This window comes from Macaca fascicularis, chromosome 11, assembly GCF_037993035.2.
Source record: "Macaca fascicularis isolate 582-1 chromosome 11, T2T-MFA8v1.1".
Lineage (NCBI taxonomy): Eukaryota > Metazoa > Chordata > Mammalia > Primates > Cercopithecidae > Macaca > Macaca fascicularis.
Window position 1 is genome coordinate 32,190,629 of NC_088385.1, and position 576,716 is coordinate 32,767,344.

At 38.7% G+C, this 576,716-nt stretch overlaps 3 protein-coding genes and 1 long non-coding RNA gene across 13 annotated transcripts; 2 read left to right on the forward strand and 2 right to left on the reverse strand.

Annotated features, from left to right (window-relative positions):
• Positions 1-30,928: 30,928 nt before the first annotated feature.
• OVCH1 (ovochymase 1) lies at positions 30,929-85,784 on the reverse strand. Its single transcript, XM_045364933.3, has 25 exons — positions 85,721-85,784; positions 84,640-84,758; positions 84,266-84,363; positions 83,371-83,543; positions 79,137-79,232; positions 77,645-77,796; positions 75,687-75,876; positions 73,930-74,028; positions 72,755-72,842; positions 66,531-66,664; positions 65,031-65,168; positions 64,792-64,919; positions 63,895-63,988; positions 62,564-62,692; positions 60,404-60,478; positions 58,983-59,163; positions 52,863-52,935; positions 52,223-52,418; positions 49,569-49,723; positions 42,998-43,154; positions 42,594-42,686; positions 39,116-39,340; positions 33,141-33,266; positions 32,009-32,144; positions 30,929-31,356 (listed from the first exon to the last, which is right to left on the reverse strand). The coding sequence occupies exons 1-25, from the start codon at positions 85,782-85,784 to the stop codon at positions 31,170-31,172; spliced, it is 3,306 nt and encodes a 1,101-aa protein (XP_045220868.2). The 3' UTR covers positions 30,929-31,169.
• A 3,905-nt stretch (positions 85,785-89,689) lies between these two features.
• Positions 89,690-375,540, reverse strand: TMTC1 (transmembrane O-mannosyltransferase targeting cadherins 1). 10 transcript variants are annotated; one of them, XM_005570471.4, is made up of 20 exons: positions 374,562-375,024; positions 358,458-358,635; positions 348,175-348,248; positions 345,222-345,398; positions 341,195-341,401; positions 249,953-250,034; positions 249,033-249,136; positions 222,780-222,969; positions 194,105-194,226; positions 176,367-176,534; positions 165,047-165,160; positions 149,737-149,880; positions 125,660-125,768; positions 109,757-109,859; positions 107,624-107,759; positions 106,575-106,719; positions 105,488-105,625; positions 103,615-103,737; positions 101,149-101,226; positions 89,690-95,839 (listed from the first exon to the last, which is right to left on the reverse strand). In XM_005570471.4, exons 1-20 carry the CDS (start codon positions 374,861-374,863, stop codon positions 95,699-95,701), a joined length of 2,835 nt encoding a protein of 944 aa, XP_005570528.2. In that variant the 5' UTR covers positions 374,864-375,024; the 3' UTR covers positions 89,690-95,698. The 10 variants fall into 10 exon arrangements, 9 of the variants coding, with proteins under 9 accessions (XP_005570528.2, XP_065380022.1, XP_005570529.2 ...); XM_045364937.2 differs by lacking the exon at positions 374,562-375,024 and adding an exon at positions 375,417-375,540 and having other exon boundaries at positions 91,180-95,839; XM_065523949.2 differs by lacking the exon at positions 374,562-375,024 and adding an exon at positions 362,537-362,746 and having other exon boundaries at positions 91,180-95,839.
• On the forward strand, positions 159,131-179,707 carry LOC135966197 (uncharacterized). The gene is made up of 4 exons (XR_010579344.2): positions 159,131-159,369; positions 170,533-170,641; positions 177,042-177,151; positions 179,571-179,707. It is a non-coding gene; the product is annotated as an uncharacterized lncRNA (long non-coding RNA).
• Positions 374,969-376,312, forward strand: LOC107126618 (uncharacterized). The gene is made up of 4 exons (XM_074007689.1): positions 374,969-375,032; positions 375,169-375,275; positions 375,376-375,764; positions 376,150-376,312. The coding sequence occupies exons 1-4, from the start codon at positions 374,969-374,971 to the stop codon at positions 376,208-376,210; spliced, it is 621 nt and encodes a 206-aa protein (XP_073863790.1). The 3' UTR covers positions 376,211-376,312.
• Positions 376,313-576,716: the final 200,404 nt, after the last annotated feature.

Below are 576,716 nucleotides of genomic sequence, written 5' to 3' on the forward strand. Positions count from 1 at the left end.
GGAAGCATTTCTTTCATAGGTTTAAAACTAGGATTCTGATCAAGAGATGAGACTTATCTTTTCTTGCACTGCTTTTAAAATGAGAAGATCAATAAAGTTAACTAAAGTATTAATATTTGCGTCTTTAGAATACTCAAAGCATAAACTGATTTTTAAAATAAAAATATTGCATCTAATCATGAAATAATTGGTCATTGTTCCTTCTGTGGTATTTGTGTTATTCCAGTGTAACAGATATCTAGACTTATCAAAACACTTTACACATATTCAAAATACAACGTATGTATAGAGAAGACGCATAAGTAAAATTTCTAGCATTGTGTTTATTCCATTCTCAAATTTAAAAAGAAATTCTCCAGGAAATAATTTTAGTAACCGAAAACCAAGAGATGTTTTTGAGTGTGAATTTTCTTAAATATACACAAAAATTTGAGAATTAAGATATATCCTTATTTATATAATTCTTTACTGGAGATTTCTATTTCATACCGGATATGTATTTAAAACAATAAGTTTCTAGCACAGTGGATTTGTGTTGTTTATTCAATATTATGTTAAAACTCATTTCTGCTTCCTTTTCAGATATGTATAAAACATCAATTCTCTTTTCCTTTTAAATATATGTGCCAAAAATCATGCAAACTCCTCAAAAGACTATCCAAGATCTTAGGGAAAAAAGTTATTTACTCAAAACTGTTTTCACTGCATTAAGGTTTAAGGGTGGATTGTTAACCCACATTATATGCAGTTAGTCTTAGCCCTTTGGGCTGTTTGTACACATGTGTAACAGCAATATTTTATTAGTATCCAACCTGCAAAAAAGGAAGACTTAAACAAATGAGACAATATAAATATTTTTACTGTGAGAATGAAGGGTCAATTTAGAGATGAAATATGGAAGGATAAAAGCAATGGAGACAGAAAGGTCAATTACATGAGCATCCCTTAAACTATTCAAAGTCTCACCTACAGAATGATGAGGCTCAAATCAAGGACTAGTCTATGGCTCAAATCAAGGACTCTTCAAAGAGCCCATTCATTCCCCTGTCTTAAAAAAGACAAAATGATGTCAAGAAGGACATTTTACTGAAAGTTGGTCTTTAGAATTCCAACCAAATTACACTCTAATCAAGAGGACCTCATATTAACAAATTAATTAGGTTTTTAAATCTTAAGCACAACTGATGAAATTATGGCTTAAAAGTAGATTGGATATGTAGAACATCATTAAGCTTATTTCTATTTTATTCAGAGAAGTTAGTATATGTTCAGCTAATATATTCTTTTTTGGGAACTTTATGAGGTGAGGGGTAGCTACTTGGTAGAAGAGATATGGTAATAGAGACATGGAAATAAAATGAACTCTGTTTTGCCTTGAATGTTCCCACTGGATCATTTAAATAGCAACTGACTGACTTTTGTGTTTAACATTATTTCTTAAAAATAATAAATATACATACACAAATTAACTTTATTACCTCAGATGATTCATTTGGAACTACCAGTATTATGCCTTAAGGAATGGTTTGAAATGAAGATACCTTTTTTTTTCTTTCTTTTTTTTTTTTTCAGTAGGGAGACTACTAGTAACCATTAAGCCACAATGGACTCCCAGGTTCTACTTCAAAGCTTATGCAGTACCTGCTTTAATAAACATTTTAATGCAATTACTTACCACTGAGAGGATATTGGGTCTCAATGTTGCTCTTCTGTGATTGCTCCTGAATCATCTCTTCTAAAATAAGCTTAAAACCTCTGTCTCCCACAGACTCATCAGTCTTAAAATGCACAGTCAGGTAAGCAACACTGGATATCAAGATAAACTCTTTCTTGGCACCACATAAATGAGCTGCAATGAGAGACATATTCGATAATTAAAGTACTTTTTCTGTGCAATGACATAACTGAAAGAGAACAAAGAGGTAACATTAAATTCTAAACTGTTAATATTAACAAAAGAATGATTATCAGGAATACAAGATCAAGATTTGTAGGATGGAATTCATGATTTGAGTGCCATGATAGAAGAATATAGCTTTTAAAAGATCAAAGGGAAAGGCCTGACAGAAAAAGTGGTATACAGTTGTATGGCAATCTGTTATCCTAAGGATGGGAGAAAAAACGGGCATTTGCGTGAAGATAAATGGACAGAGACACAAAAGTAATGGGACAAGCTGCTCCAAAACACAATAATGATTCTTTTAAAATTCAGAAACACAGAAGTTGGCACAAAGGTGTTCCTGGTAGTAACAGGCCATTTGCTGTACATTTAAGTTCTGCTAAAATAAAACAATGAAACACTATTGATTTGTCTTCATGATAACAGTATCTCAGAAATCTGAAAAAGAAAGGAGGAGAGTAGCTTATCTCTACATCATTCTTATCCTCAAGCAGCTCAATCTGGTGGGATGGAAGTGATGGGGAACTTTGGAGATGCGCTCATGTCAAGTAAAGGGGTTCTGGAAGTTTTAAAATAATGGAAATGGGAAAATGTTACTCTGTTTTTCAGAAGGGATATTTGGGAGCATAAGGTGGTGGGTAGGAGACAGAGAAAACAGAGATGCATATGGGTTTCCAAAGTCCTGTCAGTGAAGGGACATAGCTTAGTGCTTACAGGCATGGATTCTAAAACCAAACTGCTGGTTTGAACCAGCTCTATCTCTTATTAACTATATGGCAAGCTACTCAACCTCTCTCTGTGCCTCGATAATCTCATCTGCAAAATAGAGATTAAAAACTCCATAATAACCTGGCATATTAACTATATGGCCAGTTATTCAATCTCTCTCTGTGCCTCAGTATTCTTATCTGCAAAATGTAGATAAAAACATTATTTGCATAGGATTAAATCAATTGTTATTTACAAAGTATTATATATATTTGTTAAACAAAAATAAACCTCAGCAAAAATTTTATAGCGAATTATTAGACAGATGGTTTTTGAACACTTGGAGGAGGAATCAGCGGTTATGAGAAGGCAACATGAGATCCTTAACACGCCACACTAAATTAACCTAATTTCATTTTTTAAAAGAGCTAATTAGATAGTGGCTAGGGGGAATGGGTTGAACTTAATGAATCTTGACTTCAGTGAAGCACTTAATAAAGTGTCTGTGATGTCCCTGTGAACAGATAGCAAATGGTATGTAGATAATTACATGGCTAGGAAGTTCCACAGGTGATTAAATAACCATACAAGAAATGTTAACCTGGAGGGAAGGTCTAAATGGTATGGAAATGATTCTATCTTTGGTTCCACTGAGTACGGTATTTTATTGATGACTTAGACAGAAATACAGAAAACACATTTATATAGCCTGTAGATTGAAGATACGTGGCTGGAAAAGGGGCTAGTTTAAATACGGACTCCTAGATTATTAAGTTGAACATTTCACCTAATACAGAGTTTCCTCTAAAATAATCCAAAACATATAATTATGTGTCTTGAAGATATGACCTGGAACTTATCAGCATTTTCTCCTTTCAAACTGATTAATTTCTAGACTGTTCTTCCTCTCCTCGTGTCAAAATGCATCAATGTGATGACTACCACATGGTTAGAATAGTGGCCAAGAACACAGACTGCTTCAGTTGAGTCCCACATTTTCTACATAGTAGCTATGTCACTAGAGGCAATTTATTTAATACTTTTGTGACTTGGTTGTCTCATATTTAAAATGAAGATAGTGTAACCAATCTACATAAGATTGTTAAAAGATTAAGAGTTTTCATCTTCATGAGATCGGGTCTTAGTTCTATGTTATTAGAACTATGCCTGGATAATGGTAAATATTTAATAAGGTATTAGATAATGTTAAGCAGAACAAGTTTTGTACACGATCTGAGAGGCTCTCCATGAGAATTCCATATATATTTAAAAAGAATAATTATGATCCTTCTGTCTTCTCTCTTCTCCAAGGTAAACATGCCCGGGATGTCCACACCCTTCTACATCCGGCTCATTATGCTCTTTGGATGCACCCCAGTTTGCCAGTGTTCCTTAAATTTGTTGTTTGACCAAGGGGGATATTCAAAGTATTTAATAACCAGATTGCACACCAGCTGTAAAGAACTTGTGAGACTCAGCTAGGACTATGGTACTGTGATTCCCTTTATCTTTTAATTCTTTACTATTGCTGCTCTGAATTTGTAATCATTTGACAACTCTGAAATTAGTTCAAACATCCCACTTTCTAAATCACCACCTCCTCTCTAAGTCTATTAATATTTCTTTGCTATAATTATTTGATCTCACCATGACCTTCTAAGCCATTGATCCCATAAACTTTCTAAATCCATCAACCCTTTAAAAAGTGAGAAATTTGGCTATAAAAGGAAGCAGAGAAATGGGATAATTGCTAACTTACATTAGTTTTAGTTTGTTTTAAATGATATATAATATTAGAACATGTTTCAAACTGATGAGAGTGATAGAGAAGATAGATGATGTAGGAGAAAGGGTGACCAAATTAGTGAGAAACTGAAAAGTCCCAAATTGATACCTATAACTCCAAATCCTCCCCTAGCTCAAGAGTTCTATCTCTAGCTACCTAGTGAGAACTCAATCTGGATATATCATAGCAATGTTTGTAGCATGGCCCAAACAGATATCTCTCTATAAATTTTTTTCTCCCTGTCATATTTTCCATCTCCATAAATGCTTCCTCCAACGTCTCACATCATAAACCTAAGAGTCATTCTTGATTTGCATATTCAATTCCTTATTTAATCGATCAGGAAATCCTCTCCGTTCTATCTCCAGATCTGTCTACTTCACTTGCGTTCCATTATTGTTATCCTCCTCTAAAGCAACATCACCTATTGTCTAAAACAGTACAACAGAACTTTCTGCAATGATGGAGCTTTCTATATCTTTGCTGTCCAATATGGAAGTCACTCACTGCATGTAGCTACTGAGCACCTGAAATGTTGGTATTGTCACATTTTACTTCATTTTAACTAATTTACATTTAAATAGCAACATGAATTGGACAGTGCAGGTGTAGAAAAGAGCCTCATAACTGTAGACACCATTCACTTTGTCACTCCAGATCAGCCTTCAAATTACTCCCCTGTCAAAACTTATGATGACCTCCTATTGAACTGGAATAAAATCCAAACTCACTATCATAGCCTGAGCTGCACAATTGGAGAAAGCCTCTCTGCTCCACCACCACCCCACTTTATTCTAGTCTGTCCTTGCTCAATCTCCAGTCACTATGACCTCTGACAGTTCCCTAAGTTACCAAGCTCTTCCCTCATTTGGGGCCATTTTTTCCACTTTTTCTTTCAAAAATCAAATATTTTCTGTCAAGCAGTGCTTTGGACATTGAGGATACAGCAAGAACAAAAGAGACAAAGTTCTGTTGCCGGGAAATTTTAATTCTGGTAGAAGAGAAATTATAAATGAGTGAAAGATAAACACCACCAGGCCATGATCAATCCCTAGAAGAAAAGGTTAAGGAAGGCTATTTAGATTGTATGATAGAGGAAGTCTCAGGTAAGGTAGCATTTGAATGATTGAGGAAGTGAAACTTGAGACAGAATGTGCTTGGTTAGAGGCCTCTTCCTCCATGTGAGGACCCCATGAGAATGGGCTGTGCCTAAGAACCAGAAAGTGAGTCCTCAGCAGGCACCAAATCTGCTGGCACCTGGATCCTGGAATTCCCAGCCTCCATACTGTGAAAAATAAATATCTGTTGTTTGGAAACCACTCAGTCTATGGTATTTGTTATAGCAGCTTAAATGGGGTAATAGCCTAGCTAACTGGGAAGCTGGGAGAGTAGCAACAGGGGTTTAAATTCATTAGGTCCAAAATCTTTACAGAAATTGCATGATTCATTGAAATAAAATTGTGTGAGCTCACAAACAAATGCAATTCCCTTCTCTGTTATATAGAATTACACAAGCTCATTACAGACATTCAAGTTGTCTCATTTGTAATCATTTGACACCTCTGAAATTTTGATTAATCTGAGCTTTTAAAGAGGAATGATGTCACCAGGTTGGAGAATATTGAAGAGTGAGAAAGAGAAAAGCAGTCCTTGACACTACACTCGGAGAACCTAGTCTGATACTCACAGCTGGACCATGTTATTTTCCTGTTGGACATACACCATCTCACAGAACATCAGCAGCAGACAGGCTAGTGCTAGTCTATGATAAGGTAAGACAAAAAATCGGCTGTGTTCAACCACCAAAATACCACACTCCTCCCTCTCTGGGCTAAAATGAGGAACCACTAACTGCTTTACCAGTTACAGTTTTATCCTTACTCTAGTCAGGCCTCCTTTTGACTGAGATAGTCATCATAAAATTGCTCTACTTCCTGACAGCAACCAATTCAGAACAAAGTCCATTTCCTTAGACCCTCTCCAAAATCACCCAAAGCTCTAACTCTATAGTAGGTTTTTCTAACACCTTATTACTGAGATACCCCATGGTTTTCCATGGTGTGTATTCTCTCTTTCTGCAATGAATGCTAAATGCAATTTGTTCAACTACAGGTACATTTCTAGGGTCTTTGGTGAAAGGGTATTGGCAGGAATTAGGGTGGAGGAGTATTGTGCTGTGGAAACCCATGTTAATCTTCAGGAAAACCAATAGCTTGAACTTACAAATCTTCCCCTCCTCCATACTCCAATTGCTTTAGAATCTAGTAAGAGCCATATTTACTGATAGAAAAGTAAGTTCCAAAGCAACTTTGGAACTTCAAAGCAAAATTCTGAACTTATTGGTGTTATAAATCTGGGAGTATCATAGGAGGGGTCAAGGTCCCTGGAAAAAGAAAGCATCAAAATTCTCCTCTTGACCTCTGCAACACATGGATTTTAATCGTGTCCTAAGTGGCAGAACTGAGAGGAAACTAGAGAAGTTGATGCAATATTGGATTACAAAATCTTTCAAAAAGTTTCCCCTATGAGTCAGTCTCATAATGGAATACTGCCAAATGCTCAAGCATGACAGACACCATGTGGCCAATATATTTCTAAAGATTATTCAAGCTTGGTAAGTGAGTGTAACTCAGTGGTAGACAGGTGCTTCCCATGTACAAGGCCCTGGGTTTGACTCCCAGCACCTCCAACCATTAATTTCTTAGTCCTCAGCACCACTCATCAGTAAAGGTTATTCTGGCTAATGGGCCTTTCCCCACTTTAATTTATCTGAGGTCTAAAAAGGGACACTTCTACTATGAGTATAAAACCTGATACTGGTAACATTGAGTAAATACATTTTCAAAAAAGTTACCATCTAAAAATGCCATTTAGGAAATAAAGCCCTTTAAAACATATGGCATCTGGAGAAAAACAAGAGTGCCAACTAATGGTTAAATGAGATAGGAATTTTTGGACTAAAAAGTCAAGACAAGCCAGGATTGGGAAGGAATCAAGATCCGGTGAGTGTGATCTCATGCTCATCCAACTGTGCTCAATAATGCACTGGGATTCTGATGAAGGATCTAATGAGAAATCACTGACAACAAATGCTATTGTTCCCAAGGCCAATGTAGGTCATGTTTTACATGTATATTCATTATATAAATACTTGGTGCCAGTTAGTTTAGGCCATTTAAGAAAGATCAATTTACAAAGTAATCTTGATTGCTGATATGGTCTATCATAAATATTATGTAATCCCAATCACAGTTCAAAGATTCTTCTGTTATAAAGTATTTAATCATGGCCTTCATTTTATTTACTGATGTGGAATAAAAAGTCCAAGTGTAATTCAGCATGTTGAGATAACTGTTAGGATAATTGAGAGATGCAATCTCAACAGAAGTCACCGGAATCAAATCCAATACTGGACATCTTTGAGGCAAAGAGAAAAAAAATACAATAATCAAGAAGAGAAGTTACTTGAATCTAATTGGAATGTCTACAAGTAGGTCATTAAAACCTAAACTGTAGTATACTTTATTAACTCCTATCATTGTTTCTTTGTATCCACAGATCCTTATGTATGTTTAAATGACTTCTGTTTGGAAAAACACTTCAAAAGCAAACAGACTGAATTCTTTGACCTTAAATCACAAACTGTAAACCCATTAAGTCACACCACATCTACATTTCAATTTATTTTTGTCACTCCTATTTCTTACATGATCTTATTTAGGCTTCACAATCATAAGATATAGGTATTATCATCTTCAGTCTAGAGATGCGTGAATTGACACTTGATATTCAAGAGATGTGACCTGAGACCTTTCGGACTTCTCTAAACTTGCAGATGCCACAATAATATTTCACTTCCCCCATAATTGCATAACATATAACTTCAATATCTTAAAATGTGAGTAGAAAACAAGGCAAGCAGGTTATATAGATCTGGGTGCTTGGTTAGACTAAATCCCTGGGTAGATCACAAGCTCCTAAAATTTGAACAGTACATACAGTTCAAATTTCTAACACTTACAAGTTAAGGAAATTTGGATCACCCACAGTAGTTAAAACAAGGATATTAAGGTTCACAGGGTCAAGAGGAAAGAAAAATGAGCAATTAAGTGACATTTTGGGCCTATTCCAAATGCTGTAGGTATTATCTAACCTAACATTGGGGCCACCTAAATACTGATTAACTTTATCTATAATCTTATCACCTTAATCACAATGCAATAATCCAGCAAAGAAAAAAAGACAAAATATCTACATTGTCTAAAAGGCATAAAATATATAGAAAGAATAACAATGAACAGACTTCAAATAGCTAGAAAGATTCTCATAAGCAAAGCAGGTGTCTTTTTTACCCATTCATCGAATAAAGAGCCACCTCCTTATTCACAACTGCCTAATCTTACTCTCCTGCTCCTGACATATGAGTCCATATATCAGTATAAAACAACTAGAATCAGACCATTAACATCTGTATGTTATGACAGAAGTTAGAGTATACTACTTACCAGACAATGTTTAGCAGCAAGGATATTCCTATGTGTTCATAATATCAGTTAACCAAAGCCAAGTCAAACCCTGTATCACAGATTCCTTACCTCCTTTATGATCTTACCTTCATCATTGTTTTTATTTTTTTATTTCAATAGGTTATTGGGGAACAGGTGGTGTTTAGTGGCATGAGTAAGTTCTTTAGTGGTGATTTGTCAGATTCTGGTGCACCCATAACCCAAGAAGTATACACTGTATCCTATTTGTAGTCCTTTATCCTTCGCCCACTACCCACCCTTTCCCCTTGAGTCCCCAAAATCCATTGTGTCATTCTTATGCCTTTGCATCCTCACAGCTTAGCTCCCACTTATGAGTGAGAACATACGATGTTTAGTTTTATATTCCAGAATTACTTCACTTAGAATAATAGTCTCCAGTCTCTTCCAGGTCATTGTGAATGCCATTAACTCATTCCTTTTTATGGCTGAGTAGTACTCCATCATATATATATACACACACACATATTATACATATACATATTATATATACATATATACATATTTTATATATATACATATTATATATAATATGTATATATATATATACAAAAAACAGATGGGCAATTTGGGTTGGTTCCACAATTTTGTAATTGTGAATTGTGCTGCTATAAACATCTGTGTGCAAGTATCTTTTTCGTATAATGACTTCTTTTCCTCTGGATAAATACCCAGTAGTGAGATTGCAGGGTCAAATGAGTTCTACTTTCTGGTTCTTTAAGGAATCTCCACAATGTTTTCCATAGAGTTTGTGCTAGTTTACATTCCCACCAACAGTGTACAAGTGTTCCCTGTTCAACATATCCACACCAATATCTACTATTTTTTGAATTTTTGCTTATGGCCATTCTTGTAGGAGTAAGGTGGTATCACACTGTAGTTTTGATTTGCATTTCCCTGATCATTAGTGATGTTGAGCAATTTTTCATATGTTTGTTGGTCATTTGTATATCTTTTGAGAATTGGCTATTCATGTTCTTAGCCCACTTTTTGATGGGATTGTTTGTTTTTTTCTTGCTGATTTGTTTGAGTTACTTGTAGATTCTGAGTATTAGTCCTTTGCCAGATGTATAGATTGTGAAGATTTTCTTCCATTCTGTGGGTTGTCTGTTTACTCTGCTGACTGTTCCTTTTGCCATGCAAAAGCTCTTTAGTTTAATTAGGTCCCTGCTATTTATCTTTGTTTATATTGCATTTGCTTTTGGGTTCTTGGTCAGGAAATCTTCGCCTAAGCCAATGTCTAGAAGGGTTTTTCCAATGTTATCTTCTAGAATTTTTGGAGCTTCAGGTTTAAGGTTTAAGTACTTAATCCATCTTGAGTTGTTTTTTGTATAAGGTGATAATCCAATTTCATTCTCCTACATGTGGCTAGTCAATTATTCCAGCATCATTTGTTTAAAAGGGTATCCTTTCCCCATTTTGTTTTTGTTTGCTTTGTTGAAGATCAGTTGGCTGTAAGTATTTGGCTTTATTTCTGGGTTCTCTATTCTGTTCCTTTCGTCTGTGTGTCTATTTTTATACCACTACCATGATGTTTTGGTGACTATGGCCTTATAGTGTAGTTTGAAATCAGGTAATGTGATGCCTCCAGATTTGTTCTTTTTGCTTAGCCTTGCTTTGGCTATGTTTACTCTTTTTTGGTTCAATCTGAATTTTAGAATTTTTTTTTCTAATTCTGTGAAGCATGATGGTGGTATTTTGATGGGGATTGCATTGAATTTGTAGATCACTTTTGGCAGTATGGTCATTTTCACAATATTGATTCTACTCATCCATGAGCATGGGATGTGTTTCCACTTGTTTGTGCTGTCTATGATTTCTCTCAGCAGCGTTTTCTGGTTTTATCTGTAGTGGTCTTTCACCTCCTTGGTTAGGTATATTCCTAAGTATTTTATTTTATTTTTTTTCAGTTATTGTAAAAGGGATTGAGTTCTTTATTTAATTCTCTGCTTGGTTGATGTTGGTGTACAGAAGAGCTACTGATTTCTGTACATTAATTTTGTGTCCAGAAACTTTGCTGAATTCTTTTATCAGTTCTAGGAGCTTTCTGGAGGAGTCCTTAGGGTTTTCTAGGTAAACGATCATATCATTAGCAAACAGCGACAGTTTGTCTTCCTCTTTATCCGTTTGGATGCCCTTTATTTCTTTCTCTTGTCTGATTGTTCTGGCTAGGACTTCCAGTACTATGTTGAAGAGGAGTGGTGGGAGTGGGCATCCTTGTCTTGTCCCAGTTATCAAAGGGAATGCTTTCAACTTTTCCCCATTCAGTATTATGTTAGCTGTCAGCTTGTCATAGACGGTTTTTATTACTTTGGGGTGTGTCCCTTGTATGCTGATTTTGCTGGGAGTTTTAATGATAAAGCGATGCTGGATTTTGTCAAATGCTTTTTCTGCATCTGTTGAGATGATCATGTGACTTTTGTTTTTAATTCTGTTTATGTGGTATATTACATTTATCAACTTGCATGTTAAACCATCCCTGCATCCCTGGTATGAAACCCACTTAATCATGGTGGATTATCATTTTGATATGTTGTTGGATTCGGTTAGTTAGTATTTTGTTAAGGATTTTAGCATTTATGTTCATCAGGGATATCAGTCTTTATTTATTTATTTATTTATTTATTTATTTTTTGCCTTTTCCTGGTTTTGGCATTAGGGTGACACTGGATTCATAGAATGATTTAGGGATGGTGCCCTCTTTCTCTCTCTGGTAGAATAATGTCAAAAGGATTGTTAACAATTCTTCTTTGAATGTCTGGTAGAATTCTGCTGTGAATTCATTTGGTCCTGGATTTTTTTGTTGTTGTTGGTAATTTTTAAATTATTTCAATCTCGCTGCCTGTTACTGGTCTGTTCAGGGTACCTAATTTTTTCTGATTTAAGCTAGTAGGGTTGTATCTTTCCAGGAATTTATCCATCTCTTCTAGGTTTTCTAGTTTATGTGCATAAAAGTGTTCATAGCAGCCTTGAATAATCTTTTGTATTCCTGTGGTAACAGTAGTAATATCTCCTGTTTCATTTCTAATTGAGCTTATTTTCTCTTTTCTTGGTTAATCTCACAAATGGTCTATCAATTTTATTTATCTTTTCAAAGAACCAGCCTTTGTTTATCTTTCATATTATGTGTTTGTTGGTTTGAATTTCGTTTAGTTCTGCTCTGGTCTTGGTTGTTTTCTTTCTTCTGCTGGGTTTGGGTTTGGTTTGCTTTTGTTTCTCTAGTTTTTTGAGGTGTGACCTTAAAGTGTCAGTTTGTGCTCTTTCAGACTTTTTGATGTAGGCATTTAGGACTATGAACTTTTCTCTTAGCACTACCTTTGCTGTGTCCCAGCGGTTTTGATAGGTTGTCACTATTGTCATTCAGTTAAAAGAATTTTTTAATTTCCATCTTGATTTCATTTTTGACTCAATGATAATTCAGGAGCAGGTTATTTAATTTCCATGTATTTGCGTGGTTTTGAAGTTTCCTTTTGGAGTTGATTTCCAGTTTTATTCCAATGTGGTCTGAGAGAGTGCTTGATACAATTTTGATTTTCTTAAATTTATTGAGGCTTGTTTTGTGGACTATCATATAGTCTCTTTTGGAGAAAGTTCCATACACTGTTGAATAAAATGTATATTCTGTGGTTGTTGGATGGAATTTTCTGTATATATCTGTTAAGTCCATTTGTTCCAAGGTACAGTTTAAATCCATTGTTTCGTTGTTGACTTTCTGTCTTGATGAACTGTCTAGTGCTGTCAGCATAGTATTAAAGTCCCCCACTATTACTGTATTGCTGTTTATCTCATTTGTTAGGTCTATTAGTAATTGTTTTATAAATTTGGGAGCTCCAGCGTTAGGTGCATATATGTTTAGGATATTTTCCTGTTGGACAGGCCTTTTATCATTATATAATGCCCCTCTTTGCCTTTTTAAACTGCTGTTGCTTTAAAATTTGCTTTGTCTGATATAAGAATAGCTACTTCTGCTTACTTTTGTTGTCAATTTGCAGGAAATGTCTTTTTTCACCCCTTTTCCTTAAGTTTGTGCAAATCCTTGTGCATTAGGTGAGTCTCTTGAAGGCAGCAGATGGTTGGTGAGTTCTCATATATTCTGTAATTCTGTATCTTTTAAGTGGAGCATTTAGGCCATTCACATTCAATATTAGTCTTGAGATATGAAGTACCATTCCATTTATCATGCTATTTGTTGCCCGTATACCTTGGTTTTTTGTTTTGTTTTGTTTTTTGTTTTTAAAATTGCATTTTTGTTTTATGGGTACTATGAGATTTACACTTTAACAAGGTTCTGTTTTGATGTGTTTCCAGGATTTGTTTCAAGATTTAGAGCTCCTTTTAGCAGTTCTTATAGTGGAGGCTTGACAATGGCAAATTCTCTCAGCATTTGTTTGTCTGAAAAAGAGTGTATTTTTTTTTCATATATGAGGCTTAGTTTTGCTGGATACTAAATTCTTGGCCGATAGTTTTGTTTGAGAAGGCCGAATATAGGGACCCAATCCCTACTAACTTGCAGGGTTTTTGTTGACAAATCTGTTGCTAATCTGATAGGTTTTCCTTTATAGTTTACCTGGTGCTTTTGTCTCACAACTCTTAAGATTCTTTCCTTCATCTTAGTTTTAGATAATCTGATGACAATGTGCCTATGAGATGATCTTTTGTGATGAATTTCCCAAGTGTTCTTTGTGCTTCTTGTATTTGGATATCTAGGTCTCTAGCAAGGTTCGGGAAGTTTTCCTCGATTATTCCCCCAAATATGTTTTCCAAACTTTTAGATTTCTCTTCCTCCTCAGGAACACAGATTATTCTTAGGTTTGGTTGTTTAACATAATCCCAGACATCTTGGAGGCTTTGTTCATATTTTCTTATTCTTGTTTCTTTGTCTTTGTTGGATTGGGTTAATTTGAAGTCCTTGTCTTCAAGCTCTGAAGACAGTTCTTCAATTGTCTTGTTCAATTCTATTGCTGAGACTTTCCAGAGCACTTTGCATTTCTATAAGTGTGTCCATTGTTTACTGAAGTTTTGATTGTTTTTTATTTATGTGATCTACTTCCTTGAATATTTCTCCCTTTACTTCTTGTATCATTTTTTGTTTTTCCTTATATTGGGCTTCACCTTTCTCTGGTGCCTGCCTAAGTAGCTTAATAACTAACCTCCTGAATTCTTTTTCAGGTAAATCAGGGATTTCTTCTTGTTTTGGGTCCATTGCTAGTGAGCTAGTGTGAGTTTGGGGGGTGTTAAATAACCTCGTTTTCTCATATTACCAGAGTTGGTTTTCTGGTTTCTTATTTGGGTAGGCTCTGTCAGAGGGAAGGTCTAGGGCTGAAGGCTGTTGTTCAGATTCTTTTGCCTCACAGAGTGTCCCCTTCATGTAGTATTCTCACCCTTTTCCTACGGATGTGGCTTCCTGAGAGCTGAGCTGAAGTGATTGTTGTCTCTTCGGGATCTAGCCACTCAGCAAGGCTACCAGGCTCCAGGCCAGTAGTGGGGGTTGTCTGCAAAGAGTCCTGTGATGTGAACCGTCTGTGGGTCTCTAAGTCATGCATCCCAGCACCTGTCCTGGTCGTGGTGACAGGGGAGTGAAATGGACTCTGTGAGGATTCTTAGCTTTGGTGGTTTAATGCACTATTTTTGTGTTGGTTGGCCTCCTGCCAGGAGGTGGCGCTTTCCAGAGAGCACCAGCTGTGGTCGAATGGGGAGGAACAGGTGGTAGGTGGGGCCCTGGAACTCCCAAGAGTGTATGCCCTCTGTCTGCAGTGACCAGGGTGGGTAGGAAAGGACCATTAGGTGGGGGCAGGGCTAAGTGTGTCTGAGCTCAGACTCTCCTTGGGCAGGTCTTGCTACAGCTGCTGTGGGAGATTGGGGTGAGGTTCCTAGGTCAATGGAGTTATGTTCCTTGGAGGATTATGACTGTCTCTGCTGTGTCAAGCAGGTTTTCAGGGAAAATGGGGGAGAGCCGACAGTCACAGGCCTCACCCAGCTCCTCACAATCCAAAGGGCTGGTCTCATTTCCACCATGCCCCCTCCAATGTCACTGAGTCTGTTTCCAGGCAGTGGATGAGCAGGGCTGAGAATTTGTCCCAGGCTACCCACCTCCCAGCTGTGAAATCAAGTATGGCTTTCCTTCTATTCCTGCCTGTGGAGTCTGCACACCAGATTCACACCCTCCCCTGAGTTCTGACCAGGAGGTTTCTCGATTAGTTCAAATTGTTACAAAGTTCAGTTGGAGATTTCCTTCTCCATGTGGCCTTTTCCCAGTACCTCTGGCTGCCCTCCCAGAGTACCACTGTGAGGACAGGCAGAAACTGTTTGCTAGGGGATCAAGCAATCTCCCAAGGCTATCATTGTCTTGAATTTTTCCTCTCATGGAATATAGAATAAGAACATTCAGGTTCAATACATTCAATTAAACGTTTATAACTTATTTATTTATTTTGATTATAAAAGCAATGCATATATGCTCATTGCAGAAAGTTTCAAAAAGCGTCCAAAGGAGGAGATAAAAAGTTTTGTTGGGTATGGTGGTTCACGCCTGTAATTCCAGCACTTTGGGAGTCCCTTGGCAGGAGGATTGCTTGAGCCCAGGAAGTCAAGACCAACCTGGGTAGCAGCAAGACCTCGTCTCTACCAAAAAATAAATAAATAAATAAAAAAGTGTTAGCCAGGTATGGTAGTGTGTGCCTGTGATCCCAGCTACTTGGGAGGCTGAGGTGGGAGGTTCATTTGAGCCTGGGAGGTTGAGGCTGTGGTGAACCATGATCACACCACTGCACTCCAGCCTGAACAGAGCGAGACCCTGTCTCAAAAACAAAAGCCTCCTATAGTCCCTCCTTTAAGCAACTAATATTCATGTTTTAATGTAAATCTTGCAGTCTTTCTATGCTGTATATGTTTAAAAAATTGCATTCCATTTTATACCATTATAACGTTTTCCCCGATCTAATTTATTGTGACAATATTTCCATGCTACTAACCACCTCATATAAATTATAATGGCTCTATATTTTTTATTCACATAGACATATCATAATTTCTCATAGCATGTTTTATCTGCAATCTTAAGAATACAAAATGAGTCAGATCGTTAATAAACCTCACACATGGAGTATATAAATCTATTATAATTCTTCTGTCATTAAAAACATGTCTACATTAAAGGTTTTCTATGTTTATCTGAAAAACAGAATGAATATATGTAATAAGAGTCTCTTACCTGAGTTAACCCCCACTCATATGTTAGCTCTCAGGCAGGGGGATTCTCCTAAGCAAAACAGACATATTTCTTAACCCATTCATCAGCTAAGGAGCTACCTCCTTATTTTCCACTCCTGCTCTGCCGTAGCTGAAATGTCATTACCTTTATTCAAATAAACAATTCTTGAGCACTGTTTACCACGTGTAGTTATAGGTTTCAGGGATATAGCAGAGGGCGTGCTTGCTGAGGAACAGCAGCAAGGTTGGCATGGCTGGGTATGAAGTGAGCACTGGGAAAAGTGGCAGGGGAAGACATCAAAGAGACAGTCAAGAGCCAGATCCTATAGCCTCTTGTAGGCACTAGAAGGACTTTTACTGTGAATGAGTTAGGAAAACATTGGATTATAAACATGATCTCAATTATTCATTTTAAAATGATCACTTTGTCTGTTAGACACAAAAGATTGGTGGAAGAAGAACTTGGAGGCAGAGGTAGGAAGTAAAGTGTTCAATTTTGGTCATGTTAAGTTTGAGATGCTTATTAGATAGCCAAATGGAAAGGGAGGCACTTGGATATACAGCGCTAGTGTTCAATAAGGAAGCTGGGACTGGAGATATAAATTTGGAAGTTATCACTGTATAGACGGTATTTAAAGCTGGAGAATGGGTGAGATCACTAAGGAAGGAGTATAGGTAAAGAAAGGAAGAGAGTCAAAGACGGTCCTGGGACACCTCAACTGACAGTGATACAGAAAATGAGGAAAAACCAGCCAGGACTCTGAAGGAGAGTAGTGAGCTCTCCTTTTTTGGAGACCAAAACAAGGGAGATTTGAGAAGGGAGAGCTCCTCTGTGTTGACTGAGAAGGGACTACTAAATCTGGACTTGTGGAAGATTGATAGCTTGAACAAGAACAGTGTCCATGAAATGGTAGGAAAAAATAAAGCCCTGTGACGATAGATTCAAGAAAAATGAGAGGGCAAAAGGGGAGACAGTGAGTAGAAATAACTTCCATGGAGTCTTGCTAAAAAAAAGAGAGAAATCCAAGTTTTCCTTGATTCCCTTCCCTGTCCTCCATCAAAGTAAACAAGCTTTCTCTGTTACATATTTTTGTTGCACACTGCATTTTTTTCTTTATAACTGATATGGTTTGACTGTGTCCACACCCAAATCTCACCTTGAATGATAGCTTCCATAATCCTCATGTGTCTTAGGAGGGACCCGGTAGGAGGTAATTGAATCATGGGAATGGGTTTTTCCCATGTTGTTCTCGTGATTATGAATAAGTCTCACAAGATCTGATGGTTTTATAAAAGGCAGTTCCCCAGCACAGTTCTCTTGCCTGCTGCCACATAAGACATGCCTTTACTCCTCTTTTACCTTCTGCCATGATTATGAGGCCTCACAAGCTGTGTGGAACTTTGAGTCCATTAACCCTCTTTTTCTTTATAAATTACCCAGTCTCGGGTATTTCTTCATAGCAGTATGAAAATGGACTAATACAGTAACTTAATAAACTATATATTTCTTATATGATTATTGACTATGTCCATTACTAGACTGTAAGTTCTACTATGGCAGGGACTGTCTTGTTCATTGCTCAATCTTCATTTCTTTGAACAGTGCCTGGCATATTTCTACAACAATTTGTTGGTGGTCTGAATAATTACAGGTTTAAATGTGAGATTTTTTTTCTATTTTATGTTAGTCCATTACGGTATGCTTTACTTATATAACTTAAATTCGATGCAAATTTCTTCTTAGTTTTCTTTTTCCAACACTTCTTACATTATCATACCAAAATTAAGTGAAATGTTTTTAATGGAAATGCTTCCCAAATTGTATTTCAATTAACATGTCAAAAAAAAAAAAAAAAAAAAAAAGAAACAAAAGGTAAAATGGGCAGGAAAGCAAAGCCTGCTGGCTGATTAAAAAAAAAAATCAGTGTGAATGGATTAATCTTAAGTACTGAGGGAATTCTAATAAACGTTCAGAATTAAATATAATGGCAAATGTTTCTCTATGATATCCAATTTCTATAATTTGCAATAGTTATCCATTTTCATAATGCTATTAGCGCCTTTGCTCAAACCACAGGATGATAGACAAAGCGTATCTTTCAATAATCTGGTTACAACTAACACATGTGAACTAATCAAACAAGTAAAGAAAAAAACGGACAAATTACTTTTGATATTAGTACATTCAGGAAGTGAATTCCAAAAGAGAAAAGCTACTTGAAACTTTTATGCTAGGGATAAAAATTTCTGACTATATTGTTGTAATATTCTAAGTATCCAGAAAAATTAAGAGTATGCTTAGGTGTTAAAAAAAAACCTGATCAATCTTATACTTCATACAGGTTTAGCATGAGGCCTCCACAGATTACAGAAGTCAGAATTTTAAATATTATATTTTTCTCCTTTCCTAAAGCTGACAAATTAAACAAAGAATTACAATCTATTAATTTACTTATTCAATAACAACATTTTCCCAATAAAGCACAAGAAATTGAACAAAAACATATATATTAAACAAAGAAGCACAAGAAATTGAACAAAAACCTAACAAATAGGGAAAAAATTGACTTGCCAGAAATATAAAAAAATATCTCAAAGAAAACTCATGGCCAAAATGACATTATATGTGAAAATCATCATAAGATATTTTAATAAAAGTGAATCTCCTTCACATAATTTTCCTTGTCCCCAACAAAAAAATCTTACTATTCATCAAGACAAAGATTATTGAGCAATGTGAAAGAAAAAAATTCTTATTTTTGAAATTATAAATTTCTGCCACATCAATATAAAAATGGGAAAAATAAGTGAATAAAAACCAATTAGAAGAGAGAGCTGGGTGTTCCCTATTGCTGAGTCTTAAGAAGTTTTAAGGCAGTAGTTCTAAATCAACTAGGACACAATGCCCAGTTCTTATGATGTCTGGAATAACTTAGGTACATCTTTTAAAAACTGTATGTTGTAAGAAAAGGTACATGGTCTAGGACTGGGTCCTCAAGGAATGAAAAAGTTATTGCTGTCACCAAACTGAAATATAATATTTTTAGCGAGTATATTTGAGCTTTAGCTACATATAACCTTCATTTATCCACAGTGGCCAAATTTATAATAGGCAAGTTGCAGTAATTGCCACGGAAATCAAACCCATTAGTTGGTCAAAATGAAACATTTTAGACAATATTTCTTAGAAGAGCAATACCCGTGGTGTGAGCCTGCAGTCCCAGCTACTGGGGAGGCTGAGGCACAGGATTGCTTGAGCCCAGGAGTTCAAGGTTGTAGTATACTATGATCATATTTATGAATAGTCACTACACTTGAGCCTAGACAACATAGCAAAAGCACTCTTTTTTTTTTTTTTTTTTTTTTTTTTGAGACGGAGTCTCGCTCTGTCGTTCAGGCTGGAGTGCAGTGGCCCGATCTCGGCTCACTGCAAGCTCCATCTCCCAGGTTTGCGCCATTCTCCTGCCTCAGCCTCCTGAGTAGCTGGGACTACAGGCGCCCGCCACCATGACTGACTAATTTTTTGTATTTTTAGTAGAGACAGGTTTTCACTGTCTTAGCCAGGATGGTCGCCATCTCCTGACCTCGTGATCTGCCCGCCTCCGCCTTCCAAAGTGCTGGGATTATAGGCGTGAGCCACTGCGCCCGGAGGTCTCCTGGAACTTAAAATTGACATTGGTAGTAGCGGTTTTGTTCAACCTCCCACTACCTTAAGATTTCTAAAGCACCCTTCAGAAGATGTAATCTCATCTGGTCCTTCTCTTGTGAGGCAGGCTGCTAAATGGTTTGAATACTGTCATGAAGCTCCCTGTTACTGCTCTGCTGTGAATCCATTTCAGCTTGTAGAACAAGACATATTTTTCCTCCTTCTTTTCCCTATTTATAACCTTAAAATTAGAAATGTTTATTTACTCACTGGGAAAAATTTAGAGAATTTCAAAAAAATTACTCATAATCTTATAATCAAGATGTCCAATTAAACATATTGCTCTTTTCTTTTAGACCTGTATTTCATTCACTTTTTATACAAATTTGAATTATATAGTTCGTCCTGATTTTCTCACTCAATATTACATGTAGGGTGTTTTATTTTAAAAATTATGTGACAACATTTTATTTAATGACTGCATAAATTTATAATAAATCCATAGGACAAAGTTTATCCTATGGATTTACTATAGTTTTCTTAATTATTTAGACTAAGATTTAGATTATTTTCCATTTTGGTCACTATAAAAATGCTGAGTGAATCTAGTGTGTTAACATCTCTGCACATATATAAAGCATATTTTAATAAGTATAGCTAAAAGTAGACACACCCAGTACTTTAGAACTTAGTTTTGAAAAATATTTCTCTAGAAAACATACTCCAAGTTATACTTCAATGAGAGAAAAATACATTATATAACATTTGACAAGTATAATCATTCTTCAAAATTGTTGTCAATTTACCAGTTAAATATTCTGATTTGTTTTAAAAAGGCCAAATATTATGTTTTTTATTTATGTATTTGTCTATAAATTTCTCACTCAGGTCATTTTGTGTTCAGAATTTATTCCTTTGGGTGGGTTCTTGGTCTCGCTGACTTCAAGAATGAAGTCGCGGACGTTCGCGGTTAGTGTTACAGCTCTTAAAGATGGTCCAGAGGAGATCTGGCCCTGTAAATAGGGATTTTACCATTTGATGAGTGTTTTCAATATCCATATGAGAAGTTTGGTGGAGAGTTTTAAGTATTTTCCACTGGCTGGCTTTGGATATAAGTACCTTTCCTTCTTCTGTCGTTAACCACCCCAAGGGGAGAAAACTATGCTCCTGTGAAAGTCCCCATTCTGTTTCAGTCGGGGAATACTGGGGCTTAATCTCTTGGAGGGAGTTGTTCCGTACCAAGGGTCCTTCCATAGGTATTTCTAACGGGAGGTTTCGCCTGGCAGCAATTTTGACCTCAGCATCTGCCCAACGGTTTCCTTCTGCCTTTTCTCCCTCACCTTTCTGATGGCTTTGGCAGTGTAAGACTGCCACCTCCTTGGGTTTCTGCACTGGGTGCAATAACTCCATAATTTCCTTGTGGTATTTAATGGGGGTTCCCCCAGGTGTTAGGAATTCCCTTTCTTTCCATTTTGCAGCATGAGCATGTAGGATTAGATAAGCATACTTGCTATCTGTATACACATTTATTCTTCTCCCCTTTCCCAGTTCTAAGGCTCGGGTAAGTGCCATTAGTTCTGCTAACTGGGCGTTGGTCCCTGGGGGAAGAGACTTACTTTAAAGTATGGCTACATCACTAACTATGGCATAACCTGCCCTTCATATCCCATTCTCCACAAATGAACTCCCATCGGTATATAGGTTAAGGTAGGATTAGCTAAGGGGACTTCTAAGAGATCATCTCGGGTGGCATAGATCTGGACTATAATTTGTTGGCAGTCATGCTTGATTGGTTCCCCATCCTCTGGGAGAAAAGTGGCAGGGTTGAGGGCCACACACATGTATTTGAAGCACCAGTCCCTGAAGGGTATTGCCTGATATCTAAGTAGGCAGTTGTCTGATAGCCATAAACTTCTTTTGGCACCTAGTATGCCATTTACATCATGAGTAGTCCAGACAGTGAGATCTTTCCTTGTGTTATTTTGATAGCCTCTGACACAAAGAAGGCTACCACTGCAACTACCCTTAAACAGTGAGGCCAGCCTTTTGATACTACATCAGTTTCCTTACTTAGGTATGCCACTGGTTGTGGGGTTGTTCCACCAGTCTGAGTAAGGACGCCAAGAGCTATTCCTGCTCTCTCTGTGACATATAAAGAGAAGTTTTGTCCTGTGGGAAGGCTTAAAGCTGGAGCTTGTACTAGGGCCTGCTTTAAGGTTTTGAAGGCTCTTTCTGCCTCTGGTTCTTATTCTACTAGATGGGTATTTGCCCTCTGGGTCTTCTTGATTAGAATATAGAGGGGCCCAGCTATCTCATTGTATCTGGGGATCCATAGTTGGCAAAAGTCAGTGATTCCAAGGAATCCCTGCAACTGTTTAAATGTCTTAGGGTGAGGATAAGCCAATATAGGCTGTATTCGTTCCTTGCTGAGGGCCCTGTTCCCTCTGGCTAACATTAGGCCTAGATATTTGACCTGCTATAGCAAAGCTGGACCTTTGAACTAGAAGCCCTGTACTCTTGATTAGCTAGAAAGTTCAAGAGATCTAGAGTAGCCTGCTGGCATGAGGCTTCCAAACTGGCAGCCAAAAGTAAATCATCCACACACTGAAGGACCAGAATGCCTGGACTTGAGAAGTGGCCTAGCTCTTGGGCCAGTGCCTGACCAAACAGGTGAGGGCTATCCCTAAACCCTTGGGGCAAGACCATCCTTGTAAGTTGGGACATGTGGTCAGTGGGATCCTCAAAGGCAAAGAGAAACTGGGAGTCACAGTTCAGGGGAATACAGAAGAAGGCATCCTTGAGGTCCAGAACAGTGAACCATTCTGCTTCCTCTGGTATTTGAGAGAGCAGGGCATAGGGGTTGGGTACAACTGGATATAGAGGAATTACTGTCTCATTGATGAGTCTAAGATCTTGCACTAGTTGCCATTGACCGTTTGGTTTTTGTATTCCTAGAATTGGGGTGTTACAGGGACTGCTGCATTTCCTTACTAAGCCTTGAGCTTTTAAATGTTTAACAATATCCTGTAATCCTTTGTGAGCTTCAGGCCTTAAGGGATATTGCCTTTGATAAGGAAAAGTGGTGGGACCTTTTAGCCTGATTTGGACTGGGTGGGCATTCTTTGACCTTCCAAATTGTCCTTCCAATGCCCAGACTTCAGGGTTGATTCCTTCCTCAAGTAGGGGATAACAAATGGGTAACTTGTTCCCCATATTCATGTAGATAATAGCTCCAGCTTTGGCTAATATATCCCTCCCTAATAAGGGTGTGAGACTTTCAGGCATAACAAGAAAGGCATGTGAAAAGAGCAAAGTCTCCCAAATACAACTGAGGAGGTGGGAGAAACACCTGGTTACAGGCTGTCCCAGGATTCCCCGGATGGTAATGGACCTTGAGGACAGTCGTCTGGGACAGAAGATTAACACTGAGAAGACTGCACCAGTGTCCAGGAGGAAGTCAATTTCCTGGCCCTCAATGGTTAAATGTACCCAGGGCTCAGTGAGGGTGATGACATGAGCTGGAGCTTGTCCCAGGCATCCTCAGTTCTGTTGTTGGATCATCTGGTTTGGGGCTTCTGGCCCAGAGAACCTTTGTCCTCTGGGGCAGTGCACCTTCCATTCATTGCCTCGGCATAGTGGACATGCGCGAGGGGGCAGCTTCTCATTGGACAATCTTTTGTAAGGCGTCCTTGTAAACCACACTGATAACAAGCCCTACTGGGCAATTGGCCTGCTCCATTTTCTGTCTTCATGGAACAACCAAGGTTTGTTTGTCTGAGGGCCATGACTAAGGCTGTGGCCTTTCTCTGACCTCACTTTCCCTTTTGGGCCTGTTCCTCTTGGTCCCTATTATAGAACACTGAGGTTTCCAGGTTTAATAATGCCTCCAGATTTTGTTCCTGACCCAGGGTTCACTTTTGGAGCTTTCTTCTGATATCTGTGGCTGATTGGGTAATAAACTTATCTTTTAGGATCAATTGACCCTCGAGTGAGTCAGGTGAAAGGGGAGTGTATTTTTTTAAGGCTTCCCATAGCTGCTCGAGGCAGGCAGAAGGATTTTCTTCCTTTTCCTGAGTTATGGTGGACATCATTGAATAATTCACGGACTTCTTCCTAATTCTCCTTAGTCCTTTTAGAACACAGGTCAACAGATGTTTATGACTCCAGTCCCCATGATCTAAGTCAAGGTCCCAGTGGGGATCCATACTGAGGATGTCTTGCTGACTGGTAGGGAATTTGTCCCTTTCTTCGGCTGTCATTCTATCATTTACTTGACTGAGATACCAAGTATCTCCAAACTCTCAGGCTGCAGTTAAAGCCACATTCTTTTCATTAAAGCCTAGGGTTTGATCTAACAATAGCATGACATCTCTCCAAGTGAGATCAAAGGTTTGCCCTAGACCCTGTAGGACATCTATATACCTACCAGGATCATCTGAAAGCTTCCCCGGGTCTGCCTTGATCTGCTTTAAATCAGAGAGGGAGAAGGAGACGTGTACCCAGGTTAGGCCAATTTCCCCTCCCCCTACAGCTTGAGGGGGACATAACTGATAGCCCAGGGGGTTTTGTGGTTCTTTTGGAGATTTCTTTGCTTGTTTCTTTCTGGGCAGGGGAGATTAGAGGCTTATCATTAATAGGAAGGGGAGCTATAGGGAGGCTAGGATATGGGGGTAAGCTGAGACGTCCGCCTGTGGGATGTAAATTGCAAGCTTTGCATAGTTGTGGATTCTCCTTCAGTGAAAAGAAAGCTTGGACATAAGGTATTTCACTCCATTTGCCTTCCCTCTTACAGAAAAGGTCAAGCTGCAGGATAGTATTGTAATTCATACTTCCCTCAGGTGGCCATTTTTCCCCATCAGAGAGAGAATATTGGGGCCAGGCCATAGTGCAGAAAAAAATGAGCTGCCTCTTTTTCAGGGTTTGTGGGTCAAATTGTTTCCAATGGCTTAGGATGCATTTCAAGGGTGAGCCTGTTGATGCCTGAGTGTTTCCCATCTGAAAGACAAAACCACCTGCAGTTTTGGTTTGTTTGTTTTTCCCCCTGCCCAAGAACCCACAACGGTCCCTGGACCCTGCTGATTGGAATAGTTGCGCTCACCGATGCTGCAGCAGAAACACCTCTTGCCCAAGAACCTGTAAAGATCCCTGGACCCTGCTGATGGGAAGAGTTGCACTCACCGACGCAGCAGCAGAAACACTAGTTTTCCTCCTAGACCACAAGGAGGACTGAGAAAGGTCGGATTTAGTGGCCCTTACTGACACATTCTTGAAAATATGTTACAGTCCTAAGGATTCTCCTGTTAGTATTGGGACTTAAAGATGTTATGCCCCAAAAATGAAGTAGAGAGCCATATCCTGATGGAGGTGAGGGATCTCCAGAGTTTGAAAAGTGATGCCTTTTGTCCTCACTTATATGAATAGGAAGGATACAATTTCTGAGGCTCCCCATATCCTAGCTTCAGGAATAGCTTTTTTTAGGCCTGCTTGTCTGAGGAGAGGTCCTAAAATTCCAGGTAGTACCCTCCCACCGACAGGGCTTTGGGCAAAAATTATGTCTTTCTGATTGGTGAGCCCAGGTGCCTCAAGAAGGTAACAGAGTACTGAAGTTTATACTAGAAATCATTCTTATAGGAGAAACTAGAAAAGCGCCAGAGACAGGGAGTGGTTTTTAGAAGTGGGACTAGCCTCGGAGAAGAGAGGTGAGAGGAAGTTTGTCTGACAGGCATTAGGACCCAGGAGGCAAGGGTCAGCATAGATAGGATAGATGGGCGAGTCTCACTTGGGCAACATGACTTTGAGAGTTCCACTCATGGCCACAGGGTCAACCAACTTGTCAGGACCCTGGAACTGAATGACTTTCCTCTCTGTTGACCCTCGGCTCAGCCCAGAAGTACAGGAAAAGCAGAAGCTGGTTCCAGGGAAACCAATGCTCCCAACTCTGAAGAGTCAGAGGTTGTTAGAGAGCCCTTTCCCAGAAAGCCTGACACCTGTGTCTTTAGTCCGGTGGTCACACTAGTCGCTTTTAACTGGCTGACAGGTGCCCAGTATTTAGCCCCTGAATTCTAAGGAAAAATAGGACAGAATAGCAAGTGAAAGGGGTCTGATGGTACTTACCACTTGGTGATAGTCCCATCTGGGTTGCCAAAATGTGTCCTGAATTTATTCCTTCCAGTGGGTTCTTGGTCTTGCTGACTTCAAGAATGAAGCCGCAGATGCTCACGATGAGTGTTACAGCTCTTAAAGATGGTGTGTCCGGAGTTTGTTCCTTCAGATGTTCAGATGTGTCCAGAGTTTCTTCCTTCTGGTGGGTTAGTGGTCTTGCTGACTTCAGGAGTGAAGCTGCAGACCTTCATAGTGAATGTCACAACTTTTAAAGATGGCACATCCAGAGTTGTTTTTTCCTCCAGGTGGGTTCGTGGTCTTGCTGACTTCAGGAGTGAAGCCACAGACCCTTGAGGTGAGTGTTACAGCTCATAAAGCTAGTGCAGACCCAAAGAGTGAGCAGCAGCAAGATTTATTGTGAAGAGCAAAAGAACAAAGCTTCCAGTGTGGAAGGGGACTCCAATGGGTTGCCGCTGCTGGCTTGGGTGGCCAGCTTTTATTCCCTTATTTGGCCCTGCCCATGTCCTACTGATTGGTCCATTTTATAGAGTGCTGATTGGTGCGTTTACAAACCTTTATGTAGACACAGAGCACTGATTGGTTCGTTTTTACAGAGTACTGATTGGTGCACTTACAAATCTTTAGCTAGACACAGAGTGCTGATTGGCATGTTTACAATCCATTAGCTAGACAAAAAAAGTTCTCCAAGTCCCCACCCGATCCAGAAGCCCAGCTGGCTTCACCTTTTAATTTGTCATTTTTAAAATTAGGGTATATCATGGAAAACAGTGATTCTGAATTGTCATTTGAAATTGGTTAGACCCTTATTTATTGTACTTAATTTTTTTAATATTATGAATCCTCCAATTCTAAAGAAAATCCTTCAGTGTTTTATACTTAACTAGAGGTAGATCAAGATGGTCATAGTCATGGGTTAATTATCATAAGAGTGATAATTCACTTCAAAACCATCTCTAAGTTTAACTGATCATACACAATATTTTCTGAAACAAACAGTCTAGTAAATGCAATTTGCTATAACACTCATAGTTTTCAAGGTTTCAAATCAAGGATCCTAAGAACTAGTAGGCTTTCCATGATTACAGGAAAACTCTGCCCTCTTTAGTAAAGAGATGGCCAGAGGACCAATTTCACTGTGACAAAAACCAAGAGATTTAATTTAGATTGTGTAGTAACTGGTATGTAAATATCAGTAACCTTTCTTATCTATCAGAAGAGGCTAATGGTTAATCCTATGTTTTGTGTTCTCAAAAGCACTTGGGTCAACACTGTGTCATTCTTTCGAAAAGTAAGTGGAAAACAGAAGGCACAGGATCTGTGGTTTAACTTTAATCAAGACTAAGTCAAAGTTGTCTAGGTCCTATAAATTTATTTTACAGATCTTAGCTTTTCTATTATTGATCTGTAAACACTTCTTAAATCAATTACTTCAGACTTTTCTCAGCATAGTTGAAAATCCCATGTATTTGATTTTTAGTTTTGTTTCTGTGGATGCAGAAGAGTTTTTAATTACATAAGAACTTATTAATTTGTTTTATTTTACTACTTCTATATCTATATGAGAAAGTCCTTCTCCATATGGTTAACTACCAATATTTTCCAATTTTAATGCCTTATGAAAACTAACTCCTTTATCAGCTATTGTGTGATGTGAAGAATAATTTTATACATTTTCTGAGTGGTAACTCCAAATAAACCACATACGGCGGTCTTAAATTTTCTAGGGCCCCTTCTAGTCTATTTTCAATCACTTGTTTCTTCTGATAGTTTTAATTACCATTGTTTTAAAATATACTTTAAATATCTGATAGAGCAATTCTACCTTAAACATTTTGTCATTCTTTCCCCAAGATATTTTCAGCTAGTGCTATTTATTTTACAGGATAAATTTTGGAGTTGTTTAATTTCCTCTTCATCCCTCCAGAAAAAAAAATTCCATTGGATTTAGTTGGAAAATATATTTTTAAACTAATTTGTGTTGAGTTAATGAGTTATGTCTTTCAGTTTTGGAACATGGTACTTTTATCTATGCAAATGTTTGTGTGTTTGTATGTATTTGTGTGCCCACACATGCAACTTAATAAAGTTTCATAGTTTGAACAATAAATCTCAAATTTAGGGTTATTCCTAGTTATCACATGGCTTTTATTGCTAAATGTAATTCAAGTAATTTTCCCCTTATATCTTCTACATTTTACTGCTATGGTTTTAAGATGACAATTGCTATATAATTTGTATCTATTTTTTCTAATTTATAGTAGAAAATCTTAATATACAATACATTTTAGTATTCAATTTTCCTTGTGTTCTTGGGATAAATCCTATTTGGTTCTGTCAAATGTTCATCAAATAATCTGCTGAGGTCAAGCATTGACTTAACCCGGAGGTGGTTGAGAGTATACCACCCTGGCACAAGGATTATTTTCAGCAGAAAGCAATTGAAAAAACAGGTAGACAGAAGAAAAACTCTCTGCCCTCCCACTCTCTCCACTGGGAAAGGCAGAACGATTCTTAGAGACAAATCTAGACTCTTATCAGCCCAGAGACGACACCAGAAGAATCTACATAACAAATCTTTCTAAAGAAACTTTAGTTTTCTACAACTGTCCCCAACATATTCACTTTCCTACAATATGCCACCCCTAGAAGCTCAAGTTCTTTGCCTTTAGAAGCTCAAAGTCCTTTTCCTTTACTTTGTCACTTCTCTTATTTATTGTTCTTTTGTTAAAATGTTATATAAGCCCAAGTTCTAATCACCTCTTTGAGTTACTCACCACCGAATTTTCCCATATATGCATGATATATGTGTTAAGAAAATTCCGTTTTTCTCTTTTTAATTTGTCTTTTGTCAGTATCATTGCTAGAGTTCCAGCCAATGAAGCTAAGATAGTCTGAGAAACAAAACAAAAAACAAAAACAAAAAAAACACACTTCTCTACACCAACTAAAGGAAAAATCTCTATCTCTCCTACAACTACTGCTACTCTCGGTACTTCACTTCTCACACCAGATGTATGGGATTTTTCCCCCCACAACAACTGGGTATCTTACAATTCAATTCCATTCTTATCTACCTTAGGTTAGCATGGACTGCACAAGTTAAGAGCTCAGTTTCACAAGACTGTCCTCACTCCCCAGTTCAGATGCCAATTGCAAGTCCAGGTTGTCACATGTGCTACTGACTGCCCAGCAATAAATCAGAGGTTCCCACGATCCCCTCCTCAGGTTTGATAATTTACTAAAACAACTCCCAAAATTCAGGGAAACACTTTACTTGTGTTTACCTACTTACTACAAATGATATAGTTCAGGAACAGTTAAATGAAAGATGTATATGGCAAGATATGGAGTCTGGGCACAGAGCTTCACTGCCCTTTCTGGGTACACCATCCTCCCAGCACCCTCCGTGTGTTCACCAACTCAACTTTCTGACCTCTCCTTTTGGGGTTTTATGAGGGCTTCATTACATAGAAATGATCAATCACATCATTGACAATTGCTGATTAAGTCAATTTCCAGTCCCTCTCCCCTACCCAGAGGTTGGGCTATAAGTTCTAAACTTCCGATCACAGGATTTGTTCCTCTGGATAGATGGGTAGAAGATAAATACTTTTTTCCTTCCCTATACCACAGAGCTTGTAAACTCTATTTAGAGAAATTGAAAAAGAGTCATAAAACTTTTGGGGAGAAGGAAATAGAAAATAGTATGTTTTGTGAATTAGTTCTAAGTAAAGAACAGATATATAGTTGATTAACATTGCAAGTGATAACTGACATTGCTAATGTACTCTTCCTTCCCTGTCCCCTTCTTTATTTCTTTGTTTTTCCAATCTGTTTTTGCCCTGTCACCCATAGAAGAGGCAATAGGGAGACAATCTAAACTTTTCCTCCAAGCAGCACAATTTTAAGAACAGGAATCAGAATAAATATTTCTAATCTAAACAAAACACAAGTTTGGTTTCTTAGTATTGATTAACATGTCTTCTCTTATTTAATTCTCAAAACAACCCCATGAGGCAGTGAATGGTAACAGGTGTTCTGTAAGGCAAGAATGGTAGAAGCATACATCATTTTCATAGATACTACAGTCTCCCCACAAGAAGCTGTGGTCTTCTTGGTGCTGAATTGGCTTAGGAACCAAGAAAGCTTGGTGCTTATCAACATTCTCCTAAATAGAAACAGAAATATTCTTAGTGCACTTACTTCTAGGATAGTATTGTAAATCTGAAGAATAAAAAAGACAGTGGTTTAGCAATTGACTTTTTTATCCACTCTGAGAGGACCCTACCTGCATGGAGAGTGACACCTGTATCTGGGCCCTTCTTAGGAAGGCAAAAGCCAGCAAAAAGCCATACATCCTCTTTCGCTGGGCTTTTACTTCATTACACATTTATTTCTTGATTAAGTAAACTGGGAATTCATAGACCATAGTGTGCATGGTGGTGGGGTGTCTCCTCTCACAAATGAGGAAACTGAGTCTCAGAAAGATTTGAGATCATTCCCAAAGTCACTTAACTAGTATCTGGTAGAACAGAGATATGGACCCAGAACCATCAGATTTCAGAACTGTGGACTTCTATATCCCATGGTGTCCAGAAATCTTGGTTGACCACCCAAAATGCTTTTCCATTTCCCTTCTCTCTAGTCACCCTCTGGTCAGGCATGGCCATGTGACAATTCTGGCCACAGATTTAAGTCTGCTACAGGATTCTTGGAAACATGTTTGCTTTCCTGATAGGGATAATCCTCCCTGTCCCTTCTTTCATCAATGTAATGATGAGAACTGAAATAGCCATTATGCAACCATCAGGAAAAGCCAAAATAATTGAAGTACCTTTAGTGCTGGTGGAGTTCAACTGTTGAACTAGCAGTGCGCCTGCATTTCTCTTTGAAAATAATAAGTTTAAATCACAGTAACCAGGTTTCTAACTACTACCAATTGATAAACTCATGTAATGCCTTTTGCTGTGATTATTTTGCCTTATTAATTTTATAGTCTTAATTTTCTTGTGTTTTTGTCTAAAACTACTTCATTCATTCTTTACTTTTAGTATTTCTGAGCAAATTTAATCCAGGTGTGATCCATGTAAGAAACGTTGTTGGACTTTGTTTTTAACTAAACCTGAGATTTTATATCTTAATTTTAAATCTGACAAAAGTTTAACAGTAAGTCTATTTCAACATCCTATAAGAGGAGACTAGTGTATGTCACATGTAAGCCACATATTGAATATAAAACAATCTAAACATGTTTCATAAGAGAAAATCAGTAGCATAGTGATTCATGGGAAACCAGTTACCTATTAATTTTTTTCCTGGTCCAAATCCTTTGTAAACATGCAGATGACCATGACAGACCAAAGTTGTTGGCTTCATCGGGAAGTTGATAATATTAAGCTGAATTATGTGATTTAAAGGGGCTACTAACCTCCATTGGCAACTATGGCACAGATGAAACAAAGTCAGAAATTATTTCTAAACAGAATATATTGTTAGTTATTTTGCTCAGAAATTAATGCATCAATGTTATTGACCCCCAGCAAGCCTTAGTTATTGTGTCTGTTTCCTTATGGTTGTGAGAGAGAAAGATTTGTACTTTAAATTATATCAGATTTATTAACTAATACCTAATTTGCCAAAATTTGTAAAGTTCACACATTATGGTGAATGGTTGACCAATTGTGGATATTGTTTTAAATTCTGATTGAAAATTTACAAGATCTGAAGGACGTACATGTGCCAGAATTTGCCCCAAACTCCCATGCATCATTTGTTAAGTATCTACTATGTGCCCAAATAGTTTACATACATTATATCAGCCTCCAACATTCTTTGTAGAGATTTGACTTTTCACTTTGCTAATACATGGTCTATTTTGTTGAGAAAGTACAATTCATAAACAAGAACATTCTTACATTGTTTTGTTTTGTTTCCATATTAAAGGCCGTAGATTAGGGGTTACCTAAGAGTAACCCCTAATCTTTATGGAAAAGAGGTGAAGAATAATGTTTTAAGTAAATACCAAGTGTTGATGTCAGTCAAGCCATTTTTTCCACACACTTCTTCCATTATAATAATCATTCCTTTCTTACCTCATAGTAGTTCTGTGAGAATTTCTTGGGATCTGCATGATCTCTTCTGGCTTGGTCAGAAGAATATCCTCACAAGGGACCAAGTGCTCTGTGTTTGAACTTTGGGAAAGTCTGGTTATTTTACTGTCCTTTGGACCTAGAAGAATAGGAAGCAGAGAAAATGAGAATAAAACCAATGTTTAACAGGCTTCCTATATGCCTTTTCAGATCAAGGTAAACAGCTCTCTTCCCTAATTGTCCTGGGAAAACAAGTAATTATTAGGAGGTGGTTGGTTTCACTGAAAATTTTCTCCATCTTAAATATTCAAAAGGTACAGGAAACAAGCACATCTCTAAGAATGATCTCTGACATAGTCTAGGGTCTATGGAAGATCACAGGACACAGCTATGGATAATACCTGTTAACTGCCTAATTCCATCTGAAAGCAGTATTCTTAATATATTCTTCCAAGAGAAAACTTTCATATGATATAAATGCTTTATTACTCATTTAACTTTTTCCAAATATGCAGTATACACAGGTCTAGAAAAATATATTCTCAGCAATGCTTTTAGGTGCCAAGGGGGGAAGCTAGCTTTCAGTTGTCTATATCAAGAAGAAAAAAACCTCACTAATTACATGTTCTAAAGTTCAATCTGACAACTCTGAATTACATCGTTCACACTTACAATGCTAGAATATAATATTTGTGTAGTTTGTTTTCAAAACTTATTCTAATTTTTTATTATATCATTACAAAGAAAATTCTAATCAGAGATAATAAATTGTCCACAGCTAATCAACCAGCTAAGATTTAGAAACCAAATCTTCTGAGTCACAAGAATTACGGCTACAGAAACCATTCTTTGTGGTATAAAACTGCAGCCACAGACAAAAGTTATCTTGCAACCAACATATCTTAGCCATTTTCAGAAATCATATACAATTCAATCAAGTTCTCTATTGAGCAGTTTCCCTTTTGGACCTGATCAAATCTTAGGTGACTTAAGTAGATTTTCCTTTCAAACATATACTAATTTCCCCACAGAAACATAATTTCTTTCAAAATGCTGTGTAGGTTTTGAAATATTCCTAAATAGAGTAATATTGATTTTTTTAGCCTTTACAAGTTTATAAAATAACCAGACATACCTAGGACTTTCAAGACTATATAGCTTATGCCAAATGCACCTTGAACAAAGGACTGGAATGTCACCCTCACCAGTGGTCCAGGACTCATGAAAGTCATTGAGTAAAGTCTTCTCCCATGTAATCCACCTAGGTTAAAAAGTGAACTCTAGTAAAAAAATAAGAATGACAATTTTACAGCAGTTTCTATATTTTAGGCAGAGCAATTAATTTAACCCACGAGGTAGGAATTGATTCCATTTTGTAAAACGAGGAAACAGGATTCCAGAACACAAGTGACTCACTCAGCATCACAAACTAGTGGGGTAGGAAGTTAGGATCTTCAACTTGGGTCCATGTATTTAATATCCATCATTATGTACTTGTTGCAGTGCTTCCTGAAGGACAGTAGGTAGTAAATTATTTTATCTCTAAAATGACTGATATGACCTCTTTCTCCTAGAAAAGTAACCTACTTATTAAAAATACCTCACCATGAAGATCTATGATGGAAAACATTTTCTACTTGAAAATGTATTATTTCCCTATAGTCAGTCTTTTATTGATTGCTTTGAGAACCTAAGTCAAAGATAGAAGGGAAAATTATAATCATAATTCTGAAATGATTCAGAGGGCTGATTAAGCATGTGTGGAAAGAACCTGTGAATTTCTTAGGATCAAACTCTTCTACATTAAGAATAATTCAGTATCACTTTGTAACATTTATTTAAATTCACCTGCTCAGAAAGATATCTGCTGATTGTACTACATACAACTATGTGGCACCTACATCCCAGATACTTCTTTTCTCCTTTCCCACTTTATTTTTTCTTCCTTAGTTCTTCCATCTAAGATGCCTTATATTTTATCTTATTATGTGTTTTCTCCCTGCTAGAATATAAGCTTGATAGGGGCAGAAAATTTTATTTTTTTCACTACTGAATCCTCAGAACCAAGATGACTCAGTCCCTGGCTAATAGTAGGTGCTTCACAAATACTTGTAGGATGAAAGGAGGGAGGGGATAAGAGCCAAGAAAGAGAAAAGAACAAAAACATTCGTTGGCATTTTAAAGTATACAATGGTGAAATGCTATTTGAAGAATGACCTAATATTTCTTTGTAGCAAATAGAAGTGAATGTAACTTTTAAATGAATTGCTACCTTTAACAGGGAGAAACAGCATTTTACAGTAAAGAATGCTATATAATTTAAGTAAAGAATAATATTTCCATTACAGGCTTGCTATTCTCCTAGATGTAATCTGAAGGGACAGAACAATTCCACAAAGTTCAAGCTGACAATTTCAAAAATTAAAGAAATGCTAGGTTGGAAAATTATAGGGATTCCTCAGGTAATCTACAATGAAGTCAAGCATGGTTTTCAATAGGCAATAATGATAAAGGCAAGTTTCCCCAGAAAATGTGTCTCTCTGTATAAGAATATAGTATATTATAGAAATAGTGCTATCAATTCGGAAGAAAAAGACTTTTTAAAAAGAAAGCGGCTATAGAGTCACTTTACCATATGAGAAAATATATTTCAGCATGATTTTGAAAGTTTTTTTTTAAATTAAACATTCTGACCTCAGAATGGGGAATAAATTTTTAAGCATGAAAGTAATGAGATAAAAACCAAAGATCAAAGACATGTATGGATAAACAACTAAATTTTTAAAAATTTACATTAACATAATAAATAATACAAAAGCAAATGGCAATACTAAGAATAAGCATTAAGAATAAATTATGACAAAGGAAAGCATTAAGAATAAACTTATGACAACATTAAGAATAAGCATTAAGAATAGATATGACCAAGGAAAAATATCTTTTATATAAAGTTCATAAAGCAATAAAAAGAATAATACTGAAATTTTAAAAATGTACAAAAGACAATGGCAATTAATTTTTAAACAAACAAGCTGGGTCCAGTAGCACGTGCCAGGTATTTGGGAGGCTGAACTAGGAAGATCTTTTGAGCCCAGGAGTTCGAGGTCAGCCTGGGCAAAATAGGGAGACATAGTCTTAAAACAAAGAAAAATAAAAGCAAAAAAGAAATTATCTCCATTAATGATTATTTTTAAAGGACAATTGCCCATTAAATTGACATATTAGGTTCTGGGCATGGTGAAAGAAGATCCTAGGCACTGCTAATGACCGTGAAAATTAAGTTAGCCTTTCTGAAGAGTAATTTAACAAATCTTCATGAAAAAAACAAACTCAGCAAAAATTCATGAAAAAGAAAACGTTTCGAGCCGTAGGTGTTGACCTCATTGGAAGTATACAGAAGGGAACAGAGAGCAAGGTCTCTGCTCTCACGAAGCTTTCATTTTAGTCAGGTAAATGAAGATGGTTTCATAGAGAGATCAAAGATGAAATGAAAGCCAACGTAACAGACAATGGCTGTGGGAAGGAATGCATGATGCTACTTTAGACTGAGAGGCCTTCTTTGAGGAGGTGACTATTGTTCACTTATTTATGAGGTGTCTTCTACATATCAGGCACTGTTCTAGGCACTGAGGCTTCTTGATCCAAACAGGCAAAAATTCCAGCTCTCATGAAACTCATACTCAATCGGGAAGACACAGATAAGCCATAATCATGAAAAAAAATTATACTGTGTTAGATTTTAATCTTTTAACCCCGGACTTCAAACTTTTTGGCACCAGGGACCAGGTTCGTGGGAGACAATTTTTCCACGAACAGTGGGAGGGATGGTTTTGGGATGAAACTGTTCCATCTCAGATCATCGGGCATTAGATTCTCATAAGGAGCAGGCATCCTAGATCCTTTGCATGTGCAGTTCACATTCCTAGGAGAATCTAATGCTGCCACTGATCTAACAGGAGGCGGAGCTCAGGTGGTAATGCTTGCCCGTTGTTTACCTCCTGCTGTGTGGCCCAGTTCCTAACAGACCACGAGTTGGTACTGCTCTGCAGCCTGGGGGTTGGAGGGTTGGAGACCCTTGTGTCAGAAGATAATAAGTGCTCTAAGAAAAGGGAACTGAGAAGTCTGGAGGCAGGGGCGTGATGCAACTTACATCAGTCAAGGTTGGTCTCATTAAGAAGGTGACCTTCCATCAAGAATTGAAGGACATGAGGCACAAGGATGAGAAGGAGCTCTTTAAAGTGCTGGGAATAGACAGACAATGGTCCCAAGGTGAGAATGAGAGGTATTGGGAACCCATGAGCTGACGGAGAGGGAGTCTTCCAGGGAGTGTGAATTTTATTCTCGCTGCAAGAAGCCCTGGAACTGTTCTAATCAAGGGGGAGGGAGGAGGTGATCCGATTCTAAGGGGAAAACGTGCCAAGCAGATAGGCTAATTAATTGTGTCACTGTAGTCTAAATTAGACTGTACTTATAAAGAAAGATTCTTTAAGCAAACATTTTTGCTTTCTAACCCAGTGATTTAATCTCTCAGAGTTTGTCCTAAGAAAACAATCCCACACTCGCAGCAGTTTCCCCGGCCTCTACGCACTTTGGAATCAAGCACAAATACATGCCACACACATGGTCAATGACATACACAAATTTATTTTCTTTCCAGATTTCTCCATTAACCAAATTATTTCAATCACCTCTCACCTCCCTCCTTACTGCGAGCCAAAAAGCTTTCATTACACGTGTGCAAACAGGAGGAGGCAAGTTTGTTTCGTTGAACAAAAACAGGTTTCTCTGTGCATGAAATGAAAAATGAGTGCTGGCATGTTTTCAGCAGATCTTTTCAATCCTGTCACTTTAAAAGCCTTTAATGTATTTTTGCTTTATTTTTTCATTCACCTTCCTCTCCTGCTCTATTTTTAACCATCTTCTGACTTGCTCTTTTACAATATATATTCTTCCAGCATTCTGGCATGGTTCCACTATGTTTGAAGAAGTTGAGCCCTCTTGCCTTTTTTCCTCCTCCCTACACACACACACACACACACACACACACACACACACACACACAACCTTAAGCATATTTGCTATCTCAATTCAAAGTACTTGAAAATGTTAAGGGTTTTTTTTTTTTTTTTTTTTTTTTTTTCCTAATTCTGTGAAGAAAGCCAGTGGTAGCTTGATGGGGATGGCATTGAATCTACAAATTACTTTGGGCAGTATGGCCATTTTCATGATATTAATTCTTCCCATCCATGAGCATGGAAGTTTTTCCACTCATTTGTGTCCTCTCTTATTTCCTTGAGCAGTGGTTTGTAGTTCTTCTTGAAGAGGTCCTTCACATCCATTGTAAGTTGTATTCCTAGGTATTTTATTATCTTTATAGCAGTTGTGAATGAGAGTTCACTCATGATTTGGCTGTTTGTCTGTCATTGGTGTATAGAAATGCTTTTGAAAAATGAGCCTGTATAGCCAAGACAATCCTAAGCAAAAAGAACAAAGCTGGAGGCATCACACTACCTGATTTCAAACTGTACTGCAAGGCTACAGTAACCAAAACAGCATGGTACTGGTACCAAAACAGATACATAGATCAATGGACCAGAACAGAGGCCTCAGAAATAATGACACACATCTACAACCATCTGATCTTTGACAACTCTGACAAAAACAAGCAATGAGGAAAGGATTCCTTACAAAATAAATGGCTTTGGGAAAACTGGCTAGCCATATGCAGAAAACTGAAACTGAACCCCTTCCTTACGCCTTATACAAAAAATTAACTCAAGATGGATGAAAGACTTAAACATAAGACCTAAACCCACAAAAACCCTAGAAGAAAACCTAGGCAATACCATTCAGGACATAGGCATGGGCAAAGACTTAATGACTAAAACACCAAAAGCAATGGCAACAAAAGTCAAAATTGACAAATAGGATCTAATTAAACTAAAGAGCTTCTGCCCAGCAAAAGAAACTATCATCAGAGTGAACAGGCAACCTACAGAATGGGAGAAAATTTTTGCAATCTATCCATCTAACAAAGGGATAATATCCAGAATCTATAAGGACTTTAAACAAATTTACAAGAAAAAAACAAACAATCCCATCAAAAAGTGGGCAAAGGATATGAACAGATACTTCTCAAAAGAAGACATTTATGTGGCCAACAAATATATGAAAAAAAGCTCATCATCACTGGTCATTAGAGAAATGCAAATCAAAACCACAATGAGATACCATCTCATGCCAGATAGAATGGCGATTATTAAAAAATCAGGAAACAACAGATGCTAGAGAGGATGTGGAGATATAGAAATGCTTTTACACTGTTGGTAGGACTGTAAATTAGTTCAACCATTGTGAAAGACAGTGTGGTAATTCCTCAAGGATCTAGAACCAGAAATACCTTTTGACCCAGTGATCCTATTACTGGGTATATACCCAAAGGATTATAAATCATGCTACTATAAAGACACATGCACACGCATGTTTATTGCAGCACTGTTCACAATAGCAAAGACTTGGAACCAACCCAAATGCCCATCAATGATACACTGGATAAAGAAAATGTGGCACATATACACCATGTTATACTATACAGCCATAAACATGGATGAGTTTATGTTCTTTACAGAGACATGGATGAAGCTGGAAACTTTCATTCTTAGCAAACTAACACAAGAACAGAAAACCAAACACCGCATGTTCTCACTCATAAGTGGGAGTTGAACAATGAGAACACATGGACACAGGGAGGGGAACATCACACACCAGGGCCTGTCGGGGGGTTGGGGGGTAGGAGAGGAATAGCATTAGGAGAAATACCTAATGTAGATGACGGGTTTATGGGTGCAGCAAACCACCATGGCATGTGTACACCTTTGTAACAAACCTACATGTTCTGCACATGTCACCCAGAACTTAAAGTATAATAATAATAATAATAATAATGAAAATGTTAAGGGTGTTTGCAAGGGGAAAAGCATTCCTATTACATTCCTATTACATGGATCAACATTTTGGTAGCATTATTACCAGGTCAGACTCATTCCTGATAATAAGCTGCCTACATGGACAAGACTCCTAACACAAAGTTTATATGCCAGGAAGGATTACCTGCCATCTTCCTCTTACTGTGTCTTTCTTCATAAATAATTAGAACTGAGTCTTGACACACAGGAGACCCCAGGAGTGACAGATACTCAACAGTAAATTTTGCCATACTGCTTGGTGAAACTCTGAGCACCCAAGAACATTCCAGTCTTCCTCTATAATCCAGTGGATATCGTGGAGTGGGAAAAAAGCCTCTGGGCTTTTCTAGCTCTGCATCAGAGCAACAGCCTGCAATTCAGAACACACAGACACCAGGGACCAACATAAACAAAGCAAAGAAGAACCAGGTTCTATCACAAGACTGAAAAACCTCGGCTTGAAAGAAGAAAATTAAGACTTTGTTACTGTCAGTTACAAATTATTATGTTAAAAAACCACTCTATTTAATGTGTCTTATTTTCTTGAAATGATATTATACAGGTAGAATTTAGATCACAATTATTTTGAATCAATTTTAAATGCATTTTTAAAGTTTCTTAGAAAATAGACAGTAGGTTGCATTCTCTATTCCCAGCAGGATTTCATTTTTTTCCTTCTTTGAGATGCAGCTGAAGACCTGTTCCTAAAAACTTCACTAAATTAGCTGAATTTACTGGGACAAATGATTACATTCATTTGAGCTTGTGACTGAAGTCATGAAAAACATAATTTGCTGGATATACTGAGATGTCTCACTTCTTCAGCTTGCTAAGTCCAAGGGCACCCTTGGAACTTTGGGATACCTTCTGCAGTTTGGATGTCAGTTTTTCCCTGGCCCACTGACTTGGCAATCAGCTTCTCTTATGTCCTCATCAGGGCTTCGTCCTTAACTCTCTCTTCTTTGCTTATGTCTATTCCTTTGACAAAAACTTTCTGAGCAATTAAAAAATGAAATATTCTATGTTCATATTTGAATGTATGTGTTAGTGAATACACAATTATACATACTCTGCCCTAGAGAAATTAATACTGTTACTGAGGAGGAGGTATGTAAACATGCTTTTATTAACAGTAGAGGTAGGTGAAAAGTGGAATAAGGGAAATGAAGTGCTACAGAAATTTAGGATTCTACTCCATTGTTTGGTTCTCTGTCATTTCTTTGTTAGTCCTCTTTTTATCTGTATGGCTACAAGAATCTAATCAGATATTTACCATTTTGATTTAATAGTAAACTAAATGATCTTTCAGTCTATAATCTTTCCTCACTATGCTCTACCATCTGGGAATGGTGTATAAAATAAAAATAAATCAAATTGGTTTCCTGCTGAAAGCAACTAAAGTAGTTCAGCTTGCAAGATCTTTCAGTCTGGCCTCAACCTGTCTTTCTAATCTTTTTAGTTTTTCTCCCTCTCTATATGAATCCTCTGTGAAAAGTCTGGCCAGAAATCACATAGAGCCATGAATTATCAATCAGTCAAGACTTTATATAAATGGGAGTAACAACTGAAAGAAACTATTGTTAAGATTCATTAACTCCCTAGTGCAAAAAGTAAGTGGCAGGAGTGGGTGGGTGTTAAATATGGCATGGTCCTAACATTTTGTCTCTGAAAATAATCATAGAGTAAAACAAAGCAACACCTTTCTGTATGTAAAACTTTCAAAGTTCTTCAGCATGCATAACTGTTTCTGAACATATTTAAAAGAGAAACATTTTCTTTACATTTTAACAATGTTCATTTTCTAATGACCTGAATAAGGTCATTCAAAAAATACATTAGATGGCACTGTCACCACCATTTATGGACCCTTATCTCGGGTCAGGTCCTCCCTGTTTTAAGTGCCTTACATGGATTAACCTATTTAGGCACTCACTGAACTCATTCAACTCAGTCCATTGAAATCAATAGTTTATAGGATCTTGGACTCAAGTCTGCTCTCTGTCTCAATCCCAAGTTCAGATTTACTTTTAACCTAACTCTACCTATCCCCAGCTTTGACTCTTTGACTCATGTTGCCAGACAAATGGTCCTGGGTCCACTCCTCATTCCTGGAAGATTTTAGCAGTCATTTTCTCCAACACTTTTCCTGTCATAGTTCTGATTTCAATCACTATATACAATATGATTCCAGCACTGAAGTTTCCCAGCTCCTCAACTTTCCTGCAATGATCTTGTCTTCCACCTGACCTCAGCCACTTATCCTTACGGTCAGCCCCTAGACACTTGATCAATAGCAGTAACTCCAAGCCTTCTGTAATCTCAGTTTCAGGAACCATTTTCTCCAACCACGACCTTCCATCTTTTCAGTCTCCCTTAATACTCCTTCCACCTTTTGGGACTCATAATTTACGTGTCCTACCAGCTTATTTTTGTCCCAAACAAATCTCTCATCTGTATTTCACTCCTTATCCATCCTAAATTCCAATGATCCATCATTTTAACCACTTATTCACATACACTCTGAATTCCTTTATACCCTTCACATACTTGGGAACACTCCACTTTGATTAAATCTATAATCTATCTACTCTGCATCTACCTCAGTGTATCCAGAGGAAAACATACAACTAAGTAACTGGGGGCATTTTGCTCTCTCAAATTATGATCGTTCATCTCAGGGGGGCTTTATGCTACCCAGCAGTCCTACTATGTCTTTCTATTCACTATGCTATTTTCTAGAGAGATATTTCATCCTTTTTTCTCTTAAAAAATCAAACTTTCTTGAACAACCCCTTCTTTTTGTTTGCCTGCTAAGAAAAAGAAGCAATCAGAAGAGAAATACCGCAAGCTTCTATCTCCATCTATACCCATACACCTCATACCTGCACTGATGCCTCAAGATCCTGCCTTCCATCCATTAACTATAGATGATGTGTATTTTGCTCCTATCTAAGACCATCCCCTCCTTTTGGACACTAGATCTCATCTTCTTTCTTCTACTCAAAGTCTTCATTCTGGCAATTCTACCTTCTATATCTTACATTTTCTTTGAACTCTTCCTAGTTGTTTACCGGGGTTGAATGTATTGGGGAAGGGGAAGATGTGGGCAACAAAAGAAAGACTACCACTTGGAAACCAAGAGTGATATAAAATAAAATAGAACTTCTATCTTCCTACAAGTCTATTAGAGATTTCTAATCCTCCAGTTGCTGTTAGTTTTGACTAAAAATCAAAATCCTATTTTATCAAACAGACAGTGACAGCTGTGGAAGAATGAAGAGAAATACTAATGCTGATGCTGGTCTTGGTCGTCTCATACCCAGAGTCTTTACCTAGCAAGATACTTGCATATAGAAGGACTTTTGTTCAGATTCAGAGCTTAAAATAATTCTATGTAACTCTCCAATATTCAAGCACTTGTTCACAACCACAACATTTTTTAAAAAAATCTGCAACAGGTCTAGCTTTGGGGTAGAAATGATCTCCAGCAATCATAATAACAACTCTCCCCACTTTCAGCTAAAACTACCAACCAGAAGGAAAACACAGAGGTCACAGTGTTCCACAGAAAATTTAGCAAACCTAGACAGACAATGCAATGGGACAATGTGAACATTTATTACCTGTCCAAGATGCACTGCCTGGTGAAGGTGTGGGTGGTAGCAACTGTTGTTTTAAGGTTTTGCATGTATTATTTGTCTGAAGTGAAGCAGGACCTGTATTTGGGGAGAACATGTTAAAAATAAAGATGAAAGCCTGAGGACAAAATATTGTCGGCACCAAAGCAGCCACTATCAAAAAAGAAACAAATCCAGGATTAAAGCAGCCTCAGAAAAAGTTAGTTTTACTCTAACTCTACATATGGGAGAACTTATTTTGCAGAATCTTGCGTTTTAGTGTGTTTAGTAACTAAATGAAATTCTACTCTATGGTTTTCTCTTTCACGCTAATTTATACTACACTCACTGTTCCCAAACCCACTCTAAAGAAAGAGGTATTGTTTTAATAACATCTGAAAACAATTTACCATTGATTTTTGATTGGATCCAGTCCAAGAAGACCATCACTCTGGCAAATATACCCGGCTTCCATGGCTGGACACAGCCAGCTCCCCAGCTGACAATGCCATAGAGGACAAAGGGACCATTTTCATGTCTACATACTAGTGGCCCACCAGAGTCTCCCTGAAACACCAAGAAAACATGTTCTAGAAAACTGCTTTAATCTGAAGCTCCTGCTTTCAATTTTTAGAACAAGAATGGCCAATAATGTATTTGTAATGTGTTTAATAAGATTTGTTCTTTGTCAATTTCTATTTTTACATACTATATATTCACTGTTTTGCAAAAGGAAACAAAATTTATGAACAATCAGATGGTAATTTGATTCCAGGGTGAAGAGAAAGCTTAGTTCACATAATCAGAAAACAATTACTAAGTCTTCCCAGCTCCACTGGAGGGACATAGTCTTTAAATGATATCAATTAGTAAAACTGTAATATTTAAGATTTCAAGCATCCTTTAAAAATAAAAATTTATTTAGAAAACTGCAGAGTGGCTCAAATGGATCCATCATAAGAAATGCGCTGCCTGTTTTGTTTTCTTCTTCTTCTTTTTTTTTTTTTTTTAAGGAAATTGGGTTAGGGTCATTGGGTGGTTACCTCTACATGTAGTGTTTTCCCTATCACTGGTCACTCTTGACACAATCTATTCAGATCAAAGAGTAGAGTTACGACATACACAGAGAAACTACGGTGTTGGTGGTGAGGTGAAGAAAAGTGAAAGGCTGACTTAAATCTATTAAAATGTACTCATTCTAATTCTAGTATTCCAATTTTATTTTGGCTTACCTGCAGGTACCAAAATTACACAATTTCAAAGATTTAAAGGGTCAAACTAATTTAACTTTCTTAGATATTATATGTGAAAAGTTACAATTAGAGAAATAAGTGACCTGTCCCATTTCACACACATAGGTAGTAGCAGCAGTAAAATCTGAGCCCATGTCACCTGCCAAAGTTCCGTGCTCTTTCCCTTCCACCAAATTGATAAATATTCATTAATGGAAGTACCTTAAACTGCTCTGGTATTGGGCTTACAGAATTACTGAATTCAAGGAAAGACACATGGAAATTTAACTTATAGTTAATTTTGTTCACTCTCTTAGATATGGCTACTTAGATCATGATTAAACACATTTCAAAAGGCAAAAATACTACCCACAAGCACTAAGAAGCTCACGTAGATGGAAGTGTCTCTCTTTAATATTCCTCCCAATATTTGCATTGTTTAAATTGATAAATTATAAGCAGAAAGAGATTTTGAAGAAAATCAACAGTGGTACTGTTATCAAGGGAACCAAAATATGTACATCACACACATTTATCTATTAATTAGCACTATCTTCTTCTACATGTCTCTTGAGGTTCAATGTGAAAATCAATGGCAGTGCCCAATATATGTCCTTGTTTATGTCTCCTTCTATTTACAATGTGTGCCCCATTTGAGGGTAAGCACTGCATCTGATTCAACTTTGTATCCTAGGAAACCTACCACAATACTCAGCACATAATACATGCTAAATAAACGTTTGCTTAATTTACAGTGAAATTTTATAAAGTAGTTGTATCAAAGCAAGCCTTAATACATAGATTTTCATCTTTTTAGGGTATGCTTTCCAATTTTTAATCAAGTCTTTTGCAGGAAGTGGATGGACACAAATGTATTTAGGACCAAATTAAGTCATTTATTTGTCTTCTTGTTAGATAAATTGTGCACATATTTGATGGCACATAAATTGATGGTACATATTTGAAATATCTATTTTACATAAAGAATTTAACAGAAGAAACCTTAACTTGGGAAAAAAGAGATATAGTCACTAGTCTGTAATGTAGAGCAATTAACCTTTCCTCTGGGCCTAATTTTTTCACGTAACAGTTATACTTAAGACCCCTTTCCAGTTGGACAATGGTGTGATGTATCCACTCAAGTGTTTTATTTTAAATCATTGATTTTTTTTCAGTACCAATGCATAGCCAATACATAATTTTTCAGGCAATCACAAACATTCCACGATACAGGGAACCTGTCCAATTTATCTATTTTTGCCAGTGCCTATCATATGGTCTAGTCCATAGTAAATATTCAACAAACAAATGAATTTTTTTTTTTTTTTTTTTTTTTTTTTTGGTGAGATGGAGTCTTGCTCTGTTGCCCAGACTGGAGTGCAGTAGTGTGGTCTTGGCTCACTGCAAGCTCCGCCTCCTGGGTTCAAGCGATTTTCCTGACTCAACCTCCCGAGTAGCTGGGACTACAGGCACGTGCCCTCATGCCCAGCTAATTTTTTGTATTTTTAGTAGAGACAGGGTTTCACCATGTTGGCCAGGATGGTTTCAATCTCCTGACCTCGTGATCCACCTGCCTCGGCCTCCCAAAGTGCTGGGGTTACAGGCATGAGCCACCGTGCCTAGCCACAAATGAATCTTTTTTATTAAAAAATTATTCAATGCCTACTGTGAGCCAGACATACTGAGTAAAACAGAGTATAAACAAATAAGATGCTAATAGTAGCTACAAAAGAAATACTCAGAGTGAATGGTAGAGAATAAAGGTAGGTATATGTGTGCTTACATGTACATGTATGTGTATGCAGTTTCAATAACATTTGAGCTGATACATAAAGGATGAGAAGGAGCCAGCTTTCCAAAAACCTGGAGGAACAACATTTTATGCAAAAGACACATCTGGGCTAAGGCTTTAAGGCAAGACATGGCCAGTTGGAAGGTTAGAAGGCAATCAATGTGGCTGAGGACATACATTATTCTGTGAAGAGAGATCTGTGACTTTGTAGAGGAAAATAAGTTAGAAAAAATACCAATGACATTCTTCACAGAAATAGAAAAAATAATCATAAAATGTATGTGGAACCACAAAAGACTCAGAATAGCCAAGCCATCCTGAGCAAAAAGAACAGAATTGGAAAGATCACATTACCTGACTTCAAATTATACTACAAAGCTATAGTAACCAAAACAGCACAGTACTGTCATAAAAACAGACTCATAGAACAATGGAACAGAATAGAGAACCCAGAAAAAATCCATATATCTACATTGAAGTCATTTTTGACAAAGGTGCAAAAAAAAAAAAAATACATTGGGGAAAGGACAGTCGCTTTGATAAATTGTGCTGGGAAAATTGGATGTCCTTATACAGAAGAATGAAAGTAGATCCTTATTTCTCACCATTTGCAAAAGTCAAATCAAAATGGATTAAAGACTCAAATCTAAGACCTCAAACTATGAAATTAATTTAAAAAACACTGAGGAAACTTTCCAGGACACTGGACTGAACAAAGATTTCTTTAGTAATACCCCACAAGCACAGGTAACCAAAGCAAAAATGGACAAATAAGATCACATCATGTTAAAATCTTCTGCACTGCAAAGAAAACAAAGCCAAGACACAACTCACAGAATGGGAGAAAATTTCTGCGAAGTACCCATCTGACGAGAGATTAACAACCAGAATATTTAAGGAGCTCAAATAACTCTCTAGAAAAAATCTAATAATCTGATTTTAAAAATGGACAAAAGATCTGAATAGACATTTCTCAAAAGAAGACATACAAATGGCAAACAGGTATATGAAAAGGTGCTCAACATCACTGATCAGAGAAATGCAAATCAAAACTACGATGAGATATCATCTCACCCTAGTTAAAGTGGCTTTTATCCAAAAGACAGGCAATAACAAATACTTACAGGGATGTGGAGAAAAAGGGAACCCATGTACATTATTGATGAGAACGTCAATTAGTACAACCATTATACAGAATAGTATGGACATTCCTCAAAAAATATTAGAAATACCATTGATCTAGCAATCCCACTCCTAGGTATATACCCAAAAGAAAGGAAATCAAGATATTGAAAAGTTATCTGCACTCCCATGTCTACTGCAACACTATTCACAAGGGCCAAGATTTGGAAGCAGCCTAAGTGTCCATCAACAGATGAATGGATAAAGAAAATGTGGTGCATGTTCACAATGGAGTACTACTCAGCCATACAAAAGAATGAGATCCTACCATGCAACAACGTGAATGGAGCTGGAGGTCATTATGTGAAGTTAAATAAGCCAGGCACAGAAAGACAAACTTGGCCTGTTCTCATTTATTTGTAGGAGCTAAAAATCAAAACAATGTAACTCATGGGGATAGAGTATAGAAGGATGGTTACCAGAGGCTGGGAAGTGTAGTGACTGAGTCTAGGGGAAGTGGGAATAATTAATGGGTACAAATAGTATTTGATAGCACAACAGGGTAACTACAGTCAATAATAATTTAATTGTGCATTTAAAAATCACTAAAACAATGTGATTGGATTGTTTGTAACACAAATTATAAATGCTTGAAGTGATGGATACCCCATTTACCCTGATGTGATTATTCCTTGTATGCCTGTATCAAAATCTCATGTCCCCCATAAATACATACACCTACTATACAACCACAAAATTAAAAATTGAAAAAGAACTTAGAATAAAAAAATCTGAAATCCAGTTAGCAAAGAACAACAGGATACTACATTGCATACCTGAAAACCCCATGTCTCTGCATTCCAATATTGTTATTCCCACCTTCCTGGATGAGAAAGCACATTAGCAGGTCTATTACCTCTAAGTATACACATGAGAATAAAAATCAATTACCTGATAGAAGTATTAGAGACTATTTTGTCAAAGCAAGTTTCTAAAGTCACCCTTTTAGTAACTCAGTGTTCTTTGTAATAGAAAGCTAGTCATATATATTAGAACCTCAACTTCTAGTTTTCCTCCCATATATGGGCAGTACATTTGGTCATGCTGCAGCCAAAATGACAGTTGTATATAACTGAAAACATAAGTGCCAACTGAGATCATGATACTTAGGTCACCCGTGACATGGACCTTTCTAAGACCCTCTCTAGTTCTTTTCTTTCCACACAAAATAAGCTCACCCTGTGATGTTAGATGCTGTCAAATATGTAAAAGACAACATAATTACTTGTGATCTTCTTGTTGAAGAAAGAAAAGCCATCCCTGAAATCCTGCAATAGACTGAGGGGAAGAATGAACACACTAATTCAGAGTACTTTTGTGATTTTTATCAGATAACATTTATGTAGTCTAGCAGACAGCAGGAGTGCACTTTCCATCTTCCTCACATCTTCCAGCCCATGTCCTGGATCTGTGTCTGGGGTCCTCCCCACTCTCCACTCCACCCAGGAGGCAACCCTAAAGTATGGGAAGTGCTGAGAGATTAACAGCCCTTTCCCACAGCAGCACTCAAAGTGTGGCTCCAGGGAAGGTAGTACATAAATATCCCAGCTCCCTCGCCCCTCAGATGGATAAATCCATCACGTGTATTTAGCATCACTGCCCTGAGTTTCCTGCAGGATTAAGCTTTAGGCCCTCACTATGGCAGACAGCTTAATAATGCATCCTATATTGGCTGCCTTCTCTTCCCTGTACCATCACCTCCCTTTCCTACCGGTGATATCTATGATTCCTAAAACAGACCGTTGCACCTGAATTCTTATCTCAGGGTCTGCTTCTGGGAAATGCAAATAAATATATGCAAAATTAAAACAGAATTTAAGCACCACCGCTTGATGCTATAAAAGGAAGGGGTTAATGACAATAAATTTATATTCAGTGTTAAAGGGGACTTCATTCCCTCTCTCACATTTTTACACGGAAGGACGTCCACCTAGATTAATGCCCAGTTGTTTTTCCCTCATGGAGGTGAAATCTATTGCTGCATGTTTCTTCACTGAGTGCTGGGGAAAACTATCAAAGAGCTGCAGAAACAAGATTCATTCTTTCTTTCCTCTCTACGCCAGACCAGTAGGAGTGATAAGTCTGGAGAACTGGGGCTGCCCTATGGACCCAAACTTTCCCTTACGTGGGTAGCCTCAAATCCAAACCAGGGATTGGAGGTGGGCACATGGAGTGTTAGAAACTCTTCGGTTGTATGTATATCTAAAGCCACATTCTTCCATTGACTTTGTGAATGTTAAAGCTGGCATTCTACAATCTATTCATTCACATTCTGTCTTTTTCTTAGTTAATCATGAACTTGCCAATATCAAGCTTGTACAGTAGACATCTTTGTGATTGTTTTAATTTGTGGTGGAAAAATTAAGTGAGAGTACAGAGATTAATGATAATATAAACCAATGAAACTTTTAAGTCATATATAGGACACATAAGTTTAGAACCTTTGTTTTTCCTTTTCTGAAAGCTTTAAGTATACCTGAATACATCTTCCCTTGCTCAGGCCTGCTGAGAGGCTCTGCTATTTCCTACCTTCTCACCAGCTCCTCTATGAACCCACCGGCCTCTCTCGCTGTACAGCTGCTTCCAGTCACTCTCTGACATCTCAGCAAATTCGGATTAATTAACTTATTACTTCTGTTGCCCCACTGGTCTTCATGCAGGGATGTGTCACCACATGACAAGTTGGTGGCTTCAGCAGTGGTTTCTCCTGTCTATAGAAACTCTCCAGCAGATGGCAATTTTCCACCTTCCTGTATAAAACCAGAATCCTCTCACCTGACAGAAATCTTTCTCTCCAGATGCTGCAAAGCCAGCACAGATCATCTTCTCTGTGATCCCTCCTGGATGGGCCGAATAGTAAGTGTGTTCACAGACCTCTCTTTCTAACACATGCACTTGAATCTGCTGTAGGCGACTTGCTAAGCCACCATCTATTGAAGAAACATTCAGAGAGAGCTCGATGATGAAGTAAGAAGCAAGTGATATTAGAAATGTATTTAAGTTCAGACTTAGCTCTGTACCAACATAGCTGAAGTCATTCGGTTTGGCCTCAGCTGATGTAGAATACTGAAGTTAAAAAATACAAGTGTTTCATGTGACATGTCTTCATGTCCCAATTTGGCATTTTTGTAAAGAGAGGCCACTGGCAGGAGAATAAAACCAGAAACACTTTTTTCCTAGCTTATTTTCAATTTAAACATTAGTGTATCAAATATTTCTGCATAAGAATTCAGGAAGAAAAATTCAGCATGATATGAATTGGTGTCATATATGACTTATACAATTACAAATATATATGGTTATATATTTATATATATAAATATATAATTGCTTACAAATAATATGCTTATATGATTTCCAAATATAAACAAAAATCATAATCCTGTTTTTCATCTACTGTCATTGAAGCCTAATCGCACCTCCAATTAAAGAAAACACAAATAATTTATTTTCATATTTGATCCTTAGGCAGGCCTATGTTAACATGTATTTTGCATGACTCATCCTATCATTTTAGATTTATGACCAATTTTTTTAAGTTTAATATTTTATAGCCCTATACCTTTTGGGGCAATATTAATAGCATATACGTTACATTTATATAGTATCTTAATATTTATAAAGAGTTTTATTCCAACTTAATACAACAACATTTTTCATATGTGAGATCAGGTTAATCACACTGATCTCACATATGAAAAAGCCAGACCTCTGAAAATTTGATCTCACAGCTCTTATGGGACAGAACTAGAATCAAGCCTAAGTTCAACTCTGAATCTTGCATTCTTCTTAATATACTAAAACTCCTCTTCTTGGGGACCATCTCCCTTAGTGTTACTGACCATATCCCAGGAATCAAGATTTATTTCCTCTCCTAGCTGGAAAGAATGAATTCACCTTTTATAAAACTAACTACCTCTCAGTTGCCTGGTAGTCATGGAATTGGCAAAGGTCAAAGGTATTAGAGAGCAGGCACATTTATTCAAGGGCTTTGAAACTGGTAAGCCAAGAAATATTTACTGAATACCATGTAGGCTTCTAGCCTTGGGGAGAGAGTGCTCAATGACAGATCTGCCTCCAAGAGGTTCTCAGTCTAGTGGGTGAGATGTAGAAGATGACTGCATGAAATCATGCCAAATACATTAACGTGCAGTGAGAGGATAAAACCAGGTAGTGCGGAATGTGACCGGAAGCCTGTCCTGTGGCAGCTATGTGGGCCAAGAAAGGAAGTGATATTTTGGTTGAAAATGCAATAATGAGCAGGCAGATGTGACAAGATTGTAATAAGAGTGCTCCAAGTAGAAGGACACAAAATGAGGAACTTCAGAAAGCAGAGCAAGCTTGGTGTTTAAGCGAAAGGAGAAAGGCCATGGTATCTGAAGGTTAACCACAAGAAAAAAAGAGGGAAATTATGTGGAAGAGATAAGTGGAGAGGCCCAATCACACAAAGCTTTCCAAGCTAGGCTAAGGAGTTCAGATTTGATTGTATGTGTAATGAGAAGCCATTAAGGAATGATTATAAGCTGAGCCACACCGATCTTAAATCCTCACTTTGATATTTATTAGTTATGGGATCTTAGCAAGTTACTTAAATCTTCGGGTTGCAACCTCCTTATTTGTAAAATGGGGATGGTAAAAGCTCCTCATGTGTTGGGTGTGAAGGTTTTTATGAAAGTGCAATTTGGCTTCAGGTAGCACAGTAAGCAGTGAATATCAACACTGTAAGCAGTCAAATATAAATTCCCTTCTCTTTCAAGCTCACAGATTCCAAATAAATGACATACAGAAAGGAAATATACAAAGAAAATGATCTTATGGTATAAGAAGCACAAAACAAATATCAACCCATTCCAATCTTTCACTGTGTTACTAAGCCTTTAAGAGTTCTATACCGTAGCCAGGGGTGAGCACATGACAGCCAGTGGATGAATTCTGTGCCACCCCCAAACATGGGCACAATCCATGAGATAAGAATGGTTTGTACATTTTTAGGTGGTTAAAAAAATCCAAAGAACAGTATTTCATGACACATATACATTAAATGAAATATAAATTTTATAAATTAAGTTCTGTTGGAACCCATTCTGTTACATACTGCCAATGGCTGCTTTATGCTATAACGGTAGACTTGAATAGTTGTGATAGAGACCAGATGACCTGCAAAGCCTGAAAGGATTATTATCTGGCCCATTACAGTAAAGATTTGTTGACTGCTAATCTAGCCTATTTATAATCTAAGTTACCCTGAAGGAAAAGTTTTAAATAGCTAATTCTCTATTTACTTGCTGATCTATTACAGCTAAATAAAACATGGTGTCTATCTTTTAGAAAGAAGAGGGGCTGAAGCGGATGCTGCTTGATATCATTTACACGACCTATTTTCAAAAATAACAATTGGCATTAATGTTTAAGAAACAAAAAATGCTTACCTCCACTGATGCTTCCCCATCCGGTCACAGCACAGATCTCTGAGGAAAACGGAGGCTCTGTGCTGTGTGGGAGACATACCGGCCTCACTGCCGAGCTGTACTCCAGAGGAGAGCTTAGTTGTATTAGGGCAATGTCAGAGTCATAACTAAGTGTGTTAAAGTCTTCATGCGCCATTATGTGTTTGGCCCTTCTCACCTGTATCAGTGGCAAGTAAGCAAATTACAAGGTAAGAAAGTCAAAGAATCCAGCTACTTCCTTGTTGAAGGTCCAAAATAATCTTAAATCTCTGCACTTACATACCTAAGCAATGAAGAAGACTTTGTGTTAAATATAAAAGAGCAATCTTGGTTTATAATTTGCAGGAGGCTGTGAACCACCTTCTGGATAAAGGTGGTGCTGGAGAAACAAAGCTTTGAAAACCTGTGTCCTTGGGCCTAAATTTGCAATTCTGACCTACTTCGTGTAATTCTCAAGTGAAAATGTAATTTCAAATTACATTTTTAAATGTGGGTATAAATGATAAGTGTAAAAGGGCCCTAGGAGATTAATAACCAATTACATATTTTAGCTAAAGGTATTCCTTGGCATGTGACAACATTTACAGTACAGGCAGAATGACCTGTAAAAACATTTTTTCACCTGCTCTGTTGATTCCTTCAGGTTTCTGTCATGGTCCCCAGCAATAATGGTCCAGGAGAGTGGATTATTCTTCCTGGAGACAGAAGAACAGTGAAAGTTTGACATGAAAACACATTTGTAACAGTTCGTTCTCACACTGCTATAAAAGACTACCTGAGACTATAAAGTCTTTTGAAGACTTTCTGAAGAAAAGAGGTTTATGAAAGAAAAGAGGTTTAATTGACTTACAGTTCTGCATGGCTGGGGAGGCCTCAGGAAACTTAACAATCATGGCAGAAGGCAAAGGGGAGGCAAGCTCATCTTATCACGGCAAAGCAGGAGAGAGAGAGCAAAGGAAGCCACACACTTTTAAACCATCAGATCTTGTGAGAACTCACCATCAGGAGAACAGCATGAGGGAAACCGCCCTGCCATCATCTGGCCCTACTAACACGCACTGCTCAGTTCAGCGAGGCAACAGTCCCCTGTCCGATTGCCTCTGCGATCTCCCTCCCGGGGAAGCCATATCGTGCCTTCTGATCTATGTGAAGAGGAGCTCTTGATCATGTATCCTGCCCCTTTCTTTTGACCATAAAGTGTCATTGGAAACCTTGCCAAATATTACCAAAGCCTTTTTTAGGTCGAGGAGGAAAAATGAAAATAATTAAAGCTTTATTTCACAGTGATGTTAAGAATATGTTTAAAAAATTACACCTGTGACAAGGTAGCTTTTGGTCTATATTTTACTGTTCAATATTGCCAAATTATGATCTCACTGGATCGTATCTCAGATTTCCATATTCTGTTAAATCAGAGTTATGAAACTAAAGTTCAAAGGAATTTATCAGTTTGAGAATTGACAAAATTCAACTATTGCATTAGAAATCAGAATGCTGATTATTTTTAGGGGAATGATGACTGGAAGAGGCACAAGGGCGACTGCTGGGTACTAGTTAATGTAATATTTTGTTTCTCGATCTCGGTGTTGGTTATATGGGTGTTCATTGGGTGAAAAGTTCTGCATACTTCTGATATACCTCAAAATGATGTTAAGAAGTTTGAATCAATATCCATTAACTTACCATATCAAAATCTCCAGCTTAAAAAGTGTCTGAGGGAAGAGTCCCTCTACCGGAACCAATATACTGTCACTTCTACTTGGAGACTAATTCTTCCATTTTTTTTTTAAACACTGTTTCTTCAGGAAAAGTAAAGTTACTGAAATTATTTTCAATATACCTTATTCAAAGGTAGAGATTCTTAATGCATGTAAGCATCTTCTCCCCAGTCATAACCATGCTCATTTCAATTCCTTGCATAATGGGTTTGACTTGCTCATGTGTTTCAATATGCCTTTATTAAGGGAGCTAACTCAAGTGAAGTACTTGGCAAGTAGCTGGTAGATGGTAATGACTCCATAATGATAGCCATTATCATTCTTATTATCTGCCATGCATGCTAATGAAAGGATTAAACTTTTTCAAAGTCACCCTCTAAATAAGTACTTGGTAGTGATGAAACTTCTTAAATCTACTCCATATCTTTATATAGAATAGAGTGTATACAATACAATGAAGTAATAAAAATGATGGTAGAGTTGATAATGTAGAACACAGTTTCTTGTGATGTTTTGCATGTACAGGCATCAAATATCCTTCAGTTTAATGCAGAACACTGTAAAAAAAAACACGCCAAAGCCACATACACTTTGTGATACCACAAAGCTTGAGATTTTTCCAATAGTGGGAAAATAGCTGAAGGTATCAATTGATGGATTTCTTCACCTTTTCTTCCCCCATCTCCCATATAAAATTTCATTTCTTATAGTCTTAGGATCTTATCCCCAGCCCAACAATGGAGCATGTGTCACTTACTGCTATGGAAGAAGAGAGAGCCACCTGACTTGATCACAGAAAGTAAGTCACTGAAGTTTCAGTAGCTGATTTAAATTTTAGACAGAAGATTCACATATGTAGTTGCAAAGTAAGCTTGGTCTCCAAAAGTAAGTTAAAAGTCCCAGTGAGCACAAAATCCTATGTGGAATTAACAAGATGAGAACACCAAATTTTCCTAAGTGTGGAACACCACCATCAGGAAATGCTCGGGCCTCGCACCAGACTTAAAGAATCAGAAGCTCTCCAGGTGATTCTGGAGTATGTTGAAGTTTGAGAATTAATACTAGGGTCAACCAGTGCCAGGGAAGCTAAAAGGCAGGGCACGTGTAGGACATAGGGTTTTTGTTACACCAGCATTATTAGTACACTCCTGGTGTAAAGATCCACAGACTTCAAGGATTAGATTTAAAAAGACATTTCACTGGTCAAATAACTTAGGCAACTGTGAACTATTAAAAAATATGGCACATAGACATTTACCATACCACTATAAATGTAAGATATAATGTTATGTGCAAAAAAAGTGATATATACAAATACTATAAAATATATACATGTATCTTTAAATATTAGTAGAAAATCAGACAATTGAAACATTCTTAACATTGATGACATCTAGAGAAAAAGAGTATGTTAGATAAATGGAGAGGGTAGTTTAAGCTCTAACTTGATAATCTTCTTTAACTGCCTTTTTCCCCAAAAACATTACTATTATAATACATATTTTTAAAGAAACTAAGAAGTCACAAATGAAATTAAATACAAATTCTTTTTGTGGCTAACAAGTGGCTCACAAACATTTACAGCTGTTGATTAAGTTCAATTGATTCATCACATGGAATATCTATCTTGGGAAGAATAGGTTTGTTACATTCTCTATCTTGCTGCAAGGCAACATGGCTCATCATATAAATCTCAGAATAGACCATGTAATTTGAAAAGGGAATCTACCAAAACTTTTTCTGTGTCTCTGTACTCAATACTAATATTTTATTTTCTAATACATTAACAAATTAATCAGCTACTCTTGAAGCATCTTTTCCATGGTACATTCAATGCACATTGATAGAATTCTTAAAAAATAAATAGGTTTTTGTAAGGGAGAGAAGGCCTAGACAAAAGCAGGTGGTACTGAATTAGAGCTGAAAATATTGTATGAACCCATGTTTAGCTTGATAATAGATACAGATAGATATATTTATATACATGGGTTAGTATACATACCTGTATTTTCTAGCTCTGTCAGCTGAGAGGGCCTAGAACCAACAATGTGCAACTAGCAACTGGTATGCCCAGCATCAGATCATGATTTGTCATACCATTCTCCAATAAAATGAACCAGGGCCCCTTGGAGAAATGGCTGGTGCAGGAACTGAGAAGGAAATACACACGACAGACCTGAAGTATCTTGCAGTGTTACAAAATATGAGGGAGTATCAAAGAGACAGAAGCCAAAGGCTGGTCTCTACCTCTGAAAGAGCTCGCAATGGCCAAAGCTGGAATAATTTGAACGTGGGCTACCTTTACTGACTTGTTTCCCAAGAGTAAGTATGGAAAGGGGGACAAATGTAACTTTATGTTAGAGAAACCTGGTAAACACTACCTCAGCCAGATGGTCATGGTTAACATCAGTGATAAGTCATGTTGACTGTATGTACCCTTGATATATGATAAGAATAGTATGCTACTTCTGTGGTCTTCCTCCCCCAAATCTATAACCCTAGTAAAACCTTGACAAAAACGGGACGTTCTACAAAAATAACAGATGAGATCTCCTCAAAATGACCAAGGAAAGTCTTAGAAGTTTACAGCCAAGAACAGCCTGAGGAGACTTGACAACTAAACATAATGAGCTGTCCTGAAGCAGCAACTACAATGATCTTGAGACAGGAACAAGCTCAGCATATCTGAGCAACAGAAAAGCCCATGAGGCTGGCCTACTGGGAGCAAGCAGGGAACTGATCAAGAAGGGGTCAGGGAAGCGGGACATAGCGGGTAACGCCTGTAATCCCAGCACTTTGGGAGGCCAAGGTGGGAGGATTACTTGAGCCCGAGAGTTCAAGACCAGTCTGTACAACATAGCAAGACCCCGTGTCTACAAAGAAGCCCAAAACAACAACAGCAGCAACAAAAACAAACAAACAAACAAAAATCGGGCATGTTGGCATGTGTCTGTAGTCCCAGCTGCTCAGAAGGCTGAGGTGGGAGGATCCCTTGAACCCAAGAGGTAAGACTAGAGTGAGCTATGATCACGCTACTACACTCCAGTCTGTGTGAGAGAGAAACCTGTTCTCAAAAAAAGATAGGGTCTGGGAGGCAGGGAGTGGTTCTTGACCCTCTGCACATTAGAGTCATTTGGGAAACTTTTCAAAAATACCAATGCCCAGAACAAGGGATGGCTTTAACTAGTCTGGATCGAAAACAAAGTACAGTTACACACAGTCACATGGCTTAATCTATACAAGGTATTATGGAGATGAAGTAAGACACAAGAATATAAACAGCAGTTCTGTTACATAAAGATCAAAACCAAGAAAAACCAAATGACATACTGTTTTAGGGGTACATATATATTGAAATCCCCCAAAAGCAAAGCTATGAATACAGCATTTAAGAAATTTAGCATAGCATTTTTTTCTCTTTTGATTTTTTTTAAATTTTAAGTTCTGGGATATATGTGCAGAATCTGCAGGTTTGTTATATAGGTATACATGTGCCACGGTGGTTTGCTGCACTTATCAACCCATCATCTAGGTTTTAAGTCCCACATGCATTAGGTATTTGTCCTAATGCTCTCCTTCCCCTTGTCTCCCACCCCCTGTGTTTTTCCCCTCCCTGTGTCCATGTGTTCTCATTGTTCAACTCCCACTTATGAGTGAGAACAAGCGTTGCTTGGTTTTCTGTTCCTGCGTTAGTTTGCTAAGAATGATAGCTTCCAGCTTTATCCATGTCCCTGCAAAGGAGATGATCTATTCTTTTTCGTGGCTGAATAGTATTCCATGGTATGTGTGTGCCACATTTTATTTAACCATGCATCATTGATGGGAATTTGGGTTGGTTCCAAGTCTTTGCTATTGTGAATAGTGCTGCAATAAACATATGTGTGTATGTGTCTTTATAGTAGAATGATTTATAATCCTCTGTGTATATACCCAGTAATGGGATTGCTGGGTCAAATGGTATTTCTGGTTCTAGATCCTTGAGGAATCGCCACACTGTCTTCCACAATGGTTGAACTAATTTACACTCCCACCAACAGTGTAAAAGCATTCCTATTTCTCCACATCCTCACCAGCAGCTGTTGTTTCCTGACTTTTTAATAATTGTTATTCTGATGGGTGTGAGATGGTATCTCATTGTGATTTTGATTTGCATTTCTCTAATGACCCATGTTATTGAGCTTTTTCTCATATATTTGTTGGCCACATAAATGTCTTTTAAGAATTGTCTGTTCATACCCTTTGCCCACTTTTTGATAGGGTTGTTAGTTTTTTTCCTTGTAAATTTAGCATAGTATTTCTTGAGAGGGATTCTAAGGGGTCTTGAAAGGTAAGTATAAAGATTCTTCCTAAACTGGATGCTGGCAATACAAATGTTCATTTAACATTAATATGTATTCTTTAAACTACAAATATATTATGTATATTATTTCATACAATGGAAGATTTCACAATTTAAGAACATTTAAAAATTAACCAAAATTTTAGTTCCCCAATAGTGCAATAATCAAAGTGGTAGGTTATTCTATTGTGCTTTCCACTGACATGATCCATATTTGCAAAGGAACAATCCTAAACCAATCCAGTGGAAGGTGGCTTGTGTGGTAAGGCATCTGGAATTACTAACAACCAACAGTGGAACCATGAGCACTTAGCTTAAAGATTAAGCTAAATGGGAATGTGAGAGGAGTCTTCAAATATAGAAAGAACTATCACGTGAAAGGAGAACCCAACTTAGTTTTGGAACTACAGTACATTTAGACCAATGGATTTCTGCAATTGGGAAGGAGACTTCAACTCTACATAATAAGAGATCTCTTTAAATGGGATGAGCAGTCAAGATTTGATCAACTTTTCCTTCAATGACATTGTTTAAATATAAGCTAGATGGCTATGCAGAAGAAACACTAAAAGAAGATTTTCGTTTTAGAATTAGTTTGGATGATCTTAGTAGTCAGCCTTGTGTCCTAGGCATTACTTATAAATGCATGTGCTAAATACATTGGTAAAATACCAGTTTTACTCACGATTGCACACAGTGGGCTGCGGTCAGAATCCACATTGGGTTGATGATGGCACCTCCACATTGGTAATCGCCTAGAAACCTCAGACCCACCTGCCATGGCCAACAGTGGGGGCAGGCTTCTTCCCCTCCTGCGATTCTTCTGGAAAGCCACTGGGGACTAAATGGAGGGATGCCACAGACATCTACAGTAAAGAAGATGAAATCAGTGACCCATAAGGTTGCAGTAATTTAGAACACATTTCTCCAATAGCTTGCCATAGTTAACAGTAGTGAGTCTCAAACATCAGATAGGCTTAATAATAATATTGACTCCCGAAACTCACCTCTGAAAAATCTGAATTTTTTTTTTTTTTTTTTTTTGAGACGGAGTCTTGCTCTGTCGCCCAGGCTGGAGTACAGTGGCCAGATCTCAGCTCACTGCAAGCTCCGCCCCCCGGGTTTACACCATTCTCCTGCCTCAGCCTCCCGAGTAGCTGAGACTACAGGTGCCCGCCACCTCGTCCGGCTAGTTTTTTGTATGAAAAGTCTGATTTTAAGAAGCCTGCCCAGGTGACTATGCTAGGCAGCCAGAATTTTAGGGACTGGCCCCCAGAATTTTATTTATTCATTTAGCAAAATTTATTTAGTGCTTGCCGTTTGCTAGGCACTGTTCTAGACATTGGTGATATATTATTGGTGGAATAGAACAGATGATACAAATACTGGCCCTCATGGATCTTACATTCTAGTAGGAAAGTTTCAAGTTTGTTAGGAGAGTACATAAGGTTCTTCATTATATCTTCTTGTTTTAGCTCTCATTCTCACAGTATGAATCCATGTACTAATCGTCAAACATATCAAATTTGCTCAGGCATCTAAATGCTGTTCTCTTATCAGGAGTTGGTGAGACCCATAGCCCAAGTGCTAACCTCCAGGAAGCCTTCTCCAACCCTCCAGCAAGAGGCAGATATTTTCTTCTCTGATAGCTCCTTATGCAACTTTCTATTCCAGTCCGTCAACTTAAACATATTCAATACATGCGTGTGGAATAATGAAGGATCATAGTATTTACCCAGATGCCTTAGAGCATAAGAAAATTAAAAGATGCCAGTGTGAATTTAAAATAAAAAAACCTTTGTTTTCTCCCTTTGCCCCACACTGACTATAGAAGTCATTTTAGATATTAAGTTTGTAGAGGAATAGACGAGGACAAAACATTGCTTTATACCCTTTTCTTCCTAACCTAAAGCTTATTTGTTCTTCCCTCTACTTATAAGTCTAACTATAAATCCAAATAGGACTCTGGACGTTTTACGAACCTAAATACAAGACTCATTCTTCTTCACTGTGGAGTTATAGCAAATATAAGATAAGGACTTTCAAAAGAGACATCTAGTTAATGAAGAAAAAAGATTAAACAATAATAACGTGTCGTCAACTCACCATGCAGAATAGCTTTTATAGTAGATACAGGATTGTTTTGGGGAGGTAATGTTGGTTCAATTTTGTTTAAAGACTCTGTAGAAGAAAACAAAATTTTAATTGAAAGTAATTAGAGAAGTTGCACTAACTGACCCCACTTGCTTACCTTGGTAAATCATAAAACTACTCTACTGTAGATCTTACTAACACAACCATTCATACACTAGATGCCAGATCCCAGAAATGTGATTTCTTGTATATCTCTTAATATCCCTGTGGCATCTGGCTCTTTTAAGTACTTCTTCCTTCCTTGGTTTCTTGATGTTAATCTCAAGGTTTTCCTTATATATTGATGGCTGTCTGTTTCCAATATGTCTTTTTTTCAGGATCTCATTTTTTAGCCTGAAAATATATTGCCAAGGTAATTTTCATTACTCTGTTTTTATTCATCTACATGTAGATGACTTCCAAATTTCTCTCTTCAATCTAAATCTCTTTCCTGAATCCTAACCTAAGACTTTTAGATATCCCCACTTGGATTTCCCACAAGCTAATATCTACACGTCTTAAATTGAACCAAGTGATTTTAAGAGTCAATATAGTCTTGTTCTTACATTTCTCTATCATCTAGTGGCTTCTACCATTCACCTCACCATTCAAGCTAGGATCCTGAAAATCATATTTGTGACGGTTAATACTGAGTATCAACTTGATTGGATTGAGGGATACAACTTGATTGGACTGAGGGATACAAAGTATTAATCCTGGGTGTGTCTGTGTGGGTGTTGCCAAAAGAATTTAACATTTGAGTCAGTGGGCTAGGGAAGGCAGATCCACCTTTAATCTGGTGGGCACAATCTAATCAGCTTCCAGATAATATAAAGCAGGCAGAAAAACATGTAAAGAGAGATGGGCCTAGCCTCCCAGCCTACATCTTTCTTCCATGCTGGATGCTTCCAGCCCTAGAACATTGGACTACAAGTTCTTCAGTTTTGGGACTCGGACTGGCTCTCCTTACTCCTCAGCTTGCAGATAGCCTACTGTGGGACCTTGTGATCATGTAACTTAATACTTACACACACACACACACACACACACACACACACACACGATCATGTAACTTACATGTGATCATGTAAGTTAATATTTAATAAATACACACACACATATATTAAATATTTACTTACATGATGTAATATTTAATAAACACACACACACACACACATATATATATGTGTGTGTGTGTGTGTGTGTGTGTCTAAGAGAACGCTGACTAATACAATACTGGACTTGGCTTCCTTCATATATTCCATCCCTGCAAGGGTATATATAATAAAAAAATATAGAATACATTATTTACAATGATTTTCTTAGTATTTTTCTTGCATATAAGTTCATTCATAATCTTCCAGATTACTCTGGAGTCAGAGAGACCAAGTTCTGACTCCATTTCTTGCCAGCTGTGCATCTTTGGGAACGTTACTTAACTTCTCAAAGCCTCAGTTCCCTCACTGGTGAGAGGAGAGCAATGCACATAGCTCCTATGTATGTAAGGAGGAATAAATGAGGTAATGCATGTGAAATGCTCAGTGAATACCTGCTACAGAGCAAATAATCAAATGTTAGCTAGCTATCCTATCACTCTGGCACTTATAATTTAATGCCTCATGTTCAACATGATCTCACTCCTGCCTTTCCTAATGTTCTCTCCAAAACTCAAAACATGTTGAGTTATTTGTAGTTTTCTTATCCATTCTCTTTTGTTAGGGTTTTTGCATATGATATTCTTTTTGTCTGAGTAGCGTGTACTTTATCTTCCAGAATGCCAGGATACCTATTAATTCTTCAAAACCCCCTAACTTGGTAAAACAGAGCCAGTCAATCTCATTTCTGAATTACCTTCTTTAATCCTAATTATCTTCTTTCTGTGTGTGGCATGTGGAATCTTTATGTTCCAGTGGATGCCATTTCTTGAGCATTACCTGAGGTGCTTCCTAAAGCACAGATTCCTGGGCCCCATCCCAGATCTACAGAATCTAGGTCTCTGGGGGTGGATCCAGAAATCTGCATTTTTGTTATGCTTACTGAGGGGATTGCTATCCTACATTTAGGCAAACACAGCTAAATAATCTTCCCTGTAACCATTTTCATAAGCAAAAGTCCATAAGTGCTTATACTCACCTGAGGGCAAAACGGTAAATCTAGCCTTGAAGCCTTGCAAACGATTTTTACCATCACTTTTAAAGTAAATCACCATCATGTTACTAGCACTGAATATTGAAGTGATGGTCAACATTCCACAAAGTTTAGCTGAAAAATTTTGGGAAAGTTTGATTTACAGTTATAATTTGAAAAAAAATCAGATTACCGAGTAAAATAATCACCCGATTTTCTAATCAACCACTTTAGTTTTCTCCAGCTTTTTTTTTGCATTTGTATGCATACCCTTACATCTCATGTGAGAATTAAATGTTAGTTTCACAATAACAATGCACTGTAATTTCAATTACACAGAAAAAGCTCTAAAATAAGGACATTTGATTTCCAGTATGCACGGAAACTCAACTGGTTATTACTTTGTAGACAATAAGAAGAGGTGAGTTAAAAATAATAAGAAAAAAACCACCCAAGTTGGTATATTCCTTTTTCCAAACAGGACATAAGCATACTTTATAAGAGAGGTAACACTCGAAGTCACTTTCATGGAAACCTCACACTATACAAGCACTGTTCTGCAGAATCATGGCATTGTGCTCTCACTAACCTGCCCTTAATGTCTAAATAAATATTCCAAGCCAATCTATAATCCTGGCCTCTAACCCACACAAACATCTAGCTGAAGGACAGATACTAGCTCCTACAAAAGTGGTTAGGGGGCTGGACGTTAAATCTTCAAACTCAGTAAATTGTTAGGTCACAACTAAAAGTGTATTTAAAGTTTTAAAAGTCTTAAAATTAATTGTTATACCTACATAGAAATTATAGGTTGTGGTTACTTTTCTTGGACACAAATATCAAAATATTAGCAACAGAAGGAATACAGAAAAAAGGAAGCTTTAAAATTTACCTTAAATAACTGCCAAAAATGTACTCACTGTTACCATTTTATCCTTTCTCTGGGGACTGCCTTTTCACTTTACATATAGTCTGAAACAATCTTTACATTTTGCACATTTCCATTAAAATGGAATGCAAATTAGTTGCTGGCTCATAGTTTTTTTTTTTTTTTTTTTTTTTTTGAGACGGAGTCTTGCTCTGTAGCCCAGGCTGGAGTGCAGTGGCGCGATCTCGGCTCACTACAGGCTCCGCCTCCCGGGTTCACACCATTCTCCTGCCTCAGCCTCCCGAGTATGGCTCATAGGTTTTAAAGCTAAAGTTGTATGGCATTCTGAGTTTCCAGAGCAAGAAATTCATATTCCCACTCTACCTATGGTATCCAAGGAAGTCAGTCCATGTTACAACTACTCTGATTAGTCTAACACTTTCATATTTGAAGGGTGAAGGCTACCTACCGAACTTGCGCTTTTCTTCAGAATCACCATAAATCACAACAGCATCATAAATACAGTTTGGACTAAGTTTGACAGTAAAGTCCTCAAATGTCAACTGTACAAATGAAACATAACCAGGGAAATGGTCAGAGAAGAGAGAAGCTTAAAGGGTTTACCTCTGCGTATTTAAAGGCTCTTTGTTATATCCTCATATGCTCTCACATAGAAGTGTAAATAATTGCAGTCTCTTTGAAGGGCAATTTGGCAATGACTACCACGTTTAAATGTGCAAACCCTTTGACCTAGCAAGTCTACTTCTGGGAATCATACATATCCACATGTGTCCAAAGACACTGGCAGATATTCATGGCATCACGGCTGGTATGACCAAAGACTGGAAACTCAATAAACATCTGTTAATAGGGAACTGGTTTAATGTGTTCTGAAATATCATACAATATGCAGTTATTAAAAAGAGTTCTGTGGGCTCATCTGGAAAGATCTTTGAGATATTTTTCAGTGAACAAGGCATTGCCAAGTAGCATAAGTACACACACACACACACACACACACACAAGTAAATGCTCAAAATAGGATACACACACACGCACACACACACACACAAGTAAATGCTCAAGGACACTAGTAAGTTATCAGTGTTTGTCTCCAGGGGTAGAATGGGAATCTGATGAGGAGCCTTACTTTTCATTGTATATACTTTTAAACCACTGAACGTTTTCAAAACCACACACACAGATCTCTTTTCAGAGTTTAAAAAAAAAAAAAAAAAAAAAAAAAGCATATGGCTAAAAGAAGCTCCTAGTCATAATAGCAATTTAACAATCCAGATGAATTAAGTTCTGCCTAACTAAGGTAACTGTATCCTCTATGAGGTAGAGTGATTCCTCAGTTGCCTACCTTTATAATGTGTTTCTCTGGAGCACGAATGAACTGCTGACACCTTATGTTACTGGGATACAAATCAGGATACTTGGCAGAGTGATTTGTCCCTTCTACCAATATAGCCACATTTCCACAACCTGACCCTGTGGAAGCATTGGGGAAATTCAAAGTGAATGGCCAAAGGCATTTCCTCCTCCTCTTCCCCACCCACATCAAGGGAAAATGGCAGGGAATTAAATACCTGAAACACTCACCTGCGTCTGAGTTCTGTATGGCAGTAAAGGTAAGCTCAAGGCCACGGCCACTGTCTTCTGTATCAGAAACAAATGGAACCGTGGTCTCACTGGTCTCTGTCAGCAATGGTAAGGGCAATATATTTCCACAGATCTTACCTTAAAAGAAGTGAAGGAAAGTGAAATAACATGACTAAAGAGTGGTGGCAACGTATCCATGTTTGTTTTGTTTTCCATCATCTTCCATGAGATCTCTGGTCTAAACACACTAAACTATTTAATGGCCCTTTGATCATTCAACATTCCCTGCTTCAGTGACTTTGCTATTCCAGTTGCCTTCTCACCCCCCAGTCTGTCATGTTCAAATTCTACTCATTCTTCAGGGCCTAACTCAAAATTCAGCTTCCCGAAAAACTCTACCAGACAACCACTCGAAATAAGAGCTACCTTTTTTGAATCAGCACAGCACATTCCCTGTTCTAATGGTATTTCCAACTTTGTGTTACATGTTTGATTACCTCAAACTACAACTTATTTGGGCAGAGAGTGCTTTTTCTCGAAAAATGTCCAGTACCTGGTATGGTATCCCACATATAGTTAATTTTTAACAAATGATTGGTTGAAAGAATAATTACTGTGTAAATAGCAGGCCTGAGCATGAAATAATTTAGACAATAAATATTATAACCCCTAGTACAGTACTTTGTCTATAGCTTCCTGTCACATATGTGTGAAGAGACATTTGTCCTAACCATTGACCTTATAGAGATCTAGAGATCCAGGTCTATACCAGCTCTAGAGAGCTTCTATCATAGTTAACACAGAGTATTTCAACAAAGTTAGATATATTGCTTATGTTTATATAGCTTATAAGAGGTACTCAATAAAAGAAATTGAATGACATGAAATGATCATTTGTGTTATGAGAAGGAAATTATATCAAACAATGTGAAGTTCAAAGTGTATGTGTAAACAGATACACCTCTAAAAGCTAATAGAGATTATCTCTAGGTGACAGGGTTATGAATGGTTTATATTTTTTTCCTTTGGCTCATCTGTATTTATCAAATTTGGTAAACATGTACCCACTTTTGTGATAAAAATAATAAAAAAAATTGCCTCAAAAGGAAGTTTTCTGACAACTGTGACATCAATTGCATTCAACACTGTTATTGAACTTGAGAGAGAAATGTGGGATCTGGTTCCTAATTTAGAAAAACACTGAAGAGAATAGTCAGTGTGCTGACCACTGTCTCCACTCTTCCTATCCTCCCCTTAACCCTTCTAGAAGGGAACAGTGTGCAAGATGAGATCATTGCCCTTGGTACAATAAAAGAAATTTTATTTTTTATTTTTATTGTTTTAAGTAAAGTGAAAGAAAGTTTATTAGGAAAGTAAAGGATTAAATAATGGCTACTCCATAGGCAGAGCAGCCAGAAATTTTATTTTACATCCTTTAGTATCTCTTTGGTCTTTCAGATACTCTAAAATGATAAATAAAAACAAATGTAACATACTTACTAATAAGCACTCCATCGCTTGATTGTAAAGATACATAGTCATGATCACATCCAACTGGCTTTTCCATGTCTAAACTTGTAAATTTTATCAGGATTATTTTATCCTTTGGTACCATTATTTTCCAAACATATAAGCTGGGATAGGGGAAGGTGAAGAAAATATAACAAATGGCAGAATCAGATTTGATAAATAAAATCTAACACCCGTGCTTTGTCTCACAACTCAACAACAATACAATTTTATAGAATACTAGAAGATAAAAGGCAATGGAACATTGTGAGAAAAATTTGTGCTCAAATTGATAACATTTATCTGACAAATAGATGAGTATTAATTGGAGAATGACCAGAAAACACCCCTTAAATTTCATTTAGTTATGAAATGCTAGAATTTTGATCTATAAATTGAAGAAACCTAAGATTCATCTGAGTTATTCACCTAATTAAAATTCATACTATTCATCCAGAGGTTGAATTATGATTCTCATGAATTATGAATTGACCATGCAGTGTTTGCTAACCTTAAACAGCCACATATTCCGAAGTCATCCTAAGTCACAGTCCCTGAGTTAAAATGTCATCTCTCTAACTCCCAGTAAGGTCAGCTGTGACTTTTCACTAACATTTTTAAAAGCATATCTAAACTTGAGAGAGTACGAAAATAATCCCTTACCTTTATTTTCATACATAAATTTATTATTCAAGAAAATAAATCCTAGTGGGCCATAAATCCTAGCTTCTTCCATGTCTCACCTTCACCTGAATGCAAAGCAATCTTACCTAGAATCTAACATGTTCGAATTAACTCTTTCCAAAATTCAGCAGTCTTTACCTTAGACCTGTTAACAGCCTCACTGCCCTTTACTAATAAGGACTTTAGGAATTAGTCAAGTCTTTTATGCCCAGGTTCCAAAAAGCAAACACTAATAATTTTTTTTTCTTTTTCTTTTTTTTTTTTTTTTTTACCAGACATCTCCTTAACTGGAATCCCTCCCTCCCTCCCTCCCTCCCTCCCTCCCTCCCTCCCTCCCTCCCTCCCTCCCTCCCTTCCTTCCAGTCTCACTCTATTACTCAGGCTGGAATGCAGTGGTGCAATATCAGCTCACTGCAACCTACACCTCCCAGGTTCAAGCGATTCTTCTGCCTCAGCCTCCCAAGTAGCTGAGACTACAAGCATGCACCACCATGCCCAGCTAATTTATGTATTTTTAGTAGAGACACGGTTTCACCATATTGGCCAGGCTGGTCCTGATCTCATGATCTGCCCACCTCGGCTTCCCAAAGTGTTGGGATTACAGACCTGAGCCACCGTGCCCAGCCGGAAACTCTTTACTTTAGTGTTTTTCTATCCAAGTCCATCATCCTGAATATAGATGTAAAAATAAGCTGTCTAAAATATTATAAAGCTCACTTGCCAAGCACTTCAATGGAAAAAAGCACTCCAAATCCATCATCCTTTTTGAGATTCATTACATCTCTCTGAGGTAGGCAGGAGAGAAATTATCCCTCTGTTTCCAAATGGGAAACCTGGCATTGATAATAAAAGATTCATCACGTCTCTTGTATAAGTGGAACTGTTTAGGCTTTATGACTTCAAAGGCCGGTACTTTCTCAAATTGTTCCATCATCAAATTATTTTCGGCCTCAAAATCTCTAGCTCAAAGATGAAAAATAGGTTTCAAATCTATGCCAACTTTGATTTATTATTAGTGATTGCTGTTTTTTTTTTTTTTTTTTTGAGACGGAGTCTCGCTCTGTCGCCCAGGCTGGAGTGCAGTGGCGCGATCTCGGCTCACTGCAAGCTCCGCCTCCCGGGTTCACGCCATTCTCCTGCCTCAGCCTCCCGAGTAGCTGGGACTACAGGCGCCCACAAACGCGCCCGGCTAATTTTTTGTATTTTTAGTAGAGACGGGTTTTCACCGTGGTCTCGATCTCCTGACCTTGTGATCCGCCCGCCTCGGCCTCCCAAAGTGCTGGGATTACAGGCGTGAGCCACCGCGCCCGGCGTGATTGCTGTTTTAAAAGGATTTTGAGGTCTGGTCAAGTTAAGTGAGAGAGGGGTCCCCAAACAAACCATTGATTTATTAATTCAAATAATCTATAGAACATTAATTATGTGACAGGTACTGATCTAGGCTCTGAGAAATGCAATATCTCCCATGGGTATGAAAGGAAGGAGGGCAACCTGGATGGTATCTGTCATTTCTGAGAATCTAGCTACCACCTACCAGAATACAGAGAGGCTTGGAGGGACTGTGTAACTCTCTCCTTTATATTATCTCTGTCTGCCTTATGATTTCCTAGTTAGCTCCAGTTGGAATTTACAAAACCCTTTCAGTATCTAAGGCTACTCAGCATGCTGAAGAAGTCACTAACTGTGCAAATTGGCCCTATACCTCATTTCTAAAACACAATTTTCCCACATTTTCACATTCTAAAATTAGAATGCATCTTACAAAGGAGTCTTACGATTTCTGTAGACCTGAATTGAAAGAGTTCTTCCGGGCAGTATCTGTATACACTTCTGTCAGTCACATTGCACACTATCAACTTCACAGTGCCAAATTTTTCTGCTTGACGTGCTTTGGCCTATACTTGAGGTGTGAATTTAGATGATAGATCTGCACGAGTATTAACCTGTGGTTCAAATTCTTGAAGAATTTTTTACCTCTCCCTACAGCTAGTGCCAAGGTTGAGGCATGTAACTTTCCGTGTGGGTGGGTTTACACCTTGTTTAGCCTTACACTGAAGATAGTCTTTGGTGACTCAGCCTTATATGAACCTATCTTGGGAATTTTGTTTTCTCCTATTGAAGCTGTATTTTACAATGAATTTTTTGTCTTGATTTATTGAAATATAGTATAAATAGATGCTAAAACTAATTGGATTTTACTGCTATTGAAAGTCTTATTAATCTCTGGTTGACTCCTTACTTTAGTCCCTATAAACTATTTAATATCTTAGCTATTTTATCTCTACTTCATCTTCTAAAGTTGAAGCAATTAAAATCTCGTGTGATAACTAAGACATCCAGTGTAAATTCCTTCAACTTTCTTATAGATTACCTTCTTTGTTGCTTTCCCAGAAAAGGAATTATTCTGCCCTCTTCTCAATGCCAAACCTTCTTTATTTGTTGTGTTCTCTGAAAGCTTACTTCACATTTCTATGTGTTTCCTATGACTCTTAACTCTCACTCTCTGTCCGTAAGCACAGTTGAGTCTACTTTATCAAAACAAAAAAAAAATGCCTCTCTTGACTCTACTGTCTAAAAGCCACCGCCCCAACGTTTGCATCTCAGACAACAGTTCTATTCTTCCAATAGCTCAGGTTAAAAACCCTTAGTTTACTCATATGGGGATCTCATTCTCCCTCAAAACCCAAATTGTCAACTCATCAGCAAATCCTACAGCCCTACCACTCTTCACCACCTCTACAAATGTAGTCAAAGCTAGATTTTTACCTGGATGATTGCATCATCTTTTACCTGCACTATTGCAGTAGTTGGTCTCCCAGCTTGTGGTCTTGCCTGCCTACAGTCTATTTGCAACCCAGTAATAAAAGTGGTCTTTTTGAAATGTGTCAGATCATGATCTTCCTCTGTTCAAAATCCTCCAATGGCTCTCTATCTCCCTTACAGAAAAATTCAAAGTTCTCTTCATGCCCTGTAAGTCCGAAATAATTTGGCCACATTGCCCTTCTCCAGCCACTCAGCTCTGGTTCTCTGCTCTCTGTGCTGTTCCCCAAGTATATCAAATGTATTATTGTCTCACACCTACCATTCCTTCTGCCTGGAGTGTTCCTTTCCAAAATGATCATATAATTTCCGCCCTTGCTTTATCCAAGTCTTTTTTTCCAAGTGTCATCTTTATATTGTGGTCTTCTCTAACCACCCTCTCTGATATTGTATACTCTCATTCTCCACCTCCCTTTCTTGCCTTATTTTTTGGTATAGCATTTACTACCTTCTACTATTATATGTAACATTTAAAAATTATCCCATTTCCACCTTCTAACTTGCCCCACAAAGGCAAGCATTTTCGTGTGTTTCATTCACTGCTGTATCTCTAGCACCTAAGACGGTGTTTTACACATCCTAAGGGTTCAATAAAAATGTGTTGATTATTTGGGATACTAAATTTTCAACAGTCACTTAACCCATTATGAATATGACTTTTGATCCTACAGTTCTGCTCAGTTCAAGAAGTTTGAGTTTCCATATGCAATGGCATTTGATTTGATTTTTACTTCTACAATAACCCTCCTTTTCTTGAAACATTTTCTTGCAGAGATCTCTGAAATGCTTAATTGTCTAAGTTGAGTCTCTGTGTTTGAGGGTAAGTAGGCTGCCATCTGCATGTCTCTTACCCAATATACAAATACTTTGCTCAAATATCCACTTATCAAGTGCATTGATTACTTCCTGAAGCAGGCTAGTTAATTTCAGAAATGACTCAAACAAGAAATGACTTCATATTGAATTGAACTCTGCCTTCTAACTTCTACTCAGTAATCTTAGTTTTCAGCTCTGCAATCATTCAGAATAAGTCAAATTCTGCTTCTTTAGTAGCCTCAAAGACAAATCAAGACACTTCCTTCCTCCTCTTCAGTCTTCTCTGTATCAAAAAATATTATGGTTCCCACAACCATATCTCGCAAAACATTGTTCTAAATATTTTTCCCATCTTGGTCATTGTCCTTCAGACAAATTCTGGCTTATCAATCTCTCTGTCTAAAGATTGTACCCTAGAGGTCCCTTCCCTGAGACTCTAATAAAATAGTTTCTTAAACTCTTGTTCTAAATATTATTCCAATAGCTTAAGCAAAGGTGGCAAAAGCTTTATTGGCATTCTATCATCACAAGTTTGCCTGAGACAAAGTCAGTTTAGACCATTAAGCCTTTTAAATTATGAGCTGAAATTAAGCCACATCTTTTCTATCTGTACTTGAAATAAATATTTATATTCATTTTACATTAGTTCTGAAAGTTATAATCTTTCCATCATTTTAGTTTTAGCATACCCATTGACTGTAGCATACGGTCTAATCTCGCTGCATGGAACTTAAGGTCCTTTGCAATTAAGTCCCGATCATCCTTTCCATCCTCATCATCCACTGCTACCCCAGTTCCCATTCACATTGTTGTCCAGTCACAGTGGGATACTCAGAACCCAAACAACCCTAATCTTCCCCACCTCCTTGACATTGCTTATACCTAATTCCCTTGGCCTAGAATGACCTCTTTCCTGCTTCTCCATCTGTTGAAATCTTCAGTATTAGAACCACCAAAGACCTCATGAGCTATAAAATCATAACTATCCTTCAACGCCTCATTTCAATGCCATCTTTTCCATTATAACATTTATATCTCTCCCCACACTTCTAACCACTCTACATGCACCTTAAAAACCACACCAAAGACAATTAGTCTCTATTTTTTTGTAGTGTGCACATTCTTGGATGTGTGGATTATAAAGCTTATTTCCTCTTGTTTTGTAGTATAGTTATTTTTGTCTAGCTCTTTTTACCAGATTATAAACTTGTAGAACTGTTATCTTTGAAGTACACTATTCAATTCTCAGTACAATTTTAAGAACGAATTTAGATCACTTAAGAAAATGAGATACTTGCAGAACAATTTTCTAAAACTTAAAGATATTTTTAGCTATATTTAGATATATTTTAGAGGACAGGGTATGTAGAAAATTTGTAAAAAGATACTAAAGCTTATAGGACATGAACTATTTTCCATCTTCTAGGTGATGCTAAGCAAAATATTACCATGATTATAGAAATAAATGTGACAGAATTAATCACTAAATCCCATAGCAATGTCATTACCAGATGCTATCAGTATTACATATTTGAATACATCAATTCAAGCAAACTTTAGTTTAATAACTATTCAGGTTGATGATTTACATTAATGAGTAAATATTCACCAACCTAAAAATATCAGATGAAACATATACTTTTATATTAGAACTGGAAATACTAGATAAAATTGCCAAAATAAACCAGGTATGGTGGCATGTCCCTGTAATCCCTACTACTTAGTAGGCTGGGGTGGGACGATCCCTTGAGCCTAGGAGTTCAAGCCCAACCTGGGCAACATAGGGAGACCCTATCTAAAAAAAAAAAAAAAAATTTGCCAAAGTGGAGTCTTTTAAACTGTCCCATTTTGTGGGAGGAAACGCCCCAGGAATCACGCCTATGTGGGATACATACCAATTATGACAATAGTAATCTCCTTTGGAATGGGGGTAACGAATCTTCCCATTTTCTCCAAATAACACTGTCCCCTGAGGTTTACAATCTTCAAAAACACAGGAAAGAAGTCAATCATTTTCCTCACCCATAGATAACATTTCAAAATGATCCAGAGGCCAGCCTGAAGCTGTACAATTTATATTATTCATTTCATTGATATTTATGGGAATGCAAATATTTTTAGAGGCTATGATTTAGACGTTGTATTTGCAAACAGACTTTAAAAACATTTCTGAATTCACCATAATTTGAATCAAAATAGAAACTTTTTAAAACACTTCTTCAGATGTAATATTTATCCAACTTTCCCATCTCTTTCTAGGCTGTCTTGGGTAAGGTTAAACACCTTCCTCTAAAGATGCTAAAGTACAATTTGGGAAGCTGAGGCGGGTGCATCACTTGAGGTCAGGAGTTTGAGACTAAGCCTGGCCAACATTAGTCAGGTGTGGTGGTCCATGCCTGTAGTCCCAGCTACTCAGGAGACTGAGGCAGGAGAATTGCTTGAACCCAGGAGGCAGAGTGCATGCCACTGCACTCCAGCCTGGGTGGCAGAACAAGACTCAATCTTGAAAAAAAAAAAGAAGATCCTAAATAAGCTGGGTGCAGTGTTTCATGCCTGTAATCCCAGCACCAGCACTTTGGAAGGCCGAGGTGGGTGGATCATCTGAGGTCAGGAGTTCAAGACCAGCCTGGTCAACATGGTGAAATCCTGTCTCTACTAAAAATACAAAAATTAGCTGGGCGTGCTGGCAGGTGCCGGTAGTCCTGGCTACTTGGGAGGCTGAGGCAGGAGAATTGCTTGAACCCAGGAGGCGGAGGTTACAGTGAGCAGAGACTGCTTGCCACTGTACTTCAGCCTGGGTGACAGAGTGAGACTCCATCTCTAAATAAATAAATGGATAAAACTTTTAGTAATGGCATGGAAAGTCTCCCTCATTTACTCAAAAGCTTTAGATGCCAGGGTTAGGTTTTAAACGTTGGTGCCTACATATGAATATGGGAGGGGCGTTTAAAGTTTACATTCGAAAATTTAAATAAAACTCAGATTGTGAATATGGTACAACCCTTCTGTTTACTTTCCTCTGATGACTCTTTTCAAGTCAGCTTCCTTCTTTAATTAGAACCACACATACCCTCTCCTCTCTGGCTTCCGTTCACTTCTTGGACAGAACTCAGGGCCTTTGTTATATACCTCGGACCCACTTTTGAGATGGGTTGGCCCTGATCCAAACCTGTAGAAGGTATGAGGAGTTAGTGTCTTTTCCAATAATAATCACTTAAATAAAACATTTTTAACAAGGTGACGTTAAAGACTATTAAGAATTGTAACTTCTACTAAAATCAATGCAGAGGGAATCTTTTTCTCAGAGTGAGTGATCCACTATGTCTTTTAAAAAAGGTTAAAGGACTATGTGGAAGCAGAAAGTAATTTATTTGATTTGTTGGTTAGTGTGGTTTAAAAAATAAAATACGAAATATTCAATTCTCTGATTTTTAAGGTTAAGAAAACTGAATTTAACTCTATTTCCAAAGCATAGCCAGTTCTGGAAAGAGATAGGGAAGATGAACTGGAAAAAAAAAAAGGCAAACAGAGGATGAGAAGCTTAGAAGATTATCCTACGGAAGCATTATTTAAATAAATCACTTATCACATTCCGATGTTCATTTCACTGGGATTAACCATTAATGTCTGATTTCATTGCTCTTGTAAAATCTCATTGTTACCATTTACCTTTGTTCAGGGCTTTTAAATCTTATCAACTTTCCCTTCCAGGTGATCAAAATGGAATATAATTGCTACCAGAAGAGAATTGCTCCCCTGCAGTAGAGCAGTGAAGAGGACTTTTACATCTAAGACCAAAGAAGAGTCTGCGGCAGTTCGAGGAAGTGCTGGCCTGTGGTTGGATCCACAGCACCACTTCTAAAAGCCCTCAGTCAGGTGGCTGCCCTTGGACTGCCATGAGAAAGGGATGGAGGATGGAGAGAGCACTATGTTCTGGGGTTCTGGGTCTTGTCATTTTAAAAAATACTTGGTTCCTACATTGAACTGCTTGTTCCGGAAAGCTGTGTTCTCTCAGGCCCCTTTCATTCTGCAGAGGACAGGTTTGGTATCTCCAGGCCCACATTTTCCTAATTTAGATTTTAGTGTCCCAGAGCCAAATTAACTCTCCAAGGCCTCCCTCATCTTTTCACTGTTGCCAAGTAAGTTAACAAGGTTGAGCGGGCAAAGTGGGAGATGAGTGATTTATTTTTAGTATTCTTAAGTAGTACAGAGAAAAACTGTGCCAACTGAAAAAATGAAGAAAGACGCCGGGCGCGGTGGCTCAAGCCTGTAATCCCAGCACTTTGGGAGGCCGAGACGGGCGGATCACGAGGTCAGGAGATTGAGACCATCCTGGCTAACGCGGGGAAACCCCGTCTCTACTAAAAAATAGAAAAAACTAGCTGGGTGAGGGCGGGTGCCTGTAGTCCCAGCTACTCGGGAGGCTGAGGCAGGAGAATGGCGTGAACCCGGGAGGCGGAGCTTGCAGTGAGCTGAGATCCGGCCACTGCACTCCAGCCTGGGCGACAGAGCGAGACTCCGTCTCAAAAAAAAAAAAAGAAGAAGAAAGAATCCCCTAATGAGTCTATTCTCAAGGTCTGTTAATAAAATCTCATAAATGCAAAAACGCATTTCATGAAAATTTTATACAGGGATTTGGTTTGTTCAAGTTATATTGACAGATTTCTATACTCAGGGTTTCAGAGACACAAGTATCTACATTGGACTAAGAATTTAAAACCAGCCTTATTCTTGCTTTGTTCTAAAGCTTACTTCTGATAATATCGCAACATAGCAGAGTAACTACCCTTGAGTTAGGATGAGATGAGGAAGAAAGAATTCACCTACCTGTGAACAGGTTCTGAGTGATAAAATCCATCAACTCAGACACTTTGGAGAAAATGACAAGTGATGCCTTCATATGGTTATTTCTCAGAGGAGCTGAATCTCCAGCACAACCGACTACCCAGGAAGTTATCCCAGCAAGAATCCAGATTCCACCACCTCTTCTACAAACCAGTGGTCCTCCAGAGTCCCTCTTTCATGGTACAAAAAAAGAGAAAATTTGAAAATAGCCACAGTGTAAAATATTTAATCATTTCCGCAAACATCAGCACTCATCACAAAGTGAAAAAGAGGTAGAGGCAAAGAAGTCCACTAGTCATCGTCCATCAACTTTTTGTTTATCCATTTTCTTGTGTCCTTATCGTTAGTTTCAAGGCACAATCTTTTAATCAAGATAAAATCTCTTTATACCTATTGACTGCAATCTTGTCAGGTTAACACTTTTTCTTCCTCTTTTTTTTTTTTTCCACTACCATGTACATTCTAAAAATTGTTGGAAGGGAGGTAGTATAGATAGATGCTTCTACTATAGCTTGTCACCTGGAATTGCAGGAAAGCCTAGGTCATCTTCCAGTCCTATAGAGCATCAGTGAATAGATCCCCCAAGATAGATCAAGGCCTCAAGGCTTTACGAACAGAAAGCCTGGGCCAGGCGCATGGTTCACACCTGTAATCCCAGAACTTTGGGAGGCAGAGATGGTGTATCACCTGAGGTCACGAGTTCAAGACCAGCCTGACCAACATGGTGAAACCCTGTCTCTACTAAAAATACAAAAAGATTAGCTGGGCGTGGTGGCGGGTGCCTATAATCCCAACTACTCAGGAGGCTGAGGCAGGAGAATCGCTTGAACCTGGGAGGCAGAGGTCGCAGTGAGCCAAGATGGTGCCATTGCACTCCAGCAGCCTGGGCAAGAGAGTGAGATTCTGTCTCCAAAAAAAAAAAAAAAAAAAAGGAAAGCCTGGGAAACCTAATTTTATCCAGGGGATATATGTAAAGGACCACACTGGCTCTTATCCTACAGAATAAAGAACCCAAGGTTTTAGGATTGCATCTTCAATAACATTCTAGAATCTATACCACTTTAAGACTCTGTTTCAGACAACTTTTTGTCAGATTAAACTCTTCTCAAAAGGTGTAGAGGGTTTCATCCAAAAAAGGATTGCCTATAATGAATGCAGATAACAAAAAGCACCTTTAACCTATCTGTTTTCCAATTTAGAAAGTGGCATAAGTGTAAGTTTCAGTCTCCTCCCTCCCAAACTCCTGTCATTGCCTCTAAGAAAAACTCAAAAATCTTTCCAACAGATAATTTCAGACAGCTTCCCTCAACATTTTCAAGCTGCTTTTTGGCAAAGAATAATGACTCCTTAGTGCTCCACCTTAAAAGAGAAGATAATTTACTTGGAAGACCTATCTAAAACTTAAAACTCCTGTGTTTCAAAAATTGGTCTCCTTGTCCCCTCTAAATATCTTGTGAAGATTGGTATTCATTGTGAAGTTGTGTCAGTCTTGGGAGATTGTGGTCATTCCCAATATCTCTTACACAACTGTGACCAAAGCTATGTATCTTCGGTCAAATTTTATGCAAATATGTTCTGCACCAATGGAAAAACATTCCACAATGCTTAACAACATGTGAAATGAATTCATAGCTGGACCTAATAAGATTGTGAAAGTGGTCATCTTGCTTGATTCCATTAGGTTGGACACGTTCAAACTAATCCCTTTTCCCAACCCCCCAAAATAAAAGAAGTGTAGGAGTAGGAATGGATGTGGAGACAGGAAATAATTCTTTCTGCTTAGGTCAAGTACACTTTTTCAGTAGAAATCAGATGAAAAGATGAAGGGAAAAGGAATTTTGACACAGTAACAGAAGAAACAGGAGCTTCTTTTGCAGAAAGGCAGAATCTACTTTCACCCACATGTTGGTAAACAACTAGGCTGGTTTACACTTTTGTACCTGGCAGGCGTTCACTGCCCCATCAGGGAAGCCGGCACACAGCATGGTCCTTCCCAGGGGAGGGAGGTTCATGCTCTTGAGCACAATATTACATGCTCTGTCATCCATGATGGGAAGTTCCATTTCTTGTAGGACATTTGAATATTCTGATGCTGCAGAGAGAGGACAGATAAGTTAGTACACAATATCCTCATGGAAACAAATTAATGAGAAGTCTACAAGTTTAGAACTATTTCAAACAGATTTTTAACCACATGTAGAAGTAAAATTGTTTTTAGGTGTGAATCATATTCACTTCTAAACATCAGATACATGGCAGAGGACATTTTAAAAATATTCAGCAGATTTTTAAGGTAACATAGGCAATTGTACAATTGTGGCTTCTCTAAACAAATGCTTAAATGTTTCCCCAACAGAGGAAAACTTTGGTCAATACAGAAATGTTTTACAACAATCATTTTTTTTTTGAGACAAGGTGTCCCTCTGTCACTCAGGCTGGAGTGCAATGGTACAGTCAAGGCTCACTGTAGCCTCAACCTCCTGGGAGCAAGTGATTCTCTCACCTCAGTTTCCCAAGTAGCTGGGACTACAGGCATGCCACCATGGTTTGCTAATTTTTAATTTGTGTGTGTGTGTGTGTGTGTGTGTGTGTGTGTGTGCGTAGACAAGGTCTTCCTATGCTATCCAGGCTGGTCTTCAACTGCTGGGCTCCCATCCTCCTGCCTTGGCCTTCCAAAGTGCTAGAATTAGAGGCGTGAGTCACTGCACCCTGCCTAAAATTCCTTATAAAATAAAAAATCACAATGTATTTTTGTCAAGCTTTGAGGTTGACAAATAAAAATTGTATTTATTCAAGGAGTACAAAGTGATGTTTTAGTATATGTATACATTGTAAAATGATTACCACAATCATGCTGATTAACATTACATCACCTCACAGAGTTAACTTTTTTGTAGTGAGAATACTTAACATTTACCCTCTTAGCAAATTTCAAGTATTCAATATACTAACTATAGTTCCCATGCAGTATATTGGATTTCCAGGACTTACTTGTCATACAATTCCACATTTACACCCTTTGAACAACATCTTCCCTTTTCTTTCACTCTCAAATCCATGGTATTTACTCTTCTACTTTTTGTTTCTGAGTCTCACTTTTTTAAAAAGTCACAATATTAAAGACAAAGAAACTTAACTGTTATTACTATTTCCTGATCATCCTTTTGCCTTATACCTCCTCATCTATCACAGCTCTATCCAGCTTCCTTTATCTGCCATACCTAACCAAATTGGCAGCAGCAGGAGTGATATGAATAGCCTTTTAAGAAGTATAAGCCTTTTGATGCTGAGGATAACCAGAAATCCTCATTGTGTCAGAAATTAGGGATAAAAAATGATAAATGTACTACTCATGGTCAAGAAAATTATTTCTGCTTCCCCTGGACATACAGAGATCTGGAAGAAGTATTAAGTCGTTTTGATGTCCCTTACTCTTGGAAATCTTGCCCCATCCACTGGACAAGCAAATAATTCCTGGTTCAACTTTATCATCACTGTCAGGAAGACAGATTGGCTGAACAGCAGTTCCTGAGAAAGCAACAACAAAGGCATGAGGTTCATGGATAAATATGCCGTGTTGAATATATTTGGAAAAGTGAAATCTATTGATTTTATGGTTTCTACACTTTCTTCCTAAATGTAATGGTGACATATTTTAAGTTTTGCCCCCCCCATAAAAACTGTTTTGTATTTATAGAAATTTAGAGAAATGCATAAAAAGTAAAACAAGGAAAAACATAAGGCCAATTGTTCTGCACACCACCATGAGCCCCCCAATCTACTAACATTTTAGACTATGGCTTTGTTTTGAAAGGAGAGTTTTTCACTCGACAGCTGTTGAGCACAAATCCAGAGGAATTAGCCAGGCCTCTGCCTTTGAGAGATTGAATTGATCTTTAAGATCCTAGAAATTTACCTGGCCATGAGAGGAGCTGTAAAGAACCTGGGAAATTTAGAAAAAATATAGATAATTGTGGGGAGAAACCTGTAATTTAAGAGAAAGTGGCTGAGGATTGATCACAATTGATATCCAAATCTTTAGCAAAAAGCTCAGTAACTCCAACTATGATACAAAAAATAATTTTAGATCTAGACATGTGCTGAAAATGTAGCACACTAAAAACAAAGAATGGATCTCAAAAAAATCTAGAAGGAAAAAAACATATTACCAAAAAGGAATGTTATTGATTTCTCAACAGCAGTAAGTGAATGTTAGAAGATAGTAGAACAAGATGGTCAAATTATCATGTGGCAAGCACTCTTTTACATCTCAATGAATGAACAGAAAGAAAAATATTTCTGTCTTGGTAGAACCTACATGAGTGTGTATATTTGTGTTTGTGTGTTGGGTGAAGGGAGAAGAAACAAATAGCAAATATAATACATTGTTCAGTGGTAAATAAATGCTATGGAAAATAATAGGATAAAGGAGATTAGTCTGGAGATTAGGGAGAATGGCATGGAAGGAGTCATTTCAAATATGATGATCATGGAAAGTCTCATTGAGCAGGTGACATCTGAGTAAAGTCTTGAAGCTGAGGAAAGGAATCATGCAGTTATCTGGGTAGAAGTCATTTGATGAAGAAATACTCCTTGCTGCAGGATCATGCATACATGTTTAGCGGACAGTGGGAGGCCAGGATGACTGCAGCAGATTAAGTAAGTTTCATAAAAAAAATAAACAAATCAGAGGTTAGATGTAGGACTAGGAAAGAGGGTATGTCAGATAATAATGACATTGATTTTCATCTAAATGTAATAGAGAACCATTGAAGTTGTTTGAATGGGGTGATATAATCTGATTTACCTATTAAAAAGTATCATTCTGGCCACTGGGTTAATAACAAACATTAGGAAGACAGAAGCAGCAGCTTGAGTAAATTTCAGAGACCATTAAAATTAACCCAGGCAAGAAATGATGGTAGTATTGCCTGGAACAAGATAGCAAAAGCGTGAAGTGAGTGAGGAAGAAGCAACAGGATTTTCTGACTCATTGGATGTACAGTGTCAGAGAAGGAAGAATCAAGGATGAATCTAAAGTTTTTTGGATTTAGAAGTTTAAATTATTGATCCTGGATGAGATCACTAAGAGAATGAGCCCAACTAGAGAATAAGATGTCCAGGGTTGAGCCTGGGCATTCCAACAATATGAAGTCAAGGAAAAGAGGAAGAATCATCATAGAAGACTAAGAAAGGGTACAATAGGGTAGGAGAATAACTAATGAATTCCCAGAATTCAAGTGAAGAAAATATTTCCAAGAACATATGAGCAATTCTGCTAAAAACTCTCATCCAGAAATATGGGAATTGAGAAGTTACTTTGAATTTAGCAACATAGAGGTCATTAGTGACTGTGACAAGACCAAATTTATGGAACAGTGGAGTGAAAGTCTGATCCACTTAAATGTGGAACAGACATCTTAACCTAATACATCCAGCTATGAGAACTGAGGAAACGAAATTGACATAACAAGCATAGATGGCTCTTAGTAGAGATTTTCTATAAAGGAAAGAAAAGATGGGGCCATAGTTTCCTCTTATATACACTTACGGTTTGAGTTATTCTCAGTATTTTGATCATCTACTATCTCCTGACATTCACTTACTGCTGTTGAGAAATCAATAACATTCCATTTTTGGTAACGTGTCTTTTTCCTTCTAGATTCTTTTGGGGTCCTTTCCTTTAGTGTGCTACATTTTTGCACATGTCTAGATATATAATTATTTTTTGTATCATAGTTGGAGTTACTAAACTTTTTAAATCTAAAGATTTGGATATCAATTATGATCAATCCTCAGCCACTTTCTCTTAAATTACAGTCACTCTCCACCAATATCCATAGTCTTTCTAAACTTCAAATCGAATGTTTATTACACTCTATCTTCTCTGACTCTTATCCTCATTGTCTCCTCTGGGTAATTATTTCAGATTGTCTAGTTCCATACACCTAATCTAATCTGGTAGATAAGTATTCTGTTGAGTTTCTAATTCCAATTACATTTTTATATTTTCACATTTTACTGGCTTATTTTCAAATTTCCCTTTCATCTAACAGTTTCCTCTGGTTCAATCATTTTCAGTACACTTTCACTTCTTTAAACCTTAATATACTCATTTTCTATTCTCTATTTTGAAATTTGTAACCTTTGAAGGTCTGATTCTGATTGTTAATGCTTCAGACTCTATTTTCGATGGCAAATTTCTCTGCACGTTTCTGTGCTCAAATTCATTAAAGCTTTATGGGAATATATTAAAGCTGGGATTTAAATTTCATTCTCTCAGAGAGGATTTATTTTTGCTTCTGGCAGAGGCTGATTACTCACCTGGAACCACTTTAAAATTTTGCCTTGGAGTGTTTGTGCCACACAGGTGATGTCAATTCCACACAGGTGATGTCAATTGCAGCATCAAACCTGAGTGAGGCCTGGCTCATGATTACAGATACTTCTGAGAACCCTCTGTCCAGAGCCAAGGTTGAGACAAGTAAGTGCCCTTATTCCCTCACTTCATGTAGCATAACACGTACAACTCCCTCTCCCTATCTTTCAAAGCATCACCTTTCAGAAATTTCCAGGTTCTTTACAGTTCCTCTCACGGCCAGGTAAATCTCTAGGATCTTAAAGATCAATTTGATCTCTCAAGGGCAGTGGCCTGACTAACTACTCTGGATTTGTGCTTTGTTTTTGGCCATGTAACACTTCCTTTTCTTGCATTTAAAAAAAAAAAAAAAAAAAAAAAAAAGGAGGGGGTCTTTTAGTATTTTACCCAGAAAGTTTATATTACCTGTGTTGAGAGAGTGTTGTATATCTTGTTCATAGTAATGACAGAAAGAAGCCTCCGAAAACATTTTCAAATGTTCCAAGCTTTTTGGTTAGAGGTGAATATAGGTAGGTAGTTAGAATGGAGCCCAGCCAAGAAACAGGAGTCCTTAAAATACTAGTTGGCCAAAATATGGACTTAACCTAAGTTGTTCATCAATGGATGAACGAAAAAGAAAATGTAGTATATACACACAGTGGAATATTATTCAGCCATAAAAAGAATGAAATCTTGTCATTTGTAACAACACAGATGAAACTGAACATGGATATTAAGTGAAATAAGCCAAGTACAGAAAAACAAATATCACATATTCTCCCTCATGTGTGAGCTAAAATACTGAATCTCATGAAGATAAAGAGTAAACCTGTGGTTATGAGAGGCAGGGAAGGGTAGGGAGGAGGGGAGGATGAAGTGGGGTTGATTAATGGATACATATATACACCTGATGTTTGATAGATCAGAGAAGTAATTCCAGCGTTCCTAGCATATATAAAAAGATAAATATTTAAGGTCATAGATATCCTAATTACCCTGATTTGATTATATGAATGTATCACATTATCACATGTACCCTGAAAATATGTACTTGTAATATGTATCAATAAAAATAAATGAAAGGGAAAAAAATGTTGGTTGTTAGGTTAAGCATAAATAATTTGTGGCTGGGATATGTAGCTTATACAGTACTTTTTTTTAAAAAATAGGTTATAGACTGAACAAAATTATTTTAAAAAGAAACAAAGCTGAGCTATTCTATTACTAGACAGCCACACAGACATTAAAGTTAACTAATTAGCAGTTTTCCTCTATTGCATTTTTAATATTCTAACTCTCCATACTCACCAAACTTAACTTTGTGTTTTAGATACAGCAGTGCAATATCAGGACTCATATATTCATGGCTGTTGTATTCAGGATGGGTAATAATTTTTGAGACAGGAATATTCTGTTCTTGCTCATCCTGCTGAGAGAGGCTGTACTCCCCAGAAGTCACAATTATGTTCTTCAGTTGCTTCCTAAAACCAAAGATAAATGTTTCATAAATAGTTGTTCCCCCTACACAAGTCTTCTTGGTTTCATGTAATTAAATGAAGAGTGATTAATGTACCTTTAAGCATCCCTGAGTCTTTGAAGAAGGTTTTCTTTATTTATTGAGTGTTACCAATGGTCATATATTTTTAATCTAGAAAATGTCATGGTTTTCATCATGTTTCCATTTTTCTGAGTCAAGTAATTAAATATTGCCTCCTTTACTTCTTTGATATACAAACCTTAGTTCATACATGCTATGCCATTTGTAACAGGATATAAAAGTTGCTTTCTAGAACTGTTCCTTCTTTTCTCTTATTAGTACCCTCTATTAATCTGGTCAAATATATGTAATTTCTGCAGCTTTTTCCCGCCGAATGATTTAAACCCAGCTGATTAAAACTTTGGAGCATCCATCTAACATTTCTTGTTAATGCTTTATTATAATAAGTAACCACCACCTCTACCCAAGCACTAAATCCATAAATTATAGATGATGTCTAGGATTGTTTAATTCAGTAGAACAGGAAGCACTGGAAATCTTGGAACAGACCCACATTTCTGGGAATCAAGAAGATCAGTGGGTGGGTGCACTGGGAGGCAAAATTAAGCAAGGAACTGAGAATGAACCTGCTATTTAGAGCAACAAATCTCCCAGTCCCATAGCCAGGAATCAAGGCCTGACAAGTAATGGAAATCCACAACTTACTCACTGAGGCTGTCCAGGCAGTGTGCTGCTATAACAACACGATCTCCTTGAATCAAGCTTCCTCCGCAGAAGTGGTGCTCATGTGATTTTAGGGAGACCTGCCCGAGAAGAAAGTTACAAACGCAGCTAATATGCCTCCCCACAGATGTATCTCCATCGGAAACACTGAAGATCAACTTTTCTCATCTGACATCATATTCTTAAAATACTGACATAACTTGGATAGTAAGATAGTTCCTGTGAAGTAAACTTTTTGGTAGAGAGCTAGAGGGGGTCAGGAGAAAAACCACAAATCAACGTGAATTCTTGCTTTTGAAACAAAGGAAATATTTCACCGTTTTCTCATGAGAAATCAATGCCTTTGTTGTACTGACCTGCCACGGATGTCCAGCCACTGTTGAATTTCTCCAACTACTAATTCTAGAGAAGAATCTAGATCCCACGGCAGGTTCCTTACTTTTCATGTTGACCATGCGAATTCCACACTTCAGTCCTGTGTAGAAGAGCATGTGTGTGTGTGTGCACACACAGAGCCTTATTTAAGAGTCCACTTTACCAAGATTTCCCGTTTGGATTTTCCTGGCCTGGCACAGACATTCTGATAGCACTTAGCTGCAGACTATCACATTGTTCTCTCAATATTTTCTTCAGAATATCCCACAGTCACCTGGGTTGACCAGAATTTGCCTCCTGTCTGCTCCCTTTCAGCCTGTGTTACCACTGGGCAGGAAGGAGCCAGCGCTGCCTCTGGTAGGTGACTTGGTTCTTACTTTGGGAAGATGCAAATTTAGGTTGTGTTAAAGATACCAGGGGCCACGTGCAGTGGCTCATGCCTGTAATCCCAGCACTTTGGGAGGCCCAGGTGGGCTGATCACTTGAACCCAGGAGTTCAGGACCATGGGCAACATAAGACCCCATCTCTAAAAAAAAATGTAAAAATTAGCCAGGTGTGGTGACCCGTACCTGTGGTCCCAGCTACTTAAGAGGCAGAGGCAGGAGGATCACATGAGCCCTGGGGGTTGAGGGAGCCATGATCGCACCACTGCACTCCAGCCTGGGTGACAGAGCAAGACCCTGTCTCAAACAAACAAACAAACAAACAAAACAAAACAAAGATACTGGGGAATAACATATACTACTCTGGAAGGGAGATATTTGACTTTAAGTTACTTCTACTTGGTTAGGTTTCCTTGGAAGAGGCTCCTTAGTACACACATGATTATCAGGTGTGCCTACAAACTTGAACTCTAGAATCCAAAAAATTTCAAAAAGGAAATCTGGCCCAGGCCTTCCTTTCGGGACATCTGAGCATGCACCACCCCTCACCCTTTCTTCCCAAATGCCTCAGGTGTGGCGATACCACCCTGACTGCCTGAGGCAAGGAGTAATGAAATCTTCCCTCTCCAGCAGGCTCAGCCTCCTCCGCAGTCCTGGTGCCCAGGGCCCTGGGCTCACCTAGGCTTCTGGGGTGGCCGATGACCAGCAATAGCAACAAACCAACACTGGCCAGCACACCCATAGCCTCCATGCTTCGGCCTCGCACGTCCTCCCTCCCTGCAGGCTGCGAAAACTCTGGGGGGAAGGCGGGGCAGCGCTCTTTATTCCCTCCCGTGGCGCCTATGGGCAGCACCTGCCGTGGCGCCTGGGTTCACAGGTGTCCCTCTTCACGATTATTTGATCATTGTGAGCTGCCGCCACTCTCTGGTCGTCCCTGCTGTCACAGCGCCCCGCCACCCAGCCTTAGAGACTGGCGCGAGGTGGCCCAAGGGGCGGCAGGGGTGCTCACACGTGTGCAGAGGTTCCTGCCAGCAGATCCAGAGCAAGCCAATCAGTGGCCTGGAACGCTTAGCCCTGCGAATTCTGTCTCAGATTAGGGAATGCGGTTCAAGCTCAGGGGCAATGAAGCTGGTTCCCCACGCGAAACACAGGCAGGACTGCTGAAAGGCGGAGGCTCATGAAGCTTACTACAATACTGCCACTTCTAAGAAGCTTGTTGAAGCCCTTGAACCTCTAGAGTTTTCAAAGAGTGAATAGGAAAGATCAGGCTCGAGCTGACATCATTTTCTGGGTGGCAGTACTGTCCTCCATTTCAGCAGAATGGGCCAAAAGCTGTAGAATCCATCATTTAAGATGATTAAAATCAATCTATTGGTGAGATGTCACTGTTTTCCTTGAATATTATTTTGTAAGGCTGAATTTAGAAGGCAAATAAAGCCTGAATTTGTAATGGTCTTACATTTTGTCAGAAAATCAGGGCAACGCTAAGTGGACATTCTATATATATATCAAATAACGTGGCCACCAGTCCTCCAGTGCCAGTTGGAGGATTTTACTTTCAAGTGCTCTATTTTACTTTCATGTAAAATAGAAATAAAAGCTTCTTGAGGTAGGCGGGTACATAAACTAAGGGAGACAGGTGGGAGATGAACAGGTAGATGGGAAAACAGAAGGCAGTCAAGGTGGAGATAATGTAAGCACAGGTACAAGCAGGTGACAATCTACTGGGTACAATGACCTCTGTGACTACAGGAGAGAACAGAGGGTAAATGGACACCTTTTGATGAAAAGCCTTAAAAAAGTGAATGATGCCTGGCGTTGTGGCATGTGGCCTATAGTCCCAGCTATTGGGGAGGCTGAGGCAGGAGGATGGCTTGAGCCCAGTTCTGGGTTGAACGGCACTATGCCAATCTGGAGTCTGTTCACACTAAGTTCAGTATTAATATGGTGACCTTCCTGGAACAGGGCACCATCAGGTTGCCTAAGGAAAGGTGAACTAGTCCAGGTCGGAAACGGGGCAGGTCCAAACTCCTTGCAGTTCAGTAGCGGGATCTCACCCACGAAAAGCCACTGCGCTCCACCCTGGGCAACACAGCGAGACCTTGTCTCTGAAAAGAAAAAAAGAATTTTTTTTAAATGTGACTGGAACTCAAACTTGAAACATACATCTCAAACCTTCTTGTTTCATGAACCTGAAAGCGGTTTCTGTGATTTTTTTTGCTTTGGTTTTTTTAAAACAAGGTCTCACCCTATCACCCAGGCTGGAGTGCAGTAGTGCAATCTTGGTTCACTGCAGCCTCAACCTCCTGGGCTCAAGTGATCCTCCCATCTTTGCCTCTCAAGTAGCTGGGACTACAGGAGCACACCACCATGCCTGCTAATTTTTTGTATTTGAGGTGCAGTTCACCATGTTGTCAAGGCTAGTTTCTGTGATTCTTATGTCCCGAGTTCCACTACACGGAAAAGCTCTGGAGCTCCACTGACCAATGTGGCAGACATTAGCCATATGTGGCTATTTAAATTAAAATCAATTAACAGGAAATTAAGTTAAAAATTCAGTCCTTTAGTCACACTAGATACATTTCAAGTGCTCAGTAGCCACCTTACCTAGTGGCTACCATGTTGAACAGCACAAATATAGAACATTCCATCATCACCAATAGTTCTATGGGCCTGTGCTGTTCTTGAGAGTAGCACTATTTTCTTTTGAGTATTTATTTCAAGGAAAGACACCTCGGATGACAGTTTGAGTAGATGATTCGTTGGTTTCATGCGTGGGTGTCTAGGGGGTAAGGGGTATCCAGCATGCTCTTAAGGTAAGCAGCTCTTCTGTGAAAATAAAACATTGAACCTCCAGGCTTCAGTACTGTCCAGGGAATGTCCAGGTGTGGTGGCTGCCTGAACAGTGGCCTTCACTACTCCCCTCCCTATAGTCATCACATGCAGGGTGACCATTTGAACCACCGTGCCAGCTCCAGGGCCCCGTCATTCTCCAGTAAAAGCTCAGAGCCCCCACATGGACCCAAAGCCCTCTTTCTTTTTAGCAAGAGGTAAGATGAAACCCACCAAAAAGTGTTTCCTAAACAAAACGGAAAGAACTAGAAGGTGAACATGTGCTGTGCAAGAATGGTCAGGCCAGCAATATTCAAGTTGCTGGTCATACCATGGCCAGCCCTTGTGTGAGGCTCACAGGTGCTGTCCCCTTTCACTCTTCTGCCCATGGCACACAGCTTTGCAGCATATTCTGTGGTTTCTTTGTTTCAAACCTGGGAATCTCCATGCGGTGGGGCACTGTCTCATTTCCTGTTACAGGACAACTCCCTTTTTTTCCAGAGTTCAAAACCCACAGCTTCAACTGAGACCCTATTCTTATATACCAAGGTTTAGTCCCTTACAGGCCTCACAGAATAATGCCTTTCCATTAAGTGGAAAAAGAGCCATTCAATAAGAATTACACACCATTAGTAGCCAGGCCATAGGCCAGGTTCAGTAGCTCATGCCTGTAATCCCAGCACTTTGGGACGCTGAGGCAGGCAGATCACCTGAAGTCAAGAGTTCGAGACCAGTCTGGCCAACGTGGTGAAATTCCATCTCTACTAGAGATAAAAAAAAAAAAAAAATTAGCTGGGTGTGGTGGCACATGCCTGTAATCCCAGCTATGGGAAGCTGAGGTATGAGAATCTCTTGAACCTAGAAGGTGGAGATTGCAGTGAGCCAAGATTGTACCACTGCACTCCAGCCTGGGCAACAAGAGTGAGATTCCATCTCAAAAAAAAAAAAAAAAAGAAAAAAAAAAAAAGTCAGGCCATTAGTTTTAGACTCAAATGTTCTAATAAAGTAATGGTTTAAAAATAAATTGAGTTTGTAGTTATATTAAAACATCCAAATGGAAGAATCCTCTTTTTATGTTTAAAATAACTTCAGAAAAGGAAAGGATATCAAGGAGAGGAGTGGGCTGGACTACCCCCAGAAAGTGGTGACTTGTGATGTACAGCAAATCTGTCTTTAATTTGGACATCTTCACTAGCATTGGACAACTGTGATCTGCTATTCAAAAAGCTTGGCTGTGAAGGACAGACGGAGATGTGATAGCAGCTACAGATAATATGAAATAGAGGAGGATTTTTTTTTTCCAAATTGTTTTGGTGTTGATTACCTGTGTATGTGCTTTAAGATAGAGAAGAACTGACAATTTGACAAAAGTCAGCAAAAGAAAGAAGTTAAAAGATGAAGGAGAAGTTAAGGAATGGAATGAAGTTACATAAGAGGCAAAATTCAGAACCTAGGGTCCTCTTCTTCCATTATGATAACAGGAGAAAAGAAAGGATAGAATTAGGTGCAGGAAAATGTATAGATGAAGTGCAGGGCACTGGGGGATATCTGCTTTCTACCTTTTATTTACTCTGTGAAGAGAGAGGTGACAGCATCTAAGCATGATGGGGGAGTGGATCTGGAGTGGGCGAGTACTGAATTGGCACTGTGTGGAGGAAGGGGAAGAGAGCCGACAGGAAGCACGCAGAACAATGCAATGAAATGAGTAAATGAATGAAAGAAGGAAGGAAGATGGTCCTTTTAAAAAAATTGTTAAAACAGACACTCCTGGTGACACGGACATCAGTAGGTACTAACCATGAAGTACTTGAGAGATTGAAACCAGACATACTTATTTTAATCATATTTTATATAAAATAGACATTTACATAAATTTAATTTTGGAAAGACCTAGGCAAAGTATACATCATTAGACTCAATGGAAGAAATACTTTATGGAAGATAAATTCTAACGGGCACAGTCAAAGTAACAAAAATGTACATTTACATACAACTGATCAAAACAGGAAGTGTGAAAAAAGAACATGATGCAAATCATTTCCCCCTGACAAAAGGAGGGATCTGCGTGAATTACAGCAAATCAAATGATTTCCACATTGTAAAAGCGAGCCATGGCTTCTACAGATATTTTAATTCCTTGGGAGGAAGTTTCACCTCATCTTTTATCCCCAGTAAAGTAACAATCACTGTAGGAATTTTTAAGTGCACAGACTGTAAAATAAGAGTAACTACCTCTGCCATGTTCAAGCATTTGGGCAATTCAGTCACTTTTAGGGTTGTATCATTTAAAAAAGGGCAACAGTTATGAATTATCTCATCAGATGCATAGTGTTTTTCAATCCAGATTCAAGAGTAACCATTCGAGTTACTCATTGAGCTTAATGGAAACATCAAACCAACCAGTCCTTTCATGGGTGGTAAACATGACTGAGACACTGGCCAACTTGGCCCAGGTAAGGTGGCTCTTCAGTGGCAGAGCTAGAACTAGAACTCAGATGTCTTGATTCTTGGGCTAGTGTACCCCTTCTATGGACCAGCAAGACAAATAACCCCCAAAGGACATCACACATATTGAAAACTACCAAATTTGATACATATACATATACAATGTGTACTACTGAGAATGCGAAGAAACTACTGGATTTTTAGACATAGACTTGTCTTTCCAGGTGGGAGTCAATGGTGATCTATGCTTACAAACCAATAATGAGCATATATTGTGGTGGATGCTGATTTTATGAGTTACAGACCATAAAGACTTTAATTGAAAAGATCAATTAAAATCAATATTTTAATATCAGCCAATTGATTGTTATAAAGATCTTATCAATTCTGTTGTGCCACTTTGATTGATATTAAACCATGCTTTTGATTGCAGTTATTTTCTGTTCTCTTTAAGTTACATGGCTACAAATAAAATATTGAGGGAAATAATATTGGAAGAACTATTCAACATATTTTCCTTTTGTATCAAAGACTTCAAGAATAATTATAAAATGTTATAATATTTCTCTATCTTATTTTTGACACCCTAAGCTTTTATTTTATTCAACTGCAGCCTAAATGCAAGATTTGACAGGTATTTATTCTTTTCAAATGTCAAAAGATACCATCTAGATAGCTAAGTTAAGCTATATTTGGAAGATACCAACATATAATCAAATCAAAGTAAATGTAATTTGGAAACCAGGAACAAAAATTTTTTAAAAATCACCTCTAACTATATTTGTTGTGAATGTCGTTCCTAATATCCTCTAGATTTATTATTTTAAGAAGGTGAATCCACCACAAAGTCATAGCAAAAGTTTCTTTTTTTTTTTTTTTCAAAAACAGATTCTAATAAGTACGAGTAAGAAATAATTAACAAAAACTCATGTGTGCCCCAAATAAAGATAGAGATATAGGCATAAACTCTATACCATGGACACCTTCTATGAGTCACGAAAATATCAGTCATATATACTGGGCACTTAGTCTGGTACATGCAAATTTCAAGGCAATTCCTCTCCATCTGAGAACCAGGAATTCTGTAATTTTAAGGCCAAATTGTAGTCCAATTGCCACAAGTGCAAAACCACCCCACATAACCACCTATTTGTGAATCATGGAACGATAGCCTCAACCAACCAATTGTGCCATAAATCATTGTTAAGACTTCTTTGGCTCATTTTAGTACAGATTTAAAAGTAAAAATTGCAAAAGATTATAAACATCTATTATTTTGTAAAAGTTTCAAACTCCCATTACAGTTATCAGCCTTGTAGCGGTTCTCCAGCCTAGCTGCACATTGGAATCATGAACAGCCAGGATGATTCAACCAGAGATTCTGAAAGGTCCTCAGGTGATTCCAAAGTGCAGCCGTGTTGAGAGCCACTATGTGTGAGGGAACAGATGTCAACTATCAGCTGAATGTAGCTCTTCAATCTGAGAACCTGGAATGTCTTACAACGACAATAGGAAACCCACATTTGCCTTGTTTCTCCTCACATTACAGTTATTGCGGGCCAGTTTTGATAGGACAGTTTAGATTTTCTCATTTAGTCTGACTGAAAAACCGTTTCACGAGGCATTTGCACAACCACTGCAAAACACTGCATCAAACTAGGTACCACCTATTACAAATTTCAGATTCTTATGCTAAGGGTTGTGTGGTACTGTAGGAGGTTGGAATTAAAGTGCGACAATTCTCTTTGTTTTGTGATAGGCTTTAAATTAAACAACCCAAAAGGATATATCTCAGGATTCTCTATAATAAAACTTCTTTTCCTCCAAGGCATTTGCATCTTTGGTTTAGTTCACCTATGTTGTATCACTGAAACATGTTTTACAAATACTGTTAACAGATCGAAAGCATCTGAATCATTTAAAAAATCCTGAATGAATAATTCATAAGGTTAAAATAAGCTGCTAAAGCCATTCTTGTGGCTTCTATATCAAAGCATACATAAAGAAATGGACACTTGTCAGGGATTTTGAAGGCAAGGGGAACTGATTCTAGGTACCAAAAAAAGGAGAGGTTAGATGGACTGGAAAAAGAGGGGTGATATATACATGAGGAACTCTAAATGTAGCTGGAAAAAAATAACAAATCTGTTCAGAGTAACACAATCATAAAATGAAACTCTGATCATTGGTTCAAATGTTCAGCCAGGCCAAAGCAACTCCTGTTTTATCCTCAGCCACTTTCCTTCCTACCCAGAACCTGTTTAGGAACCCAGTGCAAAATGGAAGTGTGGACCTCTTGCTCAAAAATTATTAAGAATTATTAAAAATTTCAGCCAGACATGGTGGTTTATGCCTCTAACCCCAGCACTTTGGGAGGCCGAGGTGGGCAGATTGCTTGAGCCCGGGAGTTTGAGACCAGCCTGGGCAACATGGTGAAATCCTGTCTCTACAAAAAATACAAAACTTAGCTGGACATGCTGGCACATGCCTGCAGTATCAGCTACTTGGGAGGCTGAGTTGGGAGGATCCCTTCAGCCAGGAAGGTCAAGGCTATAGTGAGCCATGTTTTCGCCACTGCACTCCATCCTGGGTGACAAAGTGAGACAAAGTGGAACTGTGTCTCAAAAAAATAAGTAAAAATCAGACATTCAACTGAGCTCAGCGTGCTTCAGAGTGCAGGGCCCCGTGGGACTGCAAACATTGCACATCCATGAAGCCAGCTGTGCTCCTCCATTTCAAGAAGGTGCTATCAATCCACACAGCAAGTATACTTTCATTAAGGGCAAACTAGATGCACCTCTGTGATGAATGAGGGCACTCCGTTTTTATTATAAAGATAAGTTCCACGTATTATTTCGTGTTACAAGGACCAAATGAAAATAGTTACAAAATACATTTAATATCTTTGAAAAATAGTATGTGATTTATTTTCTTATATGCACTGTTTTAACTGTGAAACTATTGCATTGGCCAAATCTCAGTGAAGGTATTCACTTGGGATAAAAGTATCTGATCCAACAAATAATGACTTTTTTAAAAAACAGTGCTTACTTTTAGTGTTCAAAAGATGCCAGTGTGTGTGGACAGAGTGACAGTGAGAGAAAAAGAGAGGGAAGAAAAGGGAAAAGGGGTAGGGAAGGATGGGGGGAGATAGGAAAGCACCTACCAGGAGTCAGACAAAGTTTCCTGAAGGTCATGTGATCCTTTACCCTCAGGAACTTTTAGGCTGAAATCACCATTTCCATTATTCCAACAAATGTACTCTCCTATCTTTGTTAGCACTTCAAGTAAGGTGTAGTAACTGTTCACAATTTGGGGCTCAGTCTTTTCCATTACAGTTTTAAGCATCAGTTTTCATTACAGATTATTCTGAAAAGTTGTAATAAAGTCCTAGACATTAGGGCTTCATGTTTTTTCAATCTGAGGGTGGGGTTGTTATTTTACAATAAACACAGGAGTATGTTTCTTGACCCTAGGACTATGATTTTGGGAGGAAGAATATATCTTAATTAAGGTTGTGGATACATTTATGTTATATAACACGAAAAAACTACTAGAAACAAGCGATCGTAGTGGTAATATATACATTATTGGATTACTGATGCACACAAAGAGATGCGTGCTAATTCAAATTCTGTAATCATTTGCATTTAAAATACTCCCCTCGCCACGCCTTCTGCGGAAATTTTTCTTGTTTACTTAGACTTACCTTGACAAAACAAATAATAACACTGGGCTAGTGCTTCGTGATACTGGGTTGAAAGAAGCAGAAGGCTATTTTTACCCTGCCCTGGCCTGAGCATGTGACTTATGTGAGCCTTTAGGCTATTATGTCTGTGTGATACCTGGCTCACCACTACAAACAGTACTGCCTGGAGTGTTTTGGTTTTGTTTTTAATGATGAAGACCAAATTAGAATCAGGTGTTCCAACTTCTTCACTTCCAAAACATACTACTGCCAAAACACTGAAGGCTGATTCCTCACATCTCTTTAGCAAGTGAATAATCAACACAAATTTTGGAATGGACTGTTAAAACTTAACTATTTTACAATTTAGATTTACATTTTATAAGATCAGTTTTGAAAGCTGATATTAAAACCACTTTGTACAGAGAAAAAAGAAGTGTGTGTGTATATATATTAATTATTTTATAAGTTATGAAATAAATAACACTAAAAATAAATGTCAAATTGTGAGTTCAACTTTGCCTTCCCTATCTCTTAAATATAAATATATATTTAAAATTTGAATTTAGATCTTTACCCTAGATTTTTAGAGCATTCTCCATAATATTCTCAAAACAAAGAATTCTAGGTATTAATCATTGATGTTCTAAGCCCAGAATTCTCATTAAGCCTAGGAACACAAATAAATAGAGCTCTTTTTCCATCTAGTTAGAATCTATGAAGATTTCTGTGATACATCACAAAGGTTCCTCAATGGTTAAATATATTTTTCAAAAAATAATAAATCTCATGATGTCTGAACATTAAGATAATAAAGTAGGACATTTCTGTCAGTTAATATCTTTAATTTTTTATGTAGAATATACTATTTTTTCTCCACCAAAATAACAATATATTTGCAGGCGGGAACATGTATGATTTTAAATGCACTTTTGAAATCTTAGAGTAGAACCACTACTCTAGTAATACTTGTAATAAAATCAAAATAGTTTTAAACACTTCCATAAAGAATCAGGGGTGCCCGGCTCCTTGATGTCCCCCTAGGGATAAAGACATCCATATACAATTCCAGGAGCTTCCCTTTAATTCCTCAAAAAAGCACTAGGAATACTCTTAGGGGGATATTAGATAAAGCTCACTTAGCAATAGCCCTTTTTACCCACATATTCTGGAAGGTTCTACAAAAGCTATTAGATACTCATTTCTGGTTCTGGAGAATTAAATAAGCCAATTCTTGGTCGGATTTTCCAAATGGCTTACCACAGAGGATTTATCCTCTTTTGAAATATTTCATCCCATAAGGAATAGAAGCTCTGCCTTCACAGCATTTCAAGCTTCTGTATTTCTGGGACAAAAAAATGTCTAAACAGAATTAGATTTCCAGGTCTCAAAAGCACAGAGATCTATCAAGAGAAATCTGGAGTTAAACCAAACAAAAATCTGCAAAATGTGTAAATGTCGTTCTCCTTCCCTCTCAGACCTTCTTGCCCTCGTTTGCTGTTTTCGTCTTCCTTCGTGGAAAAGCAAGTCCTTCAGCACTGGGCTACCAGCAGATGCCCCAAAATGTGTCACCGTGAACTCGGAATGAGCGAAAATCTCATTAGTTGTGCCCCTGCTGATGTGAAAGCAAGGCTTCCATCACTCCCTTTTCAGAGGGACCACATTATCCTATGAGGTTGACTCAAACGGTGCTATGTTTGATCCTTTTCTCGAACTTCTTGTAATCGTTTTTCTAGGCGATCCAATTTGGCAAGATTTTCCTTCAGCAGTTTGCTGTCTGGAACCAACTGTAAGGCTCTCTCATAATAAGCTCTTGCAGACACATATTTTCCCTGGGGGTGAGAAAGAGAGAGCAATTACATTCTGATCCATCACAAAACTCTCTCAGAGAATGAAGAGATTAAGAAACTGACTCTCTGCCCAGTTTTGCATTAATGTTCTCGTATGGAAACTCTGTATGTATGTGTAATTTTATCCTTGTCTATTGGTGCTTTTGGATACTCTATTTGTTTTAAGCACTAGATCAGCTGGAGAATGTGAAAGAGGAGAGTTATACTGTAAGGATAAATGACAGAAAAACAGATTTTCAATTCTACTAATGCAGGGTGTGAGGTTATCGTTTCCTAGTGTCCTCAGGGAGCTAGTACTGTTCCTTTGTAATTAAATGGAACCATGGCACAAAATTCATATCAGGGGAGTGGGGTGGAGGGGGTGGGAGAATGAGAGATGAGAAAATGTTTTTAAAACTGCAAGAAGAATGATTAAATAGTTTGTGTATCCACTCTATCTGTTTAGTGATATAGCAGTTATTCTAATCTTCAGCTTAAAACTAAAAGTAACTTTCGCCTAATAAAGTTTTTATGCAATGAAAAGTGTTGATAAGAATGTGAAGTCAAATTTTCTACTACCGCGGGTTTGCAGCAGTATGCACCAGCTGTATACTTTTAGTGCAGTATAGTATATTACTCCTGACCTACTAAACACAACTGTCCCCACCTCTGTTGGCTTCCAACTGTTTTGTTTGACTCTTCAACTAGCAACCATGTGTGCCTGGTCCCAGAAGGGGTCCCTGGCAACTCGGTCATAGCTATTAGCTTTTTTCAGCACTTTTTCTGCTATTGGATGTATTACCTCCCTTATTCGTTCCACCCTCTTTTAGATCTGTATTCTGCAAAGTCTCAGAGCTAAGATTGTTGGAGTTCCCCCCATTACAAAAAGTATCAATTTGTTCCATCTATTTTTAGTTATAGGTCCCATGTGGATAAATACCCGTGACCCTCTACATTTCCATCACAATTAAAAATTATATCTCTTAGAGTGAAGACACATGTAGCAACAAGCAACTAATACTTATCGAATGCTTACCTATCTTCCAAATACCTGTCAAAAGCTTAGACACATAGTGAGCGCTCAATATGATACTATCATTACTGTTACTAGTGACTATCCAGGCTCTGTGTCAATAGTGTCTATTTCTTACTGTATTCCCTGGTCATATTGGTGAAAAGGAAAGTGGAAATGACAGAACAAGAAATTGCGCATTAGATATCCAGGCACTGGCATGTACAACAAAAGGAAGTATTAACAATGACTCTGATAAGAAGTTAAACAGATTGCTGAACAAGTGGGAACTTGCATTTGCTATATTCAATTATTATTGTTTTCAATTCGAGGATATGTCTTCCAAATGTCCTCTGATTTTTGTTAGCCTTAGCACTTACATGCAGACAGCTGTACACTTTTGGGTCTAAGAGTGCTCTTACAATCTGTTCTGCCTGCAGTTGATTTTGAAACAATTCTTCCAGGAGGCTCCTTGAACGTCAGCCCCAGTCAAGGGCCTTGGGTTCTTCTTCTCTGATCACGAGGCTTCTCTGTCCTTTCTCACAAAACCCAGTTCCTTTTCTCTTCCTCAAATTGCCCTTTTCTGAACTAAAGTAGAAGCTCTATTTTTTTTTTCCTCTGTAGCCCAGGCTGGAGTGCGGTGGTACAATGTTGGGGCCCTGTAGCCTCTGTCTCCCGGGTTCAAACAATTCTCATGCCTCAGCCGCCAGAGTAGCTGGGACTACAGGCGTGTGCCACCATGTCCGGCTAATTTTTGTATTTTGTTAGTAGAGAAAGGGTTTCACCATGTTGGCCAGGCTGGTCTCAAACCCCCAACCTCAGGTGACCTGCCAGCCTCAGCATCCCAAAGGGCTGTGATTACAGATATGAGCCACTGTGCCCAGCCTAGAGGCCCTATTTTAAAAAATAGTTATATCCCTTAAGTCAGTATCTCCAATTCCCTAGATGCTAGGTAAAATATCTGAATTATCCAATTTCCAGAACTGTGTTCACTTGGTGGCCACTAATCACAAGTGGCTTTTCCAATTTCAATTAGTTACAATTAATTAAAAATTCAGTTTCTCAGTTGCACCAGCCATATTTCAAGTGCTCAATAGCCACATGTAGCTAGTGGCTACTGCCTCGGACAAGGCAGATACTGAACATTTCCATTGTCACAAAAATTCTGCTGGACAGCATCATTCTAGAAAATGCATATTTACAAGGTCAGGAGATTGACACCATCCTGGCTAACACGGTGAAACCCCGTCTCTACTAAAAATATGAAAAAAAAAATTAGCCTGGTGTGGTGGCGGGCACCTGTAGTCCCAGCTACTCATGAGGTTGAGGCAGGAGAATGGTGTAAACCTGGGAGGCAGAGCTTGCCGTGAGCCAAAATTGCGCCACTGCACTCCAGCCTGGGCGACAGAGCGAGACTCTATCTCAAAAAAAAAAAAAAAAAAAAAAAAAAGAAAGAAAATGCATATTTACTGTCATGACGCAGTACTGAAAATCAGACTTTGTGCTATAGCCTGGTTGATGCAACTTTTTGATGATAAAAAATGTATTATAACTTCTTGGTCCACTCATTTCATCTTATATGTAAGACTTCGTAAGAAGCATCACTTTTTATAACCAAGTGTCATGAGCAAGAGACAACTACGACACTCGCTCATTTTTCCCCCATCTCTTTCTGCAACTTTCTTGCAAAGTACTATATTCCAACTCTCAACCTTGCTGGAGCTCTCAGGTCTGCCTACGCCTCCCCCAGTTCAGGGAAGGAGCGAGGCCTAGGAATGGGATAACAATGCCTGATGCACACATTACCTGGCAATGCAAAACACAGAAAGGTCATAATTATCTTTTAGGCTTCATAAAATGACAACCCTGCATTCTAATAGTGGCATCAAAATGATCACATCTGAGCCATGTGTCTGCTCTATATATTTACATTAGATTGCATCATATAAACTAACTGATATCAGACCACTTTAAAACTACAAAGGTGGCAATTTTGTATTGGTCAACCTAGTACATGATGGCCACAAAGACAAAAAACAGGATAAACTAATTTTTACTCAGCACTAATTATATTTTAAAATAATGTAGTAAATAGATCCTTCTTTAATCTCTAGACACTTTCCCAAGGGAAGTACTTCCTAATTTAAAGCAATGGGTTCACCTGTTAAAGAGTGCAGTAGACATACTATTTTCTCTGTTATTTCCAGACTTCTTGGGGACACTTTTGAGTGTATTTGTTGCACTTTTTCTAATTAACAATTAAACCCATTGTTTTAGCTGCAGACACACTCCATCTGAAAACGTATTGAGCACATTGCAGTCATTTATCACTTAATGACAAAGGTACCTTCTGAGAAAGGCGTCACTAGGTGACTTTCCTTTTGGCAAACATCATAGGGTATAGCCACATAAACCTAGATGAAATAGCCTACTACACACCTAGACTATATGATATAGTCTATGGATTCGAGACCACAAACCTGTACAGCATATTAGTGTAGTGAATACTGTAGGTAATGGTAACACAGTGGTATTTGTGTATCTAGACATATTGAAACACAAAAAAGATGTAGTAAAAACATGTTGTTATAATCTTATGAGACCATGAGACCATCATCATATATATGATCCGCCTTGAACCAAAATGATATCATGCAGAACATGACTGTATTTGAAAATGTAACTATTTAATATATGATTAAAAATATTTAAAATTATCATTTTACTCTTTTAAAGTAAGTTCATTCTATGTTTCCCAACTAGATATTACTGGATATCCTAGAATATCATTAAGATCAGAGCTTGGGCAATTTGGCTCTGATAAATATCGTGCTTGAATTCACCATCTATCAGATCAAAGCTGTCAGTTGCAGGGTAATTATCCCATTAACCCCTCCCATTTGTGTAATCATGGGTCCTCTTTTTTGTGTGTGTTTCCAAGAGTGATCAGTTTCCACTTAACAGTAAAATCCATTAGGACTTTGTTCAAATTCTAATCACTACACTGCTATTTTGTCAGTGCAGAGACTGAAAATCTGTTAGCTAAACAAGAGTGGTTCTTTAAAAACATGTTGGATCATGGCATTTCTCTGCTCAAAGTCCTCCAAAAACCCTGACTCATTTGGCATAAAAGCCCAAGTAACTACAAACTCCTTGAAGGCCTGCATGATCTGACCCTGCACCCTCTCTGACCCCAGCTTCTCCCATTTCCTTTCCTTTGCTCTCTCCCTGCCACGCTGCCTCCTCCCTACTCTTTAAACAACAGGCATGCTCAAACCTTAGGGCCTTTGCACGTGCTGGTGCTCTTTCCCTATTTCGCCACACGGCTTACTCCTTCAGGTCTCTGCTCAAATACTACTTTGTAACTGAGCCCTTTCCTAACCATCTGAATTTAAAATTTTAGCCCTTATTCCCTGGCATTCCAATCTTCTTTCTCTTTTTTCTCCTTAGCACTTATCACCATCTAATATATTTTATACATATACATATGCACATATGTATGCATTAAGCATTCATGTATGTACGTTTGTAGTAACATATCACCTCTTCCTCCTCCTCCTTATATTAATATATTTCCTCCTGCTAGCACCAGAAGAACAAGAATTTTTGTCTTCTTGGTTCATTACTGTATTCCCAGTGTCTGGAAGGGGATCTGGCACATAGGATGTTTGCCATAGATGCTTAGAAAATGAATGGATGGATGGATAAATGAATGATGGTGAATCGTTCATTGTATTAGTTACAGATTATAGTCCCCCAAAAGTCATTTTCAATCCTTGGGAAGACTCACCCAAAGGTAGTGCTTTTCCTTTGGAAAAACAAAACAACAAATAAGCTTGCTTTTTAGTAAAAAATTAGGGAGAAAAGGTATATTAGATATAAGAAATAGAAAGTAATATTCTAAGTAACACTTTAATCTTGACAGTGAGTGAAACTGGGAAGAAATTAAGCTATACTGAGCTACTGAGCTTGAACAAGGATTTAGTTCCCATAAACAGATTTTATCCGCTGTGTGATACTTCTGTTAGGTACATATGATTTTCTTCATGGTTAGAAAAATCATAAAATCTAATTTATATAGATTTATTTTTAAAATAGCTTCATGATATTCAATATTTAGACAATGCAAAGTGAACATAAACTGAGCTATTTCACTTTTAAACTCCCATGCTTTTGATATTCAAATGATTTCAAAAAGGAAATTAACAATAGTTCCTTGATCCCTTAAGAAAGAAGAAAGACAGAAAGAGAAAACACAAGGGGAAAGCCCAGTCCACATGGAAGTGAATTATTCTCCTACCTTGATGTGTTGGATGCCACCCATGTTCATCCAGGCCTGTGCTTGGTCTGGATTTAGTTGCACAGCCACTCTATAGCTCTAAATAAATAAGAAATAGCTTCAGGTTAGGAAACAAAGCCCCATCTTTAACGCTCCAGGATTGCCAAAACCACTTTCTTCACATGTGAAAATTTAAGGTATTAATACAATGAAACCAGCCGCTACTAGTTCACAGGACACCCTGTTTATTTCTATTATTTTTCAAAGTTGATGATTCTAAAGTGGAGGAAACTGAAATGTATAATTTCCCTGCAGAGCTAACCTTTGGACTTAGAGAGACTGAAGATGCCTGCAGGGAATTCTGGTGATTTCTATGATATCATATCATTTTCAACTGTCCTTGACCTGCAAGAAAATTATACTTTTTGGCCTTTTTTCACTGCAAATGGAATTGGTAAGAAAATTCTTTTTATAATGACAGAATTTTGGGGTAGTCCTCTAAGCAGTTTAACCCTAATGCAATATGCCCTTTTACAATATAACTGACCTAGTCATTCAGCCTATGCTCTAATTCTTAAAATGGATCACCGCCTCTTTAAGAACATCTACTTTACTAGGGGATAGTTTTATTCATTAGACAGTCTTTTTTCCCCTGCCATATAAAAAGTCTTCAAATGTTTAAAGAGAGTTACCTATCCCTCAAGCACTTTCTTAGGTCTGAATAACATGAATCCTATTAAATGTAGTATCAGTGATATGTGGTATATTTTTAACATTACGCATGTTTTGCATCAAGGGTATGCTCACCACTGAGTCTCAAGTGGTCACCTGAAATAAAGCCACAGGTTAAGGGCATTGCCTTTAAAAACAAAGCTACGTATTTGTGTATATATTTTAATGTTCCTTGCTATTTTCATTAGCAAGAATACGACCAAACAGATCCATCAAGTACAATCTGGTCCATTCTCCTCTACTTCAGTTTTAAGGGAAAGAAAGAAATGCTAAGAAACCATACTTTCAAAAAGCTGCTAAAATAAACCAAAAGCGTGTGTCTCTTGGATTAATTTATATTAGCAGAGATGGTAATGTAGTGTAGGAGAGCTGGATTCAAACCCTTATGCCATCTCTTACCCATTTCTGTGACCTTGAGCAAGATATGAACTTTAAGCCTGAGTTTACAAAACTATAAAATGATGATAATGACCATGCCTTTCTTGTAGGATTCCTGTGAAGATTAAGTTACATAATACATATGAATCATACATAAAGTGCTAATACATTTTAGCTGTTATTATGAATCAATGGCCATATATATACATATATATACACACACACACACATAAATATTCACAATTAAGTTATTAATAATGTTCACATTAGTTATAAATAAGAATGAAGATATTGAAAATGTTCAAAAGGCAGAGAAAACCCTACAAATTCTGAGAAAAATGCTTACAATTTTTCAGAATAAAATGCCACAATTTCCGTTTTTGTTTAAAGGGTTCACATTCAAATGAGCCTGCCCAAATATCTTCCCATGTGTTTTCCAATAATATTTTAAAAGTCACTCACTTGTTTATTTCCCAACACAATTGTATCATTTGAGATTTTACTTTTCCTATAATATATTTAGTATAATTTTATGACTTCATTAATTTGTGGCTTTACCAGATATAAGGAAAAAGCATTTAACATTGTCACAAATTTTTAAAGTATGCAACATTAACATTTCTATTTCTACTTATAAATGTCTTCTTGAGTTCAACCTGTGAATAAGTTTTATTCCAAAGCCGTAGATACTGAACACCTTATAAGATGCAAAACACTGTTTTAGAACAGAGAAGGATGCAGCCCCTTTCTACAAGGAAAGTCCAATCTAATTGGGGAGATAAACTATGCAAGGATTTGTACCTGCCTGTACACACAGAGACATACACACACATACGGGGGTTGGGGGACGGACCTAATAATACAATGTAATATGTGACACTTTCAAATGACTGGTACCTTCATGAGACAGTCCATGCTTTTTAAGAGTTCAGAAGAAGTAAGGTCACAGGGAATAAGGATGGTTAGGGAGGGCTTCCTAAGGCAGGAGGACAAAGACTGTGTCTTGGTGGATGAGTGGAAATCTCATCCTCCAAGTCAAGAGAGGGCGTTTCAAGGACATGTGGAAATGTCCAAGGCTTTTCAGGTACTAGTCCAGCTGGAATAGAAGGTTCTTGCAGTCAGAGAGACAGAGAGAAGCTAGTTTGAGACCAAAATGCGGAATGCTGTGAATGTCAAGTTAAAGATGATTATTCAGAAAAATAAATGTGTAATTCTGAATAGTCAAGGGCCAGATGCTCAATGATAAAAAAAATAAACAAAACTTTATGTCAATTAGTCAAAAAACTCACTCACTCCACAAACATGCCAGTGATAGATCTTACTGTACATATTTCCTTAAAGAGAGAAAGAGTATTAGTTTCAATGAAAAGTTTATACCTCAAAAGCTTTGTCAAGAAGGTTCTGCTCTCTTAGTTGGTTTCCTTTTGTGAAAAAAAGTTCAGAAATGACTTTTGGGTCCTTTGGTTTCAGCTGGAGAGCCTTCTCTATAACATCAAGTGCCTGCAGAAGTTGGAAAGTAAGACAGGATAAATGCTGATTAGGTAAAGAAAAACTTACTTAACTGATAAAATTTATATTTTTTGTTCCTGTGTGTCAGCGGGTGTGGTATGTGACAATCAAAATACAATTCTTCGTCAGGCGTGGTGGCTAATGGCTGTAATCCTAGCACTTCGGGAGGTTGAAGCGGGCAGATTGCTTGAGCCCAGTAGCTCAAGATCAGTCTGGGCAACATGGTGAAACCCTGTCTCTACAAAAAAACACAAAAATTAGCCAGGTGTAGTGGTGCGCACCTGTAATCCCAGCTACTGGGGAGACTGAGGTGGGAGGATCTCTTGAGCCCTGGGAGGTGGACCTTGTAGTGAGGTGAGATCATGCCACTGAACTCTAGCCTGGGAATCCGAGGAAGGCCTTGTCTCAAATATATATATATATTCTTCATTATCTTTGATTTTCTCACTGGGAATTAGTGGCCCTGACAAAATAACTTTTTTATACTCCAGTTTTCTCATGTATTGATGAGTGGCAATAAAATATCCTTGATTACTTTACAGGGAGGTGGTGTGATACAGTTGAAAGAAAATAAGATTTGGCATCAGACGTTTGCCCTGAACATGGGTCCATCGGGACCACCCCCCCAGTCCCTCTCAGGTCCTAGTGACCGTTCTGCCCCCAGCACCTACTGACCTCGCTGCAGCCAAAGATCCCCTCAAAGCAACTATCTATCATGTTGCTCCTCTCCACAGAAACCCAAAGCTTCTCCCAGGGTAAGGAACAAAACCCTTGGCCTGGCCCCAGGGAGTGTCCTCCCAGCAGCCTGTGCTTGCGTTCCTATGGTACTCCCGCTCCCTCATGCCCATTCCTCAGAGACGCCCCTTGCTGCTGCCACGGGCTTTTCATGTGTGTTTCCCGGACCAGAATCCTGCTTGCTTCTTCCTCTGCCTGGTAACTCTTATTCTTCATCCAGCCCTCACCTTCACATCACTTCACAGGGAAACCTGGCCTCCCAGAGTCATCGGGTCCCCTGATTAAATGCTCTTTGGGACAGGTAGCTCTTCATGATATCCCTGGGCACAGCTATCACTCTCCATTTGTTTTGTGAGTACTTGTTTAATCTCCTTCTCTATGGGTTAGCTCCACGAAGACAAGGGCAGTGACTTTTTGTTTTTTTAATATCACTTTATTTCTGATGCCTACTACAGTGGCCAGAACATAGCAGGCCTTCAACAATTCTTTTATTGAGTCAATTTATAAATGTACTGATTATGTGACTTTTAAAATGGAGATATACAATAACAGTTGTGACACCAGGTCACCCTGTGTTTCCTTCTTAGATACTGTTTCATGTAATCTTCTTATATATTCCTCTTCTATATTGTTTTATGTAATCCTCATAACAGCCCTGTAAAGCATGGTTGTTATGAGGATTACATAAAACAATATAGAAGAAGGAAAATGCAAAATAATAAAGCATATAAATGTTGGTCTTGATCTTTATAGACTTAGCTGAAAACAAACTGAGACAATACCACATAAAAGCTTTACACCAAGCATAAGCCCAGAAAATATTATTACAAGGGTACATCTTAGGTGTTAAGGGGATATCTGTGAAAAGTTTCCACAAGATAGGATATGCTGACTGATAAGATTTAAGATCTCCCAGGCTTATAAACATGCAAACTGGAGAATCACTTAGGTGCACCCCATGTTTAACCCATGAATCCAAAGAACTCGAAACAATGTCCTTCTTTACCTTGTCGTGGTTCTCCTGCTTGCTATAGATGGCTGACAAGAGGCGATAGCATTCAAGGCACCCGGTCTCCTCTGACACAATGTGATTGGTCATCTTTTCAGCTTCTTTTGTCTGACCCATCATGGCCAAAACCTGAGCCTACAAAACCATGTGGACTTTGGCTTAGCAGAGACTTCATTACCTTATCAAATAAAGCATCCCTGAATAGAAGCATTCAGAATGTATTCCTGACAAACACACTCAGCATCAATTTAGTGACTCATAGAGAAGGCTGAATCACCAGTTTTCAGGTTTTGACTTTTTGCTGTCTGTTTCTTTACTTAGTTTTGTGCATCCGTTTGTGAGTGAATGGCAGAAACACCAAAGATATCCAATGAAATGGCTTGTGGCTTTTAAAAAAGGTTGACTAAATATGTCAGAAGAGAAAGAATTTCCTCTGATTTCATCAGAACAGTGTGTTTATAGCAAGATAACAAATTTGATGTATTGCACATCTAAGGAGTGAAGTTCCAAACACTGAAATAAAAATTTTGTTGGTATGATGTTAATTTTCCTGAGTTTAATAAATATACTGTGGTTATGTTAGAGAATGTCCTTCTTAGAAACTATTTGCAAATGTATTTATAGATAAAGGGGAATGATATGTACATTTGATTTCCACATGGTTCAGGGAAAAAATAACACATACTAATAATAGGTATATACAAACATACATATCTAAATATGCACACATATATATGTATGTAGATACACATCTACATGCATCCACAAGGGAGTGATAAATGCATCCACAAGGGAGTGATAAATGCATCAAAATGTTACAAAGCATTGGATCTGGATGAAAGGGTATATGGTAATTTTTTACTATTATTGCAACATTTTCGTAAGTTTGAAGTTATTTCAAAACAAAAATGCAGTAATTTTGGTGTCCATGTCTCTAGAGAAGGGCTCTAATATTGGCTGTCTGAATATTCATACAGTGGATGTATTACAGCATTCCAGCTCCAGTTTTGAGGCGTGAGGACTACAGCTCTCTCTGGCTGGCTGTGCTTAGGTTGCCAACTTCATTTTCTTTCATCCTACTCACCAGTGCCAAGCGGAGCTCTCTTTGAGAAGGCTGAAGTGCCGCAGCTTCCTGGTAAATCTGCAAAGCCTCTTCGTATCGGCCAGTGTTGTAGTACAGTGCTCCCAAAGGTGACAATATCTCAGCTTTGTGTGCCACCTGCAGGGCGCTGAGTTTGGAGAAAATCTAATTGACATTTCTCTTCTAATAGGTACATTTTCAAATATCTAGGCTTAGATTTAGGGATGACTGTCCATGGTTTGAACCTCTGCTCCAATATGGTCTTTGTTTTTATATCAAGAACAAGGTTTTTTCTTTTTTTTTTTTTTGAGACAGAGTGTCACTCTATCAGCCAGGCTGGAGTGCAGTGGCACAATCTTGGCTCACTGCAACCTCTACCTCCCGGGTTCAAGCAATTCTCCTGCCTCAGCCTCCTAAGTATCAGGGATTACAGGTGCCTGCCATCACGCCCGGCTAATTTTTGTACTTTTAATAGAGACGAGGTTTCATCATGTTGGCCAAGTTGGTCTTGAACACCTGACCTCAGGTGATTCGACCTTCTTGGCCTCCCAAAGTGCTGGGATTACAGGCGTGAGCCACCACACCTGGCCAAGAACAAGGTTTTTACAAAATGATCATGACGCCATACTTGGAACGTAAGATTGTCTTATCGACCTATCAATAGGGAAACTGAGCCCCAGGGGTCTTTCCCATTAATTATATGATGAATTTGTTCTCATGTGTGCATAGTTTTTCATGTATTCTCATTTTTTAAATTGTTATTTATGATTGAGGTTGTAATCCATGGCTTCAGAAAACAACAAACTGACTAAAGTGGGAATTAAATTTCAACCTTGGATCAGCACTATAGTCTAATCAGCAAGCCAAAGTCATGAATTATGATCCCATTTATATTGTTGTGGTTGCTTCCTTTGGAGATAAGAATTTGTATCACCCGAATTGGCAAAATTTGCTAGTATTCTGACAGCACACTTATTCCCATTAACTAAGAAGCTGATGAGCGATTGCTGAGGTTCCTGGCCAACTTATAAAGCTAAGAAAGGGAACTTTACCGTTTGTACCATTCTTCAGCCATGCTGTTCTCTCCCAGTGACCTGTAGAGTCTTCCCAAGTTCACCATGGCCACGTGATGACTGGGGCTAAGTTTGATGGCCTGTTGGTAATGGGCCACCGCCTTTTCTGGCAAGCCTGTAACCAGTGATAGGTTGGTAAGAGCAGAACATATCTTTTTATAAAAGACACGAACTTTTCACTTTCTCTTCTGACTTACAATTCTTTCTCATTATTACAGAGTTATACCAAAATTATTCAATATGCAAATTAGCTTGCATTTTAGCTTCTCATCCTGGCCACTGCCTAACTTTGAACCATTTCACTGTTCATTCATACTTCCAAAAAAATTAACAAAAAAACAGTAAAAACTAAAACCTATTCTTTTAATTATATATATTATTTTAGTCGAAATTTTTCTGGTCATTGCTCTTGCTAATAGGATGTCTTCAGATTATTAATGATTGTTATTTATCCAAGATATAACTGGCCCTCATTATATAAAAAATAGAACAGGCTACCATAGAAATAAAACTGTCTAGAAGCAATTTCTAAGGGTCTGTGTCAATGAACTATACTGCAACATAGCAATTGAAGCATTGCTTTAAAAACACATATCAGCTCTACAGTGAAAATCTCTTTTAAAATCATGCACTTTCATTTGAATGGTACTTAATTAATAAGACTTCCAACATAAAAATGCCACCATGCACTTGTCCAATGCATTATATATTTTTAAATACTTTTGTTTGTATGGTTTTCGCAGGTAGTTTGCCTTTTGATACTGTTTAGCTGTTTATCAGGATTTAAGAGATATTTAAAAAACTACATACAAAAAATTTCCACTTTACAGATACAGACACTAAAGTGCAAAGATATTCACAGACTTGATAAAGATCCCAAGGCAAGTGACAGTAAGGCCAGAACCAGAATGAAGGCCCTCCAGTCTGATAGGTTTCTTCAAAGTAGCTTCCTGGTGAAACTATATTCAGTGACTAAACTTTAGAACACTGTGAAGTTCTAAATAGAATGGAATGTTTATTATCTACACAGAAATCTTTTCAAGTGTATCTGTTTGAATACAAGTTTGACTAGGAGGTCCCTAGGAGCCTCTGTCTCTGAAGGAAGAGGCTCACTATTATAGGGTGGTCAGAGTGTTATCATTTTTAGGGGTGTAGTGGGGTGGGACTGTTGTTGAAGTAAAAGGAGGAGGATTAGACCGGCCCAACTAGAGGTTTCTTCTGGTTTTTATATTTTTAAGACAATGTATTGTTATGTGGCCAATGAACCAGCAGGTGGCACTACACAACAATTTTACACATGCAAAAATAAGTTTCTTAGATGTATCAGAATGTAAATTGTATATTCTGTAAAACAAGAGAGCTCCAAATATCCTTGAAAATAAAACTCCTTTAAGCACTGCATATTGAAAAACTAATTAAACTAAATTTTACTGCAGGGCAGCTAGTCTAGTAATCAACAGGAACAAAGTGGTGCTTTGACCTTACGTTGAAATATAATTTCATTATTTATATGTACTTGTTGCATGCCAACAGCATAGAGGCACTACGTAAGTCATAAAGAAAAGAGATTTCATGCCCGGTAATGTTCTGCATTAAGTAAGATAAAGTAAGTGTATTTTACATAGCACCTGTCATATAAGAGCATCGTATCAATTTTAATAATGCAGTTTCTATAATGTAAATCAAGGAAGGAATGATGGAACAATTCTGGAGGCTTTTAAAAAATATGTTATAGAAAAGTATTTACCATCTGCCAGTAACTGATTTCAGAGGCAGGTTCTGCATCATTATAGAGAAACATTTCATCACCATGGATTTATAAATATACATAAATAATATTCAAAGAAGACTGGGACTCATTAAATCATAAGGCTACTTCCTGTTACCTGGGGAGTTTTCCGTCGAGAAATGAGTATAAGAATGGGCAGATTTTACTGAATCGAGCTTGAAGATTCAGAGAAATGACAGCCCCAAGGTACAATGACTGTCAGTAGTGTGAGCTTCCTGCCAAGCCCAGGGAATTTTACTTCTGAGGATTATTTGCCTTCCATTTTGCTGGATAAACAGTATTAGCTAATCTCAGCAGTACAGTTTCTCTTTAATTTTACTTACCAGTATCAACTAAGAAAACCCCATAGTTGTTGTGTAAATCTGAGCTGTCTGGACAGTTCTTTATTCCAGTCTGGTATATTTCTTCAGCTTCTTTAAACCTCTCCTTTCAAAGGAAACAAACAAACAAAATAAGTGAGAAAGCTTTTTAAAACCAGCAATAAACTGAATATTAGGAGCAGGAAAAGCAAAGAAAAAAAAATCTTACTAAGCACCTAACATACAACAGGCACTGAGATAAGGCACTATGAACTTTGTTTGAATTAAAGGCAATATTAACTGTGTACAAAATACCCACAATTCATATCTGTATTTAGTTCCCTTAGGGCAAAAAAGATGATGTTGTCTCAAATGGGACCTTTGGAAGGATATGGACCTGTACGACATGCATGCCTACTAGTGAAAAAGGCCTGAAAATAGTTGTTTGACTAGGATGCCCTTCACCCCGGTGACTCTCCATATGAAAACGGGGGATGCAAAAAGGGTGGAATGTTTTTCGAGGTGGCAATGTGGCTGGGAGGCAGGGCAGTCTGGGGAATTTGTTTTCTAGCTGCATTTGCATAGATGACACTCTTTTTATCTATAACCTACACTGTACCGCGTTGTTTGGGGAGGTTTTTGAGGCAAGTAGAGAGGGGAGGCTGATGCAGATGTTGCAGAGGGCTCTACTTGAAGTGTGTCTACAGCCCACCAGACTGGTGGCTACTTCCCATACTCATTCCATGCTTTCCACCTCTGAGCTGTTCCCTCCAACAGGATTATATGTCCCCTCAAGGGCGTACCTCCAAACTGTGTGGCAAGGTTCAGGTCGATCACCACATCTCTCATTCTAGGGCTCCAGTTCTAATTGCCCTTGTGTTCTATTTGTCTAAATATTCACTTTAGCAAACTTTGGTAATTCTGAGTTACTTTTTAGGTTCTTTTTCTTTCTTTCCTTCCTTCCTTCCCTCCCTCCCTCCCTCTCTTTCTCTCTTTCTTTCTTTCTTGTTTTTTGAGACAGAGTCTCACTCTGTCACCTTTGCTGGAGTGCAGTGGGGCGATCTCGGCTCACTGCAACTCCTGCCTCCTGGGCTCAGGTAATCCTCCCACCTCAGCTCCCTGAGTAGCTGAGATTACAGGGATGTGCCACCATGCCCAGCTAATTTTTGTATTTTTAGTAGAGATGGGGTTTCGTCATGTTGGCCAGGCTGGTCTCAAACTCCTGGCCTCAAGTGATCCGCCTGCCTTGGCATCCCAAAGTGTTGGGATTACAGATGTGAGCCACTGCACTTGGCATTTTCAGGTACATTTTTCACAACCATTAGAGACTGTTATGTGACACTTACTTTTACAATACAGAAGGTGAAATATAATTAATTAATCAAAGCTTCCCAGATACTAAGACTTATTTACCCACAAGTTAACAATGTCATCTTTTCCTAGTACTTCTGCGAAGGTCAGGTAAAATAAAATGATTTGGCACAAAGCACATGCCTGCTTTAAAATATATATATATATATATTTTATATATATATATTTTTTATATATATATATATTTTATATATATATATATATATCTCCCGAGTATGGACATTTTCCACAACCTTATCTTAAGTTACTCCTACTGAGCACTGAACCAGACATATGACAAACGAATGTAGAACAACAATTTCCTGAGACATGACATCTTAAGCTTGTGATTAAGTGTAAGATATTCACATTGAGGGCTGAACAATAAGCCAAGAAGCCCAAATCTGATCTGACCCAGAGAGGAACATATACTTTACACTCTGTAGAATGACCAGTGCCAGCTATTTGAGTTCCTACATTTAAGTAACATTAGAGAACAAGGTGTGGTTTGTCAAACTTCATCCCCACTCCAGCAAAAATAAGCATCGATGTCTCTAAAAGTGTGGTTTTTTAATTGCCAAACTCAACAAATTATCAAATTCAAAAAATTTAAAGATGAATTAAAGTCTCAAAATATTTCCTTTCAATCTATTGAAGAGAAGAAAAGCTTTCTGAAGTGCTCGTCCATTGAAGGACTGGCTCTGTGTGTGTGTGTGTGTGTGTATGTGTGTATGTATGTATGTAATGAAGACAAGCAGAACAGAAATTATATAACAACCTGAGAAAATTAACATCTAGAGAGTACCATAAGGTATATATTCATGTATCCATTCATTCTACATGCATTTACTGCAATGGCTATAGAAGTATGACACAGTGGTTAAGAACGAGGCTCCCAAGGTTTGACTGCACGGATTCAAATCCAAGCCCCACCATCTACTGTCTGTGTGACCTTTCTTACCGCCATGTGCCCCAACTGTAAATCAGGGATAACAATCGTACTTATGTTATAGGGTTGTTTTGAGGATTAAATCTATTAAAACATTTGAAACACTTAGAAAGAAACTTAGTACATGGTCAGCACTTTGGTTTATCATGCTGGTCTTTATCCTTACTTATCCATAGCTACATGGGGACAGAGAATAGAAGCTAGGTTTTCAGTGGGCCAATAGGGAATTGGGGAGCCCTGAATAAAAGCAGTATTTTTGGAAATAAACAAACATGGCTCTGGCATAAAAAAAAACAGTTATACTTTTGGGTATTCGTCCATCTGTTCAACCGTCCAACCCGTCCCTCCCTACCTTTCCTTGACAAATATTTCATGAACACCATTGTTAAAAGTAAAACTTTAGGCAAATTAAATGTAACGAAGTTTATTTGAGCAAGATAGTGTTCAGAGATTGGGCAATCCCCTGAACCAGAACAGGTCCAGAGAGACTCTGTCGCTGCCATGTGGTCAGGGAGGATTTATGGACAGATAAAGGAAAGCAACTTACAGAAAACGGAAGTGAGGTACAGAAATGGCTGACTTGGTAACAGCTCAGTGTTTGCCTTACTTGTACATAGTTTGAACAGCTGGCTGTCTCGATTGGCTGACTGGTAAGACAGTAATAGGTACAAGGTGGTCTGTTTATGCATCCAGTTAGGTTACGGTTTACTATGTACAGAGAAAATTTGAGGCCAAGCTTAAAATATGTAAGGAGGCAGTTTTAGGCTAAATTTAACAATGGTACCCTCCAAATTGAGAGGTGAATCAAAACTGTAGGCATTAATTTCATTCTACCACTATCGTAAAGGCACTTACTTGGTCTTAAGTCTTACTGGGAAATAGCAGAACAGTGAGCTTTGTAAGATGGGAAGTAGGCTTTTAGGTTATTTTTTTGAAAGAGAGTAGAGGGGACCTCTCTGTGTTGGAATCTCTTGTTTTTAGGAGAGGAGAAAGAAAACTTGGGCCTGTTTTAGGATTTTTTTTTTTTTTTTTTTTTTTTTTAAGTTTTAGTTTGATTATGTCACATTTAGCAGGAGTGACTCTATTTTGGTTTGGTCTGGTCTGCTGGGGCCTATGGTATGAACTCAGTCCAAAATAATGGCATCTCCTAATTTTGTTTAACAGTTTCTTCCTTTTGGTCATGATTTTACTTAGGTGAGTGCGACCATTAGGCTTTTAATGCCATTCTCAGTTACTATTATTTTAGGATTTTGGTCCTAGTACATTATTTATTGGTTATGATGTCTTTATAAGAACACCTTTTTTTGTTTTAGTTTTTGTCATCTCAATTAAAGAGAGATCATTTGACATTTTAAAAATGGCAGTATGTAACCATTTAAAACTTTTGAGAGAACATAGTGTGCCAGAGAGACAATTATAATGATCAACAGGATCATATCAAGAGTTTGGAGTATGCTCCTAAGTCAGCATCTCCATGAACCAACCCAACTAAAATGAAATAGATGAAAGAATGAGCCAGACAAAGAGTCTACTTGTTTTAACCAGTCTGTTTATTAATACCCTACAACCAAATCTCTGTAATATTCAATGTATTTATTTACATGTAACAAATAGTGTCAGTAACAGTACAGAGTTTTTACTGTTTATCCAGTAGGCAATCTAGAGTAATTTTATTATCCAGCACAACCTTAGCAAGAGAATTTAAAGATGTCTGTTGTGTAATCAGTCTTTGTAGTAGAATCTGTTATAGAGCCTATTATGAGGGACAAATTTTAATCATTGTCTCCTTTAAATTATGGGAAAAGGGGCCTAAGAATTATGTCTAGAAGAGTTTAAAGAAACTCCATGTTTAAGCTTCACTAGAAGAGTGAAGGCCCCCTGGCAATGTTGTTTTAAACCTATGATGTAGGTTAAAAGGAATGAACCAATGTTCTGGTTCTGATTGATTATAGAAGAACAAAGATGCCATTAAATTATTTTGCTCACATTGGTCCTTTTTCTTTTCTATCCAGGCATAAGACTGTCAATGTATAAGGCTGGCTGCAAAATGCTCTACAAATAAAGTTATACCTCATGATGTACGCAAATCTCCCTTTTTAGTTTTATTGTTTATAGAGGCATAAGCAAGGAAAAAATTAAGAGAGGTAAGAGTCTGATGATAGCATAGAAGTCTTGATCTGTGATCTTGGGAAAGCTATCCATGTCTAGGAGGCCATCTGTTTTGGGGAGAAACTTTCCTGGTTAGCTTTATCTTAAGGTTTCTAATGCGTGTATAGTTCAAAGAGTCTGGAGGGCCCTTTTGAGTTGTGAGATTATGAACCTAAGCTTTGAGTTCCCAAAGTTTTGCTGTAGTGTGGGTGGCAAGGGCAGTCTTTTTTTTTTTTTTTTTTTTTTTTTTGAGATGGAGTTTCGCTCTGTCACCCAGGCTGGAGTGCAGTGGCAGGATCTCAGTTCACTATAACCTCCGTCTCCTGGGTTCAAGTGATTCTCCTGTCTCATCCTCCCAATTAGCTGGGATTACAGGCACCCACCACCAAACCCAGTGGCTAATTTTTGTGTTTTTAGCAGAGACAGGGTTTCACCATGTTGGCCAGGCTGGTCTTGAACTCCTGACCTCAGGTGATCCACCCGCCTTGGCCTCCCCAAATACTGGGATTACAGGTATGAGCCACTGTGCCCAGCCAAGGGCAGTCTTTTTCTGATATCATTTTCAGAATATCCAATCTCTGGGTTTTAGACCATGAAAGGTTTGATTGTTCACAGTCACTGAACATGAAAAGCTTTTATTTATTTATTTATTTTTTTAATCTAGTGAAAGTATACTTTGGCATGATGTATTAAAGCCTTGTGGCATTTAGTCATATCAGAGTTTCAGAGCAGAAGGTAAATGAGGTTTTGTTATTAGGGGTATAGGGCTTCTAGTGACTATTTTAGAAGGGTCAACTTACATTTTCCCCCGGAAGTGGATCTGATTATCCACTGTATCCACTGTAATACTTTTGACTAAGGCAATCTAGGTGATTCAGTTACCTTAATGCTAGTGTATCTGAAATACCTTATTTAATTGTTTTACAACTTGTCCAGTGAAACAAGTGCCTTTATTGCTAGAGATTTTTCTAGGAATGTCCCATGAGGGAAACACACTTTCTTTTTTTTTTTTTTCCTGAGACAGAGTCTCGCTCTGTCGCCCAGCCTGGAGTGCAGGGGCCGGATCTCAGCTCACTGCAAGCTCCGCCTCCTGGGTTCATGCCATTCTCCTGCTTCAGCCTCCTGAGTAGCTGGGACTACAGGCGCCGCCACCTCGCCCGGCTAGTTTTTTGTATTTTTTAGTAGAGACGGGGTTTCACCACACTAGCCAGGTGTGTCTCGATCTAGCCAGATCAGTCTCGATCTCCTGACCCCATGATCCGCCCGTCTCGGCCTCCCAAAGTGCTGGGATTACAGGCTTGAGCCACCTCGCCCGGCCTGGAAACACATTTTCTAATAATGTTCTAGCTACTATTATAGCCATCAGATTTTTGTATGAGGAAGCTTTTATATAACCAGAAAATATGCATTAAAAATGACAGTTGAATGAAGTTTCTCTATAAATGTTTAAATGGCCCATTAGGTAGCAGAAATGTACCTGAAGTTTTGATCGTCTTCTCAGGATTATGAGTTTGACCAACCAAATATTAGTCAATCATTTTAGCGATTTAGAATAGTCACCACACCAATAAATACTTTAAAAATGTAACCTGGATCAGCTTATGCCTCCTATGATGAGTTATGGCATATAGAACTTTTAACAATGAAAGCTTGAAGGACTTAGCAAGGACCCAGGTGGTCATTTAGGCTTTTCATGAGTATATGCTTAGTGCTGAATTTATATCCTCTCAAATACCAATTTTGTTTTTCAATTCAGATGTATAGCACTGTTTATTAGGTGGGCCATCATAGGTAATTTGAATTGGACCATAGGAGTTTATTTAAATTGTATACTTAAAACATTTTAGTGCTGGCTGGCTGATTTAGCATGAAAATCTGGGAAAGTATTTTCTCGGTATTCAGTGAATTCTCGTGTTGCTTGGGTTAGAAGTGTTATAACCCAGTCAGTCTCTTCATTAGAGTTTTGGGAATTCTTAGTCCAAATAATGTGATCTTTAAGTTATCAGAAACCTGTATTCAAGAGTGCTTGTCACGGTTCTTTTCATCCTTTCTGTGAACCTCCTTGAAGACACGCCATTCTAGGATTTGACTTCTTTATCAAGAGCTTTTAGAACACAAGCAATTAACTATGGAAAAGTTCACTATGGTCATGGTTAAAGATGTAATTGACAAAAATTTTTTTTTCCTGTGGCCTATAATAATTTAATATAATAACCATAATTATGATGGATAACATACCAAGACATATCTGAATTTTAGCAATCTCTTATAATTTTGGAACATATATTAATAATGTATCCATAAAAATGTAACTCAAAGGCTAAACATTACTTATTTGACAATGCTTCTCATAGTTTAGCCTGTCAAATAAGTCCATACACTCTCTTTTGGATGCTGCAGAAGGTCTCTGCAGAATCCTAAGTTAGTTGAGGTCAAAAAGACTTCATCACCAACTTGAAATTTGATTTAAGGAAAGAAGCCTGCCAAATATGTCAAAGGTTTAAAACATTTAATTAAAATATGATCACAGGTCACTGTAGAACAATAGTAATTCATTTAGCCAAAATGGTAATTAAAAGGTTTTAAAGAGCATTTATTCCTTTAGGGAGAAGAGGCTCTGTTTTTCGATCAAAAGAGCTGAGAAAGACAACATCAACATGAGACAGAAGCCGTGTCAAGCTAAACTTAATTTAACACCATGCATGTGCCATGCGTGTATACAGTGAAACAGAACAGTGAGTGAGAGACACAATCCCTGCCTTCACCACTGAGTGGAATTCAGACAAGGAGGCGGCAATAATGTAGCTGTGGGAGGAGAAGCACAAGGTGTGCGGGAGGCACCCAAGAGTGGCAGCCACACCTGGGGTTAGATACTGTATGCCTGTCATGATCCAAATGCCCAAGGGCATTGGTCGCTATTAACTTCAGCAGCTGTGTAACACAGATGTGCTTGAAAACTATCTGTGGCTACGTGAGATCTGAAAAACATCTTTATAACCAAACTAGTTAAGTTAGAAGGTGTTTTTCCTGAAAGGAATACAACTGATGTCTTCACAGTCTCAGCTTCTGAGGTCAAATGCAACACTAAACAACAGTTTTTAAGTGCAATTACTGCTTTACTGGATCTAATATTACTTTTTTTCCCCACTTTCTTGCTCCTCCAAAGCAGGCAAAGAGATTATCTTTTTCATCTAAAACTTCTCTTTCATTTTTGCATCCATGAGCTGAGCTGATTTTCCACTAGAAATGATATTTTCAAAATCCAAAGAAATAGTGAGATTTAAAGACTGAGTGTGTCAAGTGCAATGAATCACAGCCCTATACCTTCAGTAACCCCAATGGCAGTTTCAAGGCTCTATGAAAATGTCTTTAAGATCTGTCTTTCTATTCATTTTACTCGACTATCGATTTCATGGAATGATCAACTCTACTCATAAAAACAAACAAACAAACAAACAAAAACACTTCTCCAGGGAGAAAATACTGTATAGGTGTTTAAAGTAAATTCCACCTTCTCTGGAAGGGTAATGCATTTATCTTAAATAGCATTATTATTTAATCACTGAAGCTCAATTTCAAGCACTCACTTTCATTTAATTCAACTGGCTACAAGTCCTGATCTAAGCCTGATCATTTCTAGTCTCTACTGACTTGTAAGTTCCAGAGGAAATGAATGTAAGGTATTTATAGGACAACTTTAATTAAAAATATTTGTGACCCAGGGAATGGTTGTGACATATTAATACCGTCTGCTGTACACCAGAGTCCCCAGCCATCGTGTGAAACTGGCCTTCGAGGGCAGCAGTTAAAAATGGGCAGCATGCAGCCATGGGCTCCTCTCCAAGACTTAAAGCATTTTCAGTGGGGTGGAAATAAAATGGGCCTTGGAAGAGAGATAAAACACAATCAACATCCCACTTTTTACATGCTATAATTACCCAATATAGTACACTTTTTACCTCAAGAAAGGAAAAGTGAAAAATAGATGTCCTGAAAAAGGACCTTTGACTATAATTTACTGTCTTGAGCCAAATAGTGTGTTTGGAAAACTTTATAATTCAGGTTCCAGTAACTCAAATGACAAATGGACATTGGCTTAATGCAGAAATTATCAACCTTCTTAATTTTAGAATGTCTTTGAACTCTAAAAGTTACCAAGAATTCCAAAGAACTTTCCATTTATGTGGACTACATATATCAATATTTCCTACATTGGAAAAGAAGCTGAAAAACTTTAAAAATATGTTTCTAATTAGTTTACTTAATCACAAACTTAAACATAAATAATATATTTATATAAAAATAATTATTTTCAAAGCAAAAAAAATAGCGAGAATAGTGTCATTAGTTTATATTTTTGTATATCTCTTTAATGTGTGACTTAAGACAGCTGGATTCTCATATGCTTCTGTGTTCAATCTGTTTTATGTACATATATTTGGTTGGAATATATAAAGAAAATCTGGCCTCACACACACATTTAGTTGACAAAGGAGAGAGTATTTTAATAGCATTTTCATAACTGTGGATATATCCTGTGGCTGCTAGAAAAGCTAGAAAACTACTGTATACTCATGAGAGAATGACAGGGAAAAGGCAAATTACTTCTTAGTACTATTAGGAAAAGCGCATAAACCTTCATGGACCCTGGGGGTCTCCAGTCAACACTTTGCAAACAGATTGACAGATGGCCTGTAACAATGTGTACTTACTGTATAGAGGTGTAGAGAGTGGTATTCCAAAGCAGTAAAGGGCCAATAGAAAAAAAAATGGTGCCAGTGCCCTGACATCGGGGTCACCATGTGTCTGCGCTGATTTTCTAGAAGTGCTTTCACTCTGATCAATAATTTAAAGCCACAGAGTCTTAAAGTATCTTCCTATTAGCCAAATGGCTTTATTAGTAAATAGTATTACATTGTAATGTTGTAATCATAATTACAAACGTAATATTGTAATAGTAATTACAAACCTGGGAAATTAAAGACTAACAGATCTTTAAACTCATGTCAATGACTTCTCCAAGAAACTATTCAAGACACAGCAGCCCAAAAGATAAAGAAACACCTGTTTTCTCACCTTCTTCTTTGCTTTCGTTTTCTTTACCACAGTTCCTCCACCCATATGTCATCAGTATGAACATTTATGAGAAACATGCTATCAATATTTGATGTCTAATTCCCTTTCCTATCCAACTAAAATGAATCAATTAATCTGGCATTCTTTGCCACCAAGGAAATACAAGGTGTTTTCTAATCTTAGATTTTCTCATCTCCCAGCAGAGTGTAATCAACACTACTCTGACAATTTACACAAATAAGAAGTGACCACTTTAAAGAAGGAACATCAAGAACAATACAATAAATGATAAAGAGAAAGAGTGACAAGAGTGAGCAACTACTCATAATGCAGTCATGGAACCAGAAAAAAAGGTGAAAACTGCATTTGCATATAACTGCAGCTTCCTGATACTTTAGACTTTTCTCATGCCATTTTGCCTTTATTCTCTATGCTTCCAGGTACATGACTTTCTTCCGACTTCAGAAATAGAAATAAAGTCCTAAGTCCCCCACCTGACTCAACAAACCTCCTCCTGGCCAAGGAGACCCCAGGGAAACCTTAAAAACTCAGTTCCCAGCCATGACCAGAGAGGTAAGATCACTCAAGCATTATACCCACTCCTTTGCTAACCACCATTACACTCTCTTTCCTAAGAGTTGAATAGAAACTAGCACTTTTGAAAGACTTGCTCCACTGCTAATTTCAACCAACCATCTCATTGTGCAGCAGGGCTCCCCTCCCTTTTTATGATCTCAGGGCAACTGACCAGCATTCCTTCCTGGAAAGAAACCACGGACTGTGGACGGCTTCTGGCTGGTCCATGGAAACGTGCATAGGATGCCTCTGCATTTAAATGTTGTGTGTCCACCTCAAAGTGCACATGGGATGTATGTAACATGCATGTTTGCTTACTACGCATGTGAAACCCCTTCATATATATTCACAGTTCCTCCTATAATCTGTTGAACATGTGTACTTAACCAATCCATTCAGCATAAATTCCTGTCTTGCCCTTCCCCCTTCAAAGCACCTGCTTTTGCTTTCTGCAGGAGGCTATGCTTTCCAGCCTAAAGGTGGCCAGCCTGCAGGCTACAATCCATTATAGGAAATAAAGCTCTCCTTTCCAAATTTACAGATCTCATGATTTTAAGTTCACATATTAGAAGTAAGCTCAATACTGTTCCTCACCTCAGAGCCCTTAGAGGGTCTACTCCTTCTGACAAGAAAGCTCTTCCTTTCATTTTCACCCAGTTTGTATCTATCAGTCCTTCAGATATCAGATTAAAGGTCACCCCTTTGGCAACCATCCCCACTCCCCATATATTCCCTTCCCACATCAGGTTATGTCCCCTTAACATGCTCGCTGGTGCTTTCCCTTTGCACATTTGTTACACTTGCATTAGACATTGGGGAGGGAGCTATAAATCTTTGCCTAGGGGTAGCCTTCCCTTCTATACAACACTCCATGAGGGTAACCACATACATAACTTGCTGCTTCAGCACTCTGGTGCTTGGTGGCATCTAGGTGCTCAATAAATATGTGCTCAATAATTAAATCAATAAATTCTTAAGTTAGGGTCTTCGTCCAAGTTGACTTAGCCCCACAGACAGTGTGGCTGAATGTACCCCAAGTATAGCATTTGTAGGAGAGAACCAGATCCAGGACTTTTTATTTGATCCAGAGTTCCAACTTATGTTTTATTGTTCCAATTTTCTCTTCACTCTCACATTGGGTAAAGTCATATTTCAAAATACATGAAGGAAAAATATTTTATTTTAAGTGTTATCATTGTAATTAATTGAGTTTTTCAATAGGCTATAAACGTGGGACCAGTAATAATTTACAGTGGCCAGAGTCATAAACAATGTTAATTTCATTTCCTTTACTGCTACTGTAATGCAAAGCTATATAATCCATGTAAGAGTAGGATGGTGAAAAATGATTGTGGGCTTATAAATGTTTACTATCCTATCTGTGAAGCTGGAGTCCAGCCAGTTCTGAATGCTAATGGAGAACAAAGAGTATAGCAAGTTAGAGACCACCCTGACTTCAAAGCTAAGAGTTTATCTTCTGTTCTCAGTTTTCTTGACTTCTTTGATGCAGTCAACACAAACTTTCCTCTGGATATTTTTATGTGCCTAGCTTCCATGACAACTCATCTTTCTGGGTTTGTTTTTATCACTTCTTCCTTTCCACTCCATTCCATGCCTAACCTCATTAACCCACGTGGCCCACGACCACAGCCTATTCATGGGGTCCCAGTGTCATCTAGAGCAAGAGTGGCAGGTGAGGAGCTTAGAGACCAGGTGTTACTCCAGGTCCTGCTGCAAGTTAGTGAATCACCATAAGCAGCCACTTAATTCTGTGTACCACATATTTTTATGTAAAATGAGAAGGTTAAAAACATTTTTCAGGGCTTTTTCCTACACTATTCTTCATTTTCTCCTCGAGGAAATTATCTGCTTACAATATGGTTCCATTTTTGTAAAGTTCTAGGTCTATTTTTCTAGCCCTGATCTCTTTCACTCTCATTGGTCCATATGCCATTTTCATTTAAATGTTCCACTAACATTCAAAACTTAAAGGTTGTACACTGCTGGTGGCAGAGTAAATTGGAACTGCCCTTTTGGAAAGCAATTTGGTAACATGTCTCAAGACTCATGAAATATATTCTTTGATAAGGAAATTCTTCTGGAATTTATCATTAGGAAATGATTTAAAACATTGTTTTAAAAAAGCCCTAAGAAAGAAAAAGTTCAATGTCACAAAAGAAAATAAAAAAGAATCCAAATATCCCAACATTTGAAATAAATATTTGCCGTATATTACAGTGAATCAGTTTGATAAATCAGTAAGCAGCCATTTAAGTGGGATTTATGAAGGTCATTCAGCACCATGAAAAAACATATAATAGTATGTACAATTTAATGGCAAATGAAAAGAACAGGATACAAACAGTGTATAAATATTAGTATGGAAACACATAAATATATTTAAAAGACATGCATAATATTAAAGAATGATAATATTTGTTGTCTCCAGGTATTATATTATGAATAAAGGATGTACGTCATTTTCTCTGAGTTTTCACACTTTCCTTTATATATTTATATTACTTGTTTAACTGGAAACAATGTTGATACTCATCTTATTTCTTTCTTAAAATCTTGCTTCTGTCTGGCTTATCTATGTCTATCAGTGGTCATAAATCTTCTCAGTTTCTTAGGTGTTCTGACCTGGAGTTCTTAAGTTTCTATTTTTCTTTTCCTTTCAACCTTTACGTGCTGACAGTCCCTAGGTACCATAAAAATCTTTTTCCATGATAGTCTATCCATTCCCTTACTTTCTTCTGCAAACAAGGCTCTCAACTACTCACACCAGAATGCATATAAAAGCCTCTTCGAAAATACACCATGTGTTTTCCACAAGATTTTCTTCCTCAGATGTTTTAGAACGCTCTCCTCTGATATTTACCTTTACTTCCTATTATCTATCCATTTAAAACTTGGGCTCCATTATGGCCTTAATATGTTCTACCATATAATGTCTTTTCAACTCATTAATCTATTTTTCAAATTCGTTAAATCCCCTACTTTGTGCAAACAGATTAAATTTCTCCCTTCAGGTTACAACAGAGTAAGGAACACAATATTAGTTGTCGACAAATCCTACATTCACGGTTTTATTGGCACTGAGGATGGGAAATGATGTTAACAGACAGCAGCATGCTTATAATAAAAGCAAGGCATACCAAATAAGCCTAGTTATCTTTTTTATTATAGATTCACAGCCTTACATCAGGGGAAGGATTTTGACAGGTGTCTGAAAATGCATCTCAAAACATCCCTGTAGACAGGACTGAGAGAGGTGAGCTAGATGATAATATAATTCAACAAATTAATGAATGCTTGAATAACTTTACCCAAAGAGTCTGGCATAAGATAAAGGTCAACCTGGAAAGAAGGTTCTGTAGATATGCCGCAGGGCTTCCTAACTGCTACCGATCTTCACAACATGTTTAAAATCAAAGACATAAACTAATTATTTCACTAAAACTGTTATCAAGTTTGCCAACTGAAAGAGCTGGAAATGGTAGTCAATACACTGTACCGCAGCAAGAAAACTAAAAAGTCCTAGAAAATCAGAAATGTCAGGCTGACATAAATACAGAAGGTCAGGCTGATGTAAATACAGAATGAATCCTTTCATCCAGCTTCTGAAAAACTGCAGCAAAATGGGTGATTTCAGCTGAGTGTAGGAAAGAGCTTTTTGGCATGAGACTGACCCACAGCCACAATCCACGTGGGCCGTGCATGGGGACAGATGGTGGCAATGAAGGACAGGTCGCTTGACTAAGGGGATGGCTTCACTGTATGTTACACATTGACCAAGGTTTGTCAATACTGATTTCATATACTCCGGGTGTTTGAAATGCCAGGATGCTGTTAAATAAAGTTGTGCAACCAAGAAACGAATTCGTTTGCTACTAAAAAAATGTTAAGCTAGGTGGGTTTTTCTCTAACAGTTTGTGCCTTTCTTGCACATCTGATGCACTCTTTTGTGACTAAATAGTTCAAAACTTGAAGATAGGATGTTGAAAGTCAGAGGGGAAGGCAGTCCTGAGTTATGCCCAACAGCTGCTTCATTGTGTTCATGCTCAAATCAATTGCCCAAAGGGGCAGAAGACAGAACTTTTCAATCTTTCAGTTACATTCTTAGATCTCACAGCATTTTACATTCCCATGTAGAACAGGAAAGTGCTACAAGATGGAACCTTTGTATGTAAGAAAAGATAATGATCCTAGTCATCATTTGTTTTTCTTAACAATTGTTCACAACTTCAACTATGCAAAATGCAATAACTTGATAGCAATTTGCCGTTGCAGTTCACAAAAGATTAAATTTATCAAGTAATCGATTTTAAATAAGTCATCTGACACTTCTTACACATAACTAAGGAAAAAGTATACATTAAACTTCCATCTGCTACAAAATTTGTTAATAGGCTGAATGCAAAGATACTACAGAAGGAACTAAAATAAAGTTCAACATCATTAAACATCTTGATCGTTTTAAAAATGAGCTTAGACGATTAAAACACATAGCCATTCTCATAGAGTCAAATATTCTAATGGTGGCAGAAAGCCCATACACAAATAAATGTGTTTTAGATGGTGATAAATACTATAGGGAAAGTAAGGCAGGACACGGTGGTGGAGAACATCATGGGCAGGGGAAGGTTGCTATTTACAAAGGGTCATCTCAGAAGACCTCTCTGATATAGTAACATTTGGTCAGAAACCAGCATGTTATACAAAACAAGCAGCCAGAGACAGGGGGAGGGGCTCATGAAAAGGAAGGGGCTGGGGTGAGGTGAGACAAAGCAACACTGATGCAGCCAGTCCCTGTGTCTGTTTCAACACAAGCCAAGGGCAGCTAAGGACTGCCAGTGTATAGCACAGACCACATCCATGACCATTTTAGCTCACACAATGTACTAAAGCATGCATTAAAATCATCCAACACAGACAGAGGTTTTTAATCTAAAGCCCACCTATCCTACAGGGGGAAAGACCAAAAAAACTAGGTTTATATTCTCTGTCACTTAAATATTCATAGACTGTCCTAATTTTGCTTCTTGCTGGAGACTCCAAAAATTTTTGATGCAAATTGCTCCCTACAAAACTGACATATAGTAGCAAATCACTTATTACCCTTAAGCCAATTGAATGCTGCTGGGCATGTTGCAGAGATGTTGAGTTTGAGTTTTAAAGATAATCTGGCAATTTTATGGTAGCAGAATCTACTGTCTATCAAGGGCACCCTGTGTGTCAACAAAACTGTATCATCTATTTAGAGAGAAGACAACTTATATCTGTTTCTCCATAGCAGGGGTCATGCATCTAAGACTCTGAAAACTGGTATCAAATCATTCAGACACGACTGAAAAGAAGGAGGGGATTAAAACACATCTGTTTTATACCATAAAAAGTGTTCTCTTAGGAGCCTGTCTCACGAGTCTCTATAATATTCTAACTGATGTTAAAACAGAATTTGTAGGATTATCAAATGGCTCCATACTGAGCTCAGAGATCTTAGAGCACTAGCAATTCCTCAGAAAAATATTACAAGTAAGTAGTAATAAAAACTGCAAATATCACGTATTTTTCTTGATAGATTCTGTACCAAAGTGATAGAGAATATATCAATGGCAAATAATGGACCATCTTTGTCTAAAGGCCACCTACACTACACAGAGAGAAGAAAATTAGGCTTGTAATTTCTGTCCAAAAGAAACTGACATATAGATTGGTTGTCCAATATGGGTTTACAAATTAAATCATTAGTGCAAAAATCTGTGTAACATTAATTTATACATGTAACAATAACATTGAAAAAAACTACTGTGTGAAACAATTACCTGCTCAGCCAATAACGAAGCTAAGCTTGAATATGCATCTGCAAACTCTGGACCATATTTAATGGAATCCTTCAGTAAGGTGATAGCTTCTTCCTTTTTCTCCTGGGACCTATAGAAAATAACGAAGGGGTGGGGGAGAACATCTTTTAATAACACTTTGTTTCAATCCTCTGATTAGACTCTAAAAATCTCATTTCTTTTAGCAAAGGTTAGCTGATTCACTCTGGATTTTATTGCAAATGAATTAAACTACATCATCTCAAGGTGTTAACAGTTTCTTTCTGTCTCTCTGAATTCTCCATGGAAAGAGATGCAAAGATGTAAATTACGCTTCAGGTTATCCACTTTTTTCTACCTTCTATTTCCTGCTGTGCACTCTTCCAGAGTTATAGTCAATATTTTGCAGGGTTGTTAATGAGAAACTTTGATCTTCAGAGGAACAATTTGGGGCACATTGTCTGGGTGGCATGAGAGCCAATTTACAATGATGTGAAGATATGTGGGTCCCTGTAGTACTGGTCACACCACTGCAGGCTGAGCTCCTAAGGGTGGCTGTACCTTCCAGGAACAAACCAGGCCAAACTGCCAACGTTAAACTTTGGTTTTATATCTAAGAGAGAAAAGATTCCATAAATAATTTATGAAATTAGAGACAACTGTGACCACCGCTGGTAAAGAATAATGAGACATTTCATCATCATATTTTTACTGAAAATTGAGGCTAATTCTGACTTCTTCATTTGGTTCTTCTCCCAGTGATGACACTTCCTTTTAAAGAGGATTCAAGGCCCAAAAGTCATTACCATTTTCTTGGGTAAAAGTTCTCTTTCCTGTTAAATCCAATGAGGAGACATTGGGTCATTATGCTGATATCAACGTCTTTGGGGCCAAAAATGTACAGTATTCGAAGTGACCAGTTTGCTATTAATACATTTCCACAGACACTGGTCTCTCGTTAAGTGCTAGACATTGTGATTGTGCAATGAAGAAGAGAATCCTTTGCACTATAGCAAGGACACAGCCTAAAGGTCCTCTCCTCTTTAACAGTTACCAATATAGAGTTGTGTGCTTATGTTTTTACTGCGCATTGATTTAGCAATGACTATGTGCCATATACCCTCATATCTTTTCACATAACATTATTAATGTATTTCTCACAACAATCACATATGGTAGGTATTATCGTTCTATTATTATACTCATTTTTCTAATGAGAAATTTTCAACTCAGGGAAGTCAAGTGACTCATCTATGTTTATATAATCAGTCTGCTGAGTGCTCTTCCATCATACCATATCTGCTGATTCTAACTTCTTAGAAATCCACCCCTAATGACCTTTCTGCTCAAAGTACGATTCATAGACCAGTTTCAACAACATCACCTGGGAGCCTGTGAGAAATGCAGAATATCTCAGGCCCCATTCAGACCTACTGAACCTGATCCTACAGTTGCAAAAGATTCCCAGGTGATCTGTATGCACACTGCGATTTCAGCAGAACTGTCCCATGAGGTATCAAAGGCAGCTGACAGTAGCTCCTGATACAATCTCCTCCATCCCCTATGCCCCACCCCTACAGCTCCAGTTTCTGAGGATGAAGTTACATAGAGGGAAAACTAATATTCACTCCATAAGTTTGAGTTCTTAAGTGTTAGAAGCAGCTTGTTACATAAGGCAATTTCAACTAGCAGGGAGTTTCCTACCAGATCTTGGGGGAAAAAACCGCCATGCTTCCAACACAGACCTTGGATTTAACAATTCAATGAAGCAAATATTTATCATTATTGATTATATGTCAAGCACCTAGCTGTTTCTCAGGAGTGGTGGTGGTCCATACTATCCTCTCCTTATTAGGGTCTATCTAACTCCTAATGGACTCTTGTTCTGCAAAGTCCCCTCCTTGAGAACAGGTATAACACCCGTGTCCTTAAGTGGACTGTCCTTGGGATGGCTTTCAAGTTGCATGGTTATAATTAATTTGTATTACAGCTCTCTTAGTGCTTTAATATTGATCCACTCATTTCAAGGACAAACATTTAAAGAGTACCCATAAGACTCCATGGAAGTCCACTACATACACTCAAGTTTCTATTCTAAATATACCTTCATGTAATTCTTCCATTGGCACATGTTTTTTAAATGAAGTGTATTTTTGTATCACACTAATTTGTCTATTATTTTATGGTTAGCAAAGCTCTTCCTCTAAAAATGCATGAATCTTTAATAACATTAATTTGGAAATCCTCTCAAAGTCCAAAGGAAGATACGGACTTTGAAAACTAAGGCTGAAAATTAAGTCCCTTGGGACATAATTTAGCTTAGATATTCTTCAAATCAGCAGAGAAAAAAAAAACCTCACAATATCGTCATAGCAATGATTTAAGGGTTTTCATTTGTCATGGCTCACATCAGTTAGAATGAAAACTTAGACCTTTTACATATGAACTCAGCAAGACGACCACTCAATACAGTCTATGAACCTAAATGCTGGAGGTTGTCCATGAGCATTCATGTGACACAATGGAAAGATTAGCATCAAAGTTATTCACCAAGAACCCAGATTCTTGATAAAAAACATCATTCTCTAAAAATCCTGTGAGAGACCAACAGACTTTAAAAAAAAAACCACTTCATCATGTAATTAATTTAGGATATGAGTATTACAAGATGCAAAGACTCCGGCAGAGAGGACATTTCTTTTTGGCTGTGTACTCCTGGATGATTCTCCTTTTGCCTGGGAGCTGCTGAGTGTTGTTAAGCACCAATGGGTCAGGCTAACAGACATCACATGCTACCTTGAGAGATATTTTTAAATTCTTTTTAAAGAAAGCCCAATAAGTTGATAAGTGGTGATTTGTTTTTGTTTCTAAAAGGGAGAGGAATGAAGAGAATATTTCTTCTATAGTCTCTCTTGCTCACCCATTGGTGGGAGCTTATGGAATAGGTGTGGCTTTGACATAATAACTTAGAGAAGATAATTCATCTAAATAAAACCTTCCTTGGTTATATAGTAATGTGATTACTATGTGAGATTGAAACTTCATTTCAAACTGTTTCTGATGTTAGTAGCATCCCTTTTTCATATCTGTATTATAGCACATGTTTCTCTGATAATTATCCCATGTTAAAAGTCAGTTCTACAATACTATTGCATTATTGCAGACTTACTCAGCACCTTACTCAGTTTTGCTTGCTAATGCCTTGGTTTACACATCTGCTTTTAGTTCTCTCATTCTTCTCCTTTTATTATGTGCAGACAACTGAAAGAACTTTTTCTAGACCACTGCTTTCAACACATTGCCATATATAAAATTATTTATTAATGTCCAACTACCTACAAATAGACTCTTAGACTAAAACCCTCTACAATATGGTTCTGACCAGCATTCCAAACATACCCAGGTACCCACTACTCCAGTGAAACTGGGTTGCCTTTGGCATCCATTCTGCAGTAACTAACAATGATCTACTCCATTGATAATCTTCACTGCACCTTAAAAATCACTGGGTATGCTTTAAAAAAGACTTTAGTGCTCTGAGGCTTGGCCTCTTAATAGGATGCCCTCCATATGAATATGACAATCACCCAGACTTGAGAATTATGGATAGAATCCAACCTCAATTTACAATAGTACAGACTGAGATTCAGAGAGCTTTCATGATTTGCTCTGCTCCTAAGCAAAAAGAGGGACTAGCCCTAGGTCTTCTGTCTCTCACTCTGGTGTTCTTGCCGCACCACTTCACAGATGGCTTTTCCTTCCTTCCTATTCAACTCTGGTTCCCAGTGACACCTTCCCTGACTTGCCCAGCTCAAAGCTCCTAAAAACACATAACAAAACTAAGAACATATGTATACATATATATGACCTTTCTGATGTTTCAGCTTTTTTTTTTTTTCTATCATCATAGGAAAAATATGGTAGGAAATTGCTACCTAGAAGCCCCATTCTGACCTCTGTATTTTTCTTCTCCAAGACCCTAGTGAAGTACATGTGGGAAACCCTACTGCTGCCTCTTGGGAGAGGGGTCCAGTTCCATCTAACAGTGAATGTGCCATGCAGACAAGTTTTTTAAGCTGCAAGTTTCGCAATAGTTGTTTCCTAAACATTTAGTCTCTGCCAAGGACTATGCTAAGTAATTTACTCTAATTCTCATGAAGCATTATAAATCTGGCATAATTAGCTCCCTTTCAAAGATTTAGACAAAAATACCAACCACCATCACCCCAAATTAATAAAAAACTAAGGTTTAGAGAGCTCAAGTGATTTGTCCCCATTCACACAGCTTCAATAACACCTGGACTCTAATTTAGAACTTCAAATCTAGACTGTTCCATTGAGGCCACACTTGGCATTTCTGTGTTCACTCACTGAAATGTTATACAATTCCTCTGTGACCACTGGGTCTTAAGTTCCTTCATAGGTGGGACCTACATCTTACTAATCTTACTTTTTTTCCCCCTGTTCCAGAGACTAGAAAAGTGACTTGTGCAGAGTAGAAATTCAGTAATTGCTGCATTAGTTTTTTTTTCCCAAAAAAACCCATAGTTTTACCATTTATTTCTAAATCTTTGTAAATCTCCTTAAACAAGTTTTCCAATATTTGAATAAAATTTGACAAAAGGTGACAATATGATTCCCCATGTTTCATTTTTGTTTCCACAGTTCTTTAAGTATTGTAGATGTGATCCTAAGGAAGACAGAAGCAGCACAAGCCTAACTTAGAATCATAAGAAAATCAGAAGCACAGCATCCACATATTGAAAATCTGTTACTTACCAAGCACACTGCTAAGCCGCCTATCCACCTTACCACTACATGGTAGTTAAAAGCACAGACTCAAAAACCAGAAGGACTGGCTTCTGACTCTACATCTACCACTTACTAGCTGTGTTTCCTTAGGCAAATTATCTGACCCCCATGTGTCTCAGGCACACGGTAGGTACTGTCTATGTTTTGGCTTTTATTATTAACTCATTTAATGTTTTAAAAATCACCCATTGAAACCTATCTCCTCTATTCTTTTCTTAATTTTTAAAACCAAGGAGAATGTGGTGTTTTTGATACAGTCTCTCCTAAATAATAGCTTTCCACATTTCAAATTATTCATAAAAAGTTTAGGTTACACATAAGAGTAATTTTTCTTTGTGTCTGATACCATAATAGATTTTTATTTGTTTGTCTGTTTTTGTGAGACCGAATCTCGCTCTGTCGCCAGGCTGGAGTGCAGTAGTGCAATCTCGGCTCACTGCAATCTTTATCTCCTGGGTTCAAGCGATTCTCCTGCCTCAGCCTCCCAAGTAGCTGGGATTACAGGTGTGCGCCACCACGCCCAGTTAACTTTTGTATTTTTAGTAGAGACAGGGTGTCGCCATGTTGGCCAGGATGGTCTCGATCTCTTGACCTCGTGGTCTGCCTGCCTCGGCCTCCCAAAGTGCTGGGATTACAGGTGTGAGCTACCATGCCCAGCCCCACAACAGATTTTTAATCTAATAATCATCATACCTAAATTCATAGCATTGTATTAAATGTAATTTAGCCATTTAGACTGAATTGACAGGTCCATTTCAAAGGGGAAAAATATTAAAATAACTTTTTTTCTCTGAACTGACCAAGTCCACGGGTCATTTTTCTGAGTTATATTGAAAGGCCTGGGTTAACTATCCCGTAATTGGTGAAAAATAGATAAAATCGAACATCAGTATATATCCTGTCCAATCAGGCACAGACACACTTGATTTTGGAGTCACACAAAAGAAAACTCTGAATCCTTTTAATAACTCATGTGATACTAAAGACACTAAGAGCAACAAGGACTGTCAGAGCTTCTGGTAGGGGGTTCAACTGGCACTGATGGAACTCTTAGAGATCCCTGGATAGGTAAAAAGTGCAGGTAAGCATAAAAAAGCATAAAAGCAGGTAATACCTAAAAATAGGTAAAAAGTGCTACAGAATTCGGCAATATTATTGCCCTGCGACATCAGGAATTTCCTTAGCAGCTAAACAGCATCACTAGCTGATGACTGATAATAATCCTCCGTGATCTAAAATATTTTGTCTTTACTTCTCCCTTACATCAACACTTCTGAAATTCTGGTGCATAAAACTCTCCAGGTGTTTGGTAAAATGCAGAATGCCAGGACTGATAAGATTCAGCAGGTCTGGGGGGGGGGGGGCCGGAATCATTAAGATTTTAAACCTCTCAGGTGATTCTGCTTAGCATGGACGTTAGCCCATGCTTTAAGAAACTCTGCCCTGGTTTTGCATGCAGGATTTGCCTGATCAATTGAACCTGCATAGGAGGCTAAATAAAATAGGATGCTGAAAGCTAAAAAAACAGAATAAAGAAGACTTCCCCGGGACAATCTGAACAAAAGAGAAAAGTGGCACTGGCTGGTTAATTTGCCTCATGAAAGATACTCCTGGATAGCAGGAAATGTGGCAGAATGGGGTTAGGCAGAGTAGAACTCTGGGGGAATATTGCAATGGGAAGAGGCAGTTTTCTCTCTCACAGGGGCTCTATTGTGAATATCCTTGACTGCATATCCAAGTCTTAGCTCCTGTGTTATCCATCATAACATAAATAAAAATCTTCTAATATTTTGCAGCAAAACTCAGCTCTCTCATGTTTCCCCCAGGAGCTTCCAAAAGGCTAAAAAATTCCTGAGAATGTGTTCCTGGGACCAGTGACATCATCATTGATTTCATAACAGAAACATTAAATTAGATCTTGTTCAGAATGTGCAAATTTTGCCATTAAACACTTGTAGTTTCACAGGGAATTTTCCCTTTGGTTACACAGCATAGGGACTGTTTTTCCTGTGTGTTAAGTAAAAACATTTGCATCATCTCACTTTCATAGCTCCATGTCAGTGACAGATATTTAGCAAAAGCAAACAAGGTTTTGCCACATTTTTCTTTTAGTAATTAAGGACTGGATAAGTTTGTCAATTTAGAGATCTTTTTGGATTCTGTCTAAAGTCTCATGACATATTCATTTAAACTGAAAGCAGATGCTTGCTTTGAAAAAGTATTGACATTTGGAGAGAATGTAGGAAATGCCAGCAACAGAAATAAATGGATTTGGCGACCCTCTTGGTGGCAGTAAAATTCCCATTAGCCATGGTGTGAACTTGGAACTCCAGGCAGACCTCTTAATTACTATTCCTTTATCGGAGTGTTTGTTATTGTTGGGTTCAAAACTGATGTTCCTCACAAATGAAAAAGATCATTATTTTTCTTTTTTGGCATATTGACTTTACCAGCTCTTATAAAACACTGAATTGTGAAAGTCAAATGGTAAATGTCTGACTGAGATGATCTTTACAGAGCACACATTTTCCTGTGGTTCTACTATCTTTCCTGTACAGAAAGAAAAGCAAATCAGATTATATTCTGTGTAGCTTCCTTTAGATTCAAGTTTACGGAGCACACCTGGGAAATGTAATGGAAATACAGCACCTAGTTTACTAGGGGTTAGCTCTAGTTTTTCTGCTTGACTTTTCACAGAAGCCACATGGAACTGTCTGGAGGACACAGATTCATATTATGTGGTTGTAAAGAATTTAAAAAAATGTTTTTTTCCAGGCGCAGTGGCTCACACCGTAATCCCAGCACTTTGGGAGGCCAGCGCAGGTGGATCACCTGAGGTCAGGAGTTTGAGACCAGCCTGGCCAACATGGTGAAACCCCGTCTCTTCTAAAATACAAAAATTAGCTGGGCGTGGTGGTAGATGCCTGTAATCCCAGCTACTCAGGAGGTTGAATTAGTTGAACCTGGGAGGCAGAGGTTGCAGTGAGCTGAGATCGCACCACTGGACTCCAGCCTGGGTGACAGGAGCGAACCTCCGACTCAAAAAAAAAAAAAAAAAAAAAAATTTCAATTCACAGTCACACTCATTAGATAGGGTGATGCAAAAGTAGCACCGGCCTAATAGTTAACATTCAGAGAATAGGCCCTGCCACCCCCCATCCTACCCTACTCCCACCTGGAAACTGAGAAATGGCAAGATGGAAAGCTTTGACGCTATCTAGTCACAGGGCAGCAGAAATGGAGATGCAGCTCACACACACATCTCACACTGGGGATGGCACAGAGTAGCTCCTGAGGAAAACTTAGCCCTGAGTTCCGCTCCTTTGCTCCTTTGGAACGACTCTTGGTGTCTGTCATCCTCTGGATGAGGTCACTGCTCTGCACCCAGGCAGCGCAACACCTGCCCCACTGTGCCTTCCTCTGCAGGAATCTGCAGGGCTGGTTCTGTGCATGGAGGTGGGCTGGGATAAACTAGCCCCCAGCCAGCTTCACTTCAAAGTGCATGCAAATACATATGCTAAATCCTTTAGGGATTAAGGGAAAGTGTAAAAACAATGCTTCCAGGTAGGGATCTAAAAGGGAAGGCAGCTGAGAACAACTTAATTTAGTCAGGATTCATTTACCCCATAGCTAAATGGATGCTTTGATGATGCAGTTTAATGCATGTCCCTGGGTTTAGGCTCAGGCTTATGGCTGTCTAAATCTCAGCTCTGCCCTCACCAGCTGAATGATGTGTTAGATGCTTCCTCCCTAGAAGCCCCAGTGGCCAAAGAGAAATGTGCTTACTATTAAATAATTCTACCTCTCTAGGTTCCTGTTAGGGTGGAATAAAAGAACATGAGTGGTGTGCTTAGCAGAGTGTCTGGCACATAGAAGGAGGCAATAAATGCTAGCTCCACTTGCTCCTTTCTCCTCGCCATCAAGATTCCAAGCTCAAATTTCTACCAGAAGCCTCACACATGGGTTTTTTTCAGCAGAGGCAGGATGCTGTTACAATGTAAGTACTTCCTCTGGAGAGAAAAGGGACTTTCAAGTTCTTCTCTGGTCTTCTTTTGCTTGTACTTCTCAGTTAAGAGACCAGAAACCTGTAGTCATAGTTAAAACCACAGATTCTTGCAGCTAGATAGTTCTATGAGATCACTTGTTCTCATCCTTTGTTTTAAAGAGATGGGGGCCAGACACAAGGGCTCACGCCTGTAATCCCAGCACTTCGGGAGGCTGAGGCAGATGGATCATTTGAGGTCAGGAATTCAAGACCAGCCTGGCTAACATGGTGAAACTCCATCTCTACTAAAAATACAAAAATTAGCCAAGTATAGTGGCGCATGCCTGTAGTCCCAGCTACTCAGGAGGCTGAGGCAGGAGAATTGCTAAAACCTGGGAGGTGGAGGTTGCAGTGAGCTGAGATTGGCCTACTGTACTCCAGTCTGGGCAACAGAGCAAGATTCTGTCTCTCAAAAAAAAAAAAAAATGAGAAAGATGGAAACTGAGTCTCAGCAAAGTTTAAATTCCCCTGAGCTGTTCAACTGCAGGGGTAGAAAACGCATTATCTACTTCTGATTCATTATTCATTTTATACCAAGGACCTGAGTTTCAAATTGAAAGTGAGAAATTATGTCCCTGGGCTGATGATAATGAATAATAGTTAAAGCTTATTTCATCTTCACTGGGTGATAGGGCCTATGTTAAGGACTTACATGCATTGTTGTATTTAGTACTTATGAAGATGTAGTTACTAGTATTATTTGCACTTTATACACGAGCAGTTGGAGGCACTGCAAGATCAAATCCTTTTCCCAAGGTCACATGTAATTTTGCAGTAGAACTGAGACTCCAACTCGCTAAGCTCTCCCAGCTGCTGGTCTTGAGGAGAACACACAGGAGGTGGTAGTGGGGCAGCATGATGCGGCAGAAAGCACTGGCGTCAGTTTCCCGGCCCTGGACTCTCTCCTCACGGGATTCTCGGTCTGTAATCGGAGAGTGATGGGTCTGTCCTAGACAACTGGTGTGGGCAGGCTCATGAGACATGAGAAGGGCTGAGCAGACTGCCATTTAAGTGCCAGTTACTTTTATCCCTCTCACTTGCAGGAGGAGCGTGGCCAGAAAGCTGAGGGTAGAGAGCCCTGCTGTGCTGGCCGGCAGACAAGAGGCACGGCATGGAAACACCAAACTAAGGGAACCGGGCCCTGTTTGAGGAAGGCACAAATGGGAGGGAGGTCGGCAGAATTACCAAGGAGTCACCAAGAAGGGAAGGGGCCTTACAACATGCTTCCTGGGACAGGCTCTGCAGGCCACAGGCAGGGGTGGAACATGCATATTTCTCTTTCTGTCCTTCCTATTTCTCTTCCTGGCCTACACAGAGCATTTTTAGATTTAAAAGCCTTTTGATCATGTCTAACAGCCTATATGCCAAATTTAATTGTTTGGGTAAAGTTGATCTCCTACTGGGCTTTAGGAAAAAAGTTCAGGCACTTGGTACCCTAAAGTAAGATAAATATGTGTAGAAATAAATTTTCATTGATTATCCACATTTCTCTTACTCTTTTAATTGAATCAGAGTAGTCCCAGCTACTCAGGAGGCTGAGGCAGGAGGATCACTTCAGCCCAGGAGTTTGGACATTTGAAGCTGTTGCGTGCGATGATCGCACCTGTGAATAGCCACTGTGCTCCAGCCTGGGCAACATAGTGAGACCCTTTCTCTTAAAAAAAAAATTCTCTTTTACCTTGAGTTATTCCAAAAGTTACTCCTTTTTCACCTATATCTTGAGTCATCTCAAGTCTTTCAGGAAGCACAGGAGCTCAAGGGGACAAGATAACAAAGGATTCCAGGAAAGATGGTAAGGGAGAATGGGGTGGGAAAATGATTTTCAGGACAGGGGAGACTACTGAAAACTCTTGTACTCAACAAAGCAGTCTGGCCTGTTTTATCCTCTGTTAGAAATATTTATATAAGGAAGGAAAATGGTGACATTCCAACTCCTTCAAGAGAATGTAAACAAAAACCAGGGAATTCCTCAAAGCTTGCTCCCACCCACAGCACTTCCTCGGTGGCTCTGTCTTCAGGTCTCAGCGGTGTTTACTGCAGTCATTACAAAAGGAAAAGGAAAGATTGAGAGAAGACTCCTTGCAAAGTACATGATTGATTTAAAACAATGCAACCTCCACTCATGAGTAATCACAGTATAAATGAGTGGAGCTGTAGTAGGGGAGAGGTACTCACAAAAATAGTTTAACCATTAGCAAACTGTTTACATACAAATAACTGCCAAATCCTGAGTAAGTACATAGACATTCTCATTATTTCCCAGATAACTTAATTTTGGACAGCTACTGACCATAAAATGATAAAAATGTAAATGACACCACATATTAAATGAACTAGGAAAGTTCTCAATGTAAAACCTCAGTCCCAGTCTCTCAAATGTAACCTAGCAGGTTAGTATTTCTCATACATTGACAAATGGCCAACCTGGCTGGGGTCTGGGTTTGGACAGTATGGGGGAGGAGTGAAGAATAAGGAGGAAGTGGCAGGATTATGGAAAGCCCTAAATGCTAAGACATTTGGACTCTATGTGTATACACAATGGATATGGAAGTGAATTTCTTAGCTGTCCCTAAATCTACAGGAAGGGTCGAAGAAGAGCAGAGGTTGGATTTGGAAGAGCAAAATAATGCATTATGATAGAAGCAATGAAATAAACAGCTTCAAAATCAGAAGATCAACAGTGTCATATTCTTCACTGCAGAGAAACTAATGGAGTAAAAGGTGGCAGAGCAGCTGCATGACTAGACAGCTGTGTGAACACGTGGAAAGAAGCAGAAGCACCAGGCGCTAACCATTCTTCTTGCCAATGTGATCAAAAGCAAAGAGTGAGGAGAACAACTGGAGGGAGTGCCTCAACTGAGAAATATTCCCTAGGGGGATCTGGGGCATGCTGAAATTGTGGACTGGGGAGAATTTGAAGACCTAAGAGATATCCTATGTATTAGTAATAGATGAGGAGATAAATAGAATCAGGAACACATGTGGATTTTACACTAATGACCACTAATGGCTAAAACACAGCACCAAATGTTCACAAGGATATGGAGCAAATGAATCTTTCCCCATTGCTGATGGAGTGAAAAATGGCACAGTTGTTTTGGAGAACTGTTTGTCAATTGATATGGTTTGGCTGTGTCCCCACCCAAATCTCATCTTGAATTGCAGCTCCCATAATCCCCACATGTTGTGGGAGGGACCTGGTGGGAAGTAATTGGATCATGGGGGCAGGTTTTCCTCATGTTGTTGCCCTGATAGTGAATAAGTCTCATGGGATCTGATGGTTTTATGAAGTACAGTTCCCCTGCACACGCTCTCTTGCCTGCCGCTGTGTAAGACGTGTCTTTACTCCTGCTTCAACTTCCGCCATAATTGTGAGGCCTCCCCAGTCATGTGAAACTGTGAGTCCATTAAACCTCTTTTTCTTCATAAATTACCCAGTCTCAGGTATGTTTTTATTAGCAATATGAGAACAGACTAATACAGTAATTTCTGAAAACATTTAAGAAACACTCACAATTCTATACCTATATTTATATATTACATATAAATAATATAAAAATATGTAATATAAATAATACATTACATATAAATATATAATATAAATAATATTCAAATATATCAATTATATAAAAATTAATATATAATATATAAATATTAATATGTTTATTTATATATTATATAAGTAATATATAATATGTATGATATATTTAAGTAAATATATACATTAATAAAAGATATAACATATATATTGTATGTTATTTATATTATATGTTATATATTTATATGTTATTTATATAAATAAATATATATTTACCTAAGAAAAATGAACATACAAAGATTGGGAAATGAATATTCACAACAGCTTTATTTGTAATAACCCAAACCTGTAAATGAACCAAGTATCCACCCACAGTAAATGGATAAACAAATTATATAAGATTAATTTTGATAGAATACTACTCAGCAATAAAAGGATTATGTAACAACATGGATAAGACTAAAAAATTGTGCTTAGTGAAAATATCCAGATGCCATAAATATATACAAGTTATCACTTTAAAATAAAGTTCTAGGCCAAACTAATTTACCGTAAAAAAAAAAAAAAAAAAATCAGAACAGTGATTGTCTCAGGGGAGGTGGAAATTTACTGGAAGGAAGTATGAGAGGTCTTTCTGGGGTGGCGGAAATTGTCTATGTTATTTTGGGAATAATTATAAGAGCACATAAAATTGTCAAAACTCATTGTACTGAACACTGAAGATTTGTGCATTTTAATACATGTTAGTTATGCCTCAATTTAAAAAAAAACACATAAACACAGGTATAAACACTAGCCTCATGAAAGAGGCAAGATATTAATAAGGCTTTCTTCTATGGGAGAGCAAAATAAGCGGAAGTCTGTGAACATGCAGGAAATTTTGAGATAGAAAGAAAGGAAGCTGTAATACTTCACCTTGAATGACCTGAAAATTCTAAGTAAGAGTAAGGGATGAAGTTGTCTTCTGGGTGTGTTTACAGGGCACGGAGGAGGGGAACAGAGAATGCATGCATTAGGGAAACAGGAGATACCATAAAAGACCGTAAGGAATGAATTTTCAACACCTCTTACCCCTAATCATGGTTTTGTTTTCCATGTAGGGAACCTATTCAACTCAGATTTGTACTTTTTTTTCCCCTTTATCATTTGATATATTGGATGACAGTCTAGAGTCCTACATTCTCTACAGGAGTGAAAATTGCTTCTTGGGGTGGGGATGGTGGTAGTGAAAAATAATCATAGACATTACAACGGTTTGTGGTCTTTCCAAGCTCAATCCTATGTAACAAATCTTATTATTGAGTGTTTAATTGGGGAGAAAAATGATAGGAAAAGATATCTAAAAAGGTTCCTTAAAAGAAGTGAGTATAATAATGAAAAAAACAAAAACAAAACAAAACATTGAGAAATACCGGTCTCGAGGAAGCAAAATGCAGGTAGTGAAGTAACTTGGGTTGGCCTGGTCAGGCAGGTAAATGATGGTAAAAGCATGAAAGAGTATCAGTTGATATCACGTGCATTACTGAAATACATCAGATAAATTAGAGATAGGGTTATAAACTATGAACACAAAGATCAGAGAGAAGAGAGGTTCTAACAGTGATCAAGTGCAGGGCCGGCAGGAAAGACGGAGTGGAGAATAGCACCTGTCACGGAAGCTACGCTGATGCTCAGGTCTTAATAGAAGGCAACTGAGCAGAGAGACAAGCGACGAGGTGGCAGGTCATAATCATGACCCCTCTAAAGTGTCGAAAGAGGGAGAGGGAGAATAGCACCTGTCACGCAAGCTACGCTGATGCTCGGGTCTTAACAGAAGGTAACTGAGCAGAGAGACGAGCAAGGAGGTGGCAGGTCATAATCATGACCCCTCTAAAGTGTCAGTGGGAGTGAGAGAGTGGGGAGAAGGGAAGGGAGGACAGAGGTAAGAGGTTAAGCTCAAAGAGGAACATTTCAGAATTCAAGTGCTAGAGAATGACAAAGTCTGCATAATTAAAAAGCCAGCGGCCCGGCCATGTTGGTAAATGCCAAGGTAGAGCATAAATGGGGGACCCTGAAGGGACAGAAGCACAGGAACTTGGTGATGGATCTACTTGCTGAAGAAGACAGCATAGTTTGGTGAGCAATGGAGAGTCACTGCCCTGGTGCTCAAGTCCCTGAGGATGATGGAAGAAGGTACAAGAAATTGTGAAATGGCAGTGATGAGGATGGTGTTATGAGATGCTGGACTGGGCTTTAAAAGAGCAAGGAGAAAGAGCTGGAGAGAAACAAACATGATCTGGACAAAGATGAAGGGGAACAAGTGTAATGGGATTGGGACTAGCGGTAAGTAAAGTTGGAGGGAACAGGTCACTACCACAGGGGTGGAGAGTGGGGAGAAGAATTTCACACTAAGAGGAGGATACAAAAAATGCCCATCTGAAGCTGATATACTAATGTGGTAGTAAGGGTGTCGAAAAGTTTTCTTTATCCATGTGGCTGGCATTGTCTACGTTCTGGGGCTTCAGTTAAAAGGTAGAGAAAAACTACTGTCTTGAATGTATCAACTTCCTTCTTATGAAATAAAAGGTTGTGTGGCTAGTGCCAAAGGTGTGAGGAAATATATCCCTAGCCCTTAAAGATAATGGTTACCCTGATTTCGGTCTCCTAATATTTTTTAGATATTCAATTTTCTAAAGGATCAGACTAAAGTAAATCAAATATATGCTGTTATCAAATTCATCTTCTATATAGTTCAATTATTGGACATTCCATTACATCTTCCTCTGAGTTTTGATTATAAGATTTATTGTAATACCTACATAACATTCATATTCTATTATGTGAACAAAAGGTAGTTTTGGCAATAAGGGAGGTATGACGTGGTTCTTCAAGAAGTTCTTTTTATATTCCATTTCAGTAATAAATACCAACAGCTATTTTAACCGAGCATTCACAGAAATATTTTTCCTATATCCTGAATTTAAATATTCTATTGTATTCTCTTGAGCCATCAGGGACTTCTGTTCTGTTCATCCATAAAAAGTTCATGCTAATCTTGCCTATTTTCTTTCTTCTTCTTCTTCTTTTTTTTTTTTTTTTTGACATTTTAAATTCTAAGCAAAGCCAATAAGAATTAACATAAACTAAGAAAGATGGTGGCATGGAAAGCTGCTTCTTATCAACCTCTCACACTGTAAATGTGCTGCACAGCATCATAACACATGAGCTGCAAAGTCCAGTGAAATGGTCATAAAAGGGGCCAGATATATTTGGATAACACTCAGTGAAGTCTACTGCTATGAATGAGTCTAAAGCCGTCTGTCATACAATTCCAAGAATTCAGATGAGTTGCTATAAGATTGCTTGGATGCTCTGACAGAGTCACATCTTATTTAGAGCTTGTGGCTTAGACAAAGACTCATACTTCTTTCAAAGTCAAGGTTATTAATAAACATCTGTGCTGTCCAATATAGTAGCCACAAATTACATGTGGCTATTGAACACTTGAAATATGACTGGCCTGAGATGTGCTGTAAGTGCAAAGCACACATTGCATTCCAAAGATTTCATTTAAAAAAAAAGAATGCACACCAGCTCAGTAATACTTTCAATTTTTTACATTAAATATTAAAAATTATGTTTTAATATTAATCAAATGCTAAAATAATAATTTGAATATATTAGGGTTCAAATAAAGTCTATTATTAAAAATTTCACTTTTTAAAATGTTTCAAAATATGGCTACCTAAAAAAATGTAAATTACATGTATGGCTCTCATTTCTACTGGTCAGTGGTGCTGCAGGCTGTAGCCCAGTTTTCAGGTGGGCCACAAGGAGGCAGTAGACTGTGGTGGTTACGGGCAGAAGGGACAGGGCAGATCTAGGTTCCATTCTGTGTCTCCTATTTCCTCACTAAGGGACTTTGGCATGTTACTTATTTTCTCCAAATCTTAGTTTCCTTATTAATCAAACAGGAATAATGATAGTGCTTCCTCTCAGGGATTACGAAATATAAACTATTCACATCTAAAGAGAACTTGGATTCTCAGAATGAGCATTAAGTTCCAGATTATAAAGAAGGTTACAATTTTTAAAAGTTAACTCAATAACTCAAAAGTTAACTCAATGGAGAAATCAATATTGTGTACATCTTAAAGTGAATAAATAGTAAAACATATTAAGTCAAACCAAATTTAAAGTGTTTTTATCCTCTTCTTGTTTTTGACCCATTGCTATGGCTCAGAAATGTATTAAGGTAAGCAGAACTAAAGTTCAGTTATCTAAGTGCTGTTTTCTGGGTCACCTCTCTCTGTTACTTAGCAACATAACCTTGGGGTGATGTAAATCAAATTTGCTGTTTCTTTAAGAGAGATGCAGGGTGGTCCTTTCTCCCAAAAGGCAATTGCATGCCATCAAACAGTTTAATATTATGTAATGTTTGGACTGGAAAGCTATTTGGGCACATGGGTAATGGAAAGTGAACAGGAAAAGGCGTTCAAGGGCAGGGATTCAATCCTGGCTGTGCCATAGCCTGAGCCAAGGTCACAGAAAACCTCTGAACCTTGGTTTCCTCACCAGTAAAATGGGGATGAGGAAGGCAATATATCTCCTAATAGATCGTTTTAAAGATTAACTAACGAATATTAAAAGAACCTTATCTGTAAACTGGAAAGCATTTCAATGTTAGCTCAGTCATATAATCCAGTAGACTGAAATAATGATAAGAGCCACTTGGCTCTATGGTGTAACAGGCAAGAGGAGGTAAACAAGGGTAACTTGTTGGGACCTCTGTTAATTTCTTAGGACTTTATTTTCTCTTCCTTCCTATTCACTGTAAAGACTCATTGGAAGGGCATCATGAAAAAAAAAGGCACTCAGGAAACAGCAAAGTCTTATACAAATGTAAAGCATTGTTGTTGATTTGGATCATCATCAAAAATTGATTTTTACTAAAAAAGAGAGGGGGGAAAAAAATCCTATGTTGGTTACCCAATAACTCCTCTTACTGTGAAAAGTAGCCAGTGCCAAATTCCAAAATGCATTTTTAACTCACATGTACGAATTTAAGATGTTAGCAGTGATAAGATGTGAATTGAAAAAGGAAAGTTAGAGCATCCATCTTTTGCTCAGGTCTTGGCAAAATGAAACTTATAAGAATATCTGCCATTATTTTCAAGTAGAGCCAAATTCAGCACCATATTATGATTGTAACTGTAGAATAGCATTCCTAACAAGAAATGTGATTTGGTAGCCAAGCCTTTTATTTGGCTTCTATGGATAAAATACTCATCTGTATGATTTTTGAATGTAGCGCTATATAATCCAGGTACCCCAAAAGACATTTACAGGATTTTATATAGCCAGTACATTATTTGGGTTCTTAAGGAGGACATATACAGATGCAACAATGACTTATTAAAACACAAGTCCTTAGAACTTCACATAAAGAAATACGTGTTCATAAAAGTAGCAGAGTGAAATAACAAGATAATGATCTGTATCTAGCTATCTACAATAACTAGGTCTAATTTTTGTCACACTGTTTGATTTGCTATTTTTAAAAAGAGCCTCTTAGAACTAAAATTTTTTCCACCACAGTTGTACACTTGTCTTCATTATCAGTTGTTTTTCTTTTCTTGTTTGTTTGTTTTTTTTTTAATACACAATTAGTTTTAATATCACTGTTAGTAGGGATTTGGGCATGGAAAAAGACTTGAAAAAAGCAGAGTAGTGTATTAAGGTGGGTCAAAGAAAATTACAAATTGTAGACTTAATGATAATTCAAACCTATATTGTGCTATAAATACACAAAGAAGCAGGCCAGACACAGTGTTTCATGCTTATAATCCCGGTACTTTGGGAGGCTGAGGCAGATGGATTATTTTAGCCCAGGAGTTTGAGACCGGTCTGGGTGAAATGGCAAAATCTCATCTCTATAAAACATACAAAAAAATTAGCCAGCCATGTAGGGGCATGCCTATAGTCCCACCTACTTGAGTCTGGGAGGTAGAGGTTGCAGCGAGCCATAATCACACCACTGAACTCTAGCCTGGGTGAATGAGCAAGACTCTGTCTCAAATATATAGATGAAATAAAATATATATATATAAAGAAGCACACCGAATGTGTTTTATTTTCTAGTCTATATTCTCCTCATTCTTCCAGTGGCTCCTCTTATCCCATATAGGACCAATTTATTAGTCATACAGAAAGGAATCCAATGGAAGACTTATGTTTCAGTATACTAGGATCCAAATGTTGCCAATTTATCAGTTCTAAAATTTATTCAATTTCACACCAATTGATTTTATATTTCACTGCTTTACAATCTGTAAATGGTTTAGGATTCAGTTCCATCATTCCTTTTTTTTTTTTGAAACAGAATCTCATTCTGTCACCCAGGCAGTACAGTGGCATGATCTCAGCTCACTGTAAACTCTGCCTCTTGGGCCCAAGTGATTCTTGTGCCTCAGCTTCCCAAACAGCAGGGACTACAGGCATGAGTCACCAGACCCAGTACTTTTTTTTTTTTTTTCATTTTTCTTTCTTTTTTTCAAAATTATACTTAAGTTCTGGGATACATGTGCAGAATGTGCAGGTTTGTTAAATAGTTACATATATGCCATGGTGGTTTGCTGCACCATCAACCCATCATCTACATTAGGCATTTTTCCTAATGCTATCCCTCCCCTTGCCCCCCATCGCCTGACAGGCCCCAGTGTGTGATATTCCCCTCTCTGTGTCTGTGTGTTCTCATTGTTGAACTAACTTACACTCCCACCAACAGTGTAAAAGCATTCTTATTTCTCCACATTCTCTCCAGCATCTGTTGTTTCCTGACTTTTTAATGATCGCCAATCTAACTGGCATGAGATGGTATCTCATTGTGGTTTTGATTTGCATTTCTCTAATGACCAGTGATGATGAGCTTTTTTTCATATTTGTTGACCGCATAAATGTCTTCTTTTGAGAAGTGTCTGTTCATATCCTTCACCCACTTTTTGATGGGGTTGTTTATTTTTTTCTTGTAAATTTGTTTAAGTTCCTTGTAGATTCTGGATATTAGTCCTTTGTCAGATGGATAGTTTGCAAAAATTTTCTCCCATTCTGTAGGTTATCTGTTTGCTCTGATGATAATTTCTTTTGCTGTGCAGAAGCTCTTTAGTTGCTTTTGGTGTATTAGTCATGAAGTCTTTGCCAATGCCTAAGTCCTGAGTGTTATTACCTAGGTTTTCTTCTAGGGTTTTTACAGTTTTAGGTCTTACGTCTTACATGTTACATCTTACATTTTTGTATAAGGTGTAAGGAAGGGGTCCAGTTTCAGTTTTCTGCATGTGACCAGTCAGTTTTCCCAACAGCATTTATTAAATAGGGAATCCTTTCCCCATTGCTTGTTTTTGTCAGGTTTGCCAAAGATCTGACGGTTGTAGATGTGTGGTGTTATTTCTGAGGACTTTGTTCTGTTCCATTGGTCTATGTCTGTTTTGCTGCCAGTACCATGCTGTTTGGTTACTGTAGCCTTATAGTATAGTTTGAAGTCAGGTAGCATGATGCTTCCATCTTTGTTCCTTTTGCTTAGGATTGTCTTGGCTATATGGGCTCTTTTTTGGTTCCATATGAAATTTAAAGTAGTTTTTTTTCTAATTCTGCAAAGAAAGTCAATGGTAGCTTGATGGAAATAGCACTGAATCTATAAATTACTTTGGGCAGTATGGCCATTTTTACAATATTGATTCTTCCTAACCATGAGCATGGGATGTTCTTCCATTTGTTTGTGCCCTCTCTTATTTCCTTGAGAAGTGGTTTGTAGTTCTCCTTGAAGAGGTCCTTCACATTCCTTGTAAGTTGTATTCCTAGGTATTTTATTCTCTTTGTAGCAATTGTGAATGGGAGTTTACTCATGATTTGGCTCTCTGTTTGTCTATCACTGGAATAAAGAAACAGGAATGCTTGTGATTTTTGCACATTGATTTTGTATCCTGAGACTTCGCTGAAGTTGCTTATCAGCTTAAGGAGTTTTTGGGCTGAGACAATGGGGTTTTTAAAATATACAATCATGTCATCTGCAAACAGAATTTAACTTCCTCTCTTCCTATTTGAATACACTTTATTTCTTTCTCTTGCCTGATTGCCCTGGCCAGAACTTCTAGTACTGTGTTGAATAGGAGTAGTGAGAGAGGGCTATTGAATAGGAGTGGTGAGAGAGGGCATCCTTGTCTTGTGCTGGTTTTCAAAGGGACTGCTTCCAGCTTTTGCCCATTCAGTATGATATTGACTGTGGGTTTGTCATAAATAGCTCTTATTATTTTGAGATAACGTTCCATCAATACCTCGTTCCATCAATTTGTGATAACGTTCCATCAATATTTATTGAGTGTTTTTAGCATTAAGGGGTGTTGAATTTTATTGAAGGACTTTTCTGCAGCTATTGAGATAATTATGTGGTTTTTATAATTGGTTTTATTTATGTGATGGATTACATTTATTGATTTGCATATGTTGAACCAGCCTTGCATCCCAGGGATGAAACCGACTTGATCATGGCAGATAATGGTGCTGGATTCAGTTTGCCACTATTTTATTGAGGATTTTCTCATCAATGTTCATCAGGAATATTGGCCTGAAATTTTCTTTTTTTGTTGTGTCTCTGCCAGGTTTTGGTATCAAGATAATGCTGGCCTCATAAAAACAGTTAGTGAGGAGTCCCTCTTTTTCTATTGCTTGGAATAATTTTAGAAGGAATGGTACCAGCTCCTCTTTGTACCTCTGGTAGAATCCAGCTGTGAATCTGTCTGGTCCTGGGCTTTTTTTGGTTGGTAGGTTATTAATTACTGCCTCAATTTCAGAACTTGTTACTGGTCTTTTCAGGGATTCAACTTCTTCCTGGTTTAGTCTTGGGAGGGTGTATGTTTCCAGGAATTTATCCATTTCTTCTAGGTTTCCTAGTTTATTTGTGTAGAGGTGTTGATAGTATTCTCTGACGGTAGTTTGTATTTGTGTGGGATCAGTAGTGATATCCCCTTTATCATTTTTTGTTGTGTTTATTTGATTCTTCCCTCTTTTCTTCTTTATTCGTCTGGCTAGTGGTCTATCTATGTTGTTAATCTTTTCAAAAATCCAGCTCCTGGATTCATTGATTTTTTGAAGGGTTTTTTTTGTGTGTCTCTATCTCATTCAGTTCTGCTCTGATCTTAGTTATTTCTTGTCTTCTGCTAGCTTTTGAATTTGTTTGCTCTTGCTTCTCAGTTCTTTTAATTGTGATGTTGGGGTATTGAGTTTAGATCTTTCCTGCTTTCTCCTGTGGGCATTTAGTGCTACACATTTCCCTCCAAACACTGCTTTAGCTGTGTCCCAGAGATTCTAGTATGTTGTGTCTTTGTTCTCATTGGTTTCAAAGAACTTATTTATTTCTGCCTTAATTTCGTTATTTACCCAGTAATCATTCAGGAGCAGGCTGTTCAGTTTTCATGTAGTTGGGCAGTTTTTAGTGAATTTCTTAATCCTGAGTTCTAATTTGGTTGCACTGTGGCCTGAGAGGCTGTTTGTTAAGATTTCCATTCTTTTGCATTTGCTGAGGAGTGTTTTACTTCCAATTACATGGTCAATTTTAGAATACATGCTATGTGGTGCTGAGAAGAATCAACAGAATCAATATTGTGTTGATTTGGGGTGGAGAGTTCTGTAGATGTCTATTAGGTCCACTTGGTCCACAGCTGAGTTCAAGTCTTGAATATCCTTGTTAATTTTTTGTCTCATTGATCTGTCTAATATTGACGGCGGGGTGTTAAAGTCTCCCACTATTATTGTGTGGGAGTCTAAGTCTCTTTGTAGGTCTCTAAGAACTTGCTTTATGAATCTGGGTGCTATTGTATTGGGTGCATGTATATTTAGGATAGTTAGCTCTTCTTGTTGCATTGCTCCCTTACCATCATGTGATGCCCTTATTTGTTCTTTTCTGTTTGTTTGCTTGCTTGTTTTTTTGAGACAGAGTCTTGCTCTGTCGCCCAGCGCAGTGGTGGGATCTCGGCTCATTGCAACCTCCGACTCCTGTGTTCAACTGATTACTGTACCTCAGTCTCCCAAGTAGCTGGGATTATAGGCACATGCCACCATGCCTGGCTAATTTTTGTATTGTTATTAGAGATGGGGTTTCACCATGTTTGCCAGTCTGGTCTTGAACTCCTGGCCTCAAGCGATCCTCCTACCTCAGCCTCCCAAAGTTCTGGGATTACAGGCATGAGCCACCATGCCCAGCCCATTATCAGTTGTTTTTCATCATTCTCAGTTTTTATCAAATTTTAACAATGCTATCGAATTTGAAAAATTAAGTTCATTTAGTTTTCTGACTTCTACTTTATTTTTTTCACTTTATTTCATTGTATTTTCTTGGCATTCATTTATTTTTGTGTAGTGTTTCCTTGATTTTGTGTTCAGGCATATGGATAAAGCCATTCTTACACATAAAACTTCAGACCTAGGATGGCACCTATCAGTTTATACTATATTAGACTGTTCTGTGATTAACTCACTCCAAGGCTTCTGTTCAAATGAGATTTTTTAAAAAGTGCATTAACATGTACATTAGTAAAAAGATTCAGTATCTATGGGAATCTGTAAGAGTCAAGGAGTAAAAGGAAGGTGAAGAAAATGCATCATACTGAGTTACTGAGCAATGGAGACAATCCTGTTAGGTAGAGGAAGAAAGGACCAAGTGAACCATTAGCTTGAAGGTACTGGAGAGGCAGCCACATGTGCCCTCTAGAAGCTAAGAGATGGAAACCAATTCAGCAACCATGTGGATTGTCAGCATTCTGACAAGCACAGATAAACATATTATTACTCTCCAATTCTGGGCATTTTTACCTTTTAAATTTCCATTTCTGATGTTTGTTAACCTGTTTTTTTCTTTTAAGTTTAGAAGCTAAATTCCATAACTACCACCACTGTTACTACTATCATTGTCTGGACCATCACCAACATGCCTAGACTATATTCATAAACACACAAGATGCAAAAGCACCCTTTACTGTAGTCTTCAGTACTTCAATCACACTATCAACCTTTATCAGGGCAGCAAGTAAAATGCAAACACTAGAGGTTATGTCTGAGAACTATTCCTAAGCACCAAAGTCATCAGTACTAATTCCCACCACTAATTCCAGCAAGCCTCACTTTATTTCTCACCTATAACACAAACTGGGTCGAAGTATGGTTAACCATTTGTCTATAACTTCAGAGAATGCTGCCTTTCCCAAAGTATATTATGGAATATTTGTCTTGGAAAATGCCTTCCCTCCACACACACACACACACACATACAGAAAAGACAAAAATGACTATCCCACAGTCCCTTCTTGAAGATTCACAAAGAATATTAGCATATTAAAGCTTCTTTCCATAAATAAACAATCTGCTTAACTCGGCATGTTCTCAATTTATCTGACGACGTAACACTTTTCCATTCTTACTCCTTTAGAGACAATCTATGAAAGTCTTCCAGAACTACTATTTCCAGAAAGACACTCTGGGAAATACAGCTTTTGACTGATAAGGAATAGAAACTGAGATGCATGTTACACACTGCCAAAGTCTGAAAACCCTAATTACTTAGCTCCAGCAAGAGGCAAGTGCAGCACAATCAAATGAGTGTTCAGAAGGAAAGGGTTTCTTGGAATCACAAGGCCACCTGATCGATGTCCCACTTACTTGAGGAGATTCCCCAGATTGAAAAGAGCCCGGTTATGCTGTGGATGGAGCTGAAGAGCCTTCTGATAGTACATCTTTGCCTCTGCTGTGTCTCTTATCAGTGTTCCAAGGTTGTTCAGCGCACTTGCATGGCGTGGATACAACCTGAAAAGTTAAAAATATTAAGCTGTGATGGTTCAAAAACTTCTAAGTTGGGCACAATTTGCTTGTTCTTTTTTCCCCAGGTATGAACAGCCAACATGAAATACTGAATTATTCTTGTACTTGAATGGTTTGTGTACAATCTTACTGGTCAACGACTTTTGCAGGTGAAAGTATATAATTAGGGCAAGGATGCACATATTTATAATTAAATAATTCTTAAATAGTACAAGAATAAATAGTATGTGGATCTACCAGGGTTAAAGACATTTAATGAGATTACTTTCCACTTCTTGTGATAGAAAACCCTCCTTGCCTCAGGTGCTAAGTTTCTAGCCTGAGTTTGTGGCCTGGTGGGACCTCTGACCAGCTGCCTGTGCAGGATCCACTATGTATACCAGATGCTGAGCGATCCTTTGAGAAGGAATCTTCATAAACATCTTTAAAAAAAAAAAAAAACAAAAAAACGGAGTTTTGCTCTTGTTGCCTAGGCTGGAGTGCAGTGGCGCGATCTCGGCTCACTGCAACCCTGGCCTCCCAGGTTCAAGCAATTTTCCTGCCTCAGCCTCCCAAGTAGCTGGAATTACAGGTGTCCGCCACCACTCCCAGTTAATTTTTGTATTTTTAGTAGAGACTAGGTTTCACCATGTGGGCCAGGCTAGTCTCGAACCCCTGACCTCAGGTGATCTGCCTGCCTCAGCCTCCCAAAGTGCTGGGATTATAGGCGTGAGTCACCACACCTGGCCCATAAACATCTTTGGATTGGAGCATTAGTAAGACTGCCATGACTGAGAAAGGATGATATATAATGTCACCCCATAAAAATAAACTTAATCTCCAAAATGCCTCCTCTTCTCTTTTTTCTATTTTATCTCATTTCCCCCCTCCTACTGCAATTTGGTTCCACCTGTCCCGGTACAGTCTCAGACAGAAAATACTAAGAACTTAGAACACTTAAAGAAAAAAAAAAAAAAAAAAAAAAAAGGTAAGATGAAGTAAAAAAAATAGCATTCCTAATGTTCAAAAGCAAATGTAAAAGAGTATGAGGTGGACATCAGTACATCAAATTTATACTGATTAAGGTAGGAAGGGAACCAATTTATTTCCTAAACTCAAAACTATAAAGAAGCCAAATCCACACAGCTCCATAATTTAATTGCTTTTGATATGTTCAGAGTGGACATAGTTAGCAGTCTGGTAGGTTTGTTCCACCTTTGTCACCCAGAGTACTTTGAATAAGCCGGTAGAGCTGGCTTTTAATGTAGAAATGCCAAGATAATGCCCAAGTAATAAAAACAGGATCTGTACTTGTCAAACCCCTTGACAATAAAATGCCATGCTTGCTCCCTTTTCCATACCTTCTAAAAAGATCAGTTTAATTCTGGAACAGAAAAGGTTCCTATTAAAAGGACAGGGAAGACAAGTTGCACAGCTTTTTAATCTTTGCTCTACCCAGAGTCTCTTAAGTTTATTTGACCCTTCCCTACTCCCTTACAGAGCAGCTATAAACATCCCTCAGAACTAATATTTCCAGGAAGGCACTCTGTAATGTTCCCCTTGACTGACAAGGGCTAGAATCAATTCAAATGAATATTACATCCTCCCAAAGTCTGAAAGCTCTAATTATTCAAAGAAGCTTTGGAGGCTGTTAGGAGAGAGATCTTTAGAGGAAGTCTGGCAGAAAGCACACTGACCCAGCACATGCGCTGTTGTTTGCTTCCCTCTGATGGCATTTAATTAGCACAGACAACTTAAGGGTCTCTCATACTGGCCCCATAACATCCAACTTCAGTTCCTGAGAGACAAGCGCTTGGTGCTCTCTCTGAGATGCCTTTAGAAGATATGAGGCTATGATGAGGGCGAAATAGGTTTCTGTACCTGTTCCTTCACTCTATGCCCAGAAAAGTGTCCTGCGAAGCCTGTGTCTAAGAATTACTTTGGAAGTGGTTGCTGAGCACATCACAGCCAGGACTCGAATTCTTCTAAAGAAGCTTTGGTTTTTGTTTGCTTTGTATGTTCAGCAAAGCACTGTAACCATCAAAAGATTTAAGGGTTGTCCAGTGCATGTGATGAGGTCAATTTCCATACTCCTTATTTCCTTTACAACAAGCAGTAACAGAAAGCATATCTCGGATATGTGTCTTCCTTTTTCTTAGAGGAGATAATTTCTTAAGACTTTCTCTTTTTCTTATTTCTTTAAGGCTCTGAGCCCTTGAAATGAACTTCTGAGGTGAAAACACTAAAGGAAAGGACAGGCTAAATTCAATAAGACCTTCCACCATGGGATCACCCATGTAAGGTGCCTGTTTGCTCTGCAAGCAGCCGGTCATCTCCAGTAAGTTTTAAGCCCAACTTCATGAATTTTATATTCACTCACGACCCCGCTGCCATTTAAATGAACAGTCATGTATTCCAAAGGCCACTGACTACAGAAATGGCTTTCACTTTCTCTTTTGTTTCCTTCAAATCAGAAACAGAATTCAAGTCCACCCTGAACTCTTAAAAACAAAAGTGGGGCCGGGCGCGGTGGCTCAAGCCTGTAATCCCAGCACTTTGGGAGGCCGAGACGGGCGGATCACGAGGTCAGGAGATCGAGACCATCCTGGCTAACACGGTGAAACCCCGTCTCTACTAAAAAATACAAAAAACTAGCCGGGCGCGGTGGCGGGCGCCTGTAGTCCCAGCTACTCGGGAGGCTGAGGCAGGAGAATGGCGTGAACCCGGGAGGCGGAGCTTGCAGTGAGCTGAGATCCGGCCACTGCACTCCAGCCTGGGCGACAGAGCGAGACTCCGTCTCAAAAAAAAAAAAAAAAAACAAAAGTGAATAGTAAGAAGAGAAGTAAAGAGAAACAGAAGCACTATAAGAGGAAAGGCCTTTACTATGCCTTGTGCTCCAAGAACCAACTTGGAGCTGCAGAAACGTGATGCTCAGGAGGGGAACCAACTATAGTCAGGGAAGAGGTTCTATGTTAGCAAAGAGCCCCAAATCCTCAAGAAAGGAGACTGCTGATATTTACAGGGACTCGCTGACTCTATAACCTAGCAAAGCCCTCCACCTGGAAAATGTGTAGCTGTTGCTTATTCCTGGCAATACTAACGGCTTGCTAGCCATTAGTATTAATATGCTTTCTCTCTCTGGGTACCTGAGGAGGCTCACCTAATCACAAGCAAACTTTGCATTATTTATGAAACCAAGCTGAATTTCATTAAAAGGATTCTTAACAACCAGGTCAGAAAAAATATCTAAAAAAAAAAAAAAAAAAAAAAAAAGATGTAAATATTTTCTTAAAACACGCACTCTACAGCAGACCTATGCAAGGACAAAATTTATTTTCTGTGTTTACTTTTTAAATAAATTTGCGTTTGAATTAACTTGGGCCTAATTCAATCCTGATCTCTCCAGGAAGGGAATTTTCTACTGGAAAGATGAATAATTTAAGAGATGTCTATGTTGCTACATCAATTGTCAGAATAAATTAAGTCCATCTTGACTTTAACTTCTACAGGTATGTTTTACAAATGTCCTGATAGTGGTTATTCCCTTCCCCATCCACAAAACCTCAAGAAAAGATTTGCTGAAGTGCAACAGTGGTGATTTTTCAGGGCTATTTTTTCAGGCCTGATTTTGTAAGAGCACTCACTGGATTTTCTTTCTCACAGTATTCTTCAACATTGAATTGTTTATGAAAATTCTTTTGCTATTTATTATTATTTTTATTTAATTTTTAAAATTTATTATAGAGAAAATGAGTTATATTGTCCAATTGTTCTGGGGTACAAAGAAGCTTATTATTTCCTCACTAAAAAAGAAATGTATGGGGCCGGGCGAGGTGGCTCATGCCTGTAATCCCAGCACTTTGGGAGGTCCAGGCTGGCAGATCGCTTGAACTCAGGAGTTTGAGACCAGCCTGGGCAAGAAGGCGAAACCCTGTCTCTACAAAAATAAAAAATAAAAATAAAAATAAAAATAAAATACACGTACATATAGGGATGTAGTTCTATGAGTTGAAGAAAAATTTGTGTTCAAGTATTGGGTAGTTTAGTTTCTGGATAAACAATATCCATTTAAGCATTTTAGGGGTTCTTAATTTTTATCTAGTGACATTTCCTTAAGTAGAATTAATAGAGTAGGCAGTCAAGGACTCTCATCTTATCTCTGAAGAATGAATGTCAACATGTTAATAGGAGAAAGTCCCTGGGAAGGAACACTTGTCTAAGCAAAAAATAGAAGGCAGGAACAAGAGAAAATGAGTTCCAGAGGACCTAGGATGTGTAAATGGTACTTTACATTTTTAAAGTGCTGTCTCAGACATTGTCTCATTTACCCTTCAAAACTGCTTAAGTAGAATTACTGTACTATTTATTTTACAGTTGAGGAAAGGGAAACTCAGAGAAATTAAGTAAATAATAGGTTATAAAAAAATACATCTCAGCCACTTGAGCCTAGGAGTTTGAGGCTGCAGGGCGCGATGGTGACATCACTGCACTCCAGCCTGGGAGACAGTGAAACTCCATTTTTTAAAGGAAAAGAAAAGACATCTCAGAAGCACTTGTGTTCTTAAATGTCAAGAAGGCAGTTGGCTCCTGTAAATCTGTTTTCAAACTTCATTTGTCATTCAACATTCAGCAAATAAATTAGAGCTTCATTTTGAATAATTCTTTTCATCTTCTTGTTTCTTTGGCTAAATCACTCAGCTATGCTCTTATAGGAACTAGTTTTCAGTGGCAGAAGTGAAATAGACTCAATAACCAGAAAGTTTGGCTACTCAGAATCTTCACTGCAAAAATTTGTCTTCTGTCATACAAAATAATCATGGTGTCTCTGAAAAGCACAGTATTGTGGAAAGCTGTTTGGGATTAACCACACTCAGTAAGTGTGTAAGATTTACATACATGCTTTCTGATTTACCCTTCTTAAGCTTTAACCTCACCTAAAGATCCATAGACATAAGCTGTATGTGAATAAAATCAAGTTGTGAATTTTATGTCAGTTATTTACTTTAAATTTTGTACAATCTATTCCAAAGTTAAGAATGCTGTTTACTTTTCATTATCTGAGTGCCTTATATGGCATTTCATTGTTCAAATAATATTGAATGATGTGCTCTAGCTTGCAATTTCCTTTCAGAGTATACACACCCTGATTTATTTTCAGGGTGTGTATACTTGTCCGATTTTCATACCACACATTAATTTATTTGAGGTTAACTATGCTAAGGTCAGATGTTTATTTTCTATTTCCTGTTGAGAAAATAAGAGTCCAAAAGAAAAACATGACTGAGAAAAACATTCCACCATAAAACCTGAATTCCACTGGACTGAAAAATATACAAAATAAACTTCATTTCAAGAGTTGACAGCATTATTTCCAACCATATTAGTCTGTGGCATATTTTAAGTGCATGGTTCCTTTATGTTGCAAAATTTAAGTCATCATGTTACTAAATTGCACTTGAGTAAAACTGATCATTTGATTAGTCTGCTTGTTTAATTGTTTGAAATTGCCATTAACACCTAGCAAATAAGTTTTACCACTTTCATTCTGCACTGTGCTCCTTCTGATCCATTACAGATAGCCTTGGGGGAAAGCCTCAACTGCAATTCAGGGAAATGTGACGCACTCTTCAAGAGGGGCCAGCTAAATCATCTGACCTTGCACAATGGATGACCTCCAATAGTGATGTAGAAGGGCTCCTCCCAGTCAGTTTTCCAAGACTATGCAGAGTAAAGCCATGGCTCTCGAGTGCCCTTAGGAAATGAATCATTTTAAATGGCTGAACCTGATTCCTGAGAATTTACTGCTAGAGGTTGGGAAGTTTACTGAATTAAGTATTTCTCTATTCCTTTAAATAGAAATGGTGAACATAATTAACCTTTCTCAGAGGCTTGGGGTGAACTTTGGTTTTTGTGGCAGGATAGATAGGAAACTGCTTTGGTGGAGTGGAAAAATAACTGGATTTGGAGTCAGAAGCCATGAGAGGCATTCCAGCTATGTGCTTTTGAATTTATGTCTGTGCTTTAGTTGCTTTCTCTAAAAAAGTAAGCTTAATAACATATTGACCTTCTCTGTGAATAAATGGGCTTCTATGTGAACAAATGAGATGGTGGATATAAAAATATCCATCATCACACCTGTTACACTACATACATTTCATATTTTGGGGTTAGCTGCAGGACCTCTGGGTGGTTTGACTGGCTCCCTCTGTAGCCCTGATGAACCCATGCCAGGTTGAAGCAGCCAGTTCTCCTTCCTCACATGGATTCTTCATCCTCGGAAAAATCACTCTCTTCACTGTTGCTGATAGCTTTCAACTTGCTCCCATCAGTCAAAATTACATCCATTAATTTCTTCATCGCTAACCTAGTGAATACTCAAGTCATTCTGTGTCCATCTGTTTCTCCTATACCGAGAATTCTCAGATGTGAAGGGCAAGTAACCCTCTCCATTTTAAGAATGTGGGAATGTTCTTTGTCAAGCACTCCCTCCAAAGCCTGTCAATCCTTCATCATCTGAAGCAAATGATCCCCATAGGCACCAGAGCAATTTTCTCCAAGTTTTTCCAATATGCTCAAGACCAAATGGAATTCCAGACACGTGTAATTGAAAAAGCTATATCCAAGGTTATAAAGACATTCAAAATCCTGTGTGGCTCCTGTGTGACAGATCAATGTGCACCTGGGATCCTTGTTCCGCTAACACTTTCTAGCATGAGTGCACTCTGGTTGATGGACTATCTCAGAGAAGATACAATGGTATATGTAGGAAAAGTATGTTCGTATTCCTAATTAATAACTGCCAAGTAAGGAGATCAAGAGGAGTGGGGAGGAGAGTGGGCACATTTTCAATATCCACCACAGGAACTGGGTATTACTCCTGATATATAAGGGGCAGGAGCTAGGACTGTGAAACATCTTGCAATGCATAGGACAGTTCTGCATAAAGAAAAGTTGTTCTGCAAAATATCTAGAGCTCTGTCATTGAGAAACACTGTTTGTCCTTATGGAGTTGTTCTCTGACTCTAAGAGAACTGTGATAGAGATTTTATGCATTATGTTTGTCCAGCCTTTCTTTTCACAAGCACATATTAAGCACGTACAATGTGCCAGGTTGTTTGCTAAGGGCACAGAGCAGTAAAGAGAAAGCTGTCCTTGCCCTCAAGAGTGCCCTGTGGCAGAAGAGAGACAGGAAAACCAATGGACTCTAATGCTCTGTAAGGAGAGCAGACAGAGCAGTAAAGCTGAGCAGGAGCTGACAGCAGCATACAGGAGGAGGGCAAATGAGAGGTGCCTGAGACATTCACCAGGGTTTTTCCAGGAGACATGATGATTTACTGGGAGGGGCAGCAATAAAGGGGACTGGGAGCGCAAGGGAGGGGTAAGAGCAGGAAGAGGAAAGAAAGGGTTCCAAGGAGAGAAAGCAAAACCAAACAGAACTTGAGAAACTGAAAGGATTTTATTCTGGCTGAAGCAGAGAATGGAAAGGAAGAAAATAAAGGACAAGGAGCAGGTTTTGGGTAGAAGATGACCAGTCGAGTTTGAGGTGCAGAGGGCAATTCGTAAAAATGTCCAACTGGGTAAAGTCACAGATTTGAGGGTCAACTAGCATATACAAGATGCTAACTGAAGCCTTTGGGACTGAAGAAACCCCTTAGAAAGCAAAGATTGAGAAGAGAACAAGGTGTAGGGAAGGAGTAAAGATTCCTGAGAACTCTTCCATTAAGGGTTGGTGGAGGCAGCACAGTCTAAAGAAAGAGCGGAAAAAAGTAAGACAGCATGGTGTCACAGATGCTAAAAAAGAATTACTTTAAGGAGGAGGGAGTGGTCATCAAAGTCAAATGCTACTGAGAGTTAGGTAATCTGATGCCCAAGCATGGTCCATTGGATTTATCTGCATGGAGGCAGCTGGTGACCTTGGCGAGAGCAGTTTCAAGGGTGGGGAGGGAGCTGATGCCAGAATGCAGTTGAGTGAGTAATGAGAGAAAATGAGGAAGACATTGCAACTTTCTGGGAAATTTTGACACTTGAAAGGCAGGAAGGAGATAAGGAAGCACACAGATGAATGGCAGGAGGAGGGAAACAAGAGATGCAGAGCCACTGGTTGGTTTGTTTGATGGTAGGAGCAACTCGAGAATACTTAAATATTAATGGAAAAGTGCCAGGTGAAGGGAAGGAAGCAAAGGATTTAAACAGAGGATTATAAATAAGCTCTGAGAAATTGGAAATCATGGAACCTCGAGCAGAAAAGAACAGATCAGCCTTAGGGGTGAAAAACCAGCAGGGCAGTAAAAGAGGAAAATCTGAATTAGGGTTCTCCACAGAAACAGAAGCAACAGGATGTGTATATTTAGGGAGACACTTTTCTTAAGGAACTGGCTCTCATGATTGTGGAGGCTGGCAAGTCCAAAATCTGCAGAGTAGGCTGGCAGGCTGGGGGCCCAGGGAAGAACTGCAGTTAGAATCCAGAAGGCAGTCTGTGGGCAGGATTTCCTCTCCTTTCAGGGAAGTCTGTCTTTTTCTGTTAAGTCCTTCAACAGGATGGATGAGGCCCACCCACATTCTGGAGGATAATCTGCTTTACTCAAAGTCTACTTATTTAAATGTTAATCTCATCCAAGAAGTACCTTTGGAGGAACATCTAGAATAATGTTTTACCAAATATCTGGGTATCATGGCCCATCCAAGCTGACATGAAATTATCCATCACAAGTCTACCCCTTGCCAATCTAGCACCCAGGAAGAGGAAAAGATAGAAGTAACTAAGGATCTTCTGCTATTGATGGCATTCAGGTTTTACGTTATACCTCAGTTACCTTTTAAAACATTCTAGGTAATTCACATACTTTAAAAACACAGTATAAGTCTGGGTGGAGTGGCTCACGCCTGTGACCCCAGCACTTTGGGAGGTCGAGATAGGTGGATCACATGAAGTCAGGAGTTCAAGACCAGCCTGGCCAACATGGTGAAACCCTGTCTTTACTAAAAATTCAAAAATTAGCCAGGTATGGTGGCAGGTGCCTGTAATTCCAGTTACTTGGGAGGCTGAGGCAGGAGAATCGCTTGTACCCAGGAGGCAGAGGCTGCAGTGAGCTGAGATTGCACCACTGCACTCCAGCCTGGGCAACAGGAGCGAGACTCCGTCTCAAAAAACAAACACAAAAAACCACAGTATAAAGAAGTTTATATGTAGCATTGTTCCATTCAACAAATATTTACTCAGTGCCGTGTTCCTGGCACTCTCCTCCATGCTGGAGATAAGGACAAAGATTTCTGCTTTCATGCAGTTTACTGGGTAGAGGAGGGACACAGACAATTAACAAAATGATAGATGAGTAGAGCGGAGGGTGATAAATGGAGAAAAATGAAACTAAGAGGGGGAACAGGGGATGCTGGTGGTATTTACGGTCTTCAGTGGGGTGGCCCGGGGAGGCCTGATGGCGAAGCCGATGACACATATGAGGAGTGCTGAAGGGTGTGAGGGAGGCAGCCATTGAGGTAAGTGGGAAAGGGTTCTGGGAGAAGACAGCAGAACGCAGAACCCCTGAAACAGGAAGGTGACGTGGCTGGCATGCATGTGCCTGCAGCCCAGTGTGGCTGCAGCCGAGTAAGCAAGAAGAGGAGCAGGAGATGGGTCATGGAAGTAAGGCGGCAGGTGGTGCAGGGCGAGCATGGAGGCTGCTGCAGGGCCTCCCACTTTCCCTGTGAGTGAGGTGGCGTAACTGGAGCCTCCTGAGCTCCAGATTGCTGTGAGTGGGGCTCCAGCGGGGCTGGTCTTGAACTCCTGACCTCATGTGATCCACCCATCTCGACCTCCCAAAGTGCTGGGAAGATCCCTGAGGCTGCTCTACTGAGAACAGACTGAAGGGAAACAGGGCAAAGGTGAAAACCACAACACCAATTAGGAGCATATTGCTGCAGTCCAGGTGACAGGTGGTGGGCCAGTGGAGGTGGAAGGAGGTGGTTGGATTCTGGGTATTAGTCACATTTACTGAGGGTGTCATTGCTCTCATTGCTTAAGGATATTGCTTAAGTCTTTTATATGAATTATCTGGTAATCCCCCAACCCTATGAGGTAGGCAGCATCGCTATTCTCATTTTTAACAGAAAATCTCAACCCTATTTTGCTAAACCTGCCATATTTACTTATACAAGAAATCACAGCTGGTGTAAAGTTCCCCATCGAGGCTGAAGTGCATATTCTCCTGGCTGCTAGGAGTGTTGGCTGCTGGCAGCTCAGAGTCCAGCTCCTCTCTGGGCATTGCTTTCAGCCTTGGGGAGTTGCCTTCCCGTCCCGGATACAGCGATTGGTTGAAATGGGGGCTTAAAGGTAAATCTCTTGCCTCCATTCATGACATCTCTAAGGGGATATCCCAGTTCTAGAGCTCCCCATGGGATCAGCCGAGGCCTCTGTTGGAACTGCGTTCTACTCAACATCTCCTCTCTCCTGCTCCCCTGATGTTCCCGAGGGTGCTCCTTAACAAACTTCCTGCTTGCAAATCTTTGCCTTGGATTCTGTTTTCTGGGGACCCATATATAAGAGAGTTTTTAAGATGAAAAAGTGATCTAAGATAGCCAGAGAAAGTGAAACTTCTCTGAAAATAAATTATGGAGATTTCATTTTGAAATTCAGTTCATAAGTATGGCCACAATGTGACTTAAATTCTGTTGTTCTTTTTTTCTAAACGAAATAATGTTTAATTTCCTGAGCTTATGAATAAAACTGCCAGATTTAATTAACACAGCATATATATAGTGAGAATGTAATTTCGTCAACAAGAAGCAACAAACATAATTTTGTGTCTACTTGTGATATTAGAAAGCATATTTGAGCTTTTATACCTGAAAATACCACATCAGCTGAAGAACATATCTCCACTTGTTAAACCTGGCTAACAAATGGTAATTGAAATTTTAATTCCTTCCAGAAATACACGGCAGCTGGTATCCAAGTCCACCTGTGGTCATGAGAGAGTTATCTTAAATGTTCACCTAAAATAGGCTGTGTGAAGGACTTTTTAAAATACTCATTGACTCCTGATTTTTTAAACATGTTCAGACTTCACCCCAAGCTATGCCTTAGGGTCTGCTTTATTTTTTTCTGTTTGAACGTGACAGAAATAGTTTTATAAACCGCACTATTAAAAGGAATTATAATAAAGTAGTCTTACTGATATACTCAAGGTATCAGCAAACATTGGTTAATTCGACATGGGTAGATTTCTTTAGACTCTAATGATATGGTGTCTCTTCAGTACTCAATCCTTTATTACTTTATTTTTCTACATACACGTATTGCAGTCTAATGCAATGTCCTTATAAAGTTCCTGTGATCCATACGGGAGGGAATACAAAGAATTATATCAATAGGCACTATTATCATAACAAGTCTCTATGTTATGCATTAAACATTCTCATCAGAAAGATTTTAGTTCTATCCCTTCCCATGTGTTAGGCAACTAAATAGTGAGTGAAGATTTCTTTTGTATAGGAGCATTAAAAGCACAATACAAAATTTAGTTACACCAGGAGAAAAGAGCCTGGTCTTGCAAACTGATAAAATTTAAGTGTGAAAAGGAATTATTTCTATGGAAAATAAGTACATGCTTTGAAAATGCTCAAAAAGGAAAGATGTTCAAAAAATCACTGTTGAATTAGATGTGAAATAATTGTGAAAGACTGGAAGAGAAAAATTAGAAAAATCTCAGTCTACTCAAATTATGTTGCAAATCTCTTTAAATTTTTCTTCCAATTTTAAATATCAAAACTGAGACTCATAGCAATGAATTAGGAGGTGGCTTTTGCAGATTCTAATTAGAAGATTCTTACTCAAAGAGAAGGATTTGATTTGATATCAGAAGATTGGTGAATGGATGTACATTTGAAATTTCAGTGTTAAATAAAATACTCAAGAGTTTGCTTAATTCGTTTTATGATTCTCTATTTTTAACCGACTTTTTAAGCTATTTGACAAAGCACACACGTGGCCAAGTACACATCAATATCTTGCCTTTATTCAAGGAGAATCACTATTTCTCTTTCGGGGCTTATTAGCTGAGGCATTTCTTGGGAGTTTAGTGTAGGAAGGGGTGACTTGTTGCGTGGTCTCTGGACTTTCTACTCCCATCACACAAGGTAGAAGGTTAGAAACCTTCTCCAGGGTAACTGAATGGTAGAGACCTCTGGAGGCCTATGGCAGGTCTGCCAGTGGTTTTCTGAATCTCCAACATAGATAATCCCAGGCTTTATATTACTGCAGGAGTTATAAATGTGAGAACTGCCCCCACAGCAAAGCAAAGCTAACACTTGGTGTTTGTTGAGGATTTCAGAAAAGGGTTTTGACATTTTTCTTTGATAATTTGAATCTTAAACTGAATACATGACCTTAGATGCAATATTTTCCAAGGGAGATTTCCCTTATACTACAGAAATATTATAAATGAGGTAAAGAGGAAGGAGAAGTCAGTGGTACTTCTGCATTATTCAAAAAATAAAAAAAATTAAAAGAAGCAGAATATTCATGTCATACATAATTACTAACTTATTATAGTGCTATTTTCAGCATTGTAAGCCAGCCAAAAAGAGACTGGTATAGGTACAACCCTTATGATTAATTTCACCATTGCCTTTGAGATCTATTCAGTCATTACAACACTAATGGATAATTGCTGGAATTGATTTCAGATAATAGCGCCTTTAACCTTGCATTTCCCTAATCACCTCTTTCTTGCTGTGTGCAAATATGAAAAACATCAGATACTATAAAGTTGAAGTAGAGGTGGAGCAGCTGGGAGGGAGAGGAATCCCTGTCTCAGCAACTTCCACAAAGAAATCGCAACATCAAAATAAGGGCAATCTTCCAGTCACCAAGGATAAATAATCATCAAAATGATGAATAGCTCTGGTATTTTCCTTTTCCCTCTAACACAAAGAGTGACAATCTATTTCTTAAAAACAACAACAACAACAAAAATACCCACATCCGTTGAAAATTCACCACAGAGGTATCCACACAAAAATGATATTTTTAACCAGAAGTATTTTGAATCCAGTTTGAGAGCATAAACTGTTTCACTAATTACTATATGTAATATATTTATAGCTTTAATCATTTTTCCCCATGTCTCAAGGGACATATTTCTTCCAGAAGCACAGTTGTTGAAGCAAACATTTATTTATATTGTTTCACAGCAAAGAAACGGAAGTAGCCAACCAGCTACTATAATTCTACAAAATCAACTGCCAGAGAATTTTGTTTAATTTATACTTTTGCTCCAAGCTGTGCCTGAGGGTCTGCCTTATTTTTCTTTTTGAACTTGAAAGAAAATAGTCTGTTATAACAAAACCAATTAAAAAGATACTGATACACTTCCTATCAACCATGTAAGTTTCAGGCAAACTTACTGCCCTTTTCCTCCCTTCAAGAATGCCATCTAAAATTGATAAATATTAATTATTAAAGCCAAAATATACTTTTATGTACCCTTGAAGGAATATGCCTTTTAAAAAATGACATTTCCTCATTGCAAAGGAATAATCATTGTGGAACACCTGGAACACACAAGAAATTATAAAGGAAAAAATTAATCTATAATCTCATCCCCCAGATATAAGCATTATGAACATTTTGGAAACTGTCTTCCGATGAAAGAATAGAATTATTGATTAAATCTTAAAAATGACCTTCTATTCTGCAATAAAAAACTTCTTCAACTAAAAGCTTTGATACAGTTATTCCTCTGGAACTTATATTTCTTGTAATATTTGGGAAAATAATTGATAGCAAACTTGATATGTATGGTTTAAAACTTCTGCCATATTAGGTTGGGTTTGGAGACTCACACCTGTAATCTCAGCACCTTAGGAGGTTGAGGTGGGTGCATCACTTGAGGTCGGGAGTTCGAGGCCAGCCTGGTCAACATGGTGAAACCTGGTCTCTAATAAAAATACAAAAATTAGCTGACCGTGATGGTGCATGTCGGTAATCCCAGCTACTTGGGATGCTGAGGCAGGAAAATCACTTGAACCTGGGAGGTGGAGGTTTCGGTGAGCCAAGATCGTGCCACTGCACTCCCGCCTAAGTGACAGAGCAAGACTCTGTCTAAAAAAACACACACACACACACACACACAAACAAAACCAACTTCTGCCATATTTGTCATGTTAAATATTAAGTAACAGGTCCTAAAGTCTAAAAGATTTTGATTGATAAGCAATATGCTTGTGTAAATGTAACAATGACACTGTCAAAATAAGCCTTGAGACAATCCAAGTAGACACTTCAGTGAAATGCATGATTTGGTTGGTAGATGTACTTTAAGCATATCCCAAAGTGAAACCGTCAGAAAATTCAACAAAATGTAGGCAGTCAATCTGTAGAGGCATGAAAACATCTTCAAAGGCTTCTGTGAGCATCATAATATTTAATAAAAGAGAGGATTAACCTTGCTTTATTTTGCCTATAATTGGAGCTTGCCAGGCAACTATAACTGGCTGGTTGGGTACTTCCGACTGGCTAGTTGGGTACTTCCGCTTCTGATACTAGCAGATTGCTGCTAGTAAGGCAGAACTTAAATTTTTAGTTTCTTCTGAAGCCATATCTAAGGATATGTTTAGTATTTTTTCTTCCATTGGAGGACTAAAAGGAGAATGTTAATACACACACACACACACACACACACAAAACTAACATATCCCCAATACGGTAATCAACTGTCTTATCATTTCCTTTCTGTTTAATACAACTTTCAGGGCATTTAATTTCTATACTCAAATGTCTTCATGGAAATACTTTCAGGCATGGGTTGTCTAGGGCTTTCTATATGCATACCATTCAAATTCATTGCAATAAATACCATAAAAACTTACCAGTATGTTTTTGACAACCAACTCTTGTTAGCATGTATATATTCAACTGTCAGTTCATTGTGTAATGTATAGCAATGAAAAGTTTTACAAGAAAACACCAAGACTTAGATGCAAGGTAGAGTTATTGCATTAATAGCAGACTTGAACACTGAGCCAAAAGACTCAGAGTCCAAGAGCTACCCCACCTCCAAGGATCAGTTTACTGTCAAGAGAAACAAACTCCCCCTCCATATACTGGGAGGGCCAAGTGAAATAAACAACGGTCTTTAAAGCACGAAGGCCAACACCCTGCCTGTATGGTGCTTACTTGAGAGCTGTTCTGTAGTGGTAGATCGCTTCCTTGTTCCGACCTTGGTCCTTCAGGAAATTGGCATAGTTGTAGTGAACCTTGGCATTGTGGGGCAGAGTTTGAACTCCAGACCTAAAATGAATAAATTTTTTAAAAAGCAACAAAGAATATCATTGTCAGATTCCTTTATGTTTTACTCAGTTTCACGAACCTGCGTTTGAAATGTCCATTGTATTCTAAAACAAGGCATTGTCGCCTAAAACGAGGCTTCCAAAATTTATGAATTATATAATTACTAAATGTTGTTTTCTATAGAAAACAATGGAGGCAGTATAGTGTTACATATAGCTGAACAAGCATGCTAACTGTGTGTGAACAAAACGCCCTTAGCCTATAAACATAGGGCCTTTGTTGTGCCAGAGACACAGCTGGAGCCTGGGTAAGGCTCTGTCGCTCTTCCTGAGGCTTTTCTTGGGGAGTATAAGAGGGTCCAATGGTATACCTGAGAACACATTGTACAACATGGGACACACACAGCTTTGCAATTAACAGACCAATCTCGCTTTCTTAATTTGTGGTGCAGGGGCAGATGCACCCACACTGGGGCTGCTGCACAGACAGGCCCTGCCAAGGCTGATTACAAATGCTTTTCCTTCTAGGGAGAATTGCAGCATTGGGCCAGCCCTTTCTTCCTTTTGCATCTGTCTCTGGAGCAGGTTTCTTTTTCATGGAGAGTTGATGAAATACCCTAAGTGATCTCTGAGTGCACAATAAAGAACCAGAGGAAAACAAAGATTTAATGATTTTCATAAAATGAGAGTAGCTCATAACAACAACCTGCTCCACAAAACATGAGATGTAACATGCAGTGTCCTCTATTCTCTGTCTTCTTTCTCTTTATTCTTTCCCATCATTCTTGTTTCCTTCAATGTGGAAACCCATGCAACTGGTTAGTGTGAGACTCTCTCTAGCTCCCCTCCCATCTACAAGGTCATCGCTTCCTCCTTGGTATGGTACAGTTCTCAGGGGTGCCGTATTGAAAGGAAAACACATTCCAGATCTGGGAGTGTGCACGGGGACTCAGAAAGGTCCTTAGTGACTCAACAATGGAGGGTGATAAAGTCAGGCTTATTCGAGATAATTATGACATGCCAGGCCCTCATATAATCTACATGAACGAAAGTGGTGGAAAAAAGGCAAAAGTTAATGTAGGCCCAAGCAGAATCATTAAAAAGGGTAAATTCCAGAAGTGAGATGGTTTGATGAAATCAGTTTGCAAGCATTTCTCTAAGCTGAAGTAAATGGTACAGTTGTGTATCATCCACATAGAGTCTCTTCAGTACCACACACTGTGCCAGGTGCCGGAGATACAATATGGTTAGAGTCCCAGCCCTTAGGGAGCTTATGAGGGTGAAGAAGTAGGAGGAGGGGACTACAAAATGACATGTAACAATAGGTGAGCAGGGTATCAAGGAAGCACAGCATGCTTATCCCCGAATGGGATCAGATGAGGCTTCCAGAAGGCAGTGAAGGTGAAGCTGAGACTTTAAGGATAAGAAGAAATGAAATTAGCCTCTGGAGGAAAAGGCAGCAGGATGTCCTACGCGGAGGCCCCCAAGAAAACAGAGCCTGGGGCTTCTGGGGGACTGGAAGAAATTCAGAGTGGCTGGATCATGCTAAGTCCTAGAGTGGAGAGAATCTAATAGGCCCTGTGAGTCGCACTGGAGACTTCCTGGGGAGTTATCTGAAGAGCAGCAGAGAATCAGTGCAGAGTCTCCAACAGAGAAGTGAGGGACAGGGTAGCAAATGAGAAGAACTTAGCAGTCTTCTGGCTGCAGTGCATGGAGACCTCCTCCGGGGCTGCCGAGGAACCTCAGAGAGGAGAGGAGAGGGAAAGGGAGGAAAGGGAAAGGCAGGGGATAGGAGTGGAGCAGAGAGAAGATGAGAGAAAGAGAATAGTCAGAATTTCAGCAGGGGCCATAGGGAGGAACAGAAGGAATCAGGAGATATCCAGGAAGCAGAGGTGGCAGGTGGCAGGACAAGGTGATGGTTGATTCTCTGGAGAATAGCCCTGCATGTTCATGTCGATTCAGTTTTTTCCTTCCTCCAATCATTAATTCACTTATAGATTTCCTTCTTCTTTTTTTTTTTAATTGAGATTGTCCACCAAAATAAATCATTACAAAAAGGATCACTATAAGACTGGCCTCCCTACCAATAAGTTTTGTTGGAAATTAACCTTTCCCTATACTAAGCCTGGGCCAGTTTTTTTTTTTTTTCTTTTAATGCAGGTGTAATTATTCTACAGATAAGAAAATGAGGCTTTTCTCAAAGACATTAAAAACTTTGTTTAAATGGTCACTGTACTGGTCTGCTCAGGCTGCCATAACAAACACAAAACCCATAGACTGGGTGGCTTAAACAACAGACATTTATTTCTCACAATTCTGGAGGCTAGAAGTTCAAGATCAAAGTTATGGCTGATTCAGTTTCTGATGAGGGTTCTCTTCCTGTCTCACAGATGGTCACACTCTATATATGACCCATATGGCCTTCCTCGGTGTGTGCACACAGAGGAAGCTCTGGTGCCTCTTCCTTGTTGTATACGGGCATCACCCCTCCTGGATTAGGGCCTCACCCTTGTGACCACATTTAACCCTCATCACTTCCTCACAGGCCCTATATCCAGATACAGTGAAACTGGAGGTTATAGCTTCAGTATACAAATTTGCAGGGATGCAAACATTCAGTCCATATCAATCACCAAAGCCCAAGTTCTTAATCATGAGGGAGGGCCAGCAGCAAGAGTAAGGCTGTCCGAATGCCACTGAGTGACTGTGCCTATAGGGTTTACTTTCTGCCTGGTGCTTGTCTACGTTGGGGCCCATCTGCCTGGGGTGATATCAACAATTTGAAGATGATATGAGGAGGGTGGGAGCAGGAAGGTGTTGTTTTGTCCTTTGTAGCTGCTTCAGAAACAATGTCCACAAGATCACACAGCTGGCAAGTGGCAGGGGTGGGACTCGGACCTGAGGAGTTTGGTTCTAGAGTTTCTGTTCCTTCGCCTGAAGGAAGGTGGTAGGAGGAATGATAAAATATAGACAGATGGGTTTGAAGGCTATTTGGAAAAGAAATTCCTGCAACTTATTTGCATTAAATGAGACAGGAAGACAACTGATGAGAGAGAGGAAGGACTTCGAGATGAGAACCTAGTTTCTGGGCAGTTGTACTTTAACCAGTACATATTTACATTTAATTTTTAATTTAAAGGTCAGATTAATGGGAAAATTCCATATAATGTGTTAAAGCCTGTTGGAGAAGTATGTTAGAGCATACTTCCTCGTTTTATATGGGCACCACCCCTACATCAACTTTTGTTGAGCTTTTATTGAAATAACAGCCTCTGAGGACCAAGCAAAGACGGCCCCACTAAAATCCACTGTCCGGGAGCTTGAGGACCTCTCCCGGGGAGGGATCTGATGGGCACCTGTGAAACTAGAGAACGGCCAAAAGAAACAGACCATCTGAAAGCAGCAGACCCCATATTTACAGCTGCTTCAGAGATTTAAAATGCACCACAGTGAACATGGGAGTGCAGATATCTCTTTGAGATACCTATTTCATTTCCTTTGGGTAAATACCCAGAGGAAGGATTGCTGGGTCACAGGGTAATTCTATTTTTAATTTCTTGAGGACCCTCCCTATTGTTTTACAAATGGCTGAACCAACTTCCATTCCCACCAACAATGTACCAAGGTTCTCTTCTTTCAACATCCATCCCAACACTTGTTATCTCTTGTGTTTTTGATAATAGCCATCGTAACAGGTGTGGGGTAATATGTCATTGTGATTTTGATCTGCGTTTCCCTGATGATTAGTGATGCTGAGAACCCTTTCGTATACTTGTTGACCATTTGCTTGTCTTCTTTTCAAAGATGTCATTCAGGTCCTTTGCCCAGTTTAATCAGATTAGTTGTGGGGTTTGTTTTGCAATTTAGCTGTATGGGTTGCTTACATATTTTGGATATTAACCCCTTATTGGATATACAGTTTGCAAATATTTCATCCCAATCCACAGGTTGTCTTTTCAGTTTTTTTCTTGTTTCCTTTGCTGTGTGGAAGTTTATTAGTTTGATGGAGTCCCATTTGTGTATTTGTGCTTTAGCTTCCTGAGTTCTTAGTGTTGCATCAAAAAAATCATAGCCGAGGCCAATGTCAAGGAGCTTTCCCCTTATTCACAAGAGCCAAGATATGGAAACAACCTGAGTGTCTATGGACAGAAGAATGGATACAGAATTTGTGGTATATACATACAATGAAATATTATTCAGCCTTAAAAAAGAGATACTGCCATTTGCAACAATATGAGTGAACCTGAGGGACACTATGCTAAGTAAAGCCAGATGCAGAAAGAAAAATACTGCATGATCTTACTTATATGTGAAATCTTAATAAGTGAAATTGAACACATAGAAAATGAGAACAGAATAATGGTTAGTAGGTGTGGCAAGGAGAGGAAATGAGAAGATATAGGTGCAAGGGTACAAATTTACAGTTATGTAGATGACTAAGTCTAGAGATCTCATGTACAAAAAGAAGGCTATAGCTAAGAATATGGTACTGTATATTTTAAATCTTTAAAGAGAGTAGATTTTAGGTGCTCTTACTATTAATACAAAAAAGAAAATAACAGGTAACTATAGGAGATAATGGATATGTTAAATTGCTTACCTGCAGTAATCATTTCACTGGATATGCATATCAAAACATGTTGTACACCATAATTTTATACAATTAAAAAAAGGAAAAAGAAAGAACATGGAATAAAGAGGGTTGCTTCCTTTTACTTTTCCTCTATTTTATTCCCTGTCTGAAAAGAAGGATAAATAATATCATAGATGGTGTTGATGAAATTCTGGCTGCATGGAGAGTATCTAAGAAGTACTATCAATGTCCAATGTTGGCACCAGCTGAGGTTGATAAGATAGCCTGAAGGTTGTATATTTTTAAATGTACAGTTGCTAAAGGGTTTTTTTTTTTTTTTTAGCATATCTAGTGAAGGGCAATGTATTAAACTGTCAGGGGAACCAACTCTAGGTTTTGCTGAAAACAGAGATCAGCATCTATCTTGTGCTTTACCCTTTACAAAGGGCTCCTCTGTGTTCACTCACTTAAACCTTGCTGATGGGGTTCCATATCTCTGAACTAGCTGCCTTTGGGGCTAAAATGAGGCAAGAACTACATTTGCCCTGTTGTCTGAACAAAACCTGCTGCAGACAAAGGAAAATACTCATGCTTCTCATGTACTAGAATGAGGTCCCTTCCTCTGCTTTTAAGAGGCATCCAGTAGCCAAGAAGGAAACATCCTCCTTATGGCCTAATGAGAACTTGTCACTCCTATGGTACACGGAATCACAATCCTCACACCACACAGAATAGGAGGACCCAAAGGATCCCTGGTGACCATTTCATTTTCTTTGTCTTCCTCTCATTTTACACAACAGAGAGCCAAGCCTTAGAGAAGATCAGTGGTCCAGTCATAAGTGACAGTATTGCATTTCTACGACAACCAAAGGCATTTCCTATATAGATTGTGGATACTTCTTTTCGGAGGTGGGTGCTAAAATACTAACACTATCTTTCATTTATGATATCTTTATGGTTTATAAAATCTCCTTATTTGAATGTTAAAAAGTAACTAAAATGTATGATAGGTAGCTAGAATTTTAATGTAATTTTTCGAATGATAGTATCCAACATAAATTTAGTCATATTGGCATTACATTTAGCCAAGTAAGCGTATTAGTAATGGCATTAATAATCAAATTTCTATTAAGGAAAATTCCCGACTTTTTCTATCTAGAACTAAATAGTGCATGGTAGCGGTAAGTTTTGAAGGCACCTGTGATTATAGCAATGAATACAACTGACATATTTATTGAAATTGATCCTTTTCTCTGTGTGATTAGCACAGTAATTCTAACTTATGCCCCACCCCAGGAATAGACAATTGGGCCTGTGGAAACATGGTCCTTGCTGAGATCAGGGCATTGTTTCATAATGGCAAGAGGAAGTAATAATGTTCCTAACAGGCAAGCAGAAGTGGGTGGAGTCACTAAAATCCTAAGAACACACTGCTTTTTCCCATTGTTGGTTTTGACCTTTTTGTTCTCTCTGTGATATTTTTCTGCTATGTTTTTCTAGGCTCTCATTTCAAAATGAACAGTTTGTGAAAAAAAGGAAAATAAACAACAAGCCAAAGGCAATACTTTCCCTGGAACTTAACTGGCCAGGTCACTCTTCCCTCCAGGAATAGTCTCCCTGTTTGCTTTTTTGATGCTTCAATTTCATACTTCCAATTATTATCATGGAAACATCCAGCTATACCCATATTTATTCCACAGAGAAATATAATATTCATAAATTATATGACTGAACTCAAAACCCTGTTAATAATTACAAGAGTGATTATAAATAAACATCTCCCTTTCAACTCAGGATTTTAAATTCATGCATTTCACATATCTCCCTCACACCTTTTATTGTGGAAAACTAGATAAATAACAAAAAAGCTACTTTAATCAGGTGTATCTCCAAGGTTTTAGAACATCAGTTTGTTTTGTTGGCATCATTGGACAATAGGTCAGGAGGACCATCCCCAAATTCCTAATTAGAAAACAAACCTGAAAAAAATATTCGTAGTATTCAGTCAGAGGTTAGCAAAAAGGAAAGGAAGAAGAATTTGTGACTCTCCTCAATTCTGACCCCTGCCTTGACCTGAGATTTTATAACGCCACACACAGGATGGACAGTACTTATGGAATGCTTACTTTAAATCAGGTGCTGGGCTAAGCACCAGTTTCCACGGATCATTTCCTTTAGTCCTTGCTGTAACTTGTCAAATAAGTAGTATTACTCTGCCTCCCATATTACAGATGAGGAAATTGAAGCTCAGAGAGATGAAGACCTTTTTGTAAGGTTACAGACCCAATAAATCATTGAGCAGATATTTCAGCCAAGGCCAGTAAATGGTCAGAATCAATCGTGAAGTTGATCAACAGTTGATGCTTAACAAAATCAGTACCATAAGACCGAAGTAACATTAGAACGTCACTATCACAATGTTTATATGATTGGCAAGCAAAACCACAGCCTGTGGGCCATGAGTATGTCCATGTGTTTACATTTTGTCTTTAGTCTTTTCCCCAAGACAACATCAGAGTTAAATAGTTGCAAAAGAGGCTGTATGACCCACAAAGCTTAAAATATTTGCTATCTGACCTTTACAAAAGAATCTGTCAGTACCTGGTTTATATTCTTTTCCCTGGGAAGTATTCTAAATTCTCTGCCTCAGCAATTCAGAGAAGGGGAAAGAGAACTACTGTTTTTCCTACAGAGTAGGAAGATGATCAAGGCCATAAATGTTAATTGCTGGTCTGTGGATCACTTAAACAGTTCAGGAATGGGATTTAGAGAGACCCTGAGCTGGATGCAAAAGGAAATATGTTTGTCCCTTTCCAGGTATTTTGAAGATTAGGAGAGGGAAGAGGGTTTAATCTAATCAAATTATGTTATTATATTTATACACTCCAAACAAATGTAGGGTTCTGGGCTGTCACTAGGCCCAACCAGAGCTATGCGGTGATCTACCTACCAGTTCAGCACATAGAACAGCTTCTTACTGTAAGAATTAAAGAAAATATGCCTTGCAGCTATGATCATAAATCTTTTTCTCTCTGCTTATACTTGAGCTAGCTTAGGTTAAAACAATGTAAAATATAGGCATGGCAAAGTTTATGTATCTTTTGATTTTTATACCAGATTTGGGTTCAAATCTTGGCTTCTGTAAAGGCTATTTCAGCTTAGACAATTTACCCTGTCCACACCTCTGATAAGACACAAGTGCTGGGTTCTTGTGCTTTTTGTGTGTAAGGTTCTTGCTGATAGAAAAAGTTTTGGCCAGGCACATTGGCCCATGTCTGTAATCCCAGCACTTAGGGAGGCCAAGGAGTAGAGACCAGCCTGGGCAATACAGTGATAACTGTTCTCTACAAAACATAAAAAAATATTAACCAGGTGAGGTGGCACACACCGATAGTCCCATCTCCTCGGTAGGCTGAGGTGAGAAGATCACTTGGGTCTAGGAGGTCAAGGCTGCAGTGAGCCATGATCACGCCACTACACTCCAGCCTGGGTGACAGAATGAGACTTTGTCTCAAAAATAAATCAATGAATAAATAAAATAAAATTATGCAGGAACCCCGCATCTGTATCTCCTAAAAATATATCACACAGTGGGATCTTTTGTGTAAAAGGAGGCCTCCGCTGGAAAGGCTGGAGCTTGACCAAAATTTGTATTTTCTCAACACAAAGTTCTATCTTAAGATACTCTGTAAGATTGCTCATGGAAAGGCCAGGCAAAACCATCCCACATAATTAGAGAGGCCTCGGTGAGGCCATATGTTTTAGGAATGGTCTATGGGTTTATTGTCTGGAACAGAGGGGAAGATGGAGTCTCTGCCAAGGGCATCACCATCTCTGAAATTATTGTAAATTTTTCTTACTCAACTCAGCCGGCTTGTGTTTTGGGCCATTATGGCTAATTTAGGGTTTTCTCCTCTTTTAATACTCAGCTCAGACCTACAAGAGCATAATCCTTGACGGCCTGAATTGGTCTTAGTCACCTACCCACCCACCTGTACTTACATAGTGTTCTGGGTTTAACACTGCATTATAATGAAATATGTTCATGTGTTGCCTCCCATGCAGATTCCCAGGTCCTCCATGCACACTCTCTCTCTCTCTCTCATCCTAGAACACACTGCACAGTAACAATCTGAAAACCTTACACAGCATTTCCCACATGCCAGAAACTGTCCTGTGCATCTTTCACATACTATTTTATTCTTACACTATACTCAGGAGATAAACATTAGTATTTTACATTGTAAAATGAAGACACTAAGGCACAGAGTGGTTAAGTAACTTGCCTAAGATCACACAGCTATTCAATGGCAGAACTTGGAGCAGAGCCAGAAAGCTTAACTCCAGACCCCGCACTCAACCACTAACCTTAACGTGCCTCATAGATTCTCAGTAAATGTTTGTTTGACTGATCTGAACATTACTGAGCACAGATGAATTCATAAAAACATCTGTTCTGGCCTTGAAGGAGAAAGAACAGTCTTAATAGTCTTTTAAAGTCTCAGATTCTTAAAAGTTTTCTCAGGGCATAGATAAATGATAATAGGCAAAGATTTCTAAAAAATATCAATAGCTTTGATTTGCACATTACACAAAATTTCATTTGACCACCAAAGGTCTCTTCAGTTACAAAATCTCTTTAAGGACAAATGTCGAATGGCTGTTGTTAAGAAATCAATTGATGTGAAGATACTTACTACATACTTCCATCTAAAACAATAGAAGTTTCTGGATGCAAGGTCAGTCAGGTATTTTTTTTTCTTTTTTTTTACATCGTTGGCATCAGCTGTGAAGGGTTTGAGTACTAAGTCTGCCAACATCCATTCCCAAAGTTGCTCTGATTAAGCAGTCAACATCGTTAGAAAATACAACCACTGTTAGTACCTTTATGCAGGCAGAAGGTTTAACACAGGGCAGAATTGTTTTGAAGTTTCTCATAAAAGCTCTGACTATTGAAAGAGAAAGGAAGAAAAAATTATGCCAACAGAACTCAGAGGAAGTTATATTACTGAACTTAAATACCCCTGTGTTTACAGAATGACCTCAGTTAGCATGAGGCAGAAGGAAGGAATGAGTCTGTTGTGAGAATCGTGTTTAATAGAAAGGGGTATGACAGGGACTTAACAGAATCTGATACCTAAGAGTGATTTTGCAGATCTGTGTGGGAAAAAAGATGCATTAAAAAAAAATTCACACAAAAAACTACATTGAGCTCCCTACAGTACCCACTGAAATGATCATAACGATGATCATGACAATAATATGTAATAATACATAAATAAAATAATAGGACATGCATGCCAGATGGACTTTTTGTTTTACATTTTTAAAAATATATATTTTTAAATATATATTGCCAAATATTATAGCAAAATCAAATACATTATTTAAAAATAGTAGAAGGCTGCAGTGAACTTCTGTCTTATTTGTTCATTCACTCATTCATTTATTTTTGGCAGCCCAGAGATTATTCCCCCTTCTTACGGTGCTTGGATTTCCTGCTGGGAACCTCCCTGTTGCCTCACTTTGAGAAGTCTGGGTGGAATCCCAAGGGGTTCTGCCTGCCCTAACTCCCTCCATGGAACTCAGAGGACGCTTCTTGGTCAGTCAGTCATCTCGGTGCCCTGCTAGGGACAAGGGGCAGGCATGTGACTAATCTTAAGTTCAACCAAAAAGCTTTCTTTTCTTAGGACTTTGATGCATATTTCCAAAAAACTAGTGTTAAGTTTACCTGTTTGTTTCTGAGAGGGTGCTCAAGAGGGATTGTCCAGATGCCTGTTTCTTGTCTTGGGCGTGCCGGGTTCTTCACTTCCCTTCAATTCTGTATGCTTTCCTAGCCTCTTCCAACAGTTTCCCCTTTTCTTAAGTGATACCAGCTCTGCTTCAATTGTTTGCCCCCAGTGAATAAGTGTTGGGTACCAGCTAATCAGGAAACCAAGTAAAAATCATGCTGACTAAATTGACCAATCAGGCCATAAGTGAGGATGGAAGCTTGGAAGAGGCCCAGACTGGGGATTCTTGGGAGATTGGGCAAATACTGTTTGGGTGTCAGGTGTGGCAGTGCCAAGAGAGCCAGGTGAAGGTCACTAGGGCTGTGGCATTTAGTGAGGCTGACTAAGCCCCAGAAACACAGCATCATGAGTGGCAGTCTCAAAGAATGTTCAAAATTAAGGTTCAAAATAAAGCAATTAGGTCACAGATCACAACATAGCATGCTGGAATATTCTGAAGAAGGATACTGCATTTCTCTTCCCTCTGGCTGTGTGCTCACCTTTCGCATGCACTTGACTGAACAATGAAATTAGGCTTATCGGTTTCACTTTGTTTATAGCTGATTTTACAGCCCCGCTCATCATTAAAACTGTTTCCATCTGAATTCACAGACTCAAAAACTTTCCCAGGAGACTTATTTTCATAAATTCACTTAGAATGAGCTTATGTTAAGTTTTATACATCATTTAAAAATTCTAAAGTTAAAACCCCAGATAAAATTATATCTTCCATTTAAAACTTTTACTAAAGATAGTTTTCCTTGGTAAATACTGCCAGGCCCATGTTACCTCATTCGTTTGGAAACAATTTGTAAGCAAAGAAATAAGCAGGAAGATATTTACTTTTATCTGTCTAGTCATACCTGAATAGGGACTCTCTTGAGAGCCAAATTTCATTCTGTTTCACAGTTTTCCAAGAGAAAAGCAGCAGCAGCAACACAGTGGACACAATCAGGGTGGTGGCCCCACATCGATTCAGCCAAGTGCACAGCTTGCTCAGTCCATGCACAAAAAGGATGCAGTAGCCCATGCTGGAAAACAGAGTGGAAGGATCGGGATTACTTTGGGGGTGCAATGGCTTCCCCCCAGAATTATCTCCTACAAAACTAACCTTCATATGAAGCTTGTCCTGTGCTAGAGAAACAAACAGAAACTCCCCTGCCTTGGACAACATTAACATGTTAGTTCTCTGAAGCGCTGCACTAGCATATTTGCTATGTCTTATCGAAATATTTCTTGCTATTTCTTCAGTGTAGAGAATGATAGAGTCATCTTGCAGGCTCAAAGTGCCCTGGATTTTAGCAGCTGAGGCATCATGAGAAGTCTCACATATAAGCTTTTGGGTCCTGAACGGATCCTCTGACCCAAGCTCCCTCATGTCACTGTCACTGTATAACCCTATTGGCACCATGTACCCAAATTTGGAGTCTATGCTGCCACAGGTCACATCACAGCTTTGTAGGGACAGTGTCTGAAAGCTCTGCGTCAGGTCCTGGAAGGGATGTTGGTCATCAAGGAGGACTGTTCTCTGTTTCCAGGGCCATCTGAAGCCCTTAAACTTTGGAAAATCTACCCACAGGCCGACTCCTGAGCCTCACAACTTGGAGCTCATCACAGACAAGCTGTACTGATATGCCTAGCGTTACCGGTAGGTACAGGGCTCATGTGTTATCTGAGTAGCACTTTGTATATCAGCATTACATCTCTAAAAGCCTTTGGCTTCGTGCCACGTGGTCCCTCACATCATCTATGTGCCCATAGAGACACTTCCTGCCTGCCACTTGGACACAGAAGAATATAAACTTGCAGTTTATACCCATTATTGCTGTGTGGATTTTAGTTGAAATCTGAATTTTTTTTTTTTTTTTTTTTTTTTTTTTTTTTTTTTTTTTTTTTTTTTTTTTAGACAGGGTCTCACTTTGTCTTCCAGGCTGGAGTGCAGTGGTGCGATCATGGCTCACTGAAGCCTCAACCTCCTGGGCTCAAGTGATCCTCCCTCCTCAGCCTCCCCCATAGTTGGGACTATAGGTGTTCACCACTACACCCAACTAATTTTTGTATTTTTCTGTAGAGATGGGGTTTTGCTATGCTGCCCAGGCTGGTCTCGAACTCTTGGACTAAAGTGATCCACCTGCCTTGGCCTCCCAAAGTACTGGGATTACAGGTGTGATTCTTCCCAAAAATGGTAACTGCCAATTATTACAGAATATCTTCAGAAAGAAGCAAGCTTGTGTAAAGGCATCCTATATTAGAAACTATTACTAACAGAAGTATTAATACAGCCCCAAGTAAATACAGCCCATATACTTGTTCTCTTTTTTATTCATTCTTTCTTTTATGTGGCTGGCAATATTCTAGGAACTAAACATATATTTATAATAAAACACAGGCTCCACAATCAGAGAACGCCAGTCTAGTGAAACAGGTTGCTCTAGTTAATAGAAACAACTAAATATTCTCATTCCCAAACACACCTGCTTAAAAAAACTTTTTTCTCCACCTTCTGTTCTCTGTATCAAGAGCAGAAAAACAACAGAAAAGCAGTTGAGGTTTCTGACTTGGGAGACCCTGGGAATCAAGTTGGAGCTCTAATTTCTTCCTTCAAGTCCCATAAGTCGGTTAGTCCAGCTCCGTAAGTTTAGGGTTCACTGTTCGGCCAAAGAGAGTCACTGTCCTACTCCCCAGTGAGGAGGATGATTTGAGCTTAAGGAGACCCATGTTCCCCAAACCCCCACCACAAGCACTGGATTTGACTGCCACAGATATCTTGCAAGAGCCTTGCACTTGTCAGAACAGAGTCTCTAATGTAAAAACAAAAACTCAAACCAAAAACCTCTTCTCACTTCCACAACTCCCTTGTTCAACCTTAAAGGTATGGAGCTTTTCTATAAGTCTTACTTATATGGTACAACTGACCTTGCTGGTGTCATTTGCTGTGCCTGACCACAATGGCTGCTCAAGTTCATAAGCCTGCTTTGCCCCCTGTTCCTCTAGCCGCAGCTGCTCCCAACCCAAACTGAGCGGGGCATCCTATGAAGCCTTCTGGGCTCCGTTCTTTCATTCATCAGATATTTAGCTATGTACCTAACACTATTGCAGATATCAAGAACATATCAGTGAACAAAAGAGACAATAATCCTTATCCTTGTGGAATTCACATGGGTGGGGAATAACAGCTAGTGAATAAGTAAAAAACATATAGGGCATGTACATTGGTTGAGATTTTAATGTAGGTGGTCACAGAAGGCCTCATTGACATTTGAGGAAGACCTGAAATGCATAGGGAACGTGCCACGCCGATACATCCTTACAACCCTATGGATCACCTTTGTTAATGTTTAACCCATGAAAACACTAAAGAAAAAGGTTAAGTGGCTTGCTGAATTAAGTCTTGTGATAGTGTTAGGTCTTGGGACCCCAACTGACTACGCCAAAGGGAAAAAAATATTAGGTTGAAAGCTGACTCACGCAAGAAAGTACCTTTCCTTTTGTTACTAAGCATTAGCTACAGATAAAAGCTTAACTATCTTCACAGATAGCTACTCTAGGTTCACCTTATCTTATGTAAAGTGCTGATTTACTGGGGGTGAGAAGAATACATAATTGACCATTCCCCTATCTGCTCCTTTTCTCTGGCAACATGAGGATTCAGTCATGTGACCATACATTCCCACTTTCCCCTCCAGCCTGCTTTTCCCCTTTAAATACCGAAGACCTCAAAATCATCTTCGGAGAGAGGCACAGACTGCAGATTGTTTCTGTGATTCTGTGTTCCTTTCTTCCAGGCATGTCCTTAATCTTGGCAAAATACATCTCCAAATTCATTCACACATGGCTCAGATACTTTTTGGTTTCCAGGTCACTCATCTAGTAAATAATAGAGCAAAGATATAAACCCAGGAATTTCAGATTCCAGAGCCCACACTCCATGTGTAGTCCTGCTGTAGAGGATTTGGCTTGACCAGCTGATTCCTGTGTTCCTAACACCTTATCACACAACATCACCTACTTTCTTCCCAACTACTGCATTCATGACATCTCAATAGTCATTTTCTGCCTCCCTGTAGGAACAGAGCTGCCACCTGGCAGAACAAAGGGGAAGGAGAACATTGGGATTCCAACAGCTCCAGAGCAATGGCCACAAAGTGGCAGAAGACAAGAATAAGGAAGCTAACACCACAAATATTTAGCTGCATTATGTGTTTGCGTGTCTAGGGAGCACTTCCCGTGTGGCGGGCACTGCGCTAAGTGCTTTGTATGGGCCTGTCCACAATATTCGCAGTGCATGGGGGCAAGGACAGTACTGGTTTTAAATGTACTATCTAATTAAAACATTTAATCCTCATTATCCTCCATTTCATAAATGAGGAAACTAAAGCTTAAAAGAGTTAAGTAACTTGCCCACAGTCCCAGAAGCTAGGAATGGGGTCAGATCTGGAGGTTCAGTGCCCTAATGCTCTGCTATAATCTAGGGGCCGGCAATAATTAAGGCTTTCAGCCCATGCAGTCTTTGTCGTTAGTATTCAACTCTGTCTTTGTAGCAGGAAAACAGCCATCCACACCATGTAAACAAATGAGCATGGCTGTGCACCAGTAAAATTTATTTATAAAAACAGGCAGCCGGCCACATTTGGCTCATGGGCCATGTACAGCAAGGAAAAAAAACAAGAAAAAAACTTTTATCTGAGGAATGAAGTCCTTTTCATTATCAGGCCCAGAGAGGCATTAAAATGAGACTGCAATCACATCCTATTCCCCTCTTTGAGCTATGTATTCATTTTTTGAAACTGCTTGTTATTGCTACAAGAGGCTATAAAGTAACCTAATAATGTCACACAAGACACTATAACCCACACCCTACAGCTTAACAATGGATAGCCAACACTAGTCAATGTTATTCAATGTAAATCAATGAGAATTCCTGACAAACAACTTTGTATCAGCCCACTCCCTGCCTGCCCCCTTTTGCCTTTAAAAAATCCACTTGTGGCCAGGCATGGTGGCTCATGCCTATAATCCCAGCACTTTGGGAGGCCAAGGCGGGCAGATCACGAGGTCAGGAGTTCAAGACCAGCCTGATCAACATGGTGAAACCCTGTCTCTACTAAAAATACAAAAATTAGCTGGGCATGGTGGTGCACGCCTGTAATCCCAGCTACTCGGGAGGCTGAGGCAGGAGAATTGTTTGAACCCAAGAGGCGGAGGCTGCAGTGAGCCGAGATCGTGCCACTGAATTCCAGCCTGGGCAACAGAGTGAGACTCCATCTCAAACAAACAAACAAACAAACAAACAAAAACTAAACAAAACCCACTTGTAACTGCTGCTAATTGGACTGTGTAAATTCAGGGCAACTTGAATCTATTCTGCTGGGTTGGGATCCTCAGCCTTGGCCCAAATAAACTCTCTACTTTATTAATTTTGCCTCAGCCTCTTCCTTTTAGGTTGACAATAGTTTGTGGATCCCTGCTATAACCAGAATGAAGGAGAACACATTCCTTTTCAGTCAGCACGTGTATCAAGTAACATGAAAAATTTTAAATCAAATATCCTTATTATTGACATATGGTTTAAAGGAATGTTAAGCCATATAAAATAATCTCTACTTAGGTTTGCAAATTTCTTAGAGAGTATCACATTCTTAAAAGTCTGACACAAATATCACAGAGATCAAGATGTTTCTCCACTATGAAACTTCATCTTTCAGCATCTGCCTGAATGCAGATCTCAGCAGCAGGGGAGAGAAACACACTCTTTCTCTCTATCGCTAGGGGCAGGACATGGCCTCCTTTTGAAAGTGGGAAGTCAAGCCAATGAGAAACGACATGCTTTTCTGGCCTTCAGGGAGATGAAACCATTGTCCGGCTTGCTCTGGTCAGTCTGGTGAAGGAGGTTCTGGGCTGCTGATCAGAGGCCTTGACAACACGCACAAAAGAGCCAGTGCAAACACTGACACTTCACAAAATCATAACCTGGAGAGACCAAAGCCAAACTCAGGCTGCCGACTGTGTGGTTTAGCTCAGTACTAAGATGCATTTTCAAAGCACGTTTCAGAAAGAAGCACCACCACTGCCTTTGAGAATGTAGCGATCTGACACACACAGACACCTCTCTCCTTAACAGGCTGGGGGTATCTCCAGTTGTGATTTTATTGACAAACTGCTAGGCATGCAGCACTTAAATAACTAAAAACACTTGCATTTCTCTTTCTGCTTTTATGATGCACATTCGAAGAGAATTTAATAGGAAATGCAAACCACCAATGTTTGTCTTTTCGCATCAGAATAACAAATGTTTTAAATCTGTTGTTTGGGAACTTGTTAGCAGCAAATCATTGCGTAATAGTGAGTCCAAAATACTTTCCTGAAACTCACCAAGAAGATTTTAAGTGAAAACAAAACAAAACAAAACAAAACAAAACACCTCTCATTCACATTTACAGCAGAATTCACAGAAGTGGAAAGATGACAGATTTCTACCTCTGGCCCAGACATTTTATATTTGCTATGGCTTCACTTTCTGCTTAATTATATGCAACAAAGAGTATCTTTTTGCTAATAAGTAGAACTGAAATTCTACCTTTTAATTTGTCCACAAGCTATAATAACCCACTGAGAGTATCTATAAGTAGCATTATTAATACAAGACAGAGGCAATCTTACCATTATACTCCTTTAAAGAATTCCCAATTTTAGAGGCTAAGTGAAACCTAGTCCGAATTCGCTTCATTCCAATCTGATTAGGGTCCCCCTTTCTCCCCTCATTCTTTATCTCAAACACTCAATGGTTGGAGAAATTTTCCAGAAGAATGAATATATTTGGAAATAAGAACTTATTCATATTCCAAGAAAAGAATCCCCAAAGACATTTCTGTGTAGTTCCTTAGCCTCCCATGCTAGGTGCTGAGATCCTGGGGTAAGTATGAAAGGATTCTTTCTATATATTTCTCCTTGAGACAGATTTCTTCTGTTCTTTTCCAGCATGTCTATGGCACAACTGGGAGAAAAATGCCAATGCTTTCACCTTCTGAGAACTTACCTAATTATCTTTTACTCCTCTCAGCCTTATAGTCTACCTACCAGCTCCAAAATTTATGAAACATCTAGTAGTAAATAAGGCAGGGCTCTGGCATCAGAAAAGCCTCGGTTTGCATGTCCACCCTGACACTGTTGTTTGATCCTGGACAAATTATTTAAGTTCTCTAGTTCTTTATTTATATTGTGAGGGAGAATAACAATTGTTTGTAGTGCTCCACGCCTGATACACACAAAACAATCCATTATAACATTAAACTTATTATACTATAATGATATTACTGTTTGGCAATTATTTTTCTGCTAAATAGAGTAAGAAGCAGGAAATGTGTAAAGTTTGCATGTATTCCAGGTAGAAACAGACATGTCAAAACCAGGTTACTATAAGTATAGTAACTTCCTAAGGCCCAGAGGACTCTATTAGGTACAGTGGAACACAAATGTTCTAGTGCAGACTTTATGTTTGGAGGTACACAATGAGGAAAAGGGAACTGGGAATTCATTAGAAATTAAAGAGTCTGGAACTGGGTCAAGAGAGCTGGGCCCTTCTTGGGTTGAGCTGGGCCCTTCTCGGGTTGAGCTGGGCCCTTCTCTGCTGTTCGTGAGTTCTGTGGCCACAGGAGAATCTCTCATGGAGCCTTTGTGACTTATTTTACAAGGGCTCAATATTTCCTGCCACACCCACATCAAAGAGTTGTGTGGAATAAATGAAATAGTATATGTGAACATGTTCTGTAAACTAAAGGTGAAGTTAAAGGTATCAAATGCAGTGTTTTTATGTTTCTATGTGCTACCAGTTACACATTAATAAAATATGTGATTAGATCTGTAAATAACACCTCAAGAAAATTCAGTTTATCAAAGTCCAGATTGACCCAAAATACCTAATTTCATTATAAGAATTTTAAGAGTAAATTTCCTTGTGCGCTATTATTTGCTTCAAAAAGGTTTGATTCAAACATTATTTTTATAGATCAGATATTGCAGAAGGTAAGATACACTGGTAGTATGTGAAATATTGTAGTCACGTGTTTATGTTAATGTTCATTCACACACCAAGGACACAAACAAGTGCTTAAGCAAAGCCTTCCTCACAATCATTTCAAACTTCTCTCTACTCTGCAATGTACACTTTTTTGAAAATGAAGATAATGTAAAGTATAATCTCTTTGGTGAATTAATACATAATGAGGAAGCTTTTGCATTCAACCCTGATAAGAAATAAAAGTATTAACTGTTCGGAAGTTCAAGCAGGCTCTTTTTAGGATAGAATAACATTTTATTCATTCCTGAACTCTAAGCAACTAAAACATAGCAGGGGCTGCTTCATAAGCGTAGTTGAATCATTGTGGTTGAAGGTATCAGAAACTAACATGGAAACAAAGGTGTACTTAAAAATCAATCAATCCAAGTTCACCTTGAGGATAATAAAACCCACGACTGTTTGTCACCAGAACTGTCCATATACAGGGCCTGGCTGTTTCCCCTTGATGGTGCCTTTACTCCAGGACTGGCTTCCTTCACTCCAGCCTGGTTGACGTAGTCTCAATTATTAATACATTTTCCATCAAGGCTTGGAAGACCTTTGGCCAAAGCTATGTGACTCTAAAACTGCCTCCAAAAATTAGGAAAACCATGTTCTCTACCCTTCTACAGCACACTCATCTTGAGAATCTGAGTTCTATCATTTCTTCTTCCACAAACTACTATATTTGAGAGTCCAGCAACTTCACTTTGGAAGCAAAGGTACACTGGGTAATGCACTATTTGTTGATGTCCTCTCCTCTAGTCCCATGAATTAATACAGACCTGACTGCATAGGCATAGACCTCATCATGTGTCCATCATTCTTTAATTCCCTACAATTGTTTTTGTAACCAGCATCTATCATGCTGGGAATTATGAGAAAACACAGGCAAACAAAATGGTGGTCCTAACCCTAATGAAAACAAGACAAAGAAGGTTGCTAAAACAGTAAGAGGGATTTGTTAAGATTACCAAAATCTGCATAAGGAGACCCTGGTTTGAGATGTATTCTCTAAGAGAAAAGGAAAGAAAGAAATTCACCAATAACAACAAAGGAGCTTGATGAATAAGAGGCTGAAATGGCAACACTTAGGTCCACCCACGTCCTCCCTGCAAAGTCACAGCCCACTTTACACGGCACTGGGTGTGTGGCATCTGCAATTGAGTCTCCCTCTTCCATCCACAGAGGCACATTTCACAGCCCCTTCAATATAGCATTGCAGAATGCTAACTTGCTAAGTGCTAGGGTTGTTCACTTTCGAGTTGCTCGCTTTGGAGCACAGAAGGTTAGAAAAGATATAAAGAGGTTTGAAGAATCAAAGGAAGAAAAAAGGGAAGGAAGAAAAAGGAGAGGCCTATACTTATGTTTCTTTGATTTCCTTTGACTTTAGTTCACCCAATCTCATTTGTACAGGGTAGATTGAAATCATGACTTGAAATTAGTTATGTGGTGTAGCTTACATTTCTACATGTATTATTGTATTCAGTCTCATCTGAATCTAAATTATACTTTACGCTAGATTTTACTTTCAAATCCTGATTTCCAAGACATCTGCTATTCACCACTTAGGGCTTAACAGACACAAACATTCATCTTTTATAACTAACAGAGTTTGGTAATATTAAGGGCAGAATTCCAGTCCGATAATTAACTGTTCAAACTTCTCTGCACTTTGATTGAGCACAACATATTGGCCAGTGGATCTCCAGCCCACAGGCACCCTGACCTACTCTCTGCTCACTTCATTCTAGCCATTGCTCTGCTCTAATATTGTATTGGTCTGTGATCTACAATCTCTGCTTTGACTAAACATTTAGTAGAACCCCTCAGCAAAGTCCTCCTGCTTCCCTTCCTGGTCACAACCTTCCCATAGCACTGCCCCATAGTCCTTGATGATTGACCACCAGTCTGGTGCAGTCCCAGGTCCCTCCCTTCCTGGGCACTGCCCTCAAGAGCAGCCCTCTCTGAACGAGACTTAACTCCTAGTTCTCACATCCACTTCTGCCTTCAGGTCCTAGGATGGAGTAGTTCATGCTGGCACAGCAGGAGCACAGGCACAAACACATTCAAGTTAAAATCTTTCTAGTCTTAACCCATAGTATTCTGAAGTAGAACTTTAATCAAGTTTTGAACCCCTTTGTAGGTTAATAAACCAGCAGAGAGTCTTTGGCTGCTTGACATTAAGGCTTTGTCCCATTGAGGACTGGAGACATGGGGAGGAATAGCAAGAGACGAAAACAGGAAAGCTTGACAGACAGCTTTCTTTAACATTGTGGCGAGTAACATGGAAGACACCATATTTAAGAACGTTAGAACACTTCACTGAGATTAAAAAAGGACTTCTTTAGTTTACTTTTCTGTATTTTTTTCTTTTTTTTTTTTTTTTTTGAGATGGAGTCTCACTCTGTCACCCAGGCTGGAGTGCAGTGGCACCATCTCAGCTCACTGCAACCTCTACCTCCTGGGTTCAAGCAATTCTCCTGCCCCAACCTCCCAAGTAGCTGGGATTACAGGCATGTGCCACCACACCTGGATAATTTTTGTATTTTTAGTAGAGACAGGGTTTCGCCATGTTGACCAGGCTGGTCTTGAACTCCTGACCTCAAGTGGTCCACCCTGCTCAGCCTCTCAAAGTGCTGGGATTACAGGCGTGAGCCACCATGCCCGGCTGACTTCACTTTTTGTTACCCAGACTTTGGATTTTGCCACAGATTCCCTTTCAGTGGTATCATTAAGTTTTATTTCTCTCTTTGTCTTCAGATCACATGGTGATCTCACATCATTGTTTCCTAGTGTAAAAATGCACAGCCTTTCTCCCTCACCTTTCATCACTTGCTATGAAAAGAGAATCATGTTTTAAGATGACCATAATAAAACTGCATAAAAAATGGATTCATGGCTGAAACTAAAGAATAACTGAGTGGACTTGGGTTATTTAGCCAACACATATGTCTACTTATACATAAGCAACACATCCTCACAAAGCTGGTGCATTGAGCTCTTAACTGAAAACTGCGCATCAACCTTTCTCCTAGGTTTTGAGTTGAGTGGCTCATTGGCAAACCTACACTGCTTTTCCTGCCCCTCTACTGCATTGTACTATGAGACTTTCAAACAAAGAATGAAGCCATAAAACAAAACGACTGAATATTGGGCTCTGCCTGGCTCCCAGGCTTTCTACTATTCTCGTGACTTGGCCTCGACAAAATCTAAAGTGACTGGTTATTTGTGGGTCAACTTCATCCCATCCTTACCAGTCATGGCGTTAGACAAAAGACTCAGCACCACTCACCCTCTGGGGCAGTCTGACTGTGGTCTGAGGCCCCTGCTTAGGTATTAGGCTTCAGCTCAGTCCCCAAGTCTCAACTCATGACTTTCTGTGTACAGACAAATATGTAACCTGTTTTCAGGGACTGCTGCCTCTCTTGGTAAGCCATCCGCAGTATCGTCTCTTGAAGAGAGCCATCTGACATTTCTTGTATCACCCTTCTCAGAGGCCAGGGCCTCATTCCCTCCTGACATTCCTAGTGGCTGCTTGTCCATGTGAACTTTTTTTTCTTTTCTTTTCTTTTTACCTTTTACTTTTTATTATTATTATTTTTTTTTTGAGATGAGGTCTCACTATACTGCTCAGGCTGGTCTTGAACTCCTGAGCTCAAGCAATTCTCCTGCCTCAGCCTCCCAAAATGCTAGGATGACAGGTATGAGCCACCATGCCCAGCCAGTCCATGTGAACGTCTAAGCATCACCTGTTCCTGCTGCTTATGAGGATAGCCCACAACCTCACAGTGGCTGCAGTGAAGGCTCCATACCAAAGCTTCCTGACCACTTTCTAGGGCCACTGTCGGGCCCTCCAGAAAGCCTGTCCCATGGCAGATGGACTTCCTCCCTTTCCTGCCTCACTTCAGGGCACACATCTTCCCTTCTCCACTGGTCCATCCTACTGAATCTGACCAGACACAGACAGACATGCCATAAAATGTTGGGGGGATGGGGGAAAGGCAGTGCATAAAGCTTAAGAGGAAAAAAGCACCCTTTTTACAGAGCTATTCTGAATCAGAACACAGTTAAAATTTGGAGTGGCAAGGGACCTTAGAGATTATGTAGCAGAGGGTTATAAAAATGTTCTATTTCTAAAACCAGTAAAATTTCCGCCCAGAAAATGGGGATGAATGGGGAAGAAGGAAGTGATGCAGGGTCATCCACCTCCTGCTGCTCTTATCATCATGACAAGAATACCAGAAATATGGGAAAGATAAAATTTCGTAGTTTGATAAAACTGCATACATTTAGCTTTATGCAAAATTCACCAGATTGTCTTTCTTTCTCCTTTCACCCCATAGTTTATCTCCAAACCAGTGAAAACCAGCATTTGGGAACTACAGAACAAGGCCAACATTCTGGTTTTACAAATAGAAAAACAGTAATCTGACCCTATTCAATGATTCTTTCAAGACGGCTAGCCAGTGGGCAACAGATACGGCTGCGTGGAGTCCCTGTTCAGCTTTCTTCCTATTGGATTTGCTAAAGCAAGTTTTCTGTGATTTCTCTGTTGATATTAATATTTGGCAAAACTGACTCACTCTCTTCTAGCAACTCCAAAGAAGCATACAAATACACACAGATGGATCATGAGAAGGGATCCCCAAAATCAGGTAACAGAGGCAGTGTAACTTCAGAGGTAATTTTTCTCCTTTTGCATTCTGAGAAATAAATCCTACAGAATTGTTTCAATAGTAGTCCATGTTAGACTGAAAGTTCCATTTTGAATTGAGAGGTATGATTTCAAGATGGTATTCTGATAAGGATCGTACTGAATCTATAGATCACGCTGGGCATTTTAACAATATTGATTACTGCAATCCATGAACACAGGATATGTCTCCAATTTTTTATTTCATTGAATTTGATTTCTCAAAAAATTTGTATTTCTCACTGAATTTTTCCATTGAATTTTATTTCTTCTATTTTTTTCATTGATGTTTTATAGCTTTCAGTGTAGAGATCTTTTGCTTCCTTAGTTAAATTTATTCCCAAGTATTTTTTTTTTGTAGCTATTGCAAATGGGATTGTTTTCCTTTTTAGAGAGTTTGCTGTATAGAATAGCTACTGATTTTTGTAAGTTAATTTTGTAGCCTGCAATGTTAATGAATTCATTTATCCTGTTTTTCAGTGGAGTTTTCAGGGTTTCCTATATATATAAGTTTAATGTTGTCTGCAAACAAGGACAATTTAACTTCTTCCTTTCCAATGTGAATGCCTTTTATTTCTTTCTCAGTCATTCTTGATCAGTTGTATCCCAAAATATTGTTTCTGCCTTCACTTATTCCCATTCATTCTTTTCCCCCCTCTACTCATTCAAGTCTTCCTAAAGTAGCACAGGAATTTGCTCTTTGGCACTGAAGTGAATAAATCATCCTTAATCTGGCATGTGAATGAATATTCAGTCACTTTCTGTAACTTTGAGAGCTATCATCAACTACTTCTGCTTCATTAATTCTAAGAAATTTTAGTTGATTGTAGCAGTTTAATGTGGTTTTTATAAAACATAAAAAAGATAGCCATAAAATTATATGCTTCTGCTGGGAAAAAAATGAAAGATCAAAATTTCTACAAAAGAATGATTTCAGCCCCAGACTCTCTTGCCTGTTCAAAAAGGAGATCTGCAAAACTGGCTTTGTCACCAGAAGAAAAGATTATTCCAATTTCTTTTGGTGGTAAACTCTGACCCTGAAGCAATGCAATGCTAAGCAGATAGCCTATTTCTGTCCCTTTCATCCACAGATTTCAAAGTGCAAATGAGAGGAAGGTGATATTTCAGACCTTTTCTGAGTTGAGATGGAGGATCAGAAGCCACAAGATTTAAGTGGCTTGTTCATTGTTAGGCATAAAGGTGGAGGTGAGAGAGCACTGTTGGTCTGACTCATTCTGCATTTTTCTTATAAAATGATTCAAATCAGCCCTGTGGGATCGAAGGGACTCACCCGGGCTTCAGTGAGGCTGGACATGACTTCTGTGAAATTTATGCGTGAGCATCTAAAGCTAGGATTTGGCTTCATAATAGCTTGAAACAAACATTTGATAAGTAGAAAGTTCACCTTCCTCAGAAAGATTACCGATTGAACCTTCGACTTCATTTTCCTATTGTTCACTAAGGTTTCTGAGACAATACAGAATTTTTGCATAAAAGTGATGATCTGTATTTTCAGGATGTCATTGAGAACACCATATATATGTATATGTATATGTGTGTGTGTATATATATGTACAGTATATGTATATGTGTGTGTGTGTATATATGTGTGTGTGTGTGTGTGTATATATATATATATTTTTTTTTCCCCCCCCTCAAAAGAGCCTGGATACTAACACTGTGGAAAAATGGCTGTTTCTTGTCAAGGTCAGGATGGAAGGAGATTCATGAAGATATGATTCCTGTGTTAAAAAAAAAAAAAAGATTCGGGACATGTTCTTACCATTCTCAATGCCTATATGTACGTTTATTAAATGGGACAGGCATTATCCAGTGCTCTGACACATCCACGGAATGCCTACAGCATCTGTAAAATCCTCTGTGGCTCTGGGGAAGATTTCAGAAACTCTTAGCTCAACTGTTTTGTCATTCTCCATTGAGACAGGGGCAGCTTATCACTGGTAGGTAAAATCTTTTCCTGGTCCCCGTTTTCAAAGAAAACTGTGAATATTTATAAAATGGCTTGATGAAGTCATCAGAGACTCTCTAAAGCCACAACACAGAAGTTTCCTTACCCAGACTTTAATTTCCAACTCATCCTGGACCACCTCAATTGCACAATTTTATATACCAGTGGAATCCAGGGCCAAAAGGAACATAGCTCCCTTGCAGTTTTAGTTACAATGATGACTGTGAAGAAAGATGGATTCATTAGAGGTACAGCATTCCATTCAAATATTCCTAAGATTCCTCTGGTGTCTCCCGAAATCCAAGTTAAACTCTCAAATGAGGTCAGGACTGTAAACCTGGCTGAGTGACCTGACCCTTTCATCAGTCCCCAGACCACCTGTAAGGGGCAGGAAAGCACCTCCACCCTCTGCGTAGGTGGCTCTGGCATCTGCTGAGATGGCATCTCTGGAGGGGGAAAGTAGCCTGGCTGGGCACAGTAATGGTATGTGTTAGTCCAGGATTTACTAAGCCGTAAAGAGAAACACTCAGAAAAAGGTGACTTAGTGACAATGCTGCAAGGCATAGATGTAGAAACAGTCATCTTTTTAATGAAAACTGGTTTACTGAAATTTATTTTCGGTGCCTCTTCACTGAATTTGCAAATGAAGCAAAACCAAGATTGGTTCCATGAGGCAGGCACTTGCTGTTGGTAATATTGATGCTTTCTTTGTATTCAGTACTTTTATTTTAACCCAAATCAGCTTATTCCTAGAGGAAAAGGGGCATTTTATTCCTAGGAAAAAATAAACTGGAGTCATAGAAAGGTCTATTTAAGATACGGCAGCCTGGGAAGAGCTGGAGCTGGCATGATTCTGGGGGTTGGAGGACACACTGCCCGGGCAAGAGGAACCCCTTACAATAAGATACCCCACAAAGGGTTGGCGACAATACTATGAGCTTCCATAACATTTACCTAAGGTCTCTTCCAGAAGAATCAAATTTAAACATCTACTTAAAAATTCCAGCCCTGGCCAGGCGCGGTGGCTCACGCCTGTAATCCCAGCACTTTGGGAGGCCGAGGAGGGTGGATCACAAGGTCAGGAGATCGAGACCATCCTGGCTAACATGGTGAAACCCCGTCTCTACTAAAAATGCCAAAAATTAGCCGGGTGTGGTGGCAGGGGCCTGTAGTCCCAGCTACTTGGGAGGCTGAGGCAGGAGAATGGCGTGAACCCGTGAGGCGGAGCTTGCAGTGAGCCCAGTGAGCCGAGATGGCGCCACTGAACTCCAGCCTGGGCAACTGAGAGAGACTCCGTCTCAAAAAAAAGAAAAAATTCCAGCCCTTCACACTGCCTTTATTTCCTCACAAATTATTCTCCTGTATCTAAAGTAGATGACACTTTGCTGAGCTTACAAATCTTTGTCACCCAGAACCCCAAGCTACTGAAGAACTAGATATTAGGGCCCTTAGAAGTATGGAAGCTTGATTACCACGTGAGTTGAGTTGAAAGTCCTTTACTATGTTTAGATTTTCTTCTTATTTTGTGATTGAGAAGAATACTAAGATGTTCCTATCAGGGAAGCAATATAGTCTGGAAGGTAAGAGATCTGTAGTAGACAGGGATGTGTGTTCCAGCTCTGCCACTCATCAGCTATACCAATTGGGGCAAGTTAACTAACCTCTCAGGGCCCAAGTTTTATTTTTATAAAATGGCAATAATGTTATCAGCTACCTCAGGGAACTGATATCAACAATAAAAATACTTAGTATTTATTGACCATATATAATGCAAAATACTTTCCAAGTTTTATATATAATGATCTCATGTTTTTAAATTTATTTTTTCTGAGACAGGGTCTGGTTCTGTCACTCGGGCTGGAGTGCAGAGGTACAATTTCTGTCACCCAGGCTGGAGTGCAGTGGCACGATCACGGTTCACTACATCCTCAACCTTCTGGGCTCAAGAGATCCCCCACCTTAGTCTCCCGAGTAGCTGGGACCACAGGCACTTCCCACCACATCTGGCTAATTTTTTGTATTTTTTGCAGAGACAGGGTCTCACCATGTTGCCCAGGCTGGCCTCAAACTCCTGGGCTCAAGTGATCTACAGGCATCAGCCTTCCAAAGTGCTGGGGCATGAGCTACTGCAGCCGGCCCTATAATGATTTCATTTGATGATCACAATATGTCATTGAGTTGGGTGCTATTACTATTCCCATTTTATACAGATGAGAAAACAAGCTTAGAGGAATCATGATCACGTTTAAGCCAGAATTTGAATGCAGGCCCTCTGACTTCAGGGGCAGGCTGTGACCCACTACTACACTGTGAATTACTTGACATAAAGAATATAATATGCTTAGAATAGTGACTGAAATATAATAAAAATGCAATAAAAGTTTTGATGTAGTTAATGATAAAATAGCATTAATGAATACAATAGTATTTATAAAATATTAAAACCTATTAAATGCTTAATGTGAGATATTCCATTTTGTTAATTGGCAGTTAACTCTTTGGGGGCAGACACTGAGATTCACTTATTTTTATAGCTTTAGATTTTAGTAGAGCATTTATGGCAGAGGGGCTGTATGAATATCTATCAAATGAAGAATGATTCCATTGGAATCATCAGTACTACAAAGAAAAGTTAAGATATATTCAACTGGTCTAAGCAAAAACATATCTAGAACACAGATTGATGCCACTTTTTGGCCTTCTATACTACAGGTACATTCCTTATTATTGGCAAGCCTTCACAAGACTCTTATCTTAAACCATGTAGAATATAAAGAATTGTGTTGTATTTTTGTTCTTATTGAATAGTATTTATCAAGCACTCATCTCCTTCCCAAATTGGGCGGAAGACACAGTGAACGATTAAGGGCTGCTTTCCCCTTAACTGAATCAAAATCGCATGCTGCAAAGTCTTAAGTAAGCTGTTAGGTATTTGGTTTGAAGGAATCAAAGATTATGAAATTCATTTCTAATGATATGTGTTTTAAAATTTCTAGTACAATATCATAAATAAAAAATACTCATTCCCTCATAACATTTTGGTTTATGATACTGCCTTTTAGGAAAGCTCATACTTATAGAAGAAGAATGAGCTTTCCTGAAAGGCAATATCATAAACCAAAATGTTAATTTTAGCAAGTTTACTAAAATCTCCACTGTAAAAATGAGAAAATCAGGGGGCAAAAAAAGCTTTGTGTCTTGTTCAAGGTGAGTCAACCAATAAATGGCAGAACCAAGACTTGGTCTCCTGATTCAGTGACATTTTCAAGCATCTGAAAAGAAAAGTGGCCTTGGAACAATGACATTTGAATAAGACAAGAGAACAGACAAGCTTCAGAACAGTTCAAACATTCAGAGCTAAGTGGCATTATGTAATCACACACATTTGAATGTCCTTTCTAGTTTCTAAATCGTTGTTCTTTTCCCAAGGACAAATTTTCTTGAGATTGCTTCCATTTTTAAATTGAAGAAAAAAGAGCAAATGAAAGAAGTTAACTACAATCATGCTACTGAACATCATACTTTCACGCAAGTCAAAAAACATTTCTAGAAAAGTGTTATAATTATGTTTAATAACACACATTTAGACATAGATGCAGTGATAAATGATTACTACTAAAATCCTGAATATACTCAAGTCAATATTTCACATTTAAACTATAAAGTTTGCAACTGAAGGTAAACCACTGTAAACAAGAGTACATGTGTGGACATTTGCTCTCATCCAACGTTCTGTGCGGCTGTTTTTAAGGCTGAAGTAATAACATCCCTTGTCCCATGCGGATCTAATGGTCTGCACGTAAAAGACTGTCTCTCTGGAACTATCAATGCTGGTGACAGACAGCAGGTCTCATAGGAGGAAGTCACATGCAATAGTTACCTAGGCATGTAAAGGACTCTCTCCGCCACCACGAAACCCACCCTAAAGAAGAGATTGCTGGCTGGAATGAACGGGAACACCAGGAACAACAAGCCGACTAAAACCTCCTTGTGCTCCAGTCTCTGAAACACACAATAGTGAAGGATACATTAACTTCTGTTGAATTCCACATCAGGCAGCATTTAACCATCTCCTTCATTTTCAGGTTCTCAATGAAGAAATGAATAAATTAGACCAATATAAACCTATTGACCGGCATGCTGAATTTAACAGAGAAAGCCAATAGGCTAAAATGGCTGGCGTGTCAAAACACACACATGTACCCCGACACACATTTGCCACCCAGAAACGTGGATATTGGCACAATAGAGTCAGTGACCGCTGTTTGTTGTTTAGGGCTGGCTTTGGAGCAACCCTGCCTCTGGGTTCTGGCTCCATTCAGAAACCCTGTCTTTCCAGACACCCCATTCTCAAAGAGCAAAGCAGCTGGCTAAAATCAAACACAGTAAGGCACTGCAGAGAATGTAATTATTTCTTCCCAAAATATAATATATTTTCTTTAAAAAATTCACCAGGAGAAGCAAAGTTTAACATCAAGAAAATCAAATACTAATGATAAAATTTGGTACGCCAAGAGAGAGAGAATCATTTGAATTGTAGTGTACCTTCACACCTCTCAAATTAGGCTGGCAAGCAAGTATTTACTCCATCGATTTTTTTGAATAAAAAATCATTATAATAATTCATTAAATTGACAAAGAACTTTCTCTGTTATTATATATAATTATTTGCAAAGATTGTTCTGTCACTTATAATTAACAGAAAAAAAACTTCTGTTTATTACTGATAATATGTTGCAATGACATTGTAAAAACTCATTTGTATTTCCATGTGTACTTATGGTATAGACATATTTGAAGAGAGTTATATCTAAAACAGATCTTAATGTACTGGAGAATATGTACTTTTTAAGTTTAAGAAAAAAATCAAATAGACTGTCCATATTTCAACTTCTAATGTTCCCTTTAAGCATTTTAAAGTCTATTACTTTTAATAATTGGAAAAGAATAAGTAAAAGAATTTCATAAATATAAATAAAATTCCCTAATAAAAGCTACAAATAGTTTAACTATACAAAGTATAAAGATTTTAAACATCTTGGGATACTTGTCACCTTGATGTTATTAAAATCTTTGTTTTACTGACTAAAACATATAGGGTAATATAATTTCTGAGAGTGATTCCATATGATTGGACAGTTGCCCTTAAATAATTAATGAGTCTATAAGTAATGATCTCATTTTGACCTAAAGGAACCAGAATTTAAAGGAAGAAAAAAATAGATTATGCAACAAACCTTCAACTCATGATCTACCAAAACTGACCAAAAAGGGTAAAGAAAAAAAGAATGAATTCATTTTATTTAAAAGCTGCAAACTCTCTTTCTAATTTAGACTATACTTTGAGTTTAGAAAGTACATTTCAATTTGAGAATTTAAACTGTACAGTTTATTTATTTGTTTACATTTAAATTTTTATTTTCGATTTGGGGTACATGTGTAGGTTTATTACAAGGGTATATTATGTGATGCTGAGGCTTAGGCTTCTATTGTTTCTGTCACCCAGAGAGTGTATATAATACCCAATAGGAAGTTTTTCAGCCCTTGCCTCCCTTTCCCCTCTCTCCTTTTGGAGTCTCCAAAGTCTATTGTTCCCATCTTTATGTCTGTCTGTACCCAAGGTTTAGCTCCCACTTATAAGTGAGAATATGTGGTATTTGGTTTTCTGTTTCTGTGTTAATTTTGCTCAGGATAATGGCCTCTAACGGCCTCCATGTTGCAGTAAAAGATATGATTTTGTTCTTTTTTATGGCTACTTAGTATTTCATGGCGCATATGTACTACCATTTCCTTATCCAATCCACTGTTGATGAGCATCTAGGTTGATTCCATGTCTTTGCAATTGTGAAAAGTGCTGTGATAAACACGTAAGTGCAGACATCTTTTTGGCAGAATGATTTTCCTTTGGGCATATACCCAGTAGTGGGATTGCTGGGTTGAATGGTAGTTCTACTTTTAATTTAATGAAAAATCCCCAAACTTATTTCTGCAGTGGCTGAACTAATTTGCATTCCCACCAACACTATATAAGCATTACCTTAAAGTACATAATTTTTTAAAATCTTCACAAGAATCCTGCATATCAAGAGCAAGTATTTCTTCTTATAATTGAAAACAGATCCCAAAGAACCAATGTCTTGTCAAATGTTCCTCATTTACTCTGAGCTTGTTATTGAGTAGTATGTTGCTGTTCCCTTTTTATAGGTACACTTTTATAGAGATAGTTGATCACTTCTTTTGACTCTTCGAAAGCTAAAATACCTTTTACAAAATTATTCACATCTTCCCAAAGAAGCTTCTAAAGAGAATGTAATACACCCTAGTAATTCATCCTAAGAATTAAGAGTGCAGGTATAGACAGAACAATGATCAGGCTGTTATCCATGTTCCTAGATACCGTTTTACCCAATGAGCCACCTCATAGCCCCTCATCAAGGTTATTGGGAAACAGCCCTCACTGGGGAGCTGAAAGAGGCTTCTCTTTATATCCCCAGCATCACACCTTCTTACCCTTCCAAGCAACGCACCTTCCTCACTATGGTGTGTGTTCACTTCTTTTTTTTTTTTTTTTTTTTTTGAGACTGAGTCTGGCTCTTTCACCCAGGTTGGACCAGGTCGGGAGGCGCCTTCCTCTCAGTCGTGGGTGTCAGTTGGGAGCACAGCCAACCTCCCTGCCTCCCCCTCACTCACCGAGACCCGTAGTGAGCAGGATGCCCATGGCACTGATCACAGCTGGGGATGTGGAGATGGGGGAAGAGTCAAGGAGCAATCAGCCTCCCACAGAAGTCTGATGTGCACACGGAAAAGCCACAGGGCTGTGTGTTCATCTGTTCCTCCACCAGGTTCTTCGGACACCAGCACAGTCTTTATTTCCTTCATGACATCATTCTAGTTGTAATTACGTGTGTAACTGGGTGTTTACTGCCTTTATTGTCTGTCTGCCTCACCAGAATGTGAGCTCCATGAGCACAGAGCACTCGTCACTTGTGTTCACTGGTGCACGACTTGTGCTTAGCTCAGTTCCTGGTGTGAGTATTTGCTGAATAAATCAATTAAGTGAATAAATGTATCAGGCAGTATACAGAGGAAAAAACTGGGTAGAAGAAGGGGAGTAGGCAGAGAGGGCTTTTTGGTGGAGGTGACATCTGGGCTTGAAATATCAATAAATGTTTACAAGGAAGGCAAATTTGGGAGTGAGGGGTGGTCACAGCTAGACACATTCTTGGGAGAAGATATGTAATGTGCAAAGCAGGGAATAAGACTGGATATGTCAGCAGGTGGCAGATAATGAGCGTTTTGCACATTTTGCTATGGAACTGACCTTCGCCTAAAGGCAGTGACTAAAGGGTCCCTTATGCATAGAAAGAAAAGTGAGTGAGTGTTCAGGGTCCACGTCCAGACTCGGGTAGTGACCCTGCCACCAACACACAAATGGTACTTGGACAGGCAATATTATCCCTTCCATCGTCAAGGTGCCTCAACTATAAAGGGAGGCAAGTATGCCTGAGCGTTGAATGCAGTTGGGTCATTACAAAGATGTCTTGAGAACCTGAAGTCCATTTTTTGGGAGTTGTGAGCTGTGAGCTTACACATAGCCCACCACCCTATCCTGCTAATCTTGTGGGGTGTTTTCCTTTGTTTTAAAACAGGAAATTGAAGACAGTGGCGCCGTGCCTAAACTCAATAAAGTTTCATTATTTTATTTCATTTTGAGAAAATTAATACTCATGAAAAAAATTCTATTTTCAAATTAAATGGATGACAGTACTCTTTGTCTTTCCTCATCCCCATTCAGTCGAGAGAGATTAAAAATATTCAAGAACAACATACTTATTTGAATAACAAGTCAATCTGCCAAGCAGAGAGCTGTAAAGTTGGGGAAAAAGTGCTTCATGGACATGGCTAAATTTTCTAGAATGAGGCAGACTGGGAGGGAACCCGATTCTGTATCCCGTGGATCACTGATGTGACAAAATTGGCTAAATAATTTATAGCTTCTTTTAGCCTAATAGATTCAGATGACACCCTAACAAAGTACGAGGAGAAAAAAGAGGAAATTCATGGCATTTTCCAAAGTACACATGGGCATTCCTTTTTAGGACAAAGAACAAAGGGAAATTCACTTATTCCCGAAGATACTAGGGAGGGAAGAGATAGGAGAATTAGGACAGCAAATAATACAGCCATTATAACACATGACATTTTATTAACTGCAACTTCAGACAAAATAATTTACTTCTCTGAGCTTTAATTTGGTGATCAACTAGACAAAAGAAAAGGAACTGATACCTATATACGTGTTATATCTGTAGGAAAAATGTGTGATAGATTTGCTATTATAGGTGTTAGGTTTGATTTTTCTTTTCTGGTTGGGAAGAAGAGAGAAAAGCATCCCCCTGGGCTGAAAGGAGGTGAAAATCCTGTTTAACACCCAGCTGGGGGTGCTGAGAGGGTCGCTCAGTCACCATCGGCACAAACACACATCAGGCCAAGCAGCTAAGGGAAGAGCAGGGCTTTTCTCGGAGCGGTAAATTGCCTCAGAGGAAATCCAGCTACTGAACCTGTCTGGCCTAGTAGCTTCTGGTTTATCCCCTCCTCTTCATACTTTCAGTTCATCTTTCAAAGTGCAGTTCACAGACAAAGACATGCGTGTGTGCGTGTGTGCACACACACTTTGATACACATGTATGCACCCTGGCCAGCAGTGTGTGGGTGTTAATAAAAACAGGGTTCCTTCCTGCCCAGTTCAATACAGACGATACACACTGCAGGCTGTTCCCTTCCAGAGAGGTGGAAAATAGGCTTATTATAGTAATTATTGTCATTATTACTATTTTTTTCTCGCCTCTAACCAAGTTTCAGAGAAATGGCACATTGCATTTAGGGCACAAGTGTGTTCACATGATTCTAAGTATTGCACAGCTATATTTCAATCCTAAGGATTTATTTGGCAGCCCTAGGATCTAGCTGTCTGCCTCCAATTTATCAATCCACAGGGAAGCTGATGACAGTAAAGCTCCCCTCTTCAGCCCTGGGGTTAAGGCATTTGCCGGCCTGACAGCTAGTATGGCTGAATACTTACTAGGCTCTCCTTTTTATATCTGTTTTTGGGTCTACTTCCTCTGTTAGACTCTGGATTCCTTGATGGTAGTCACCAATGCATATTTAAATTTATCTAGATTCCTGGCACAACACCCCTACTGCTATCTACAGGAAATGTAACTGTCAGCCTCTATTTGAGCAAATCCAGGTCTCAGGTTTATTTAAAATATTGTGAACTTTGAATCCACAAAAGCCCTTATGTTTACTGAGGCTATCAAGGTTGAAGATAATACAGACTGCATCTGATGGATGGGAAACTGACTTCATCTTCAACATTCTAACTCAGAAGCCAAGAAGAACGCTTTCAAGACCAGCATGGGCCATGCAAAGCTAGAGGAACAGAAAGCACCTGGCTGTTTTTGGGCAACTGGATTCTGCCTGAGAGCTGCACAAATGTGCCTTTATCTCACTCCCTCTGGGAAGCTGCACTGAGCCCTAAGCTGCCCTGTTGCCTACCTGGATTTCACTGCTGTGTCTGCTTTCATTTAAATTTTAACAGCCTCTCCCACCTCCAACTCTGGCAGTGGCCAGGCTCACCTATCTACAGGCACAGCTTCCATTGGATTTCTCTCCATGGCGACAGCTCTCAGCAGGTGCTGGGTGGCTGTTCCCCCCCTCCGCCCCTTCAAGCCATCTGGTAGGTGTCACCATTGCATGTGGCTTCTCTAATACTACCCATATCATTGCACATGATCCTTTCATAAACTCTCTTCAATCACCTTACTGACCGTACCACGTGTTTCCTGCCAGGACTCTGATGGATTGACCAGCAGAGTGAGAACACGGGGACAGGGAAGAACTGTGGACTCCAAAAAAGGATCAGAGCTTGGGCTGGTGTGAGCTGCTAGGAGCCGGCTCCAGCACACCCCTGGCTTGGTCCTGTACATCACACTCTTTGCATTACATTTCAGCCCTTGAGCGAAGCACCCTGTTTAAGGCCATTGAGGCTATAAAAATTTTTAAATGTTATATCGATATAGTAAAGAACAACATCAATCTGAGAGAGCTCTGTTATCTGGCAAATGGGGTTGAAACCAATCTCTCAGTAGCTGGAGAAGAGGAAGTTTTGAGTGTTTACTGCTATGACAATGATTAAATGCAACAGACTACTTCTTATGACTCAAACAAGATCTAGAATCTGAGCTCCACGACTGTAATGTGGGGACAAAGGGAATCCTGCGGCAGTCTTATGGGTAAAAAGAGTAAGGAAAGTTAAAGCCGATTCTCAGAGCCTGTTACAGCAGCCACACACCTTGGTGAGAGGGACCCTGATTCAGGCCCCAGCGGTCACAAGGCCACACTGTGAGATGTTTAGGGACAGTCCTCCTGTGACATGAGCACAACCCACATCTGAAATGTAGACATGGAAAGGTGCAATTTACATTTTTTTCCTCTTGTCTGAAAATAATGTGATACACTGAGTTGGGACAGAAAATGGCTCAGGTTCGGGATCTCAACAGTAGAGCTGCCAACCCACACTCTCTAGTTGGCTCAGGCTGGTGATATCATTTCCTCACTTTCATGAGCTCTAAAATTTACTCATAAGTGCACAGGGAGTAAATTTTTAAAAGGGGAAATGAATGAAGAAATTATACGCCCTCAGAGACAAAAGTAGACTTGTATACTTGATGTCTTCCCCAAGCCAATTTAAACATTGCTTTTTCCCATGCCAAACCTTCTTTGCCAAGAGGCACTGCCAGATGCACTAATGAACAGAGCACCGAAGGCCGATTAAAATCAGAGGATTTATAAACTGACATTTTGGATTTCTGGTCTTTGGTTCTGAACTTCATTTTTTTTTTTTTTTTTTTTTTTTTTTTGCACAGAGCCTTTTGTTTGATTTGTTTTTAATCAACAGTCTGATCCTTCTTGCAAACACCAGTTCCTGAGATTAAAACGTCTTATCTCACAACAGCAATTACCTTTCAGAGTTAAGTGAGGAAGAATCATGAAGCTCTCTGATTGCTTTACTCTAATTGAGAATAAACTAATTCCTAACTTTACATGGAAATGTAAGTTATATTCTGCTTAAGTGTGTATTTAAGTGTTTAAAAAAGAAAAGCAAAAAACTTTTAGAAGGCGCTTTATTGAAAAATATTAGTCCAGTGCAAAAATTTCTATTCACTTTAAATTAAGCAAGCACTAGTGAGGAGATAAGGGAATTAAGTAAATTAGAAAAATGTTAGTGAATAAATATTTTCCTCATTAGGATGCAACTATTACAGGAATTTATGATGACATAGAAAAAGTCAGAAATGAACTTTCTTCATTTCTGTGGTTCTGAAAAAAAATGGAAAAGGCATTAGAAAGCTATGCATTAAATTTAAAAAGTGTGACGAAGACTGGAGAGATGGAGGAGAGCTGTAAGCCAAGACATCTTCTAAAGTCTGGTTTAACTTATAAATTATTATATGTGTGTTTCACACAGATGGGGCGGGGGGCCACCCAGTAAGTTGCAAGTGGTACAGGATGGAGGAAAAGCAAATATCTTTCCAGCACATACCATACGCCAGACACTTGACTTAAATGGGCCCACTGAAATCTCATGATAATATTACAAAGTAGGTATAATTATCCCCATTGTTGTGGGTGAGGAAATTGAGGGCCAGAGAGCATGAGAGACTTCTCTTAGTTGATCCAATCAGTAAGAAGCAAGGGTTTCAAACTGAGATCTGAGTCACTCCAAAGCCTGTCCTCTTCCCACAGTCCAGGTGACTTTGGTATCCAAAGTTAATGCTAAGTGTGGGGAGAAATTTCGGCTTTCTCTACCATCTGATTTCATAGCAGAAACACTGACGACAGATGCATCCCAGGAACTGGAGGTGGCCAAGTGAGACACTGCTGAGGACCTCTAACAGAGGGTGCCATTGGTTTACTTTGCCAGATAAATGCAAGCACAAGATTGCATTCTACACTCTACAGGGATGCAACAGGATCTATGGCACAGAAGACGTATTTCTTGTCAAGTACTCTGAATGCATGTGTGAGTGGTTTGAAATGGTTCATCCACTTACCTTTTATTAAACAAATTTTTTTTTGAGATAAGGTCTTGCTCTGTCGCCCAGGCTGGAGTGCAGTGGTGCAATCTCGGCTCACTGCAACCTCCACCTCCTGGGTTCAAGCAATTCTCCCGTGTCAGCCTCCCGAGTTGAGATTACAGACATGTGCCATCATGCCCTACTAATTTTTGTTATTTTTTTAGTAGAGACATGTTTCCACCATGTTGGCCAGGCTGGTCTTGAACTCCTGACCTCAAGTGATCTGCCTGGCTCGGCCTCCCAAAGTGCTGGGATTACAGGCATGAGCCACTGCACCTGGCCTCATCCACTCATCTTGACACCCATCCTCTGAAAGAATGGACCTATACATGTCCTCTGATCACAGTGGGATAAAACATAATTTATTTGACTGATCTTAGTCACTGACTTGTAAGTCGATATCATATCTGAGAGAGCTTGAGGGGAGGACAATAATCACTTCTGACATATGACATCAAACACTGCAATGAAACTGCCCTTCTTAGTAAGGAAAGTGAAGGAGCATCCACATTCTAGTGACCACAGGGCTGTAATGAATAAGTTAAGTGGACAGGAAAGTGGGTCAAAGGCCCTCTAAATTTTAAATCTACACACATTCCTAACTTGTTATCATTCTAAGCTTCTCTCTGTAATATTCCACTGTTTATGATGAATTTTTCAGGAATGTAACACTGTGATCATCACTTCATCTTGTAACATATCTGTTATAGTTTTACTCAGGCAGATGGATTTGGAAAATCAAAAGAGTGATTCTGCTCTAAGAGATATATGTCCATGTGCATTGAGATCCAAGCGAGTGGAGTGACTCGGGAGAAAGGGGGGCTTGAGTGAGGTACACCTAGGACCCCCATCTGACACCCATGACTTCAGAGGGAGGCCGTGGCCTGAGGTGCACTAGATGGGTGACTGTGAGAACCAAGAGAGAACATCTGGGCAAAAGCTCAGCCAAGTACTGGGAACCTGTCTGGAGTAGTGGGTGGAGAGAGACAGCCAACTGCATAAGTGTCAGGGCTTTGAAGCATCATGCTTACCACATCCAGCTTTGATTGGCAAAATGGAGATGACTGTGGCAATGCCACAGAATTCTAGGTCAAGAACTCTAACTTAATAAGGGGACCCAGTGTGGAAGGGAGGTAAGAGCGCTAAATCATTTTATTCCCTCTCTAAGGATTCAATTAAGAACCAAGATGGATTTAAACATACAATAAAGCCATGAATGAATCTAGCCTTGATGAAATGGAGGAAAGAAAGGAAAAGGATAAATCAGATACATTTTCATAAATCATTTTGTTCCTAGGAAACTAGGAAATATCCATGCCTGGGAGAAGTGGTCCTCTACCTATGACTATAGCTCAGATGTTTCTGTTAAGAAGATATCCCTCAGGCAAAGTCTTCTACAGCAGGATGATCCCTTCTTTTCTGTTAAGAAAGTGACAAAATGTTTTACTTTTTCACAAAGCAAGTCACACTCACCAAAATGCATGATTCATCTATCCACTTGGAATTGTCATAAAGAAGACAGTCCCTTTGTTCTATAATCTCAAATTAATAAGGAGAAAGAGCCATAAAAAAGTACACATAGTTTCACTCTCCTAGAGAAGATCCAAATGTTTTAGAGCAGCACTTCCTAAAGATAATCATCCATCCTACTTTATCGAACTACAGAGATATGTTTGGTTTACTTCAAGGACACTACACATGAATGTAACAAGAAGTATAGTAAGTCTTCTCTTAAGAGGTAAAAGACAGAGGAAAAAAAGATGAGATTTACTTGCATGATTGAACTTCTAGAGGAATTACTATTCATGGTAGAGTTGATTCCTGTTATCTGTTAATGTACCCATCCAAAATCAAAATATCTTCTATAATCAAAACATGTTGCATCTCACTGGACAATATCCATACCCCTGCTTCTGAAATATATGGTCCTAAAAGCCTGATGGATCATTTTGTTTCCACAAAGATGGTTAAAAGGCTCTTTTCACAAATAACTGACATGATAGAATAACTATCTTCCTTCACTTTGAACTGTGTTTTCAAACAGCCTACCTGCCACAGCTTAAAAGCGCGAATTTAATGTACTAATGAAATGTGGCACAGGATGGAAACAAAGGTCCCTATGTTTGGAAAGGGTATAAAATGCTTGTAATTTTCTGAGTTCAGACATGCACACACCTGTCTTCATCATTTCAGAGCATGGGAGATGCATGCATAAAAAGACTGATGTTCACCAAATCACAACAGCTCAAAGATCTCAAGTGTATAGAAAAGAGAAGGTTTACACGATCTATATGAAGCTTGACATACAGATAAAAGTAAGAACTTAATTCAATAGTCACTAGCTGGGAGTTATATTTTTCTTGGAAAAGTCTCACAAGGGAGTAGAAAATAAAATGTTTTAGACAAAGAACTAACTTGTTTCCTCAACAAGCCTTGGCATTAAATTATTCCCCAAGTGAAGACATTGTCATTGTAAGGACCAAAATCTATAATAGGCAGAAAAACAGGGCTCACTGGCCAAAGTCACCCAAAGCAGAAGGAATTGTGGTGGACTGGAATGGAGAGAATTTTCAAACCAATGCCAGGGAAGCTGCCATTCATACGTGTTCTTCCCAATTAATCACTTTTTCATACCAAATGCCAGAGTCCTGGGTTATAAGCTAACAGGGCCAATTTGGCCATTTAAAGTTGCCAGGTTCTTCTGTAAATACTGGTGGCCTCTGGCAATTGAAAGCAGATGGGATACAAAAATGAGAGCAAGTCTGAGAAGAAGTTCTGTTAAAAGTGCAGCCATTTCTTTAGCAGTCACACACTGGCTTCTCAGGAAGCTCCAGGAAGTCCTTTCTCTGTCCTCCAGCTCTCCTGTAAGAACCTTCCAAGAAAGGTTCCCGCTGAGGTGAATGTAACACCGTCCCGAGGCAGCCACATCTCACTTTCTACTTAGATAAGGTCAAGAAAACTCCATCGAGTGCCTTCTTTTAAATCATGTTAAGCAGGTGAAGGCATAAGTTTTTAACTTATTTCAGTTAAAAGAAAAAATACATGTGGAGAGATATATATGGTGCTACTTTGGTCTTGCTTTGGAAGCTGCCACTTATTAATAATATACCAATGAAGGAGTTCTTCTAGGTGACACTTGCCTCCCCGAACTGTAACATTTCATGAATGGCCTTGCAGGGTTCCTCATCCATCATGATTCCCAGCAGTCACAGACACTGTTGTATCAAACATCTATATACACATTTCTAATTACAGCCTCCATAGAATGAAAAATGCAATTGGTTTCAAGTTCTTAGGTTACTGTTGCCTTGTTGGAAACTATAACTTTAAAAGGAATGGTTTCAAAGGAATGCTTTTTCAGGTGGTATTGCTTAAAAGGTAATAATATGAAAATGTTTTTGTTGATGCTGGGGTGGCGGTTGTTTTTGGAGGTACAAAGAAGGCAAACAAGGAAATGTGTAAACATTGCCCAAAAATGAACTCTCAAGGTCCAGTGACCCAGGCACCTTTGTATATCAAAGTCGATACTTCCCAAAGTACGTTGCAAGAACACTTACCCACAAGTTTTCCAAATTCAAATAAGTTTGAGGAATGCCATTTATGATACACCCCTTTTGGAAACTCACAAGGCTTAGAGCAACATAAAAGCTTTGTGAAGCCCCCCAGTAAAGAAATATGTTTAACTTTTTGAAACCTAGTGCTTGTGAAATGCAGAACTGCAGAATCTTTATTTAGAGTAACCTTACTTAATGGTCTGTATGATGCTGTGACATATTTTGAGAAATGCTGGTACAAACTGCTGTAGCAGAATGAAGTTAAGAAAGGTTTTCACTTTAGGAGTTTCTATAACCTACCCCCCAAAAATCAACCCACTGTCTGGCAAACACAATTTCACTGATCTCAACTATAGTCATCACGCTACAGTTGAAACACATTTTCTGGGGCCAGGTGCGGTGACTCACACCTGTAATCCCAGCACTTTGGGAGGCTGAGGCAGGTGGATCACCTGAGGTCAGGAGTTCAAGACCATCCTGACCAACATGGTGAAACCCCATCTCTACTAAAAATACAAAAATTAGCTCGGCATGATGGCAGGCACCTGTTATCCCAGCTACTTGGAGACTGAGGCAGGAGAATCGCTTGAACCCGGGAGACAGAGGTTGCGGTGAGCCGAGACTATACCACTAAACTCCAGCCTGGGCAACAAGAGTGAAACTTGGTCTCAAAAACAAAACAAACAAACAAACAAAAACATTTTCTGCTGCTCAGCCCTTTGTAGAGATGAAGAATAGCTGATGGTCATTTTCTACATTAAAAATCACTATACCTATACATTTAGAGAACTTTGTTAAGCCATCTATCTGCATAGTCTTGACTCTAGCTGAGATAAATCCTGAGCACAGGAAGGTTTCTTGGCATCGTTAAACCATATCAGTGTTTATAAGGATAATATTCTCATGGGTAAGGTGGATGCAATGGAAGTGGAGAAAACCAAGCTCTTCAAGGCAGCCCAGGTCGTCTTATATCTTTATTCTCTATACTCTTAATGTTGTTTGAACCAATAAGTGCTCAATTAAATCTCTAATGTTTTATCTTACTGTTTACCACTATGTTTTTCCTCTCCAAATGCACTGTCCTTTACTTACATATTCCCTACATATTTCTTCTGCTTGTTTCAAAAATGTCTGTCAGTTTTTAAGATCATTTTCCATTTCCATCACACCACAGGGTATGTGGCGGCTCACTCCAGTTAGTCATGCAATTAGTCATGCCTCTGCCTACAAGAGACACAAAGTACCAGGAGCAGGCAGGCAGATGACGAAGGGAACCATCAGACACTTCCACCCCAATTCACGTGCTTTGTCAAAGCACTCTTGAAAATTTTCCCATCCTCATTGTGGTTCTCTTGGAAAAACCTGGTCACTGATTATTCATTCGTTCAACAAATATGTTTCATTGCCATCTGAAAAGATAGTCTCTTTGGGCACTGTACTTACTTAGAGGCAAACACTTAAAGAATTTAGCAATCAATCACTCCCATCTCTTTTGTATTTTCCAGGTACTAGTCTAGGCTCTTGGGAAAACATCAGTAAACAAAACAGATGAGAGAGAGAGAAAATCCTGAGGAAAAGAGAGAAAGAGACCATGAGAGAGTGAGTCAGTGAGCCTGGTAAGGGGTATCTGTTATATACAGATTGTGGGCAAGAAACGGAGTGCAATTCTAAACACAATGGTAGGCTGCACTGAGAAGGTGGCAATCAAGCAAGTCTTGGAGAAGATGAAGGAGTTGGCCACAACACTCATTGCACAGTAGAAAATGAGTTAGGAAGTAGCGAGGGAGATAATGGAGTGGGCACTGGATGGGACCAGCACATGTAGAACTTGTCAGGTCACTATAAAGGTGATGACTATTATTACTGTCAGAGAAATAAGGAGCCATCAGAAGATTTTAAACACAAGAAGGGCATGATCTGACTTACATTTTAAAGTAATCACCCTGGCCACTGTGTTGAGGACTAGACTGGACCTTGGCGCAAGGGTAGAAGCAGGAAAAATGGTTAGAAGGCTATGGCAATAATCCAAATGAGAGATGACAGTGGCTTGGACAGGGTAAAAAGCAGTGAAGGTGTTGAGAAGCCATCAGTGTCTAGATGCATTTTGAAAATATGCTTGACAGAATTTTCTTGATGGATGAAATATGAAATTCTAGACAGAGAAAGAGAAAAAAGGAAACCCCCAAAATTTTGGCTGAGGTAACTAGCAGAATGCACTGAGATGAAAAATGCTGTTGAGGCAACACACTGAATGGGTAAAGTCAGAAGTTAATTTCAGAATGTTGAATTTGAGATAATAGTATGGAGATGCATGTATATAGATGACACTTTCCTTCTTGAACAACCCTAGGTCCTACATATATTATTTCACTTATTTTTATTATATTACAGGTGAAAAATAATTTTTAATACTCATCAATGTTTTTGCTATGTAATAATGTAGACATATAAACATTAAAGCTCATATTACAAACTTGTTTTCTTTCTAATACTCTATGCTTCCTCCTTAGCCAATGCACATGTAAAAATAAGGAATTTTAGACTTTTTTTTTTTTTGATGGAGGGATGATTCTTCCCAGGGTTGTATTTATCACCCTTGCACTCCCTTTATAGGCTCCTCGGGCATTGCACTTAAGCTAATCTTAACCTAAAGAATCTGACAATCAATTGTTATAGTCTCCTCTGTGTTTTCCAACTCAGTAAACACTTTCCAGTAGGCTTTTTGTCTAAAGGGACTTGTTTTAGCTGCTTTTATCTCTGGGACTCCTAACTGCATATTTCAGGGTTTTCTCAGAACAAGATGGAAAAACGTGTGCTCCTTTAAATAGAAATGTCATGTTCTGGATGGAAATGGAAAGGACAGAATGCTTCTAGATGTTACAAAAATATCTTCTGACCTTTGCAACAGTTTAAAAGCAATCAGAAGCATTGTCTGCTAAGTGTTAAATGAGCTGTTTTTATGAAAATATGAATCATTATGAGAAATAACAAGTATAAAAATTAAGATTCCTTCTCAAAAGGTGGCATTTGCTCTGAGTAAAGGCAAATAATAATATAGACTATGAAATCTCACTGAGAATCACAAAGCATCCAAATCAGGAAAAATAAACTAAAGCTGTTAGTGATGTCTGATAGCTTCTTCTTCCATTATACATATATCTAAGACTCACTAATAAACTCAGTGAGTCTTCCAACTGAGGGGTAAATAAAAGAGGGGTAGGTAAGTCATTTTCTTATTAAATATGTAAAAACGTAATTGCCCTGTGAAGGCAAAGGAAAAGACAAAAGATTTAGTGATGTGTAAAATTTTGCCTGGCCTAGATCAAAAGCCAGGCAGAGCACTCCAGGTACAACTGAATGGTATGTTACACATGACATGAGGAAAGAGGATTTGTAAAAGTTTCAGCTCCAGAACAAGGAGAATACTTTTACAGATGCCATATTAATAATTGACAAAAAGGCAGGTCTTGGTAAGACTGCTCAAGGGCCACTGATTTTCAGGTAGCTGCTGAACAAAGGGTTGCATTTCTAGTGTCTACTTTGTTCTAATCCCTGACACTGAGGGGAATGGAGAAATCCAGCGATGGTAGCAGAATGTTTTATGAACAGCAACAACAAAAATTATTTTTTTCTTAAATCCTGCCTATTTTTGCAAAATTTTTAAATACCACTAAAGACATCCATAATCTTTCTAAAGTCTGGAGCTTTAGGTGATAGCTGCAATAGCCATTTGTAAATAAGTCACTAAATTTCCCATTCTTCCTTCCCCTTGATAAGTGTTCAGTTTTAACAGAGTGATTTTATGTTATATTCTGCTCTTCTGTTACATTTGAACATACTAACTTCCCAAACTATGCTTCTGCACTTAAACTCTGCATTTAAAAACGTGTTACTACTATTACCTCTTATGTCAAGAAGTTAAAGAAGCTCCCTGTCACTCAAGGTAGAGGATGAAGGGAGGTGGAGAGGAGAGCATTAACTTTTATAAGCAACAGTAATATCAAACATAGATTCTGGTCATGGAAGCATGGCTGGACTTTGATATGTACCGACTCAAGAAAAGGCAGTCAACTGGAGTTCTTTTCATAAAGGCTGATATTCCTACAAAATGGAGACAGGATCCCTCATTGTACTCCTGGGTTTAAGCTGTGACAATTTCATGATGCTGGAACAACACAGGGCTCCTCATGTGCTGGCCTCCGTACTGAGTGTTTCATGTGGCTTGCCCTGGTCCAACCACAGTTGGTGCAGGGAGGATCAGAGAGGGGGCTCACGCAGCTGTGCAGTGGCAGAGTCTGGCCTCAGACTCAGGTTAGTGCTAATCACTCCCCTCCACAACCTCCCTTCCTCCCACCCTCGGGACTATCATTCTGGAATCTGGGCAACACAACTCTACATCAATGCAGGGGCCACCCCAACACAGTGGGGACTGACTTCCGCTTGAGGTTGGTAGTAAATTTGAAGTGAACTAAACGAATTATTGAATTTACTGTGAAACTACCAAATGAAATCAAATGACAATCACAAGTCTGATACAGTATGTATCACATATGGCAAAGCAATGACATAAAAGTATATGGGAAGGTCAGTACAATGGATATTTGGATATGTTCCAGTTTAAAATGAGGTACAGATCCAACTTCTCTATTTTCTAACACTGCATCAAATGAAGTGGTCAGCTCATTTTCAAACTCTCATCAGAAAGATGATACGAAGGAAAATCTCACCTTTGGAGCATGGCTGATGGGCCCAAGTTGTCTAAAACTACTGAGCTGGAAAACTGCGACCCACAGAGCAGAACATTATCAGCACAGGAAAAAGGTGGCAGGTGGAGAAGCCAGCTGAGAGCAGGAAGAAGAGGCTGCATCAACTGGGCTGGTCAAGTCTCAGACAGAACAGCATCTCATACGATGGCTACTCTGATGGCACTAGTGGTCAGGGTGAGAAGGACCACGGCAAGGCATCATCAGGGTCCATTTATCGAATACTGCAGTGGTCTCAAAGCAGAACAAGCTGGATGGGTTGTAAATGGGCTAGAAAGATTGGACGTATAAGAGCATGAAGAGGATTTGCATGAATTGAGGTTACAAAAAGAATAGAGAATGTGCTGTTTGTAGAGAATGGGAACTGAAAAAAGGAATGTAGTCCTGAGGGAAAAAGAAAAATCCGTGGTGGCATAAAGCCATTCACTATTAAATGCAATCTTCATTCCCCAAGTTCAATTTTATTTTACCATTCAGTATATTAAAACATGATGCTCATTTTACCAGGTTTCATAACTGCTATTCTGGAATTTAGTGATCCTTGTGCCATAATACCATAACCTATTATTTGGCTGAGCTAAATGCAAATAATTTCCAGCAATCAGCAAGTGTGTTCAGTTCAATCATATGGATCTATGGTAGTACAATGTTGTACCCCAGGGATTGAAAAATGTATGTGACAATGATGAAACTGAATAGCTGTGAAAGACTGCATGGGCAGCAAAGCTCTAAATATTTACTACCTTGTTCTTTCTTTTAAAAAAGTTTGCCATTTCTTGGTCTATCCTATTGTATTGTGTTTATTCCCATAAGCTGCTCCAAGTCCCTTTTGGAATGAGGCGAAGATGCCAATAAGCAAATAATCACTTTCCAATAGTGGCTCTTGTTTTGATCTTACCTTCTTGTTGAGACGTGTGGGAATTTTATTTAAAGAGAGATCACAGGCTGACAGTCTCTGCTTATCAGCTCTGTGTGGTGTTGTGGTGAGTAGGTTGATGGGGGCTGTGACATGGACCAGCATGGAGGTAAATTCAGAGCGAGGCTGAGAACAGGCATGAAGGGAGATCCCTGAGATGACGAAGGCTCTCCCTGAGTGCGGAGCGGCATTAGCCCTACCCCACCCCCACCCTCCATTTCCACCAAGTTGTTGCGAGTAGTTACCTCTACCAGTCCGGCTGCAGATTTTTCCCCACATGGACATGAAAATTTGGCTTGTTTCCCAGGGCTCAGTGCTGCAGCCTGTGATTTGTGTTGGTTGCAAAACTACCACCCTACTAAAAATTTAAAAAACAAATAAAAACCAAAACCCTCAAACGTATACCTGTGAGGTGAGGGGAGGGGAGAGACAGGACTTCCACCGCCTAATGTTCATTCTCAAAAGACATCTCATGATTGAGGCGATTACTAAGAATGTCAGGTATCAGTAGCCCCCTTCTTTTTCTCTCATGTTTTCCTTTTACAAGTATCCTACAAGATTACGAAAGGTATAAAAATACCTTAAAATCTCAAGACACTCTGTGAGAATGTAATAAAGAACCAATACCAAATAAATTACTCTTAAATATAATTTAATGGTGTTTCCTCTGTAATGCAGGGAAACCACATTAGAGAACATGGGAAATTGGGAACTATAAAGAATAGGACTGACTAATGGTATTAACTCCTCTAAATAATCCAAATTAGACTGGCTGCTTTCCTGATATATGTCACTTTTTATTGCAAGTCAACAGTCTGACATAAAGTCTGTAAGAGTCATAAAGAAAAACCCAAGTGCATTTTCAGCCATGGTTCTCCTGGGGCATACACACTCACTATTCATAGCAAATAATGGAATATTCAGCCTTTGTGGCTTAAATATCCATTATCTCTTACCGTACATACATTCCCACAGAGTGATTACCCTCATCACGAAGGGTCAGAGCAAATTAGTTCACTTTAAAATTCATGGTTAAAAACAACTCGAGCCAATAAGAAATTTCTAGATTATTCTCTACATTATGTAATATAAGTTCAAATGACTTTCTAGAGAATGAATGGTGTGTGAATAGAAGGAGGAGACGAAGGAGAGGCACAGAATGAGATAAATTCTACTCTTAAATTCTCAAAGATGCCAACTGAGCTCTTCCGTGATAAATAATAAACTACTCCACAAGGTCTTAAATTTCGTATGCCCTGAAAACAGGACAAACTAGAAACAATCTCTAAATTCATTGTGTGGTTATTTCTAGAGAAAGGAACATTTAGATTCTGTATTCTGCCTCTCCCACTCAATTCTGGACAAGATCTTGTCAAAAGTGAAACATCTACTCTTTGAGTTGCTTACCCACAGAAACAGTTCAACTAGATATGGAAGTGGCCCGGAATAGTCTGAAGTATGTAATGGTGTCTAACATAACTTACTTCTAAAAAAGAAAGAATTCGTTTTTGTTTTCCATAATTATAAAAATGTAGAGGAACAGGTATTCAACAGAGGCCTATGAAAAGCAGGTTGTGGGGGTTGGTTTTGGCAGATGACACACCTGCTGTTTTACATGACTTAATTTGTCTTATATGACTTAATTTGTAGTTTTATAAAGTTAATTATTGAAATGCTAATAAAATGCAATAAGTAAAATACAAATGTATTAGGAAAGAGTATGCTCCCACCTCCACCTATCAGGTGTCCTGGTTGATGATAAAATAGGAAGCAAGAAGAAGGTTTTTGGTAAATTGGAGAAGAAACAAAGATCATAAGCATATATATTGGCCAAAATGACGCAACAAAAGCTGGTTAATATTAGTAAAAGAGGATGGGCGCTGTGGCTCACACCTGTAATCCCAACACTTTGAGAGGCTGAGGCAGGTGGGTCACGAGGTCAGGAGCCTGAGACAAGCCTGGCCAACTTGGCGAAACCCTGTCTCTACTGAAAATACAAAAATTAACCAGGCGCATTGGCGGTTGCCTGTAATTCCATCTACTCGGGAGGCTGAGGCAGGAGAATTGCTTGATCCCAGGAGATGGAGGTTGCAGGCAGCCGAGATCGTGCCACTACACTCTAGCCTGGGTGACAGAGCAAGACTCTGGCTCAAAAAATAAATAAATAAAATAAAATAAAAGCAAGATATGCATGTCTTACGAATCTCTAGTGACTCTAAGGCTGTTCTTTTCCTTCAGTCCCCACCTCCTATGCTCCACGGACACACACAAAAGCAGCTAAAGGACCTGAATTCTCTTTTTTTTTTTTTTTTTTGAGACGGAGTCTCTGTTGCCCTGGCTGGAGTGCAGTGACACAATCTCGGCTCACTGCAACTTCTACCTTCCAGGTTCAAGTGATTCTCGTGCCTCAGCCGTCTCAGCAGCTGGGATTACAGGCACCCACCGTCATGCCCAGCTACTTTTTATATTTTTAGTAAAGACAGGGTTTCACCATGTTGCCCAGGCTGGTCTCAAACTCCTGACCTCAGGTGATCCACCCGCCTTGGCCTCCCAAAGTGCTGGGATTACAAGCGTGAGCCACTGTGCCCGGCAAGGACCTGAATTCCTTCCTCTAGTCTTATTTCCTCCCCTGGCCTGGGCCCACCAAGAAGAAAACTAAACAAAACAGAGCGAGAAGCCAACTGGAAGAAGTATGGCAAAAGAAAGGACAGTAGGCGAAGGCTTAAAAAGATGTAAGTTTGATACTGTTTGGGTGCATGGTATCACACACCGTATCGCACACACTCACTCCTTAATCGCGCTGATATCAACTCATATGGCTGTACCCTGCCCACTTGGCTCCAGTCATCTCAGCCTCCTTACTGTCTATGACGGGTCCAGTACTTTCCTGCCTCAGGGCCTCAGCACTGGCTTTCCCTGCTCTTGGAATGCTCTTCCCCAAACAGCCACATGACTCACCCTTTCACTTCCTTTATGTCTCTGCTCCAATATCGCCTTATCTGTGCGGTGATGTGAGACCTCTTCACATCACCTAATATTTGACATATCAAGACATATTTTTAGTGTTTAAGTGTAAGCTCCATGCAGGTGGGACTTTCATTTTGTTCACTGTGCTAATCACAGCAACCAAAAGGCACTCAATCAATACTAAGACAAGGACAGAGGAAAAAGTAGTGATGCTACAAAGAACGTATTCTCCTTTCAATATAAGCCAAGGTTGTTTTTTATGATTGAGAATCAATCAAAGGTGAAAATAAAAGATAGATTTCCCATGACTCTCTGGACTCACTGCATACGCTTGTTCATCCGGTATTTTTTTCTGGGTAATATATAGCTTCACTATCTCAAGATTTATGGATATAATCAGGGATTATAAAATAATTTCAGCTCGATACTTGCTGATTCAGTACACAACTCATTTGGAAATATTTCAGGTGGACAGACTTGTGCTTATTCTGCTGACATTATTATAAACATTTCATCTATTGTTTCTTTTTAACACAGAACAAAGTCCATAAAGCATGACACCTATGTTCATAAAAGTTTAATCCTCCTGTTTACTGCCTCAGAGTCAAAGCCCTTACCATCATGTCCTTAGTAATTCATCATCGCACACACACAAAACAGGATTATTCCCACTTCGAGAGGTTACTAACTAGTTGGAGAACCTGACTCTAAGGCCTGATTCCTATCTCCCTTCTGGTGTGGAAGCAGATCAAGAAAAGTGAAACCAGGCCACAAAAACATGAGCAAAGCTCTGTCTCCAACCTCTGAAAGAAGAACATGTGGAGAGTGTAAGTGGACAAGAATTGTCAGAGGCTCTAGTTAATCGATTGCAAGAATTTTCAAGATGAAAGCCACCACAGAAGGGTTCAATCTTAACTATCCCCACAGCTGGAATGCTCTGCTAATTTTTAAGGATGCATTAAAGTGATTATGAAGCAAACTCCCTGAAAGAAAAGGATTAACAGCCTTTCACAGAGGAAGCTTCCATTCATTCATCATGTTATCAATGACACTCTGGGGAGGGCCAAGACTTGCCTGTGTGCGAGGCCTACGGCCATCATGAGAGGTTATGTTTAACACACTTGACCGAGATGACGGTCTGTGGGGAGTCCCCAGTCTCCTTAATTAGCTGGGAAAAAGTCAAGAAAAACCCTTTCCGATATACCCATTCAGGCTCCACTATATGTGCTCCTGCAGATCAGTTACAATACAGCAGGCACGCCAAACCGTGAGCTAAGGTCAGATAATAATAAAACAAACCTCATACTCAACCCCAAATATTTCATGCAGCTGTTGAGCATGGTGCTTTTCAAGTCTTTAGATACACGTCTTACAAGAAAAGATTTTCTAGACTAAAATCTGATTAAACGGAATTGCTAACTTTTTGCAGTTTTATTCATTTAGATAATAGATACTGAGTGGCAAATTTAGACAATAAATAAATAAAATTTAGGTAATAAATATTGACTGGGCAAGTTCCTAGTGATAGAAGTATGGCAGTGAACAAGACACAAAAAAATATTTGTCCTCATGGGGCTCATGCCCTGGTTGGCAGAAATAGGCATTAAGTAAAATAACCAAACTATATAGTATTTTAGAACTTGAAGTTTAAGTGAAGGGAGTTAAAAAGTAAAAGGAAGATAAAGAAAGGAGTAGAGAGTATATGACTACCTTTTAAATAGGATGGTTAAAGTAGGCCTTACTAACAAGGTGAAATTTGAGCTCAAGTTTATGTAACTAATTCGCATGCCAGAGTTTCTTGAGGATGGTTATTTACATGATCCTTGCTTTATAAAATTCATTTACAACAAGATGTATCACATGGTTACTTTAAAATAAGGTGTTTGGGGGGAAAGAATACCTTCTTCAAAAAATGATGCAGAGAAAACTGGATAAGCACATGCAAAAGAATGAAGTTGGATCCCTACTTCACTGCACACCCAAAGATTAACTCAAAATGAATCAATGACCTAAATATAAAAGCTAACACCACAAAACTCTTAGAAGAAAACAGTCGTAAATCTTGATGACCTTGAATTTGGCCATGCATTTTTAGATTTGACAGTAAAAGCATGATAGAAAAAGAAAAGCATTGCTAAACTGGATTTCACAAAACTTAAAAACTTTTGGTCAGGCATGGTGGCTCATGCCTGTAATCCCAGCACTTTGGGAGGCCATGGCAGGTGGGTCACCTGAGGTCTGGAGTTCAAAACCAGCTTGGCCAACATAGCAAAACCCTGTCTCTACTAAAAATATAAAAAATGAGCTGAGCGTGGTGGAAGGTGCCTGTAATCCCAGCTACTCAGGAGGCTGAGGCAGGAGAATCGCTTGAACCTGAGAGGCAGACATTGCAGTGAACTGAGATCGTGCCATTGCACTCCAGTCTAGGCAACAAGGGCGAAACTCCATCTCAAAAAAAAAAAAAAATTAAAAACTTTTGTGCATCAAAGGACATTATCAAGAATGTAAAAGGCCAAGCTATGGAATGATAGACAGTATTTGCAAATCAAATATCTTTTAGGGATTTAATATCCTGAATATATAAATAACTCTTACAACTCAACAACAAAAAGACAACCCAATTAAAAAGTGGGCAAAGGACCTAACTAGACATTTCTCCAGAGAAGATATAATGAGGATGACCAATAAACATGTGAAAGGATGCTCAACTTCATTGATCATTAAGGAAATGCAAATCACAACAACAATAAGTTACCTCTTCAGACTCAGTAGGATAGCTTTAATTAAAATAACAAAAGATAAATAACAAGTGTTGGTTGGGATGCAGAGAAATATGAGCTCTTGTACATTGCTGGAGGGAATGCAACACGGTGCAGCCACTATGGAAGTTTGTCATTTCTTCAAAAAGTTAAAAGTTGAATTACTTTATGACTCAGTAATTCCACTCCTAGTTATATGCTCTAGAGAAATGAAAATATATATCCACAAAGAAACTTGTACACAAATATGTACAGTAGTGTTATTTTTAGTAGTCCAAAAAGAAAAAAAAAACATTGAAAGTAGGAAAACATTGAATGTCCATCTATGAATAAATGGATAAGCAAATTGTGGTATATGCTAAAGGTATTAATTATTCTGGTACATTTACTTAAATTACTTGAATATAAGTTAAAAACATTTGAAAAACAGCAGATGTAAAAAGATCACTTTAATCTTCTTGTTATTTCTTAAAGCAGAAAATACGATTCTCATGTGAAAGATGCCCTCCCCATACCAAAAAGATGCAGCTTCCTTATCCTCAAAGATGAGAAATATAACCGGAGAGAATCATGTACAGACCTTGTTAAAGTAACTGTTATCTTCTAAGCTTCCCCACATAATTTAGTTATACCTTCACTATTTACTATTCTTTGTCCAATCCAATTTATAAGTAACAGACTTCAACTGCTTCTTTGACTCTTTAATTCTTTATGAGGGCACCTGTGACATGTAAAACTTGTATTAAATAAATGTATATGTTTTTGCCCATTTATCTTATGTCAATTTAATTATTGAACATACGCAGGACCCTAAGTGGATGGAGGTGGAGTTTTTCTGCCCCTACATTACATACAATGGAATATGACTCAGCCATGAGAAGGAACAGCGTGCTACAACTTCAGTGAATGTCAAGAATATGGTGCTAAGTGAAAGAAGCCAGACATAGAAGATCACATGTTTTATTACTCCTGTAAACAAAAAATAAAATTGTAAGGCCTTCAGCCATCTGAACGGACCCCTCCTCTTGCTCAAGGGGTTTCCAGAGTTACCTGAAAATCTAGTTCAGGCCATGATGAAAGAGCGGGTTGGACATACCGCATTATACCCCACCAGCACTAACATCAACATAGACTTCATAAGAAACATTTACAGTCTATTCTCTCTAAAGCCTGCTACTTGGAGGCTTCATCTGCATGGTAAAAACAAGGTCTCTACAACCCTCTATTGTAACCCAGGCATTCCTTTCTTTTTACATTTTATTATTATTATTATTATTATTATTATTATTATTATTTTGAGACAGACTTCGCTCTGTCACCCAGGCTGGAGTGCAATGGTGTGATCTCGTCTCACTGCAACCTCCACCTCCTGGGTTCAAGAGATTCTTCCACCTTAGCCTGACAAGTAGCTAGAACTACAGGCGCATACCACCATGCCCGGCTAATTTTTGTTTTTTTAGTAGAGATGGGGTTTCGCCATGTTGGCCAGGCTGGTCTTGAACTCCTGGCCTCAAGTTTTCTGCTCGCCTCGGCCTCCCAAAGTGCTGGGGTTACAGGCATCAGGGACCGTGCCTGGCCTCAGGCATTCCTTTCTATTGATAATAACTCTTTCAACAAATTGCCAATCAGAAAATTTTTAAAGCTACCTATGACCTGGACGTGCCTCCACCCTTCAAGTTGTTCTGCCCTTCCATATCAAGCCAATGTATGTTTTACATGTATGATTGATGTCTCAGGTCTCCCTAAAATGTACAAAAGCGAGCTGTACCCCTACCACATAGGGCACTTGTAGTCAGGACCTCCTGAGGCTGTGTCACAGGTGTGTCCTTCACCTTGGCAAAATAAACTTTCTAAATTGGCTGAGGCCAGTCTCGGACATTTTGGGGTCACCCTCCTTTTATATTCTATACCCAGAATAGGCAAATTAATAGAGACAGAAAGCAAATTAAAGGTTATCAGGGGATGGAGGAGGGGAAAGCTGAGAGTGATTACTTAATAAGTATGCGGTTGTTTTATGGGGTAATGAAAAAGCTTTGAAACTAGAAAGTGCTGGCAGTTGTATAACACTGTAAATACACTAAATGCCACTAAATTGTACTCTTTAAAATAGTTAATTGTATGTTATATAACTTTCACTTCAATTTTTAAAAGGTGTTTTAATCATGCAAATTTTTTTCATTCAATTTTCAGGACTGTCCTTATGTTTTATGTTTAAATTTCAGTTCTGTATTCATTCCAGACTTTTACCTATTTGCAGTATTTCATCATTTTTTATACTTTATTGAGGTAAAGTTACCATACAACAAATTCACCCATTTTAAGTATATATTTTGGTGAGTTTCACTACCACAGTCATATTTTAAAAAGCATAAAACACCTCAAAATATTATTTCAAGTTATAGTCAACCTCCAACCCCACATGTGTTCTGTCATTACGCCTTTTTTAGAATTTCACATGAATGGAATCATATAGGGTATTTAGTTTGTTTTTATGCTGCTATGAAGAAATACCCAAGACTAGGTAATTTATAAAGAAAACAGGTTTAATTGACTCACAGTTCTGCATGGCTGGGGAGGTCTCAGGAAATTTATAATCATAGTGGAAGGTGAAGAGGAAGCAGGGACCTTGGGCAGCAGGAGACAGAATGAGTGCTGAGCAAAGGGAGAAAAACCCCTTATAAAACCAAAAGATCTCATGAGAACTCTCTCACTATCACAAGAACAGCATGTGGGTAACTGCCCCCATGAGTCAATTATCTCTCACAGGGTCCCTCCCATGACATGTGGGGATTATGGGGACTATAATGCAAGATGAGATTTGGGTGGGGACACAGCCAAACCATATCATATAGCATACACTCTTATATGTCTGGTTTCTTTCATTTAGCACCATGTTCATTCATGTCCGTCCACATTGTTTTATGTATTCGTAGTTTGTTCCTTAAAATTTCTGAATAATTGATGACACTGAGTTTGTCCAATTGCATGTTAGGTCATTGGATTTTTCCCAATTTGTCTGATATTATAAATAAAGCTGTATGAATATTCACGGACAAGATATTCATGTGGACATGTTTTCATTTCTTTTCAGTAGGTGGAAATGGATAGATCTGTTTAATTTTATGTTTAACTTTTTAAGAAACTTCCAAATTTTTCCAAAGTGTCTGTATCATTTTTTATTCCCATCAGTAATGTATGAGGATTCCAGTTGCTCCACATTGGCCAATACTCAGTGTTGGGAATCTTTTCAATGATAGTCATTATAGTGAGAGTATAATGGTATCTCTTTGTGGATTTAATTTGAAGTTCCCTAATGACTAATGATGCTGAGCATCTTTTCATGTATTTGTTAAAAAAATTTTGCATATCTTCTTCTGTGAAGTGTCCACTTGAATCTTTTCTCCATTTTAGTTTTTGTCTTCTTATTATTGCGTTTTAAGAGCACTTCAAATATTCCAGATACAAGGCCTTTGTAGATTTATGCTTTACAAATATTTTCTCCCAATTTGTGGCTTGCCTCTTCATTTAATTCACATTATCTTTTGATGAAAAGAATATTTAATTTTGAAGATGTCCAATTTATCAACTTTTTCTTTTACAGTTTTCACATTAAATGTTCTAAGAAATATTTGCTTAAGTCAAATTCACAAAGATTTTCTCCTTTTCTTTTAGAAATTATGGTGTAATTTACTTTTTTGTTTAGGGCTATGATCCACTTAGAATTAATTTCTGTATACTGTATAATGTAAGGATTAAGATTCATATTTTTTCCTTACAGATATTCAGTTACATTTTTAAAAGACCATTTTTTCTCCATTGAATTACTTTGATAACTATGTCAAAAATCAGTTGATCCCATTAGTGTGGATTTAGCCCTGAATTCTCAATTCTATTCCATTACCTATTGACATTAAAAAAAAAAAAATGAGTTTGGTCACACACTCCTGTTTCTTCGCATATCTAGTAATCTTTGGTTAAACTGGGTGTTGCGTGTCATACATTGTAGGGACCCTAGATTCTATTTTGTTCTTCTGAAATTGTTGGTTTTCCTGTTTGAATACATTTGATGAGCCTCCATAGACTCAAACTGGAAAATCTGTTTCTCTGCAGAATGCTGAAATTATTACTCAGTTCTTTTCTTCTTTTGCCTGGATTTCTGGGGATCTCTCTTGTGCCAACATGGCTTTGTGATCAGTCAATGATTTGGGCAGAGGTTATACATGGATAACTCACGCCAGTGAATTTCCCAATCTCTGCTGCTCAACTTGTGTATGTGCTGAAGAATGCATAAACTTGCAGCAAATAAGTCTCCCAGAGCTTTTAATTTTGCTTGTGCATATGTCGTTTAACAGCCATGAATGCATGGAGAGTATATTACCTCTGCTCTTCTATATTTCTCTTGCTTCCAAAACTTTCCCTTAAATTTTTACTGCCCTGTTTCTTTCCCAAATCAAATTTTTCCAAAATTGTAAAACTTTCCAAAGTTTACCAGCCAATTCCAACCAGTAAACTTATGGATTTTTACTGCTAGATCTGACAGGATGGAGAGAACTCACCTTCAGGTAAAAGCATCTTATCCAATGGAGTAGCAGTTTTTCATAAGTAAACATTTTCAAGTTTTTTGCTGAAATGATTTGTCTGTGTCACCACCCAAATCTCATCTCGAATTGTAGTTCCCATAATTCCCACATGTTGTGCGGACCAAGTGGAGATAATTAGATCATGGGGGCAGTTTCCCCCATTCTGCTCTTTGTGATAGTGAGGTAGTTCTCACTAGATATGATGGTTTTATAAGGGACTTTCCCCTTCACTGGACACTCATTATTCTCTCTCCTGCCGCCTTGTGAAGAAGGACATGTTTGCTTCCCCTTCTGCCCTGACTGTAAGTTTCCTAAGGCCTCCCCAGCCCTGTATAACTGTGAGCTAACTAAACCTCTTTCCTTTATAAATTATTCAGTCTCAGGTATGTCCTTATAGCAGCATGAGAATGAACTAGAATATTTGCCTTTGGTCTTTGGTCATTTTTGAAATAGTTGTATTTAATAATTTTGTAGTTTTATACTTTTGGGGGAGGTAGTGGGAGAAATGACCCAACTACCTCTGGCATTCATTTATGAAAGTAGAGTCTTAACCACATTTTAAGCATTTATAAATAGGTTATTTACCACAATTTCATTTATCATTATATTAAATCAAATAAATTACTTTGAAAATTAGCCAACCACAGCAGTAACTTCTCATTTACAAACATCAAGCTTCAGATCAATACAGGGTTAGTAGAAACAGTCAAAAAATCTATAAAGTGGCCATGGTATATTATTACCAGCTACAAAACATTTAAATACACAAAGAGAGGAGATTCAATGTACACCCAGACCACCTGCACAAAAAAGAACATTATGGGCATAGAATATCTGTCTTCAAATGCGAGTTCATTCTATTTTTGAAAAAATTACCTTAAAGGCTGCTAAGCAGTGCAGGCTCAATAAGGCCATCACAACTGCCAGAAGGATGGTGGCTAAGTTCCGCATGTCCCATATGGTCTCCACCAAAGGAATACTGCCGACCTGCCAGTCATAGCACAGGGTCACAGGTGCAAGCAGAAGCCACACGTTGAACGCTAAGAGGTAGGAATAGGTGAGGAATCTATAAAGAGAAGAAGAATCACTGAAACACTGCTCCAGAACCATGATATTCTGTAAGCATTCAGTCACCATAATTTTATTAAATAGCATTTCTACCCAGTCAATGTTATCTTGGAGGAGAAGACAATGGAAGATGGAAAGCCATTTACTCATTTATTTATTAAATTGATAGATTTGGGATATATCTAATAGGTTCTAGCCACTCTGAGGTGCTGACCTTTTAATGGTAAACAAATACAGATACAGTTTCCATGACATATATTTTAGAATTATCATACAAATAAATATATTACAACCAGAAATAAATGCTATGAAGGAAATGTCTGACAAAAGCACATGACAGAAATGTCACTGTTTCAGACATGATTCCTTGGATAAGAGACATTTGAACTGTCCCTTATTAATAGTGCCCAGAATCCCGCAGTAGATTTGAAAATATTTCATCATTTTTATAATACACTGATATATATTGAGTTATTTCAAAAAATCAAAGTATTTGTGGTATGGAGCTAATACCTCTTACTCACACACTGAGGGGCCAGGACTTGGTAGGAGGGAAACTGCAGGTGTCCTTGATGACAAGGACAGCCAGGTGGACAGAGGGACAATGGATGGAGGAGGTGGTATGCCTGTTTCCTGGCTGCAACTAGGCACTAAGGTAAAGTGGAAGGCATTCTACTTGTTTGCCTCATTTTGGGGATAGAGAAAATTGAATTTATTTAAATTCATTCATTCAATACATTCATTAAGCAATGTTCTAGACCCTTGAGAACTGCACATAGCAACTTTGTTGAATCTAGGAGATGATCAAACTCTAGCATTGCCTCAGCATAAGGCTGTGTCCCTGGGATGACCCCAGCCTCTCATTAAAATGCTTACCTGAGAAATGCTGTCAGGAGAATTTATTCTTTGCTCTAGTCAACACCTAACAACAGGCCCCCAACATCCTTTTCTTACAGCATTTACAAAAATGTGCTTACGACTGTGGATACTTATCTCTTACAACACAGAAGCATCTCTGTCAAGGACCCGAGAGCCATTTCTATGAAATGTAATCATCAGGAAGGACAGGCCTCTGTCTCCCAATCTCTGGGAGCACAGAATTTTAACTTTGGTAACTGTCAGCCAGCGGACACAGCTGGCCTCATCGCATCTACAGGGATCAACGCTCTGTAAGTCTTCACCTCTCTGACTCTACTGAGCCCCACACTCCACCCACTCCCTCACCCTCCCTTTGAAAGGCCCAGTCACCTCTGCAAAAATCAGAATGAAGCTCTGCTCCTTCCCCTACTGTCAGTAGTGATGGAGTGAAATCTGTGTTCACCACTTCAGCACATATCTGACTGTGTTTGTCAACTTACTTGGAATTAAACAGAAGAATTAGATGAATTCCTTGTCCTCAAGGAATGTATAATCCAATAGTGAAAATAGGACACACTGAATTAAACAGGCAGAAGGAAACAGATGAACACCGTAAGAGTACAGAGTGTGAAGAGAGGTTCTCCCTCATTTGTCAGGCTTTTTTAGAGGGAATCTTGGATTGGCGAAGACATTAGATGAGATAATTTCCAAGTTACTTTCTAGTGCGAAGCATCAGTTGACCCTGAATTCCTGTCAACAAATAGCTACTGGTTTAAAGCACCTCAGTTCTCTCCTCCCCTCCCCTCTTACTGTTTGAAGGTCAGTGGTGGAAAGGAAAATCATCCACAGCCATCAGGCTGCAGAGCAGGAGGCAGATTATTTACTGCTCAGACTCTCAAACCCCAACAAAGACATGGGTTGAAAGAGGCATGGCTGGCCGGGCGCGGTGGCTCAAGCCTGTAATCCCAGCACTTTGGGAGGCCGAGAGGGGTGGATCACGAGGTCAGGAGATCGAGACCATCCTGGCTAACACGGTGAAACCCCCTCTCTACTAAAAAATACAAAAAACTAGCTGGGTGAGGTGGCGGGCGCCTGTAGTCCCAGCTACTCGGGAGGCTGAGGCAGGAGAATGGCGTGAACCCGGGAGGCGGAGCTTGCAGTGAGCCGAGATCCGGCCACTGCACTCCAGCCTGGGCGACAGAGCGAGACTCCGTCTTAAAAAAAAAAAAAAAAAGAAAGAGGCATGGCTATTTCAACCATGCTCAACCCTTTCCCCTCTGTTAATTTTTAACTAAAAGGTAATATACAAATAGAATAGTATACACTGAAAGTTTGATAAAGTTCAGGCTTTGCTATTTAACAGCAACAACAAAAAAAAATGACCAAAAAAAAAAAATGCTGTTTATCTTTTAGGCTTGGACCTGCGAAATTGTTGCCTGAGAATGCCATCTCCACAGAAAAGTGATTGAATCATTTTGGGCTTCTTTTTTCACAGAGCTTTCAGGCTGATGTCATCTACTTTTCAGGCCACTAAAGGTTCTCTATGACTTAGTTTTTCAGGTAAGTAGTGAACATTCAAACTTAGAAGAAAAAGTTGGGTAGCTCTGCCTCTCAGTCACATCCCAGCTCTTAAAATGACTTTAAAACTATTATCCCCTTTTTGAGGAAATAATAGATCTAGGCATGATCATCAATGGCAATGATCATCAATGACTGCTTAACTTATTAGGTGAAAAGCCAGTGAGGTCCTTTATTTATAATAGTTAAATCAGGCTAATCCAGGTGCCTAGAACTGACTAATCAACTTTAACATCACTGAAAGGGAAATGAACAGCCTGATGTCCTCCTTATGGAAATACACACCATGCTTACGAAGTCAAAAGAAAAAACAAAATCAAACCTGAACTAATCAAGTCCTAAATCTAATTGTCAGTTTATAGCAAAGACAGGAAACAACAGAACATGCCGCATCACACCACAGGGATGCAGTGTGCAAAATCCAGACTGTGGGAAACAAAGGGCCCAGATTCTTAAACAAGTACCTTATAATTATGGGAAGAGAAGGAGGGAAAGGACATCTGCAAATTAAAAGAAACTTCAGAGACACATCAAGCAAAGTGCAGATTTTGTTTAGATGCTAATCCAAACAAACCTCTATTAAAAATAACCACTTAGGACACAATCAGAATAAACTGAAATACTGATTGGATAGAGAGAGAATTGGCTGGGGACAATCACTATTAAAGTGTGATAATAGTACTGTGGTAATTTTTTTTAAGAGTACTTGTATTTTAAAAAATATATACTAACATACACACATATGAAATAAAATGATGTCTGGGATTTGCTTTAAAATAATTGACTAAGAGGAAGGGAAAGTAAGTAGGTGGGATATGGATGAAACAAGATGACCAGGAGTTATTATTATTGAGACTAGAAGATGGCATGCATGTGGGGTACTTCATGCCACTTTCTCTACTTTTTAACTAGGGCAAAAGGCAATAGAATTGCAATAGTAACACTTTATTATCTTATTTCCACCCTATGACTTGACTATGGAACATTCGGAACTGCTATGCAGAATGTATTATTTAATTTTGAGTTTACGTTTTGGCCTTTCTCTGCAAGTTGACCTCAGTTCTTTATGTCTTCTAGATGTGCAATACTGTATTGACAAAAAACAAATATAACAAAATTTTTTTTAAGTTATAATCTCAACATAGTTATTTACATATTACCAAAAGAAAAATGCTTTCACGATGGTTCACACCTGTAATCCCAGCACTTCGGGAGGCCAAGGTGGGTGGATCACGAGGTCAAGAGATCAAGACCATCCTGGCCAACATGGTGAAACCCCTTCTCTACTAAAAATACAAAAATTAGGCGGGTGTGGTGGTGCACACCTGTATTCCCAGCTATTTGGGAGGATGAGGCAGGAGAATCACTTGAACCTGGGAGGCGGAGGGTGCAGTGAGCTGGGCATGGTACCTCATGCCTGTAATCTCAGCACCTTGGGAGCCCTAGCTGGGAGGACTGCTTGAGCCCCAGAATTTGAGATAAGCCTAGGCAACACACCAAGGCCTCATCTCTACAAAAAAGTTTTTTAAAGAAAGCTTAGCTGTGTGTGGTGGCACACACCTGTAGTCCCAGCTACTCCAGAGGCTGAGATGGATCACTTTAGCCAGGGAGGTCAAGGCTGGAGTGAGCAGTGATTGTACCACTGCATTGCAGCCTGGAGCAACAGAGCAAGATCCTGTTTCAAAATGAAACAAAACAAAATGAGAGAGAAAAAAAAAAAAACCCACAAAAGAACAACAACGACAAACAAAGAAGCCATTTGGAATCACTCCAAAAGCTAATTACACTGGAGGAAGGGGGTGGAGGGGATAGTTCAGCTAGCTGTCCAACGGCTACAGTATTTCTTTTTAATTCTTTCACCGTGAATTACGTTGAAGCAAATCATCTTATTTCTGCTATAATTTCAGAAGCAAAATAATCTGTCGAATATCTCTGCCCTGCTGTGTTATCTTTTTTAAAGCAAGTGCAAAACCAAAATGATTTTACCAATTTTCTACCACAAATTCTGTGAACAGAAGGAAAGTCACAAGAATATCTTGCCAACAAAATGGAATATACAGCACAGAAAGCCAGGAATTCAGCTTAAACAATTCAGTCATGCATTTTCATTGATAAGCCAGAAAAGAGTAAAGAGGTTTAGTGGCCGAAAAACATGAAAGGGAAAGGCAAGCTGAAGCTGAGACTGTGGGGAAAATGGCATTCATCAAATTGCACCTAACAAAACTGTGTGGCTCTTCACATCTAAATCTTCATTTTTATCGAGAAAAAAATCAAAGCATTTTAAGTGCAAGCATATACATAAATTCTGTTCTTTGCCTCAGCAAAAACCTATCTGGCTAAGAAATAACATGAGCCTAACATATTTCTTTGCCCTAGAAAGACGTCTGTGATAGGTACATATGAAAAAATCAGGTACTGCAAGCAGAAATATACAGTTCTTGCTTGCTTTACATAAAAAAGTTATTGCTCATAGGATCTTTCTTTTACTTTTGCCTACAAAATCTTTTATCATTTTATAAATACAGGACATTGGGTCCACTGTACACACTCACCTCCTCTTAGGAAGGGCATTTGCCAACTGTCAATATACCACTGGTGAGGAGCACCCCACCCAGGCCAGACTCTACTGATACCGCTGACACAGGAGGCGGACAGGGAAGTGCTGGGTAGAGAAGGGCAGGGTCCCTAGCTAGGGCTCCACCCTCAGGCTTGTGCTCATGGACCTAAGTGAGAACAGGCACTCCTGTTTTTGTGCCAAAATGTTGCATTTTCCAAAACCACTCTGGCCCACCATGATCCCTATCTTGTGCCCATAAAACCCCGAGACCCTAGCGAGCACAGATACAAATGGCTGGACATAGAGAGGAGCAGAAGAGCACACCAACAGACCCCAGCAGACACTGGCAGGACTTCGATGGTGGAATGACACGGAATTCAGCTGGGGGCGATCGGCCAGACTCTAGGGGAAGACCACCTTCCCACTCCATCTCCCTTCTGGATCCCCATCCATGTCATCCATGTCACTGAGAGCTACTTCTACCACTCAATAAAACCTTTCAACCCATCCTCCAAGCCCACATGTGATCTGATTTTTCTGGTACACTAGGGCAAGAACCCAGGATATAGAAAGCCCTCTGTCCTGGCGATAAGGCAGAGAGTCTAATTGAGCTGATTAACACAAGCCGCCTGCAGACGGCAAAGCTGAAAGAGCACATGGTAACACACACCCACCAGGGCTTCAGCAGCTGTATACACTCAACCTTAGATGCTGCCATGGGGTTGGTGCCCAAAATGCTCCCCATGACCTGCTGGTCTGCATGCTTCTGCTAAGGGTTTGAGCAGCGGGGCACCTAAGAAGCGAGCCACTCCCCCTATCACACACCCTGCGAGGGGGATAAGGGAACTCCCATTTCGCAGCTAGGTTTTGGTGATCTGTCCTGCTCCCTCCCAGACTCTTGCCTGTTTTCATCTTCATAACTCCTGAATTACTATTGATGTTTCAAAGGGTCTCTGCCTCACTGTGCCCTAGCCATGACAGGCCTACACAGGCATTACCTGGTAATTACTGTCTTTAGCATCTTCTTCCCCTGCCCATAACCTTCTCCAGAACTATCCAAAGAAAGCTACTTCCTGCACTACCGTCCTCAATGCACAGGGAAACTTCACTTGAATTCATCAAACATTGAGTAATTATTCTGTGTGCCTTTCTAGGTGCTAAAGGGTAGTATGATCTAGCCTCTGCCTTCTACAAGAGCATTTTCACTGCATTGCTGGTGAGAACACACACATGTTACATGGTTGACAACAGTGTAATATAAATATCAAACTGCGATGGAGTTCTAAGAAATGATAGATTAATGAGAAATGGAAGATGAAGGGAAGATATCCTAGAATCTCCACAGAATTTAATTAAGTATGTGGAGAGATGGGAGATAGTCCAGGCAGGGCCACCCAAGAGTAATAGCTTCAAATTGTAAATACACATGTCATTTTTAAAGAACAGTTATGAGTACAGGATTAGAAATTGTATAATATAAAAATGATAAAAATTACTACCAGTAGAAAGTCTAAAATAAAAAAATCATGTCAAGTATCAGTGAGGATGTGGAGCAACTAGAACTTTGAAACACTACTGTAAATTGATTAAACCACTTTGCAGAACCATAGGCAGTTTCATGAAAGCAAAATAAATGCATATTTCATGAACTAGCAATTCTACTCCTAAGTAATTCCACCCAAACAGCACCGGACACATGTGTTTACCAAAAAACATTTAGAAGATTGTTCATAGCAGGACTTTTCTTAATAGCGCCAAACTGGATACAACTCACATATCCATCTACGATAAAATGCATACATACATTATGGAATATCCATGTGATAGAAATCAATTCAGCAATGAGAATGAATGCAACAACACGGAGGAACCTCATAATGGTAATGTGGAACAAGCACAGAAGACACAAAAGAAAAGGAAATCAACAAAAACCATCTACAGACAAGGATATATGACTGGAAGAAGGACCTGAGCTCCAGGAAACAAGGCTGGCACTAGAAAGCCACAGACAGTCCCCAGTGGAATGGATCATGTAAAAGCAAGCAAAGTAGAAGATGCCAGATAAGTGCTGTGCCCCCCATGGGGCATTCCAGGGCCGAGACCCATCAGTAGTACTGAACACTTGCTGCTTAGCACCTGGGACCCATAGAGATAGGGAGACTATTTCCAAATACCCAACGAAAGAAGAAAACAGAGCCAAGCAATTCTGACCAGCTTCTCATTGTGTTCTGTTGGAGTTCTTCTGGCTTGTAAGGATGAATGGTCCAATTAATCCAGCTCAATTAAAGGTAGACACTATTTTGAAAATTCCCAGAAGAGATGTATGGCGAGATCATGGCAGACAGGAGGCAGGACTAGATGTGGCTGCGGACAGAGCAGCGAGGGGGGCTCGCATTGTGAATTTTAGCTCCAGATTGATTGCAAGAACAAATCAGCAATCCCAAGAGGACCCACAGACCCTCTTAAGAAAGAGGACTGCTCCTTTAGGACCCGGGAGACCCCCCACAAAACTGTGAGTGCCCCAACAGTGGAAGTGTTTGGAGAGGGAGACCCTCCTCTCGCAAACACATCCCCCCAACAGGAGAAGCTGAAGGTCTGTTTGTGGGAGAAGTTTCCGACTTACCCGGAGCTGAGTCAATTTGGAGAGCCAAGAGAAATACTGGGGTAGAGGAAGCAACAGAAGGGCCCTGGGAGTTCGCGGGGTCCCCTGGCAGGCCATTCCTGTCTGGCACCACAGGGATCCAACGGGAGAGAAGCAGGAGGTAAAACTACACAGAGAGAAGGAAATCTCTAGCTGAAATCTGTAACAATTTGAATGGGGTGAGAAGCCTCCTTGCCAGAACTCGGGGGAGGGTGAGAATCCGATGTACAGACTCCACAGGCTGGAGAAGAACCAAGCCCTCTTCTTACGCAGCTGGGAGGCAGATAGCCTTGTATCACTCTCCGACTAGAAACGGTCTGAGGGTTGTTGAGGGGAGCACGGTGGGAGAGAGACCTGCCTTCGGTTTGTGTGGGAGCTGGGTGAGGCCTGTAACTGCCGGCTTTCCCAACTTCCCTGACAGCCTGCATGACTCAGCAAAGGCGGCCATAATCCTAGGTACACAACTCCAGCGACCCGGGAATCTCACCCCCAGCCCCTACAGCAGCCTCAGCAAGACCCACCCAAGGAGAGTCTGAGCTTAGACACACCTAGCCCCGCCCCCACCTGCTGGTCCTTCCCTACCCATCCTGGTAGCAAAAGACAAAGGGCATATACTCTTGGGAGTTCTAGGGTTCTGCCCACCGTCAGTCCCTCCCTATACTACCACAGATGATGCTCTCTGGAAAGTGCCACCACCTGGCAGGAGGCCAACCAGCACAAAAATAGAGCATTAAACCACCAAAGCTAAGAACCCTCATGGAGCCCATTGCACACCCCAGTCACCTCCACCAGAACAGACACTGGTATCCATGGCCGAGAGATCCACAGATGGCTCATATCACAGGACTCTGTGTAGACAACCCCTGGTATCGGCCCAGAGCCTGGTAGATTCACTGGGTGGCTAGATCCAGAAGAGAGACAATAATCACTGCAGTTTGGCTCACAGGAAGCCACATCCATAGGAAAACGGGGAGAGTACTACACCAAGGGAACACACCGTGGGACAAAAGAATCTGAACCACAGCCTTCAGTCCTAGATTTTCCCTCTGATGGAGCCTACTCAAATGAGAAAGGAACCAGAAAACCAACCCTGATAATATGACAAAACAAGGCTCTTCAACACCCCCTCAAAAAAAATCACACTAGTTCTCCAGCAATGGATCCAAACCAAGAAGAAATCCCTGATTTTCCTGGAAAAGAATTCAGGAGGTTAGTTATTAAGCTAATCAGGGAAGGACTAGAAAAAGGTGAAGCCCAGTGCAAGGAAATCCAAAATATGATACAAGAAGTGAAGGGAGAAATATTCAAGGAAACGGATAGCTTAAAGAAAAAACAATCAAAACTTCAGGAAACTTTGGACACACATTTAGAAATGTGAAATGCTCTGGAAGGTCTCAGCAATAGAATTGAACAAGTAGAAGAAGAAATTCAGAGCTTGAACATAAGGTCTTTGAATTAACCCAATCCAACAAAGACAAAGAAAAAAGTATAAGAAAATATAAACAAAGCCTCCAAGAAGTCTGGGATTATGTTAAATGACCAAACCTAAGAATAATCAGTGTTCCTGAGGAAGAAGAGGATTCCAAAAACTTAGAAAACGTATTGGGGGGAGCAATTGAGGAAAACTTCCATGTCCTTGCTAGAGATCTAGACATCCAAACACAAGAAGCACAAAGAACACTGGGAAATTCATCACAAAAAGATCTTTGCCTAGGCACATTGTCATCAGGTATCCAAAGTCAAGGCGAAAGAATCTTAGGAGCTGTGAGACAGAAGCACCAGGTAACCTTTAAGGAAAAACCTATCAGATTACTGGCAGATTTCTTAGCAGAAACCCTATGAGCTAGAAGGGATTGGGGCCCTATCTTCAGCCTCCTCAAACAAAACAATTATCAGCGAAGAATATTGTATCCAGCAAAACTAAGCATCTTATATGAAGGAAAAATAGTCTTTTTCAGACAAACAAATGCTGAGAGAATTCGCAATTACCAAGCCATCACTACAAGAACTGCTAAAAGGAGCTTTAAATCTTGAAACCAATCCTCAAACAAATCAGTAAGAAAAAAAAAAATCCCATCAAAAAGTGGGTTAAGGACATCAATAGACAATTCTCAAAAGATATACAAATGGCCAACAAACACGTGAAAAAATGCTCAACATCACTAAAGATCAGGGAAATGCAAATCAAAACCATAATGCAATACCACCTCATTCCCGCAAGAATGGCCATAATCAAAAAATCAAAAAACAGTAGATGTTGGTGTGGATGCAGTGAACAGGGAACACTTCTACACTGCTGGTGAGAATGTAAACTAGTACAGCCGCTATGGAAAACAGTGTGGAGATTCCTTAAAGAACTAAAAGTAGAACTGCCATTTGACCCAGCAATCCCACTACTGGGTATCTACCCAGAAGAAAATAAGTCATTGTTCAAAAAAGATACTTGCACACGCATGTTTATAGCAGCACAATTCACAACAGCAAAATCGTGGCACCAACCCAACCAAATGTCCATCAATCAACAAATGGATAAGGAAAAAAAAAAAAAAAAAAGAAAAAAATGTATATACATATGATGGAATACTATACAGCCATAAAAAGGAATGAATTAACAGCATTTGCAGTGACCTGGATGAGACTGGAGACTAAATGAAGCAACTCAGGAGTGGAAAACCAAACATCATATGTTCTCACTGATATGTGGGAGCTAAGCTGTGAGGATGCAAAGGCATAAAAATGACACAACAGACTTTGGGGACTTGGGGGAAGAGTGTGAGGGGGGCGAGGGATAGAAGACTACAAATATGGTGCAGTGTATACTGCTCAGATAATGGGTGCACCAAAATCTCACAAATCACCACTGAAGAACTTACTCATGTAACCAAATACCACCTGTACCCCAATAACTTATGGAAATTAAAAAAAAAAAAATTCCCAGAAGAATTCAAAGACAGAAAACTCAGAGTAGAACTAAGATTCTTAGGGAACCAAAACTAAGCAACTGCAAGAAAGAAAGGCAGCACCCTTCCATGAGGGCTACACGCCTTTCTCCTGGCTGCTCTGCTTCTCTTAGCATTTGCTCCACCTCCACTCTCTGCTCAGGGGCTTCTTGTGCTTGTTCATAATGGAGGCTGAGCATAGTTAGCAGTTCCGTTCCCAGCATCTCCTTTTCTGTCATCTTCACACCAGTTGCCTCACCCTCAAGTTTCACATTTCTGACAGCAGCACCTGACTAGCTCACCTCATCTTCTGGAATCAACTCTTACAGGTCCTTGAACTCCAATGCCTCTGGATGCTTCAGGTCCCAGAGCAGACACCATTCACTGTGACAAGCCTTCCATATCATCCCTCCCCAGGACAGGCGGGTGTCCCATCACACTGGGGTTTGGCACACTGCCCTGTAACTATCCATGAATGTGCCCGTCCTCCCCACTAAAACAGAAGCTCCTCAGGAGCAGTGACTATGTCTGTCTATAATTATTTCCCTAGCACCCAGGTCTTAAAATAAATGGATTCTATAGGTTTTAAGAAATCAGCCTGATAATAAAATAATGCCTTAGAATCTGGAAATACTTGAGTTTATACTTTTATTTCAGCCTAGGGCAAACATATACTTTTCTACAACCCAATAAAAGATATCTGCTAGGCTTGCAGTTGTCCAGGCATGTAGTTGAGAGGCACAGATGGAAGATGCTGCCTTTTTGTAGCCCTCTTCAGCACCCAATGTTACAGGCACTCTCTTCACACTGAAATATCCTCCTAAAGCTATGCCAGGCTTATTTTTTCTTATTTTGCATTAAACTACAATGAATGTAGTTAAAATGAGAATTTTTGTTACCATGGATAAACTATAAAGTGAATCTGAAATGTCATTAAGTCTTGCTGACCTTTTACATGTGCCATTAATACAGTAATCTTATTAATAGAGAGCTTCATCAGAGTAGAGAAAACGGATTTCAATGTCTGAGAATGTTAGCAACTTCTTACCCACATATCTGCAAAAAAGCAAATACAGTTTCTGCAAAATAAATACTGGGTTCATTTTTTTGCCTAAGGTATCTTTCTCTCTATAAAGGATTTAACATGTTTATTTCAAACCCATATACTTTCTCTTATTAAGCACAGGTTCAACATTCATTGAGGAGGCATGAACTGACTGCTGACAATGCATCAGGCTCAGGTTTCCAGGTGTCTATACAAGAATCCTGTTGGTCTATTAATGAAACGCATACAATATTAAAAATACCACTAGCATGTACGACATTTCCTAGTTTACAAAGCATTTGTGTATAAGGATTATTTGACAGCAAAATCTCTATGAAGTGGGCATTACACTCATTCTTGCAGCAAAGAAAATTGCCTTAAAGAGGCTGTAATTTATGCAATTCCCACTGCAAGCATATAGCAGAGTTTGCACACACATGAGATAGTTTTCTGGCTCCAAATACAATTGTCCATGGCATCAAATGGTCTCCCATTAGCATTTCTTTATTAATGTGGAGAGGTGAAAGGAAATACGGTGGGTGAAATACTGGTGTCTCATGGAGAGGCACCCGCCTGAGACCCTGACTCACTCCTTCATCAGTGAAGCCCAGAAGAACTGGAGCTTTCACGTAGTCCTAGCAGGGCTGACGTAAACTAAAAATCCATATATAATCTTCTCTAATGACACATCAAACTGATTGCACTTCTGAAAATGTTTGTTAGAGGATCAAGAAATAGAATCCTTAAATAAAAGCTCAGGCTTGGCATTTTTTTCAGTGTGAAAAGCAATATTGGCCTTTATGTTTCAATGTTAGCAGAAAATAAAAGAAGTGTTTCTTTAACTTTCATCAGCTTCTCTGGGATTTAAGATTGTAATGGAAATACAATATGTAGATTTAAAGGATGAGACAGTTTTCTTCAACAAATAATATGTCAGTAAGTGATCCCGACCTGCATTTTTCAGCACCCCATCCCTAGTCCCCAGGTAAAATTTCTACTGCCACAAGCTCCCTGGTTTGGAAAACTATGCTCATTGACCTTGATAACTTCTTTCATCCTCAAGAAGCTATTTTTCTATGAACATATTATAATACAAAGACATAATGGGGGCAGTATCACAGACAGAGAACTCTTCAGCTACAGAGGACACAGTTTTTGCCCAGGGTTCTCAAAACAGGTGACTCCCCCAGGTCATGTAGGCCGCTGTTTGATACAAAGATTCTGTCATCCAATCTTGTGACCTACCCAATCAGAATTTCTGTGAGATGAATCAGAGAATCTTTATATTAAACATGTTTCCTTGATTGATTCTCATATTCACTCAGGTCTGGTCATCATAGCTCTAAAATACAGAACAGCTTCAGCTTCATTTCGAAAACACATGTTTCTTTTTGAGACAGAGTGTCGCTCTGTCACCCAGGCTGGAGTGCAGTGGCGCAATCTCGGCTCACTGCAACTTCTGCCTCCCGGGTTCAAGCAATTCTGCCCCAGCCTCCCGAGTAGCTGGGACTACAGGCGCACGCCACCACGCCAGGCTAATTTTTGTATTTTTAGTAGAGGCGGGGTTTCACCATGTTTGTTACACTGGTCTCAAACTTCTGACCTCAGGCAATCCACCCGCTTCAGCCTCCCAAAGTGCTAGGATTACAGGCATGAGCCACCACGCCCAGCCCCAAAAAACATGTTTTAAGAGCCCTTGTAGACATGTTTCAAAGGTTTTGTTAGATGCTCAGTCAAGAACAGAGCAGTTCATTTTACATAGCTCTCTTTAAACACACCATATATTATTTTACAAAAGAAACACTTTAATTCAATGTTCTGAGGTTATTATGAGATAGCCCCATGTTCGGGGCTATAAGGGATGCATCTACAAGGAAGACACAGAGTCCTAGGCTGTAACAATCAAGATCTAAGGTTTTGTGTCTCTTTGAAACCATCAACCAAAATGGAAAGATGAGAAAGAAGCTTCTTTAGAGCGTGGAAGATATTGCGTGCTAGTTTCATCTTGTTATTTCCTATCTTCATCTTTTCCTACAAATAGAAACCTTTGCCTATATTTCTTAACAGCAAAAACAGACCTACCACTTAAGCAAATCTATTCTAGTTGTTTATCCAGGACCAAATCTCATGAAAAAATATGATGCTGAGAGAGAGCCTGTATATCCTTTCACTGAAAATCCTGTGTTATCTCCTTTCTGGATTTGAAAGACAACCATTTTCAATGTGATAAAGGCAATACTTCTTCCATCAAGTATAGACTGCTTTATGTTATCTCCTTCAAACTGGTAAGACAAAACCAATTACTAGGCAGCACAGCATGGCTGTGGTAGTGGAAATGATATTTCTCCTGCAGGCTCCAGCCCTATGCAGAAGCCATACTTAACTCTGGCTTTTGTTTTTATCCTTAATCCCAGATGTACAAGAGTGGAGGTCAAAGGATCACATTTCTGAAGATACTTATAGAAACAGAAGAGCAAATCTGGAAGCAAATGACACTTTTCGGACAGGACAGGTTATACATAAAATCTATTCTATCACTTTTCAAATGCAAGTCTACAAAAAACATGGAAGCAGAACCTCTGGGCATCTGGACTTCAGAACTTATACTTTAACGTGATTCCCTAGTGTTTTTGAGGCACATTCAGGTTTGACTACCTAGCTGAGATAAATTCTTAAGGCCCCTCATGGCTCTATTCACAGCACAACTTTGAGTGATAATTTACAAGAAGTATCATAAGCACCTATGGTCTTGGGTCTTGAAGAATATTTTCCTTTTTTTTTTTTCAGATGAGAATCAAATTCTAAATTGGCACAATTCTAAGGCGGAGTGCAATAAAATCTTCCCACCACTCAGAATCAGCTGAGCAAAACACAACATGGCAGATTAGAAGAGGCCATTCAAACCAGAGGCAGACAGAGGCTGCAAAGAGTGCTGCATCTACAGCATATGCCACTCATGCCTCGCCAGTCACTCATCCTTCTAGCTCATCTGGCGTGGGGTCAAGCCAGGAGCACAGTGCTGGTTCTAGGCCAGTGCCATCCCACAGAGAATGAAAGTATATATAATTTTCAATTTTCTATCAGCTACATTAAAAAGAATAAAATGAAACATAAAGAATTAGTTTCATAAATATATCTTGTTTCAATGAATATACCCAAAATATTATCATTTCAATAGATAATCAATGTAAAAATTATTAATGGGATATTTTACATTTTTTTCTTACTAAGTCTGTGAAGTGTGGTGTGCCTTTACACTTCCAGCACATGTCCATTGAAACTAGCATTTGAAGTGCTAGGTAGTCATATGGGGCCCGCAGCTCCTCTGGCGGACTGCACGGATCTAGACAATCACCTGTCTTCAGGCCCATCCATCCTCCACCTCTGCCCACATTCACTTGTCCTTGGTTTTATCTTTTTGGTTCTAGATTCCTACTCCAAACCCAACTCTCTCCCCTGGGCTGTAGCCCCGCTTCACTGTCAAAATTCCCAACTACCATCCTGATTTGTCATTTTCATCCATCGGTTTTACTGTGTGAATTCTATGCCTACTCACCCTCTTTTACCTCTTGTGAAAACTTCTGACTCTTGTTCCTATAGAAATTCCATGTGGGATAGGACAGATAGAGGGATTTAGATCTATGAGGACAAAATTTTCTTAGTTGTTAAAAAAAGAGCAATTTAATAAAATCTAAATTTAGAACAACTACAAATAAGATAATAGAGCATTCTTTGTGATTAACATAAATACAGTCATTCAGATTTCAAGCTATGAGAAACCAAAGGACAGAGGAGGTAAGTAAGAGAACCAAGCTGACAAAACAGGACTGGGGACAGGTGGGTCCAGGAAAAGAGAGTTCCCATAGTCACCCCTGGCTTACGCCCTCACCACCTTTCTAGAGAACAAATGGAAATAAATATCAGAACCACACTGTATTGTATTTTTATTTTGTCATATATGTAATTGTGCAAGTTAACCAGATATTTCACAATATAAATTCCGTCATTTTCGAGGAAGCATTTCACTGTTTTTATAAAGTTACAAGTAGACAGACCCTTGCAGATGGTTTTGAAGACAGAAAATTGGGCAAAGCATGGGGAATGAGGTGGGACAGTGTGCAATAATAATTACAGTCAACTTTCTGGTGCCCAGAGTGGAATACCAGGTGTGTTACAACCTTCTCAGAAGGGTGGCTACACAGGCTTAATCTTTTCTAAGGATGCTAACTATAACCAAGGTCACCAGTCATTTATTCAACAATGTTCTAAGGATTTATTTTGTATCAGGCTCTGAGCCAAAGCCTCATAAGATCATAAGATAATTGTAAGGGCCATCAGGTAGTTGTCATCCACTGGGCTATAAGCAAAACTATTCAGTACCTCAATCTGCATTTAGAGCATCTTCCTACTTAACTTTCTTTTTTCTTTCTTTTTTTTTTTTCTTGAGGAGTCTCAGTCTGTTGCCCAGGCTGAAGTGCAGTGGCACGATATCAGCTCACTGCAACCTCTGCCTCCCAAGGTTCAAGCCACTCTCTTGCCTCAGCCTCCCGAGTAGCTGGGATTACAGATGTGCACCATGATGCCTGGCTAATTTTTGTATTTTTACTAGAGACGGGGTTTCACCATGTTGGCCAGGCTGGTCTCAAACTCCTGACCTCAAGTGATCCACCCACTTCTGCCTCCCAAAGTGCCTGGATTACAGGTGTGAGCCACCACACCCGGCTCCTACCTAACTTTCTGATTTTGACTTCTGTGAACTGTCACCTCTCTTCCTGAGGTGAGACACCTGGGCCTCAGGTCATCCCAGCCATCCACCCTAGACCTGCCCTCTTGAGCAGTTCTCACATTGCAAAATCAACAGGTTCCCTCTCTCAGTGGCAAAGTCAAAGCATTCATTATTTCAGTGACCAGATCATGGTGAAATGTTAAGAAAACATGATCGTATTCAGGAATTCACATGATGGTACAAATAAGTGTGCAGACTAGAAGGGGAAAGCAGTCAGTATAAGTTTTCTAGCAGAGAAACCTTCCTGAAGAAGCAGCACTGATCTGAGCCTTTACGAACAGGTGGGACGTAGACCTGCTAATAGATGTTGTAGGTAAACGGAAAGAATGGAGATCCGCGAGGGCCCAGGATTCTGAGGCATTCAGTTCTGGTGGTTCATAAAATAGGCTTGAAGACCCTTGTTGATATGTGAATAGAGGGGGAGAAAAAGATGTTATCTAAAAAGCTAGACCTGGAATTTCCTTCAGAGAGAAAATGATCTTCAACATTTCTTGTTGTAGTTTCAAAGGAAAACACCACTGTAGGCTGTATCAGACACAAAACTACGTATTCATCCAGTCTGTTTGATTTTCTTCTGAGGCACAAAGGGGGCTACACTTTCCAGCCCCTTTGTATTTGGAGGGGGTACGTGACTACTTCTGGCCTGCAGGTCTGAGCAGAGGTACCGTGGGTCTCTTGAGGCTGAAACACTTGTAAACTGTGTGATGGAATGAATACTCAATGATACTAAAGAATGGTTGGAAATATTGTTTTAGCTACCATGAGAATACTGTGGTTGTATATTTTAAAAGATAGCCATATCTTTTAGAGATATTGTATGCTGAAGTGATGACGACTGAACTGGCACTATAGTTGGGACTAGTTTCCAGACAGTTTGTGGCGGGTCAGGGAAAACAAGAGGGACTGTTAGTGGGTGGGGCTATTGATGGAATAAGATTAAGCATAGTTGATAAATGCTGAAGCTGGGTGATGGGACAAACATGGAGCTCATTACACTATTCTCTCCGCTTTTGTAATATGTACTTGTAAGTTTCGATATAAGAAGTTAGGGCCCCACTAACTTTCTCTCCCTCTGCTACACTGACTTAGCCATTCCAAATGGCAGGACTATAAAATGCAAGCAGCTCAGAACCCAGAGTCAACCGGCTGGAAGGCAACATCCCTAGAAAGTTACTGGGCCCTCAGCCCTCCTCCTGTAAACAAAAAATTAAACCTTTTCATGTTCAGTCATTTTAATTTCAGAGCTTGCTATTACCTTAGCATAGCCTCGTCTCACCTAGGTGAGGCATAGGTGTGTGAGATTTTGGAGATAGTCTCGGGTGGCCTGTACTGTCTAGGGCTATGTAAGAAATTATTAGGAATTTGGACAAAGGAGGAACAGAAAATGAAGAACAAAAAAGGAGAGAGGTAAGGCTAAGGAAATAACTAAAGCAAAAAAACTTGCCAAAAAATAAAAAATGAGCCATCAAGAATTCCCCAGTGGAAGAGATGCTGGAGGATTTTGTGCAAGATGATTAATGTAAGTTACCTGTGGCATGGTTCTGTGATGTAACTCTGCTCTTTGTCTCCAGATTTCTCTAAAGTCCCTTGAACACAAATGCCTTATATGAGTGGTACTGTAGGAGATATGAATGTGAAAGGTCTATGCCTTCCTGTAAATTGGCTGGCACAAGAAAAGGAAATGAGAGTGGCCATGGTCTGTGTAACAGGCACCAGATGTAGAGTTTAGCAGGAAAGGGAAACTTTCTGGTGCCCAGAGTGGAATACTAGGTGTGTTACAACCTTCTCAGAAGGGTGGCTCCACAAGACTTAATCTTTTCTAAGGACGCTAACTATAACCAAGGTCGCCAGTCATTTATTCAACAATGTTCTAAGGATTTATTTTGTATCAGACTCTGAGCCAAAGCCTCGTAAGATCATAAGATAATTGTAAGGGCCATCAGGTAGTTGTAGCAGGAAAGGGAAAATGGAATGGGAGATGTCCCATGAGAATATAAGGTTCTAGGGAAGCACATAAATCCGGAGGAGGGCAATGAACATTCAAGCAAGTGGGAAAGGATTTAAGCCAGTTTTCTTTAAATCTCAAAGAAGAAGGCCCAAGATGATATTGGGGTTCCATAATTGCATGCATTTTAAGCCTATCACTGCACTGTGTGGGTCATTCTCATGACAGAGTAGAGTTACCATCTCCATACCAGGGTGCATAAAAGCACATGCAGCTGAAAATGTCTTAATGACAAAAAGCAAAACAAGGATATTTCCAGAGGTAGTAGGGCAAAGTGGCCTTCAGAAACAAAAAGGTAAAGGTAGTTTGATGTTCATAGAAGCAGCAGGCCTATGACAGCAGAGTCAATCATGCATTCATCCATCAAACAGTAAACAATTATCATGGCTCTGTCCTGTGCTCAGCACTGTAAAACCTGCCAAAGACACAAAGAAAGATAAGATATGGTTCCTGCCCCTGAGAAATTCACATTTAAATGGGACGGAAAATTTGGGGAATAGCCTATAACAATAAAGTGTAATGAGATAGAACAAAAATATATCTTCACTGGGTGCAGTGGTTCACGCCTGTAATCCCAGCATTTTGGGAGGCCGAGGAGGGCAGATCACCTGAAGTCAGGAGTTCAAGACCAGCCTGGCCAACACGGTGAAACCCCATTTCTACTAAAAATACAAAAATTAGCTGGGCATGGTGGTATACACGTGTAATCCCAGCTACTCGGGAGGCTGAGACAGGAGAATTGCTTGAACCCAGAAGGCAGAGGTTGCAGTGAGCCAAGATCTTGCCACTGCACTCCAGCCTGGGTGACAGAGTGAAACTCTGTTTCAAAAAAAAAAAAAAGTGGCAATGGCCAGATCCCTTACTCTTCATGGATCCTAATGGGTGTAGGAAACCACTGACCTTCTAAATATTAATCCAGCTAGAAATATCATTTGAAAATGACATGGAGGACCTGAGGAGAGTAAACTGTGAGGACAGAGACAAATTAAGAAGCTATTTCAGGAACACAGGCCAGAGACCATGAGGGCCTTCAGGAAGATGGTGGCAGTGGGGATGGAGATAACTGCATGAATTTCAGCGATTAGGAAGAGCAGTCACAGGACGAGGGGACTGCTTGGATGAGAGGAAAGAAAGAAAGGAAGTAGTCATCACCAATCATGACTGACAGGTTGTGTGTTATGGACAACTAAATGGACAATTGGGCCTTGGGGAACTTGCTTATCAAAAGAAAGTTGTGTGATAAAGATACAATGTCTCCTTTGTTCTTTAGTTTCTAATTATATGGTTCTTCTCAAGTGGAAAGTAGAAACATTTACAATTCAACTTCATGCCACTAAATGATTCACACAATCTCAATTAATTACAGGTTGGAAAAGTTACTGGTCAGTCACAAAGAACTGACTGACAGCTAATACATCTGAATGTCTGGGTTAAAAAGGAAAGGTAAAAGATTAAGGGCCTTGTCACCAGTGTATCCTGAATATTCCATCATTGGAATAATGATGATCCAACTCTGTAAGGAATCTACCTTACGTCTTGATATACCCAATGGTCAAGAATAAAAAGTCAAATTCTAAATGGCTTCCAAATTGCTTCCAAATTCCAAATCAACTGTATCAAAGTACAATTTTTTAAATATTAAAAACATAATCTTCATACAAATACACAGCACAAACTAAAGGTTTGCGTAACTCATAAACGTGGGAAAAAGATACTTGACCAAGAGAGTTCAGAAAAGAATTCGCGTTAGGCAAAGCCTTCTTAGATATAGAAGATATATATCTTAGAAACAACAAAAATAAATTGGACTTCATCAAAATAAAAAACTTTCATGCTTCAAAGGACATCATCAAGTAAGTGAAATGACAATATACAGAAAGAAAGAGAATGTGTTTATGAATTATAGATCAGATAAGGGACTTGTATCTTGAATATATTAAGAAAAATGTTACAACTTGGAAATAAAAAGACAAACAACCCAAGTAAAAAGTGAATAAAGGATCTCCAACTTTTCTCCAAAGAAGACAGCAAAAGAATCAGTATGTACATGAGGAGATGCTCAACATCATTAGCCACCAGCTAAATATAAATAAATCAAAACCACAGTGACATACCATTCCCTACCCATTTGTATGGCTATAATAAAACACACTGTCAAAAAGACAAATGTTGGTGAAAATATAGAGATTCTGGAATCCTCACGTACTGCTGGTAGGAATGTAAAATAGTGCAGTTGCTTTGGTAAATATTCTGTCAGTTCCTCAAAAAGTGAAACATAAAGTTAACATTTATAATCCAGCAATTCCACTCCTAGGTACACACTCAAGAGAAATGAAAACATACATCTACACAAAAACTTGTATATGAATGTTCATAGCACCATTATTTGTAATAGCCAAAAAGACGAAACAACCCAAATGCCCATTTTTATGAAAAAAAATGAGATGTATGATATAGCCATATAATGGAATGCTACTGGGGAATAAAAAGGAGTCAAGTATTGACATATACTACAACATGGATGAATCTTGATAACCTGTAAATGAAAGAAGCCAGTCACAAACTTCCACCTATTATATGATTCTATTTATTTTATTTTATTTTATTTTATTTTATTTTATTTTATTTTGATGGAGTGTTGCTCTGTCACCAGGCTAGAGTGCAGTGGCACGATCTCGGCTCACTGCAACTTCCGCCTGCCAGGGTCAAGCAATTCTCCTGCCTCAGCTTCCTGAGTAGCTGGGATTACAGGCATGAGCCACCACACCCGGCTAATTTTTGTATTTTTAGTAGAGGCATGTTTTCTCCATGTTGGCCAGGATGGTCTCTATCTCCATCTCCTGACCTCATGATCTGCCCTCCTCAGCCTCCCAAAGTGCTGGGATTACAGGCGTCAGCCACCTTGCCCGTCCATACGATTCCATTCCTACATACATGTTCAGAATAGGTAAATCTACAGAGACAGAAAGTAGACCAGTGGTTGGTGGTCTATTATAAAATAAATATATACACATATACAAGTTGAATTTAAAAAATTGGGATTTTTGCAGTCTTCATGAAACAATGTAGGGGAATGAGACTGGCAAATCAGTAACAATTTTTTTTCTAATGTGATGCAAAGCAATAAAACTAATATTTTAAGTTTTATTTTTTCCACTAGAGAGGAAAGAAATAATCACACCTATCAGGTTTCTGTACATTAAATTCTAAGACGACAAAGTTGTAAAATACAGTAAGCAGCAAATAATAAGCCTACCAATGTCGCATTCTTCTCAGTTTGTCACCTTATGTTCTACATTACTGTGAATGTCACATAATCTTTGTTTGTTTTGTTCCCATGTCTTAGAAATTTTGCTTAACAAAGGTATTTCATAAGCATACCACAATGATTTTGAAGCTCAGTGTAAACAGAAAATGACAGCATATTCCCTCCGAGTTAAACACACAGAAATAGATATGTAAAAGAGTGAATCTCACAAGTAAAATCACTTGAAACAAAGAAGGCTTGACCAAGCTACTCTTAAAAGTTATTAGGATTTTTAAAAATTACATGTCATTAATAACCCTAACAGCTACTAAATGGAAAAAGAAAAGCTAAACTGAAAACTCTCACCTGATAATAACTTATTATACCTACTTTAAAATAAGAAACAATACTTGCAAGACAGAAGCAAAAATGCTACTGAAAGATGTGCAAAGTTCCTAAATTCAGTAAAAGAGATGAAACATCAAGGAGCCAGACTGTCAAAACCACATGACAAGCACCTGGTTACTCACAACAGACTGCAGACACCCAGCCAAATCACAGCTAAACTGCACAGCTGCTAAGAAGGAAAGAAAAGCCAATGCAACTAGGAAACAGACCAAGATAGTCCACTTTAAGAATCACCAGCCTACGACAGGACAAAGGAGTATGCAAGTTGAGTAGGAACTTTACTTGGGAAAAGAATTAGAGACCATTTTCTAGGTGCTCAAAAGAGTCAATTCTAATGTGGCCATCTCAGATGAATGAGTAAAGCCATTCATAACAAATGTCAGTGAAATATCCCCGGTTATATACATATATTTATACACACAAACACACACATACACACACACACACACACACACAATTTTATTTATTTATTTATTTTTAAAGACAGAGTCTCGCTCTGTCGCCCAGGCTGGAGTGGTGCAATCTCAGCTCACTGCAACCTCTGCCTCCCCGTTCAAGCAATTCTCCTGCTTCAGCCTCCCAAGTAGCTGGGATTATAGGCGCCTGCCACCATGCCTGGTTAATTTTTGTATTTTTAATAGAGACGGGTTTTCACCATGTTGGCCAGGCTGATATTTTGTATTTGAAACACAAGAACAGAAAGATAGTTTTCAAAAGAAAGGAAAGGAAGAATATAAAGATATGGGTATTAGGATATTCTATTCCATCACTTTTTATTAATTGAACTGCCTGAGTTACAGTTGCTTGCATGGACTGATTCACAGACAGAAAGTCCTGGACAAAATATGTAGCAGATCCCTTTGAAAAGTATATATATGCCTTGGAAGTGAAAGGCAGAATCTAGCAAATGGCTCAAGGTACTAATTTTGCCACAGGTTCCACCAAAGAATTGTTTTTTTTTTTCCTACCAGCAGGGATAAAAAACCCCACCATCTAATGCCCCTGACCCCTAAGATGTTACAGCTAGGAGAGCTGTGAGTCAGATATCAATGGCTACCTTTTCCTAACACCAAGGACCTTGGGACAAGCACTTGTTTACTTACGACATGAGATAGGAATAAAATAATTGCTTGGTGAGTTGACAGCAGTATGCTCTCGTTCTCCTCCGTCTGTCTCTTTTTAACTGTACATCTTAGTGTTTGGAGACTGGTAAGCTCAGGGAACAGGCTACGTCTAACTACAAAGATAAGTATGAATGCTCAAATTCAGGAGACAAGAAGTCTTGGAGTGAAACCAACCCAAAGCTAAAGGAAACGTAGCCACTATGCAAGAATATATGGCAAAATTGGTTTTTCTCTTATAGACAAAGGTAGTTATTTAAGGAGCTACAGAACACAAGACAATATATTAGTGAGCTGGCACAGCTAAAAATATCTGGACAAGCAGCCCTGGAGATTTTGAAGGCCAGGGAGAGATACCTAAAAATGGTGAGTAGATTGCAACATTAACAAAAAGCTGGGCTAGAGAAGTCAAGCTTAATTAAAGGATATATTAAACAAGAATTTTTAAAACATAAGATATAAACAACAATTTATAAAGGTTCTACACTGCTGAGTAGGAGTAAGCCAACACCAGAAGCTGGATATCACATTATTTCTGAGAGCATATTCAAGATTAGTTTAATACAAATACATGTTGGAAGTAATGAAAACAAACGTGATATAGTTTTTATTATAAAAATGTGATAATCATATTGGGAGATAGCTTTTTAAAATGGGAAATAAAGAAAATAAAGAAAGAGAAGAAAATACTAGAAATAATTTTAAAAAGCATAGAAGGCAAAGAAAGTAGTAGAAATTTATTAATTCCAACATAGAAGTTAATTGATGATATAAAGGAAAAATCACTGGCAAACATAAAAACAAAATCTAGGCTGGGCGTGGTGGTTCACACCTGTAATCCCAGCACTTTGGGAGGCTGGGGCAGGTGGGTCAACTGAAGTCAGAAGTTCGAGGACTGCCTGGCCAACATGACGAAAATCCCTCTCTCTCTGCTAAAAATACAAAAATTAGCCGGGCATGGTGGCGTGTGCCTGTAGTCCCAGCTACTTGCTACTCTGAGGCAAGAGAATCACTTGAACCAGGGAGGCGGAGGTTGCAGTGAGCCAAGATCACGCCACTGCACTCCAGACTGGGAGACAGAGTGAGACTCCATCTCAAAAATACAAAAACAAGAACAAAAAACAAAAAACAAAATCTAGCAATCTGTTGTCCCTAAGAGATACAAATAAACTAAAATATAAATGCCCCATAGATCAATATTTAAAATTTATAATTTCTCTGCAAATACAAAACAAAGTGAAGGTTACTATCATTAAAATGATATTAGATAACATTAAAGGTATGTAAAACTATGAACATTTTAGAAGAGTGCATCTTAATTTTTTATATTTTTAATTGTTTATAGTCCCCAGGTCTTTTATTTATTTTTTGACCTCTATTACAACACAAATTCATAAGGGACAGGTTCCAGCAGGGCAGGCTCCATTCCACTCATTCACAAAGTGTGCTTCTCTGCCTTCCTTCTTCTTCTGATCATTTTCTTTCATGCATTTCAGGAAGCTATCTCGGCTCTTAGAGTGCTTAATACGCACATTAAATCTCTTGGCAAGAATCTTGCCCTGAACTTGTTTATAACAAAGCCAACAGCAGCTGGGTAACATTGTAGACTCTTCCAGTTTTGCCATGGAAACATTTGTGGGGCCTTCCTTTTTGAACAGAACCCATTCCCTTGATGTCAACAATATCACCTTTCTTATAGATCTGCATGTATGTGGCCAAAGGAACAACTCTATGTTTGCTAAAAGGCCTAGAGAACATCTATGGGATGCCTCTCCTCTTTTTCTTTGTGTTCCTCATCACAGCAAATTATTAGAAGATGGTGGTTCCAGCCAAAAGAAAGGCATCCCAATTCTTAAAACATTATAGCAACAATATATTCTGAAGGAAGGTATTAAAACTGTCCAATATAATTACATCTGAAAACCTCAGCTATACATCACAGCAAATAAAACAGTTAAGGGCTTAAAATCCTATTCAGTGAATCAGAGCCACTGACCAGCATTACTTCTTGACCCAAACCCCTCAGAACTCTTAAGGACAAGTGGAGTGATTAGCTGTATCTTAGCAAAAACTGTTGTTCATTTCTATTTGTCACTTCCAACCACCCCACTTATTTTATCTTACAAATGGTTATGATATCCAGTCAACCTCTGTACACTTCTCTGCACATTGTTCTGTAACGTTCAACATATGTATCAATCAATAGATAGTTATTTTTGATAAGTGACTGCTATGGTTTAGATACGGTTTATCTGTCCCCACCAAATCTCATAGCGAAATGTAATCTCCAGTGTGGTAGTGTGGAGGCCTAGTGGGAGGTGCTTGGGTGAGGAGGGCAGAACCCTTATATTAGATTAATCCCTTTCCTTGGAGGTAACTTCTTGCTCTATTAGTTCCCACAAAAGCCAGTTGCTAAAAAGCCAGTTGGCACCTCTGCTCTCTCTCTTGCTTCCTCTCTCTCTATGTCATAGCTGCACACGGTCAGCTCACCATCATCTTCCGCCATGAACGGAAGCAGCCTGAGCCCTCACCAGATGTCTAATCTTAACTTTCCAGCCATCAGAATAGTGGGCCAAATAAATGCTTTTCTTTATAAATTACCTAGTCTCAGTTAGTTTTTTATAGCAACCAAAAATAAACTAAGACAGTATCCAGTTAAATATTTGTTGAATAAACAAATATACACCAAAGGAAACAACAGCAATAATACTGCCAAAACAGCTTTATTTATTGAAAACAATTTCAAATGTATAGTTTCTTTTCTCCCCACATGAAGGATAGACCACAATCCTCAATATGCAAAGTCAGCCTGTAATTTAAGATTACTCAAAATTATCTAATAAATACCAGGTTTTTTAAAAAGTACTTATACTAACCTTGTAAGAATGTAAGGCGAAAATGAAGCTGGATTATCCTGCTCTGAAAAGAGGGGCATAGATCCTCCCATTATCCACAGACGGAAGTACAAAATGACAAGCACCTTCAGAGAATAAGAAGATTCAGTGAGATTGCCACCAATAATCTCCACCCTTTTTTCATGTGCATTCTGTTCCTCTAACAGGGAATGAAGTCAGTCGCCCCTCCCCTTAAATCTGAGTTAGTCTTGTGGCTGGCTTGTATTGACCAACAGAACATGCAGAAGGTACCTTATGTCACATCTGGACCTAATCTTTGGGAGGTGCAGCAACTTTTAGTTTATTCTTTTAGAAACCAGCTGCCATGTGACAAGGAAGTCTTGACTACCCTTCTGGAAAAAGAACCCACAGGGAGAGGCCCTCGGGGATGAGATACCACGTAGAGGAGAACCGAGATGACCTGGCTCAGATGATAGCTGAATAAACTTGATTGAGTAACCTCAGCCCCAAATCATGATGATCAGAAGACCCGAAAAGCTGAATACTGCCCAAACTAAAGCAGATAGGACCAACATAGGGTTATTATATTTAAGCCACTAAAGCTCGGGGTGGTTTGTTATGTGGCAATAGAAAACCGATACAGCCAGGATTGCACTGCCTCCTCTTGAGACAACTCAGTCTCAGCATCTTGAAAAGGACTCATAGAATACTGTAGTTCACATTGTCCACATCATCAAATCCACATATCCCTGGAATGCTTTCATATATACCTTTGGATGCTTTGTAACATTATGGCATGCCAACTGTTTGATCCCAGTATCATGATGTTAGAGTCTATTGCTGACTCTATTAAATAATTTGAATTACATCTTTGAGCTGAGATACAGTGAAAACACTCCTTATCAGATATTTCAAAAGTATATATATATATATATACTTACATAACTTAGGACCAAAATGGCCCTTTTTAAAAATGGTCTCATGGTAAGCAGGAAATTTCTATTGCTGCTTGCTCTCAGATACCTAAAAAGGGAAAGAAAAAAAATCTTAGGTAAGTGTGTCTACCAGACACAATGTTCTCCTTTCAAGGCAAAGACACTGCAGCTCTGAAGAAGGCTGCAGAGAACAATGCTGAGAGCAGGGCCTCTGCAGCCAGAACACCTGGGTTTCAATTCCCAGTTCTGCTGCTGCTAAGAGCCCGGGAGACCTCGGGCAAGTTTCTGAACCTCTTTGTACATCTATTTTACTCACTTAGAAAAGGGAGACAATAATAATATCTACCTCACAGGAAAGTTGGGAGGAATAAATGAGATAATATCTAGAACAGGACTTAGCTCTGTTAGCTACGAATATTACTATCCCATCGAATCCCAAATAACCTAGTCATTTTGAAAATGATACAGTTACACTGGTATAATCTTAAACAAAATAAGAGTTTATTTACCTACTTAATATAATTTGGAGGCTCCAATGTCTTCCACCCACAAAATACCTCACAAATCTCTTACCTCTAAAAATAGAAGATGCCAAGGTTATAGGAGGTTAAGTTATTTATTTATTTATTTATTGAGACGGAGTTTCGCTCTTGTCACCCAGGCTGGAGTACAATGGTGTGATCTCGGCTCACTGCAACCTCCACCTCCTGGGTTCAAGCGATTCTCATGCCTCAGCCTCCCGAGTAGTTGGGGTTACAGGCACCTGCCACCACGCCCAGCTAATTTTTGTATTTTTAGTGCAGACGGGGTTTCACCGTGTTGGCCAGGCTGGTCTTGAACTCCTGACCTCAGTTGATCCACCCACCTCAGCCTCCCAGAGTGTTGGGATTACGGGCGTGAGCCACTGCACCCAGTCAGTTAAGTAATTTTTTTAAGGCAACAAAGTTCTGAGTATCTGTGTTAGGATTACAGCTCACTGGTATTCAGCGAATAATTTTCTCACCTGCCTGTGGTTCTTGGAACCAAAGTAGGTTACAAGAATGTCAGCTTCTAGAGGGGCAGGAACCTGTGTGGATCCTGCCCTGCTACAGCTTACTCAGTCATAGAAAGTGGGAGCTCTGGATATCTACATATAAGACATGTGGTTGGCTGGTTTTTAAAAAAAAAAAAAAATATGATGATGAAAGGGAATCAAGAGAAGCTATTAACAAGCCCCAAATGAAAACATAAAATAAGTCTTAAGTCATTTTCACCTATGTGCAAAATTCTTCATGGAAAATACAGAGTGGAGGGGGAAAAGAAAAGTCTAATCAAATCACATAAACCGCAAGCATTTCCCACCTCATCCTTATTTCCTCTACCCCCTTTCATTGTTTTTTCCTCTTTTTTCAATCCAATTTTTCCTCAAAGCGGTTTTCCCCTACAAAATTTGCCTTAAAATCTGCATGAGGTCTCTTCACACAAAGGGAATGTTCTATAAGGGGGAAATCATTCTGTAAAACCAGAGTGGGTTAATATCTCACAAAGAAATGTCTATCCACCTTGAGGATTGCTTACAATGGCCGGGCGAGGTGGCTCACGCCTGTAATCCCAGCACTTTGGGAGGCCGAGGCGGGCAGATCACGAGGTCGGGAGTTCGAGACCAGCCTGGCCAATATGGTGAAACCCCATCTCTATTAAAAATACTCAAATTAGCCAGGTGTGGTGGCAGACACCTGTAGTCCCAGCTACTCAGAAGGCTGAGGCAGAAGAACCCCTTGAACCAGGGAGGCGGAGGTTGCAGTGAGCCGAGATCGCGCCACTGCACTCCAGCTTGGGGGACAGAGCGAGATTCCATCTCAAAAATAAAAAGAGAATTGCTTACAAACACATGTGGCTCCTCTGCTTTGTAACAAATGGCACTGTGAGGAGGTGACAGCCTCACACTTCCTTCTCACCTCCCTTTTCCTCTGCCTGGTCCGAAAAGAGCTGTGGAAGTGATATGTGCTCAGATCTGGCCATTCAAGTATTTAATGAATGGAGAAAACGAGGAGTCCAAAAAACACAAAAAAGAGTTGGCTTTTAGCAAGCTCTGGACTGGATCCATCCTCAAGCACTGCATTTAAATCCCTTTCATCTTCCTTAGCTGCCAACAGAGAGCTTGACAAGGAAGAAGGCCAAGGATACTGTCAGCTCTCACAAGCCACGGGGACAGCTACTGCCCCAAAATGGGCTTTAGGGGGTCCACTGCTTCCTGAAATTGTGCACAAGATTTTATGTGTATTTTTCTGAGGCAAACTCCTTGACTTTGATCTTCATTGTCAACTGGTTCTGCATTGCCTAAAAGGTAAAGCCCTGCTAAGCGTCCTTCTCTCAGCTCTGCCTCTACTGTGACTATTATTTTCAGGCCAACTCAACTACGACCACCCTGGTTATTTCTGCTGTTCCTTTTCAGGACGTTATCAATGGCAGCAGAAAGGCAAAGAGAATGACTGAATGGAAATGGAAAAGGTGCTGGGGACGGCTGGAGACGGCTGGAGAAGCAATACATCCGAATACAAAGGCACTTTCTGGGGTGATCTGCTTCTGGAAACTTCTTTTCTCAAGTTCCTGATGTTGATTGTTTCTTTTAACATAGTGGTAAAATTAGCAGTGGTTTTCCTTTCCATAGAACAACAAAACACAAAGTTTAGGATATTTTTTTCAATGATAAAGTTAGGTAAATTCTTTTTTTTTTTTTTTTGAAACAGAGTCTTGCTCTTGTCACTCAGGCTCAGTGGCATGATCTCGGCTGATTGCAACCTCCGCTTCCCGGGTTCAAGCTCTTCTCCTGCCTCAGCCTCATGAGTAGCTGGGATTACATGTGCCTGCCACCATGCCCAGCTAATCTTTGTACTTTTAGTAGAGACAGGGTTTTGCCATGTTGGCCAGGCTGGTCTTGAACTCCTGACTTCAGGTGATCCACCCGCCTCGACCTCCTGAAGTGCTGGGATTACAGGCATGAGCCACCGTGCCTGGTCAATTTTCCATATTTTCTTTCACTGAAAGCTTGCTATGATGGCTATTTCACTGAGTTGTATTTGCAAAGTATCCCCTGGTTTAGAAATTCTTGGGGAAATTCCATTTCCTCAGGAAGCTAAAGGCACCAAATAATTTACTGTTAAAATGTAGCATCCCAATGTAATGAAAGCCTAAATTGGTAAAGAGAGCATAGATGAAAAAATAAAGATGACCTCTGCAATATTTCTATTTCTAGTTGTTGATTAATAGTAAATGAGAAAGTAAGCCAAAATAACATGGCTCTCTTTTTTGGTAAACACTAGGTCAGAGGCTGAGATCCCTAAGTTCAGACAGGGAGCACTCTAAGGGCTAAATTCTCTGCATCTTTTCCTCTTCCCCTACCCTCATGAAAAATGAACAAACTTTCCCCATCAGTCCAATAGACATGATCTGTGAAGTAGAACCAAATAACAATACTCAATACTATTAACAGCAATAATAAAAATAGCAACAACTAATATGTGCCGGACACTAATCTAAGTGATTTGAGTATAGTAACTTATTCGCCACTTACAACAATTCCATGAGGAAGAATATTATAATTTATTTCTTCTAAATGAGGAGACCCTAAATCTGTAAATAATACTTAACTATGACATGAGATTCTCTCAGCTATTCATTTCAACTATAAGAGAAAGTACCTAAAATTGTCTTCAAATACAATTTACTATGTAAATGCTATTACTAATTTTTTCTAATTCCAGTTAAGTTCTCCATTCTTTTCCTTGCAAAACCAGAGACCATGTCAACAACAAAACCAGACCACTGGTGAAACCAACAGAATGAGAACTAAGGGTCCAGGATTCTATTCCTCTGTTCCCATCTAACTTGTCACGTGATGTAAAATAAATCTACCTGAGCTTCACTTCCTTCCTTTATTAATAAATGTTAGGCCAAATGGTCTCAGGGTCCATTTCAGGTCTAAAATATTGTGATCCTTGGACATTCTCATCAACTGATGACACCAAAACTGACCAAGGAAAAACAAAGAAACCTACCCAATTTCAAAAACAAAAAAAGAAAGGAATGTCAAGGGATTCCTGAAGAGTCAAGTATTAACTGACTCTTCACTTGGAGTAGGCCCTTCATAATTTGCAGTTGCATATGAAAAAACAGTTTAACATTAATTGAGGTTATTGGCATCGAGGTTATTGGCATTGTAAAACTATAGTTGCAACGACTTCTGATTCTTGCCAAATAAAGGCAAAAGATTAAGGTTAGCCATAGTAAATTCCCTAATCTACGCTCCCACATACCCAAGTTTTCTGACTACGCACATCCACCATCCCAGTACATCATGTTAAAGTAGAGCTCAAGTTTACCTTCCATAGTTACTCAGTCCTCAAATTGTATTAAGAGATACTAGCAGAGATCAGAACAACTAGCCAGCCATAATCATCCACCTACCCATAATCTTGAGAGCTAAATAAATGTTTATTATAAATCAATGACCTTTGTTAACACAGAATTATCATGTCAATAAATAATTGATCAGATGACAAAGATTCTTTGACCAAAATCTAGTCAGGTTCCTGAACCTTCTCCTAGGCCCATCTGTGTACTTTCTTGTAAAATCCAGTTTTAGCAAGAATCCTACTAAATCAGTTTAGCCAGAACCGCCCCCCCCCCACCCCCACTCAATATCTGATCACTGTCAATATCTGATCAAGTTCTTTATCCTCCATCATCTCCCAGGAGATGTCTCATCACCCTGGCCTGTCTTCAGGAAGAATCCTATTAGGTCTATTTAGCCAGAATTATCCCTTATTCATGATGTTTACTCAGTAATTTCCATCCACTGATGCTCCCCCAACCCACCACACCCTGTTCATTGGCTATAAATTCTCACTTGTCCATGCTATATTCAGAGTTAAGCCCAAACTCTCTCCAGTACTGCAAAATTCCATCACAGTGGTCCCTGTATCAATTGCAACAGACCCATCCTCATCTTAAATAAAGTTGTCCTTACAGTGCTTTAACAAGTGTCATTTGAATATTTTTAACACATACAGCAAGATGATCAATAAATGCTTACTGAGCCAAATCAAATTGTAAACATCTACCCCTTTTCTTTTCCTTCTTTCTTTCTTTTTTTTTTCTTTTTTTTTTTTTTTTTTTGAGACAGATTCTCACTCTGTCACCCAGGCTGGAGTGCGGTGGCGTGATCTCGGCTCACTGCAAGCTCTGCCTCCCAGGTTCATGTCATTCTCCTGCCTCAGCCTCCCGAATAGCTGGGACTACAGGCTGCCACCATGTCTGGCTAATTTTGTGTGTGTGTGTGTTTTTAGTAGAGACGGGGTTTCACCATGTTAGCCAGGACAGTCTCGATCTCCTGACCTCGTGATCCGCCCACCTCGGCCTCCCAAAGTGTTGGGATTACAGGCGCGAGCCACTGCGCCCGGCCTACCCCTTTTCTTTTTCTATGTTTTCCTTACCCTCTTGTGGTAGATCAGGGTACAAAATAAAAGTGCTCACAGCTTGGAATATGGCAGCAAGCTGGAAGAGGAAAACCGCTTGAATAGTACTATTTCCCTTATCCAGAATACTGATGACTTAAATGAAGATATGAAATTAGTCTTTCCAGCTCTTCTCAGAATCCATAAACACCTGATAATTTTTACCTAGATGTCAGTTCCAGGTAGCAAACATCTCAGATACAATGAATTGTAAGTGTTTCACATTATAGCAAGAATTTATAAACAGTGATATATGAAATTCCTTCTAGAACATCAATCTTAATTGACTTAACTTCCTTTGCTCTTTCAAGGCCAAAAGGAAGTTAATAAAGAGTCACATATTCAGACCAAAAAAGAATTTTTGAAATCAGAGCTTTTTCAATAGAAATTCATAATTACTGCTTCTCTTTGAAACTCAAGAAAAAAGATTTCTCAGTTGATCAGAATATAACAAAGACACAGCTCACATCAGAAAAAAAAAGCATAAGCTTAACAAAAACAACAAAAGAATTTTAAGTGTCTCTTGACACTTAACAATAAAGAAAACTTAAGTGTCTATGGGTTCTCTCTTTAATGTACTTTCCTTGAACCCATGAAGTGCCTCGTCTAAACCTTAATAAGCAAAGGCATTCCATGGAGGAGCCGAACAACCTTTGATGTCTCCTTTGATATTCAAATAAAGATTCTGAAGGAAAGGAGCTAACTATTCTAAGAAAACAATGATGCATATTTCAGTTCTATCTACTCAGAAACTCAAACTGACCTTCAATACCCCATTCTAAGGCTATGATAATTTTCCTTCCAGAAATTTTAAACTCTGAATTCAAGTGACTTACAAGAAAATAGTTACTTCAATTATCATATATTAAATGGTGAAAATGAAGACAAAGAAGGCACAGGAGAAAATAATTTCAGTTCTCTTAACCATTTTGCAAATTAAAGTTAGAGGTGGAAGGAATCAAAACAACTCACATAGTTTTATAGGTAAGGGGAAAAAATGATGCCCAGAAATGTTATTTGGCCTGCAAAAAGGTCATGATGCTTTGGTGTCAAAGGTCAATGAGTTTAAGCTTCATCAATTTATTCAGAGGACCTAATTTTTATTCTCTCTATGATTAATTTAGTTGGAGGCCTTAATTTTTTATTCCTTCTACAACTAATAGCAAAAATTTCAGATATCACCCTTGTCTCTCATTAACAGTCCCAGGAAAGTTTCAATTCATTAGTGATGGCGGGTACTGAATCCATTTAATAGGCACCAATCACTGCGCTAAGGACCTTACCATTTTTATTTCATACTAGCCCTGTGAGTTCATACTTGTCCCTGTCTTGCAAATGAGGCTGAGGAGGTAGTTACTCAGGATCTCATGGTTGGCAAGAGGCAAAGGTGAGACCCAAATCTAAATCCAAATCAAGCATTCACTGCTCTGTACAGCATAGAAGTAAAATAGGGCTGGTTTAGTCAGAATGTTTTCAACACAGATCATTGTTAAATTGCATTTCTGCATGTTAACAATACAATGACTTCTGTCTTAGTCTGTTCATGGTGCTGCAATAAAATGCTGCAGACTGAGTAACTTACAAAGAACAGAAATTTATTTCTTATAGTCCTGGAGGCTGGGGAGTACAAGATCAAGGCACCAGCCTCTGGTAGGTCTGGTGGAGGCCTTCTTGCTGCATCCTTACGTGGGAGAAGAGCAGGAAAGCAAGAGATACAAATTCTCTCTGAAGTCTCTTTTACAAGGGCATCGACAATTCATGAGGGCTCTGCCCTCACGACTTATGTACCTCCCAGAAGGCCTCACTCTTAATACTACCACAATGAGGGTTAAGTTTCAATGTGAATTTTGGAGATAATTCCACATTCAAGCCATACCAACTTTTTTTTCTTCTTTGAGCCAAAGTCTCGCTCTGTCGCTCAGGCTGGAGTGCACTGGCATGATCTCAGCTCACTGCAACCTCCGCCTCCCAGGTTCAAGCAATCCTCCTGCCTCAGCCCCCCAGTAGCTAGGATTACAGGCATGCACCACCATGCCCAGTTAATTTTTGTATTTTTAGTAGCGACGGGGTTTCACCATGTTGGCCAGGCTGGTCTTAAACCCCTGACCTCAGATGATCCACCTGCCTTGGCCTCCCAAAGTGCTGGGATTACAGGCATGAGCCACCATGCCTGGTCCCAACTTCTAATTAATTAAAAGTGATAAAGAACATTTCAATATCTTCTTCAGTTCATAGAGTTCTACAATGAAGGCTTTTCATACAAATGAATGAAGTTAAGCAGTGCACATTTTTGAAAGTCCTTTTAATAAGCACCCTTTTAAAAGTTAACTCACGTAGTGATTGCTGCAGGTTGAAACAAAAGTGCCATCCATGTACCATGGATTCGGAAATTCTAAGTGAGAACAAATGGCAAGAAGGAGAATGAGCAGAGCTGGGAGGGTGTCACTGTGTGGCAAGATGACCAACCAGCCTGTCCCACAGAGATAAGTAACCAGCAGAAACAGGGAGTGAGGCAGATGAGGATGCTCCAAGTGACAATGAAGCTGACACCTGAGGAAGATGAGAAGTGAATTAAGTGCAAAGAGATAGAATACAATGTATATACAGAGGCCTAAGATTGAGAGGGCAAGCTCAGAGGGAGAAAGTGAAAGAAGTCTAACATGGCTGGAAGATCTAATACTGGTACAGTGGTGAACAGAGAGACTAAAGTGGTAGGCAGGGGCCATTTCACCCCAGGACTTCACGACCCATTGTGGAGTTTAGACTTTATTCTGATGGCAATGGACAGTCAGTGAAGGGCTTAACACAGAGAGATAACCCCATCTAATTTCCTATAGTGCAGTGTCAGCATTGCATGACATTGGTAGAGTGCCGACTCTGAAGTCCATAACAAAGAACAAGAGATCCAGCAGCCTCAGAGGGGAAATGGTGAACACCAGGAAGTAGACAGCTATTTTGGAAATTTCTGAGATACCAGATGTAGAAACAAATAAGAGGTTTTGGTTCAAGTAGAGAGAGAGACCTTCTCATAAGTGAGAAAAGCATGTGTTACGTTTACTTAGCAATATGATTTAAGTGTTAAGAATGTTCCTACTATACTTTAATATTTTGTTAGCTGGTCATTAATTTGGTATATATAAAAACTTGCTACTAAGAATAATATTTAATTTGCCAAATAAACTCCCTTTAGAAGAGGATACATAGTATGTATTTGTATGGCATTTATGTGTCAAAGAGTTTTTCAATTCATTCTAACATTTAATCCTTGAGATATATTTATGAAGTGGGCAGAATAGAGAGAACTGGCCCCATTGTACAGATTTAGACCTAGTGAGCAGTGGATCCAGCACCAGGATTGAGTCTCCTGATGGCCAATTCAATGCCTTTTTGCTGCATCACTGGTCTCCTCTCTGACCACACATTTACTGTGTGCTTTCCCTCCAAGTTTGTTGCAAACCAGACTAAATAATCCATGCAACAAAATCACTGCTACTTGAAATACACATTTGTATAAGTGCACAAGTAAACATTTGTGCTAAGAAAAAGATTAAAAACAGTCAATAGTACTATAATGATATTTTCTGAACCTTTTACTGGGATACATGGATGGATAAATTCAAGTATAATCAAGCTAGTGAAAAAGAGTATTTGATACTAGGACTGTCTGGGTAAACCAGTGAAATACATTTGCTGTTAACAACAGCAGCAGCTACCATTTAATGAATACCTACGTGCCCCAGGCATGGTTCTAATGCCTGTAATCCTTAGCACATTTCTGTCAGTGGGTACTATTAATATCTTAATGTTGCGAGTGGGGAAACTGAGGCATTAATGGTCAAATAACTTGTCCGAAGTTTCCAAAGGTAGTAAGAAGGGGGTGTCATAAGTTCAGTCTGTGCCCTTAACCACAAAAGCTCTGCTACCTCTCACACCATTTCCAACAAAGTCTCTGTCTTTACCGTCCCAGGAGGATGCTCGAAATTCAAATACTATTCTTACGGATGTTTGTGCACATCAGTGACATACATTTGAAATGACATGAATTCAGGGTCAGCGTGGTGGCTCATGCCTGTAATCCCAGCACTGTGGGAGGCTGAGACAGGCAGATTGTTTGAGCTTAGGAGTTCCAGACCAGCCTGAGTAACACTGCAAAACCCACCTGTATTAAAAATACAAAATAATTAGCCGGGCATGGTGGCACATGCCTGTAGTCCCAGCTACTCAGGAAGCTGAGGTGGGAGGATTGCTTGAGCCCAGGAGGTGGAGGTTGCAGTGAGCTAGCTGAGATTGTGCCACTGCATTCCAGCCTGAGCTACAGCACGAGACCCTGTCTCAAAAAAAAAAAAAAAAAAAAAAATAGGAATTCAGGATACCAAGATATACCTGATCCATTTAGAAATTCACAAAAAGTTGGCCAGGTACAGTGGCTCACACCTGTAATCCCAGCACTCTGGGAGGCTGAGGTGGGCAGATCATGAGGTCAGGGGTTCGAGACCAGCCTGACCAGCATGGTGAAACCCCATCTCTACTAAAAATACAAAAAGAATTAGCTGGGCATGGTGGCATGCACCTGTAATCTCAGCTACTCAGGAGGCTGAGGCAGGAGAATCACTTGAACCTGGGAGGCAGAGGTTGCAGTGACCAGAGATCGTGCCACTGCACTCCAGCCTGGGCAACAGAGCGAAACTCCGTCTCAAAAAAAAAAAAAAAAAATAGAAAGAAAGAAATTAACAAAAAGTCTACTATGATTTTATCACTACAAAAAAAGTCAAACTATTCAAACAGCAATATTCAATTTGACAAGCAAAATATTGAACACCGAGTTAAGTCTTAGAAGCAATATAGAAAAAGCATAAATGCACACATTTAACTTGTAAATTACAGAACAAATTTACTGAGTGCATACTGTGGGACAGAAACTGTTCTAAACATGTTAATTCTTTAAGTGCATACAACAACAACAACTATAAAGCAGGTGCTATTGCTATGCTCATTTCATAGATGGGGAAACTGAGGCGTTAAAAAAGTGAATTAACTTGCCCAGGATCACAAAGCCAGCCATTAGCAGAACTGGGATTTGAATGTATGCCTTCTGGTCCTGAGTTCACACTCAACGCTACACCACAGGGCCCTTTTTACACTTGCTGCACTACCCAGGAGGGGTACACATGGTCAAATACTAAAGAAAGAAATCAACATGGGCTGGAAAAGGAAGGGAAGCTGCGGGAAAGACCTAGGCCTGGAGAGACAGAGAAGATGAAAGAGTCTGGGTGGGTAAGAGGGGCCAAAGAGAGAGGTGTTCCAGGCAGCTGCACAGGGACTGTGGAGGGCACAGCCTGCTCCTAAGCAATGACAGCTCTCTGCACACATAGTATAGGCAGCCCTCTCCTGTATTCGGGGGCACTACTGAAAGTGTCTCCAAGTCAAGTGTCTAAAATTTGAATAAAAGAATGGTAGAGTAGAAGTTTCAATCCCTGGAAGCTTGAGCAGCAGTGTGACATCCCTATATGATTGATGGTGACTTCATCTCCCTTGGTTCAGCCATCCGTGATTTCACCCAGGCAGTTCACTGTCCCTTCATCCTGGCCCAGTGCTTACCTGGTGCCATCCCTGCCTTTAGGGCTCATCAAGTTCCTGCAGCAGTACACACAGAAGAAAATGTTTCTAAAGCCTCCTGCCATGTTTCCAACTCCGATTTGCTTCCAAAGAGTTTCAAACCACAGGGTCAGTACCTAGGACACTGATGGGGCCCAATGCTAGTGGAAGGGGTCATTTTGTATTATTGATCACTGCCTTGGTCGCTCCTTCATCTCTTGCATCCGTGTAGAATGCAGGCCAGGTCAGTCCAGTTGAATCTCTCCCCCATCTCACTTTCTATCCCACCTTTATACTGGAACATAGGCTGGGGTTTGTGCTCCGGATCCAGACAGCTTCAATTTAGGGCAGAGAGAGGAGAAAGTCCCACTTAAATATCTACAAATTCACTTTCTCCAATCCAGCTTTCAATCTAGGACCTTCCACAGCCCTCCTCTCACCCCATCCTCACTCATATGCTCTGAAGCAACTCTCATAACAACAGACAATAAATCCAGAAGATCTCAGACACACATACACACTGAGTTCTCTCAGGGGCCAAGCAGGACATTTGGTGTCCTGGGCTCTTCTGCAGACTACAGCTCCTCCTGAAATAGATCACCTCGTTGCACTGTGGACAAAGGCCCGCAGTAAAGTAGGTGGCCTCATAAAATGCAACACCTGTTATAAGGAGGTAAACAATGTAGAGAAAAAGAAAACTTTTCCTGGTCTAAACAAACCCATCCAGAGAACAGCTGACTTTCCTGGCCCCCACCCCTAATGCCCTTTCAATTTCAGATAGGATGGTTGACTGTCAGAGCCAACAAGAGCTAGAAAGTGGGGAAACCAGTCATTGCTGCACTATACTGGCAAACACCTGTAAAATAAATTCACTTTCTTATAAAAATCTTAGTTTGAGAAGATTTAAGTTTTATTTCACTTGGAACTCTATTTTTTACATTGAGGGGAGATACATTACACTTTAAGAAAAAAGTGAAAATGTGAGGTTTCAACTCTAGTCAATTTGGCTTTATTTTCAAATTTCAATACTCACTTGCTTTGAAAGCTCCTGAGAAAGCTGTAACTAAGATTTCAGAGTAGAAATAAGAATCACAGTCACTCTCAGCATAGAGCACACATAGCATGCAAACGACTGTCATTCAGATAACTGTCAGCATGTCAATGTTTGTGGAAAATGCTTTTCAATATTGTAGAAATCAGAAATCCATAATAATTAAGTCTATATGATTATTCTTAAAGGCACGCTTCTTTTGTTCATATAATTTTTCGAACATTCTTCTAATTTCCTTCTAGACCTATGTGTCTCATTTTAAAACATAACATAAAAAACCTAAGTAGGAAAGTTGCCAAAGGAACTAGAAATTCCGGTCTCTGTCAAATTAGACATATATGTATATTTACATATTTAATTACATTTATTTATATTTTACTTATCGTTTCCAGAGAAAAAAAGTTGAGAAGATAATTTTATAACATTGCAGTTTGCTATGTGTTCATTATCTCTGTGTAGGATGCTATGGCTGCCAGAGGAACTTCTTTTTTTTTTTCTTTTTCTTTTTTGAGATGGAATTTTGCTCTTGCTGCCCAGGCTGGAGTGCCATGGTGAGATCTCGGCTCATCACAACCTCTGCCTCCCAGGTTCAAGTGATTCCCCTGCCTTAGCCTCCTAAGTAGCTGGGATTGCAGGCACACACCACCACATCTGGCTAATTTTGTATTTCTAGTAGAGACAAGGTTTCTCTATGTTGGTCAGGCTAGTCTTGAACTCCCGACCTCAGGTGATCCGCCAGCCTTGGCCTCCCAAAGTTCTGGGATTACAGGTGTGAGCCACCATGCCCAGCCTTGCCAAAGGGACTTCTAAGGGTCCCTTCATGCTATGCTCTCGAAGGCCAGCACTCTTGACAACACAGAGGAAGTTGATGTGGTGAAGCAGCCACAGGCCCCGGGGTCACAGAGACCTGGGTTTGAAGTCCAGCTCATTCAGTTATAAGCTGGGAGACTAGACAGGCCTTTTAGCCTCCTTAGGTCAAGATAATTTCCACCTTACAAAGTCATCAAAACTATTTCTATGAGATGAGATATGCAAGTGGCTCAACGTAGTGCCCAGCACATAAAAGTGCTCAAAGTAGCATTATTACAATAGTAACCAGAAATCAGCTGAAAATACTAAAACCCCATGGTCTGTCCTTCAAGACCAGAAAAAACAATCAGAAACAAATGAGTAAAGGAATGCAGCTAGGATTAGTAGAGGAAAAGATTTAATCTCTCTCAAGTTCTCTGAGCTCCCTCCTTCCTGGAAGGAAAAGAAAAAAAGAATGAAATATTTTCCTAGAAGACGAAGCTATAATTTGGCATTCAACACTCTTCTTGCTGATGGGACTCCTTTAGTTCAGCTGTACAGGCTGTGCATGCACAAGGCAAGCAGCTCAGGAGGAGGGAGGGAGGTGGCCTGTGAGGGCTCAAATCCAGCCCATGCTCTGTTCAACGACCCGTGGTGCCCAGGCACTGGCTGCACCTTCCCTAAAGAAGGGGGACCTTTTCCTAATTCACTCGAAAGAGCAAGAAGTACCCACACCTCAAACATCACTCACCCACCATGCCTCATGCCCACAGTGTTTTCTATTTTGCATAAAGATCCCCCATGGGCCAGCAGCAGCCCTGATCTACTACTATGATTATTACTTAATACCCACCAGACAGTTTCATTGTCCTAATGACTTTCACAGAGGCTTGTTTAATCTAATGTTTCCATTTTCTTTGCAGCCAATTTCATTTTCTCACTGACATATTACGGCAGTGTTGCTATATTTCCAGTCACCGGACCATGTGCAAAGTAACTTAATGTTCAAATGAAGAATAGCATTGGTTTCTGTCTTAATTCGCTAAGTTTCCCTTGCAGATTCAGCATGGTACTTTGTACAGTAGTCATTTAATTCATCAAACTGTGTTTAAAAATACTCCTAACCATACAAATCTTAACACCACATTTACAAACGCCACAAACATCAGGGCCCAATTTGAGACTGTTATTTTAACAAACACAGTTTTCCTGTCCTAAACTTAACTCAAGTCCAACTGAATGTCCTCTGAAAGTTTTCCAGTCTAAAGTTTCCAGATCATAGAGATTTTCATACATGAAACTGGATTGTCATCCAGGGTGACCAACCCATCCAGTTTGCCTGGCACTAAGGAGCTTCTGGGATATAGGACCTTCAGTACTAACACTGGGACAGTCCAGGAAAAACCTGGTCACCCTGTGTGCCATCCTCTAGTAAGCTGGTACAGTACAGTAGAATAAACTGCTAAGGAGTAGTTCTGCAAAAGTCAAAGAAAAAAGTGGTTTCTCCTTGCCCTGGACACACACACACATACACACACACACACACACACACACACACACACCCTCCATGACTTTCTGTTTCTTGTGAATAAAGGTTTAATCAAAAATGAGTGTTTCTCTGGTGGAAGATATCTACTAATTGGTTCAACTTGTTAATTCTGAAAACATGAGAACTAGAATTTTCTCACCCACGCTTTCTAGCTGTCAGACAAATCTTTTCATCTAACTTGAATGAGCCGATATAAGGTACTCTTAATAGCGCTGTTCCATGAAAGTAACAAAATGGAAAGGAGGGAAGGAAGAGACAAGGGTTTAATAACCATTAAGACCGTACAGAGTCCCCCCTCTGTGTGCAATCAATGGAATTATAATGACTTTGTTTAGTGGACGATAAAGCTGTCTGGTTGATTGTAACAGAAGCTGATATTTCAAACACGAAATTGAATCGAGCTTACACCGTTAATTAAAAGGAATTTGATGGTTTTCATTTTAAGGCACACCATATCTATAAAGGATGGACACGATACTGCCTAAATGATCAATCTTAGCTGCAAATAACTTAAACATTCAACAAAACTAAAATTCGAAAACCTCATACGTGTAATTTTGATACATTTATCTGTGTATACACTGCTACGTGTGTCAGATACTCATTTTAATTTTAAATATTGGTTAGGACTTAATTTAAAAGTTTGTGAGTTTTCCTATTTTATGTAACTTTCTTTTACTGTCTTTTCCTTGTATACGCAAGCTTTATTGACTATAAGATTACCCAAAATGATTCCCACTCTCCTTAAACATGAAGACTGCAATTTTCTGGGTTCTATCACTATTATCAACACTCAGTGGTCTCTTACTCAGACAAAAGAACCAAACTGTGGAAGTTAAGCGAATACTTCAGACTGACAAAAGCAAAGCAACAAACGTTAATCAGGAGAGAATCAAACTCCAGAGCATATATTTTGATACATCCTTTGCTCAGTTAGGAAACCTGATTCCTGCACTCCTGCCATAGTCAGTCAGAGATCGATTTCCGGGGAACCCATCTATATTCTGCCTTCAAAGGAGAGAAAGGTCACCTCCAGGAGTGATGCACTGGGCACAGTCTCTCTTCAAGACGTGAGGACACGGCAACTGGTGCTAATTCCATTAGGCAGGGGATTAAAAATCATGCTTGATCACTAATTTTCTAACTAGCACTCTATGAGAAACTGATAGAAGATGATGCCCTTGGGCAGCCAAATGAAGCATTTCGTGGGCATGCTGGAACGAACCCTGAAGCCAGGCCACATCAGTGTGGGCAGCTGGGGAGTCATTAACTCTTGACGGCGCTGGCTGGCATGCCACAGTGTGTGAAGAAGAAAAACATCCTGTTCTCCTATAATATGATTTGAGGGCCAAAATCATACAATTCACATCAGACGCTCCAGAGGAGATGCAGACAAGGTCCAAGTCTGGTCCTTCGGTGGAAATGGAAGTACTGACAGGCACACAGATATCCCTCTGCCTAAAAGCATTTACCATTTTAAGCCATTAGGATTTTCAGTTCCAGCTTCAAGAAAACAGCATAAATAAATTTACTGGCCTCTAATTTTGCTGTTTCTCTTTTTTATCTAGTCAATGTAATGGGTTTCAGGATCAAGGTTATTACAAATAAAAATAAAATCGGATTTGCAGCATGAATAACCCTTTATCTGCATATCTGTTTAGTACCTTGTGATTTTTTGTTGTTGTTGTTATTTGTTTTTCTTCTTACCACATCTTAACAAGACCAATGAGCCTACTCACTAATAAGCACATCCTGCAGTTATTTCCATACATAAAATATGTGCCATAAAATATGCACAGAACCACAAGCAACCCAAACAAGATAAATGAAATAATCCTACTGTATGAGCCATTCTCAGACAACTAACTGATTTAATTTCTTCATTTACAAAAGACAACTATTTCATCATTACACTACGGTAGCCCCCTTTATCTGCAGTTTCAATAGTTACCTGCAGTCAATTGTGATCCAAAAATAGGAAATGGAAAATTCCAGAAAGAAAAAATTCATAAGTTTTAAATCACATGCCTTTGAAATTGTTCTGAGTAGCATAATGAAATCCACATCATCTCACTCGGTCCCACTGGGGAAGTGAATCCTCCCTTTGTTCAGCATATCCACTCTGGTCCCCCTGAGTGATGTAGCAGCCAGCTCAGTTATCAGATTGACCGTGGCAGCATCATAGTGCTTGTACTCGAGGAACCCTTATTTTACTTAATAATACTCCAAATGTGCAAGAGCAGTGATGCTGCCATATGGCTATAATTACTCTAGTTTATTATGTCATTGTTGTTAATCTCTTACTGTGCCTAATTTATAAATTAAACTTTATCAGAGGTATGTATATATAGGAAAAACCATAGCAATAGTATGTCTAGGATTTGGTACTATCCATGGTTTCTGGCATTCACTGGGGTGCTTGGAACATATCCCCCACAGACAACAGGGAAGTACTTTATTTTAGAAATTTAATAAACTAATATTTCTGCTACATTCTGTAATACATCTACTAAACAACTTCATCTGTTGGTGATACATACAAGAATCAGAGATGAACAAAAGTCGCTTCCGAGCAATCAAAACGAATGTTTCAAACTCACAATTATCTGACTTTCATTCCTAAAACAAAATAAGCCCATAGAGAGGTGCTATTATACAGTGGCCGAGATTGGCTTACGGTTCTCCAGACATTACTTCTTTTTCCTGAGCACACAACTTCTCTGCTTTGCTTACAGTTAGAGATGGCCATGTGACTGAGTTCTAGCCAAAGGAAGGTAAGTGGACGTGACAGGCAACAACTCCAGCTCTGGCCCATAAAATCTTCCCATAACATTTGAACACCCAAGCATTCTCTTCCTACTTGATGAAGACAAGCATGGTGACCTACAGCCATTGTTTGAAGATGCAGAGCCACAGGATTGAGCGACAGTGGGTTTCCGAATCACAGTGTGGAGATGAGCTGCCACTAATCAGGAACATTTGTTTCAGAATTTATGTGAACAAGAAATAAGCTTCTACTGTGTGTGAGCCACTGTTCATGGCTATGGTTATCTTAACTAGTGGAGATGCCAATAGTAATGAGAAGTAGCATGTAAAAGCAAGGAGAAATCTATAAATTCATCTTTTAGAAACAAATGTGAGATGCTCTAAAGAACTTAGGTAAGCAACACTAGTGTCTCACTATTAACAAACACTACATTAAAAAAACTGTAACAGAACACAATGTGAACATGGCTACCATGAAATGGAAAAAAAAATCATGGACTTCTCATGGGAGTAAAAATTTGTATAACTGTAAAATTTTGTCTGAATAACAATTTGGCAACGTACACCAAAACCTAAAACATTTCTTCAACCATTAGCAATCACACTCAAATCTGAAATGCACAGAAAGATTTCTGTCCATAATATTTATTAATAAAAAACTGGATATAATCTAAATATATAGGTGAATGCCTAAATAAATTTTCATACAACCATGCAGTAAAATATTACTCAATGATTTTAAAATTATCTTCAGAAGAATAAAGACATGCAGGAACACTCATTATATGTTACTAACATAAAATAAAAGAATATATGACACAGCAACACACTCAATATTCATTCAGTTGTTAAAATGTATATAGGTACAACAACAGATTAGTGAGCTATGCAGTAAAACTATAATAGAGGTTTCCCCCGGGCACTGATATTATTCATGTATTTTAATCTTTATTTTATAATTTTCTGTAGTTCTGAATTTTTAATAATTAACATGAAATACTTCTATAGTCAGAACAAAAGTCAGTAAATGCTATTATTTTTTAAAGTTCCTTAAAAATTAAAAATAAAGAAAGAATCTCTAAAATCAGATACAAGAACTAAAGATCAAAGACCAGACAAAAATAAGCTAGGTCAGCTCAGAAACCTTTATGGAATGGGCTATTGTAATACCATTCATCTACAACGAACATTCATAGTGATGACACTAATATACTGCTATGGAGCGATTGTAGATAAAAGAAAAATGTGTACAACATGCCATCATTTATCTAAGACAGTGGGAGGCTATATACACTAAATTAAAGCTAAATCAAACTGAAGAAGAGAAGAATAAAAAAAAAGGAAAGAGGAAAAGAAGGAGAAAAAGAAGAAAGGGTAACCTATAAGCAGAGGTATGAAACGGGATAGACGGGACTAGAGAGACCTCTCTGCTGTACCTTGTTTTGTAGATTTATTTATTTATTTATTTTTTTTATTTTTTTTTTTGAGACGGAGTCTCGCTCTGTCGCCCAGGCTGGAGCGCAGTGGCCGGATCTCAGCTCACTGCAAGCTCTGCCTCCCGGGTTCACGCCATTCTCCTGCCTCAGCCTCCCGAGTAGCTGGGACTACAGGCGCCTGCCACCTCGCCCGGCTAGTTTTTTGTATTTTTTAGTAGAGACAGGGTTTCACCGGGTTAGCCAGGATGGTCTCGATCTCCTGACCTCGTGATCCGCCCGTCTCGGCCTCCCAAAGTGCTGGGATTACAGGCTTGAGCCACCGCGCCCAGCCATGTTTTGTAGATTTAGAAGCAGTGTTTACATTATTATAAAATAAAATAAAAATACAACATGAAACAAATGATCCATAATCATAAACTATATAAAGTAGGTTTAAATCTCAGTAATTTGACCATATATACCTAGTACTATATACCTTAAAAACAAAAAGAATTACTAAAAACTCCACACACTATTTTTAATAATCACTTTGTTCCTGGTAATGATGGTATTATTATTTTGAGACTTCTGGGAGTAATGTGGAATAAAGCAAATACGTAATTATGCTGGTGTTGTTAGAAACCAGAGTTTTCAGTGGCAGCAAGGGAGACAGAAATGTACCATCAATGAGAAAAAGCAAAATCCCTATAGCTCTGAATTTGAATAGAAAACATCAGACTGAGCTCATTATCTATTTTCATATTTTAAAAGATAATTGATTTTGACAGAAGTCCCCACTGAAAAAGCCTAGAAACAGTGAGCTACCCAGTAGGAATGAGCACCACAATGCCCCGATTTGGGTCCTAAAATTATTTCCAAAGAAAAAGAATCAAAAGCTCTTGAACAAATGGCTGATTCCAGGTCAGAGGTAGAAAATAAATAAGATGGGGCTGGGTGTGGTGGCTCAGGGGGAGAGTTACTAAAGAATTAATAAAGCTCTTTCCTTTTATACCATAAGAATTTGACTTTTAGTTAATTTTCTCTGTGTTCCACTAGAAATCAGATGAAGATAGAATGTCAACTATGTTACAGTCAACATTGCCTATGGTAATATTATCCCTGATTGATAAACTGCAACTAAACAAGAAGAAATGATAAATGTCCCATAAATACCTGATGAGAGTGGTGTAATTTGGGCTTCCCTGAATGTGTTAACTCTTGTAATTGGGTATGTGTCTTGTTTGAACACTGGAAGCCTATGGAGTTGTTACAAGAGATACAGTGTCTCGTGAGACATGAGACTCTTAAGTAGGGGCAATCCCTGAAACTGCCAGATGAGAAGTAAATGAAATAAGCAATGAAGGTCAAACTGATCCCAGCATTTTGGGAGGCTGAGGTGGGTGGATCACTTGAGGCCAGGAGTTCGAGACCAGCCTGGCCAACATGGTGAAACCCCATCTCTACCAAAAAATACAATATAGTGGAGCATGCTAGTGCATGCCTGTAGTCCCAGCTACTTGGGAGACTGAGGCAGGAGAATCACTTGAACCTGGGAGGCGGAGGTTGCAGTGAACCCAGATTGCACCACTGCACTCCAGCCTGGGCAACAGAGTGAGATCCTGTCTCCAAAATAATAATCATAATCATAATCATAATAAAAAAATTGAAAGAAAAGAAATAAGATGAACATGAAATATATGGAATATACAGCATGACAACTGAAGTCATATAAAGTAACTTAGAGGTAGTTCCTATGGACCAAGGTGGAATATTTGAATATTAATAAGAATAAAAACAGCTAAAGAAAACGAAAGAATCAAGCATTTGTTCTGTGTTGCCTATATAAACTGTACTTTCCTCCCAGGGTAATCAAATATTTCATGAAAGAACATCTCTTGATAGATTTTCTGGTTAGTAAATTAAGAGAGAATACTATAACTAAAATTTCAGTTTTTCAACCAATACTGAAATAATGGACCTAGGTATATGGCAACTCACTTAACAAAAAGAAAAACAACCAGAATTATTTACTTCCTCCTAGAAGTACACAGCACCATCTATGAAGTATTCTAGCCAAAAAGAGAAACCTTGAATGCACTCAAACCTCTAGATCTAGCTGTGAACTTACAGGAAATTCAGTGGATGGAGGAACACATCAACTGACATCATGGGGCACAGTCAGCAATATGCAGACTGTGGGAAGTGTTACAAGCCCCCCTGCCCCCCGCAAAAAAAAAAAAAAAAAAAAAAGGCAAAAGCAAAAGAGGAGAAAGAGTGAGATAGGAAGGTGGAATCTACAGATTAATAGAGACTTTAGAGGCATATCAACCAATTGCAATGTATAGAAAGTATTTGTATTTGGTTCAGAACAAACAAGTGAAAACATATGAAATAAAGGGAAATATAATGAGTAATTGGCCATTTAATGATATTAGGATTTAGTGTTAATTCTTTTACATATGATAGTGCCATTATGGTTGCTTTTAAGAGAATAGTCTGTATATGTTATAGTCCTACTTGAATATGTATTCATGAAATGATATGATGTTTGGGATTTGTTTCAAAATAATTTGAGGGTGAAGAAGAGGCCAGTAATTGTTGAAGGTGAAAGACGGGGGGTTTATTACACTTATTTTAAAAATTCTGTATATGTTTGAAATTTTCATTAAAAGCAGTGCTTTCCTTTAAGGATACTTATTTGATAGAGAATTAGTATCTGTAATAAATTAAGAACTCCCAAAACTCAACAACAACAAAAAAGGTGATCCAACTAGAAAATGGATGAAAGACATGAAGCAGTATTTCACTACAGAATATATATGAGCAGCCAACAGATGGCCAATGTTACTACCTATTAGGGAAATGAAAATAAAACCACAATGAGATAATACTGATATCACTAACTACCTATTAAATAGAGCAATACCAAATACTGGGGAAGTCCAGAGAAACAGGATCTCTCCTACATTACCATGGGTCACTCTGGAACATAGTTTGGTAGTGTCTTAAAAAGCTCAATATACAGTTACCATAAAGCCCATCGACTGCACTCCTGGGCACTTATCCCAGATAAATAAAAAATGTATGCCCACACAAAAACCTGTACATGAATGCTCATGGCAGCTTTAGTTGTAATAGTGCAAAACTGAAAATAAAAATGGACTGAAAAACAAAAATGTACCACAATCTGTGAATGGTTAAACAAACTGTAGTACATCTGTATTATGTAACACTTCATAGCAATACAAACGAAAGAATTATTGATGCACTCAACAACTTGGATGAAACTAAAAGACATTATGGTGAAAAAAAGCCAACTGTAAGAGACCACATAATGTATGATTCCATTGACATCACATTCTCAAAGTGACAAAAGGACAGAAATGGAGAACAGATTAGCGGTTGCTAGGGCTTCAAGTTGGTGGTGGGGTAGAGAGTGGGTGTAACTACAAAGAGACAGCGTAAGGGAGATCTTTGGGTTGATAGAATAGTTATATATTTTAAGTGTGGTGGTGCTTACGTGAATCCACCGATATGATAAAATGGCATAGAACTATACACACATATTGCATGGATGTCAATTTCCTGGTTATGATATTATACTATAGTTATGTACAATGTAACCACTGCAAGCAACTGAACAAAGACAATAGAGAATCTCTCTGTACTATTTCCAGATTTTCCTGTGAATCTGTGTTATAAAATAAACAAATTTTCTTAAAAAATTAAGCTAACCTAGTTCTAAAGCCTATGTCTTTTCCCTTGTGCCATGCCACCTCATTACTAAAGAACAGTAAACTCAAAGCACAAACAGATATTAAAACATAGATTCAACATCTACAGTTACCTTATTTTGAAAGAGAGTTTAGCATAAGCTGGATATGGTTACCCTTGTCAGCAAATGAATTACCCGAACTCCTGGCTTCATTGCTTTAACGTACAATACCAGGTTTAGGATTCAATCACAAGGTCAAAAGGGTTTAAAACTGAAATCAGTAGAAACTCTGACTTTCAAAAGCAAAGTCAAATTCATTTACATCACTCTTCCCAAAAAAGCATCCAGAAACAGGATCCCAAAAAGTAGAAGAAAGAAGATTAAAAAAGAAAGATGTTAGGATAAACATTATTATTCCAATCCAGAGAGAAGTAATTTAAAGAAAACCTTGAAGCATCTGAACCTAAATTATACTCATCAAAACTCTACATAAGCCTCAATCTAAATATGCTTTTGTGAGTCTACGTGTGTATACGCAAGGGACCTACAGTCAATTGTGTGTAACATAAATAAACACTAAATCATGGTCTCTCTTGCCACAGTAGTTCTGAAAAGTGCTGCTAAATGTGACTGTATAATTTTCTCTTTTACACAATTCAAAAGTTCACAAAAAGCAGAAAATCCCATACAAGAAGAGAAATAAAAAGAATGTAACATACCTGAAAGAAGCAAAGCTTGCAAATAGACTCTTCTGATTATTAAGGAGTTGAAACATCCACACTAACAAGGAATCTTATGCCTAAAGATAGTAAAGATAGTCTATTTCCTATCACTGTTTTTTGTTTGTTTTTGTTTTTTTTGAGATAGGTTCTCCCTGTCACCTAAGCATGGAGTGAAGTGGTGTGATCTTGGCTCACTGCAACCTCCGTCTCCCAGGCTCAAGCAATCCTCCCATCTCAGCTTCCTAAGCAGCTGGGACTATAGGCGTGTGCCACCATGCCCAGCTAATGTTTTATATTTTCATAGAGACAGGGTTTAGCCATTTTGACCAGGCTGGCCTCGAACTCCTGAGTTCAAGGGAGCCGCCTGCCTTGGCCTACCAAAGTGCTACGATTACAGGCATGAGCCCCTGTGTCCAACCCTTCCTATCACTTTGAATAGGAAAAACTAAATCAGTGTTGGTGGAACGGGAGGTTAAAAAAAATTGATTTTCCATTTTTGCTTTTTCTCTAGGTAAAACCTGGAATTTCCAGAGCAATTTTATTGATACTGACAAGAGAAAAAGAAGACTAAAGAGAATATTTGAACCTCAAATGTCTGTGAGCTCCTAACAGCTTGAGCAAAACTAACAGTAAATAATTTCAGAAAAATTGTCTCACAGAGGAAATATATTTAGTTTATTTCACTTGACTATATATATCACATTTGAAGTTGACAATTTTAACAACAGCAGCAAAGAAGGCTTTCACTTTATTTTTAATCCTAAATTAGTACAGTACTAAGTTCCTTTAAACAAATTCATATCTGATTCATTTCCTAATGTTAAGAAATACCAGAACTAGGGTCATCAGGAGCTACTTCTGTTATTTTTTATTTCTATTTTTGACACTATTTCCCACTCTTCAGAAAATACACTGATCATTGGTGTGTAATGCTGTATAAGATCTCTCGAGTCAGAACTGGATGTAAATATTGACTGTGCTTCTATGAGCTGTAAGTACTGGCTATGAGTTGTAGCTGTAATGAGGATTAAATAAGAAAATACAGTGAAAACACTTAGCATAAGGCATGGGATCTCCCCCTCCCTGGCCACACACAGACACATAGTTGGCTGTAATTATTATTTTATAACACTGTTAACTGCAAATGACTGGCTATAGTGAACATAAAGAACTTTTTCCAACCTAATAGCATGGTAACGTGTCCCTTGCTGTTTAGACACACCATGTTATTTTTAATAAAATTCTACAAACCTTTTTTCCCTTTCTATTTCAAACAGTGTGCATTCTATTGCCAACCTAAGAAACTACTTTTTAAAAGATTAATTGGGCATAGGATGATAAGATACTATCTTTCCAATACACATTTTTATTTTTACAACTAAATCGCATTTACAGACATTGTAAATTCAGCAGCAGCAAAATAAATCAACCAGAGCTATATTATTGCCACGAAGATTAAAAAAATATTCCCAGGCACCGTACAAAACAGTCTACATCTAAGAATCAAAACCTATCCTATTTATTTTTACATAATTTTCACATTTTTCTTTCAAATGGAAGGGCACAGTATCCTTTGTTATCAAAATTATTTCCAAAATTAAAAAAAAAAAAACTTTTCAGGAAAGCAGAGAATAACAACAAACTGATACTAAGTAAAATACATTAAAAATTTTCATGCTTAAAAGATTGAGTTTTGCTTTGCTACCAAAATTAACCTTAGCTTAAAAAGACAAAAAATAAAGGTACAATATCTCATTCTATATACCTATGATTCTAAAACAAATTTCACAAACCTGACCACTGAATTAAAAAAAGCAAACTACTCTGTTAAGAAGCAGTATTTTCTATTAAAAAAACATAACTTTCAACCAGAAAAAAAAAGAGGCCTGGTTTGCAATATAGCAAGTAATACTGAAAAGCCTGTTAAATGAGTACAATTACTTACTGAAAATTGTTTTTGTGTATTATGCTATTTGTTCAGACAAAACTGACCAACAGCCACAATACCATGATTAAAATAAATCAAATTCAAATTTTGTAAGATAGGTTCCCTACTTTAAAAGCAAAATAGGCTAATACACTTATAGAAAGTAAACAAACTACTCTTTAGCTCATGTTTACTATGGTTTAAAATTGTAGACTATATTATAGCAAGATTGTTTAAAAAAAAAAATATGAGCCTGGAAAAGCCACTTCTCTTGATGTTGAAAGCTCCATTATTATCCATTCCCACACTCAACAGTTTTTAAATTTCTACAGAACTCAATTCAGCACCTGCTCAAATCACTAAACTAAAACTTTTACTAAGATCACCAACCAATCTAGTACCCTAACACACATTCGGTCTTTGTCTTACTAGACATCTTGACTACATGTGACGTTGTTCATCAATCTCTACTCTCCTGGATTCTTTGAACATCTTCACCTCTGATTTCCCTTCAACCACTCTCCAATCCCTTCTGAAGCTCTTCTATGGCTTTTCTTCCACCCACCCCTAATACTGAAACTCCAGATTTATTTCACTAACACCTTTTATTCTCATATTAAGCACTCCATAAATGATCTCATTCACTTTCAGGATTTTAACTGTCACATACCAGTGCATCCCAAAGGATAGTATGCTGGTAAACTGGTTCTGGTGGTAACATGAGGAGGGAGTGAGGAAAGGATTTGATCTGTATCATTTGCTCATTTCTGTGGTGTAAATACTCCCTCTGTGGCTGGTTTCAAGCTACTCATATGACATCACTGTAGATGGCGCTGATGCTGGGAAGAGATGCATCCACCTGGCTCTCTGAGCCAGTAGGAACCCACTCCTGCCAGGGCTGCTCTCCAACCCCTATTGCCTGTCCAGACACCGTCCTTGAGCTTCCATTTCCCACATCAAGCTATCTCTCCCTGGACTGGGCTTTTCTCAATTTCAACTCACCACTATCTTTTCTGAATGTCTTTTCACAATCTCTATTACAACCAACCTAGAAGTCAGACAATCATCTTTGATTCATCCTTTTTTATCATCCACAAAATCCATTCTAGCTATAACAATGACATCTCTATATAAATCAGTTTTTTTGTCTTAGTGCTGTATCCCACGGAACAAATGAATATATTTTCACCACATTTGGAGAGTTATGTAGTATGATCAGAATCAGAATATGGATTATAGCATGTTTTAATACATATGAGTCAATTTTTTTTATTAAAAAAACAATAAATGGGTGAGAAGGAAAAATTCTTCTTCATAGTAGAAAGCTAAGAAATAAATATATAAGAGATATTGGGATTAGAAAATCACCATTTGGCAACCACAATAATATGCAAGAAAACAGTGGATTTTAAAACTAATGAATGGAAGCATATTTACAGTTCCATAATATATCCCATATTCCCACAATATACTTACTAATTATAAGAGGAGGAAAACTGATACACTTTAACTACGTGGTCAAGTTAACATGATCAGTAGGGGACAAACAGCCATTTTATATGATGCACTTAGGACACATTATCAATTCTGCAGTATTCTTGCCCAATATGCATAACCCAAATATAATCATGAGTAAATAACTAGACAGCCACAAACTAAGCAACATTTTATATAATTGCTGGCTTTGTGCTCATAAAAAGTCTCAATGCCATAAAGAGGAAAAAAGACTGATAAACTCTTCCAAATTAAATGAGACTAAGAGACATGATCAGTGAAGTCAACACATGATCTGGGATGTCTTTTGCTATAAAGGACATTATTAAAACAACTGACACAATCTGAATTAGATCTGTAGTATTGTTTCAGTGTTAACTGATTTAGATAGTTGTCCTGGAGTTGTCAAAAAGAATGTCCTCATGTACTAATTAGCTGGGGACTGACATTACAAAATACTACTGACTAGGTGGTTTAAACAACACAAATTTATTTTCTCACAGTTCTGAAGGGAGCAGTAGGGTTGGTGCCTGGTGAGGGCTCTCTTGTTGGCTTGCAGACAACTACCTCCTACCTCCTCGCTGTGTCCTCCCGTTGTCTTTCTTTTATGCACAGACATGTGTGGTGAGAGGAAGAACCATGATGTCTCTTCCTCTTCTTAGAAGGACACCAGTCATATTGGATTAGGGCCCCACCCTTACAACTTCATTTAACCCTAATACTTCCTTAAAGGGCCTGTCTCCAAATACAGTTACATTGGAGGTGGTCAGGGTTTCAGAATGACTTTTGGGGGAACATAATTCAGTCTATAAAGACTTGATTTAAGAAAACATACACTAAAACATTTAGGAGGAAAGGGGTATAATGTCTAAAACATTTAAAAGAGCCCCCAGTCAAACATTTCCAGGCAGGGTACCCCGGATTTCAGGTGCTGATTCGTGATGGAGCTGATTGGCACTGTGATGTGCTCAAGTAGCAGCAGGAATTGAATTATTGAAGGATGTAACCATGCTTTTCCTAAGCAACTTAGGGTCAACCAGAAAATCCAGAAAGTTCTCAGACTCCTTCCCATCTCTCTAAACATCTAAAAGACTAAGGAATGATTTATATCTTTATTTCTCAAATTAAATAAAACAATTGGTGGGAAATCTCATACCATACTCTTCAAATGCCTTTGCTGCCACTGTGATTCTACCAAGTAATTTCAATATTATGCAACCCCCAGAAAGGAGATTACTAGACATCTGTTCCTCATTAGAGAAGAGTTCTGCAATATGTCAATCCCCTAATGCTGTCTCTGCCACCATGGGGCATCACTGTGAGGTGTACACCCACCACTATCTGACAGGCCAAGTCTCAGGTATCCATATCCCTGCCCAGGAAGTGATGTCTCCACAGTCAGGAAAGTTGCCCAAAGTCTGATGTCTGAGTTATGTGATATAGAAGCTACCTATGGGTGTTTCATATGTACAATCTTTTATTATTTACTCACAATATTCCTTTGAGGTCAGGGTTGTCCTCATTTCATAGAGGAGAAAACTAAGACGCAATAACTTGCCTGAGCTACTGAGTAAAAAACTTTAAAAATAATAGTTATATTACAACCCACCCCCCAACCCCCTCGCCTACCTTTTTGTTAGGAACGAAGCCCAATTTTTAGCTGGACTCGTTGCGACCAGTTAAAAGTTTAACATTTCCTGTCCTCCCTTGTGGCCTTGTGTGGCCAATGAGATCTAAGAAAAGCGTCAGGTGGACCTACCTAGAAGACTTCTTAAGGGATAAAGAAGAACCCTATTTGCAGCCCTCAATCCAGTCTTCAACCCTATTTACTTCAACCCTGTCTCCTTGAGCTTGAATGTAGGGGCTACAGCACTGGTGACTATTTTAGGCCACACAGATGAGGGCATAACCTTGGGCTGGCAGAACAGGGAACTTGAGGAAACTTGGCAGAGAACTAGGCAACTTTGTAGAGCCATCATACCAACCTCAGAGTGTGTACCACCCGGATTCATTTAAATGAGAGAAAAATAAGCCATTTTGCTTAAGTCACTGGTTTTTGTTTTTTTTGTTTTTGTTGTTGTTTTTTGAGACAAAGTCTTGCTCTGTCACCCAGGCCAGAGTGCAGTGGTCTTGCTCTGTCACCCAGGCTGGAGTGCAGTGGTATGATATCAGCTCACTGCAACTCCACCTCCCAGGTTCAAGTGATTCTCCTGCCTCAGCCTCCCAAGTAGCTGGGACTACAGGCGTGCACCACCACATCTGGCTAAGTTTTGTATTTTTAGTAGAGATGGGGGTTTCACCATATTGGCCAGGCTGGTCTTGAACTCCTGACCTTGTGATCTGCCCACCTCGGCCTCCCAGTGTGCTGGGATTACAGGCATGAGCCACCGTGCCAAACCCTTTTTTTTTTTTTTTAATATAGCAGGTGAACCTAAATCCTACCAAATATACCCCTTTGTAAGTAAAATATCTACAATGTGGCTGGCCCTGGGCTCTGAATTTTACTCTAATTTCTACTGCTTTTTTAAGTTACATAGATGAGAAGGCTGAGACACAGAGATTTTAAATACTTTCCCGAAGGTTCAGAATTTAAATTAATTATGTGAGCCTAGATGTTTTGAAAGTAATAATAATGGCTTTGCAGGGTTGTTATAACAAATGAATGAGTAAATGTGCTCCCTTCTGTCTGTGTTCCTGTAATTTTTCTCTGTTCCTCTCTCATCCCCTGTGAAGGATTCCACTCTTCTAGGAGCCATTCATTCATTAATTGCCACAGTAAGTAAGATTAAGCTGCTTAAATCTTCACATCCTTCTTGCATTGTAACAATTGTGTGTTCTTGATTATTACAAGGTAGATCATTGCATATTTGACCAAGTGCTGCTACTTAAACAAGACTGTACCCCCAACAGCCATGTCCACATTTATGTGTATCTGTGCTGACTCTGTTTGGCATTCCAATCAGATAATGAAATAAATGGAACTCAGTTCAAATACCTTTTGAAACCAATCCCTGCTATAATATAATTTGCAGAAGTAATTACATCACACAAAAAAACTGACTCATCCCAGAACCTATTGGAGAATTTGCTGTAAAATGTGGTAGAAGGGCTTGGTAGTAAATTCAGTGAACTAGAGTAATGGACTCAGAGGAAGAAACTGCTACAATCAGTGCATCCTTTGTTTTAAACATATTGCTTTTCTTATGAGATGAGATGGAAGGAAAATGTGCTATTCGCATCTGAAAACAGGCTAAACTGAGCACTAGGCAATATGTGAGATAGGAATCTCAATTTATTTACAATCTCAATTACTAAGGCATATTGCTTTAGCGCCTTATATATCAAGTGTGACAATAAAGTAATGAGATCAGTTTTTTTGTTTGGTTCATAAACTGGGACTAATGGAAATGGAAATTCCAAAATAAGAGTTCCTAAACAATGTGGAGAATTTGCAAAATGAATGGTGTAAGTTTATAGATAAGATTATCCATTTCAAAAGATCTAACACTCATTTTTATATGTAAATTTATTAACTATAGTCATAGCACTTGATCTTCACAGCTCATATAGACAAATATATTAATTTGGTGACAAACAGAATTAAACATTGAAGGATATTTGTGTTTTTCCTATTCTTTGTGTTTCACAAAAAAATTAAAATATGAATGTACGTTTTGTTTTATGACATTTGGGGAAAATATTTGTTACCCCTTAATATCAGGATTCAATAATTGATTTAAGATGAAAACTCTAAGGTTTGGGTTCTTTATAGTGATGAAATTGCCTTTGCAAAAATTATAACTGAGGAAATCATGACAGTAAAAGAGATCAGACATAACCGACTCCATCTTGCTTCTAACTTTTAAGCTGTCCTTGTTCATTCCTGAGCATAGGCCCAACTAACTTTGGGAAGGAATTCAGTTCATAGTTTGACTCTGAAACAAAATTGATAACAGCCCTTTCCCAAAAAGATCACCTTCTTGCCTGGGACCAGTCTGCCTTTGCAGGACTAACAGATCAGCTACAAGATTATAAATTACGGTTTAGGGGTCATGCAGCCTTCGCTGCAAGAGTCTGAACCTCCCCAAATTGCTCCTGGGGATGACATCACCATTGCAAAACCTGAGATCAGAGCTTGAGCTATCTTGCACTTGATGCACCAGCTGACACCACCCAGACCAGCAATCTGGCTCAACCAGTTCTGAGATCCCACCCAAGAACAAAAGACAGCAAGAAACATTCACTTCAACCTCCTGTGGTTCCATCTCCAACCCAGCTAATCAGCGCTCCCCACTTCGAAAGCCCCTACCTGTCAAATTATCCTTAAAAACTCAGATCCCCAAAGGAGAGACTGATTTACGTAATAATAAAACTGGTTTCCCACACAGCCAGCTCTGTGTGAATTATTCTCCCTCCATTGCAAGTCTCCTGTCTTGATAAATCGGTTCTATCTAGGCAGCAGGCAAGGTGAACCCCGTTGGGTGGTTACAGTGACTGTCAAACTGACCACTACCTGAAGCCAAAACTGAGGAAACAATTCTCAATCACTCAGATGTTAGAACAGATGGAGAAACTTCTCAGGATGTTTCATAAGACATGATGATGAAGTCATGTGGTAACAACTCATGCACCCAAAAGTAGAAAAAAAACCTAAAACAAACCTACTTCCCAAAATGGTGTTCTAGAGGTCTGAGAAAGGACACAAGTGAGTACACTGTACAAATAGAATTGTGTTGAAAGGAAAAACATGAAATTTGGGATTAGTTAGTCAAAACTAAAAGGCTCCAATGGACTTACTGCTGTGTCCAGAGGGTTGCATATCACCTCTGTAAAAGGCATTACAGAAGACCTTAGCAAATCGAAGAAAGAAGCTATGAATAGATAGGAATGTTCTCTTTGTAGAGACTAGACAAGTGTAACTAATAATAAAAGCACTATCAGCTCATGAGCACATTGTGATATAAATGAATGACCTCCGTATACATTGTCGTAACTCTCAACAAAGAATGTTCAAATGATTACCAATGTTTTCAATGTGCTTGTGTCTTTTAACTGATAACATTATAAGAATATGCTTTGACTTTCCAAACAATACAATTTATTCTCTTTAATAATTCTTCCTTTTCCTCCCTTTCCCATAATCATACCACTTTATTCTCATTGCTTCCCATCAACATCATCTTTATTTCACTTTTCTCTTCAATTCTTCTTATAATCTTTCCCTCCTCTATTGTTTGTTCTATGCCATGCTTGGTTAGGAGAAAATAATACACAATTGAGCCTTGAGGGCCAATGAAATGAATTAAGTTCACCTGAAAGCTTCAAAGGACACAGTCAATATCATCGGTCATTAGTAAAAATGAGATACCACTGCCCATGCACTAGGGTGGCCATAATCAAACAGGTAGACAATAAGGAGTACTGGTGAAAATGTGGGGAAACTGGAACCTTTCTACATTACTGGTAGGATATGTCAACTGGTACAACCAGTTTGGAAGAGTTCAGCAAAAATTAAAATATTCCTTTACTATATAATGCGGCAATTCCCTCCTAGGTATTCATCTTTCCAAAAATATAACAATAAATATCCACACAAATAATTGTATATGAATGTGTAGAGTATCATTCACGATAGCCCCAAATGAAAACCATCCAAATGTCCACTTACAGGTGAATGGATAAATGAAACATTTGTAAACAAAATACAAGTGAACACGATTCAGCAATAAAAATAGAAGAAAGTACTAATACATGCTATAACATAGATAAACCTTAAAAACATTATGCTACGTTAAAAAACCTGACACAAAAGAACACGTATTTTATTATTATATTTATATGAAATGTCTAGCAAAGGCGAATCTACAAAAACAGAAAGCAGATGAGTGATTGCCTGGGGCTAGGATTAGGAGTGAAAACTGACTGCAAATGCCCATCAGGGGTCGTTTTAGGGTGGTGACAATATTCTAAGAGTGAACTGTAGTAAGGTTTGCACAGCTCTGAAAGTTTTGAAAATTTTTAAAGTTTTTGTTGTTTTAAATTGACACATAATAATTACACATGTTTATGAGGTACAGAGGGATATTTAAATACATACAATGTGCACTGATCAAATCAGCTCTAAAAGTTTAAAAAAATTTTAAAGTTATATTTTAAAACTGACACACAATAATTATATATATTTATGAGGTACAAAGGGATATTTAAATACATACAATGTGTACTGATCAAATCAGGATAATTAGCATATCCATCACCTCAAGCATTTATCTTCTCTTTGTGTTGGGAACATTTGAAATCCTCTCTTCTAGCTATTTGAAAATATATAATAAATTACTGTTAACTATAGTCACTCTGTAGTGCTATAGAATATTGGAATTTATTCCTCCTGACTGTAATTTTGTATCCAAAATTTGTAACCAACTTTTCTCTATCCCTTTCTCCCTCCACCCCTTCCCAGCCTCTAATATTGATAACTACTATTCTACTGTCTACTTCTGTGAGATCAATTTTAGCTTCTATAAATTGATTTATAAAACTAAAATACCATGCACTAAAAATGGGTGAATTGTACAGTATGTAAATTATACCTCAATAAAGCTTAAAAAATAAAGCACTCTATTAGTATCATTTTTATATACTAGTGATAAATATTACTATGACAAGTCTCTATTCAGTGTATTCCCTTGTAAGATTAGATATATATTGTCATAAAAGAAAAATCTGACAGCCAGGGTTGAAAAGAGGTATTAAAATGCCCAGGCAGATTCATAGCAGGTTAGATGTTATAGTTTAGCTCTCTTGGTATTTGTAGAGCAGACTGAAATATCTGCTTCATGTAGTACACTCCAGCTTAAAAATTCACCGAATTCAAGGCTTTAGGTTATTAATTACATTCTTTTTATATAATCAGTGTATTAAAAATAGGTTATTTTACATAAATGCTTTCAACTGATAAAGCAAATATTAGTTGCAGCTTAATACTGGCATTGTTCAGAAAAAGGTTGGCATTCTTTCCATGTTCCCATGTGTTATCTCTCTCTCTCTACACACCGTCCTTAACAGACCTTTTTCACACTGTACTCTAACGATCCATCCCCACATCTGACTCTCCACGCTTGCGTATGCTTTTTGCAGGCAGAAGCAATCTCCTCAATGACTTGCATCATAAGTAACACATAATTGTTACCCAACTAAACTTTTTGAAGCTTACAGTGCCCTACTTTTGAAACCTCAGTGCCCTCAGAGGATTGCTTCCAGGACCCCCTGGGGATATCAAAATCCTGATACTCAAATCCCTGATATAAAATGGGACAGTATTTGCATGTAATCTACACACATCCTCCTATACACTTTACATAATCTCTAGATTACTCATAATACCTAATACAATGTAAATACTATGCAAATAGTTGTTATACTGTATTGCTTTTTAAATTTTGTGTTATCTTTTATTTTATTTTATTTTTTCAAATATTGTCTATCTATGAAACCCACAGATATAGAAGGCTGGCTGTATTAAAGTTTCCTGTGGCTGCTGTAACAAATGGCCACAGACTTGGTGGTTAAAAACTGAAACAATTGGCCGGGTGTGGTGGCTCACACCTGTAATCCCAGCACTTTGGGAGGCCGAAGCAGGTGGATCACCTGAAGTCAGGAGTTCGAGACCAGCCTGGCCGACATAGTGAAACCCCATCTCTACTAAAAATACAAAAATGAGCCAGGCATGGTGGTGGGTGCCTATAATTCCAGCTACTTGGGAGGCTGGGGCAGGAGCATTGCTTGAACCTGGGAGGCAGAGGTTGCAGTGAGCCTTGCCACTGCACTCTAGCCTGGGCAACGAGAGCGAAATTCCATCTCAAAAAAGCAAAACAAAACAAAACAAAAAACCTGCAACAATCTATTTTCTCACATTTTTGGAGACCAGAGTTCAATTTGCTGGCAGGGTGACACTCCCTCTGAAGGCCCTAGGAATCTCTCTTTGCACAGCTCCTGGTGGCTCCAGGCATCCTTCAGCTTCCTTGACTTGCAGCCACATCACTCCAATCCCTGCCTCTGTCTTCACATTGCCTTCTCCTCTGCCTTCCTCTCCTCTGTCTCTTATAACAACACTCTTGATTGGATTTGGGGTCCTGGGATGATCCAGGATGATCTCATCTCAAGACACTTAATTAATTACATCTACAAAGATCATTTTTTGGAAATAAGTTCACATCCACAGGCTTTTTTGTTTGTTTTTTGTTTTGAGACAGAGTCTCGCTTTGTGGCCAGGCTGGGGTGCAGCGGTGCCATATCGGCTCACTGCAACCTCCCACTCCCTGGTTCAAGCGATTCTCCTGCCTCAGACTCCTGAGTAGCTGGGACTACAGGCATGTGCCACCATGCCCAGCTAATTTTTGTATTTTCAATAGAGATGGGGTTTCACCATGTTGGCCAGGATGGTCTCAGTCTCCTGACCTTGTGATCTAGCTGCCTCAGCCTCCCAGAGTGCTGGGATTAGAGGCGTGAGCCACCATGCCTGGCCACATCCACAAGTTTTAAGGATTTGGATGTGGATCTTTTGGGGAGCCACTACTTAATACATTACGATATAACCTAAAAGTTAAAGTATTTTAAAGGACTTGACAATACTCACATCAAAATAAAAACAGCTTTGCTACCAATAAGGTAAATCAATAAGATTTACTTCTGACAAATTTTAAACTGCTTCCTTTTTTTTTTTTTTCCATAAAACCTGTCTTCAACCTAAATTATGGAAGGAGATTTTGTGATGGATTTTACTAGGACCTATTGAGAAAATAGGAAGCAACCTTCCCAGGACTGAAATAAATATGATTCACTGAAGCATGAACCAGCTGCATATTATGTTCCCATGCTTTGAAAATTTTCCAAATTTTTCTCTTGATGGATGGCAGTTATTTTCCACAACTCCTATTATCTTCCAGTGGTGTTTTTCCAAAGGAGATATATTTAAATACATCTTGGACAAGAATAAAGTATATTAATTAACTGCGAAACAATATAAAAATAAATTTTGCTCTTTATTTCGACATTTTATTATAGTCTTCAGTGTCAGAAGCACTATTATTTCATTCCTGCACACCTGTATTTGTGCTTGGGGAAAAGATGTAGCCAGCCACATACATCTAGCTCTAAGTCACTGCAGTTTACACAAGGATAGAAGACTATTGCTTTAATGGGGAAGAAGGGAAACAAAACAATAATATATTATTACATTTTTCAAAAGTAAGAATAAATGGAAAAGATTAACTTCTGGATGTGACAAGAATTCCAAAACAGTCAACTCCAGCTACCCCACCTTCGAAATAGGAATCTAATCAAGAGTGTAAGACACTGCCACTCATATTCATGTTAATTTTTAATAATATACTGAGAAACAGAGGAAAATTAAAAGAAATCTTTTGCTCTGCAAAGATTTGAGGCAACATTAACAACCCCAATGTTATTGCGTGTTTTCTTTTCTTATTAAAAAGGATGAAAAGTGAAGGTTTATTCATGTTTTATCAAACTATGGTTTTAATTTTTAAAGTTTAAAGAATTAATATGGTTATGTTTTCCTAGGACCATTAATGTGTCACATCCGATACTTAAGTTTTATTGAACTAGGGTAGGAAATACATAGAAGAAACTTAATATATGGAGAAGGCATTTTGTGCAAATTAACAGTACTTATTCTGAAATTTATAAATTTTTCATTTCCTTATTTATAATTTGCATTAGAAAAGAACTTGAACTTATAGCAAATTATGACAAAATAGAAGGAATATTATTCTTATTAGATGAAACATGAAATAAAAGGATATAAAATATTTTTGAAAACCAGGAAAGTCTATAAAAGTATACTTTAAGTTTACATGGACAGCGTCCTCATTCACTGTAAAAACTAGAATTATAAGTTCCATGAAAGCAGGAGATTTTGCTTGCATTGTTCACCAATTTATTCTCAGAACTTTGAGTAGTGCCTGGCAAATGATAGGTTCTCAATATGTATTTGTCAAGTAAATGAAGGAAAAAATGAAAAGAACCAAGAACACAGTCATGTAGACCTACTCTGAATACAGGTTCCACTACATACTACACTGAATTTCACTTCTTCCACCTGTCACCTAGCCCTTGCTGTAGCGTCTGTCTTGGACAGTCTTTTACCTTTATATGAGCTTGTCCTGCTTCTCTTGGTTATACTCTAAGCTTCTTTCTGCATTCCCAGTGTCTCACAACTCAGAAAGTATCTGAGGATGCTCACAATGATCAGGAATTGTAAGGCTTTCTATGATGCTTAAGGGGTACATATGTCTAAAGTAACTACCTTTTCAAATCACCTAGTCTATTAGAGTTCTACAGAGAAACAGAACCAATAAGATGCATGTGTGTGTATAGAAAGAGATTTATTAAAAGAAATTGGCTTATGTGATTATGGAGGCTACCAAGTCCAAAATCTGCATGGCAGGCTGGCAGGCTGATCTCTCTCCAGGAGAGCCAGGGTTCCAGCCCAAGGACTGGCGGGCCAAAGACCCAGGGAGCCAATGCCCCAGGGTCTGAGTGTGAAGGCAGGAAGAGCTGATTTTGCAGGTGAAGTCCAAAGGCAGCCTGGAGAATTCTCTCGTGCTCAGGGGAGGCCAGTCTTTTTGTTCTATTCAGGCCTTCAACTGATTGGATGAGGTCCACTCACATTACCAAGGACGATCCACTTTGCTCAAAATTCACTGAGTTAAAAGTTAGAAGAAGAAAGAAGAAAGAAGAAGAAGAAGACGACGACGAAGAGGAAGAGGAAGGGGAAGGGGAAGGGGAAGGAGGAGGAGGAAGACCCTCAGGAAAATACCCAGAATAATTTTGACCAAATATATAGGTACCCTGTGGTCTAACCAAGTTGACATCCAGAAAATGTCACCCCAAAATAGAGTACTCTTGTATGATTATTCTTTAAATTAAAGGCCCTTGGAAATCAGGAGGTGCTGGAAGAGGCTTTCCTCTGATCTTCCCTTATCTGCCTAAAGACTGGACCAACCAAGGAAGAAAACAATTGCCTTTTCTCCCTTCCCTGAGTTTTCATTCACTAACTCATATTGCAGAGAGGAAGACTGAGGAATGTAACCACATCTGGACAGATTTCATCATCAGGTATTGTCCTCTCCCATGTCCATTTATTCTCTTTAAAAATCATTTAATACCTTTCATATTGCCCTGATCCCCCACTTCCCCTTGCTCTATGGGGAAGTGTATATAAGCATCCAGATCCCATTGGGTTAATGGGTGATCTCTCTTCTGTGATTTTTGCCCTGTGTGTATTAATAAAATTGTGTATGCCATTTTCTCCTGTTAGTCTGTCTATTGTCACTACATTCCAGCAGGAAATGCTTGGCTTTCACTCCTACAACACAAGAGTTAACCATCACACCTAGTATATGTGTCCCATCATATCTACTCTGGAGATGTTTACAAATAAAGTGTCCCCTTGGTCTTATGTTTCTAAGTTATAGGGAAACTTCATAGAACAGTAAAAAGGGATCTTCTTCATCTCCTCCAGTGTTTTATTTGCCTCATTCCCCCAAACAGTCACACTTTAGTACCTACATGCTTGCCTGAAACATGGACCTCAGATATTAATCATGACTATACAATCAAATCCAAGTCAGTGTCTCACAAGTCTTGCCAGAGTATGAACAGATGCTCACTATCTTGAAAATGAGAATATCGGTGTTACAGATCCCTGGAGCCCAACACTTACTTTCAAAGTCAAGGGAGAAATAGGGAAAGAGGGGGTTAAAACTGCATTGCTGGAACAACCCTACGCTCTCCAGCTGTGAACAATTAGGCTTGTCAGCATTCCCTGCAGGAAACTCCTGCTGCTTTATTAGGAGGAATGGGAAACAGAATTTTGACTTTTTCATAGGTGAGGTTATAAATCTACCATCAAGACTGGGAGAGGACCAACTGGGTTTATGTGCACATGTTGAATCTTTAATTATGGACCGCCCAAGATGTTCAACTTAGTAATGTCTTATTGTGTTCCAAGGCAGAAGTGGGAGGAGAGGGAGGAACTAGGTTTGTGACTAAGGAATTACTGTCTTTTAATAGAATTACATACGAGGATAGGTAACAGTTGTGCAGAGGAAGGTCTCTGAATACTCATGATGTGTCAGCTTGGAAATATGTGCTCATGCACTATTCTTTTTCATGGTTAGTCACAATTTTATGACTTTCTATGAATTTCATATGTAATTTTAAAATAATCCATGACATAAAAATGAGAAACCAAGCTCTGAGAAAACAGTAAAGGTGAAAGCAACTTAAATTTTCATGTATCTTACCAAAAAATTACCATGTTATATGACAGAAAAAAGTGCCATCAAGTCGCAAAATATCTTCTATGACTACTGTGAATGCCACATTGTTTTTAAGAACTCCAAATGTAATTGATACAAATTAACGACATGCAACCTATCACATGTAAGATATAGCAGAAAACTTCTGGAATTGTATTCAAAAGATTGTTTTAGAAATCAATACTTTTCAAAAGCAAGTAAGACTTCCTTGGAGATTATAACTCAGCTTTGGGATGTGTGATGAAAAAGGTTTAAACCAATGCAGTATTTGGCACAAAATACATCCAGTTCTTCATCTGGTGCTTTTTTTTTTTTCTTTTTTTTCTTTTTTGACAGGGCCTCACTGTCACCCAGGCTGGAGTGCAGTAGCACTACCACAGCTTGCTGCTGTGTCGACCTCCCAGGCTCAAGCAATCCTCTTGAGTAGCTGGGACTACAGACGCACACCAACAAGGCCAATTAATTTTTTATTTTTATTTTGTAGAGATGGGTCTCACGACATTGCCAGGGCTGATCTTGAACTCCTAAACTCAAGGGATCCTCCCACCTCAACCTCCCAAAATGCTGGGATTATAGGCATAAGCCACCATGCCTTGCCATCATCTGGTAGCTTTGATCCCTCTCCTTCAAGACACATATATTGTTGTTTAGTAAGATTCCCTTCAATATCAGACAGTATTTGTAATTTTTAAAATTTTACATTTAAATTTTATTTTATCTTTAGAGATAGGGTCTTGCTCTGCTGCCCAAGCTGGAGTACAGTGGTGTGATCAGAGCTCACTGCAACCTTAAGCTCCTGCACTCAAGGGATCCTCCTGCCTCAGCCTTCCAAATAGCTAGGATTACAGGCACTCCCCACCATGACTGGCTAATTTTTTTTTTTTCCTTTTGAGACAGAGTCTCGCTCTGTCACCCAGGCTGGAGTGCAGTGGCACGATCTCGGCTCACTGCAAGCTCTGCCTCTTGGGTTCATGCCATTCTCCTGCCTCAGCCTCCTGAGTAGCTGGGATGTTTTAATATTTTGTAGAGACAGAGTCTCACTTTGTTGTCCAGGCGGGTCTCAAACTCCTGGCTTAATATCCTCCCACCTTGACCTCCCAAAGTTCTGGAATTATAGGCATAAGCCACCGTGCCAGGCCTTGGACAGTATTTTATCTGATCTCCTAAGATCCAACTTGCCCCTCACACCTCTAGTCAAATAACAATGTGAAGATGATGATACCTTTCTGGAGAGAAGCTGGAATTTTGTTGTACTTGTACATCTTTGATGATAGCATGGCTTACTAACATAGCACCCTATTCATAGAACTCCTCAAAAAGTGCTCACTAAATGAAGTATTAATAGAATATTTCTCATTCACCATCAGTCAGAGCCCACTGAGATGCTTGAACAACTCATGTAACTTTTTAATATCCTCACTTGAAAAATGGGACTAAAGTTACTGGACCAAAATATGTGATGTCTCACAGCCAATGCCTGGCACATAAGCAGCACTCTGTAAATGCTGCTTTTAAAGAAAACTTACATTACTCATTGTCATGACAAGAAAGTGATAAATTAGATACAAATGCATTAAGTAAAGCTCAGGCACTTTATAAGTTTGGGGGTTTGTTTTCATTTAAAGTATTCTAAGCAAACTTCCCAATTCCCAACAGAATTTCTTTCTTTTTTTCTTTTTCTGAGATTCTTCCCTCTGTCCTCTCACCGCTCTGCTGACTGAGAATCTGGCTTTTGCCAGCTGTATCTTAGGACTAATGAGATTATTGTGGAAATGATCAGTCGTTTGTAACACTAGCCCATGAGTACAAGCAAATTCAGAAGATTGAGTAGAGCTCCATGAGAATGCACTCAAAGAGAACTGGGTGACCATAAAATGTGCCACTGAGGCTTCCTGTTGTGGGAGTAAGATTGACTTTTGGCCCCAGCTGCTGCATCCTCAAAGTCCATCACCGGTTTTGCCTTAGGCCACACTTACAAGGGCAGCTCCCAGTTAATGACTGAGCCAGGCTGGGAAACTAAGGCAGGTCCATTCCTGCAAGATGGAGGGCTCCCCTGACAAGAAATTTTGGCTCCCAGACTCTATGTCAGCCTGCTCCAAAAACTGCTAGAACTCCATGCACTGCAGTCTGAGACTCTTCCTAACTTCCCCCTTCCTTTCCACTCTCCTTCATAGGGACCAGTCCTGCATAGAAGTCTGAAGGTTCTTCCCACCTCCTTTCACTCCTCTTTTATCCTCACTAGCTTTCCCCTAGTAAATCTCTTTTATGTCTAATCCCACCTTGCGTCAGCTTCTTGGACAACCAAAGTTACAACAAAACTTTGGAATGAAATAGCTTATTAAATGTTTAAACTGCTTGTCAAGTAGCTACAGGCTGCTACAGCAATGCCAGTAGTCAATGGGAAAACCTCTTTCCAGACTGTATGGGATATGGTATGAGGTAGTAGCCTATAACAGATCCGCTAGCCAATTAAATCCATCATGTCAATAATTTCAGGACAAGAAAAGGCTTAAGTTTTCTTAATGCATTTAAACAAAAATAAGGTAAGGTAGGTCCATGAAAATAATAAACCAATACCACTTATGTAACTTGGTTAAGCTACTCTCCCTATTGAACAAGTTTTTCCTTAATTTAATTGCAGGTTTTGTTAAGGATAATAATACTGAATTAACTATTTTAGTCAAATCCACTTTGAAAACAATATGCTAGAATAATATGAATATATACTATAATTTATTCTCAAAGGAGATAGATGTGACAAGAATCCAGATTAAACTATAGACCGATTAATAGCCTTTTCCCATCTCTACCTTCATGACATTGCCTTTCTCTTTTCCTAATATAAATTCTACCTGTGTAATTTTTCTAATATGAAACATTATACCCACTTTCATTTACCTTCCGGAATGGTCTTCCAATGATAGCAATATCCAAAAACAGGAATATATTGTCCACTGAACAATTTGTATTAGTTATCTCTGTCTAATAAATTACTCCAAAACTTGTCGGGCTCAGATCGGGATAGATCACTTCTAAGCTGACTCATACGGTCACTGGCTGAGTTCAGTTCCTTGAGGCAGTTGGATTTGGGCCTCTGGTCCTTGCCAGCTGTTCACGGGAGGCTTCCCTCATTCCCTGGCACATGGCCCTCTCTGTAAAGCTGTTGACATCCTCAGAGAAAGTGAGCGAGCAGAGTAAGAACACCCAGGACCGGAGTTGCAGCTTTTACAACCCAATCTCAGAAATGACGTTCCACAAAAGTACATCACTAAGTGCAGTGCACACTCAGCGGGAAGAGACTACACAAGCGAGTGAATCCGAGGCAGTGCAGGCCATTGGGAGGCAGCCTTGAGTGTGCTGGCCACTCCATTACTGTAGATACTCATTTCAGAGTTGTCTTCCTCAAATGCTTAAAGATTGGCTCATTGACATAAGAAAAAAAATAGTCCATCATACCAAACAGCTAAAGACTGAGATCTTTTCTAATTTACAAAAAATATGAACTGAGGCCAGGTGCAGTGGCTCATGCCTACAATCCCAGCACTTTGGAAGGCCGAGACAGGTGGATTACCTGAGGTCAGAAGATCAAGACCAGACTGGGCAACATGGTGAAACTCCGTCTGTATTAAAATACAAAAATTAGCTAGGCTCGGTGGCACGTGCCTGTAATCCCAGCTACTCAGGAGGCTGAGGCAGGAGAATTGCTTGAGCCCAGGAGGCAGAGGTTGTAGTGAGTCAAGATTGCTCCATTGCACTCCAGTCTGGGTAACAGAGCCAGACTCAGTCTAAAAAAAATAAAAATAAATAAATAAATAAATAAATAAAATAAAAAAAACTGAACAAATGGGTTGTGCTTAGGTACACAGCATGAACAGGTGGGAGGAAAACAACAAAATAAGGAAAACTGTCTTTTGAACGCATGAAAGAGTCATGGGAGGTGCTTAGAGAAAAACCTCTAAGTGCTTTACTCCCATGTATCAACCTACAAAATCTTCTTTCAAAAGGAAATGACTTTCTTTGAATTGATGACGCTCAGAAAAACCTTGAGGTATATGTTATTATCAAGAGAAGAGTTTAAACAACAACTTATTTCACTGCTAGTTTCCATGAGTAAAGATTCTTATAGCAATTTATTGTTGGTAGACTCCAATACCACCTGCAAAATGTTACAATTTTTACTCATTATTGATTTAAAATAATTTTATAGAGAACTGGTTGCTTTTTTCCAAGATACCACTTGCTTGGATTAAATTAAGATTAATGCCAAGATGCATTTTTGCCAACAGCAACCACAATGAGGCAATGACAGCTCTAAAGTTACAGCAACTTATTCCAGTGAGAAGGACTGCAGACATCATCCAGTTCCACCCCCTGAATGTTTTATGCTCCTGGCTGTCAACCTAAAAGGTTTCCTTAAGTCCAGCTTCTCTTTAAACTTTCATGACTCACTCATAAATTTGTATAAATCCTTTGAAACGCTTTTATATATCCTGCCACTAACACCTCTTGGGAAACAAAGTTAAAATTACTACTACTTTTTCCAAGTCTTCTGGCTTTACTTAGTGATATGGTTTGGCTGTGTCCCCACCCAAATCCCATCTTGAATTGTAGCTCCCATAATCCCCACGTCATGGGAGGTAACTGAATCATAGGGTCGAGTTTCTCCCATGAGACCTCCCCAGCCACGTGAAACTGTGAGTCCATTGAACTCTTTTTCTTTATAAATTACCCAGTCCCAGGTATTTCTTTATAGCAGTATGAAAATGGACTAATACACTTAGGTTGAGTTATTATCATTGGTACCTGATATGAACTAAAAATAATAATTTCACAGATTTTACCAACCTCAGTAATAGCTACTTTGATATTTGTAAATCCGTTCTTGGTTTTCAAAACATAGTAATACCATGATATTTTGACAAGAAAATAACGATACATTTATTACAATAAAATAGAAAGTTATGGCAAGTCTAGCTTTGTATCATCAAAAATTAAAGTGGCTCAATTTCAAGCCATGCACCTATAAGTACTAATAAATGAATGAATGAACAGATGAACGATAGAAAGTCAGGATGGAAAAGAAGGCATCTTGGGGGCATAGGCAGATAAAGTCATTTCACAACGGAATAGCCCACCTGGTTACTTCAACACCCACAGCTCACAGAGACAGTACCGCTTTGAGGGTGGGAGGTCTACTATGATGAGTGACAATCAAAACCCAGAAACCTCTAATATACTCCAATTCCCTTGTGAGTATATTAGAGGCCAAATCTAATAGACTGAAACTTAATTGGACAATTTTTCTTTTTGGTATTCTAATTTAAGACTTTATAACTTCATAGGTAGAGCACAAAAGTGGAGGAAAATAAGTCAAAAAGGAATACAACACCTGGAAGAGTTTGCTGACAGAATATTTACTATGATCTAAGAACGACCTGTCTGTTATACAAGACTTGACACTAGGCTAGATGAATGGAACCACAGTTTATAAGGAGGAAGGCGCTGGTTCTACTCCACTTCAAGGAGAATTTAACTCTGGGCCTCTCGCTTTCTTAGAAACATCTTTTGATTGCAGCATATCTAACGAAAAGCAACCAGAATAATAAGAAAGCTTAAAACTATTAATATGTTATATGAAGAAAAGCTAGAAAATGTGAAGGTGTTTATCCTGGAAAAGAAATTATTTAGGAGGACAAAATGCTGCAGATAAATATCTGCAGGGTTACTGGTGGTAGAAGAGTCCCCACCCCAGAAGAATGAGCAGCCTCAGGAGGCATGAGCACCAGGCTGATGGGAGTTCAGAGCAGAGGCCAAGCACAGATGACAGCACCTTGCAGGGGAGGATGCTAGAGGAGGGGCTGACTCTATTACCACCACGCTGTAATACCACCACTCAAATCCCAAGTGCACAGGCGGCCCATCAGTCAAACTTAGGGAACTCTTCTCTAGTCATCAGTTGCTAGTGTAAGAGACCAGAATATGCTACTCCAAAATAAGCTGCCTTGGCATAAGGATTATTTTGAGCTGATTATTTTGAGAAACTGCAGATACAGGAAAAGCTCTGAAAACAGAATACAAATCACTCTTTGGTAAGATAAATTTACATCCACAGAGGAACTCTCCATTTGTAAGTGTGTCTCCCCAGCTATACCAGGAAAAGGAGGACTCAATCACTGGAGACTCACCAGTGGAGAGGGCACTCACTGAAATCTGCACAGCAAATCTCACCCTTGCTTACACTGCTCATCCAGGTCACCTCCCCATTACCGGGCTTCCCCGCACCCTTCTTTCTTGTTTCAAAGGACTGTGGTATTTAAACCTGAATTCAAAGTCATCTCTTTGAGATTTCCTCATTTCTCTGCATTTCTCCTGTGTACACATGAGGTATACATTTTATTAAGCTTCCATTTTTTTCTCACTTGTCAATCTGTCTTTTTTTTTTTTTTACAGGGGTCTGTCCCAACTGAGAACTATGAAGGATAGAGAAAAAAAAATATTTTTTCCTCCCCTACACTAGGTCTAGCCTGCCCTAAAGACACCTTACAATGGGCAGAATGAGCCCCAAATATCATGTGCTCTACTTCTCATATTATGTCTAATTCCCAAAAATGTCTGCTTCAGGCTGAAGGAAAAAAAGCATCATCTAAACTATAAGAAGCTATTTAAAGCTGTACTTCTAATTATAATTTCTCTCTTATCCCATCTTCACTAGTTCTCCAGGATATGTTTCCTTCAGTTCTCCCAAAGCTTACCAGAAATAAAATCAATCTACTAGGGGTTGGTGTGTATGGCATACTGGCTGAAAGGGAGGCATGGAATTTTACCATGCTGCATACTGTCAGTAAATGGTACACAAACAAGGCCACCAAGTTCAGAGAGAAGTGCAATGGGGTGGTCAAGAAAAGCTTCCTTGAGAGGCTGAATTCTGCCCCAGCTATGCAGGAAGAGGAAGGTTTAGGTGGGGAGAGATGTGTGTGTTTTCCTAAGAGCAAGGGTTTGCACAGCCAAGAACATTAAAGGCAGAGACAAGAGCAAAAATAATATAATCCTAATTTCCTGTGTGTTGAGACATCAAGGTATTGCATTTTCCTTCTGCCCAGCCATTGCATGCTCATTTTATCTTTGATCTAAAGTAATTAAAAGTATATCCTGGCTCCTGAATGAGTCACAATGCTAATGAAGTAGTGCCGTTAGCATCAGGATTCAGTCGGGAAGTAATTACTTCTATGTACATTTTGGCTTCTTTGCTGAAATGTGGGAATGTGACCAGGTGATTATGGAACTATTTTAACAGGGTTTGGTGCAGATGCTTTCATCTGGAAACACTGGCTCCAAGAATCTTAAACCACTTGGGAACAGACATCCATAAAAATAATTATTTTTACACTCTGGGGCTAGAATCAGCTTCCTGGAGTTTACTGTTAATTCTGTCAGTGCCATTCCATGTGGGTATTTTTGATATGCTTTCACCTCCATGCTGTAATTTCTCTTTCTAGAACACCATTTTGTTGGGGGTGATTAAGGATTTGGTTGGGGGCGGTGGTGGGTAAAGAGAAAAGAATGAGGTAAAATCAAATATAAAAAACAGCTGGCTTGGGGAGGCGAGAAGTGCAAAGACAGGATTGAAAGCAGCAAGTGGAAAAATGTATTCTCCTATAGGTGGAAAACATGGAAGTTTGGTAACAACAGAAGAAAGTAACAGTGTTCCAACCCTTAAGAAAAGAATTGGTCTGGCCTGGAGGTTTTGGGTCCTATGGGGACAGTCAGACCTGATGGCAATCAGTTACTAGGCAGAAGATGAACTCCCTGCAGAATGGTTGCTTCTTACCTTGTGGATGTCAAGAGGTGTCTTGAGAATATGTTGGGGACTGTCCTGGTTTTAGAACCACGCTGGAGGGCTCACTCAAGCCCCTTCCTTGGATCTACTTCTGCCCCTACTACTACCATGTTGGTTCTCATGAAGTCCCGAAGTCATAAATGTGATCTAGCTAACATATTTTCTGCATTTCCTTTCAGAAAAAAAGCTTGCTTAGCTACTATGTAAAATTTATTGCAGAATCTTCCTTCATGCTAGCTTCACTCCTGCTCCCTGCCAGCCCCTTCCACCCTTGTGTCCCTCCACTCCCCAAGCATCTCAACTTCCTCTGCTCTTCAGCTCCAGGCATCGCGTCCTCTACTATGAGGCTACAAAGTCCAGAGTGTTACAATGACCCTCAGCACCTCCCTTTCTCCTTTTTGAAGATCTCTTGTGATAGCCACTAGCCCTTCTTCCACTGAAGTCCTGATTTTAAGAGCAAGGCAGTGGAAGACAGCACTGAAACCTGGAGGATTTTGCAGACTCTTCCATTATCCCTGGGTTGGCCTCTGCACATGTGGTCATCCTCCTTTCTTACTGATCCTGTTCTTCAACCATGTTCTCTTTCTCTTCTCCCTCTTCTATATCCTCCCGCAGTCTCATCTGTACGAACCACCCTTCCTTGCCTGCTGTGTACTACCTGTCTCCATTTTTCACCTGCTACAGCACTTAAAAACTGAAGTTTAAATATGGTCCTCTCTCCCGCTCTTCTACACTACAAGGTCTTGGAGGCTGGAGAGCCACAGTGTTTTTTGGTTCTAGCCCCTTGACACACAGAACCAAGTCAGACACTCAAATTTCTGGAGAATACTTATTCATGGAAGACATGTAATGAACCCCTGCTGACAAACGAGGTACTCCGAGGAGACACAAGATGTCTTCATTCAAGAAATATTGCCTAAGATCTTTTCATATGCTGGGCAGTGTGCCCAGGACTGTGGGATATGTAAGGGAAGAAAACAACATAAGCCTTGACCTCCAGAAGGAGACAACACACAAATGCATACAGAAAATGTGATAATAGCTGAAACAAAAGAGCACAGAACTGCATAATGAATATATAATGAGGTGCTCTGGTTCACTTTGCTCTACTTTGGTACTGTGCCTGGCACAATAAGACTTTAATAAATGAATGAATGAATGAATGAATGAATACACCCAGGGAATGATAAAGAAAGCTACCAAAAAAATTTAATGCACTTTATTTATTAAATAAATGCACACGAACGGCACAGAGAAAATGTCTATTATAACTGGTACCAAAAATCAGAGGAACAAATAATTTGTCAAAGTCACTTCAGAGATCATCCAAAACAGTAGCTGTTAACCACTGAGTCCCCTTTGAAAATCTAAAAACAAACCAATGTTGCACACAATGGAATTCTCTAAAGCCCATTGACTCCTAGTTTTAAAGTATTTTACCCATAAAGCCCACTTGAGGACAGAGCCACAGTGCACATTTCCAAACAGTGCTCCAGTATATCCACAGTCAACACCAACTGTTGACTGGCAGGTCCTTGGGAAAACTTGGGTTCATTAAATACATTCTGAAGACAAGATATTTTCCATGCCAGAAGCACATACAAACAAGCGCAAATATAAACCTAGAATGTACAGTCTTGAGTCCTTAGACTAATCTGTTTTCATGTAATAGGAGATAGAGCTTTTGCAACAAGAGAGATTCCCAAAGTTTGAACCTTTGCTGTTGAAATGAGCATCTAAAATCAAGGGCCAAGTTCCAACAAAATTTCACCTCGATTTTTCTTCTGAGAGAGTGAAGTAATTTCTTATTCTCCTAAACATAGGAATATAAGAAAATGTTGTTTTTGTCAAGAGAATATCCTTTCAGACTAGTTCTACAATGAGAGAAAAATTACCAAGAAAGGATATTGAACAAGAGTCAAATGCCAAGATGGAGAATATATTTTTTAAATACCGTTTTTATTTTTGCACTATACATCAGAAAACAAAATATTCTATTCCATCTATAAAACACTCAAAAAGCAAGTATAATAAGAGGCAATTAAAGTTCAATATTTGGAGAAGAGTTTCAGAGATTGGCAACAGTGTTGCAGTGGCGTGATGTCATCAGACTGCCTGGATTCCAATGCTGATGTCACCAGCTGTGACCTTAAGCTAATGGCATTTGGCTTCTCAGAGCCTCAGCCAGTCTTCTGCAAAACGGAAATAGTAAAAATAATAACAATTTCACAGGGCTGTGTGTATATTAAGTGAGATAATTCACATAAAAAAGCTTCAGCGCAATACCCAGAGAGCTAAGAAAAACAAAACAATATATTGGGTGAGAAAGTGAAAATGAAAAAAAAGGAAGAAAAGAGAAAATATTTCCATATTAACACACATAAGAAAGAACAATACATTTCCATGTTCCACTTTTAAAATACAAGTACATTCAGAATAAAAATTTTGAATAAAAAATTTCACATATTTTCAAAACAAACAAAAAAACTGGAAAATAAATCAGAAAAAATTCCCACTTCCCTGAGCCTCTCTCTCTTTTCTCTGGACTTCTTTCCTGGGTAGGAACAAGATGCCAGATGGTAATGCATCAGTCACAACTTGACAACACTTTTCTAGATATGCCTCTGCTTTCCAAAATGTGTTTAAAATTTGTATAATGCCTTTATATTTACAGGTGTTTTAAAAGGCTTTTAATAATTCATCTTACTCTTCATTGTGCACTAACCTGTAGGATAGGTTTCTTGAGGTTGCTATAGGAGTTAAACTACAGAGATATAAACAGGGAAAAAGCCTAAAGTGCTTTCCAATCGCAGAACATGAGTTTCACCATCATTTGAGAGAAAATAAAACCGAGAGAAAATCTAAAGCATGGGAGGCAAACACCTTGCCATAAAGTGAAATGACCAGCCAAAGTCAGGTTGTTCTGATACTGCTATACTCTATTAGACTCACTGGTAATGGGTCTCTGTCTCTAGTCAAACAATCAGTACGTAGAGTCTATTTCTGTTTTCTCGTTTGTTTCCCTCCTTTCTACTGAATAGTGTTCTTTAATCAAGCAGCTGCCACAATCTAACTGCCTTTCAGACTGAGCTACTCCAAACACAGCCTGAGCCACTTCGCCGGGGTCTGCAGGAAATCTCCAGGCCTGTTAGGACACAGCAGATCTTTTGTAAGTCACTTTGGCTGCTCTTGCTCCCAGCTGCATGCCAATTAGTCTGCAGGCTGCTCTTTCCTTGCAGTCATTGGAACCACGCTCCTATTTCAGGGATCTCTCAGGAAACATGTGGCTGAGAAACCAAATAAGGCGGAGGCCTAGTATTTGTCATCAACCTGGGTCACAAATGTCCTTGTTGTGATCTACCTGAACCTTTAGAAGACCATTTTTAGAGAAGGAGATATATATAAATTTAATATTATATATAATTTATATATAATACATATAATTTTTATATATTATATATAAATTTATTATATCATATAATATATTTTTATTTATTATATTATATAATATATAATATAATATTTTATATATTATATAATCGATATAATATATTATATAATTATATATTCTGTATAATTATATATTATAAATAGAAATATATTATATATTTATATATTATATATATTTATAAAATATTTTTATAAATGTATTTATATATATTTATAAAATATTTTATAAATATATTTTTATAAATGTAAATATATTATAAATATATATTTATAATTTTTATGTATTATTAAATATATTTATATTATATATATATTTTTTATTTTTCCCTCAGAGCAGGGTCTCACTCTATCACTCGGGCTGGAGTGCAGTGGTGCAATCATAGCTGACTGCAGCTTTGAACTCTATGGTTCAAACGATCCTCTTGCCTCAGCCTCCCAAGTAGCTAGGACTATGGGCATGCACCACCATGCCTGGGTATTTATTTTTGTAGAGACAGGATCTCACTGTGTTGCCCGGACTGGTCTCAAACTCCTGCTCTCAAGCAATCCTTCTGCCTCAGATTCCCAAGATACTGGGATTATCCACTTGAGCCACCGCACTTGGCTACAGTTAATGTTTTTAACAGGTAAGAAAGAAAATTTATTCAGGAACAAGTTGTATGTGATAATTTGGAAAGGGAGACTGTAAGGGATTATTAAAGTAAAACAGTCTCCATGAGTTCAAATTGTGCTTTTAGCACTTTGCCTTCCTTTCCTCTCAGACATATTGATTGATACTGTGTACATTATCCTCCATGTGCCAAAACCAAAAGTTAAGGATGCTGACCTAGGACGGATGTTGGTGTCATTGGTTAAACTCAGACCATAAAACTGCAGCTGGCACTACATTTCTAACATTGTTATAACAAAGTAAGGAGGACTGAATAGTTGAAGCAGATGCTGAAGATGTTCAGGGATTTGAGGCCCAGAGGCAGGACTTTAAAAAGCTGCTGAAATTCCTCATGCAATTAATTGGCAAAGAGCTCTGAGAGTCAATTTAAAGAACAGCCCTGGACGGCTAAGTGGCTCACGCCTGGAATCCCAGCACTTTCGGGGGCCAAGGTAGGCAAATCACGAGTTCAGGAGATCGAGACCGTCCTGGCTAACACGGTGAAACCCCATGTCTACTAAAAATACAAAAAAACTAGCTGGGCGTGATGGCAGGCGCCTGTAGTCCCAGCTACTCGGGAGGCTGAGGCAGGAGAATGGCGTGAACCCGGGAGGCGGAGCTTGCAGTGAGCCGAGATCACGCGACTGCACTCCAGCCTGGGAGACAGAGCCAGACTCAGTCCCCCCCCACCTCCCAAAAAAGGAAGAGCAACCCAGCATCAGCAGGTCATTTTTGGGAGGCTCTTCATCAGAGGACACTGCTCTCCAGCTCTCGAATAGTGAACGTCCCCTCAACTACATCCGATGTGGAAGAAAGTTCCCCAAACTAACCAGCATGTTCACTTCAGGGTGTCTATCTGACATCATGTTGAACAACCACTAACACTATGGTCGTATATGTGTGCAAACCACTTTTTATGTAAAAACACTCATTAAAATATTCAAATGTTCAAACAGGCTAACACCTCAAGGAAACATCTAACTACAACATGTGCTGTCTTAATAAGATTAATTATTTTCCCAATCTATCACCTTCTGTTTACCAACGCAGCAATTACCAAACGACAGTGTTAAAGGCCCCTTTACACTAAAATATTACTGAGAAAAGAATTTGTAAGTGTATTATACCTAAGAGAAAAGTTTTTTTTAATTTTATTAATGCATTAAAATAATAAATCTATTGTCTATTAAAAACATTTTATTTAAAAATTCTATATTTCTAAAACAAAAAATTAGTGAAAAGAATAATTTTAAAAAAATATTTTTGAAAATCTCTTTAAATATCTGGCTTATTCCAGGAGAATAGAAGCTAAATTCCCATATTTCTCTCTACATTCAATCTGCTGCTATGTGTTATTCTGGTTGAAGTATATGAGGAAAATCTACCCTTGCTCAGAATGTATTAATAGTTGGAAAAGTGAGGAGTATCTTAACAGCTTTCCAGATAATTGCAGACATCCTTCTTTGATACTACAATATTCAACAAGTGGTAGTTTCTTGAAGCTTATTTGTGATGTCAAATCTACTGGTCTACCTTCAACTTGAATGAATCTTTTACCCATTGCAATGGTTAATGTTATGTGTGAACTTGGCTAGGCTATGGTGTTCAGTTGTTTGTCCAAACACCAAGATAGATGTTGCTGTGAAGGTATTTTTTTAAGGCGTGACTACATGTAGATCAGTAGATGGAGTGAAATGGATAAGTTTTCATAATGTGGGCAAGGCTCATCCAACCAACTGAAGGCCTTAAGGGAAAAACACTCAGGGCCCCCGAGAAAAGAGGAATTCTGTCTCCAGACTACAACTTGGAAATGTGGAAATGCTGCCTGACTACCACCCTTGGGACTTCGGATTACAACACCAACTGTTGCCAGAATTTCCAGCCTGTAAGTCTGCCCGGCAGGCTTCAGACTTGCCAGCCTCCACAACTAAATAAGCCAGTTCCTTAAATAAATCTCTCCACATAAACACACACACACACACACACACACACACAGAGAGAGAGAGAGAGAGAGAGAGATACTATTCAGTTTCTCTAGAGAACACTAATTTTCTCCATTAGTTTGGAGAACATTTGTGTTAATGGAGTACACTAACACACTCATGCATGATTTTGTAACATCATGCATTGGCCATTTGAAAAATATGAGGTCACTGAGTTACATAAATTTTCCAAATGTTTACACATTTCATTACACAATATTTTGAAAATCCTATTTGCTACTATCACGTATCACCACCGATCTCATCAAAAGACTTTTGGTACTGGTAGACTGTAAAACAATGAAATTACAAGTTTGAGTCCAAATCCAAATGTTTCCTTGAAAACTTGAATTTTAACACTAGAAATAAATACTATTAGATATTTTCACTGAAGTACCAGGCTCATTGCTTCTTTTGAAGAAAAATGCCTATTATGAATACCAAAGTATGAATAACCACAACTGCTTTGGTGTGAATGTGTCCCCCCAGATTCATATGCTGAAAATATAATATCCAATGCCACCATGTTGAGAGGTGAGGTGTAACGGGAGATATGTTGGTTATGAGGGTGGTGCCCTCATGAATGGATTAATGCTGCTATAAGCAGGGCTTGCAGCCATGGGTTCTTTCTCTCTCCTATTCCTCCTTACGTAAGGACACAAGGTTCTTTCTCTCCGGAGGGCGCAGTGTTCAAGGTACCAAGGTGAAAGCAGAAAGACCAGGCCCTAATCTACCAGTGCCTTGATTTTGGACTTCCCAGCCTCAAGAGCTGTGATAGAATAAATTTCTGTTCTATATAAATTACCCAGTCTGTGGTATTCTGTTATAGCAGAACAAAATGGACTAAGACAATAGTTCATCAGCAAAATCTTTCTACCAAAAACAATGTTTTGTTAAAAGAAAAATAGTAGCCAGTGCAGCTTGCAATTCAAATAATCATTCAGGTGCTTTTTCGTCATGACATTGTTCTTTAGTGTGCAGCAGAAGTGCTTTATGCATATTGCCCGTTCCATCACACGGAATATTAAAAAGACATATTCTTAGGTGTTGGGATTTCATTTAAATTTTTTACTGCTTCATCAAGGATATTCTTAAGTGAAAATTGAATTTGTTGAGACCACAAATGTAAGCCAAAATATACAATGACCCCTGGTCATTTGTGCCACTGCTTTAATTCATGATAAAGGGGCAGTTGTTTTATCTACCATTGCTTGTGTACTGTCAGGGCAAATTATCCACACAGGAAAAGTGACAAAAATCTTTGTGTTATTATAAAAATAGTTTTGACCTCACAGAACCTCCGTAAAAGGATCTGGGGTACCCCCCTGGATTTGTGGACCGCAGTTTAAGAACCACAGCACTGACTGGCTCTCCCCCAAACACACATCCCAACAAGGATCAGAAATCAAAATTCAAACTAGCAAATGCTGGGCATGCCATATCCCTGGTTCAGACTCCCAATGGAAAAAGGATGGTCCCAGTGGTCATGATCTTCACACTGGAGTACATGCATCAGGGCCACACAAAGACTTTCCCAAACCTATCTGCCCAGAATCCTGCTACACTCTCAGAAGGAGCGCAGTCCAGGAGCCATTTCTAGTTCTCTGTTTCCACCTTCTCTCTCACATTAGCCCTACTTTTTCTCTTTTAAAAAATAGTACTTTTTACCCATACTGTTTTACAATAGTTCACTGTCCTGAATGATAAATTCTCTCAAGGCACCCAGAAAAGGTATAATTAGAAACACTGGTATTGGCGTTGCAAAAGAAAATGAGTACATATACTGGAGAAAAATCATTTTGCAAGTGAGATGATTTCTAACTGAATGCTTTCAACAAAATTGAAGCAGAATCTAATGGAGCCATTCACTGAAAGATCATTAAAAATGATATTTATGAAAGACCAGTAAGTCATTTTTTTGGCACATAATCCAAAAAAGTTCAAAGAATCAGGAAACTTTTGCTATAACAAGACTCCCTTCATTCTCATCTACTCATCTATATGAAAAGGTTTCTCATTAGAAGCATATAAATGAAAAAGTGTGACAGCCATGATGGAACCCAGTTTCACTCCAGCAATAAATAATAGTTATCATTTAATACATAAGCTAATTTAAAAACGTATCCATCTCAGTGGCATGCATTTCAATAACATCTTACTTTTCACTTTTAATCATTATGGGCAGAAAAATAAAGCAAACAGTTACATTGTATTTATTATGGCCTAGGAACTATTCTAAGCACTTTATATGTATGAACTGATTTAGACCTCGTAACATTTATATTAGCTTGGCATTTGTGTTAGTCCATTCTCATGCTGCTATGAAGAAATACCTGAGACTGGGAAATTTATAATGAAAAGACGTTTAATTGACTCACAGTTCCACAGGACTGGGGAGGCCTCAGGAAACTTGGAATCATGGCAGAAGACACCTCTTCACAGGGTGGCAGGAGAGAGAATGAGTGCTCAACAAAGGGGAAAAAGCCTCTTATAAAACCATCAGATCTTGTGAAAACTCACTCACTATTATGAGAACAGCATGGGGGAAACCACACCTATGATTCATTACCTTCCACTGGGCCCTTCCCACAACATGTGGGGATTATGGGAACTATAATTCAAGATGAGATTTGGATGGGGACACAGCCAATCCATATCATTATTATTACTATTAGTAGTAGTAGTAGTAGTAGTATTTTAGAAACATGGTCTCACTCTGTCACCCAGAATGGACTGCAGTGGCAGGATTATAACTCCCTGCAGCCTCAAACTCCTAGGCTCAGGCACACCTCCTGCCTTAGCCTCCCCAGTAGCTAAGACCACAGGTGCATACCACTACACCTGGCTAATTTTTAAAGATTGTTTTGTTGAGATAGAGTGTCGCTAAGTTTCCCAGGCTGGTCTTGAACTGCTAGCCTCAAGGGATCTGCCTGCCTCAGGTTCCCAAAGTTTTGAGATTACTCAAACTCAAATGAGCCACTACGCCCAGAGACTAGCATTATTTTGAACTTTCATTTTACAGATAAGGCAACGAAAAGTCTAGAGCAACTGGAGTTAGAGTTGAGATTTGAAACCGTTTACTCAGGCACCAGAGTATGTGCTTTTAAATACTATACTATGCTGCCTCAAAGATTAAAAAATAACATTAATACTGTTTTGATAAATTTTTCATTAACAATATTCATAATTAATAGAGAAGAAATTTTAATATTTAGAGCCTAAGGATATGGGAAATTTAAAAATCATACTCATTTATTTGTAGATTTTTTATTGCATAGAAATATAATACAGTGACTAATGAAAACATAAAATTGCATAAAATTAGAACAAAATTCTATAAGCCAAATGGAATAAAAATGTTAGTTGAAAATGGAAAAAGAATAATACAAAATTCCAAGAGATAAAAGATGAGCATATTGATATATTTTTAAAATATAATGGTAGATAAATCACTTTTAGTATTTATATTCCATTTGACATATTTAAAACAAGGATCTAACAATTTTAAATTAAATTGTCAATATCAACAATATATGGGAAATTATACTCTTTGTAAATACTGAGCATTTACAACGAAAAATTTTAGATGCCAATATAAATGTGAGAAGTGGATCATGGGATTTCAAAATAAACTTAGGGAATAAGCGGACCAAAATATTTAAAGAGCACTGCCCTAGACTAGAAGAAAGAGCCCTCTCTTTAGCCTAAAGAATTTTCCTAGAACAGCTTGAAATCCACCCGGTCTGAATTGAATGGTGCATATGAAACTTGCCTGTAATGGCTCAGCCTCAGTTGCAGCCTTATCATGGTTTGCTTACTAAGGCAGTGTTCCACTGAAAACATAACTTTCCTCCTAACTTAACATAAAGAGCAGGTTTTATTAATGCACAAAGTTTCACAAATCTGTGTTTCGAAGTAAAAACTAATTGTTAGTTTAACAAATTAGTTTAGCAAATTCTAAGGGTTTGAGGAGAGTTAGCAGTTGTATTATTTAGTTTAAATGCCTCATATTAGATATGAGGTAATACTGTTCCAAAACAGTCACTTGCAACTTGATAGAGTCATAATCATTTAGTAATTATTAAGGGAATTTCAAAGTTTTGTCATATTGGGAATTATAATTCCTTCCACAAATGAAAACACATGTACATCATTATAAGTAATTATTACAACTGATTATTATAATAATTACTCTTCAATTAAGAAACTTGTACTTTGAACTTGCATGTGATTTATGATTAAGTGATGACAGATACTTACCAGAAAGAAAAATTCTACAATACAATACAGATAGTGTGCAATAAATGAAACCACTCAAAATAAACGCTGTTTTCCTAGGTACAATGCATAAGTTAAAATGTCAAAATAAGTATAGGGAGGTAATATTTATGGTAATGGTGGAGTATCTTGTATTGAACCAACGTTCTCACCAAAACAAACAAACAAAAAATCCCACCACTTAAAACTCTGTACACAATATTGAAAATAAGTGGTTGAAGGTACTGAAGAGTGATCAACACCAGGCAGAAACCAGAAGGAAACCAATGCTCTGAAGATGGGAACAGTATGAAAAGTTTCCTGTTTTTTATGGCTTTTCATCTGAGGGGAAGGGACAGCTGGCTCCACTGTGTAGGGTAGCTAAGATTCTAATAGAAACTCCTATTTTTATTAGTTTGAAAATTTTAAAGACAGAATACAGAGCAACCTTGATAACTGTAAAGTGAAGAAGAAATCCTGTAAAGAAGAGAGTCACAGAAGACTGTCCCCAATTCTGCAAAATCTCTGCTCAAATATCTGACTGACTTCTGGCCTACATGTGTGAAGCAGAACTCCAAATAGCCCTGGTAAGGCTGTCAGATCTCAACAGGGATTTCAGATGCCATCCCATCGCAGGAGATACAGTTGGGAAGTTCAAGTTCAGCCAAATTAACTGACTACTAAAACAAACACAATCAATTATATTGACAGGAATACAAAATAATCAAGAATCTCTAAAACATATCATTAGCAATGTCCAGGACACCATCCAAAATCATCAGACACACGAAGAACAGGAAAACATGACCCAAACTCTAGAGAATAGGCAATCTATAGAGGCCCAAATATTAGAATTAGGAGAGAAGGGTTTATTTTTATTTATTTTTATTATATTTTGAGTTCTAGGGTACATGTACACAATGGGCAGGTTTGCTACATATGTATACATGTGCCATGTTGGTGTGCTGCACCCATCAACTCGTCAGCACCCATCAACTCATCATTTACATCATTTACCCCAATGCCATCCCTGCCCCCTTCCCCCTCCCCACAATAGGCCCCGGTGTGTGATGTTCCCCTTCCCGAGTCCAAGTGATCTCATCGTTCAGTTCCCACCTATGAGTGAGAACATGCGGTGTTTCGTTTTCTGTTCTTGCTGCTGAGAATGATGGTTTCCAGCTGAGAGAAGGGTTTAAAATAGCTATTGTAACTATGCTATGAAAATATGCTCATAATAAATGAACAAATGAAACTCTCACCAAAAAACAGAGATTATATTTAAAAGTACTGAACAGAAATTCTAGACCTGAAAATAGAGTATCTAAAAAAGTTCACTGAGTGGACTTAGCATATTAGCCAGTAAACCTGTGGATAATAAAAAGAAATGATATGATCTGAAGAAAGAATAAGCCACATTTTTGCTTCTTTGAGACTGGAATGCAGCTTACAATTGTAATTGTCAGTGTTTTTTCTCTCTCTCTTTTTGTGGTAAATAAAATGGTGCATTTGAAAATTGGTGGCATTGTAGAATTAACAAAATACAGAAGTTTATATTCTATTTCAGATAGTCCCTATTTATAAAGTCTGTGGGTCTAATTTTGGCATCTGGTTTTCATCTGCAAGCTTTCTCATGGTGTTTTGTTCACTTGTGCATTTTTAAATTATAGCGCTGAGCTCATATTTCTTGGAATTTCTTCTTTGTGAATACTTGGATGCCTGGGTTGCGTGATATGATTTGCTTCATTTGCCTGGGGATAGTACAAAACCCAGGAGTACATTAAATTTCCACTTGAAGTTTTTTTGGAAAATACGGTGGTATGAATTCAAGGTATAAAACCTTAAGCTGGCTGGTTTGTGATTATACATCCTCAAGGGAGCTCTTTCCCTTGCATAACCAATGTCAATGCTTAGGTCGGTGAAATTTCCTTACAGTGACCCCACAGAGAGGGTGTAACCCTTGAGAATCCCAGCTTTATGCAGTGAGACAGGATGTCTCTCATTGACTCTCCCTCTTGGGTGGTCACTGGGCTTTTTTTCTTCTATTCTGCAATGCCTGCAAGGCCATGGACTTTCTAGAAAGCTCAACTATGACCTTACTTAATGAATGCTTTCATAGTCCTCTTACCTTTTCAATGTCCCGCTTTCACCTGAGTTTTGGTTTCTACTTAGCTCATCAGTATATTTACAAAGTGGATTTTAAAAAACATTTTATCTGGCAGTTTTTATTGTTTTTCCATAGGAGGATCTAGCTGCAGTACTGCCAGAACAAGAAATTCACCTCTATCTGTCCCTGTGTCTAACTACAGATATCATGTGGGCTGAATGAGCCTTATGCTTCTTTATGACAGTTTAGTGAGTGACTTTTGAACCAGAGTTGCATGTCTTAAGGAACAATCCTATCTTGGGGACTCAGTAATTTAAAAATGAATCTGCTGGTGCTCTCTCGACCATGAATTCTGAGGTGGTAGAACAGAGGCCAAGGTTTTGTTAGGTCATATGCTATCATGTTTGAACTCCATTCATGTGTCATGCTAGGAAAGGAGTGGTATTATTCCAGTCTTCCAGCTTACACATTCCACAACCCTAAACCTATACTCTTTCTCTTTGTGTCTTACAATTCTCCAAGCTAGATCCCTGAGCATATTCCATAATCAGTGGGAAAGGGAGGTGAGCACATCTGCACAGCCTCCTGTTTCTGTGAGTTTCTCCCAATAAATATGGTGCCAGATGGCCCAGTGTGTTTGTTCTTAGGAATTTCACATCTTCTCACTCTATAATGTCTAGAAGATCTGTAAATATGCATAAGAACGAAAGTAATATAAAAAAGACTAAGACGATTTGAATATAAACAAAAAGTCCTTCTAGAAATAAATAGCATAACTGAAATATTAAATTCCATGGACAGGTTTATGAACACAACAAGTCAAAATGATAAAATAATTAAAGTGAAATTAGACTTAAATTATCTAGAATGTAATATAAAGGGACAAAAAGATAGAATATGAAACTAGAGTTAATAGAAATGGGGGAGGAGTAAGAAAATTTAACATGCTTCAATATGAGATCAGGAGAAAAAGATAATGAATAGAGGCAGTATTAAAACAGACAATGGCCACAAATTTTCCAGATTGGCAAGAAGCCCATTTCACAGGTTCAGGATTCCTAACATATCCCAAGCAGGATAAATAAAAATATATCCACATGTTGACTACCAATATGAAAATGCAGATGATCAAAGACAAAAGATCTTAAAAGTAGTCAAAGAGAAAACCTTGATTTTATACAAAAAAACGTGGCAGAGTGGCAACCTACTGAAGCCAAGAATGGAAGCTAGAAGACAGAACACTGGCTTCAGTGAGCTGAGAAAAAAAATAACTGTCAAATCAGAAATACATCCCTAAAAAAGTCTTCCAAAAATTAAAGTGAAATAATGATATTTTAAATATATGAAACTAAAGGGGTATGCCACTGTCTTACACCTACTTCAGGAAATTCTGGAAATTTTTTTTAGTAGAAAATGCTTATTAAGAGGTATGTGTGTGCATGTGTGCGTGTTGAGAGAGCTTTATAAAAACAAGATGGGAATAAACTACTTGCTAATAATAGGATATATGTCATGAGAGATCTACTGTATTTATTGACACATTGAATAACTTTCCACTTTGTTTACAAGAGTCAGACCTGAAATACAGGGACTAAAAGTTTGAAAAGATAGAAAAATGTATCAGCCAAACACTAACCCAAAGAAATCCAGCATAGCTATAACAAATTAGCTATTTTAGACATAATAAACTTTAATACAAAAACTAGAGAAAAGGTTCAAATCACCAAAAAGATATCATATTTCTAAATTTGTTTACTCCCAATAGCACCACTTGAAAATATATAAAGCAAAAATGACAGAATTCCAAGGAGAAATAAACAAATCTACATTAATAAAAACATTTTAACACACTCCTTTCAGCAACTGAGAGATCAAAAAACTAAAAGAGAAATCAATAACAGCATAAAGGATTTACATAACACCATTAACCAGCTTCTTCTTATAAATCAGTACTTTTTAAAAATTTTGGTTTCAGAGTCCCTTTACATCCTGAAAAATTATTGAGAACCCTAAAATACTTTTGTGTATATAGGTTATTTCTGTTGATATTTATATATAAGAAATCAAAACTTATAATTTAAGAAAATATTTCTTTAATAATAATTTTTAAATAATGATAAGCTTATTTCATGTTAACATAAATACATTTTATAAAATGTAACTATATTTTCTAAAACAAAAAATAATCAGTGATAAAGGGGTTTTGTTTTCTCAGTTCTGCAAATCTCCTTAACATCTGGCTTAATAGATGCCTATTGTATCCTTCTACTATCTGCTTCTCTATTCATTTTGTTGCAATATCACGTCATGTAGCTTCCAGAAAACTCCATTGTATATTCAAGAAAAAATGAGAAAAAGGCAAATAATGTCTTAGTATTGCTATAAGAATAATTTTGACCTAATGGACCACTTGAAAGGGTGTTGGGGAACTCTCAGGGTCCCTAGATGATATATTGACAACTGCTCGTGTATAATGTGCAAGAATTTGCATCCTACAATGCAGAAAATACATGAAACTTTTATAAATGTTGATCATATACAAAAGAGCAGCAGCGATCTATTGGATTTTATGGCCCAGTTGGGTTTGATGACATATTGAGCCATAAAATAAGTCTAAATACATGCTAAAGGTTTATGTGTTAAAAACCATACTCTGTGATGACAATGAAATTAGTTGGTAACCAACAATACAATCTCTTAAAGACCGGGTAATGACAAAGCTGCCTGCTTTCACCACTTCTATTCACTAATTGTAGGTCTAAGATGGAACTATAAGGCAAAAATATAAGGAAAAATTATAAAGGTTAAAAAGAAAGAAGTAGTTTAAAGATGATATGATTGTATATGTAGATGACCTGAAAGATTCTATTCATGAACTATTAGAACTAGAAAGTTTAGGCCAGGTGCATGGCTGTAATCCCAGCACTTTGGGAGGCCAAGGTGGGCAGATCACCTGAGTCAAGAGTTCAAGACCAGCCTGGCCAACACAGAGAAACCCTATCTCTACTAAAAATACAAAAAACTTAGTGGGGTGTGGTGGCACGCACCTATAGTCCCAGCTACTCAGGAGGCTGAAGCAGAAGAATCACTTGAACCCGGGAGGCAGAGATTACAGTGAGCTGAGATCGCACCATTGCACTTCAGCTTGAGCAACAGAGCAAGACTCTGTCTCAAAAAAACAAAAAAAAAAGAAAGAAAAAAGAAAAAAACTAGAAAGTTTAGTAATTTTGCTAAATAAAAAATTAAGACACAAAAATCAATTTTATTTCTATACACTAGCATTAAAAGGTTAAAAAATGTAAATTATAAATAGTACGTTTTATAAGAGTTTCAAAAAATAAGGAACCTAAGAAGATTTGAGCTTTACACAGAAAATTGTAAAACATGTAAGGACACTAAAGAAGCTCAATAATAGGAAAAGTATATCCAATTTCTTATCCATTATAAGAAAACTCAATATCATTAAGATGTCACTTCTCCCAACATTGATCTACATAGTATCAACATAATTCCAATGAAAACTTCTAAAATTTTAATAGAACAGCAAAGGTTCATAAAATAATGAAGACAACTATAAAGACCTACAAAGCAGTTATTATGACAGTTATTTAAATTGTTTTAAGGCTACAACAATTAAGACTAGGTGGTATTAACATGAAAGACAAAGGAACACAAAAGAGAAACCAAGCCAGGAGCGGTGGCTCACACCTGTAATCCCAGCACTTTGGCAAGCCAAGGCAGGAAGATCTCTCGGGCACAGGAGTTAGAGACCAGCCTGGGCAACATAGTGAGGCCCCATCTGTACAGTTATTTTTACTTAGCCAGATGTCTGTAATCCCAGCTACTTGGGAAGTTGAGGTGGATGGATCGCAGGAGCACAGGAGTTCAAGACTACGGAGAGCTAAGATGGAGCCGCTACAAGCCAGGGAAACAAAGCAAGACCCTGTCTCTACTGCCTCTAAGGAAAGAGAGAGAGAGAGAAAGAGAGAAACCAGAAACTGATATGTGTAAGTAGAAACTTAATCTGTGACAGTCTTGGCCCTGTAGATCAGTAGTAAAGAACTGGAGCTTCAATGAATCATACAGAGACACTTGGTTATTCATATGGAGAACAAAAAAGAAGATGGAAGCAAAAAAGTGAAGAAGGGGGACTCAGGTAAAGTGAAGACTTTAGACTTAAAAGTCAAAAGGATGTTTTCAGAAATGTTTAGAAAACAATATGAACATCGTCATGACCTCAGGATAGAGACCAGAATATAGTGTGAATCTTAGAGAGGAATAGACTGATAAATTCTACTACATTAATGACCCTAAGAAAAATCAGCAAGAGACTTGAAAAGGCACTTCACAGGAAAAAAATCCCAAGTGGCCAATAATAATCATGTGACTACGTGATCATTCTCATTAGTAATTAGGGAAAAACAAATTAAAACACTGTAAGAAAATATTTCATACACGACAAGTTTGAAAATGTTAAAGTCTGACATATCAGCGTTGGCAGGAGCCTGGAGCATCATGAACATGCAAACTCTGCTGAGTGTGGTGCATATTGTTACAACCAGTTTGGGGGAAGAAATAGGGCCTAATTAATAATGATGAAGATACACATGCCCTATGACCTGAAAAATGTCATTTGTAAGAATACAACCTAAGGAAATCCATGTACATATATATGAGAAATGTAAAGAATGTTCACAAAAGCACTACCGACAGGAAAAAAAAAAGCCCAAATTTATTTCCATCACATTCTGGATGATAAGTGATAGAGCCATTATCCAACTTATACAGCATTATATAGAGTATTACACAGCTGGGAAATGACTGGAATTTAGCTGCCAGCAATAACAAAGATGGTTCTCAGAAAAATAGTGTTGCATGAAAATAACAAGTCACCAAATAATATATATTTTATGATTCATCTACATATGTGTATCATATAGGAATACAAACGTGGTGAAACCATAAAGAAAAGTGAGGGAAAAATAAACACAAAATTCACAATAATGTTACCTCTGAGGACACTGGGAAGAGAATGGGTTGGCAGAAGGACACCCAATACACAAGGATCTTTTAAACTTTAGACACAGTTTTAAAAAAATTATCTACTCAAAACTTAATTTTTAAAGTAAAATAAACAGATTATACAAAAGTAAACCAACGACCATGAGCTAAAATGCCACATAGTTCAAATGTTTTATTACAAATGATAACCAAAAATTCAACAAAAAGTTTAGCTGTATATCTGCCAAGTTCTTTTTTCTTTTTTCTTTCTTTTTTTTTTTTTTTTTTTTTGAGATGGAGTCTCACTCTGTTGCTCAGGCTGGAGTGCAATGGCATGATCTTGGCTCACTGCAACCTCCTCCCAGGTTCAAGCAATTCTCCTGCCTCAGCCTCCCGAACAGCTGGAATTACAGGCACCTGCCACCATGTCTGGCTAATTTTTTTTTTTTTTTTAGTACAGATGGTGGTTTCACCATGTTGGCCAGGCTGGTCTTGAACTTGTGACCCATGTGATCCACCCACCTTGCCCTCCCAAAGAGCTGGGATTATAGGCATGAGCCACCACAGCTGGCCTTCAAGATCTTTTTTTTTTTTTTTTTTTTTTTTGAGATGGAATTTCGCTTTTTGCCCAGGCTGGAATGCAATGGCTCGATCTCGGCTCACTGCAACCTCAGCCTCCCAGGTTCAAGTGATTCCCCTGTCTCAGCCTCCCAAGTAGCTGGGATTACAGGCATGAGCTACCACACCCAGCCCTGCCATGTGCTTAATGTGGAAATTTCTCATTCTGAATTAGCAGATCATCATGTAATAAAGGCAGAATTGAAAGACTACTAGTGAATAATTGTGTTTATAAAACATAGCACCTAGATAAATGACAAAAGTCCTGTAAAATACATTATTTACTCCTGGTTCATAATTAATTACGTGCTCTATGGAGACAAGATGCTCCAGTAATGAAGTTTTTGACATTTCAGGAAAAATGTTTATTTGATCTGCTATTTCACAATGGTCTATCATCTGCTACAACATTCAATCTTCTATAAATAAGACTTCACAGTCATCACTGGAGCTGACTTCCTGAGAAAAAAACAGTAACATTTAAGACATCTAATTGCTAAAACTCAATATCCAAATTCAACACTTTATTTTTTCTCTCTACTAATGATACTGCAAAGAAATACATTCTAATCCTAAAGACAGACTGCCTGCTGAAAGGAGAATTCCATTCTGGCTTCTCCTAACTGTTTAAAGACCCAGGCCTTTATATACAGAGCCACCTAAGCCCAGGATTCCACAGCTTGACTGAGTTGGTTGCCAAGTATTTGGCCTGAGCAGAATTTAAAAACATACACTGTGTTCTGGTTCATCTAGCACTGCTCTGGGAAAAACAATGCAGTCAGTCCCAGGGGATACCACCCTGTGCTGCTAGGCTACTGAGCCAGAGATGCACAGAATTAAGGAGGGGGTGGGAAGCAGCCTGTCTCATGAAATCATTCTAGATTGCCCTTGTTTCTGCCTGTGCACTGTCTCAAACCAGTTCACTAGCTGTATTTGATATCTTTCTTTACTCTAAGACAATAACAATTAACATGAAAGCTACTCTTTATAGATATCAGGGATATTTAAATACAATATTTACTCTGTTAGTTACAGAGATTCCAAGCCATCTCCCAATCTTAATATAACCCCAGAGAAGCTCTCCCTAGATTTTTAGCAAAGTCCTTTTCAATTGACATCTGATTCTGTGAGCTCAAGAGGAAATAGGGCACATGGCCAAGACAAGCATATAAACAGAGGGACAGACCGACTGCCTTCCTTCAGCAAGGCAACCAACCCTAGACTCTCTTCAGTTGTTTGGGAATTAGACCGGTCTTCTCTCCAATCTCATTACACCTTTATAATAACATCTGACACTATTGCATCCCTTACCCTTTAACAATCCAAAAATCCCATCCCTGGTTAAATGCTGGCCATACCAACATGGTGCTCTCCAGCCACAAGGGGAATCATTGTCACGTGCTGTGATACAGCACATAATAAAAACATCTCTGAACACAGACCAGAAAAAAATCAGAAGGCCAAGGCAACATCATCAATCTAGAGATTATCCTAAATTTCCAAAGACTTATTTAGATTGAGAAATTAAACGTAAACATAAAAGATTATCCCTTCCAAGTATCTACATGACTTTTAAGTAGCACTAGATGTAGTTAAGAGGTAATGAATGATGTACACAGGAAAACAGGACAGCAAACAACCTTCTCCACAATCTTCCAGGAGGCACTGCTGAGCACAGCAGGGGTATAACTCTGCTGCTCCGTCCTGATGAGGCTCAGAGCAATGTCAAATGCAATTATTAAATAAATAGCCCAAAATGTCAAAATACAACATGAAAACTATAACACATAATGTCTCAGGAGCTCTGTTTCTGGTAAGATTCGATGTGTAATTTATTGAGTCTGTGCTATAGCACTGTATGATCGAAGCAAAAAGAAAAGGCAAAGAAAGGCTCAGTATTGTGGTCCCAGGCTGATTTTCTGAAATACAGAGTCAAAGATTTTGCATACTGCATGTGCAGCTATGGATTACAGTGATACAGGAGTCCCCAACTCACAGAGAGAAAGCGTGGGAACTTGGGGGACCAAAACCCTGAAATTTATTTTGGATGTCAAATATTAAGAGGATTGATTGTTTTCCTTCCCATTCACAGGCACTAATGGAAGCAATGACATTCTGCAGTTGTTGCAAAAGGTGAATGAATTTGGGAATTTGAAGTTTTTTGTTTTGTTTTGTTTTGTGTTCAAGACAGAGTCTCACTATTGACCAGGCTAGAGTTCACTGGCACGATCATAGCTCATTGCAGCCTTGAACTCCTGAGCTCAGCTATCCTCCCACCTCAGCTTCCCAAGTAGCTGGGGCTGCAGGTGTGCACCACTATGCCCAGCTAAATTAAGAATCAGGAGTTTAAAGTGAAGCATCGACTGGTCATACAACATTAAATATCTTCTGCACGTCCAATAGCAGTAGAAACCCCTTTCGAAAAAGTAGAAGCTTTATTGCGATGCACAGCAATATTACAACTTTTGGCTGAGATTACAGTGTGCAAAATAAATGACATAATGCAGTACCTCGAACATCAGGTTCCATTGTTGGAGCCAGTACCCTAATCGGCTGTGACAGGGAGTGAGGATCCATGGGGCAGAAGGGAGCAGAGCCAGATGCTGAGAGATCTCAGAGTTGGAGGAAGGAAACAGCTGACAGCAGAGCACAGACCCTGTCAGTCCAGAAGCTCAGGAGCTGTGATCTGAATTCAGCACGTGGGGAGGAGGAGGCCACGCAAACCAGCTTCCCTCTCTGGAGCCTCCTGGACAGTCACCGCCAGGGAAACGCCAATGACAGCTGAAGGGAGCTGCCCACATGTGGGAAGCCAGGGAGTGCAGGGTTTTACAAGCTTGAACAGACCTTAAAAATCACCCAACTTGCTCATTTCACACGTCAGGGAAAGGAACAACTACCCAGAGGCTTATCTTTAGGATGCAGACCCCACGCCTCTAACCTAAGTCCTCTATGCCTCGCCACACAAAGCAGATGAGCAGCATTTGGTGGAAATGCGGACCCTCAGACCTGCCTCAGGACCGCTGAACCAGGAATTATTTTGAAATAACATCCCCAGAAAATTCCCATGCACTCGAAGGCTTAAAAAGCACTGCTCTGGCCAGGCACGGTGGCTTATGCCTGTAACCCCAGTACTTTGGGAGGCCAAGGCAGGCAGATCCCGAGGTCAGGAGTTTGAGACCAGCCTGGCCAACATAGTGAAACCCCCGTCCTACCAAAAAAAAAAAAAATAGAAAAAAAAAATTACCTGGGCGTGGTGGCAGGTGCCTGTAATCCCAGCTACTAGGGAGGCTGAGGCAGGAGAATCGCTTGAACGCGGGAGGGAGGGGTTGCAGTGAGCCGAGATCGCACCACTGCACTCCACCCCTAGTGACAGTGCTAAGACTCCATCTCAAAAAAAAAAAAAAAAAAGCACTGCTCTAAACCACAGGTTACCTCTTCCAATCCAGGAAAGCACAGACTCTGGAACCAAACTCCCAAGTTCAAATCTCGATTCCTTTACATCCCAACTCTGTGACCTAGGCAAATGCCTTAAACTCTCTGTCTCTCAGCTTGCCTCTGTAAAGTCATCACGATAACCTATCTTATAGGGTTCTTGTGAGGGTTCTCAATAATTTGTCATATTGTTCAAATTATCTTGGAATGTCTGCTAACTCCACTGTCTCCCTAATAGATTGGGAGCTCCTCGGAGACAGAGAATTTCCTGTGTATTCTGGATCTCTCCAGTTTGTGCTCCAGATGCAATCTCCACTCTGTTTCTCATCAGAAGGCCAGCCTGTGTGGTCATATCAACAAACTTCCCTACCTTCTGCTTTCTAGCTTCATGCATGAGGGGGAACCTGGCCTGAGAGCAGAGGACAGGAGGAAGAGAATTCAGGGTGTTTCTCACCCAGACTGCCTCACTGCCGGGTCACCTCAGGCTGACTGGTGACTTCATCCTTTCAGAAGGGCATCTGGACCAAAGGTTCCCATCACGATGACTTCTGCAGGACTCTTGCTTCCCAGGTTATGGGTGATAACAGTTCCTCTGCAGTGACTGCCATAGGGTTACAGCCTCACTGGTGTAAACAGTCCCTTTGTAGATAATCCCCCTCCAATGATCCTAATTAGAATGTACCATCTCTCTCCTCTTGTGGGTCACTACGTCTTCTTCCATTCAGCCAAGAAGTATTTTATGCACATATACTATGTGCCAGATACTATTTTAGGTGCTGAGGACACGAAGGTAAAATAAAAAGGACAAGATCCCCGCACTCACGGAATTCATCTTCAGACTTAACACCGTGTCTGGTACAGAGCAGGCGCCCTTCTAAAGGGATAAATATAATTTCCTCTTCTTGTTAGAACTTTTCCTCAACCCTGAATCAGAAGTGCTTACTAGGGTTCAGCAAGAGCCTGCTGATTACATATAGCACATAGGCCAACGGGAACAAGGGATGGGGGGAAGTAACCACACAAGTGACTCTGAGCCTTTGCAGAAGGGTGCAGCTGAAACAAGCAGCATATAGACTTGAATCCAAATCTACTCATTTTCATTTAACAAACTCAAGGACTTTGAAAATATTTTACCTGAGAAAGTGAGATTTAAAAAATAAACACAGGAAGATGAGTTTTGTGGCTTTTCTGACAGATCAAACCGCTGCATGGAGCATAACTCCCACCATCTGCCAAAGAACTATACCACAGGTGAATATTGATGCTTATGCTTTCTTAAAGAATGAATTTCCTGGAAAACAGCCATGTTTCTTAGGAGGCAAACAGGTAAAGCTAAATGTCTTATTAGGAAGATGTGTCACTTAAAATTCTGAGTTTGGGCTTTGCAAGGTCATCTTTCCACATCTGCTTGAAAGTTTCATCAAAGTAATACCCATGCCTAGAGACCAGGAGATGCTATTGATTCTTCTCTCCCACTCTTCCTTCTCCAAAAGTCAGATTTACTGGAGGCAAGCAGAGAATCTACATTTAGAACCGTCCCTGAGAAGGATGACCGGAGGATGACAGCGTTGTCATCTGCAGCAAGGATGGTGGCTACGAGCACTAAGACAATTTAATTATTTCCTGAGGTCAACAAAGATTTCACCTGCTCTTTCTACAGCTGTTCCCAATTAGAATAAAAGCCAGGAAACCCAGCGATAATAACAGCTCATGGGTTCGAAAGTCTTCCCTCTCAACATAGTACTAATTCAGCTAGGTTATAAAATGGGGAGGAATCAGAATGGGAAATTCCATCCAGTATTTGCTCAAAAGGCCCTCACATTGTTGGTATTTTTGTTAGTGTTTGTTAATCTTAAGCATGAACTTTTTAAAATCCCTGTTTTCTGCAAGTCAGAGTAGGTTCCCTTGCAAGGATTATTCTATTAACATGAAATTGAACAGGAGTGGGTACTACGTATTCTTGAGGAACATCACGAATTGGAACTTGGAGGAAGGCGTGGAGTCAAATGAACAAAAAAGCAAAAATCGATTTTCTGCAGTTTTTTGTCAGTGAACTCTAGTTTTTACTAAAAGAGAATTTAATTCAGCAAATAAATGGACTGATAATAATCTAAAAGTCTAGCAAAGTGGATTTTATTTGGTTTATTTATATAAATTTTAAAAAAGGCTGGAGTGCAGTGGTGCTATCTAGGCTCACTGCAACCTCCGCCTCCTGGGTTCAGGCGATTCTCCTACCTCAGCCTCCAGAGGAGCTGGGATTACAGATGACTGCCACCATCCCCAGCTAATTTTTGTATTTTCAGTGGAGACAGGGTTTCACCATGTTGGCCAGGCTGGTCTCAAACTCTGGTCTCAAGAGATTCACCTGCCTTGGCCTCCCACAGTGCTGGAATTACATGCCCACTATGCCTGGCCACAAATATGATTTTAAATAACATAACAGCAAAGCAGTAGAGAGTTAACTTTAAGCTCTTAGAAGAAAAGAAACTGTTCAGGAACTATCTGCTCCTTTTTATCCCATTTACGCCTGAGGTTGCAATTTTTTGAATTTTTGCAATCAGACCTTGGCAATGACCATGAGCAGTAGGATATAAATAACTCAATAAGCAAGTAGTATCGATATATAAAAAAAGTTCACACTTTGGATCCATTTAAGTACAAAAAAGGAAATGAAATGCTGCTATATGGCTACCCAAATGTACACAGATTTTTCCAGTTGTTGTAGCTACCACTTTTTATTACACACTTAAAAGATTTTTGGCAGCAACTGACCTAATTCTTCCAAGCCAGAATATGAATTCCCATATGGTTCCATATTCTTTCCATTACTATACAGTTTTTCTTGGCTACTGTTTTCTTCTGCTCATTCCTTTTTCTCTCCTATAATATTCAAGCAACTTTACTCTCATTCCTATAAACAAAGATACGTGTTATGATTATTTCTTTCGATCAGAATATTCTTATCCTGAAATTAGTCAATTAAATATTTATTCCATTTAAATTATGTATAATACACCGTATTAAGGACTGTTGTAACTTTTTTTAAAGAGACATTAGAAAGACTTCAAAATCTTTTTGAAAAGGGCATACATAATAAAGGTTACCAATACATGGTAGCAAATGACAATTGCAAAATCAGTAAAGCAATACTAAATTCACTGGGCCATAGCATAAGGGGATACCAGACTAGACTGGTGCTCAGGAAAGAGTATTCAAAGGACTGACTTTAGACAGGAAGAAGTTACTGAGTGGAAAAGGTGAAGGTACAGAGGTAGATGACAAGAAAGGAAAAACCATGGCAACCAGAAACACAAGGTATATTTCGGTGGGAGTGAGGAGAGCCATTCAGCTGGAGTAAGCCCTTCCAGTAGGAAAGTACTGGGGGATGAGGATAATCAGATGGGCTGGAAGTCAATCAGCTTATGAACACCAAGAGAAAGACACCAAGAAAGCATGGTTCAGAGACTGCCTCAAAGGCCAGACAAATCCCATTGTAGACCTGGTCCCGCTACATACTAGCCTGGATTTCCAACCACAAAATGTTGATGATAACAGCACTGATCTCAAAAGAGACTCTTTACATATTAAACAGGAAAACACTTACCATAGTGATTAGCATATATTGCAGGATTAAAAAAAAAATTACAGCCTGCCCTATCATTAGCCATGCTGAGGGGTCTGGGTGCCCTTGTGTCATCATTAAAGGGATCTTGGTACAGAGTGACATGACAAATCACTCTTTTGGCAAACAATGCCCATCACCCTGTCCAGAGGGAGGAGACCACGCCCCACATCCCCTTTATTCAGGCTTCTCATACCATTTAAAGTCAGTCCAACAACATAGATTGGAACTGGTCTCTTACATAATTTCATTATGCCCGAGGGCCTCCAGGATAAAGCCTCTCACCTCTATACTCAGCTGTAGGTTTCCAACAATGTTCCAGTACCTTCTCTTATATATGCTGAGCTTCTCAGTACAGTGAACATGGACTTGGCTCAAGAAAGACCTGGATTCAAACACTGACTGCATGTGTTACTCTTGACAAGTTATTTTCTCTGAATTCAATTTTCTCCCATTTAAAATATGGAACATGAGATGTCAGGCCCCGGGCATTACCTACTTTAATCATCATAACGATCCTATGAGAGAGATGTTACATTGGTCTCATTTTGCCTATAAGGAAACTGAGGTCTAGAAAGGTTAAGTAACTTGCTGAGTCACAGATGGTGTGCGTGGCGGAAGGAGGCAGTGTGACCCCACAGAGTCTCCTTTGTGTCCTCCTTTCCCACATTCTCAGAATCCTGAGGGGGTAACTGCATGGGTCACGCCTAGGCCTAGGGCCTACCTGATGTAACTTAATCACCTATGAGAATGCCCTTGGTTAACATAAAAGCCGTAATGAAGGGAAATATTTAATATCCTCTAAAAAGTTGTTTACTTATTATCACATTATTTTTACACCTAACACCAAATAGCTGACAGCCATTTTAGTGACATAGGGAGGCTACAAAAGTCAGGCTAAAGTGCCAGCTGTTCACCACACTCTTATCTCCAATATTCCTTCTAGAATTAACAGCTTTTGATAAAAATTTCCATCTTCTGAACACATTCTGCCTTGTCACTCTCCTAGCTGCAACCTGACAAAATTTGTAATCGGGTTGGCTTTATGCCTCAGTGTGAGCTTGAATCTCTTATGAGCTACTTCTCTATTCATTCATCAGTCTTTCTCTCCATTTCTGTGCCATCGATAATTTTTCCGAACTCAACACATGATGCTCTTTTCTTCACCTGTTTCAGTATTGCTCTGCTCATTTTATTGTTTTACTTGCTAAGCTTCCCATGTCTTTGCTTTGATAATGCAAGACCATTATTTTTTCATTGCAGTTTCCACAACATATTCATGCATTTGAAGTTGTTTATCTGTTTTTCTTTGAAGACCTACATCCAAGACTTTACTGGGGAAAATGTCTTGCTTCTGATATTACCGCTTAGGTCTTTGTGCCTTTTCATAATGCAATAATCCTCATTCTCTTTTACTTTGCCCAGGCACAGAATGTGTCCTAAAATAGATGTTGGCACACTGCTTTCCCACCGAGCAGACAAAAGGTATCTACTTAAACTATGATTCTCTTTTTCCTAATCCAATACTGCCTTTTGTCTTCTTACATTTCCACATGTCTCTTAATTTCCAGGAAAGTACAAATTCTTCACAGGGATAATTTATTTCTCCTGAAACACGCTGCTGAGTTTGCCTGTCTCTAATAAAGGCCACACACATTTACTAACCTGGAGAATAACTGGCATGCTCTGATTTTTTCAAGTGGGTTACAGCAGACACAAGAACTCCTCATACGGATGAACTCCTGACCCTTTCCAGGATACCAGTCTTTCTCCCTGCATATCCCACCATTTGGCACGCTCCACCTTTGGACTGCCACAGTAAGCAGGTGGGTAACCTGTGCCCATAAGCCAGACAATCATAAGTTATTTTTACAGTTCTACAAACCAAACGGGGGATGTCTATATATAGACATAAATAGAGCCACATATAGAATCATATTTTTAAAATACCTGAGCAAAATACTTTAAGAATATACCACATTTCTCATGCCTTTCCTACTGGGCTGCCACACTAGTGATTTTTCAAAAAGCTCATTTTAAAAATATAACTTAATTTTGCTTTAATTTCAGTAATTGGTTATTTGGAGTTTTTGTTTTCTTCTTTTCCTTTTTAGAACAGAAGCTGTTACAGTATTTCCAGGAGGCATGAATCCTTTGATTTTAAGACCATCTATTGCCACTTTCAACTGATTAAAGTGATTACCTGGGACTGCTGGGTCTATTCTAACTCTGTATAAATATAGTCAGAACATAACTTGCTGAATCTGTGTGTGTGAACTCTGCTTCTCACTAATAACTGGCTTCTGTTACACGCATTACCTTCTTCTAGGCTAGCTAAAAATATCTAACCATTAAACAACTAATCATATGCCAACCGTGTTCACATTCAACCCCAGAACTAAGCTGAACCTGGATCAGGTGAGCAGAGGTAAAGCCCATGATAGAAGAAAACAGCAACACACACTCAGAATAGAGACCAGCAAGAAGGCACAGAATCCTCTGCATTCTTTAAGTAGGTACCATCCTTAACCCGATCACTTTTTGAAGTTATTAGATTTCCCATCAAACCCAGTTTTCTGCTTGCAGAGGAAAAACAGAGTGAATTAAGACTCAGGAGTCATGCTGCAGGGGCCTGATTTCCAGGTTCTCCATTATTCGCTGCATTTTTCCAGGGCAAATTACTTATCCTCCCCATGGCTCCCTTACTGAAGTTGCAAAATGTGGGTAAGAATGGCACCAAGCGCATAGAGTTGTTATAAGGATTAAGTGAGTTAATTTATGTAAAGTGCTTAAAACAGTAGGCAAATATAGTAGTCACTCAATAAATGTCAGTTATATTACTAATTATGCTCAATATATTCTGCAGAATTATTTACTGGAATCCAGGATTATATACAGTAAGAGAACTATTACCTCCTCGTGTAATAGGTGTTTAATAAATTCTTGTGAAAGTATACTCACTGAAGCAGGGCCACTTCATAAAACACTCTAGCATCGATGTTGACAGGCACGGAAGGACGACTACATTTTTAACTTGAGTTCAAAGCCTCACAATGTACAATGGGTATTGCTAAGAGTCACTGTTGGTGCAGATGCAGTTTCAGGACCAACTAGGAGGTCAGCAGAGCCACATCCACCTACCTCCAGCTAAGCATCAACTGTGCAGCAGGTGTTGCCACAGGTGAAAACAATGTACGAACAAAAAAGACAAATCACTGAAACAGCCTTGCATAATTTGGGGCTTTTGAAAAGTAGTTCTCTCTGGGTTATTTCAAAGTCGTAGATTCTTCTCAGGTCTATTACAAACTGTAGATTAAGGAGATTAAGACAAGGTGACACCTGAGGATTCCTGTGGGTACATTTTCTTCCTGGCCACATAGATCATCCAATCCATTTTCTCTGGGGAAATCAACTGTATGACCAGATTAACCAAGCGCGAAGCATAATTTACATGAGAAGGTTATGGCCTCAGAAAGCAGCCAATATGCAGAAAGCCCAGGACAGGCATTGCCCCTGAGGAGTCAGCAAAGGCAATGGGACCAAAGGCTATGTTAAGGTTGACTTGAGCTCCACCAGTACAGTTTCACTCCTTAGGTAAAGTCAAAAAAAAAAAAAAACAGAAAAAACTATGACTCAATAGGAATATGGATGTTTATCACATTATTTTTTCATACTCCCCTGAATAATTTAAATTTCTTCAGAACTAAAAAAAGGAGAAATAAAGAAAAGCAACCTTTTCCTTACTTAAATTCTCTCTCTTTTTTTGAGATGGAGTCTTGCTCAGTCACCCAGGCTGGAATGCAGCGGCGCGATCTCGGCTCACTGCAACCTCCGTCTCCCAGATTCAAGTGATTCTCCTGCCTCAGCCTCCTGAGTAGGGGGGATTACAGGTGCGTGCCACCACACCTGGCTAATGTTTGTATTTTTAGTAGACACAGGGTTTCACCATGTTGGCCAGGCCGGTCTCAAACTCCTGACCTCGTGATCTGCCTGCCTCAGCCTCCCAAAGTGCTGGGATTACAGGCGTGAGCCACCATGCCGGGCCTAAATTCTCTCTCTTAAAAAACAAAAATAATAAACCTAGTGACTCACTAGTGTGCCACCAAGACTACGTGCAACCCTGTGCTGGCATGCCCACAGCAAAGGCTTGCACGAAGATGCAATAACTTTGAAATGTCCACAAAGTGATTCTTAACCAGATACACACATACACACACAATCCATGTCTCAGAAATGCCACACGTAAAGTAGTTCCACTGAAGAGCAGCACAACCATCCAACATAACACTCAGCAGACAGAATAATCAGGAGCCCAGGATTGCCTCTATCCCGCAACAGCTAGTTCACTGCTGCGTCAGAGAGCTTTTTAGTATTTAAAGACTGCTTACGGATGAAACGTGACACCTCGCACCCGACATTTCACTTTAAGGTGAAGAATGACTTCACTTTAAGGTGAAGAATGACTTTCTGAAAAGTGCTGAGCCGGGTGCTCTGAACAGAGACATTCTATTTCTCTCCAACAGGATCTTGCCATGGCGCAGAGCCAGGCAGAGCAGCAGCACGCAACATGCAAAACAGGGGTGGCCGGGCGCGGTGGCTCACGCCTGTAATCTCAGCACTTTGGGAGGCCGAGGCAGGCGGATCACCTGATGTCAGCCGGACCAATATGGAGAAACCTCGTCTCTACTAAAAACACAAAATTAGCCAGGCGTGGTGGCACATGCTTATAATCCCAGCTACTCAGGAGGCTGAGGCAGGAGAATCGCTTGAACCTGGGAGGCGGGGGTTGCTGTGAGCCGAGATCGTGCCATTGCACTCCAGCCTAGGCAACAAGAGCGAAACTCCGTCAAAAAAAAAAAAAAAAAAAAAAAGGGGGGGGGCGGTGGCGGGGAGGTGGGGGGAAGCCACTCAGGGAAAAGGGGAAACAGATTCCTGATCCCAGGAGACTTCTGCTTTTCCCATCAGTTCTTTCTAGAAGTTGCTCCTAAATGTCTCCAGAAAACACTGTAAGGGCTTGACCTCTACAGCCTGGGGCAGCCTAGATAGTGGAATCAAAGGGATGTGGGTTCACATCCTGGGTCTTCCACTCTCCAGCTGTGTCCCGCTGAGCAAATGATATGAGCTCCCCCAGCCTTGCCTTCCACATGTAGGAAGACCTACTTCCCAAGGGCATGGTGACAGTTAATGAGTTGAATGCTGTTTACCTCCTGGCTTATAATAGGCATTCCATAGGGGCTCCCTTTTCCTTTCCAGTGGGAAAGAGATCACGAATAATGAAGCCAATCTTGCAAGACACTGAAAAGTAGCACCACAGATGAGCAAACAGGCAATTTATTATCCACCCCCTTTCTTCTCCAACTGTAGAAAGACTGCCTATCTTCAGATTAGGGTACAATAGTAAGTGCCAGTTGGGGGCTTGTGTTGTACTGGGCCCCATGCAACAGTCTTCACATATGTCACATCATTTACAATAATTATTACTAATTATTCTTATTTTATAGATCTGGAAATCAGTTAATTCAACTTTTTACTGCCACTAAATGAAAAATCTTGGACTTAAACCCATTTTATGTGACTCCAGCTGGAATCCATGTACCTAATCCCTGAGCATGCCTCAGCTTCGTTATTGTTAAATGTAAACAAGTAAGGAAATTCTAAAATCATTTTTTGATGAAAATAGAATCAACAGGGCCATTCTAGTCAACATACTATTTTCCTTATGCAGATACCAAACTTTGTTTCTTACTATTCAAGCTCTAAAACTAAGAGTCTGACATACAGAGTTGATCAGAATTTATCTTGGCCAAAGTGAATGCCTGGCAGTTAAGAGCTATAGTGTGACATTGAGCTGCACTTGCTACATGACTTAGGAAAATGCAGTCAATATTAGGTTGCAGAGCTTCCAACTGATCAAGCCAGAAAAAGATATTTACTTCACATCTGCTCATTTTCTTTGCCAAGAAGAAAAGCAATTATCTGCTCTAGTACAAAATACAACAGCTGCTTGGACACAACACACATAAGAAAAAATGATGATTTTAGTCAGAAACCGGAAATAAAAATGACAAACTCAGCAAACGAATGAATAACAGAAATGGATTCTCAACCCGGTGAAGTTTCCATTATTTTCTGTTCTTTAGAAGACAATCATCAATTGAGAAGGCTCAAGCCAATTAACCGGCATGGATACCTGACACAGTTTCCCTTTCTCATGGGCTAAGAAAACAAATGCGCCCACAAGGTTCCTGTTACCTTTTCTTAAATGTGAACACTCTACAAAACTATAAAACTGGGTAAAGAAATTTGTATATGAGACAGCCTCAACAAACAACATACTGAGCTTTCACAAATATGCAGGATTCAATTATGATAAAAATCTCAGAAATATCATTTTATCATTCTCAAAAATATAACAATATCAAATGCTTTGAATTTTCTCTTCTTCACACTTAAATCATATGTTCCATCAGGCCTCATGATCAGACTTTCCAAATCAGAAATCTAATTCAGATGAGCATGCCACTGCCCTGTTAACCTTCATCTGCAGGGGCCAAAGTCCCCTGACTTCACTCCCAAGTTCCTCCATGACAGGACTCCTGCCTACCCTTCCCAACCTCATCTCCCACTGCTCACGCCTGAGCGGCTCATAGTTGCACGTGTTCATGTACACACACACGCACACACACACAGAGGCATTCTGCAGTTGCACACGTCCGTGTCTCTGCCCAAGCTATGCTTTCTGCCTGGAGAGACTATCATTGTCTCATCTGTTAAGACTGAGTTTGAGCCAAACTTCTCAAGCTGGTTAAGGTCACCTCTCCTGTGAGCCCATAATTCTGTGTACATACTTCTAGCATTGTACCTGCCATCCTCAGTGAAATTTATCTTTGTATGACTTCCCCACCAAGATGTAAGCTAATCTGTGCTGGGCCAACCAGTCATTTTTTTGAAAATTTTGAATTGGGGCACAGTAATTCTAGTCTATCTCTCATAGAGAATTGAACAGAGAGGCTGTATGAAACTAGCACTGAGGCGGTCCTGCACACATCAAATTTTAAAAAGTCCATCTTTTTTTTTTTTTTTCCTGAGATGGAGTCTTGCTCTGTTGCCCAGGCTGGAGTGCAGTGGCACGCTCTCAGCTCACTGCAACATTCGCCTCTCAGGTTCAAGAGATTCTCATGCCTCAGCCTCCCGATCAGCTGGGGTTACAGGCACGTGCCACCACACTCAGCTAATTTTTGTATTCTTAGTAGAGACAGAGTTTCACCATGTTGGCCAGGCTGGTCTTGAACTCTTGACCTCATGATCCACCTGCCTCAGCCTCCCAAAGTGCTGTGATTACAGGCGTGAGCCACCGCGCCCAGCCCCCATATTTCTTTCGCTATTGATTTTAAAGTGATGAGGTCTCACAGTGTGGCCCAGGCTGAAGTGCAGTGGTGTCATCACAGCTTACTCTAGCCAGGAATTCCTGGACCCAAGTGATCCTCCTGCCCCAGCCTCCCAAGTGGCTTAAGCCACAGGTGTGTGCCACTAGCTCATTTGTAAAAAATTTTTGAAGAGATGGGGTCTGTGATGGTTAATACTGAGTGTCAACTTGATTGGATTGAAAGATACAAGGTATTAATCCCGGGTGTGTCTGTGTGGGTGGGGGAAAGGCAGATCCACCCTTAATCTGTGGGCACAATCTATTCAGTTTCCAGTAAATATAAAGCAGGCAGAAAAACACGAAAAAGAGAGACAAGCCTGGCCTCTCAGCCTATATATCTTTCTCCCATGCTGGATGCTTCCTGCCCTCAAACATCAGACTCCAAGCTCTTCAGTCTGGGGACTCAGACTGGCTCTCCTTGCTCCTCAGCTTGCAGACAGCCTATTGTGGGACCTTGTGATCGTGCAAGTTAATACTTAATAAGCTCCCCTTTATATATATATCTCTCTCTCCTATTAGTTCTGTTCCTCTAAGAGAACCCTGACTAATACAGGGTCTCCCTATGTTGCCAGGCCTTGAGCTCCGAGGATCAAGTGATCTTACCTCGGCCCTCCATGGTGCTAGGATTATATGCATGAGCCACCAGACCTGGCCCAAGTCAGTCTTTACAAAGAAGGAAAAAGGAAAACAATATTAATTTTTTAAAAAGTGATAGAGATACTATGAAACCCCAGAGGGGCACAAATGTAAATGTTTTGACCTTGCCAGTTCCTGTGTCCAGAAACCATGTTTAATACGTGTCCTCAAGTGTTGTTAGATTCTAGTGTATTTTTCTAACAAATACTGCAAATTGTTTAAACAAACTTTTTAAAGTTTTGCTCTCACAGGCAAATGATCCCTAAGACATTTGTATATACAGTAAGTTTTTAATAAATGTTTATTAAATATATCACAGAACCACCTTTTAAAAATCAATTTGCCAACGCACAACATTAGTACATTATGATTATTGAAGACAAAATACATATAACACAAAACTTAATCTTTTTAAAATACTGACATTTTCCATCATTCCATTTGAGCTAAGTTCCAAATGCCAAAAATTAACAATGGAAAAGGAAAAGAGAAAAATGACAATGACCACTGGCAAAATTTCCTCCAAAGTCTGTGTAGTCACAAGAGTCTCTCATTATCGTATCTCATTTTAGGGTCAACCTCTAACTCTCACACAATTTCTAACTACACAAGCCAATGGTATGGTCATTTAAAAAGAAGAGGAAAACTGGCCATACAGTTCTTAAGAGTTTGAAGATAATAGACTTTCCAGAGAGTATCAAATGACATGAGGCCAACCAGCTTGTCTCTCTTGTGTCACTTCATGGATAAGAAAAACCAAGATCTAGGGAGCTAAAGTAATTGGCCCAAGGGACATCGCTAATCAGAATCCGAGTAGAATTCACTAGCCAGGCTTCTTGCACTATCCTGTGCTCTCTCTCATTTCTTTGTCTCTAGCACAACCTGAGAAATAGCTGTTCTCTAAAAAAAAAAAAAACACACACAGACAAAACCTAATCAGTGACTCTCCATTGTTCAGGTTTTTCAAAAACAGCAATGAGGGACAATGAAAAGGGTTTTAATGCTCAAGACATTCTGTTCTCTTAGTCATCAACCATGATCACATCTACATTTCCTGCTTAGAAATGTCTGGAGATTGGCACCCAATTTCGACTTATCTGAATGGTTTACCCTTATAACCTTGGGAGTTACAAAGAAGAGAAAAACAAATTGTATTGGGATAAATGCACAACCTCTCCCTGACTCTGCATGACAAGCCAAACTGAAGTTTTATAATGAAAGAGATCACTTTTTAAAATCAAGGCTTTTTTTCATCATAATTGCAGTGTGAATCATCACTCCTTCCACGGTCACAAAGAAAAATTACTTAAGGAAGCCAAACGAAAACTATGAAAAAAAATCTCTGATAAAGACTTAACTCTCAGGAACCAGAAGCTCTACCACTAAAACACTGAAATATATTGGTTTCTGATTAGCTACCTAGAGCACGTCTAGCTCTTAACAAAAGACACAAACATTATTCCTTCCTTCCATCCAACTCTGGCTGGCTGTTTGGGTTTGATTGCATTATTTATTTATTTTTCCAAATTATTTATATGTTAATTGTCTTCAGCTCTTAAGAATCTACACTTCTATTTTAAAGACTTTACCAATACTTATATAGGTTAAATCATTAAGGGCAAATCTTTAATGACAGGTCACTCATGAAGACTGTAGCTTAGGGTGACTTCAAAATCAGTATGCACTTCCAAGCTTATATATAAAGTTATAAAGATCATGGTTTGAATAATATAAATAGTATCAAAAATTCATAAATGTACAAAATGAAACACATCCTCCCATATGACTATAAGGTCATCTATCTAAAAAGCTAGTAAATTAAGTCTTTATTATTTGCTTTTCAACCTAATGATTTGTTTATTAAATATTAAAGTGATGATAGTCATTCAAAATACATCAAAAAATTTTAATTTAAAAAAGGTCAGCTGTTAGTCTCAGAAACTAAGAATAACTCTAAATGTGCCTTTTGAGACATAACAAGGATGGCATTCATCAGTTAAGAATTAAGTGTTAGACGGGCGGATCACAAGGTCAGGAGATCGAGACCATCCTGGCTAACCTGGTGAAACCCCGTCTCTACTAAAAAATACAAAACATTAGCTGGGCGAGGTGGCGGGCACCTGTAGTCCCAGCTACTCGGGAGGCTGAGGCAGGAGAATGGCTTGAACCCGAAAGGCAGAGCTTGCAGTGAGCTGAGATCCGGCCACTGCACTCCAGTTTGGGCAACAGAGTGAGACTCCGTCTCAAAAAAAAAAAAAAAAGAATTAAGTGTTATCATAAGGATTCTATTATTGTCTTAAACTTTGATGGACTGGCCATCATTGTTACATGAATGTTTTTCTCTTATAATCTATTTCCCTCTAAAATAGTGTAAGCTCATAAAATGAAGTAGAGTAACCAAATACCATAAAGTCAAACAAAGACTATACAACTTTCCTTCATTAACACAGCAAAGAAAGGGTGAATGGTGTAAAAAGAAAAGCTTTCTAAATAGTAATTCTTCCACATTGGCTTTCTCATAAAATAAACATGGGAGAGGGGAGTTAAATCCTAGTACTATCATTTATGAAAACCCACAATTAAGAGCTATCATAAGCTGTTTCGTGTAATACCTACCTCATTTGTTTTTCACAATAATCTCATGGGATAGGTATTAGTATCACTACTGCCATGGTACACACAAGGAAACTGAGACACAAAGCATGTAAGAAATCTGTGAAAGATCATATGCCTGGTAAGCAGTGGGGGCAGAATTGGAAGCAGTGGGGGCAGAATTGGAACCCAGACACTTTGGTAGGAGTCCATGTTCTTTACTGGTAATGTACACTGCCAACCTCATAGGTTTTGTAAGAATTAAAATTGTAAGCCATCTGTAAAATTTGAGGTATGGTTCCTGGCCATTGGGAAGTGCTACAGTGGTACTCATAATGTTGATGGTGATGAAAATCATGATCATCATGCTTGCTTGTGAATTTTAAGAGAATTTTCAAATCATTTCCACTTCTAAAATTCTGGTTTTCTTCTGATGGATAAAATGTCCTTCCAAACCTCTTCAATTTTTTTAAAAAAAATTTCATTTAAGCATGTATATCTTTAAGGTTCTGTCATATTAACTCTACAATACATAGTACCAGATCAAAACGTGTGCCAGACAATTTTCCAAGCAGCAACCTGGAAAGCCCACCAAATTATCTGAAACCACAATGATCTATTACCTGGCACAGAATAATGTTCTCAAGAAAAAATTATTTACATATCATCTGAGTGTTTACAATGTTAAGATGAACTGATACAGCTTTTATTACAATCACTCCACAACCTGTCAATAGGTTACATTAAAAAAGAGAAAGAGAAAAAAATTAAACTGGTTGATAGTAGCATTAACTAAAAGGGCAAAGATATCAGCAGCTAACTCCCTGCAGCACCGTAAGAGCACTGGCTGTGTTCTGCAAAAGAAGAGAGCTGTTTGGTGGCCTTGAAGTCAGCTGCCAATCTCTTACTCACACAGGCCAGAGGTTGAGTATTCCATATGGTGTCTGCTGAGCTGACAGAAAGCCATGAGACCCGAGATCCTCTTTCAACAGACTATTGTGACAGTGATGGAACTGCAAGCCAAACCAGAAATGCCTATGTTCTCTTTCAACATATGTCCCTGTGCATCCAGTTGGAAGGCAGATGCCTAAGCTTGATTACTCTACACTGAGAAAGCAAAGAACTTATCATCCACTGATTGAAATTCACAGGGGATCAAATATTGCCAAGAATCCAATCAAGATGAAGCAGAATGAACCAGGGACTGTCAGCAGTTAGAAACTATCAACTGCTACCCATAAATTAAAAGGAATTTTTGCCTCCTTAGCATGTGATTTATTTAGAAGAAGCTTTTAGTGCTAACTTCTGAATGAAGCCAACAAGCACTTTATTGAAATGATCTACTTTAGTGCTGAGCTCAGTTCAGGAACCATGTGGAGTTCCAATAAGCTTTCAGATGAGCTTATAAAGGTAGTTCCTGCTTTACCACATACTTTGGGTCTGGTTAAGAAGGGATAAGATCCCTCTCAATTAATGGCTAAGAAACAGTAATAGAAGAAACAAAAATCCCTCTTCAAATTCTCTAGCCACCAAAGAAAACACTTTTCTGGCAAGTTCTATATTTAAGAAAAGCTACTTTAATGAGACCTAGGAAACCAGCTTGAGTAAATAACCCACCGAAGAACATTAAAGGCACAGTAATGACACTATTCCAATAAACACAGTTCATAAATAAGAAGTATTTTAACACTAACTGACACAGTTTATTTTTGAAAATAAGTTTTGTACTTAATTTTTCTTTTTTCTTTTTCGAGGCAGGGTCCTGCTCTGTCATCCAGGTTGGAGTGTAGTGGCATGATCATGGCTCACTACAGCCACAAACTCTTTCGCTTAATTGATCCTCCCACCTCAGCCTCCCAAAGTGAGCCTCCCAAAGTGAGCCTCCCAAAGAGTTACAGGTGTGAGCCACAGTGCCCAACTTTAAATTTTTATTTTTTAAAAATACATTTCCCATCATTTCTGTCATACCTAGAGCAAAATACCACCATTTATTTACCCTTCTCAATAAACTATTTCCTTCTCTACAGGAGGTCATTTGCCTGCAGTAATCAACCACCTCCTTTCTGCAGTGCCTTAACGTTCACTCAGTGTGCTGGTAGTCGCGAAACACCAAAGGACACAGGGTCTTAGCAAAAACTATGGTCAATTCACTACAGCAGTGAATTACAGCAGTGACTCATGACTCATGATTACAGCAGTGACTCACGACTATAATTCCAGCACTTTGGGAGGCCAAGGCGGGCAGATCACCTGAGGTCAAGAGTTCAAGACCAACCTGGTCAACATGGTGAAACCCTGTCTCTACTAAAAATACAAAAATTAGCTGGGCATGTTCCAGATTATTAACAGCCTCATACCATCTTTGAGAGAAACCTAGTGACGTAGTGATATGAGATTTGCAGGTGACAGAACAAATCTCTGTTGAAAGCCTCTATTATTGATGAATAATAACTGGGGTAGCACACCTGTAATCCCAACTACTTGGGAGGCTGAGGCAGGAGAATCGCTTGAACCCGGGAGGCAGAGGTTGCAGTGAGTTGAGATAATGTCACTGTACTCCAACCTGGGCAACAGAGTGAGACTCCATAATTAAAAAAAAAAAAAAAAAAAAAAAGAAAGAAAGAAAGAAACTGAAGAAGGGAAAAAACTCAGGGATGCATATGGACAAAAATTAGGAAGGATATAATTTGGGTATTGTGTCTGAATGATAGGACCCTGAGTATAAACAGTTTTAAAGTTGTTTAACAATACATAACTTTAATTATACTGGTTAGTTTGGTCAGTGTCATTATATAGTTCAGCCTAAAAGTTATTGCTTTCTTGGGTCTGCCACCATCGTGCTCCTACCTCCTGAAAATAACTCACAGTGATCTGAATACAGTCACCTAAAAACTACATCTGAAGACTTAACTATGCATGCCATTGAAGAGAGAATTCCATAGAGAAATGTGGACCAGCTTATTTATACACAACGCAAGGGAAGTGAGGAAAAAGCTATTAGCAGCAATTAAAAATTTGCAACAACCCTTTACAGTAAGATCTTGGTTCATATCTGCTTCCACGAGGTGGTTTGTGTTTTTAACATGCATCACTGAGGTTTATATTTTAAGAGATTTTAAAATGAGGGATGTGGGATTTATTAAATAAATACGAACCTACAAACTTCACTTTTAACTGTTACATGTATTTTCTGTGTGGGCCCATTAGTTAACTCTACACCTCTTGATCAGTCATTTCGTTTTTGAAAGCAGCAGCTGAATGAGACTGAAAATGACTCATCTGAGATCAATCAGTGAATATGATGTATAAAGGGGAGAAAGAGAACTCAGTTATTATTCATCAATAATACAGGCTTTCAACACAGATTTGTTCTGTCACCTGCAAATCTCATATTACTAGCTCACTAAGTTTCTCTCAAAGATGGTATGAGACTGTTAATAATCTGGAACACGTTTTCCCTACTCATAGAATCATATGTGTGACATAAAAGTTCAAAAGCTTACCTCAGGAGTTTAATTTGCACAGCATTTCTTACTTTGGGGAAAAAGTGTGATATAAGGTCTACAGCAATAAAACATAAAAATGACACTTAAAAGATCAGTTACCCATTTTATCATTGAAGGTCAAAATATTTATATGTCTCCCTATGTCCCTTGAATTTAATTACCTTATAATTCACTTTAGTGCCAGACTGTTCTCTAGTCTTAAACTTGTTTTGTTTTTTATTTGTACACCTATGTGCAAGGTATTTACAGGAAAAAACTTTTAAGAGCCACTGAAATGAAAATCTAACCATTATCTTACCCACAAAAGTAGAAAAGGAGTTCATTTTATGTAGAAATATCATGATCATTATCCCATAAAGTTTCATAAGGATAGGGCTTTGTTTATTTCACTGCCATATTTCCAGAACCAAAAATAGCGCCTGACACATAGTAGGTGCTCAGTAAACAGTACTGAATGAATAAATGATCCATAACATACCCTGAAGGGTAGCAGAGGAAAGAGGAAATGTCCCAGAATTTATTGAGCCAAGAACTGTCTTCAGTGCCTACTGTGGTCATTGTCATTTAAATATGAAACCAATCAAGTATATATGAAGAATGACTATACATATATAGGTGTGTACATACTTGATATATATGGAATGAAGGTAAGATTTCATTTAGAATTCACTGGGCTTTCTAATGTGAAAGGGAAAGTGTTTCCATGTGTGCACAAATTTGATGTATTTAAGATGCTGGCAGGTGTTTACACACAAAACATTTCTCATTTCCCATGGAATAATTCAGTAAAAGAAGCATCAACTAAAATGTAATCTGATTCTAGAGTAGGTACTCTCAACTCTAGGCTTTGCATTATACTTTCTACCCATAAGTCAATCAGTAAGCCACATAAAAATAGGCGAACTAAATTAATGACCTGCAGTAGGATTTTTTCCTGGGCTTAGATTTTTCCCTGTATTGGATAACTTCTGAAAACAATATTTTGCCTGATAACATTTAGCCCAATCTTGTCAACCTCATACCAATGCATTCAATACAACTATGTCCTAATAGTTTTGAAGTTGAACAACAACAAAAATCCACACAAACTCATTCCTTGCCTGTATATTGCAGGTTCAGCATTTTCATAATGCATTCTGGTGCTCAGAAACCCATATGGGGAAAACAATATTCAGAATACTAAACAAATAATGACGCTGCTGGCTTCCATGTGCTGAGTGGCCATGGTATGCCAGGCACCAACTACATGCTTATACATGTACAAATGCTTTTAGTCCTGATAACCAGCATTTCCCCCTTTGAGAGATGAGAAAACTGAGGCTCATAGAGATTAAATAACTTGTCCAGGATCAAGTAAGTGATAGAGCCATGATTTAAACGGTCTGTCTGCAGAGTCAGAGATGTTAAGAACGATGATAATGTTGCCTCTTCCAACTTTTATTTGCTTTACCTGATCACCTTCTGACAAAAGTACAAGCACAGTTTTCAAAAGTAATTGTAACAGTAATCAAATTTATACTCAAATGTATGACATCTTTTTTTTCTTTTTCTTCCAAAGAGAAAAGATATATGACAACTTTCCACGGGGGGAAGATGGTCCAGGCCCACAAACACATTAACTTAGTGAGAATCCTGCCCAATTCCAGCTGTGCTGTCTGCTGCTTTCCAATCATCACTCTTTCTAAAATAGCCGGCTACTTGAGGTTAAAAAAAAAGAAAAAGTCATCTACAAAGCATGTCACCTAGTTCAATGTATTAGCACCAATACCCTATACTGAAGCAAGTCAAGAGGTGTCTCATTTGTGGAACCAGAGATGACTGCAAGAATCTTTGTACCTGCTGAGAGTTCAATGGAGAGGCCAGCTCCACATAGAAATGATACAAGCACCCTGCCTCTTCCCCAAGGCTTAGCCCTCACCCTGGACTCTGGGCTTTAGAGCATAGTAAATGGTCAAAGCACAAGTTTAGGAGTCAAACAGTCTGGGTTCCAATCCTGACCCTCCCACTTACTATGTGAAATTGGACAAGGGTTTTTAACCTCTAAGCCTCAGTTTCTTCATAGCAATGGGAGTTACAATATCTACCCTAAAAGAGATACCACAGTGGTTAGATAGAATAACATATGGGACATGCTAGCCCCCTTTCTGGTACATAGTAGTTGGATAATAGAAAGTTTTCTTCCCCCTCCTGAGGGAACTTCTCACCGGTGCTCTGGAACTGGCTGACACTGGTTTGGAAGAGCTGACTATTAAATTTTTAGGAATTTTACAAGTCACTGACTTAAAAAACAGCCATTATTAAAAATTAAAGTAAATAAACTTAAAATTAAATATGTCATATTTTAAACAAGGTACTAAATATTCAAAGCTCATTACTCTTGAGTTGGCTTTTGCTTCACTTTGCTATTATCTATGCTTTGGAGGTTATTTATGTCTATTTCATCTGTCTGGTAGAAACATGGCATCACAGTGGACTATGACACAGCTCTCACAACTCTGTGGTCAGTGAAGTCACACTCATAGTTTGAAATCAGCCACAGTGGGAGTATTTACATTAGCAAACACTACAAATCAGGAGTCCCTTTCTTTGGAGAGCCAGTTATTAAACAATTAGCAGCACACCACAGGAATTCATATTTCATCCTACCCTTTCTGCTCCAGCATGATTCATCTCTCCTCTCTACAGGTTATCTAAGAATACACACACACACACGCACGCGCGCGAGCACACACACATGCGCACGCACGCACACACGCGCACACACACACACACGCACACACGCACGCACACACGCACGCACACACACACGCACACACACACACACATGCGCGTGTGCGCACATACACACGTCTGAAAAGAAAAACAAACCTCTCTCCCACTAACAACCTTTTCTCCATTTCTTCATTGGCAAATTTATTGAAAATGTTCCATCTATGCTTAATTTCCAACATTTCCTTATCATCCACTCATCAACTGATCCATGTCACAAACATGTAAGCAGCTGCTATTGGCCAGACACTGTGACAGGAGCTGGCAACACATCTGTGAGACACCCTGGCATGAACCTGCCCTAACCGAGTTTATAGCCACATGGCAGCCTAGCTTCTGTCCCACCTTGAACATCTCCAGTGATCTCTGTACTCATTTTCCTCCACTCTTTAGCCTCCATTTAAAAAATTCACAATTTCCCCAATTGTTTCACCTTCTTTTCCTCCATGGCCCTCAACAAAAATGTCAAGATTTTCTCAATGTTTTAACCCTTTATTTCTCTTCCCTTTTCCTCGGGAATTTCATGCATTACTGTGATTTTATTCTCTCCCTAACCACCGGAAAACCTATTACTCCCCTAATTTTTCCACTTAGTAACTAATGCCACCATCCACCCACCTGGTTAAGCCAGAAACTTGGAAATCCTTGTTTCCTTCCTTTCCCTCTCCCCGTAATCACAAACATTAGCGAGTCCTGTTGGGTCTGTATCAGAAATGTATCTCAAATCCACCTCATCTCTTCATTGCAGTTTCCATGACTCCTCAGCTAAGACCCCTTTTCCCTCACTCAGCTTGTGTGAAAGCCTCCTAACCCTTTTCCCTCCTTCATGATTGTCCCCAACAGCCTGCACCACAAAGAGACAAGAGGGAATGTTTTTAAAAGAAATGTAATCATATCTGTCTATACATAAAAAAATAAAAATAAAAACAAAAATACTCCAGCATCTTCCCATTCCCCCAGAATAAAATCCAAACCTGCTTCCACAGCCAGCACAGCCCTTCACCTGTGCCCTGCCCTCTCCCTGCCCTCACCGCTTTTCCTCCCAATTTGCTCATGACAGTCAAGCTTGGAACCCTCTGCCAGATCCTTGCACATATTCACTGGCTCCTCTCCTCATTCAGGAGGATTCAGAAGCCTTCCCTGGCCAACCAACCCAAATGCCCCCAGGCTAAGGCATTGCTCCCATCACATCCTGCCTTACTCTCTTCTTAGCACTCCCATTACTGACTTCTTAGCAATCATTCAGTGTTGATTACTTTTTGTCTACCTTTCTCTACTAGAAGGAAAGCTATACAAGAGCAAGGACCTTGTCTTTCTTATTTACCAGGACACTCCTGGTGCCTGGAACATGCACTTGTCAGCCACTCAACAGATATTTATTGATGAATGAACAAAAGAATGAATGAATGGGGCAAGATAAAAAAACAAACACAGGCAAAGGCAAGAATAATTGGAAACAAAGACTGCAGAAAGAGGAAGTTTTAAGGGACTACACAGAAGAGTAACAACAGCAATCTGAAGTGGTAAAGTGCTAATCCTATGAATGGAATTTCCACATGTTAAAATAATTTGAGGTCATTAGGCTAAGGTGACTCCGGCACCCTGCATCCCTACATCAGCAGAGAAACCTAACTCAGTGTAAATGGTAAAATGAAACCAAGCTTAACCACCAACTAACCTCTAACTAGGGACTTTCCACTGGAATGATCCACATAGGGCTACTACTCCCCTTTAACCAATCAAATATTTCCTTTGCTCTGTTTCTGCATTTGCCCTATAAAAGCTTCCCCACACCCTGCCCCAGCAGGGGAGCCCCAAACCACCCGCAGTCTGGAGCTGCCCAATTCATTCATCACTTTCTGCTCAAATAAACGCTTTAGCTTTTGAATGTGCCTAAGTTTATCTTTTAACATATATCTGTTATATTCTGACTTGCCCGTGGCCTGAGATATTTTAGAGACAACCTAATTTAGTGAGCAACACCTGTGCTGATAAATCCATACTAATTTTCAAGGCTAGGTCAAAATATTTAAAAAAAGAAGAAGAAAAGAAAGACAGTCAAATGCTGTAAAGATTTTCATACATCTTCAAAAACATTTCAGAAAGGAAGAGTCCTCTGGGTTTCCTCTCATATTTGGACTGCAATAAATTCAGATCAAACACAAAGAGCAGACAGAGGCAGGAGAAGGGGAGGGAGAACGTTCTCCCCCAGGAAACGGAGGGCGCCCATCTTCTGAAGTCTGAGGCTGCACAGACCCACACCTCATCACAGGCAGGCAGCAGGGCTTCCACTTGCTTCCTCTAACTCCTCCTTTCTTATCCATTGTAATACAGGGGAGGAAGGGAGAGAAATGGGGACAGAAAGAAGGGGGAAATGAGGAAAGCATGAAGAGAGGGAGGTCACAGTGTGCTGACTCAGTGCTTCACTTCCCTAGGTATCCCAGGCTGCACTAGGTGATGCTGGACATTGAAAACATGCAGGGACCAAGAAACCCAGCCCAGTACCTCATCATGGACCACACAGCTCGTGGGGACACTGGGAATCCACTGCTCTTGGGTTCTGGTGGCAGTGGAGAGTGGCAGCCACCCCAAGCTCCTTTGTGAGGGAACCGCTGCTGCTTCCCATTCTCCCGGTGAGGATGGCCTGGCAGTGAGGAGGGCTGGGGGCTCCCGGGCTGCTGTGGGCTGCATGGACAGAGGGCCCCATTGCTCCTGTTGTGCATGGAATTGAGGGAAAACAAAGTCAACCAGAATGACAAGGCTTGCAACAACCAATAGCAGTATCTTGCCCCACCCACAAGTCTTGCTTCCTGGAAACAACCATTCTCAAGTCTTTAGCTCTTGTGTTTCTGATATTTACTGCCATATTACTAAAACAACATAATTACAATTTTAGAACTTATCATATTGATTTACTATAGAACACTGTAACTCAGTCTTTGTTAGATGGCCACCCACCCACACACACACACACACACACACACACTTCTGCACCCCTCACCCTCCAAACAGGTTTTGTCTCAGAATATTTGGTTGAAGTGGTATTAAGGATTTACATTATTATATTCTTGTAAGATATTGCTCATAGCTGAACCATCCAATTTTTAATTACATTTTTTCTATTGTGAATTCTCTGAGATATAATTCATAACCACTAGATGGGCAAAAATTTAAACATCTGATACTACCAAGGGATGGTCAGAAAGTGAAACAAAGAGGATTCTCATTCCTGCTAGAACCATTTCAGGAGCAATGTCTCGGGATGTAATGCAGTCAACATGCATCTATCCTTTGCCCAGCAACTACACTTCCACGGCTATGCCTGAAAGAAAGCTTCATGTATTTGCACAAGAATATATGCACAGAGATTTCACTGCAGCATAGTTTATAACAGCAAAAATGTGGAACTAACCTAAATTCCAAATCCAGAAAAATGGATAACGATAATTAAATACTATACAGCAGTTAAGATAAAAGAAATATAGCTACATATATCGACATTGATATATCTCAAAAGCCCAATGGTAAATGAAAAAATAAAGTGATAGCATTTATGCAAAGTTTGAAAATATGTAAAACAATACTTTTCTATTCACTGGTATGTGTGTATATGAAGTAAAGTTCTAGAAACAATCATGGAAATGAAAAATGTCAAATTTGGGATTGTGATTCCCTCTGGAGAGAGAGGATAAGGACTGTGGACAGTGAACGTTATTTTCTACATGTTGGGAATTATATCTTGAATTTTTACAAAAGAAAGATAACTTTCAGGAGCTGATCTTTCACTGAAAATCTTTCCTCCTAAAGATGATGTCAAATAGAAGAAATCTCATTCCATCCATGTGTGCCAATCTTAAAATTTAGGAATAAATTGCACTTGTAGGAAAGTACTTGCAACATTTTGTTTCTATTACTGTTTCTTTCCTGCTTCCTGAATCATACAGCGAAAGATCTCAAGAACCACCTAGTGCCAAGATGTTTATTCAAAATCAGCAGATAAAGTAGGGACTGGGGAGTAGACCTCTAGGTGCTTGTGTAAAACTCTGTGTATATGTGCATTCCTCTGGGGACACAACTTTGTGAAATTCTCAAGAGTCCACGACTCCCCAGATATTCAGAACCTCTGAGTTGGGTAACTCTCATAATGCCTGAGCAGCAGATGTCCTGTGAGGTCTCCTGAGTCCCTGTCATATGTTCTTCCCTGGAGGCAATGGTGCTCCTGGCCAACCCTGTGAATCTGGAGCCACATGGACATGGGTCCAAATCCTGGCTGGACTTGGGCTGGCTGACTGTGGGGAGGATCCTTTCTGTGCCTCTGTTTTCTCCTTTGTAAAATGAGGATAAAGACTGTTGCAAGGAAGTGACATGGCACAGTGCCAGCACAGGGCCAACCCTTAGGTGATATTAACCATTTTTGGCCAGGTCTCCATGTTACAGCCTTTGGTTCCTTCCTACCACTTTTTATAACTGTAATCAATCACTCATCGAATTATTTACATAATGTCTGTCTCCACCAACTTATATGCTCTTTGCAGGATGGAACCGTATTTGTCTTGCTCTTGGTTAGGCAGAATGAGTATGTGTTGAATGGGTGGATAAAAGCATGAAGAAAAGAATGAATGCCTCCACTTAGGCTGCACTGCTGGATATGAAAGCTAATTTTTTTTTTTTTTTTTTTTTTGGAGACAGAGTCTCACTCTGTCACCAGGCTGGAGTGCAGTGGTGCAAACTCAGCTCACTGCAATGTCCAACTCCCTGGTTCAAGCGATTCTCCTGCCTCAACCTCCTGAGTAGCTGGGGTTACAGGCACGTGCCACCATACCCAGCTAATTTTTGTATTTTTAATGGAGGCAGGGTTTTACCATGTTGACCAGGATGGTCTCGATCTTCTGTCCTTGTGATCTGCCCGCCTTGGCCTTCTAAAGTGCTGGGATTACAGGCGTGAGCCACCGCACCCAGCCTAGAAGTTTCTTAAAACAAAACAAAACAAAACAAAACAAAACAAAAAAGACCCAGACGGAGCTGTGGGACTTGTATCAGCAGTATTATTTCTCCCAAAGAATTTCTAGCCATTTAGTATGATGAAGGTAAAGAAAGGAAAGAGACAATTATCCCTTTTGAAAAAGGCCTGGCTCAATAGTTACTACATGAAGAAGAAAGAAAGAGGTGTCGGAACCAGTGGCCTGGAGAGTCCCAAGATCAGCAAAGACATGACTTTCATGACAACAGTAAAATAGCTCTGGACTGGACCACGTGAGACAGTGCGTCTTCAGTCAGCTGTCTTATCTTTTTGCTGTCAGTGAGGCATAGCAGAAAGAAGTTAGGAGGTTGAGACAAGGTAGACACAAGAAGAAAGTGGAAAAAGGGTTTACAGGTTGTCCCTAAAAAGTAAGTTGGGCAATGCAATTACTCCCACCGGTCAGAGGATATGGAGGAAAGGCATCCTCATATAGACCAAAGGAAGGGCCTCTGGCTCACGGTTTTCTTGGCATGAGTTTGGGTGAAAGTAATTATTTGGCTCCATGTTTTTATAAGTCTCTGAGATTTACTGAGAGCCAACAGAGCACTACACTCTTTTTAAATTATCCCCAACTATCACGCTTCCAGGCAGGAAGGTGATCGGAATTTCCTGACTCATCTCAGTTTGTTGCCACTCAATATCACTGCTCTTATCTTTATGTCAAGAAGTATAAAGAGGTAGGAAATGATATTTAAAAAGCAGGATTTTTTTTCAGATAAAATTCTTCATTTGATAAGGCGGGGGAATAAATTAGCCACATCTTTTAAAAGTTTAAAAGTAAGGACCTTATAATTACTGAAAAATGGGGTCTGCTTGTAAAATTACTGGTAATTACCGATTTGATGGGGAAGAAAATTACAGTATGTGCTTGAACTTTTAATATGCCTTAGTGATTCTTATCATCTATAAGCCACAACATAAAATGAGTGTGCCTTAAATTTTTTAAATAAATTAGGCTACTAAACAAGATTGTTCATTAATTTGAATATGACGTGTATGTACTCCTGTATGGTGTAGACTGGCTCTTTGTGGACTTCCAATGGGTGCCTCCTAAAACTCTTAGGTAACAGCATTGTTAGAAGAGCAGGACAAGGGGCTCTTTGATGGATAACCCTCATGCAAATGCAGGGATTCAAAGCAAGCTGTGAAAAACTGTTACCATTTGCAATCACTATTTTTATGAATCAAGATTTTCTCAGCAGCGTGCAACCAAAACAAAACAGCAATATAAACTTCCAATTAACATAGATACTTTTCAATTCCAAATTTGGGGCTCACAAAAACTTCATAGTCCTCAATGATTTATATAAAAGTGTGAAGCATTTTAACATATATAATGCACTTATCTTAATGAAATAAGCCTTGTTGATTATGTGACAGTCTAAGGTGAGATGACATTTAATAAAGTGTTATACTTGTATTTTTTAAATGGAAGATTGGAAACTATTGTTTTAAGTAATTCTTCTCTGCCCATGACACGCCATTTGATATCAAAACTTTAAAATGACTTACGACTTGTCTTCCTTGTTGGAAAGGGAAAAGAGGTCATAAACCAAGCACACTCCAAACACCGTGATGCCTGTCTCTTTCACCAGCATCGCACAGGTCCCCAGAAACAAACTGAAGAGCAAGAAGAAGGGAGACACCGTGGAAGGGAAGCTTTCCCCAACACAGCCCTGATCCAGACTCCTGAAAAACAAGTTGGAGATTCTTTTAATCTAAGCAAGAATGTGGTCTGCTAAGAAATACCACCTCTTAAAGATAAGAACTAATGTCAATTTCATTGTATTCTAAGAAATTAAGCAGGTGAGTAGAGATTTCTTAAAGAGCCTTCATCCCCACAATACTGAATTTGGTACTTAAATTGCAGTATACACAGACTATGGCATGTAACAAATGAACACCAAAAAGCCATTTAAAATTCTACCAGAGAGACATACTTAGTCACATGAAAAGAGGTTTAAGTGAATACATTCTAAGTGAATAATCAAGTTACTAAACTATATGCATAAACTCAGGAGCCAGGTTCCCTGGATACTCTGCTAACCACAGCAGTTGATTAACGGGTAATATGGGGCAAGTTACTTTACTTCTTGGTGCTTCAGTTCCCTTATGTGTGAAAAGGGATTACAGCATTATAGGAGGGATTAAACGAATGACTTGTCACACATCAAGTGTATATCACCATTATCATTATGGTAGTGAAGTATTTTATATGCTTCCATACATAAAACAAAGTTACCAGTGGATATATATGCCAAAATATAATAAGCATTTCTCTCTGGGATGAAAATACAATGATTTTAACCTTTTTTTTCTTTTGGCGAAGTTCATTCAGCCAAAAATTTTAAATTCATTTTCTATGAGCAGACCTTAGGTAAAGTTTATTTTTTTCTCAGTTTAATTTCCAACAAGGATTTTCAAAATCTCTCTGGTGCTGTTAAACCTTTGTTTCACCTTGTAAAACCCCTACCAAGAAACATCACTGTTCCCTTCAACAAGTATCACACCCATTGGCTCCTATTCCATGGAAGTAAAGGCCAATATTTCTGTAGTTGAGACACCTTCTCCTTAGTGTTATGTCTTAGAACAATTGCATAAAATTATACACAGAATTTGTAGTGGATAGGCATTTATTTCTATTGAGTTGGTCTATAGCTCAAATTTCTGAAAGTGAGAATGGCATGCAAAACCAATCTGTAATAACATGGCTCATTATCATACAGATATGGATACACTGCAGGCCTAATCATGCCCCCCAAACATATTAACCACACAGAACAGGCCTAGAGAACAAGTTTAAACTCCAAAGCAATTATTACTTATATTCTAATGCCACAGTAAACAAGAAATAATTAATTGTTAAATTTTGGCTTATATTTTCAGGTTTCATGACACCACATCATACAATCAAGAATGTAGTAGGAAGTTACAAAGCCAGGATCAGAAGAAGACTTACACTATGCTAAGAAAACGTTCTACCCTTTAAACAAAACAAAACTTCCTAAGACTTAATTCATTTCATTCTTGACCCAAGGTCTAAATTGGTTTGTAACAGGTTTCTCAATCTTAGCCCCACTGGCATTTTCTTTGTTGTAGGGACTGTCCTGTGCATTGCAGAATGTCTGTTCAGCAACATCTTTGGCTTCTACCCCGTGAATGCCATGAGCACCTCTTCAGTTGTGACAACCAAAAACGTCTGCAGATATTGCCAAATGTCTCCTGCAGGTAGAAGAGGTAATGGCTAGGAGGAGGAGGGAAATCTCCCCTAATTAAGAGCCACTGGTTTAGAACAGTGTTCCTCAGTCACTGGGTTTTGTAAGACCATAGGTCAATGAACTGATCCAAAGATCAGGGCCACCAAATGCTTAATCAGGCATCTCTCCATGAAACTGAGCAACATGGTTGACCTGCCCCCTTTCTCTAGGTTGTATGAGTCTGTTTTCATGCTGCTGATAAAGACATACTGGAGACTGGGCCATTTACAAAAGAAAGAGGTTTATTGAACTCACAGTTTCACATGGCTGGGGAGGCCTCACAATCATGGTGGAAGGCAAGGAGAAGCAAGTCACGTCTTATATGGACGGCACCAGGCAAAAAGAGCTTGTGTGGGGAATCTCCCATTTTTAAAACCATCAGATCTCGTGAGACTTATTAACTATCACAAGAATAGCATGGGGAAGATCTGCCCCCATGATTTAATTGCCTCCCACTAGGTTCCTTCCACAACACGTGGGAATTGTGGGAGTTACAATTCAAGATGAGATTTGGGTGGGGACACAGCCAAACCATATTACAGGCCATGCTCTGAGCTGCCCCCATTCACATTCTCTTTTTAATCCACTCCTTTCGCTATATGGACATGACATGACTCAGATGAGAATCTGACTGGTTTAGGGTAAAGGTGCAATACAATGAGAAATTATTTTAAGGCTTTTCAGTTTCCCAACGCAAAACACTTCTGTCTTTTGATGAAACTATATGTAAATTGGAAAACTACAGTCAAGAAATGCTACTTTATACTCAGCTTTGCCATGTTAAGCTCTGAGTTACTTTGGTGAGGCTAACAAAGAGAAAAAAATTAGGACCAAAATGAAAAAGGAAAAATTAAGCAAATCACAGGCAAATAAAAGAGAACATTACATCAACTACATTTTGGCTTAGAGCTAAAATTCCAAATTCAATTCTCAGTAAGAAACTACAAGTAAAAGGAATGAAAAAGCAAGCGCTTTGGTTCTCAGCACTGGGAAAGCAATCCCTTTAAGGTGCTACAGTGTGGTTCAGAATCGAGTTGAAAGAGAAACGGCCCAGCACTGGATAAAGAGAGAGTTTCCTATTCCTGGTCCCTGGAAAGCTTGCTGAGCATTTCACAACCAGAAGCCTCTCTCCTCTCAGGCACATGCTCATAGTCTACACACATGGCACTGTTGCAATCACAGTGAAGGGCACTCTTAGCCACACATACCTGTTGTAGGAGAGAAAGGCCAATAGAAACAGCAGACACGCTAACACGTCAGCTCTGCCAACGATCCCAGCCACCTTGGAAGTTAAAATAATAAAAAATGAAAACCTCGGACAATTACTTTCAGAAAACCATTACACAAATACATGATAGAAATATATTTGCTGTTAGATAAATGAAAGATATAATAACATAGAAAACTCACTGTTCTTCAAGTTCTGATATATGACTAAGCGCCTCTGATTATCAAATATATTTAATAACGAGTTTATGTAAGGAAAAAAGAGGATTGAAGGGGCAAGATTTCCACACTTTATTTTTAAGCTCTCTTCTTAGAGCGTCAATTCACAGCATCAAAATTTATTCATTTATTAATTTATTCAAAAAAAATTTTGAGCAATATTTGAGAGTCAGACACTGTGTCCTTCTGTGTACCATAATGCTAATGGAGCAGACAATATTTTTAGAGAACTAGAAAAAAGTAAGTTGAGAATCAATGCTTTTAACAAAAATGGGGCCGGGCAGGATGGCTCACATCTGTAATCTCAGCACTTTGGGAGACCGAGGCTGGCGAATCACTTGAGTTAAGGAGTTCAAGACCAGCCTGGCAACATGGCAAAACCCCATGTCTACAAAAATATACAAAAATTAGCCATGCATGATGGCACATGCCTGTAGTTCCAGCTACTCAGGAGGCTGAGGTGGGAGGACTGCTTGATCCATGGAGGTCAAGGCTGCAGTGAGCTGTGATCGTGCCACTGCACTCAGCCTGTGTGACAGAGTGGACCCTGTCTCAAAAAATTAAAAAAAAAAACACAAGAAAGGGAATGAATTTGAACTGATGATTGCTATATGCGAGTATATGTGTGTGCAAGTGTGTGTGTGTACATGTGTGCATATTTTTCTTAGCTCTATCACTGAAAGGGCCTATAAACATAAAACCTCAGAAGCAATGGGCCATCTTGGCACTAACCACAAACTATTTCCCCACAAAAGAGAACACCGGCTCCTTGGAAAACTGGCTGATACCAGGGCTGAGGCTGGGGAAATTCAAGAGGAGCTTGGATCATCTCGTGTCAGAAAGTAAGAAAATGCTTATAAAATGATAGTCAAAAGGGCATAGAAGTCAGCAACAAGGGGCTCCCACCAAACAAACTTAAGGCAATTTGAATATTAAAATAAATGAGTACAATAATATATTATAAACCATTGAAAATGAAATCCATGAGTCCATACTAATAATAAATACAGCTATGCATTGAATAACAACATTCAGGTCAACAACAAGCCACATATATGATGGTGGTCCCACAAGATTATAATACCATATTTCTATCATACCTTTTCTATGTTTGATATGTTTAGATACACAAATACTTACCATTGTGTAACTTTTGCCTACAGTATTCAGTACAGTAGCCTAAGAGCAATAGGCCATACCATCTAGGTTTGTGTAAGTATACTCTATGATGTTTGCACAATGACAAAATCACCTAACAACTCATTCTCCGAACATGTCCCCATTGTTAAGCAAAGCGTAATTGTATATATATAAATGAATGAATGGATACATATAAATGTACCTACACACATACAGCAAGCAAGTGAATGGGAAAGAAAGGAGACCTCTTCCTTCATTAAAAGGCCAGTTAATGAATGTGGAGGGAGCAGTGGAGTTGGAAAATAACCATTTTGCTGCCAGAAGAGTGAAGACTGGAGCAAGCAAGAAACATCAAAAACATCAATGGATGCTAAACCCAGGGCATGAAAGTTTTTGAGGTGCAAAGTATTAGCAGAACTTCAAAGTGTCTATTTACTAATCATTAGATGAAAATATTTAAAAAGAGCACTATGGAAAAAATGTGTTATATTGCACTATGTCTTAACTGTGGAATCAAATTAAAATCACCATTCTTGAAGGAACCGTCATAACTATCATTTATGCAGTATTCTAGAAGGGACATATAACCCGAACAGAATCACGAGAAAACATGAAACTCAAGATGAGGAACATTCGATAAAAATACAAATAAATATATATTACACTAACAAATTATAAATTTTACATGTAGCAATATTTTGTAACATTACATTTTATTGCATATTAATTTATTCTAATTTACATTACACCATGATTCATAATTATAACTCATTATAATCTAACAATTATAATATTGTATATATTTTTATATATTATATGTATGATGCATTACACATATAATATGCATATATTTTATACATTTATTACTTATACATTATTCATTCTTCATTTTCACATAACTATATATCATACAGTATTTATATATTATGCATTTTTAATATGCTATATCTATAAATTATATGTAGTATGTGTTATAAATTGTATAACAATATTACATATTTATATTATACTTATAGAATATATTATAACCATATATTGCAATATAACATGTTAATAACATTTGTTATTTTACATGTTCTAATATAAATTCTAAATTATATTATAATCTATAAATTATATTACAGAAAGACAATGAAGACTGTTTCAAGCTAAAGGAGACTAATGAAGAGTAGAGAAAATATACAACTAAATTATTAAAGTATAAAGGGGTATGAATTGTGCAACCTGCTGTCAAATGCTTCAGAAAATAAATAACATTTTTATATATTGAGAGAGAAAGAGAGGAAGGTGATAAAATGAATGTGGGAAAATGTGAAAAATTAGTGAATCTGGACAGGGAGTGTACAGTTATTCTCCATATTTTTTAAGTTTGAAATTATTTCAAAAAATGCATTACTCCAGAAAAAGACTGAAATGGAAGAGGACTGGGAAACAGATGACTCTTTACAAATGTTCACACTATTTTGCTACATAAGATATCTATGCATTTTTCTCTCTTTTTTTTTAAATCCAAGAAATAAAAGAGTCAAGGGAAAAATGGGATATAGATTTTTAAAGACGCTCCAAAGAACAGGTACCATAAGAGGTAAATCATAAGGAACAGTTCAAAAGGGAGATGAATTGGTCTGACATTTCAGGCACAGGAATAGTATCACCCATATCACGGAAGACCCGAGGTCTATGGTGTATTAAAGAATCAATCAACAATTAATAGTAGGAAACAGTTTTCTGGGAAATATACTTGTAAGCATCCTTATGCAATGAGCACGCTTTGCAGCCATGAAGGAGAGGCAGTAAACAAGCATGGAAGTGGCTGGACACGGTGGCTCATGCCACGCCTGTCATGCCAGCACTTAGGGAGACCGAAGTGGACAGATCCCTTGAGCTCAGGAGTTCAAGACCAACCTGGGCAACATGGAGAAACCCTGTCTCTACCAAAAATACAAACCACTAGCCGGGTGTGCACCTGTGGTCCCAGCTACTCGAGAGGCTGAAGTGAGTGGACTGCTTGAGCCCAGGAGGTAGAGGCTGCAGTGAGCCGAGATCACACCACTGCGCCCCAGCCTGAGCGACAGAGCAAGACCCTGTCTCAAAAATTTTAAAACAAAATAAGCATGGAGGTAAATCATTCAAAGTCTGAATGTAGACTGCTCTTGTCATCTGAGATTTGGTTTTGTTATGCTTAAAATCCGTGTAACACCCGCTTTCTCAGGGTGGTTGTAATTCATGAGATGATATATACATAAAGGGCCTGCTGGATAAATGCTGGTGCACTTCTTTCTCTCCCCTCCCCCCTTTTTTTTTCAGAGAAAGGGGGTGGAACTCTTGACACTGAGATAGGTTTTCGTGTGTGGCTTACGGAAATCATCTTTTTACTTTAAGGTTTACATGTACGGTATCTTAATTGCAAACTTTATTAGATAATCTAATGTATCTGTTAGTTAAAATCTGCATAAAACATAACTCAATTATACACACGCAGATGGACGGACAGCAAGTCACATACTGAGAAAAATTCCAGTCCTACTTACATTAAGAGAAACCTGGACATGGCCAAAGAATACCATTGGCAATACAGAGCTGAAAGCTATTACCTGACGTGGCTGCTTGTGTCACATGCTGTTCATTGATTTGTTAATCTAAAAGGAACTTGAGTACCAAATCAGGAAGACTGCACGACTCAAGAGACGAATGCAGTGACAGTGTGGTGTCACCACAATGTCAAGGCTCAGCTCAGACTCTCAGTCTGTAAAGCGGAAGTGTATATAGGTCACCTGTAAGCCCAGATCTGCTCAGACTACACTACCACCTCCTTGAACATTTAGCTCAGCATCACCTGAAAATCCTCCTGAAAGTTAAACAGAGAGCCCAGCTCACCAGCAACAGTCTTGAGATAAGCCTAGGCATCTGGACCGAGAAGGGTGCTCATCACAGCACAACTGATGTAGCCAACAGCAAGACTTGCAAGCTGTTACTGGGTGTAGCAAGTTGGAATGAGGCAATCACAAGCTAAGCAAGCTTAACTAATGTGTTAAAGGCGTCCTGCAGCCCGGCTTCTTGCATTGCAGCCAGTTTGGAAGAGGCGACAGCAGACTGTGCCAGCTGGATGTGCCCAGATATAAAGAATGTAGTGTCCCTAGCAGGAGAAGCTCAAAGAGGGTGTTGAAATATTGGTGTAACATTGATAGGCTCTCTTGCCAGTCCAAACCGCTAAACATGCATTCTATACCCCTGTGGAACTGAGGTATTTGGGGCAAAAGGCTAGATATCTAAAAATGGGTGCTATAATAGTCATTAACTACTGTATATCTAGACCAGCCATTCATTGTGATTCAATTAGTCAATATTGTCATGTTCAGTAAGTGTGTGTTTAATTCCAGTTAACAAACATTTTCCAAGTGCCTCCTCTTAGCTATATACTGTGCCAGTTGGAAGCATACAATCAGCCTCAAGGAGTTTAACATCTGGTGGGGAGTCAAAAGAGGATATTAAATAGCACACAAGGAAACTGCATGCATCATAAGAGGAGAAACCATTACCAAGAGAAGACTGAAAAGATTAATTTTTACTGTAGGATCTAGGAAGGCTTCACAGGTCTGGCCATGTAAACTGTGACTTAAACATAGACAAGGGGGATTTCAGGAAGCTCAAGGCGAGGGAATGCGCAGACTAGGCCTGGGAAGGAACAAAAATGCTTTGCCGGTGGAGGATACAAGAACGGCAGAGAAAGAGAGGTCTGGAGGTATACGGAGTGCTTCTGGAAGGGGAGACCTGAAGTGATGAAGAGCAGGGAGTAAATAAAGAAGTGAGGAGGGGCAATGGGAAGCAAAGATGGAACATTAAACTGGAGCCAGTGGATTTTATGACAATGTCTTTCTAGGGTGCTGGAAAGTACAAAAGCAATTGGTCAGTTCATGGTTAATGAAAAATGTATGCAAATGGCCAGCATGTATTTTAGCCTCAAACTACAGGTTTCCGTTACCGACATGGTGGCTGTTACCTAGGAACTGCAGCCTCTAAGAAATATTCAAACACTGGAGGGAGAAACATCAGTGAACATAATTGGAGAGCATTCAAATAATGGAACGGCAGATCCTCTAGTAAGGTTAACACAATCACAGGCAGAAATTTCAAATTAGGTGTTAATTTGCTGTAGAAACTTGTCTTTTGGAATACCACCAATAAGATTTGTATGAAGTATACTATATGTATAAGGCTATTGATATTTATTTTATCTGCAAGAATGAGTTCCATTAATGTCAGACAGGGCCAGGAACACACAATTAACACATAGCAACAGCTACAAATCAGACAGACTGATTAGATCATAACTAATTTTCTCTTAAGTCTTCCTATCCCAATTCTTGTTGAAATGTTGAACTTAACCTTCAACTCCACGCATCGGCGTTTCCTGCGCTTGCTCTCAATTTGACCTAAGTACATTTCTGTAAATCTGTAACGTCTCTACAATGATTAAGTTTTAACTATCATAGAAGAATTAAAATAACTTCCTCCATTTTCCCAGTGTCTCTACTGATTTTTCTCATGATTCAGGATTCATAAAAACATAAATTTCCTAAAAAAATACTGTCAGGAAATTATTCCAATAATCTCAAAGGCTTAAGTGAGGAAAGCTCTGGGTCTGGCTTATTTATTGCTATACCCCTGCACTGAGTGACTCTATTATAGTCACTGTATTATAGCCACTTAAATACTTATTGAAAGATTGAATAAATTGAGTAAATAAATGAATTTGTCCCTATTTACTTAAATTAAACATAATTTTGCTCTCTGCTAGGGCTCTTGTTTTGTTACAACATATTGCTTTATCTTGCATCTATTTATATGTATGCTCTTTGGCTTTTCAATGAGCTTGTGAAATTGTGGCTAGGGACCCTGCTATTCACTCACATATTCCCCTGGTAGAATGCCTTACTTGACCAAGCAAGTATAGTCAGCCCTCCATATCCAAAGGTTCTATATCCCTGGATTCAACCAACTGATGATCAAAAAAAAATTCACTAAGTAAATAAGTAACAAAAGTACAACAATAAATATAACACAAATAAAAACCAATATAGTCTAACAACTATTTGCAAATTATGAGTATTATAAGGAATGTAGAGATGATTTAAAGTATACAGGATGATGTGTGTAAATTATATGCAAATACTACAGCATTTTATATAAGGGACTTGAGCATCCTCAGATTTTGGTGCCTTTGGGGGTCCTGGAACCAATCCTTTGCAGACACTGTACTCATTAACTATTTGTTGATTACATAATTAATAAAGTAAATGCTTAATCATATCAGTGTGTCAAATTAAACCCCACCTAAAATATTTAAAATTTCCATTCTTCCTGAGATAGTTTATGATCCAATTTTTGTTCTTCTTTAATAAAGAGGCGATAATTCCCAGTAACTCCCTCTCCCACAAAGCCAAGGTCGTTTTCAAAAAAATAATTCATCAGGGCCAGGTGTCGTCGCTCACGCCTGTAATCTCAGCACTTTGGGAAACTAAGGCAGGAAGATTGCTTGAGCTCAGGAATTCAAGACCAGCCTCAGCAACGTAGCAAGACCTTGTCTCTACTTAAAAAAACTAATAAAAGCCCGGCATAGTGGTGAGCACCTGTGGTCCCAGCTCCTGGGGAGGCTGAGGTGGGAGGATTGCTTGAGCCAAGGAGAGGGGGGTTGCAGCAAGCTATGAACATGCCATTGCACCCCAGTCTGGGCAACAGGGTGAGACCCTGTCTCAAATAATAATATTAATGATTTATCTCTATATCTTCCGGAAAGTACATATCTTTTTCTATTTCTCTGTCCTCCGCCTACTTAGAAACTTGAATTGAAATCTACGACTAAATAATAAGTTCCCCGATTTTACTTTGCCATGTAAACTGTTTTGTAGGCTAAATTTCTCTGCCTCCTTCTTACACTTCCCTCATAACCTTATGAATGTAAGCACCCTCCCTAACATCCTTCCCTAAATAAATACCCAGCTTTCAGACTCCTCTGTCCCTTTCATTGTTACTATGGATTTTTTTCGATTAGTACAAAAGCTTGTTGTAACTATTTTTTTTTGAAGGTCATTTTGCTAATAGGATTTTCCTCTTTTCTTAGGAACCAACCTTAACCAGTTCCTGATCACACTGCCAAAGGCTGCCTGTGTTTTATGCACTCTCTCTCTCTGATACCTCTGAATTGAAACTGTTATTGCCCTACTCATTTGTTCTTTCATGCAGTAGTTGTCCCCAATATGCTCTAAGCACAGATTTCCAATTGTATATGAAGAATTATTTGACAGAAATAAAATACTGTCTATGGTTTTAGAGTATAACATGCCATTGGCCCAGCATCACATATTCTATATGTCTAGTTAGTAGTAGTCCTTGATTATTTTTCTTCATATTCTATCCAAAAAGAACATTAAAAACTTAAGTCTCTCTCTGATTTTTTTCAATTCATATCAAAACTTTTTCATCATAATTTTAAATACTTGAAAGGATCTAACTGCCTATTCATTGTAGATATTGACATTTCAAAATGAGGCCATAATGTTCCTGTATTAAATCTACCAAATGGAATTTGAACACTATAGCAACTTGAAGCTCATCATCTTCCATTTATCCAAACATGAATAGGTTCTTCTTTCATTGGTAGACACTTCATACCCTTTCTCCTTGAACTCATACTTTCATTGTATTTCCCCCTCACCATTTTTGTAAATTACATAGTTATGCTTAAAAATATTGTATTTATCATCCTTCTCCCTACAATAAAAATATATACAATTAAATCTATATTTTAAATTTCTTTTGACCATAAGCCTCTAACTGTTAAAATTTAAATTTTTGTACTACTATTCCAATTATTGTTAATTCACAGATGTTTGATATATCATAAATAAAGCATAAAATGATAATTAATAAGTATAAAAATCACCTCTTAATAACCTAGGTATAGCAGATTTCTTTTCAGTAAGTTCAGTTGTCCGTGGCTGAATCTTACCTTGTGTTAGACTATGACAGCAGGCAGCATTAATACCAGCTATTCCTAGCTTTCATCTTCATAGGCTGTTCACATAAATAAGTGAAAATGGAAGTAGACCTGTTACAGCAATGACTTTATTCTTTGAACTCCAAGGTATCGGCAAATATCACATAATGATCTATCACCTTACATAATTTTTAATAATCTAGCAGCTGACAATGTAATCAGGTCCTCCTTTCATTTTGTCAAAAGGAAACAATTTAAACATGGCCATCATTAGAGTTACCTGTCATTACAGTCATTTACTGTCACAATGTCTTTTAAGTAAAGCAGAACGGCTTTACTGAAACTCGGCAAAGGACTATTATTTATGCCTCATACTCACCCACTTAAAGTCACCTTGCTCAGTCTAAAATACTCACAAAGAGTTGGGAAAATGACCTTTCACAATGTAATTTTTTAAATAAAGTGATCTTTCTTCATCACCCAATCAACATATATTTTTGTCAAAACTTTGAGCTTACAGATTTAGAATTTTGTTGGTGGAAAATGCCCATCATATAACCTAACTGGCAAACCAGTCTTCCTCATCAAACCAACTGGTTAAATCAGACTTCTGTGTCAATTCAAATAAACATATTATTATGCATCCCCATGACAACTATGTCACTTCTGAATTCAGAGGAGGGAGAAGGGAACCACCATGACATCTTTACTGCAGGTGTGTTCTCAGGCAGATCAGCTTCAGAGAAGCGTCCGGAGAGATGCAAGCTGAGGCTCTGGAAAAGAGTCTTGTAAAACCGTGGTGCCCATGGACCTCTTATCAAGCTTTCATCTACCCTTGGCCAGGCACATAAAACAAACCAGCTGTGTTCACCGAGCTGGGAAACAAAGTAGCTTTAAAATGCCATCTGATTCATAGAATGATTAAATAAATATTTTAAAGAGGGCCATAGCTATCAACACTTTTTTTTTTTTTTTTTTTTTTTTGAGATGGAGTCTCACTTTGTTGCCCAGGCTGGAATGCAGTGGTGCAATCTTGGCTCACTGCAACCTCCATCTCCCAGGTTCAAGCAATTCTCCTGCCTCAGTCTCCCAAGTAGCTGGAATTACAGGTGCCCGCCTCGGCGCCCGGCTAAAGTTTTTCATAATTTTAGTAGAGATGGGGTTTCACTATGTTGGCCAGGCTGGTCTTGAACTCCTGACCTCAAGTGATCCTCCCGCCTCAGTCTCCCAAAGTGCTGGGATTACAGGCATAAGCCACCACACCCAGCCAATCCTTTTAAAGTAAATTTTTCATCACCCACGCAATAACTGCCCTTCCTATTAAGTAACATGGGAAACAACACGTAAGGCTCCTAAGTCTGTCTTTCTAACTTGAAGAATGTCAGTCTAACTTTTTATAGTACTTCCCCAGCACTTACAGTTCTGCATAACAAACATTATAAAATAAAGCAGGGTGAGAAAAGATAGAACATAAATGTGGAGCAGGAACAATGACTCAGCATGCTAAGTGTCTCAAATGGCCCTTGCTGCTTAAAACACATTAGGACTTAAATTATCTGCAAATACAAAACTGAACAAACTGTGGCCATTTATTACTACCTGTAATAATAACAGCAGTTATTTAGAAAAGCAGTTAAATCCAAGAGGTGCAATAAAACCAATTTGAACACTCAAAAGGAAAAGTTGTCAAACAAAATGATTTATATATAAAGACAAACACTTTAGTAGAATGAATTCATGTGGTTTTGAAAGGGAAAAAAGATCAGCTTAGTTTACATGTATATATCTATATACACACATATCGACATATACACACATATTTACATGTATATATATGTGTGTGTATACACATATACATACACACACATACTCATATTCATTATTTCACTGAGATCCAATTACACTTACCGCCTCAGTATGAATAGGATGCACAGCGAAAAGCAATGCCGTTACAAAAGCAAGTCCACGATTTTTGAAGACAGTTTTATCACAGGTGTACATCAGCACAAGAGTCACTAAGCAGTGCAAAATTACATTTACTGCATGAAAGTAGAATGGGTTCATACCAGTCAAAAATATGTTTAGCCTGTAAACAAAAGAAAAAAGAAAAAACTGCATTAGCTACAAACTCAACATAAGCACAAGGAAAACAGACGGAATCCATCATTTAAAAAGATAAGCTATTAGATTAATGATTTTTAAATGATACCCAACGTTGGGTTATTTTTTATCTTTGTGTATGTATCACATTTTTGCTATTTCAGAATTGTCCCATGTGCAGAAATCCATGCATATACAATACAATATTATTTCAGGGAACTTTGACCTCACTGAGAAGGCAAGCAAACAGGTACTGAGCCTGTTTTTCCATCACTCCGTGGCTAATGCGAATACGCCCCCTTAATATTCTTGTTTTCATTGCTGGCTCTTCCTAAGCAACTGAGTGTTGAAAGGGAAGTCCCAAGTGCCGTGGATCAGAGCCACATATACCGGAAATGAACAGAAACCATGAAACTACGATTGTAGTCACAGTTCGGACAAATGAGGCATTGGTCACACAGTTGGGACAAATGAATGTGTTCTCTCACCCATGGTGCCACCAGGAACCAGGTTTCTAGATTATGCACCTGGAAGTATCACCTCATTACCACCCCACAAAGGAAGCTTTAGGGAACCTACATGCTATTACCAGCTGCAGCTGAAATGAAAAGATGAGCAAAAGCATCCTGTTCCAGAATGTGTATTAAATATTTTTGACATAAATTCCCACAGATCTCAGTACCTGATTTCTAAGACTATGACAAAGAAACTAAAAGAGAACCACAAAGGGAAGGAAAACCAATTGTTCAACATCTTAAAAAAATACTTTCATGAGACAGAAATGCAGAATAGAGAGACTTTTGAAGGTTGCCTTAAATTTAATAACAGGACATAATATACCCAATTGATTCTGTGGGGTTACAGAAAAAATACCCTTGCACAAGATGATTGTTTCCAGGGAGCACTGACGCCCTAAGTGGTACTGCCTACAGTTGTCTGTATTCTGGTCCATTTTAACAAAACAACAATCCTAGGTCTTCAATTCTCAGGCCTTTAATCTGCTTCTCTTATAGAAACAGCTCCTCTTTGCCAAAACAACTAAGAATGAAAAAGTCAGCTTTGGAGATGACATATGCGTATTCTAAATAACTGACGTAATTCATGCACAGCTTTAACCTACAGAATTTTAAACATCTCAAGATTTATTTGGACATATGAATGCAAATGTCATAGTTACTAATAAACTCCATTTTCACTCCCACTGAAGTAATCAAAGTCTTAACTAAGCCTAGAAAACTAAATTGTTGTATTGGATCCAACTCCAGGGCTCTGATGCAAGATTTGACTCAGCTGTATGTTGGCAGCCTCATTAGTCTGCACACACCCCAGCATCCTCAATACAGAAGCCTGGTGGGAAATTTGCCCATCCAGAGGGAAAAAGGAAAAGGCAGTGGACTAGAGAACTCACAGGTCCAACTAAAGCAGGGAGACCAGCATGACATTCCTGGATAGAAACACACATGAGGCGGCAGAGCTGCTTGAAGTCAGAAGGCTTGGGATGCGAGAATTGTGAAGGAAGAGCAAGACCAAGTCCAGGTCCCTGGAGAACTTGGATGCAGTTCCCTAACAGCCCATCCCTCTGAGACTGATTTTACACTGAGTTCTACTTCATCAGGCTGAGCTTTCCAGACCAACTAAGCCATTCATTTAAAATTCATTCATACCAGTGACAAGGATGACAGAAAACAGGCAATCTGACATCTGACTGGTAGGTGTCCAAGTTGGAAGGTCTCTTGGTTGGCGACATGCATTGGAGGCTTTAAAAAGGTATGCACTTTTGCCTGAAAATTCCACTTCCAGGCATTTTCCATAAGGAAGTAACCAGAAAAGTTTATATAAAATACAAAAAATATATAAAGTATATATGTAAATATATATATAAATACATATATATGTACATATACATAGAAAAGATGGAAGAGTGAATGTACAAGAATGGATCTCACAGTGTGAATTATAAAAATGGCAATAGTGAGAAAGGCAAGATATCTAACAAGCCAAATCCTTGAAAATTTGACTATTCCCATGGATCCTAAAATTTAGATAATAAATTTGGACTACAAATAATAAAAAAGAATGAAAGGCTTATTTTTGCAAAGTATTTATTATTCAACCATTTGAAAAATAAAAAGCATCATGAGAGATGGCATCATTACTATATTACCATACTCTCATCAGGTATTTAACATATATTCCTTTCTCCTTCCAAAAACAGTATAAAATGGTAGGCATGAGTCACCTTTGTGGTTCATATGCATCATATCTGAAAATATCGAGGTGTTATCCATGTTATTTCTTTTTTTTTTTTTTTTTTTTTTTTTTTTTGAGACGGAGTCTCGCTCTGTCGCCCAGGCTGGAGTGGAGTGGCGCGATCTCGGCTCACTGCAAGCTCCGCCTCCCGGGTTCCCGCCATTCTCCTGCCTCAGCCTCCTGAGTAGCTGGGACTACAGGCGCCCGCCACCGCGCCCGGCTAATTTTTTGTATTTTTAATAGAGACGGGGTTTCACTGTGGTCTCGATCTTCTGACCTTGTGATCCGCCCGCCTCGGCCTCCCAAAGTGCTGGGATTACAGGCTTGAGCCACCGCGCCCGGCCCCATGTTATTTCTTGAACTTAGTCAAAATCTTAAAAAATACTTCTGTGAGACAGACATGCAGAAGAGAGAGACTTCTGAAGTTTGGCTTAAATTTAATAACAGGACCTAATGCACCCCATTGCATCTGTAGGGTTATAGAAAAAACACACTTGCACGAGGTATGGTTCATGCATCAGAAGCTTAAAAAGGTACACTCTAGAATGCCTGGTGTTTGAAGTGAATTCAGTTAGATCCCAAAAGATAAAATAAATTGCTGAATGAGGAGCCCCCGCAGTAATGACATAACGGTGTGAAAGTCCCTTACCTGGAACCCAACATTGGTGAATCTAAGCTTTAAGAAATCACCCTGAATCTGGAGTTAGGAGTATATTTAAAATATCTAAAAAGATGGAGAGTGAATTCTCCAAATTACAGACAAGTGAGCTTGAGATAAAATGCTAACAAAAGCTTCTAGCATATCCTACATGTGATCATAGAGAAAAGAATCTCTGATTCTGGGAGATAATATGGGTTCACAAAAAGGGGGTTCACTGATTAGCCTCATAATTTAATAGAAAAGGCGATGTGATGGATGCATCACATCTTTATTTTAACAAAGGCATTTATCAAAATCTCTCAAAATCTCCCTGCAAACAAGATAGCCTAAGATAGATTTGTAGCAAACACCAAGAGCAGTGAATAATAAATCAATGTCTCCTTGGACTAAGATCTCCAGTGTATGCCACAGGGTTCTGATATTACCTCTGTATTTTCCAATATTTTTATCAAAGTTTTAATGAAACTATACAGTGTATACTTATCAAGATACAAAATGCCTTTATCTGGAAAGGAAAGTTAATGTACCAGAAGAACTAACTGACATTCACAAAGAGTTTAAATGGCTGAAATTGTTAACTAACTCTAACAGGATTAGACAGAACAATGGTAAGAGTAAAGGCTCACATGGGGATATAAAAGAACAAAATACTTGCAATCTAGATTAAACCGTACATAGGTTACTGCTCTGGGGCTTTTATTTGCCTTCAACACAGAGTTAACGTGTGTCGGTTATCAAAACAGACCAAACCAGACAGACAGGGAACTGCACAAGTCAAATAATTTTTCATTTCAATTCACACAATTAGGTATTTATTAAGTACATACTACATGTCAGATATGATTCAGGGCCCAGAGATACAAAGAGAAGTAAGATGTGGCATCTGTTCCCAAAGAGTTAATAGCAGAGTAGGGGCAGGCAAGGTAATTAAACAGCTAATTCAATGTTAAAGAATTCTGGCAGTGGAAGAACTTACCAGGTGCAGAGATGGGGAAGAGGGAGGTATTCTACCTGAGGATGGGAGAGGCAACATAGGTGGTATCCAATGTGGGGCAGCAGACCATCAGAGTGCTTTTTAAACACAGAGCACCTTCACAGGAGAACTTCGGGATGCTAAGGGGGTAGGGAAGACCCTCAGAAATGATGCCTCTTGAATGTAGCTTTGAGGAAATGGAAGATGCTCAGCCTAGAGAAAGATGACAGAAATGATGCCAAATTCTCCAGGGGAAAAGGTATTTGCCATATTTATGGCTATATCCACAGTGTCTAGCACAATGCCTCAATCATGATTATCACACATTAAGCATTTGGATGAATGAATAAACATGAATGAATGAATGAATGAAAAGCAATACTAAAGGAATGCACTTATTCTAAGTAGCTCCCTAAGGGGAAACTACAATCCAATAAAGATGTTGCAAACTGGCTTCACAAAGGCTAGGTTTAGCCTGCAGGTTGTTCTGTTTTACTTTCATACCTCTTTTTTATTTACCAGGGTTTTAAAAACAAGTGGCTTCATATAAAAATTTCCAGCTTATCTTAAAATACTAGAAGACCTGACAACTCTGGGCCTACATGGCTGCATGGAAATATCTGTGTGCCCATCTCGAGAGGACAAGGGCGCACAATTTGCTGTAGTCTCTACCAATTCCTATCATATTTCTAACCTGAAGGCATTCATTTATCATTACACGCACAATTTTTTTTGTACAGTAAAGACGAAAGTGAAATATTTCTTGAGCCTACATGACTATCACACGTGGGCAATAAGACAGTCAAAATGACTCCTTGAAGAAAAATGGAAGAAAGCATATTTCTGGAAGAGGAGAATATTCCCATGTGCCTAAAATGCAAAGTATTACAACATAACCTCACATCCAGCTCACTTCACTCACTCTAAGATCAGCCTGACCCTTTAGCATTTCAATTTTCAACTTTTTATATGCAAAGTACTGAGAAGCAGGCTTCAGCTCAAAGTAGGAAGTAACACTGAAGCTAGTACACATTTAAACATCTAAAATTATATCAGGTGCTTGGATAATCAGAAATGTCCACAAAGAAGTATAATGACAACTCACAAGAAATACCATCTAAAATGAACATCTCAGGATCTATACCACCCTGAATGTACCCCTATGAAAGTACTTAACCAATTTTTTAAAAAAACTCATTAACTATATTCCTCAAACATTTTTCATACACTATAGGAAACTAATTTCTTTTTGTCATTGTATCATCTCACTCAGCACACAACAGATTCTAAATGAAAATTTACTGAGCTTACATTAAGTTGCAGTTGGAAAAGATCACCTTTCCCTTTGACTTTAAGAATCTCTAACTTTATTTGGTGTAGCCTTCATTCTTCATTTAAAACTAAGCCAAGCAGTAGGAAATAAAATAATTTTTTTTTCTGAAATAATCTTAATAGCCATCGCTCACTATATGAAAACCTTCCAGAGTTTGGTAAATATGAATCCAAATCGCCCCTTCTCCATCTGAACTCCCCCTGCCTTTCTGTAAAACTTCCCAGAAAGGTAAGGCCATGAGTTCTCAGATAAGCTAGTTTGCAGCACTGCCATATCCCTTTCCAGGAAAGGGCATAGGGTCACACAATCTGGCACCAAAGGGGTTGTGGGGTGGAGAGAAAGGGAGAAGAAAGAGCTGTTGGCTGCCCTCTGCCTCCTCACTCACACAGCCTGGAGCTTAAGATAAACCCCATCACTGTCTCTTAAGTTTCTTCTTTGACAATAGCTCTGGTTTAGGAAAAAAACAAAACTAAACAAAACAAAACAGTAACAGTCTGTATTTGTGAAATAGAGACACACAGTAGGGAATATACTAGAGTCTTCCTCAAAAGAACCCCAACTCCGTGTCAATCAAATGGCTCTACCTCAAGGAACTGGCATAGGTCTGTAAACTGGGTAAGACATCATGACTCTCCATGTGGTGACCCAAGCCTGATTCCTGGCCCTGAACCCGGAGTTTTTCTGGAATAAATTTTAGCAAAATTTTAGAGGGCTGCCCATCTACTTCATTCCTAGGGACAACATGATTAATTGGCCACCACCAATGATTGTTGCAGGTCAAAACATTCTGATTATCACTGTGTCCCAGAGGCCCATCATGATCAAGGCACTCACCTTGTCTTTGGCAGCTAAGCTCTGCCACTTGGTCTTTGGTACTCCAGGATCCCAACACCCCATGAATTCAGAAAGTTCACCTCAATGGCAGCATCTCCTACATCACACCTGGCCTACAGAAGAGATCCACCAAAGAGCTTCTCGAAGTTGCAGGTGCTCCTTCACCAATGTAATTCTCAATGCCTCAGAAAAGGGAAAGTCATCTGGCCCTAGCTGGGAGTACAATGGAGGCATGAGAGGGTGTGTGTGCAGTTTGCATGTGATGAACGCATGCCGGCATTCCTATCTCAATGAGCCTTTGCGTTCCTTTCTCTACATTATGCCAGGGAGATTTTGGCATCTCAACCTCATTAAACATGGGCCCCCATGAGTCCCAGTGGTTCTCAAGCATCTTAATCATCTGGTGTGGTAGCTACAATTATTGATTCTCTGATCCCATCCCAAGGTATTCCAAGGCAGTAGATCTAAATTAGGGCCCAGAGATCTGCCCCAAGCAAACCAAGTGGTTCAAAGTCAGGTGATAACTCAGAACAGTGAGAGACAGGTCTCAAAGCTTAAGGAAAGGCTGCTAGGATTGCCCAGCTTTCCAGAAAAGCACAGATTTTTCACAGTATTCTTTTCCAAAGAAATACAAACCAGGGAAAATAAAAAATTAAAAGTACCCCTTTATTATCTGTTTCTGGTGTCTCCAGTGATGGGTTCTCCAACACTTTCCGCATGGGTTTCCACAGCCCAGTACAAAGCACACAGCACATTCTCCTGTCTTCCTCTATTACTGTTCATCTTTCTTTTTCCCAACCTCTCACCATCATTACAGATCTCAAATGCTTATGAGAGGTTTCCATAGTCTTCTTAGATCATTCAACCAATAAATAACAACATCTGGTTCTTCTCATTTTTCCTCTAAGGCAAATCCCCTTGGCCCTCAATCATTTTGGTTGCTCTTCTTCTGCATTCCCTTCAGAACCAGGAATAAATCAGCAAATCATCATTGCTTAATATATCTGAAGTACAAAACGATGTAGTTCCCAGGCACCAATGCAAACAACAGTCCAGAGGGGAGATTGACACTCTGCAGCCAAGGCAAAATTCATGGCTTTCATTTGAGTTCAATGCATCACATCCTTATCTGGCTATGAGGAATCTGCCACATGGGAAAGCTGCCCCATGGGAATGGAGGTTATTGTCACTGTTATATTAGTACTAGAGTAATAATACAGTTATTAGAGTAATAACTGTACAAAAGAAAGGGTAAGAAAACTGAAGGCAGGAAGATCAGTAAATATATCTGGAAGGTAGCAAGTCCCAGAAGAAAATCCTCAGAAAGACAGTCAGCAAATAATAAAAATTAGGACAGACCAAGGCCAAATATTTTAGTTTTAACTGAGCTGTCAACTTTTAGCATTTTTTTAAAAAATGTGTGTTTGGTGTTTGGTGGAGTGCCTGGGTGTAATGCAGTTCTGACTTCAATTTCCCAAAATTAACACAGACTCCCAGTTGAGGGCAAAGTCATCCACAAAACTCCTCACACTTCAGAAATCAGCCACAAGTTCCTCGAGCTACTGGTACTTCTGACTAACTGACTACATAATCAGGGCCTCCCACAACTCTCTTAGGTTTGATCATACATTAGAACAACTCACAGAAATTGAGAAACCCCTATACTTATGGTTATAGTTTTCTTATAAAGGTTACAAGTCAGGACCAATCAAAGGGAGAAATCTATGGGTCAAGGTCCAGGAGGGTCCTGAGCATAAATGTTCTGTTTCTACAGGATGCTTCACCCTCCCAGAACATCAAGGTATGATTACCTACCAGTGAAGTTCAAGCAAACTTCAGTGTCCAGAGTTTTTATTGGGGGTTCCAGTATGTAGGCATGATTGATTGAATCACTGACCACGTAACAATTCAATTTTCAGTCCCTCTTCCCTCCTAGGAGGTTGGGATATAGGAGTGATATCACATGCCTCACAGTCCCAACCCTCTAATCATATAATTGGTCTTTACACCACAGCCAGCCCTCATCCTGTAACCATCTAGGAGCCCACCATGAGTCAGCTCCTCCTTAGCATAAACAGGTGTGATCCCAGGAGTCCATCATGAATAATAAGGAAACTCCTCTCACTTGGGAAATTCCAAGGGATCAGAAGCTTCCTCCCAAGAATCCAGCATGAAGATCAGAAAAATTCACTGTCATGTTAGTTTCTCTGATAAAATATTTTCAAGTTCTTGTACTCCCTTTGATCCAACAAGGCCATTCCTCACAGAAAGCACAGGCATGGATGAATCTTAGGACCCTGAGATCGGAGTGTAGTGAGAACCTCCTATAATTCTGGGTTTTGAAGGCACAGCTGCTGTTTCTCGCCTTGAACTTTGCAGCAAGCATCCACCAACCATTTGTGCTGCAATCTGCCACCTAAGAAGAGTGAGATCCAAAAGTGCTACAGATCCTCATTGTCTACATAGAGTTACAGTCCCAGCAAGTTACAATAGAAATTCAAAGTCATCCCTTTCAGAATCTCTCAGTAAAAGGAACCTACTGGTATTCTCTGTATATATCTGAGGAAATTCCTAGTCTGCCTCCACTTTTCTCTTTGAGAGAGAAAGAACAAAGGTAAATTAGTGAAAAAGTAAACCAAACAAACTTTTCTCTACATTATGATCATGTAGCCTTACCTTAGTATTTACCTGAAAAATTCGAGCATTCACAAAAAGGATTTATTCATTCTTTAAAAAACTAATTTATTTTTAACTGACAAATAGTATTCCATCTTTCAATGATAATTCTTGAGTCCCTACTTTGCAAGCCAGGCTTAGTTCTAGGTGCTAGAGATAAACCTCATGGAACTTACACTGTAGTGAGGGGAGGTAAAAGTCAATAAAAATGATGCTAGATAGCATCATTTAGGGGGATACTAAGCCAAAGCAGGGTAAGGAAATAAGGGTAAAACACAGAGGAGTGTTTGCTACTTTAGATCACCTGGCCACCAGGGAAGGCCTCTGGGATGAAGTGACATTTAAGCAGAAACCAAAGATGGTGAGCACACAAGCCCTGCACAGATCAGAACAAGGGTTCTGGAATGCTGGTGCAGAGAATGAGGTTGAGATTGGTAGAACAGGTGTCAAAGAGGTAGCCAGGGTTCAGATCAAAGAGGACTTCATAGTACAGAGACTATATCTTATTATTTGGGAAAGAAACATTGCCATTATGTGGGCATGATCAGGCATTCCTTACCCCTCTTTTTTTTTTTTTTTTTTTTCCTTCTTTTTTTGTTTTAATGGAGTCTCATTCTGTTTCCAGGCTGGAGCGCAGTGGTGCGATCTCAGCTCACTACAACCTCTGCCTCCCAGGTTCAAGCAATTCTTCTGTCTCAGCCTCCCAAGTAGCTGGGACTACAGGTGCGTGCCCCACCACACCCAGCTACTTTTTGTTTTTTTAGTAGAGATGGGGTTTCACCATGTTGACCAGGATAGTTTTGGTCTCTTGACCTAGTGATCCACCCACCTCAATCTCCCAAAGTGCTGGAATTACAGGCAGGAGCCACCGCACCCGGCCTCCTTACCCCCCTCTTTGAGTTGATGACATACTCAAAGTTAGGAAAAATATGAATGCAGCTCCAAAGACAGACAGAAAAGACACTGGTTGGTAATAATAGACTGCTTTGGAAGGTGACTTCCAAGCCTTCATTCAGGGACTCACCTATAAAAACTCTCATGAGTCCAAAAATACATTCCTCTCACTTTCCATCCCTCCTACACTACCAGACTGTAGTCTAAAGCATATCCTACTAGATTATAATCACAACCTCCTCCTCTTGGAGCTTCCAAGATAACCTTACAGTGGCATAAAATTTTCAAAGGCAGTTTTTTATTTTTCTTTATAAAATTTTTCTTGCCTCCAATCACATTTGCCCTTGGTATTTCTGTCACTGAACATCCTAGACAATCTAGTCAAACATCGTAGAGAATCTTTACTTGTCACCTATGATAGACTTAGAAAACAAACTTATCAGCCTTGTAGCAACAGGCTGTGTCAAAATGAAATTCCACAGAAGTCAAATGAAAAGGAATAGAACCAAAAGAAACATATCACCATTTCTTTAAGGTTGTGGGCATGGAGGTTAGTTAGTGCTTATTTTCATGGTTGGTATGCTATTTGTAACTAAAAGATGCAAACTGCTGCAAAAACCTTTCAAGATCAAACATTAAAATGCTGCAAATTCCTACAGCTGCACATATTATGATAGTCTATTTTTTAGCTCTGACATTTTAAACCACCCACTTTCACTCTTATGGTTTATATTACCATCAGAAGCTCTTAATAAAATAAAACATTATAGCGAATATAATCTAATAGGCTAAACACACAGGGAGAGAATCAGGAGTTTAAAGTTCTTTAATTTGCTGAGTTTCCCCATCTTTAACATTGAAAAATCATTGGTTCTTGCTTATTGAAGCAGACTTCCACTTGCTTACTGAATGGAATGGCACTGTGAACAATTCAGCAGTATCTTCTTCCCAAGAGAAGGGGGGTATAAAATTAAAAAGCTAAGTTTATTTGAAACCATTCAGGACCATTTTTCAAGGGAGGTATTATGTATATCATAGAGTTTGGTTCTGTGTCAATTCACTGTCTACAGAGTAGCTTAATACATTTCTCTTGATTTCAGGCTTACAAACAAGACATGGCCAGGGAAGGATAAAGAAGCAAAAAAAAAAAAAAAAAAAAAAAAAAGTTACTGTTACAGAGTCACAAATGTTTTGATTCTGTACCACTATGGTCCAAAAATATTCCTGCATACCCTTGGGCATGATCTTATAAAAAGACGGAATCTGAGATTTGATTGGAAACAGAAATTTATTATAATCTAAACTCACTTCAAGGAACACAAAGAGATGGTCATTTGTATCAGTTAGGGTTTCACTAGAAAAGCAGAGCCACCATGAGTGATTCAGAAGAAGGGATGTACTATGGGGATCTGACCTTTTACAATTGCTGGGGCTGGTTAGATGCCTATGTACGTGTGATGCTTCTGTGTCTATAACCCAAGTTGAAAGCCGGCAGGGCGGCAGGGCCATTCTGGAAGAGAGGGTGAATGGACTTGAAGTAGGGTGAAGCAAGGGCAAAATGGAATCCACAAGAATGAACTAAAATACATGTCTGTTTCCCACTGCCTTTAAGGTTCCAACTTTAATAATGCAAGAGGCTTGCAAAAAGACTGGCACTCTTCCCTGCAGAACTGCATACATACCTGCACCATGATTCCAAGTAGCTGAAAGAGGAGATCTGGAGAGCACTGGAGGAGCTGAGGGCCTGGGTGCTTCTGCAAATGAACACCACGTTCACCAACATTTCTGTGACAAACTGCACGAGGCCTGGCAGCAACAAAACCTATGCCAACCTTCTGAATGTGATCTCAGCCACTTCACTTTCATCTTCCAAATCTTGCAGAAATTTTTCTTATGGTCAGTCCTAACCCAGATCATCTTGCAAAGGCAATTCTAAGAAACCTAGTCTCAACTTAGCGAAAGTGACATAGTGCAAAGCCACCATATCTTGGTAAGCTGCTTTCATATTCCACTGTCCCATCCCCTCAAAACTGGTCAAAGTAGATGGTCTGTAACCCATTTCCTCATTTCAAATTTTAGCTCATTTCTTATTTGAAAAAATATATAATTAGCATCGTTACTACCTGAGCAAGCACTTTTATCATTTATTAGTACACAAGCAAGCACCTTTATAGCAAAAAGTATTATGCATCTATAAATTGCATTTATTCTTAAGGAAATTTCTAGCTCTCAGTATGTGTGACATACATTCAGTGAATCAAAAATCAACTTATGTTTTAATAAAAATATGTTTGGAGTTCTGCACTGGGAAAGGTCCTGTGAGGAGAACAAAAAGACAAGCTACAGAGTGGGAGAAAATATTTAGCAATCACATACTCGACAAAGTACATGTATCTAGAATATATAAAGAACTTCAATACTCAACATTAAAAAAAAAAACAAAACCTACAAATAGACAAAAGATACAAAGGCACATTTACCACACTCTTTGGTTTAATATCAGATGTTTAATAACTTCACCCATTAGGGAATGGTAAATTAATGAGGTACATATAGAGGTGTGATGTCATTACATGTCTATCAGAATGGCTACAGTAAAAAACAGCAACAATACAAAGCGCTGGCGGAGATGCACAGAAACTGGATTACTCAGACACTGCTGGTAGGAACATCCGGAAAACAGTGTGGCAACTTCACATAAAGCATATAAACATGCAGCCATCACATGACCCAGCAATTGGACTACTGGGCATTTATCCCAGAGAAATAAAAATTTATGTTTATATATTTTTATTAAAACATAAGTTGATTTTTTATTCACTGAATGTATGTCACACATACTGAGAGCTAGAGATTTCCTTAAGAATAAATGCAATTTATAGATGCATAATACTTTTTGCTATAAAGGTGCTTGCTAGTGTACTAATAAATGATAAAAGTGCTTGCTGAGGTAGTAAAGATACTAATTATATATTTTTTCAAATAAGAAATGAGCTAAAATTTGAAATGAGGAAATGGGTACGTGGATTTGTATAGCAGCTTTATTTGTATTAGCCAAAAGTTGGAAACAACCCAGATGTCCGCAACAGGTGAACAGTTATACAAACTGTGGTATATCTATACAATGGAATACAACTCAGTAATAAAAAGGAACAAACTATGGATACATGCAACAGCCTGAAGATCCAGAGACATGCTGAGTGAAAAAAGCCAATCTCAATAGGTTACATACTACGTGACTCCATTTATACAACAGTATTAAAATGACAAAATGATAAAAATGGAGAAGAGATTCATGGTTGTTATGGATTTGGGTGAGGGGATTATAGATTAGGCAGTTGTTAAAGATTAGGTGTCCATGACTGCGATAAAGAAGTACCAAGGATCCTTGGGATAGAACTGTTCTATATCTTGACTGTGGTGGTACTCTCTGAAATCTACACATATGATAAAGCTGTATAGAACTAAATACACAGTAAAATAATAAAAAAAAAGAAGTACATATAAAATGGGTGAAATCTGACTAAATGCTGTAGATTGCATCAATATCAATTTCCTGGTTGTAATATTATACCATCATAATGCAGGATGTTACCATTGGGGGAAATGGATAGAGTATAAGGAATTTCTATATTATTACTCAAAACTGCATGGGAATGTACAATTATATTTTAAAAAATTTTTTTAAAGGGGTTTGAAATCTCAAAGTTTTTGCTCAAGCATAATTTAAGATACAGTTAAAATTGTTTGCACAGATTTAATGGGCCCTTTGAATTGTGTTTTCACTAATTATCTAAAATGAAAATCATAAAGATACAATCTATGTGAAGTATCTAGGCCAATGCTTGGTTCATAGTGAATAGTTAATAAATGTGGCTTTCTGTCCTTCTTTGTACCATCCTGTAGAGTTGTGTGGGTCTAAAGTCATTGATGTCCTCCAGCTTCATGCTATCACACTAGAAGATGCAGTTTCACCTTAGGTGACTATAAAGAAAGCTGTCCAGTCTTATTTAAATCAATGCATGTGAGCACAGAAAGACTACTTAACATTCTCTTTCTGAAGAGGCAGTTATCTCTTTCCAATTAGTGCTGTGTTGCTCCTCTAGATTTGCAACTCAATCTTCTCAAAAAACAAGTGTATCTTTCACAGGCAGTGGCATATAATATACAGCAAGCTATGCCTCTTAGATACCAAGCTGCTTGTTACAATCAATGATTACCGCAAGAGTCCCTCAGCTCTCTTCCTCCTAAACCCCCCAACTCTCCTTTGCCCTTGTTCTGTCAACCCCTAGCTAATCTTCCTCTTAATCAATGGTCTTACTTCTTTGTCTACTCCCTCCACCCCTCCCTTCTGCTGTCTCCATTATGAAGAAAAATAAAACATTTTAGGTGAGGTGCAGTGGCTCATGCCTACAAGCCCAGCACATTGGGAGGCTGAGGCTTAAAGATCGCTTAGCCAAGGAGTTCAACACCGGCCTACACAACACAGGAAGATCCCATATCTACAAAAAAAAATTTAAAAATATATCTGGGTGCACGGTATGTGCCAGTAGTTCCAGCTACTTGGGAGACTGAGGCAGGAGAATTGCTTATGTGCAGGAGTTTCAGGCTCCAGTGAGGAATAATCGTGCCACTGCACTCCAGGCTGGAGGACAGAGTGAGATCCCATCTCAAAAAAGAAAAAAAGAGAAAAGACAGAGAAAAAAGAAGAAAACCTTCTAGAAAGTCAAGAACTGAAAACCCCCTTCCCTACTCTCCAGCAAGTAGGTACAGGCATTTGACTCTGCCCTTTTTAATTGAAAAACACTCAGACTTTTGACCAGGATGATCTCCATGGCTGTTACAAAGACAGCAAGCACATCTCATGCTGTGAATTTACACACCTTAAATTAACCAACAACCCTGACGGTAATAAATGAAAAAGCAGGTCAATCTAGAAGTGAAACATTTATATTCGTCCAAAGGAGATTTTAAGAAACATCTGGGAAACTGAATAACGAGGTTAGCCGAGGTGATCTTTGAGCAGAAAACCAGAACAACTTTCTAAGAGGACAAATGTCTGTAACATATTGTCTTCAAAGTCAAATATGTAATTTTCTCACTCTCCTTAAAAACATTAAACTTTCAGTGGAAGGCGTAAGTCAAAAACCCATGAATTGTTGCCGATTGCTATGGTTTCCTTTTCTAAGTCATCAGAGACACCTGTCAAGAGGCCTAAGCCTCTCAGCCAGAGCAGGCCTTTCAAGCTGCCAACCCCGTCTCAAATAATCATTACCATAAACACGGGTTCCTATTACACCCGTTGGAAAAAGGCTGAAAACGCCGATAATAGCGCACGAATATTATTTCAACGGTTTTGACCGGCGCATTAAAATAAGCTTAAATGCGGAGCCACATTATAAAGGGTTGAGTCAAGCTCCTGATTGTGTAAGATAGCACTTCCCTCAAATGAGCGCTTCTCTTCTTTCCTCAGAAGCTAGGCTTCTTTTTAAATTAAAGAAAATACTCCACCCCACAAAAACCTGGCATATTCTCGGTTCCCTTTACACTTATTCACACCAGAAACGCTGAATCATGACTCCGAGGTTGTAAAAGAAAAACTATTTCGGCTGGGACCCCAGGGTCCCTGGAGAAGCCTAGGCTCTGCGTTACTTCTCTCTGCATCTTCTGAAGTCTAGATGCAGAGCGGTCTGGCAGATTGGAGAGCCTCGGGGAGCAGCCAAGGGTGCAAGGCGGGGGCTAGGGGCTGGGGAGAGTCTTCAGCTCCCTCTCCTAAACCCACGCAGCCCTGTCAGCTCAAGGCTCCCGCCTCGCCTCATCTCAACGAAACACTTAAGAGGCTGATACACTTCCCACCTGCAAAGCTGCCCAACAGCCTCCGAGAAATTCTCAACTTGGAAGCATAGCCACCACCGCCACCCCTCCGGAACCCTCTAGGTCCGCGCTAGTCCCACTTGGTCACGATCAGGCAGGCGATGGGGTGCGGAGGCGGTTCCACCAGCCCGCTCCCAGCACTGCCTCGAGAGAGAAGCCCGCTGAGAGCGCAGACACTTGAAAAACTCCATCCCAACTCCCCAGCGGGCGCCTCCCGAACCGCCCCGAGAGCCCAGATAAGCCGGGCACTGGATCCCGGAGCACAGTGCCATGCACATCCTGGAGAGGAGGGAGGTGTGGAGGGAAAGGGCGGCAAAAATGAAATGCCCCCAAGTCAGTCCCGCAACTTCTCCCGGACCGAGGGACGGGCGGAGGGTAGAGGAGGCAGCCGCGGCTAGCGCGAGGTGAGAGACTCACTTGAAGGTGAGGACGCAGAGCGGCCGGTAGGACTTGTGGCTGGTGTTCTCGGCCATGCCCTTGCCCCAGAAGTCGTTGGTGAAGATGCTCCAACGGAGCGGGGCGCCTGGCCGAACGTCGGGGTTGTTCACGATCGCCCACACGTCGTCGTGCACGAACTCGCCCTGCAGGGAGCGGCCGTAGCACAGGCAGCTCGCCCCGGCCAGCAGCGCCGCGGCCCCGGCCGGCGCGAGCCCGCAGCCCTGCCGCCGGGAGGGTGCGCGGTCCCCGCCGCCGCCTCGGGCAGAGGTGGTCAGCACCATCGCGCCGCCGCCGCCGCTGCTGCCCTGGCCTCTCCCGGGCGTCTGGCATCCTCCCCTACCGGGGCCCCGGCGGCGCGCGGCGGCTGCCCGGAGGGGAGCTTGGGCATGGTGCTGCGGCAGCTGGACCCGCCGCGAGCGCCCCGCGCTCCGCCGCCTCCTGCGCCGCCGAGTTGGCCCAGCTGCAAATAAACAGCAGTCCCCCCGCCTCCCCCGGCCATCGCCACCTCCTCCGCCCCACTGCGCATGCCCGCTCGCTCTCTCCTCCACCCCCCCAATCCCGGGACGCGGGCCGTTTCCCCCCACAGCCCGGCGCCCTCTGTCCCCGGCCCGCCTCGCGTGCAGGTGGAGCGGGGTTCGCGGCGCGCGGCTGCCCGGGAGTTGCGGAGAAGGGCACCCCGGGGTCCCACTTGCGGTGCCGGGCTGTGCTCACCCCCACGCCCCCGCCCCCATCCTTCTCCCCCGAACGGGGCTGGGGAGGGGCACATCTGGCGGACCCCTCCCGGGGCAAGTAGGCGGGTTTAGCAGGTGCGCAGCCTGGAACCCCCACACCCACCTTCCAGGGAGAAAAGTGCCGCTGCTTCCCGGGAAGTTCCCGGCTTTTCAGCACCCGGGACGACAGCAGCGGTGCCCGGGGAGACGCTCTCCACCCGCCCTGTGCTCGCGTCCAGTCGCCGGCTGAGTGTTCTTCTGCCCGGGCTTTCTCTCACCCGCCCGGCGCCGCGTCCCGCAGACCCAGCCTCCTACGGAGGAACCCGCGGGGACAGGGAGCACCTTCACCAAAGCCAGCAGAAGGGGTCTCCCTGGACAAGGACCTGCTCGCCCTGCCCGGGTGTGTTCAGAGGCGCCACCAGCTCTTTAACTTACCGCCCATTTCTTCGCCCGCACTTACGAAAAGTACCAGGTTCGAGTTTTGGTTTGGGCCTGGGAGCCGAATTGGCTTCTGAAACGTTTTTTATTTTATTGTTAGCTTAAACTCAAGATAATTTGGGAGATGCCAAGCAAAAAGCAAACTACTTTTTCTATCTAACTGGATCACTTGGGTCTCATTATTTCCTGGGCTGTGGGCGTGTTTGAACTGTTCCTGCTAATTCAGTAAAGGGCAGCGAAGAAGGTGGGGATGAGGGGATGGGAGGGGAGATTTGTATTAGGGCCTCTGGCTTTGGTTCCTAAACTTCCTATCTTTCTGAAAGATTGTTTTCTTTTTAAAAATACTAATTATAATAATGTATCCAGAGTGATGATTACTAGAATTTCTCCAGGTCTGAAAGTTCTATTTGTTCTTTCAGGCACCTTGTAAATTTCCATTGCTGTGTTAGAAATTACCAGGAATTTGACACATCCAAATAGAAAAACTGAAAATAAGAAGTCACCCTTTTATTCTCATCCTCCCCAGATCCTTAAAAAGCTCACCGACTGAAAAAATGAAATCCAGAAATTGTTCCTCTGCTATGAGTATTTGTGTGACTCTTTACTGTAACAAGTTACTTTTTAAAAAATTTTAAGACATCTGAGCAGTTGAAAAGTCAATGAATTAAGATAAACTTATTGTAACTCAAAGTACGTTTCACCCATTTTCACTTTGTTTATTTGGTGACTTCAAATTAGTGACAGAAATGAAACTGGAAATCTTGGACATGGATGTTTTCATTCTTTCATCAAAATCTTTCACCCTTGGTAACCTTAATATCCAGACTTTAATATCTAGACACACTTGACCCTATCTCCCCATAAAACACACTACAGCCTTTCCTCTTCACTTGCCTATTAACTTAATACAAACATATTAAGGAGATTCTTTGTGCTACAATGTGCTAAGTAAAGGACTGGAAGACCCAAAGCTGCTCGTGTGTCTGTGTGTGTGTGTGTGTGTTTAACACCATAAAAGTCTAGCTTTCTAAGTTAACAGCTGATTGAGATAGTGAGGTTATCTTTGCTGGAATCATAGTTGATTTAATAGGTCAATGTCTCAATCCTTACTTATAATTAACAAAGGCTTTCTAGAGAGAACGTCTTAACCCAAAAGGGTGACTCTAGGCCAGGTGCAACGGCTCGCATCTGTAATCCAAGCACTTTGGGCGGCCAAAGCAGGAGAGTTGCTTGAGGCCAGGAGTTCAAGACTGGCCCTGCCTCAAAAAAGAAAAAAAAAAAAAAAAAAGAATGGCCTCTAATAGAAGATTTTTATAGAGAAAGTCTTTTTTCCTTTCTCAAATCATCCTTAAGTCATCCTTGTCCAAGAAAGACCTCTGGCCACCCCCTTCTCGGAGTTGTTTTGTTTTTTAGATGGAAACAGTATCAGAGTGCTCCATGACCATGGAGAGTAGTGCAGGACTCAGGGCTGAGACTCCAAAGAGATCATAAAAAGAAGACATAAAGGAAGCTTCAAAGTGGGATTCCTGATTACAATATCTTTCCTCTAAGTTCAGTGGCATCTTTATTCTATTTAGCTCTCAGATGACAAATTTGAGATTGACTTAAAATAGTGAAATGCTTCAAGTCTTCTCAAGGACAAACAATCAGTAAATATTTTTAAAAATTAGTTCCTTCGGGCCTGGCACAATGGCTCACTCCTGTAATCCCAGAACTTTAGGAGGTTGAGGTGGGCAGATCAGGTCAGGAGAGCGAGATCACCCTGGCCAACATGGTGAAACCCTGTCTCTACTAAAAATACAAAAATAACCTGGGCATGGTGGCACACGCCTGTAGTCCCAGCTACTTGGGAGACTGAGGCAGGAGAATCGCTGGAACCTGGGAGGTGGAGGTTGCAGTGAGCCAAGATCACACCATGGCACTCCTGCCTGGGGACAATGCAAGACTCTATCTAAAAAAAGAAATAATAATAAATAAATTAGTTTATTCACAGCCGCATCACCTTCTGATTCAACACTGCTCTGTGTTGTAGGAAAAGTATAGAAGTACTGATGTCAGAGAGAGGTTTACATTGATATGCCAGCCCATCAAGCCATTTGCTTCTCTGTTAAAAAGTGGAAAACACCCATCTTGGCTAATAAAGGGGTCCAAAAGGAAATTAGATTTAATTCTTGTTATTTAGCCTCTGATTATTTTTAAAGGATTGATAATTAGAGCAATACTACCTCCTAAAACACCTTGTGTCCACTCAAAGCCATTTATAATAAAACTTACATTATTGTAGAAGTACCTCTCTGAGGCTCATATAGATTAAGTCACTCATGCAAATTAAGATGGACCATATTTCTAAAAGAGATTAGGACACAACTAAAAATAAATCAAGGGCAAGATATTGTAATAAAACCAATTTCAGATTACTGCTGACAACAATTCTTTGCTTGACCAAACTTTAGTTAGTTTTCCAAATCTTTTCCTAGCACTGTCAGTGTACTTCCTTGTAAAATCCAGTTTTAGCAAAGAACACTACAAAGTCAGTTTGGCAAGAGAGTGATCAGATATTGAGGGTAGGGGGTTCTTGCTGTATTTGAAGTTGAGTCCAATCTCTCCTCCCCACTGAAGGACCGCATTGCAGTGGTCCCTATAACTATCATGATGGTCCCGAATAAATTCTACCATGCTTTAACAAGTATTGTTAAATAATTTCTTTTATTTTAACACTGCCCCCTGTGCTTGTTTTCAGCCTAATGATATCCTCTATTCAAATATAACCTATATAAATGGCCAAATGCAATATCACGAAGGTGACAATACCATTTACAAAAGAGATGATAATATAGTTTACATTAAAACATAAATTTTTGTTGTCTAGTTCTTTAAATATTACTGTTCTTGAAGAAAATACAGAAAAGTAGAAAGAAGAACAAAAAAGTTTAAATTACCCCCCACCCCATGGGCCTTCTTAGAGCACGTACAACAGGCAACACGTGCTCTAAGAAGCTGGCTGTGGGCTGTGCCCAGACCTGGGCCCACACTGGTGACAGGAGAAGCAACAGTGGTAGCGTGGCTGCAGCCCCAGGAGGAAAAAGGGGCTCTCCATGGAGACTGTCTTTCCTTCCATCCCTAAAGCCTCTCTCTGTGTCACCTGCACAGTAATACAATTTAAGAGTATCAAAAATTATTTGTGACCTTGCATTTTCTGGCACTCAGGCAATAAACTTTGTCAGTATATTACTACAAGATTAAAGTATACCTATGTACATTGCAATAAAACATATTGCAGGAGAGAAAAACTACCTTTTTCTTCCTATCTGTTTTGGTTCCTGGCTTGATCTCTGTAACAAAAGACAGATTAACAAGAGAAATGCATACAAATTCGTTTAGTATATGTTTTACCTGACACAGGAGACTTCATAAGGAATTGAAGACCCGAAGAAATAGTTAAACCTGATTGTTTTCAAACTATGTTTGCTGAAGAATAAAGAAACATGGAAAGATATGATAGGATAAAAATGGGTATGAACTAAGAGTTGTAAAGTGGGGGAACCTTAGCAAGGCCTGTTTGTTCATATTTATCTGGGAATCACTGCAGCTTTGGAAATAAGGACAATCTCCTTGGAAGATAGGAAGGGCACCTCTCACATGAGCGTCTTATGACCTGCTTCATGGGAAGATCAGAAAGTCCTTCCTGAACCTGCCATTTCTTGAATTCCTTTGGCTTAAAATATTCAATATGTCAAGGTGTCATATTTTGGAGTAGCATGTCCTGAACCACATCAATATCAAAGATTTACCAAAATTCTTCAAAGAGTGGAATCTCTGGCTTTGAAAACTGCTGCAACATTGCAAAGCTAATATCCATAGTCTTAGAAATTATTGTGTATAATAGAAAAGAACACTGTTTTCATCTGAATGTAATTTTAATAACACATTTTATTTTACATTTTAATTATACATAAATCAAAAAGCTAGTTTTAGTGTTTTATACAACCTCTACAACTTATAGGAAATGTCAGAGGAAGCACTAAAATGCCATTGTATAAATTTATGTCTTAAATTAAAGTCAGACTTATACCAAACAGATTTGAATGAAGACTTAATTTTTTTTTTTTTTTTTTTTTTTTTTTTGAGATGAAGTCTCACTCTGTTGCCCTGGCTGGAGTGCAATGGCGCAATCTCAGCTCACAGCAACCTCCACCTCGCAGGTTCTAGTGATTCTTCTGCCTCAGCCTCCCAAGTAGCTGGGATTACAGGTGCCCACCACCACACCCAGCTAATTTTTGTGTTTTAGTAGAGACGGAGTTTCATCATGTTGGTCTTGAACTCCTGACCTCAGGTGATCCACCCGCCTCAGCCTCCCAAAGTGCTGGGATTACCAGCGTGAGCCACTGCACCCAGGCCGAATAGTTAAATTTTTTAAGAAAATTATTCCATCTGAATCAAGAGCTCTAGATGTTCTTTATATTTCAAAATAAAGTATCAGACATTTATTCCAATGTTGTCATGGCCTATAAAAGACTCTTAACTGCACTAATCATAGTTGAATGAGCAGAGAGATGTTTCTCCAATTCAAAGAATATTTAATTTTAAATCCTGATTCATAGCATTTGCTGATCGCCATGGTGCAGATATTTTCACCATGTTTGATTTCATGCAACCAATGTGACCTCACTGAACGCAGAGATGGGAAGAGATATACAGCAGCACGTTAGTCTACAACATTTTCACCAAACGGATACAGCAGCTATAAATAAGACCAAGAGTATATTAACGGTGAAATAATTAAAACATGATGAGTTTTGAGCATTTATTATACTCATGTAAATCTAATTTGTAGAAATGGTTTCTATAACTTAATTTTGTACAAAATTGTGTTTAACAACTGGCTTGCAAAATTCCTAAGACTGTAAGAATTAATTTTTTGAACCAGTGCGCATTCACTCCAGCCCATTATCAAATGAAATATGCTTGGTCATTATTTGTATTATAATTTTGAATTTGAGTGACAAGTAAGGGGAGGTGTGCTCATTATACCTATGCAGTAAAGAACGTTACTGAAATAAAGGTCTAACCTTTGCCTCAGCAATTGGAAGTTCACCTCTAGGCCCCCTGCCTAGAATGTCCTGCCTCATAGGCATGTCTGTTTTCCTAGAAGATTTGGCCACTGGACAATCTAATGCTATGGTTTATGGTGGGAGTCTTAAGCCACATAGCATTAGTTCTGACTTCTGGGGAACTGGAGACTAAAGGTATGAAGACAAACAGAATATGCCTCTCCAAAACATGCCAGTTTGGCATCATGATTGTTTTGAGGTGAAGACAATTAGCTCTCTGTCCCCCCATTTTCTGTCTAAAAGCAGGCCATGAATTTCCATTTTTAAAGGTATCTCCTCTCATGCCCCCCAAAAAACTACTCCAGAGACAATTCTTAGCACTGGACAGGATGCTTATCTGTGTAACAAACATACTAAAACAACCCTTATTTACTATACATTTCCTCTCCTCACTCCCCGTGCTGCCCTCACCTCCCTGCCCTCACATTCCCCTGATACTCCAGAAGTGAATCCCTCTTCCTTTGTCTAGCCTAAGATGGTGTATAAGCCCTCAATTCTAAGTGCCTCCTTGAGTCACAATTCTTTGGGAACTTTCACGCATATATATGTAATTAAATTGGTTTTGCCAGCTGGGCGCAATGGCTCACACCTATAATCCCAACACTTTGGGAGGCCAAAGTGAATGGATCACCTGAGGTCAGCAGTTCAAGACCAGCCTGGCCAACATGGAGAAACCCCGTCTGTACTAAAAATAGAAAAATTAGCCAGGAGTGGTGGTGGACACCTGTAATCCCAGCTGCTACTCGGAAAGCCTGAGGCGGGAGAATCACTTGAACCTGGGAGGTGGAGATTGCAGTGAGCTGAGATCACACCACTGCACTCCAGACTGGGCGACAGAGCAAGACTCCATCTCAATAAACAAACAAACAAACAAACAAGTTTATTGTAGCACTATTTACAAAGACTTGGAACCAACCAAAATGCTCATCAATTATAGACTGGATGTAGAAAATGTGGCACATATACACCATGGAATACTATGCAGTCATAAAAAAGAATGAGTTCATGTCTTTTTCAGGGACATGGATGAAGCTGGAAACCATCAATGTTAGCAGACTAACACAGGAACAGAAAGCCAAACATTGCATGTTTCCACTCATAAGTGGGAGTTGAGCAATGAGAACACATGGACACAGGGAGGGGAACATCACACACTGGGGTCTGTCAGGGGTTGGGGGTCAAGGGAAGAGATAGCTTTAGGACAAATACCTAATGCATGCATTGTTTAAAACCTAGGTGATGGGTTGAAGATTGCAGCAAATCAACATGGCACATATATACAACAAGTATACAACATGCATACATGTATACAACATGCATACCACATGCATGCTACATGTACACCACCCACATTATTTGCACACTACATGTATATGTCATGCATATATACTACATGTAGGTTACATGCACCAAACTTCCACATTATATGTGTCCAGCATGTGTTCAACATGCGTGCTACAAACATACAACATTCACACTATATGTGTACATGTGTAAAACCTGCATGCCACATGCAGATATGTGTACAACATGCATACCACTTGCAAACAACATTCATGTCACAGGCATACATTTGTAAAACATTCACGATGCATGCATACAACCTATAGAATATGCTAACTACATGCCACAGCATGCAAGTCACATATGAAAAACATGCGTACTACACTATTCTACACATGTGCCGCATGCCACAGCATGCAAGATACGTGTGTGCCACATGTGTAGAACATGCATCCTACATGCTGGGAGCTTGCATGCTAAACACGTAGAATATGCACACTACATGCCACAACATGCACCTTACATTTTTGTGACATGCACACTACATGCTACAACATGAAATCTACATATGTGCAGCATTCTTGCTACAGCCTTATAACATGCTTACTGCATTCTGCAGCATGCAGACTACATGCATGACACATGTGTGGCACATGCATGGAACATGCAACACATGGAACTTGTGTGATGTCTGCATGCTGTATGCTTGTAGCATGCCTGTAACATGCAAGCTACATGCACGTCGCGTGAATGAGCACAGCATTGATGCCACATGCATCTGACATGCATGTGACATGTGTGCAGTATATGTGAAACATCCATGACACAAGCATATAATGCACGCACAGTGTGCCCACAATATGCTTTCAATATGCGCACATAATGCACAGAGCTTGCATGCATGTTTGCAGCATGTGTGCATGCCAGAACATGCGGGAAACATGCATGCAGCATGAACATTACATGCTGCAATGGGCAAACAGCATGCGCACAACATGCATAGCACATGCTACAACATGTGAGAAACATGCATGCAGCATATATCTTACACGCTGCAAGATGAGCACATGTATGCTACTCTGTGCGCCATGCATGCAATACGTGTGCTATATGCCACAGGGTTCAAGCTACACACCTGGAACATGTGTAATACATGCTGCAAATGGAAGACACATGCGTGCAATATGAGTAGAGCATGTAGTCTACATGCATATTGAATGCTACAAAATGCAAACCACATGCGTGTGACGTGTGTGTCACATGAGTAGGGCATGTAGCATGCATGCATTGAGTCTGCATGCTATCCACGTAGTACATGTGCATTTCATGCTGAATGCAAGTTACATGCTTGCAACACGATACAACATACAACCCACATGCCTGTAACATACGCACCACATGCAAGCTACATGTTGAAAAATGTGTGAAGTATGCATGCAACACGCACATTACACACTGAAACATGCTTGTAACATACTTGCAGCTGCATATTATGTGCTGCGACATCTGCACAGCATGCATGCTACATTAATAATAAATACACACTGCATGCCACAACATGCAAGCTATATGCTTGTAACTTGCACACTACATGCTACGGCATGCAAGACACATGCATGCAGCATGCATACTACATTCTTATAGCATGTCTGTAACATACATGCTGCATGCCACAACCTGCACACTACATGCTTGTAACATGTATACTATGTAATAAAACACACAAGGTACATGCATGTGACAAGCCTGCCATGCGTGTAGAGCATGTTTTCTGTATGTGTGTGGCCTTTATGCTGCACATGTATAGTATGGGTCCTGCATGCCACAACCTGCAAGCTACATGCTTGCAATATGCACACTACATGTCACATGGGACCTATATACTTTTAACATGCTTACTGCATATTGAGACATGCAAGCTACATGCTTGAAACGGGCATGCAGCATGCACATTACTTGGGGCAACAGGTGCACTTTGCAACATGCATGCTGCATGCCACACCATACATGCAGAGACGTGCACACCATGTTTGCTACATTCGTGATACATGCACACTAAGTGCACAACATGCAACCTACATGCTTGTAACATGCACTATATGCTACAATATGCAATTAACATGCATACTACATTCTGCCTACATGCACACTGCATGCTACAACATGCAAGCTACGTGTGTGCAACTTGCTTACTGCATGCTTGCAACAAACCTACTACACCCTACAACATGCATGCCACATGCACAGAGCATGTATTCTGCATGCAATTCACATGCATACTTGCACATAACATGCATGCATCATGTGCACATGCATACCGCATGTTACAAAATGTGCACAACCTGCATATGTGCATGCCACATTCTACAAAGTGTGTGCAACTTGCATACAACATGCATACTACATGTGTACACTATGTGTTCATGTGTAGGCACACAGACAACATGAATATCATGGTTCTACCTAATGCATGCAACTTGCCAGAACATGCATGCTGCATGCATGCAACACATGTGCAACATTCATGAACAGGCATACTACATGCTACCACATGCATACTACATGAGTGCTACAAGTGCTCAGCTACCCCTCAAGAAGAATACAAGAAGAGCAATAGGTACCTTTAAAAATGTTATATTTTGAGAAATGTCTGTTCATGTCCTTTGCCCACTTTTTGATGGGGTTGTTTGTTTTTTTCTTGTAAATTTGTTTGAGTTCTTTGTAGGTTCTGGATATTAGCCCTTTGTCAGATGAGTAGATTGCAAAAATTTTCTCCCATTCTGTAGGTTGCCTGTTCACTCTGATGGTAGTGTCTTTTGCTGTGCAGAAGCTCTTTAGTTTAATGAGATCCCATTTGTCAATTTTGGCTTTTGCTGCCGTTGCTTTTGGTGTTTTAGACATGAAGTCTTTGCCCATGCCTATGTCCTGAATGGTACTACCTAGGTTTTCCTCTAGGATTTTTATGGTATTAGGTCTAACATTTAAGTCTCTAATCCATCTTGAATTAATTTTCGTATAAGGAGTAAGGAAAGGATCCAGTTTCAGCTTTCTACTTATGGCTAGCCAATTTTCCCAGCACCATTTATTAAATAGGGAATCCTTTCCCCATTTCTTGAATCAACCCAAATGTCCATCAGTGACAGATTGGATTAAGAAAATGTGGCACATATACACCATGGAATACTATGCAGCCATAAAAAAGGATGAGTTTGAGTCCTTTGTAGGGACTTGGATGCAGCTGGAATCCATCATTCTTAGCAAACTATCACAAGAACAGAAAACCAAACACCGCATGTTCTCACTCATAGGTGGGAACTGAACAATGAGATCACTCGGACTCAGGAAGGGGAACATCACACACCGGGGCCTATCATGGGGAGGGGGGAGGGGGGAGGGATTGCATTGGGAGTTATACCTGATGTAAATGACGAGTTGATGGGTGCAGCACAGCAACATGGCACAAGTATACATATGTAACAAACCTGCACGTTATGCACATGTACCCTACAACTTAAAGTATAATAATAATAAATAAATTAAAAAAATTAAAAAAAAATAAATAAAAATAAAAATGTTATATTAAGCTCTCCTTTTTCTTCTATTTAAAGTTTCAAGGAAAGGTTCCAAAAGCAGACAAATACAACCAAAAAGCATATAAGTAAGTAGCAAGCCCTCAAAAACCTAGAGCCACTTCAGGAGAACAGCTGAGGAGTTAACATCAAGAACTCACACGTGATTGCTAGTTTGTAGATGATGAAGCTCAATACTGATGGCTGTTTTAGAAAAGAGAACAAATAATGAGGAAAATGTAAAATTCTGGTTAGTCTACGTAAAATATTTATTACAGTCATCAGTATTAAGTGTTTTCTCTTCCATATTGTACAGTAATACTTTGTTTTAATGTGTTCTATTTAATGGGTCATACTTACTTGCATTGTATTGAATTACGAAAGTGATTTTGTAAGGAATTCACCAACTCACTAATGGTGTTGAGGTCCATTATGTCCCAACCCCAATTCTTAGCATTTTTAGCTACATAAGTTGTAAGGCCCAATATAAAATGAAAATGAGGGACCCTTTTTTATAAAGTTATTAAGAATTTCAGGATGGTTACAGTGGCACATCAAACCAAAAGTGACGTACTTCTATACACTGAGTTCATCTAAGTACAGGGCTCTGTATGACTACAAAAGTTGCACACCCATGAAGCCAGGCCTGTTTTAACAGGCAATCCTATTCATACAATTATCTCCAGCTAGTTTAAATACTTTTGGCAAACAATGGCCTTGGGGCAGCCAAAATTAATGGGCTCAGGGCACCCAGGACATAAAAAAATACTCGCCGTAAGTCAGTGACATGGCTTGCATTTTATGTTATTAAAGAAGTTAGGAAATCTACCTTGCTAGTTTTTCTTTGCCAAGAAATAAAGATTATATCTAGAGACAGATAATTTCCCTCGAGAAATTACAATCTCCCATCTTTCCTTGCTGTGCCGCTAAGCCTTATTTCTTGGACTATTTTTCCATGTGTGAGTTAATCTAAAGGAATACGAATGAATCTTTTCAGGCTCCTCGGTAGCTTACAAAAAATTCTTCTGAAATGTCTTTTAGATTTTCTTTTTGGCCATGTTACTGTAAACGAGGCAGCCAGGTTTTTGTTGTTGTAGTCGTTGTTGTTTTTAAATAATTTTAAGATTTTGCACATCTTGGATAACAGCTGAATATTGTGGCCTTTCCAGTTAGACAGAAGACAAAGTAGAAGCAGATTCTGGCTTCACAGTTTCTTTCACATCCTCTGTCTCTTTCGTCTCCCATTTGTTCAGTGATTTCATTCTTTCTCCATTATGTAGTTTAAGAGATTAGGAACCTGTTTTATTCATCTGACAACTTTTTTTCAGAGAATTAGCATTACACCTACGTCTAAGAAAATGAGTTCCCTGACAATGCTGTCACTGCTACCTACTTGTATTTAGGGAAACACTCGAATGTTAATATGTTCCCTTCATGCTTGGCCCAAAATTCAGATAACAGCTCCCAAAAGGTGCTATCAGGAGTGACAGTGATAGCAAACCTGTAGAACATGCCATAAACCCACTTACTCTCTGTGAACATAAAAACATGACTAACCAGTTGCGATAGTTTTGCACATCAACTCCAGATACAAACTTAAAATCCCTCTCAGCACTGCCTTTCAGACTGCCACTGTCTGTTAATAGGTTGCCCTGTGAGTGGAAACCTTTTTACTGTCGGTGAGCCAGTGGAAGATGGCTGCCAGGAGGCATGGGTCCTAAAACATAATGATGCATCTTCCACATAAATGAAAGTCTAGCACTTACAAAGTGTTTTCATAGCTTTAGATTTTATCACTTCCATTTGAATAAATGTATTACCAATAAATTTTAAGGAGGACTAAGAAGATTACATCTTTTGTACTTTGAGATTATTTTAAGGAAGTTTCTATAAGAATTTTAGTGTTCTGCAAATATAGTACCAGATAATTGAAAATTACCTTACAAGGATTATATGGCCATATTAGAGTATTTCTATGAATATTGATGCCTAAAAATGTAGAAAATCTATGAAAAATATGACTGAGAGCCATTTTAAAGAAATATAGGCAAAAATAAGGGCCCCAATAGTTAATACAGTTTTAGCTATAATTTATCATCCCTAAACCCATTATCAGGGGTTTTGTGTGTTATTTTTGCCTCCAAATTGAAAATAAATTGTTTATGGATAGGAAGATTTCATTGAATCTGTGTTTCCTAACAATAGCAGAATTTTGATTCTCCAACTACTCACACTAGTTCCTGAATGAATTATTTTACTTTGCATGGTTTCTCGTCAAGATATGTACAGAGAATTGGACCTTTCACTCCCAATCATTGCTAGACTGGGTTCCAAATTTCTAAACTGTGAACAAACCTCAGAGGGCAGTTGTGAAGATTAAAAGAGGTAAGTCAAGAACTTTGAAGAGTGCCATAGCAAGGTGTGCTCAACACGTTAGCTATGGTAAAATATTTTGATGATGATAGTGAAGATGTTTCTTTTTTCCCTTAGCAATTTTCTCACTACTGCCATTTCTCGCCATTGTAGTAACATGGAATAACTATCACTAAGTGACTATTAAATATCTGCTTTTCAATTCCTAACTACTGATTGATTTATTGATTTACTTTGAAGGAGAATGTGGTTATCATCCTAACCTGCATTTACTCTGGACAACCACAGTTTATTTTACTCACGATTGCCTATTTGCAGTTGTAGGATTGAGACTATAAACCTTCTCAATTCCTGGTGCCAGAGAATGCGTAAGGAATTCTGGTCAACAAGTCACCCAGCTGCTCTGTTGTTTCTAATTTGGCTGCCAGGATCAAGTTGCTTCTTAAAGAAACTTTAATAACTTTTCTTTCCAAAACGTTAACCTTCATCATCTCATGGCTTAAGTGTTTAATGATTACTTCATAAACAAATTTTCATACTTCCCCACGGTTACTCGCAAAGTTATCCAGCTATTTTATGTTTGTCCCCTTTTTCAATCTGCTTAACATTTAAAAAAAAATTTGTGAAGCTGAGCATATGGTGAAAATGAACCAGCAAAAATCTAGGAAGCTGTAATAAAGACATATTTTTCCAAAGATAGCCTTTTTCTAGGATTTTCAAGGGAATCTTTTTTCCCCCCCTTTAAAGTTGCAAAGTTGGAGATGAATCTCTTTTGCTCCATTTGTAGTAAGTCACTAAGGTAGGCGATAGTGAACTGTTGTCTTTGTAGTACTAATTCTGGAGAAAATAGGGTTCTGGGAAGGGAACAAGTGAGAGGGACTTTTCTTCCCTGTCACGGGAGACTAGGTCATTCCAATCAACCTTCCTTCTAAAGATCCATAGGAAACCAGATTAAACAACAACACTATTTGCCTCATAATGTCAGATCATTAAGAATAGAGAAATGGGCTGGGCGCAGCGGCTCACGCCTGTAATCCCAGCACTTTGGGAGGCCGAGGCTGGCGGATCACGAGGTCAGGAGATCGAGACCATCCTGACTAACACGGTGAAACCCCGTCTCCACTAAAAATACCAAAAACTTAGCCGGGCGAGGTGGCGGGCGCCTGTAGTCCCAGCTACTCGGGAGGCTGAGGCAGGAGAATGGCGGGAACCCGGGAGGCGGAGCTTGCAGTGAGCTGAGATCGCGCCACTGCACTCCAGCCTGGGCGACAGAGCGAGACTCCATCTCAAAAGAAAAGAAAAGAAAAGAAAAGAAAAGAGTCAGGCCAGAGAAAGAGAAAGGACAAGCCCAGAATTTGGGGCCCCTTCTGTCCTAGGGAGGAGTGAGAGGGTAAGCAGAGAGCACTGACAGTCTCCAAGGAGTCCAGGGCCCACAAAGGGTGGGGACCCTGGTAATCCATCCTGTGCATAGACGTGGGGCCCTGAAGAAAGGCATTAGAAGTGAAGAGAGACCGGAAGTTGGTCATCACTCCCACCAACTCCAACCTAGCTTCTATGGGTCTTGACAATCTTAATAAATGTGAAAGAGACACTTTTACTAACAAAATGGAAAGAGTTTATCCCAGAAGACTGGTACTAAAGGAAATTGTAAAAGTGGTCTTCCAATAGAATGAAAAGGATTCGTGATGAAAGGCACAGTGACGGAGGAAGTAATAGAATGCAAGGTAAGTGGTAAATATGGTAATATATGATTAAATCTAGTGGGAAATTCCCTGCTTGCAAATCTGTAGAGACAGAAAGTAAATGACCAGTTCCCAGGGGCTAGGGAGAAGGGGAGAGGTCAGTGACTGCTGAAAAGCAAAGGATTTCTTTTCAGAGTGATGGAAGTGTTTTAAAATTTGATTGTGGTGATATTTACACAATGCTGTGAGTATACTAAAATCCATTGACGCTTTAAAAGGATGCATTTTATGTCATGCAAATCATCTTTTGATGAAGCATTTTTAGAAAAATAGAATTAGGACAACAGTAGTATGTAAATTAAAAGAAGACACGTAGATGAGGTATTCTGAGATCATCGAATTGTCTGGAAAAAGGAAAAAATGTAGGATTTGTCATCAGGCTATACAATTATGTTTTATGCACATTGTACAGGTGTGGCATTTCACACACACACACACACACACACACACACACACACACGTTTTTAAGAAAGAATGAGAGGCAACTAAGCCAAAAGGGCTGATTACTAGCAACTACTCCATTTTCCTAGCCAATTCCTTCTTAACGAACCCCTAAATAGAACAGTGATGCAGTTTTTAAGTGCACAGACAGTGGAAAGGTAATACTTTTCTCTAATGCTTTCTTCCTACACTGGAATATGTAAGGCAGTAGAAATAAAGAATATGAATGCACTTAGTAGAGACAATGAATACAAATCACCTTAAAGAATGAAAATATAAAGTTTGAAATAAAACAACTGACTTATAGTCGGAAGGCTATGACTTCACAAGTATTTTTCTGCTTTATAAATGCCAACTGCTGTAAACCACTTTCCCAGTGCTTACACTACCAAAAGCAGGATCCACACTCTACTGTCTACCCCCAAACTGACCAGATTGTCTACACACAGTAAGAAATCAGATACTTGCTCACTGGTGGAATGAATATATGTTTGTATGTATTCACAAACTGATAGAAGACAGGATTTCTAGAAGTTGGATGTTTCAAATTTCCTGGAAGCAAGAGAAAAAAATTCACTTTTTTCTCTTTTTCTATTAAAATGTGTATTACAATTATCTTCCAAGCTTACAAAAATAGAAAGCAACACATCTGTAGAATTTTATAGATTTCTGGGTGACATGGAATAAATTCACACCCTGGAGGATGTATGAGTTATCACTAGATATAGAGTTTACCTTCTACTTTGTTCCTTCTATTGAGTGACAGTAATCCTGACTTCTGATTTAGAACCATTGACACTGGTTTTCCTTTTGGAAGACATCTCCAGGATCAGTACTCTTCCTCCAGATAGCCTCATCTAAAACTACTGCAAATCTTCTAAAACCTTCTCAATTTATTAAAGACAGTTCTAAATTTCTTACTCTAAAGTTTCTCTTTCCTAAATTTTTCTTTTATCCAACACTAATTAACAGCTATAATTTAAGATCATTTCTCTTTACTCTTCAGGTGTAAATAGAAAACAATTCCTCATAGAATTTTTGTTGTTGTTGTTTTGCTAACTATTGTTAAATCGTTACCTTTTCATATCACACTGTTGCTTTAATGGCAAAATGAGCTTGGCTCTTATAAAATTCAATTTACCAAGCTGTCTGCCCAGATTCCATTTGAGGAGTTTAACTGAACTCTGTGGAGGCTTTACAGTATCTCAATTACATCTCAGAAGAAATTAGCTCAGAAAATGCCAGCTCTGCCCCACAGGGCTTGGCAAAAATAGAGTAATGGCCTGGCTGTGTCAGTGATGGGAATTGCAGCAGACAGAGGAATAGAGGAATTAAGACAAAGAATGGATCAGTAGTCAGAGTTCAAAGGGGGAAATTCTGGTGGCCATTCAAATACAAGAGAAAATCAGAGTCTGGAATGAAACAGTCTTGGAACAGAAGCAGATTTGGGTGTTTGTGCAGATAGACAAGAGCAGAGGGAACTCTAATACTTACCCCTAGGACAAAACTCACCTTCTAGGGGCTGTGGTGAGGCCAGCCTTCAGTGACCCCCCAGCTCTATGCAGGGAGCCCCTGGTGCCCACAAATCTTAGATGCCCAGCGGCTTCTGACAAGCAACAAGACACAACTCAGAGGCAGATGGGGAAATTGTTCTAAACAAGGAGGTCTGCACCAGAAATAAGAGTCCTAAAAGTGAGATTTCATCCCACTGAGGAATTTGGAATCAGATGGTTGGTCTTAAAGAAAATAAGCAGAAAGGCCTAATGTTCTAACTCTTGAGAAGTGAATAGGAAAGAAATATCAGCATGATATCAGCCATGGAAAATTGGCCTCGGTTAATGATGAGAGAGGAGTTTAGAAAAACCCATTAGAAAAAAGTAATGTCATGTATTTACCTTTTAAAGTATTTTTCCATATTTTAATATGGTTTTATTTATTACAGTATGAAATGTGATTTAATGTTATTTAAAAGACTATTTAATATACAGGCAGAAAGATTGCTTGAGTCCAGTAGTTTGGGACCAGCCTGGGCAACATGGTGAGACCCTATCGCTATAAAAAAATACAAAAATCAACTGTAGCTCCCACCTCTAATCTCAGCACTTTGGGAAGCTGAGGTGGGAGGATTACTTGACTTCAGGAGTTCGAGATCAGCCTGGGCAACATAGTGAGACCTCATCTCTACAAAAAATAAGCAAAATTAGCGGGCCATGGTGGCACATGCCTGTAGTCCCAGTTACTTGGGAGGCTGAGGCGGAGGATGGCTTGAGTCCAGGAGTTTGATGCCGCTGTGAGCTATAATTATGCCACTGCACCCCAGTCTAGAAAACACAGCAAGACCCTATCTCTAAAAAAACCAAAACAACAGTAAAACAACACAAACCTTGTTCAATGTAAATAACACTGATATTGTATATTCCTGGAGCCAGGATCTAAAAGGGCCACATCCGGAGGTGATATTCATAATTCCCTGTTTAATGACGCTTGGCATAGGCACAAATCAACACTGCCCAATCAGAAATGAGCCCAGTCTTCGTTCTGCAGCTAGCTTCTGAAAGCCCCCAGCCATGTCAGGCATTAACCCTTTATTGCTAAGAGTTAGAAAAAGAGGTCCCAAGGAAGGAGACAGGCTAAGGCAGTATAGGTTTATTTTTCATCAATATTTTACATAAGCATTTCAATATTTCAACCACCATTTTACAAAACACACTGATGACTATCAGCTGTAGTTACAGCCCACAGGCTAACTCTGATCACATGTCTGAAAGCACAGTGGGGCTTTAGCCAGACTGCTAGGGATTGAATCCTAGACTTGCCTTTTACTAGCTCTGTGACCTTGTGAGGTTTATATAACCTATAAAAAGCATTGATGTGAAGATTACATGAGTTAATTCCTATAAATTGTTTAAGAAGAGAGTCTGACACATACTAAATGCTCAATGCAGCAACGTAATCTATTGATAGTGGCTACCTGGAACACGGTGCAGAGCAGGAAAAAATGTTATTGCGATTGATTAGCAATGCATGCCATAGGCAAGGGAAAGGGTAATGTCAATAAGGAGTGCCATAGGTTTACCAATTCTGCTTTAGTCCAACCCTAAAACCCAGCTTACGTAGGTGTGCTGAGCACGTTACTTATAGCAGCATCATTACATCAACAATAAACAAACGGCAAGACTCTTAGAAGCCCCTTTAGTTTGGTCCCAATCTAAAATCAGTGATGTGAACACCCGTCACTATTTCTTAATGTAGGTTCTCACAACTGACAGTTTTGAGATCTTCTCAGACCAACGTCTCCCAATAGATACATTTTGCCTTGGATCACCATCTGGAAACCTTACATGTTCTATTTTTTTTTCCTTTTGTGTTTGTGTTCCTGAGAGTTTTGTGAGGTGAAATTTCCAAAATGGAGGCTGAAAATCCTCAGGTCTGTCTTCAGAGATGGCTGAATTCTGGTTGGGGGCCTGGGACAAGAGGTGTAAAAATAGCACATGTGACTGATCTTTTAATTCTGGTGGGGTTGTCTCCTGCTGTATTTATGCCTCCTAGGCCAGACGTCTTTCCCTGATATGTATGCTCATTACTACCTAAATTATTGTGCATATCTTAACAAATGATACAGTTTCACTAAAGATAATTTGGGAGGTGATCACTGGGTGAACTTTTGATATAATTAAAATTGTTCATCTTAAAGATAACTTGGAGCAAAAGAGCGAGACAATTTATTCAATGTCAATTTCAAGGTAATTCAAGGATAATTCAAATAAAACATTCAAGAGTTTGTCTTTTTCTAGTTTTTCCTTTTTTTAGTAAGAAGCTTCTAACCAAAATTCTGACATCAGAATAGCTTCATTTAAAAAATTCTTTTCTTTGGCTGGGTGTGGTGGCTCATGCCTGTAATCCCAGCACTTTGGGAAGCCGAGGCGGGTGGGTCACCTGAGGTCAGGAGGTCAAGACCAGCCTGGCCAACATGGTGAAACCCCAACTCTACTAAAAACACAAAAATTAGCTGGGTGTGGTGGCGGGTGCCTGTAATCTCACCTACTTGGGAGGTTGAGGCAGGAGAATTGCTTGAATCCAGGAGGTAAAGGTTGCAGTGAGCTGAGATAGTGCCATTGCACTCCATCCTGGGCAATAAGAGTGAAGCTCAGTCTCAAAAAAAAGAAAAAGAAAAAAGAAAAAATTCTTTTTTCAATGTTAATGAAAAATATGGAAACACTCAAGGCCTTCTGATTCCATCTAAAACCTGGCAACTTCTTTTGTCCCACTCTGACTCTTCCTACTTAGAATACTTCCCTCCCTCCCAGCTGCCAACTTCTCTCATTTCTCAGTCTCTCCAGACCTTCTTCCCTTTCCCATGTTATAAGCTGAATTCTCTCCAGCACTCCATCCTGACACATCCTCCTGCTCTGCTTCTATACCCAAGGTATTAATATAAGTTCTCCTTAAAAAAGCATGATCATATTTTACTTTCTTTTATATGGATAAAATTGATTTTTACATATTTAATTTGGAATTTTTTGCATCTGTATGCATATGGGATTTTGGTTTTCATGGAAACATGTAATATCTTTATCTGATTTTCTTAATAGTATAATTCTAGGCTTAGAGAAGAGTTGAAAAGTGAACCTTCCTCTTCTCTTTTCTGAAAGATTTTACACAGCATTGTTATTAGGTCTTCCATAAATATTTGATGGAATTTACTAGTGACATCCTCTGGTCCTGGAATTTTCTTTATGGGAATGTTTCAAATTATAAATTCAATTTAATCTATTCAATTTATTTTAGTCTATCCTCATTCACTTTGTTCTTATTTTTATTATTTATTTCTATCTACTAATTTAGGGCTTAATTTGCTTATGGGTTTGGCTGAAAAGTTCTTAGGGCAGGATAGCAGAAACAGTGTGAGTCTTCATTTTGAATGATTTCTTGAGGCAAGGATCAATGCAGACCAGACGAGGATCTGTGTGAAGAAGGAAATGTTATGTGAGTCCCAGGACATTCTGAGGTTGTAATTGAATAACTAATGTTTATTCCAGAAGCAAAGTGGGTTTAACATTAGAAATCAATCATTGACTATAATCCCAGCACTTTGGGAGTCCAAGGCGGGTGGATCACGAGGTAAGGAGATTGAGACCATCCTGGCTAACATGGTGGAAACCCATCTCAACTAAAAATGCAAAAACTTAGTAGGGCATGGTGGCACACACCTGTAATTCCAGCTATTTGGGAGGCTGAGACAGGAGAATCGCTTGAACCCGGTAGGCAGAGGTTGCATTGAGCCGAAATTGCACCAATGCACTCCAGCCTGGGCAACAGAGAGAGGCTCCATTTCAAAAAAATAAGTAAATAGAAATCAATCATTTAGTCAATGCAATTCACTAAAGAAGATTATGTCAAAGATGCAGAAAAAGCAAAAAATTTAACACCCATTCGGGAAACATTTTTAAGTAAATTAGAAATAGAAAGGAACTTCTTCAATGCAATAAAATGTGCCTGTACAAAAACTACTATTAGCATCATAGCAAATGATTAATGATTGATTATTTCTTTCCTAAGTTGGGCACAAATCATGGATGTTGTCTCTCATGACTTCTATTTAACATTGCCCTATTCAGTGCAATACAGCAACAAAAAGAAATAGCATGAATATGTAATGGAAAGGATGAAGTAAAAGTGACTTTAGTAGCAGATTACATGGTTTTGTATGTAGAAAATCCTTAGGAACCTTTGAAAAAGCTACTAGAAATAATAAGCAAATTTAGCGAGATCACAGAGCCAATTTTAAAATATTATTTCTAACTACTAGCAAAAAAATTGGAAAATTTATTAAGAAAGCAATAGTTCCAATGACATGAAAAAAACATGAACTTAGTGATAACTTAATACAATACAGTCATTCTCTGCATAACATTTTGGCCAAAAACAAATGGCTTATGCAATGGTGGTCCCATACAATTATAATGGAGCTGAAAAATTCCTATTGCCCAGTGACCTTGTAGTACAATTACAGTTGACCTTTGAATAAGAGGGTTAGGGGTGTCGACCCTCGAGTAGTTGAAAATTCTCAGATAACTTTTGATTCTCCCCAAACTTAACTAAGAGCCTATTGCTGATCAGAAACTTTATTGATTAACACATATTTATTGTATGTTATAGGTATTATATACTGTATTCTTACAATAAAGTCATAACATTTTATTATTAAGGGAATCACGAGGAAAAGAAAATACATTTATAGTATTGTACTGTATTTTTTGATACCATAAATTTACATCATCTGTTTACAAGATGAATCATCTTTCTGAAGTGTCAGACAGCTGAAGCTGCAGACCGCAACCTATGGTACATTTGAAGCAATTCGACTTTTTCTTGTAATGTTGTAACTTTTCTCTGTTTCTTAGGAACACTTTCAACATCACTAGTGGCACTTTGTACGGGTCCCATGGTGTTATTCAAAGTTTATGGTATTGCATTAACTATGACAAAGGAAATGTTAGAACTTTGAGAGCTCACTTTTTACTGCAATATGTAATTTACTGGAAAGACAAACTGCAGAAATGATTAGCATCATGGACTTCTAAGAGGATACTTACAACACTTGAGCTTACTGCAATAGCAACAGGAGATAGCTAGAAAGTTATTACAATAGTACAGTATGTGCTACAGTTAACTTTACACTGTTGTGATTTAATATGGCATCTTTACGTTTTTTACATTTCTCTCAACTGCAAATGGCGCCATATACAGTCTGTGTTTGTGTATATAAGTTTTGATAAATTTTAACATTTTATAATAGATTTGTATGTATTTTATGAAACTAAATGACAAAATAGATTAACATCTACATATATTTTATGTACTCATGACATACCTTTTTTAATTATCATTTTTTTCTCCAGATGGAGTCTTGCTCTGTTACCCAGGCTGGAGTTCAGTGGTACGATCTCGATTCACTGCAACCTCCACCTCCCGGGTTCAAGCAATTCTCTTGCCTCAGCCTCCCGAGTAGCTGGGATTACAGGCACCCACCACCCCACCTGGCTAATTTTTGTATTTTTAGTAGAGACAGGGTTTCATCATGTTGGCCAGGCTGGTCTCGAACTCCTGACCTCGTGATCCACCTGCCTCAGTCTCCCGAAGTGCTGAGATTACAGATGTGAGCCACCGTGCCCGGCATTTAATTTTTATATATATATATTTCTAGGCTATGTGGTTTATCTGTGAGATTTTTCAAATTGTCACAAATCCCCAAAACATTTTATGATCTATATATTGAAAAAAAATCACATATAAGTGGACTAACACAGTTCAAACTTCTGTTGTTCAAGGGTCAACAATATTTTTAAAATAAATTTAGTATAGCCTAAGTGTGCCATGTTTATAAAGTCTACAGTAATGTGCTGTAATGTTTTAGGCCTTGACCTTTACTCACCACTCACTGACCCACCCAGATCAACTTTCAGTCGTGCAAGCTCTATTCATGGTAAATGCCCTATGCAGGTGTTCCATCTTTTTCTTTTCTACTGTATTTTTACTGTACCTTTTCTATGTTTAGATATGTTTCTACATTTAGATATACAAATAGTTACTGTCGTGTTACAATGGCCTACAGTGTTCAGTACAGTAACATACTGTATGGGTTTGTAGCCTAGAACCAATACCATATAACCTAGGTGTGTATTGGGCTACATTCTTTGGGTTTGTGTAGATACACTCTATGATATTCACACAACAACAAAATTTCCTAACAATGCATTTCTCAGAACATATCGCTGTTTTTAAGTAAGGCATAATCGTAAATTCCAGATTTGACAAACAATCTCTGCCCCCTTAAAAAAGCAAAAAAGCAGAAAACATCACTGAGAGACATTAAAGACCTAAATAAAGGGAGACATATATAATTTTCCTGGATTGCTAAATTCAATATTGGTAAGATGTTCTTCACGAATTGACCAATAGGTTCAATATAATTCCAGTTAAACTACTGGAAGGCTTTCTATTTTTGGGAGAGAGAGTAGGATTTGACAAACTCACTGTGAAATTTATATAGAAATATAAATAAATAATCTAGAAAAACTGAACAATTTTGAAAACAATAAACAAAGCTGTAGGAATTCTACTATCTGAATTCAAGCCTTAGCATAGAGCAACAGTTATTAAAATACAGTGTGATATTGGCTTAATGATAAACTTATAAATCAATGGAATAAAATAAAAAAGGTCCAGAAATAGACCCACACATATATGGTTCATTGATCTTTAACAAAGAGGCCAAAAGTTATTTAATGGAAAAGGATAGTCTTTTCACCAAATGATGCTAGAAGAACTTGATATGTATATGGAATAAAAATGGGCCTCAACTTTTACTTTATACCATAATAAAAAAAATTCAAATGAATCATAGACCTAAAAATAAAGCAAAAACCATATAAATCTAGAGGAAAACTAAGGAGAATATTTTTGTGAACTTGTGCTCTGCAAAATTTTTTTGAACATAAAAAAGCATGAATCCTAAAAGGAAAAATTGATATATTAGACTCTATCAACATTAGGAACTCCTGCTGTTTGTAAGACACCATTTAAAAAGGTGAAAAGACCGGTTACAGATTGGAGGAAAACATTTCAATGCATATATTGTCCAAGTACTCCTTTATGAAATATATAAAGAAGTTATGATAATAAACACAAGCAATTTAATTAAGAGTTAGAAAAAGTGTTCAAACTCTTTACAAAAGAAGCCTGATGAATGAAAGTGTTCAAACTCTTTACAAAAGAAGGCTGATGAATGGCCAGTAAGCACATCGAAAGGTCCTGAACATTCTGGACTTATCAGAAAATACAAACTAAAACTACAGTGAGATGCCACAATACACTCATGAGAAGGGTTAAAATTTAAAAGTGTTTTTATCAAGTGTGGCAAGAATATAGAGCACATGTAATTCTCATACATTACTGATAGGAAAGTGAAATGGTACACTTTGAAAAATAGTTTGACAGTTTCTTAAGAAGTTAAATATGACCCAGCAATTCCACCCCTAGGTATTTACCCTAGGAATTTACCCTAGGTATTTACCCTGAAAATCTGGATTTGCACAAAGGTTGTACACAAGCAGCTTTGTAACAGACCCAAGTTAAAAGCAATCCGGAGGTCTATCAATAGGTTAGTGGGTAAAAAAATTGTGGCGTATTCATACAATTCAATACCACTCAGCAATTAATAAAAGAATGAAATACTAAAATACTGATGAATAAAACAATGTGGATGAATGACAAACATATTATTCTGAATAAAAGGAGCTAAACACCCAAAGTACATACTTTATTATTCAATTTGTAAGTTATAACAATGACAAATTAGTTTATAATGATTGAAAAATAAATCATTGATTGCCTAGGGAAGGGAGGGGAAGTAAAAACTCACTGGAAAGGGACCCAAGCACATTTTGTGGGTTGCAAAATGTTTTATATCTTGATCATGGTGGGAGTTACACAAATGTATCCATTTTTCCTTGAATTGTATTCTTAAAATGAGTGCATTTTATAGTATGTATCATATCTCAATAAACTGAGTTTTAAAAACTATTATTTGGCTGAACTAATGAAATATTACAGATATTCAGCCAATTTGACCTATAAAAACATCAGGTTTACAGATGGTTTAATCTTATATTTTATGAATGAATGATATATTGTCTGTAATTAACTCAAATTGAATTTTCAAAGAAGTTTTACCGTGAGTAATATTTACATTATAATGTGGAGACTTTAAAAAATGGCAAATATATGCACCCCATTCCACCATCTTCTCCTTTAGGGATCATTGCCAGAAGGCCACTATTTTTGACAGGTAAATAGAGTAAGTCCAAAAAAACAAAATCACTGGATTCTATTTTATTGTAAGTTTTAGAATATTTTGTACTCAATTATATTTGATCAACTCTAACAAAGACTGGTATAGTTCTACCTACCACAAGTTTCACTCAATAAACATAATATCCTGGGAAATATTTTGGAAGATAGTTTTTAAATATGATAATAATTTTACAAGTCAAAAATACATTTTTTCTTCTTAATGGGAAGCTAGAAATATTAATTTCTTAGAATGAAGACAATCTTTAGAAAACTTTAACAAGAGTGAGAAAAAGCATTTAAAAATCAAATTCAATTTCAACTCCTTATCATTAAATGAAACACTATCACTTCCCTAATTTGGAAATCTTATTTTTGGAAAGAAAAAAAAAAAGTATTTCCAGATACAATTAGTCAATTCAAAATATCAGCATAAAATTCTTGTTTCTCATATTGTTTTTTTCAGTATGTGTTCAAGTTTCTATTTCAGAATGATTAAGAAATTGACTGTGGTCAAGGAGTCCTTCTAGGAAAAAGCACCGATCTAATCCTTATTATTAGAAAAATAGAGTAAGGATTAAAGCACAGCAAACTATGACACTTGGATGAGAAAGGACAATATAGTCAACCTTCATTCTTTCTCACTTTTTTCTAAATATGTTCTTCAATGACATCCAAATGGTTAGGTCAATTGTTAAGAAACAGTTGGTTTCTAAAGGGCAAGCCAGGCTGTTTGGTAGGTACTGATGCATACAGACGCTAGAAGCATTTTGGGTAAAACTGGTCTTTTTGTGGGATTGCCAAATAAAATAAAATATGGCCAGTTAAAATTGAATTTCAGGTAATTTTTTTAAGTATAGTATATATTCCATGCAATATTTTTTCATTATACTAAAAATTACTTATTGTTTATCTAAAAACCAAACTTAACTGGGTGTCTTATACTTTAATTAGCTAAATCTGCAAATGTTATCAGTTGGTCTTGTAGTGATTAATATAATTCAGTGAAATAATAGTCCATAATCTATTAGGTATCATAAAATTTGCTTAACATGTTCCAAACTTGAAAGAAGATTGAACTGACTAGCGAGATTCCTTTCTTGTCTTTCGGGTTAAATTGTCAGTGTTGTTTTCTGGGCAATTAATGTTACTCAAATATTGTATAGTTGAAAAATAAGTAATTAAGTAATAAAACTCATTTGTATATGGAGAAATATCCAACACCCTATTACTTTGGTAAAGACAGTAATGCTTCTGGTTGCATACAGTCCAGTTTCCAGAGAGGAAAGAATGGCTTCTCTGAGAAAGGTTGACAGGAACTTCATTTGCATTTCCTTTAGAAAATTCCCCATGCTTTTGGCTCTGTGTCCTGTGTGTACACGCACACACACAGTTGCTTTCTGGTTTTTTTTTTTCCCGTTTATTTCTATTGCAGTATAGTTGCATGTTGCTTTTATCTGAAAGAAGAAATTGGAAGGTAACATCCAGGCATGAAGATGTGGTGTTTACTTGAACTATTTCATTAATGTTTTCAATTTGTTGAGTGGTTTCCATGTTTCCCAAAGGTTTTCACCCCGTAAAAGCTGATGGATGGGCTGACACAGCCTTCCAGGCTTGGGCTGGTGTAATGTGAGCTCAGTGCCTGGAAACAATAAAACAGCAATTTTCTGAGAGATTTACCTGCAGAAGAGCCAGGAATATAAAAGCCTTTTCAGTTTCCCACCCTAAGTCTCTTCTTTTCTCTTAGTCCCAGAAGGGGTTTGTGCGGACTGTATCCTGTCAGGTTAATTGAGGATAACATTAAAGGTAATCTCAGCGGCTGCTGCCGGAATAGCTCAGAGGGAAAGACCAGTGGAGCAAGTGGAGACTTCATGATGGGAACAACAGAAGCAAAGGTTGCAGGGATTGGGAAATGTCAGATCCTTTCTCTTAAATTCTGGATGGTGGCATCCAGTTGACATTTGACAAGCAATGGTTCTAGCTCCAGTAGGGGCTATGAACCAAGTGAAGGCTTCTCCTGAGTTTGGTCCGTCAGGGCTGGGCCAGACTGTCTAAAATTCATGTTGGATGTAGTCCACAGCACTGCATTCTCAGAGGGCTGCACCTTGTAACTGGTCTTTTTATGTCACAGAGCAGGAAGGGGTGTGTGTGCTGGATTCAGTGCCCTAAAGACAGTTCGGGGGTAAGCAGGTCCGGACTAAAGTGATGTGAGCTGGCACCAGCAGGACCTTCGTTTCCCCCTCAGGGTTATAACAGTGATCGATTAACCTTAACCTTGAAGAAGCCCAGGTTCAGGGTGTCCCCATTCAAATTCACGGTCTATCAGATACTTCTGATTTAAAATGCTAGGACCATGACAATTCTGTCTATTGTTGCCATTTATTTGGTAATCTAATAATTATGTAACAATTCACTTCCAGGTTCACCCAGTAATCCATAACTCTTCCAAGTGTTAAATAACAATACACTTAAAGTAAGCTCTCTGGATGGCCCAAGAAAATTATGTTGGAAAAATCTCATTTAACGGACTTTTTGGCTCTCACGAGGAAACGACCTATTTTTTCAAGAGTTTAGAAAGCTAATGTGAGACTAACTTAGAAGATGTTCTGATGTGATAGAGAAATTGGCTGTGTGTGTATTGCTCTGTAGGGGAAAGGACATAACTAAAGAGGGAAAGAAGGTCCTTTGGGGGGCCTGAGCTCCATTTACATCAGAGGAAGGTTTTGATAAGCTCATACTCAAGTTGCCAGAGTAGAGAGGGGATGAGAGGGAGGCATTCAGCCAGACCTAGAGGAGGGACTGGTGTGTTCCTGAGACTGGAGGAAACAGATGGTTCCAACCAGGCCTTTTTAAGTCACAGGTTTTCACTGGTGGACACTTACATTTTTTTAATTCCACATGGTGCCTCAGGAGGTCATCGGACATGGAAGGGGTGGCACAGGGGTGCCAGGAAAAGGAATTCAAAGTACTGCAGCCTTGAAAGCTTCAGCAGGTCAGTGGTCAAGCCATGTGGTGAGAGAAGCAGCAGACGCCGCATGCAGCAAGACTGTGACTATGGCACACACTTAGATTGGAAGTATGGGCCAGAGAGGACGCCAGCTGACACACTATTCAATCCTTCATACTGATGCTGGACCTGCACCTCTGGCCTTGGCCTAATTATTGGCCTCAAAGGAGCAAAATGTTGAACACCATCAAGCCTGCCTTGTTGAAAACAGTAATGAGAAGCCCATTGGGAGCCATCTTTCCAGCCAGAGCTAGAAGGCAGAGGACAGGCTGGCCACCAGGCAGGGGTGGAGTGGTTTTCAGAGGCTCTGGTTAGGTGTCAGGAGCTGTGGGAAGCTCATCACCACCGGACAAATGTCATGAGGTCTCTCCAGAGAGAAGCTCTGATTGTTCTGGCTCAATCTCCCATCTTTGTCTAACCTTCTTCCTGGCATCATCACCAGGCCTCTGCTGGCAGTGGTGCTTTCTGAACGGATTGCTCCGATTAAATGACTTCCAGATGGTGATTTTCTGTTTCAAGGATGAGTGAACATTTCCATAAGTTGCATCTCATTTTACTAATATCACTAATTTCTTTGCTTTCTTGCATCCAATCAATCTATCATTCCACTTATCTGTGGATTTCATTAATGAGCCATTGACTTCCTCTTCCAGATCATTAGTGAAGATGTCCAGTTCTTACCAGACCTAATACCAATTCCCATGGCTCATTGCTGGCTGCCCCAACAGCTCCTGGAGGAGGCATTCATCAGTCTCATACTTGTGACTTCATTATCGTAAACCAATTTTAACCCATTTTGCAAGAAACACTTCTCAGGATGTTTAAAACTTAATGTTTTCCCAAGGAACTCCTAATTTTCACAGGACCAGAACAGATGGCCACATGATGTAGCGTAATATACCTAGCCATGAAATTCCAGCCTCCGCTAACCAGAGTGTAGGCTCATTCATTCTTTCCCTTTTTTCTAAAGAAGAACAAAAGAAGGATTACACCCCTCTGCTATAATCCACCATGCTTTTTATGCCTTTCCAGCACCACACTTTTCTATTGATTAACCTTTTCTATTTGTCAGAAGCTTTCCCTTACAGTCCATCTTCTTGGTTACTTTCAGGGTACTTTATGCAAATCATCAGGTTACTGTATGGCTATGAAGCTTACAGAGGTGGCTAAAATTTAAGTTTAGAGTAGATGATGTTCTCAACAGCTTGGAGAACAGTGTTTCCCAGGCTTTCCTGACTTTTCTTTATTCACTCCTGGTATAAATCAAGTTCTAATTATGTGAACTGAATCAAAGAAAATGATCTGGGATTGGCTTAATTTTTTTCTTTTATTTTTAGCCCTAAGTGCTTGGTACACAAAGTGACAAGTTTTGGGCACAGCTCAACACCAATATTTTCTTCTTGGCTGTGAAACTTCCTTCTGAAATTAAAAAAAGGAAGCAATTTTCTTCCCTTTATTAAAATAATTTTTTCTTTTGTGAAAGGAGAATAAACATTGTATGTCTTGTATCATTATAACTTGTACAAAACTGAAAAGGAAACTAAAAAAATTAACTGTTTGGTTTGTTGGAGTGGTAACATTGAAGATACACTATTCTTTATTATACCCTTGTTTAATATGATTAAAGTAATTTAATCTGTAGTATATTCTTATATAGTCAGGTTTTAAGTGTTTTTTTTTTCAAAGCTATTAAGAGAAGAGGTATTCAAAATCTTTGAGGGAAACAATTTCTTTCTGCTTGAGTCCAGGTTAAAATGAATCTCCCAATAGCCGAGTGAAGTAGCATTTTCTGATTCCCAGGCTAAAGGATCTCAGATATTCGTTTCATCAATTCATCCTGCAGAGCATGTGGGTTATGGCATATAACTCAAAACTATTCAGGAAGGTAAGATGCCACTGGATCCTTGCGTGCACTTTTAAGTTTTAGAGATGGTTATTTGACTTTGTATTGTAATATAGTATGGCATAACATAGCATTGCAGAACAAATACATAGCATAGCAGTTAGAGCGTTAACTTTGGAAATAACAGAGCTTTAAATCTGGTCCTATCACATATTAACTGTATGATTGTGGGAATATCATTCAATTTCTCTGAGCTCCAGTTTTACCCTCTGAAAATGTGATAATAATACTTAACAATTATTGTGAGGGTTAAGTCAATCAGGGTTCTCCAGAGAAACAAGAGCAACAGGATGTGTGTGTGTGTGTCTGTGTGTGTGTGTGTGTGTGTGTGTGTGTGAGAGAGAGAGAGAGAGAGAGAGAGAGAGAGAGAGAGAGAGAAAGAGCGCGAAAGAGAATACATATGGGGGGTGCAGATTTTAAGGAATTGGCTCACATGATTGTGGGGGCTGGCAAATCCTAAATCTTCTGGGTAGTCTGGCAGACTGGAGACTCGGAATTGTTGCAGTTGGAGTCTGAAGGCAGTCTGCTGGCAGAATTTCTTCTTTCTTGGAGAAGATCAGTCTTTATTCTCTTCAGGCCTCCAATTGATTGGATGAGGCCCACCCACATCATGGAGGGTAAACTGATTTACTGGAAGTCCACTGATTTAAATGCAATTAACATTTAACCTTCACAGAAACACCCAGAAACTGCTTAACGATGGCCCAGCCAAGTAGCCAGGTTGATATAAGTTAACCATCACAGTGAAGTCATGTTTGTAAGGCAGGAGAAGCTGACAGTAGTTAGCATTCAATAAAATCATCTCACGAGTTTATGCATCCCAAAGGCACAGGGGATGAGGATGAAATTGCTGGATTTTAGAGAATTTCTTTGCTGAAAGTTTGTGATTTGGATTGGTGGGCATGTAGCTTAGAAATGGTGGTGTGATTGCCAATTTACTGCTCCAGACTAGAGCTGTAAGTGATTCCAGAAATTGGCTACTCCACTTCATAGAGAAAACAGAAGACCCTGGAAAGGTACGGAGTTAGAAACCTCATACCACTGCTGCAAAATAGAAAAGATACTTAGGGTGATTCATATAAGTGATCACTAGCTGTACTCTTCTAGCTCTGGGGTAATGCAAAGTCAACACCGCAGTAAGAAATTAGGGCATACCCTTCATTTTGTATTTTTCTTTTCTAAACCATTCACAAAGTGAAGAACCAGATATTTGAAATAATATGCCCCACGTCCCCGCTTGTCTTATTCTATTCAGGCTGCTATAACAAATTCACTAGACTGGGTAACATATAAATAACAGAAATCTACTGCTCATGGTCCTGGAAGCTGGGAAATCTAAGATTGAAGTGCCAGCAGATTCATTGTTTGTTGTGGACTTACTCTCTGCTTGCACGATGGTGCTTTTAGCTATGTCCTCACATGGAGGAAGCACCCAGGGAGTTCCCTTGAGCCTCTTTCAAATGAGCACCTTCTCTTTCATGAAGGCTTTGCCCTCATCATCTAATTACCTCCTGAAGGCCCCACTTTTTAATGCCATCACCTTGGGGGTTAGGTTTCATCACGAGAATTTTGGAGAGATATGAGCATTCAGATGATAGCATCCTCCAAATAATGAAAGTAGAGAAAAGAGAGAACTAGAATAAAAATGTAAATGTACTGATTAATACTATGGGGAATAAACTTTTAAGACATTAAAGTTTCCCACAAGTAAATTCAACACAAATTTTATTCTGACTTTACTCCCAGTAATGACCTTGCCTTGATCTGATAAGTTTCAGACTTAGAAGTGTGCAGTGAAGACATTTGCATCCTTACACATACCCCCTGAAAAATAAAACAATCTATAAAAGCACAGACAGTGCTGCTCAATAGTACACAGGCAGTGAAAGTAAAATAGATTGCAGGTATGATAGATGTAAGATTAATTTTTAAATGTTTTGAAAATGAGCTTTAATTAAAATTGCACTGAAATGGAGACAGAATCACAAACTGGTTGAACGTTTCCTATTGGAAATATTTTTCTCCTTCTGTTGGAAAATGTCCTAAGCCAAGTTTCCTCTCTTGTGACATAGAGAAAATAATGTGGTCTGTCCTCTTTCCAGAGAAGTTATAATTGTCACATACTGCAAGATATGTGAAAACATTTTGAAAAATGAAGTGTTGTAAGTTGAGTTATAATTATTTTAGTATTAAAAAAGGAGAGAGGAGTAATAGGGTGGAAAATGGGAAGAGAAAGATCTTAGGATCAGCCAATGTGAAGGCTGAATATTAACTGCGTTTCTCTCCTTGTGCAATGGTGAGAAATTCCCTTCACTCCTGTAAGCAAAAAATGTCAGTCTTCATACACTGACGTTTCTAGGTGTGCATATGCTTATAAAGTATGTAAATGTGAATGCATGAATATGTAAAAGGAAGGGAGAGATAAAAGTCCTGTTCTAGTAGTACATTGAATGGAATGATACCATTTAACACACAAGATGCTAAAAATAAAGTTTTCATTTTTCAGGGTCAAGAATAAAATCCTTTGTGGAGGGAAGTTAAAATGAGTCAGGGAAGTGGGGAAAGAATAAGGGAGAAAAGCTGGGGTAGGCTGAGTTTAGACTAGAAGTGAGACATGAAAGAGGTTGCAGGTAGAAAACTTAAATCTACAGAGGTAAGCTCCCATCATCTCAGTAGGAGACAGATCTCAGAGCAGAGCAAAACTGTTAGAGCATGAGTCTTTGCCAAATAAATCTCAAAACTAAAGCACAAAACAAAAACAGAGGTAAAGTTCTAATGACTTCTAGGACTCACTCTGGGAGCCAAGAACACATATTCCTGGGTCTGATGAGTCCATAATGCGTATTTCTTGCATGCCTGTTATTAAGTTGTTGTCCCCCAACTCTAAATCTACTCTCCTATACCTCAGTGTTGTTATGCTGTATCTGGAATTCAGCAAACTGCATCTCTGTTCTGCCAACTGATTCTGTATTAGGCTCTGTTTTTCTTTCTTTTTTTAAATTATACTTTAAGTTCTAAGGTACATGTGCACAACGTGCAGGTTTGCTATATATGTATACATGTGCCATGTTGGTGTGCTGCACCCACTGACGCATCATTTACATCATTTACATTAGGTATATCTCCTAATGATATCCCTCCCCACTCCCCCGACCCCATGACAGGCCACGGTGTGTGATGTTCCCCTTCCTGTGTCCAAGTGTTCTCATTGTTCAATTCCCACCTATGAGTGAGAACATGTGGTATTTGGTTTTTTGTCCTTACGATAGTTTGCTGAGAATGGTGGTTTCCAGCTTCATCCATGTCCCCAGAATGGTGATCATTAAGAAGTCAGGAAACAACAGGTGCTGGAGAGGATGTGGAGAAATAAGAACGCTTTTACACTGTTGGGGGTACTGTAAACTAGTTCAACCACTGTGGAAGACAGTGTGGCGATTCCTCAAGGATCTAGAACTAGAAATACCATTTGACCCAGCCATCCCATTACTGGGTATATACCCAAAGGATTATAAATCATGCTGCTATAAAGACACATGCACACGTATGTTTATTGCGGCACCATTCACAATAGCAAAGACTTGGAACCAACTCAAATGTCCACCAATGACAGACTGGATTAAGAAAATGTGGCACATATACGCCATAGAATACTATGTAACCATAAAAAAAGTAGGCTCTGTTTTTCAAATGCAAGCACCAGAGGGAAACTGAACAGTTAAGGATGAGTAAAGGATTTTGTTTTCCTCTTTTCCCGTTCCTGTGCCTATCCCTCTAACAATGCTTCATCTTAGTAGCAGCAGTTCTTCCTTGTAGCAGCAATTGAATTTTTGTAATGCTTGCAGATCCAGATTCAGGACATACCTTCACCAGCCAGCCAGCACTCCACCCTACTTAGAGGTCTGGGTATCAGAACTCTTTGCTGAATTCAGGACACCAGAACCAGCTAAGCAGTGTGCAGTGCACCCTTCTTAGAGTATACCCACTCTCACTACTTCTTTTCAACATTGTACTGGAGGTTTTGTCCATTGCCATAAGGCAAAAAATAAAAAAGAAATTTAAAAAATGATCAGAAAGGAAGACGTAAAGCTCTCTCTTTGTAGACAGCATGACTATTTACATAGAACTTCCTAAGGAATTTATGAAACAACTACTAGAACTAATAAATGAAATGATTAAAGTCACAGGATCAAGGATAGTATGCTAAAATCAATTGTATTTTTATGTATTACAAAAATAACACGGAAATGAAAATTTACAACTTCCATATGCAATAGCACCAAAAAACATAAAACCCTGAGAAAATATGTTGCCATCATATAGGATTTTGTATATTTCTTTCAACTGAGGAACAATACAGGGTGCTATTTCTCCCATAGCCAGGATACATGCGTCTAGGAAGAAGTGGATTGAAGTGGGAATGACTTCTGTCATTACTACAACAAATAACCCATTTTCAGAATTTTTGAATCTATATCTACAAGACCTGCTATTCTGAGGTCTTTGTTCCCAAGAGAGAAATCCTTACAACAATGGTTCTATGGATCTGAAGTTTGAAACTTCTACCAGATCATTTTTAGTTCCCCATTAACACCAAGCTGACAGGCAAAGAAGGAGAGAGTTATTCTGGTTGGGTGGCTGATCTTGATAACCAAGAGGAAACGGAATGGATGCTAGAAAATGTGGACAGGGAGGACTGTTTCTGGAACCCAAGGGATACTCTGTGATGACTCTTACTACCTCCTTTCCTAATACTAAATATTAACTGAAAACTACAGCAACCAATAAAAAAAAAAAAAAAGAGGAATTGAAGATTTAGATGTTTTGGATAAGAACCTTAGCCAGCTAAAATCCTGGCTGATGGGAAAGAAAACATGGGATATGTAATAGAAGAAGGGAACCACAGAATTCTGAGGGGTTACAGAAATGAGTACCATAGCAGTTGCACATAGCTTCTTCTTTGTTTGCTGCTGCTGTTTTCATGTGTGTGTGGGTGGGTGTGTTTGTATATGCTACCTATTTTATTATTTTCCATCCTTTTTCCCTTGTTACTTAACATGTTTTTTGTAAGGCTTAATGTATAATTTAGTATTAGGAAACAGAATATTCAGGTGGGGCTGGGATTGAAAGTGAGGTATAATGAACATAGTTCAGAGATGGCTAGAAATAATTTACATATGAGTTTTACCCACCCCATTTTCTGCGGGAAGGAACAAATAGATATCTATTTGATTTATTTTTATCTTATCCTTTTAAATATCAATTTTGTACAAATATTAAATTTGTACAATACAATACAATTTATTAATAGATAAATACACATACATCAGGATTGTATGCTAAAAACCATGATAGCATACATGATCCAAAAAAAATTCAAAGACCAAGAGGATACAGCATAGTGGTTGAGAGGTCAAGAATATAGTTTTATTCCCTATAAATGAGCTACTTACTTCTGCAAAGAGGGCATTCTATTCCAAAATCCCAGGCCATGCTCACTTGTCCATTCAGTATCATCTAATATATGGCACTAAGTCAGCAACTAAAAGTGCCTTAGTAGCTATACTACAAGGCTACAGTAATCAAAACATTGTGGTACTGGTACCAAAACAGATATATAGACCAATGGAATAGAACAGAGGCCTCAGAAATAATGCCACACATCTACAACAATCTGATCTTTGACAAACCTGACAAAAACACGTGATGGGGAAGGGATTCCCTATTTAATAAATGGTTTTGGGAAAACTGCCTAGCCATATGCAGAAAACTGAAACTGGACCCCTTCCTTATACCTTATACAAAAATTAACTCAAAATGGATTGAAGACTTAAACATAAGACGTAAAACCACAAAAACTCTAGAAGAAAACCTAGGCAATACCATTCAGGACATAGGCATGGGCAAAGAATTAATGACTAAAACACCAAAAGCAATGGCAACAAAAGCAAAAATTGACAAATGGGATTAAACTAAAGAGCTTCTGCACAGCAAAAGAAACTATCATCGGAGTGAAGAGGCAACTTATGGAATGGGAGAAAATTTTTGCAATCTATCCATCTGACAAACAGCTAACATCCAGAATCTACAAGGAACTTAAACAAATTTACAAGAAAAAAAAAATCCCATCCGAAAGTGGGTGAAGTATATGAACAGACACTTCTCAAAAGAAGATATTTATGTGGCCAACAAACATATGAAAAAAAGCTCATCATCACAGGTCATTAGAGAAATCAAAATCAAAATCACAATGAGATACTATCTCATGCCAATTAGAGTGGTGATCATTAAAAAGCCAGGAAACAACAGATGCTAGAGAGGATATGAAAAAATAGAAATGCTTTTACACTGTTGGTGGGAGTATAAATTAGTTAAACCATTGTGGAAGACAGTGCGGCAATTCCTCAAGGTTCTAGAACCGGAAATATCATTTGACCTAGCAATCCCATTACTGGGTATATACCCAAAGAATTATTAATCATTCTACTATAAAGACACATGCATACACATGTGTATTGTAGCACTATTCACAATAACAAAGACTTGGAACCAATCCAAATGCCCATCACTGATAGACTGGATAAAAAAAAGTGGCACATATATACCATGAAATACTATGCAGCCATAAAAAGGATGAGTTCATGTCATTTGCAGGGACATGGATAAAGCTGGAAATCATCATTCTCAGCAAACTAATACAGGAACAGAAAACCAAATACCACATGTTCTCACTCATAAGTGGGAGTTGAACAATGAGAACACATGGACACAGGAAAGGGAACATCATAGGCTGGGACCTGTCGGGGTTTCAGGGGCAAGGGAAGGGATAGCATTAGGAGAAATACCTAATGTAGGTGCTGGGTCGATGGGTGCAGCAAACCACCATGTCACGTGTATACCTATGTAACAAACCTGCACATTCTGCACATGTATCCCAGAACTTAAAATATAATTTTTAAAAAGAGTGTCTTAGTATAATACATACGTCTTTCTACTTAAACAATGAGTCCACCCTGCTGGCATCAGATCTGGAAGCTAGAGACTACACACCCTGAACAAATGGGTCTGTTGAGGTCATTTGACTTAGTTGGTAAGCTCCTGAAAGGTGGTGATGTAGTTAGTTTATAGTGTACTTGTTTTCTCACATTCTATCTAGCATAAACCTCTATAAATGACCCTCTGGAGTTCCAAAAGTATAGGGGTGACTAATGTTCTCAAAGATACTGAAGGATTATACAAGAATACAATGCCTCCCAATCAACTTAGAAGACTATCAATCATCCTCAGTTTTGTGAATTCTTGGAACAGTGCAGTACTCCGTTAGAAAAGATACTTCATTAATTTCAGTATTTCCTCCAGCCAGATTTGACAACAAATTATTACAGTGTTTCTTTTGTTCCATCATTCATCTGATCCCTCTATCCTTATCCGCATTCCCTGCACATGTATTTACTGAACACTTACCGAGTAAATAGACATAAGAAAATTTACAGGGAAAGAAAATGTCAAAGTCTTCATTTTCTTTACCTGTAAGATGAAGGAATTGAAGTCTAATAACCCTTCAAAATTTCTCTAACAGAGTTAGAGTTCTGCATCAAGCAATGCATGCTAGGCATCCTAACTTGCTTTCCAATGATAAATTGTTAGCTAAACTACCCAAGCCCCAGCCCCTAAAATTGAAAGTCCTCTTCCTCTGAACCCATGTTCTTCTCTCTACAAGTCTTTTTTATAATTTTTAATTTTTATGGGGATGTAGTAGGTGTATATATTTATGGTTACATGAGAGATTTTGTTATAGGCATGCAATGCGTAATATTCACATCAGGGTAAATGGGGTATCAATCGCCACAAGCATTTATAATTTATGTAACAATCCAATTATATGCTTTTATTTATTATTTTATTTATTTATTTATTTATTTATTTATTTATTTATTTATTTATTTTAGACAGTCTCACTGTATTGCCTAGGCTGGAGTGCAGTGGTGCAATCTCGGCTCACTGCAACCTTCGTGTCCCAGGTTCCAGTGATTCTCCTGCCTCAGGCTCCCAAGTAGCTGGGATTACAGGCACGTGTGACCATGCCTAGTTAATTTTTGTACTTTTAGTAGAGGCAGGGTTTCGCCGTGTTGGCCAGGTTGGTCCCAAACTCCTGACCTCAGGAGATCTGCCCGTCTCAGCCTCCCAAAGTGCTGGGATTACAGGTGTGAGCCACCATGACTGGCCCAATCCAATTATATTCTTTTAATTATTTTATAATGTATAATTAAACTATTTTTGACTGTCGTTCCTATACTACTTCATTCTCATACTGCTATAAAGAAACACCGGAGACTGGATAATTTATAAAGAAAAGAGGGGCGTGGCATGGTGGCTCACTTCCAGCACTTTGGGAGGCCAAGGTGGGTGGATTGCCTGAGTTCAGGAGTTCAAGACCAGCCTGGCCAACATGGTGAAACCCCTTCTCTACTAAAAACACAAAAACTAGCTGGGCGTGGTGGTGCACACCTATAATCCCAGCTACTCAGGAAGCTTAGGCAGAATAATTGCTTGAACCCAGGAGATGGAGATTGCAGTGAGCTGAGATCACATCACTGCACTCCAACTTGGGCAATAGAGCAAGACTGCATCTGGAAAAAAAAAAAAAAAAGAGGTTTAATCGACTTACAAGATATACAGGAAACATGTCAGAGTCTGCTTCTGAGGAGGCCTCAGGAAGCTTTTACTCATGGCAGAAGGCAAAGCAGAAGCTTCCTGCATATTTTATAGAACAATTTAATTGTTCACAGGAAGCACATTCTTAAACAATTAGATCTGACGATAAGTCACTCACTGTCATGAGAACAGCACCATGGGGATGGTGCTAACCCATTCATGAGAACTCCACCCCCATGATGCAATCACCTCCCACCAGGACCCACTCCAACACTGGGTATTAGAATTCAACTTGAGATTTAGTGAGGACACAAAACCCCATTCTGCCCTGGCCCCTCCAAATCTCATGTCCTTCTTATATTGTAAAATACAATCATGGCTTCCCAACAGTCTCCCAAAGTCTTAACTTACTGTAGCATTAAATCAAAAGTCCAAAGTCCAAAGTCTCATCTGAGATAAGGCAATTCCCTTCCACCTATAAGCCTGTAACATGAAAAACAAGTTAGTTGCTCTGAAAATACAATGGAGTTATGGCATTGGGTAACCATTGCCATTCCAAAAGGGAGAAATTGGCCAAAAGAAAGGGGCTACAGGACCCATGCAAGTCCAAAACCCAGCAGGGCATTTATTAACTCTTAAAACTGCAAAATAATCTCCTTTAGCTCAGTGTCTCACATCCAGGGTACACTGGTGCAAGCGGTGGGCTCACAAAGTCTTGGGAAACTCTACCTCTGTGGCTTTCCAGGGTACAGCCGCACAGTTGCTCTCAAGGGCTGGTATTGAGTGCCTGTGGCTTTTCCAGGTGCATAGTGCAAGCTGTTGGTGGCATTCCAGGATCCGGAGAATGGTGGTCTTCTTCTCACAGCTCTACTAATCAGTGCCCCAGTGGGAACTCTGTGTGGGGCCTCCAACCCCACATTTATCCTCTGCACTGCCCTAGTCGAAGCTCTCCATGAGGGTTCCACCCCTGCAGTATGCCTCTACCTGAACATCCAGGCTTTTCCATACATTCTCTAAAGTCTAGGTGGAGGCTACCAAGCCTCAACTAATGCACTCTGTGCACCTGTAGGCTTCACACCACATGGAAGCTGCCAAAACTTATGGCTTGCACCCTCTGAAGCAGTGACCCAAGCTGTACCTGGGCCTTTTTGAGCCAAGGCTGGAGCTGGAGTGACAAGCATACTGACAGCAGTGTCCTGAGGCTGTGCAGGGTGGCAGGGTCTTGGGCCTGGCCCATGAAATCATTCTTCCCTCCTAGCCCTCCAGGCCTGTGATGGGAGGGGCTGCTGTGAAGGTCTCTGAAGTGCTTTAAAGGTCTTTTCCCCATTGTCTTGGCTATCAGTTCCTCTTTACTTATGCAAATTTCTGCAGCCTGATTGAATTCCTCACCACATGGTCAGGCTGCAAATTTTCCAAACTTTCATGCTCTGCCTACCTTCTAAATATAAGTTCCAGTTTTATGTCATTTCTTTGCTCACACATATGAGCATAGGTTGTTAGAATCAGCCAGGTCAAATCTTGAATGCTTTGCTGCTTAGAAATTTCTTCTGCCAGGTATCCTAAGTCATCACTCTCAAGTCAAAAGTTCCACAGATCCCTAGGGCAGGGACATAATGCCTCCAAGTTCTTTGCTAATAGATAACAAAAGTGACTTTTACTCCAGTTCCCAGGAAGTTCCCCATTTTCTTCTGAGACCTCCTCATCCTGGACTTCATTGTCCATCTCAACATCAGCATTTTTGTCACAATTTACCAAGTCTGTAGGAAGTTCCATATTTTCCCTCATCTTTCTATCTTCTGAGCCCACCACATTCTTTCAACCTCTATCCATTACACAGTTCAAAAGTCACTTCCACGTTTTCAGGTATCTTTATAGCAATGCCTCACCTCTGGTAGCAATTTTCTGTATTAGTCCATTCTTGGACTACTATAAAGAAATACCTGAGACTGGGTAATATATAAAGAAAAGAGCTGTAATTGGCTTATGGTTTTGCAGGCTGTATAGGAAGGATGATTCTGGCCTTTGCTCAGTTTCTGGGGAGGCTTCAGGAAACTTACAATCATGACGGAAAGTGAAGGGGGAGCATACACATCACATGGCTGGAGTAGGAACAAGAGAGAGGGGGGAGGTGCCACTCACTTTTAAACAATTAGATCTCATGAGAGTTCACTATCACAACAACAGCACTAGGGAAGAATGGTGTTAAACCATGAGAAAGTAAGCCCAGGATGTAATCACCTCCCACCATGCCCCACATCCAGCATTGGGGATTACATTTCAACATGAGATTTGGGTGGGGACACAGATTCACATCATATCAGTCACCCTGTTGTGCTAGCAAATACTAGGTCTTATTCATTCTTTCTAATTTTTGTACCAATTAGCAATCTTCACTTCCTCACCACCCTCTGCCATCCTTCCCAGCCTCTGGTAACCATCTTTCTACTCTCTATCTCCATTAGTTCAATTATGTTAATTTTTAGCTCCCACAAATAAGAGAATATGTGAAGTTTATCTTTCTGTGTCTGACTTATTTTACTTAACATAATGACCTTCAGTTCCATCTGTGTTGTTGCAAATGACAGAATCTCATTCTTTTTTTATGGCTGAAGAGTACTCCATTGTGTATAAGTACCATATTTTCTTTATCTGTTCATCTGTTGATGGACACTTAGGCTGCTTCCAAATCTTGGCTATTGTGAATAATGCTGCAATAAACATCAGAGTACAGATATCTCTTTGATATACTAATTTCCTTTCTTTTTGGTATATACCTAGGAGTGGGATTGCTGGATCATATGGTTGCTCTATTTTTAGTTTTTTGAGAAATCTTCGAATTGTTCTTCATAGTGATTGTACAAATTTACATTCCCACCAACAGTGTATGAGGGTTCCCTTTTCTCCACATCCTTGCCAGCATTTGTTATTGCCAGACTCTTGGATAAAAGTCATTTTAACTGGGTGAGAACATATCTCATTGTAGTTTTGATTTGCATTTCTCTGATAATCAATGATGTTGAGCACCTTTTTATATACCTATTTGCCATTCATATGTCTTCTTTTGGGAAATGTCTATTCAGATCTTTTGCCCAGTTTTGATTGGATTGTTAGATTTTTTTCCTGTAGCGTTGTATAAGCTCCTCATGTATTCTGTTTACTAATCCCTTGCCAGATGGGTAGTCTGCAAATATTTCCTTCCATTCTGTATGTTGTCTCTTCACTTTGTTGATTGTTTCTTTTGCTGTGCAGAAGGTTGTTTAACTTGATGTGATCCCATTTGTCCATTTTTGCTTTGGTTGACTGTGTTTGTGGGATATTACTCAAGAAATCTTTGCCCAGATCAATGTCCTAGAGAGTTTCCCCTAATGTTTTATTTTAGTAGTTTCATAGATTCATGTCTTTAATTCATCTTGATTTGATTTTTTACAAATGGTGAGAGGTAGAGGTCTAGTTTCATTCTTCCGCATAGTGATATCCACTTTTCCCAGCATCTTTTATTGGCTAACATGGTCCTTTCTCCAAATATGTTCTTGACACCTTTGTCAAAAATGAGTTCACTGTAAATGTATAGATTTATCTCTGTGTTCTCTAGTCCACTGATCGATGTGTCTGTTTTTATGCTAGTGTCATGCCATTTTGGTTACTATAGCACTGTAGTGTAAATTAAAGCCAGGTAATGTGACTCCTTCAGTTTTTTTTCCTTTTGTTTTGGATAACTTTGGTTGTTCTGGGCCTTTTGTGGTCCCGCATAGATTTTAGAATTTTTTTTATGCTTTTGTGAAGAATGGCATTAGTATTTTGATAGGGATCGTATTGAATCTGTAGATTGCTTTGGGTAGTATAAACATTTTAACAATATTAATTCTTCCAATTCATGAACATGGAACATCTTTCCATTTTTGGTGTCTTCCTCAATTTCTTGCATCAATGTTTTATGGTTTTCATTGTAGAGGTCTTTCACTTTTCTGGTTACCTTAATTACTAGGTATTTCATTTTATTTGTAGCTATTATAAATGGGATTACTGTCTTGATTTCTTCATCGGATGGTTCACTGTTGGCATATAAAAATGGTACTGATTTTTCTATGGTGATTTGGTATCCTGCAACTGTAATGAATTTGGTTATCTGTTCTAAAAGTTTTCTGGTAGAGTCTTTAGGTTTGTCCAAATATAAGATTATATTATTTGCCAAAAAAGCTAGTTTGACTTTGTCCTTTCCAATTTGGATGCCCTTTATTTCTTTCTCTTGCTTGATTGCACTATGTTGAATAACAGTGGTGAAGATGGGCAATCTTGTTGTGTTCTTGATCTTAGAGGAAAGACTTGCAGTTTTTTTCCCATTCAGTATGATACTAGCTATGTGTCTGATGTATATGTCTTTTATTATATTGAGGTATGTTCCTTCTATACCCAATTTGTTAAGGGCTTTTATCATGAAGGGATGATGAAGTTTATCAAAAGCTATTTCAACCTCAATTGAAATGATCATATGGTTTTTGTCCTTCGTTCTGTTTATATGATGTATCCCATCAATTGATTTTAATATGTTGAACCATTCTTGCTTCCCTGGGATAAATCTCACCTGGCCATGATGAATGATCTCTTTAAAGTGTTGTTAAATTCAGTTTGCTAGTATTTTGTTGAGGATTTTTGTATCAACATTAGTCAGTAGTTGGCCTATATATTTTTTTTTATTTATGTGTCTGTCTGGTTTTGGTATCAAGGTAATACTGGCCTCGTAGAGTGAGTTTTGAAGTAGTCTCTCCTCCTCTATTTTTGGAATAGTTTGAATAGAATTGGTATTAGCTCCTTTTTAAATGTTTGGTAGAATTCAGCATTGAAACCACCAGGTCCTGGGCTTTTCTTCGCTGCGAGATGTTTTATCATGGCTTCAATCTCCTTACTTGTTATTGGTCAGTTTAGGTTTTGGATTTCTTTGTGGTTCAATCTTAGTAGGTTGTATGTGTCTGGGGATTTATCCATTTCTTCTCAATTTTCCAATTTATTGGCATATATTTGCTCAAAGCAGCTGCTAATAATCCTTTGAATGTCTGTGGTTTTGGTTGTAATGTTTCCTTTTTCATCTCTGATTTTATATATTTGGGTCTTCTCTCTTTTTTTCTTCATTAATCTTGCTATAGTTTTGTCAATTTTGTTTATCTTTTTAAAAGACCAACTTATTGGCGGGGCGTGGTCGCTCATGCCTGTAATCCCAGCACTTTGGGAAGCCAAGGTGGGTGGACCATGAGGTCAGGAGATCGAGACCATCCTGGCTAACATGGTGAAACCCCTTTTCTACTAAAAATACAAAAAAATTAGCCCTGCATGGTGGTGGGCACCTGTCATTCCAGATACTCAGGAGGCTGAGGCAGGAGAATGGCATGAACCCAGGAGGTGGAGCTTGCAGTGAGTGGAGATCGCACCACTGCACTCCAGACTGGACAACAGAGCGAGACTCGGTAAAAAAAAAAAAAAAAAAAAAAAAAATTGTTTTGCTGATTTTTTAAAATTGTTTACTTTATTTGAAATTTATTTATTTCTTCTCTGATTTTTATTATTTCTTTTCTTCTAATAATTTTGCATTTGCTTTGCTCTTGCTTTCCTAGTTGTTTAAGATACATTGTTAGGTGGTTTATTTGAAGTATATTTTCTTTTTTATTATTATTATTATTTTTTTTTTTTTTGAGACGGAGTCTCGCGCTGTGTCACCCAGGCTGGAGTGCAGTGGCGCAATCTCGGCTCACTGCAAGCTCCGCCTCCCGGGTTTACGCCATTCTCCTGCCTCAGCCTCCGAGTAGCTGGGACTACACGCGCCCGCCACCACGCCCGGCTAGTTTTTTGTATTTTTAGTAGAGACGGGGTTTCACCGTGTTAGCCAGGATGGTCTCAATCTCCTGACCTCATGATCCACCCGCCTCGGCCTCCCAAAGTGCTGGGATTACAGGCTTGAGCCACCGCGCCCGGCCGTATATTTTCTTTTTTGATGTAGGCACTTATAGCTGTAAATTTCCATCTTATTACTGCTTTCATTGTATCCCATAGGTTTTAGTATGTTGTATTTCCATTTTCAATTGTTTCAATTATTTTTTCAATTTCCTTCTTAACTTCTTCACTGAAATAACAGCTCATTTAGGAGCATATTGTTTAATTTTCATGTGTTTGTACAGTTTCCAAAATTCCTCTTGCTATTGATTTCAAGTTTTATTACACTGTAGTCAGAGAAGACATTTAATATTATTTCATTTTTGAATGTTTAAATACTTGTTTTGTGACCTAACATATGGGTCTATCCTTGAGAATGATCCATGTGCTAAGGGAAAGATTGTGTATTCTGCTGCCATTGGATGAACTATTCTGTAAATACTTTTTAGGTCCATTTAGCCTATAGTGCAGATTATGTCCCATGCTTCTTTGTTGATTTTCTGTCTGGAAGATCTGTCCAATGCTGAAAGTGGGGTGTTGAAGTCTTCAGCTATTATTTTATTGGGGTCTCTCTCCCTCTTTCTTTAGTTCTAAAAATATTTGCTGTATATATGCGTATCCAAGTGATCCAGTGTTAGGTACATATAGAGTTAGAATTGTTATATCCTCTTCCTGAATGGACCACTTTATAATTAAATAGTGACCCTTGTCTTTTCTTATAGTTTTTGTCTTGAAAGCTATTTTGTCTGATATAAGTATAGCTACTTCTGCTCCTTTTTGGTTTCCACTAGCATAGAATATCTTTTTCTATCCCTTTATTTTCAGTCTATGTGTGTCTTTATAGATAAAGTGTGTTTCTTATAGGCAATTGATCATCGTTTTTTAATCTATTCAGCCACTCTATATCTTTTGATTGGAGAGTTTAGTCCAATCAAACTCTCAAATCAAATTGGAGACTTTAGTCCAATTAGTTTTGCCATCTTGTCGTTTGTTTTCTGGCTGTTTTGTGATCTGCTCTTTTCTTCTTTCCTCCCTTCCTGTCTTCCTTTTAGTGAAAGTGTTTTTTCCCTGGTGGTGTGACTTAATTTCTTGCTTTTTATCTTTTATGTATCTATTGTGATTTGAAGTTACCATGAGGCTTGCAAATACTATCATATAACCCATTATTTTAAGCTGATAACAACTTGCAACTGCTTGCATAAACAAACAACAAGCAAAAACTAATAAAATATGCCTTAACTTCATCTCCCTGCTTTTTACCTTGTTGTTGTTTCTATTTATATCTTATTGTATTGTCTAAGTCTTAAAAAGTCATTGTATTTATTGTTTTTGATTGGTGCATCTTTCTACGCTGAAGAGTAGTTAACAAACTACAACTACGGTGTTATAATATTCTTGGATTTTCTGTGTACTTACTGTTACCAGTGAGTTTCCTATCTTTAGGTGACTTATTATTGATGATTAACAGTTTTCTCTTTCTGATTGAAGAACTCCCTTTAGCATTCGTTGTAGGAAAGGTCTAGTATTGATCAAAATCCCTCACTTTTCATTTTTCTGGGAACGTCTTTATTTCTCCTTCATATTTAAAGATATTTTCCTTCAGCACTTTAAATATGTCAAGCCACTCTATCCTGGCCTATAAGGTTTCCACTGAAAAATCTGCTACCAGACTTACTGCAGTTCTATTGTATGTTATTTGTTTATTTTTCTCTTGATGCCTTTATGATCCTTTTTTAATCCTTGATCTTTGGGAGTTTGTTTATTAAATGTCTTGAGGCAATATTCTTTGGGTTGAATCTGCTTGGTGTTCTATAATCTTCTTGTACTTGAATACTGATATCTTTCTCTAGATTTGGGAAGCTCTTGTTACTATCCCTTTGAATAAGCTTTCTACCCCTGTTTCTTTCTCTGCCTCCTCTTTAAGGCCACTAACTCTTATATTTGCCCATTTGGAAGCTATTTTCTACATCCTGTAGGTATGCTTCATTGTTTTCTATTCTTTTTTATTTTGTCTCCTCTACTCATTTTCAAATAGCCTGTCTTCAAGCTCATTAATTCTTTCTTCCGCTTGATCAATTCTGCTATTAAAAGACTCTGATGCATTCTTCAGTATGTCGTTTGCATTTTTAACACCAGAATTCCTGCTTGATTACTTTAAATTATTTCAATCTCTTTGTTGAATTTATCTGAACAATATTCTGAATTCCTTCTCTTTGTTATCTTGGATTTCATTGAGTTTTCTCAAAATAGTTATTCTGAATTCCCTGTCTGAAAGGTCACATATCATTGTTTCTCCAAGATTGGCCTCTGGTGGCTTATTTAGTTCATTTGGTGAGGTCATGTTTTTCTGGACGGTCTTGATGCTTGTGGATGTTCGTCTGTGTCTGGGCATTGAAGAGTTAGTTATTTATTGTAGTCTTCTCAGTCTGGCCTTCTTTGTATTCTTCCTTTTTTGGGAAGACTTGCCAAGTATTCAAAAGGACTTGGGTGTTTTAATAAAAGCTGTATCTGCATTAGGGGCCACTCCAAGCCCAACAATGTTGTACTTTTGAAGTCTTGTAGAGGTACCACATTGATGATTTTGAAAAAGATCCAGAGGAATCTTTGGATTACCGGGCAGAGACCTTGTTCTCTTCCCTTACTTTCTCCCAAATGAACGGAGTCTCTGTCTCTGTGGTGAGCTACCTAGAACCATGGATGTTGCAATCCAAGCACTCTTTTGACCACTACCACTGGGGATGTGCTGGGTCAGACCTAAAGCCAACACAGCACTGGGTCTTTCCCAGTGCCCATTGTAACTATCACCTGGCCACCACCAATGTTCACTCAAGGCCCAGGGCTCTACAATCAGCAGGTGATGAAGCCAGCCAGGGTTGTGTTCATCCCTTCATGACAGTAAGTTTCCCTAGGACCCAAGTGGCTCCAGAAGTGCTGTCCAGGAGCCAGGGACTGGAGTTAAAAACCCTTAGATGCCTACCTGGTGTTTTCTTGTACTGAGGCTGAGCTGGCACTCAAATCATGAGATGCAGTCTTTCCCACTCTTCCCTCCCCTTTCCACGGCAGAGGATCCTCTCCCCTTGGCCACCATCACCACAGGCCCAGGGGGAGTACTGCCAGGCTACCACCAGTGTATATGTAAGGCCAAAGGTCTCTTTAGTCAGCTTGTGATGAATGCTTCCAGGCCTGTGACACCCTTCAAGGCAGTGGGCTTACCTCTAATCCAGGGCAGGTCCAGAAATGCTGTCTAAGAACCAAGTCCTGGAAACACAGACCCCAAGAGCCCACTTGGTGCTCTACTCCCATGTGGCTGAGCTAGTACCTAAGGAACAAGACAAAGTCCCCTTCACTTTTCCCTTCCCCTTAGAGTCTCTCCTCATAACCACCACAACTGGGAATGTGGTGGGTCACACCTAAAGCCACCATGCCTCAGAGTCTCACCCAAGGCCTACAGCATACTACCTAGGTGTTGCTGCTGGTCATTCAGGGTCCAAGGGCTCTTTAGTCTTTTCCCTTCTGGCTCAGAGTGTGTCTAGAAATGTTGTCCAGGAGCTAGGACCTGGAAAGGGGACCTCACAACTCTGACTGATGCCTGATTATACTGTGGCTGAGCAGGTATCCAATATTCAAGACATAGTTCTCTTTACTCCTCCCTCTCCTCTCCTCAAGCAGAAGCAAGGGGTCTCTTTTGGAACCATAAGCTGTGCAGCCTGAGGTTGGGGGAAGGGTGGTGCAAGCACTCCCATAGGCGCTCCAGAGGATGTCTTAGTAGATCACGTGCCCCCTAAGTCCACTGGCTCTGAGCCCAGTTCAGCCTTACGACTCACCTAGGAGTTGCAGTGTTTGTGGCCTAGACTGTCTTTCAGGTTTATTTAGGGCCTCAGGCACTTTAGGCCATGGTGGTGAGGCTCACTGGAACTCAAGTTCTGACTACTGGGATGTGTGATACCCCCTGATACCCCTCTGACTAGGTCTGGTTTACATACTCCCTTCGTGGACGGGCATCAGCAAAGTTCAGCCCGGTTTTACTTTCTGCCATGACAGAGCAGCACTGAGTTCAATGCAATGTCTCACAATTACTGTGCCATCTCTCCCGCAAGCACACAGACTCTTTCTCCATGCCATGTAGCCACTACTGAGGAAAAGGGGAGGAGTGGTGTTGTTAATTAATGTCTTTCCTGGCTTCTTCTGTGCCTCTTTCAGTGATATGAAGTTAAAATCAACAACTGTGAGTGCTTACCCTATTTTTGGTTCATATAAATGTGCTTTTTAAATGTATCTATTAAGATACTTGTTCAATTGGTGCCCTTGGGTCAGAAGCGGTGGTTCACGCCTGTAATCCCAGCACTTTGGGAGACCGAGGCGAACAGATCACCTGAGGTCGGGAATTCAAGGCCAGCCTGGCCAACACAGTGAAACCCTGTCTCTACAAAAACATAAAAATTAGCCGGGCTTGATCGTGGATACCTATAATCCCAGCCACTCTGGAAGCTAAGGCAGGAGAATCACTTGAACCTAGGAGGTAGAGGTTGCAGTGAGCCGAGATCGCACCACTGCACACCAGCCTGGGCAATAGAGTGAGACTCCATTTGAAAAAAAACAAAAACAAACAAACAAAAAAAAAACTGGTGTCTTGGTAGGGGGAAGATTGGTGGAGCCTTCTATTTGACCATCTTGCTCCACTCCTTTCCTCAAGCATTTTTAAAACAATGCTACGGACTCCTGAAGATTCAAATGATCATTGGCTATAAACAAACAGGACACCAGGACAATGTTACCAAGAAAGGGCTTTGAATCTAGGGTTGAATACTGACTGCCTGGCCCAGTATGTCTGAGGATGAAGGACTCCCTTTATTTCTAGTGACTCAATTTTTTCTCTCTTAAAAATAGTTGATATTGTTGGCAGACTACAACTTGTAAAGACACTACTCAGTAGGAAAGCTCTTAGGGGCAAACAGCATTTCATTTCAGATGATTCCAAATGACAGAGGAACTTCGCTTGTTAATAAGAAGGGACACTTTCACCTGAATGGCTACCAGCATACAAACACACCCATGCAGTTATATGCCCTGAAATTTATCTTGCTAATTAGACAGCAACCTCACATTCAAGAAGCCACTCAGAAGTGGGACACTTCTCAAGTCTTTTAAATAAATCTTACTTGCAAAAATTCCGTCTGTTTCACATTTCTGAAATAGAGTTCTTTGAATGCTACTATGTCTTTGTCGTATATCCATTCTTCTAATTACTTTTTCATCTCCTACTCCACCAGCTCTAGTATTCTTTTGATCTCCAAGACAGACATAAAACCTCTTAAACCTATCGCATTGATACTGGTGGTTCATCACCTAAATGTACTCATGGATTAGCCAGTACTTCTTTAACACTTTACTCACCGAAACACTGCTATTGTACACGTTCTCTTGTATGTGAATATCTATAGAAGGGAGATGTAGTTTATTCTCCTGAACCAAAAGCAGAGAAGAAAGATTAAACACAGAAAAAGCCATGGATTATGAACCAAAGCCATTTCAACTGCTATACTTGTAGTGAAGTAGCTTTCATAGTTGTTTTTTTTTTTTTTTTTTTAAAGAGGAGGGTTGTATTCTTTTACATTTGAAAAGAAAAAGAGAGTATGGGTGGGATGAGATTTTAATGGATATTTATAACTTATAGCTAAAATGGATTATGTCGTTCTAAGGTTCCTCATCACCTCTAAACCTGCATCGTGAGAACATTCTTTTAAACAGGATGAAAAATAAACAGTTATGTGAGCATTGCCATCTGGGAAGGTTCTGGTGATAACTTTCAAACTCCTCTTAGCATCCTTTAACAGATACTTTAAATGCATTCAGATGGTTCTGAGTAAGTGCTGTGGGAGTTAAAAGGATTTCAGCACTTCATCCTCTCTCAGTCAGCAGAATTTCCTGCTAAAGATCTCCAATTACTTTAGTACTTTGCAAACAGTGGTGAATGGAAGCACATCAGCACTACCCACAAGCAAGCTGCTTTCAGAAAACTTTCTCAGCTAGCATTGGCCTATTTGCTTGCTTTAAGCATAGTCTTATATGGTGGAAGATGGACCTGATGGAGGTTCTTGGCAGTGGGCAGGGGAACTAGAACTGGAAAGGCTGTGGCTTCAGTCGCTGACCCTAAGAGTTTAAAAGCTGGCTATGGAGATGTCACCTGAAAGGGAATGCAGCCAATTGGCTTAATAGACCGCATTTGGAGATCTCTAAAAGCAACAGTAAGTCCAGTTCAATTCACAGAACAAACCACTGAAATTCACTGGGAGTGCCTTGATTTAAAATACCAAGGAAGTTCTGAAGAATCGAATCCTTTAATACGTGGCTGGTAAGGGAGGAAATCGAAACTATTCTCATCAAACAAATAAAAAACTTAATTGAACATATCACTTGACTAAACAATTTCTCTTCTGGAATTTCTCCTAAGAGGATAATCAGAAAAGTATGCAAACACCAATGTATAGAAATGTTTATTGTGGGATTGTCATTAGAAGCAATCTGAATGCTCATATTAGGTACTTTATTAAATAAACTATGGTTCATAATTACAAGGGGCTATCTATGCATTAAAAATAGATTAAGTATTCCCATAGAACAAAATGTTCATGATGTGTTTTTAGGTGATAAAGGTAGATTATATAATTACAGGTTGAGCATTCCTAATCTGAAAATCTGAAATCCAAAATGCTTCCAACTCAGAGACTTTTTGAGCAGCAACATAACACTACAAGTGGAAAAAGGAAAATTCCACACCTAGTTACACAATACAGACTTTGTTTCATGCACAAACTTGGTAAAATTACTGTATGAAATTACCTTCAGACTATGTATACAAGATATATATAAAACTTTAGTAAATTTTGTATTTAACCTTGGGTCCCATCCCCAAGAAATCTCATTATGCATATGAAAATATTTCAAAATCTGAAAAACCGCCAAATTCAAAACTCTTCTTGTCCCATGCATTTCTGACAAGTGATATTTAATCTGTGTATGTGTAATATGGTCCATTTGTATTGAGTGAGTGAATAAACAGCTGAATGCACTCTTCCTGGCTTCCCCGTTCCTGTTAACCAAATTCTGCATCAGTCAGGTTTAACAAGAGAAGTAGAATCAGTGGGAGATATGTGTGTGTGTGTGTGTGTGTGTGTGTGTATATATATGTGTGTGTGTGTGTGTGTATATATATATATATATATATATATATATATGAAAGGATTTATTAAAGGGGGATTTGTTTATACAATTATGGGGGCTTGCTAAGCAGTCTTGGAGGGCTATGTATCTGATGCCGGAGCATGAAGTTCTCAGTGCAGACAGGAAGAAAAGCTCACTAATAGGCTGGAACCTCGTAAGAACAGACTGAAACCTGTCCTTGGTGATGAGGGTATCCTGCAGAAGCTGGGAACTTTGTTATAGAGCTGAAAACACAACCTTCAAGAAAAATTGAGGAAAGATTCAGGGGCAGGTAAAGCATCTGTAGGCCCACCTGCTACCCCACACCAGCAAGATGAGTCCATGGACTAGCAACAGCTGTGTCAACTACAAAACCTCTGCTGCCTCCTGTCTGCCTTCCAAAACCTTTGCAAAAGTCTCCTTTTGACCCATCCTAACTGAAAATATACAAAAAGGAGAATTATTGAAATTGTAGTTCAGGCTAGCCAAGGTGACAATGCAAAACTCTCATAGAGGTCAAGTTGGAATCTAGCTCAGGGTGAGAACCTCAAGGGACTGGCTACTCAATGAACCCTCAAATTAGACAGACTTGTTCACCCAGATCTGGACAGGCAAAAAATTTCCCCGTACTTGAAAGGTTTTCTCTCTCCCCATGGCAAGATTGAGCATTCAGAAGTTAAACTCATCTGTGATTCTTTTGAGAATGACAATACAAAACACAGTAAAAGAGTGTGCCATTGTTCCAAGTGCTTTACATATATTTATTCATTTGATTCTCACATCAAACTTATGCTAAAGATGAAGACACTGAAACAGAAAGCGTTTAAGTAACTGGCCATATAGCTCACAGCTGATAAAGGGGAGAGCTTAGATTTTTACTGAGCACTATAGTTCTAAACCCCCCTGCTTAGTCATTTTGCTACCATGTCTCCCAGATAGTTACATAGCTGTAAATTGGTGCCTGTCATAAAAACTCTGAAATATTACAAATTCTTTAAAATATAATAATGTTTACTGTATTAAAGTATACTATTTATTGAAGACACAAAATCAGTTAACAAATTTTTTCTTTTTTTCCCGAAGTTTCACTCTGTCGCCCAGGCTGGAGTGCAGTCGTGTGATCTCGGCTCACTGCAAGCTCCGCCTCTCCGGTTCACGCCATTCTCCTGCCTCAGCCTCCCGAGTAGCTGGGACTACAGGCGCCCGCCACCACACTAGGCTAATTTTTTGTATTTTTAGTAGAGAAGGGGATTTCACTGTGTTAGCCAGGATGGTCTCGATCTCCTGACCTGGTGATCTGTCGGCCTCAGCCTCCCAAAGTGCTGGGATTACAGGCATGAGCCACCCCGCCCAGCCTCAGTTAATAGATTTTTAACAAAATTTTCAGAACAAAGTTGTTTTAAAGCATAATTTTCAAAATGGCAAAATCATAATTTCCATACAAACACAAAATGAACATTGTCAAATATTCTATTTAATTCTTTGATTAATGAGAAAATCCATAAGATACTGAGACTGATTCAAATGAGCAATTGGTTTACAGATATTCATATTCTCCACTGGAGAAATTAAATCACCATGAACAGAAACTGTTTGTTTTGCTATAGACAAGAAATATTTGTATTCTCACCGGTTTTCTACAAGGGCAATAACATATCACTACAGATTTTATAAAATGGCCTTGTCCAAAGCAATCAAAGGTGTACACCCAATAGAATCAGCTAATCCCTGGAGAGTCTGCTAGACAATTGCAATTTTAATTTAATGGACACTTGACAATCTCTCTTGTCCATTTCCAAGGCGTTGATTCCTTTCCTGACAAATGAAATAAAATTTCTTTACTGAATTAGAATGAGCCATTCACAAAGCATTCTAGTTACTCCACATTGTATTATAACTGTCAAATTCTCTAAGAACATTTCCCATTCTAAAATTCTGTGATTCTAAGAAAATATGGTATTTCATAACTTAGATATTATAAGAATGACAGTAATTTTACTTTCTTGTTTGCATTGCTATTATAATTTGGGGGATATTGCAGGATTTTTTTTTTAACAACCAAGTTTTATCAGGGGAAATTGCTAAAAATAGGTGAGAAAAAAATTTAAAATTCAGTTCGTGAGAATAGGATAGATGGGTCAGTGGTATAAAAATAGATACATGGATAATATTGTTAAAAATAAAGCAGTGGACTGTGGCCTACAAGTGTCCCAAGCAGATACTGTAAATATATTTATTTCCTTACCCAGAGTCTCAAAAACCAGGAACCCAATGTGCCGGGTCCTAAGCAACCAAGCCAGTGAAGTTCACCTGCCTGATTGGGATCAGTGGGAAAGTAAACATTCTGAGATTCCAATTAGGCCACTGAGGAGAAATGCTTAATTTTTAATTCAAAAAATTTTTTAAGTTTCCATTTTTCCCTTTTGTGAGGTATAATTGACAATAAAATTATATAAATTTAAAGTGTACAGCATGATTATTTAATATACATATATATGGTAAAATGATTGTCACAATTAAGTTAGTTAACACATCCATCACCTCCCATAGTTACCTTTTTTGTGTGTGGCAAAACGAAGACCTGTCTTAGTAAATTGCAAGTAGATAATACGACATTATTAACCATAGTCACCATACTGTACATTAGATCCCTAGAACTTATTCATCACATAACTGAAAGTTTGTACCCTTTAATAAACATCTCCCATTTTATCCACCTCCCTTCCCTGGGAAAACATCATTTTATTTTCAGTTTCAGTGAGTTCAACTTTTTGAATTCCACATGTACATGAAATCACACAGTATTTGCGTTACTCTCTCTGAGTTATTTTATTTTACTTAGCTTAATGCCCACAAGTTTTGTCCACGTAGTTACAAATGACAGGATTTCCTTCTTTTTTATGGTTGAATTATATTCCATTGTGTGTGTGTTGTGGGGGTATGGGTGTGGGTCACATTTTCTTTATCCATTAATCTGTCCTTGGACACTTAACGTTGTTTCCATGTCTTGTCTATTGTGCATAATGCTTCACTGAACGTGGGAGTGCAGGTATGTCTTTGAGATACTGGTTTTGTTTCCTTCATATATGGAGGGATGCTTAATTTTGCATAATCAGGAAAATGGCACAGAAGAGAACATATTATGTAAAATAAAAAAAGAAAGAGTCCCAGGAGTAACAAAATTCCACTGGGATCCTTCTGAAATGACACTGACATGTTGAGGGAACCTGCAGTGTTAAATGTGTTCGAAGATGGCCTCTCCACTTGTGCAGTAAGACGCAGGCCTCTGTGTTGTCATGATGACACACGTTTCACAGGGGAACTATAAGAACGAAGGAATCAAATGAACCTGATTCTCTTGTGGAGTCCCAGTAAGCAGGAAGAACCCATTTGGAAGTGCTCATATCAGTACCTCAGAGGTACCCTAACTATATTATTGCCACTCTCAGAATTGCCCAAGGAATAGTTGAATACTGAATGTTAGAGTATTATTTCAAAAAGACTTTGAACTCCTGGGAAGGTAGTCATTAGATAAAGTATTAATCATTAATGTGCTTTAATTTCTCTCATTATATGGCAAGCAGGAATTGAAAATGGTTTGGCTCATAAATCCATTAATCTAATTTGTAACCTAAAGCACCAGATTTCCTTTCTGCATTACCAGTGTGTGTTTAGGTGCAAAGCTTCCTTCTGAGCAATGGGAAATCATCAGGAGAGAGGCTATGCCCTCAAGTTGCTTAAATTTTAGTTGAACAAATACAACAAACATAAACAGAAAAACACCCATAAACAGGAGTGTCAAGGCCCAGGGTGCTAGTTCTGGATCTAGCACTGATAAATTGTTTGAGCCTGAACTTCTAACTCCCAAACTACTTAATTCTGTTTTCTAAATATGAGTTAATATATAGTAAATATAGCTGAAGGCATAAAAAACAGTGTTCAGAATCTTGGCTTAAGAAAGATTTAGTTGGCTGGGTGAGGTGGCTCATGCCTGTAATCCCAGCACTTTGGGAGGCCAAAGTGGATGGATCACGAGGTCAGGAGATCGAGCCCATCCTGGCTAACACGGTGAAACATCATCTCTACTAAAAATACAAAAAATAAGCCGGGCATGGTGGCGGGCGTCTGTAGTCCCAGCTACTTGGGAGGCTGAGGCAGAGAATGACGTGTACTCGGGAAGCGGAGCTTGCAGTGAGTAGAGATTGCGCCACTGCACTCCAGCCTGGGCAACAGAGCAAGACTCTGTGTCAGGAAAAAAAAAAAAAAAGAAAGAAAGAAAGATTCGGTTGTAGGAATGGTGGTAGCAGTAGTTCAGTACCTAACATTTATTGTGCTCTGACTGTGGGCCAAGCACTGTGCTTAACACTTTAAAGTATCTCTCACTTAAACCTTAAAAAAAATCCTATGTACCAAGTCATATTAGAAGGCTCACTTTACATATAAAGACACTGAGGCATGGAGGGTTTAAGTCCTTTCCCCAAGTTACACAGCTAGAGTAGTTGGGCATATATCTCTAAGACAGTTTTTCTTAGAGACGTTTACTACAGGGAACTTAGAGGTCAAAGTTTTAGGAGACAACTACTGAAAGCCTGGGAAGTCCTGTTCAGGTAGGAATGCGGGATAGACCCGACCCTTCAACAGGTTGCAATATCATTCATCTCCGCTACCAGAACCCTGCTTCAAGTCATCAATTTCTCCTGTCAGAGCTCACTAGCTCTACAGACAACCCCACTGGGTCTCTTGCCACACCCAACCCAAGACAATTTTCACACTGTGGCCAGAGTGGTCTTTCTGAAAGACAAATCTAATGCTGTCAATCTCTTGATAAATATTTGCCTGTTGAATACACAAAAGGTGTATTCACCTAATAAATATACAAAAGGTCATGCAGAGTCCATCCATGTTGGAGAAACAATTGTTGATGGAGAGGGCGAAGGGGGTGGGGAAAAAGGGAGAGAGAGAGAGAGAGAGAGAGAGAGAGAGAGAGAGAGAGAGAGAATATGAGAATAATTGTGGAAGCCGAGCCAGGAAATGACATTATAAAAACAGAGGAAAGAAAGTCCCAGAAGTTGTTTGTAGACCAGAATGGCATGGGGTGGGCTGGTGGCAGCTGTAGGCAGGAAACAGAGGGTGGTGGCTGTCTTCCAGGGTGGGGTTGATGGAGACCAGGGTGGAAGCTGTGCAGTTTGACACAGAGGTTTCAACTGGGAAACATATCTGGGGAAACAATTCAGGCATTTGGGAAAGGGCTAAATGACGGGAAAATGAATAAGGAAAGATTAACCATGACTATATGAATCTGAGGGACCCTCACAGATGGAGGAACAAAGCAAATAAATCTTGGTGCATTATTCCTTTAGCACCACAACTATCAGGAATTTCAGAGGAAATCTACTCATGGCAAGTCCCAATTTTCTCAAGCTCTTCTACATTTATGATGTTTCTATTATAAACCAAACTTTTAATTAGAAATCATTTCTAGGAAACAAAAGATTTTTCAAAGATAACATTTCTAGAACTGATTGATGATGGAAATCTTTGAATAATTCATTTATCATATATTTTATTATTCCAATAACCTCAGGCTATAGCCATCCTTTTATCTTATACTATACATACTCTTAGGGTATAAATCTTTGTCTATATTTAATCCTCATAATATGTTATTTAACTATGCCAATATGAATAATCACTTCACCTTAACTTTAAACTCATATAAGAATTTTTGGAGAAGTGTTCCTAATAAATGAAACATATTATTTTAATTCTCAACTTACTGGTCCAGAAAGGAAATATATAGTATTTTGTTCAGTACTACTTTCTATTTTAGGTCAGGATACAGCTCAGAAAAACAAATATCACTTCCATCTCACATCTGACTAGGCAAATCTTTATTTTACAGTATGGATTATTTTTGGTTCAGTGAGTTTTATTTCAATTCTTTTGCTGTGCTATGTCTAGTTTCACAATATGATTAATGACTGAACTTTCATTGTCTTCCCTACAGTTGCCTCGAGAATTTGCAATATTAGATCCATTCACTAACTATAAGGGTAAAATGAAAATTCAATCTTGAGTGTAAATATTGCTCTTAAAAATGCACAGATCAGCCGGGCGTGGTAGCTCACGCCTATAATCCCAGCACTTTTGGGAGGCTGAGGTGGGTGGATCACCTGAGGTCAGGAGTTCAAGATCAGCCTGGCCAACATGGTAAAACCCCATCTCTACAAAAATTACAAAAATTAGCTTGGTGTGGTGGCAGGCTCCTATAACCCAGCTACTCAGGAGGCGGAGGCAGGAGAATCGCTTGACCCTGGAAGGCAGAGGTTGCAGTGAGCTGAGATTGTGCCACTGCACTCCAGCCTGGGTGGCAGAGGGAGACTCCGTCTCAAAAAAAAAAAAAAAAAAAACCACAGATCTTCATATCTTCATCATTAATTATGTATTGATTATTTTTAGATGATAATGCATAGAATAGTGCTACATGGTGCATCACTTCTTACCTATTGATATGGTTTAGATTTATGTCCCCACCCAAATTTCATGTTGAATTAGAGAACAGGCCTGGTGGGAGGTGATTGGGTCATGGGGGTGGATTTCTCCTTGCTGTTTTCATGATAGTGAGTGAGTTCTCATGATAGTGAGTGAGTTTAAAAGTGTGTAGCGCCTCCCGCTTTGCTCGCTGTCTCTCTCCTGCCACCATGTTCAGAAGGTGTTTGCTTCCCCTTCACCTTATGCCACGATTGTAAGTTTCCTGAGGCCTCCTAGTCATGCTTCTTGTTAATAAGCCTATGGAACTGTGAGTCAATTAAACCTTTAAACCTATTTTCTTTGTAAATTACCCAGTCTCGGGTAGTTCTTTAAAGCAATATGAGAATGGACTAATACACCTATACTTTCAAGGTATAGCTTATAAAAAGTATCAGATTAACATTACAAATTAAACCCTCTATTTAGATTAAAGATGTCAGAATGACTGAATACGATTCTCTTACTGATACGTAATCTCGGTTCTCAAAAAAGTCACTTCTAAAAATGTGAGTAATTTTCACAGAGCGATAATATAAACTAGAACTTCCAACTTAAAATAGTCATTTATACAGAGAACACTGACAGCAAGTTGCTTCAAATGATCAACTTGAGAAACCACCAGACCTATCTCCTCTGAATTCCCCTATAACCCACAAGAATTCACTTCTCTAAATCTTAAAGCAGAGTTGCTTATGGAAAGTCCTAATTTCCAGAATTAGCAATATTCAAATACTCATTCTTGCTATTCAAAACTACAGACGTGTGCAGTCAAACTACACTGTCATCCTGAAATGAGAAATCCATTTCTTTCTGGCTTTTGGGACATGTGAAAATGGCAGTTGAGTTTGGATTCTTTACAAGCCTCAACAGGCATTGCTGAGAGATGTTGAGAGCAGCATTGGCATCCAACAGGCCTGCGTTGTAAACCTGGCTCAGTAACCTGTGGGCTCAGCTGGTCCACTCTCTTCTGCCAATACCATGATCCAAATACACAGAACTTTTTCCAGTTCCTTTAATTAGCCAGTTCCCCTCTCACTTCCAGGCTTGCAGACACATGTTTTAGTTTATTTGTCTGGAATACTCTGTTCCCTTACAGCTCATCTAATACCTCTTGTCTTTCAAGTTTCGGCTTAAAGGTCACTTACCTATTCAATGAAGCTTTCTCTACACACCAGATTAGAATCGTCTTGATACATATTCCCTTGGCTCCCTATCCTAAAATGACAAGTATAACACTGTACTGTAATTAATCTGTTCATGTGTTTGCCCTTCAGATTGTAAGCTCTGTAAGGGCCAAGGACCATCTATCTCTAGGGCCTAATACAGTGTCTGGAAGGAAGTAGGTGCTTAATGAATATGTGACAAATGAAGAGATGAGTAAAAGATTGTCCATGTAATCAAAACTTAGTTGCTTATCATTTTGAGACTTTCTTTGTGTGGGCTATTCCAATAATTAAAAGAGATAATGACACATAGAGTATTTAATTCTAAAAATTACAAGTATCATAAATGAAAGCTATCTTTATCCAAGAAGCTTACACACATGGATGTTGGGAAAGATAATAACAAAACCGAAAAGCTGTTGAAGCCAATCACAGGCTACCTAAAAATGCCCAAACTCAGAGAGTCCCAAGGGCACATTTCTCTAGGAAATGTCAAACTCAGTTGCCATGCCAGCTCTTGAAAACAAATTTTGCTGTCCCATAATATTTGGGAACACTTTTTCATGTTGTCTTTAGTGTAAATCTCACATTTTAGTTAGAAAATATTAAGAAACACAAACAAGCCCTAGGCTGCTTTGTATCATAGTAATGTGATTCCTTGTCGTATCCCCACAACTGAAGGGAAATGGCTGAAAGGCAGGAATTGTAACCTTTTTTGTATTGACAGAACACCTAGTCCAGACATTTACGTTTAGTAAAGACTCAACACATTTTTGCTACATGAAAGTATCAACAGACTTTTGGCTTCTTAAAATTAAACTTTAAGCTTTGACCTGAAATTCAGGGTGGTACTTCCAGCTGTCTCTTGATCATCTTCATTCAGCAGATCTGCCATCTCCCAAAATCATCTCCCCAAATTCAACACATTGAAGTGAAATTTGTTACTCCCACCAAGCCAAACCAGACTGGCTCCATTCCCTAACATTCAATACATTCCAGTTGTATCACTTTAATTATAGAAACCCCGAAATTATTTTTGAATTTCTCTTTGCTGAAATAATAGAGCTTCTATATCCAATCTGTCAAAAAATCAGTAATTCTTGTCTAATCTACTGTTTTGGGGCCTCATTGCTAACTTCCTAGACAACATTTCCATGATCCGTTTCTTCACCATTGTAAATATTAATCTCTCCAAATTCATTTTTGTGTCCCTCCCTTGCTTAAGAACCTATATGCCCCCTATTCACTATTACATTCAGAACAGACTCTTCTACCTGTTTCTCAGTGTTCTCATAGTATGCCTCCAACAGTGTTTTCATCTTTTTTATCCACAATTTCCTACTGTTCCAGTAAGGTCTATTTGCACTCAGATCACTTTTCCCTGCCATCTCACATAAACATACCCATCATGCTGTGTTTCTGAAATGCCTTTTTCTCTTTTTCTCACTAAATCAAATCTTATTTAAATCATCCTTGGAGGCCCAATTAAAGTCTTATCTCTTCTCTAACCTTTCTAAATCCCACACTGTTCCTTATTTTTCTGCACTTGCTTTGTAGTTATGGCTGCTAAAAGAAAAACTTTAGACAAATTCAATTTAACAGGTGTTTTTTTTTTTTTTTTTTTTGAACAAAGAATAATTCATGAATCAGGCAGCCCTTAGAATCAGAAGAGGTTCTAAAAGCCCCACTTTGCAGCATGAGCAGTAGGCTTTTATAGGCTAAATGCAGAAGCAAAATAAATTATTTGATTGACTACAGCTAGACATTTGCCTTATTTGGATATAATCTGGTGGAAGGTCCTCAGTTAGAGACTAGTTAGCAGTTTCTCATTGTTTAAAATTACATTTTATTTTACTGTTTATGTGGGGGTTCCATTTGCTTACATAGGAACCCAAGGCACTGGGTGGTTTCATCCTAATGGCCTCCCAATTAAATGTTTTTAACAATTCCCCCTTTTAGTCAGCCTCTCATCTATGAGAGATTGACCAAAACTTGGTCATAAGCAACCACTCTCTGTTACCATCATAGCTAGTTTGCCTTCGAGTGTTATGTCTTTGAGTGTTGAATTATGAGTATGAAACTCATAATTCACAATGTCAACCTCATTAAAGAAATATTCTTTGTGGTGTTCGTTTTGTTTTTGTCATTCTAGTCACAGTGAGACCATCTGGCATACTGTTGATGGCTATGAACATGCGTTGAAGACCCTTGAGAGAAGACAGAGCATGAGGGAGATCACAGTGATGACTCAAGAGGACATTACAAGAAGACTAGAATATGCTCCTTGGCCAAGGCTCCCATGAACCAAATGAACTGAAATAAGCAAAGAAAGATAATGGTTAATGGCTAGAACAAACTGTAAGCTCAGTCTAAGTCCAGAAGGCAGTTAGTTGATAAGACTTCTAGATTTGAGCTAAAAGTATATTTTCTGTTTTGCAGTCTGAATGTCTCTGGCTATGGCATCAAGCATGTCAGTAAATCCTCTGAGTGGCCCACAAATAAGAGGTTATGAATGTTGTCTTATGAAATTTACATCTATCACTAGTTTGTAGGACTTCAGGAACAGAGTAGTTTATGGATAACAAGTCTTAAAGACAATAAGCAGGACTAGAATTTGATAATGGGTACACTATAGTTTTTCACTGAAACATAAATTTTCTCTCATACAGCTGCCTCCCATTTCTACCAAAGATAATCATAATAAAGCCAATTTGTTTGCAAAATAGGACCCGTCTCATTAAGCTTGGCCGGGTTATTTACAAAATTACAGTGAAAATAGTGATTGACTCTACAGAATCTTTTTAGATATACTTTGATAGAATTTTTAATCGGGAATCCCAGACTGAACTTTTTAATGCCTTTCAAGTCTAAGAAGCCAAGCCAAGAACTTACTATCAGATTTTGCCTGTAATTCCTATAAATTTGGGTGAATTTCTCTCTTCTTGAGGTCGTCAAAATATTTTTAATCTTCTTGGGCCTTCCTTATTCAATCTGTCAGGCTGGGAAACCCTTAAAGCCAGGTACTAGGCCTATTTTTCCCAAGGGGCTTTATTGGCTCCATAAAGTCCACTTTGGTTCCTTAAAGTGGTCTGGTCATATCTGAACATATGATAATCATAATCCTGTCTAAACATTGGTAATATAGCCAGTGGTTCCAATTGTGTCCTGTTACAAAAACTGCTAATTGTTCCAGATCCAAGTTGGGACAGTCATAGTAAAAAAGCTTAACTCCTAGAATTGATTGGAACAGGGTGGGGACCTCACTCAAATTTGACCAGTTAGAGTTCTTGAATGCTTTGAATCTCACCTGAGAGAGCAAGTTCCAGTTAATTCTGATGACAGTATTATATGATGTAAGGCCATGAGTGAAGAGCTAGCAACAGCCATGTTTCCCAGTGATGGAGAATGTAGGCTGACTGAAAGCAACTATTTTCATGGGTGTGTCCCATGATCAACTGCAGTACCTGGGACATAGTATTAAATAAATACTTATTAAGTGGATGGTGCCTGCTGTTCGTGTCATGTCCATTGTGTGCAGAACACTACAGCAGGCATTATGAAAAGAAACTGAATAAAAGAAAATGGGAACTAATATAGAGTAAAATATTCAATAATTAGGTAGTGGTTGTTTTCTCCATGTTCTGATGAAGAAACAGAGGCACAGCTGGGTAGGTAACTTGCCTGTATTTATACAGGTGTTAAATGGCAGAGTGTGAATCATGGACTTATACTCAGGTCTATCTGGCTCCAGAGTCTATGCTTTTTTCACTGCACCATGTCTTCCCAAGGCTTACATGTTTATTGGGAAGATAAACCATACACCCTTTAATTAACTGGAGAACTGGGTATGCCCTCTGGATGTTCACTTATCAAACAGATATCATTGAAGTTTAGGGTAAAGCTTGCATGAAAAGTTGTCATGTCCCAAGACCTACCACAATTGCAGACTGTTAATCAATCAGATTTGGGGTTAGGTGATTGGCTTAGGCAGTGCTAATTAATAAAGTCTGCTAAAAAGTATAACTATAAACAGAAATATCTGACTATGATACAAAAAGAAAGTAATGCAATATATCTCAACATTTGTTCAGAGTTTGCTGTTTCTCTGATGACCAGAAAAAATGATCATGATCATTGTAGTTGGGATTTCTGGCAAACCTGTCACTACATTTCTCTCTGGAACAAATTATGTTGTTTTCTTGTGTGTCATGTGGTCTAACTTTACTTCATTACCAATCTTTGCAGATAACATGTGTGTGTGTGTCTAATTCTCTCTCATTACAAATTCAGTTCAATTTACATTCAAATAATTTTCAGGTTTTCAGTCTTCTGTTGTGGCTTTAGCCATAATGCATGAGAAAAAAAAGGCTGAGTAGTGGCTTGCAAAGAATCAACCTCAGAGGAGAAGCAATTACTTGAATCCTAACACCAGAGGAAAAAAGTGGGGGATATGCCCAGGGTCCCTGCTTTCCAGGCTTCCTCAAGGGAAGTGGGGTTTGGGATTGGGAGAATAAAAGGGGTTAGTCTACTTCTTGGATTATTGTTTATGTCAATCAGGTTTCCTTGATTACAAGCAACAGAACCAACTGTGACTATCACACAGGAGAGAAATATGTTGGTAGGACTGAGGGAAGCTTTTGAAATAAGCAGAGTGGTAGAGAGGGAGCTTTAGGAAGAGACAGGAGCCAGGACGACCTCAAGAGTCCAGCACAGCAAAGATCGAACATCAACTGTTTTTTGTTGTTGTTTTCCTGTCTTTGCAACACTGGCATCAATATTCAGAATTCTGGGAAAAACTCCAATAGTTCTGTTTGAGTCACTTTCTCACTCTTGGCTAGGTGAGCAGGGCACTTTTATTTAAAAGATCATTGGTGTCATCAAAAGAAGAGAATAGATGCTGCCCAGTGGGAAAGTAATCAGCATCTTCTACATTCCCTCTCCAACCCATAGTGACCCAGCTGGGAGCTACTGTTCCCAGGGGCATCTTCTAGAGACCAGAGCCTGTGGTGCTGACCCTGCAGTTAGGAGCTCTTGCTATGCCTTTTCCTTTGTATGTAGATCTGAGATGTCCTCAGGACCCTTTGAATCTCTCACAATCCCATGGCTGTTCTGATTCTATAAAATAACAGGAAAGATCTCTGAGTTTCCCTTTCTTCTGTAAGCAATGGAAGCTACTCATTCTGTCATTTGTAGGTAGCCAGTAATTTCGAGTTTTCTATTCTATTCACCTGCTGTAGGAAACCTTCATGTGATGGGATAGGTCTATGTAGCTGTATACCAAGCGCAGATCCACTCAATCCAATAAAGGATACAGCTTTAAATTGGTATTCAAGATGTGTAGTAATTGTGCCCTAATGAACTGAAGATGGGGATTAAAAGCCTCTCTGCAGATATCACAGACACTCTACTAAACACAGTAGTGTTTTTCTTAGAGCTCAAATTCTTCAACCCCTCTGCAACATTTGACATTGTTGACAATTTTTCTCTTTCAAATTGTTTTCCTTCTTGGTCCTAATATATCTGTTTTCTCCTACCTTTCTGATTGGGTCTTCCCGATCTTTTCTACTTATTCATGCATTTGGCATGTTCTAAATAAAAGAGAATAATAATGTTTGGTTATGGTTTTGAATATGGTTCTCAGTAGAAATAGTGAGTATCCCAATAGGAGGCAGAAGACAGTGGTGGGACCCTGGGTTTAGCTAATGTTCAGAAGTCTTTGCAAACAGATGTTTGTCTCTTATGGTTTACCATTGGGTACTAGGTCTTCTTTCGCCAGGAGAAGGATTAACAGAAAGTCTCCAATACCATGAAAACATCATAACAAGGCACAGAGGCAGGATAGGACTGAGGCTCTAAGCAAATTCCTGAAGCAGGAAATAGAATCAAGGCAGGAACTCAGGTATCTTGCCGTGCCTGGAGGACACTGGGTTTTGGAAATGAGGTGATTCCTGGAATGGGTAAGAGTGACTTGCCATACAAATACAGAATAGCTTAAAAGCCTTCTTCCTCAGAACCCTCAGATGAAAGAAAGGGGGTCAGAAGAAAGAAGAGGGAGTGATTTGGATACAGATAATAGAATAGTTTTATAAAATCTGAAGCCGGCACAAAGGTGCAAAGGACAGAGACAGATACATAATCCAAACTTGTATGCAGGCAATTTTGGTCAAAAGTGTCCATTGTTTAATTATTGACATAGCGTGGCTTAGCAACAGCCCTCATGACAAAGATGTTGGGGATTTAATTAATGATAAGCTCAACATAGATTACTATTGTATTTTGACTTTCCAAAAATGTTAATTCAACCATCAATTGCATTAATGAAAGTAGAATACCTTAAAAAATAGGCCGGGTGCGGTGGCTCATGCTTGTAATCCCAGCACTTTGGGATGCCAAGGCGATTGGATCACCTGAAGTCAGAAATTTGAGACCAGCTTGGCCAGCATGGTGAAACTCCATCTCTACTAAAAATATTTAAAAAAAAAAAAAATTAGCTGGTTGTGGTGGTGCATGCCTGTAATCCCAGCTACTAAAGAGGCTGAGGCAGGAGAATTGCCTGAACCCAGGAGGAAGAGGTTGCAGTGAGCCAAGATCGTGCCACTACACTCCAACCTGGGTGACAGAGCAAGACTCTATCTCAGAAAAAACCCTAAAACAAAAATAAACAAAATAGAGATGACATCTCTGCTGTGCTTTATACAGGTCAAATCCTAGTCAGTATTGCATTGAGTTCTGATTTTGGATGAACATAAGGAAAAAACTGAGACATGCAAGGGAAGTTAACTAGGAGAGTGAGGATTTCTTAAAACAACATTGCATAAAAAATTGAGGAAATTAGGGGCTTTTAATCAAAGAAAAGAGCAGTTGCGAGGGTAATAATAGCTGTCTTCAAATATTTGTGGAGTTGTCAGATGGAAGAAGAATTAAATTTATTCTATGTTGCTTTATCTATAGGTAAGAAATGTATGGAATTTTCAAAGAAGCAGAATGTACAGAATTTCCCATTCAGTATCAGAAAGAATTTTCAAAGTATAAATATCCATGAGATGAGTTGGTCAGGAGGACAGGAATTTATATCACTAATGCTGTTCAACATAAATATTTGAGTATTGCTTTGGTATATCTGGAATATTTTGGTTGTAACAGAAAACCAAGTCAGGCTAGCTAGCTCAAGCACAGAATACAAATTATAAGCTTATTAATTGTAGCAAACGTTTCTCAAGCTCCTACCATAAACTATGCACTGTTCCAGATATTGGGGCAGTTAGTAAGACACCCACACAAAATTAAATATCTCTAGCCTCAGGTGAGATACATTCTAGTGGGAGAAACAGACAAAAGATACAAGGATGCAGTATACATTTTTCAGTTTGTAAAATGCCCAATGCTCGGCACTCAGATAGGAGGGCAGTTGGGGGCTGGAATCAGATCTGAACTCTATAGCCAAGCCTGGAATCCCAGTGGGCTATATTGTTAGCCTGGAGAAAGGTCACTGTTTTTTAATTTGTAGCAAAGCATGAAATGTGCTGATGGGGGTCCCAAGACAAAATAATAAAATACAGAGCATGTTAGATCATGACAGTGCTGTGAGGAAAGCTAAAGCATGGGGGAGGTTGGATTGACTCTGGAAGGGCTCACTGGAGAGATGGCCATTGAGTAAAGACCTGGAAGATATGAAGTCAGAGAGCTAAGAGGCAGAAGAGGGTCCATGGCATGGGGCCCTGTGCACCATGGCAACGAGTTCAATTTTTACTCTTGAATTAAATGGGAGACCACGGAGATATGGCATGATCTCAGTTACATTCTGAGAGGATCATCTTGGCTGCCTGGCTGAGAACAGTGAGGAGAGGCAACAGCAGAGGCAGTCTGGGTAATAGGCTGCTGAAGTGACGCAGGGACATGGTTGTGGATGAGACTAGGAAACAGCAGCACAGACATTCTGGATATATTTTGAAAATAAAGCTAACAGGATATACCAATAGATTAAATGTATAACTCATTTAACTAGGAAGACCACGAGTGGAACAGGCATCAGGCATAGCTCAATCCAGGAGCTAAAACAATAAAGTCAGGACCCTATCTCTGTTCATTTTGCAGATGGCTACTATTCACAGCAAGTAGGATGCTCACAGAATACTTCACACTAGGCAGAGTGTGGTGGCTCATGCCTGTAACCAATGTACTTTGGGAAGCTGAGGCGGGAGGACTGCTTGAACCCAGGAGTTTGAGGCCAGCCTGAGCAACATAGTGGGATCCTGTCTCCACAAAAATAATAATAAAAATTACCCAGGCATGGTAGTGGGTACCTGTAGTCCCAGATACTTGGGAGTCTGAGGTAGAAGGACCACTTGAGCCTGGGAGGTTGAGGCTGCAGTGAGCTATGATCACACCACTGCACTCTGGCCTGGGTGACAGAGACCCTGTCTCAAAAAGAAAAAATTAATAATACTTTACACTCATATTCCACTTGGTTAAAGAGAACATCTTTTTCCATGGCTCTGTCAGGTAGACTCATAGCTGTGTTTTGTCTTTATCACTGGGTTAACAATAATGGCCAGGTTTGGTTTGGGTTATATGCCCACTCCCTGTAAGAGTGAGAGGGTGGGTGGGGTCAGGCAGTGTCAGCTCCAGTCAAACTTAAGGAACATCAGTACTTCCTGACTAGTCCAGAGCCAAGCCAAAAGGCGAGAACAGACTACGGAAAGTGGTAAACAAGCTATGCCCAGCATGTAATGAAGATGTATCATTCTATAATTCCCATTAAATATTTTCTTTTCTTTTTATAAACAGGAGAGTTTCCCAGGGAGAATATTTTTGAGGGTCTGTGTATTAGTTTCCTATTGTTGTTGTAACATATTACCCCAAATTTAGTGACTTAACACAAATTTATTATCTTACAGTTCTGAAGGTCAGAAGTCTGACAGTGTCTGATATGGTTTGGATTTGTGTCCCTGCTCAAATTTCATGTCAAATTAGAGGATGGGCCTGGTGGGAGGTGATTGTGGTAGTGGAATTGCTGTTCTTGTGATAGTGAGTGAGTTCTCACATGATCTGATGATTTTAAAGTGTAGGCACTTCCTCTTTCACTATCTCTCTTTCTTGCTCCACCATGTTAAGAGGTCCCTGCTTCCCTTTGACCTTCTGCCATGATTGTAAGTTCCCTGAGGCCTCCCAGTCATGTTTCCTGTTAAGCCTGTGGAACTGTGAATCAATTAAATCTCTTTTCTTTATAAATTACCCAGTCTCCGGTAATTCTTTATAGCAGTATGACAATGGACTAATACACTGTCTTACCGGGTTAAATCAAGGTATCAGTATCAGCAAGGTCTTCCTTCCAGAGGCACTAGGGGAAAATCTTCCTTTTTCTTTTCCAGCTTCTAGAAGCTGCTTGCATTACTCAGCTTATTGCCTCTTCTTCCATCTTCAAAGTCATCAGAGTAACATATTCAAATCTCTCTCTCTCTCTCTCTCTGACCTCCTGCCTCCTTCTCCAACCTTTTAAAGCCCCTTGTGGTTACATTGGACCCACTCAGATAATCCAGCATTATCCACTCATCTCAAATACTTAACCAAACAAACCCAGAATCCCCTTTGCCATGTAAGGTAAAATATTTTCAGGTTCTGTGGATTAGCACTTAGACACTTTTGGGAGCCATTATCCTGCCTATCACAGCCTGCCATGCACATAGCACATTTTGAAGTCAGTTGCCACATCCACTATTCCTTTTTTAGACTTGTAAAAATATTCACAAAATAACATATTCCTGATAATGTAGCCACACTTACTCACCTAGCAGAGAGGCTCCTGGCCAAAGGTTGACCATCCAAAGGACTGCTTCTAGAGTTCTTCCCGATGGAAATATTTTACCTGAGAGGGCGTGTTGTCAAACCAATCAGATCCTTTCATTTGGAGTGCTTGAATTGAAGACATTCAAAGAGTATGGCCTGTTAGGAGAGTGGTAAAGATGTAAAAATACAGGAAGTGAAAGCCTTAAATAAAAGCCATGAATTTTATTTACTGATAAAGAGAAGAAGAGACAGCCAGCTATGGGTAGTCCAAGAGAAAGACAAAGCAGGAGAGAAGGGACCAGAGACCCAAGAGCAGAGTCAGGGATGCAGTGGACTTCCACACCTGGGGTTGGCCTACTGCTGACCCCCAACCTGCAACAGTGTCTGTTGGACCATTATATCTACCCCATTGCATCTAAACAGTTACAAATAAGGGTGCTAGTTCTCTATGTACACAGCAGCTTAGGGCTTTTTTCTTTCTTGTTTTCATCTATTCCCACAATAAGCTTCCATGAACTGAGATAGCCTGACTGTATCTATCTTCCCAATAATCTGGAAGAATGTGACAGAAGGATAGGCATGAAATCTGTCCAGTTAAGGCATTCGATGACACCTGTATCAGCCTGCAAACAATACAGATTATCTCCTTAAAATTTCACTGCCACTTTCCCAGTAAAGTTCCTCTCCATGTAACCTCTCTCTAGGACTTAAAATAACATTTATTTATTTATAAATAATAAATTATTTATTTATTTATGGTCCAATCACTTCTGACCTTCAGAACTGTAAGATAATAAATTTGTGTTAAGTCACTAAATTTGGGGTAATATGTTACAATATGTAATATGTTACAATATGTAATATGTTACAACAACAATAGAAAACTAATACACAGAGTGAGAGATGGAGTCTCACTCTGTCACCCAGGCTGGAGTGCAGTGGCACAATCTCAGCTCAATGCAACTCCACCTCCCTGGTTCAAGCAATTCTCCTGCCTCAGCCTCTTAAGTAGCTGGGATTACAGGCACGCGCCACCACGCCCGGCTAAATTTTGTATTTTTAGTAGAGACAGGGTTTCACCATGTTGGTCAGGCTGGTCTCGAACTCCTGACCTCAAGTGATCCACCAGACTCGGCCTCCCAAAATGCTGGGATTACAGGCATGAGCCACTGCAACCGGCCTAAAAGAAAATTCTTAAATGACCACATAGTAGCACCAAGGTTGCTGATGCTGCTTGGTTGTTTAGGGTGAAAATTCTGCCACCAGCCACACTAAGAACTGCATTAGAACAGAGGGGAAGACAATGAAATTTTAAAAGGTGAGGGTTTTCGCATATGAAGAAAAAAAAAGAAAGGAGCATTAAGGACTTGAATAACATTCTTTGTGCATGTATGTATGTCTTTATGTATAAACATTTCTAAGTTAAATCTAAAGCCTGTTGTCTTCAACAGAGGCCATGGAAGCAAGATGAGGGGTCTGGAATGAGGCCAGCAGAATTTGTAACCCCACCTTCTTAAGCCAAAACAATGCTGACAGGCATAAAATTGGTATTTATGAGGTTACAAATCTTAAAAGAGTATGTTGTATATACAAAGAAAAATGCCACCCACGAAGCTAATTCTTTTCCATGTCTGAATTCAGGCTGAAAAGCTCTAGGGTAAGAAAGTCAATGTTGCTGGTTTTCAAGTTGTAGTTAACATTTGGCCAGAGTTAGATAACCATCCTTTTTAGGCAGTAGTTTTTAATCTTTTTTAAAGTAGTAGACCTCTTTGAATATTCTATGTAACCCTCTCCTTTGGAAAGTGAGTGTACATGAAAAATTTTGCCTAAAATTTCAAGGAGCTTATCATTTCCTTGAACTACCATGGGCCCAAATTAGCAAAACAAAAGAAAAACTCTAAAATATAAAATATAAATGTGTCTGCCTAGGTTATTCAACAGGTAAGCTAATTTCCACAGATACTATTTTCTCTAGCCTTGTATTTTTTTCCATTTCCTAAAGCTGCTCATAAGCATTTATAGATCTTTGCATAATTTGTGCATTTTAGAGAGGATTTCCAAAAGGACAAGACTGGAGGTGCCCTGGTCAGAAATGATTTAAAGAATGCTTCTGAAGAGGGAGGGTGGAGGAATGCTGAATAGGAATCAAATCTGTTGTGCTTTCTATATTTTCCTCTTGGCTTTCCCAGCAGGAAGGCTGCCCAATCTAGTTCATCCGCTTTGCTTCATTTTCATAAAAACATTGAAAGTTAAATACTTAAGATCATTTATTCCAATACTTCTGAAACTTTTGTGCATCAGAACCATTTGGAAGGCTTGCTTAAATGTAAATTTTTAAGGTCGATCCTCAGAATATCTGATTTCAGTCAGTCTGGAGCGAGGCCCGAGAATTTGCCTTTCTAACGAGCTGCCAGGTGATCCTGATGCTGCAAGTCCTAGGACCACGTTTGAAAGGTGCTGATTTCATCTGTTTTAAAGATGAGGGACTGAGACCTGCTCAGAGTTCTGCTGCTTTTCCTTCTTTTCTATTCTACCCTCAAGATGGACAGATTCACTTAACCTTTGTTGCTACCTTCAAAACTATTATCATTGAATGAGATTGGATTATCAAATGCACCAAGCTCACTTCCGTCTCAGGGACTTTGTACTTACAGCTACTTTAGCCAAAAAATCCTCTATTCTTATCATCTTACGACTTTCTTCTTTTCTTTGTTGAGATCACTGCTCAGATTCTCCTGACTCTGCCTTTCCTGACCACCCTGTATAAAATAGATCCTATCACTCTCGATTTTCACACATCACATTCATTTTATTTTCAGTCTTTATGTCAACATGAGTCATGTGCTTACTGGTTAATTATCTACGGTTATCTATGGACATAGCTCTATGAGGACAGAGATTAGGCTTGTTTCCCGCTGTGACTCTAGCCCCTAGAACTGGACCTGGAACATGGTGAGTTCTCAGTAAATATTTTTTGAAAGAATTGATGAATAAAAGTGCTTGCTTACTTGCTTTTCTTTTCTTTTCTTTTTTTTTTTTTTTTTTGAGATGGAGTCTTGCTCTGTCGCCCAGGCTGGAGTGCAATGGTGCAATCTCAGCTCACTGCAACCTCTGCCTCCTGGGTTCAAGCAATTCTCCTGCCTGAGTAGCTGGGATTATAAGTGCTCACCACCGAGCCCGGCTAAGTGTTTTTTTTTTTTTTTTTTTTTTTTGTATTTTTAGTAGATATGGGCTTTCACCATGTTGGTCAGGCTGTTCTCGAACTCCTCGTAATCCACCTGCCTTGGCCTCCCAAAGTGTTGGGATTACAGGTGTGAGCCGCTGCACCCGGCAAAAGTGCATTTTTATAGTATGTCTTATTCTGCTTTGCATCCACTTGGCCTTCCTTGAATGTATAACTTCTTATACAATTTTAGTAAAAATTTTCCAGCCTTCTTTTTCAGTAGTTACCATAACAATAAAATTAGGTAACAGTGTTTAAACACAAAGGAAGAGAAAAGGCATGTATTTTAATGCGATACAAACTTGGCTCATTAGTTGAAGTGATTGAGAGACTACAGTCATCAGAGAAGTCCACAAATGAGAGGAGTGATCTCTTTAGAGAACTAGAAGAAATTGGTATCTCACGAGTTGATTGCTTTCACTCATTATTGCAGTAAGCATATATTTATGGATGACTTGCTACATGTTAAGTGCCATTCTAAGCTAGGGATACAGAAACCAAAAAGAAAAAAAGTCACTGCCTTCAGAGAACTTTCATAGTACTAGAAGAAAGGTGGAGAAAAATGCATGATATAAAATACATGGTATACTATTAGGAAATAAGGGCTTTGAGGAAAAGAACATGGAAGAAGGAATAAAGAGTGCACGTATGTGTGTATGTGTGCATGCGTGCATATGCATGGGTGTGTGTACAATTTTAAGTAGGATAGCCAGGGAAGACCTCACTGAGAAGGTGACATTGAGAGAAGACTTAAGTGAGGGAAGGGAAGAGCCATGTAGATATCTTGGAGAACAGTATTCTGGGAAGGGAGTAAGATGTGCAAAGGCCCTGATGCAGAATTATACCAATGGTGTGGAGGGAGCATGGAGGAGGCCACAGTGGCTGGGGCTGACTGAAGAAGGTAACCAGTAGGAGGTGAGGTTGGAGAGGATGGGGTCTGGACTGTGCCCTTTAGGCACAGTAAAAATGTGGAGCCACTGGTGTGTTCTGGAGTTAGAACTTTATCATGATCTGACTTATATTTTAACAGGCACACACTGCTGCTGTGAGAAGAGTACTTTTCTCATATCTAGGCTTTGGACTCCCCAGAAAGAAAATCTGAGTCTAGAAATGTTTTTAAAAACCCAATTGTTTCAGATTCTTAATGTCTGCCACAACACACCCTTTATTTAAAAATATTTACTGGTCACTTACTAAAGCCAGGCATTGTGGGAAACTTTTAATGTAGCAGGAGAAAGAAGCAAAACCACCATTAATTGAGGGCCTTTGGTGTGTCTGCCAGGCAGGGCACCAGGCACGTGACCGCTGTCATCACAGAATCTTTGCCCTCATAGAGCTTTGGGTTAGCAGGGGATATAATGTGTGCAGAAAACAATGGAGACTCCGTGACAAGGACTCTGGAGCTTACAGACGAAGTGCTAATGGTTTTGTGAATCGGAACATGTCACATCTGAGGGGATGCTCTGTTTGCTCTTAAAGCAAGAGCAGAAGCAAAGACACAGTGAATCCCACGGACCAGCAGGAAGCAAATGGTGGTGGGGAGTGCAGAGGAGGCGAATATTGCGGGCACAGGGGAGCTATGAGAAGGGAGAGGAGGGGAAGACAGGAGGCCATGGAAGTTGGCTTGATCTAGATCCTAAAGAAGTCCTACAACCTTAAAAATGGGCACAGGAGCCATCTAAGAAGGGGACCCTATGGCAAAGCCATAGGTACCTGAAGGTGTGGGAGTCAGATGCTTCTATATAAGAGAATAGCAGAAGGATGGAGACGCTGTGTATAGAGAACTCTAGTCTGAAATGACTTCATGTTGATAGAAAGCATTTCTATTCTAAGCATAAGGTAACTTTCAAGCTTCCACTGAATATTGCAACTTTTGCCTAGGGAAGGAGAGCCAAATGGGAATTTTTACATCGCCATTAAGACTCTGATTAGGGGAAAATTCCTTGGGGCAGACAACTACGTCAGCATAGTTTTTTAATATATATTTTAAATAGTGCAAGTATTCCCAGAGGCCTGGTGACAGACAGAAATTCTATAAATATATTAAACTCAAACAATCTGCACACAACTGCCAGCCTGAAGACTCCCACCCTCTTCCAGATTTAACCAATTTTTAAAGGCAATTAGTTTTGGAAATTTTAAACATGCAGCTAATCAGTCTAAGGAGAAACAGAGTTTACTCCAATAATATTGCCAAGGATCATTTCCCCCTACCCTTGTTTCTTCAGCATTAGAGTCTGGGGGCCCTGTTTACATCAAAAACTCTTTGGAAGAAAACACAGCTCAGGTAAGGTATAGACCAATAGGGCAGTGCAGTGGAATATAGATAGAGGTGGTGTGAGGTCTGCAGCCAGGGAGACCCAGGTACAAAGCCAAATCCCAATACTGTCCCTTCCCAGTAACAAGTTCCTTAGCTTCTGTTGTGAGAGGCATGGAGTCATGCTTAAGGTCATGGCCTCCGTACCCAGATAAAGGGTTAAAACTCTTCCTTTGCTATTTCCTTGCTGTGTGGCCTTAAGAAACTTATATAACCTCTATGTGCTTCAGTTTCCTTAACTGTAAAGTAATAATAGTATCTACTTCATAGGGTTGTTTGGAGATTAAATGACTTGAGTTTTGTAAAGTGTTTATAATACTGCCCGGCAAGTCGAAAACTGTTTGCTCTTTTATTATCACTAAATAAAAAGGATATAATAACTCACAGGGCACTTTTACCAATTAAATGAGATCTTGAGAAAGATAGTATATCACTGTTTAGATGTTTATGTGGCTGGAATCCGTAGTAATAAAATCAAATGCGACTTGCAAAGGATTTTATTTTTAAGACTCATATGAGTAAAGGTTATTAGTGACTACAGGGAAGATAATGAACAAATTATGTTGTGTGAAAAAAGAAGTGGCTTCAGGTGGAAAACACTGGGTACTCTTTTCGACTTTGCTACTTTCTCTGGCTGTGAGAATGTGAGGAAGTCCTCTCTGAGTCTCCATCTTAAAATAGAAATTATGCCATTCACCTAAGCACAAGATTTCTGCAATGATCTAATGTAATAATATATGTGAAAATTGGAGAGTGTTAATTTAAAGGCATCATTTTCATTAGTATTATTAAAGATAATATTGTACCATTATTAAACTCCTGGGGCCTGATGTAGGTACCCTTAGATACATCTGAGCTTTTGGAATAACTGACACTTGGCAAACATTTCTATAGAGAGCAATTTTCTAAATGAGAGATACTTTCTCTTTTCCCTGGCTACTGGCCATGTCATGTCTACAGAGAACTCTATTAAGAATGCACAGCTAATGTGAATGGTGCCTAAGAAAATAAATGCATTGTGGGGAAGAAAGTACTGCCACATCCAAGGCCAAAATGAAATGGAGCAAAAAGTCAGAATAGCTGTCTTATACACTAATAAACTCATAAGGTTGATTTGCACATCTTGTCTTTTAAGCTCCTGGCAACATTGTGAGTTACCCTTAGCAGTTACCATTAGGCCTGGGATTTAGAGGTACAGAGTTGAGACGTAAAGGTATTGAGCTCAGTATAGCGGAATCTTTTCTACCGATGGCCCCAGAGAGAAATTCTCTTCATTATTAGCAAGTGCATAAAGGTATGGAAGGAGCACACTACAGTTCAGAACTAGAATTTCAAATGACATGCCTCAATTAGAGAAAATGCAGAGACAAAATTAGCATCCTCTCAGCAAGTTTCCCTGAAATCTGGGAAATTAGAGGGAGAAGAGGTAAAAGAGTCCACGAATGTAAGATGGATAGATCCTGGGGTCCTACAGACAAGCAGCTGAGTAAGAGAACACCACTGAGTTCAAGAACAAAAAAAATCACAAAGCAGAGATTATAGGGCTGACCATTTCCCTGGTCATGAATAGGCTCATTTCACAACACTCTGCAAATTCTATACTTCACAAATAACGAGAGAGGCTGGAAACATGATTATAGGGTTTGAGAATTAAATTTGTGACAGAAAGATTAAAAAGAGTACTGGCATTCAGTCTAAAGTAGAGAGCAATGGAAAATAATGGGAAATTAATATTCTTTGAATAAAGAGCTTTCATTCTAAGAATATGCCTGGAGGTTTTCTTTGGGAAAATCCTGAAAGGAAATGGTTTAAAGTTGTTTTGTTTTTTAAAATGAAGTTCAAGTAGGTATATAATAAGGAAGAGTGTAAATGTGACATAGTAAACAACAAACGGTCATCAACTTCCTAAAATGTGATGAGTCTCTGACTCCTTTCTTCAAGGTCCTTACCATCTGTCCAGAGAGATGGTGAGTACTGTGTGGACAGTGTCAGGTGAGGGAATGAATGAACTGCTATGGAAAGTAAAAGGGAACACACCTAACCTAGGAAGCTACCTTAGTCAAATTTTGAAGGTTGTGCAAGGCAAGGCAGGGCATTTAAGGAAAAAGAAATGGCACAAAAGCTTGAGATGACATGGTGTGCTTGTAAAATTAAAATATAGCTCAGAAGTACAGGCATACAGAATACAAGACAGGACAAAAAAATAAAGAGGTCTCATTTACTGAGTTTTGATTTGTATGACATGCAGTTTTCTTTTGTACATCATTTTGTTCAATCCTATAATAACCCTTGCAGAGTGGTTTTGTTAATCAAGGTTTTTAATGCAGGGTTAATATATAGACCCTCAATTCTCATTGGTTTAGCACCATAGAGGTATATTTTTCATCTCACAAGGTCCAATGTGGGTCACACAGCCTATGACACCCAGAACATGTGGACTCCAAGCACTTCTGCTCACAGTCTATGGGGTAGAACATCACATATTCCCAACTTCACTGCAAGAGAGGAAGGGAGATGAAGAGAAGCACATGTGTATTTGGTGAGCACTAATGATCTTTGCTCTAGGTAGGAACTTGTATTAGTTATTTATTGGTGCATAACAGTATTACCACAACCTTAATGGCTTAAAAACCCACATGTGTATTATCTCACCTTCAATGGGTCAGGATTCCAGGCAAAGTTTATCTGGATTCAATGTTTTCAAGTCTCAGAGGGCTACAATCAATGTGTTTGCTGGGGCTGCAGTCTCATGTGAGGTTTGATTGGGGCAGGATTTGATTCCAAGTTTATGTGGTTATTGCCAGCATTCAGTTCCTCAGGTTATTAGACTAAGGTCCTCAGTTTCTTGCTGGCTGTCTACTAGAGGTCCCCATTAGTTTCTTAGGTCATGGTGGGCCTTCCCAACATGGCAGCTTCACTTTTCAAAGGGAGCAAAGGATAGTTGCAATAACATTGCAACGAACGTTGCAATATTATATAACAATGGAAGTAATAAATCATCTTTGCTATATTCTATTAGTTAGAAACAAGTTACACATCTTGCTGACACTCAAGAGGAGTATATTACACAAGGTTGGGAGTATCAGGAGGTGAAAACAATTGGGAGCAGTCTTAGATTCCGCTCATCATCATAGTACTATTATTATATCCTTATTTATCAGAAAAGGATATCAAGGTGGAGGAAGATGAAATGATTTGTCTAAGGCCTCACAATAAGTAAGGAGTAGAGCTGGAATTCTAATTCATTATTGTAAAACCCATATTTTAAACCATTACATTGTACTACCAGACTATGAAGAGTTTTCTGTTGTGATAAGAAGGTTGGATTTTATATCCCATAGATGCTGGAAAATAACAGAATCAGATTTTCACTTTAAATAGATCAATTGACTCTCAAGATTGGGTTTGAAAAGATAATACTAAAGGCAAGAGGCAATTTAGGAGATTCTCACAAGAGTTCAGATGAGAGATGATGAGATCTTCAAGTGGAACACTAATATAAGGGATGGAGTGGAGGAGACATTGTTGCAAAAATATTGAGGATGTGGGTAAAATTTGCAGGACTTGTTGATTCAGTGTTGGTGGTGAGGAAGAGTCTCTTCAAGGGTGAATCCTCAGATACTGACAGGTTCAATCATGATTTTCCCTCTCTTCTTTTTCTTGTACCACACTCCTCCTCATCCATTACACTCCAATTATCTTGCCTTATTCCTATTTTTAGGACCCATTAAGCTTATTCTACTTCACAGCTTTTGTACTTGCTGGTCTCACTACCTAGAATACCTTCCCTAAATCTCATGTCTAGTTGCTCCTTCTCTCTTAGATTTCACTTTCACTGTTCTCTCCACCACATCACTGTTTTATTTTCTGCATGGCATGTATCATTAGCTAAAGCTATCTTGGTATTTTATTATTGGGTTTTTTTTTTTTCTTTGCTAGTAACATAAACGCTTTGAACACAGAGGACTCATTTGTGTTGTTCATTTTTGTAAGCCCAGGACCAAGAACAATGCCTGACATGTAGTAAGGACTCAGTGCACTAGAGTGAATAAATAATTTCTTGACCAGGAGCAAATGGAGAAGAAACGTATTGAGGCATCTTAGAGGTCAAACAGCAGGCAAAGCGGGATGAAGTGTAAAAGATCTGAGAGAATAAAATGTTGTAGAGTAAGGGGGACTCTTAGAATGTAAAGTTTTAAAGAAAAATATCTGGAAAATAGTAATATTGTTGGATGGATAAGTTGTGACCACAGGAATTGATGGCAGATACAGAATAGAGGTGAATGTCACTAGAATGGGGGAGACCAAGGGACTGTGGGGCCAGGCTACTGGCTCAGAGCTCTTCATGAAGGCAATATGTTATGGCAGAAGAGGGCACCTAACAGCACTATTAGCATGGTGTGGTCTTTGCTGACGGGAAGGACCTGATTGATGGGGAAAAGAACAAAGCTGATTGGGTGGGATTGCAATTGCTCTAAATGGGAGTTGATTTTTGATGATGGTAGAAATTCCAAATAACAATATGAGGTAGACTCTGGTGCCATCCCTATTTACAGGTGTGGAAAGTGAAGAGTAGATGAAGGAGTAAAGTAATTTGCCCCACGTCATAAGTGGTAGGGGCCTGAATTCAGGCCAGATGATCTGAGTCCAGGGTCTATATTTTAAATCATTATACAACTTGGCCTTAGGAGCTGATCTCAGCTCAGAACTCATGACCCTTGACCCATGTCCCAGATTTACTTCAGAAAGTAAAAAAAAAAAAAAAAAAAAAAAAATTGTATGGTTTAGAGAGCAACCAGGCTAACCCACTCTTTTATAGTTCATTCATTTATCCCCAAATATCTATTAAGCTCCTACTCTGTATCAGGTACTGTGCTTATCATTTTATAGTTAATATCCTTTTAAATAGTCTCAATCACCATATTGGGCATTTTTAAGGAGTATTATTTATTTAAAAATTATACACTTATATACATATATATGATTTATGTTAAAATTATAGTAGCTCCTGCAGTGCTTGGTATAAAGTGACTCCTCCATAGATTCTAGTGAATTTACTTGACTTTAACATTTTTACAACAAGAGTGGTTGAATTGAAGGATGGTACCAGCACAGGTACTCAGTCTTTGGCCTTTGTTCACTTAGCACTTTCTTCTGTAATTCTAAAAATTTTCTACCTGAGCACCACCTATGAAGGAGCTGCAAAATTCATTTAAATAGAGCAAAAAGTGATAGTTCAGCAGCTTCTGGTCCAAAACATTTACATTTCTCCACCCATCAAATTATAGAGGGAGAGATGCCAAACTTTTATAGATTTTTAGTTCCATTAAATTAGTTTATTTTCTCTCTGCTTGCCAACCACAAAGTAAATTCTCTATCCCAATGAAAGCTTTATTGTTACAGGGATCATCCAGTCCCTAAAGACATCCTGAAATCATTATGATCTCAGCAATTCCTGTTCTCTACATACTCTTTTCAGACTGATCTTGTGAACACACTTCGCTATTATTATTCCCTTGAGCATCTGTAACACTTTCTGGAAGATGTATGAGACCACACAGATCACTGAGGCACAAAGCTTCCAAAGTCAAGGATGATGTAGTTCAGTTCTAGCATATCAACAACAGAGCCTGGTTCCCAGTAGGAATGTAATGCATCCTCCTGACTTGCCTTTTCTTTATCTCATCCTTCTCTGTGAGATAGGATAGAAATGCAAATAGAGGTGAGTGTTCCCAGCTTTTCTCTCCACCAAATGAATTCAATTCTCTTTCTGCTTCGGCTCATTTCTTTCCCCTCCCTCTCCTCTTGAGAATTCACTGACTGGTCCTATGAGTTGTTGTGAGGCAGCATTAGGAGAATGGGTTGAAGGCTAAATGTCCCATCCCTATGAAACACTCGTGAAAGGTAATGTGGAATTTTCTTTCCCAGACGCTCTTGTGTAGGGGCAGCTGGCACTTGGAGAATATGCAGGGATGTGATGACAATAACGCACTTGGGGTGGAGGCTGGGAAAGGGAAGAAAAATAGATGGCTGGAAAGTCAAGAAAATGGAGGAAAGGAGGTGAGTGACAGGCCCTGGGAGATGCAGGGTGTTAGATAATATGAGAGGAAGAGAATTTTAGCAAGAGTTGCCTTTGAATTTTGTCTTCTTCAAGAAATATGAATTCAAGTTTGAATTCCTATCAGACTCTCCTTTGAATGTGATCCATTCTGAAGGACCTACGTGGCCCATAGTTATAAAGAGTGATGCACACAACAGGCATTTACGAAACCTGCCTGGTGATCCCAAATATTATTATGCAGCACAGAAGACAAAAGTAAATAAATCACAGCAACGGAGACATGCATAGTTTAGCTAAGGGATAAAGTGACAATATTTGTACATCAGTTTATAGCTGAAAAAAGTATTCATTATTTTAAATTATTTTGGTGTAGGGCTATGTGGGACTGGTTTTTATATATTATCTCCATTTTATTGTATTTATTTTTTCAAGAAAGCATGCTTACATTTGCCTTATTTTATTTTATTGAGACAGTCTCACTCTGTCACCCAGGTCGAAGTGTAGTAGCAGGATATTGGCTCACTGCAACCTCTGCCTCCTGAGTTAAAGCAATTCTCCTGTCTCAGCCTCCCAAGTAGTTGGGATTATAGGCATGAGCTACCATGCCCAGCTAATTTTTGTATTTTTAGTAGAGACAGAGTTTCACCATATTGGCCAGGCTGGTCTTGAACTTCTGGCCTCAATTGATCCACCCACTTCAGCCTCTTAAAGTGCTAGGATTATAGGTACGAGGCACTGCACCCAGCCTATCTGTATTTTATTATTATTATTATTGTAGGTTCAGGGGGTTCATGTGCGTGAGTGTTACATGGATATATTCTGCAATGGTAAGGATTGGATTTCTAGCGTACTCACCACTCAAATACTTAGGTTGTACCCAATAGATAATTTTTCAACTCTCATCCTCCTCCCGCCTTCCCCCTTTTGGAGTCCTTAATGTCAATTTTTTTCCCTCTGTATGTCCATGTGTACCCATTGTTTAGCTCCCACTTATAAGCGAGAACATGTGGTATTTGATTTCTTTCTCTGAGTTATTTCACTTATGATAATGGCCTCCAGCTCCATCCATGTTGCTGTAAAATACATGATTTTGTTCTTTTTAAAGGCTGAATAGTATTCCATGTTGTATACATACCACGTTTTCTCTATCCAATCATCTATCGATGGACACTTAAATTGGTTCCCTGACTTTGCTATTGCAAATAGTACTGCAATAAACATATGGGAGCAGGTGTCTTTTTGGTATAATAATTTTTCTTTCCCTTGGGTTATCTCTATTTTAGAGATAAGGGATCTGAACATCAGAGAAGGCTTGACTGTGACTGTCATCTAGTAAGTAGCAGAGTTAGAACTACAGCCCATTTGGGGAGCACCAAAGCTTGTCCTCTTTCTGCTTTCTCATACTATCTCTGAACTTAGAGGGAAAAAAGTGGAGCACTAGACAGAAACCCTCATGCAGAGGTCCAAATTCCATTGTATAAGTTGGGTTTTTTAAGATTACAAGAAGCAGAGGTACCCAGGTTACCTTTGTGATAAGGGTTTGTGATTCAGGGCCATGTCAATTGGCATGAGTTGTCATCTCCTTCTTGGCCGTACAATCACTCTTGGTCCCACCTACCTCATACTTGGCTGGAGAGAAGGCCTCAAGGAGGAGAACAACATCTCTACACACTTTGGAATACACCTTCCATTCCTGCATACTGTGGGAACTCCTTCTTTATATGAAAGATAATCTGATTGAGACAGTCTTTTACCATTCCATATGAAAGTCCTTGATGCCAAGATTTCAGGCAAAGTCCAATGGAGGTTTTTGGTCTCTTTCATCCCCAATCTTACCCATGAGTGATGCTGGCTTAGGCAACAGTCTGGGTCAATCAGTGGTGACCAGGGCAGCAGAGTTGGTTTTAGTCTCTGAATATGGCTCAAGACGTAACTCAGTGCACAGAGAACCTCTAGAGCTGTTTTCCTTCAGAAGAGAGCTTGGAGTATGTCATGCAGATGGCTTTATGAACATTTTGCTAGGAGCTGGACCAATGGGGTACAATGAAAGAAAGACTGACTCAAAGTCTGATGACACCCAGGAGCCCTGCCATAGTGCTGTACTTTAAGAAATAATGAATGCATTTTCCTTAGTGCTTACCTAGTCACAGTAGAATCTCACTACTTCATGTTCTCTTAAATTTTTGTCTTCCAAGCAGCACTTATTTGAGTCATTATTCCCATTCCTCTGTCCCTCTGCTTTGCAACTCACAATGTATTGACGCAGATTCAATTTAATAATGGAAGAGCAATATTTATGCCATCTAATTTTAGATGACTATGGATGCAACGGAAAAGCAGCAGACATATAAATACACCACTTACCATTAAAAAGTGGCAAATGTCCCTGAAAGAAAAATATTTAGAAACTGCCACTACTTGCTTCACCAGTGTGTTGTTTTATTTCCTATATTTTAAGTTTATATGAAAAAACACAAGCAATCTTGTCTGTACCTCAAAGTTTGATTGCTTTCTAAATAAAAATATGCTTTTAAAAAGTAATGCAGCACAAACAAGTGAACAGTCACTATTATATTCAGAGTAATTTAATACAATTCAATTCAATTAAATACCACTGCTCTAAAGGAGGATTAAAGTCTCGACAGCTGCACTTGAAGTATAGCAATTAATGTAGTTGGAATTCAGGAATCTAAAAACTATCCCATTACATTTCACTAAATCAAAGGATCTAAAAAACAGTTGTTGAATCATTATTGGATTAACAGAGGATTGTTGATGTTACATCATTTAAATCATAGGTCTTAATCCCTATAATAAAGTCAAGCGTTACAGTGTTTGCAAAGCAGAAAAAAATCCCAGGAGTGGGAAGATCCATTTCAGCAACACTTCCCTGCTGTTGAGTTGGCACCAACTCACAGCAGTCAGTGGAATGTGTTGATAATGTGTTTGACCAGGGATGTCAGGGTTATTGGGGCTGGACTTATGGGCACAAAGTGATGGACGACCCCTCAACTGTGATTTGAAGGATTCTGGAAAGAGTATCTTGATCAAAATAATACCATCTGCCATCTGTCAGGATGTCTGAAATCCAGTCATTGGAGTTATAGTCCTTTGGGTCTTAAGGTTTTTATATACTTTCTGACATTTCTGTTGCCAAAGAGACCTGTTTATTCTTTCAAGACCCAAGACTTGCAATTCTGGCCATTGTCACCGCATAGATGGTCATTCAGCTAAGCATAGTACTGCAGCGATTTCAGGATGGATAACCCAGAGATGTGATGAAATTTAACAATCCAGACAGTTAAGCCTTTTCCATAATCATATGATATTTTAAAAAAGACTGACTAGCTAAATTCAAGTGCTACCACATTTAGCAAGATTTAAATGAATAACATGATACCTCTTTATGTTAAAATTTCTTATCAATTGCAATTTGACTTATACTTGGTTTCCAAATTTACGGTAACATTTTTCTTCAGATTGCACAGCTCTGAAGTTGTATTTCTGAACCAAATTGTATGGAATTGCTTTTCTTGGCAGAGGGAGATTTTCTTTCCTGGCTCCACTTAGGCTCAGAACTCATTCCCCTCTGGCACCTTCTACTTCTTTTCACAGGCTTAATGGTAAAGTTCCAGGATGTCCGCTCTTTCTCTGTCCCTTTGACTTCTCTTGCCATGATTAACTGGAGAAAACCACTAAGAATTTGTGATAATCATGTATCAGATTTGGCTCTCTAAAAGCTTTGCCTGTTCACCCTCAGTATTCAGCTTAGCCGTGTGCACCAATTCCCACTGCACCAGTCTGCTCCCAACCCCTTGAGAAAACAGTTGACGGAGATGAACACAAATCAGTCAAAACATCTGCCTCAAACCTCAAGCCAACTTCATTTTTCACATGTCTTTTGAAAGATTGAAAACAGAGTTTGAAATGAGTACAATGGCAGCAATTTTTTTTTTTTTTTTGGACACAGTTGTAGGACTTCTGGTAGGAATTCCTGCTTCATTTTGAATCTTCCTTCAGCTTCTCTTAAAAACCACACAGAAAAACACAGAGAATTTTTTAGAGTCACAAAATTTGTTTACGGTGAAACGAAGAGACCGAAAAACCTGCTAACTCCATTTACATGTAAGAGCTGCCAAGAGCAGCTGAAGTCAGCAAAATCCTGCAGGAAGCCAGGTGGGAAGCATCAGGGAAGAATGGAAAGCAAGGAGGAGTCAGTCCTGGTACATCTCAGAAATCTCCAGAAAATTACTCCCTCAGAAGGGAAGTGTTCTACCCTGTGTCAGCAAAAAGAGTCAAACTTGGTATTTGAAGGGATTTATTCTGAGCCAAATATGAGTGACCATGGCCCTTGACACAGCCCTCAGGAGGTCCTAAGAACATGTGCCCAAGGTGGTTGGGGCACAGCTTGGTTTTATACATTGGAGGGAGACATGATACGTCAATCAAATACATTTAAGAAATACATTGGGTTGGTCCAGAAAAGCGGGACAACTCAAAATGGGGACTTCCAGATTATAGGCAGATTTTAAAATTTTCTGGGTGACAATTGGTTGAGTTTCTCTAGACACCTGGGATCAATAGACAGGAATGTCTGGGTTAAGACAAAAGATTGTGGAGACTTAAGTTCTTATTTGTGGAGGAAGCCTTTAAGTACTAGGCTTCAGAAAGAATAGGTTGTAATATGTTTTGTTTTTTTCTTTCTTATCAGACTTAAAGTCTGTGTTGATGTGAATGCCAGAGAGGTATAATGAGGCATGTTCGACCCCCACTTCTATCATGGCCTGAAACAGTCTCTCAGGTTAACCTTTAAAAGAGCCTGTCTGGGGTCGGGCATGGTGGCTCACACCTGTAATCCCAGCACTTTGGGAGACTGAGGTGGGCGGAGCATTTGAGCTCAGGATTTTCTTTTTCTTTTTTTTTTTTTTTTTAAGACGGAGTCTCGCTCTGTCGCCCAGGCTAGAGTGCAGTGGCCGGATCTCAGCTCACTGCAAGCTCCGCCTCCAGGGTTTACGCCATTCTCCTGCCTCAGCCTCCTGAGTAGCTGGCACTACAGGCGCCCGCCACCTCGCCCGACTAGTTTTTTGTATTTTTTAGTAGAGACGGGGTTTCACCGTGTTAGCCAGGATGGTCTCGATCTCCTGACCTCGTGATCCACTCGTCTCGGCCTCCCAAAGTGCTGGGATTACAGGCTTGAGCCACCGCAGCCGGCCGAGCTCAGGATTTTGAGACCAGCCTGGCCAACGTGGTGAAACCCCTGTCTGTACTAAAAATACAAAAATGAGCTGGGCATGGTGGAACACGCCTGTAGTCCCGGCTACTCGGGAGGCTGTGGCAAGAGAATTGCTTGAACTTGGGAGGCAGAAGTTGCATTGAACTGAGATAAGGCCATTGCACTTGAGCCTAGGTAACAGGGTGAGACTGTCTCAAAAACAAACAAACAAACAAAAACAAAAACACTCTGTTTGAGGAACAAGTCCATTCAGATGGTTGGGGGGCCTTGGAATTTTATTTTTGGTTTACACCTGCAAGGAAACTGCTGCAATAGGCGTTAGATCAAAGAAGTTGCAAGTACTGGGAAAGCATGAGAAGAAAAGTGTGGAAGGTTCTTCGGGGATCCAGAGTTGGCATAGTTCAGAAAGCATCAGCAAAATACATACTCTAAAAGTGTGGGGATTGCCTTGGAAGGCAAGCTCTGTCCCTCGGTTGCAGTAACTGGTGAAGGAACTAGGGGAGTGTAGGGCTGGTTGGAGAGGCTATCTAGAACTTCATTAAGTTCAGAGAGTCACAGAAATGTGGCTACACAACTGTATCATCTCTAAAGGAAACAGTTCTCCACTAGCCTAACAGAAGAGGTAGAGCTCTTCAGTTACTAAACTAGGAAAGTCACTCTGGCACTTCTTCCTCCTCCTCAATCCCTCCACTTCTAACCTCTTGCAGAGAGTTGATTCCTTACAACAACAATTAATTTTTTAAAAGGAAATGTATAGTATTTATTGCCAAATACTCTAAGAAAATATATGGGAAAGAATGGCAAGACATTTGACAGACATAAGCTTTTAGGAAAAGGTGCCGTAGAGCACACAACAATTAACCAATTTTTCATTAATTAAAAAATGAATAAATCCCAAATATGAAAACCAAGATATACAAACTCAGGGAAGAGAGGAACAGAAAACAGAAGGTGATGGCAGACCTCAGGACACAAACCAAGGGAAAAAAATTACAGGCATACGAAGTTTATTAGAAAGAGCACAAGGGAGATTTGACACTATTGAGACCACATAAGGACTTGGAGGGTAGAAATAAGAAGAAAAATAAAATAAAAGAGAAATAAAGTGATATGATCATAGATGAATTAGAGCTATAGTATTACAACTCCATATATGCTATAAAGCATAGCTTTATGCTAAAAAGCATAGTTCATATATGTTTAATTGGAACTCCAAAGAAGAAAACCAAAAGAAAGCAACTGAATAAATATTTTCACTTAGAATTAAAGAATACTTGGAGCACACTGAGCAAGAGTTGGCCCAGAACCACCGAGTCACACCTAGGTAAGGCTGCTATCTTTAAAGATGCGGAACAAATCCCTTTTGGAACCCTTTAAAGATGTAGAAAGGCACAAGGGTGAATGAACTCACTTTTAAAGGAAAGAAAATCAGGATGGATTCAGACTTCTCCGCCGAAACATTTACATACCAAAAGATAGTGAAGAACCAGCTACAATGTACTCAAGAAAAGAAAGTGAGTCAAATGTTTTATATTCAGTCAAACCTTACTTTAAGTAAGAAGGGACGTGTTTTTTTTTGTTTGTTTTGCTTTGATCTCATGTTTAGAGAATTGGATTAATCAATCTGAGTTATTTTTATAGTCACATCAATGTTCAATGCCCTGTCTTATTTTATGGGCGTGTGTATGCATGCGTATATGTATATCTGTAACTATGTATTATGAATGTAGTTTGCATGTATGTTTCTACATTAGTATTTGGGTAGCATCTATGTAATAACATGACAAACTCATGACTCCAACTACTCGAACCAGAACATTATAGTTACATGACTACCCATGGGCCCCTCCATCATGCCCTATATCTGCCTCCCTAGACCAGAGGTCAGTGCCATCCTCAATCATGTGTATGTGTATGTGCATGTGTGTTCCTAAAATATATATTGTTTTTAAAATTTGTTTTAACTTTTTGCAAAAGTTATTTTGCTACATATGACCTTCTGAAACTTCACATCTACTACCGCATCCATTACAAGAAACAGAATTATTTTATATATCATCGCAATAGTTAGAAACCACACCAGTTACCTGAGCAGAGAAACGTTATATAAAACACCAGTACTAGATATAAGGTTGTTACCCACTGAAAGGGCAAAAAGGGAACTCTAAGGTATCATAAAAGAAGGAGCTATCATCCCTTACGGCTCAGAAAACAAAGGAAACTAAGGGATGAACTTAGAAAAGAGTCCCTGTGGGGCTGAAACTCAGATGTCTGAGGAGACACTGCCCAATTGCTGCTGGTGCCTGACCCCAGAGAAGGGGCCTTCCTAAGACTGGGACCCAGGCCTCTGAGGAGGAGTGTTACCAGACCGGTTCTGTAAATAATGGAAAAATTACAAGCTGATTCAGCTGCTGCTGTGGGAATGAACTGCCACTGCTGCTGTGAAGAAAGATTGGCAGGGATGGAGATCACAGGAACAGGAGGAGCAAATCCTTCTTCCTTCTCTAGCACGGCCATCTCCTCTGGCGCCCCCTATTGACGAAACTTTTCATGGAGCCAGTTGGCAAAGCACAGGTCTCCTGCCTGCAGGCTCATGCCTTACATCAAAGAGCTGATTGTGGAAGGTGAATTTGGAGCTCAGAGGCAATATCTTAATAACTGGCACAACCAGTAATAAAAAAAAAGTCCTGACAAGACAGCTAAGAATTCTAAGATGCTATAAGAAAAACTGCATGTTAGAAGAGATGAAACATGTAACATTGTTGATTGGTTCATATTGTTGAGTTTAGCTGTAGATCATTCATTTTGATTGCTATATAAAATTTCATTGTGGGAGTATACCTTAATTTATTCGTTCTTTTGTTGAAAAGCTTTTAGATAATCTCCAGCTTTTGCCACTGTAACAATGCTGTTATGAATATTCTTGTTCATATCTTCTGATACATTTGTTAAGATTTTCTCTTGAATATAAATGTAGGCATGGAATTGCTGGCTAACAGGGTTTGTAAATGTTCAATATTAAAATATGTTACCAAACTATTTTCCACAACAGCTGTACCAATTTACATGGCAACCTGTGATTGATAGATCCTATTGATGACATTCTCTACAGGACATGGTATTACCAGATGGCTTTGAATGTGTAAGAGCTAAGGGAAGCATTGTTCATAGGAGGGTGAGATCTAATGGAAAAGTTACTCATTTTGAAGAATCGACAAGAGGACACACTCCAGCCAATACATACATGACTGACTGGAAAAATTTTGGCAAAGGACTGGTGGCGAGAGGTCCAGTTTCATGTATCTGATTGCCTACATGACATCTTCCTTTGGATGTCTAACAAATACATCACAAACTTAGGGTGTTTTCATGGTGAAACACCGTCTCTACTAAAAATACAAAAATTAGCTGGGCGCAGTGGTATGCGCCTGTAGTCACAGCTACTCGGGAGGCTGAGGCAGGAGAATCACTTGAACCCGGGAGGCAGAGGTTGCAGTGAGCCAAGATCATGCCACTGCACTCCAGCCTGGTGACAGAACGAGACTCTGTCTCAAAAATAAGTAAATACATTAAGTAATTTTTTTAAAGAGATGAACTCCTGACAGTCTCACCAAACCTGTTCATCTGGTTGTCTTCCCTATCTCAGTTAATGTCAATTTCATCTAGTTGCTAAGATGAAAATCCTTGAAGTCACCTTGCTTCTTTTTTACTATTATTATCCAAATTATCAATAAGTAAAACCTCTTGGATCTACCTTCAAAATGAGTCACGAATCCAGTTACTTCTCATGAACTTCACAACACTGCCACACTGGTTCAAGCCACCATCATTCCCTCCTGGATTATAATGACAGCCTCTTAACTATTCTCCCTAATTCTGTCTTTGCCTCCCTTCAGTGTTTTTCTACGTCTTAGCAGCTGCAAGGATCCTTTAAAAATGTAAGCCAGATCATATTACTCCTTTGCTCAAAATTCTCATATGGATTCCTAACTTAGTACAAATGTGAATACACTTATAATGTTTTTGTTTGTTTGTTTGTTTGTTTGTTTGTTTTTTGAGATGGAGTGTCACTCTGTCACCCAGGTTGGGGTGCAGTGGCATGATCTCTGCTCACTGCAACCTCCACCTCCCAGGTTTAAGCGATTCTTCTGCCTCAGCCTCCCTAGTAGCTGGGACTACAGGTGTGCACCACTACACTTGTTCTAATTTTTGTATTTTTAGTAGAGACAGGGTTTCACCATATTGGCCAGGCTGGTCTCGAACTCTTGACCACATGATCCTCCGACCTTGGCCTCCCAAAGTGCTGGGATTGCCAACGTGCCTGGCCATGTAATCTTAAAGTACATCTTTACAATCATCTACAAGGTTCGTGTAAGGTGGTCCCCCACGAGCTTTCAACCTCACCTCCTACTACTTTTCTCCTTGCTATTTCTCAAATGAGCCAGGTATGATCCTGCTTAGGGCCTTTGCACTGGTTGTTCACCCTCCCTAAAATAGTCTTTTCTCAGCTGTCTGCACAGTGCAGTCTCTCTTCAAGTCTTATTTAAATGTCATGTTCTCAATGGGCTTTTCTGCTTTCCCTGATTAAAATTACAAACCGCCCACTTGGCATTTGCTATTCTATGTTTTAGTGTTCTCCAGGGTACTTATTACCATCTAATACACAAGTAGCAGGTATCATTAAATGTAAGAAACTATCAATTGCAAAAAACACTATAATTTTATGTCCTAAGAAATTAATTAAATTAAAAATTGGTGCCAATAAGACTTACATATTGCATTCTTATCACTTCAAAATTATTTTTTATTTATTGAAAGAGCTATTTTAGACATTGATTTTTATTATATATCACTGTTGTGCAAACCCAAGAGAAAAATATCAGCAGAACAAATTGTTTAAATTGTTTAAGATATTACTAAAACGCCATCACATTTGGAATTTGGCTGTTTTAGATCATGGGACTGGGATTAATTGACTTGGGTGTTTCTCCACGTAGCCCCGTGCTTTGTGCCATCAAGAGCCTTGGTGATGGAGCATTTCTCAAGAACACTCTGCTGTTGTCTCCAGGATTTTCTCCCAAACTGCTCACTTCATTCTGCAAGTTCTGATACACATGCTCAGCCAATAGCAACTATGTCCTACAGCTGACAGCCAGACTGACAACAGGCTAACAGCACTATAAGCCATGTATACATCTCCAAGGTCTTAAAACGTGCAAAAACGTATATCTTAAAATAAATGAATCATAGCATTTGAGTTGCTTGTTTGCTGCCTGTCTCTCTAGATGAGCATGTAAGCTTGAAGGTATCAGGACTTTTGTTTGTTTTGTTTACTGCTGTAATCTCAGCACCTAGCACAATACTTGGCACCCAGTTGTTAATTTCTTCTGCTATGCCAAGAATCATTAAATTAGAATAATGAACAATGCTTTCTGTTAGGTTCCACAAAACCCTTGTGAGGTTATGTTGAATGAATGAATGAATGAATGAATGAATGAATCCTCCCTACCCTGAACTATTCTTTCTTTTTAAAACTGTGAAAAACTTAGGACTTGTTCTTTAGACCACTGTGAGGCTCTTCTTCTGAATTAGATATTTTCCATTCATGCTTTTTATACTTGATAACAAGAGTAGGAAAATGGGTAGATTAAATACTATACTCTGAAATTGTACATCTTAATAATATTCTGAGAACACACTGTTGCTTAAAAAGTGCATCAAAAACATTTATAAATAGAAACTGTCAATCGTCAGAGCTGGGAAAAAGATAAACATTGCTCAGATGAATGACTGGAAATTTTATTATGTCAGCATAAAGCAAACCATATGGACTTGGTGTAATGTCCCCTGATTTTGTTTTATTGTCAAACTGTCACCTACTCAAATGCCACATATTCTACAAAGATAATAGGGAGACAATTTTTATTAATTTAATTCATTTATTTAGAGATGAGGTCTCACTATGTTACCAAGACTGGACTCAAACTCCAGGGCTGAAGTGATCCCCCCAGCTCACCTTCCCCAGTAGCTAGGACTACAGGCCAGCAGACAAGTTCTAGCTTGGTTCCTTCAATTGCTGTCTTTAACATCTTGGTATATTTAATTAGCACTTATTGGGAACCCACAGATACATGATGCATACAAAATTATAGAATGAAAGAAATAGAGAAGAGATAAGGACAGCATGCCTAGAGGGAAGAGCATTTCAAATTCATTATTTAAGTCCATATACTGAGACCAGCTCCTTCTGCACATTGTATATGGGAGCTGATCCAGTACATAGGAAACTTAAAATGTAAAAACTTACTTTTCTAGTGTAATTACACAAAACTTACAGTAAATTGTTTTCATTTTTAGCTAAATTAACCTTTAAAAAGTTTTTTGGCAATTATATTATGGCTTTTAGCTGAATTTGCAGAGTCTGACTGAAATTTGGAACCACACATATACTGTTGATTCCTATTGTATCAGTGAGCAGAGTTGAGATAAGAGAATAGCGATCTTCTAAAGGAATCAAAGCAATTTGAGTGATGACTCTTTACTTTTCATCATTTTCAATATTTTTGTCATCTGAGTTAAATTAATAATAATACAAAAGAAAGCCTCTGCAAATTCTAGCATGCTCATCATGCATAAAACTCATCTATAAATTTACTTTTCAGTGTGTTGTCATTGTTATCTTCAAAAAGAGTGAGGTGCATCAGGAATGGATGATGAAGTCAATTACATATTTATGCCCTTTAGGGAAATGGATTTATCACTTTCTTGGTTGTGCTCTGTAGCTACTGAGGAAAATAATCAAAGAGACTCAGAAACCAACAAGTACTAACTACTTAAAGTGTGTGCCCAGCTTATGGCTAAGTACTGACGTGGAGGTGATTTGGGGAGAGGAATAAAATTTCTATGTTTGTGTGTGTGTGTGTGTGTGCATGGACATGTGCGTGTCTGTGTATACACACATATATATCTCTATATATCTTTAAGCTGCTTTACCACTGAATTCCTAGCATCAGTGCCTGCATATTCAATATAAGTAATTACATAGCATGCCTGATTTTAGAACCCAAAACATATGGAACTTTGAAATTTTTAAAGTTATAATTATTATTTCTTTTAAAGATTTTCACATTTTTCCTGGTATCCTAATAGTGTGTTCATTTTCACCATTGCATGTTTTTTACTTATACTTTCTCTTCTTTATGTTTCTTTGTTTTACCTTTAAAGTGCAAATAATCAGAATATATCAGATTAAGAAACTTTCCATCTCAAAAAGTCTAAGTCAGTATTTAATGAGTTTGGGATGGATAGCAAGACTGTTGTTAATACAAACTAATTTTTTAAAAATAGTGGAGTAAGTTTGTCTTAGTCCATTTTATGCTGCTATAACAGAATACTTGAGGCTAGGTGATTTATAGTGAACAGACATTTATTGACTCACAGTTCTGAAGGCTGAGAAGTGTAAGATTGAGGTGCTGGCTTCTGGTGAGAGCCTTCTTGCTGCATCTTCCCACGATGGGAGGCATGACATGACAGAAGGGAAAAGAGAGGGCAAGAGAGAGACAGAGAGCCAGCAAGAGGAAGCTAGACTTCTCCTTCTATAGGGAATCCACTTCTGTGATAACAGCATTAACTCAATCATGAGGGCAGTGCCCCCATAATCAAAATGCCTCTCAATTGGGAATCAAGTTTCCAACACACAAACTTCAGGGTGCATATTCAAACGATAGCATTCTGTCTCAGGCCCCCGAAATTTATATCCTTTTCACATACAAAATATAATCACCCCTTCCCAATAGCCCCAAAGTTTTAACTTGTTCCTGCACCAAGTTCAAATTCCAGAGCCTCATCTAGATCAGGTACAAGTGAGACTCAAGGTATGACTGATTTGTTTTGAGGCAAATTTCCCTCCAGTTGTGAGCCTGTGAAATCAAACAAGTTATCTACTTCCAAAATACAACGGTGGGACAGGCATAAGACGGACATTTCTATTCAAAAAAGGGAGAAATTGGCAAAAAGGAAAGGGTAATTTGTCCCAACTAAGTCCAAAACCCAACAGGGTGAATCGTAAGGCTCCAGAATAATTTTCTTTGACTCTATGTCCCTATTCCTGAGCACACTGAGGTGAGGGTTGGGTCCCCAAGGCCTCAGGTGGCCCCATCCCCTGGTTTTGCTGGTCTTAGGCCACATAGCAGCTCTCAAGGGTTGGAGTCTGGTGCCTACAGCTCTCCCAGGCTGGTGTTGTATGCTGGTAGTTCTACAGTTCTGGAATTCTGGAGGCAGCCCTACCCCTGTGGTTCCACTAGACATTGCTTTGGTGGGGACTCTCTGCAGTGGCCCTGCTCCTGTGACAGGTTTCTGCCTAGGTCCCCTGCTGGATACATTCTTTGAAATCGAGGTGGAAGTAACCATGCCTCTGCAGCCTGCACACTCTGTGCACCTGCAGAAATAGCACCACGGGAACACCACCAACGTTTATGGCTTGCACCTGCTGGATCAGTGGCATGACCTGCACCTGGGCTTGCTTGAACCATCGCTGTGGCAGCTGAGGGGCGCTGTGAGGGAAGGAAGGGAGCAGAGTTCTAAGGTGCTCCTGGGCAGGGAGCCCATGGAAGTCATCCTGGGCCCATTCCCCACCTCTGCATGTCCCTCCCCCGCCTCCCTCCCCCCGCTCCACACACACACACTCCAAATCATTCTGCCTTCTTAGAGCTCTGAGCCTGTGATGGGAAGGGCAGCCTTGATGATCCCCAACATGCTTTCAGGTTATTCTCCTATTGTCTTGATAAATAGCACCTGGCTTCCTTCTAGCTGCATTAATCCCTTTATCGAAGGGTCACTCGGCTGCACCCTGGTGCTCACCCTTGCATGCATTTTTGTTCTTTACATGGCAAAGCAGAACTTTTTGAAATCTTTATGTTCTGCTTCCCTTTGAAATATAAATTTTGTCTTTAAACCATTTCTCTCTTCTTTCTCTTTATTATGTGCAGTTGAAAGAAACCATGCAGTTCCTTCAATATTTTACTTAGAAATTTCTCCTGCCAGATAGCCTTGTTCATTACTCTTAAATTCTGCCTTCCATAAAGCTCCAGGGAATGGACACATTTCAGCTAAGTTCTTTGCCACTTTGTAAGAAGGATAGGTTTTACTCTAGTTTCCAATAAGATATTCCTCATTTCTGGCTGAGACCTCATTAGAATGGCCTTTAGTGTCCATATTTCTAACAACATTCTGATCATGACCACATAGGTGTTCTCTAAGAAGTTCCATACTTTTCCTGCTGTTTTCTTCTGAGTCCTCACCAGAATTGCTCTGAACATTCCATTCAAAGCATTTTACATTTTGTCCTCCGATTCTTCCAACCTCTATCCATTATCCAGTTCCAAGGCCGCTTCTGTGTTTTCAAGTATTTGTTAGAGCAACAGTGCACTTCTCTGGTATCAGTATTCCGTTTCAGTCCATTTTGTGCTGTTGTAACAGGATACCTGAGACTGGGTAATTTATGGTAAACAGAAGTTTATTGGTTCATGGTTCTGGTGGCTGGAAGTCTCAGATCCAGGTGCAGGCCTCTGCAAAAGTTTTCTTGTGTTGTCGCATGGTAGAAGGACAAATTGGGTGAAAGAGAGCAAGGGGGAGCTGAATTATTCTTTTTATAAGGAACCCGCTCCCACAGTAAAGAACTCACTCCTATGATAATGGCATTAATCTAATTCATGGGGTTGGTGCCCCCACGACTCCTATTAGTCCCCACCTTCCAACACAACAGCATTGAGAATCAACTTTCCAGTACGTGAGCTTTAGGGAAAGCATTTAAATCATAGTAAGGTTGAAAAAAAGAAGTATTCAAAAGCACATTAGAAATTTGAGGGGAAATAGGTGTTGATGAACTCTGAAGGCTTATCAAAACTGTGTTAATGGCCTTTACAAGAGCATGTTGTCTCATAAATGTACTTTTTGTAACAGACAAGAGTGTACCTAACAAGAATTTAGAGGCTCATCTAAAGTTTTACAGAGTAACGAGAAATATGTGCCAATAAAAATACTTTATGAAGATTCTGGGGACAAGAAAGCCACCTTCCTCTGCTCTGGGTTGGTAACTGAATCTGAAGGTGGCTGCTGGAGGTTGATGGTGAAGGGCTAATGGTCCCTTCCCTACACCTTATAGTGTGCACAGGAAAGGACACAATTTCATACTTTTCAAAAGATATAATTAAATAAAAGTACCTTCATACTAACGTCTTCCCTTATGACTTGATTTTTTTTTGTTTAGCAACCAAAATCGTAAAATTCAAAACTTAAAGTTTGCTGTAATAGTGTCATGAAGTTAAATACTTTCCTTTGGGATCACATTTAGAATCTTACGAAGGCATGTAGTGGGAAAGTAGAATTCCAGTAAATAAATAGAAATGCAATAAAGTAGTAGAATTGCAATAAATAAATAGAAGTGCAAATAAATAATTGCACTTTATAGCATTTTAAAAAAATCATCCATTCAGTCATTAAGGTATGTGAGGATATGGAATCTAATTGAAAGCACAATCCATTATTCTAATTTAGTAGTTCTGTGCATGACAGAATAAAATTAACAGTGTCACCAAACAGCTAAAATGAAGTGACGGCTCAACAAAAGACCTGGAGAGTCAAAAGCCTAAGTTATTACGTCACATGAACAATCATGTTCTTGTGTGGACACCCGCACCGTATTTTAATCCCAGACATTTCTGAAAATTAGGTTTCAAGTTGAATATAAACATACGACGTTGAGATGTTGAAAGTAGAACTCAAGAAGAGAAAAGCATGTCCAGTCGTATCAATACTCTTGAATGATTTGGAGTGGGGCAGTTTTGCAGTAATGCCAGTCTTCTGTGCTCATTCAACCAGTCTGTTAAGGAACTGTCTTTGCTTTGCATTTGTAAACTTTTGCAATTGCCAAAGTCAGTCACTTATGGTAACAGAGTTGACCCACTGTGTAAATAACAAGCACATCTATTACTACAAATGAGCACATTAATAAAGATTAACTCGAGATAATGCCTAAAATGTTTAAAAGAGAATCATCCATGGTTCTAAATAGGGCTTTATGGCTACATAAATATAACATATAAATTCAATCATGCCTTCTTACTTGCAGGAAGTTTCATATATTAAAAACATAAGTGGCTTAATAAACAAAAAGGGGGAGGTAGTCACTGAGATCAAATTATAACAGACATAAACCTGAATCTAAGTTACTGAGTTCATGCTATAGCTATTCTTAAGCATAATAGTTTAAAAATACGCAAGTTACACCACTTAAGAAAAATGTACTTATCATAGGACTTTTCATTTTCAACCTCGCACAGAATTTTGGGAGAGAAGAAATCTTGGAGATTATCTATATCACCTATTTCCTCCTTACATCTGGTGCTAATTATTCCTCTTCAATGCTCCTGCATGAGCAATATCTACCCTTTTATTAACAGCTCAGGGGTTGTATGTCTTTATATTACAGAATGTAAGAGAAGTATTGTGACTCTAATTAAGAAGGGTTATACAAGTTCAAGCAGTGCAAGCTATCGATTCCGTAGTTCTCGAATAGAATGAAAGGTAACACGTGTACCTCACTTACTGAAATGAAAATCACACTAGTCGTATATAGACTGTATAATGTATCATTTTTCTGTTGTTTTCTGTTTCTAATGATCTTTGTGACACTTCCCTCTTTCAAAACAAAATAATCTGACTCATTATATGTTTCTAATGTTGATACCTTCATATTGCTCATAAATTACTACATTTCTGCAAATTACTGAAGAAAATATTGAATCTTTCAGAATTTTGTAAGATATTTTAAACAATGGTATAGCTCATCAACACTGAATAGAAACCCTTAAAGCAGGTCATTTCTTAAAAAAAAAAAAAAAAAAAAAAGTATAAACAGTAGTGATAAGCACAGCAAAATGCCAGAACTCATTTTAGACTTCTGTTTAAAGAGACATACTCCAGCAAATAGGGGTGGAATAGGGAGGTTTTCCTAAATATGGGTTCTAGAAAGCAGATTCTCATAGGCTGATGAATGCACCAGCCCCCACTATGATTCCTGTGGTACAGAAGTTGTAATTAAAAAAAAAAAATCAGGTTGTAAGAACTATTCTCCAGTTCCCATTCCTACTCCTCCTTCCCTGAGACCGCAGCTCAGCAACAATTGAAACACTAACTTGGGAGCAGTAGCTCTGATCCACCAGAACAAATACCTTTCTGAACTAGGGCAGATTGGTTCTCTGCATTCTGTATACACTGATAATGAGTGAAATAGAATGAACTTTGGAATCTTTCTCCACCACACACTAGTAGCACGATTTTATGTAAGTCCCTTGACTTCTCAAAGCCTCTGTAAAATGGGAATAACAATGCTTAGCTTACACAATGGATGTCAGAAATTGAGCAGATATGACACCATGTCTAACAAGGTGCTTTTTAGATAGTAGATGTTCAAAGACTATACTCTCAGGGATCATTTCTATAGCTTGTTAAATAGTAGGTGTTCAACAGATTCCAGGTGCCATTCTTAATTGTCAGATAGGCCAGTCTCCTGCAATGAGTACTATGCCCAACTGAAAGTGAATGGTTTGATCTTGTTCTCTTTTTTAAATTTTTAAATTATTTATTTTATTATTTTTATTATTTTAACTTTTAGGCTAAGGAGTACATGTGCAGGTTTGTTATGTAGGTAAATTGTGTGTCGCAGGGGTTTGCTGTATAAGTTATTTCATTGCCCAGGTAATAAGCACAGTAGCCAATAGGTACTTTTTTGGTCCTCACCCTCCTCCCATCCTCAACTCTCAAGTAGGCCCTGGTGTTTGCTGTTCCCATCTTTATGTCCATATGTACTCAATGTTTAGCTCCACACTTATAAGTGAGAGCATGTGGTATTTGGTTTTCTATTCCTGGGTTAGTTTGCTTAGCATAATGGCCTTCAGCTCCAATCATGTTGCTCCAAAGATCATGATCTCATTCTTTTTTATGGCTGCATAGTATTCCATGGTGTATATGTACCACATTTTCTTTAAGCTTGGAGTGCATCACAAATTGCTCCTCAAGACTATGAAAGGAGAAAAGGTTTCTATCTTATTCCAAATTGGGTTAATGAACGTAGAATAAAAGTGCATCTGGGGCCACTGTCTAGGAGCAAAGTACTAGTTTGTTCCTTGTATCAGTTAGCTTTCCTGATTTCAAGCAACAGAAACAAACTCTGGCTAATGCACTAAGAAAGGGAATTTATTAGACAGATTTCAGATTGCTCACCAAACTGAAAGGAAGGTGGGAAACTGTGTTGGCAAATAAGAGAAATAAGAGAGGTAGACAGCAGGAACCAGCATTGAAACTGTGTCACTGGGTATCCCTGGTAGCACCACCTTCCTAGCTACCACCAAACACCATTGCCCAGGGCAACGGATGCCACCCTGCTTTGCATACTGCCTTCTCTGGATTCTGCAGCTTGGTTCCTGATGCTGCTGCCATGAATAATTTCTAACTCTTGAATTTGTGATACATTCCCTTTGGATTTAGATATCTGGGTTGTCGAAATGGCAAATGTCAACTACGTCCTCTCGGCGGCTTTCTTGGCAATAATTAGCCAAGTGTTGAATTAGCAGTTTTAAATAGACTTCCCCAAATAAGGAGAAAACTGCAGTTATTACTGTCTCCTCTAGAAAGGGAAGGTCACCTATTTAAATAATCAGCTCTCTCATACTTCTCCAACTAGAAAGGCCATTTCTATTTCCGTGCACAATCCCTGGATTTGTGGAGAATCCCCTTATTACCTGAGTAAAGTGATTCTCAAATTTGGTTAGGTGGCAGTGCACCTCGATGTCAACTCCTAAATAGATAAGAAGCTTCAGGGTAGGCACAATGTCTGCTTAGTTCAAAAACAGTACTAACATAGTACTAAGCAAAGAGCAGAGACCCAAGTAATATTTGTTGTATAATATACTAGATTTGAAATACAACATGCAATTTTGCGTTAGATACTACTGTAAAAGTTACATTAAACAAACGCAATTCATAAAATGCATTCAAAATGTAATTTTAATTTTAGCTTCTGATGTCCTTTTAACGTGTATTTACTACAATATATTTTTCCCTTTCCACTGGATAAAATCTCTGGAAAGCTCATTGATTGTCCTTATCACTCATAAGTAGCAGTAAATCCCTTTAACTTTAAGTTGCAAAATATAATCTTGGTTCAGAAATTAGAACATATGGTCCAATATACTAATCAGTACTTCAGCCTTTATTTAAAGGTAAGACATCTCACCTCACCAAGGCCTGTTGTGCAGCAGTCAATCAAAGAATACCGGCCAGTGAGGAGAGACATTTGGGTGGGATCATGAAAGAGCAGTAAGGGAAATAGCGCCACCTTCTGTTGCGGCTGTTTTAGGCTCTCTTTTGGGGGTAGAAAGCTTGGGTAAAAAAGGAGACTCGTACCTTTTTGAGATGTGGGCACACCAGAATGTGTGTAACTACTGCGTTCATTTAACTTTTTCTGCCTTCAGAAATGATTTACAGCCTTTTAATTATGAAGGCTTTTAAGGGTCAACCACAGACCAATAAAAAGGCTGGCCAGCTGGGGACTGGCCTAGGGCACCTCTCCTTAACAACTCTAAAACCTGCTTTTGTGTTTTGTTTTGTTTTTGTTTTTACGCCTTCACTTTGGAAATACGCTGCTAGTTAACTTAGGCTTTTTCAAATACAACTCTTATTTAACTCGTGAAATAAAAATTTTCCCTGCTTCTACAACTAGAAAATGCCCTCAAGTAGAAATGAACACATCTTGCTGGCATACTTCAGTGTCGAATATGGAAAGAATCGACTCAAAATGAGCAAAAGGAAAACAAGTTTCTGTGCTGGTTTCCATTAGCCTAATGGTCTCTACTGCAGAAAGGGTTTCAGCTTTCTCACATAATTCCAGGAGGGTTGGTATAGAAGCTGCAGAAATACCTACATCTATGAAAATAACAGAGGAACCTTGGTACTGAATTAGGTGCTTATTCCCTATATTTTATGTAAATATATATTTCACACATAAAATACTTACCACTGATTTATTAGGTGTGATCATTAATAATTCCTGTAAAACAAGAACTTCTCCAGTTCAAAGACTTTCAACAAGAATCACTACCACATAACGTTCAACAAATAGAAATGGAGAGTATATTCTCATCTACTTTCAGAATACAAGCTCTTTGCAAAAACCGGTAAGGTGACTTTGGTTCATCTGTGGCCGAGATGCTTAGGTGGATGATCCAACTGATTCACTCTCCCTCAGGAAGACTCATCCCAACCCTTACCTTTACTTAAAATAGAAAAATGATGTGAATAAGAATATTGTTGATAAGCATGTTGAACATTTACAGGTCAGGCAAAGTTAACCTAAGGAAATAAAAAGAAGAATCAACATAATAATTACTTATTTTTTAAAGGGTTTGTACCTAACAATTTTAAAAACAGCATTTAGGTACCAACAAGTTCATAAATTCAGCCACACTACTTGCAAATATGACACATCTGGAAATTCCTGTAGCTGGCCTGCCAATGCACACACCTTCTGTAATGCCCTGCTCTGATCCTCACTGAGCGATGCCACCAGCACCTGGTGGCAAGGCACATCCTGACTTTCCATAGATGTCAGGTTTTGGGGGGTGTCATGGAGGAGGAGGAATAAATAAGAGAATCTAGTGACAATTCTTAGAGGATAATGAATAATATAATCACATCACTGTGAAAATGCCTCACGAAGTAAGATACAAAAATACAGCACCATTACAAACATGAGGCAGTGACACTCTTTCAGAGACATATTTCTGTGTACTCCTTCCAAAACATCAAGCTGTACATCTTAAATATAGACAAGTTTTAAAATTAAACAATAATAAAAATATTTTTTAAAAAGGGAAAAGAATACTTAGTATAGTGTTGTATGTTAATACCAAATGAGTGATAGAATATATACTATAGGAGTTGAAAACCAAAAGAAATTTGTAGATGATTAGATGATAAGATCAAGATTAGGGAACAAGCAAGGCTTAATGGTGCTTTTGAAGGACAGACAGAAATTAAAGACAGAGAACAAAAGGAAGGACATTTCAGAACATGGGAAAATACAGGATTAAATATGGATATGAAATATGTATATTTCAGGGTAGTAGATTCCAAACTTTGGAATCACCAAGGAAGACTAGGTCTTGGATGAGGGCTGAAAATATGCAGATTAAAAATATACTTCAGGTACTTGCTTATTAACTCTGCAGGAAAACAAAGGAAATTTAAGACATTATAAATCTCTGGTTTGTCTAATTCATTAACTTCTGGTGCCTCACTGTGTACTTAACTTTCTGCTGTTTCATTAACTATGGGAGCTTCCTAAAATCAAGACCTTGGGAAGCATCCATTCTCTCTTATTCCCATTCTCTGATGAAAGTCTTAGACTAACTGTAGCATCACCAACGACTCCTGAAATCAGTTCCTTTAAGTCAAACTTTCCTCTAAGTCAAACTTTCCTCTAATGAACTTTTCTGTTTGGGTGATTTACCCTAAATTCAGAACACCTAAACCCAGATTCAACATTTTATCTAAAAAATGCTCTGCCTCTCCATTTCCATCACCAGTTCTATCATGCTCCCAATGAGCCTAAACTTTTGGCATCTTCGACAATGTCCTCTCTACCATCGCTCATCTTGATTTTTAAAATGTCTTTTTCCTATGTACTTCTTTCCAGCCAGTGTCACTCCAACACCAGGACAGGCCAATAGCTTGTCCCAAATTAATAAAGGAGTCTTCTGATGCTCAGCTCCTGAGTCTATTTCCCTGTAGCTGTTCTGGCATGGAATTGCTTGATTGCATTCCTCGTGACACCCTCAAGTCCCTGAGGTCATCACCCTTAAGAGAAAAAAACAAAACAGAACATTCAACAATACTCTTTTGGATGTGGCATAAAGATTACCTTAGTCCAGAAGCCCCAGATAACTTATCCAAGCCAACTGTGTTTTATTCTTTTATAAGAATCCATCCTTGGCTGATTCCTTAACAAGTACCTGAAGTATATTTTAAAAATGCATATTTCAGGCCTCATCCAAGACCTGAGAGCTTGCTAAGTGATTCCAAAATTTGGAATCTACTACCCTGAAATATGCATATTCCATATTCATATTTAATCTTGTATTTTCCCATGTTTTCAAGCGGTCTTCCTTTTGTTCTGTCTTTAATTTCTGTCTGTCCTTCAAAGACTCTATTAAGCATTCTTGTTCCCTAATCTTGCCCTAGTCATCTAATCATTGACAAATTTCTCATGACTTTCAATTCCTGTAGTATATATTTGATCACTCATTTGGCACCTTCATGCATCACCATACTACATTTTCTTTTCCTTTTTTTAAAAAAGTTTTATATTATTGTTTAACTTTAAAACTTGTGCTATATATTTAAGGTGTACAACATGATGTTTTCGTATATGCAGCGTCCCTGACTTACAATGATTCAGCTTATGATTTTTTGACTTAGGATGATCTGAAAGCAATACATAGTATGTCCCTTGATTTATAATGGGACTAGGTCTGGATAAACTCATCACACATTGAAAATATCATAAGTAGAAAATGCACTTTTGACTTATAATATTTTCAATGTATAATGAGTTTGTCTGGGCATAGCCCCATTCTAAGGTGAGGAGCATCTGTACTTATGCACAGCAGAATGGTTACCATAGTCAAGCGAATTAACATATGTATCATTTTGCACAGTTACCCCCTCGGTTTTTTTGTGGTAGGAGCACCTGAAATCTATTTTCAGCAACTTTTCAATATACAATTCTGTAACTACAGTCCTGATGCTGTACGATTACTACTCTTACTCATCCTACTTATCTGCAACTTTGTACCCTTCAATGTATTGTACATCTTCCCATTGCCTTCCCCCTTCTTTTCATAAAGTTCTTCCTCCTCCTCCTTTTTCTCCCGATTTTTCTTTTCCTTCCCCTTCCTCTTTGTCTTTCATAAACAAAATATATGATACAATTGAGGATTTCTGTGAAACCACTTGCTTTATTTCTGACATGTATCTTTCCTTGGGTCTTCAGCTACTGCTTTAGTAATGACATTAGGCTATTTTTATCTCCCATAGTATACTGCACAGAGTAGGTGCTCAACAAATACTTGCTGAAATATTTAATAATGAGTGAAATCGTTTTGTGAGATATAATCGACAGTACAAAGGGAAACCTCTAACATGAAAGTCACTGACTAAAACAGACAGAAGGATTGTAGAGGAAACAGCTAGTTAAGAGAAGGGGAAAAAAAGCTTAAAATATCATTTACATCCTCAGAGAAATAGAAATAGATGTTGCATCTATAAAAGAAGAGAAGCTAACATACAGAGATCATAAAAGAACCAAGAAAACTTTAGACATTGAAAATATACTAGCAAAAATAAAACACTCAATATAATGACTAGAAGATAAATTTGAGGAAAATCTCCCAGAAATGACAACGGCATGAAGATTAAAGATGGAAAATAGTGGAGAAAATATAGAAAATTAGAGTTTCTGTTCAGGAGGACTACCACCAGAGTAATAAGAATTCTATAAAGAAAGAATAAGGAGAAGAAAAGGGAAAGAAATCCAGAAAATTCTGGAAAATATGCAATACTGGAGAAGATGGAACTTCTATATGAAAATGCCTACTGAAAATTCATACAATGGATAAAAAATACTCATATCAGGTTATATTATTAGGAACTTTTAGAACTGTGAGGACAAAGAGAAGATTCTAAAAGCTTCCAGAGGGGAGTAATTAAAGATCACATGTACACATAAAGGCTCAAGAAAGGCTCAAGTGTGAATGAATCTCCAGAGCAATCCTAGAAACTAGAAGATAGTGGAGTTCTGAATTCCAGAGGAAAAAAATATTGATTTCCCATATATAAGTTCCCATATATAAGTTGTATGTAGCTCATATAGCATTTGATGGTGAGGGTAGATAAAAAGACATTCTCCAACACACAATGATCTCAGAATAAATACCTTTCATTCGTCGTTTTTCACTAAGCCTCTGAAGGATGTACTCCACCAAAATAAGGGAGTAAAGCAAGAAACAATATACAAAGACTCCAGAACAGAAAGTATCTAACACAAGTAAAATGCAATGGGAATCTCAAAGATGAGGGCAAAGGCAGCTGGAGGCCATTATCCTAAGCGAATTAACGCAGAAACAGAAAACCAAATATCACATGTTCTCACTTATAAATGGGAGCTAAACACTGGGTACTAATGGACATAAAGAAGACAACAATAGACACTGGGGACTACCAGGGAGGGAGCGGGGAGGGAGAGCAAGGGATGAAAAACTACCTGTTGGGATTATGTTCACTACCTGGGTGGACGGGATCAATAGTACCCCAAACGTCAGCATCACAGAATATTCTTTTGTAATAGACGTGCACATGTACCCTCAATTATTTATTTATTTATTTATTTATTTATTTATTTATTTATTTATTTTTGAGACGGAGTCTCACTCTGTCGCCCAGGCTGCAGTGCAGTGGTGCAATCTCGGCTCACTGCCAGCTCCGCCTCCCGGGTTCACGCCATTCTCCTGCCTCAGCCTCCCGAGTAGCTGGGACTACAGGTGCCTGCCACCACTCCCGGCTAATTTTTTGTATTTTCAGTAGAGTCGGGATTCACCGTGTTAGCCAGGATGGTCTGGATCTCCTGATCTTGTGATCCGCCCACCTCAGCCTCCCAAAGTGCTGGGATTACAGCCGTGAGCCACCGCGCCCGGCCCATGTACCCCCAATTCTAAAATAAAAGTTGAAAAAAAAAAAAAAAAGAATGCTGGAGAAAAAAAAGATGATGGCAAAGGGAGATTTCAGGATCCAAGGATGATGTCTGTACAGCAGGCTTGGTGAGCACCCAAGAAAGATGACAGCCGGGGAACAGAAGGCTCTGGGAACAAATTATCCCAGATAAAACTAGTGTAATGCTTAAGAAAATGTAACCACAGCATGCTGCATGACTCAGCTATGTACTGAAAATATGTAGACACAATATAAGGAACAGAGGATGAGAGAAAGGTAGCGCCAATGTAGGGGAGGGGAGAGAAGCATGTTATTTAGAAATATAAAGGTCAATGTCAAAGAGCTAGCTGAAAGAGTTGAATGTGGTTGCCATTCATGAACTTTCAGCTAGTGTTCCTCCACACAACTGAGACTTCTTAGTCGCAAGAGAGGAAAAAAGTATGTAGGGTTGGGGAAAAAGTTATTTTTCATAATAATCATTAAGATTTCTCTTTTAAAACTAAAAATAGATTTAACCTTGATTTTAAAATAACAATCCAGTGATGGCAAGGTGTGAGGAAAGGGCCACATGCTATTATTGGGAATAATATTGACAACATTGATGATGTTTATGGTAGTAGCCACAGCAACTAATATTTACATATCTTTCACTACATGTTAGTAAAATAAGTTAGTTAAATAAGTTAGTAATTAGGAAAATAAGTTAGTTAAATAAGTTAGTAAAATAAGTTAGCAAAACTAAGTAAAATAAGTTAGTAAAAATAAGTTAGTAAAATATTTTTAAATTTGCTAACTTATTTAATCTTTACATCAACTTTATGGAATAAGATGATTTCTTAATCTCTACAGATGAAGAAAACGAGGCAAAAAAGAAAAAAAAATACATTTTTGGTGAGGTCAAACAGCTAGTAAGCAGCAGTGCCATGATTTGAATATGTACTGATTCAGCACATTTTTGGAGAATTTGGGCACTATGTACTAAATTAAAACTAGCATTTCAGTGAATAATGACATTTCAACAATTCAGATTCAAAAATAACATAAGTATACAAAGACTATATACATATATCCATATATTCACTTATCTTCCCTTGGCCAGAAAACCATATAGGTGATTTTATGCCATGACCTTCTCAAGGTATCACATTTAATGAGGGGTACATAATGTCTATCTTTCCCTTATCGGTGATGTAAACCTGATCATGCATCAAGCTGCTGCTGGATATCTCCAATATAGAATTACTTTCTTCCTTTTCTTGCAATTAACAAGAAGTCTATGGAGAGACACTTTAAGATTATGCAAATATTTCACTCATTATAACAAATTTCCACAGGTTTAACATCCATTTGTAATCCTTGTCTGATCCAAGCTTTACTACAATGGTTGCAAAGTAATGATTTTCTAACTCTAGCACTGTCTCCACATTTACTATTGACATATGGCAGTCTATTGTGAGCAAGAATCCCTCCTCTTACTCCTCCTCCCTTCTTCTCTTCCTCCTCCCCCTTGTCCTTTCACTCCTTCTTTCTGTCTCTCTTTCTGTCATCAGTATGGACTCATAAACTCTTATTTTTTCAATAGTTTATAATATATCACTATGCCTAATTATTTTGGTGTTCAAATTATTTGGTGTTCCAAATTTGGACACACTGAAAGCCCCTTCAAGCTGGATCCTTTATTCTTGTGACATCTCCCACCAATTTATTGAACATTTCTCTACTTTCTGGCATAACAAAATGCTCCAGGTCCATCTTATACCTACCTTTCCCCAGCCTGGTATCAGCCACTTCTACAGGGAGCTTTGGGAGGGATTAGAGTTAGAGATCAAAGTCTGAGAAAAACAGTGTTGAATTGAACGATTATGAAAATTTCGAAGAAAATAATTCTAATAGAGGGCTTGGAATGAGTCAAATTTTATAGCAATAAATAAATTTTACAGCAAAAAGATGGTGATTCTCAAGTGAGTGGTAGCAGGTGATTTTTCCCAAGTAACTCATAAAGGCAGCAAGGACAACCATTTCCAAGGAGAAAAATTTATTGGAAAGGGATTCTCCAAGAAAACTTTATGGAGAAGTAATTTAAGCTAAGCCCACAGAATTGGAAGGGCTTAGAGCAATGACTCCTGGGCAATGAACACTGGTTTTAGGTATCACATTCTCAGGCCCCTCACACATAGTTCATTCTAGTGTTTTCCATTCCCACATCTAAAACTCCAACCATGAAGAGGTATAGTCACTATTGTCAAGGTGTAGTGTTTGATACAAATCCGAGCATTTATTTCACATATTCTTAGCTGTAGGTATGATAGTCTGCTTGTTTTGCATGTTTATCTTGCCAACTCAAAGGAGGAAGGTCAAAATAAAGTCCATTTATCCTCTCTGTCTACTCTAATCCCACACACATGAAAAACAATAGTCCACTACTCCAACTTTGAAATAAAAAATAGACTATTTCGTTAATTTTCCTGACAACTGACATTTCCTCTTGAAGGCAGGGAACCTCACATATATTTGAAAATTATTCATCTAAAGTTGATAACCAAAATAGTTTTAAAAAGGCAAATTAACCTTCTATCCATGTAATAAAACAATCACTTAATTTTTTTCTGATTCTTTTGAATTTTTGTTCATTTGCACATATTATTTTTTATAAGGGTAAGCACAATTTGATATTCTCTACAATTAAAAATGTTTTCCCTACTTTGTCACATGGGTTTTCTAATCATGTTAGATCACATACAATTGTAGTAAGTGAAATACCAAATATTCTGGAGAATTTTGCTATTGGTAGGCCTTTTCACTGCTATCAACAATTTGCAATAAATATCTTCGTGTATAAAATTTGAAAAAACAATCATTCCCTTATAATAAAGCTTCTGGAAGGGAAATTAAGCTTGATTGTGGTAGAGATTAAGAGGGGCCACAGTTAATGAGCTGAGTTCAACCCAAGAAGTTAGAAGAACAATAGAGATAACTCAAATAAGTGAGAAATAAATATAAGAACAGAAGTTGAAAATAGAAATAATTATACAATAGAGTGGATCAAACCAAAAGCTTGCTCTTTAACTAAAGACTCATGAGGAGTACATGTTCTCTCTCCAAATAATTACAAAAATGCACAGAAAGCACAAAGAAACATCAGGAATGAAGTCAGAGATATAACTATAGCTACAGTTTAGAACTATACTACTTTTTAATATAATTATATTATTTTCCCCTTAAAAATAACCATATATAGGGGGAGAAATATTTGTAACCTTTAAAGCACTTTTGAAAGCTTAGAGGAGAACCACTATTCCAGTGATACTTCCAATAAACCCAAAATAATTGTAAATATTTTCATGAAGAAATAGCAGCATCAAGCTCTTGATATTTCCTATGGGCAAGGGTATTCATCTATGACTTGGACTCTAACCTTGAAGTTTGATATATTAGAATAATGGAAAAACTTGCATCAGAGTGGTATTTAGTTTACTTCTTAGCAGGGTTCAAATAATACACTCTTGGATCAATTAATACCATTCCTTTCCTCCACATCATCCCAAAGGTGTTATAAAAACTGTAGCCACTCTACTTCTGCTTCTGCAGAATCACATGAATCCCCTTTTGATAGCCTTCACCAAATGATTTGCCTTGGAGGATTTATTACTTTTGAAATATCTCACCTCATGAAGAGTAGAGACTCTGCCTCCATAGTCCTCTCAACTTTTGCATTTTTGGACACAAATGACTAAGAGGTGGAGTTATATCTCCCATTTACAAATGCAGAGCAACATAGAAAGGTGAGCCAGGAGCTAAGTCAAGCATAAATCAGACTAAAATGCTTTGTTTTCTTCCCTCCTCCTTCCTCTTAGTCTTTTCTTGCATTTTACATATTCTTCCATGGAAATGTAAATCTCTCAATACAGAGTTGTGGGCACTGGTCCAAAAATATGCCACCCTGAACATAGATTGAGAAAAACTCATCATTGGTTTTGTTCGTACAAGGTCAGAATTAGGCCTCCTATCCCTATTTGCTCTGACAGAGGCACCATCGTTGTCTCATGGGATTGGGCACAAGTGCTGCTATGTCTGATCTTTATCTTAAATTTCCTGAAGTTGTTGTTTTCCTAAATATTCCAGTTTGGCAAGGTTTTCCTCTGTTAATTTGCTATCTGAAACCAGTGGCAAGATTTTCTCATAATAATATTTTGCAGACACCCAGTCCTCTTGTAAAGGGAAGGGAAGGGAACTGTTATATTTTGATCCATCAGACTGCTCTCATAATGGAACAGGGGAAACTTAGAAAATGCTGCCTGTGTGTATAAGGTTATCCTTGCCATTTCATGTTCTTGAAGAACTCATTGTTAGTTTTAAGTACCTGACCAGCTGGAGAATGTGAAGGAAAATAGTCATACGACAAGGTTAAACAGCAAAAGAGCAGATTTTTCAATTCTGCTAATGAAAGGTCTGAGGACACCAGGTGAACCTTCTGAATAACAGATGGGCTATTACATATTTTGTCATGTTCTAATCAACTAGCATCTTGGCTAGAGATTCATATTCTTGGATGGAAGGAAGAAGGGAAGGAGGAAGGGAGGGAGGAAGGAAGAGAGGAAGAAAATAGTTTTCTGAAACTGTAAGAGTGATGACAAAATAGTTTATGTTTTCCACACCTATTGAGTGGGGAGTTATTCTAATGTTCAATGTAGAGTAACTTTTAGAGTCTAGGTTAAGTGAAAATGTCAGTTTTCTAAAAAGAAAAGAACATAATAGTATCAAATTTACCCAGCCTGCAAGATGTGTGGCAATGCATACCTACCGAACACCTTAATGCAGAAGAAAAGGTACAGGGCTTAGCCGTGTGTGCTTAACACACGGTCCTCATCCTCTTTTGACCCCACCTCTTTTGTTTAATCCCCTTAACTGGCATCCTCAGGTCTGCTTGATCCTAGTTCATTGCTAATAGTCCCAACTGCTAACTTTCTCCAGACTTTTTCCAGCTGTAGTTCTATTTTCTCCCTTCTGTGGTTCACTTATCGTCTGGATCAATTTCAGCAAAGTCTCAGAGTTCATGTCTTTTGGTTTTCTCTATTCCAAAAGGCATGAGTTTTCTCTACTTCACTCTCTGCTTAAACTCACATATGGATGAAAAATGGCTTCTCCTTAGATTTCAGTCATAGATTCAAGCAGTATTGCTTGGAGTGGAAGTATTGCGTGCAGTCAACCACTGCCATTTACTACTGCTTGCTGTGTTCCAGAGAAGGAACCAGATGAAAAGAGCCAGAACAGGACCTGACACACAGTGAGCACTCAGTGTTCTGCTGCTGTTACTACAGCCCAAGCACTAGGTAAACTGTCTGTTCCTCACAGCATCCCTTGTCAAGAAGGTGAAAAGGAGGAATGAACAAAGAGCCTCCCCTTGTGGTTGAGTGGAATCCTCAGGCCCTCTCTGCGCCCCAGCACAAATAGTAAAGATCTTTCAAAACTGTTCTTATCAATAAGGAGGTTTAACAAAATCCTGAATAAATGAGAACTTGAGACTGCTGCATTTCATTAGTTATTTTCAAGTCCAAAATTTGTCCTTCAAGTATATATATTTTTAATTTATTTGAACTTAAGAACTACATGTGCTAGTTTGTTATTTTTGTTGTACAGATTATTTTATCACTCAGGTATTAAGCCTAGTACTCATTAGTTATTTTTCCTGATCGTCTCCCTCCTCCCATTCTCCACCTTCAAGTAGGCCCCAGTGTCTGTTGTTCTCATCTTTCTGTCCATGTGTTCTCATTATTTAGTTCCCACTTATAAGTGACAATATGCTATGTTTGGTTTTCTGTTCATGTGTTAGTTTGCTAAGCCTAATCCAGCTCCACCCATGTTTCTTCAAAGGACAGAATCTCATTCTTGTTTATGGCAGCATAGTATTCCATGGTGTATATGTACCATATTTTATTTATCCAATCTACCATTGATAGGCATTTAGGTTGATTCTATGTCTTTGCTATTGTGAGTAGTGCTTCAATGAACACACAAGTGCATCTGTCTTTATAATAGAATGATTTATATTCCTGTGGGTATATACCCAGTAATGGGATTACTGGGCTGAATGGTAGTCCTATTTTTGGGTCCTTGAGAAATTGCCCACTGCTTTCCACAATAGCTGGACTAATTTACATTCCCCCCAACAGTGTATAAGCATTCCCTTTTCTCTGCAACCTCACCAGCATTTGTTATTTTTTGACATATTAATAACAATTATTCTGACTGATGTGAGATGGTATCTCATCGTGGTTTTGATTTGCATTTCTCTAATGATCAGTGATGTGGAGTTTCTTTTCATATGCTTATTGGCCACATGTATGTCTTCTTTTGAAAAGTGTTTATATCCTTTGCTCATTTTTTAATGTGTTTTTTCTTGTAAATTTGTTTATGTTCCTTATACACAAATAAAGTCCTATGAATATTAGACGTTTGTCAGATGCATTGTTTGCAAATATTTTCTCCCATTCTGTAGGTTGTCTGTTTACTGTATTAATAGTTTATTTTCCTATACAGAAGCTCTTTAGTTTAATTAGATCCCATTTAACAATTTTTGCTTTTGTCTTACATGTATTTTCTGAAATTTGTTAAGGTTTGCACTTATTGTGCAGTCAATTGAGAATTTTCAAAATATGTTTTTATTATAGCTGGTTATCAACTGAAAATTTCCCTGAATTGTGGGCTCCAGTCTGAGGCCTTGGCATCTCCTTCTCTAGTCACCCCAGGCTTCTCTCTTCTGACCCTTTGCTCAAAACTTAGGTGAGTGTGGCAATACATACTTTCTCCAATTTCCCTTTCATTTTCTCTCCCCCATAATGTACTACCAGAGCCATTTAAAATAGGTTCATAACCTTTCATTTAATATCTTAATTTCCTAAACCCTAAGGAATTTTGATCTTTCAATTTCTAGATGTTTTTGCTGTCAGAGGACATTTTTGCAGAGAAAATATAGCTTATGCTATGGCCAGGTTAATGCTACCAGTTGTTCATGGAAAATATAGGTATCACATTTTTAAAATAGTGTTTAACCCCATCACAAAATGTCAACATACTTCCTTTTATTACCAAATAATAATCCATGCCCCCAGCAGCCACATTTCATCTCTTGGCATCACTTCTCCTCAGAGTGGCACTCCCTCTTGTACCCTTGCCAGAGTTCTAGCCCATCTCAAATCTCACCCAGTTTCAGGGAAGGAGCAAAGCTGAGGGTTGGGGCAAGACTGTTTGTTGCACAATGTGCCGGCAGTGAGCTATTAGGTCAAGTAAGAATAATTTCCATCCATTAGTGGCATCAGCAGGACCACATCAGATGCAGTGCACCTAGTCTGCAGGCTTACTATTATTAAGATCAGGGTTCAAGTCATTGCGTCTGATGAAGGTTCTGCTCACATGCACCACTATGTTCTCTATTGGATCAAGGCTTGCCAGTGGCAGGTTAATGCCTACACCATCCTCTCCTTCCCCAGCACCATGGCTCACCTTTCTGGTCTTGGTGTTTTGTTTTGTTGTGTTTTGAGTGGCCCAGCTTCTGTACAATGTAAACCCTGTCAGCAGGGTAACACTGTGTTCATCACAGCTGTAGGACAAGGGTGATATCATTATCTCTCTCCTGCCATTTAATTTGCTTACATTTTGTGGCTATAGGCTGCAGAGCATGGAGGATGATAGGGATGAAGCCTGAGAATAGCTCATTTGAACCATGAGTCCTACCCAAAGTCCTCTAAAGGTTTTCAGCTTATGAGGCATAAAAGCCAAAGTCCCTGCGGTCGCATTCTCGGTCCCATATGACCTGGCTTTTGTATTCATAATCTGGCCCGTGTGATCTCTGATTCACTTTCTATCACTTCCTTTCGCTTGCTGTGTCTCAGTCATGTGGCTGGTACTTAGCTGTAACACAGGGCCTTTGTGCTTGCTGTCTGGTTTGCCTGGAATGCTCTTTTCCTAGACTACCACATGGCTTGCACCCTCATGGCCTTTGCTCAAATGTACTTTTCACCAGGCCTTCCCTGATCGTGTAATTTACACTGCAACCTCTATGGAAGGGGGAGGATAGACAACAGCACTCCTATTCCCCTTCCCTGCTCTACATTTCTCATGAAAATTCATTCATGCACTTTTATGCATATATCCGTCTGTGTGTACACATGTATTGATTGATAAATCCTCCTCTACTAAATAAAAGTCTCATGATGGCAGAATTTTTATTATTGCTCTATTCTCACTATCTCAAAGACTACCTGACATAAGATACCTTTCATAAATATCAATTGAATAAATGGATGAATGAAGGGATGTTTTTAGGTATAACCTGAAGGGGTGGCCTGCCCCTCCACACCTGTGGGCGTTTCTCGTTAGGTGGAATGAGAGACTTGAGAAAAGAAATGAGACACAGAGACAAAGTATAGAGAATGAAAAGGTGGGCCCAGGGGACCGGCGCTCAGCCTACAGAGGACCCGCGCCGGCACCAGTCTCTGAGTTCCCTTAGTATTTATTGATAATTATCTTTACCATCTTAGAAAAAGGGAAGTAGCAGGATAATAGGATCATCATAGGGAGAAGGTCAGCAGTAAGACATATGAATAAAGATCTCTGTGACATAAGTTTAAGGAAAAGTGTTGTGTCTTGATACGCATATGTAAACATCTCCATAAACCTTTTTAGTGCATAAAGAGTAGCATTGCGCTAGCAAGCCCCACCTTTCGCCCTAAGGCGGTTTTCTCCTTTCTCAGTAAACAGAACAGACAATCAGGTTTTACACCAAGATGTTCCATTGCCCAGGGACGGGCAGGAGACAGATGCTTTTCTCTATCTCAACCGCCAACAACCACCAAGAGGCCTTCTTTCCTCTTGTACTAGTCCTCCTCAGCACAGACCCTTCACGGGTGTCAGGTTAGGGGACGATCAGGTCTTTCTCTTCCCATGAGGCCATATTTCAGACTATCACATGGGGAGAAACCTTGGACAATACTTAGCTTTCCTAGGCAGAGGTCCCTGCGACCTTTGGCAGTGTATGCATCCCTGGGTACTTGAGATTAAGAGAATGGTGATGACTTTTAACCAGCAAACTGCCTTCAGGCACTTGTTTAACAAAGCACATCCTGCACAGCCCGAAATCCTTTAAACCTTGAGTCACCACAACACATGTCTCTTGCAAGGACAAGGCTGGGGGTAGAGTCACAGATTAACAGCATCTCACATGCAGAACAAAATGGAGTCTCTTATGTCTACTTCTTTCTGTATAGACACAGTAACAGGCTGATCTCTCTTTCTTTTCCCCACAATAACCAACACGATCCCCCTATCTTCAGTTCCTCTGAACAAGAAGATTCATCAAGGGTAGCTTTTACTATAGCACAAAGCAAGCTTGTTTACCATCAGGAAAAACTACTCTATACAAAAGAAAAGGAAAATACTATTTGAAGTATCACTTTAGTCTTGACATTTAAGTTGTGCTGTGAGGAAAATGAGCCACACTAAGTTCTAACACATGGTTTCTCAACCTTGGCCACTACTGATATTTGGAGCTTACTTAGGAATAAACTTGGTCAAGGATGCAAAAGACTTGTTCTTTCAAAACTGTATCAGTAATCAAAGGAATTAAAGCAGACATAAATAATTTGAAAGACATCCCATGTTCACGGACTGCAAAAATTAATATTGTTAAAATGTCCATACTACCCAAAGTGATCTACAGATTCAATAAAATCCCTAAAATCCCCATGTCACTTTTACAGAAATAAAAAAAAACAATCCTAAGATTCATATGGAATCCCAAAAGTCCTCGAATAGCCAAAGGAATTTTGAGCAAAAATAACAAAGCTAGAGGCACAACACTCCCTGATTTCAAAATATATTACAGAGCTACAGTATTCAAACAATATGGTACTGGCATAAAAACAATTGTATAGACCAATGAATCAGAATAGAGAGTTCAGAAATAAGCACACACATATACAGTCAAATAATCTTTGATAAGGATACCAAGAATATACAATGAGAAAAAGATTAACCTCTTCAATAAACAATATGGGAAAATTGGTATTCACATGCAAAAGAATGAAACTGGATGGTTATCTTACACCATGCACAAATATCAACTAAAAATGGATTTAAAACTTAAGCATAACAGCAGAAACTATAAAACTCCTAGAAGAAAACAGGAAAAAAGCTTCTTGACATTAGCCTTGGCAATGATTTTTTGGATGATACTAAAAGCACAGGCAACAAAAGAAAATAAAGTGGATTACATTAAATTAAAAAGCTTCTGCACAGAAAAAAGAAACAAGATAAAAACAACCTATGAGATAGGAAAAATATAATGGAAAACCATATATTTTATAAGATACTAACATGCAAAATATACAAGAAACTCTTATAACTCAAAAGCAAATAACCTCAAATAAAAAATCCAGTGAAAAATGGATAAAAGAACTAAGTCGCCTTTTTTTTTTTTTTTTTTTTTTTTTTGCAAGGAAGACACACAACTGGGTAACAGGCACATGAAAAGGAGCTCAACATCAGTAATCATGAGGGAAATACAAAGCAAACCAAAACCACTATGAACTATTACCTCACATCTGTTAGAATGGCTATTATTTTAAAAACAACAGACACATTTTGGCACAAATGTGGAGAAAAAAGACACTATTGACAGGAATCTAAATTGCTGCAGCCACTGTGGGAAACAGTATGAAGGTGCCACAGAAAAATTAAAAATAAAACTATATGATCCAGCAATCTCACGTCTGAGTATATATCCACAGGAACTGAATTCAGGGTTTTGAAGAGATGTGTGTACTCCATGTTCACAGTAGCATTATTCACTGTAGCCAAGACATGGAAGCAACCTAAATGTCCACAAACAGATTAACTGATGAAGAAATTGTGATATATACATAAAATGGCATGTTATTCAGCCTTAAAGAAAGGAAGTCCTGCCATTTACCACAACATGGATGAACATGAAGGACACTAAGCTAAGTGAATTGAGCCAGACACAGGACTACATGATTCCATTTACATGATGAATCTGAAATAGTCAAACTCCTAGAAGCAGAAACTGGAATGGTGGCCAGGGGTTGGGGAGAGTGGGAAATGGGAAGATACTAGTCAAAGAGTACAACATTTTGGTTACACAGATGAATAAGTCCTAGACATGTACTATATAACTTGATGTCTGTAGGTAAAAACACTGTATTGTAATAAAAAATTTGCTATGAGGGTAGATCTAATGTTGTATCTTTATCATAGAAAATAATAATAATAATAAATAAGAGGGTAAGAGGAAACTTTTGAAAGTTGAATAGGCTTATGGAATAGATTGCAGATTGTGGCAGTGGTTTCATGGGTATATACTTATGTCCAAACTCACCAAGTTGTATGCATTAAATTTGTACAGCTTTTTCTACGTTGATTGTACTTCAATAAAAATAGTTTAAAAAAAAGTTTCCAAACATTGCCAATGTTCAATAAAATCCCCTCCATTGAGAACCAGTGCTCGAATAGAGTCTTAGTTCACAGAAAACATACCTTGGTTGATCTTCAATGATACCATCCATAAGTACATACAGTTCTCTATGATCCATAAAATCATAGCACCTATCTTACACAGACACATTCAAAACAAAAAAAAAACCAAGGGGTTCATGCTATTCAGTATCTAGTTAACATGGCAAAGCACAAATTGCACTAATTTCATTTTTTAGAAATCTCTTTTTTTAGTTTCAAATAACTCAAAGAGAAGATAACCTATGAACATTAAATTATTTGAGAAGAAAGATATAAGGAGAGAAAAACAGGAAGACACAGCCCATATAAAAATTATTTTTCATGCCGTGATGTGTTGGAGCCCACCCATGATCATCCAAGCCTGTAGTTGATCTTATTTCCAAGACTGTTTTATAGGTCTAAATAAACTTTTAAAAACACATATATTTTCATGTCACAGAACTAGATCCCAAGACATTTGTGGAATACCACTCTCTTCACACACAAGAATTTAGATGATGAATGCAATAATCATCATCATGGAACCAGCCACTACTAGGTCACGAACGACCTGTTTCCTATTATTTTCCAAAGTCCCACGCACAGCATAAGTTGCTGATTGCAAAGTGGATGAAACTGAAATGTGTAATTTCTCTGCAGCGCTAACATTGTGGATGAAAAGAAGCAGAAGATGCCTGCAGGGAATTCAGGCGATTTCTATTATAGTGCATCATTTCCCACTGGCTTTGACCTGTGAGAAAACTGGAATTTTCAGCTGTTTTCATTATAAATGGAGTTTGTAGTAAAAATTTCTTATTACCACAGAATCTAAGGGTGGTTGTCTAACCCAGCTCTCCACACTTAATGCAGTCATGCCTTTAACAATATCACTAACATGGTGATCCAGTCTGTTCTTAAATATCTCCATGTCCTGATGTTCATTACTTTCTAAGAAAGCCTATTTCACTGGCAGAGAGTTTTAATTAATAGAATATCTTTCATTATTTTAAGATACAATTTTCTGCTTAGACTGCTATAACACATGAGTTTCTCCTGCCATATGCAAGGTATCCAAAGGTTTAAAATGTGTATCAGTTCTTCTTCCTACATTTTTTTTTGTGTGAAGAACCAGTATTGTATTGAGCTCAATGTCTATATAGGTTTTCTTTACATATTTTGTCTGATTACAGTAAAAAAATTCTCCATAACAATTTTCCATTTTAATAGTGATCACCATAAACATGTTAATTCAATAGAATAAAGACAAAAGTTAATAGTTGCTATCAATTAAAATATAGATTGTACATCTTAAAATTAATAAATTCATGTTAATGTTTATTACTATTTTAATTATCAAAGCACGACTGAACAGATGTATTAAATAAATAAAAATGTATTAAATAAACAAAAGTCTTCCTTCACTTTTGTTTTATATAAAACAAGTAAATGATGGGAAAATATTATCTTAAGTGTAACTGTTAAAATAGACTTGCGGGGCGTGTATCTTTTGATTAATCAATATTTATTAGGGATGGGAGCAAAGTAGACAAAATCTCAGTTTGAAATATTAGTTGTACCATTTATTATGTGACCTTGGACAAGTTACTTATCCATAAGTTAACTTATCTATAGGATGGGGATAACAACAATACCTATCTTATAGGATTATTGTGAAAATTAAATTAATAATGCATGTCAACATTTAGTTTTATTTTTAGAGACAAAGTCTCGCTCTGTCATCCAGGCTGGAGTACAGTGGTGCGATCGTAGCTCACTGCAGTTTTGAATACCTGGGCTCAAGTGATCCTTCCACCTCAGTCTCCCAAGTAGCTGGGACTATAGGCAGCCACCATGCCTGACTAAATGTAAAAGTCCTAAAATAGTATCTGTTACACAGTAAGTGATCAGCACAATTTAGCTATTATTACTAGCCCAATATTCTACTCTTTATGTGTTTATCCTCTGTATAGTAATTATTAATATCTTTGTTTTCAAAGCAACGTATCAATATATTTAGTTATTTGTATATACATGTGCATTTATATTTATAAAGAAAATTACGCTGTTAATTACAGAACATCAATTAGGAAGGTAGGTGTTAAAATATTTTTTAGATGTGGTATTATTAAAATATGTTTCAGATGTGGTATTGTTAAAATATTTTATACACACACACACACACACACACACACACACACACACACACACCACATATGCAATGAAGCACTATTCAGCCTTAAAGAAGAAGGAAATCTTATCATTGCAACATGGATGCACATGGAGGACATTTTGCTAAGTGAAATAAGCTGAGCACAGGAAGACAAATTCTGCATAATCTCACTTACATGCAGAACCTAAAAAACTTGTACTCATAGATGTAGAGAGCAGAATGCTGGTTACCAGAGACTGGGGACAGGAAGGGAGGGAACAAGGATTTGTTCATCAAAGAGTACAAAATTTCAGTTATACAGAAGGAATACATTTTCTTCTTTTTTTTGAGACAGGGTCTTGCTCTGGTGCCCAGGCTGGAGTGCAGTGGTGTGATCAAAGCTCACTGCAGCCTTCACTTCCCAGGCTCGAACAATCCTCCCACCTCAGTCTTCAAGTAGCTGGGACTACAGGCACATGTCACCATGCCCGGCTATTTTAAAATTATTATTATTTTTTGTAGAGAGAGGGTCTCACTATGTTGCCCAGAGTGGCCTTGACCTCTTGAACTCCTGGACCCAACTCGGCCTCTTAAGGCACTGGGATTACAGGTGTGAGCCACCAAGCCCAACCAGGAGGTGTAAATTTTGAGATCTATTGCACAGCACAGTGATAGTAGCCAACAATAATCCATTCAAATCTCAAAATAACTAAGATATTCCAAATGTTTCACCACAAAAAAATGATGAGTGAGGTGATAGTTATGTTAATCAGTTTGATTTAATTATTTCTCATTGTATATATGGAATATATATATATCAAAACATCACGAGGTACCCCATAAATGTAGACAACTGTAATTTGTAGATTAAAAATAATATTAAGAAAAAAATGCTATTGAAAAAAGTATTTTTCAGGTAATAAGTATTCAAATAATTTTTGTTTCAACACTGTCATGATTTTCTGTGTTGAGAGTTCAGGTTCAAATCTATTTCTTCAAACATCTCTGTACTTATTTTTTGTTAATAATGTTATTAATAATACTAACATTTTTAAAGTCAGTATTTTGTAATGTAATTTAATCATTTGAAATTTAACATTGCCCATAATATAATTGTCTATTCTTTTTTTTTTTCCTTAAACAGAGTTTCACTCTGTTGCCCAGCTTGGATGGAGTACAGTGGTGTGATGTCGGCTCACTGCAACCTGTGTTGCTTAGGTTCAAGCAATTCTCCTGCTCCAGTCTCCCAAGTAGCTGAAATTATAGGCATGTGCCACCATAGCTGGCTAATTTTTGTATTTTTCAGTGGAGGTGGTGTTTCACCACGTTGGCCAGGCTGGTCTCGAACTACTGACCTCAAGTGATCGATCCTCCTCAGCCTCCTAAAGTGCTGGGATTACAGGCATGAGACACTGTGCCTGGCCATAACTGTATTCTTATGACTTTAATAACTTCAATAACCTAGTTGCTTTAGCAGGAAAAAGGAAGAGGCATGGTGTTTCTATAACATTTATATTTATCTGTAAATATCTTATTAATATGTGAGCTGTGTATAAATCTTATTTCAATGCTGTTGAATACCAACCTACAAGATGCTTTCCACAGTGATGTAGACATAGGAGGAACATTTCCTCTCTTAAGAAACTTCCAGTTCTGTTTAGGAGATTACAGACAATGCAATGTATGATGGCTTTCAAGTAATTGATATAGACAGTAAGTGTTTTAAAAGCATAAGAGAAGCAAAGGTCATTGGCAACAGGGATGGGCAGGAAGGGCTTCCTGAGAAAGGAGGACGCAACTGTGTCTTGGTGGATAGTGGGGGTCAGATCAAGGTTGGGGAAACTATTCCAAGGACACATGTGTACACAGATGTGAAGATGTCCACAACCATTTAGGCAATATTTCAGCAGAAGAGTTCTTGGGAGGGCAGAGGAGAAGTGAGAGGAGAAGCTGGTTTGAGGGCAAAATGTGGGATGCTGTGTATACCAAGTTAAACGTGGTAACTCTGAAGATAATCCAGAGGTGTTATGGGAGCTTGAAACAGAAAACAGAGTCTCATTTAGAAAATTAAATTATGTCTGCTAATCAGAAATTTCATTTTACAAACATGGCAGTGATCTTAGGTTTTACCGCATCAGTTTACATTAAGGCTGATAGAGTACTAATTTCAATTCATGGACTTAATGTCTCAATTTTACTGATTGTTTATATCTCAAGAGCTTTGTCAAGAAGTTTCCATTCTCTTAGTTGATTTCCTTTTGTAAAAAATTCATGTATCACTCTAAGTTTCTTTGGTTTTTCTTTGGCCTACAGCATCAGGTGATCACAGAGGATGGAAACTGAGACAAGTTGAGAACTGATTAAATAAAAATATACATCTTGTTCCTTTGCATCGATTGGCATGGTGTGTGACGTAAATGCAGTGGGATGAGAATCAAAACACTCACATTATTCCTGACTTTCTCATTGAGAAATGATGTGGTCCTGGCAAATTCACAAATTTTCCATCTACAAGTGAGTGACAATGAGAGATTCCTGATCACTTTACATGGAGGTCGTGTGATACACCTGAAAGAAAACACAATTTGGGGTCAGACATTTGCAATGACCATGTGTCCACTCCAATAACCCCTCTCAGTTCCTGGTGCCCACTCTGCCTCCAGTACACACTGCACTCCAGCAGAGATCTCTTCAAAGCAAAAACCGGACCATGTTGCTCTTGTGCTTAAAACTACTACAATCTCCATTATTCCGAGGAAAATAAACAAGCTACATGGCTCAGCCCTATATTTGCACCTCCCATCATGTTCGTATTCCCTCATTTTCAGTTCCTTAAATAGGCCACATTCTCGCCTTCATAGGGACATTGTGTGTACAGTTTCTTTGAGACTCATGTCATGATTGAGTCCAGTCATAATTTTACTAGGTGATGGTGTGATTGTCTTACATCTGCCCCCCATCTGGACTGTAAGTTTCAGCGAGGATGAGAGAAGTCCCCTTTGCTTGTTCTGTTAATCCTACTCTATTCCTATTACCTCCCATGATAGTCTAGCACAACAGGCATTCAATACATTTTTGTTGAACTAATTCATGAATTTAATGATTGTGTGACTTTTAAAATGGAGACAATGAAGATAGCTACTATAATATACAGGGAGGTTCCTCTGCTCCACAGGGTTTTTATAAGCCTTTTACAAGGCAAATACAAGGCTATATATTAGGAAGAACATGACAGACAATTAAGCACACAAATGTGAGTATTCCTCATAATAAAAATAGCTGAAAACAAATTGAAATAATAACCCATAAAATTTTTATACCAAACATAAGCCAAGAAAATTTTATTTTAAGATGGAAATCTAAGGAATTAAGGGGGAACCAGGTAAAAAGCACTTATAAAATAGAATATATCAACTAATGATATTAAAGATACCTCAGTCTTGTAAATGTGCAAATTGGAAAATCACTTAGGTACACACTACTTTCTATCCATGAATCCGAACAGCCTTAAACAATGCCCTTCCCTTCCTTGCTGCGGTTGTCCTGCTTGTTGTAGATTGCTGACAAGAGGCAATAACTTTCAGGTGATCCAGTCTCACAATGTGGTTTGTCATCTTTTCAGTTCCTATTGTCTGACCTATCATGGCCAAACCAGAGCCTACAAAACCATTCTGACCTTGGCTTAGCAGACACTTTGGTATTACTTTATCAAACAAAGCATCCCTGAATAGAAGCATTCAGAAAACATCCCTGACAAAAATGCTCAGCATCTCTTTAGTGACTCATAGGGAGGGCTGTATGTACTACAGTTTACAGTTCAGTATGTATTCGCATGCATGTGTATATGTGCATGTGTGTCAAGCATGTGCATAGCACGTGCAAAGCATGTGCATGCTAGTCAAGCAAACATGCCCAAGAAAACCCAGATAAATTGCTCGTGCTTTTAAATAATAAGTTGACTATGTTAAATCATGAAGCAGAGTCACAATGCTGGAAAACTTCGTATGATTTAAAGAGAAGAGCACCCTTGTAGGAAAAGCATTTCATTGACTACACATTTAATTGAGAAGGAAGTGCATGAAACTGAAAATTGAAATAATAAAAGCAATTTTGGTGTCTATGGTTTTGGTGAAAGGACCTAATACTGCTGTTATTTTCACATCAATATTTATAAAATAGATCTGTTACGGATATTCTGGCTCCAGTTTTGAGGTTCATCACTGCCTCCCAATATTGAACATCGTACTCATCTTTCCAGCTTTATTTTCTGCAGTCTTCCACTCACCAGTGCCAGGAGGAGTTCCCTGTGTGCTCCCTGTAAGTCTGCAAATCATCTTCATACTGTCAGTGTTGTAATATAGTTCTTGCTCCCAAAGGAGATAACCTCACCTGTTTTCATGTCACTTACATTGCACTAAATTGGCATTCATACTTGTCTAAAAACAATACATTTCTAAATGCTGTTAAAAATTTGGAAAGGACTATCTGTAGACTGAAACTATGTTTTATTATGATGTTTCAGCTTATATCTAGAAAAGAGTAAAAATAAAATGATGCCACTACATTCTGTATATGAGAATGACTCTCTCTACTGAGTTACCAGTATGTAAGCAGTACCCCAAGGAATCATCATCATTGAGGACAGACTTATTCTGCTAATGCACAGTCTTCGATATAACTCCCATTTAAAACAAATGCTAGCTTTTGTTAGAAATATAGCGAAAACCATAACGTTAAATAAAATATAGAAGAATGAATTCCAATTTTAGCTTCATTAACACCATGTTGTGATCAGCAAGCTGATCATCCATTAATTAGAATAGTATTTGCAGTGTTTTATTTCTTATTTTGAGAAAGGGAATCAATACTACTTAAAATTTTGAAAATTGTTAATACCTAAAGAGCATGCCTCTTCTCCAACTAGCGGAAAGGTTAATGGGCAATGCTTAGGTTTCTGAGCACCTTGCAAAGTGAAGAAAAGGATCTTTATCATTCTTTGGTCATGAAGTTTTCTCCCAACAACCTGTAGAGTCTCCTCTGGTTCACCATGACCATGTGATTGCTTGAGCTATGATTGATGGCCCATTAATAATGGAAATTGTGTGCCAGGGAAGTTTATTTTTTTAATACCAGAGCTTCCTTAATTTAAAAATACTTAATTCTTTTAATTAATACCATCTCTCTTCTTTAGTCGGTTACACCATCAATTGTTGATTTTCTTCTTCCTGCCATGGCCTAACTTCACACCATCCACTATTTATGTCAATCACCAAAGATTGACATTTGGTGTCAATTGATATTTGGTTTTCAAACTCCTTTCCTGGCTTACAACTTCTAAAATCCTAAGAAACTCCAAAGTGATGTTTTTGTATGCTAATGAGTTGACTGGTAGGTGGTAGCCCCTAGGTAGCTTCAGGGTGAGTCTGGTCACACAAACAACAAACAAACAAATCTCATATCTTTCTTTATTTGTGGAAGTTTAATAAATGTGTTTACTGGCCAACATTCTAGTTAATACGATATTCTGAAATTATCAGTGGCTGTTATTTACTCCAGTCATTCTTAGGTTAAGACAATTACAGATGGTCCCTGACTTAGGATGATTTGACTCTAATTTTTTGACTTTATGATGGGCTTATCAGGACATAAACCAATAAATTAAAGAGCTCCTTATGATATAAAATGAGGTTACGGTTTCTACTGAATGCTTATCACTTTCACCATCATAAAATAAAAAAAAATCATAAGTTAAACCCATGGTTAAATCTTAGGCTGTCTGCTGTGTTGCAAGCATTAAATGAATGTTTTGACTTAGAGTATTTTCGACTTACCATGGGTTTATCTGGATGCAATTCCATTATTAAGTAGAGGAGAATCTGGTAATAGACTACAGTTGTGCCTCAGCATTCATAGGGAATTGGTTCCAGGACTCCCACAGATACCAAAATCTGTGGATGCAAAAGTTCCTCATATAAAATGGTGTAGTATTTGCATATAACCTATGCATATCCTCCCATATACTTGAAATTATTTCTAGGTTACATATAAGTTCTAACACATGTAAGTACTATATAAATAGTTGTCACAGTGCATTGTTTTCTTTATATTATTTATTTTCCAATAGTTTTGAGTCTTAGTTGATTGGATCCCAAATGGTATTAGTCAGAGTTCTCTTAGAGGGACAGAATTAATAGGAAATATATATATAAAGGGGAGTTTATTAAGTATTAACTTACATGATCACAAGGTCCCACAATAGGCTGTCTGCAAAACTGAAAAACTAGGAGTCCAATGTTCAAGGGCAGGAAGCATCCAGCATGAGAGAAAGATGTAGGCTGGAAATCTAGTCCTGTCTCATCTTTTCACATTTTTCTGCCTGCTTTATATTCACTGGCAGCTGATTAGATTGTGCCCACCAGATTAAAGGTGAATCTGCCTTCCCTAGCTCACTGACTCAAATATTAATCTCTTTTGGCAACACCCACACAGACACATCCAGAATCAATACTTCAATCCAATCAAGATGACACTCAGTATTAACCATCTCAAGCCCACCCCTTGTCAACTTGAACCCATACACATCTCCTGAGATCATACATAATCTTCAAATAAAGTCAATAATAAAGTCATAATTTTGACTAATGTAATACAACTATCCTTCGTACAACCAGAAATGCACCAATTCCAAATACTATTACATAAAGTTAACAATATTTAAATGCTAATATGAAGTCAATAAATCTTATGTCACATGATAAAGGAAAAGGAAATAAAATGAAGATATTTTCATAGTACAAGTGTATACATGCACAAACATGTTTTTAACAAAAGAAAGAGTAAATACTCTTGACAGTTACAGTCCTCGTTTCTGCAGCTCGTCATGTGGTTGTAGCTGGTATTGATGACTACCTTCTTCTACTAACCATTCTGTATTACCTTTTCCTTCAGCAACCACCTCAACAGGTCGTGGTGTTTCTCCTGGTGAAGTGACCCAAACCTTCATTCCTGAAGGGTCTGGATCATTTGTAGTTCTACCTGGATTGGGCTGTTGAAGTTTCCCATTGACCCTAATCACAGGTCATGGTAATACTAAGAGACTCCCTAATGGATCTCCTGTATTCCATGTGTACTATTCCTTACGTCTGTTGTGGAGTAACAGACTGATTTCATGTCGAAAGTCTGGGTCAATCACCCCAGCTAACACTGTAACTCCCTTATTAGCCTGTTGACTTAAAGGTAGGAGGAGCTCAAAGTGTCCAGATGGCAATCTTAACTTCCAGTTTATTGGAATCGTTATTATGTCTCCTGGTGGCAGCATTCCTCCCTCTGGAACTAAGACCTCTAGACCAGCAGAATGTAACGTCACAGAAACCAGAAGCAAAACATTTTGCTAATGGATCACTAGGGATGATGGTGAATGGTGCCACTTCCACTTCCACACCTTGATTCCCGGGCCCATGAATCCTGGCTATGTGAAAAACAATACCATATATTGGACACTGATTCAGAGCATACATGGCCTTCTGGACAACTTTGCCTCAGCCCTGCAAAGTTTTATCACCTAGTTGGCACTGTAATCGTGACTTCAAAAGGCTATTCCACTGTTCTATCAATCCAACTGCTTCAGGATGATGGGGAACATGGTAAGACCAGAAAATTCCACGAGCATGAGCCCACTGCCGCACTTCTTTAGCCGTAAAGTGAGTGCCTTGGTCAGAGGCAATGCTGTGCGGAATACCATGGTGGATAAGGTATTCCGTGAGTACCATGGATGGTAGTCTCGGCAGAAGCATTATGTGCAGGATAGGCAAACCCATATCTGGAGTAAGTGTCTATTTCAGTGAGGACAAACCTCTGTCCTTTCCATGATGGAAGAGGTCCAATATAATCAACCTGCTACCAGGTTGCTGGCTGATCACCCCGAGGAATGGTGCCATATTGGGGGCTCAGTGTTGGTCTCTGCTGCTGGCAAATTGGGCACTCAGCGGTGGCCATAGCAAGGTCAGCCTTGGTGAGTGGAAGTCCATGTTGCTGAGCCCATGCGTAACCTCCACCCCTGCCACCATGACCACTTTTTTCATGGGCCCATTGGGAGATGACAGGAGTGGCTGGGGAAAAAGACTGGTGGTGTCCACAGAAGGCGTCACCCTATCCACTTGATTATTAAACTCCTCCTCTGCTGTGGTCACCCGTTGGTGAGCACTCACATAGGATACAAATATCTTCACAGTTTTTGAGCATCCTTCGAGGTCCATCTACATACCTCTTCCTCAAATTTATTTGTCACCAATTTTCCAATCATGCTTCTTCCAAGTCCCTGACTATCCAGCCAAACCATTGGCTACAGCCCATGAATCAGTATATAATTGCACGTCTGGCCATTTCGCCTTTCATGCAAAGTGCACAGCCAGGTGCACTGCTCAAAGTTCTGCCCACTGGGAAGATTTCCCTTCACCACTGTCCTTCAGGGATGTCCTAGAAAGGAGCAGTAGTGCTGCAGCTGGCCACTTTCGGGTGGTGCCTGCATATCATGCAGAGCCATCTGTGAATCAGGCCCTAGTCTTCTCTTCCTCTGTCCACTGATCATAAGGAACTCTCCCATGAGCTTATTGGTGCAGGCGAGAGAAGGCAGGGTGGCAGGAGTGGAGACCATGGGCATTTAAGCCACTTCCTCACGTAACTTACTTGTGCCTTCAGGACCTCCTCAAGCCCGATCACATATATACCACTTCCATTTGATGATGGAATGCTGCTAGGCATGACACACTTTGTATCTAGAATGGGTCAGAAAGCACCCAGTTCATGATAGGCAGTTCAAGTTGCATAGGGAGGGCCAACTGTATTGTAGAAAGAAAATCATCCTACGGCAAATTCCAAAGGTGTGTTTCAATTAAGTTTCAATGAAGCTTGAACATATTAATTGATATATTGCTCTAAGTATATATCAGTTGAAGCTTGAAAATTTCTTTTCAAAACACACATTTTTGTTTTGCTAGTGTTCGTTCTGATAGGACTTTCAACCATAGGATAAGGCCATCTTGCATTTACCTAGAGAAGTATATGGATTAGAAGTCTTTCATTTCCATGATCTTATATGATCCTAATGGCTTTTTTTTAAAAAACCACTTAGCTACCTGAAATTCCCCTTGGGATGCAAAAGATCTAAATAAGTAGACAAAATTACCATTTTACAGACACAGAAACTAAAGAACAAAGAGGTTAAATGCCTTGACAAAGATCTCAGGGCAAGTGAGGTTCAAGGGGAGCAACAGAATCAGTTTTTTCTAGTCAAGATAATTTTCTCCAAGGAAGTATCCTAGTGAGTTGTAGGTAACTGAAATTGCCTACATACAATTTTCCCTAGTGGAATGTTTATTTTCCATACAGCAATCTTTTCAGGTGTGGCATTTTAAAATGCAAGTTTGACTGGCAGGTGACAAAAACAGGTCTATCTACAGATACACAGCAGGCGGCAGGGGAGGAGTTGGGGGAACTTCGTAGGTATACAAACATAAAGGCAAAGAGAAAGAATACTGTTGGCAAGATAAAGAGTGAGCCGCTTCAGGGGTTTGTCTGTTATTGAAGTAGAAGAGGGCTAAGCCAGTAATTCCCTCGAAGACTCTTCTGGTTTTGATTTCTTAACATTTATAACTATTAATTTGTATTGTGTTAATCACAGGTCAGCAGCACATAGAAATATACAACAATTTTAAGTGTAAATTAAGCAAACTTCTTATGCAGGTCAATATTAAATAAATTAAAAATATAATCTTGAAAACAAACAAACAAACAAAAAAGCCTTCAAATTTACCAGAAAATAAGAAACTTTGCGTGCAATCGAAGTTGGTAAAATAATGAAAGTAGAATTTTACTGTAAGGCTCAAAGTCCACTGGGCAATGAGAATGATGTTATGTTTTTGCATTAAGCCTAAAATTTTTCTTTTTATTATTTATGAGTATTCATTATATTCAAGAGTATATGTGGTTCTGCCCAGATCATAAAGCAAATAGAATCCCTTCCCATAGAGGGTTGCTTTAAATAAACAGCAGCAAGAACATTTTAGAGAGTGCCTGATGTATAAGTACATTCTCTCAATTATAAGGTATAGTAAATATAGCTCTATAATATATATTAAATAAGAAAAGAAAGAGCTATGCTGGAGGTGTGTCTACATATAAAAAGCTAGTGTCTACTCTGCACCTGTGCCTAGATTTAAATGAAGCTTCTGCATCATGGTAGAGGAACATTTCCTCATTGTAGATTTATAAAAGCTTCTATAAATGATGTAAAAAGAAGTCTGCTACTCAATAACTCATCAGTACCAGTTCCTGCAGCCTGGAGAGTTTTCTTTAGGGATATGATTATAAGAACTGGGCAGATTTTACTGAGCTGGAGTTGGAGAGCTAGAGAAATCATGGTCCCAAAGCACAATATGGCTGTCAACATTCTGAGCGTCTTGCCAAGCCCTGTGAATTGTGTTTCTGTGGCATTATTTGGGTGACTGCCATTTCCTAGATAGATAGACCTGATCAGTGTTATCTAACCTCAACAGAACAGGTTCTTCTTAATCTCACCTGTCAGTGTCAGCTAAGAAACTCCAAAGTTGTGTAAGTCTGGGCTCTCTAGACAATTTTTTATTCCAGCATAATTCAAGTCTTTGGCTTCTTTAAATTACTTCTTTCAATGAGAACAACAAAGAAAATACATGAAAAACTTAAAAAATTAACACTATAATCTGCACTGGGGGTGTGGTGGGGGAGGAGAGGGTAAAATGGGAAAAGAACTAATATTTACTGAGCAACTACTATGAACCAGGTGCTATGATTCACTCTATAAATATAGTGGACACTTAGGTCAATATTAATTATTTAAAAATACCAATAACGCTATCCATGTTTATTTACTTCAGATTCAGTTATTAAAACCCTTCCATGACATCTGGTTTCAGCTGGAAGAGGTAGAGAACTGGAAAGAGCATGACCCCCATTCTTACAAATAGAAAAAAACTGGGACAACTGCAATTTAACGGCTTTTCTTAACCCCTTCAGATAACTGAGGTTGCAGGGCAAATAACCAACTCAAGACCAGATGCCTATAAGGAGAAACAGGACTTAACCATGGGGAAGAAGTTGGCATGCACCCTATAAACCAGCAGGAAAATCAAACCAGAAATGTTCACAAATTGCTAAAGGCTGAGCATGGGCCAGCTGGGACAGTGAAGCCCCTGGGGACAATGGACTTGGGAAGGTGGTCCTATATCCTTGCTGAGTTTTCCTCCAGGAACCTCAGCAGGTTCTAGTGTGACAAAACTTCCAGTCCCAGTTTTCCTGGGACTAAAGGGGATCCTGACATGTGAAATATGCAACTTCATAACCAGGACAAGGTGGTTAATCTCCACAGGAAAGATTGTGGAGAATCTTGGGGAAACTTCTGTATTCCTGGGGAGGAACGAGGGAAAGGGAAGAAGCAGAACCAAAACTCATCCAAGCCCCTCTCCCCTTTCTCCTGAGCACCAATCCTACCATCATGTGTGTATAAATATGTACTTAAAAAAAATCCACGGACACTTTATATCTCAGAAAACACCCTTACGAACAAACTCGGGGTAAATGTCTCTCTGAACAAATTGAAATCAGTTCTCTCACAAGATAAATTCCTAACACAGAATATGAATAAACAACACTGCAATTATTATTATTACCTGAATTAATTAGTATTGCCTTAATTAGTTAATTACTATTACCTGAGTTAATCTTACTTCCCCTGGATTTTTTTGCTGCTTTAAAATAAGCACAGAGAGCACAGAATTTTTATCTAGCCCCTCTCCCTCCTAAACTGCATTACTCAGCTAGGTTTCAATGAATAATGCAAAGTTTGAAGTCTAACATTTTAAGAGGGGGTTTCAAATTTGCATACATATTAAGATCAAATAACTGCACGTCTAAGTTTCATACCCCTAAGAGCAGTCTTAATGATTCTGGTTCAGTGGAAAATGTCCTCATTGTTTGTCTTCCTTTCCTTTCACTCATGACTCTGAATTGCAAGGAGGAATTAAGACATCATTTTTTAAAAATATGAAGAGAAATCACTGAAGGAAGAAAATACATGACATATATTTAAAATCAATTTATTGTTTTGTTCTTGGCATAGGCAGTGCATTTATCCTAGGTAATACTATTATCTGTGTATTGAAGCTTAATTTCTGTTAGCCCTTCTTTAATGTAATGAAAATGAAATCTGTCTACTGATAGTGATGTGCTGGATCTAATTGGACACATCTGTTCCCTGCTTTGTGGTCAGTGATGTCCTATTGGTGTTGCAGGACTTTTCCTTAGTTCAGCTAAATATGGGGTCCTTGTCTGTCCCATGACCATGAAAATTTAGGCTCGCAGACAGTTTGAAAGGTGAGTAAAGTGGGATTTTATTGGGTGAAAAGGAAAAAAAGGGAGGAAACAGGGACTCTCCACAAGGCCAGTGTCCCCTGCTACAGTGCTTCCCGCCTCTCAGTTTGAATCTCAGGTTTCAACACAGGAAGAGGAGAGACTTGGTTCTTCCCCACTGCAAACTGCATGAACTTCCCAAGGCTCTACCCCAGTGCGCAGGCTGGTGGAGGGACCGCCTCCCACCTGGCTGTCTCATTGGCAGATAGAAATAGGCCAGGGCAGGAGTATTTACACCATGGAAATAGAAAATGCTACACTTAGAAATGTTAACATGTAAATGTTGTTTAATGGATACTCTCTAATAACAAATACTTACTGCATAGAAGGGAAGGAGTTAGTATTCCAAGCTCATGAAGGAGCCACAGAAAGTGAGGTGAACCTGAGGGTGTCACCACTGGAAGGTCTTTCTAGTGCCCTGCTTTCATGGACATGTGCTGAACCACTTTCTGAAAGTATCTTCACCCTAGTTAATGACAGGTCATAAGTTATCTCTCATGAACCAATTTTTTTTTCTCTGCAATATACTATATCCTAAAATAGTATACTTCTGGTATCTTAAGGACTGTAGTGGGTTGAATTGTGGCCCCCCAAAAGATATGTCCACATTGAAATCCATGGAATCATTGAATGTGTCCTTATTTGTAAAAAGAGTCTTTGCAGATGTAACTGATTAAAGGATTTGGGATGAGGTCATTATGGATTACCCAGGTGAGTCCTAAATCCAATGACAAGTGTCCTTACAAAAGATAAAAGAGAAGAAAACAGAGACAAAGAGAAGGTAAGCATGAAGACAAAGGCAGAGAGTGGAGTGACGTGGCCACAAGCGAAGGAAGCTGAGGAGTGCATAGAGTCACTAGGAGCTCGAAGAGGCAAAGAAGGATTTTTCCTAGTGCCTAGAGGGGACAGTGTCCCTGCCAAAACTTTATTTCTAACTTCTGACCTTTAGAACTGTGAAAGAATAAATTCCAGTTTTTCTAAGTCATTAGTTTGTAGTAACTCATAATGGCAATCATAGAGGCCAAAGGGAATTAAGACATTTTAATTATTTCTTTAGGACATACGCTATTCAAGATCCACTAATTCAAAAGATATAACGGATGTGCAGTCTCTTTCATCCTCTATCTTTTCACTGATTTCCTCTGGAAAACAGTCCTCTCCCTCATCTGTTATCAATATGGGCATTTCCTGAGAAACTCACATTCAGTATCTGCTCTCTACTTCATCTTTCACATACGGCTGAAATGAATCATTTAATCTGGCATTCTCTCCACCCCCCTACTCAGCAAGTGTTGGCTCTTTTCTAATCTGGGGTTTTCTCTGCAGCTAGCAGGGTGTGATCAATACCAAACTGTGACAATTTAAGCAAGAGGGAAATATCACTTTAAAGAGGAAATGCCAAACATTATCAAATAAAAGCTCAAGAAAAGTGTGACATGAGCCAGCAGCCACAGAACTACAGCACTGTCAGGAGAACGTGAAAAGGGAAAAACAAAAACAACTTTTTTTTCTGTATTTTGCATACAATGGAAGTGTCTACTTCTCCAGGCTCATCTCATGCCATTTTCTCCAGCATTCTCTATACTTCCAGGCACAGTAACTGTTCATATTCCTGGATGCTTTCAGTTCAGATTTAGTTTAGACTGACTTGGCCACTCATATGATAGTATGAGTGGCTGTGAAATATCTCTTACCTTTTGACCCCCAAATTCTACTTTTTGAATCTGTCTTAATTATCAAAAATCCATCTTTAAGTTGTTACATTAAGATATTCATTTCCACAGAAAATAGAAAGGGATCTAAATAACCGACAAGAGGATACTGATTAAATAATCTCTAATACATGAATTTGGTAACTACTACGTAGTCACTAAGATGGTATTTATGAAGGTCATGTAGCAACATAAAAGACATGCAATATTTTATATAACATAATGACAAGACAATAGAATGGGTTATAAATTTGTAAGTAGGTTAATGTGTATATGCATATATAGAGAGAATATTAATTTTATATTGCACTATAACTAATTAGCACAAGTTCAGTGGCTTAAAACAACACTCACTTATTAGTTCACAGTTCTATAAGTTAGAAGTCCTGGGTTCAACTGGATTGTGTGCTTAGGGTCTCAAAAGGCCAACAAGATGTTGGTTGGGCTGGGTTCTTATTTAGAGAATCGGAGGACTAATTTGCTTATAAGTTCATTCAGGTTGTTGGCAGAACTTAGTTCCTTGTGTCTCTATGGCTGAGGCCCCCATTTCCTTGCTGGCTATGGCTGGAGTCCTGCTCTCTATGGGCTACCCACATTTTTTCTCATGTGGACCCCTCTATCTTGAAGCCAGCAATGGTGCCTGGAATCCTCATGTTTCAAATCTCTCTGACTTCACTTGCCTTCTTCTTCTGCCTTTAAAAGATCTCAAATGACTAGATCTGGCTTGCCTAAATAATCTCTGTATTTTAAGGCCAGTTGAGTTGGGACTTAATTAGATGTGCAAAGTCCCTCCATAACGGCAATCCCAAGACTAGCGTTTAATGGAATAAGCAGAGATGGGAGTTTTACTGGGTCATCTCTAGAATTCTTTCTATCTTCCCATACAGGGGGGATGAAGTGTACATGTAAAATTTGGTCTAGGTGTGCACAGCTTAGGAAACAATCAAGAAAAATGAAGTCAACCTATGTCATAAAAGTATATAATGGAAAATCATATGTCTAATAAAGGGTTACATATATATGTTTGTGTATACACGTATCTCCACAATACATAAGGAATTCATAGAACTCAATAACAAAATACCACAAATAATCTGATTTTTAAAAAAAGAAGCAGAGGAGTTGATAGACTTTTTTTTCCCCCTCAAAAAAGACATACGGATGGCCAACAGGTATATGAAAAGGTGCTCAACATCACAAATCATCAGAGAAATACAAATCAAAACCATAATGAGACATCATAGGACACTTATTAGGATGACTGTTACAGAAAAGACAAAAGATAACAAGTACTGGTGAAGGTGTTGAGAAAAGAGAACCCTTATACACTGTTGGTAGAAATGTCAATTGGTAGCCTTCATAGAAAATAATACGATGTTTCCACCCAAAATTTTAGAAAGAGCTACCTTATGATCCAGCAGTGCTGGGCTCACCTCCATGCTCTGTATCCATCCATCTGTCTCACTCCTCCTTTTTGTTCAAGTCTATCAATTTGATGATGCCTTACTCTAGGTCTTCTTGATACTTCCAAGATACTAATAAGAACCAATGCGAGAAGATACTTGAAGGTATTATGTTATGTAACTACTAGGTAATACTATTATTATAGAACAGCATAATTATTAAGTAATTATGGCTAATGGAAAAGGTCCCAGACCATTTAAACCTAATAGTTTTCTAATTTTTAAAAATTGGAAATGTGAGTTCCAGAAATAACAGATTAATGAACACATCCGTCACAGGTGAAACATTAGAAGGAATTATGATACCCATGGATTTTTGGTCACTAGGGGTAGGAAATATGATCAATAGAAGCAATAAGAACAAGTCATTCCAAAGTAATCATAATTTTGATAGATTTTGTTAGCTTAGACTAAGGAAATGCTTTCAGCAAGGAACCAGACCAAAAAAAAACTCATGGTAATTAGCACAGATGAGACTAAGAACTGTGAGCTGGATGATAATAAAGTAGGTAAATTCATAGCTGAATGAATAACTGCCTCCAAAAATCTTGATTAAAATAGAGGTCAATTTGAAGAGTCCACAGACATGCCACAAGCTTACCGTCAGTGCTGCTCTATTTAATACTTTTAATCAATGACTATGTTCTCACTCATAGGTGGGAACTGAACAATGAGATCACTTGGACTCGGGAAGGGGAACATCACACACTGGGGCCTATCATGGGGAGGGGGGAGGGGGGAGGGATTGCATTGGGAGTTATACCTGATGTAAATGACGAGTTGATGGGTGCTGACGAGTTGATGGGTGCAGCACACCAACATGGCACAAGTATACATATGTAACAAACCTGCACGTTATGCACATGTACCCTAGAACTTAAAGTATAATAATAATAAATTAATTAAAAAAAAAGAAAATATTCAAAAGGCATTCTTATCAAATTTGTAAATTAAAATAGCTAGAAAAGCTAATTAAGACAATAATGGGCAGAATTAAAAGCAAAAAATCCCAGGAAACATAAAGTTTCAAGCTGAAATCAAGAAAGTGAAACTAAATACAGACAAATGTGAATGCTTTCACTCAGGTTTATGTCACCATGGTGGCAACATAGCCTAACAAAAGTTCACATTAAAACAACAACAATAACAGAGATTTATGTTGGCTGCATCTCCCATCTAAGCCATAGTCATGTGGATGCACAAAAATATTTGTTCAGGGTAGATTACAGATTATTCCAGTGCCAAGCAAGTAAATGTTCTTTTGTTCCCTGAACTTACTGAACTACAGTTGGAAAGTTATTTCAGATTCTGTATACCATGTTTTGAGGGGAGAAATAAATAATCTGAAGGCTAGGCAAGGCAATTTTACCAGAAAGATAACTGTATGGAAACACAGGTATATACGGAACACACTTTAAAAAATGGAGCATTTGGTTTAGGAAAGACAATTAGAGAAACAATGTGGTGTGATAGCTATGCCCCAAAACTTAATAGGCTTGCAGGTGGAAGAAGGGCAGGGCCTATCAGGTATAAATTACAGGGAGCTTGATTTCAGCTGAGTAAATATAGGGACGAGCTTTCTAACCATTCGATTGGTCCAGAAACAGAATATGTTTCTTGGTGTAATCGCAAGATGCATCGTCCTGGAAGATTTCAGGCAGATGCTGGATAATGCCCTTTGCAGTGTGTTATATATGGGATTCCTATATTTTGTAGGAGGTTGGATTCAGAAAAGAAAAATAATGCTGATATATGCTGTTGTCCTTATAATCTTCTTTCCTCCCCATAACTGGAAATGCACACACATCTACAGTAAGCATGGACAGTGCATGTGTGGACAGACAGAGTCACTGAAAAAGAACAGGTGGTTAGACAAGAGACTTCAAACGTTGTGACAGATGGATGAAAATTTGTAAACAATGATTTAATATAGTGTGGGTGCCAAAATGCTGGGATGATAAACAAAGTGGTAGCATCACAAAAGGAATTGTTTTTTTCTAAAGGATGTTGGGTCAAGGGGATTTTTTTGTTAATAGATTCTCTGTACTTCGCATGGGTATAGGAGCATACCCCAGTTATTATAGAACTCAGAACATGGCAATGTAATCATGAAAGTTAGAAAGGGGTGGCCGATCCTGAGTTATGCCCACTGGTGGCTACTCTGCCTCTTTGATGCTAAAATCAATTGCCCAAAAGGCTTAAGAAAGAAATGTTTCTGATTTTGCATTTATTTCTCAGATCTCATAGCATTTTAGAGTCACATTTAATATAAGAAAGATTTGCAAAGGATGTCAGCTTTGGATATAGAACAGGATTATGGTCTTACTAATTCTCTTTTTCTTTAAAATTGCTTACAACTTTGAATATGTGAAATAAATACTTTCATATCAATTTACCTTTGAGGTTCACTAAAATTAAATCTATCATATTATTGATTCTCAAATATGACATCTATCATTTCTTAAACTTAAATGATTTTTTATCTTTTAAAAACTTCTATCTTCTGAAAAGTTTTCAAAAGTAAGATGATGTAAAAATAAGCAAAAAGAAACCCAAATCAATTTCAAGGTCACTCAACTTAAAACAGTAACTTTTCAGCAATGTGGAGTTCACCAAATTAGAATCATAATCATTCCAAGGTTAAGGTTCAATTTTGCATTCTCGCTGAGAAGGTTCAGTTAAAATTTCAGAGGTTATTGAAGACATAATTGCCATTTAAAAATATTTACACTTTATTTGCACTGGGAAGATAGTAGTAATTCTAATAGAGATTTATGTCATTCATTACAATATTGGTTTGCAGTTTGTTGATATTGAAGGGGATAAGTAGCAGGAATTGACGAAATTTTGGAACTAGAAGAGAAAAATTAATTTAGAATATTTTTTAGTCTTTGGAAACTGAGACCCAGAGAGGTCAAACCTCTGCTATACTCCATGAACCTGGTTACTGGGAGGGGTAGGTCTAAAAGCCAGGACTCCAGGTTCACCATTGAATGCTCTGTATATAACATGGAAGGGTAAAAGAAATCCAAAGTACACTAAGTCAGGAAAGACTGCACTGCAATGAGTGTTTGGCTTACACAATGAACCACATGAAGCTCTTGAGGGAGAAGTAAACATACCAAAAAGCATAGTGCTTTTCTTCCAGAAATGGATCATCTTAGCTCAGGAGACAAGCCTGCAAACCTAAAAATCAATACAAGATTTAAATCACGTTTCAATATATTCATATAGAAAATACATGACTGGTTTGCTCAGTGATGTATGTACCAGAAATGTTTCAGGAATACGGAACAAAGATGGAGAGGTGTAAGGATGCTCTTGGGGGGAAAGGGATGTTGAACTGGATCTTGGAGAATGGGTGGAATTTGGAAAGGAGAAAACATGGAAGATGACATCACAGGAAGATGAAACTGTATGAGTAAGTATAAATCACATTCACATCTGTAAAGTATTCCCAAAATACATGAATGTGTTATCATTTCTATTTGGTAAGAGTAATTTTCGTTTGGGAGAGCAATTACATGTTTATCATCTATCCTTGCTGAGTTCAGGGGGAAAAAGAAGCAAACTGGGAACTATTAGTTAAATGCTTTACTCTTTTTTTTTTTTTACCCTTATGTCCTTTCTTTCCACAAAGGAATTGAAGCAGTGTGTAAAAAGCTAGACAACAACTGTAGGAAATTAATTACTAAGTGAAAATAATAATAAATCCAGAAGTAAATGTAAGACTACTCAACAGAAAAGCACAGTATACAAGGCCATTCATCAGGGGCACAGATCCAGCTAGCAAAGATGCTCATCCATTAGGGAAAAACAAATATATAATTCAGGAGAGGACATTTGTCCTTGTGTCTGAATAGAGAAATCACCTCATGATGTACTAGGTGATGGCCTTACCATCTCCAAACCTATAGCTGTAATGAGTAATTCACATGAATATTTCTTATAATGCTTCTCAGTGCAGGACAAGAACATTAGCCAGGGCACAGCCTGCTAAAAGCAATTTTATGAAGGATGCCAAACAGTATACCTTGCATGCCCCAGATCTCTGGTGAGATCTTGACATCTTGATACAAGGGTGAATTTATAGCACCTACTGAGGGGAGAACTATACATTCTTCAGTCTGTGCTCATTCACTCCTGCCACAAATTTGATTGAGCAGTTATTATGTGACGGTCACTAGGCAGATAGCAGTAAATTATATTCTATTGTGGGGATGAAGAAAGCAAACGAGTAAGTGCTACATGATTAATGTTGTGAAAAAATCTAAATCAGGAGGTGGTGTTGCTACTCTAGAAAGAGTCTTTATGAAAGCACTTTTATATATGATAATATTTAAGTAGAGACATGAATGAAATGAGGAAGGAAGCTATAGGGATATCTGGGATAAAAGTGAGCATAGAAAACAGCACAAGCCCTAAATAATAGTCTACTGTAACACTAGCAGGAAGACCAGCAGGCTAACCTCTTTATAAATCTTATTTCTCAAAACTGGGCTTTGATGAGAATTTCATAGAAGAGAGTTCCAAGGATGTAGTCTCTAGTGAGAAAATGTACTGGAAATCTGCTCAGCTGCAAACTAAGAAACATGTCATGTTCTTGAATATCAGCCAGGTGGAGGGCAGGGTAAGAGTCCTTTTTGAAAATAAAAGAAGGCCTGGTGGGCCTGGAGACCACTCATAAAAGTGACAGATATTGTATAGAACCAATATCATCTGCAAAGAGCAGTTGTGTGTCTACTTCAATACACTGGCAAATGGGTGCAGGAGGCCCAGTGGTGTATACCACAGAGCACAGCCAACCTTATTTTAGTTAAGATATATTTTTAAAATCCCCTCCTGCTTTAAAACACCATACCACAGCCATGGAAAAGTCTCCTAAAATATCCAAACACTGTCCCAATTTCTTCCTGGTAAATCTTCCAGGATTAACTGACTACAAATTGTAGTCTTATGTAACTGACTTGCTGTATAGAACCATTTACTTGAAATGAGCTGATTGAATGCTGTGGGGCATCTGTCAAAAAGGTTGAGTTTGGTTTTAAAGTTATTATCTATGGCAAAAAAAATCATAGAATCTATTGTCTATTTGGGGTACTTCTTACTATTACCTAAACTATGTAATTGTTTTAGAGAACATGATTTATATTTTTAATCTCAGTAGCAGGGGACATACATCTAGAATTTTGAAAAACAGTGTCAAATCATTTACGTAAAAGTAAAAAAGGAGGAGAAGTAAACTACATGTGTATTTTGTGCCATTACAAATATTATCTCTTAGGAGGCCATCATCACAACCTTCCATGATCTTCTAAGAGGCATTAAGGTGCAAATTTTACAAGACTATCATTAATTGAGTCCATTGGAATTGTGAGGTAACCAATTCCTAAGCAAAGCCTGAAGAAAGATTAATAAAAGCTGCAAATAATCACAGCTTTTATTGTTCATGAAATACTTTTCCCCAAGATGATAGAGAATACATCAATAAAATGAATTATCTTGACCTAAAACTCACCTACTCTAGAGTAGGAAATATTTGTGTAAGAAATCTAGGCTTATAATGTTATCAAAAGCAAATGATCACGGGGATTAATGTCAGTTATGAGCCTCCAAATTAAAGCCATTATATGAAAATCTGTATTTACAAAAATCTTAATTTATAAATTTTATAAATCACCACTAATAAAAATTGACAATAAATTAAGAAAATGATGTGAAATTAAATGGAAACAATTACCCGCTCATCAATAAAGCAGTAGAGCTTGAATACCTATATGCAAATTCTGTACCATATTTAATTAAACACTTCAGTAAGGTGTCTTAGTCTATTTGCTCTGCTATAACAGAATATCACAGACAGGGTAATTTATAAAGAGGACATATTTATTTCTCACCTTTCTGGAAGCTAGGAAGTCCAAGATCAAGGCACTGGCAGGTTTGGTTGTCTAGTGAGGGCAGCATCCTCCGGAGAGGGAGAACAGTATGTCCTCACATGGCAGAGGAGCAGAGGAGCAACCTAACTGAACCCTGTGTGAAGGCTCTTTCATAAGGTCTTCAATCCCATTCACAAGGGAGGAGCCTTCATCACCTCATCACATCTTAACAGCCCTACTTCTTAATACTATCCCATTGGCAACACCTGAGTTTTGGAGGTGAGCCACTGAAACCACGGCAATAAGCTATCACCTTTCTGCTATGGCTTCAGTGTCTTTTCCTGAGATCTGTAGATTATTAATAACACTTCATCTAAATACTAAGATGTTTTCTCCTGAGATCTACATGTTATTAATAATACTTTGTCTAAATACTTTGAATAGACTTCAATACTTCACTGCCTTTTTTTTTTTTAAGACTAGTGATTCACTATGATTTTCCACTGAAAGTCAATTAAACCAGACTTTCTCAAGGGGCTAACAAATTCTCTCCCTCTGAATGCTCAGTAGAAAGGGCTTTTTAAGATTCAAGTGGGGCTTTAGGTAATTCTCCAGTTTTTCTACTGCATTCCTGCTATGCTATTTGGGAATATTGTTTAGTATCATACAAGTTATTCACAAGAGTTTCACTTGACCTTCAGCAGAGCATCTTCCAGGGGCAATACCGTGTCCTGTGGGCAGGTTCCATAATGCTCTGGAGGATGGTTGGGACTCTAAGGCCATCATCACACCACTGCAGGCTGTACTCCAAGGGCACCAAGACACCTGCCAGGGACATGACTGGCCATGTATCAAGGATGGATGAATTTCATGCACAAAATTTATGAAATGTGAGGCATGTGCAACATCAGCAGAAAAGAAAGATCAGCTATTTTAATGCTGTATTTTTATTGGAAGAAGCTCCCTCTCTCTCCCACTGCTGGCTCAGACGAACCTGGAAGTTACCAAAGTCCTAGAAGTGACCACTTTCTTGGTGAAGATTTTCTTTTGTTGGTGCTGCAGGGAGCCATTATCTAGATATTAATAATTGTCTTTACAGCCAAAACATACAGGCATTGGTCTGCTAGGCTATTAATTGAACCTCACAAATGCTGCTTGAGCCCCTGCTCAGTGCTGGGCACTGTCCTTGGCATATAGGGGAGGGAGGGGTGGAGCCCTCTGAACCACAGAGAGCATTTAACCTGGGATTACTGTTTACAGTAAGCAATCATTTACTGAGCATCACTCTGCACAAAGCATGTGCCTACAGTTTTACATTAAGCTATTCGTTTAACTCTCACAAGATCTCATGAGCTGAGTATTATCATCCTGTTACTATTACGCCCCTTTTCCCCATGAGATGCTTTGGACTCAGGAAAGTGAAGTGACATGTATGGTCACATGGCAGTCATGAATGGGTGCAGTGTCTGCATCCCCTGTACCCGTTCATTCTTAAGAAACTCTTTCTTCTCCCAGGACCTCACTGCACAGAATGTAGTGCGTCAGTGTCCATCTTGGCATCACCTGGAGCTCGTTAGAAATACAGGGTCTTCTCAAGGATCTAGAACTAGAAATACCATTTGACCCAGCAATCCCATTACTGGACATATACCTAAAGGATTATAAATCATTCTGCTATAAAGACACATGCAGACGTATATTTATTACAGCACTGTTCACAATAGCAAATACTTGGAACCAACCCAAATGCCCATCAATGATAAACTGGATAAAGAAAATGTGGCACATATACACCATGGAATACTATGCAGCCATAAAAAAGGATGAGTTCAGGTCCTTTGCAGGGACATGAATGAAACTGGAAACCACCATTCCCAACAAACTAACACAAGAACAGAAAACCAAACACAGCATGTTCTCACTCATAAATGGGAGTTGAACAATGACAGCACATGGACACAGGGAGGGGAACATCACACCCCAGGGCCTGTCAGGGGGTGAGGGGCAAGGGGAAGGATAGCATTAGGAGAAATACCTAAGGTAGATGACGGATTGATGGGTGCAGCAAACCACCATGGCACGGGTTTGCCTATGTAGCAAACCTGCATGTTGTGCACATGTATCCCAGAGCATAATTGAAAAAGGAATACGGGGTCTCAGGCTTCACCTACTCACTGACAGACTCTGTGCATCAACATGATCCCAGCAGGTTGTCTGCCTGCTGGATTTCAGTGGAACCACTCCATGAATGATCAAGGCAGCAGAGAGCAGCACCTGCCACAAAAGCCCACATCTCCCTTCTTTGCAGGATGAAATTCTGTAGAGGGAAAGCTCATTTTGACTCCATATGTTTTTGTTCTGGAGTGCCCGAAGCAACTCGTTACAAGGTGATTGCACGGAGAAGGCAGTTTTTTCTCACAGACCTTGGAAAAAATTGTATTTCCCATAAACAAACTTTATATGTAACCATTCATTTTAGCAAACATTTATCATGTCTTCTGTGCCAGGCACAGTGTGAGGTGCAGATCTTAGTGACTTCCCAAAGGAAGTGACCAAACATGTTACCCCCTGCTTATTGGGATTCAGTCAATTACTGGTCTTCAAGTTGTTTGTTTGTAAGAAAATTGCATCTGCAGTTCCCTTAATGCTGCTTTCTTGTCCATTCATTCGTTAGTTAACAGACATTTAAAGAACGTGTGCAAGACACTGCAGAAGTCTTTTTTGTTTATACATAATCAGCTTTTACATTAAAGTATACCCTGAAGGTATTCTTCAATGAGCACATATTTTTAAAATGAAGTTTTTTGTTGTTGTTGTTGTTTGAGCTCTGGCAATTTTATTATGAATTTTATGGCTAATAGACTTCTTCCAGTTTAAATATTTTGAAACTTTTAACCAATTTCTTCCTTGAAAATCGGTCTCAAAGAAGAGTAAACTTAGAAATCACATGCTAAGGCCAGGCACAATGGCTTACACCTGTAATCCCAGCACTTTGGGAGGTCAAGGCAGGTGGATCACGAGGTCAGGAGTTCGAGACCAGCCTGGCCAACGTGGTGAAACCCTCTCTCTACTAAAAATACAAATATTAGCTGGGCTTGGTGGTGCACACTTGTAATCCTAGCTACTGGGGAGGCTGAGGAAGGAGAATGGCTTGAACCCAGAAGGCACAAACATACACTGAAAACATGATGCTAATAGCTCTTGCAGTGAGCCAAGATCATGCCACTGCACTCCAGCCAGAGTGACAGAGTTTCTTTCCATCTCAAGAAAACAAACAAACAAACAAACAACACACACAAATGCTGAAACTTTGTAGGATTTATTGGCTGCACAACAATTTAACTTGAATGATTTTCAAATTCAGCAGAAAAATAGAAAAGACAGCAATTTGATAGTATTTAATTTATTTGATTTTATCCAAGGACTGACCTCTTATATAACAAGCCTGTTAGGGTACCTGGCATTTCACAGGGGTGGTGAATTTAAATGTTTCAGATCCCCATTTAACACTTATTTGTCATATCAAGATGTATTTTCAAAGTCACTCACTGGACACTCTATTTCTTTGGGGGAAGTTGTATCTCTAAAAAGCCCATGAAGGACAGATTCACTACAAAGAAAAGCATCCCATCACATAACTTAATTTAGCCTTGGAGTGTTACAGGATGCCAAGCCTTCAGGTACAGAGGATATTTCCTCTTAGATCTACATTTTAGGCTGATTCTATGTATGCTTGGGAGCTTTTATGGAGTCAATAGATACTGAAGACCAACAAATTTGGTTCACACCACTTTGAAAGATTAAAAAAAAAAACAAAACGATTTCTAAAGACAGTCATCCATCCCAAGAGGCGTGTTGATGGTAATTGGTTATCTTTTAATCAAATGTTTTTAGGTATATTTACAGACAATAAATGTATGCAATTATGTATACTGTTCAATGCGTTTTCATAACTCATGTAACCATCACCTCAATCATTCCCATCACCGCAGAAAGTTACCTATTTACTGTCCATTTTCTTTCTCCCAGATACCATGCTTGGTGATCTATAATGTGTTACAATTCTCATTAAACACTTTGAAATACACAATAGTACCTCCTTTCTAAAATATAAAAGGAAATGTTTAGCATTTGCCCAGTTGCTGAGCTGCTTACTCAGTGAAAATGCTGGGATTTGAACCTGGTATACCTGACTCCAGTTCCTTAATCAGACCTGTATCATGTTAACTTATTCCAACTCCTTGACCCCAGTGATCTGCACATAGTGGCAAGTCAATAAATGTTTCCTAAATAGATAAAAAAGAGTGCTGTAATTTTGTATATTTCTAACTCTTTGTACATCTCCCTATATAAGTTATCCTGTTTTCAAATGATGTTGGTGAACACTTTAGTTACTTTGTTCATGTGTCTGGATTGGTGTAGCCTTGCAAATTGCAGAAACATGTTACTAAAGAAAAGAAAGTAATCCCTACTTCACTTGGAATAATAAGAAACTAACAATTAGAACCTCCAATTATTGGGCATTTGCTACTTGCCAGGCTCTGCTGTTTACTCTATCTCCATTTAGTGTTCAAGAACACTGTCTCTAACTCCTGACTTCTTGGGTTCAAATCCCACCTCTCCTTCTTATTAGATGTGTTTTTCAGGTATATTATTTTAGATTCATGTGTTTCAGTTTCTGTATCTTTGAAATGGGATTAATAGTAGTACCTACATAATTCATGAGAATAAAGCAATTGGAAATGCTTAGAAATTGCCTGACACATATGAGGCAATTTGGGGATTAGGTGGGGGGAGTTACTATGATCTATCTCATTAAAACATTTTTAAAATTTCAATTAAAATTACATTCTAAAATCAAGGAAGATATTGTGGTTCATACTGCCCCACAGAAAATTTAAGTAACACTTCAGAATAATTTTTCTCTGTGTAAGAATTTTCAAATATCTGAATAGACTTTTGACAGAATCTTTGTATTATATCCATGTATAAAATACATGTATAAATGACAGAATTGCACTAAATATAAAGTAACACCACTAACAAACTAGAGTCATTAACTGTGGAAACTCCATTCTCAGGTAAACACTGAGGTGAGGGAATCTAAATGGCAAACTAATAGCTCACAATCCACTCAGCTGACATTAGGGTCAGGCAAAGAAGTGAATCTGCATTTTGTAGGGTGAATATTTAGCTAAGAAAAAAACAGGATGGTGAAATACTGTACATTTCCCCCCTAATATCTGTTCTCACCACCTCTATTCAGCATTTTATTGCAGATAACAGCCAGGGCAATTAGGCAATGAAATAAAATAAAATAAAATGCATTCAGATTGGAAAGGAAGAAGTAAAACTATCTGTATTGTAATATCTAGTAGATAGAAAATCCTATGAAATCCTCTAAAAGTATTAGAACTAATAAATGAGGTCAGCAAGTTTGCACCATACCAATATCAATGTACAAAAATGAATTGTTTTTCTATACAGTATCAATAAGCAAACTTGCAATGAAATTAAGAAAACAACACCATTTAGAATGGCATCAGAAAGGATTGAATACTTAGTAGTAAACATAACAAAAGAAGTGTTAAGCTTATATTCTGAAAATTCCAAAACATTGTTGAAAGAAATTAAAGAAGATCTAAATAAATAAAAAGAGATTCAGTGTTCATAGATCAAAAGATTCAATATTGTTACAATGAAAATATTCCCAAAATTTATGTACAGATTCAATGCAACTTTTATCAACATATTGACTGAATTATTTGTTTGAATTGACAAACTGAACCTAGAATTTATGTGGAAATTCAAGAGACCTAAGGTAGCCAAAACAATCATAAACAGGAAGGACAAAGTTGGAGAACTCACACTTTCCAAATTCAAAACTTACTAAAAAGCAACATTAATCAAGACCAAGTGGTACTTGTATATAAATAGACATGTAAATCAATGGAATGGAATAGAGAATCATCTAATAAACTCTTACATTTACAATTAATTGCTTTTTGAAAAAGTTGCTAAGGCAAGTAAATGGGGAAAGAATAATCTTTTCAACAACTGATGTTGGGATAGCTGGATAGCCTACGCAAGAAAATGAAGTCAGACCCTTACCTCACACCTCACACCATATTCACAAATTAACTCAAAATGAATCAAAGATCTAAATGCAAAAGCTAAATCTAGAAAACTATTAGAAAAACATAGGTATAAGTCTTCATGATCTTGGATTTGGCAGTGGTTTCCTAAATATAACACCGAAAGCGTAAGCATTCAAAGAAGGATAAATAAATTAGACATCACAATCAAAACTTTTGTGACTTAATGAACACTACAAAGGAAGTACAAAGAAAACTCACATAATGGGATAAAACTTTTGAAAATTATATGCCTAATAAGGCACTTGTATCTAGCATATATAAAGATCTTTTACAATTTAAAAGGAGGCAACAAGGAACCCAATTAAAATATCAGAATAGGATGCTGCATAAGCAAAGGGCAAGACTGGATATTTTCCCAAAGAGGACATATGAATAGCCAATAAGTACATGAAAGAATGCCAAACATTATTAGTCAATAGAGAAATGCAAATCAAAATTGTGATGAAATACCTCTTCAAACCCACTAAGATGATTATAATGAAAAAGTCATATAATGGCAAGTGTTGTTGAGGATATGGAGAAATCTAACCCTCAAACACCGTTGAAGGGAATGTAAAATGGTATGGCCTCTTTGGAAAGCAATGGAAGTCTCTCAGAAAGTTAAACATAGACTTATTTTGCCCAACAATTCTACTCCTACATATATACCCAAGAAAATGGAAAACATACATCCACACAAAACTTTGTCTGTGAATGCTCATAGACGTATTATTAATAATAGTCAAAAGGTGAAAGCAACCCAAATATCCAGAATATCCATACAATGAAATATGATATGGCAATAAAAAGCAATGGAGTATCAATATCCATGCTACAACACAAACATATACTGAAAGTGTCTGAAAGTGCTGCTAAGTGATAGAAGCCAGTCCTAAAGGACCACCCATTGTAAGATTCCATTGACAAGAAACGTGCAGAATATATACACCTATAGACACAGAAAGTAGATTTGGGGTTGCCTAAGGGTAGGGAGGATGGGGGACAATGCAGAGTGATAGCTAACAGGTATGGTGTTTTTTTCCTGGGGTTCCAAAAATATTCTAAAATAGATAGATAGTGGCAATAATAGCACAAATCTATGAATATACTAACATTATTGACTTTTATACTTTAAGTGAAAGAATTCTGTGGCATGCAAATTATATCTCAAATAACTTCTACAAGGATCAGAAACATAAGGACACAGCAAGTTTAAAACTAAAAGAACAGGAAAATATTTATTTTACAAGCTGGAACCCAAAGCAAGATGGCCTGGCTACACTACAATCAGGCAGTAAACTTTAAGGCAATGTATATTACCAGAAATAAATAAGGACATTTAAGTATGATAAAGAGATCTATCTACCGATGATATCACAATTTTAATTTGTACAAAACCAGTAATATAGCTTCAAAATATATAAAAGAAAAATTGATAAAAATAAAAAGAGAAATACATGCCTCACACCAAAACTGGAAAACTTTAATACTCGCAATAGCTAATAGAATGAGCTCATGCACACACACAATCAGGAAGAATATAGATAATTGGACTAACACAACTAAAAAACATACCTAACTGACGTTATAGAACGCTCTTACCAACAATGACTGAAAATACTCTTTTCCAGTGCATAATAAAACACTTAGCAAAACTGTCCATATGCCAGTCCATAATGTAAACATCCACACATTTCAGAAGATTGAAATCAATCAGAGTATGTTTTTTGACCACAATGGAATTAGGCTGCATATTATTAACAGAATAATAGCCAGAAAATCTCCAACTGATTGGAAGTTAAAAGCACACGTCTAAATGTCATTATTAGTTTAAGTAAGAATCATGTTGGAAATTAGAAAATACTTTAAAGTAAGTGAAAATGAAGATGCAACATACTAAAATTGTTAAAGTGCAGCTAAAGAAGTGCTTAGAGTGAAATTTTAGTATTAAATGCATGTTAGAAAAGACAAAAGACTAAATTGGTGATTTTAAATTCCATTTCAAGAAAATAATAAAGATACAGCAAATTAAGCCCAAAGAAAGTAGACAAAGAGTATTAATAATAAGTAAAATAAGAAATAATAATAATAATTCCTCTATCCTAGAAATGTTTTATTTTAAAAGTCTGTATGTAAAATGTTTGGCACAGTGCCAGAAACATAGTTAGGCTGCAATGCACATTACTTATTTATTTTTATTATTAACACAGCAACAAGAAAAATGGAAAGATCCATCCCGTTTCTCTTTAGGGGCAACATGTGCTTTTGACAGTGTCTGTTTTCATTGTGATAGCCTCCTTCTAGCGGAAAATCAGCTCGCATAGCTTCTGGTGGAAATTTTAAGTGAGCATGGGAAGAAACAGGTGGAACTAACATTTATTGCCTCGTTCTATGTGCCAGACACTCTGCTAGGCACACTGCTCATGTTCTTTTATTCCACCCTTACAAGAACCTGGAGAGGTAGAGATTAATCAGCACATTTCACTTTGGCCACTGAGGCTACTAGAGGTGAAGCATCTAAACCCATCATTCAGCTGCTGAGGGCAGAGGCCGGCTTTAGTCATCAGCCTGAGCTTAAACCGAGGCACGTGCGTGAAACTGCATCATCAAAGCATCCCTCTAGCTGTGAGGTAAATGAATCCTGGCTAAATCGATATATTCTTAGCCGCCTTCCCTTTTGGGCTCCAACCTGGGAGCATTGTTTTTATGCTTCCCTCAATCCCAAAAGCATTTAACATACATATATATATATTTGTGTGCATTTCACAGTGACATTGGCTTGGGACTAGTCTTCCTCCAGCCCACCTCTAGGCACTCACAGTAGCAGAGAACTGGCCCTTCATATGCAGGAGCAAGACACAGTGTGGCAGGTGTCCTGCTGCCTGGGTGCAGAGCGGTGACCTCACCCAGCGATGATAGAGGCATCAAGAGTCATTCCAATAGAGCAGGAGTGAAGGGGAGACACTGAGGACTAATATTTCCTCAGGATCTGCTCTGTGCCAGGCCACATGTGAGGTCTGCATCTGAGCTGCCTCTCTCTGCCTGCTTCTCTATGACTAGACAGGGTCAGAACTTTCCATCTTTCTAGTCCTCAGTTTTCAATGGTGGGGGGAGATGTTAAAGGCGGCTGAAGCTTGACTACTCACACCACATAGAGTGTGCACCCGACATCCTCCCATTGCTGCTACAGTGACCCGAATCTGATATTGTAATCCGCTGGGGGTGGGAGGACATGCAAGTAATTTATCACTTAAAGGCAACTATAGTAAGTGTGATCTTCAGATTGAGAAAACAGAATTGTTCTTCAACACCACATAGTATAAATCTGTCTCCATACAGTTCTGTGTGGCTTCTGTAAAAAGTCAAAAGCTGGCTGGGCGCGGTGGCTCAAGCCTGTAATCCCAGCACTTTGGGAGGCCGAGACGGGCGGATCACGAGGTCAGGAGATCGAGACCATCCTGGTTAACACGGTGAAACCCCGTCTCTACTAAAAAATACAAAAAACTAGCCGGCCGAGGTGGCGGACGCCTGTAGTCCCAGCTACTCGGGAGGCGGAGGCAGGAGAATGGCGTGAACCCGGGAGGCGGAGCTTGCAGTGAGCTGAGATCCGGCCACTGCACTCCAGCCTGGGTGACAGCGCGAGACTCCGTCTCAAAAAAAAAAAAAAAAAAAAAAGTCAAAAGCTATAAAAAACCAATAAAGTAGCTGCTGTATTTCCATTGCATTGGCCACAGATGAGCTACACAGCCTATTATCCATTTTTTTCTATCTGTATGAAGAGTGCATTCAGACTGCATAGTAGAGTTATTAGAGAAAATGGATGCTTTAAAAAGATACTTTCATCAGACTGTTTAGAATTTAAATCTCAAAATTTGGTATTTTAGAAAAGTAGTAATATCTAATTTAATCAATAAGTTAGTCTGTCAGACAAAAAAAAAGCAATAATTTTTTTTATTGAAAGCGACTTTTTTTGGCCCCTCCTTCTACCACAAAAGGAAGACAACCAAGACGTAGCGATCTAGAGGGCTTCCCACCACGCCAGGGCTGCTGCTGCAAGTGCAGGACCAAATCCTTTCATTTCTGCTACTGGTATTTCCTAAATTCTCCCCAAATGTCAATATTTTTACAAACAAGCTATCTGCTGTCGCTTTAAATAAATGTGTTAACAGCCTTAAATAGAAAGCTAAACACTTTATCTATATTGATAAACTGACAAGTCCATCACAACCAAAAGAAAATGTGAAGAAGCTGCTTTTGCTAAATTTCTTGTTCTTAAGACAGAGCCAGGGAAATGAGATGGTGCAAATGTTTTCATTCATTCAACACATGAGAAAGAAGATTCACTGCTGGTAACCAAAGGCAAAATTCCCTCTGAAACCCTCTGAAATAGTTACTGGAAAAATTTGCACCCTGTGATCATAATCTAATTTCTAGTAAATGCTCCTTCTGTAAAATCTGTGATGAATCTGTTCCTGGTCCCAGTACCCACCTTTCAGAGATGTGACCTTTCGGAAGTCTCTGGGGAAAACAGAGTGGGAGGTACAGGGTTTGCTAGCAAAGCATTAGGAGATTTTATTCATGTCATAATAGACATTTGGATTCATGGGACCAAGGACATGATTATTTCTTACCTAACCAAACGTGGACCATCAGAACAGAATTTTTATACGAAAGAAAAATTTATCTTGCCATTGCAACATTTCCCAGTGCCATGGTACCCCCCCACCTCCTCTCATCACCAAGGCAACCAGAGTTATTATGGAAAGTCAGCCAGCCACTGTGCCTTTGGCTCACATTTCCCCAGAGAAGTTTTTTTTTTCCTTCGTTAGCTCTTAGCATCGTGATACACTGTCTGATATCAAGCATTAAGTGATCAGGAGAATCCTACTTAGCAGTGTTTCTCAGAATGTAGTCTTAACACCACTTCCATCAGCATCGTGTGTGAGGCTTACAAATGCTGATCCCCAGACCCCTTCCCCACACCCATTATATCATTGAGGGGCCTAGGCATATGCATTGTCACAAGTACTCCAAGTGATACTTAAGGCACTAAAATGTAATAACTGTTGATCTAAGGGAAAGGTCATAGAGGATTATAATTCCTTACCTATTCATGCTGTTTAACTGATAAGGAAATGCAGATTTCTGGAGGGAAATCATATTGCTTTATGCTGGGGCAATTTTTACTTTTAACTGCTTGTCTTGTTGAACCAAGATCTCTGGTTCCACCCAGTGCCAAATGAACACTCTTAACAGAAGTCCTGAGAGTCATTAGTGTGTTGTCCTCGATACCACATAGGGCAGAGATTAAAAAGCACGCTTCACTTCAGCCACTGAGGCTCCTAGAGGTGAAGCCTTTAATACATCATTCAGCTGTGAGAGCAGATCCGGGATTTAGACAGCCACCAGCCTAAGTCTAAACCTAGGGACATGCACTAAACTGCATCATCAAAGCATCCATTTAGCTGTGGGGTAGATGCACCCTGGCTAAATCGGGATATTCCTGACTGTCTTCTCATCCAGGTTTCAACGTCGAAGCATTGCTTTTATGCTTTTCCTCAGCCCTGAAAGAACGTAGCATATATATTTACACTCACTTTTAAGTGGTCCTGGCTTGGGACTTGTTTTTTCTCAGCTCATCTCACACACTCCTGGCACAGAACTGGCCACACATATGCAGAAGCAAGGAACGAGGGCAGGTGTCGGGCTGCCTGAATGCAGAGCAGTGACCACACTGAACTGATGATAAAAAATCAAGAGCTATCCCAAAAGGAGTGAAGGAGAGGGACTCAAGGATAACATATCCTCAGGACCTACTCTGTACTATGAATCATCAACAATTCAGGGCATTCTTTTCTCTGACTTCAGACCAAAGTGGGCCTGTGGCTGATTGGACAGAGTACATACTGAAGTGTTATGTACTTGTATAGCCATTCAACCATCTTTATTGCATTTATTTTTTTCAACACATATGGCCTAGGGATTTCAGATGTTATTAATGTAATATAGAAAAACAACCTGTAGATTTTGCTACCTATAACATTTACCTGGCTAATTAAGAGAGTACTTTATTTTACTGTTTTCTTTCTGACGCCTGTTAATCCAGTTCAAATAACTACTATGATACTCCTTATAGATGGAGTCTAAAACCATATTTGGTTTCTGGTTTTCTTTAATTATTTATTACGTAGTCAAAATAAATGCATTAGGAAGTTTTAATGTAATCTGATACCATCCCAGGAGTGATCTGTATTGTCAGAGTAAACAGTCATTCATATTATTAAGAAATTGCATAATCTTTTCCTGAAATTAAAAAAAAATTATGGGTACATAGTAGGTGCATATTTTTATGGGGTACCTGAAATACTTTGATGCAGGCCTGTAATAAGTAATAATCACATCATTTTATATGATTTTGAAATATCCTTTCTCCTTTTACATTTAAGTAACCCTTAAAAAACTAGTCTAAGAAGCTTGTTTATCTCCCTAAAATAGAGGTTTCAAATGGCTCCTGTGTTTTCTTTTTTGGAAAAACAGCTTTATTGAGAAATAGTTCACATACCATATACTCACCACTTACACTCAGTGTAAAATTCAATGGCTATCAGTATATCCACAGAATTGTGCAACTATTACCACAATTTTAGATTATTTTCATTAACCTCAAAAGCCCTGCAACCCTTAGATGTCACACACCCATTATCCTTCTCCTACCCTCTCTGCCTAGGCAGCAACTACTCTACTTTCTGTCTCTATAGATTTGCCTATTCCGATATTTCATGTAAATGGGATCTTGTAATACGTGATACTTTGTGACTGGCTTCTGTCACTTCACATCATGTTTTCAGTGCATATCCATGTGATGACATGTATAATAATAGTCCACTCATATTTATTACATATTAATATAATCATTTTTTATTACTGAATCATGTTCCCTTATATGTATACACCACAGATTCTTTGTCCGTTCATCAGTTGATGGGACATTTGAGTTGTTTCTACCTTTTGCATATTATAAATAATGCTTCTATGAGTGTTTGTGAACAATTTTTGGGTGGATATATAGAAAAATAAGCATTCTCATTCTTTTATAGATAAGTCAGGTTTACAGAGAAACTTGAATATGAGGAATTTAAAAAGATTTAAATGAAACACATTTTAGATGACCCAGAAGACTTCCCCACTTTAACCAAATTCTTCAATGATTTCCTTTGTATTCCTCATGTTGTATTTAGGTAAATTTGTTTTTCTACCTAAGCAAAGTATTTGGTTTGGCTGGAGGGCTGGGTTTATATGGTATCAGAGTGTGGTGAAAACAGCCACAGAAAGTGGCTGGATTATTGAAATCCTTAAATGCTAAGGCTTTTTTTTTTTTTTTTTTTTTTTTTTTGGCAAGGTCTTGCTCTGTCACCCAGGCTGGAGTGCAATGGTGCTATCTCAGCTCACTGCAACCTCCACCTCCTGGGTTCAAGCAATTCTCCTGCCTCAGCCTCCCAGGTAGCTGGGATTACAGGTGCATGCCATCATGCCTGGCTAATTTTTATGTTGTATTTTTAGCAGAGACAGGATTTCACCATGTTGCCCAGGCTGGTCACAAACTCCTGACCACAAGTGTGTGCTCGCCTCGGTCTCCTGGAGTGCTCGGATTACAGGCGTGAGCCACCGTGCCTGGCCTGCTAAGGCTTTTTATGTGCAGACAATGGGCAATCATGGATTGTCTCTGATGCCCCTAAATTTAGAGGTGGTAGAAGAAAAGTAATGACCAGATACAGAGGCTGCAGAACAATAACACCACGTGAGCAAACGAGAGAGCCTTGAAAAGAGGGCCATTCAACAATGTCACATTCTTCATCTCATAAAACTCAAGGATTCTGAGGGCTGAGACAACTTAGGTATTCACAAGGGATGTTCAAGAAAGCAGCTTGAACTGAGTGGGTGGGAGGAAGGAGAAGCAATGAGTGCTGGCTCCTCTTCATGTCAAGGTAGCAACTTCCGAGTGTCTTCAGCATTTTGGAGCTAGGAAGGGGGACAAGCTGAAGACATGAGAAAAGGAGTAACCATCATGGATGGTGGGGTTGCGGGGAGGAATAGAAAAAGGGACACAGCTGGAAGTGCAGTCTTACAAAAATAAGACAATTTGTTCTCCCAATAAAGAGCAACAGAAGAGGGACTCAAAAACAGGGACACTTTGAGGCAGAGTAAAGGTAAAATGCAATTATTCACTTTGAGTGACCTCAGTATTTTTAGTTAAAACTAAGAGTGATTCTTTCTGGTACTATATGTATATATGTGGCAACAGGAGGTATATATACCAAACATATATCAATATACAATACTTGGGAGATGTCAAAAGCCCACAAAAGATGAACTGATAAGAGTGTAAACTAAATTCTATTTATAATTAGTGTTTTTTTTGGGGGGGGAGACATTGTGAAAATCCCATACACCTCGAATTTGTGATTTTGATTCATTACTAGTTGGAAGTTTCATTGAGGGTTAGCGAAAGTAGAAAGCAGGCAGTGGGGTACTCACTGGAGTCAGGGGCTACTGTGACAGTTACAGGGACAGATGTGACCCTTTATGGGGGATACCATATGTGCTACTCAATGGTCAGGTAAGATGAGAGAAGGACTTAGAGGTTGTGGACACAAAGAAATGTCAAGACCAGAGATTTGGACAGTTGGAAAGAGCATGGTAAAAAGCAGAGATGATGGAGTGAGGAGGAGAAACACAGGTGCTTCAGGAAGGAAAGAAGGAAAAACAGAGTTAGGGCATGAAGGAGGAAAAATGAGCACAGAGAAGTTGAGAGGGTGAAGATATTAATCATAACCCTTTTAAAGATCCGGGTCAATAGGAGAGAGGGTGGCAGAAAGGAAGAAGCAGGAGAGATAGGAGGTGAAAGTCAAAGCAGAGCATTTCCATATTTAGTCATTAAGGAAGAGAAGACCTCAGTAAAGAAGAGGTCAGTGGCTTGGCCATGCTGGTGAGTGCTCAAAATGGAAGAGATGAAAGGCCACAGCGTGCAGGGTGTAGAGGAACTGAGGGACCGGGACTGGTAGCTACTAAGGATGACAGAATAAGATAGAGAGCAACAGAAAACTATGGCTCTGATGCTCAAGTCTGTGAGGATAAAAGGAGAAAGTTCCGGACACTGTGAGATGGCACTGATAAAGACGGTGACTGCTATGAGATGCTGGAATAATCTTCAAATATGCAGGGAAAAAAACCTAGAAAGGACAGGTGTGACTTGGACAAGGAGGGGAGAGGAACATAATGGGAGTGAGATGAGGAATAAAGAGGATTGGAGGCAACCTGGATATTCACATGTCACCGTGTGTGTGTGTGTGTGTGTGTGTGTGTGTGTGTGCATGCGCGTGCACAGAACTTGCCAATCCCAGAGTTCTAATTAGAATATTGGCATGACAATGTGGTCATATCCATTGGGTCTGGAATTTTGAATTCTTTTGAGTCTTCAGGAAGAGAGCAGGGAAGAAGAGATCTGCTTTCTTGTTTCCAAGCTTTCTTTTTTGAAATGAAAAGGTTGTATGGCTTGTTCCAAAGACCAAAAGAAAAATACTCCCCCAAATACATAAACTGATTTCAAAAATAATGGTTGTCATTTTTTTTCTCGACCCTTCATTCTCTTTAAAATCAATTTGCTAAAGAATCAGATTAAAGAAGCATTAAATATATTGCATTATCAAATCAATCTTCTATACTTCTTAATTAACTGCTACATTTTCTTCTGAATTTTTTCTAAGGTTGATTATAACTACCACCTTTTATATAACAAAAAGATTGTTTTTCTTTCATCTTTGGTTTCAAAAATAAACCTTAACAAATATTTTACCCAAGTATCCACAGGAATAATTTTCTCATGTTCCAAATTTAAAAATTCTATTACATTTTCCTGGCCTTTATGGACTTCTGCTTAACCATACAAAATAATTCTAATTTTGCCTATTTTCAGGAAAAGATTATTTTGCTATAGATTTATTTCTAAACAAGCCAATAGTGATTAATGTAAAGTGAGAATATCAACATGTGGACATAAGGATGAAAATAGTAGACATTGGAGCCTCCAACAAGGGGAGGAAAGCAGGGAAGTAAGGGTTAAAAAACTACCTAGTGGGTGCTATGCTCACTATTTGGTTGAGGGGTTCACTAGAAGCCTAAATCCCAGCATCGCCCACTATACCCACAAAACAAATCCACGCACACATCCTCTGAATCTAAAATTAAACAAAAAAGGAATATCAACATGAAACCTATTCTTTATCAGTCTGGAACTATGGTGCACAGAATCTTAGCAGACTACCTTCTGGGTTCATGAACGAACCCAAATGTCTGTGGAAGAAGTTAAAATGTTTGGATAATATTCAGAGTTCAATTACTATGAAAATATTCAAACCTAGTAAATTGCCGCTTGGTTCCAAGGACCCAATGAAATGTGCCCCCAGAGTTCCAGATTTTTTTCCATAGGAATGGAATGTTCTGATAGGCCCTCATCTTTAGAGTTTCTAGGCTGGTCAAAGTCTCACATTTATTTCCACAAATGTCATTAATCTTGGACTCTGTGAAGTATTCCAGCCTCAAGGTGGCTGCAGGGAAACAGCAGAGCATGATGGTGAAACAGAGCTCAGAGTGAACAGATCTTCATTCTATTCTCACATCTTCCTTCTGGGACCTCAGTGCACAGTTTCCTTACTTAGAAAAGAAAAACACAGTCCTGTACCTTGTGGGGGTGTCCAAATCTAATCTAAACTGCTTACATCCAAGGAGCTAACTTTAATTCTTAGAATAAACATGAGGGTTCAATTATTTTTGTTTTTATAAAAAAGGACAATAATTTTACAGGACACAAGTTAGAAAATAAGCAGCATTTCGTTGTGAGGCAGAGAAAAAGAAAAAGTCAAAAGCAAATCAAGTCAAAAATCAGTTTAAGATACAGCCATTGCTTCCAGACTGTGATCTATTGCCACTTAGAAGGAAATACATCTTTTTAAAAGGCGGAAAGAAAGCTCAGCATTATTTAAATGTTGTTTAGCCCTGCCTATTTTCTGGGTCACCTCTCGCTGCCACTCAGGGGTGGTGGCTTGGGAGAATATAAATGAAATTCAATACTTCCTTCAGGAAGACACAGTTTGAAGGATGCTGTCTTCCAAAGAGCAAAACACAAATCATTCCATTTAAATACAATTTTTGAATGGGAAAGCCACTTGGGCAGCATGGATCATGGAATGTGAACAGGATAAGGAGCCCAAGGGCAGTGATTCCATCCTGGTCTGCCACAGTCTACACCAAGGTCACATGAGATCTCTAAGCCTTGGTTTCCAAAACTGTAAAATGGGGAGAAGGAGGATAATAATTGCTATGACTGAAGTTACCCTAACCCTTAAATAAGGTAAAGGACAAGAAATAACTTTGGAAAGCAGAAAGTATTACATCCATGTTAACTATTATAGCCATTCTAATCTACTGGATTAAATTGTACACTGAAATGTACCCATTCTGCTTAAAAAGCAAAACCAAACCAAACAAACAACAAAACCAACCAGACTGTAAACCAGGTCCTGTCACCAATTAGTTGTGTGAGTTTATACCACTCATTTACTCTCTCAGGGCCTGTTTCTCTTACAGGATCATTCTCACAGACTGGCAAGATCCTCATGACATAAAGACCAATCCACACTTTGAAAACAACAAAGTACTATATAGCAGGGATAGTCATCAAGTTGACTGTACCAAAATAGAATTAGAAAAAAAAATTCCTATGTTTTGTTTGAACCACTTTTTATTGTCAAAAGGAGCCATTTTCACCATCCAAAATATGATAATGTTCTAAGTTGGACTCATGTGTATTAATACAAGAAAACAATTACTGGCAATTTATGTGAACTGAAAGGGAAAGAGCATAGTATTGATCTCTTGCTTAGTTCTCGGCATAATGAAATTTAACAGAATCTCTGCATCCTTCTCCTGTAGAGCCACACTCAGCACAGTGTTATAGCATCACTGCAGGGGTTCTTTCATAAGAATGAGATGGCACTTTGTAGCCAGGCCATTAAACCTGGCTTTTTTGAAAAGAATTAGCCAAGAAAAAAAAAATCCACATCTACCTGGTACTTGAAATCAATTTTGCATTATATTATGTGATCTAGGGACTCAAATAGGCATGAGAAGAAAATTTTCCAGCCTTCTTGTTATTTGGGCTTCAAGTAGAACATACTGAGAAATAGCAATAACTTTAAAAAATGAGCCCTAACAATTACACATGAAGAAATAAATGGCCATAAAACCTAAAAGCAGTAGAATAAAATAATAAACACCATATAATCTTACAATCTAAATAAATGCTACAATTGCTGCACTCATGTTTCTTTCATCTGCTGATTTCCTTTTATTCTATGAAGGAAGTTTCTGGTGCTGAAATGGCATTTCTGCCTCAGTATGCATTTCTTCATTCATCTTCAGTGTTCATCCGTCTCAGTTTCTATCAAATAGTACTGAGTTTTCAACTTCAGTTTTTGAAAAAATTACTGATTTGTATTTTTTAAATCTTCTTTAATAGTGTACTAATGACATTTTTCAGTGTGCGTTGCATCCCAGTCATTTTGTATTGCATCAGGAGAGCTGAGGCCACTTTTGAATTTAAAACTTACTTCATATCCATGATAAATGTTATTGTCATGCACAATAGCAAAATTATTTCATAATTAGCCAACAACGTTTCCACCTAACAGGATTAAAGAAAAACATGAACATGCACACACACACAGACACACACACACACACATACACACACAAACACATTAGTAAAAAGCACATGCCTCTCTGTGAATACGATCCCAAGACTCAGGGGGTAACCCAGCAGGTGGAGAAGATGCATTTATACTGCCATAACCAAGGCAATTTCGTCAATTCTATTATGGAGAGGCTGGAAGAGCACAAACAACCCATTAAGCTTAAGGGGGATCTGGAGAGAGCCCTTGACAAAGCATTAATGCAAGACAAAATTGAATGTAAACACAACAATTAACACTGATGCATACTGAGCTAGGCAACCATGACTTTACCGGAATGGACAAATAAGATTCTATCTACTTAGAATAATGAGAATTTTTAGAATAATTATTCATTCTGATGGGATAAAAGTATTTAAAAGCTAAAAATAAAAACCAATTTTATTGCCTTATCAATATTAGTTTGTTAAATTTCAAATTTTAAAAGAGAACCCTTTAAAGTTTTTACTTTTGGTTTCTGAAGCTTTAAACTCAAAATATGTTTTAGAGAACATTTTATTGTTACTTTTAGTTTTCTACTGTGTAGATAAAGCAGGATATTACAGTTAGCATGGTATGTGATAACTGAATTTCTAATGAGTTATTTCAATTCAGTTAAAAACAAGTATCAATTTTTCTATTAAATACAATTGATAAATAATCAACTATCAATTAAATAACTCATCTATTGAATGGATTATTTGAATGCAGTTAAGAGCAATCATCAATTATCTGTTGAATACCCGGGATCCCTGGGCAAGTACTGGATGATGTACAAAAATGAAGAAGCGTGTTTCTTTTGCCCCAGAAGTCTGTAAATACAGAAATAATTTCATTATTTGTGTGACTTCTCAGTTTCTCACAAGATATATATAAATATATAAATATTCCATTACTTTTTTTATTCCCACCATATTGTTAATGTTTGTTTTATTTTGTTTTTTGGTTTTTTTGTAGTCGTTGTTTTCATTCTGACTAGTTTAGAAGTTAAATATCATTACTGTTACTATCATCACTAACAACATCACCTACACACCTAAGGTTTATATTAATAAATACACAAGATTCAAGACTCCAGTCTAACCCAGTCTGCAATGACATAATTGCATTATCAACTCATAAACATGGCAGTAAGCAAAAACCAAAATCAAACCACTACTCAACATGGCAATAAGCAAAAACCAAACTCTACTCCTCAGGGCAAAGTTATCATTTATGATCTCAGCTCACTTTGTTTGTTACTCATAGCATAAACTGAATATGTTAACTGAAGTATAATCCTTAATGATCTCCCCAAATTATATCCCTTGGAACGCTGGCTTTAAGAAATGCTTTTCCCCCAAAAAGCATTCCTTGAGCAATGCCGTATTCATCTTTTCTTCTTAAAAAGTTTCACACGGCACATTGGCATATTAAAGGCTACTGCAATAAAGAAATCTATTTATCTTTGTTTAACCCACCATTTTCTAAATTTCTCTGACCAATGGACTTTGCATTTCCACCTCACTCACTTAAGAACAGCTATGGACAATCCTCAGAAGTAGTATTTTCAGGAAGACATGTTAAGAAATGTTGACTGAGAAGAGAAAAAATTAATTCAGATGGATATTACATTCTCCCAAAGCTTGAAAACTCTAATTATTCTGCCTGAAAAAGAGATTGTGACACCATAATTAAAAACTGTTGAAATTACAACGCCCTTGACATTCCACTTCCGCAAAGATATTTCCAAGATGTAACATGCCCCTAGCTGAAGGACACTGATAATACCTCTTTCTCTGTTGTGCCCATTATTCAGGGCACTTGCATCGTGGGAACAACAAAAAAAAAGTGAAAATGTTAAGCCATTTGACCGTACATCAAGCTTTAATGTAGGCATATTTGTTTTTTCTTTTGTCTCTCTGTATTCCACTCTCAAAATCAAACAATGATGAGTTTTATCTCAACAAGAAAACTGTTGACATAAAATATTAAAATAAGTAACCATCCAATCATGTATGATTTGGAGCTACTAGGCAAAAGCTACCAGCATTAAATACATTTCAAGTTCTTGCATTAGAATATCCTTCTTGCCCCAGGGGCTGAGTTCTGGGCCTGGTGGGGCTGCTGACCACTGCTCATACAGTGCTATTGGTACAAGATGGCAGAAGTTCCTTGGGTAAAGAAACTACATTACTCAGAGAGAAAAATGCACACAATGTCTGCCAAAATGATTCTTCCTTTTGATTTTCTTTACCGTTTTATTTCACTGCTCCTTTCTGCCACTGGACTCCGCCTGGCATGATATATTTTTAGATCACTGAAATCCTAGTAACACACTTTTAAAAATATTTAAGCGATGCACAATTATGTGGATAAAAAAAAAAAAAAATCCAACAGGTCAACATTCCCATTGTTTAGAAGCAACTGCAAAGGAGGATTAGTTGTATGTCCATCGGTACACCATGTTTGCAGGAGTTGAGGAAGCAAAGGAATTTGCTTAATTCCTTAACTCGAAACTAAAAAGAAGCCAAATCAGCACCATTATATGACTTAGCTGTTTTTGCTGCATTTAGAGTAGATGTAGCTGGCATTCAATAAATTCTTTTCATCTCTGTCACCCACCGTACTAGAAATAAGCTTCTGAGGCTAACTTTTAATGCAGAAATCTAAGATAATGCCTAAGTAATAAAAACAAGATCAGTCTTTGTCAAGTTGCTGGACAATTAAATGCCATACTTCCCCCCCATACACACTTCTGCCCCATCTAAGATGAATTTAATTTGGGGACAGAAGGAGTTTCTCTTGAAAAGCCAAAGAAGACAAGCTGCATGAGCTTAAAGGACTACACGAGAGCTTAGGAAGCTGTTTTGAGAGACATAGGAGAGACAGCCAGACAAAGAAAACACATTGAGCCTTAGAAAGTCTCACTGCTTCTCTCTGGGCATCTTTAATTGGCAAAGAAAGCTCAAGGGCCTTTTTTATTCCTCCAACCACACTGTACGAAGTAACTAAAGGATAGCAGATTTCAGGTGTCATCTCTGAGAGGCAGCTAGTGGATATCATAGCTATGGCTACAGCACAAAATACTCTTGTGCTAACCCACTCTGGCCTTGCCCTAGAAACTCTCTGGGACAGTTTGTGTTTAAGAATTCCTTTAGTGTTTCTTGGACATAGTTATGACTACAGTGCAGCCAGGACCGTAATTCAAAGTTTGATTGATTGATTGATTGATTGACTGATGTATGCTAAGCTCAGCTGTCTGGCCACTGACAGATTCAAGGAGTATCCAGGAAACATGGTGAGTGAATCCCCATGCTGGTTGTTTCCTTCAGACACACAGTGATAGAAAGCATCCCTGGGACTCTTTCCTCTTTCATCATAGAAGAGCAGAGAAGAGCATCATATATCCTGAGCTCAAAGACTGACTGCAGCTGCAGAATCAAGAGGCTTACAAGGAGAGGACTCCAGCAAGGCCAGGAACTTTGCTTTAACAAAGCAGGAACTTTGCTTTAACAATTAGTCCCGACCTGTTAAAGAGTGGGACTGCTAGTATTTATAGCAACTTCTGATTCTATTACCATGCACAGCCCTCCATCTGAATAATGTGCAGATATTTTTTGTTCCTGGTAATGGTAAGGGTCTGGAAGCAATGGCCTCTCTCATTAGGTATCTGATTAGGTGAAAATTCCTTTGGGTTTTATGTAATCATCGTGGTGGCATTGCATTAGTTATGAAACAAAGCCTAACTTCATTTGAAGGATTCTTCAATAATCAGGTTAAAAAATTACTTTTAATTTTGATTTTCTACTCTCTCTATATATATTTTAAACATCCACCTTTTAAGTGTACTGCAAACCCACTCAGACATGAAATACACTTTGCATATTTATCCTTTAACTATGCATTTGAATTAGATTGGGGCTTGAGGTCTTCGGAAGTGTCAAGGGGGTATTTTCTATAAAAACGATGAATAATTCAAGAGATGTCTGTCAGAATACATTTAAGTTCATCTTGATTTTGACTGTCACAGGTATGTCATACAAAATCCTGCTAGTAATTATCCCCTATCCCATCTTTAGAAAAAAAAAAAAGAGTTTCATCTATATAACTCAACAAATGCTTCACTGAACTGGAACAGAATAGCGATTTTTAAGCTCTCTTTTGAAGACCATTGTGAACAGCCACTGTGTAGTTTACTTTTCACCGTCCTATTCAACGTTTTTTTGTTTATGGTGACTCTCTTGCTATTGCTTTTCCATTTTTTCCCTGCGAATTAAGATTTTAAAATTAATTATAAGATACTGTGTTTGATGTTTTAAGGAGTCTTGAGGTGGAACAAAGTTTATTTTCATTTGAAAGCCACAATAAATATAGAAATATAATTGAGTGTGCTGAAGGAAAAGGAATAATTTAGAAGTCATAGAAATAATCGCTAATCCACTGAGAATTTTAATCTTTTAAATTAAAACGTTAGAAAACTTAAAGGCTTAATACACACAACTCTAGTAATTTAAGGGACTCTTTACTTGTACCTAGTACCATTTCCTTAATCACAACTAGTAAAATTAGCAGGCAAGGGCACTGTTATGCCCTTCTATCCTAGCCACTGTATCTGTGGTGTATGAATAGGACATAATTCTTGGGAGGGAGGAGGTGCCTAAGGAAAAAATGAAAGGAAGGAAACACAACAACAAAGTAAATCCAAATAAGCTATGACAATGGGGCTGATACTTTAGATTTGCACTATATTTTACAGTTTATGAAGTGTTTTTCCTTTCATTCAATTATTTTGTCTTCACTCTTCTTTAAAATTATTGTTGTCCCTACCTTACAGGTGAGAAAACCATAGCTGGAAGAAATTAAGTAAATTACATATCATTTAAAAAATACATAAATTATTATTTTAGTCATATTACTAAGAACCAATGTTCTTTAAAGAAAGTATAAGGAGGACAGTGTCTCTAGTAAATCTATGAGTTTTTCAAAAAGAGAACTCAGTTAAACTTTCAGGGATAATAGCCCATTAAGGAAACGATAAATACATAGCTACTAATTAAACCTTCCATTGGGATAATTACTTAACTTCATTTCATTGGCCAATGTATTCAGCTTTCAGGGGCCAGTTCTCAGAGACAGAAGTAAAATAAAGTAAGATTTCAAGAAACTGAGCTACTGAAATCTCATTTCTGACATAGTATGAATTTCCATCCCTACCCAAATCTCAAGTCCAATTGTCATCCCCAATGCTGGAAGAGGAGCCTGGTGGGAGGTGACTTAGTCATGAGAACAGACTTCCTCCTTCCTGTTCTCATGATAATGAATGAGTTCTTAGGAGAGCTGGTTGTTTTAAAAGTTTGTGGCACCCTCAACCCCTCGCCCTCTTCCTCCTGCTCCAGCCATGTAGGACGTGCCAGTTTCCCCTTCACGTTCTGCCACGATTGAAGATTTCCTGAGGCCTCCCTAGCTATGCTTCCTATACAGTACAGCCTATGGAATCATGAGCCAGTTAAACCTCTTTTCATTATAAATGAGCCAGTTTCAGGTAGTTCTTTACAGCAATCCAAGAATGGACTAATACAATTTCTTCAGTAGGAAAATTGTTTCCTATTATACAACATGAATATTACATCCCTGAAAAGTATGGCATTATAGAAAGCCAGTTTAGAATAAAAGACATTAAGAAAGTGTATAAAACTTGGTTTTCTACATGTTAAAGAAAATTGTAAATTAAAATACAATATGCATTCAGCTCTATTATTCTTAATGTCAACAAAAAGTCCACAGGCTGAGGTCAGAAAGCAATACAGTTAGACTATAATCCAGACGATAAACAAAGATTACTTATTGATGAAACCTATACAATTAAAGTTTAATTATATATTTGATTTTAGTCATTTTCTTTAGATTTTCATATAATCTTTTCAAAACCCAAAGAATTTGGTCATTTTTTATTATTTCAGCAACTTTCTTACCCCTTTCTGAGTGTACACACCATGATTTGTCTGATTGGCATTCTTCCACATTAATTTATTTAAACTTAGCTATGTTTAAAGTAAGATATTTATTTACTATTTCATACTGACAAAAAAATCAAAGAGAAAATATGACTGGAAATTAATAAACCTGACTTTCACAAAACTAAAAGTTATCCAAATAAACGATCTCACTCATGTTACTGCTGTCTGCCATTCATCAAATGCCTAGATCTTCCCTTATTCCTGGGAAGCATTTGGTCTGTGATCTTAACCTGAACCTAGTTCCCGCCAAAGCATTTGAATTATCAAGTCAATAAATCTCCCTTTGATAAAAGTAGGTAATCCTAATGGCCTGCCTCTTAATTATCATTAATAATTCTGATAGTCACTTTCTGCTATAATTGTACTCTTTCTTGGTTCATAATAGACAGATCCAAGAAAATTCTTAGGTGATTTAGGAAAGTGTGACACATTCTCAAATGAGAGGTCCACTAAATAACCTGACCTCACACAATGAGTTAATACAGATGACCTCTAGGAATGACCTAGAAGGACTCTGTCCTGTTTATTTTCCAAGACAACTTACACTTAGACCATTGCTGTCTGTTTCCCTCCAGTGAATGAATTCTGATAAATAACTGAATTGGCCTGATAGCTGAGGGGTTAACTAAGTACCAGTGGATAGGAGAATTATTGAACAAAATTATTTTTAAATTGTATTTCTCTGCTCTTTTAAATGAAAAATAGTGACCATAATTTAACCTTTTATTGGTGGTCTTGGGTGAAGATAATGAGCCTCCTTTTTTTGTGATAAGATAGATGGAAACTGCTTAGGTAAAATGGAAAGCGAACAAGATTTGGATTCAGTAGCCCTAGGTGACTTTCTTACTATGACATTATTTAGCATAATTTTGGATTATGCTAAATTTTGAGTTTATGTCTATATTTTATTCTCTTTCACTGAAAAATTAGGGCCAATAACATCCTCATTTGGCCATTATATAAACAAATGAAATGATTCCTATAAAACCATATACCACTATGTATTTGCAATATGTTCATTAATTGTGATTGTGGTTGTTTCCATTCTGATCCTACCCCTGGGGGTTGTGGGGCTGTGGAGCTTGGCTCTGTCACCTGTAGAAGGAGCAGAGCTTGTCCAGCTGCAGAACCTCTGGGTGGTGGCACTCAGCCACCTCCACAGCCTTAGTGAACCCACACCACGCCGCAGCTCTAGGCTCTGCTTCTCTCCTATTCTTTTTTCATTTCCCAAAATGATTTTCCTCACTGCTGTTAACGGCTTTCTACTTCCTCTCGTCAGTCAAGATATCCATTATTTCTCCCTCACTAGCCCAGTGACATTCGGTGACACTCGAGGCAACTTTCTTTTACACTGTGTGCTTTTGGGTGTGAAAGATGAGTAGCCGTCTCTCTGTATTTTGAGACTATAAGAGAGTGTGTGTCAAGAACACTTTAAAGTGTGTCACTCCTTCATTATCCAAAGCAGATGATCTCACAGACACCTGAATAGTTTTTCTTGAAGCCTCTCTCAAATGCCAACCTCAAGTGGAATTCCAGGCATGCCCAATTTAAAAGTCTACATCTAAGGTTATACTATTCAAAGTTCAGTGAGGTATCTACGCAACAGGTCAATGTGCTCATGAAACATTTCTTGTTATAACACTTTGTAGCATAAATAGCATCTTGATTAGTGGCCTGACTTAGGGAACAGACAGTGGTAGCAAGAAAAGTAGGTATCTAGTCAATAACTACCCTTTGAAAGACACAGGGAGGAAGCACATTTCCTGCATTCCTTCTCTAGCAATTTGGACAGGGCAGAGATTCTGTTTTGGGGAAGGCCAGATTAGAACTCCTGTCTGGAACCCCAAGTAGACAGGTTAGAGTAGCCACTTAACAATCCTCACAGAAACCTTGAGTTCTGAAAAGTTCTTTCATGGAAAAAAAAAAAATGAAAGAACCAGAAAAAAAATAGTCTTTGTACATGTGTACATATCTATAAGGAATATGAAAATAGCACCTTTGAATATTCTGGGATTATGAAGTTTTCAATCAGCAAATATTATCGTACATGGGAACCTAGAGTTTTGGAACATACAGGAACATGCAGTCTTTCTTTATTTTTCTTACATTTTATACAATTTTATTCATTGGCAGGCAGGGCTGTACCTGTGGTATGAGTTCCAGGGGCCTGAAGGTGTCCTGTGTGGCTAGAAATGAGGGACCTCAGAATGAGCAACAGACAATGGGGACAGAGAAGGGATGAGTCAGGCAGGGTTGATAGTCAGGACTTTCACTCTTTATGAGGTGGGGGTAGGTAGAACTCCATGAATGGAGAGTGACTTGAGCCTTCACTTGGAACCTCACACAGAAGAGTGATCCACGAATGTCCATTCAACTGTGAAGAGAAAGAGAGGTATCAGACCAAAACCAAAAATATGTGATTTATTTTACAAGTACAACCTTTATGAATTTAAAATTCTAGTTCATTTTAAAAATGAAACACTTAACTTCATTTTTGTGATTTTTGAGACAGAGTCTCACTCTGCTGCCCAGGCTGGAGTGTAGTGGTGCAATCTCAGTTCACTGCAACCTCTGCCTCCCGGGTTTAAGCAATTCTCTTGCCTCTGCCTCCCAAGTGGCTGGGATTACAAGTGTGTGCTGTTATGCTCAGCTGATTTTTGTATTTTTAGTAGAGATGGGGTTTCCATGTTGTCCAGGCTGGTCTAGAACTCCTGACCTCAGATAATCCACCCACCTCAGCCTCCCAAAGTGCTGGGATTACAGATGTGAACCACTGCACCCAGCCTTCATTTCTTTTATTTAATGAACATCTATTTATTAGTTTGCCAGACTTGATGCAACACACATAGTGAGAATGTAATTTTATGAACACGAAGAGAAAAATAGTTTCAAGTCTCTAATTGTAACATCATAATGGATATTTCAGGGTCTCTGTAGATGAATTCAAAAATGGCACCACCACTCAAAAGAGGAACTCCTCTCTGATTGTTAAACCCTGCTAACAAATGGCATTGGTATTTTAATTCTTCCAGAAACACTTGGCAGCTGCGATCCAAGGCCACCTATAGCTATAAGATGGCTATTTTAAATGTTCTTCCAAATAAGTAAAGACCTTTTAAGAATATTCAGTTAATTTTAATCTTTAACATTCATATCAGTAACTTTATGGACTGAACTTTTACATTTAAAATTATAATGAAATGGTCTTATTAAGTGATATCATAGGATATCATTGAACAGTAGATTAATTTATAACTTAGATTAGATTTTTGGAGATTGCATTACAATACAAATAATATGGTGTTTTTTCGATATCCATTCATTTGTTGCTTTGTTTACTAAATCCACATTTATCAGAGTCTAATAGAATTTTCTCACAGGAGAAATGATAAAGTTTAAAATCAATGAACACTGTTCTCAGGGAAAGTCTCTACCTTATGTATTAAATTAATTTTAATCAAAACAATTTCGGTCCTTTCCTGCCTTATGTGTTAGCAAATTAAAAATGGAAATGAAGACTCCTTACTCAAAAACATATTTCTTCCTTTTAGTTTACCGGTAGAAAGTCAAGGACTTGAAACTGAACACATTTTTCTTCCAGTTTTGCGGTTGTTCAAAAAGTCAGTAACAGATAGATCGAGAATTGACCAGACATTGGTTTTCTTCAGAGCACGACAACATATCCTTTCTTTATCCACAACAAACAAATCTTATTTAATTTATACATTTTTGTGCTGAAATAAATACTTTTACAGAAGAAAATACCTTCTAGGTTGACTGAGGATCACAGACATTTTATCAGGCTGCCCACGGCTGATAACCAAACACTGTGGCACATGAGCAAATTGTGTAGACCGTGGGTACAACACGACCTTACAGCAGCAGAGTTGGAGAAAGGGCATCTAGATGAACAAATGTCTAATGGAACCTAGACAATTTGCTGTTGCAGCATTGAAACCTTCATAACCACCAAGCAATAGAGAATTTTATTTTACATTCCTAGATGCAAGGTTATTGATGACCAGACCATATGAGTCAGCCAAAAATTTAGTCATGCAGGGGAATCTGAATAATAGTGAAACTGATAGTTTGTACTACAATTTACCTAGGATGTATTTAACCTATGATAGAAACTCTTAAAGAATTCCACTTCATCATGTTACCAGATTAACAGACAATCTCATTTCCTCTGCGAAACATACTGTGGTTGCCCACAACCTAGTAAACATTCTCTAGTAAGCCTGTGCACTTCTGCTCCCACTGTATTGAGTTGTAAAGCTGCTAAGAGTCAGCTGAGTTGGTTCCCAAAGTTAATCCTGTTGTACTTTCTATCAATATTACATAAATTAAATTATCTGAAAGTTGGTAAAATATAAATGTAAAAAGGACTAATTGCAATTTTTATGAAAATTATGTAAGTGACATGGAAAGATAACATCATGGTGAGGAGGTTGCTTAAATATTTGTGTTATGGAAGCAGGTGTGGGTAAGAGACTGGAAGAAAGTATGAAAATCTAAGTTTTCTAAACAGATTGAGATGCAACTGTTTCTCATTCCACTTCAAAGCTATCAAAATTGATAATCATTTGTTATCATTATTGGTGGGACATTCCAAGAAAGATGAAGCAGTATTGTATTAATTCATTTTCACAGTGCTGATAAAGACATACCTGAGACTGGGAAGAAAAAGAGGTTTAATTGACCTTACACATGGCTGGAGAGGCCTCAGAATCATGACAAGAGGCTAAAGGCATTTCTTTTTGTTTGTTTGTTTGTTTGTTTGTTTTGTTTCTGAGACGGAGTCTTGCTCTGTTTCCAGGCTGGAGTACAGTAGTGCAATCTCGGCTCACTGCAACCTTCACCTCCCGGGTTCAAGCTATTCTCCTGCCTCAGCCTCCTGAGAAGCTGGGACTACAGACACATGCCACCATGCCTGGCTAATTTTTGTATTTTTAGTAGAGACAGGATTTCACCATAAATGTACTTCTTACATGAGAGTGGCAAGAGAAAATGAGGAAGATATGAAAGCAGAAACCCCTGATAAAACCATCAGATCTCATGAGACGTATTCACTACCATGAGAACAGTATGGGGGAAACTGCCCTCATGATTCAAATTATCTTCCACAGGGTCCTTGGCACAATATGTGGGAATTATGGGAGTACAATTCAAGATGAGATTTGGGTGGCGACAGAGTCAAACCATATCATGTATTCTAACCAATAGACTTTTATTCAAATAAAAGCCCTTGGCCTTACATTAAAATGTTGATGAATAAATGTCTATTTGCTCATTTTAGGTTAAAATGAAATGTTCAAGGTCACATATAATTTGTTTCATCATTCCCTACTTTAAAAATTAATCAGCCAACTGTTGGCCAAGTACACATCACTTAGGGGGTTACTTCTGTACTTTATTCAGGCAAGTTTTATTGTATTTCTTCTGTGGTTTTCTTGGATGACTACTTTTAAGTTCCTGTGTAGGAACAGTGAGTTGATTTTGAATGGTAACCACAGGAGGAAGATACATTTAATTTATTATTTACATCCATTGTAATGGAATGATAGAACGATAGAAACATTCCTCAGGGTAACTCTGACTTTGTTTTGTTACAAAATGGCTCCAAATGAGTCACTCAGCCTTGATTTCATATACTTGGGTAGTATCCTCCAATATTAATTTCATGGACTGATAGAATATTACAAAAGCAATGCTGTACAACTATGGGACCTAGGCTTTAAGGGGATTGGGACCATCTGCTTTTGCTTTCTTGCTTCCCTGAGATGCTGTGCAAGGAAGCTCAAGCTCTTCTCATGGATCTCAAGCCATGTAGAGAGAGAGACTCTGGAAGATAAAAGATCACTTTGAAGAAAGAAAGACCAGCCAGCATCCATTCATTCCAGTCATCATCGATGAGGTGGTAAATACATGAGCAAGTCCATCTTGGATGCCCCAGACCCAGCCATGACATCAGCTGACTGCAAATACCTGAGTTTGCCCAACTGACACCACAAGGAGTAGACACAGGCTGCCCAGCTGAGCCCAGACTGATTGTAGAATTTTCAGCAAATAAAAAATTGTTTTTTCAAACCACTAATTCTGGGAGTAGTTTGCTACACAACAGCATGTAACTATCCCCAAACTAAATAGTTACAAAGTCTCGAAGCCTCTGGCAGATGGTTCTCTGATTTCCTGAAATATATAACCACAACCTATAATGCACTAGCATCAGTAAAAATAAGAAAGCTTGCCCCCTCCACACACACAAAAGGAAAGCTAGTACTTACGCTTGTTAAAGCTTTAAGAAAAGAGTTCTGTTATTTTTTAAAATTTAGGTTTTAAGTTAAATCCATAACCTTAGAGGGAACATTTTCCAGGGGAGATTTTGCTCATACTGCAGAAATAAAATATGCTATGCTAAAAAGGGAAGTGGCAGCGGTAAATCTGCAATATTTTAAAAATAAAAAGTCAAAGAAGCAGAATGATCAAACAGTCTATCAACACTGCGTTAATTTGAAAAATATAAGCAAGACAACAGATTTGTTATTATAGATTAATATAAGCATGATGTCAAATGTAACTATTGTCTTTAAAATCAGTGTGTCACTGTAGCAGTAACAAACATATGTTAGAACTGATTTTTGATAGTATAATCTTAGCCCTGAACTTCCCCAGTTATTATCCTTCCTGCTGTGTGTGTATATGGAGAACATAAAAAATACTGTAGTTAAAGTGGGAATGGGACAAATGAGAAGGGATATAATCTCTCCCTCAGGAACTTCTACAAAACCAGCAATATCAAAGTAAAGACAATCTTCCAATTACTTGTATAAATAACCATTACAATGATTAATAGTCCTTGTGTTTTTTCCATTCTCTCTAGTACATGTTAAAAGGTGATGTTTTATTTAGAAAATGACCAACATCATTTGACTATTTGCAATAAGGAGCTCCATACAAAAATGATATTCTCAAAGCAGAAAGTATTTTCAGCCTGGTATGAGAAGATAAAATATTTCAAAAATTACTATGCTGTGTATTTCTAGCTTTTTTTTTTTTTCATTTCTCAAGAGACATATTTCTTTCCAGGAGCATAGTTGATAAAACATGATTTATTTTTATAATGTAAGCAGAGAAAAGCTGAGAGTACCTAAGTAGCTTCAATAATCTTGTAAAATTAACTACTGGTGATTTCTGCTAATTTTATATCCTTGTTCTGAGCTTTGATTTAAGGATAGCCTTATTTTGCTGTTTGAATCTGACAGAAAAATATACTTCTATAATAAAAAGAACTTACTAAAACATTTCTTTCTATTCTATAGTTTTCAGAGGAATCTAGTACTCTTTCTATTCACTCAAGAATGCCATTTAAAATGACTAAATTTTAATTAATTGTTAAAGTTAACATCCCTTACTCTGTGTCCTTTCAGTTTAGAATGACATTCTCTAATAGCTAAAGTATGAGAGATTCATTACAGAACATTTGGCAAATAAAAAGTCTTAAAGAGAAAATAGAAACAAAAATAATCTTATAACCCTGAGATAGTCATGTAAATTTTGGTAAACTGTCACCCAGTAAAGATATATGAATGTTTAATACATTTTACACATATGTTTTACTCCTCTGTAAAACACAAAACTTTGGTCTGATTTTTTTCTTTGTAATTTATATTTTTCTGATAGTTGGGAAAATTTTTGATGATCCCTGTTGTTTGTTTAAAAGAGACTTTATTTTTTAAAACAGTTTTAGATTCACAGCAAAACTGAGTAGAAGATATGGAGATTTCCTGTATACTGCCTGCCCTCACATATGTCTAGTCTTCCGTATTATCAACATCCCCCACCAAGTAGTATATTTGTTATAACTGATAAACCTACACTGACACTTTGCTGTGGTTTTAGGGTGTCCCCTAAAATTTCACGTGCTGAAAACTTAACCCTCTGCCTTCATGAATGGATTAATAAGGGCTGCACCCTCAAGAATGGCTTAATGCTACTATCACAGGAGTAGGTTCATTATTGTGGGAGTGGCTTTGTTATCAAAGCAAGCTCTCTTTGGTTCTCTTGCTCTTGGCCTCTTGCCATGTGATGCACTCTGTCATCTTAGGATGCAGCACGAAGGCCCTTGCCAGATACCAGTGCCAGGGCTTTGGACTTAACAGCCTCCAAAAACATGAGCTAAATAAACAACTTTTTTCTTTATAAAATACTGAATCTGCAGTATTCTGTCATAGCAATAGAAAACAGACTAAGACATGCATCATTATCACCCAAAGTCCATTGTTTCCATTAGAGTTTACTCTTTGGTTGTAAATTTTGTGGGTTTAGAGAAATATATAATGATATGTATTCACCATTGTATTATCATACAGGGTAGTTTCACTGCCCTAAAAATCTTCTATGTTCTGCCCATTTATCTCTCCCTCTCCCCACACCCCTTGGAAACCACTCATCTTTTTACTTCTTCATGGTTTTACATTTTTAAGAATATCGTATTGTTGAAATTATATAGTTTGTAGCCTTTTCTGACTGGCTTATTACACTTAATAATGTTTACATTGCTTGATAACTTTTTATTTTTAGCAATAAATAACATTTCATTGTCTGGAGGTACCACAGCTTATCTCTTCACCTATTGAAAGATATTTCAGATGCTTCCAAGTTTTGCCAATTACAAGTAAAAGTGCTATAAGCATCCACGTGCAGTTTGCAGTTTGTGTGCGTGTGTGTGTGTGTGTGTGTGTGTGTGTAGACATCAGTTTTCAACTCCATTGGGTAAGTTCCAAGGGCCACAATTGCTAGATTGCATAGTAAGAGTATGTTTAGTTTTGTAAACAAACAAACAAACAAACAAAACCCTGCTGTCTTAGTCCATTCTGTGGGTTGCTATAATAGAATACCTAAGACTAGGTAAAGTTTTAAAGAAAAGAGGTTTCTTTGGCTCATGATTCTGATGGCTAGAAAGTCTAAGAGCATAGTGCTGGCATCTGTTTGGCTTTTGCTGAGGGCTTCCTGCTGTCCCGTAACATAGCAGAGAGTGAAAAGGAAAGCAGGTGTGGGTAAAGAGACCAAACTCAAGAGGCAACCTCACTTTAAAACAACCCATTCTCATAGGGTTTAATTCATTCTTGTGAGAACTAATTCAGTCTTGTTACCTTCTTTGGTGAGGCATCTTAGGGTCTTTGGTCCAGTTTTAAAATTGGGTGTTTTTGTTTTTTTATTGTTGTGTTTGCAAGAGTTCTTTGTATGTTTTGGATAACAGTCCTTTATCAGAGGTCTTGTGTAAATATTTTTTCCCAGTCTGTGACTTCTCTTTATTCTCTTGAGAGTGTCTTTTGCAGGTCAGAAATTTTTAATTTTAATAAAAAAGCCTAGCTTATTTTTTTTCCTTTCACAGATTGTGTTTTTGGTGCTGTGTCACTGCTGAAGCCTAAGTCATTTAGATATGTCTCCTATGTTACCTTCTAAATGGTTTATAGTTTTCTGTTTTCAGTTAGGTCTGTGACTCACTTTGAATTAATTTTTGTGAAGGCTGTAAGTACTGTGTCCAGAATTTTTTTTTTTTTTTTTTTTTTGCATATGGATATCCAACATTCTAGCATCATTGGGTGAAAAGACTATCTTCTCCATTGTATTACTTTTGTTTCTTTGTCAAAGATTAGTTGGGTCTAGTTCTGCACTCTGTATTTTGTTCCATTGATCTAGTTGTTTATTACACTGTCTAATTACTGTAGTTTTATAATAAACCTTGAAGTCAGATAGTGTCAGCCCCCCAACTTGGCTTTTCTTTTTCAGTATTGTGTTGGTTATTCTGAGTATTTTTGCCTTTTTTCCACAAAATTTAGAATCACTTTGTTGATATCCAAAAAAATAACTTGCTGGAATTCTCATTGGGATTGCATTAAAATCTATAGATCAAGTTGGGTAGAAGTGACATGTTGTCAATATTGTATCTTCCTATCCATGAATATCAAATATCTTTCCATTTACAGGAATCCCCCATTATCTGTAAGACATATTTTCTGAGAACTCCATTGGGTGTCTGAAACCATGGATAGTACAAAACCATATGTATAAAGATGCTTCTAAACTTATAATACAGTTAAGTCATGATAAACTAATTGTAAGTTGAAAATATGGTAAGTCAAAATGCATCTAATATACCTAGCCTATGGAACATCATAACTTAGCCTAGACTAACTTAAATGTGCTTAGAACACTTTCATTAGCCTTGGTTGGGCCAAGTCATCTATCGCAAAGCCTATTTTATAATAAAATGCTGAATATCTCATGCAATTTACTGAATACTGCACTGAACGTGAAAACAGAATGGCTGTATGGATACTCGTAGTACGATTTCTACTAAATGCATATTGCTTTTGCACCATCCTAAAGTAAAAATGTCATAAGTGTAACCATTATAAGTCAGGGATTGTTTTGTACTATGTTTTTTCCTAACAATACATACTTATAATAAAATTTAATTTGTACATTAAGCAGAGTAAGAAATTAACAACTCATACAAAAATTGAAAAATTATAACAATAAAGTATAATAAAAGTTAAGTGAAGGTGGTCTCCCTCTCTCTCAAAATATTTTATTGTACTGTAGTCATTTGTTTTTGGACTGCCATTTACCACAAGTAACTGAGACTACAGAAAGTAAAATGATGGGTAAGGGAGATCTACTGTATTTGAATATCATTTTATTTCTTTCATCAGAATTTTGTAGTTTTCTTCACAAAGATCTTGTACATAACTTATTATATTTACATCTAAGTATTCATTTTATGGGTATCATAGGTGTTATTGTGTTTTTATCTTCAAATTTCACTTGTTTATTGCTGGAAAATAGGAAAGCAATTAACTTTTGTATATTAATGTTGTATCCTGCAATCTCACTGTAATGACTTTTGAGTTCCAGGAGTTTTTTTGTCAGTTCTTTCAGATTTCCTATATAACAATTATGTCATCTGCAAACAAAGACAATTTGATTTCTTCCTCCTCAATATGTGCACCTTTTATTTTGTTTTTTGGTCCTATTGTATTAGCTAGTACTTTAGTAAGATGTTGTAAAGCAGTGAAACAGAAACATCTTTGCCTATTTCTGCTTGTTTCTGATAGTATTAAATGCAGAAGAGGATTTACCCTGCTTTGTCTTGCTCGCATTTGCATGATTCAAAAGCAAAGTTTATTTAGCAAGTTGCTACAAGTTCAAAATTAAATACATTAATGATCTGAAATGTTTTGAAGATGACTGCCATGAAAATTCAGTTTTGTGGTTGTGATGGTTAATACTGAGTATGAATTTGATTGGATTGAAAGATCCAAAGTATTGATCCTCGGTGTGTCTGTGAGGATGTTGCCAAAAGAGATTAACATTTGAATCAGTGGGCTGGGAAAGGCAGACCCACCCTTAATCTAGGTGGGTACTATCTAATCAGCTGCCAGAGTGGCTAGAATATAAAGCAAGCAGACAAACATGAAAAGACTAGCCTCACCTAGTCTCCCAGCCTATATCTTTCTCCCATGCTGGATGCTTCCTGCCCACAAGCATAGGACTCCAAGTTCTTCAGTTTTGCAATTCAGACTGGCTGTCCTTGCTCCTCCGCTTGCAGATGACCTATTGTGAGACCTTGTGATCGTGTAAGTTAATAAACTCTGCTTTATATATTTATCTATCCTATTACTTCTGTTCCTCTAGAGAACACTGACTAATACAGTGATATAAATGGAGTGCCCAGGAGCTTTACATTCAGTTGTGGATTAATGCAGTATCCAGATCTTTCCTTCTCCAATAAGTCATATCATGTTTTCTATACTGCCTCCAAGTGGAAAAATATGAGGAGAGTGTCAGAACTATTCATTTTTAATCAATATAAATATGCATATGGATTTTTAAAAAGTCTCACATTTCCAGCATGGCAGTAAAGTACTATCTCATTTTATTTTAAATCTAGTGTAACTAATCTGGTAGAATATTTTAATTGCTATGAAGTATTCCCACATAAATTCTTCTCAAGCTGTGAGTGCCTAGTGTATACCGAATTGTGTCATTAGTGATTTTTCAGAAAAATATCCTGGGAACTCACCGTTTTTTTTTTAGATAGGGTCTTGCTCTCTTGTCCAGGCTGCAGTGCAGTGGCCTGAGTATGGACCCAAGTGATCCTCTCACTTCAACCTCCCAAGTAGCTGGGACCAGAGGCATGTGACTCCATACCTGGCTAATTTTTATTTTTTTTTTAATAGAGACGGGGTCCCCCTGTAGTGCCCAGGCTGATCTTAAACTCCTGGGCTCATGTGATCCTTGCACCTTGGCTTCTCAAAAGTTTGGATTACAGGTGTGAGCCACCGTGCATGGCCCCAAAACAACCACCTCCTGTTTACCTCCATGTATTCAACTGGATGTTACATTTTCATTTCTTAAGGTATAACTACAGAAATTTTTATATATAAATACAGCAAAACTAAAATACAAGATAAGTTGGCACATTTAATAACAGACTTGAATACGAAGCACAAACTTGAAGTGCAAGAACTACGCCACTTCCAAGGGCATGTTCATTGTCAAGAAAGACAAACAAACAAACACGTCGTATACTGGGAGATGAGTGAAATACACAATGGTCTGAAAAGTATAAATGTGTTTCATGCACTTATTTGAGGGCAGTGGTAGATTGTTTCCCTGTTCAAAGCTTGGGCTTTCAGGAAATTACCATGGAAGTAGTGTACTTAGGCATTACAGGCAGAGTGTAACTTCTGAGCAAAAAAATAATGAAAACAGACAAAACAATAACAATTAGAAGCTTGTTATTTTACATCATGTTTTTACTCATGGCTTTATGAACTTGTATTTGCAATGGTACTTTATCTCTATGAAAGCCATGACTTCCAAAATAAGCAAAGATGCGATTTATTAAATAAGCCTATACTCAAAACCATGGAGAAGTTGTGCTCATTTGAACAGGCCTGCTAACTGCATATGAACAAAATGCCTTAGCATGTAAATATAAGTGTCTTTGTATGTGCCAGAGATGCAGACAGAGCTCACGCAGGGTTCTGTCATCTTACCTGAGGCATCTTCTCAGAATGTGACAGGGCCTAATTATAGATCTGAGGGCACACAAGGGAAACGTAACTCTCCAATTATCAGGCCAATCTGGCTTTCCTAATTTAGGGTGCATTGGGCAGAAAATGCAACAGCACTGCTTCAGAGTTAGATCCTGCAGAGGATAATTATAAAAGTTTGTCCTTCTTAGGGAATTCCAGCATTATGTAAACCCTTTCTTCTTTTCATCTCTATCTTTTCTAAAAAGGGCAGCCTTTTAAATCATGGATATTTGATGAAATGGTCTCAGTTAATCAATGTCAGTACAATGAAACAAAGGATTAAGTTATTTTTAAAAATGAAAACAGCTTGCAATTACAACCTCCTCTGCAAACTAAAAAAAAAATAAAATAAAATTAGCTATAACACGCAGAATAGCTTTAGTCTCTGCTTTTATTAACTTTATTATTTCCTCAATTCTAGTTTCTCCCATTATTAGAATCAATTCAATGGTGAATATGAAGGTTCAAGGTCTCTCTCCACCTACATGTTTTTGCTTTTGTTTGCACAAATCTCAGGGGCTCCATGTTTGGGAAAAAAAAGCAAATGCATTCCAGACCTTGAGGCTGTGCAGGGGATTTGTGAATCATCTCAAGGACACAATTATGGTGGGAGGTAAAGTAGGGTTTAAATGAGGTAATTATCACATGCCTGACCTGGACAACAGTGTGAAGAGTACAGTTTTAAGTAATGAGAGAGGAGAGGAAAAGCTAAAGGCATCTGTGAGCCCTTCTTGAACAATTAGAAGGGGGACCAGATGGTTTGGTCAAATTAATTTCATGCATTTCTCTGATCTGAAGTAATGGGTACAGTCATTCAATATACATGCAGGTCCCATTATGTGCCAAACACTAAGCTACATGCTGGGGACAGTCAGAGTCCTGTAACTGAGCCCCAGATCAACTGCGCTCTGCTCAAAAGTGAAAACCCGAGACAAGAGTTAGTGGGAGGAAAAGCAGGTTTATTTGGAAAGCCAAAACCTGAGAAGATGGTGGACTAGCATCTTCAAGTACCATCTTAAGTCAGTGCAAATGTCGTGTTTATGAATTTTGTTGTTGTTGTTGTTGTTGTTGTTGTTAAGGGCGGGGAGAGAGGAGGGAGTTGAGATCAAGAGGTGATCAATGACTGCAGACATCTGGGCACCATTGGGGATCCAAGGAGGTAGGGAACTTCTTTGTCCTTTGTCAGGTCACAATGCTCCTATAAATCTTTAGCAAAACATAGTTAGTTGTTGACATACTTCTCCTTTAATTTCAGAGTTAGTTAGTTTTAAAAAGGACATGGTGTTTGCATAGTATCTCAGTGCTCTAAAATTATCCTAGCCTATAAGCAGGAAGGGGTAAAGACCCCTTAAAAATGGGGTTAGCTATGTTAGATCTTTTGCTGTTTCACTGTTATAGTTTCTACTCTCAAGGAGCTTACATGAGGACAGGAAATATGGGCAGTTAGAAAATGGCCTGTCAGGATGGGTGATCAGGGTCTTGGAATGAGCAGGGAATAGGACACCTCACCCAAATGTGGGGACCAGGTAAGTCTTTCAGGAGGCAGTGACAACCAAGTTGAGATTTTAAAAGGAGGTAGAAATTGGCCTCTAGGGGAGGAGCCTTTGGAGGACGGAGAACATCTGTAGCAGTGGAGCCAGAGAGAAGATAGCATGAGACTGTTGAGGGACTGGAAGAAATGCTGGGTGGCTGGATCATAGGGGAAGGTCTGGAAGTGCAGCCGCCCAGAAAGGACCTTATGGGTCACATTAGAGGATCTGGGATTTATTTTGCAGAGTGGAGAGTCACTGGATGACATTAAATAAATAAGACTACCTGTATACCCTTCTAGAAAGGCAGCTGTGACCGCAGGTGGACATGGATCACAAGAAGACAAGACTGGAAACAACATTGGGCCTTATTTCAGTAATCTGGGAAACAATGGTAATGTCCAAAAGAATTACCACAATCTTAGTGGCTCAAGACAACGCAAGTTTATTATCTCCTCATTCTGGTGGCCTGAAGTCAGTCATCAGGGCTGTGTTCCTTTCTGGAGGCTGTAGAGAAGAATCCGCTTCCTGGCTGCTTCCAGGCTGTAGAGGCTGCTGCATTCCTTGCCTCATGGCTTCCTTGCTCTTCAAAGCCAGCAGTGGCTGCCCACTCTTTCACATAGTGCCTTCTCTCTGGGTCTGACTCTTCTGCCTCTCTCTTCCCCATTTAAGGGTTCTTGAGATGACATTGTGCCCACCTGGATAACCCAGGCTAATCTTATCCTAAGGTCAGCTGATTAGTAACTTCAATTTCATCTTCAGCCTTAATTCCCCCTTGCCATGTAACAATATATTCACAGGTTGGGGATTAAGGTGTTGACATCTGTTGGGGGTCATTGTCCTGCCTCCCACAGTGAGATAGAGAAGTAGAAGATTCAGAAAGCAGAAGTGACAAACAGTGATAGATGACTTTTTGCAGAACAGTCTGCATGCTCAGTCAATTCAGTTTCTTCCTCTCTTCTTTCCTTCATTTACTCATTCACTTATAGGTTTGCACTATTTTTTTTCTAAATAGGTGGCTGACCATTCTTTACAAGAGGGAAAATATAAAGAGATCAGAGCAGAAGTGACTTAAGGGAAAATCTGAGTAAATAGCCAAGGTTTACCTCTAGAAATTGTTCTGGGATCTCCAACACAACAACAAAGTTGTGATTCCTGTGTTTTAGTCATCGTCTTGGTGATTTTACTCTGAAACACTTTCAGGGAATCATTACCATTCACCTTTAATAACTCTTTAGAAAAATCCCAGTAATTACCCATAAAATATCTAGTTTTAAACAATGTAACTCCCTGGTGATAGCTCCAAGATAAATTACCACATTTCCTCAATTCTAAATATACATTTTCCCACATTATAATGTTTCTAAAATCAGGATTGATATGGACATTTAATATAGTGGGTGTTTTCTTTCTCTCTCTCTCTTTCTCTCTCTCTAAAGCTGTTTTTAGTTGATGAATTCTTACAATTAAGGGAATATGGTAATTGTGAAATGTACTTCTAGCTGTCCTGTTGTACTAGTTTATTAGTTATATAAGGGTTTTTTTTGGTCAAAACTGAATATTATTTTAGAGGAATTGATCTAAAGACAGTTAAAAATAAGCTGAATAATAGCCCCAAAAGATATGAGGTCTCCATCCATAGAACCTGTGACTATTACTTATATGGCAAAATCTTTGCAGATGTGATTAGGTTAAGGGACCTGAGACAGAGAGATTATCCTGGACTCTCAGGGTGGGTCCTAAAGGCAATCCCATGAATACTTATAAAAAAGATATTTGACATACATAGAGGAAAAGGTCATGTGAAACAGAACAGGGAGAGATTTGAAGATGCTGACTTTGAAGAGTGGAGTGATGTGGCTACTAGACAAGGAATGCCAGCAGCCAACAGAAGTTGAAAGAGGCAAGGAACAGATTCTCCCCTTGAACTTCCAGAGGGAGTACAGCTCTGCTGACACCTTTATTGTTGTCCCGCTGATACTGATTTCAAACTTCTGATCTTTAGGACTATGACGGAATAAGTTTCTGTTGTTTAAAGCCACTGAAGGTGGGGCAATTTGTTACAGCACCTGCAACAAACAAATACAGCAGCTTTTCTGACAGTAAGTGTGACACAGAACATTCCTATCTTGTGATGATAAAACAATTCCATGGGGGCCTAGGAAACTTTTATGTTCAATCTTAGTTATGCAAATTATAGTTTTTTCTTTAAATAATTCAGTCATTACAGTGAACTTTGTGATTGTCTCTCTAGCAAGTAGTCCACTGCACCCCTCACCCTGCCATGATGTAACAGGCATAGAATCTGTACAGGGAAGTAAACTCCACCTGCAATTCGAGGGTGGGCTCTGTCTATCTCTCTATCTCTCTATCTATCTATCCACTTATTTATTTATTTTGAAACAGTCTCACTCTGTCACCCAGGCTGGAGTACAGTGGCATTATCTTGGCTCACTGCTACCTCTGATTCTTGGGTTCAAGTGATTCTTGTGCCTCAGCCTCCTAGGTAGCTGAGATTATAGGTGTGTGCTACCACACCCGGCTGATTTTTTTTTTTTTTTTTTGTATGTGTATTTTTTTTTTTTAGTAGATATGGAGTCTTGCCATGTTGGCCAGACTGGTCTCAAATTCCTGGCCTCAAGTGATCCAACCACCTTGGCCTCCCAAAGTGCTGGGATTACAGGATGGGCCACTGCGCCTGGTTAGCTCTATCTATTACTTAATCTATCCATGTTAAACCCATTTCTCCAACCGCACTGATTGTCTCAGTTACGGCGCACAAAGTTAATAGCAAATGAAATTCTCTTGGACATAGACGATGATTTAGAAATATGATCCAAATCCTACTAAAAAGTTATGAGATGTTTGCGAAAAATGGTTCCTCACCCTTTGCAAGCGTTTTTTTTTTTTCTCACTGGATATGAACAAGGAAAAAGTTGATGGCATGGTAGACAGAATGGAGAGATGCAGAGATGTGGGTTCTGGATGACAATGCTGATATATTAGATTCTTTACTGAGTACTATCATGGCATAAATACTGTTTCATACAGCTTATGTGATTATTTAATGTCTATAACAATGCTCTGAGGCACATAGGATACATACATTCACACTGATACACCTAGATACTTTTGTGTGGCGTAGGTGGGGAGATAGGCATCACTGCCTGAAGCCACCAAGCACTGAAATCACATTGTAGCATGGGCAGAAAACTCCTCCCTGATTCTCTGCAGTACAAGTCTAATCAGCCCCAACTCTGAATTAACCCAACTCTCTGCTTTCTCCTGGATTGTTTGTATGGTTTGGATATTTGTCCCCTCCCAATTGTTTGTTGAAATTTGATCCCAATGTTGGAGGTGGGGCCTAGTGGAAGGTCTTTAAATCATAGGGGCAGGTCCCTCATTAATGGGTTAGTGCCTTTCTCATGGCAATGAGTGAGTTATTGATCTATTAGTTCATGAGAAAACTGATTGTTAAACAGAGCCTGGCATCTTCCTCCTTTCTGTCTTTCCTCCTCTCTCTCCATGTGATAACTGCTCTCCTTCCCCTTCTGCCATGATTGGAAGCTTCCTGTTGTCACCAGAAGCAGAAGCCAGAACCATGCTTCTACAGCCTGCAGAACTGAGAACCCAATAAACCTCTTTTACCAGCCTCATGTGTTTCCTTTATAGCAACACAAATGGACTAAGGCAGGTATCAAATACTGTTAGTGAAAGCCGTGTAACTGAATAATATAATACCCCATAACCCCATCATTTCCCACTTCATTTTAGATATGAGTGCTGCTCAGTTATTCCTTCACTTGCTACCTGCCAGCTAGCATTCAATTCTCTAATATAATTATAAACATTTATTGCTTTCCTCTATTGCCCCAACCCACTTGATTTTCCTGCTGTCCACAGAAGACCTTGCTTATCATGTCACAGAGATGAGGGTGTCACTTGTGAACATCCTCAACCAGTTCACCCATCCTTCTTTCTCACTCAGTCGTGGGTTACAGCTGGGTTCAGCTGTGCAAGGTTCTCTACCTCTAAATTAGTTCCCATGGTTGTCTATTAGCCCAACCTCCGACATTCTGCAGGGACTGTGCACTAACAAGGGAAAACTGAACTCATTAACAGCTCTTCCCCTCATTAAAATCTTGCCTTTCTCCTTGTATTCCATATTGCTGTGGTAATTGGAAATTAACGAAAATGGAGGTAGGAATGAATGGGTGTAGGAGGCGAAGCATGTGGCGGGCGCCTGTAGTCCCAGCTACTCGGGAGGCTGAGGCAGGAGAATGGCGTGAACCCGGGAGGCGGAGCTTGCAGTGAGCTGAGATCCGGCCACTGAACTCCAGCCTGGGCGGCAGAGCGAGACTCCGTTTCAAAAAAAAAAAAAAAGGCCGGGCGCGGTGGCTCAAGCCTGTAATCCCAGCACTTTGGGAGGCCGAGACGGGCGGATCATGAGGTCAGGAGATCGAGACCATCCTGGCTAACACGGTGAAACCCTGTCTCTACTAAAAAATACAAAAAAAAAACTAGCCGGGCGAAGTGGCGGGTGCCTGTAGTCCCAGCTACTTGGGAGGCTGAGGCAGGAGAATGGCGTGTACCCGGGAGGCGGAGCTTGCAGTGAGCTGAGATCCGGCCACTGCACTCCAGCCTGGGCGACAGAGCATGACTCCGTCTCAAAAAAAAAAAAAAAAAACAACAACAACAAAAAAAATCAAAAAAAAAAAAAAAAAAAAAAGCTAAATCAGAATTCTCTGTCTTGAAAGCCTCAGGAAGATAAGGGAATTGTACTGATTTATCCCTGACTGCATTAGGAAGGCAGAACTAAGCTATCAACAAGGACAGCAACAGAGCCAGGTCAGCTCCCTCATTTACATCTTACATAGTGGGGAATTACCATGGGTGGACTAAGAAACCTATCATCTTTTACTAGTATAGAAGCACTCCAGAGCACTATACAGGAAATACCCTAAGCTTTGCTAAGTGAAAATAACAGGTTTTCAACCACTTTTCATTGAGGGTATGACGATACAAGAAGGCAAGCATCAAATATTTTATACAGTTCCCTAATTCAATAATCTTCCTTAGATTTTCCCTCTCTACAACCCCCTATCCACTTATTACCTTTCCCAGAATCATCACCCAACTACTGTTCCTCCTCTTATTGCTGTTGCAGACATTAGCCTCAACATTCCTGTGATAGACAATACTATCTTCCCCGATCTCCATCTGATGAAATCCTGCTCACCTTTCAAAGTCCAACCCAAATGTAATTTCTTCTGTGAAAACTATAGTGGCTTCCCTTTTCGCTCATCTTATCAGAGAAGATTGGTCATCCCGGTCACTAACCTAGTGCTCATACTCCCAATGGCATCCATATATGATTAGTCAGGCAAATCATTCTTATTTAGCTTTGCACTCTGGGAATGGAAGGGCAGAGACATGATATCTTTGTCTTTATAGCCCCTATTCCTAACACTGCTGTTGACACTATTTTGTTGAAATGAGTGCTCTAAATATAAGAATACATGTATAGGCCTATTGCCACAAAGGTTTGTAAGTTGTTCATAATTCTCAGGAAACACAGCAAGTACAAGTGCTGGGCGTTGTTGTGTTGCATAATTCCAAGAGGCAATGCAATTTGAGTTAGGGAAGTTGTGAATGGGGAAAGACAGAGGCGCCGTACACTGAGGCCTAAAGAAACGGCACAAATCCTACTACAGCCCTTTTGCTATCTCTTCAAGTCAGTCCTGAAATGACCTGGGAGAAGAGTGCCAGACAGAGAAAGTTGCAAATTGGCTCATCTCCACTGTGGACTAGGAACTCACTGAACTGAGATACATACATGAAAAGGGCACAGAGATGATTACTTTTCAAAGGCATATAAAACACCTAAGTAGAATAATACATGAATATTTCAGTACCACTAAATTCCTCACTGCATTAAAATCTGTCATCCATACAGTAATAGATGGTTTTGAACTTATCACTCTCATATTTCCAAACTAGCAAATATAAAAGGGGTTCTGCATGCTTATTTCCTTGATTTTCTTCATTTTAATTTTTTAAATTAGATTTTAAAATGTTGTGGGTACATAGTACGTGTATATATTTATGAAGTACATGAGATATTTGATACAAACATGCAATGTAAAATAAGCACATCATGGAGAATGGGGGTATTTGTCCCAGCAAGCATTTATCCTTCGAGTTACAATCAATCCAATTACATTATTTAAGTTATTTTTAAATACACAAATAAGTTATTATTGACTATAGTCACTCTATTGTGCTATCAAATAGTACCCAGTTCTGCATGTTTGTTTAGACAAAACTTTGCTAGTCACAGCACAGATTGTGCTGATTGTAGACTATTGATAAGCTTTACTTGGAGAATCAAATATTGCCACCTTTTGTTATCACTTCTGACATGCCAGGCACTATAGCGAGCACTCATATAAATGCAAGTAGGATTGTCCTTGGACTCACAGGTAAGGAAAGGAAGGCTTTTCTCTAAGAGGCTGGATGATTTATTCAAGGCCACAATCCAGCAAGTGAGAGGCCAGGATATGAAACTCAATCTGATGAATGTTACAGCCCATGCCCTTAATTACCAGGAAGAGCATAATGTTCTCTAATGAGGTGCAGGAGGTGCAGCCACCCAAATGCTGCCAGAGGTTGCTGCTGGCAGGAGGGGGATGTGAAGCTTTCCCCGAGTAAAAGAACCCCCCCTTCTCCAGACCTTTCTCAAGTCTCACAGAAGCATGTGTTTCATTTTGTCCTGTTTCCTGTGGAATTTTCCATCAGCAAGGACACCAAGGTTTGGGAACAGAAACAAGAGGTTAGAAGTTTCTCTGTCTGTACCTCCATGCTGAGGCCATCATCCTTGAAGGCAACACAAGGAAGGTCTTTTGATCATTTGTAGCTGCTTCAGCTTGAAGGGACCTGTGTGCGTTTTCCTGGGTATCAAGCCTTGGGATTTGCACTTCCAAAAATGCTCCTCCTACCATCTCTCATAGTCTTCAATCTCTACTGTCACCTCTGTAAGGCTGTCCCCTTTGTTTCCATAGGTTCCTGTCCTTATCCTAGTTAGAGTCCCTACACCATATCCAAATCACCGGTTCACTGATTTCCCTCAGTGGACTGGATGCTCCTTGGGGTCATGATCTCTGTCTTCTTCACTGTCCTATCTCTGATGCCTAGCACTGTGTGTGGCACTTCGTGTGAGTTCAGTAAATAATATTTCCTTTATGAATGAATGATTATTTCATATTAACTGTTATCAGCTATCGAGGATCTGAGGAAGGAAGGATCAGAACTAGTAGGTGCTATTTTATGGAATAGGGAGAGGATGGTCATCAGAGAAGATTCAGGACACAAATTGCTATTAAGGCTAGAATCAAGGAGGAGCATTGGATCAGGTTTGGGGAGTCATAGGGCTAGGTTAGGGCAGAAAATGAGGTATTCTTCATAGTCATAGGATACAGGGTACTTGTTGTGATGGGGAGGAGGCAGCATGAGAAGGAGTGGAATAACAGAAAGCAAGAAGAAAATACTACAAACAAATTTTAATCATAAATTATGGTTAAAAGTATTCTCTCTCTCTCTCTCTCTCTCTCCATATATATATATATATATATATATATATAGTCTATGATAATAATCATATGTACTTGATTCTTGGCTCATGTGATTAGGAGGCCATGCAGTCCCATGATCTGCCATCTACAAATGGAGAAAGCTGGTGGTATAATTCAGTCCAGGTCTGAAGGGAGAACTGGGGTTGGTGGTGGAGGTGGGATGTGCTTGTGTAAGTCCCGGAGCCCAAAGGCCCAAGAACCAGGAGCTCCAATGACCAAGGGCAGGAGAAGATGATGTCCCAGCTCAAGAAGAGAGAGAGAAAATTTGCCGTTCCTCTGCCTTTTTGTTATATTCAGGCCCTCGAATGATTGGATAATGTCCATGTACATTGTGGAGGCCATCTGCTTTACCCAGTCCCCAAGTTCAAATGCTAATCTCTTCTGGAAACATCACGGACACATCCAGAAATAACGTTTTGCCAGCTATCTGGGCATCCCTTAGTTTAGTCAAGTTGACACATAAAATTAACTACCAAAGTAGTTAATGTAATGAGACCGTGTTTCTTAGACCTTCTACAATAAGCTAAGAACAGTGGCAGTTAATACGTGTCATGCCCTGCCCATTCTAAGTACTTTTATACATTCTGTAATCTCTATAACTCTGTGAACTATGTACTATCGTTTCCAAATTACAGTTTAAAAATGGAGCATAGAGAGGCTGAATTATTTGACTGAGGTCACACGCTGGTAAGTGGTAGAACTGCAATTCCAACCCAGGGAGTTTGATTCTAGGTCTGTTCCCTGGCACGGACTGAGGTAGTCACAATGGGAAATATAAAAGTAGATAATTGGCCGGGCGCGGTGGCTCAAGCCTGTAATCCCAGCACTTTGGGAGGCCGAGGCGGGCGGATCACAAGGTCAGGAGATCAAGACCACAGTGAAACCCCGTCTCTACTAAAAATACAAAAAATTAGCCGGGCGCGGTGGCGGGCGCCTGTAGTCCCAGCTACTCAGGAGGCTGAGGCAGGAGAATGGCGGGAACCCGGGAGGCGGAGCTTGCAGTGAGCCGAGATCGCGCCACTGCACTCCAGCCTGGGCAACAGCGTGAGACTCCGTCTCAAAAAAAAAAAAAAAAAAAAAAAAAAAGTAGATAATTTTGAGAACTACATGGGAGGAAAGAGTTTGGAATTGCTGTTGGCTGGATTTGCAGGGGCAAAGTGAAATGGGCAGGCAAGAGGAAAGGATAGTTAATAAGAAAGAGAAAAAAATGAAAATGGTTTATTTTTGTTTACCTGGTATTTTGAAGATCAGAGAAAAAACATTTATCAAATTATGTCATCTTATTTTACTCCAAACAAATGTAAGGGAACATAAACTATGACTGTAACTGGGTAGATACAGCAGTCATCACTGATGCTAGAAGATAACAAAACTAGCTTCTTGCTAATAAAAAATAAAGCACCTTTCAGCTGTGATTATAAATATATACTTTTACTTACATCAGGCATAGGTTAGGTTGGAAAATGTCCTCTTTTCCCAAGCAAAATAAGTAATGAAGTTTAACATCTTTTACCTTTAAGTAAGATATGGATTCAACCTCGGCTCCTCTTTTTACTAGCTTTGTTAATTTGAACAAGTTAGTTGCCTTATTCTTCATGGGATTTCATAGGTTAAATTTGCAATATGTAGAAATCATCAAGTTCAATGCTTGCACACAGTAATTGCCCCCATAAATGGTATCTATCATTAGCAATAGCCAGCCTGATGAAAGCCAAGTGCTCTGTTCTTGTGGTCCTTGTAGTTCTTGCCAGTGGAAGCACATCACTCACAAAGTTGAAGGGGGGGCTTGTGGCTGTCTCTCCTGAAAATGCATTGGACAGTGGGATTTTGTGTGTGTGTGTTCAAAAAAGCTCATTTGAAAAGGCTGAAACTTTACCCAAATTTGGATTTTCTCCAAAACAAAGGCTTATGCTAAGGTATTCAGTAAGATTGCATCTAGTAGTGCCAAGCAAAACCACTTCACATAATTAGAGAGGCCTTGGTGGAGCCATATATCCCAGGAATGGTTGAGTGGGTTTATAGTTGGAAACAGAAGAGAAACTGAAGTAGGGCTTCACCCAAAACATCATCGTCACCCAAACGGTTGACATTTCTGCTACTTTTCTGAAGTGGATCATGAAAAAATTGGCAGGTAGCTCCTCAACATGCAAGTGGATGGAATCACTGACATATAGTACTGCAAGCTATTGGGTTTTGTTCACTATGGCTAATTTGAGGTATACTCATCCTTCACATTTTAATTCATGCTCGCAAATAACCTTCAAAACTTGGTTGGACTTGCCTGCTCGTTCACAAACCCTGAGCTTGCTTCATTTGTATCACCTGCTATCTTATTACCTGAAACGGGCTCAGAGGTCTGTGCTCTAAACTTCTATCTCCCACAGGGCAGAAACACTGTCTCACCTGTTTTTGTATCTCAGTGGTTACTTCATAGAAAAAGTATTAATAGCTTCTATTCTATTCTTTTTTATCATATAGCAGTTCCAAATATGATTTTATTTTATCTTTCTATGAGGTAGACACTACTATGACCCCAACTTATGTATGAGAAACAGAGGCACAGGTGGCTAAGCTAGAAAGGAAATTCAGGTCAGGTTATCCCACTCCAGTCCCTACATAAACCAATGCACTAGATTGTACTTCACAGCCTGTGTGGAATAATCCTCACATTACTCTTCCTGAATAAAATAAGAGGGCTTGAGAGAATAAGTTTACTTAGAGTCTCATGACTTGGAATAAAACAAAAAGCTAGGTTTAGTTTCTAAAAATACTGATAACTTTGCTCTTCACATTCCACAAAATTCTTTCATTTGCTCATAAGCAGCCTTTTGGGTTACACATTCTCTTTAATCACGTTATATGTAATGGCTGTGTTTCTACAATCAACTTTGGACTTACTATATATTTCCATCACAAAGAACAGAACCATACCAGGTGCAATATTAATGAGATATCTTTGGATTATTGGCATTATCTATGGAGGATTTCAATATCAATCTTTAATCCTTGACATAAAATGTGGTTTGCCGACAATTCAGTCCCCAAGGCATGGCTGCTGTTATACTGTGGGTACCTTTATTTAGGCAAGAGCCTATCATGAGACAGAACTATCAGAAACTTCCTTTTAAAGGCAACAACATGTAAAGTATGAAAGAAAATCTTAAACAGAGCCTTAAAAAAGTTGAAGTACTGAATGTCAGCATATCTGTGTTTACTGAGTGACCTGGGTACTGGATAACCTGAGGGAATGAGGCCATTAGAGTCTTTGAGAACTGAATGGAGACCTGTGGTATGACAGAGACCAAACACAACCCATGGCAAAGGACTGGGAGAGTCATTTTAGGTGATAGGCACAGCTGGACCCCTATCACACTGCTTCTCCCACTGCCTTCCTAAAGATTCCTTTCATAAAATCTCAATGGTCATTAAGAAATAGAGCTGGCATCTGACAATCCATGGAAGGAACTGCTTTTCCATCCACTTTGGAGAAATGGCTACATGCGACATCGAGCAGAAGACGATGAGGACAATAATGATGATGATGGTGGTGAGTGTTCACTGAGTTCTTTGTATGTGTCACTTACTCACCGGTTTAATCACTCTCACCCCAGAATTTGTGGGGTCTGGGGAAAGAGTAGAAATGGAGGTCACATGACCTATTTTGGTCCACTTCAAAATTATTAATCAAGATAAACAGTTACCAACTATGTTCTATTTTCCTATTTGACAAATATTCCTTCATAAAAACCTGAAAGGCCATGAGTCTGGGAATTATGCCTTCTCAGCCTCCTCAAAGCTCTGTGTGGGAGTGTGGGAGCACAGGAAAAGACCCTCAGTTCACCTCCTTCTCTTCCCACTCAGTCTGTGCAACTCTGCAAGGGGACATAGGTGTGTACAGGTCAACATCCAAGTCCACAAATCAAAGCACCCCCCCATACCCTTGCTAACTGTCCCTTCTTCAGGAGGAGAGATGGTCACACAGGCAGGGTAGGGTAGCCACCTGATATGGCCTGGCTCTGTGTCCCCATCCAAAATCTCAACTTGAATTGTAATCTGAATTGTAATCCCCATGTGTTGGGGAAGGGACTCATGAGAGGTGATTGGATCATGGGGGTGGTTCCCTCATGCTGTTCTTGTGATAGTGAGTGAGTGACTTCTCATGAGATTCAATGGCTTTATAAGGGGCTCTTCCCCCTTCACTCCCACTCTGTCTCTCTTCTGACACCTTGTGAAGAAGGTGCCTGCTTCCCCTACCACCACGATTGTAAGTTTCCTGAGGCATCCCCAGCCATGTGGAACTGTAAGTCAATTAAACCTCTTTTCTTGATAAATTACACAGTCTCAGATATATCTTTAAAGCAATGTGAAAACAAACTAATACATCAACCTTCAGGAGGACAGATGGAAAACAAGAAGCCTGCAAAGGCTCTGAAGCAGATGTAAGGGCATCAGGGCAGGAAGCTAGAGTTCTGGTGCCCAGAACTTGTTCTGGAAGGGGTAACATGAACTGGAGGATGGGGCAAACACTTTTTTGACACCTCTCCACATTTCCTAGATTCCTCACTTTGGAAGAAAGAGCACTACTATAGAAAGGTAAAAATGGTTCCCTCTGAATTCCAGAGCCAGGATGAAAACCTTCTGCCCAGGTCTGAGGTATACCGGGTTTATATGAATCATCTAATTTAACATTTTACTGCTTTTAAAATCCATGAAATCACTACTGTTCTTATCCTCTTACAGATGAGAAAACTGAGACATACAAGAGTTCAGTAACTTGCCCACTAGTGATAGAATCCGATAAGGGCAGTCTGACACCAGAACATGTCCTATAATATGCTGTAACTTAAGAACACTGACATAAAATAAAAACTAGATAATTTCTTCGAAACCACTGCTATCGTTAGCATGTGTCCCCAAAGTTTATGCGTAGGAAAGTTAACCCCCAGTTCAATAGTGTTGAGGGGTGGGACTTTTAAGAGGTGACTGGCTCATGAGGGCTCTGCCTTCATGAATGGATTAATATCATTATTGTGGGAGTGGGTTCATTATCGTAAGAGAAGGTTTGTTATAAAAGTGTGTACAATTCCCATCTTGTGCTCTCATGGTCTCTTGTCTTTCCATCTTCTGTCTTCTTCTGTCATGGGATGATGCAGCAAGAAGGCCCTCACCAGATGGCAGCATCTTAATATTAGACTTTCCAGCCACCAGAATTGTGAGAAATAAATTTATTTTCTTTATAAATTACCCTATCTGTAGTATTCTGTTATAGCAACACAAAATGGAGTAAGATAACCACTGAATTGAGATATGGTTTAAAGAAATCATAAGTCATATAAATTTTTACTCAGATTTGAAAATATCTCGGCAAGTTTCACATTGCTTGAAATCCTAAAATATATCAGAGATTAAGATGCTTCTCCAGTGCAAAAGATCTTTCAATGTCAAGTTCAATCCAGACCTCGTCAGTTCAAGGTATTTGGAGAAGCATTCTGTCTTCATCCTTAAGGGCAAGGCAAGGTAAGGCTCTCTTTTGAAAATAGAAATTCAAGTCAATAAGAAACAATGTGTTTTTCTGGGAGATGAAATCAGAGTTCAGCTGGTCCTGGTTATAAGGAAAAAGCTAGGATGCTGACCAGAGCCTTCTATACAGAGCATAAATGAACCACTAACATGCAAGAACCAAAAGACAAGCTCTGGTTGCCAAGTGTTTGGTTTTGCTCCATACTGTGAAGATGCATTTAAAATATATTTTCGAAGTATGTTTGAGAAACACCACTACAGTCCCAGGGAGTGGCATGATCCCTGGCACATAAACATAATCATTCATTTGCCAACTAATGGTACCTCTAATTTTGAATATGTTCTTATTGACAAGCTGCACAGAATATAGTACTTAAAATAAATAAAAATACTGTGCTTTCCTTTCTTAAACTTTTATGATGCACAGCCAAAGGGGATGTATCAGAACAAGCAAATGAGCAACATCTGACTCTTCAAGTTAAACAATTTTTTAAGCTAAGCTTTAAAAACTGTCATTTTACAACTTTGTCAGCATTTAATTACTGTGTAAATTGTACAAATACACTTCGATTAATTACTTTCAGATGTTTTTAAGTGATAAAAGAGCACTACTTTCCATTTTAATTTATATAAACCACTTTCTAATTTTGGTTCAAGTATTTTATATTTTTATGGTTTCATTATGGCTCTCCTTTTTGATTTAATTACATGTTGCTAAAATATCCTTTTTTTCTACTAAAGAGTACTGGAATTCTACCTTTTTCCATGTTAAGAAGTTCAAAATCTATTGAGAGTACCTACAAATAGCATTAACTATATGAGACAGATACAGTACTACATTTTACTGTTTAAAAAACAAATCAGTTAGGAACTGTTCCAGACTAAAGAGAACCTTCAAATATATGCAATATTTGATCCCAGCCTGGATCCTGTACCAGAGTGACAAAAAATGCTAGAAGGACATTAGTGACTCAATTCATAGAATTAGAGTGCAAATGGCATGTTAAAATATCACATGTGTGTATATATAAAGGGAGAGATCAGGCACATGTGTGGGAGAGTTCAAATGATAAAGAAAATGGAGTTAAGTATTAGTAAGAGGTGAATCTGGGTAAGGGCTATATGGTTTTCATTTTGCTATTTTTATTCTTGCAACTTTTTGATAAGTTGGAGATTATTTCTAATAAATAGTTTTCTAAAATGACGTGTTATAAAAATTTTTTCTCAGCACTTTTTTCCCTGGAAAATTCTTTCATGGATTCATAAGCTTAGTTACCTAACGATAAATAAATATTTAATATTTACTGCCCTTGCCTTATTACGGTCTCACTTGGTTCTAGCTGAGTCTGAGGCAACCAGCCAATGTGGCAGCAGGTTTAGCTGGAACATTGGAAAAGTCAAGGAGAAGTCATGCTTGGGACAAAGAGGCCAGGCCTGGCTTCCCTCTCCCCCTGAGCCTTTCCTCCCAGCACTAGCCTTTGAAAGTTTTGAGTCTTACTGCACCAAGATGTGGTGAGTGGTTTGCACTTCATCAGTGCTACTACATGAATGACTGCGTGAGCAAATAAATGAGCAACTGCAAGAACAATAACAAATCTTTTCAGCTATTTTATGTAAAATGTAGGCAATTGACTTTTACTTCTTGGAAAACAGAATAGATGTACTTTTTCCTATTCCTCCTGCTAAGCACAACTAAAAAGCCCAGATATTATATAAACAATAATAAAACAAATCTAAGAAGATTCTGAAAGGTGGTGAGATAAAGGCAGACCGACAGGAATTCTGGGACTCAAGGAGTGACACAGTGGTGAGATCCCTGGCTTTTCTCTCTGCTGCTTTATATATCCCAGATTTGGAACTGGGAAAGTCAACAACTCAAAAATGCCAACAAGGATGAAAAAAAAAAAAAAGCCCAATGAAAGCCTGCTCTCTCTAGTTAAAGGACAAGAAAAGAGGCAGCCAGATAAAACAAAAAACTTTTAGCCATTGCTCTATTCTAGCCAAACACCACAGAAAAAAAAACAAAAAAACAAAAAAACAAACAAAAAAAAAACTGGCCCCACCACCCATGCCAACAAATGCCAAAGTGGAGAGTCTAGACTTCAACCTTCTCTGAGCTGTAAGGAGCTGATTCAGTTTGCCCCCCACCTGACCTCCCTCCCACTGAGGTGGTATCAGAGAAGGCCAAATAAGGAGCTGGGACATTTATCCCCTCTGAGCGGCAACAAATCCTGTTTTTTCCCTTACCTCCCGTGTCAACGGAGACCACATGCATGGGGAGGCTGGGCTTCTGCCTCCACCCAGCAGTAATGAGGCATCTCTCCCTCTTCTCCCTGGGTGGAGTCAGGAGAGGCCTAATGGAGGGTCAAGAGTTTTTCACCAACCGGTGGACATGAGGCAGCCCCCACCCATGTAGTGTCAGGCGGGCTACAGGGGAGCAGTAACCAGGCACTCATTCCTCCCAGCTAGGGAAGTGTTAGTAGAGACCTAGTGGGGAGTCAGAAGTGCCACCCCTGCCCAGCAGTAACGAGGAGCCTTCCACCATTACCACATTGGGTATCAACTGAGGCCCACTAGTATATCTGGAATTCTAATGCTACCTGGCATTAACAAGATGGTGCCCCCATTTCCCTTGTCAGAAAGGTGTCAAAGGAAGACAGCTCAATCTGAAGGTTGAAATAAAATTTAGAGTCTTACAACATAACACCCCAAATAGTCAGGTTCAATAAAAAATTACAAATCATATAAAGAACTGGGAAATCTCAAAATGAGTGAACACTGACAATTGACAGATGCCAACGCTCAGATAACAGTGATGTCAGAAGTATCTAAGATTTTTAAGGAACTGTAATTAAAATGCTTCAGTGAGTAATTATAAACATGCTTCAAGGAAATGAAAAAATAGAAAGTTTCAGCAAAGCCATAGACAGTTTCAACAAGGAAATAAAAGATGCAAATAAGGGCGGGGTGCAGTGGCTCAGGGCTGTAACCTAGCATTTTGGGAGGCCAAGGCGGGCGGATTACGAGGTCAGGAGATGGAGACCACCCTGGCTAACATGGCGAAAACCCGTCTGTACTAAGAAATACAAAAAACTAGCCGGGTCCGGCGTCAGGCGCCTGTAGTCCCGGCTACTAGGGAGGCTGAGGCAGGAGAATGGCGTGAACCCGGGAGGCGGAGCTTGCAGTGAGCCGAGATCGCGCCAGTGCACTCCAGCCTGGGCCACAGGAGAGACTCCGTCTCAAAACAACAACAACAACAACAACAACAACAACAACAACAACAACAAAAGATGCAAGTAAGAACCAAATAGAAATTTTGGAACTGAAAAATAACTGACAGAAGAAATCTCACTGGATGGGTTTGAGGAATGGAGGGGACAGATGGAAGAATCAGAACTAACTGGAAGGTAAAACAATAGAAATGATAAAATCTGAAGTTCAGAGAAAAAAAATAGACTGAAAAAGATGAACAGCCTCAGAGACCTGTTGGATTATCCCAAAACATTGAATATTCATGTCATTGGAGTACTGGAAAGAGAGGAGAAAGAAGGTGAGGCTAAAAAGGGATTCGAGTAAATTATTGCTAAAATATTTCCAAATTTGTCAAAACACCTGAACCTATAGATTGAAGAAGTTGAGTAAATCCCAAGCATGATAAAAACCAAAGAAATTCACACCAAGGCATATAAAAAAAACTTCAGAAAACTAAAGACAAAGAAAAAACTCTTGAAACCAGCCAGAGAGAAAATATGCATTTCCTATGAGGAAAAAAATAATTGAATGCCCTTAGATTTTCCATCAGAATCCACGTAGGCCAGAAGGAAGCAGAAAAACAAGTTTCAAGTGCTGAAAGAAAGGACTGTCAACCTACAATTTTATATCCAGTGAAAATAGTCTTCAGGAATAAAGGGGACATCAAGGCATGCTCAGAAGAAGGAAAACTAGGACAATTTGTCACCAGCAGGTTTGCACTAAAAGTATGGCTCCAGGAAGTTTCCTAAACAGAAAGGAAATGATAGAAGAAAACTTGGGACATAGGAAGAAAGAACATGGCAAGCAAAAATATGGTTAAATAAATAGACTTTCCAGACTCTTCTTGAGTTTTCTAAGTTATACTGAAGCAAAAATTATAACACTATCTGATATGGTTCTAAATGTTTGCAGCTACAAGATCTATGAGTTTGCAGTATCTATGCAGAAGAAAGCAGAGGAAAGCAATGAATTGTCTGATGAACTTGGGAAAACAAATAAAAAAAACTTCAGAGGCAAAGACCAAACTAAAAGGAATACATAGCAAATGTAAATTTAGCCATATACATACACATAGGCATATACAGATACAGAGGGTGATGCAGTGGACCTCAGAAGAATGAAATTGTATGTGAAGTTACTTAAGGATGTTTTCAATAGAATGGCTATTGACAAGCCTGAAGGCCCGGTTGTGGAGTCCACCTCATGACCTTGTATGTACGGGCGGACATCTAACCTGCTCTTGTGAACTGCAGCCTCTTTTGGTAAGCCACCTATACTGTCCCCTCTTGAAGAGGGGCATCTGCCATTGCTTGTATTGTCCTCCTCAGTAGCCAAGGCCTCATTTCTTCCTGAAACACGTTCCTTGTTGCTGCTTGTCCATGTGAACGTCTAAGCATCGCCTGTTCCTGCTATTTATAGGGACACCCCATAATCTCACAGTGGAGGCTCCACACCAAAGCTTCCCGACCACTGTCAGGCCCTCCAGAGAGCATGTCTTGTGGCAGATGGATTTCCTGTCTTTCCTGCCTCACCTCAGAGGAAGCATCAGATTCCAGATCCATGCCTTTCCCTTCTGGGTCCATCTGGCTTAATCTAATCAAATGTAGGCAGACGTGTTCAATGTATGCAGTGGGGGAATCCCACATATTCTCGACTATATTACTTTGTATAACACACACACAGACACACACACACACATTGAACTTTGAAGATGGAAGGGGCCTTAGAAGTTAGACAAAGTGGTGGTGCCTAGAATTTTAGATTTTCCAGATAAGTAGAATGTAGAAAAAAAAAAAAAAGAGGAAGGGCAAGGAGAGAAAAGGTATTTTGCCCTAACAAGGGACATCAGATTTTACCATTATTTAATAAGAGAAAGGACATTGTTAACAACATAGGATAAACAATCTCAGAATGTAAAAATTACATAGATTAACTTTATTAAAAAATTCACTATATTGTCTTTTTCTTCTTGTTTTCATATTTCACTTGGTCTCACACTCCTGAAAACTTTTTTGTAGCCTAAAAATGTTACTCCAACCAGCAATGGGGAATCACTGAGCAAGGCCAAGCCTCTTGTTTCACAGATGAGAAAATGATTCATTTATTCAGGATTACTAACCAGCCAATGGCCTACTGGTGTGCACCAATTTCTAGTTCAACGTTTCTTTTACTACATTTGCTAAATTAAGTTTCTGATCATGATAATGATTTCCGTTTTGGTGTTGATATCAGCAACAGCTATATTTAATCTCAGTTAACCATCTATCTCCTCCAAGGACTGTGAATAATCAGGGGTTCATATTAATCATTTATAGAGGTCTCACCAGAAGAGATCTTGCATATCAAGCAACAAAAATAGTGTGACTTCAACAGTAACATTCCTGATTATGTATTGCAATAAACAGATACTACAGTATTGTTTTTGTAGAGATTCTTATTTGGTAAAAATTTGCTCCTTAAAGTGATTACCAAGGTTTGAAGATTTTACTCATAATTGAGAATAACAGAGCTCACTCTTTTCAAATTTTTCCATGAATTTAAGAACTAAGCAGTCAAATGGCATCTCTTTCTAAGCTTATAGCTATTTTTAATTTTTCTCTTTCTCTAGCAATATTATCCAGTTTCTACTCTCATATTCTGTGTTATTTTTGATTAATTCTATCCAGAGATGTGGTTTCAGTTTTTCTCATTCCAGTCTATTTTTCCATTCCTCTCAGTCATGTTTTCCTAAAGTAGCTTAGGAATTTGCTCTTTGGCACTGAAGTGAATAAATCACCCTTAATCTGGCATGTGAATGAATATCTGATCACATTCTATAATTTTACTTTGAAAACCCTCATCAACTATTTCTGCTTCATTAATCCTAAGAAATTTTGGACATTTAGCCCAGTGTAATGTGGGTTTTATAAAAGACAAAAAAGAAGCCTAAATATGTAATCTTAGCATAAGAATAAGAGAACAAAGTTTTGGAAAGAATAATCCAAGCCACAAAGATTGCTGCCTGTTCAAAAAGGACACTCATAATTCCTGCTTTTTTTTGTTGTTTGTTGTTTTTTGTTTTAGAAAGATACACATAACTCTTGATGGGAAACCAGTTTGCTTACTTGCAAACTTTGCCACACAAAACCAGACAACATGAGGTTTTGATCACAAGACTATCGGAAGGATCAAGTTCTGATCACTTAACAGAGTTGAAAGAAATAAAATATTTTACTAAGTTTTACAGTATAACTATACAAGTTAAGTGAACTATATAAATTAACTGAATAATTTCCAAATATAGTTTGGAGGTTAAGGAATTTGGCGTTAAACAAAAATAAACATTCCAAGTAGGCCATGTAAGAGTGGTGGCACTAGGCAAGTTACTCGACTGATCAAAGCCACACTTTTCTCTTCAGTATTACCTACCTGATAGAATTGACCATAACAATGGCAATTATAATTAATTAGCATTTATGGAAACTTTACTATTCTAGACAGTATGCTAAGTATTTAACCCTCAAAACACCTCATTATGATGAAGCTTGAAGTCATTGTCACAGCTGGTGAAGCTGGGGTTCAAATCTAGAACCTCTGACACTAGAAGCTATGCTCAAAACACCCATTAAAATGGGTATTATTTGAGGTAATGAACATAAAGTGCTTAGTATTATATCTGACATTATAAGGGCTTAGTAAAAGCTTGTAGTTATTTTTAATATCAGAAGAATGTTTGATTAATACAAAAGAAAATTAATATAATAACATCTTAAGGGATATTGTAGCTTATTACATGTTCTGGTTAAGCGTTGACATCCTGACAACCACTAGATTCCTTGAGGACAGGCACTGAGTGCCATTTTCTTTCTTAGCCCCAAATTCCAATACTGACTGCCTATTTTAGAGTAGTCTATAAACATAAATTGAAATAAAAGTTTTCAGAATGGTCACAAATGTTTAGTGAAGTCCTCATTTAATCTATCACAAGCATCGAAACTCCCAAAGAAAATCTGGGCATTAGCAGCTGGCCTAGAACGAAAGTCCCTGCCTCCTTTTGCCTGTATGTAATAAGGGTACAGCCCTCATTACTGGCAAGTGTTCCCATCTTTAAAACACATTTAAGATGTGAAGAACTTTGTCTTATTTTTGCCCTTATCAAATTGTATTTATTAAGTAACCATCTGTTTCCAAAATTGTAGTGAAGTCATATAAAACAAGGTAAGGGCTGACTGCTCCCTAAAGTCATTTAAATAAGACACTGAAAATTCTCAAGGGAGTTTGAGTAGTTGACTGTTAGGAAATAAAAGTTTTGATATCCATTTCCTTTCTTAAAATTTTTTTTTAAGAAACAGGATCTCACTATACTGCCCAGGATGGACTTGAACCCCTCGACTCAAGCAATTCTCCCACTTTACCCTCCCAGGTAGCTGGGTTGAAATCTATTTTGAAATAAAATATATGGTTGTGTCATTTCTAATTACTCGTTCAACATCAGAAGAAAAAATTATTTCTTTAAATTATTTTGGTTTATAGCACTCTCTTTCAGTAAATGGCATTCTGATATATCATTCATAAAATAAATAATTACAGAGATTGTTTAGTCAAATGACCCCATTCCAGTTTGCTGACTGGAATGAAAGAGAAAACCAGGAACTAACAAGTCAATTAAAATTTATTTACAAGGAACAAAGAACTTTTGTGT

What these genes read in the sequence shown, in the direction of transcription:
- OVCH1 (XM_045364933.3), bottom strand. Translation starts at nt 85,784, where the DNA reads ATGGGTGTGCTGGCCAGTGTTGGTTTGTTGCTATTGCTGGTCATCGGC. An exon ending in CATACAGAACTCAGACGCAG is followed by an intron (nt 64,920 to 65,030) that starts GTGAGTGTTTCA and finishes ATGCTTCCACAG; the next exon opens with GGTCAGGTTGTGGAAATGTG. An exon ending in TCTCACAGAACTACTATGAG is followed by an intron (nt 31,357 to 32,008) that starts GTAAGAAAGGAA and finishes TCTGTGCCATAG; the next exon opens with TTGCCAATGGAGGTTAGTAG.
- TMTC1 (XM_005570471.4), bottom strand. Translation starts at nt 374,863, where the DNA reads ATGGTGCTGACCACCTCTGCCCGAGGCGGCGGCGGGGACCGCGCACCC. An exon ending in CCATTTTGGTCCTAAGTTAT is followed by an intron (nt 249,137 to 249,952) that starts GTAAGTATATAT and finishes TATTCTCTGAAG; the next exon opens with GTGCTTGTCATTTTGTACTT. An exon ending in TCGCCTTACATTCTTACAAG is followed by an intron (nt 222,970 to 249,032) that starts GTTAGTATAAGT and finishes TTCTCTTTATAG; the next exon opens with ATTCCTCACCTATTCCTACC.
- LOC107126618 (XM_074007689.1), top strand. Translation starts at nt 374,969, where the DNA reads ATGGTGCTGCGGCAGCTGGACCCGCCGCGAGCGCCCCGCGCTCCGCCG. An exon ending in GCCGCCTCCTGCGCCGCCGA is followed by an intron (nt 375,033 to 375,168) that starts GTTGGCCCAGCT and finishes TTCCCCCCACAG; the next exon opens with CCCGGCGCCCTCTGTCCCCG. An exon ending in ACCCCGGGGTCCCACTTGCG is followed by an intron (nt 375,276 to 375,375) that starts GTGCCGGGCTGT and finishes CGGGGCAAGTAG; the next exon opens with GCGGGTTTAGCAGGTGCGCA.